Genomic DNA, 496,270 nt, shown 5'->3' with positions numbered 1-496,270 from the left:
CTTTTTTCTAGTAGTCTTTTTGTGGATTCTTTAGGGTTTTCAATGTATAGGATCATATCATCTGCAAAAAGTGATACCTTTACTTCTTCTTTTCCGATATGGATGCCTTTTACTTCTTTGTCTTGTCTGATTGCTCTGGCTAGAACCTCTAGTACCACATTAAATAAGAGTGGAGAGAGTGGACAACCCTGTCTTGTTCCTGATTTAAGGGGGAAAGCCTTCAGTTTAGTGCCATTTAATATGATGTTAGCTGATGGTTGATCATATATGGCCTTTATCATGTTGAGATATTTTCCTTCTATACCCATTTTGTTGAGAGTCTTAAACATAAAATTGTGTTGTATTTTATCAAAAGCCTTTTCTGCGTCTATTGATAAGATCATGTGGTTTTTGTTCTTTGTTTTGTTGATATGGTGTATTACGTTAACCATTTTACGTATGTTGAACCATCCTTGAGATTCTGGGATGAATCCCACTTGATCATGATGTATTATTATTATTTTTTTTTACTTTATTTATTTATTTTTAGAGAGGAGAGAGACAGAGAGGGAGAGAGAGGAGAGAGAGACAGAGAGAGAGAAGGGGGGAGGAGCTGGAAGCATCAACTCCCATATGTGCCTTGACCAGGCAAGCCCAGGGTTTTGAACCGGCGACCTCAGCATTTCCAGGTCGACGCTTTATCCACTGCGCCACCACAGGTCAGGCCCATGATGTATTATTTTTTTAATATGTTGTTGTATTCGATTTGCCAGTATTTTGTTTAGTATTTTAGCATCTGTATTCATTAGAGATATTGGTCTGTAGTTTTCTTTTATTGTGCCATCCTTGCCTGGTTTTGGTATGAGGGTTATGTTGGCCTCATAAAATGTGTTTGGAAGTATTGCTTCTTCTTCAATTTTTTGAAAGACTTTCAGTAGAATAGGAACCAAGTCTTCTTTGAATGTTTGATAAAATTTGCTGGTATAGCCATCAGGGCCTGGACTTTTATTTTTGGGGAGGTTTTTAATGGTTTTTTTCTATTTCTTCTCTACTAATAGGCCTGTTTAGGCTTTCTACTTCTTCTTGACTCAGTCTAGGAAGGTTGTATTGTTCTAGGAATTTATCCATTTCTTCTAGGTTGTTGAATTTAGTGGCATAAAGTTTTTCATAGTATTCTACAATAATTCTTTGTATATCTACGGTGTCTGTGGTGATTTCTCCTCTTTCATTTTGGATTTTGTTTATATGAGTTCTTTCTCTTTTTTCCTTGGTAAGTCTTGCCAAGGGTTTGTCAATTTTGTTGATCTTTTCAAAGAACCAGCTCCTTGTTCTATTAATTTTTTCTATAGTTTTTCTGTTCTCTATTTCATTTATTTCTGCTCTGACTTTTATTATCACCTTTCTTCGGCTGGTTTTGGGTTGTCTTTGTTCTTCTTTTTCTAGTTCCTTAAGGTGTGAAGTTAAGTGGTTCACTTGGGCTCTCTCTTGTTTGTTCATATATGCCTGAAGTGATATGAACTTCCCTCTTATCACTGCTTTTGCTGTATCCCATAGATTCTGATATGTCGTATTGTCATTTTCATTAGTCTGTATATATCTTTTGATCTCTGCACTTATTTCTTCTTTGACCCATTCATTTTTTATTTTTTATTTATTTATTTTTTAAATTTATTGATTCATTTTAGAGAGGATGGAGAGACAGAGAGAGAGAAGGGGGGGAGAAGCTGGAAGCATCAACTCCCACACGTGCCTTGACCAGGCAAGCCCAGGGTTTCGAACCGGCGACCTCAGCATTTCCAGGTCGACGCTTTATCCACTGTGCCACCACAGGTCAGGCGACCCATTCATTTTTTAAAAGTATGTTGTTTAGTTTCCACATTTTTGTGGGGTTTTTTTCCTCTTTTTTTCAGTTGAATTCTAGCTTCAAGGCTTTATGATCAGAAAATATGCTTGGTGCAACTTCGATTTTTCTGAATTTGCTGATGTTGTTTTTGTGGCCCAACATATGGTCAATTCTTGAGAATGATCCATGTACACTGGAGAAAAATGTATACTCAGTCACTTTGGGATGAAATGTCCTGTAGATGTCTATCATATCCAGGTGCTCTAGTGTTTTGTTTAAGGCCACTATATCTTTGTTGATATCTGTTTGGATGACCGATCTAGAGCCGTCAGCGGTGTATTGAGGTCTCCAAGTATGATTGTATTTTTGTCAGTTTTTGTTTTAAGGTCAATAAGTAGCTGTCTTAAATATTTTGGTGGTCCTTAGTTTGGTGCATATATATTAAGAATTGTTATGTCTTCTTGATCAGTGTCCCCTTAGCCATTATGAAATGGCCATTTTTGTCTCTGAGTACTTTTGCTGTCTTGTAGTCAGCATTATCAGATATGAGTATTGCTACGCCTGCTTTTTTTTTGGATGTTATTTGCTTGGAGTATTGTTTTCCAGCCTTTCACTTTGAATTTGTTTTTATCCTTGTTACTTAGATGAGTTTCCTGTAGGCAGCATACAGTTGGATTTTCTTTTTTAATCCATTCTGCTACTCTGTGCCTTTTTATTGGTGAGTTTAATCCGTTTACATTTAGTGTAATTATTGACACTTGTGAGTTCCCTATTACCATTTTATATATTGCTTTCTGTTAGTTTTGTGTCTTGTTTGATCCTTCTCTTTCGTTTTTCTATCTTTTGTTTTTATTTGGTTGTATTGCATACATCTTTCCTCTGTTGCTATCTTTTTTATCTCATGTGCTTCTGTGGTGGTTTTTTCAATGGTGGTTACCTTTTCAAGTAATGAAAAGGGTTCCTACCCTGTTCATTGTAGTGCACTATTTTGTGAGTACTTTTGCACTCCATCATCCTTTGCTACTGTTAATCTCCATCCTCTCCCCCCCTTTCTTTTTGTTGTTGTCACAGTTTAAATTTGGTTTTATTGTGTTCTTCTTGGAGCTTTTACTTGTGGCTTTGTTTTTTTTTTTGTTCTTTGTATCTGATTGGAGAACCCCCTTTAGTAATTCCTGGAGTGGGGTTTTTTGATGATAAATTCCCTCATCTTTTCTGTATCTGTGAATGTTTTTATTTCTCCTTCATATTTAAAGGATAGCTTTAATGGGTATAGTATTCGTGGCTGGAAGTTCCTCTCTTTCAGGACTTTAAATATTGGGGTCCACTCTCTTCTAGCTTGTAGAGTTTCTGCTGAGAAATCTGATGATAATCTAATGGGCCTTCCTTTATATGTTGTATTCTTCTTTTCCCTGGCTGCCTTGAGAATTTTTTCTTTGCCATTGGTTTATGCCAATTTCATTATGATATGCCTTGGAGTAGGTTTGTTGGGGTTAAGAGAACTCAGAGTTCTGTTTGCTTCTTGAATTTGAGGCTTTAGTTCTTTCCACAGGCTTGGGAAGTTCTCATCTATTATTTGTTTGAGTATGTTCTCCATTCCATTTTCTCTCTCTTCTCCCTCTGATATACCTGTTATTCTTATGTTATTCTTTTTGATGGAGTCAGATAATTCTTGTAGGGCTATCTCATTTTTTTAAATTTTTGAGTCTCTTTCTTCTTCTCTCTGTTGTGCCTCAAGTTGCTTGTCTTCTATTTCACTAACCCTCTCTTCTATCTGGCCTGTTCTATTAGCTAAGCTTGTTACTTCGTTTTTCAGCTCATGAATTGAGTTTTTCATCTCTGTTTGATTTGTTTTTATAGTTTCAATTTCCTTGGAAATATATTCTTTGTGTTCATCGAGTTGTTTTCTGAGCTCCCTAAATTGCCTTTCTGTGTTTTCTTGTATATTTCGGAGGATTTTTAGGATTTCTATCTTAAACTCTCTGTCATTTAGCTCCAAGGTTTCCAATATATTAAATTTTTTCTCCATAGATTTTTCCTCATCTAGCTGTGTTACCTCTCTTTCTTTTGTATCCATGATATTTGATTTTCTCTTCCTTAATGGCATCTGAGGGTGGTTTTGTTGATAGTATTAATGAGATTTAATAAAGAATAAAAAGTTAAAAAATAAAAAATTGAAGAGTTGTTGTTTGTTTGTTTTTTAAAAATTAATAATGAAATAAAGAAAAATAAAATAAAAATTAAAAAAAAAGAAAATTATTCCCCCCCTCCTTTTTTTCTCTCCTCTCCTCTCCCCTCTTTCTTGAGAAAATCTTGTGGTGAACTGTGAATTATATTGTACTAAATAGAACAAACAATGCCTGTAACGGAGGGCCTGAATTGGGGAGAAGTAATAAAGGGGCAGAAAAAAAAAAAAAGAAAGAAAGAAAAAAAAAAGGGCATATGGACCCACAAAAAGCAAATAAGAAAAAAAATTGGGTCAAGAATAAAATGATTTGCTTTTAGGTGTTGGTTGACTAAGAGTTATGATGAGAGGAATAAGAGGGAAACAGGAAAATGGGGGGACAAATTAAAAAATTACTATTGTATTTAGTGGAACAAGAACTAGATAAAATGGAGAGCCAGGGATGGGAGTACTGCTAGTGTGTTAAAAAGGTGAAGTAAAAACCCCCCAAAATGCCACAAACATAAGTTTGTGTCCCAGATAAGATATTGTTCGTTATTGAGGTTTGAATGAGAGGAGATGTAAAGGAGAAAGGAAGAAACTAATATAGAGGGAGAAAAGAAAGAGAGAGAGAGAGAGAGAGAGAAAAGAGGGAACCACTAAAAGAAGAAAAAAGAAAGAGAGAGAGAGAGAGAGAGAGAGTTAAGGGTTTTGGAGTGCAACCCTCATAGAGAGAAAGGAAGAGGAAAGAAAAGATAATGGGAGATGTAACACTTATGGGTAGTGTAGTTCAAGGAGAGGAAAGAGTAAGACTGGCAGAGAGTTAAATGACCAAATTGGAGGAGGAATAAAAAATATCAAGAATGAAGATAAGAGAAACAAACAAACAAATATAATAAAATGGGATAACCTATAAAGTCTGTGTATTATTCTTGATTTTGAGAGGTTATCTTCTTGCTTTTTCTTTTCTCTCCCTCTTCCTGGTCGGTGACTCTGTACCTCGGGTTCTGCCCCTTTGGCACGTTCAGGTAGAGGTTTGCAGTTGATAAGTCTCTATGGTGATGTCGTGTATTGTGCTTCAGTCTCGTTGGCAGTCGAGGCTCATTAGCATTTATAGGCTCCGCCAGTGAGAGAGTCCGTGTTCCTGGCGCCTTTCTCCTAGTCTTTCCTTCCTCAATTAGTAGCCTGATAATCCAGCTATGGGGTTGCTGCTGCCTCTGCCTGGATAGTAAGAGGCTCAAAGAGCTGGCAACTCCCCTCTCTATTCCCACTCAGCACAGGGCTCTGGGTAAGGCTCAGTCAGTCAGAGCTGCTAGCATAATCAGGCAGGGCTTCCGCCCACTCAAAGACCTCTGGCTCTGTCCCTCTGTGAGATAACACGGGCGGGCACTGCTGAGGCACTCGGAGGAATCTCTCGCCCACTATCTGCACGCGCAGATCAGGATATCAGGCCAGCACTCTCACACTCTGAGTGAAACCCCCACCCGCACGGAAAAGTTCCGGCGTTGGAATTGGCTCTCGCTCCATCCCCGTGCGTGGCTTTCCCAGGGTGCTGGGGCGGCCCGGAGATTCCGCTTTCGGCCCACACAGAGGCCTCTGACTCTGCCCCTCTGTGGGGTAACACGGGCACCCACTCCTGAGGTGCTGGGAGGAATCTCTCGCTCACTTTCCGTGCGCGCCGACCAGGATATCAGGCCAGCCACCTCACCCTCTGAGTGAATCCCCCTCCCACACGGAAAAGTTCCAGCGTTGGAATTAGTTCTCGCTCCCTCTCCATGCACGGCTTTCCCAGGGCGCTGGGGTGGCCCAGAGATTCCGCTTTCGGCCCACACAAAGGCCTCTGACTCTGCCTCTCTGTGGGACAACAGGGGCGCACACTCTCAGGGCTTTGGAAGGAATCTCTCGCCCACTATCTGCGCACGCCGACCAGGAGATCGGGGAAAATGGCTGCCCCGCTTGTCTTTCCTTGTCTGGGTTTGGCGCGAGTGTTAGCTTGTATTGCCCGGGTTGCCACAGGAACAGTTTTTCCTCGGCCTGGATCTCTGTGCCACAACCTGGTTCGGCCGTTTGTGCTGCGGCCTGGATCTATTCACCCCCTTTGCCCGTCTCAGTTTCTATATTCTCAGTTCCCAGTGAAAGCCGCCCTGTTTAGGTTAGTGAGGAAGGCGGAGCATTTCTTACTCCCTATTTCCTTCGGGGTTTCATTATATATTTAGCCAATTTTTTGCTCAACCATACCTTCGGGTGTATTGCGAAACATCTGGAGGCTCCAAGGATAGGTTTTTCTGTTTCTGGTTGAAGATCTTGTTGAGTTTTGGGGGAGATTTATCAGTATCGCTTCCTACCGCGCCATTATTCTGACGTCATCTCGGAAGAATTCTTTAACAAGCACTTTAAATCGAGACATCGAAGGAAAGCTCGTTAAAGTCACAGCCTCTTTGAAGTTATCCCCGTGAACAACTGGATTTCAGCTTCCTGGGGCACAACTCGGATTTCAGAATTCTCCGCGGCTCAGAGTCCTTGCCCTGTGAGGTCGCAGGGAATGGCGCAAACTATCCCCTTATTCTTTTTTAATGTTCATCTGCGCAACAGCATATTCTAAGTGCCCATAGTAATGTTCATTCCGTCCATAGGTGAAAAAAATTGCAAGTGGGGATGTCAACCAAGAAACAATATGGAAATATCTTAAATAACAGTTTTATTGTTTTATGTTAGATGTTATTTAATATTTTTAATTAATATTCTAAAACTCATAACATAACCTAGTTTTGTGTACCTCTTTTATTGTTCTTATTTAATTATTAAATGCATGAAATAATAAGCAACCTTTCAGTATATCGTTTTTTTATACTTAAAACAGTCATTAAGGCAGAGAACCAATTGTTAAATTATTTGAATCCCACCACTACATCAACTCCTATATGTACTTTAACCAGGCAAGCCCATGGTTCAAACCAGCGACCTCAGCATTCCAGATCAATGCTTTATCCACTGCGACACCACAGGTCAAGCCACACTACTTTTGAAATCAATACTTTTTCATTTCCTTCCTTCTCTCCTTCCTTCCTTCCTTCCTTCCTTCCTTCCTTCCTTCCTTCCTTCCTTCCTTCCTTCCTTCCTTCTTCCTTCTTTCCTTCCTTTTTTACTTTCTTTCTCTCAAGAGAAGCATATCTCATTGCTCCACTTTAGCTGTGTATTCATTGATTGCTTCTCATATGCTTGACCAGGGATCGAGCTGGAGACCTTCGGTTTCAAACTAGCAACCTCGTTCCAGGTCAGCACTCTGCACACTGTGTCACCACTGGTCAGGCTCAGTACTTTTTCTTTAAAGAAACTCCTTTCTCCCTTACTCAGTCCCCGGGTTTGGTGAGACTCACTCCATCACCACCACCATATTCTTCTGCAGAACGGGGCAGATGATCAGGCCTGGACAATGAGAATACTGCATTATAGTATACACAATGATTGGTTCTGGGGTAGGACCCATAAGCCCAAATATTCAATAGTTGAAAATGATATCCAGATCATTTTTTGCAGTTTATAAGAAACAGATGTTCTCTTTCTACTGAGACTGTTGAACTGGAGGAATTGTAAGTTGTAACTACTAGGATCTATATTTATTATTGTTTTAGAGAGAAGGTGGGGGGAGAGTGAGGAGGAATGAGAGCATCAATTTGTAGTAGTTGCTTCTCATATATGCCTTGACCAGCCAAGCCTGGGGTTTTAAACCAGCAACCTCACCATTCCAGGTTGATGCTTTATCCACTGTGACACCACAGGTCAGGCTGGGGGCCATCTTTGATACCCCAAGCAGAGAGTTTGTCTTAGAATAAGATGAACACAGAAGGAAGTTAAGAAATAGAGAGAGATAGTCCTTCTCTTCTCAGCCAGGTGCTCAGAATTACATAATTTGAGCACCTACATCCATCTATGCGTAAAGACATGCTTCTAGATTGTTCTGTTAGGTGAGCCAATAAATTCAGTTTTTTGCTTAAGCCAGTTTGAGTCGGATTTTTGTCACTTTCCATCAAAATAGTCCCAAATAACTTACCTATATCCCTCTAAAAGAAAGCAGGGCTGATATACTGGATTGTTTATACTTTAAAAGAATTTCTGAATAGGTGACTACTCCTGACATCTTGGAACCAAAAGACCAAAATTTGAGGCCCGTCTCTGCCACTGATCAATAGTGTAACCCAGGACAATGGTGCTATACTTCAGAGCCCTGTTTTCTTCATTTGTAAAATGGAGAATAAATCCTTCCTACAGATGTTGTGAGAATTAAAAATGATAATGGATGGAAAGGGCTTTGTAAGTTGAAAATGGCTTTATAAATGTAAGTGTCATTAAATTTTAATGCATGGCTTGCCCAAGGAGTAGAAATAGCAGTATTGGAAAGGCACTTGCTGAGTTGGGAGTAGCTGGGACAGAATGTCTCCTTATTTTAAAGACAAACCTTGGGACAGTTACAGAAAGAAAATTTGAGAACTTCTCATTGTCCCCAGGAAGTGGCCAGATCAGAATGAAACAGTTATAGGATCAACATAGGGACTATCGACCATAAGGTAACGATGATGTTGGACTGAGCACCTGGCTAAGAAAAGAAGCCCCCAGGACACTTCTAGCTAATATCCTAGTGAAGAAAGATTTGTAACTTGCTGGAAACCCTTATGTATATTTAAGTGTGCAGTTACACTGAACTGTTATTAAGCTCTTAAAACATTCTACGGGCCCTGGCCAGTTTGCTTAATGGATAAAGCGTTGGCCTGGTGCGCGGACATCCTGGATTCAATCCCTGGTCAGGGCACATATGAGAAGTGACCATCTGCCTCCTTTCCCTCTTCTCCTTCTCTCTCTTCCCCTCTCATAGCCAGTGGCTCAATTGGTTTGGCATTGGCCTCAGGGGGTTGCCTGCCAGGTGGATCCCGCCCTAGGCACATGTGGGAATCTGTCTCTCTACCTCCCTTTTTCTCACTTAAACAAACAAACAAACAAACAAACAAGCAAACAAAAAACATTCTAGACCCCCTAATCTTTGCTACATATGTTGTTTTATTTAATTTTCACAATAATCCTATGAAATTGTGTTATGGGATGAATTATGCCCTCCCAACCAATTGATATACTGAAATCCTAACCTCTAGTACCTCAGAATGTGAATGTATTTGAAAAGAGGGCATTTAAAGAAGTAATTAAGGTAAAACGAGGTCATATGGGTGAGCCCCAATCTAATATGACTGTCCTTATAAGAAGATATTAGGACATATAGCACACAGACTGAAGAAAAGACATGGAGGAGGACACGGTGACAAAGCAACCATAGGAGCAAAGCCTCAGAAGAAACCAAACCTGACAACAACGAACTTGATCTTGGACTTCTAGCCTCCCAAACTGTGAAACAAATTTCTGTTTAAGCCACTCAGTGTAGTATTTTATTATGGCAGCCCTAGAGAACTAATACAGGAAGGCACTACTATATGGCCATTTTAAAGAGGTTAAATGACTTGCCAAAAGTGACATGTCGAGCAAGTGGAAACGCTGAGATTTATTTATCCCCAGCTAGACTGCTCCAGAGTGTTCATTGGTAATTACTGCCCCATATTGGTCATTTCATAGAGTAGACTCAATTCTTCTAAACTACTTTTGGTTTTTAAAATTAATTATTCAATCAATTAATTAATTCTTTATTGATTTTTTTGAGAGAAAGAGAGAGAAACATCAATTTGTGGTTCTATTTATCTATGCATTCACTGGGTAATTTTTGTATGTGCCCTGACCAGCGATGGAACCAGCAAGCTCTGTGCTTTGGGATGATGCTCCAACCAACCAAGCTATCCAGCCAGGGTTGCATACCTTCTTTGGAGAAATGTCTATTCACATAATTTTCTCATTTTTGGATTGAGTTGTTTGTTGTTGAGTTGTAGAAGTTTTTTTTACATTTTCAGAATATTAATTACTTATCACACATGTGGTTTGCAAATATTTTCTCCCATACTATGGGTTGTCTTTTAACTTTCTTGAGAGTGTCCTATGATGCACAAATGTTTTAAATGTTGATGAAGTCTGGTTTATCAAATTTTTTTTGGTTATTGCCTGTACTTTTGGTGTCATATCCAAGAAATCATTGCTAAATCCAATGTCATGAAGTTTTCCTCTATGCTAAGAGTTTTATAGACTTAAGTCTTTGATCTATTTGAATAAACTTTTCTGCATAAGGTAAGGTAAGAGTCCAACTTCATTGTCTGCATTTGGCTATCTAGTTGTCCTAGCACCATTTATTGAAAAGACTGTCCTTTCCCCATTGAATGATTTTGACACCCTTCTTGAAAATCAATTGACCATACTTGTGAGGGGTTATTTCTAGATTCTCTATTCTATTCCATTGGTGTGTATGTCTATCCTTATGTCAGTATGTACTACTGTTTTGAAGGGAGCAACGGTTTCAATCATATATACTAACTCTTAACACTGGAGACTGTTGCTTATATGCAGATGTTTCATTGTATTTTATTTATGTTTTAGGAAATTGGTTGGGGTTTGGTGTTGACATGATATGCATTATAATTTTTTCCACCTAAAATTATGGGAACCAGGCTTCCTTCCAGTCTGTGTTTTCATGCAGAATATCTTTTTTTTTTTTTTTGTATTTTTCTGAAGTGAGAAGCAGGGAGGCAGAGAGACAGACTCCCATATGCACCCGACCAGGATCCACAGAACATGACCACTAGGGGGGCAATGCTCTGCCCATCTGGGGCATTGCTCCATTGCAACCAGAGCCATTCTAGCACCTGAGGCAGAGGCCATGGAGCCATCCTCAGCACCGGGGCCAACTTTGCTCCAATGGAGCCCTGACTGCAGAAGGGGAAGAGAGAGATAGAGGGAAAGGAGAGGGGGAGGGGTGGAGAAGTAGATGGGTGCTTCTCCTGTGTGCTGGCTGGGAATCGAACCTGGGACTGCCACATACCGGGCCAACGCTCTACTACTGAGCCAACCTGTCAAGGCAAATATCTGATTTCTAACAGATTACTGATGTAAACAAAAAATTTCTGTATTTTATTTCTACCTTTTATTAGTTATCCCTACAGCTTTAGAATTTGTATTTATCATAAAGTCTAAAACAGTGGTAGTCAACCTGATCTGTACTGCCCACTAGTGGGCATTCCAGCTTTCATGGTGGGCGGTAGCAGAGCAACCAAAGTATAAATAAAAAGATAGATTTAACTATAGTAAGTTGTTTTATAAAGATTTATTCTGCCAAACTTAGCAAAAATCCGACATAAAGTACTTGGTAAGTAATTATTATATGCTTTAATTTGCTGTAACTCTGCTTTATAAATTTTATAAAGTAAAGTTATTTCCCTACTTTATAAATCACCATTACTGTGGAACTGGTGGGCGGTTAGAAAATTTTACTACTAACAGAGATATGAAAGTGGGCAGTAGGTATAAAAAGGTTGACTACCCCTGGTCTAAAGTAAATCATGATCTCTATGTGCTACCTATGTAGAAATAGATCTTAGAATATTTTAACTTAGACCCATATTCTTTCATCTTCTAGTTAAAACCTCCACAATATAACTTTTAAAGTCAGATTTACTGAGGTATAATTTACATACAATAAAATTAACTTTTTTCAGTATTGACAAGCACATGCAGTTGTGTAACCACTACCACAATTAAGATATAAATCAGGGCCCTGGCCAGTTGGCTCAGTGGTAGAATGTCAGCCTGGTGGTGGAAGTCCCAGGTTTGATTCCCAATCAAGGCACAAAGGAAAACACCCATCTGCTTCTCCACCCCCTCATCCCCCTTCTCTCATTCTCTCTCTCTCTCTTCCCATCCTGCAGCCATGGCTCAGCTGGTTTGAGAGAGTTGGCCTCAGGCACTGAGGATGGCTCCATGGCCTTGCCTCAGGCACTAAAATAGTTTGGTTGCTGAGCAACAGAGCAGTGTCCCCAGATGGACAGAGCATAGCCTGATTGGGGGCTTTCCAGGTGGATCTCAGTCAGGGTGCATGTAAGAGTTTGTCTCTGCCTCCTCACCTCTCACTTAATAACAACAACAAAAAAAGATATAGATCAATTCTATCACCCCCCAAAATGTCCTCCTTTTTCTTTGACGTTGGCTCCTCTCCATACCCTGACTTTTGGGCAACCATGTGATTATTTTCCTTTAAAAATTTATTCATTGATTTGAGAGAGAGAGAGAAGCATCAATCTATTTCTATATGTGCCCTGACTGGAGATCGAACCTTTGCACATCACATCAGATGATGCCCTAACCAACTGACCTACTTGGCCAGGGCATAGTTATTTCCTATCCCGGTGGGTTTTACCTTTTCAACAATGTCACATAAATTAAGTCATATATAGTATGTACCTTTTTGAGTCTGACTTTTTTAGCTTAGCATAATGCATTTGCAATTCAACCATATTGTTGGGTGTATCAGTCGTTGGTTCTTTTTTTTATTATTGATTTTAATTTATTGTGTTTACATAGATTCTAGTGTTGCCCCGAATGGATCACCCCTTCCCCGTATTCCTTTCAACATCTCCCGTGTCCCCCTCCCCATAGCGCCCTCCCCTCTTCCCTTCAGCTTTATCCCATCCTATCATCCCCTTTCCCTCTGTTCTCTTTTCCTCTGGTCCCTTTGATCTCTCCTCTGCCTCAGTTCCGTTCCTCAGTTCACATTGTTCACTGGATTCCTCAAATGAGTGAGACCATATGATATTTTCTTTTTTTGCCTGGCTTATTTCACTTAACATAATAGTTTCCATGTCCATCCATGTTGTCGCAAAAGGTAAGATTTCCTTCTTTTTCATGGCCCCATAGTATTGCATTGTATATATGTACCAAAGCTTTTTAATCCACTCGTCCTCTGATGGACACTTGGGCTGTTTCCAGATCTTCGCTATTGTGAACAATGCTGCCATAAACATGGGAGTGCATTTTACCTTTTGAAACAGTGCTATGGTGTTCTTGAGGTATATTCCTAAAAGTGGATAGCTGGGTTAAAAGGCAGTTCCATTTTTAATTTTTTGAGGAATCTCCATACTGTTTGCCACGTGGCTGCACCAGTCTGCATTCCCACAAGCAGTGCCAGGAGGGTTCCCTTTTCTCCACATCCTTGTCAGCACTTACTTATTCTGTGTTGTTTTTGTTGATGAGCGCCATTCTGACTGGTGTGAGGTGATATCTCATTGTGGTTTTAATTTGCATTTCTCTAATGATTAGTGATGTTGAGCATTTTTTCATATGCCTATTGGCCATCTATATGTCCTCTTTGGAGAAGTGTCTCTTCATTTCTTTTGCCCATTTTTTGATTGGATTGTTTGTCTTCCTGGTGTTGAATTTTACAAGTTCTTTATAAATTTTGGTTATTAACCCTTGATCAGATGTATTGTCAAATATGTTCTCCCGTTGTGTAGTTTGTCTTTTTATTCTGTTCTTACTGTCTTTAGCTGTACAAAAGCTTTTTAGTTTGATATAGTCCCATTTGTTTATCCTGTCTTTTATTTCACTTGCCCGTGGAAATAAATCAGTAAATATATTGCTGCAAGAGATGTCGGAGAGCTTATGTTTTCTTCTAAGATGCTTATGGTTTCACGGCTTACATTTAAGTCTTTTATCCATTTTGAGTTTATTTTTGTGAATGGTGTAAGTTGGTGGTCTAGTTTCATTTTTTTGCAGGTAGCTGTCCAATTTTCCAACACCATTTGTTGAAGAGGCTGTCTTTACTCCACTGTATGCTCTTACCTCCTTTGTCAAATATCAGCTGTCCATAAAGGTGTGAGTTTATTTCTAGGTTCTCTGTTCTGTTTCATTGATCTATATGCCTGTTCTTATGCCAGTAACAAGCTGTTTTGAGTACAATGGCCTTGTATTATATAACCTGATATCAGGAAGTTTGATACCTGCCACTTTATCCTTCCTTTTCAAGATTGCTGAGGCTATTTGTATTCTTGTTTGGTTCCATATAAATTTCTGGAATATGTATTTTATAGCTATGAAGTATGTCATTGGTATTTTAATTGGTATTGCATTGAATTTATAAATTGCTTTGTGTAATATAGACATTTTAATAATGTTTATTCTTCCTAACCATAAGCATGGTATATGCTTCCACTTGTTTGTATTTCTTTAATTTCTTTTATCAATGTTTTATAATTTTCCGAGTACAAGTCTTTAATCTCCTTGGTTAAATTTACACCTAGGTACTTTATTTTTTTGGTTGTAATAGTGAAGGGGACTGTTTCCTTAATTTCTCTTTCTGACAGTTCATTGTTGTTGTATAAAAATGCCTCTGATTTCTGAGTATTAATTTTATATCCTGCCACCTTGCTGAATTCATTTATCAAGTCCAGTAGTTTTCTGAGTGAGACTTTAGGATTTTCTATATACAATATCATATCATCTGCAAATAATGATAATAATTTTATTTCTTCTTTTCCAATTCAGATGCCTTTTATTTCTTCTTCTTGTCTAATTGCTGTGGCTAGGACTTCCAGGACTATGTTGAATAAGAGTGGTGAAAGGGGGCACCCCTGCCTTGTTCCTGATCTTAAGGGGATTGCTTTTAACTGTTGCCCATTGAGTATGATGTTGGCTGTGGGTTTGTCACAGATGGCCTTTATCATGTTGAGGTATGTTCCCTGTATTCCCACTTTGCTGAGAGTTTTGATCATGAATGGGTACTGTATTTTATCAAATGCTTTTTCTGCATCTATTGAAATTATTATGTGGTTTTTCTCCTTCTTTTTGTTTATGTGATGAATCACAATGATTGATTGGCAAATATTGTACCAACCTTGCCTCCCCAGAATAAATCCCACTTGATCATGGTGGATGATTTTTTTCGTATATTATTGGATCCGGTTGGCTAACATTTTGTTGAGCATTTTAGCATCTAGATTCATCAGGGATATTGGCCTATAATTTTCTTTTCTTGTATTGTCTTTGCCTGGTTTTGAAATCAGAATTATGCTCGCCTCATAAAAGGAGCTTGGGAGTTTTCCTTCCTATTGAATTTTTGAAGTAGCTTGAGAAGGATAGGAGTTAGTTCTTCTTTGAATATTTGGTAGAATTCGCCTGTGAAGCCATCAGTCCCCGGGCTTTTGTTTGTTGGGAGTTTTTTGATAACTGTTTTAATCTCATTTATTGTAATTGGTCTGTTTAGGTTTTCTGATTCTTCCAGATTGATTTTTAAACTATTATATGTTTCAAGGAATTTGTCCATTTCATCTAGGTTGTCTAGTTTTTTGGCATACATTTCTTCATAGTATTTTCTTATAATCCTTTGTATTTCTGTTTTGTCAGTTGTTATTTCTCCACTCTCATTTCTAATTTTATTTATTTGAGTCCTCTCTCTTTCTTTCTTGGTGAGTCTGGTTAAAGGTTCATCGATCTTGTTTACCTTTTCAAAGAACCAGCACCTGGTTTCATTGATGCTCTGTATTGTTTCTTTAGTCTCTATGTCATTTATTGCCTTCCTTCTCTACCTCTGGGCTTTACTTGCTGTTCTTTTTCTAGTTTTTTTAGATGCAGGGTCAAGTTGTTTGTCTGAGCTTTTTCTAGCTTCTTAAGGTATGCTTGTAATGCTATGAACTTCCCTCTCAGGACTGCTTTTGCTGTGTCCCATAAATTTTGAGTTGATGTATGCTCATTATCACTCGTTTCTAGGAACTTGTTTATTTCTTCTTTGATCTCATTGTTAACCCATTCATATTTAATAACATGCTATTTAGTTTCCAAGTGTTTGAGTATTTTTCAGTTTTTCTGTTGTGGTTGATTTCTAGTTTCATGCCATTGTGATCAGAGAATATGTTTGATATGATTTCAATCTTCTTAAATTTGTTGAGACTGCTTTTGTGCCCTAACATGTGGTCTATTCTAGAGAATGTACCATGAGCACTTAAAAAGAATGTATATTCTGCTGCTTTAGGGTGAACGGTTCTGAAGGTATCTATTAAATCCAGTTGATCTAGTGTGTTTTTTAAGTCTGTTTCTTTGTTACTTTTCTTTCTTGAGGATCTATCTAGTGATGTTAGTGGGGTATTGAAAACTTCTACTATTATAGAATTGCTGTTGATCTTCCCCTTTATATCCATCAAGGTCTGCTTTATATATTTAGGTGCTCTTATATTAGGTGCGTAGATATTTATAATGGTTATATCTTCCTGTTGGATTGCTCCCTTTATTATTATGTAGTGACCTTCTTTATCTCTTACTATAGCCTTTGTTTTAAAGTTCATTTTGTCTGATACAAGTATTGCTACCCCAACTTTTATCTCATTTCCAGTTGCATGAAATCTTTTTTTCCATTATTTTACCTTCAGTCTATGTGCATCTTTTGTTTAAGGTATGTCTCTTTTTTTTAAAAAAAGGAAGTTTCTAAAAATTTTTAATTTTTTTTATAATTTTTTTTCTTTTTTTCTTTTTTCTGAAGCTGGAAACGGGGAGAGACAGTCAGACAGACTCCCACATGCGCCCGACCGGGATCCACCCGGCACGCCCACCAGGGGTGACGCTCTGCCCACCAGGGGGCGATGCTCTGCCCCTTTGGGGCGTCACTCTGCCACAACCAGAGCCACTCTAGTGCCTGGGGCAGAGGCCAAGGAGCCATCCCCAGCGCCCGGGCCATCTTTGCTCCAATGGAGCCTTGGCTGCGGGAGGGGAAGAGAGAGACAGAGAGGAAGGAGGGCGTAGGGGTGGAGAAGCAAACGGGCGCTTCTCCTATGTGCCCTGGCCGGGAATCGAACCCGGGTTCCCCGCATGCCAGGTTGACGCTCTACTGCTGAGCCAACCGGCCAGGGCCTAAACATTTTTTTTAATTAATTAATTTATTTATTTATTACAGAGACAGAGAGTGAGTCAGAGAGAGGGATAGACAGGGACGGAGAGAGATGAGAAGCGTCAATCACTGGTTTTTCATTGCGCATTGCAACACCTTAGTTGCTCATTGATTGCTCTCTCATATGTGCCTTGACCACGGGCCTTCAGCAGACCGAGTAACCCCTTGCTGGAGCCAGCAACCTTGGGTTCAAGCTGGTGGGCTTTTCCTCAAACCAGATGAGCCTGCACTCAAGCTGGCGACCTCGTGGTCTTGAACCCAGGTCCTCTGCATCCCAGTCCGACACTCTATCCACTGTGCCACCGCCTGGTCAGGCTAAGGTATGTCTCTTGTAGACAGCATATGTATGGGTCCTGTTTTCTTATCCAGGCAGCTACCCTATGTCTTTTGATTGGATCATTTAATCCATTTACATTTAAGGTTATTATTGATATGTAGTTGTTTATTGCCATTTTATTTTTAAAGCTGTATTCCTCTTTTGCTGTGTTCTTTTCCCCCCTTTGATCTGTTTACAACAGGCCCCTTAGCATTTCTTGTAGCATTGGTTTGGTTGTAATGAATTCCTTGAGATTTTTTTTTTTTTTTTTTTTTGTCTGGGAAGCTTTTTATTTCTCCTTCAATTTTAAACAATAGCCTTGCTGGATAAAGTAGTCTTGGCTATAGGCTCTTGTTCTGCATTACTTTGAATATTTCTTGCTATTCCTTTCTGGCCTCAAGTGTTTCTGTTGAGAAGTGAAATGTCACCTCCTTTGTAGGTGATAGCCTTTTAGTCTCTAGCAGCTTTTTTTTTTTTTTTTTTTTTTGCATTTTTCTGAAGCTGGAAACAGGGAGAGACAGTCAGACAGACTCCCGCATGCGCCCGACCGGGATCCACCCAGCACGCCCACCAGGGGCAACGCTCTGCCCACCAGGGGGCGATGCTCTGCCCACCAGGGGGCGATGCTCTGCCCATCCTGGGCGTTGCCATGTTGCGACAGAGCCACTCTAGTGCCTGAGGCACAGGCCACAGAGCCATCCCCAGCGCCCGGGCCATCTTTGCTCCAATGGAGCCTTGGCTCTAGCAGCTTTTAATATTTTCTCTTTATCACTTAGCTTTGGTATTTTAATTATGATGTGTCTTGGTGTAGGTTTCTCTGGGTTTTTCTTTACTGGAATTCTCTGTGCTTCTTGAACTTGTGTGACTTTTTCCTGCATCATTTGAGGGATGTTTTCAGCTATGATTTGATTGAACAAAGTCTCTATCCCTTATTCTTTCTCTTCTTCAGGAACCCCTATGATGCGGATGTTATTTCTCTTCATGTTGTCACAAAGCTCTCTTAGAGCTTCCTTAAACATTTTGAGTCTTTTTTATTTTTGCTGCTCTGTTTCCGTGCCTTTATTTATTTTATTTTTTTTGTATTTTTCTGAAGCTGGAAACGGGGAGGCAGTCAGACAGACTCCCGCATGTGCCCGACTGGGATCCCCCCGGCATGCCCACCAGGGGGCAATGCTCTGCCCATCTGGGGCATTGCTCTGTTGCAACCAGAGCCATTCTAGCTCCTGAAGCAGAAGCCAGAGAGCCATCTTCAGCACCCGGGCCAAGTTTGCTCCAATAAAGCGTTGGCTGCGGGAGGGGAAGAGAGAGACAGAGAGAAAGGAGAGGGGGAGGGGTGGAGAAGCAGATGGGCACCTCTCCTGTGTGCCCTGGCCGGGAATTAAACCCGGGACTCCTGCATGCCAGGCCAATGCTCTACCACTGAGACAACCAGCCAGGTCCTTCCGTGCCTTCATTTATCTTATCCTCTAACTCGCTGGTTCAATCCTCAGCTTCATCCATCCTACTTTTAATTCTGTCCATTTTGGTCTTCATTTCTGATATTGTATTTGTCATTTCTGACTGATTCTCTTTTATTATTTCAATGTCCTTTTTTATACTTGCTATCTCTTTATTTAGTTGTTCATTATGACCATCTATTGGTGTTCTAAGATCTTGAAGCATCCTAACAATCATTATTTTAAACTCTGCATCTGGTAATTTGGTTATATCTGACTCATTCAAGTCCTTTTCTGGGGATTTCTCTTGATTTATTTGGGTTGCATTTCTCTGCCTTCCCATTTTGTCTGTGTATAATAAGGGTGTGGCCACAGGAGTCAATGGGTGTGTCCTCTGTGTTCCCTAGGTATGGTCTGTCTGCAGACCTGCCACCCCCTCTGCCGCTGCCTCAGGCTTTCAGGGATGGGTGTTGTCGGCGCTGGCCCACTGAGGCTGTCGCTGCGGTTTCCACCTTTCCTCCATGGGAGGGGCTATGTACACTTGCCTGGCTCTACAAGCCTCGGCCTTTGCCCCGCCTCTGTGGGTGGGGCTGCTCCTGGACTAAACTAAGAGGACTCTTTAACCAAGGAACACCGAAGAAGCCACACTGAGACTGGTAGGAAAAGCGGAAACACGAAGAGGGCTGCCCAGTTCCTGGGAGCAAACGGTAGCCCAAAGAGACTCCCGTGGTGGGAAGTGATTTTAGCGGAGAAGGGAGGGTCCTGTGCCCCAGGAACAAAGCCCCAGCCCCAGAGCCTAGAAGAGGCATACGGACAGTAGTTAGCTGTGAAACAAGTCAGAATACTGTTTGTGAGAAAGAGATAGATTTCTCAGACCCAGGATTCTTCTTAAAGGGACCTTGCAGAAAACTTCTTTCACAACCATTCACCCAGGGCTCTGGGGGATGGAGAGGAGGAGAGGACCAGAGTTCAGGGCTGCAAGCCTCAGCACCACGGGCAGAGGTGAGCACCTTTGCTCAGCCCCTGGTCTCCGTCTGTTTCCAGGCCTTCGCCCTGCCCCTGCGGGCACAGTTGCACTGGTGCATCAGCCACAAGCCCCAGCTCCTCCAGCTGGGCAGGACTGCATGCCCTCGCTCAGCCGTGGATCTGTGCAGTACCAGGCTTTTGTCTTTCCCCTGTGGGCAGGATTGCAGGCGGGCCCGCAGCCCAGTGGACCACTTTTGTGTACCCCTTCTGCCCCTGCCGGGTGAAACTGAGCTTACTCCAGGCCTCGGTCATGGCCGGCCCAGCCTCCACCCCCACAAATGGGACTGTGCTTCCATGTCCAGCCCTCCAGCAAGCCCTCAGCAGTATGGTTGGGGGTGCTGCAGCTCAGACTGTAGCACTCAATACTGTATTCCTTAAAGGCTCCCTCCATCTAAGTGACTGTGCTCTGAATGCTGCGGAAGAGCTTGTTTGGCTGGTGTCCTGCTTCCCTTTGCTGGTATTGGTGATTCCAGGGGAAATATTCACTTCAGATTTGGGGTGTGACTCATCCTAGGGTTTAAGGTGGCTGTTCCTCAAGGTTTTTCTGCCTGTGCCTCCTAGGTTACACTCTCATCCTGCTGCTTGGGTTCTCTCCTCTCTGCCCATCCCCCGGAGCTCCGAGTGAGTGGTTGTGAAAGAGGTTTTCTGCAAGGTCCCTTTAAGAAGAATCCTGGGTCTGAGACATCTGTCTCTTTCTCACAAACAGTATTCTGATTTGTTTTGCAGCTAACTACTGTCCATATGCCTCTTCTAGGCTCTGGGGATGCAGGCTGGGGCTTTGTTCCTGGGGCCCAGGACCCTCCCCTCTCTGCTAAACTCACTTCCCGCCACGGGAGTCTCTCTGGGCTGCCATTTGCTACCGGGAACTGGGCAGCCTTCTCCGCGTTTCCGCTTTTCCTACCAGTCTCAGTGTGGCTTCTTTGGTGTTCCTTGGTTAAAGAGTCTTCTTAGTTTAGTCCAAAGTTGGTTTTTCCAGATGATGGTTTTTGTAATCCACTTTGGTTCTGGGAGGTGGAAGTTGGTATGTCCGCCTACTCCATCACCATCTTGCCGCTCCTGTTGGTTCTTTTTAATTGCTGAGTGTAGATCCATTGTATAGATCAATGGTAGTCAACCTGGTCCCTACCGACTACTAGTGGGCATTCCAGCTTTCATGGTGGGCGGTAGCAGAGCAACCAAAGTATAAATTAAAAGATAGATTTAACTATAGTAAGTTGTTTTATAAAGATTTATTCTGCCAAACTTAGCAAAAATCTGACATAAAGTACTTAGTAAGTAATTATTATTATATGCTTTAACTAGCTGTAACTCTGCTTTATAAATTTTATAAAGTAAAGTTACTTCCCTACTTTATAAATCACCATTACTGTGGAACTGGTGGGCGGTTAGAAAATTTTACTACTAACAGAGATACAAAATTGGGTGGTAGGTATAAAAAGGTTAACTACCCCTGGTCTAGATGAACCACAGTTTATCTGCTCACCAGTTGAAGGCCATTTGGGCACTTGTATTGTTTTCACACATTGACAATTACAAATAAAGCTACTATAAACATTCATAGATAGGTTTTTGTAATTCATTTTTTATTGGGCAGCTGGTTATTTCCTAATAAAGTTTTGAGAGTTCTTTATAAATTTTGGATACAAATCCTTATTTTGTATGTGTTTTGCAAATATTTTCTCTTAATTTGTGACTCATCATTTCATTTCTTTAACTGTATCTTTTAAAAAAAATTTTAAAGGTTTTATTTATTTTAGAGTGGAGAGAAAGAGAGAGGGAGAGAAGTGGGAGAGGAGCAGGAAGCATCAACTCCCATATGTGCCTTGACCAGGCAAGCTCAGGGTTTTGAATCGGCAACCTCAGCTTTCCAGGTTGATGCTTTATCCACTGCACCACCACAGGTCAGGAAATTCCTTTAACTATATCTTTTAAGAAGCAAAAGTTTGGCCCTGGCTGGTTGGCTCAGTGATAGAGCGTCGGCCTGGCATGCGGAAGTCCCAGGTTCGATTCCTGGCCAGGGCACACAGGAGAAGCGCCCATCTGCTTCTCCACCCCTCCCCCTCTCCTTCTTCTCTGTCTCTCTCTTCCCCTCCTTCAGCCAAGGCTCCATTGGAGCAAAGATGGTCCCGGCTCTGGGGATGGCTCCGTGGCCTCTGCCTCAGGCGCTAGAGTGGCTCTGGTCACAATAGAGCAATGCCCCGGTTGGGCAGAGCATCGTCCCCCTGGTGGGCGTGCCGGGTGGATCCCGGTCGGGCGCATATGGGAGTCTGTCTGACTGCCTCCCCGTTTCCAGCTTCAGAAAAATACAAAAAAAAAAAGCAGAAGTTTTTCATTTTGATAAAAGCCAATTTATCTTTTTTTTTTTATTTTATGGGTTGTATTTTTTATATCATACCTGAGAAATTTTTGCCTGACCTAGGTTATAAAATTATTCCTCTATGTATCCTTTTAGAAACTTTATAATTTTAACCTTTAGCAAAACTTATGTAAGTCTATAATCCATTTTGAATTAGTTTTTGTTTCTGATGAGAGGTTAGGGTTGAGGTTTATCTTTTACATATGGATATCTAATTGTTCTGGCATTATTTGTTCAAAAGATTATCTTTTCTCCTTTGCACCTTTGTCAAAAATCAGTCAAGCCTGACCAAGCAGTGGCGCAGTGGATAGAGCATCGGACTGGGAAACAGAAGACCCAGGTTCAAGACCCCAAGGTTGCCAGCTTAAGCGCAGGCTCATGTGGTTTGAGCATAGCTCACCAGCTGTAGCCCAGGGTCACTGGCTCGAGCAAGGAGTCACTCAGTCTACTGTAGCCCCCGGTCAAGGCACATATGAGAAAACAATCAATGAACAACTAAGGTGCCACAACAAAGAATTGATGCTTTTCATCTCTCTCCCTTCCTGGCAGTCTGTCCCTATCTGTTCCTCTGTCTGATTCTGTCTGTCACACACACACACACACAAAAAAAAAATCAGTTAAAACACATTGAGATACCTCTTTATACCCATTAGGTAAAATTGAAGAAATAATAACAAGTGTTGACAAGAATGCAGAGAAATTGCAACTCTCATACACTGATGGTAGTAATGTAAAATGGAGAAGGTGCTTTGGAAAACAATTTGGAAGTTTCTCAAAATATTAAACACAGTCATACTATATGGCCCAGCAATTCCATTCCATGAATAGGTGAACAGTGACCAGACCACATCCTCAGATCTGGGGCACAGAAAAGCTATAAGAAGCAAAAGTGATTGCTTCTGAAGAATTCTCAAAGACTAGCAGATAGCTTAGACACAAATTCTCGCATTGGTTCTAACCTGACCATCTGAAGCTCTACACACCCTATGCACAGACAGTTCAACTTAATTTTGGGGAAACAGAATGCTATCTGTGTGTTCATGCTCAAGTTCTTTCCAAGAGAAAAGAAAATATGTACATATAAAAACCTGTGCATTACCTGGTCAGGTGGTAGTGCAGTGAATAGAGCATCGGACTGGGACACAGAGGACCCAGGTTGGAAACCCCAAGGTTGTCAGCATGAGCATGGGCTCACCAGCTTGATCACAGGGTCACTGGCTTAAGCATGAGATCAAACACATGACCCCATGGTCGCTGGTTTGAGCCCTACGATCACTGGTTTGAAGCCCAAGGTCGCTGGTTTGAAGTCTAAGGTCATTGGCTTGAGCCCAAAGTCACTGGCTTGAGCAAGGGGTCACTTGCTCTGTTTTAGCCCTGGTCAAATCACAATGAGAAAGCAATCAATGAACAACTAAGGAGCCACAACGAAGAATTAATGCTTCTCATCTCTCTCCTTTCCTGTCTGTCTGTCCCTATTTGTTCCTCTCTCTATCTCCCTTTCTATCTCTGTCACAAAAACCTGTGCATGCATGTTCATAGCAGCATAATAGCCCCAAAATGGGAACAAACCAAATGTTCATCAGCTGATGACTAGAAACAGAAAATAATACATTTTCTAAGGTATAGAAACACACATATGTATAGTATAGCCATACTATGGAATGTTATTCAGCCATAAACAGGTATGAAGTAATAACACATGGTATAACACAGATGGATCTTGAAAACAATATGTGAAGTAAAAGAGGCTAGTCACAAAAGGCCACATATTGTATGATTGAATTTACATGAAATGTCTAAAATAGGCAAATATGGAAGGACAGAAAATAGATTAGTGATTGCCTAAGGCTGGAGGAGTAGGGTAACTGTTAATGGGTAGAGTTTCTTTTTGACATGATGAAATGTTCTAAACTTAGATTCTTGTCATGTTTGCACAACTGTGTGAATAAACTAAAGCCATATAATTGTATAAATTGTATGCTTTTAACAGGTGAATTTTATGGTGTGTGAATATCTCAATAAAGATGTTTAAAAAATAAATTTACCACAAATGTTTGGATCTTTTTCTGGACTCTAATTTGTTCCATTGATCTGTGTCTAACCTTTCAAACAGTACCAGTTTACCTTGACTGCTGTAGCTCTACAGTAAGACTTGAAATCATGGGCAGGGCCAGTTAGCTCAGTCGGTTAAGAGCATCATCTAAAAGTAGCAGGGTTGCCTGACCTGTGGTGGCGCAGTGGATAAAGTGTCGACCTGGAAATGCTGAGGTCGCCGGTTCAAAACCCTGGGCTTGCCTGGTCAAGGCACATATGGGAGTTGATGCTGCCTGCTCCTCCCCCCTTCTTTCTCTCTGTCTCTCTCTCTCTTCTCTCTCTCTCTCTTTCCCTCTCTCCTTTCTAAAATGAATAAATAAAATAAAAATTTAAAAAACAAAATAAAAAATAAAAACAGCAGGGTTGCAGGTTCAATCCCAGGTCAGGGCACACACAGGAAGCAATCAAAGAATGCATGACTGAGTGGAGCAACAAATGAATGCTTCCTTTCCCTCTACCCTAACTCTCCCTTCCTCTGGCTCTCTAAGAATCAATAAAAATTAAGGCCTGTCCAGATAGTTTGGGTGTTGTCCTGGAACACAGAGGTTTCTGGTTCTATTGCCCAGTCAGGGCACATACAGGAGCAGCTCAATGTTCCTGTCACTCTCTCTCCCTGCCTCTCTCTCTCTCTCTCTCAAAAAAGAGAGAGAGAGAGAGAGAGAGAGAGAGAGAGAAAGAAAAGAAAAGGAAAGGAAATCAGGTGGTATGAGTCCTCCAACTTTGTTCTTCTTTTTCCAAAATTCTTTTGACTACTCTAGTTCCTTTATTTTCCAACATAAGTCTTAGAATCAACTTGTTGATGTTTACCAAAATTGCTGCTAGAATTATTAAGCGGGTTGGATTGCACCTATAGAACTATTTGGGGAAAATTGACATCTTAACTATATTCAGTCTTCTTATTTATTTTTAAATTATTTTTATTTATTCATTTTAGAGAAGAGAGAGAGAGAGAAGGAGGAGGAGTGGGAAGCATCAACTCCCACATGTGCCTTGACCAGGCAAGCCCAGGGTTTCGAACCAGCGACCTCAGCATTCCAGGTCGATGCTTTATCCACTGTGCAACCACAGGTCAGGCTATATACAGTCTTCTAATCCATGAACAAAGTATGTGATTTGTCTCAGTTTTCTTTGACTTCTTTCACCAGTGTTTATTTTCAGCATACATATCTTAGACAACTTTTTAAAAATTTATACCTATTTCCTAGCTTTTTGGTGCTATTGTAAGTGGTACTTTTCACATTTCAATTTCTGATTGCTTGTTACTACTATAGAAAAATACAATTGATTTTTGTATATTGACTATGTATTCAGTGACCTTGCTAAATTGTTTACTAGTTCTAATAGCTTTTTCTTGTAGATTTTTTTTGGATTTCAACAACCAATGGATGAAAGATAAAATCAAAAGTAAATTACTCCCTGGTTGGGTGGCTCAGTTGATAAGAGCATTGTCGCAACATGCCAAGGTTGTGGGTTTGATCCCCAGTCAGGAAACATACAAGGACCAACCAGTAAATGCATAAATTGATGGTACAACAAATTGATGTTTCTCTCTCTCTCACTCTCTCAATCAACCAATACATGTAAATTTTTTAAAAAGGAAAACATGAACAAAGCCCAAAATTAGCAGAAGAAAGGAGAGAACAAAGATCAGAGGAAAAATAAATGAATTAGAATGTAAAACATTAATAGAAAAAAGTCAACAAAACTAAGTGTGGTTTTTAGAAAAGATAAACAAAATTGACAAATTTTTAACTAGATTTACCAAGAAAAAAAGAGACAGGAGCCAAATAAATAAAATTTGAAATGAAAAAGGAGACATTATAACTAATGCCACAAAAATACAAAGGATCATAAGAGATTCCTATGAAAAATTATACAATAACAAGTTAGACAACCTAGAAGAAATGGGTAAATTCCTAGAAATATACAACCTGACAAGACTGAATTGTGAAGAAATAGATAATCTGAACTCACCAACAATGAGTAAGGATATAAAATATGTGACCAAAACCATCCTAAGGCCTGACCTGTGGTGGCTCAGTGGATAAAACGTCGACCTGGAACACTGAAGTTGCCAATTCGAAACCCTGGGCTTGCCTGGTCAGGGAAAATATGGGAGTTGATGCTTCCTGCTCCCCCCCCCACTCTTTCTAAAATGAACAAATAAAGTCTAAAAAATAAAAATAAATAAAACATCCTAAGAAAAGCCCAGCACCGCAAATTTTTATGGATAAATTCTACCAAACATTTAAAGAAGAATTAATGCCAGTCCTTCTCAAACTCTATCAAAAATTGAAGAGGAGGGAACACTCCCAAACTCATTTTATGGGGTAGTATTACCCTGATAACAAAGCCAGATAAAAATATTACAAGGAAAAGAAGACTATGAGCCAATATCCCTTATGAATGAATATAAATGCAAAAATTTTTTTAAAATACTAGCAAACTAAATTCAATAGCTCACTAAAAGGATTATACATCATGATTAAGTGCAATTTATGTTAACATATTCAAATCAAGGAATATGCACCACATACTGTATTTCCCCATGTATAAGATATGCACTCTGTTCCGAAAAACTTGAGGTCTAAAACTGGGTATGTCTTATACAGTGGTAGTGGATTTTTTTACTTGCATTTCCTGCTTTTTCGTGCTTGTTGTCTTTGCGCTCATTGTTTCACACTTGTTACCAGTATATTACAGTAGGGTATGTTTTGCCACATTCTGCCCAGAAATGGCTCAGAAGAGATTTTCATACAGTGCTGAATTCAAGTTAAAAGTGATCCAGTTTTCAAAAATGAATGGAGGCCCTGGCCGGTTGGCTCAGTGGTAGAGCGTCGGCCTGGTGTGCAGAAGTCCCGGGTTCGATTCCCAGCCAGGGCACACAGGAGAAGCGCCCATCTGCTTCTACACCCCTCCCCCTCTCCTTTCTCTCTGTCTCTCTCTTACCCTCCCGCAGGGAGGCTCCATTGGAGCAAAGATGGCCCGGGCGCTGAGAATGGCTTCTTGGCCTCTGCCCCTGGCTCTAGAGTGGCTCTGGTTGCAGCAGAGCGATGCCCTGGAGGGGCAGAGCATCGCGCCCTGGTGGGCAGAGCATCGCCCCCTGGTGGGCCTGCCAGGTGGATCCCGGTCAGGCGCATGTGGGAGTCTGTCTGACTGTCTCTCCCCGTTTCCAGCTTTAGAAAAATACAAAAAAAAAAAAAAAAAAAGAATGGAAATCATGCCGCTGAATGTAAGTTTGGTCCTCCTCCAAATGAGAAATCAATCTTAGACTGGCTACAGGAAGAAGAAACCCTACTGAAAATGCCACGGCAGAAGAAGGTCATGAGAGGCAAGTCAGCAAAACGGCCTGATTTAGAGAGGGAATTGAAGATATGGATTGAAGAGCAAAGGGCAATTGGAATTCCTGTGTTCCATGGTTCAGCATGAGGCAAGAAGAATTGCTGATGATAAAGAAGTTACTGGCCCTGGCCAGTTGGCTCAGTGGTAGAGCGTCGGCCTGGCATGCAGAAGTCCCAGGTTCAATTCCCAGCCAGGGCACACAGGAGAAGCGCCCATCTGCTTCTCTACCCCTCCCCCTCTCCTTCCTCTCTGTCTCTCTCTTCCCCTCCCGCAGCCAAGGCTCCATTGGAGCAAAGTTAGCCCGGGCGCTGAGGATGGCTCCATGGCCTTTGCCTCAGGTGCTAGAATGGCTCTGGTTGCAGAAGAGCAACGCCCCAGATGGGCAGATTATCACCCCCTGGTGGGCCTGCCGGGTGGATCCCGGTTGGGCGCATGCGGGGGTCTGTCTGACTGTCTCCCTGTTTTCAGCTTCAGAAAATACAAAAAAAAAAAAAAAAAGAAAAAGAAAAAGAAGTTACTGATTTCAAAGGAGGACATAAATGGAGCTTCAGGTTCATGAAATGGAATGCACTAAGCATGTGTACACACACCAGACTTGCCCAAAAGATGCCTGGGAGTTATGAGCAGAAGGTCCTTGAATTTCATCATTTTGTCATTCAATGTTGGAAGACACATCAGTTTGAGTTGGGACAGACTGAAAATATGGACGAAGTCCTCCTTCAATTTGATGTCCCAAGTAACAGAACTGTTGATAAGAAGGGGGTGAAAACTAACTGAAAACAAGTGGTCATGAAAAGAGCCATTACACAGTTGTTCTAGCTTGTTGTGCTGATGGAACCAAGCTGCCTCCAATGCTGATTTTCACACACAAAACAATGCCAAAGGAAGACATTCCTCGAGGAGTGATTGTCCACGTTTATGACACAGGTTGGATGGATCAAGATGGGATAAAGATCTGGTCTGAGAAAGTTTGGAGAAGGAGACCAGGTGGGCTCTTATGCAAACCTGCCCTATTGGTGCTTGATCAGTTCAGGGTACACATAACAAAAAACACAAAGAAGATTGCTGCAGAGCAAAAAACAAATTTTGCCATCATATTTGGAGGCTTGACATCCCAGCTCCAACCACTTGACGTCAGCATTAACAAATTCTTCAGAGTTGCCATGAGCGACAAATGGAAGCAATGGATGAAGTCTTCTGAGGACAATTTGACACCAGCAGGAAAAGTGAAGAAACCAACTATAGGAGAAGTTTATACCTGTGTGAAAAGATTCAGGGATAATATCAAGATTGCGATCGTTGTCGAGTCATTTAAGAAGTGTGGCATTTCAAATGCCATTAGATGGAACTGAGAATGAGTCAATATATGAAGACAGTGATTCATCATCAGACACAGATGAGGACAAGCTAATGGATGTGAGTTTTGAAAGTAATGAGGAGTTGTATGAATTTTATGATGAATAAAACTTGAGTTCAATAATTTTATGTAATACATTGTTTTTCAAATTTTGGGCCCCAAAATTAAGGTGCGTCTTATACATGGGAAGTACAGGTATATAGAATGAAAGAAGAAAATCACTGTCCCAGGGTTGATTCCTGGCCAGGACACACAGGAGAAGCACCCATATGCTTCTCTACCTCTCCCCCTCTTGCTTTTCTCTCTCTCTTTATCTTTTTCTTCCCCTCCCTTCCCACAGCCATGGCTCAATTGGAGCAAGTTGGCCCCAGGTGCTAAGGAGGGCTCCATGGCCTCCACCTCAGGTGCTAAAAAATGGCTCTGGTTGCAATGGAGCAAGAGCCCTAGATGGGCAGAGGATCACCCTCTAGTGGGCTTACTGGGTGGATCCTGGTCAGGGTGCATGTGAGAGTCTGTCTCTTCCTCCCTTCATCTCACTTAAAAAAATAAAAAAGATGAAAATCATGTGATCAATAGATGCAGAAAGTTCACTTGACAAAACTCAAAATCACTCATGATAAAATTTCTCAACAAATTTGGTATAGAAGAAACATACTTCAACATAATAAAGACCACATGTGACAGACACACAGCTAACCTCATACTCAGGGATGTATATTTGGAAGCTTTCCTGCTAAGGTCAAGAACAAGAAAAGCACAGCTGACCTGTACTGTTGCAGTGAATAAAGCATTGACCTGGAATGCTGAGATCGCTGGTTTGAAACCCTGGGCTTGCCCAGTCAAGGCACATATAAGAAGTAACTTCTACAAGTTAATGCTTCCTGCTCCTCCCCCCTCCCTAAAATCAATAAATAAAATCTTTAAAAAAAAATGTATTAAAGAACAAGAAAAGCCTGACTAGGCGGTGGCGCAGTGGATAGAGCATCAGACTGGGATGTGGAGGACCTAAGTTCGAGACTCCAAGGTTGCCAGCTTGAGCACAAACTCATCTGGTTTGAGCAAGGCTCACCAGCTTGGACCCAAGGTTACTGGCTCGAGCAAGAGGTCACTCGGTCTGCTGTAGCCCCCCGGTCAAGGCACATATGAGAAATCAATCAATGCACAACTAAGGAACTGCAACAAAGAATTGATGTTTTTTTCTCTTTCCCTTCCTGTCTGTCTGTCCCTATCTGTCCCTCTCTCTGACTCTGTCTCTCCTACAAGAAAAAAAAAAACAAGAAAAGGGTGCCCACTCCACCACTCCTGTTCAACATTAGACTAGAAGTCCTAGATAAAGCAATTAGACAGCAAAATAAAATAAAAGGCATCCATATCAGAAAAGAAATAAAAAATGAAAGAAAGAAAAGTAAAATTGTCTCTGTTTGATGATGACATGATCTTGTATACAGAAAAATCCAAAAGACTACACTATAAATCTGTTAGAATTAATAAACAAAGTCAATAAAGTTTCAGGATACAATATCAACATGTAAAAATCAGTTGCATTTTTATACATTAACAAAGAACTATCTGAAAAAGAAATTAATGATCCCAATTAGCATCAAAAATAATAAAATACAGAGGAATCCATTTACCAAGGAAGTGAAAAGCCCCTACACAAAAAACTATAAGAAGTTAAAGGAAACACAAATAAATGGAAAGATGTTCCATGTTCATGGATCAAAAGAGTTAATACTGTTAACATGTCAATACTACCCAAAGTCATCGGTAGATTCAATGCTATTCCTATCAAAATTCTAGTGAGGATGTGAAGAAACAACTAGTTTTATTCATTACTGGTGGAAATGCAAAATGGATATCCACTTTTGAAGACACTGGCATTTTCACATAAAAGTAAACATACTGTTATTATATGATCCAGCAATCACACTCTCTGGTATTTACCCAAAGGAATTGAAAACATATGTCCACACAAAAACCTGCACATGGATGTGTATAGCAGTTTTTTCTCATAATTGCCAAAACTTGAAGCAAGCAAGATGGCCTTCAGTGAGGAATGGATATATAAACTGATACAGACAGATAATGAAATATTGTTTTAAACTTTTTAAAGATTTTATTTATTGATTTTAAGAGAGGAGAGAGAGAAATGGAAGAGGAGTGAGTGCAAATCATCAGCTCAAACTTGCTTCTCATATGTGCCTTGACTGGGCAAATCCAGGGTTTCCAACATGCAACCCTAGTGCTCCAGGTTGACATCTTATTCACTGTGCCACCACAAGTTATGTTAAACAATGAAATATTATTCAGTGCTTGTTGTGGACCAAATAAATAAACAGGGTATTTTTGCAAGCTGGACAGAGGTGCTGGGCCCAAACCCCACCTCATTTGCCTAGTTAACAAAGAGCTACATCTGATTCTCATTTGTCTTACCCATGTCCTCCGGAGGAGGCTAGAAGCTAGTTTCTTATTAGTGTAAAGTAGATTTGGATGGTATGGTGGGAGTTGTCTTTGAGTTGTCTTGGAAACTTAATTGAATTGCTGATGGACCACATTTTTTCTATGAATAAAAGTGGAAAGGCCCTGGCCGGTTGGCTCAGCGGTAGAGCGTCAACCTGGCGTGCAGGGAACCCGGGTTCGATTCCCAGCCAGGGCACATAGGAGAAGCGCCCATTTGCTTCTCCACCTCCCCCTCCTTCCTCTCTGTCTCTCTCTTCCCCTCCCGCAGCCAAGGCTCCATTGGAGCAAAGATGGCCCGGGCACTGGGGATGGCTCCTTGGCCTCTGCCCCAGGTGCTAGAGTGGTTCTGGTCGCCGCAGAGTGACACCCCGGAGGGGCAGAGCATCGCCCCATGGTGGGCGTGCCGGGTGGATCCCGGTCGGGCGCATGCGGGAATCTGTCTGACTGTCTCTCCCCGTTTCCAGCTTCAGAAAAATACAAAAAAGTAAATAAATTAATTAATTAAAAAAAAAAGTGGATGGCCTGACCAGGCGGTGGCGGTGGCGCAGTGAATAGTGCAGGGGTCAGGAACCTATGGCTTGTGAGCCAGATGTGGCTCTTTTGATGGCTGCATCTAGCTCACAGACAAATCTTTAATAAAAAAATAACAACGTTAAAAATATAAAACATTCTCATGTATTACAATCCATTCATTTCCTACCGCTCATGTTCATGGTTGCGGTTGGCTGGAGCCAACCACAGCTGTCATCCGGATAATGCGTAATGTACATGGGTCGTTGTATGGCTCTCACAGAATTACATTGTAAAATATGTGGCGTTCATAGCTCTCTCAGCCAAAAAGGTTCCCAACCCCTGGGATAGAGCATCGGACTGGGATGTGGAGGACCCAGGTTCGAAACCCCGAGGTCGCCAGTTTAAGCATGGGCTCATCTGGATTAAGCAAAAAAAAAAAAGCTCACCAGTTTGTACCCAAGGTCGCTGACTTGAGCAAGGGGTTACTCAGTCTGCTGAAGGCCCATGGTCAAGGCACATATGATAAAGCAATCAATGAACAACTAAGGTGTCACAACGAAAAACTGATGATTGATGCTTCTCATCTCTCTCTGTTCCTCTCTGTCTGTCCCTATCTATCCCTCTCTCTGACTCTCTCTCTATCTCTGTAAAAATAAATAAATAAATAAATAAATAAATAAATAAATAAATAAAAAGAAGGATCAGGGTTATTTAAAAAAAAAAAAGTGGATGTGCTTCTGCGAACACGAACATTACGGCTAAGGTACAGTAGAGACTGTTTGCCGTGGTGTCCTCCTGAACTCATCTGTATATATTTATATATATATATATATATATCTTTAAGTCCCTGTCTATCATTTATTTCAATTCCATACCTTTTCCCATTCGAAGATCCTGTAATAGACTTGTCGTGGCCGGACGGCGACAAGTACTGAAAAAAGAAAAAAAGAAATGAGGTATTAAGCCATGAAGGAAACTTTTTTTTTTTCTTTTTTCTTCTTTTTTTAGTGAGAGAGACAGACAGGAAGGCAGAAGCATCAATTCATTGCAGCTCATTGGTTGTTTTCTCATATATGCCTTGACCAGGGGGCTCCAGCAGAGCAAGTGACCCCTTGCCCAAGCCAGCAAAGTTAGACTCAAGCCAGAAACCTTGAAGTCACATCTATGATCCCATGCTCAAACCCATGACCCCACGCTCAAGCTGAATGAGTCTGCACTAAAGCCAGTGACCTCAGAGTTCTTAACCTGGGCCCTCTGAGTCCCAGGCTGAGGCTCTATCCACTGCGCCACTACCTGGTTAGGCACATGCAGGAAACTTAAATGCATATTACTAGTACTGAAAGAATCCAATCTGAAAAGGTTACATACTGTATGATTCTAATTATATTACATTTGGAAAAGGCAAAACTGTGGAGACAGTGGATTATAGAAATATTCTACAGAGATATATCACATTTTCTCTGGCAGGACTTGTGTGTATTATCAATTATAGAAAACTTCTTAAATAATTCCTTTGCTTGGGATGATCATCCTAAGGGGGTGGAATGGATTCTGACCCTCTATGCATCTTTGAATTTATAGCAAAGACAAAAGATTCTCAGGTTAACTTTTCAACAATGACAGCAAGAACCCAAGATCTTTCCATCTTTCCACTCTACAATCCACTGTAATACTCTTCACAAAGACTCAGTAATCTGCCTGTATCTATCCACGAGAAAGGATGGAAGAGTGAATCTGGGCATTCTCCAGTTTCTATAGTGGGAGGTGGTCTCTTCCAATGGTAAAGAAAAGATAGGTAGTGGCCCTGGTTGGTTAGCTTAGCTGATTAAGAGTGTCATCCCGAAACAACAAGGTTGCCAATTCAATCCCTAGTCAGAGTACACACAGGAAGCAACCAAAGAATGCACGACTGATGGAACAACAAATGAATGCTTTCCTTCCCCCTTCTCTCTCTCCCTTCCTCTCTCTGTCTCTCTAAAAATCAATAAAAATTAAGCCCTGGCCAGAAAGCTTGGTAGGTTGGAGTGTCATGTCAGAGCACAATGGTTGCTGGTTCAATTCCTCAGTCAGGGCACATACAGGAACAGCTTGATGTTTCTGTCTCTCTCTGCCTCTCTCTCTCTCTCTCTCGAAAGAAAGAAAGAGAAAGAGAGAGAGAGAGAGAGAGAGAGAGAGAGAGAGAGAGAAAGAAAGAAAGAAAGAAAGAAAGAAAGAAAGAAAGAAAAAGATAAAGAGAAAAGATAGGAGGTGGAAATGGCTTTTTGGTAAGCAACATTTGCAGACATTTCTATTCAGTGTGGAACATAAGAAAAGGTATTTTGTTACCAACTCAGTCCACCATATAAGCTGAAATTCAGTAATACTTTTATAATTAGAATAAAATAGAGTTAATCATTTAAAAATATATCCCAAGAATCCCAGTCATTTTAACCAACCTCCCAGCCATCAACTCTAGCAAGAAATGTAATCTATTTAGAAAGCTCAACCAATTTAAATGTAATTTTGTGCAGCCTGACCAGGCAGTGGTGCAGTGGATAGAGTGTTGGACTGGGATGCGGAGGACCCAGGTTCGAGACCCCGAGGTCGCCAGCTTGAGCGCAGGCTCATCTAACGTGAGCAAAAAAGCTCACCAGCTTGAACCTAAGGTCGCTGGCTCAAGCAAGGGATTACTCAGTGTGCTGAAGGCCCGCGGTCAAGGCACATATGAGAAAGCAATCAATGAACAACTAAGGTGTCGCAACGAAAAACTGATGATTGATGCTTCTCATCTCTCTCCATTCCTGTCTGTCTGTCCCTATCTATCCCTCTCTCTGACTCTCTCTCTGTCCCTGTAAAAAAAAAAAAAAAGTCATTTTGTGCAACAAGGAAAAAACAGAAAACATTTGTTCTTGAGTGCCTGTGTGGGTCTTTACAATATATTATTTCCTTTAATTCTTTCAATGATCCAATGACATAGATGCCAATGTTCCCATTTTATAGATGGGGAAACTGAGGCTTTGAGAACAAAAGTTGCCTTGTCCAAGGTCCACAGACCCTGGAAATACAGCACAGACAGGTCTGCCTGGCTACAACTGGGCCTAAAACATCCATCTTGTAGGCAGAAATCAGAGTAGAGCTTGTTATTAAATAATCTACCTGTGTGGAAAACAGCTATGCTCTCTGGTTTACCTGCTGCAAACACTTTGTCTGATTAGTGTGTGAGCACGTGGCAGCGCCATGTGTGTATAGTCTATGTAAGGCTACAGGTGCTTGCCCTCAGGGTGGGTGGTGGATTGGAGATTGCCTGCCCACCACTTTGAGGGGCCATTTTTACTGTCTGTTTGCCTGAGAAGTGGTTTTCTCTGCCTGTTTGCTCATCCGCCATTGTGAGAATCTATTAAATGGGAATGGCCCAACACTTTCTGGCTCCATAATTTCTCTACCGTCTGCCTGAATCTATTGTGGACCTGCCTAGCCTTGGCCACTGGAGTTACATATGGTATAGTGAGCAGGATTCAGAGCAGATGGGAATGGAGCCGCCAACACCCTTGAAGGGTGGGGTAGAGGAGTGGTTGTTGTTCTCCAGCATATGTTCGCCCTGGCTGTTTTTTTTCCCCCAGTTTTTTTTTTTCCTTATGGTTTTCTTTTTATTTTATTTTATTTAATGAATTGTGTTTACATAGATTCTAGGGTCACCCCAAATGCCTCCCCCCTCCCTCCTATTCCCCTCAACATCTCCCTTGTCCCCCTCCCTACAGCGCCCTCCCCCCTTCCCTTCAGGTTTATCCCATCCTATCATCCCCTTTCCCTCCGTCCTCTTTCCTCTGGTCCCTTTGATCCCTCCTCTGTCTCAATTCCGTTCCTCAGTTCTCATTATTCCTTGGATTCCTCAAATGAGTGAGGTCATATGATATTTTTCTTTCTCTGCCTGGCTTATTTCACTCAACATAATAGTTTCCAGGTCCCTCCATATTGTTGCAAAAGGTAATATTTCCTTCTTTTTCATAGCCCCATAATATTCCATTGTATGTATGTACCACAGTTTTTTAATCCACTTGTCCACTGATGGACACTTGGGCTATTTCCAGATCTTCGCTACTGTGAACAATGCTGCCGTAAACATGGGGGTGCATTTCTTTTTTTCAGTCGGTGATATGGTGTCCTTGAGATATATTCCTATAAGTGGGATGGCTGGGTCAAAGGGCAGTGCCATTTCTAATTTTTTGAGGAATCTCCATACTGTTTTCCACAGTGGCTGCACTAGTCTGCATTCCCACCAGCAGTGCAGAAGGATTCCCTTTTCTCCACATCCTCACCAGCACCTATCGTGTATTGTTTTGTCAATGAGCGCCATTCTGACTGGTGTGAGGTGATATATCTCATTGTGGTTTTAATTTGTATTTCTCTAATGATTAGTGATGTTGAACATTTTTTCATTTGTCTATTGGCCATCTGTATGTCCTCTTTGGAGAAGCGTCTATTCATTTCTTGGGCCCATTTTTTGATTGGATTGTTTGTCTTCTTGGTGTTGAGTTTTACAAGTTCTTTATAAATTTTGGCTATTAATCCCTTATCAGATGTATTGTCAAATATGTTCTCCCATTGTGTGGTTTGTCTTTTTATTCTGTTCATATTGTCTTTAGCTGTGCAAAAGCTTTTTAGTTTGATATAGTTCTTTTGGGGGTTGTGGGCTGGGTGTTTTTTACAGCCCTGCAAGAAGAAACCGAGAGCTCTGTGTGAGAGGCTGCCTGAGGTTAAAACCTCCAGGATGAGCTGCAGATTGAGCAGCAACAATGGCATGAGCTGGACTGGTCACTGGAGAAGATTTGCAGATCTAAGAACTGCAGGTCAGGCTGCAGGCTGAGAACCAGCAACAGCATGAACAGAAACAAGCACTGGAGAAGGAGTCTGGCTGTTCTCGAGAGATGCAGTGTGAGATGCAGGCTGAGCACCAATGGTGTCTGGAACTGGAATGGTCCCTGGAGAAGGAATTATGGTTTTGTGAGCTGCAATTTGCCCTGGAAGCTGACAGTTCACAGCAACAGTTGTTAGAGAAACAACTGCAGGTTCAAGAGCTCGAGCTTCATCTTCAGAGCAAGAGCCGACAGCTGCAAGAGCCAAAGTGGGTGCTGCAGGAGCAGCATCCATGCTGGTGAAGTGGCTGAGTTGGTGGTCGTAGTCATCCCCAACTCCTCTGAGAAGGAGATTTGGACTGAAACCTTCAGCAGACTCAGAGCCCTGGTGGTCGCCCAGAAGGTAAAAACCCAGCAGCCAAGAGTCCCTCAAGGGCAGGCACTACCCTCTGCAGGTAGTGTAGCACTCTGTGGTCCAGCCCTACACCCAGGCAGAGCTGATGGAGTTGAGGATGCAATTTAGGCAGAAATCTAACGAGCCCCTGGCAGCCTGGTTGTTGCAGTTGTGGGACATAGGTGGGCATCAGGCTCTCTGGAACAGAGATGGAGAAATTGGCTGCCATTACCACACATTCCTTGAGGCAGCATCTTCAGAACTGCCCTGACAACCCAGGAAACCATACCTAATTAGAATGGGTGATGGCTGCCATTATACAGTCTTGCAGAATCCTGGAGACTTGCTGAGGGCAGTGAGTTGGTGGCAGACATACATGGACCTGCCCCAGGTCCCTCAGGAACTAGGTATGAAGAATGCTGCTTTCAACCTGAGGTCCTGTGGGCCAGAGGAGGAAGTGTTTATGGCAGGGATGAGGGATCTTATTCTCTGTAGTGCCCCATCAACCCTTTTTGGGTCACTAGTGGCTATCTTGAGCCCCTATGTGGGGCAGCCCATCAGTGCAGTTACACAGATGATGGCAGATTTGGGGGAGCTGGACACAGCATGGGACTGTAAGGCTTTGCAGGCTGCTGTGCGGACTGCTGTGCGGGCTGCCCCTGCAACTAACAAGAGAAACAGGCCTATATAGTTTACCTGAACACAGATGTGGGTAGATTTGACTGTGACTAGGGCAAATAGAAATTAGATGGCAGGTCTAATAAAACCCTGTTAGAGCTTTGGCTGCAGCTTACACTGCAACAGAGGTAACAGCCACTAAAAAAGCAGGGGAAGCAGGCATCCCCGGCAGCTGCCAAGAAAATGACTGGTGTTCAGGTTGCATGGTTGCAGGACTACTTGTTAGAGACAGCTGAGGGAAAGGAGGATTGCCAAGACCTGTTGCTCCAGTTTGGATAGGGGGAAGGCCGAGGGACCCATCCAATGGGGACAGGCAGGGGGCCAGAGGCCCTGGGTGAAATTGGTAATCTAGTGATCACCTTCTAATGTGCAACAGGTGTTAGTGTTAGAAATTAATAGGTGCTTTCTTACAGCAGCAGCAGGTAAGAGAACTGTCAAGGCGGCACAGGCCTCAATTGTGTTTGACCCCGCCAAGCCCTGTAAACTCGCTGTGACAACGGACAGAGCCCTAATGGAAAGGTGCTGAGGTCCGTAATCAAAGAGCTGTGTGGCTAGTTGCCTCTAACGGACTTTCACCTTGGTAATTTGCACAGATATTTGGGCTGCCTATGATGGACTGATCACTGAGCAGTGTAATGAACTCTTGGACTGCTACCAGAGAAGGGCAATAGCTCTCCTGTTGGATGGACATGCTTCTTGTGGACAGTCTAAGAGACCTTGATGGGGGTGCTGCGGCACCTGTGGAGGCTCTCCTGCACTGGAAATCTGTTCCCATTCAGTTGCAGGGACACCCCAAGGACACTTTCTTCAGTGGACATAGCCCTGGACTATATAGGCCCTCTCACTTACCACAGGATAGGGGGCTAGAGGTGGGCCTCCAGTTAACTGCCTGGGCAAAGTGCTCAGGAAGATATTGTGAAGGGCACTTTTATAATTAGTATGTAACTTGTGCTGTTGCTGTAGTCTGTTTGTTTAGGTAATGTACCACACTCCTCACACAGGGACCATCGTGGAAGATACTTGTCACATAGATTGTGAGGCTAACAACCCTAAAGGGGTGGAATGTGGGGCAGCTGTGTTAAGCTTGCTCTCTGGTTTACTGGCTGCAAACACTTTGTTGGATTAGCGCGTGAGCATGTGGCAGCACCACGTGTGTATAGTCTCTGTAAGGCTATGGGTACTTGCCCTCAGGGCAGGTGGTGGATTGCAAGTTGCCTGCCCATCACTGTGAGGGACCATTTTGCTGTTTGTTTGCCTGAGAAGCCGTTTTCCCTACTGTTTGCTCACCTGCCATTGTGAAAATATATTAAAAGAGAATCGCCTAATGCTTTCTGGCTCCGCAATTTCTCTACCATCTGCCCAAATCCAATGTGGACCTTCCTGGCCTCAGCCACCAGCATTATACCACCACACAGCCCTTCATTAGCAATAGAAGTGAAATTCTATCAGACCCTGGGGACACCATTTAGCAATATTAAATTTAGGGTGTAATTAGTCTGGTTGGAGAGTTAATTCCCTTTTGCATTCAGGCAGTTTTCAGGAAAGAGATGTCTAGCGAGAACTCAGCCTTCTGGTTCAGATTTGCTGTTGACAAGAGTCCAGAAGAGCCTGACCAGGTGGTAGCTCAGTGGATAGAGTGTCAGACTGGGACAGGGAGGACCCAGCTTCAAAACCCCGAGGTCGCCAGCTTGAGTGCGGGCTCATCTGGTTTGAGCAAGGCTCACCAGCTTGACCCCAAGGTCGCTGGCTTGAGCAAGGGGTTACTCGGTCTGCTGTAGCCCCACAGTCAAGGCACATATGAGAAAGCAATCAATGAACAACTAAGGTGCCGCAACAAAGAATTGATGCTTCTCATCTCTCTCCCTGTCTGTCTGTCCCTATCTATCCCTCTGTCCCTCTCTTTCTATCTTTCTCTGTTTCTATCACACACACACAAAAAAAGATTCCAGAAGAGCCAAACTCCCACAGTATCTCAATTGCTCTCCCTTGGCACTTGGTCCACTAGAATTGGTTAGCCTCTACCTTTCCTGGAAGGTTGTGAACAGCAAAGCTTAAGGATCTCCCTGTGGTAGGCAGTTAGACAGGTATAAGCACAGCAAGGAAGAAGGGCCAGGAACAGAAGGTCATCAGAGCAAGGACAAGTGGCCAGACCTCAATTGTGTTTCAGCTCCCAGCCTAGAAAAGCAGCAAAACCAGAAAAACAATTCAATTCCAAGGATGACCTCAGGACCAGCTGCATTGATTATGGACCCTGCCCTGACACTGACCAATCAGTGGAGACCATGACCATGAAAGGACACACCTGGAGAGCTGATGAATATTCTATTAAGATCCTTCCATGGGACCTTCCCTAAAATCTCCACCATTAAAAGCTCTTAAGATGGAGGCTTAAAAGCCCTTAGGATGGCCCTGGCCTGTTGGCTCAGTGGTAGAGCGTCTGCTTGGCGTGCGGAAGTCCCGGGTTCGATTCCCAGCCAGGGCACACAGAAGCGCCCATCTGCTTCTCCACCCCTCCCCCTCTCCTTCCTCTCTGTCTCTCTCTTCCCCTCCCGCAGCCGAGGCTCCATTGGAGCAAAGATGGCCCAGGCACTGGGGATGGCTCCATGGCCTCTGCCCCAGGCGCTAGAGTGTCTCTGGTCGCAACAGAGCAATGCCCTGGATGAGCAGAGCATCGCCCCCTGGTGGGCGTGCCGGGTGGATCCCGGTCGGGCCCATGCGGGAGTCTGTCTGACTGCCTCCCCATTTCCAGCTTCAGAAAAAAAAAAAAAAAAAAAAAGCCCTTAAGATGGAGGACCCAGCATGCTCTCCCTCAAGAGTACGCCAGTGCCTTCCCTCTCCTTCTGCCTCTTCTTCCCTGCAGGAGCATTTCTCCCTTTCTCCTAAGCTCCAAGGACCCTTCTTTTGCCTCTGTAACTTATTTCCTGGGCCCATTTCGTCTACCTCTGTGACTTTCTAAATAAACTTTTTTTTTTTTTGCACGCACATATGTGTGCATGAGAAAGAGAAACACAGAGAGAGGAACAGATAGGGACAGACAGACAGGAAGGGATAGAGATGAAAAATATCAGTTCTTCATTCTGGCACCTTAATTGTTGATTGATTGCTTTCTCACATGTGTCTTGACAGGGGCGAGGTGCTGCAGCTGAGCCAGTGACCCCTTGCTCAAGCCAGTGACCTTGGGATTCAAGCCAGTGACCTTTGGGCTCAGGTCAGTGACCATGGGGTCATGTATATGATCCTACACTCAAGCCTGAGACACTGCACTGAAACTGGTGAACCTGAACTCAAGTCGGCGGCCTCAGGGTTTTGAACCTGGGTCCTTTGCATCCCAGGCTGACTGACACTCTGTCCACTGCGCCACCGCCTGGTCAGGCTAAATAAACTTTCTTTTATAGTTTGAGTTTTAGCTCTGAATTTTTTCCTAGCCAGAACTGAAGTTCAGAGGTTGCTGAACCAAAGTCCAGTCTGACCCCACCAGTCTGACACTTGGTGCTGTTTTTCATTTTCACCATGGCCAACATCCCCACCTTGCTCACTGCTGACTTCCAGGCCCTGCACAGTGCCTGGCACATAGTAGCACTCCATACAAGCTTGTTTCATTAGTTTATTAACAAATCACTGAAAATTTAGTTGTCTCCAAATTAAGTTGAACTGTATGTGCTGGGGTTTGCAGAACTCCCAATGGTCAGGTTAGAACCAATGAGGGAAACTGCCTCTATTGCAGCTCCTAGTCTCTGAGATTTTTTCAGGAGCAATCACTAGGAAGTCACTTTATGTTTTTCCTGTGCCCAATCACTGTTCCCTTCTAACTTCAGTCTTTCTTCCTTCCAACCTTCACTTGGGTGACCACAATTGGCTCCTAGATGGCAGTGCCTCCTTAGAACCAAGAAAGAGGGACCCTAGTTCTTGGTCCACGCTTCAGAGGATTTCGTGTATTATAAACACACATGAAATTTTGGGAAAGAACACATAGGCACTTCTGTCATTTGGGATCTGGTGCTCAGTCCTGGCTCTGTTCAACCTGTAACCCTAAATGTCCACTCTCACAACTCAAAGCTGTTTGCTCACACCTCTAAAGAAAAGACAACTGCATCTAACTGGTTTGCAGTGGGTTGTGCTACAGCTAATATTCGACAGACACTGTTTTGATGTGTATATATGGGGGGTTTGAATGGTAGAACCACTTGGATAAAAGAAAAGACAAATCAGTGTATTTGCCTGACCTGTGGTGGCGCAGTGGATAAAGCACTGACCTGGAATGCTGAGGTCGCCAGTTCGAAACCCTGGGCTTGCCTGGTCAAGGCACATATGGGAGTTGACGTTTCCTGCTCCTCCCCCTTCTCTCTCTCTCTCTCTCTCCCCCCTCAATGAATAAACAAAATCTTTAAAAAAAAATCAGTGTATTTATCAAACTCTTCCCCCTCAGATAGCATGAATGCAATCAATTCTTGCATAACAAAGCATTGTTTCCCAGTAGTGCCAAGCGCACGCTATCTTGCTGCTTTCCAAGTGCCAATCCATGGTTCCAGAAGTGCTCACAAATTAGTTCTACATTCATAAGAGTTGCAGATTGCAGCTGAGGAACATTGTGCAATATTGACAATTGTATTACTACTCTTAACTTTGCTTGACTGTTTGCCTAGATGTAACATGAGTGATAGGTAATGCCAGTTCTTCAGTTCTTCACACTGACAATGAGATGGGTACTGGTGTTGCAAACAGCTTGCAAATGATGTTGCCTTTTTTTTTTTGAAAGAGAGAGAAAGAGAGAATGAGAGAGAGAGAGAGGGAGAGAGAGAGAGAAAGGCAGGGAGGAGGAGCAGGAAGCATCAACTTGCAGCCACTTCCTACACATGCCTCAACTGGGCAAGCCCAGGTATTGAACCAGCGACCTCAGCATTCCAAGTTGATGCCCCCATCCACTGTATGCCACAGGTCAGGCCAAATGGTTTTACTTTTTTTTTTTTTTTTTTTCCATTTTTCTGAAGCTGGAAACAGGGAGAGACAGTCAGACAGACTCCCGCATGCGCCCGACCGGGATCCACCCGGCACGCCCACCAGGGGCGACGCTCTGCCCACCAGGGGGCGATGCTCTGCCCATCCTGGGCGTCGCCATGTTGTGACCAGAGCCACTCTAGCGCCTGGGGCAGAGGCCACAGAGCCATCCCCAGCGCCCGGGCCATCTGTGCTCCAATGGAGCCTCGGCTGCGGGAGGGGAAGAGAGAGACAGAGAGGGAAAGCGCGGTGGAGGGGTGGAGAAGCAAATGGGCGCTTCTCCTGTGTGCCCTGGCCGGGAATCGAACCCGGGTCCTCCGCACGCTAGGCCGATGCTCTACCGCTGAGCCAACCGGCCAGGGCTGGTTTTACTTTTAACAAAATATTTAATTAAATTTTCAATAAACTAATTTCATCTTTACCTAAATAATTTTAATTTTTCTTTTTCTTTTTTGCAAGAGAGAGACAGGAAGAGAGATGAGAACCATCAACTCGTTGTTGCGGCACTTTAGTTGTTCATTGATTGTTTCTCATATGTGCCTGGACTGGGGGCTCCATCCGAGCCAGTAACCCCTTGCTCAAGCCAGTGACCTTTGGGTTCAAGCCAGCGACCATACGGTCATGTCTACGATCCCACACTGAAACTGGTGAGCCTGTGCTCAAGCCAGCAACCTTGGGGTTTCGAACCTGGGTCCTCAAAGTCCCAGATCAATGCTCTATACACTGCGCCACTGCTGGTCAGGCAAAAAAAAAAATTTTTTTTAAGACAGAGAGAGAGTCAGAGAGAGGGATAGATAGGGACAGACAGACAGGAATGGAGAGAGATGAGAAGCATCAATCATCAGTTTTTTGTTGTGACACCTTAGTTGTTCATTGATTGCTTTCTCATATGTGCCTTCACCGTGGGCCTTCAGCAGACTGAGTAACCCCTTGCTCAAGCCAGCGACTTTGGGTCCAAGCTGGTGAGCTTTGCTCAAACCAGATGAGCCCATGCTCAAGCTGGCGACCTCGGGGTCTTGAACCTGGGTCCTACGCATCCCAGTCCGACGTTCTGTCCTCTGTGCCACCGCCTGGTCAGGCCAGGCAAATAATTTTAATTTTAAAATTTAACATCCACTTAGTATAATTATATTTTGCCTTTTTAACATTTTAAAAATATTTTTGGAGAAAAATAACTTTCGAGAAAACACACATGGACAAATTGTTTTGTTTTGTTTTGTTTTTGTGACAGAGAGACAGAGGGACAGATAGGGACAGACAGGAAGGAAGAGAGATGAGAAGCATCTTCCTTGCAGCTTCTTAGTCTCCTTAGTTGTTCATTGATTGGTTTCTCATATGTGCCTTGACCAGAGGGCTGCAGCAGAGCGAGTGACCCCTTGCTCAAGCCAGTGACCTTGGGCTCAAACCAGCAACTTTGGGCTTCAAGCCAGCAACCTTGGACTCAAGCCAGCGACCATGGAGTCATATATATATATATATATGATCCTACACTAAGGCCAGTAAGCTGGTGACCCCCCTACCCTGCTCAGGCTGGATGAGCTCTTGTTCAAGCCAGCGAATTTGGGGTTTTAAACCTGGGTCCTCCACATCCCAGTCTGATGCTCTATTCACTGCACCACCCACCGCCTGGTCATGCTGGACAAGTTTTAAATTTGTAATATTTTACATTTGCTACAATTACATTTTAGATGAAAATATATTCAAGTTTCAGACAGTTTTTTTTCTTCTTTTCCAAGTGAGAGGAAGGGAGATAGACTCCCGCATGCACTCGACCGGGATCCACCCAACAACCTTTGTCTGAGGTGATGCTCTGCCCATAGCTGTGGGAGGGGAAGAGAGAAAGAGAGAGAGAGAGACAGACAGAGAGAAGGGGAAGGGGAAGGGTGGAGAAGCAAACGATTCTTTCTCCTGTGTGCCCTGACTGGGAATTGAACCCAAAATATCCACATGCTAAGACGATGCTCTACCACTGACCAAAACTGCTGGGCCCTACTGAGGTCTTTATGATTCTTTTTCTTTCTTTCTTTCTTTTTTTTAGTGAGTGAGAGAGCAAGAAGAACAAACAGGGACAGACAGACAAGAAGAGAGAGAAATGAGAAGCATTAATTCATAGTTGCGCAGGTTTGCTGTCTTGGGTGTGGGATCATAGCTATAACCCCACGGTTGCTCACTTGAGCCTAAAGTTCATTGGCTTAAAGCTGGCTTGAACCCAAGGTCGCTGGCTCAAGCAAGGGATCACTGACTTGGCTGGAGCCCCTGCTCAAGGCACATATGAGAAAACAATCAATGAACAACTAAGGTGCTGCAAAGAGGAATTGATGCTTCTCATCTCTCCCCCTTTCTGTCTGTCCCTGTCTCTCTTTCTCTCTCTTGCTAAAACAAAGGAAAAAAATTTAAAAAAGAAAGAAAAGAAACATATATTCAGTTCCTCTGCCCAGTTTTTACGTTTGATTGTTTGTGGGCTTTTGGTGTTAAGTTATATGAGGTCCTTATATTTTTTAGATATTAACCCCTTATCTAATGTATCATATGTAAATATCTGAAAACTATCTTTTCCTTTTGTTCATGGCTTTTTTTTTTTTTTTTTACAGAGACAGAGAGAGAGTCAGAAAGAGGGATAGATAGGGACAGACAGACAGGAACGGAGAGAGATGAGAAGCACCAATCATCAGTTTTTCGTTGCGACACCTTAGTTGTTCATTGATTGTTTTCTCATATGTGCCTTGACCGTGGGCCTTCAGCAGACCGAGTAACCCCTTGCTCAAGCCAGCAACCTTGGGTCCAAGCTGGTGAGCTTTGCTCAAACCAGATGAGCCCATGCTCAAGCTGGCGACCTCGGGGTCTCGAACCTGGGTCCTCGGCATCCCAGTCCAATGCTCTATCCACTGCCCCACCGCCTGGTCCGGCTCATGGCTTTTATTATGCAATTTAAGCCATCGTTTTCTACACTGATGAATTTCTAGAGATAAAGTCATCCACCTCTCCCTGGTACAGCAAGTGAGATACCCTTATAAATGGAGATGTCCCTTATAAGTGTAAATATCTTTTATATTTTTAGATTTTATTTATTCTTTTTTAGAGAGAGACAAGAGAGAGAGAGAGAGAGAGAGAGAGAGAGAGAGAGAATGGAAGGGGGGAGCAAGAAGCATCAACTCCCATATGTGTCTTTGCCTTAACCAGACAAGCCCAGGGTTTTAAACTGGCGACCTCAGTGTTCTAGGTTGACGCTTTATCCACTGTGCTACCACAGGTCAGGCACAAATGCAAATATCTTACAAAGGGTAATTTCTACTTGGTTTTCAGAGCTTCTCCCCTATCTACTGGTCCCTAAAATTAGCCAGACTGAAATAATTCTTCTGCCAAATATACATATTTTAGAGTGACAATTTTTCCCCCTACAGCTTCTAAGATACAAACTTGTACAGCAAAGTTACTGTACAAAATACTGTAGGCATTTGTAACACAGTGGTATTTGTGTAATGCACTGCACTATACTACAAAGACTACAAAGGTTATGCCACTAGGTGATAGGAATTTTTCAGCTCCATTTTAATCTTGTGGAACCACTGTAATATATACTAGGTCCATCACTGACTAAAACATTGTTATGTGGCGTGTGACTGTACTTACTTCCTTGATCTTTATTCATTTTATATTTTTCTCTGCTTGTTCCCTATTCCTTATCTAATAAAAGCTTTCTGCCTTGCACCTCATTGTACAGTTTTTTGGACCTTTCGGTACAAAGACTACCCACTTCACTTCATAAAGTATTAAATTGTTTGTATCACCTAAATTGTTTTCCTTAAGCATTTTCAAAACAGTACTAATGTGTCAGAGATAAATACTGAGGTATTTAAAGATGAAATAATGAGATTTGCTTTAATATATTTCTACTCCATCGGGATTGATTAAACAAAGATTGGTTGATATTATTGTTTAAACTGGCTAATGGATACATGAGGTTCATTGCACTATGTTTCTCCACTTCTGTGTATATAAAAAGGGCTCAATAGAAAGAAACTCATAGGGTGATCTGATCAAAAATTACTAACTGGGCAGGTCATAGTGGCCATATAACTTTGAATCAAAATTTTATCTTTGTCTTAAGCAAGCCCTAATCAGTGTGTGTGTGTGTGTGTGTGTGTGTGTGTGTGTGTGTGTGTGTGTTTGGAATTAATTACTCCTTAATTCCAAATGCATAAAAGAAACTGCAAAACTGTCAGTTCTCTGGAGCATTTGAAATCTTGCTTCCCAGCAATTGTTGCTAGTTTGGCTCAAATAAACTTATTAAAATTTTTACAGGTTTGGGGAGGGAAGGGAGTAAAGACGGACAAATATACGGTGACAGAAAATGATTTGACTTTAGGTGACGGGCACACAACACAAGCAACAGTTCAAATGCTATAAAAATGTTTACCTGAAACCTATGTACTGTTATTGATCAATGTCATCCCATTAAATTTAATATTTTTCTTTACAGTTTTGGACATTCTTATCAATACCAGAAATAAAAAAATAAAAAGAATATGGGGCTTTTCAATCATAATATTTCAAGCCAGTTACTACTGTGGGTTTCTTCTTCAATAAAATAGATGTTAGATAGGAGCATTATAAAATCACAGGACCGTTGTAAGGAGCAGCGCTAGCAGAGTTCCTTATGAAATGCTGACTTATTATTCTTTATTATTATTACAATCGCTGCCAACACTTGTTGCCTCCAAGAGTTTCCTCCTCCTCTCCCTGTAATGGTTTATATCTCTCTTATTTTGCTTCTTTCCCTTGGTTTTTTGCTCTTACTTCCCTCTTCCCCTTCCCACAAGCTCCAATGGTTTAGCCCGGCTTCCCCAGGGGAAATCCCTTGGGGCGGAGCTTCAGGTATCTGCCAGTGTTCCGACCCCTTCCACGAGACCACTTGGATCCCTCCGCGTCTGATGGTGGGTTGGTAATCGTGGGGCAGGGCGCAAGTTCCGCGCTCTGATTGGCCAGGGTGAGGTAAACATCCGGCCGGGTGGGGCGGGGCCGGAAGTGGAAGCGGAAGGTGGCGGCTGAAGTGGTTCTGGGGGTTCCGGGCTTAAAGTTGGTACCTCCAGGAGCCATGGGTCGCGCTGAGGCGTGCTGAAGGGTTCGCGGCACACTGAAGGGACTGGGGGTTGGGCCATGGCTGGCGCTCGGGCCGCCGCGGCCGCCTCAGCGGGGTCCTCGACTTCTTCGGGCAACCCGCCGCCGCAGGAGCCGGGGCTTGGGGAGCTGCTGGAGGAGTTTTCCCGAACTCAGTACCGGGCCAAGGACTGCAGTGGGACCGGCGGCTCTAAGGTGAGTTCGGAGGCGTGATGAGCGGGAGAAAGGCCCTGGCGTGGAAGTTAACCGCGGGAAGGCTGAGGTTAAGGATCGGAGGAAGGAGTGAGCGAAGTTCCCAGGATCTATATCCGGAGAGTAAAGGTCGGGTTTAAAAACCGAAAAAGGGGGAGCCGAGGTCAGACTGAGGCGAGGAAGGATGCCCTTTTGGTTTGAGACTAGGGGTTTGGAGGTCAAAGATCAGAGTGAGGGGTCATGTTTAAAGATTAGAGAGGAGGAGCTGAGGAGGGTCACTCCCCTGCATCGGGCGGGGACAGAAGCTTAGATTGAAAAAAAAAAAAAAAAGTCTAGCCCCAAGGCTGAATTAAAAAAAAAAAAAAAAAAGGAAAAGAAAGAAAAGTCTCGAGTATTCGTCCAGTTCAGAGGTCAGAATGAAGGGCTTGAGTTGGCCGGTAGAATGGAGGCAAGAGATGAATTGTGTTGCCTCTCTATAGTGTCTCCCATACAGCGTGGCACTAAACTTGCGCCCATCTCTTTCCTTTCCCTATAAAGCAGGAAGACAGCCCACACTCCCGGTGTTCCTTTATCGAAGTATATCTCAGTTTTTCTTTTTTCTGCCCTTGGAATTCCCTGCAGTCTCCTTATTTCTAGACCTGGGAGGCTTCCAGTCCTGTGTGGTCACTTCCATTTTAGGCACTGTCTGTCATTCTGATGGAAATTTTGTTGACTATGCAATGACCCATCTCTCATTCTCTGCGTGGTTTTAGCAGGTTTAAGGGGAGTTCTTCCTTCTATTTTATAGTCTGTAAGGAGAGAGCTCTGTCTGCAGCTTTTAGTCAATTCACTTAACTTGAGCTCCTAAGTACTGGTCTGTGGCTGGAGAATGTGGAAGAATCTGGAGCCAAGGGAAGATAAGGGATTAGGCCAGTGAAAGTAACTTAGAGCAAGAGTTCTTGACATTTTATGGATTATAGACCCCTTTGAGAATCTAATGAAAACAAAAATCCTCTCCTTCAAATGCTTAACGAAACAAATTTCACTGCAACATTGAGGGGTTTAGAGTCCCTCCTAAAGTCTACCACATATTGTTTGATGAACTACATATTTAGGGCCTGTGATCCAGCCCTAGGTATTTTCCTGGCATTGAATAATAATCACAGAGGCACATGTCATTCCCAGTGACTTTTCCAGGTGATGAACTACCTAATTCTCACTCAGAGCCCCAGAATCTTCTTTATTTTCAAGTCTCCTCCTCTGTGCAGGTTGAGCGCATCGAGAAGAGATGTCTGGAGCTGTTTGGCCGAGACTACTGTTACAGCGTAATACAAAATGTGAATGGGGATATCTGCGGCCACTACCCCCAGCACATCGTGTTCCTGGAGTATGAAAGTTCTGAGAAGGAGAAAGACACGTGAGCATCATGTGACCAGTATGCCTATCTGGGGAGGCCTTTGACAGCTCATCCCCCAGAGTCAGAAACTCTGCAGCTGGGCTGGGCACTGAGCTGAGCAGAATCACTTTCCCCAGGTGTTAAACCTTATCCAAATTTTTGTTTACATCAAGGTTTGTTATATAAGATTGGTAAAGCAGCGTGACATAGAATGGGGGTTGGGAGTCACAGCCCTAGACTTCCATTTCACTCCCACCTTATAGCAGCTCATTGTCCTAAGCCTGCTGATTTCACAGCTCACCTCTCTGAACCTCAGTGTCCTTTTTTAAGAGAATGTGGATGAGAGGTGTGCTGTGTCAAAATGCTAAGAGCCTGACTGAGCTTTGGAGTCTGATTGATTGAGTTTACTTGCTGGCTATGTAACTAACTTGGGTAAGTTACTTCTTTGTTAGTTTTCTCATTGTAAGTATACTTCTTTAGAAAAGTGGCTAGTGCAATCCCTGATAATGAAGGTGGCTATTACAAGCCTGGCATATTTGTTGTAAGAATTAGGAATAAGAGCTACCATTTATTCAGGGCCTGCCAAAGTCTGAGTGCTTTTTATGCAGTAACAGTTCATACCAGAGCAGACATAAAGTACCTGGCACAGGCTGCAGGTTAAAAGTGGTCAGTAAATGGTAGCAGTTGTTTGATGCTAAAAAATAACCAGCATCAAGGCTCTAGGTAGGAAATGGCTTCAAGTTGATCTCAAAGTTTGTTCCCCTAGTCTCCCTGCTTGCTACTGATTTTAAGGGAATTCCAGGAGCTTTTCAACAATGTCTGTGAAAGCCTGACCCCGTGAATGTAGTGTGAGGATGAATGCTACAGTAGAGTCATGCTGCGAAGTATAGCAGGACATCCCTTCCCACAGCAAGGCCATCAGGGCACCCAGGAACTGGCTAGAAACTCTGAATCTTGTGTTCCTGAGCCACTGAATCAATGAAAGTCACAGCATAACAAGATTTCCCAGTGATCTGTATGCACAGCAAGGTTTGAGAAGTGCTGTTGTAGTCATCATACCAGCAGTCTGGTGTGTGAGTATTTGGGAAGACCCCTTGGTAGAGATACTTTTCAGCTGGAATTGTAAGAATGAGTAGCAGTGTCCCTGAAATGTCCTTTGGGACCAGCTTGTACAGGGTCTTGATCATCAGGCCAAGGAGTGTGGGCCTTTGGGTGTTAGTAGTTTTAGTTCTTAGTATCCCCTAAACGCTCATTAAAATCACAGAGTCTAGGGCTCCTGAATCAGAATTTCCAGAACGTACATTCTCAGTGAGCTCTCTAGATCAGCCTTACATATGCTGTAACCTGAGAACCACTGCTGTGGCTACCAGGAGATAAAGAAGGCTTTCAAGCTGAACAACTAGTTTGGAGGAGTTCAAGGTCTAAGCCTTAGTTTTCTCATATGTGAAATGGGATGTCTCCAAGTGTGCCATCTTGTGAGCTTAAAGCGGGGTTCACTGAGAAAAATGAAATGTATTAGAAAAACAAATTTTATGTAGATTTAGAAATTATATCCTCAGTTGTATAACCCAAGAACTCCAGGGGTCTCCAAGCCTAAAGAATTGGGCTTTCCTATGGTCCATAATTATGGTTTATCTCTCTTCCTGATTTCTTCCAGAGTTAGATCAACTCACCATCTACAAGCCCTTAAGCTAAAGTTTCTGAACAAGATCTCTTTTTCCTTACTCTGTCCTCCTTCCAACCCTCTTCATGCTTTCTGTTGGTTTTACAATGGCATTATAATACTAAGCTCAGCTGTAGTCAAGGTGGTGCTTTTCCAACTTGATTTTGTGAGTGAATCACTTGGGGCTCTAGTTACAATGCGGAATCTGACTCAGTAGGTCTAGAGTGGGGCCTGAGCTTCTGCATTTTCTAACAATCTCCCAGTTAATTTCAAACTACCCTATAGTAGCACTACTCTAAGGAACTCAGTCTTGGTTGCCTCACAAGCTTTTCTGGGAAGGAGATAGTTTAATGCTGATTCAATTCAGCCTTTAAAGAGAAAGAAACTAACATTTGTCGAGTGCCTTCTGCTGTTTGGCATGTGTTTCACACGCTAATTCACTCAAGTCCTGTAATCACCTACTGAAGACAGTATCACCTCCATTATACAGAAGAGGGAGCTGAAACCCACAGATGTAGTTAGCAGAGTGAAGTTAAATACCAGGTCTTTTTCACCCTGCTCTGTTTACCTATCTTTTTTTTCTGTCATCACTATGGCTTTCTTGCCTTGTTTAGCAGTATCTCACCTTCTAGGCTAGAGCTCCTGTGGTACATCCCTAAACCTGGAGTTTTTATTGGTGTTTCTTTTTACTTTTTACTCCTTGCAAGGCCTTGAAGTGATACTGAGTGGATGATGCCTCTTCGTTGAAGAGAAGGAGTATATGCATGTTTTTAGGTGGGCAGAAGTAGAAATTTTTGCTGCTTTACATATCTGGCTTTGTTACTATGACACTAATTAGATTGAGTTACATAGAGTAGAACTGAATTTAGGAAGTGGTTAGATCTGTTTAACCCACCTCCCCAGTTTAGCAAATCATCTGGGAATAGGAGCCTGGAGAGAGGTCTCTGAACAGCCAAGACATATATGTATTAACAAGTGCTCATTGGGCTCCTGCCATGTGGTATGGTAGACCCCAGGAATCCATTGGAAAACATACCAGATAGATGAAACCCCTATCTTTAGGTCTAGTGAGAAACATAGAGCAATAAATAAGCAATGATATTGTATCAAGAGCTAGAATTAGGGAAGTACAGATGAGGCATTGGGGGATAGTGGTTAAAGTTCTAAACCATTTTCATCATGTAGGTAGGGCCGGTTTCCCCCACACCACCAATTCTCAAGACACCAGTTGGGTGTCCTACAGTTCAGCTCAATTCTGACATTCATCTACCCAGAGATGGCATCACATTCCACAGGTGTTAGAGGCTAAGGACTGCAGAACAAACAAATACACAAGCCTACACTTATTCATTCAAACAAAAGCACCGTGTGCCAGACATACTTCAGTGCAGAGCAGTGTAAGGAAAAGATCCTAAGACCAAGAGATAATAGAAATAAAAACCAGAACTGAAAACAGAAACTGAATTGGTTCTTTGAGTAGAGGAACCAGGAAAAGAAACCTCCAACTAGCCTAACAAGAGTAAGTGTGCCTGCCAGTACATTACAAGGCTGCACAGAGACCGTATAAGGTAAATACTGGCATGTTCTACACCTTGGTTTTGTGGAGAGTTTGCTCAGTGGAAGGATTGAACCTGAGAAAATCAAATGTAGTTTCAAGGCATGTAGTGCTCAGACGAACTGCTGGTGTGAGCTAAGGTAGAGTTAGCTGCAATATATGGTGATGACTAGATCTGTGAAAATGGCCTGGGGCAGCCAGAAGGTAGAAGACTGTTATGAACAGTATTGTATATGCTCTCTTGTATTCTAACGCCTCTGAATTTAATTAGACAATTATTTTGTACTGAGGTGCCTCTTTATTTAATAGAGAAACTGAGTAGGAAGGCTGCAACTTTGTTTTCAGTGAGCCATGTCTTCTAAGCTGGTGGTCAGTGCCACCCTACAGGCATGTTGAAGAGGGATACCCACTTCTTCAAGTTTGTCATCCTCCCTTTAAAAAAATATATTACAAAAGTAACATCTTAAACCAGACCTTCAGAAAAATACACCGTGGGAAGTATAAGTCCTCTTCTTTTACTCGTTTGTCCTCTTTCCAGGATCAAACTGTTTGTTCAAGTTTTTATTTGAACAACTCGTTTTAACTTTAATTTTATACTCATACTTGATAGTAGTTATATTTTTAGTAACTGGCTTATGAAAGCTACTGAGGAATCAGTAGTGTAGGAGTCACTGAAACTTGTTCATTCTGAAGCAGTTATTTGTGAGCATGTGCTTTTCAATAATATGCAGATTCCTAGAAGGATTACAGTGTGGGAGTTAAAGGCCTTCTAGAACTTGACCTGGAAGCTCAACCCTTGTAAGGTGGGAACATGAGTCTTTTCTCCCGCTGCTTGGTTACTCTGCATAGCTGGGATTATGTCCCACCTGTGACCTTCCTGCTTCTTGTTTCTTTTGCAACCAGAAGCTCTGACTGGCTGCTTTGAAGCCTTTTGTTGTTAAGGATCAGTAGGTGAATCTATGAGAGTTAGACCCTTACGTTAGGGGTCTAGTGATATGATGTGATTTGATATGATTTGATAGGGGTGTGACTTGCTGCAGCTCATTTCCAAACCCGAGTCTTTCGTATTCCAGAAGCTCCCTTATCAAATGAGTGCCATAACTGTTATGCTGCTCAATGCCAAAAATAGCTGCTTTTTCACCTCCTTTGTTTCTGCAAAAATGGCCCTTTGATTTCCAGAGAGTCCCCAGAGCACCTGCTATCTTACTTGGGAGGAAAAAACTGGTAATCATCATTTGGTTTGCTGTGTATATTTCTGTATTTTATGTCCCATGTCTTCAGAGTAGCTTACTTTTTTTTTTTTTTTTTAATCTTAAAGGTTCTGAAATCAGGATGAGTTAATTTTTTTTTTTTAATTTTTTTTATTAAGTGGAGAGTCAGGGAGGAAGAGAAACAAACTCCCGCATGTGCCCTGACTGGGATCCACCCAGCAAGCTCGTACCAGGTGATACTCTGCCCATCTAGAGCTGCTGCTCAGTTGCTTGGGAGCCAAGCTATTTTAGCACCTGAGGCAAGGCCATGGAGTCATCCTCAGTGCCTGAGGCCAACTTTGCTTGTACCATTCCAGCCATGGCTGTGGGAGGTGGAGGGGGGGGGGGAGGTAGAGAAGCAGATAGACACTTCTCCTGTGTGCCCTGACCAGGAATCGAACCCAGGGACTTCCACACGCTAGGCTAATGCGTTACCACTGAGCAACCATCCAGGGCCAGGATGACTTAAATTTTAATACCTGTGATATAGCCCTTTTTTCTTTCCCTGCAAAACTTAAATCAATGATCTAGAATTTAGGACTCAGAGCACTTATTAAATTTCAAATGCATATTCATTCATATATGCAAACCTAGCCTGGACTTTTTGTGAAAACACACATACACACACATGCCCACTTAGAAACCAACTTGACCTGCCTCTCTTGTCCATGCATCAGGTTTCAGAGCACTGTGCAAGTGAGCAAGTTGCAAGACCTTGTTAACCGCAGCAAGATGGCCAGGTGCAGAGGACGGTTTGTGTGCCCAGTAATTCTGTTCAAGGGCAAGGTAAGACCATGCCATAGCCTCACGTTCCCTGAGACAGTCTTCCCAGGTAACTGGCTTACTGCAAAGTGTAAGACAGTCTTGTTCTTGGCCTTTGCCAGCCGAGTATTGGTAGTTACTGGATGCCTGGTGCTGTGGAAAGCAGGTCAGAGAAACAGACCAATTCTGATAACCAACTTCAAGGATGAGACTAGGTAGGATAGTCACATCAGAGTGCCCCACGCTGTGTTCTGGAGTTAGACTGCCAAGGTTCAGATCCTTGCTCTGTTTCCTGCCTGTGCAAGGCCTTAGTTTCCTTGTCTCTCAAATGGGAATGGTACCATGCCTATATCAAAGGTTTGTGGAGTAGATTAGATCAAGTGTTTACATCAAAGGTTTACAGAATAGATTACATTGTTTATTCTTTCAATCATATAATTCACCCATTATTTACTGAATATGTACTGTGTTCCAGATACTGTTTCAAGCCTTAAATTACATCAGAATGTAAAATAGACAAAAATCCTTACCCTCATAGAACTTAAATGTTTTAGTGACTTGTTAATTTGGCTTTCCAGTATGGTTTCATTTCACCTGTCTTTATAAATCTGTGATGTAATTGACGTTCCCATTTTGCAGATGAGACTCAAAGAGGTTAATAATTTCCCAAGTTTACTTTAAACAGCTAGAGAGTTAGGATTTGAACCTTGCCAGAACTTCTTCAGGCGGCCACTTAGAGTCATGCAGTATGGTGTAAGAAAATTTACCAAAGAGGGGCAGCAGTGTGGACTGGCAGATAGCACTGGAAGATAAGCAGAATAATAATTAGTAGGAAGGGGTAGAAGGTGTTCAAAGCAGGTGATATGGTGTGGGAAAAAGCATGGAGGCAGGGAACAAGAGAGACCAGGAGACCTCTCTGACTGGAATGGAAGATACATGTCAGAACAGAGAATGTAGGGGGTTGGAAACAGGAGGATAAATGCTAACCAAGGTGTTTACATTTTCCTGGGAGCCACTGTCATTCCTGAACAGGTAAATATAGGATGAAGCATTTTGAGAAAGATTAGTCCAGGAAGAGTGGACTTAGCCTAGTGGTGGTGAGGGGAGCGAGGATGCAGTCTTTTAAGTTGTTTAGCAGTTGTCTAAGTGCATGCGTCATAGCTTACACCTCAGTAGCTGACAGGCTCCAGCTGCAGTTTCCCGACCTGAGGGGTTGAGGGCCAGGGCAGGGCTGGGCAGAGCAGTGGAGAAGAGGGGTGTGAGGCTTGTTTCTGTCCCTTTGAGTCTTTCTTTTGTAAAATGGGAGAAAATCAAATGTGAAAGGGGAGGTAGAAAGGGAAATTTAGCCATAGGCTTTCTTGGGCAGGTTAATTTTAGGGAAAAGTATGTATGGAAGTTAAATATCCAAAATTGATTATCTTTCTTTTTGTAAAGTTTTTCCATTGATTTGAGGAGTGAGCAGGGGGAGAAAGAGAAGCATCAACTCTTTGTTCCACATAGTTGTTCCATTTAGTTGTGTACTCATTGAGTACTTCTCATGTGTGCCCCAACCAGGGATTGAACCCACAACCTCAGTGCTCTGGGACAACGCTCTATCCACTGAGCCATTCAGCCAGGACCCAGAATTGATCATCTTAAAGCAGTGGTTCTCAACCTTTCTAATGCCATGACCCCACAATACAGTTCCTCATGTTGCAGTGACCCCAAACCAAAAAATAATTCTGGTGCCTACTTCATAACTGTAATTTTGCTACAGTTATGATTCAGAATGTAAATACCTGATATGCATTATGTATTCTCATTGCTACAAATCAAACATAATTTAAACATAGTGATTAATCACAAAAACAATATTTAATTATATATTGAGAAATATTTATTACTAATGGACCTCCTTACCTAGTGTATTGGGGCTACCATTCCGTAAATAGCTGCTTAACTAATGGATCTGTTTTTTCCAAGTTAGTGGCAAGTTTTCTATATAGAACAGTGTGAACTACGTCATAGGATACACTGCAGTTTCTGCACAGCATGGTATCTTTCAGGGCTCTTTCACACTATAAAGCAGTGGTTTCTGCGGTGGAATCCACATCTCATTTACTTCAATGGGAGACCCGTGGATTCCGCAGAAGAGAGATCCCCTGTACGGCAGAAATGCAGTTCCTGACACATTTCTTCCTCTCCTGTTCAAGTCAATGGGAGGCCGCAGCAGATTCCGCTCAAATATAGAGCATGTTGCTTAATTTTTTCCACGCTAGAACTTTTCCTAGAGCAGAAAAATTCCAAAGGTGGAATCCGCCACCCCCAATAGACTTCTATAGGAGGCAGATCTTTTACACTGCAGAATCCGCACAGCAGATTCCTCAGTGTGAGGCCTCTTTCAGTCCGCCACCCCCAATAGACTTCTATAGGAGGCAGATCTTTTACACTGCAGAATCCGCACAGCAGATTCCTCAGTGTGAGGCCTCTTTCAGTCTATTGGGGGTGGCGGATTCCACCTTTGGAATTTTTCTGCTCTAGGAAAAGTTCTAGCGTGGAAAAAATTAAGCAACATGCTCTATATTTGAGCGGAATCTGCTGCGGCCTCCCATTGACTTGAACAGGAGAGGAAGAAATGTGTCAGGAACTGTCATTTCGCCGCCTCTTATTGAACTCAAAAGGAGGCTGCGACAGATTGTGTGGTAACCCGAGATTCTCGGGAGCTCTCTTCCACAAAATCCGCCGCACTCCCAGTGAAATCAATAGGAGGCGGATTCAATGCCGGAAACCACTGATTTCAGCAGTTTCCTCATTCAGAATATGGGAAAATAGTGGGAGATACGGGAGATAATTATACATTGGGGAACAGTGTGAACTACATCTTATAGTGGTCTCTTATAGTATAAGACCGATGTAGTTCACACTGTACATGTATGGTGCTTTGTGTAAGTGTAAGCTGCTTTGTGTACTGTGTAATGATTACACACAAAGCACCTTACACTTACACAGTATTGTGTGTATGGTGTGAGTACTGTTTTTACATTATTAACCTTTTTTACACCAGCAGGCTGTCTCGCAGGCTCTCTTGGCTCTCTGTCTCTTGCCTCTCCGCCTCCTAGGCTTCTGTCCTGCAGCGCTTGCTGCACCCGCTCACTGATGACGTCAGCAAGCGCCGGACACACGTAATGCGCTGCTATGGACGAGCAGCCGCACTGCTATGGACTGTGGAGCGCCCCCCCCCCCCCCCCCGCCCCTTAGGCCCCGGATGATGCAATCACATCTGTGCATGACCACAGGCATTCAGTTTGGAACGCATGTCCATAACGGCGTGCGTTCAAGCTGAATAGCGCTGCTGCAGATGGTAGCGTGGCTTCTCAGTGGCTAAAGCCATCGGAAATATGTATTTTCCGATGGCTTTAGGCGACCCCTGTATTTTGGTCGTTCGATCCCCGCCGGGGTCGCAACCCACAGGTTGAGAACCGCTGTGACTTAAAGCTATTTGTTTTCCACTTTGGAAAGTTTTCATGTTCCTGGAAGTTACCAGAACTTGAGTTTAAAGATCAGTGCTTCATGGAGCATAGTGCTAATCACTAGAAATTACAGAAAATAAACCAGTGTTTCTCAAAGTGTAGCCATAAAACAGTAGTTTAAGGATATACTTGTAAAAAGCATTTCCAATCCATCAAATATGAGAAATACTGCATGCAGGTTTGGCCTGCCCCCCAAGGTACAGATTCATAAGGTACACTGATACATGTGTAAAGGCTCTGAGAAGTCCTATAGCAGAGAGACCTGTGAGCTTTGTCAGGTCTGGTATTTCTCATTTGTCTGCAGACTGTGAGGAAGGATTTTTCCTGAATACTTTTGAAAAGTGCCTTGCTGAACAGATTAGTTTAGTGGGGTTGCTGAATGACAGGTTGTTAGCACTTACAGACTAAGCAGGCCTTTGAGAAAAGAGCCCTAAGCCAACTGATTGCAGAGAGAGGATGATGAGTTGGAGAATTATTCTGAGGAGGCTTTGGCATTCTTAAATCTTTATGAGGGCTTTTCCATTAATCCTGCTTTCTTCCTTTGCACTTTCTTGTCCAGGAAGTGTGATACCATTTCATACCCTTAGCTTCCCCTGACTCAGTGTTCACTTAATACCTACTTACAAATGCTTCATTCTGATTGTGTGTTTGAACGTGCGTCATTTCCTCTCTGCTGTAATCCCTTTGAGGGCAGAGGCCTTGTCTTACTGCTGTCCTCCCAGCACCTGGCAAAGTGCCTTTCTAGCTTGTAAAGGCAAGCTCAACAGGAAGATAGATACTTCTCTTAGATCAGGGGTAGTCAACCTTTTTACTTACCGCCCACTTTTGTATCTCTTTTAGTAGTAAAATTTTCTAACTGCCCACCGGTTCCACAGTAATGGTGATTTATAAAGTAGGGAAGTAACTTTACTTTATAAAATGTATAAAGCAGAGTTACAGCAAGTTAAAGCATATAATAATTACTTACCAAGTACTTCATTTACCAAGTTGGATTTTCGCTAAGTTTGGCAGAATAAATCTTTATAAAACAACTTACTATAGTTAAATCTATCTTTTTATTTATACTTTGGTTGCTCTGCTACCGCCCACCATGAAAGCTGGAAAGCCCACTAGTGGGCGGTAGGGACCAGGTTGACTACCATTGTCTTAGATAAAGCTGTAATGGGCCCGGTGCTAGCTTCTTGGGGGACAGAGATAAATAAGACAGTTCATGTCTTCATGAACGTCCCTGAGTGAAGAAGGCATACAGGTGAACAAGCAAGCAAGAGGGAGACAGGGGAGGTGCAAGAATGTCTTCTGTTGTGAAATGGGGATGTTGTCCTCAGAAATGTGTGGCACTGAGCAGGCTCTAGTGACTAGTATCGTGATGGCAGTGTTTATTATCAACATTACTTCAGGCACCTACCTCTGCCAGGCTGGGAAAGAGGAGTATGTTAAGTGCTTGCTTCCTACTTCTTCAAAGCTCAGTTCAGTGTGGCTAGTGGAACTGTGGAACTAAATGTTTAATTTTATTTTTAGTTGAGGTATGATTGACACATAACATTGTATTAGTTCCACGTTTACAACATAATAACTCAATGTTTGTTTATATTGCAGGATAATCACCTCAGTAAGTCCTAGTTAACATCCTTCAGCATACATAGTTAACACTTCTTTTCTAGGGATGAAACTTTTAACATCTATGCTCTTAACCACTTTCAAATATGCAGTACAGTATTATTAATTCCAGTTACCATACTGTACATTACATCCTATTATTTTATTTTTACTATTATTTCATTTATTTATTTATTTATTTACAGAAACAGAGAATGAGTCAGAGAGAGAGATAGACAGGGACAGACAGACAGGAACGGAGAGATGACAAGCATCAATCATTAGTTTTTCATTGCACGTTGCAACACCTTAGTTGTTCATTGATTGCTTTCTCATATGTGCCTTGACCGCGGGCCTTCAGCAGACCGAGTAACCCCTTGCTGGAGCCAATGACCTTGGGTTCAAGCTGGTGGGCTTTTGCTCAAACCAGATGAGCCCGTGCTCAAGCTGGCGACCTCGGGGTCTTGAACCCGGTTTCGCTGCATCCCAGTCCGACGCTCTGTCCACTGCGCCACTGCCTGGTCGGGCACTATTATTTTACAACTAGAGGTTTGTGCCTTTGTGTATTTTAAAATAATTTTTATTTTTCAATTATAATTGACATACAATATTATATTAGTTCCAGGTGTAGAACCCAGTGATTAGACATTTTTGTAACTTACAAAGTGAACTCCCCAATAAAGCTAGTACCCATATGACAACATATGGAGTTATTAGAATATTATTGACTATTTTCCCTGTACTGTACTTTACATCTCCATGATTATTCTATAACTACCAGTTTGTACTTCTTAATCCCTCCACCTTTTTCATCCATTTCCCCCAACTCCCCTCCCATTGGCAACTGTAAAAATGTTCTCTGTATGAGTCTGTTTCTGGCCTGCTTGTTCATTTATTTTGTTGTTTAGATTCCACACATAAGTGGATCATATGGCATTTGTTTTTCTCTCTCTGACTTATTTCGCTCAGCACAGTACCCTCTAGGTCCATCCATGTTGTTTTGCCTATGTCAAGATTTCATTCTTTTTTATGATTGAGTTATATATACCATTGCATCACTTCTTCATCCATTTGTCTATTGATGGACACTTAGGTTGCTTCCATATCTTGGCTCTTGTAAGTAATGTTCTAATGAACATTTGGATGCATATTCCTTTTTTTATTAATATTTTAGTGAGAAGAGGGGAGGCAGAGAGACTCCCACATGTGCCCAACAAGGGTCCACCCAGCAAACCCACTGGGGGGCAATGCTCTGCCTATCTGGGGCCATTTTTTTAGTGCCATACTCAGCGCCAAGCCAACTTGCTCAAACCAATTAAGCCATGGCTGCAGGAGAGGGAGAGAAAGTGAGAGAGAGAAGGGGAAGTGTGGAGAAGCAGAAGGTCACTTCTCCTGTGTGCCCTGACCAGGTATGGAACCCGGGACATCCACATGCTGGGCTGATGCTCTACCACTGAGCCAGCAGGCCAGGGCCAAATGTCTTTTCAATTTAATGGTTTAGGTTTTTTCAGGTACCATTCCCCCCATATATAAGACGCACCTTAATTTTGAGGCTCGAAATTTGAAAAACAATATATTAGATAGTTATTGAACTCAAGTTTTATTCATCATAAAATTCATACAACTCCTCAACAAGCACAAAAAAGCAGGAAAGACAAGTAGAAAAAACCCCTACAACCACTGTATAAGACACACCCAGTTTTTAGACCCCCATTTTTTTTATTTTTTTTATTTTTTAAGGTGCGTCTTATACTTGGGGAAACCCGGCAAGTACCCAGAATTAGGGTTGCTGGGTCCTTTGTCTCTTGTTATAACCTTTCTTTTATAGGCCATTTTATCTGGTATTAGTATTGCTACCCCAGATTTTTTGTTTGCTTTTTTCTACTTTTATCAATTTACACTTTATAGCTGAAGCAGTGTAGATTTTTTTTTTTTTTTTTGGAAGAGGGTGCTAAACGCAACTTTATTTTGGAACAGGACTGTATTTCCCTTTAAAGGCTAAAAATAAAGCATCCTAATTGAGATGTGATATAAGTGTAAAATACCTATCAGATTTTGAAGATGTGATATAAAGAATGTAAAATAATAATTATAAAGTGACTTTATGTTGACATATTTTGGATACATTAGGTTAAATAAGATATATTATTAAAAATTCAATTTAAGCATTTAAGGGTAGGATGTTCTCCCATGCCATTTTCTCCCCTAATACTTGTATCTGGTTTTTAGACAATTAAAACTGGTACATATTATCTTTCTCTTTACTTCCCTCCTTAACAGATGGGGAGCAGAAGTCAGCCACTTTTATTCTGTGTGTCAAAATTGGTTAACTAGATTAGCAAACTGTACAGAACCATATTCCTCATGCAGAATTAGAAGCCTCTCTTAATTTGGTAAATGAAGAGCATTCAGAGTGCATCCTGCTTTTTCATTAAGAACTAAGCTTCAAGTGCAGAAATGATGTTAAGAATTGGAGCTGTGAGGCTAGGGGGCAGGGGACAGGAGTTAGACTGCAGTGGGGTTCAGCTTACCCCAGGTGCCAGCTCGGACCAATGTGGTGGTTAATGCCCATTTGGGGAGTTGGCCGGCTCACCTGCTCTTCTCTATCTGACTAGTTCTCTGGCTGCCTCAATTACCAAAAGACAAGGACAAGTCAAATGGATATGGAAGAACTGGACCAGAAAGATGTATCTGAGCCTTTAAAAATTCAGGAAATGGTGCTTCAGAGCTCAAACACTGAAGAGGGGTGTGTGTCTGCTCTGAAAATATTTAACTGAAAAAGGCACAGAAGAGTGAGATTTGGTGCCAGCAGTTTAGATGCTAGGCTTGAAGGGTTGGCATTATAACACATGCCAGTACAACTCAAGCCATGTGCCCCCTCCCCCTCCCATTATCTTGCTTTCAGGAATCAGACCCTTTCCCCCTTACCATTAGGGTCTTTAAGAAGATAAGTTCCCAAACACTTCTCCCATAATTGGCCTTCTGCTTCAAAAATTGCTCACCCAACACTGAACAGTTCCAAGTAACCATGAGCGCACGGGCTTACCCTTCATTATATGACCTTCCGCATTACTTTACCTCCCTGTACCTGTCTTCCTCTGTGAAGGAGCAACAGTGTGTGCCACCTACCACATCTACCTCATGGGCTCATGGTGAAATTTCAGTGAAAAGATGGTATAAATGTTTCAGTACCATACCCAGCACATATACACATGCGATAACCACCAAATACATGTGCACATGTGACAATTGTTAAGTCTATCCACTACTGTTATTGACACTCTGGTGCCACACACTTGGGGTGATACCCCCTTGACAGAGGCAGTATATTATATATATATATTTTTTTAATAAAAGTAATTTTATAAACCCCATTATATCCAAAAATTTGATATTTCAACATGTAATCCATATAAAAGTTATTAACATTTTACATTATTTTCATAGTAAGTCTGAAGTTAACATGCTTAATTTTTTTGTTTGTTTTTTTGTATTTTTAATTATTAATTTTAATGGGGTGACATTGATAAAACAGGGTACATATGTTCAGAGAAAACATCTCCAGGTTATTTTGACATTTGATTATGTTGCATACCCATCACCCAAAGTCAAATTGTCTTCCGTCACCTTCTATCTGGCTTTCTTTGTGCCCCTCAACCCCCTCTCCTTCCACCACCCCCCACCCCCGTAACCACCACCTTCTTGTCCATGTCTCTGAGTCTCATTTTTATGTCCCACCTATGTATGGTATCATATAGTTCTTAGTTTTTTCTGATTTACTTATTTCACTCAGTATAATGTTATCAAGGTCCATCCATATTGTTGTAAATGATCCGATGTCATCATTTCTTATGGTTGAGTAGTATTCCATAGTATATATGTACCAAAGCTTTTTTGTTTGTTTGTTTCTTTGTTTTTTCTGAAGCTGGAAACGGGGAGAGACAGTCAGACAGACTCCCGCATGCGCCTGACCGGGATCCACCCGGCACGCCCACCAGGGGGCGACGCTCTGCCCACCAGGGGGCAACGCTCTGCCCCTCCGGGGCGTCGCTCTGTTGCGACCAGAGCCACTCTAGCACCTGGGGCAGAGGCCGAGGAGCCATCCCCAGCGCCCGGGCCATCTTTGCTCCATTGGAGCCTCGGCTGCGGAAGGGGAAGAGAGAGACAGAGAGGAAAGAGAGGGGGATGGGTAGAGAAGCAGATGGGCGCCTCTCCTTTGTGCCCTGGCCGGGAATCGAACCAGGGACTTCCGCACGCCAGGCCGACGCTCTACCACTGAGCCAACCAGCCAGGGCTGTACCAAAGCTTTTTAATCCACTCATCCACTGATGGATACTTGGGCTGTTTCCAAATCTTCGCTATTGTGAACAATGCTGCCATAAACATGGGGGTGCGTTACTCCTTTTGAAACAGTGCTATGGTGTTCTTGGGGTATATTCCTACTAGAAAGCCCGGCGGTCATACGAAATGACCGCTGTTCTAGATATTATAAATTGTAATTAAAATGATTTGTGCAAAGGTGTCTGCTAATTCAAACTGAATTACCCAGGGCAGGCGGCGAGGACGCCCCTTTGCTTAGTGCCCCATGGGGTTTCCCCCTTCTACTTGCTTAATTGCTTAAAGTAGAGTGCAATGAAGGAAACCACTGCCTGTACATTTCTTAAGAGCCACCGCTAGCTCAATAAATAAAGGTGATTTAAATAATAAAATGTTAATTCACATGTCAAAGATCTCTTTGTACACAACATTTCTTGTGTAGATCTTTCCATCATTTTTAAGCTCGCCTTGCAGAGGACCATCAATTATTTTTAATTTTACGTCCGTTCTTTCACGAACTCTTGAACAGGCAACATAAAGTTGACCATGTCCAAATGCAGGCTCAGGTAAAAAAATGCCAACATGCTTAAGCGTTTGGCCCTGAGACTTATTGATGGTCATAGCAAAGGCAAGTTTTACAGGAAATTGTCTACGTCTCAATTGAAACGGCAACCCTGTTTGAGATGGAGCCAAATCAATTCTTGGAATGACATGTATTTCACCTTTAGAGGAGCCAAAGACTTAGCTATTATGACATTATTTTTCAATTGGAGAACGTATAGTCTTGTACCATTGCAAAGACCCCTTCTGGTGTTAAGATTTCTTTTTTTTTTTTTCTTTTTTAATTTTTTTATTTCATTTTATTTATTCATTTTAGAGAGGAGAGAGAGAGGGGGAGAGAGAGAGAGAGAGAGAAGAGAGAGACGGGGGGAGGAGCTGGAAGCATCAACTCCCATATGTGCCTTGACCAGGCAAGCCCAGGGTTTCGAACCAGCGACCTCAGCATTTCCAGGTCGAGGCTTTATCCACTGCGCCACCACAGGTCAGGCCAAGATTTCTTAACAGCATAATAATTGCTCCAATCTTTAACCTCAATTTGTGAGGTGGCATGCCAGAAGGCGGGACTATTTGAATGCTGTGGCAACTTCACCCTATTGGCTAGTACAGTTATGCAAGCAACCAATAAGCTATCGGCGACAAACAGACACTTAAGCCTCATATAATAAAGATAAGTGGGATAGCTGGGTCAAAAGGCAGTTCCATTTTTAATTTCTTGAGGAATCTCCATACTGTTTTCCACAGTGGCTGCACCAGTCTGCATTCCCACCAGCAGTGCCAGGAGGGTTCCCTTTTCTCCACATCCTCACCAGCACTTATTCTCTGTTGTTTTGTTGATGAGCGCCATTCTGACTGGTGTGAGGTGATATCTCATTGTGGTTTTAATTTGCATTTCTCTAATGATTAGTGATGTTGAGCATTTTTTCATATGCCTATTGGCCATCTGTATGTCCTCTTTGGAGAAGGGTCTACTCATTTCTTGTGCCCATTTTTTGATTGGATTGTTTGTCTTCCTGGTGTTGAGTTTTACAAGTTCTTTATAAATTTTGGTTATTAACCCCTTATCAGACATATTGTCAAATATGTTCTCCCATTGTGTAGTTTGTCTTTTTATTCTGTTCTTATTGTCTTTAGCTGTGCAAAAGCTTTTTTAGTTTGGTATAGTCCTATTTGTTTATCCTTTCTTTTACTTCACTTGCCCGTGGAGATAAATCAGTAAATATCATGTATATTGCTGCAAGAGATGTCGGAGAGCTTACTGCCTATGTTTTCTTCTAAGATGCTTATGGTTTCACAGCTTACATTTAAGTCTTTTATCCATTTTGAGTTTTTTTTTGTGAATGGTATAAGTTGGTGGTCTAGTTTCAATTTTTTGCAGGTAGATGTCCAATTTTTCCAACACCGTTTGTTAAAGAGGCTGTCTTTACTCCATTGTATACGCTCTTCTCTCCTTTTTCAAATATCAGTTGTCCATAAAGGTGAGGGTTTATTTCTGGGTACTCTGTTCTGTTCCACTGATGTATATGCCTGTTCTTATGCCAGTACCAGGCTGTTTTGAGTACAATGGCCTTATAGTATAACTTGATATCAGAAAGTGTGATACTTCCCACTTTATTCTTCCTTTTCAAGATTACTGAGGCTATCCGTGTTCTTTTCTGGTTCCATATAAATTTTTGGAATATGTGTTTTATATCTTTGAAGTATGTCATTGGTATTTTAATTGGCATTGCATTGAATTTATAAATTGCTTTGTGTAATATAGACATTTTAATGATGTTTATTCTTCTAACCATGAGCATGGTATATGCTTCCACTTGTTTGTATTTTCCTTGATTTCTTTTATCAATGTTTTATAAATTTCCAAGTACAAGTCTTTAACCTCCTTGGTTAAATTTACTCCTAGGTACTTTATTTTTTTCGTTGCAATAGTGAAGGGGATTGTTTTTTTAATTTCTCTTTCTGATAGTTCATTGTTGGTATATAAAAATGCCTCTGATTTCTGAGTATTAATTTTATATCCAGCCATCTTGCTGAATTCATTTATCAAGTCCAGTAGTTTTCTGAGTGAGACTTTAGGGTTTTCTATATACAATATCATATCATCTGCAAATAATGATAATAATTTTATTTCTTCTTTTCCAATTTGAATGCCTTTTATTTCTTCTTGTCTGATTGCTGTGGCTAGGACTTCCAGGACTATGTTGAATAAGAGTGATGAAAGGGGGCACCCCTGCCTTGTTCCTGATCTTAAGGGGATTGCTTTTAACTGTTGCCCATTGAGTATGATGTTGGCTGTGGGTTTCTCATAGATGGCCTTTATCATGTTGAGGTATGTTCCCTGTATTCCCACTTTGCTGAGAGTTTTGATCATGAATGGGTACTGTATTTTATCAAATGCTTTCTCTGCATCTATTGAAATTATTATGTGTTTTTTCTCCTTCCTTTTGTTTATGTGATGAAGCACATTGATTGATTTGCAAATATTGTACCAGCCTTGCCTCCCCAATATAAATCCCACTTGATCATGATATGTAATTTTTTTCATATATTGCTGGATGCAGTTTGCTAATATTTTGTTGAGGATTTTAGCATCTAAATTTATCAGGGATATTGGCCTATAATTTTCTTTCTTTGTGTTGTTTTGTCTGGTTTTGGAATCAGAATTATGCTCACCTCAAAAAAGGAGCTTGGAAGTCTTCCTTTCTCTTGAATTTTTAAAAATAGCTTGAGAAGGATAGGAGTTAGTTCTTTGAATATTTGTTAGAATTCACTTATGAAGCCATAGGCCCAGGCTTTGCTTTGTTGGGAGTTTTTTGATAACTGTTTTAATCTCATTTATTGTAATTGGTCTGTTTAGGTTTTCTGATTCTTCCAGATTGATTTTTAAACTATTATATGTTTCAAGGAATTTGTCCATTTCATCTAGGTTGTCTAGTTTTTTGGCATACATTTCTTCATAGTATTTTCTTATAATCCTTTGTATTTCTGTTTTGTCAGTTGTTATTTCTCCACTCTCATTTCTAATTTTATTTATTTGAGTCCTCTCTCTTTCTTTCTTGGTGAGTCTGGTTAAAGGTTCATCGATCTTGTTTACCTTTTCAAAGAACCAGCACCTGGTTTCATTGATGCTCTGTATTGTTTCTTTAGTCTCTATGTCATTTATTGCCTTCCTTCTCTACCTCTGGGCTTTACTTGCTGTTCTTTTTCTAGTTTTTTTAGATGCAGGGTCAAGTTGTTTGAGCTTTTTCTAGCTTCTTAAGGTATGCTTGTAATGCTATGAACTTCCCTCTTAGGACTGCTTTTGCTGTGTCCCATAAATTTTGAGTTGATGTATGCTCATTATCATTTGTTTCCAAGAATTTGTTTATTTCTTCTTTGGTCTTATGGTTAACCCTTTCATTATTTAATAACATGCTATTTAGTTTCCAAGTGTGAGTATTTTTCAGTTTTTCTGTTGTGGTTGATTTCTAGTTTCATGCCATTGTGATCAGAGAATATGTTTGATATGATTTCAATCTTCTTAAATTTGTTGAGACTGCTTTTGTGCCCTAACATGTGGTCTATCCTAGAGAATGTACCATGAGCACTTGAAAAGAATGTATATTCTGCTGCCTTAGGATGAATGGTCTGAAGATATCTATTAAATCCAGTTGATCTAGTGTGTTTTTTAAGTCTGCTGTTTCTTTGTTAATTTTCTTTCTTGAGGATCTATCTAGTGATGTTAGTAGGGTATTGAAATCCCCTACTATTATAGAATTGCTGTTGATCTTGCCCTTTACATCCATCAAACGCTTTATATATTTAGGTGCTCTTATATTAGGTGCATAGATATTTATAATGGTTATATCTTCCTGTTGGATTGCTCCCTTTATTATTATGTAGTGACCTTCTTTATCTCTTACTATAGCCTTTGTTTTAAAGTTCATTTTGTCTGATACAAGTATTGCTACCCCAACTTTTATTTCATTTCCAGTTGCATGAAATCTTTTTTTTCATCCTTTTACCTTCAGTCTATGTGCATCTTTTGTTTTAAGGTGTGTCTCTTGTAGACAGCATATGTATGGGTCCTTTTTTCTTATCCACGCAGCTACCCTATGTCTTTTGATTGGATCATTAAATCCATTTACATTTAAGGTTATTATTGATATGTAGTTGTTTATTGCCATTTTATTCTTTAAAGCTGTATTCCTCTTTCCTGTGTTCTTTTCCCCCTTTGATCTGTTTACAACAGGCCCCTTAGCATTTCTTGCAGCATTGGTTTGGTTGTAATGAATTCCTTGAGTGTTTTTTTTTGTTGTTGTTTTTTTTGTCTGGGAAGCTTTATATTTCTCCCTCAATTTTAAACAATAACCTTGCTGGATAAAGTAGTCTTGGCTGTAGGCTCTTGTTCTGCATTACTTTGAATATTTCTTGCCATTCCTTTCTGGCCTCAAGTGTTTCTGTTGAGAAGTGAAATGTCATCCTTATGGGGGCTCCTTTGTAGGTGATAGCCTTTTTGTCTCTAGCAGCTTTTAATATTTTCTCTTTATCACTTAGCTTTGGTATTTTAGTTATGATGTGTCTTGGTGTAGATTTCTTTGGGTTTTTCTTTAGTGGAATTCTCTGTGCTTCTTGTGTGACTTTTTCCTGCATCAATTGAGGGAAGTTTTCAGCTATGATTTGATTGAACAAAGTCTCTATCCTTTATTCTTTCTCTTCTTCTTCAGGAACCCCTATGATGCGGATGTTATTTCTCTTCACGTTGTCACAGAGCTCTCATAGAGTTTCCTCAGACTTTTTGAGTCTTTTTTCTGCTCTGCTTCTGTATTTTTATTTATTTTATCTCACTGGTTCAATCCTCAGCCTCATCCATCCTGCTTTTAATTCCTTTCATTGTGGTTTTCACTTATGATATTATATTTATCATTTCTGACTGATTCTTTTTTATTATTTCAGTGTCCTTTTTTATATTTGCTTTGTCTTTATTTAGGTGTTCATAATGACCATCTATTGTTGTTCTAAGATCTTTGAGCATTCTAACAATCGTTATTTTAAACATTTCATCTGGTAATTTGGTTATATCTGACTCATTTAGATCCTTTTCCGGGGATTTCTCTTGATTCATTTGTGTTGCATTTCTCTGCCTCCCCATTTTGTCTATGTATAAGAAAGTTTTGGCCACTGGAGTTCAAAGGGTATGGCCTCTGTGTTCCCTAGGTGTGGTCTGTCTGCAGGTCCTCCACCCCCTCTGCTCCTGCTGCGTAGGGCGTTTGGGTATGGGCGTTGCCTGTGCCAACCCGCTGGGGCTGTCACTGCGGTTTTTGCCACTCCTCCAAGGGAGGGGCTTTGATCACGTGTCTGCACTGCAAGCCTCAGAGACCTTGGCCTCAGCCTTATGCCTACCCCCGCGGGTGGAGTCGGCACCACAGGCAACGGCAGGGTGAGCATCTTTGCTTAATCGTGGTGTCTACCTGTTCTGGTCTTTTGCCTCACCCTCACGGTAGGAGCTGGCTGTTTCATTGGGCTGCAAGCCTCAGTTCCGCGGGATGGACGAGGCTGTGTGCCCACAGCGCCCTTTCTCAAGGGCGGGTCTTCGCCCCTTCCAGCGCTCCCGCCCTTCACCCGCAGGCAAGGTTGCAGGCGGCCCGCAGCTGGGCTGACCACTTTTTTTTTTTTTTCTGTATTTTTCTGAAGCCAGAAACGGGGAGAGACAGTCAGACAGTCTTCCGCATGCGCCCCACCGGGATCCACCCGGCACGCCCACCAGGGGGCGATGCTCTGCCCCTCTGGGGCGTCGCTGCTCTGTTGCGACCAGAGCCACTCTAGCACCTGGGGCAGAGGCCGAGGAGCCATCCCCAGTGCCCGGGCCATCTTTGCTCCAATGGAGCCTCGGCTGCGGGAGGGGAAGAGAGAGACAGAGAGGAAGGAGAGGGGGAGGAGTAGAGAAGCAGATGGGCGCCTCTCCTGTGTGCCCTGGCCGGGAATCGAACCCGGGACTTCTGCACGCCAGGCCGACGCTCTACCACTGAGCCAACCTGCCAGGGCCTGCTGACCACTTTTGCACGTCCCCTCCATGTGCGTCCCCATCCCCGTCCTCTTCCCCCCCCTTCCACCGTTTGGCCTAGACTGAGCTCACACCCGGGCCTCAGTTGTGGCCGGCCAGTTTCTGCCCTTGCCGATGGAGCCGCGCTTCCGCATCCTGTCACCGACTGCCCTCCAGCAAGCCCTCAGCAGGGTGGGGGCTCTGCAGCTCAGACCCTAACACTCCATACTGTAGTCCCAAAAGCTCCCTCCTCCTAAGCGACTCTGCTCTGAGTGCTGCAGGAGAGCTTGTTTGGCTGGTGTCCTCCTTCCCTTTGCTGGTAGTGCTGTTTCCAGGGCAAATATTTGCTTCAGATTTGGGGTGTGACTCAGCACAGGGGTTAGGGTAGCTGTCCCTCAAAGTGTTTCTTCCTTTGCCTCCTAGATTACACTCTCTTCCCGCTGCTCCGGTCCTCTCCTCTCTCCCGCCTCCAGAGCCCCGGGTGAGTGGTTGTGAGAGAGGTTTTCTGTGCGGTCCCTTTAAGAAGAATCCTGGGTCTGAGAAATCTGTCTCTTTCTCACAAACAGTATCCTGACTTGATTCGCAGCTAACTACTGTCCATATGCCTCTTCTAGGCTCTGGGGCTGCAGGCTGGGGCTTTGTTCTTGGGGCTCAGGACCCTCCCCTCTCCGCTAAACTCACTTCCCCCCATGCGAATTTTCTCCCAGCTGCCCTTTGCTCCAGGGAGCTGGGCAGCCCTCTCTTCGTTTCTGCTTTTCCTACCAGTCTCAGTGTGGCTTCTTTAGTGTTCCTTGGTTGTAGAATCCTCTTAGTTTAGTCCAAAATTGGTTTTTCTAGATGATGGTTCTTAAAATTAGTTTGTAATCCACTTTGGTTATGGGAGGTGGAAGTTGGTACGTCCGCCTACTCCATCGCCATCTTGCCTCTCTGCAGTACATTATATTCTAGGCATACTTCGGATTGAATCCTGTGGTCTTGATTCTGATAAAAATTCAGTGAGTGCCCCTGGACCCCTTTTGCTTGCCTGGAAGAAGCAGAGGAGTCCATGTGTTCCTTCAACAGTGTACTAAAAAAACAACAACAACTGACTGTGGGTCAAAGGATACAAATATCTTATTTTAAGACAAATATGTCCTGCCTGACCAGGAGGTAGTGCAATGGATAAAGAGTCAGACTAGGGTGCAGAGGACCCAGGTTCAAAAACCTGAGGTCTCTGGCTTGAGCATGGGCCCACTAGCTTGAGCACGGGCTCACCAGCTTGAGTGCTGGGTCACTGGCTTGAGCACGGGATCATAGACATGACCCCATGGTCACTAGCTTGAAGCCCAAGATTGCTGACGTAAACAAGGGATCTCTCACTCTGCTGTAGCCCCCAGTCAAGGCACATAGGAGAAAGCAATCACTGAGCAACTAAGGTGCTGCCATGAAGAATTGATGCTTTTCATCCCTCTCTCTCTCTTCCTGTCTGTCTGTCCCTAACTTTCCCTCTCTCTGACTCTGTTTCTTTTATTGATTTTAGAGTGTAAGAGGAAGGGAGAAAGAGAAACATCGACTTGTTGGTTCATTTATTTTGCACTCATTGATTGATTCTTGTATGTATCCTAATTAGGGTCAAACCTATAACCTTGGCATGTGGGGTCGATGTTCTCATCAACTGAGCTCCCTGTCAAGGGCCAAAACAAAGAAATTCTCTGTGGATCTAATGTATGGCATGGTGATTATAGTTAATAATACTTGAAAATCAAAAAAGATAGATGATCTTAAGTGTTTTTGCCACAAAGAAGAAATGCTAATTGGCCCTGGCTGGTTGGCTCAGTGGATAGAGTGTGGGCCTGGTGTATGGCCGTCCTGGGTTTCATTCCTAGTCAAGGCACACAAAAGAAGTGACCATTTGCTTTTCTCCTTTCCCCTCAACCCTTTCTTTCCCTCTTCCCTTCCCACACCAGTGACTCAGTTGGTTCGAGAATCGTCCTCAGGCATTGAGGATAGCTCAGTTGGTCTGAGTGCATCAGTGTCAGGTGCTAAAAATAGCTCAGTTGATTTGAACATCCGTCCCAGAGTGGTTGCTGGGTGGATCGTGGTTGGGGCACATGCAGGAGTCTGTCTCACTATTTCCCCTCCTCTTGCTTAAGAAAAATAAAAAGAAAGAAATGCTAAGTATGTGACATGATGGAGGTGTTAGCTGACATGATGGAGGTGTTAGCTAACACTAGAGTGGTAATGATTTTGCAATATATGTGTAATGAAATCAGCATGCCGTAGTCCTTAAACCTACACAATGTCATATGTCAAATATATCTCAATAAAGCTAGGAAAAACATAACACCTAGAAAATCATTTGACCCTGAAAACTCTTTCTTTCCCAGCACATTTGCAGGTCAGCCACGCTAGCTGGATGGGGGGAGCTGTATGGACGCACTGGCTACAACTATATTTTCTCAGGTGAATGTTAAGCTGTGTTCTCTGAGACTAAAAACGAGCCCAGTCATAGAGAATAGCTACCCTTGTCACAGTGGCATAGGTAGAGGGTGCAAGCAAGCTGGGGAGGGACTGGGGGCCTTCTGTTATCACCTGAGGAGATGTTTGGGATAAAGACTGCCAGCATATGGGGCATCTGGTGCTGAAAAGACACAAGAGCTTCCTTAGGAATGGAGCTGGTGGGAAGGAGGCTGCTCGGGAAGCCCCTGCGTGGAGCCCCATGCCACTGCCTCAGTGCTGACAGGCGGGTTTCTTCTGCAGGGGGTGCAGATGATGCCTGGGCAGACGCAGAGGACGTCACGGAGGAGGACTGTGCTCTTCGGTCAGTGCCAGGTTGTTACGGGTCTGTGCTTGTGTTGGGGTAGGGGCATCTGACTAGTGGTGGCTGTTTTTATACTGACCATATTTATTCATCCCTGATCCAGGTGAGTGGGTTGGCTCCTTTCCTCCCATTGCCAAGTCCATGAAATAGGATTATTGAAGTCCATTCCATAGCTTCAGACCATAGCTGACTTTATTGAATACTTGGGCAGTCTTTCTCTACCCTGGCTGCACATCAGGATCCTAGAGATAATGTCCCAGCCCTGGGGTTCCTGGTACCACAGTCTGAGACAAGGCCCAGACTCCTATTTGTGTTTTTAAGTCCTACAAATTCAAGGATGTGACCAGGGTGCTGATGGCTGCCTGCCTGCCAGATACCACATAGCACACCAGGTGCTAAGGCACAGGGCAATGGCCACAGAACCCACATTAGAGTTGTAGACTAGGAGCCACAGTGTGTGACTGGTGCCATAAGGGTGCTTGATCCAAACAAGTATTTTAGGCACCTTAACAGCAGGAAATGGGCTGCTTTACACGCTTCATACCTTCTTTCCAGATGTTTTTAGAAAACAACATTGTAGGATATTTTGGAAAAGCTCCTTTGCTTGGTATGTGCCACATGGAAAGTCTTTAACTGGTATCAAGTGTCTATTGCACATGAGCTCCCTAGTAGTTGCTCACAGTCATGCCTCAGTCCCTGAAAGGCATTTCGCTGTGCCCAGGGTTCTGCCTGTTAGTTCCAAAAGCAGCAGCTTTGGCTTGTGCTCAGGAATGTTTGGCTCTTCCCGAGATCAGGCAACCTCTGCCTCAGCCATGCCATTTTCACAGCATATGCTGTTTTTGGCAAGGAGACTGCTAGAGACAACTAAGCATTGGGCATTAAAAAAATTTAATGGCAACTATTTACTGATTCTGCTTTGCCTTAATCTGTGTGACTGATCAAAAGGCAGTCTGGGGATTAGAAAATTTTAGCTTTCTCCTCGGTTCATATGCCTGGTAAATAGAAGGAATTCATTTGCTAGTATTTCACAATCAGTTGATAAGATAGCTTTAAAAAGTCCGTCTCCCATCAGGAATTTCAGTCTGTTACATTATGAGCAAGCCATGACTAAAAATGGTCATAAAAGGTGGAGGGATATAAGCTATAATGGAAGCTCAAAGGCTCTTTCAGCCACCAGCTTGCTGATATTTAGAACTCAGAGATTATCTTAAATCTTCTGGCTTAATGTCAGGCTGGGCCAAAAACCTTTTCTGGGTTTAGGGCTGCAAATTGCTCCTCTTTGAAATGCATCTCAGAGAGGGGGTAATCTCTTAGAGTCACCTTTTCTGCACCCTTCCTAGACCAGTTTTCCTGTCTCCCCTTCCCATCATCTTCCGGAGAAGGGAAACAAGTTCTTGCCAGTGACATCTATACTTCCTTGAACACACTCCCCACCCCCAGAGTTTTCTGAATGAATATGCAGTACAACTTCTCTCTCTGGCTTTTTGTTTCAGAAGTTCCGACACACATCTTTTTGATAAGGTCAGAGGCTATGACATCAAACTGCTTCGGTACCTGTCAGTCAAATACATCTGTGACCTGATGGTAGAGAACAAGAAGGTGAAGTTTGGTATGAAGTAAGTACAGGGCACCCACGGTGAACTGGACAGAGACAATGAGTTCACAGGCTTTTCGGGTTGGTGGTAATACATAGCAGTTACTGAGGGCTCACCACGTGCCAGGCCTTGCATTAGGGCTTTCCAGCGACCTTTCATTGTATCTTCAAACAGCCCTGCAAGACAGATTCTAGCCTCACACTTCTTGTAGGCAAGACACTAAAGCACAGTGAGTTTAAGTAACTTGCTCAAGATCATCTAGATAGTAACTGAGGGAGCTGGGAATCTTGCTTTGCTGTCTCCTCCTCTTAGACACCCTTGAAGGTTTTCTTTTGGTTCCAAGTTATACACCATCTCTAGTAGACTAGAATCTCTTTTAAAATGGAACAAAAGAAAAAAATCAGTGCGTACTCAATTTTTACTTCGCAAATGGACCAGATCTTCATGTGATAAGGCAAAACTTGAAAAGAAATGGAAAGTGGATGAGGGCGATGAAATTGTAGAAGTATTTGCTTTTTATAATAATGACTTTTAATTACGCTGAGATGGTCTTAGAAAAAGTCATACTGAGGCTAAGTTATGGTGCAGCTATCTGCAGATAGCTGCATAATCCCATATTCCTTCCTCCTCCATCTGTCAGACAATCCTAAGTCTTGACCTTTCAGGTGCTATTTGTCCCCTGTTTGGGGGTGTCCTCGGAGAGTACTGAGGTGAGAGTGCCCAGAGTTATTTGGCTCTCATCTTACTCCACCCTCTAGGTTAGAGTGCTTGAGCTGCCTTTGTTTGTGGGACTTAGGAAAAAGGTTGTTCTGCAACTTTAGGTTCTGGTGGTGGTTGCTGCAGTACTAGAGAGAGAGTACCTCTCTCACTTGGTAATTTTAGGGTAGGATGAGTTATATTTCTTAATTGTTCAAAGTAAACACTGCTGAAGGAAATCATTTATAACTGACGAGTAGTTTTTTTGGGTTTTTTTGTGATAGAGAAGGGGATAGAGAGGGACAGACAGAAAGGGAGAGAGATGAGAAGCATCAGTTTTTCATTGCAGCACCTTATTTGTTCATTGATTGCTTTCTCATATGTGCCTTGATTGGGGGGCAGGCTACAGAATAGCGCGTGACCCCTTGCTCAAGCCAGTGACCTTTGTCTTAAGTCAACAACCTTGGGCTTCAAGCCAGCGACCATGGGGTCATATCTGATCCATGCTCAAGCCAGATGAGCCCGCGCTCAAACTGGCAACGTCGGGGTTTTGAACCTGGGTCCTCTACGTCCCAGTCCGATGTTCTACCCACTGCGTCACTGCCTGGTCAGGCAAAGAATAGTTTCTTTAGCAAAAGGTTCATTTAAGTTGTAATACTGGGGAAATGGTGTGTCTGTGTTGTGGTGTCATAACACATTGTGTCCTGTCTTGTAGTGTAACCTCCTCCGAGAAGGTGGACAAAGCCCAGCGCTATGCCGACTTCACTCTCCTCTCCATCCCATATCCAGGTAGGGAGCTCTTTACAAGGTCTAGTCAAGTGGCAGGCTTCCATGTACTTAGGTATATAAGTGTCCCAGAGATTTCTGGGAGGATCTTGTGTCAGCATAGTAAGTACACTGTGGCTCCCAGTCATCAGCTTTCACACGCAGGGTAGGACACTATCCTGAAAGGGGCTTTCTGCTTGAGGGGTCCAGGGGTTGAGTCCTGGCCCAGGTACTCACTGCCACAACCTTGAGTGAGTTACTTCACCTCTCCGAGCCTCAAGTTTTCTCAGGTGTCATTTGGAACCAAGAAAGGCTTAGCTCAGGGTTTTGTTGTGAAGATTAGATAAGATCATGTTTATCAAAATGCTCTGTGCAGGTACAGTGTAAAATGACATTACTAGTACTCTGGGTCAGCAGCTAATCATGCTAGGCTGGCCGAGCAGATGTAAACCTTTGCATGTCTGAAATGGCCTCAGGCAAGGTTGTTCTGATGGCAGAAGAATGTAATTGTTCTGTCCCTAGTTGTATATAGTTGGTAGTGGCCTCACCATATTGCAAAGCACTTTGGTGTGCACAGAGCTAGCTGTGTTTGTCTCTGGCACACTTGTATGAGACCTGTGGCCAGGGCATTTTTTTTGTGGGGTTTTTTGTTTTTTTTTATTTTTCTGAAGCGAGAAGCAGAATGGCAGAGAGACAGACTTTGGCATGTGCCCGACCTGGATCCACCCAGAAAGCCCACTAGGGGGCAATGCTCTGCCCATCTGGGGCATTGCTCTGTTACAACCAGAGCCATTCTAGTGCCTGAGGCGGAGGACATGGAGCCATCCTCAGAGTTCCAGCCAACTTTGCTCCATTGGAGCCTTGGCTATGGGAAGGGAAGAGAGAGAAGAGAGAAAGGAGAGGGGGAAAGGTGGAGAAGCAGATGGGTGCTTCTCTTGTGTGCCCTATCCAGGAGTCGAACCTGGGACTTCCACACCCCAGGCCGGCGCTCTACCACTGAGGCAACAAGCTAGGGCCTCAGGGCCATATTCTTTGCACTGGATACTAAAGCTGTGTTTGTTCAATTGGTAACATTTAAGTTTTCTGGCAATACTTGCTTGTTCAGAAAGGGAGGCCAAAGAGCCCTAATAGCAGTGTTAGACTTTGTCAGCAAACAACGGGAAGAGTACTCTGTCTCCCTGAATCATCTCCCTTGCTTCTCAACACCAGTATCTGCCTTCAGTCCTGTGCTGGACCTTGTCTCCTCATCTCGGAGCCACATAGCCAATAGCAAGGGCAGGCCAGTGACAGCAGGTTGATGTATAGCCAGGAGGTCTTCTCATTAGGACTGCAAGTTCGTCTAGTACTTGGCAGGGAGAACATATCCTCATCAGAGTAAGTTGGTGACCCCAGATAGCCTGGTACTCTTACAGTGGCTTTCTCCAGAGTCTCTTTTCACTCTTCTCTGCCAGCTTAGCATTTGGTGCCATGTAGAACTGGGCTCGAGTCCCAGCCTTAGCAGTGTGTATCCTTGAACAAGTCCCTTAACCCTTCTGAGCATTGGTTTCATCCTCCATCAGATGAGGAGAATGGACCTTATTTCAGGGTAAAGTGCCATACCCATCCCTAACTGGTGCTTGGTAAACACCAGGCCAAATGACAGGTACATGAGAGGAAAGGCTTAGAGAAGCTCCTCTTCCCTAAAAGCCACTTTGGGCAGATGCAGACCATAATGATGATGCCATGACCTTGACAGCATCTGAGCTGCGTCAAGACAGGAGTGTCCCAACCAGAGTGTCCACACTGCAACTCTCGGGTAGGTCTGGTTTTCAGACCAGACTTTCAACTCCCAGGAGCTGCTTTGGGGGCACTTCATAGACTGAAGCACTCTGCAGGATGGGAAAGGTCTGCATTGCCTGAGGAACCAGGCATTGCTTTCTTGTTTTACGTAGTTGTAAGTAGGACTTAATTACATAAAATAGTATTGCTGGAAGTTTGAAAACCACTGTTCCAGGACAGTAGCACAATATCATTTCTGCTGTAGTTTGGCAACTTGTTACATGAGTCCTAAAATGTTAACACCCTTTTTTTTTTCTCCTTTTCTAAGTGAGAGGAGGGGAGATAGACTCCAGCACATGCCCCAACCAAGATCCACCCAGCAACCCCCGTTTAGGGCCGGTGCTCTGCCCATCTGAGGTCATGCTTGCAACACGAGCTTTTTTTAGCACCTGAGGCAGAGGCCCCCTAGAGCCATCCTCAGTGCCCGGGGCCAATGTGCTTGAACCAATCAAGCCATGGCTGTGGGAGGGGAAGAGAGGGAGGAGGGCAGAGGGGTGGAGAAGCAGATGGTCACTTCTCCTGCGTGCCCGGGAATCAAACCCAGGACATCTACACGCTGGGCCAACACTCTACCACTGAGCCAAATGGCAAGGGTCATGTTAACACCCTTGGGTGCTGCTAGTCATTATGCCGTAATCCAGCCAAGTTGGGGGTAAAGATGTTCAATCCAATGTTTGTTTATACTAAGAAAATGTTTTCATTAATCAGAATAATTGTTATGTAAATGATGGTACATTAATAGTGGAATGAAATATTACTGGTCATAGAAAAATGCTTCAACTTTTTGACATGGAAAAATGTTTGAGATGCTAAGTAGGATACAAAATTATATAAAGCAGTCCCCTCCCATTTGTGGTTTCAGTTTTCATTATCCATGATCTGAAAATGTTAAGTGTAAAATTTCAGAAATAAACAGTTCATAAATTTTAAATTGTGTGCCATTCTGAGTAGAGTGATGAAATCTCATGCTTTCCCTCTCTGTCCTACCGAGGATACAAATCATCTCTTAGATGTCCAGCTTATCCACACTGTTTATGCTATACCTGCCCATTAGTCACTTAGTAGCCATCTTGATTATCAGATCGACTATTATGGTATTGCAGTGTTTGTGTTCAAATAATCCGTATTTTACTTAATAATGGTCCCAAAGCTTAAGAGTAGTGATGCCGGCAATGCAGACATGCCAAAGAGAAGCTGTAAAATGTATGAATGTGTAGGGAAAACAGTATATATAAAGTTTGGAACTTATCGTTTCACTCATCCACTGGAGGTCTTGGAACAATATCCTCCGAGAAAAAGGAAGGATGACTAGTATAAGGGGAAAAGGGCTTACACAAAAGGCTGAGAAGGAAATATGCTAAAATTGTAAGATCACATACCCTATCTGTGAATTTTTTCCCCAAAACATTTATATACTACATCTGATAGTTGTTTATGTATTGAGGAGATGGTGGGGTGATTACTAAAAATGAAACCAAGGGTGGGGGAGATGCCATTGCATGTACAGATTAGGGGACAGGAGAAGCACTTTTTACTTGCTATACTGTACTTATGTTCTTGAATTTTATTTTATTTTTTTTTAATGAGAGGAAGGAAGATAGTGAGACAGACTCCCACTTGCGCCCCATCCAGGATCCACCTGACAACCTCTGTCTGGGGCTGATGCTCGAATCAACTGAGCTATCCTCAGCACCCGAAGCTAACGTTCTTAGACCAGCTGAGCTATTCTCAGCACCCAAGGCCGACGCTCAAACCAGTTGAGCACTGGCTGCAGGAGGGGAAGAGGGAGAGAAGCAAGAGTGGGAGGGGTGAAGAAGCAGATGGTTGCTTCTCTTGTGTGCCCTGACCGAGAATCGAACCCAGGATGTACATATGCCAGGCCGACGCTCTATCCACTGAGCAGCTAACCCACCAGGGCCTTTGAATTTCTTTATACGCCACATTACAACTTCAAAAAAAGGAAAAGAAACAAAATTACCATTATCCAAGTCAAGTCACAAATGTGCTTCGCTGAGGTTTCAGGGGTTTGAGTTGAGCCCTCTGATGACTTTGAAGCCTATACAGGAACTATGATGGTATCAGTTCTAGTTCTGTCAAACCAATTTGGGCTTCGACTGGCCCTTGCAAGTAAGAAGTGTTCCGGAAGCACTTCTTTAGGCAACCAGAATAGCTGGGACTGAAAACTCCCAGCAGCAGTCTGATTTGTGTTCCTTAAGTATGGCTGTTTTCAGCCCACTTTTGGTCCCATTCCTCTTGCCTTTCAGTAGGTTCAGAAGCTTGTTCAGGTAATGAACTTTAGAAGTTGCCCTGAGCACCGAGTCTATATTTTAATTCTATTCATTTCTCACAAGAAAATATTGCTTCTGTATTATAGGCTGATCAGAGCTCATCCCAGAGCCTGCAGTGTTAATTTGAGTAGCTTGAGTTTGGAAAAACAGCACTTCACAGGAGCTCAGAGAGATAACTGATGTCTTTTAAACCTGGGCTTATAAGCTCAGACCTCTAATATTTATATTTTTTCTTTCTCCCAGTGAGGTACCCAAGAACAGGCTCAAGTGCTATGGCTGAGAGTTGTTTCCTGACTTCTGAGTCAGAAGTGAGGTTTAGGGATTAGAGTGCAAAAAAGTGTGTATGTGGTGAGACCAAGTCTACAAACCACATGGGCTGTGTCTCTAGACCTTCATCTCCAAAGGAACCTTACTTTCTTCCCTGGGGTGACCTTGGGCAGGAGCTTAGCCCAAGAGTAGCTGGAGAGTTCCATGTGAGTGTTTTGGCTTGTGGCCACTTCCACAGAATTTTGAACAACTGTTTTGCCTTTGGGGACCTCACCAAACTGGGACCTGTAGCCAGAGCCACGTACACTCCCGAGTTTGTGTTGGCCCTGGTTGAGGAACTGAGAGTAACTGCAAGAAGCCTCTTGAAGTGCCTTCTCCCATCCTTGTGGCTTGAAGGCACAGCAGCCATGGTGCTCCGTGCTGCGGAGTGAGAGCAAGCCTCATTCTTCCTGAGCTGAGCCGTTGACTGGAAGCTACAGGCTGGCACTGTGGGCTCTTGTTGCAGGAGCAGCACGATGATGAAAATATGTTGCCATTTGAATACCGTTTTGTGCTAGCTGTTGTATATGTGTTATTTCATTTTATCTTTAACCATGTTACAATGGGAATCAAGGCTTAGAGAATTTAAATAACTTGTTCACAGTCACAGAGCTAAGCGAAAGCTGAGATTTGCAGCTGGGAATGTTGCCTAAGGTTTTCTCTCTCAAGTGTTCCTCTCTGTATTCCTGAGGGTTTACCCTAGTGGAGTTTCCTTTTAATTTTTCCGGCAAATGATACAAAAAGTACCTCTTGGCCAAGTTTGTTGGAGACAGATATGTTTTTTTAAGTACCTGCCACATTCGGGCACTGTCTGTGCTCCTTTCCTGTACGTTACAATGTTTAGTCCTCACTGAAAGCCTTTGAGGTTGGTATTAGAGCAGAGGGCGAGTCATCTTCTGCAACTACATAAATTGCTCAGATAGTGCTGACACAGCTTAAAATGTAAGCCATGCTTTTCGTTTGCTTTCTGTTGACACTCCACGAGCACGTAGGACAAAGAGACCAGAAATGAGGGAGAAGTGACCAATAATGAGTGAGTACAGATGGAAAGAGACACAGAGAGCTGTGCGGGCAGGTCATACGTCCTTGGGAAGGCATGCAACTAGAAACCAGAGGAGCTTGGGAGCCTTTGTTTCCTGTTTCTCACCTGCCCAGTCTAGCCCTCCGCCCCTATCCATGTCAGCTGTGACTTCATCTGAGGCCTACCAGTGTGGAGAAGTATGTGAGACGGTGGTCACCTTCATCCTGCAGCCCTTAGGGGCATCTCAGGAGACGGCTACAAAGAGTAGTGTCATAACTCTGCCCTTCCTTTCCAGGCTGTGAATTTTTCAAGGAATACAAGGATCGGGATTACATGGCTGAAGGGCTCATTTTTAACTGGAAGCAGGTATGAATAGTAACATTCATCAACTTCAGTCTCATGTTTCTTTGTAAAGGGAGACATGAGAACGGCTAGCGATCTTGCTGGGGAAAAGTTTCCCTTTTTCTTTCTCTTCTCTCCCCGGATTGAGTCTCATCATTTTATCTCCCTCTTCTTGTATATACATATTTATGTTCTTATTATATATACTCTCCCCTTTAATGTCTCCTTTTCCTTAAAGGAGTTTTCAGGGACAAGATAGGAAAAGTCCTTCCTCTGCCCAGCTATCGGTGTCAAGAGTGAAACCAGCATTCTGTTCCTTCCTGCGTCGGTGGAGCAGGCCATAGCAGCCTGCTGGAGGCGGAATGCAGGTTGATTATATCTGTCTCAGCAGTAAACAGTTGAACGGCCACTGGAAAGCTCCACTCAGCAGTAGTATCTGTTTCTGTTCATTTTTAAGTTCTCACTCCCAGGGCAGCACAGACACCTGGCCTGGAGAAGGCAAGCACTGTGAAGGGACGTCCTGCCTGTCTGGTTAGCCACAGCTTCAGGGCCACAACCTGCCTTGTCACCAGGGCTTCTCCCGGTGGCCAGCCTGAATCTCATGGTTGTCTTTTCTGTCTCCAGGACTACGTCGATGCCCCACTGAGCATCCCTGACTTCCTGACTTGCTCTCTAAACATTGACTGGAGCCAGTATCAGGTGAGGGGCCTGACTCAAACAGGACAGAATAAGGGAAGGGGCCGTGGGGACCTTGGTGCTTGCCCCACGAATCCCTCATGCAATTACTTGAAGGCCGGGTTGGTGACCTCTGTCTGACCTCTCATTGCCTAGGAAAGGAGGAACTGCTTAACTTGCTCTCCTGATTTGCTCTTGGCCCAGAAAATCCAAGCTTTCTGAACGTGATTCACTCAAAGATTTCATCCACCAGGGGGTTCTGTTTCCAGAGGACCTCATGGTGTCTGCTTTCCAGTCTGGGCTTTGACTTTTTTCAGTTTTTCTTTTAAATGTGTGTTCTGCCAGAGGAAGTACAGAGCCGCCTGACCTCATTTGATTATAGAAACTTTAAAATTATTCCGTTGTGCTCCTCTCTGTCACCGCCTCCCGTGGAAGAGGCCCAGTCTTGCTGGATGGATCCATCTCTACTGTGTTTAGCCCACTGTGCAAGCCTAAAGGCCATCAGCAGTGTCCTTGCCACTCGCTTCAGCCAGGACAAGTAGCCTTGTTCTCCTCTCCCTTCCTCATGTCTTCCTTCTGCCTGCTAGCTTCACCTCTCATCTTTTCTTACCTGCCCTCAGGATTTGGCTCAGTGTGCATTCCAGGAAGACTGCCCTGATGTCTCCTCTTCCCTGTCCCCAGAAGGTCAAATGCCCTGTGTCTACATTCCCAGTGACCCCCGGGCATATCTATCTTGGAATTTTCCATTGAGCTGTAGTCACTGATTTAGAGATCTGCTTCCCCATCTCCAGTAGACTGAGTTCCAGGAGGATGGAGAACCACAGCCTGTACATCCTTAGTGCAGAAACACACAGAGCCTAGAGCTGGAAAGGCCTAACCAGTGAACACCTTGAAAACATCCTGTTTCCCTCCTCTTTTCCTCTATCTCCAGGTCTAGACAGTCCCCATTCAGCCTTGCTGTCTCTGTCTCAGAGAGACCTGGCCCTCCTGTTAGGCAGTTCTGTGCTCCCACCTGATCTTGGACTTTATTTTCCTGGTAGCAAATGGTTGTAAAAGTAGAGGCTGTGCTTATTTTGTTTTGTCTTGTACATCCAGCCCCTACTCATGAAGCCCATGGTGAATGACTGAGTTAGAGTGGTGTCAGGTCTTCTCTATGCAGATGTTTCTGTAGGAGAGAATGTTAGGAAGGAGAGCAGTCCAGATGGTTGTTATACCCCAGAAACCTGAAGAAGGAACAAACTGGGGGGAGGGGGGGGGGGCTTGCCGCCTGGTCTCAAGTCCCAAGCTGTACCTAGACAGATTGAGTGGCCAAAGGAACCTACAGGCATCCTAGTTAAATTATTGTATGGAGAAGTCTCAAGTAGGCCCTACCCCAAGCCACACTTATTTTCCCTCCTGGCACATTCTTTCTCCTAATGTTGATACAAACTGTATCTGATAAACTAGTCACCAAATGAGCTACAGTAGGATTTCTGCCAAGGATGTTTGTCTCTTTAGAAAGGAGTCCAGTGTGTGTGAGGAGTTCTGCTTAAAAGATAGAAGCCTGGATCTAGGCCCTTGCTTGCTCATCCTTTCTTGCAAGGCTCTGTGGCCTAGAGCAAATGAGCTCACTTCTCTCTGAATGTGAAGTTGAACACACCTATGTCGGCATTGTAGCGAGGTTCAAATATGATCACTGTGTGAAAGTGTCCTCTTAACTGAAATGTCAGACTGATGTGTGTGTGTGTGTATGTGTGTGTGTGTGTGTGTGTGTGTGTGTGTGTGTGGCAGAGACAGAGTCAGAGACAGGGACAGACAGACAGGAAGGGAGAGAGATGAGAATCATCAATTCTTCGTTGTGGCACCTTAGTTGTTCATTGATTGCTTTCTCATATTTGCTTTGACCAGGGGGCTACAGCAGACTGAGCGACTCCTTGCTCGAGCCAGCGACCTTAGGCTCAAGCTGGTGAGCCTTGCTCAAACCAGATGAGCCCATGCTCAAGCTGGCAACCCCGGGTTCTCAAACCTGGGTCTTCCACATCCCAGTTCAACACTATCAACTGAGCCACCGCCTGGTTAGGCCAGACCAATTTTAATGATGATAATTAAGAATGGGGCTACTAGCTTGCTAATCAAGGGAGTGAACACAAATAACGTTCTGGGCACAAAAGTAGAGGGGCAGGGCTTCTTCCTGTGATTCCCATCTTTCCAGTTGCTCAACTGGTCTCATTGGGTATCCTACCATCCTTTTGCTCAGCCAGATATGGGTTCTAGCCTTTCAGCATGGGGTCCAGGACTCCCCGTTACTTCTCATTTTCCCTGGTGATCTCACTCATTCACCCCATTAGCCCACTGCCACTTTGCCCAGGCCAGGTGATGTACAACTACATCACCTTCTGCAGGTGTCCCTCCATGCAGCCACCTCAAACTCGAGCTGTCCAAAACGGAATTTGCCACAACCTACAATACCGCTGGCCCTCCACCCCTTACCTAGATGCTCAGACTCAAAACTTGGGTACTTTTCTCCCACCACATCCATTGCCAGGTCCCATCAATTCTCTAAATCTCTGCCCCTGGTGAAACTCTCCAGTTGTTCTTGCTTCCATCTCTTAGTCTGGTCCAGGCCACTGCCATCTTAGTGAATCTCGTGCCTGACTGTGAGGCACTCTGAGGGGTAACTGGAAACAGTGAATGTCCTGCACTGGAATAGGGCCTCACAGATAGTAATACTCAAACCATAGAACAAGGTCATCATTGTCATCTCCTTCCCTGAACCCACCACTGACTTTACATTTTCCTCAGAATATAGTCCAAGGACCTTTATGTGGCCCACCCAGCTTCCCACGTCCCAGCCTTATTCTTGTGACTGATTGGCCATTCTCTCCTCCAGCCACATGAGCCTCCTTTCAGCCCCTTAGGGAAGATCCAGGTTTGTATGTGTTGTTCTGTCTACCAGAAATACTTTTCTGCTTTCTCTCCCCTCTTCTTATATGCATGGCACCACCTCCAAGAAGCCTCCCCTAGTAGTCCCCATGGATCATCTAGGGTCACCTCACCAATTATATGGTCCCACAGCATCCTAGAGGTCTCCTTTCAGTCAGTACACCTGCAGCAGTTCACTCTTCCTTTCCTCTCCTGCAGCCCCACGAGGGCTGAGATCATTATTCACCACTATGTCCCAGGGCAGGCCTTCAGTGATGTTCACAAGTGGGGGCACTTGTGGCCGTACATGTGTGGGTCTTGATGCCCTTCATGCAACCAGACTGAATTCCATAGAGATCAGCTTTTTTCCTTTTGTGCCCTAGAACCCCCTCCAGTGTCTGCTTCTCCTCAAGCCAGCCCCTGACTGTGAATAGGCAGTAAAGGAACATTCTAAGGGTGTGTTCTGGCCCCTAAACACTAAATGTTGGAGATGCAGAGATGCCAAAATGGCCTCTGTCCTTACTGGGCTCTATCTTGGGAAAGAGGCAACAACATAGTGGTCACCTGCATAGTAGAGGTATTGACCAGTGGCTGCAGAAGACTGTGGAGAAGAGATAATGGGGCTTGGCCTTTGCATGTGGAGTTTGCCAGCCAGGGAGAAAGTACTCCAGGCATAGGAACATAAGCAGAGGTGTGGTACTCAACTCTGCACCCAGAGACTTTCATGGAGCGTGTCAGAAGAGTCACATGAACCTAGATTTTAGTGCATTTCTCAGGTCTCCCTCACATTCTGCATTCCCCTCAAACTTATTTCTTACTTTGATATTATAGGAAAAGTCCCTGCAGTGTAGCATGTGACTAAGAATGTGAATTTCAAAGTCTGGCAGGGCTGGGTTCATACCCCAGCTCAGTGTAGCTCTGTGACCTTGCACCTCTATCAACCCATTACTCCTCAGCCTGTGGTTCCTACCCCAGTGCTGGGCTCTTTTTGAATTTGCTGTCTCTCCCTGCTTGTCAGTGTCCTCTTTGAATAACCACCATAGCTGAGGCTCTGCAGGTTCTGGTCCCTGATCGGGCCCTGACCACTCCTGACTGCTTCAGTTTTCTCCAGGTCACCTGACTTCCCTGGGCTGTGTGCAGCCTAGCTCCTGCCTTCTGCTCCTGCTTCTCCTCACCCTGTGAGAATTATAGCTCTGAGGAAATCTGTTGGCAGTGGTGTGTCTGACATGTTTGAGCCAGATGAGTGTAGAGACAGACCCCTGTGCCACTACGGATAATGACTCTATTAGTGCAGCACTGCAGCACTGTCTCTGGAGCTGCTGAAAGTGGGTCAGAACTCTCCAGGGGCTGTGGAGGGTCAGCTAAATGAGCCTGTTTTAAATTCCTGGGAAAACCATTCCAATTACAGGTGTCGAGCTCAGCCTCCCCCGGGAGGGGTCTCTCACTGGCATTCTTCACCCTTTCCGCACAGCCCTAGAACACTGATAAGCAGAGTGTTGAGAGGTTGCCCCCAGTGGGGGGGGACATGGGCTACAGAACTGGGTCAAGCCCCTCATGGAATTCCTGATTCTAAGAGCACCTGGTCTAGATCTCTTACTTGGGCTAGAACAGAGCTCTCAATCTCTTTACAGCTTTTGCCTATTTTTCGTCTCTCACCTATGGACCTCTGGTGTTAAAATATTCTGTCTGCCAAACAGACTCCATTTGTTATTCATCAAAAGACAGAGTATGCAGGCCTGACCTGTGGTGGCGCAGTGGATAAAGCATCGACCTGGAAATGCTGAGGTTGCTGGTTCGAAACCCTGGGCTTGCCTGGTCAAGGCACATATGGGAGTTGATGCTTCCAGCTCCTCCCCCCCCTTCTCTCTCTATCTCTCCTCTCTCTCTGTCTCTCCCCCTCTTCTCTAAAATGAATTAAAAAAAAAAAAGACAGAGTATGCAGTGAATAGCAGTAAAAGTGAATGGAACATGGTTGATGAGACAGTTGATATTTTCCTTAGTTTCTGTGATGTGATAGCAGGTGAAGAAATGGCTCTTTTCTGTTTGGCAACAGTGGCCACCAGCTTAAGGCTCTTTGTTTGCTTCTCTTAACCCCCCAGAGAGCCATGTGGGGATCCAAGGGCTTAGAGGAGGCTAACAGATGGCTGCTGGTGGTGGTTGTGGGGCTGTGGGTTGCCCAGGCCCCTGCATGGCTTCCCCTTCCTTACCCTCATGTTGGGATAGAGTGCACTGACCAAGTAAGAGGGGCCCGTGGGGTGAGGGTGCAGGAGAGGTGGAAGGAGCTCTCAAAATGGGGAATGAAGTCCAATTATTTAGGATTTGGGATCAAGATCTCTGAGTATTTGTTGCCCCAGAATAACTTCTAGCGTTTTTTAATTTAAATTTAAATACTTTTATTTATTATAATTTTTATTTGTTATTTAAATACTTCACAAATTCCCAGTATGAGTTAAGTATCTATCTATTCCTAGACCCTTTTTATCCTTCTTCCCCGACAGAGTTGGGACCTGGTGCAACAAACACAAAACTACCTTAAACTGCTGCTTTCCATAATTAACAGCGATGGTGAGTCTGCTTGTGCCTGAGCCCTCAAGCCATTAGATCTCCTGGGTGTTCCCATGTCCTGACACTGAGGCTGTGTTGCTAGGGCTGCACAAGTACCTTTTGTTCTATGGTAGGAGGATTTGGGGATTCCCTTGTCCATTGGCAGCTTTATTCCATGTCCTCAAACCCTAGAAAACAAAATTATGAACTTGTTATTCTCTGAATCACATGCAGGATGTTTCTGCACTGTTCTTGTTAGGGCCAGTCAACCTGCCCCAGTTGGCCGTTCTGATTTGATGGGCCTGTAACACTTGGTGTCTCTGGGGAAGGCTGACTCTTATATCAATCAGGAATTTGTGGGATTGTACTTGCTTGTACAAATGGAAATGTATTAGCTTATATAACCAACAAGGCCCAGAGCAGAGCCAGGCACCTGACAAATACTACAAAGAATCTCTTCTCATTTCTCATACCCACTGTCTAATTAGCTTTATGGCTGGCAACCATTCTTGACTTATTTCCTGCCATTTTAACTCCCCCAGAAGAGAGACTGCTCTGTACCAGAGCACATGCTCATTCACTCAGTTTGGGTCAAATGCCCATCTCTGAACCAGTCACTGGGTCCAGATTTGAAAAAAAACACATTCCTGTTCCTGGAATTAGGCAGTGGCTCTCTCTGCAACTCAAGGGGGCATCTGTGGAGTTGGGGTTTTATTAACTAAGTGTTGTAGGTTATTAGCATTTGGTGGGTGTTTGACAAGGTTCCTGAATGTTCTTGGGATAACTGCACAGTGAGTTGTTTTCCCCTAAAATACCTGTAGTACCTAGCCTCCTTGAGAAATACTGGGTTGTGAGATGCAGGTGAGCCCCACCTACATGATCTGGGCCGAGTGGACTATCCAAGCATCACTGTTCCCCTAAAAGTACTCTAAGAACTAGTCAGAAGAAAGAGATGTTGCAGACAGACAAATGCCCACCACGCACCCCTTCCTATAACTAGATTGAGGAAGAACTTGGCAAGGCCCACAAGGAAGAAGGAGACTGGGGGTGACTGGCTCTCACCAGGCCAAGGGGGTGATATATTTTCTTCTCATCAGCTTACGTTTGCTTCTCTTCTGGGCCTCTTGTTCTGTGGTTCCTGAGCAGATGACAGTGGGCTGCTGGTACACTGTATCTCAGGCTGGGATCGGACCCCCCTCTTCATCTCTCTTCTGCGCCTTTCTTTGTGGGCTGTGAGTATGGATGGGCTGGGCTGGGCTGGGCTGTGGGATCAGGGAGCATTTAGAGGCCCTTTCCAAAATACACCCTTTGGGAATGTTAGAACTCTCTCCAGAAAGTAGAGATTTGGAAAGTGGAGATGATGTGTTTAACCCTGTTTCTGACTCTTGGGCAGTCTTGTCACTGGGTTTGTGGTTGTGATTGTGGCTCAGCTGGAATGAAAGGAGGCTTTGTCACAGGGAGGCATTTTCCCAATCTTGGCATATCTCCCCGGTCTCTTCCAGGATGGGCTCATCCACATGTCCCTGAAGCCTGCTGAGATCCTCTACCTCACCGTGGCCTATGACTGGTTCCTCTTTGGGTAAGCCTTCGGGGAATGTCAGGCTTGGGGTGGGAACAGTGCCTTGAAAACTACGTTTCTGTGTGTACATGGTGTAGTGGCTTCTGTGACAATGTCAGAGGTGAGGACACTCCCACCCCCTTGGGAGAGACTGAAAGGTGCTGGTTATACCCACCTGAGGCCATGCTGTCAAAGCCACCGTCCCCATGACTTGAGTTCCTATTTGCCTGCCTGTCTTGGCGTTGCTCTCTTTGACCTTCTTGTGTTTTTGTTGCAGGCACATGTTGGTAGATCGGCTCAGCAAAGGAGAGGAGGTGGGTACTGCTCAAAGTCTGCGAGCACATGCCAGGGCTCTGAGAGCTTAGGCTCTTTCACCCACAAGAAGGGCAGGATGATGGTTTGTTTGGTAGCCACACTTAGGGACGGTTCCTTTCCCAGTGTGTGCTAGGATTAGGCAGCATGGCAGGAAAAGTACCAGCACAGTAGCCCATGTTCTGAGGCGCAGTTCCTTTCCTGCACTGTGGAGATAACACTGCCTGTGACCTTCGTGTGTCAGTCCTTTTCCCCTTGCTTTTACTGCCGTCCTTAAGGGTGACCTTGTTTTTTCCACTCAGCTCTGGAACTGATTTTCAAGTTCTTTTCCATGCCCCTCATTCTTACAGCTATAACGCAGATGCTATTCCCTGTCCTCTCTATTCTCGTCACGCCCACTAAGCAACTTTTAAGCCCAGGGCCCTCCATGCAAGTAGGGTCTTGCCCTACTCCTCACCAACAGGTGGCCAGCTGGGGTTCAGGGCCTCCTTCCTTTCTGGGGGTTGTCCCTTCTTTCTGCTCTTCTCTGCCCTCTCCACACCCCATCTTTCTAGCTGCTTTTCGGTCTTTGCCTCTTTAGTATTCTGGTTTTCCCCACAAACAGACATATAGTCAAACCTCAGTTTGAGGCCCTGTCTGGTTGGCTCAGTAGATAAAGCATCAGTTTGGTGTGTGGATGTCTTAGGTTCGATTCCCAGTCAGAGCACCCAAGAGAAGTGACCATCTGCTTCTCTGCCCTCTTCCCCTTCTCACCCTCTTCCCCTGTTGGTCCAAGCATATCAGCCTCGGGCACTAAAAATGGCTCAATTAATTCAAGCATTGGCCCCAGAAGGGGTTTGTCAGTTGGATTCTGGTGCAGGAGTCTGTCTCACTATCTCCCCTCCTCTCACTTAAAAAAAAAACCAACACAAAACCAACAACGACAAAAAAGCCCTGAGTTTGAATCCAGGTTGTCCTGTTTTAATAAAACCCTGGGTAACCTTGGGTAATGTGATTAACCTTGAGTCTCCTGCTGTCTGCTGTGCTGTCTCACAGTGAGAATGAGTCCATATGCCCAGTGTGGGAGCTATCACCCAGTGTTAGCTGTTTTTCTTCTGCCCTCTTGTTTCCCCTTATTTTCCTGAAGCATCTTTCTCACTCTCCTGAGCTGGCCTCCTTTTCTAGGCATCTTATCTTATGCCTCCTCCCTTTGTTCCTCCCTCATAGCTGCTCCTCGCCCCATCCAAATCTCTTTTTCCAAGCACTTATCGCATCTGCCAGGGCTACAGAGCTCATAAGCCAGTTCCTCAGAGGCCTCCACGAACTCTGTTAGAGACATTGACTTTGGCATTGAAATTGAAGTGTAAAGCCCCTTTGCAGTCTCTCATTTTGAGACTCATTGGCATTCCAGGACATTCTGCCCTCTATGCCATCTCCCTCCCAACCCCAAAAGCAGGCCAGATTCTGCCTTCAGAGACTCCACAGAAGATGAGGCTAAGCCTATTGCAGTCTGGATTTAAACCCTGGCTATCTCTCAGCTATTCAAGGGGGTATCCTCAGCTGGGAGGGTTGGTCTCAGGGTGTGTGCTTTTCTCTTGCCCCCTCTGGACACTTAAGACATTGATGCTTTCTACTGTGGCAGCCCCTCAGGATGTAGCCCTCCCCCATGGCCTGAGGCCTCTTCTTCATCTTGGTGTGGGGGAATGAGAGGGATGGTAGGTAGAGATGGTAGGTGGGAAGCTGAGGGGAGAGGGCAGCTGCTGTCTTTGAGACAGAAAGATGCAGAATAGCATTTCAGTGTATGTGCTGCTGAAGCAAGCACCAGAACAGCATTTTGTATGTAACCATTTGAATGTTTTTGCTGTTTTTATAATTCATAACCCTTGTTGGGGGTGCCTGAGTGGGGGGATAAGAAAGCTTTTTTTTTTTTTTGTATTTTTCTAAAGTTGGAAACAGAGGCAGACAGACTCCCGCATGTGCCCAACTGGGATCCACCCGGCATACCCACCAGGGGGTAATGCTCTGCCCCTCTGGGGCACCACTCTGTTGCAACCAGAGCCATTCTAGCGCCTGGGCCAACTTTGCTCCAATGGAGCCTTGGCTGCGGGAGGGGAAGAGAGACAGAGAGGAAGGAGAGGGGGAGGGGTGGAGAAGCAGATGGGTGCCTCTCCTGTGTGCCCTGGCCAGGAATCGAACCCAGCACTCCTGCACGCCAGGCCGACGCTCTACCACTGAGCCAACTGGCCAGGGCATGGGATAAGAAGGCTTTTATTTGTCCAGTGGATTGCATGGTAGGGGGCAGTTTTGCGGAGGGCAGCTGCTGGTGAATTTGCGACAACCAGCCCATCTGTGTTGCCTAGGTGCTAACTCAGAGGGGCACCCGTACCCCTGCATCCCTGAGGGTCATGACTCACCCCTGGCCAGTCCTCTCTGACTGGAGCTTCCCCTCTGCCCTTCCCTGCTCCATTCCCACCTTTCTGGCCATGCTCATTTTTAACCTTACCCATCAAAAATTTCTATAAACCTCTTGTTTACTGTGCAGCAGTCAAGCAAAACATGCTCCACAACTCCAACTTATATATTTGACGGATAAAACTTTACATTATGGTTTAAAAAAAAAAAAAGTCCTGGCTGGATGGCTCAGTTGGTTAGTGTGTCGTCTCAAAATGTGATTCCTGTCAGGGCACATACAGGAACAACAGATCGGTGTATCTGTCTTTCCCGTCCTCTCTCTAACATCAGTTTAAAAAAAAAAGAAATTAATGCTTTAAAAAATAAAAACAGGCCTGGCCTGTGGTGGCGCAGTGGATAAAGTGTTAACCTGGAATGCTGAGGTCGCGAGTTCGAAACCCTGGGCTTGCCCGGTCAAGGCACATATGGGAGTTGATGGTTCCTGCTCCTCCCCCCTCTCTCTTTCTCTCTCTCTCTCTCTGTCTGTCTCTCTCTCTCTCTCTCTCCTGCCATCTCTCTAAAATAAATAAATTTAAAAATTAATTTAAAAAATAACAGAAAACTGAGGTCTGTTAAACAACACTGTTCTCCTTCCTTGTCTTTGATGTTCACAGCATATTAACATATAAAAGACTAAAACATTTTTGGTGAAAACACCTGTTTAATTTTATGTAACAACATTTTCATACTGACCTGACCCACCCTCTCTGTTTGTTTTACTTTGTTTTGTTTTGTGGAAATCACACAAGGGCTCTGGGATAGCATGAGTGGTTCGTGGGCCACACCTTTCAGAATCATTATGGAGTTTAAAAATTACAAAGACTGTGCCTTGTGTGCATTTAAAGGAGGTCCATCTGATTAATACGATGGCTGGAAGGGAGAGGGGTGGTGGGGATGTAACTAGAAGTTAGGAGCCTCTTTTGTCCATGCCCACTTCAGACCTAGACCTGCCCCATAGGCTAGACAGTGACTACCCCTCACCCCTGGTTCTCCTGAACCACTATTTCTGGGCTTCCCCTTACAATGTCTGAACCCTTTCCCTTCTATTTTGTTCCTCAATTTGTGTTCATCTCCTTGCCCCAGAATAATCTCTCCCAGTTGTCCTCTGTTAGCCTTTCTCCCGGGGTTCTTAGGAGAGCCTGAGAGGAGATGTTGCTGTGCTCTTCATCCTTTTCAATAAATTGAGAACATGAGTGTTGAATTTGAAGAGTTTGGAAAATCCCTGGCTTACCGTCTTGCATGATCCCTTCCTTCTGTGTCCCAGCCCAAGTGCATTTGCCTGGCCTGCTAAGCCCTCTCTACCACCCATACCATTTATAGACCAGAATATCCAGCAGGGTCACCAAAACAGGGCTGCTGTCCAGCAGAGGGTTGGCCAGGGTGGCTGGCTGCCCTCCTGGGCATTCTGCCACCCAGTTCTTCTCTTTGAAGAAGGCCATCTTTTCACATGAGCTGCTTTTTTTGTTTCTTCAGATTTTCTTCTTCTGCTTCAATTTTTTGAAGCATATCATATCCGAGGAGTTCTCTTCTCTGAAGACACAGAGGTAAGGAGAAGCCTGCTGTCTCACACTGGGGCCAAGGTGCTCTGTGAAGGGCCTCTCTGGGGCAGGCAGGGTCGTATTGGTCATCTTATTCATGTCCTGCTTTCCTGCATGCCTGGCAGGCTGGCCTCCTTTCCATGCCTTCCCCTTGAGGCCAGGGTAGGAGTCCCTAGTGAAGGCCAGTGGCTGAAGAGGCTCTTCTGCATGTGAGGCAGGGCTGGGCTTAGCCTGCAGTCATATTATCAGAAAGGTTTTGGGACAGATAAGTTGTCTCTGGTAACTAGGAGAACAGAGTGCTTTGCTGCAGGAAAAGCCAGCCCATGGACAAGAGGACTTCTAACTCCACTGACCCAGCCTTAGTAGCCAATTCTGCTTGCCTGGTTATTGCCCTCCCTGGGTGACTGCGTAATGTGTCTGCACCGCTGTGCAGCCCATTACCACAGAACTGAGTCTGCTGCAAGCCTGGAAAATTCAGGAGGCTTGCCTGGCAATCGCCTTAGGACCTCTGTGAGAATTGATATCTTTTCTGAGTTCCCTTGCCTTCCAAATTCAAGCTCCTGTTGTGTTTGGCCAGACTTGAACTCTAGGGGGCCAAGCTTGCAGGAAGGAGCCAGGCTTTGCTGGCCTCTCAGAAGTGTGTCTGGCATTTTGCAACACTCTAGGTAGGATTTGTCTCCATGAGTTGCTAATGAGTTGGAGCTTTTTTCTCAGGTGGGCAGCATGGAGGAGAGGGGTCAAAGGAGTCCCCAGCCCAATCTGGAATTCACCATTCTGGGCTCTGTTTACAGGAGGAAAAGTTTGCCAGCCCGGGATACAGGCTTCACCTTGGAAGATATCTGCATGCTGAGTGAGTCACAGGCCCCAGCAGATTTCCCTTCCTCTCTGCATCTGAGAATAGACCACACAGGAATTTTTTGTTCTAGAAACTTCTTTCTCCAGTTTCACAATATGAAAGAGGTGGGGGACCAGTAGTGGGAGAAGATAATGTGCTGAACTGATGGCATTGGCCTCTTTCAGGACGAAAGGACCGTGGCAGCACCACCAGCCTTGGCAGCGACTTCTCTCTGGTCATGGAGAGCTCCCCAGGAGCCACTGGGAGCTTCACCTATGAGGCCATAGAGCTGGTCCCTGCAGGAGCACAGACTCAAGCAGCTTGGTGAGGGGCCAGGCTGGAACTAAGCTTGCTCACAGCTGTGGCCCAGGGTCATCAGCTCCAGGGAGTCCCAGGAACAAAGGGGCCCCTGACAGTAGGGCCGAGAGCACAGCTCCATGCCCTGCTGGCTCTTCTGGGCCTTGGGGGCCAGCCATCTGGTTGGTGAGGGGCACTACCTGTGGCGACCCAGAAGCATAAAGGGCTGGGGCTGCCTATGAAGGAAGAAGCCACAGGGTTGGGTGAAGGAAAGCTGAATGTTAAAGGGACTCCCTGGGGAGCTCCTTGGATTATTTGCCTAGGAAATGGGGTGCCAGTTTAGAAAGAAGAAAACAAGAGGTGAGTACAAAATGATTGGGAATTGGATACTTGTTTGAGTCAACTCATTTGAGAATCTAATGAAATCTGAGAACCTGATGACTTTCTCCGTAGACAAATGGCTCAAGATTTTGTATAACATTTGGAGGGAGGGGCAGTTACTGAACTGAACTGTTAGTTAAGGATCTATTTTCTAGCATATGCTCTAAGGCCAGTAGGTGTTATTTGGATGCCACAGTCCTTTGTTAAGACCCAGCTCTTGCTGCCCATGGCCAAGCCTAAGGGGAGTACTGATGTATTCCCACTCCCATATGGCATTTTCCTAGAAATAAAGACTGGGCCCTGATGTTTGTTAAAAGGAGGCTGTGGGCTTACCTGGGGCATCCCCTTGGCCAACAGCCCTACTCTTTCCACTGCAGGAGGAAGAGCCACTCATCCTCTCCACAGAGTGTGCTCTGGAACCGGCCGCAGCCCTCGGAGGACCGTCTGCCTTCCCATCAGGGGCTGTTAGAAGCCAAGTCTTCCAGCTCCTCCTCCTCGAACCATTCTGACAACTTTTTCAGGATAGGTAGCAGTCCTCTGGAGGTCCCCAAAGCCAGGTGAGGAGCTCCAAAGCCTCTAGTGGTAGAGATGGCTACCCCTCCTGTCTTACTAAGGCTGGAGAGTGAGGTTCTAGCACCTGAGGTGGTGCCTGGTGGGCAGTATACTTAGGAGGCCAGAGGAACTTGACAAGCTTGCAAGCCAACCTTACTATTTGGAAGATGGGTTAACATTGGGTACACAGAAAGAACTGGTTTGTAGAGTGGTTTGAGACTCTTCTGGAGCCCTGGCAGATGGTATAGTGGTTGTGATGTGATGGGCAGGGAGTCGGGACTGCCTGCACCTGTTGCCTTTGGCAGGTCTCAGCCTCCCACTCCACCCACTTCCCTGCAGACCTCGCATTCTCATTGAAGAGATAGATATAGATCCTTCAAGCCCCTTCTGGCTCTTATATTTTGCGTCTGAATTAGTGGAGCAGTGAGGAGAACAGATAATAGGGAGCTGGACTAGATGTGCATGGCTGGGCAAACCTCAGATGACTGCACAGCTAGAATGGGAGCAGCTCAGCCACATGGACAGGTGCGGCTGCAGTTGCTGTAGGAATGATGCTCCCTAGATGAGGTGAAAGCTGAGCATGGGCAGCGGCTTAGATTTGAGGGATGGGCTGGTACTTAGGGAAGGCACTTCCTTGCTACCCCGTACTACTTTTTCCATGTCGTACTCCCAGGGAAAAAACTCTGAATTAGCTTTGTTTTCTAAAGCCTTGAGAATGTCTGATGCTTCTGGAGAGAACAAAGCAGTGCAGGACTTAAGAGGTCCTTAATAAATTCTTGGGAGAAACAGGCATTTAGCAGAAAGAGCGTGAGCATTGAAGTCCACTCTGGATCTGAGCCCAGCTCTGCCAGAGTTTCAGGCCTTTATTGTAATAGGCCTCTACCAGGGAGGATACAAGGAGCCACCAAATCACAAACATAATAACAAGGAAAAACCTGAAACTTTCAGAACCCTTGGCATCCTCTGTTTTTTCTCTGTGGACAAAAGCAGGCCATGGAGTTAGATGGGGAAGAACCCCCTCCCGACATAGGCAGAGCAGTCCGTTTTAGAGCTCCAGACTGCACTCTCCAGATGGGTCTTATGCACTCACCTCTGAAGGTGAGCCCTTCAACTTGGAGCAGGAACGCATCTGCCAACTCTATAGCTGAGTCTATGAAAGACCACAACCCCTCTGGCCCCATGAGAGCTTTGGTGGGGGCAGGGGACTGAGCAGAAATGGTGCTGGGCAGCAAGTGGACATACCTGTGCTCATTCACATCCTCTGTGTATGCCTACTGCCATACAACCTTTGTCTGCATGCCCACCTTTCCTGGGGCAGGTCCAGGGCTGCTGCAGCGCTGTGTAACCCTCACCATTCTGGGCTGGAACTCTTGTTCATCACCTCTCCCTCCTCTTCTGCCTTTGCAGCGTTGCTGGACAACTGGGAAGGAAACCAAAGATTTGTCTTGAACTCTGAGGTATTGTCCCAGTCTTAACTGCCCAGCTCCTGGGATCTCTCTGGCTGAGGCAGCAATCCATCACCTCTTCCCACACCCCCAGCTTTATACTTTTCCCTTCTACCTGCCAGAAGAGCCCACTTTCACATCTTGAGGGTTTCTCTGAGTCACCAGTGATCTTCCACCCAACTAGGTGGCTCAGGCTCTTATGGCCAGTTCAGGATAGAACCAAGGACCCTCCCTCAGAGGCTGAGAAGGGTTAGGACATCTTCTGGCTTCTCGGCCCTGTGTGCCAGAGCCTGTTTGAGGCTGGGACAGCTAGACCAAAACGAGACAGCCTTGGCAAGGTGTGAGGTGGGCTGCTGTGAGGTGTTTGATGACTGCCAGGCTATTCTGCGAATGCACACTTGGATCCTGGCTGGCCTGGCCAGGCAACAAGGTTCTGGATTGGACGCCTATTTTTCAGAAGTTTTGAAAGACTAGATTATTCAGATTTGGAGCATTCTAATTATGTATTTCCATTAACATTAAAATTAATTTAGTCTCTTTTATCTTAAAGTGCCTGAGGGATCCTGTTATTAGCTTCCCTGCTTCTTAGGTAACAATAGTCAATCAGCTTTTTAATACAGTAGGAGGAACTGTATGGAAAGAATCCCTTTAGTAAAGTTGTGATAGTCGAAATTCCTCTCATGCTGTGAATTCTCTGGGTTTCATGTGCTCCAAATTCCACCAGCATATCTCTTTTAAACAGGACTTCCCTATAAAAGGAATTGGTAAAGCTTTGTTCAAAGTGAAGAAGTAGGTGTCAGGTTGAGAAGAGACTTCTGTGGGGTTAGTACTTCTCACCTCACCCTAACCCATACTCCTCTCACAATGAAGACTGGTGGTTTTTTGCGTTTTCTTTTTTGTTTGTTTGTTTGTTTGTTTTTTTACAGAGACAGAGGGATAGACAGGGACAGACAGACAGGAACAAAGAGATGAGAAGCATCAATCATCAGTTTTTCATTGCGACACCTTAGTTGTTCATTGATTGCTTTCTCATATGTGCCTTGACCACGGGCCTTCAGCAGACTGAGTAACCCCTTGCTTGAGCCAGCAACCTTGGGTCTAAGCTGGTGAGCTTTTGTTCAAACCACATGAGCCTGCACTCAAGCTGGCGACCTTGGGGTCTTGAACCTGGGTCCTTGGCATCGAAGTCCAACGCTCTATTCACTGCGCCCCTGCCTGGTCAGGTGTTTTTTTGTTTTTGTTTTTGTTTTTTGCATTAACTGGCACTACAGCAGCTTCTGATTGAGCTACATTTCTGGATCACTGTTAAATCTCATCAGCTGGGGCTGGAAGGAGGCTGGACTAGTGCTCCTAGCTCATGCCTCCCCAAGCCGTGGTTAGTAAGTGTCCCAGCTTTGTGTGGCCCTGGTGTCTGCTCCAGAGTCAGACATCTTTTTTTTTTCTTTTTTTTTTTTTTTTGGTATTTTTCCAAAGCTGGAAACGGGGAGAGACAGTCAGACAGACTCCCGCATGCGCCCGACCGGGATCCACCCGGAACGCCCACCAGGGGCAACGCTCTGCCCACCAGGGGGCAATGTTCTGCCCCTCCGGGGCGTCGCTCTGCTACGACCAGAGCCACTCTAGCGCCTGGGGCAGAGGCCAAGGAGCCATCCCCAGCGCCCGGGCCATCTTTGCTCCAATGGAGCCTTGGCTGTGGGAGGGGAAGAGACAGAGAGGAAGGACGGGAGGGGGGGGGGTGGAGAAGCAAATGGGCGCTTCTCCTATGTGCCCTGGCCGGGAATCGAACCCGGGTCCCCTGCACGCCAGGCCGACGCTCTTCCGCTGAGCCAACCGGCCAGGGCCTTTTTTTTTTTTTTTAACAGAGACAGAGAGAGAGTCAGAGAGAGAGATAGACAGGGACAGACAGACAGGAACAGAGAGATGAGAAGCATCAATCATTAGTTTTTCATTGCGCATTGCGACACATAGTTGTTCATTGATTGCTTTCTCATATGTGCCTTGACCGTGGGCCTTCAGCAGACCGAGTAACCCCTTGCTCGAGCCAGCAACATTGGGTCCAAGTTGATGAGCTTTTTGCTCAAACCAGATGAGCCCACGTTCAAGCTGGCACCACGGGGTCTCGAACCTGGGTCCTCAGCATCCTAGTTCGACGCTCTATCCACTGCGCCACTGCCTGGTCAGACCAGAGTCAGACATCTTTAGGGCTGTGGATTGTTGAACACAACACTATCTATGCCTGAGGAAGAATGGTGCCATCACTGAGGCCAACATGAAGCCAAGACTAAAGAGCATATGAACTTGGCTGAGGGTGACCCAGCAGCCTGGTTAAATGGCTAAGTAGCAATACAGGAACCAACTCTGCTGCCCAGCCAGCAGCTCTTCCCCTACCCTCCACCACCTACTAATTGCATTATAAGCAGTGAACTCTGTTCCAGACTGGGCTTGTTTGTTTGTTTAAGACTTACTGATTTTGTAGGGGAGAGAGAGAAAGGTGGGGGTACGGGGGAGGAATGGGAAGCATCAGCTCATAGTTGCTTCTTACATGTACCTTGACCGGGCAAGCCCAGGGTTTCAAACTGGAAGCCTCAGCATTCAGGCTGATGCTTTATGCCAGGGGTCCCCAAACTTTTTACACAGGGGGCCAGTTCACTGTCCCTCAGACCATTGGAGGGCCGGACTATAAAAAAAAACTATGAACAAATCCCTATGCACACTGCACAGATCTTATTTTAAAGTAAAAAAAAACAAAATGGAAACAAATACAATATTTAAAATAAAGAACAAGTAAATTTAAATCAACAAACGAACCAGTATTTCAATGGGAACTATGCTCCTCTCACTGACCACCAATGAAAGAGGTGCCCCTTCCGGAAGTGCGTGGGGGCTGGATAAATGGCCTCAGGGAGCCGCATGTGGCCCGCGGGCTGTAGTTTGGGGACACCTGCTTTATGCACTGTACCACCACGGGTCTGGCTGTCCCAGGCTGTTTGACAAAGCAGGAAACCAGATTGCTTTCTGCAATACATAGGGTTCCTGTCCCATGTTTGCTGTGTTCTTGCATGGGGCCACAGTTCCAAACCAGGGATGAGGGTCAGAAGCCTAAAGGCGTTACCAGCTTAAGACCCTGAAGAGAAAACTTGGAGCCACAAAAGATCTCTCCTTTGCTGCAGAAATACACGCATGAGTGCTTGTGCCAGTGGTTAAAGGCCAGGCTGGGAGAAAATAATGTTCCTTTTTTCAAATGTGGTAAGAAACTCCATTCTAGCCATCTCTGAAGTAAGTTGCTCTGTGAATTCAGGCCCTTCTTGAACTAAAGCATTCTTCCCTTAAGGACCCATTTCTAGAGGTGTTCACTTGGGTAGTGGCTATGAGATCATCTGGAGGCTTGGGGGTTGAAGGCAGAGTGTAGATTGGGTGACATCCAGCCCCCTCAGAGTCTAGGATTCTAGGTCTTGGCTCAAATATTCATTCCCTGCATGACTTCAGACATGTCACTTTGTTGGCTTTGGGTTTCTGATTTCTCATCAGAGACTTAGGCAACTCTTAGGTGCTTCTTAACTATATACAGACAAGCCTTCATCAGTCATCAACTCAGGTGCTTTCAGGTGCAAGTAACAGAAAACCCATCTGAAATGTGTTTAAACAGTAAAGGAGAATATGGGATCATAGGGAGAAGTCCAGTGGAAAAGGCAGCCTTTGTTTCTTTCCCTTAGCTTCCTTCTACTTGCTGTCTTTGTCTTCTGTCCAACTTCTTTAATAGTGGCCAGTCACTCCTGATATACCCTGCTTCCTTCCTCACATCCTAGAATCACATGCAGAGTTCTTTGCCAACCATAGATCAGAAGCTGTCTGTTTTATTCCAGTTGGAAGATATGTGTCATTACTGAACTAATCCCTGAGGCCCCTACCACCCCTTATTAGGAAGAAAAATCAGTGCATAGGGGCTAGCATGGGCTTCAGTCAGACCTGGGTTTGTTTCACCCCCAGCTTTGTCATATGTAGCTTTGTGACTTGGAAAACTCACGTACCTTCTGAGCTCAGTTTTTGTTTTGTTTGTTTGTTTGCCAGGGCTTGGTTTATATGGATTCAGAGAAGAGTGGGGAGTTTTAAATAAGTGAATTTTAGAAATAAATAAAAATTTTGCCATATTGCCAAACCTTGGCCTATTTTGATGTTTTTTGTTTTGTTTAGTTTTGTTTAGGTGAGAGGAAGGGAGATAGAGAGGCAAATGCCCACACACACCCTAACTGGAATTCACTTGGCATCTCCCATCTAGGGCCGATGCTTGAATACCGAGCTATTTTTAGTGCCTAAGGCTGATGCAGTCCAAGGGAGCTATCTTCAGTGCTTAAGGCCATGCTCGAAACAGTTGAGTCACTGGCTGCAGGAGGGGAAGGGAAAGATAAGAGGAAGAGGGAGGTGAAGAAGCAGATGGTCACTTCTCCTGTGTGCTCTAACCGGGAATCTAACCCAGGACATCCATATGCTGGGCCAACACTCTATCCATTGAGTCACAGTCAGGGCCTTTTTCTATTGATTTAAGAAGAGAGAAGTGGAAAGGAAGAGAGAGAGAGAGAGAAGCATCAACTCATTGTTCCACTTAGTTGTTCCATTTAATTATGTACTCATTGATTGTTTCTTGTATGTGCCCTGACTGGGAATCAAAAACCGCAGCCTTGGTGCACCAGGACAATGCTTTATCCATGGAGCCACCTGGCCAGGGCCTATTTTGATGTATTTTTGAGGAGTAGGATTATAAGGGCATTTATTAATTACAGTTGACATACAGCATTGTTTCAGGTGTAAAACTCAGTAATTATACATTTATATAACTTATGAAGTGATCACCCTGTTAACTGTAGTACCTATCCAGCATCACACATTGTTATTACAATATTATTGGCTATATTCCCTGCGCTGTACTTTACATCCCCATGACTATTCTGGAGTTAACTGTCAAAATGTCCTCCATCTATGAATCTCAGTCTGTTTCTAGCCTACTTGTTCTTTTTTTTTTTTTTTAAAGTGAAAGGAGGGGAGATAGAGAGACAGACTCCTGCTTGCACCCCAGCCAGGATCTACCTGGCAACCCCTATCTGGGGCTGATGCTCGAATCAACCAAGCTATCTGCAGTGCCTGGAGCTGACGCTCAAACCAGTCAAGCCACTGCTGTGGGTGGGGAAGAGTAAGAGAAGGGGGAGAGGGAAGGGAAGAGAAGCAGATGATTGTTTCTCATATGTGCCCTGACTAGGGATTGAACTTAGGATTTCTGGACACAAGGTCACTGCTCTATCCACTGAGTGAACCAGCCAGGGCCTCATTGTTTGTTTGTTTGTTTTAGATTCCACATACAAGTGAAATAGTATTGCATTTGGTTTTTTCTGACATTGCATTCAGCACAATATCCTCTAAGTCCATCCATATTGTTGCCAACAGCTACATTTCCTTTTTTTTTTTTCTTTTTACAGCTAAGACATATCTCATTGCATACAAGGACCGCTTCTTTTTCTTTTTGAGAGAGAGAAAGATGCATCAACCAACAGCTGCTTTCACTTTAGTTGTGAATTGATTGCTTCTCATATGTGCCTTGACTGGGGCTGAACCTGTGTCCCCTTGCTCAAGCCAGTGACCTTTGAACTGAAGCTGGTGAGCTTTGGGATCATGTGGGCAACTCCATGCTCAAGCCAGTGATGCTGTTCTGATGAGGCCCTGCTCAGAGCCAGCAACCTTCGGGCTTTGATCCAGTGACTTCAGTGTTCCAAGTCAACAGTTTATCCACTATGCCATCACCAGTAAGACAGGACCACTTCTTTATCTATTTATCTACTGATGGACACTTAGGTTGCTTCCACATCTTGGCTAATATAAATAATGCAATGAATGTATGGATGCTTATGTTTGTTTTTTCAATGTAGTGTTTTGGGTTTCTATAGATGTGGAATTGCTGGGTCCTTTTTTTGTGTCTTGTTATAGCCTTTGTTTTAAAGTCTCTTTTGTGTAGTATAAGTATTGTTATCCAGCTTTTAGTTTCCATTTTCATGTAATATCCCTTTACTTTCAGTCTTTGTATGTCTTTTTTCATTCTATGTATTTCTTGATTTGAAGTGAATTTTTTTTTTCATTCAATGAGAGAGAGGGAGGCAGAGAGACAGACTCCCATATGCACCCCGACCGGGATCCACCTGGCAAGCCTACTAGGGGGCAATGCTCTGCCCAACTGGGGCATAGTTTCATTGTTCAGCAACTGCACTCTTCTTAGCATCTGAGGGAGAGGCCATGGAGCCATCCTCAGCACCTGGGGCCAGTTCGGTCCAATTGAGCCATAGCTGCAGGAGGGGAAGAGAGAGAGAGAGAGGGAGAAAGAGAAGTTAGAGAGAGGGGGAGGGGTGGAGAAGCAGATAGGCATTTCTTCTGTGTGCCCTGACCAGGAATTGAACCTGAGACATCCTCACACCAAGCTGACACTCTATCACTGAGCCAACCAGCCAGGGCTGAAGTGAGTCTCTTTTAGACAGCATATGTAAGGGTCTTGTTTTGTTATCCATTCAGTCACTAGATGTCTTTTGACTAGAGCATTTATATAATTGAATTTAGCCTGACCAGGCAGTGGCGCAGTGGATAGAGCATCGGACTGGGATGCAGAGGACCCAGGTTCGAGACCCCAAGGTCGCCAGCTTGAGCGCGGGCTCATCTGGTTTGAGCAAAAGCTCACCAGCTTGGACCCAAGGTCGCTGGCTTGAGCAAGGGGTTACTCGGTCTGCTGAAGGCCCACGGTCAAGGCACATATGAGAAAGCAATCAATGAACAACTAAGCTGTCAAAACAAAAAACTGATGATTGATGCTTCTCATCTCTCTCCGTTCCTATCTGTCTGTCCCTATCTATCCCTCTCTCTGACTCTATCTCTGTCCCTGTATAAAAAAAAATTATTTATTGATTTTACAAAGAGAGGACGTAGGAGGGAGTAGAAGCATCAACACACAGTTATATCTCACCCCAGTTGTTTATTGCTTGCTTGTTGTGTATACCTGACTCAGCAAGCCCAGGGCCCCAAACCAACAACCTCAGCATTCCAGATCCACACTGCATCCACTGCACCACCACAGACCAGGTTTATTATTCATATTTTTTATTTTTATTTGTGAGACAGAGAGGGACAGATAAGGACAGACAGGAAGGGAGAGAGATGAGAAGCATTAATTCTTTGTTGCAGCATCTTAGTTGTTCATTGATTGCTTTCTCATATGTGCCTTGACCAGGGGGCTACAGCAGACCAAGTGACCCCTTGCTCAAGCCAGCGACCTTAGGTTCAAGCTGGTGAGCCTTGCTCAAACCAGATGAGCCAGTGCTCAAGCTGGCGACCTCCAGGTTTTGAACTTGGATCCTCTGCTACCCAGTCCGATGCTCTATCCACTGTACCACCACAGGCCAAGTTTATTATTCATATTTTTTATTTTTCTTAAGACATTTTCTTTTTTTTTTAGAAGTTAAATTTAATGGGGTGGCATTGGTCAATAAGAATACATAGGTTTGCCTGACTAGGTGGTGGCACAGTGGATAGAACGTCGGACTGGGATGTGGAGGACCCAGGTTCGAGACCCCTAGGTCGCCAGCCTGAGCGCGAGCTCATCTGGTTTGAGCAAGGCTCACCAGCTTAAGCCCAAAGTCGCTGGCTCGAGCAAGGGGTCACTCAGTCTGCTGTAGCCCCCAGTCAAGGCACATATGAGAAATCAATCAAGGAACACCTAAGGAACTGCAACAAAGAATCGATGTTTCTCATCTCTCTTCCTTCCTGTCTGTCTGTCCCTATCTGTTTCTCTCTCTGACTCTCTCTGTCTCTCCCACAAGAAAAAAAAAAGTATACATAGATTTGGGCCTGGCTGGTTGGCTTAGAAGTCGAGCATCAGCTGGGCATGTGGAAGTCCTGCGTTTGATTCCTAGTCAGGGCACACAGGAGAAGCGACCATCTGCTTCTCTACCCCTTTTCCCCCTTCTCTCTCTCTTTCTTCTCTCTCTCTCTCTCTTTCTCTCTCTCTTTCTCTGTCTTCCCCTCCTGCAGCCATGGCTCAAATGGTTTGAGCAAGTTAGCCCCAGTCGCTGCTGAGGATGGCCCCATGGCCTCACCTCAAGCGCTAAAATAGCTTGGTTGCCAAGCAACAGAGCAGATCCAGATGGACAGAGCATCTCTCAGTAGAGGTTTGCTGGGTAGATCCTGGTTGGGGAGCATGTGGGAGTCTGTTTCTCTGCCTTCCCCCCCTCACTCTCTCACTTAATTAAAAAACAACAACATAGATTTAAGGTAAACATCCCTAAAGCTTTTTAACTGTTGTGTTTTGTGCCCATCACCCATAGTCAAGTAATTTTTCTTCATCATATATTTGTACCCCCTCTGGCAACCACTGCATTTTTGTCTATGTCCAAATTCTCAGTTTTATATCCTACCTATGTGTGACATTGTATAGTTTTTAGCTTTTTCTGTTTCCCTTTCTGTCTGTCCTTATCTGTCCCTCTCTCTGTCTCTCCCACAAGAAAAAAAAAAGTATACATAGATTTGGGCCTGGCTGGTTGGCTCAGAAATCAAGCATCAGCTGGGCATGTGGAAGTCCTGCATTTGATTCCTAGTCAGGGCACACAGGAGAAGCAACCATCTGCTTCTCTACCCCTTTTCCCCCTTCTCTCTCTCTTTCTTTCTTTCTTTCTCTGTCTTATTTTACTTAGCGTAATGTTCTCAAGGTCCATCCATGTCATCATGAATAGTAACATATCGTGTCTTATGGCTAAGTAGTATTCCATTGTATATATATACCACATCGTTTTTATCTGATCTTCTATTAAGGGACAATTCGGTTGTTTCCATGTCTTGGTCACTGTGAATAATGCTGTGTCTTTGCCTATCATTGTGTTCGAGTTTCTCAAGTAGATACCTAGTAGAAGGATTGCTGTGTCGTATGGTAGCCCTATTAATATTTTGAGGAATGCCATACTGTTCCATAATGGCTGAACCAGTTTACATTCTCACCAGCAGTGAATGAGTGTTTCTTTTTCTCTACAACCTCTCCAACACCTGTCCTTTTTACTTTTTTCTTTTTCTTTTTTTTCTTTTTGATAGAGACAGAGAGAGGGACAGACAGACAGGAAGGAAGAGAAATGAGAAGCATCAATTCTTTGTTGTGGCTCCTTAGTCTCCTTAGTTATTCATTGATTGCTTTCTCATTATGTGCCTTGATGGAGGGGCTACAGAAGAGTAACACCTTGCTCAAGACAACGACCTTGGGCTTCAAGCCAGCGACCATGGGGTCATATCTATGATCCCATGCTCAAGCCAGCAACCCTGTACTCAAGCTGGTGAGCCTGAACTGAAGCCAGATGAGCCCATGCTCACGCCAGCAACCTGAGGGTTTTGAACCTGGGTCCTCCGCATCCCAGTCTGGTGCTCTCTCCACTGTGCCACCGCCTGGTCAGGCTCTAACACCTGTCTTGTTGATAACAGCCACCCTAACAGGTGTGAGGTGGTATCTTATTGTAGTTTTGATTTGCATTTCTCTAATAGCAAAGATGAGCATCTTTATTTATTTAATTTATTCATTTTTAGAGAGGAGAGAGACACAGAGAGAGAGAAAGGGGGAGGAGCTGGAAGCATCAACTCCCATATGTGCCTTGACCAGGCAAGCCCAGGGTTTCGAACCAGCGACCTCAGCATTTCCAGGTCGATGCTTTATGCACTGCGCCACCACAGGTCAGGCCCAAAGATGAGCATCTTTAAAGAAGACCTTTTAGCATTTTTTGTGATACTGGTTTGGTGATGAACTTCTTTGGCTTTTTCTTGTCTGAGAAGCTTTTTATCTTCCTTCGTTTGATTCATAGCTTTGCTTGGTAGAGGAATGTAATCTTAGTTGTAAGTCCTTGCTTTTATCACTTTGAATATTTCATGCCAATTCCTTCTGGACTGCAAAGTTTCTGTTGAGAAACCACCTGACAGTCTTATGGGTGCTACCTTGTAGATGACTTTTTTTCTTGCTGCTTTTAAGATTCTCTCTTTGGCACTTTAATTATGATGTGTCTTGGTGTGGGCCTCTTTGGATTTATTTTGTTTGGACTCTGTGCTTCCTGGAATTATGTATTATTTTTTCCTTCACTAGGTTAGGAAAGTTTTCAGCCATTAGTTCTTCAAGTAGGTTCTCAAATTCTTTCTCTCTGTCTTCCCCTCCATCATCCTCAAGACGTTAATGTTAGTACACTTGAAGTTGTACCTGAGATTCCTTAATTCCTCATTTTTTGGATTTTTTCCTTTTTGCTGTTTTGATTGGGTGTTTTCTGCTTCCTTATCTTCTAAATCACTGCATCCTCTGCTTTATCTCTGTAATGTAGCCTTCATTTCAATTATTGTATTCCTTATTTATGACTGGTTCTTTTTTATGTTTCCAGTCTCTGTTGAAGTTCTCACTAAGTTCATCTACTCTTCCCCTGATTTCATTGAACATCTTTTTATTATTATTATTATTCATTTTTAGAGAGGAGAGAGAGAGAAGGGAGGGTGGAGTAGGAAGTATCAGCTCTCATATGTGCCTTGACTGGGGAAGCCCAGGGTTTTGAACCAGCGACCTCAGCGTTCCAGGTCAATACTTTATCCACTGTGTCACCATAGGTCAGGACAGTGAACATCCTTATAACCAGAAATTTGAATTGTGCATCTGGTAAACTGCTTGCCTCCATTTTACTTAATTCTGTCATTTTTTTCTAATGTTTTGTTCTGGGGGTTTTTTGTTGTTTTTCATTTGAAACATGTTTGGCTCGTCATTTTGTCTGTTTCTTCATGTTTGTTTCTGCCTATTAGGTAGAGGTGCTCATCTTGCAGTCTTGGCAGAGTGACCTTATGGAGTAGGTATCTTGTAGGGCCCAGTTCCACAGCCTCCCCAGTCACCTAAGCTGGGCACTCCAGGTGCACCTCCTGTGTGGGTTGTATATACCCTCCTGTTACAGTTCTGAGCTTGATTTTTTGAATCTCATCTTTATTTTATTTTATTTTTTAAGTGAAAGGAGGGGAGATAGACAGACTCCTGCATGTACCCCGGCCAGGATCCACCTGGCAACCCCCATCTGCTGCCAATGCTTGAATCAACCAAGCTATCTTCTGCACCTGAGACTGATGCTCAGACCAACCTAGCTATCCTCAGCACCCCAGGCTGACGCGGAATTGAACCCATAACGTCCACATGCTGGGCCGATGCTCTGTGCACTGAACAAACCTGCCAGGGCTGAATCCCATCTTTAAAGTGGGAGTAATGATCCTGGCATCCATAAGTTTGGGTTTAAATGAGATAATGGATTGAAATACCTAGCTCATAGTAAATACTCATCTTTCCACAAATTTACTAACCTGTAGCTGTGGTTAAGGGCCTGTCCTTATCAGTTATATATCTGAGGGTCAGTAGGCCATGTTAGGACACTGGGAAGGTGAAAAATTTGTTTCTTCTTGTTTCAGCTGTGTGTGTTGTGCCAGCTCTGCTTGGGTGGGTATTCTACCAAAAAGGACTGTCTAAAAGACATCTACCTGAGTTGGCCCACAGCAGATATTTGGCAAGATATCTGGGGAGAAGACAGGAGTTGTAGCGGTCTCGGTGCTGTGAAGAGGGCCTACCTAGACTGTATTCATCTATTGGAGTGAAATATTGCCAAGAAGCCAACCTCTGGGCCCTTTGAGCCACAGGGATGTGAACATATGAACTTAGAGGCAACATTTGCTCCAGGTTGGGCAGTTTGAGGGTAGCTTGGCCCCATGCTCTCTCCAGTTCTGTAGATAGATTAGAAGAGGTAGAGCTCAGACCTCTCGTTTTTTGCTTTTCTGTTTTTGCTTTAGTAAGGGTATGGGACAGAAGAATATGGGGCCTGACCTGTGGTGGCAAAGAGGATAAAGCATCAACCTGGAAAGCTGAGGTTGCTAGTTCAAAGCCCTGGGCTTGCCTGGTGAAGGCACATACGAGAAGCAGCTACTACAAGTTGATGCTTCCTGCTCCTATTCCCCTTTCTCTCTCTCTAAAAATCAATAAATAGCCTTACCAGGCAGTGGTGCAGTGGATAGAGTGTCAGACTGGGATGTGGAGGACCCAGGTTCGAGACCCCGAGGTCACCAGCTTGAGCGTGGGCTCATCTGGTTTGAACAAAGCTCACCAGCTTGGACCCAAGGTCGCTGGCTTCAAGCAAGGGGTCACTTGGTCTGCTGTAGCCCCCGGTCAAGGCACATATGAGAAATCAATCAATGAACAACTAAGGAGCCGCATCAAAGAATTGTTTCTCATCTCTCTCCCTTCCTGTCTGTCCCTATTTGTCCCTCTCTCTGACTCTCTCTGTCTCTCTCTGTCTCCGCCACAAAAAAATAAACAAATAAATAAAAATCAATAAATAAAATCTTTATTAAAAAAAAACAAAGTATGGCCTGACCAGGTAATGGCACAGGGGATAGAGCGTTGTACTGAGATGCAGAGGACCTGTTCGAAACCCCAAGGTTGCCAGCTTGAGCTCAGCCTCATCTGGCTTGAGCATGGGCTCACCAGCTTGAGCGCAGGGTCACTGGCTTGAGCATGGCATGGGATCATAGACATGACCCATGGTTATGGCTTGAAACCCAAGGTCACTGGCTTGAAGCCCAAGGTCACTGGCTTGAGCCCAAGGTCACTGGTTTGAGCCCAAAGGTTATTGGCTTGAGCAACCTCACTTTCTCTTTTGTAGCCCCCCGGTCAAGGCACATATGAGATCACAATCAGTGAACAACTAAGGAGCAGCAACAAAGAATTGATGTTTCTCATCTCTCTCCATTTCTGTCTGTGTGGTCCTATCTGTCCCTCTGTCTGTGTGTGTGTCTCTGTCACACACACAAAAATAAGTAAAGGGTCTTAATAAGAAGGTTGGGTTCCTTGTGTACTGAGACTGACTTAAAGGTTTTCCTTTCACTAGGTAGATATAGGTGCTCCCTTCTGGTGACTATTTCCTTTCATCTCTAGGTGTCCCCTCTACCCAGCCAGTTTAAACTGGCACTTATAAGCACCTCTCTGCTTAGCACAGTCCCTTGCTCTCAAACCCAGAAGCTGAATGATTGCTTTACAACCCTTTCTTTGACAAAAGTCTCAAGTAGGAAGACTCATTTGGAGCCAGTGTTTTCACTCTTAAAAAAGATGCAAAAGGTGGTTGCTTGCTGAGATGGCTTCATCCCCTGGGGTCATGAACCCTGCTGCTACCTGTGCTGTCTCCTTCATCCCACATCTGTCCCCTGGCTGCTCCAGCTGCAGTTCTTGCCTGGTGGTGCTACTTGCTGGACCCAGTAAAGGGAAATGACTAGACTAGGGAACCAGGAATCCTTGGAGGGAACCGATCTGTAACCACTTTCCATCTGTCTGCTCTTTTCCTGTGGGCAGTGTGTTTCTAATAGCCTTGAGGAGGTAAGGTTGGGCCACTAGAATCCCCCGTGGTCCTCATCCTGCTCAGCCTCTTCTACTTAGCATCCCTTTCAGTCCCTCAACACTCTGGTGTTTAGGAATTGTTTTCTCACAAGCCACTAAAACTGGAAAAGAAACTACACTAAAGTTTAAATAGTAGATGAGATTTGTGGAGCCAGGCTGACTTCTAAAAGGGGTCAACTGAAGGCCCCAACATGGCCTGGAAGTAGCACAGGGCAGGCGCCAGACTATGGCATATAGGTTGCCCTCTAATGTCTCTTTGATTTACAGTCTGCCTGAGCCCTACCAAGTTTCTCCATCTAGAAACAAGGACACCCTGCTCTGCTGGGCACTAGGGCTTTCACCAGGTAGCAGACCATGTCCTGTTCTCATCTCTAATGCTGCTGTCACACACCTTCCGGAGTTTAGCAGGAATGATGAATGTGGCACAGGAGGTTCCGATTCCTGGTGGCTTTCACGTAGAAAGCCATCTGTTTTCCTTGGTCTCAAGGTGGTTCTGTTGTAGGACAAATCTGTTATCAAATTTGGCTTTAAAAATCTCTTGTAGTCACTAGCTGTGGGACCTTGGGCAAGTGTCTTCACTTGTCTGGGCTGCCGTTTCCCCATCTCTAAAATGGGAGTGGTTAAGGATCACTAGAGATGCAGTGCCTGGCTAGAGCTGCATTTGAGTGGCAGCTACTTGAGCAATGAGTTGGTTTGGTGTGACCAATGTGGGGAACTGTCACCTCAGACTAGGAGCACTTTATGTCAACCAACTGGGTGGACCAAAGTCAATCAATGTTTTTCTCTGTTCCCCACCACCTACACTTCTATTCATGCTTCTGCTCTGTTTCTCAGTCCTTACAGAAGCACCTTCTTCTATTCTTGAATTAAAGGATAAAGGATCCAGCATCAAATATGATGCATCTCTGGGGACTGGGATGTGTGGTACCTCATGGAAGAGCCTTGTTTGATGTATCCCTATCTCCTCCCCTCCTCCTTCTCTACCCCTGCTGGCTGGGCAGCTGCCCAGAGATGGCAGAAAGAGGTTCGTTCTGGGTGGGGAGGAGGTGGCAGCAGTAGATTCCCAATACAACTTTCCTCAACCTGCATCCCACAAACTTCCATCTGAAAAAGGCATGATGAAGCTGTCAAGTTGCCTGCCTGATTCATCCCTTCCCTCTGGGCTTAGCCAGTACATCTGTTGGGTGTGCTTGTGAATGCAAACTAGGACTCCTGGAAGGCACTGCAGAGTGGGAGCTAGGACTACCAGCACCTCACTCTTAATGTAGGTCACCACCCTCCACTGTCCCCAAGAAGCTTGTTCCCTTCTGAGAGGACCTCAGTGGCCTTTGGGTTCTGTTACACTCCCAGCCAGTCTGCATGCTGGGGAGTGTCGTGTGATCCCGCCTCCCTGGTTCCTGGGCATCCAGCCTTGCTCCCTTCCGTTTGGTGCTGTTGAGATTGTACTTGCTCTGTCCGCCACCAGGGCCAGTATGCCCTGATTCCAGGCTTTGGTTGCTGGCCCACCTCTTGTCACCATGCTTTGCTCTTATCCTTTTGCTTCTGAAAGTCTTTGCACTAAACATTATCCTCATAACTGAACCAGTCTGTACTCTTCTTTCTTGGTCACAACCTATCCAGCTGTCTTTGCACTTTTGGAGAAAGTGGTTGACTTTATAGATGCTCCACCAGCAGAACCTTGTGACCATGACCCTGGGCCACCATTGCCCCCACTCCCACCCCCATCCCTCTTGTCAGGCATTTGACTGACTGCATCATCTCCCCTCTCTCTCCTCTCTGCCCCAGATCAGTGGACCATTCCCTGCCCGGATCCTCTCTCTCCACAGACTTTGGCAGCTGGCAGATGGTAACAGGCTGTGGCAGTATTCAGGAACGGGCTGTCCTGCACACAGACTCCTCTCTCCCTTTCAGCTTCCCGGAGGAGCTCCCTAACAGTTGTCTGTAAGTGTCTTGCTTGAGAAGGCAGGATACTCCCCTGCCCATATCAAAAGCTGGTGAGCTGTCAGGAGTGCTGGTTAGGAATGAGGCAGCATCTAACCCTAGAGAGCTGCCCTGGGTCCCTGTCCCGCCCCAGTTTCTTAGCTAAGTATGCCTCGCTGTTCATGGACTCTTGAGGTATGAAGGATCCTTACGGGCTGCTCAGGAAGTGTGTTGGATGGAGTGTATGTTCATTTTCCGAGCCTCTAGAATCCATCCACGGGTGTCTTAGGGCACACCCTGAGGGAAAGTTGGCTGGACTGTAACTATAAAAGATTCTATTTCTGTCCAAGGCTTTGCCTGACAGGAGAATCCTTTGAAAGCAGAACAGTGGGGAAGTGAAGGTAGGTGTATGGTGGAGACCAGAGCCAGAATGCTGCTGGCTTAGCCGCTATGCTCCTCCCTGTTAGAATCCAGGATTCCTTGCCTACCCCTCCTCATTTTTGTCTTCTGCTTTTGCCTCTGGTCAGCAAAATAATGAATGATGATACTAAATCCCATGCCTATAAAATCCTCTCCCTCCAAGTCTCAGTACTGGGCTTCCAACTTTTATAATATACCTGCTTGAGGGGCTGCCTCTGCGGCACTTACCTTCCCCTTGCCTGCTCTGCTGCTTCACATAGGTCGGGGAGAGCCTCTGCTGGCCTGCTCCTCGGCTGTGGCTGCCTGAGGCCTTCCCCTTCCCACCATGGGTGAATGAGTTTCGGGTGCTGGAAATTCATTCCCACCGCCAGAATCCGGCTCATATCTACCCATGCTGACAGGTTGGAGGCAATTTACCCTGGAGAGCTGAGAAGATCCCTGCGTAGGGCAGGCAGGGGCTAGAACTTGGGATTCCAGGATGGTACAGGCCCTGGCCCTGCAGCAGGGGAGTAGCTTAGGGACTTCAGAAGTCATTAGTGCCTGGTACAGGCTCTGTAGCCAAGCCATTAAGCCAGAAATCAGATCCCTATCTTAGATTTTTGAAGGATTAAGAAAGAAAGTTGCCTGCACCTTTCTGTAGGGACTTTCTACTTCAGCTACACTGGTCTAATAGTTATCTCTGGAGTAAATAAACATCTCTGCCCCTGCTTGAGAGCTCCTGTCACTTAACCTGGCATTAGCCACTGAAATGGGCAACTCCAGTCCCAGATCCTACGATTTATACCTTGGGCAGCTCTTTGAGCTCCTAGCTCAGAATTCTGGTTGGTTCTGGACTCTGTGTGTGTATGTTGGGGGGGGGGGGGTCAGGGTTAATTCCTGGTGAGGTCACAGAGTATGTGAGTTCAGTGCTTGGGCTGGCTTTGTTATCAGAGAAGTTTAGTCTGAATCCTAGCTACTTTGCTCACCAGCTATGTCTTGGGGTATCAGCCTCGACTTCTAAGCCTATTAGCTCATCTCTTGAGAGAAGCTAATGGCACTGTGGTAGCTGTAGTCCCTGCCTACCATTGCCTGCTGTGTGTCTCCAAGTGACTCACATATAATTTCTGGACTACAGTTTTCTTGTCTCTAAATAGGTTGTGATCTCTCCCCCTCTGCCTCCCAGAAATGCACTCATATGGACCTTTGGATGTTCCCTGTGAATTCAAACTACTAATCTGAATTTGTCCTGGCTATATGCTCTAGTCTAGGCCAAAGCTGAAGATGCACACATGGCCTCCAGTCTGTGTAAAACCTAAGAAAGTAAAGATCTAGGGACACACATCTCCCCCAAATGCCAAGAGATACTTTCAGTTCGTTCATGGTATTGTAGGAATCTAGTATCAGCTCCATTTTGTTAGTGCTGCTGAGAGAGCTAATTAACTTTCTCCCTGGAACCTCTTCCTCCTGCTCTCTCACTCACACGCACACACTTTGCTGCCACTAATCTACTTCCCATAGGTCTGTTCTCCTCATACTTACCCAGGACAGTCACTTATTCTCATACCTTCATCTGTTCCCCGGGCCCTGGGGTGCAGGTGATTTGGGCTTGGGAATTGTGGACATTTCTGCTGCTTCTGACAAATTCACAGGAGGGATTACCCAAGGACTGATATCTTTGGGAAAATTTTGGAGTAAGTTAGTAGTTAGGGCTAGTCTTTGTGCTTAGGTGAATGGAAATGTGAGGGCTCATCTTGTGTAAGCGTGTCACCTGTCTCCCTTCATTTGAGTTCCTGACTTTCCTCTGATTCCATGTCCCTTTCACCTTTAGACTGCATGCCTTTTAGTCCATAGGTTGGATGTGGCTGGTACTTCAGGGCTCTTCTATTAAAGAACCCTTTGAGGTGTCAGACAGCCTTATGGAATTCACACATTGATAAGCCTGAGTTTTGATGCACTATTCCCCTTCTTGACTTGTAGTTCTAGACCAGGGAGAGAAGAGGAGAGGCTTCCTATCTTCTATATGTGATCAGTGCCTGTAGAGGCCAGGGAAGGAAAAGTACATGGAATCAGAACAGGAACACTGCTGGAAAGCCAGCACTCTCTGGTTTACTTCGGACCACAGTGATTGAAGGTATAATTTGAGCTTTGGAGGTTTCCAGGCAGGACCCTGACCTCCTCCAGGCACTGCCAGGAGCTTTTCTCCCAGGATGCACCAGGTCCTGTTCTCAAGAAAGCTGAGGCCTTTGGTCAACCAAGGCCTGATGTTAGGGTCTCTCTCTACAGTCAGATGTAAGACTTGTACCTCAGCTTGTTTTTACTAAGGAATGGAAGCCAAAAGCTGTTGGAGCAACTCCCCCCTGCTTGGCTTCTCCATCTCTGATTATCAGAGATAGTTGTTTCCCATAGAAAGTCAGGTCAGTGCCCCAATAAAAGATGCTGCTTCTAGGTAGAAACAGTAACTTGAGAACTGAGAGAAATCATTTAAGAGGGGAACAGGATCAGGTATTTGGGGCCTGAATCATAAGGGTAGTGTGACCATAGGACATTTGTTGGTCTTGTGCTGGTAAAGACAGGATAAGCATTGTGGCATGAGGATGTTTGTTCCTCCCCCCATGGTAATGCATTCATCCTTTCTCCTTCTCCATAGGCTTGCAGCCCTGAGTGAACGGGAGACTCGGCTGCAGGAGGTGCGCTCAGCTTTCTTGGCTGCATATAGCAGCACAGTGGGGCTTCGGGCAGCAGCCCCCAGTCCCTCTGGTGCCATTGGGGGCCTGCTGGAGCAGTTTGTCCGTGGTGTTGGACTCCGGGTGAACAGCACCAGCACCTTATGAAGCAGCCAGTCCACAACAGTTTTCTGCTCCTCTCATCTGAGCCTTGAGTGGAATCAAAGCCATGCCCAGCCAAGGGGTGCTTCAAAGTCAGAGGAAACCTCCTCACTCCTCAATCTCCATCATGCACATAGCAGCCCCAATGCTGAGCAGGGCCAAGGACAGGGTTCTCCAAGCCCCAGCTTCCTGACTGGTGACTGCCACCCCTCTTGTCACTGCCTCCCACCCACTCTGGTCTTTGCCTGCTTCCCACCAACTCAGAACTGTGTGGGATTTACCTGGGGCCTTTTGGAGGCTGAGATGTCACAAAAGGCATCCCCCCTTTCCATCTTGTTTCCTGAGGAGGAGAGGGTCACCTGCACTGAGAATAGGCAGTTTGACACATAAAATAAAATCAAAGTCGTTTTGAATAACAGCTCTCTGGCATCCTCATTTGGTTGCTATTTTTGTGAAGTTATCTGGGAGGTTCTCATGTCCTTGTAATGGAAGAAGGGGGTTTGGGGGTGTATCTGAACTCTTGAGCCATGCTAGTCTCCTCAGTGAGATGAAGACATGCAGTCACAGGCTGTTAAGGAATGGAAGCAGTTGTCTTCAGGCCTGAATAGATAGACACCTAGAGAATCTTTATCCAAATTCTGCAGGTAGCATAATCCTGGTACAGGTGACCTGCAGCCCCTGCCTATGTTGGAAGGACTGGCTTCTGGGGCGTTGGCGGCAGTAGTTGGTGTGGGAGGATGGATCTTTGTGACCACCACCCTCATCTACAGTATGACCTAGAATGGGTTGCATCCTCACAGAGTGTCTGCATTTCTAACACCATGGAGTCTTGAAGGTTCAAAGACCTGGGCAGCCTGACCTGTGGTGGCGCAGTGGATAAAGCGTCGACCTGGAAATGCTGAGGTTGCCGGTTTGAAACCCTGGGCTTGACTGGTCAAGGCACATATGGGAGTTGATGCTTCCAGCTCCTCCCCCCTTCTCTCTCTCCTCTCTCTCTGTCTCTCCCTCTCCTCTCTAAAAATGAATAAATTAAAAAGTTAAAAAAAAAAACAAAACTGAATTAAGACCTGGGCAAAGGGTTTTGCACAGTGCTGGTAATAGCCACCATTTACTGGGCTCTAGCTCTTAGTACAGAAGAGGTCATTGGTGTGAATGCTCAGAGGAAGGCAAACATTTCTTGAGAATTTACTGTGTACAATCCCCTGTGCTAAGTCCTTTGTGTGGGTTATCTCAATAAAAAATTGTACACGCACCCTGGCCAGTTGGCTCAGCGGTAGAGCGTCGGCCTGGCGTGCGGGGGACCTGGGTTTGATTCCTGGCCAGGGCACATAGGAGAAGCGCCCATTTGCTTCTCCACCCCCACCCCCTCCTTCCTCTCTGTCTCTCTCTTCCCCTCCCGGAGCCAAGGCTCCATTGGAGCAAAGATGGCCCCGGCGCTGGGGATGGCTCCTTGGCCTCTGTCCCAGGCGCTAGAGTGGCTCTGGTCGTGGCAGAGCAACGCCCCCTGGTGGGCAGAGCTTCGCCCCTGGTGGGCGTGCCGGGTGGATCCCGGTCGGGCGCATGCGGGAGTCTGTCTGACTGTCTCTCCCCGTTTCCAGCTTCAGAAAAATACAAAAAAAAAAAATTGTACACGCTAAGTAGGTGCTAACAACAGTTTTCTGCTCCTCTCATCTGAGCCTTGAGTGGAATCAAAGCCATGCCCAGCCAAGGGGTGCTTCAAAGTCAGAGGAAACCTCCTCACTCCTCATCATGCACATAGCAGCCTAAGTAGGTGCTACAATGGCCTTTCTACCAATGAGGAGACTGAGCCCCAGAGATGAGTAACTTGCCTAAGGTCACACAGCTAGTAAGAACAAATGTGTAACTTCCTAATCAGAGACCTAGGCAGGACAGGAGAGGGAAAGGAAAGAAGCATTGTTGAGGGTGGAATCAGGAAGAGGAAAGGTCCCAATCGCCCCCCCCCCCCAGGTACCCAAACCCTACAGCACCGTGCTCTTTGGGGGGCTTGGGTTTTGCCCCAGAGAAGTGTACTGGAAGGATTCAACCAAGGTGTGGATTGGTGTTGGGGTCTGAGTAAGGTTTCCGGCCTGCCCAAAGCTGATCCAATGGGACAGGGGCCACCTGCAGGGCTGGGCGGGGCTGTATTGCTTTCTGGAATCACTGCCTCCGGCAGGCACAGTCAAGGCGTGTGCGGCGGGAGAGCTTACCGGGCGGGAGGGAGTGCAGCTGCCTCCACGGCGGCACATGGGCTGGCCCCGCCGCTGCCGCTGCCGCTACCATTAGCCTTCCGCGGCTTCGGCCACCCGACCAGCCATGTCTCTCAGTGGAGCCTCTGAGCGCAGCGTCCCGGCCACCAAGATTGAAATTACCGTGTCCTGCCGGTGAGCTGGCCAACTGGAGAGGGTTTAGGCACTGCCCTACCCCCAGTCGGCTCCGGGGCTTGGTGCGGACAGGGGCTAGACCCCGGGGGAAGAAGCATCTGGGACAGGAAAATCATGGAAGCAGATTCTGGGTTCTGGGAGGGGTTTCCAATGAGCAGCCCCACCCTCAAAAGGGCTCACTCAGCCTGCAGGTTCAAGGGATGGGTCGCGGGAATCTAGTAGATTCTGGGGGTGCAGGAGGAGAAAGTTTTGGGGCTAACCTTCATTCCTGGGCCCCTAAAGACAGTGTGAACGCTTACGCGTCCAGTCCACAGGGACACGGTTCTTGGGCTGAGATTTCCGGTGCTGTCCAGGGTGCTAACAACGCGGGCCCCGGCTGGATATAGTAATGAGGAATGGAGGTGCGATTTGAGCCCCACGCCTCCCCCCGGGTGCCTAACTCAGGGCAGAGTCAAGGTGGACTTCAGAATGACCTACCCTCTGTCCATCTGTCTGTCGCTTTTTCTAGGAACCTGCTGGACCTCGACACTTTCTCCAAGTCCGACCCCAGTAGGCGGCACCAGGGCGGGGGTGGAGGGGGAACTGGGTGTGCTGTCGCCACTGAGGAGCGGGAAGTGGGTACAGACTGACCTGACGTCCTTCCCTCCCCACCCCCACTCCTGCCTGCAGTGGTGGTGCTTTACACGCAGAGCCGGGCCAGCCAGGAGTGGCGGGAGGTGAGTCCCAGAGTCCTCTTCCAGCCCAGAGCTGCCCCCGGGAATCACCTCCCCCTTTCAGGCTCTGCGCTGACTCTCCGCACCCACCTTCCAATCCAGTTCGGACGGACCGAGGTGATCGACAACACACTGAACCCAGACTTCGTGCGCAAATTCGTCCTTGACTATTTCTTTGAAGAAAAGCAAAATCTGCGCTTCGATGTGTGAGCCCCGCCCAGAATTCTGGCTTAGACCCCCACTCCCCACTACCACCCCCGCCCCGACCTGGATCCACCCGAAATTCTGGCTGGCCACGCCTCTGCCTGGCCTCCGGGCTGGTTCCTCTCCCAGGCCCAGTTTGATTCCATTATGAAGGGCTCCACTCTAGTATTAGCTCTGCCCCCAAGTCTAGCTTGGCCCTGCCCTTAGCTCACATACAATCCAGTTTACCCTCCTGGCCTGGTCCTGCCCACAGTTCTCCCTAATTTAGCTCCTCCTCTGTCTAAATCACGCTCCACAAAGAACCTCCTCCGCAGCAGGCCTGGGCTTGGCCTCGCTCTAGGGCTGACCATCTCTGATTCTGACTCCTGTCCCCAAGGAGACCCAGGTTTAATTCGGGTCTAAGACTCTTCCTACACTCATAATTTTAACCAGGACTCGAAACTGGACCCCTTTTCCAGGCATTCTCCCTCTAGCCCTGCCCCACGCTGGTTCCATTCTCTTTCTAGGTATAACGTGGACTCCAAAACCAACATCTCCAAACCGGTGAGTGAGCTTCCTATGGCAGGCTGGGCACACAGGCAGAGCTCAATGTGTTAAATGGGCCTCTTTGGAACCCTCCTATCTCTCAACCCCGACTCCACCTTCTTCAGTCTGAACCTACCCTTCCCAGCCCTTCTCTCTTGCTCTGCCTTGGTTTCCCACCTATGCCTCTTACTTACTGTTCCTCTTCCTTCTGGGCTGCTGCTGGATTCTGCAGAAGGTGAGGCTTAACCCATTTGAGCAGGATGGGGTAGGTGGAGGTGAGGGGTGGAATGGTAACCTGGAGAGCAGCTTTAAGTAATGGCAGGACCCAGAAGGGGATCTTGCCTAGGACCTCTCCCCCACCCTCTCTTTAAAGCACCGGCTAGATGGTAGTTCTTGCAATGTCCTGCCTCTTGGGGAACACCTTGGTCATTTCAACTGGGCTGATGTCCAGGGCTGGGCTGGGACTCTGCACCCCCAGCCCTTCCAGGCCTTGCTCATTCCATGTTCCAATGCAGGATTTCCTGGGACAAGCGTTCCTGGCCCTGGGAGAGGTGATTGGAGGCCAGGGTAGCCGCCTAGAGCGACCCCTCATGTGAGCTGAACTGGAAGGGGTGAAGGGGGAAGGGTGGGTGCCTCCAAATTCTCCCAAAGACACTGGTGACCCATAATAGTGTAAGCTGGGATTCCCTCTGGTAAGGAGCCTTCAATGGTTCCCATCACCCTTGTGGGAACCTCCACTCTCAATGACTTTGCTAAAGTCAGTCTCAGGCCTGACATGTCTTCTCTCTCTCCTCACTCTTTTTCTAAGTCTTTCAACCTTTAAGGTCCACTTCCAAGCTCTTCTCCTGCAAGAGGCTTCCACTCTAAGTCAAATCCTTTAGAATTTCCGTTACCCACTAAATATTTATTAGTTCATTCCATATGCCATACCCTGTGCTGGGCACCAGGAATTTCTCCATTCCACACATATTATTGGTCGTATATTCTATGTCAGCCACTGTTCAAGGGGCTTAGAATGTAACAGTGAACAAAACAAAGGTTCCTGCCCTCGGAAAGCTTATATTATAAAAGGGGGGGGGGGTAGTTGAGACCTACAAAATAGACAAAATAAAATTACACAATATATTAGAAAACATTAGAAAAAGGCTAGGTAGAGCAGAATTGGGTGAACTGGAAATGCTGGGTGGATGGGAGCTAAAATATTAAAAAAAAAAATGGTAGGGCTCTTGGAGAGGTAACTTTGGAGCAATGCCCTGAAGGAAGTAAGGAAGTGAGCCATGCAGATATCTGGAGAAGGAATGTTCCAAGCAGAGGAAACTGCCTCAGCAAAGCCTGGATAGATCTTAAAAGTAGAGCCAACAGATTCCTGACATTAAATATGTTCAAAGAGCAGCAAGAGGCCAGTGTAACTGGAGCCAAGGGAGCAGGGGAAGAAAGAAAGAAGTGAGATTAGAGAATTAACAGTGAAGACCTTCTAAGCCACTGTAAGGACTTCAACTTTTGAGTTGGGAGTCACAGGAGGGTTCTGAGCAGAGATGTGACATAATCTGACAATGCTTTCAAAGGATGATGCTGGCTGCTGGATTTATAAAAAATGTTGTGGAGACAAAGGTAGAAGCAGGGAGCCAATTGGAAGGCTATTACAGTAATGCAGGGTGGTAGCAGCAAAGGAGGGGAGAAGTGGTCAGATTTCCTGGATATATCTTAAAAGTAGAGCCAACAGATTCCTGACATTAAATATCTAAATAAAAGGAAAGGAGGGGTAAAGGATGACACCAAAGCCTTTGTTCTGAACAGGAAGGATAGAACTGCCATAAACTGGGATATAAAAAAAAAGTAAGGGAGGAGTAAGTTGGTAGGGATTCAATCAGGAGTTCGGTCTGACTTGTTGAATTTAGTTTTTATTAGACATCAAGTGGACATGCCAAATTGGCTATAAGATACACGAGTCTTAAATGCATTTTAAGGCCATGAGACTAGATGAGCTTACCAAGGGAGTGAGGAGAGAGAGAGACAAAACCAAAGACTGAGACTCCAGGAGTTGGAACTAGAAAAGGAGACTAGGAAGAAGCATTAATAAAGTAGGAGGAGAACCAAAAGAAGGTGGTGTTGTCCTGATAGCAAACTGAAGGATGTGGATCAAGGAAGAGGGAGTGACTAACCATGTCAAATGCTTCTGCAGGTCAAATAAGGTGAGAACTGGGAACTGGCCATTGGATTTAGCAAGATGGAGGTCACTGGTAACTCTGACAACCATAGTTGTGGGGTTGTTTTTTTTTTAAGATTTTATTTATTCAGCCTGACCAGGCGGTGGCACAGTGGATAGAGCATCAGACTGGGATGCGGAGGGCCCAGGTTTGAGACCCCGAGGTCTCTAGCTTGGGTGCGGGCTCATCTGGTTTGAGCAAAGCTCACCAGCTTGGACCTAAGGTCACTGGCTCAAGCAAGGGGTTACTCGGTCTGCTGAAGGCCCGCGGTCAAGGCACATATGAGAAGCAATCAATGAACAACTAAGGTGTTGCAACGAAAAACTGATGATTGATGCTTCTCATCTCTCTCCATTCCTGTCTGTCTGTCCCTGTCTATCCCTCTCTCTGACTCTGTAAAAAAAAATAATAATAATAAATTTAAAAAAATTATTTATTCATTTTAGAGGGGAGAAAGAGAAGGTAGGGAAGAGCAGGAAGCATCTGAGAGGAAAGTGAGGTCAAGAGTAGTTTTGTAATTAAAAATTTTTTTTTCCATTAATTGGGGGTGGGGGGAGTAGGGAGAGAGAGAGAGACATCAATTCGTTGTTCCACTTAGTTGTTCTATTTTTATTTGTGCACTCATTGGTTGCTTCTCATATATGCCCTAACTGACCCAAGATCAAACCTGCAAACTTGGTGTGCTGGGATATGACTCTATCCACCTAGCTACCTTACCAGGGCCTGTAAGTTTTTAACATAAGAAAAATTGTATCACATTTGGCCTGACCTGTGTTGGTGCAGTGGATAAAGCATTGATCTGGAACGCTGAGGTCACCGGTTCAAAACCCTGGGCTTCTCTGGTCAAGGCACATATGGGAGTTGATGCTTCCTGCTCCTCCCCCTCCTTCTATCTCCCTCTCTTTTTCTGTCCCTCCAATCTTTAAAAAAAAATTTTTTTTAAATAAAAAAAGACAGTAACTTAAAAAAATTTTTTTTAATTGAACCACATTTGTATATTAATGGGAATGACCCAGTAGAAACTGAAAATCTGACATAAAATGAGGGGGGAATTGCTGGAGTGATGATGTCCTTGTGTAGCAATAGGATATGGAATGTAGCACACAGTGGAGAGATAAATAGGTACATGGATAGTCATTTATAGCAATGGTAGGAAGATAGTTGTGTGGGTGAAGGTACTGAAGGCAGAGGAGGTGTGGTGGTGGGTCTGTGGACATTCTCTTTTGGTTGCTTCAGTTTTGTCAGTGAAGTAGGAAACAAGGTCATTGGCTGGGAGTGAGGATGGAGGAAGAGGCTTTTCAGGTTTGAGGAGAGAAAAGGAGGAGTGAAACTGCCATCTAGCAGAACTGAAGAGTAAAGGATCTTGGGATGTATAGTATGGTTAAGGACCCTCTTGAGGTTTGTGGTCATTCATTTATAATGAGACTAGTTGGCATGACTATGTTTTCCTCTCGCCATATTCAGTTGCATAAGTGTGGTACAGGTTAGGCAGAGAATTGGATTTAACTAGGGTTGTGGTTCTGACAAATAAGTATATCAAAGAGAAAGAAGGGCAAGGGAAAAAGAGTAAAAAAAATGCAAAGTGATGATTATTATAATCATTGACTGGAATGCACATTGGGTGAGGAGGTGAGGGAAAACATCAAGGAGGCGAAAAACAGCAAGAAGGCAGTAGGATCAGTGACTTTGTCTTGGATATGCAAGTGAAGATTCCCTGTACTCATCACACTTGTCTTTCTAGAGCACAGAAAAGTCAGAGATCAAAGAAGCCAAAGAAATGGTTCAGCATTATCATTTTAAAGATGGGGAAAATCACAAAGCAAGTTGAAGTCAGGACTTGAACCCAGAATACTCTTGACCTAGCTTTCTCTCTCCCATACTTGGGATCCTTTTGAGCAGGGGTCCCCAAACTGCGGCCCCCTGAGGCCATTTATCCGGCCTCCACTGCACTTCCAGAAGGGGCACCTCTTTCATTGGTGGTCAGTGAGAGGAGCATAGTTCCCATTGAAATACTGGTCAGTTTGTTGATTTAAATTTACTTGTTCTTTATTTTAACACACTTTTTTTTTTTTACAGAGTCAGAGAGAGGGATAGATAGGGACAGACAGACAGGAACAGAGAGAGATGAGAAGCATCAGTCATTAGTTTTGTTGTTGTTGTTGCGACACCTCAGTTGTTCATTGATTGCTTTCTCATATGTGCCTTGACTGTGGGGCTACAGTAGACCGAGTAACCCCTTGCTCGAGCCAGCGACCTTGGGTCCAAGCTGTTGAGCTTTGCTCAAACCAGATGAGCCCGTGCTCAAGCTGGTGACCTTGGGGTCTCGAACCTGGGTCTTACGCATCCCAGTCCGACACTCTATCCACTGCACCACTGCCTGGTCAGGCTTGTTCTTTATTTTAAATATTGTATTTATTCCCGTTTTGTTTTTTTACTTTAAAATAAGATATGTGCAGTGTGCATAGGGATTTGTTCATAGTTTTTTTTATAGTCCGGCCCTCCAACGGTCTGAGGGACAGTGAACTGGCCCCCCTGTATAAAAAGTTTGGGGACCCCTGCTTTTGAGGATCAGGTTTCACAGATCCATATCAACAAAGTCCCTGACTGCTTAGAGACTCAAGACAATTGGGAATGTGTGTCCTGGTATGTAACCTTAATGCACATGGGTCCAGAGAGGTTAAGGCTTCCCTGTCATTCTTATTTTACTCTTCACAAAGCAAGCATCTTGGACCTAACAAACCAGCCCTTTGCTTCAGGTCTGAGTAGAAATTCCTCTACGTCATTTAGGACTGCTATATCACACTCTATTTGACTATTGCTTTGACATCCCACATCCCACATCCCCCTGGAAGCTCCCCGAGGGCAGTGTCTAGCAGAGCTGGGAGTGCCAGCTGACCAATTCATACCTTGCACAGTGTCTGGCATATGGTAGATACCAGGGTCTGCTTTGAGAAATATGACCTCCTTCATAGCTATAATGTTTTTCCTTGTATGCATTCTTTCAGATCCCTTCACAGGCCTTAGTCGTGGACATGATTCCCATTCCATGGAAGAACTAGGGCCCAAAGAAAGGAAAAATAACTTGCCCAGGACTCATTATCCTATGTTTTTCCCATGATACCATTATCAGATATCCAGCTAGGCTATATTAACCCCATTATTCCGGACTATAGGCCCCATCCCCAGTCAAAGTTAACCCCTTCCATTCTAGAAGCCACTTAGGACATAAGGAGACACACCAGGGGACTATCAATAAATGGCACATTGAATCCCTTGGCCCACCTACCCAACTCCATATTGGCCACCCCAATCCTTGTGGCCTACTCTCCACTCCCCTCACGAAGAGGCTTTTTCTGCTTCCAGAGGTATACCAGGCAAGAAGTGTGGGACCATACTGCTGACTGCAGAGGAGCTTAGCAATTGCCGGGTTAGTAAGGGCCACATGCTAGACCCAGGAGGCTTGCTACTCTCCCCAAACCCTTTTTAGTGGGCTGTCTGTGGCTATGGGAAATTTTAGGTCAACAGCCCAACTTCATCCTTAGGACATTGCTACCATGCAGCTATGTGCAAACAAGCTGGACAAGAAGGACTTCTTTGGAAAATCAGACCCCTTCCTTGTGTTCTACAGGAGCAATGAGGATGGCACGTGAGTCACTACCCTCCCTACTGGTACCCTGCCTCCCCCACTGTGATCATGGGCTTATTAGGGCTTGCACACTGGGTATCTTAGACTGCACCAGAGGTTGAATCCAGAATTCACTCAAGGCAGCACACAATATGTACTTAACAAGTGGGAGTATCAGGCCCTTTTTCTGGACTCAGTCCTACCCAAAGGCAGAATTTAATCCTCTTGCTCCTCTGCAGGTTCACCATTTGCCACAAGACAGAGGTTGTCAAAAACACACTGAACCCTGTGTGGCAGCCCTTCAGCATCCCTGTGCGGGCACTGTGCAATGGAGACTATGACAGGTCTGCTTCAGCAAAAGCTAGGGAGTAAGAAGACTAGGGCATGAGAGTGGGGCCCCAGAATGATGGCAGAAGGGTCATAATAATGTTGGAGGATCATGCTCAGTGAGACATAGTTTTGGGCATGGAGATGGGGAAGCAGATGGATGGCCATGTGGACGGATAGGTGGGTGGGTGGATGGATGGATGGATGAAAGGGCAAATGAACAAATGAATAAGAAGATATAAGGATGGATTATTAGGTGGATGGATAAAGTGGTGAATGGGTGGATACTATATGAGAGATTGAGGGATGGCTAGGAAGGCAGAGGAATGATTAGAAAAGCAGGAGAATAAATAGATGGAGTGACAGAATGATAGCTAGCCAAAGAATGGATGGTAGGTGGATGGATGGATTAATTGATGGATAATTTTAAAGTAGATGGATAGGCTGACCATATGAACAAATAAATGGGCAGTATGAAGGTAGGTAGGTGGGTAGAAGGATGGATGGGCACATAAATGGATGATTGTGTAGCTGAATGGAATATCAGATGGACAGATATCAGATGGTTGGATGTTTTGTTGGATAGATGAATGGACATATGGATGCTTACATACATCAATGAGTTGGTGAATGGCTAAATGTATAGTTAGATGGGTGAACAAAGATAGGAATTAATACATAATTGGATTGGCAAATTTATAGGTAAATGGGTGGCTGGATGGATAGATAAATGGTTGAATGGACTGCCACATAGATAGATGGACATATAGGGAAGACTTAAGTTACTCGTTAAGAACAAGGTCTTTGGAACCAGGATGTCTGAGTTTAAATTTCAGCTCAATTATGATCCTCAGTTAAGTTACTGTTTATTGTACCTGATTCCTTATCCAAAAAGTAAGAATAATAGTTCTTACTTCATAAGATGGTTGATAAATTTAAAAATTTTTTTTGTCTGACCTGTGGTAGCACAGTGGATAAAGCATCAACCAAAAATGCTGAAGTTGTTGGTTCAAAACCCTGGGCAAGGCACTTATGAGAAGCAATGTAAGTTAATGCTTCCTGCTCCTACCCCACCTTTATCCCTCTCTCTTCTCTCTCCAAAATCAAGAAATAAAATCTTTTAAAAAGAGAGAGAGAGAAAAAATACTTTTCCCTGCCCAGTAGCTCAGTTGTTTAGAGCATCATCCTGAAGCACAGAGGTTGCCGGTTCAAACCCTGGTCAGGGCACATATAGGAACAGATCAGTGTTCCTGTCTCTCTCGCACTCTCTCCCTTCATCTCTCTCTAAAATCAGTAAAATAAACATTACATATTTTTTAAATTTTTAATTGTATTGATTTTAGAGAGAGAAGGAAGAGAGAAAGAGAAAGAAACACTGATTTGTTCTACTTATTTATTTAATCATTGATTCTTATATGTACACTGACCAGGGATTGAAATCATAACCTTGATGTGTTGGACAACCCTAACCAGTTGAGTTACCCAGCTAGAGCCAAGTTGGTTGATAAATTAAATGAAACAACCTGTGAAAGTGCTGAGAACAATGCTTAGGATGTAGTAAGACTCAATAAGTGGTCAAGAATAGCAACAGTGGTACAAACAGCAGCAGTAGTAATAGTAGTAGTGGTAATGGCAGTAGATAGGTTGGTATTGTGTGTGGAATGATGAATGAATAGATAGGATGGATGGGCAAATGGGAAAAAAATTTATGGAAGGACTAATGAGTGAATGCAAAGAAAAGTTGTATATGGTTAAGGGGTGAGGGTGTCTCCACCCAGCCTATCTTTATCTTTTGTCTTTCAGAACAGTGAAGATTGATGTGTACGACTGGGACAGGGATGGAAGGTAAAATTGCCTTCTCCTGTACTTAACCCAAACAGTTCCCTATAATATGTAGTGCATTCACTAGGACCCCCAAAGTGGCTTTGGGAACCAGGAAGGCTAATGCTAGATGCCTTGGGTACAACTGATCCCCTCAGTTGTCTCTCTGGTACACTGTCTCTTCCCTTCTCTTCCCCATAGCTTGGCCACTCTTTTGGCCCCACCCCCAATGCCCTGCAGCTCAAGTAGAGGCAGGGGATAGTGAGAATAAAAGGCTGGTTTTAGGGCTGGTTCCAAGCCAGCAGCAGCTGCTGCTCACCCACCCCTGGCCTCATTGCAGCCATGACTTCATTGGTGAGTTCACCACCAGCTACCGGGAGCTAAGCAAGGCCCAGAACCAGTTTACAGTCTATGAGGTGAGAGCTCCAGGCCTGCCCAGGTTGCCCAGGTCCTCCCTACATCCCAGCATGTTCAGGCTGCAGTTCCCTTCCTCTGTTTCCCACCATCACTGTTATCTTCCCCACTCAGGTACTTAACCCTCGGAAGAAATGTAAGAAGAAGAAATATGTCAACTCAGGAACTGTGAGTGCTCCCTGGAGCTCTGACCCTCCCTGGATCCATCTGTTTCTATCTCCACTGACATGGCATAACAAATGTTGGGGGTACCGGAAGGCTATGGCCACAGATTACTTGGATTAGCAATGTTGGGCACAATGTGGCACCATAAGTTTTTCTCTTTTTCTCTTTCAACTGTGAAAACATTTTGATCTTTAATCTTTTGCAGAATTTTTTTAAAACTTAATTTAATATACTTTTGGAAACCCAATTATATTTCTGACACTTTCCCTTTTTGCCATTTCTAAAATTAAACAATGTGGGACGGGAGTGGTGATGGGGTGGCATCGTGTGTCTCCCTCCCTTCTACCACCACAACTGCCCTTTCCAAAGTAGCAGGGCTGCCTCTTCTGTCCCACAGGTGACGCTGCTCTCCTTCTCTGTGGACTCTGAATTCACTTTTGTCGATTACATCAAAGGAGGGTGAGTCACAGGCCAAAGTCTGGGCTAAAACAATGAGTTCCTCCCAGTTCTGAGCCTTACTTTTCTTTTTTTAAAATTTTAAAATAACTTTTAAAATTTGTTGATTGATTTTAGAGAGAGAGAGAAATATCGATTTGTTGTTCCACTTATGCATTCATTGGTTGATTGGTTTATCAGGACAATACTCTAACCAACTGAGCTACCCAGCCAGGGCTGAGACTTAGTTTTCTTCTTTATGAGTTGTCAGGGTCCAATGAGATCATGAAGATAAACTTTAAAACACTTGGCAAACTATAGTGTTCTATAAAATGCATAGGGTTGCCAATTTTAGTTCTCTTCCTGAAGTTTCATCCCTAGCTTCCAGACCCCCCTGAAGTTGTGGCTACAATGAGGCCATGGATGGGTGAGCAGCAGCTGCTGCTGGTTTGGAGCCATTCAAGATTCCAAACCAGAGGTTTTCAAATGTGGCCCTATTAATCTGACTGGGACCCATATAAAAGTTATGGCCAGGTAGGAGGGAGAGGTCAAGAGAAAGGGAAAAGCCAAACAGACTGTAGGGACCTTCTGCTTGGTTCAGTTAAGGCAGGCAAACCTGGGAAAGGTACTTTGCTTCTCTTATCCTTGCTTTTCTCCTGTGTAAAATAAAGATGTTAATTACTACTTCAGGGCTATGGTAAGGGTTAAGTGAAATTATTAAATGACATGTATATGCTTGTCACAGTAGGCATCTAATTCTGCAACCCAAAGTATGCTCCATGGACCAGCAGCATCTGCATCACTTGGCAGTTTGTTAGAAATGTATAATCTCAGGTTCCATCTAGATCAGGGGTCTCAAACTCGCAGCGTGCGGGCCGCATGCGGCCTGCCGAACAATTTTGTGCGGCCCGCAGACTAATCCACGAAGTTCAAGAAAAGTGTTGCGAAAAAAAAGGAAAAAAATAAAAATAAATAAAAAAATAAAAGTGTTGCGTAACAGTTGTCTTTTGTAGACCTAGTGCAGCCCGCCGAACGGCTGTGATCTTGCTCTGCGGCCCACATGCTGAGTTGAGTTTGAGACCCCTGATTCTAGATAATCCAGATCAGAATCTACATTAAACATGATCCCCAGGTGATTTGTGTGCACACTAGTGTTTGAGAAATCCTGGTATAAGTATTAGTCCCTCTCTTCTCAATCATTCCATCTACTCCCCTGACAGGACCCAGCTGAACTTCACAGTAGCCATTGACTTCACAGCTTCTAATGGTGAGATGTGGTTTGGGGAATGGGATATGGAGGAAGTCTTTAGGATTGGCCTGGACTCCAAGCTAGGGATAACAGTTCACCTACCCAGTAAGCCCAGGCTTGAAGCAAAGCCTAGCCAGGCTAGTACTAGGACAGGAGTGCTGGGGAAAGATTATTGGGTGTAAGGATGGGCAGAGGAGACAGGAAAATAGGCGGGTAAATGGATAGAGAAAGTTGAAAGGATACATAGCTCAAGAACTGGAGGAGTCAGGATGGATGGGAGAGAATATGGGGTATAAGGAGAGATGGACAGAAGAGTGGGTGGTGAGCAATAACGGGATGGATAGATGAACAGAGCATGTAGATGGGTTGGTGAGTGAGGACAATAAATGCATGGATGAGTATGTGGGTGGATAAATGGATAGATATTTAAATTGGGGGCAACAATGGGTAAGTAGATAAAGAATAAATGAGTAGAAAGGTGGATGGATCCATATGAGGATAGGCCAGTGAATGAATGGAATGCATAGGGATAAATGGATGGGTGGACAGAAGATTACAGCTGTATGGATGGGTGGAAAAGGAGGAGAAATGGCAGGTGGACAAGTAGGTGGATAGATGGATGGATGGATGGATGGATGGATGGATGGATATGTGGGTGGATAGTTGGATAAGAGAATGGAAAAGCAGATGAATAGAGGTAGATAAGTAGACTGATACATGGATTTATGTCAGTGGATCGGTAAATGTATGGGTGGGTAGACAAATTGATGGATAACGATAGGATTTGATGGGTGGACAGATGGATAAATGAACATATGGATGAGTGGGCAAAATAATGAGGGAGTGCATGGGTAAAGAGTGGATGAATGGATAGATGAATGGATGCATACAAGAATAGGTAGATTAATAGATGGATGAGCAAGGTGGCCATGAGGCTGGGTGGGGCTCCTGTGTCCCTACAGGGAATCCCCTGCAGCCTACTTCCCTGCACTACATGAGTCCCTACCAGCTCAGCGCCTATGCCATGGCCCTCAAGGCAGTGGGAGAAATCATCCAGGACTATGACAGTGACAAGCTCTTCCCAGCCTACGGCTTTGGGGCCAAGTTGCCCCCAGAGGGACGGATCTCCCATCAGTTCCCCCTGGTATGGTATGGGCCAGAGCCTACACTCCATGCCCTGGCATCTGGCCCACCCAAGTTGATGAATTTCTTCTATTTACACTTCTTTTAAGAGTCATGGACCTGCAGAGGAACAGAAGTTATTATGATAGGGTAGAAGAACAGGGAGGGGAGCAGGGCTGGAGTTTGGAGGGGAACATGAAAGAGAGTGATGGAAAAAGAAAGGAATGAGCTGGGGTCAGAGCACTACTGGGTATACCCTGCATGGGTTCAGCCCAGCAGGACTTCTTCCCTGACAGAACAACAACGATGAAGACCCTAACTGTGTGGGCATCGAGGGCGTGCTGGAGAGCTACTTCCAGAGCCTGCGCACAGTGCAGCTCTACGGGCCCACCTATTTTGCTCCTGTCATCAACCAGGTGGCCAGGTAAGGGAACTGGATGGGGTCTGAGGAGAATGAGGGAACCCAGACAGGGGACTGACTTCCCAAGGATAATTAAAACCACTCTTAGTGCACTTGGGCTTTGGGAGAGAGGGTGAACATTTGTGTTAGTCAAGTTTTAGTATAAAGAGGTTATAAAATGCTCTATTCTGGGGCAGAGATGGTATCAACAAACTATCCCAGCCCCCCTCCCTGGGAACAACAACTCAAGGCTCAAATATGGAGGAAAAAGAGAAAGGCTTATAGCACAACAGTTAAGTCACAAGCTTAGGCATCAGATCTGGGAGTGATCCTGGTTCTACCACTCACTAACCATGTGATTTTATGCAAATTAGTCTCTAAGCCTCCATTTCATCCTTCTAATAATAGATAACAATAGCTCCTTCTTTATAGGGTTATTGGGAGTTTAAAATTAGATAACAATGTAGGAATTATTAGCACAGTGTCTGGCCCATAGTAAGTGCTCAATAAATGGTAAATTAAAAGATATAAAAGTAACTCCATTTCTTTCTCTTTTTTTTTTTGAGTGAGAGAAAGAGACAGAAGAAGGGAGAGAGATGAAAAGCACCAACTCTTAGTTGTGGCACTTTAGTTGTTCATTGATTTCATTCTCAAATTTTTAGAATAAAAATATACAAAGTTAAGAAAGCCCAGATCACATATCAAATTATTTTTTAAATAAAAATAAAATGACAGAACTAAAACCAAACATGTATCAATAAACAGAAATTGGATAAGCTCACCTACTAAAAGGAGTCTCTGATTAAATTAAAAAATGAATCATACTTAATGCTGAAGAGACCCAACTAAACCAAAGTACCTCAGAAAGCTTGATAGTAAAAAAATGAAACATACAAAAGGAATAAAAGTGGAAGAATTTCAGGGAGATTCATATGTCCATAGACTTCCTTTTTCCCAAATAAAGATTTGTTTATTTTCTAATTCATGATAAGGATAATAGTTTATTTTTGTGTTTGTGTGACAGAGACAGAGAGAGGGATAGGGACAGACAGGAATGGAGAGAGACAAGAAGCATCAGTTCTTCGTTACAGCACCTTAGTTGGTCAATGATTGCTTTCTCATATGTGCTTCGACCGGGGGGCTACAGCAGACCGAGTGACCCCTTGCTCAAGCCAGCGACCTTGGGCTCAAGCTGGTGAGCCTTACACAAACTAAATGAGCCTGGGCTCAAGCCAGTGACCTTGGGGTTTCAAACCTGGGTCTTCCACTTCCCAGTCCGACGCTCTATCCACTGCACCACCGCCTGGCCAGGCAGAATGTTTTTAATTATAATTGTACTTAGCCAAAAGGCCAAGAAGTGATAATTTCTTTAATTATAAAAGTAACGTAACACATAACGTTGCTATAGAAATTTTCAAGAAATAAATCATCCCAAAAAAAAAAAAAAAAAAAAAGAAATAAATCATCCAGAATACTGGCTATGGGAATGCAGATATATATAGGTTTCTTCTTTTTTTTTTTTTTTCCAATTGATTTTGGAGAGAGGGAGAAGGAGGAGAGAGAGAGAAACACTGATTTGTTGTTTCACTTATTTATGCATTCATTGGTTGATTCTTGTATGTGCCTTGACTGGGCATTGAAACTGCAACTTTGGCATGTTGAGATGATACTCTTACCAACTGAACTTCCCAGCCAGGACTACATATAGTTTTTGACAGTCTTTTTCTTATGCATCCATAATTGCAATCAAATTACATGTAATATTTCACTACTGATTTTTTTTCACTTAATACTGGAGCCTGAGCATATTCTTTAGTTGTTATTTAACAAACTTCTTGCCCAGGCTGAATCGCTCAGTTGGTTAGAGCATTGTCCAGAAACACAGAGGTTGCCAGTTCGATTCCCAGTCAGGGCATATATAGGAACAGATCGATGTTTGTCTCCTTTCTTCTCTCACTGAAAGCAATAAATTAAACATTTTTAAAAATAAATTGACTTCTTAAATATTATCTTGAAAAATTACTTAATGAATTAAGTAATTCATTAATTTATTTAATGAACATTAAGAACCAATGTAACATGAACAAGTGATGTAGAGTCAGACTAGCTAATTCACCTGCTCTACCACTCACTTTGGGCAAGACTCTTTTTTTTTTTTTTTAAGATTTATTGATTTTTAGAGAGAGGAGAGAGAAAAAAAGGAGGGAGAAGCAAGAGTAGTTGCTTCACCTATATGCCTTGACCGGGCAAGCCCAGGACCTTGAATTAGCAACTTCAGCGTTCCAGGTCGCGGCTTTATCCACTGTGCCACCACAAGTCAGGCTGGGCAAGACTCTTAACCTCCCTGTGCCTGTTTCCTCAGTTGTAAAATGAGGATAATAATATCCACATCATAGGGTTGTGAAGAGTAACTAAATATCTGTCAAGCGCTTAGAACAGTGCCTGCCACATCATAAATGCAATAGGTGTTAGCTATTACTGTTACTATTATTATAGTTATTACTATTCAAAGGGCATCTGCTGTGTGCTCAATTCGCTGCTGGGGCACTGGAGACTCACAGATGAATCATATCTAGTCTCTGCCCTTGGGAGCTCTTGTCTTGGTGCAAGAGACAGAAATATAAATAAATCATTACCTTCCGTAGGCCAGAGCTCCCCAGACTTTTCCAGCAAGTCACCTGTCAGCAATGGCAAGTAACTGCTTCTCGCAGGGGAATCTGGGGGACACAGCTGAAAGTAGCCAGACTGAAAATGTCTTTGAAGTCACCATATTTTATCTTAAAAATTCATACAGATTTTTCATTGGTCTCACACTGTGTCCGTTTGCTTTAATTTAGAAAAAAAAAAACTGTTTTAAGTGTACATAGAATCATCTAGCTTCATCCACAAAATCATACAGTAGATGGATGCTCCAGGTATTCTGTTGCCTTGGACCACCCTAGACACAGAAGCTGGTACCCTCAGGGGTATGAGAACCCATTTGGAAGGGCACACAGCTCATCTCAGTGGGCGGTGTCCTGGGAGGCAGAGGAAGAGGAGGGAGGGTGTAACCTAGTCTAAGAAACCCCAGTCTATTCATGGAGGGAACTGCCATGCTGAATCTAGAGGCCGAGTTGAATTTTATCAGAGAAGGGAGTAGAGTAGACCAGGCAAAACAAACCACATGTGAAAAGCACAGAGACATGAAGGGGCAAGCTCAGGAAAGTGTGAACAGGATACTAGGATCAGAATGTGCCATATCTATGAAATGGGGGGGGTATCCAAAGAGCAGGCTGGGAATAGAGAGGGCATCAAGAGCTCAGATTTAGGTTCAGTTGGTCAAACATGGGTTTTGACCATGGATTCATCATCTCCTAGGGATGCTATTCTTAATGTTTCTGAAAAGTTTTCTCATTTAAAAAATAGAAATTAAAATGTGCCTATCACATAGAGTGGCGGTAAGAATTAAATTAGATCATGTATAAGTGTGCAGCTATGATTTTGATAATCACAGACTTCTCTTCAATTTTTTTTCCCCACCCAATAGCCAAGTGGGGCACAGACTGGCCTCCCCTAGCCAGTCATGTACCTCCCATGCCTCCCACTGCCCCTGGCTCACAAATCCCTTCCTGAATGGGCTCTCACCCACTGCACCAGCCTTCTCTCTCTTCTGTAGTCCTACATGTGCCACCTAAAATATACCTCCTGGTTTGCACATCCAAACCTTCTCTCTGGAATACTTTTCCCTCTCCCTTTTCATCTGCTCCCCCTTCCCCTTAACACTTTCACCTACCTAACCTGTACTCATTTTCCAGGTCTTAGGTTCTATGTCATGTCCTCAAAGCCCTAACCTTAATGCATCTTAATGGTATAAGAATCCACCTCTCCGAAGACAATATCACATTTTCTGCTGCATACTCAGCACCGAGCTTGGTGCCTGACACATAGCAAGTGTGCAATAGTATTTGTAAAATGAGTGAGTGATAGGAAATAGTACCAATCCAGGCCTATGAAGAAGTTGTGGTCAGGCCTTGGCTGGTTTGCTCAATGGATAGCACTTCGGCCTGGCATGTGGATGTCCTGGGTTCAATTCCCAGTCAGGGTACACAAGAGAAATGGCCATCTTATTCTCTCCCTCTCCCTCTTCACTCCTTCTTCCTCGAACCAGTGGCTTGATTGGTTCGAGCATCAGCCCCAGGTGCTGAGGATAGCTCAGTTGATTTGAGCATTGGCCCAGATGGAGGTTGCTGGGTGGATCTCGGTCGGGAAGCACGTGGAGTCTGTCTCACTATCTCCCTTCCTCTCACTTAAAAAAAAGAAGAAGAAGCTGTGGACAGAACTCAGGAAGGGAGCAGGGGCTGCTAAGGAAGATTATAACCCAATTCCACCCTAGGCATGGGGCAAACTGAGACATGGCTATTTGAATTCACTATGCTTTCCTCTGATTTTTTAGGTATCAGGCTTAAATACCAACACAGTCCAATAGAACTTTCTCTAATGATGGAGATGTCCAATATGGTAGTCACCAGCCACATATGGAAATTGAGCACTTGAAATGGAGCTAGGGTGAACAAGGAACTAAATGTTTAATTCTATTTAACTTAATGCATTCAAATTTCAATAGCTACATGTGGCTAGGAACTACTTTATTGGACAATATAGTTCCATCCTTTCCAACCCACACAGGACCTGAGACTGGATGCCAAAAGACCTGGGTCTACCATGGCCTCCATACTCTCTCAAGATCTTGTTTTTATACTATGTAAAATAAAGGGGACTGGACTCAATTACTTCTGAAGTCCTTTACAGATGGAAACAATCTTAGATTCAAAGACTGATGATAAATGAAGGAAAAGGAGTTCTGAAAGCAGCATTTAGATTGGCTAAGGACCTGGCAGTCCAGGAAATGGGATCTGGTCAGTAGAGGGGAGAAGGGAGAGAGATGAAATATGTATGTGAGAAGAAGGAAGAAAGGAGGCTTTCAGCCTTTGGTTGTGCTCTTGTATAAATACAAATCATTCCAGGGCAACAAAACCATGTGTGATCTGGTTCCTGCCCTACCTCAGTCACTTGGTCCACTCTGCTTCCCTCATTTTTTGGGCTCTACACAGGGTGGGCTTCCTTCGGTCCTATCATAGAACCTTTGTCCATGCAGTTCCTTCTGGCTGGAATGATCCCCCCTTCACTTAGCCTCTCCTTCATCCTCAAATATTGTTTCCTTAATAAGCCTTCACTGACATGGACTATGTCAGGATCCCCTACTTTACACTGTCATAGCAGTGTCCCTATCACAGCACTTGTCACAAGTATAATTTTATACCTATTTCAGTGATTCTTGGATCAATGTCTGCCTCCCACTGAGAAGGCTGACATAGATTTGTTTTTTCTCATGGTGTACCTTCAGTGCTTAACACAGAATCTACCACAGAAAGTGCTCCATAAATGTTACAGAAGGATGGCAGGCAGCCAGGTCTGGGGAAGGAGCATGAGATTCAGAAGCCCCAGTCTTGGCCTGTTAGTACCTGATGGCTGTGGAAACTTTAGGAGTGGGGCGTTTTACTTGGCCTCTCTGGGCCTTCAGCTGGATTCTGTTCTTTGCCTCTCACCCAGGGCTGCAGCCAAGATCTCTGATGGTTCCCAGTACTATGTTCTGCTCATCATCACTGATGGGGTCATCTCTGACATGACACAGACCAAGGAAGCCATTGTCAGTGTGAGTCTGAGGAGGAGGGCTTAGCAGAGAAGGGTCACTTAATAGCTGTGAAGGGGATGAGATTTTAATTTAATATCAACTTAATTAAATAATAACTGTAAAGGGGTTGAAAGGTAACAATTTAGCCTGCCAGTTTTATGCATGCTGGCAGAAGACACAAGACTCATGGGCCAGGGACAAAGGACTCTGTCATTCCCAGCAATAGTAGTAACTCAATCATCAGTACTTTCTCTTATTCTCTAAGTCCCAATTCCCACAAGGTAATACAAAGTGGGCCAGATGACACCTACACCCACAGTCAGTTGCTTTATAGGACAGAAACTTTGAGTTTAGGGAACCCATATCTTTTAAAATGGGCAGTAAGAATGCCTGCCCTTTGATCCAGTGTGCAACATTTTATTACATTGGACATTAATTCAGAGCTGTTTGATATGCAGATGTCCTTGAAAAAATAGTCTAGAGCAAAGGAAATCAGTGCCCCCACTTGCAAGATGTACAGAAATGTAATACATAGACATTGCTGTCAACAGTCACCTCCCTTACCATGGCTACACACCCGTTATTCCCTCTTTCCCTTGCAGGCCTCCTCACTACCCATGTCTATCATTATTGTTGGTGTGGGACCAGCTATGTTTGAGGGTGAGTAGGTTGGGGGTATCCATGAGTGGTCCATGAATTAGGGAAAATGGGAGAATCTGGGCACCTAGGCTTGCCTCCCAAAAAAGATAAGATGGATGCCTGTGTTGGACCTTGGCCAAGTCACAGACATTTTCTGAACCTATTTCTTCACCATAACCAAGGCTATTGATCTGAATGCTTCCCTCTTGGGATTCCTGGGAGGATGAAATATATGAGAAGGCATAATAATAATGTCATAACAATGCTTAATATTTGTAGGACTTTGATACAAAACCATTAAGGCATTCTCATGATGACTCCAGAGGAGAGCTAAGAGGAAGGGGGGTAGCATGGGTTGGTGTGTGAGAGGTCAATCTGCTGAATGGTATCTTTTCTGCAGCAATGGAAGAGCTGGATGGTGATGACGTGCGCGTGTCCTCTAGGGGACGCTATGCTGAGCGGGACATTGTCCAGGTAGACCTGACCAGGGAGAGGAAGTCACGGAGCTGAAAGGCATGGTGGGAAGGAAAGGCTAAGCTGGCAGCCACTCTACCTTCTGCCTTCCTAATCACCCACCTTTCTCCCCCTCTCTTTTAGCCTTGCTGCTTTCATTGAACAAAATTTTTGTGAGAAACAGGCAGGTTGCTGTAGTCATTGTGGATCCATAGTGTAGGAGATCCCCAAGGCCCCTGCCCTCTAGTGAAGGCAACCAATAATCATCACACAGCTAAATATCTCATTAGATTGTGATAAGTGCTGCAGTGGTACAGCAAATGCCACTATAAGCCTATAACAGGAACCTATCTTAGGTAGGGTAGTCAGGGAAGTCATGTATGAGGAAATGATATTTGAGCTGGAACCTAAAGCAAAGTATAAGCATTACAGGCAGAGGAGCAGCATGAGAGAAGGCCCTATGGCTCAGAATAATTGGCCCAATCATGGAAAAGACAAGAGACTAGGGTAGCAGGATCACAGGGAGAGAAAGGGAAAGCCAAAACTTTACCGGTCATGGTGAAAATTTGGGGTTTTGTTCTTTAAAACTTGGAAAGCTCTTGAATGATTTTACATAGGGGAGTGAGATGATCAGACATTCATTTTAAGAGGATATCTGCTTCATGGAGGGTGGATGGGTAGCAAGGCAAGAAAGGAGGTAAACCCATTAGTGAAGAAGCCTTTAAGTAGTAGAGAGATGATAGGGATCTATATGGGAATAGAAGCAGTGAGGATAGAGAGAAGAAGCAGGTTCAAAAGACTTTTTTTTTGTGACAGAGACAAAGAGAGTCAGAGAGGGACAGACAGATAGGAAGGGAGAGAGATGAGAAGTATCAATTCTTCATTGCAGCATCTTAGTTGTTCAATGATTGCTTTCTCATATGTGCCTTAACCGGGGGGCAACAGCAGACCAAGTGACCCCTTGCTCAACCAGTGACCCTGGGCTCAAGCCAGCAACCTTGAGCTTCAAGACAGCGACATTTGGGCTCAAGCCAGTGACCATGGGGTCATGTCTATAATCCTAAACTCAAGCCAGCGACACTGTGCTCAAGCTGATGAGCCTGCGCTTAAGCCAGTGACCTCTGGGTTTCAAACCTGGGTCCTCCACGTCCCCATCGAATGCTCTACCCACTGCGCCACTGCCTGGTCAGGCTCAAAAGATTATTAAGAAAAGTTTCACAAAAGCTGACTATTAAGTGGTGATGGAGAGGGAGGCTTCAAGGATGATTCTCAGTTTTCTAGCTTGAGTATGGGATTAGTGATAGTAACGTTTACTGGGAAGGGGAAAGCTGAAGGAGGAGCAGATTTGGCAGAAATGGTTAGAATTCAGTTGTAAACACACTGAAATTGAAGTATCTAAGACAACTGAATAGAGCTGTAACAGAGCCAACTAAATATGTAGTTCTGGACCTTTAACAAGAGGCTAAGGATAGATATATAAATTTGGGAGTCATCAAGGAACAGTTTTTAAAGTAAAGGGAGTGTATAAAATCATTCAAGAAGGGAACTGAGAGAAGGCACCAGGTTTAGAGATCACATACTTCCCAAAGGAATAGGGGTTGGGGAGCTTATCCAGAAAGGTAGGAGAAAATCCAGCAGTGTGGTGTATCAAGAACGCAATGTGTCCAGGAAGGTAATGGTCAAATGTAATGGAAAGAAGCAAGATGAGGACTGTCAAATACTACCCATTGGACTGATCTGGGAACATAGGGCTGTTGTCAACAGTTCCAAAAGGAATTTCAGTAGACTGCATGAAGTCAAACTGGAGTGGGTTGAAGTAAATAGAATGTGAAAAAGCAAAACTAGAAGGCTTTCCAGAATAGGGGGATATTTGGAAAGAGATGTTACAGGTTAAAGAGGAAGCCTCCCTAATGTCCCCTTCCCCACTCCCCTCTCTCCTGTCCACAACTCATACCTGATTATCTGTGCCTGTCCTAGTTCGTCCCATTCCGAGACTATGTCGACCGATCAGGGAACCAAGTGCTGAGCATGGCCCGACTAGCCAAGGATGTGCTGGCGGAGATTCCAGAGCAGCTGCTGTCCTATATGCGCACCAGGGACATCCAACCTCGTCCTCCTCCCCCTGCCAACCCCAGCTCAATCCCAGTTCCGGAGCAGCCTTAGGAGCCTCCTTATCTAATTCCTGCATTTTGCCCATCTGCCCATCCACTGCTTCTGCTGAAAACCAGAGGCATCTGAAGCCCTGGAACTCATTGGAAGGCCAGCTTGGAGGATCACAGCTGACTGGTTAAGTCCTCCAACCCCTCACCCACAGAAGGGCCAGACACTGTATCCACCTCCCTGCCTTCATGCCAATAATAAAGCTGATAATAGGAATCACTCCACTTCTGTATTATGGGTCTTGGGGAGGGATATTTAGGAGGACTAGGAGATCTAGGGCCTGGCACCACACCAAGAAGAAGGAGCAAAGATGACTTCAGCTAGGATTTATCCCCATCCTAATACACAATCACCCAATCATATCTTAAAGACATTCTATGAGCACTTTCAGAAGTGATAATGAATACAGTATGAATGTTTTGTTTTGTTTTTCTAAAACAGAAGCCATAGTTTTCATAAGAATCTTAAAGGGGTTCCTGACCTCAAATGGTTTGGCTTTAAGATGACTGCATTACTCTGCTCTGGCCCACTTATTGTTAGTTTTCTAAATAAGGATAATAAAAACAGCTAAGGTGTAGTGGATATTGCATCAGACTGGGACGCAGAGGACCCAGGTTTGAAACCCCAAGGTTGCTGGCTTAAGCGCAGGCTCATCTGGCTCGAGCACAGCTCACCAGCTTGAACCCAAGGTCGCTGGCTTGAGCAAGGAGTCACTTGGTCTGCTGTCGCCCCCCCCCCCCAAGGCACATATGAGAAAGCAACCAATGAACAACTAAGGTGTGGCAACAAAGAATTGATGCTTCTCATCTCTCTCCCTTCCTGTCTGTCTGTCCCTATCTGCCCCTCTCTCTGTTTCTGTCACCAAAACAAAACAAAAAACACAGCTAATATTTTCTTTGAGTATTATTCTGACAACAATCCTGTGAGATAGGCAATATATTTTATCTCCATTTTACAAATTAGGAAAATGAAGCTCAGACAGATTAAGTCACTTACTGAATAGAAATCAGATTCCAGATGCCATGATATTAACCGTAGACAACTTCCTGGAGTGCCAATTTTATTAAGATTTTTTTTTTTTTGGAAGACACCGTATACAAAAGTATGCATTACAGTGGATCAAATGCAAGGTTGACATTAAGATAAAATAGAAGCTTCCAGATCCTTTGGGCTTTACCCCAGAACCCTGAAAGACTCTTTCACATTCTTCTTCGATGGCAAAACTAGAGAGTTTCAGCGACAAGCATGTTTAAGTGGACTCTCACTGGCACCCAAGTTCTCCAAAGTCCCAAAGAACTGACAATAAAGCTTTCGACCTCTGTTTCACAAGTACGGAATTTGAGATAGGAAGAATTTAACAACTTACCCTAGTTCACTTCATAACTACTACTAAATGGCCTAGACACATTAAAATCAACTCTGCCAGTTTTGAGACCATCTTCCAACCGGCAAAGTGTAGCCATGATATATGTCCCCGCCAACCTACAGGGTTCCAGGCATCTGAACCCCATTTTACCGTAAACAAACCCTTTCACACCCAACAGCCCTCTGCACCTTCCCAAAACTGCCCCTTCTTTCGGATCCACACCCTTACTCCAGTCCGGCTCCATTACCTTTCCCAAGCTCCTTCCCTTTCCTTCAGCCACGCCCGTTATTCCTAACCTGGTCCGCCCTTTCCGTCCTGTCCCGCCCCTTTACCTTTCCCAAGCCACGCCCCTTCCCTTAAGGATTGCTGCGCCAGGTCTGTGTATCCTCACCTTACAGGCCCATTTAAAGCCCCGCCCTTTCTTTTCTGAGGCCCACTCTTCAGTTTAGCCCCAATCTTTGCTCGGGTTCAGTCCCTAGTCTCTTCGCTCGGAGCCACTTTACAGATGGCCCCGCCCACTTCCCAACTCCGCCCCTCCCTATCCCCCACCCCATAGGCTGGTTTATTCTCTTCAGCTGGCCCGCCCCTATCCATAAATTCTGCCCTTCCTTAGGCTCAAGCCGGCGTCCCTCTTGCTCCCGGCCCTGCCTCCAGCCCCGCCCTGTGGCTCCGGCCCCGCCTCGCCCCCTTCCTCTGAGACCAAGGCCAGGTCTCTACCGCAGCCGCGACGCCAGTAGGGGGAGGGAGAAAGGAGGGAGGAGACAAGGGGGGGAAGGGAGAAGGGCGGGCTCCTCATGCCCAGTCCGGCGCTCGACGTTCGTGGTTGCAGATTCGCCACACACGTCCCGCAACTCCGGAACCTTGGTACCGCTACTTTAATCTCCATAAACTCAGCACTAAGATGAAGGTGCTAGAGAAGTCCTCTAGGGTGTTCAGGGCCCTTACGAAACCCAGAGAATGGTCTCTCGAGCCTCAGCTGGCGGGCGGGGATCTGTGGCGAAAGTGCAGTTCGGCAGCACCGCGGCACCACGTTTACCCTGCGCAGACGCCGTCGCCGCCGCTGCTGCCGCCGCTGCTGTCCCTGCCTTTGCCGCCACCGTCTTCGCCGCCGCTGTCCCCGCTCTGCCTCCGGGAGCCTCCATTGTTCCGGCGGCGCTGGGTCCCGTGGTCGGGCAACTTAGGGGCTCTCGAAACGGGAGGCAACCGACAGAGTTGAGACACAGGGGAGCCGGCGGGACCGGGAGCGGCGGGGTTCAGCGCGGGAATCCCGGGGAGCCGGGGCCACAGCGTGGAGCGGCAGGGGCTTGGGGTGGCGAGGTCTGAGGTTTCCGGAGTTGGGGCTCCCCCTCCCCGGCCCGTCTTTCCCCGCCAAGTGGAGTCGGAGCCCCAGCGGGCGGCCCCGGCGATGAGCCCGGACTCGAGGTGGCCGGTGAGTACGGGCCCGGGACCAGGGCGGGAGTGGCCAGCCGGGAAGGGGTTGACTACTTTTGTGGGGCGCGCACTAAGCTGCTCTGCTCAAGTGTCTGTCCCTCGGATCCCTCCAGCTGAGAGAACTGACAGTGTCTTCTCTCCCAGCGGGCATCCTGGGGCAACAGTGTATCCTTTGGGGCTCCCAGGGTCAACCGCAGGAGGGGAGCCTCGTTTAACTTGTTACACTTAGATAAAAGGGAAATATCGCCGCATCCGGGAGAGGGCTGCGGGCACCGCTGGGTCTAGTCTGATCTCTCCGGTTCCTGCCCCCTACTTCCTCCATCCCCTTAAGCTCCTCCGCGGTATCCCTGGGCCCCGGGCCCTACCCACAGGCTTTCAACCTAAGTTCTCGGCTCCTTCTCCTGTGTCTCTGCCACTGGGTCCCAGCGGGACATCTGCCTGGGGCTCTGTGCTACTTCGGAAGCCAGGGAACCGGGGCAGCTGAGCTGCAGCATTCACCAGGGACTCATCATTGAAAGAGAGCTTATTTGTGCTTCCATTTGTCTGTGTTTAAAGACATAGAAGCAGATAGGAAGTAGAATGGAGCTGGAGTTGAAATAGTAGTTTTACTAATGTGGAAGTGTCAGGTGTCTTGACAGAGAGACTGAAGCAGACCACTTGCTTGGTTAAGCTGCAGAAGAATAGAAGTCTAGAGTGGGTCACTGTCAGGGAGCTCAGGGTCCTACTGCCTGGAATGGTGCTAAGCCCTAGCTGAATTGTTAAACACATCTAAGCCCAGAGAAACTGGGGCAGTCTGTGACTAAGCTGGGCTTCCTGGGGGCTGGTGCCATCTGCTGTCTCCATTCACCCAGGAACACTGGAGGGGAGACAGGGAGAGCCCTGAGGGCCAGCCTGGATTGAGTATGCCTGGATTGTCCTGTTCCTGTTTGTACCCTTAGGGCTTGGTACTGCTACCAGGGCCAGGGCATAGGCTTCCCTTAAAGACCTCAGAAATGAACTAATTCTATAATCCAGTGATTTCTGTTGGAGTCTAAGACTACCCATTCAAGCTTATACATGAGCTAACACTAGCCTTCATCCATCTCTCTCAGCTCCAAATCTGGTGAACCCCTCATTCAGCTATTCATTCAACAGGTTATTCACTTGCCAAAAACTGTCCACTACATTCCAAGTACTGAGTATACAGAGGTAGGTAGGCCCTGGTGGGTAAGCACTGCATAGCTAGTCCCAGTCTAGTGGGTGGAGACAAAGAAGTAAGAATAGAATGCTATGAAAACACAACTTGCATAGGAGAGAAGTCATAACAGAACAAGAGGCATTTGATCTGGGTTTTGAAGAATGAGTAGGAGTTCACCAATCAGAAAGGATGAAAGGTACTCCAAATAGAGATCATCTTGCAGGAATGAGAGGTTATAACATTCAGGAAATGGCAAATTGCCCTGGATAGACAAAAGCACAGCTGTCTACTGGTGAAGAGAAGAGTCTAGAAAGGAGGACTAGGTCTTACAGTGAAAGAGCATTTGAATGTTTTGGGGGTTTTTTTGGTTTTTTTTTTTTTTACAGAGACAGAGAGAGGGATAGACAGGGACAGACAGACAGGAACAGAGAGAGATGAGAAGCATCAATCATTAGTTTTTCATTGCGTGTTGCAACACTTTAGTTGTTCATTGATTGCTTTCTCATATGTGCCTGGACCGCGGGACTTCAGCAGACCTAGTAACCCCTTGTTGGAGCCAGCGACCTTGGGTTCAAGCTGGTGGGCTTTTGCTCAAACCAGATGAGCCCGTGCTTGAGCTGGCGACCTCGGGGTCTCAAACCTGGGTCCTCCGCATCCCAGTCCGACACTATCCACTGCGCCACAGCTGGGTCAAGGCAGCATTTGAATGTTAACAGAGAATTTGGATATTATCCTGAAGTAAGTAGGGAGCATCAGATTTTAATCAGATCGAAATGACTATTGCTACTTGGTAAAAAGATCCTTTGACCACATTATGCAAGGTTAGACTAAAAGAGTTGAGGCATACGGCAGAAGGACCAGGCAACAGGTAATGGGGCCAAGATTATGGCCATGGTGTGGAGGAGATGGCATTTGGAGATGCTACAGAGGTAGGCTGGCAAGAATCCTTGAGGAGAGGGAAGACTAGAGGGAGTGGAGTGGGTGGCCAGGAATTCTTCCTGGGCTTACGCTAACTTATCTCTGTATTCTAGATGTGACAGCATGGGGGTGGACTTTGACGTGAAGACTTTCTGCCACAACTTGCGGGCAACTAAGCCGCCATATGAGTGCCCCGTGGAGACTTGCCGCAAGGTCTACAAGAGTTACAGTGGTATTGAGTACCACCTGTACCATTATGACCACGACAACCCACCACCCCCGCAGCAGACTCCACTCCGCAAGCACAAGAAGAAAGGGCGCCAGTCACGCCCAGCCAACAAGCAGTCGCCCAGCCCCTCAGAGGTATCACAGTCACCAGGCCGTGAGGTGATGAGCTATGCACAGGCCCAGCGCATGGTGGAGGTAGACCTGCATGGCCGCGTCCACCGCATCAGCATCTTTGACAACCTGGATGTGGTGTCAGAGGATGAGGAGGCCCCCGAGGAGACCCCTGAGAATGGCAGCAACAAAGAGAACACTGAGACGCCGGCTGTGACACCCAAGTCTGGCAAGCATAAGAACAAGGAGAAGCGTAAGGATTCCAACCATCACCACCACCATAATGCTTCTGCCAGCACCACTCCCAAGCTGCCAGAAGTAGTATACCGGGAGTTGGAGCAGGACACCCCTGATGCCCCACCCCGACCAACTTCCTATTACCGGTAAGGCCACCTCTGCCTCCCAACTCTGGAACACTTGTCAGGGAGGGCTCAGGAGCTGGAGAGTAGTGACAGACAACAGATAGGAGAGTGGCAGGGATAAAGGATAGCAGGAGCACACTGGTCCTATCAGGACAGTGAGAGGAACAGTTACCTACGTAAATGATGTTGGCACTTACTACAACTACTCCCTCATGTTATTCTCACCACCAACTCAGGTAGGTATTGTTCTCCTTCTACAGATGAAGAAACTACAGTTTAGAAAGGGGGGCAGGCCTGACCAGGCGGTGGTGCAGTGGATAGAGCATCCGACTGGGATGTGGAGGACCCAGGTTCAAGACCCCAAGGTTGCCAGCTTGAGCGCAGGCTCATCTGGTTTGAGCAAAGCTCACCAGCTTGGACCCAAGGTCGCTGGCTTGAGCAAGGGGTTGCTTGGTCTGCTGAAGGCCCACAGTCAAGGCACATATGAGAAATCAATCAATGAACAACTAAGGTGTTGCAACGAAAACCTGATGATTAATGCTTCTCATCTCTCTGTGTTCCTGTCTGTCTGTCCCTATCTATCCTTCTCTCTGACTCTCTCTCTCTGTAAAAAACAAAGAAAGAAAGGGGGGCAGATTTATCAAAAGTCACGTGCCAGTAGGTAGCCAGTAATTATTCAAACCCAGGTCCCTCTGACTCTGAAGCTGCATTATTTCCACTGTATCAAAGGATCCCTTCTCTAGTTCCTGACCCTCTCCACTCCATCACTGTGTGACCTCACAAAAGGCATCTGGCTTCTGGTGTTCTAGTGACCCCATCTGTAGAGCAGGTTTAATGTTCCTCTGCTGGCCTAAAGGTAAAAGACTAGGGACACTGATTTCATAAGGTCCTAAAAGCAATCTATAAATCTGCAGAGGTAATTTTGTGATTATTTGTTCCATTATTGTCACTCATCCTTTATTATGCCTAAGCAGTATTTCCATCAACTATATATATTTTGTACTCCTCCAATGACCCTTTTATTTATTTCATTTAATTGTTTCTTGGTACCCTACTTCCTTCCAAAAATTAGTCATAGTGGCTCCTAATAGTCACAGGCATAGGCTAAATTCCTTTAGTATGAGGCAAAAAAATGAAGGGTTGGGGACAGTGTGGTGGTAAAATCACATACAGAAAGCCTAGCTGAAGGATGGATGGTACAAAAACCAAGTATAAAACTTACCCCTGCCTGACCAGGCGGTGGCGCAGTGGATAGAGCGTCGGATTGGGATGCGGAGGACCCAGGTTCGAGACCCCGAGGACCCAGGTTCAAGACCCCGAGGTCGCCAGTGCCAGCTTGAGCGCGGGCTCATCTGGTTTGAGCAAAAGCCTACCAGCTTGAACCCAAGGTCGCTGGATCCAGCAAGGGGTTACTCGGTCTGCTGAAGGCCCACGGTCAAGGCACATATGAGAAAGCAATCAATGAACAACTAAGGTGTCACCACGAAAAACTAATGATTGATGCTTCTCATCTCCCTCTGTTCCTGTCTGTCTGTCCCTGTCTATCCCTCTCTCTGACTCACTCTCTGTCTCTGTAAAAAAAAAAACAACAAAAAAAAAAACTTACCCCTAAGAGTCTTGGCATCCAAAGCAAAAGGTCATTCTAATGAGTTAGTTCAGGAACTGTCTTTGGTGTCGACTACTCAGAAGGCCTGATCTTTGAGGACTTATAAAGGTTTTTATTTGAAAGGGTTTTACCAAAAGTATAATCCCTGTGATACTCTAAATCTCATAAGAGCAAATCTGTGGGAACCCAAGTAATTTGGCTGTCACTTCTCTCTCTCCTGTTCCCATGTTAGCCAGTATCCTTCCTTCCATTCTTTCATCTCCCCAGCCAAGCTCCACCTCCTTTTGACTTTCCACTCTCTCTTTTCTGTTAGCACTGTCTTGCCAACCCCCCAAAAAGAGACCCCTCTTTATGGTTTCCTCCTAATGGCACTGTGCTCTGATAGGTAGCTCAACTCAGGTCATTTTGCTCCTGTTCTTCCTCCTTCCACTGAGGTTCACTCTTTCCTCCTGGGAATCAGGGGTGTTCTCCAGAGCAGCACTTAGCTGGTGCACTGCCAATGGTTGGGAGATATGTTGTGTATAATTTATTTACTACTGTCAGCAAAACTGCCCAAGTTTTGGCAGTGATGTGTTTTTTATATAAATCTGAGTTCATCTCTGCTCTCACCACTTTCTCTTGCTTCTCACCACTTTCTCTTGCTTGCATCTGATATGCTTTCTTGAGGCAAAGGCAAAGGGTGGAGTGTCAGCTTGCGTACCAGGAATTATACATAACATGCTGCCTATCTTATCTGTGTTGTAACCTGTAATCTGTGTGCATTGTGGGAGTGTGTTACGCACCATCAAGTAATGTCATGTGTGTCATAGCAGAGAAAAGTTATAGAGCTGTTGCCAAGATCTAGAAGGGGCCATATGGTTCATACTAGCCCTGAGCCACACCCTTTTTCAAGGACGAGGACGTTGCAGTCACTTTAGGAAAGAGGTAAAGTACTCAGGAGTAAGCTGCTTCCTATACATAGTATTTAGTCTCTCTCCCTTTCTACCCATAAAATACCTTTCAAATGAACAACACTGAGACCCTATTTCTATGTGGTGAAGTAGACATGCTTCCTGCTCCTATCCTGTAGTGAAGGAGTTCAACACATAGACAGCTATAACATAAGGTAGGGTAGTGGGTTAAAGCTATACAAAAGCTAACATTCATTGAGTACTTGCTGTATGCCAGGTACTGTCCCTAAGTACTTCACCTGTATTCATTCAGTGCTCATAATAGCTATATGAAACAGGTTCATGTTAGCATCACCACTTTAAGATGAGGAAACCTAGGCCCGGGGAGGTTAACTCACTTGCCTACTATCATAAAAAGCATGGCTTCAGAGTCTGTATTTGCCTGGTCTGCTCTAGCACGAGAGTCCCATTTCCTTTGTGGAGAGTAGAGAGGAGGGGTGGCCTGCTATATGCCACTTGATTTAGCCCATTCATTTTTGTAATGCCATTTAATCCTGACAGCATCTTTGGGAGCAAGTAGTATTATCTTAATTCCATCATCAATAAAACCGAGGTTCAGAAAGCAGTGATGTCCTGAAAGTCACAAAGTGGCAGAGCCGGGATTTAAATTTAGGTCGTTAGAAGCTAAAGCTCTGATCTTTTCATTGTAGCTCCCTATATCTTTACAATACTAGATAGAGTCCAGGTGACCTAGACTGGACTAGTATGGTAAGCACATGAGGAGCCTGCTCTGACTCCCAGGTACCTTCTGGCCCAGTGAGTGCCACAAGGTGGAGTTTGAATCCTGCTCTGCCACTTCCTGTTTGTGTGACCTTGCTGTGTTGGGCAATTAACTAACTTTTCAAAGTTTGAGTTTCCTCATCTGCAAAATGAGGGCAATAAGAACATTAACCCTATGGCTATGGTGGAAATAAATGTAAAAACTTAGCACAATGCCTGGCTTATAGTAGCTGCTCAGTAAATCTTAGCAATTCTGACTGGTCTCCCAATGCTATCCAGAGAACATAGTACCTGTAGTTTGAGGGAGCCCTGAGTTGATGCTGGCAACAGCTGACAAGACCCACAGCAGCTCTAACCAGGACACTGCCAGTTGGTACTAAAAACAACTTTTATATCATTTGCAAGTGTCACCTGAGGACTTTCCCTGACTCTGCACCATCCCCTACCTTTAGGAGACTGGCTGAGCCTCTCCACTTTGCAGAAGATAGTGTGGCATCTAGGACATGAGGTTAGGAGTTGGAAGACCTAATTTCACATCCTAGCTCTACCATTTTCTCACAAGGGAGCTGGCACGGGTGAAGCAACCTCTCTAAACCTATGTTTCCTTTTCTGCAAAGCAGAAATGATTATAGGACCTGTTGTACCTGGTGTTAAGGTAAGGATGGAGTGAGACAACATATGTAAAGGTACAGGCCTGTCCTACACAGTAAGTGCTTGGCAAACATAACCTATTCTTTAAACGAGTGAAATCTCAACCATATGATGCTGAGCAGCCTCTGTGCACTGCAGGTACATTGAGAAGTCAGCAGAGGAGCTGGATGAGGAGGTAGAATATGACATGGATGAAGAGGACTATATCTGGTTGGATATCATGAATGAGCGACGGAAGACAGAGGGTGTGAGTCCCATCCCACAGGAGATCTTTGAATACTTAATGGACCGGCTGGAAAAGGAGTCCTACTTTGAGAGCCACAATAAAGGCGACCCCAATGCACTAGTGGACGAGGATGCCGTGTGCTGTATCTGCAATGATGGTGAATGCCAGAACAGCAATGTCATCCTCTTCTGTGACATGTGCAACCTAGCTGTACACCAAGAGTGCTACGGCGTCCCCTATATCCCTGAGGGCCAGTGGCTGTGCCGCCGCTGCCTACAATCACCCTCCCGTGCTGTGGACTGTGCCCTGTGCCCCAACAAGGGTGGTGCCTTTAAGCAGACAGATGATGGGCGCTGGGCCCATGTGGTGTGTGCCCTGTGGATCCCTGAGGTCTGCTTCGCCAACACAGTCTTCCTGGAGCCAATTGACAGCATCGAGCACATCCCACCAGCTCGCTGGAAGCTGACATGCTACATTTGCAAACAGCGGGGCTCAGGGGCCTGCATCCAGTGCCACAAGGCCAACTGCTACACAGCCTTCCATGTGACATGTGCCCAGCAGGCTGGCCTTTACATGAAGATGGAGCCTGTGCGGGAGACAGGTGCCAATGGCACCTCCTTCAGCGTCCGGAAAACAGCCTACTGTGACATCCATACACCCCCAGGTTCGGCACGCCGCCTACCTGCCCTGTCCCACAGTGAGGGTGAGGAGGATGAGGAAGAAGAGGAGGATGAGGGTAAGAGTTGGAGTTCAGAGAAAGTCAAGAAGGCCAAGGCCAAGTCCCGGATCAAGATGAAGAAGGCACGGAAGATCCTGGCAGAGAAGAGGGCAGCAGCACCTGTGGTGTCAGTGCCCTGCATCCCACCACACAGGTATGTGGGGAGCAGGTGGACAGGTTGGTGAGGCAAGAACAAGCCCTCCTAGAGACTGACAGCCCCCTGAGTGAAGTGACAGGATTGGGTTGTCTTCTTATCAGGAACTAGATAAAATTTTAAAAAGTACTTGGCCTATGGTTGCACAATGGATAGAGCATCGACCTGGAACATTGAGGTCACTGGTTCAAAACCCTGGGTTTGCCTCGTCAAGGCACATACAACAAGCAGCAAACAAGCAATGAACAGTGGTAGTCAACCTGGTCCCTACCACCCACTAGTGGGCATTCCAGTTTTCATGGTGGGCAGCCGCGGAACAACCAAAGTATAAATAAAAAGATAGATTTAACTATAGTAAGTTGTTTTATAAAGAATTTATTTTGGGCCCTGGCCAGTTGGCTCAGTGGTAGAGCGTCCGCCTGGCGTTCAGAAGTCCCGGGTTCGATTCCTGGCCAGGGCACACAGGAGAAGCGCCCATCTGCTTCTCCACCCCTCCCCCTCTCCTTCCTCTCTGTCTCTCTCTTCCTCTCCCGCAGCGAGGCTCCATTGGAGCAAAGATGGCCCGGGCACTGGGGATAGCTCCTTGGCCTCTGCCCCAGGCGCTAGAGTGGCTCTGGTCACAACAGAGCGACGCCCCGGAGGGGCAGAGCATCGCCCCCTGGTGGACAGAGCGTCGCCCCCTGGTGGGCGTGCCGGGTGGATCCCAGTCAGGCGCATGCGGGAGTCTGTCTGACTGTCTCTCCCCGTTTCCAGCTTCAGAAAAATACAAAAAATAAATAAATAAATAGAAGAATTTATTTTGCCAAACTTAGCAAAAATCCAACATAAAGTACTTGGTAAGTAATTATTATTATATGCTTTAACTTGCTGTAACTCTGCTTTATACATTTTTATAAAGTAAAGTTACTTCTTTACTTTATAAATCACCATTACTGTGGAACCAGTGGGCGGTTAGAAAATTTTACTACTAACAGAGATACAAAAATGGGTGGTAGGTATAAAAAGGTTGACTACCCCTGAGCTAAATTGAAGCAACTATGAGTTCACGCTTCTCACTTCCCCCACCCCTCGTCTCTGTAAAATCAATAAATAAAATCTTTTTTTTAAAAATTCAAAAGAGATTAGCTCTAGCAGTTCACTAGACTTTAACATTAGGAGCCAGAAACTTCAAGTTTTATCTGGCAAACCTAACATTTTAAACTGCCCTTCATTTTGATGAGGTAGTTTAAAGATAGAAAGAAAGAGGATCTAATAGCTACTAGCCACAACAGAAGAAATGGAATGAAAAGGGGGTAAGGAAATGCTTAAGGAGTCGCAGTAGTTACTGCCACCAGTGAGTCCAAATAAGAGCTGTAATCAGTAATTTTTAACTCTTACATTACCTGGTTGGTTTCCTATAGTTTTACTGCTATACTTTGTCTTAAAACCTTACAAGGCTTGGTCTAAGTCAGGTATCCATGGTCAAATAGTACTCAGCTTTAGTGACGAGAGCAGTCTTAGAGTCAAACTCCTGGCCCCTGGGTGAACAGTGGAAGGGATCTGTGTTAGTGCTGGGAGTTTGGCTTCCTGTTTGCTGAGTTGCCACTGATGGTACTGTTTACTTTTTGCCTTAAGCCCAGTCATAAGCTTTTTTGACAGTAGCCCATTCAGCCCCATTCAGGAACTCTCGCTAGCCAGAGACCCTTGTTTTACTTCAGAAAATTTGTTCTCCTGCTTCTAGGCTCAGTAAAATTACCAACCGCCTGACTATCCAAAGGAAGAGCCAGTTCATGCAGAGGCTGCACAGCTACTGGACGCTGAAGAGGCAATCACGAAATGGGGTCCCTCTGTTACGTCGCCTGCAGACACACTTGCAGTCTCAGAGAAACTGTGATCAAGTTGGGGTACCGTGTCATATTGCCTCTGGGCTCTGGGAACTAGGACTGGGGGATAAGGATTGAATTTGTGACGATAAAATCCATCTTAGGCTGTTTCCTTTTTTAAGCTAGTCCTCAAACCAGGCTCAGAAAGAAATCCTTACAGATTATTCACTTGTAGAAGGGTACTGTTCCTGTGTGTCTATGTATTTACTCAACAAGTATATACCAGGCATTGGCACAGGGGACACCTGGGTTGAGGAGAACCTGCCAGTAAATTCCTGTGCTCCTCCTTTGGGTTTACCTGCTCTTAACCCAAGTTTCCTGGGCTATCATCCCCTCTGGCTCCCTAAACATCTCCTGACCCCCTTTTTACTTCTACAGAGAGATTCTGAGGATAAGAACTGGGCCCTCAAAGAACAGCTCAAGTCCTGGCAGCGGCTCCGGCATGACCTAGAGCGAGCTCGGCTGCTGGTGGAGTTGATCCGCAAGCGGGAGAAACTCAAAAGGGAGACGGTGAGTGCTCCTGGGTCAGCTCTACTTTACAGAAGAGAAAACATCTGGGAGAAGGAAAAGCCTGTATTGCCTAGCCAGGAAGCAACAGGGTGGATAATGGAGTCTGGTGTCCTGGTGCTCAATGTGCTCTCAGGCCCACCGGAAACAGAATGTCACAGGAGAGTATGAATGGAACTCTAAATTATGTAATAAGTAGTTAATGCTATAAGTTCAATTAAAGAAGGAAAATCCCAGTTGGGGAATTTCACTGGGTGGGACCTTGTAGAAGGTAGACCTGAGTGAGTACAACCAGTTGTTGGGGTGGGAAGGAAGGTGAATTCCCAAACCAGCTATGGCCATCTCCTCAGACCTCTCTCCCAAGGGACTGGCCTGGGCCTAGCTGATTGGGCCTTTATGTGTGTCAGATCAAGGTCCAGCAGATTGCCATGGAAATGCAGCTGACTCCTTTCCTCATCCTCCTTCGCAAAACCTTGGAGCAGCTCCAAGAGAAGGACACAGGCAACATCTTCAGCGAGCCGGTCCCTCTGTCTGAGGTAACCGAATTGGACGAAGTAAGAATCCCTTCCCCTCACTCCACCTTCTTTCTGTTCCTCTCCCAGTTGGACCCCTGCTGCAGGTCTGGGCCAGGGACTAGGAGGGGACCTTGAAGAGAGGGGATGGTGGCTCTGGGGCTCCAGGATGAACTGGAGCCACATGCATCACCTGGACTCTGTCTTGTCCCTGTCATACCCCAAAGGCCCAGAATGGGAGGCAATCTGCCCTCCCTCCCCAGAGGCAGGGACTGAGTCTGCCAAATGAATAATCCCAGGGCAGGAAGACACTTTCGGGGTGCTGAACCCTAGAACGGAGACTTTAGAAGGCTCAGCACCTAAAGAACCATCTCTGAAGCCCTAGGTCCTGACTGGCAGACTCTTCTCTCTAAAAGGTATAAAATGAGAGGCCTGAGGCAGCAGCTTCCTTATCAGTCTTAATGATAAGTATAAAAGAGTTATAGGAATGCAAGGTGGTGTTATTTCTAGAGTACGACCCTACCTATTTTCTTACTGAAGCCTCATATGGCTCTAGCGGATGGATTAGGAAGTAATTTTATCACTGTTTTCCAGGCCAGGAAAAGAAGGCCCAGAGAGGTTAAGAGACTTGCCAAGGTCACACAGCTTGTGACTGGTAAAGTCAAGACTGAATCCAGCTCTCCTTTCCCCTGTGCTATATGCCTACCTCTAACTGTGGTGGGAGGAGGTTGCTGAATGCATTTCAGGGGGTGGTGTTAGGAACAGGGGTTCAAGGGGAATGAGAAGCATATCTCCACTTAGCCACACCTACCCTACTCTCCCAGGTTCCTGACTACCTAGACCACATCAAAAAGCCCATGGACTTTTTCACCATGAAGCAGAACTTGGAGGCTTATCGCTACCTGAACTTTGATGATTTTGAGGAAGACTTCAACCTCATCGTCAGCAACTGCCTCAAGTATAATGCCAAGGACACCATCTTCTACCGGGCAGCAGTGCGGCTCCGTGAGCAGGGTGGTGCTGTGCTCCGCCAGGCCCGGCGTCAGGCAGAAAAAATGGGCATCGACTTTGAGACGGGCATGCATATCCCCCACGGCCTGGCTGGAGACGAGGCCCCGCACCACACTGAAGATGGTGGGTGATGAATCACACACACATAGAGGCCAATGGTAGAGATGAACAGTTCCTCCTGGAGCAGGTAGTGTAGGCAGGAAGCAGTTAGCTGAGCAGTGGCAAGCTATCGCTAGGAATGCTCACCAGAAATCCAGACTGGGTGAATGGATAGCAATGCCTGTCCACATCTTGGTGCTGTTATTTTCTGGCTGTTCTTGGTGAGAAGCTGAGGGGAGATGAGTGGGTTTCTTGCTGCCTGCCAAGATTTAAGGGGTCCAGAGAGCTGTCCTGAGTCTGACCTTTTTCCCTCCATCCCCACCCCTAGCAGTGGAAGAAGAGAGGCTGGTCCTGCTAGAGAACCAGAAACACCTGCCAGTGGAAGAGCAGCTGAAGTTGTTGCTGGAGCGGCTGGATGAAGTGAATGCCAGCAAGCAGAGTGTGGGCCGCTCACGGCGTGCAAAGATGATCAAGAAAGAGATGACAGCACTGCGGCGGAAGCTTGCCCACCAGCGGGAAACTGGAAGGGATGGGCCTGAGCGGCATGGCCCCTCCAGCCGGGGCAGCCTGACACCCCACCCGGCAGCCTGTGACAAGGATGGGCAGACAGACAGTGCCGCTGAGGAGAGCAGCAGCCAGGAGACAAGCAAAGGTCTGAACCCCATAGCAAGGTGGACCCCAAAGTAAATCAGACTTTGACTCCGCAGCACAGATTCAGCCCCTGCCATCCCCAAGGCAGAGGTCTTTCCTGCACAGCTAGCTGTACTTTCTCCCTCATTTCACAAGCAGGGACCTCTTAGCTGCCTCTCTGGCTATTTTTGTAAGAGACACTGTTCCCAATTTCATGATCCCCAAATCATCTCCCCAACAATAGCTGTAGTAATGGTCCTATACACCCAAGGCATAGCCTGGACATCCACCCTTCCCACATGAGGCCCCTCACCAACTCTCCTTCTCTCTTTCTCTGCTCCAGGCCTGGGTCCCAACATGTCCTCAACCCCCGCACATGAGGTGGGCAGGAGAACCTCAGTTCTGTTCTCCAAAAAGAACCCGAAGACAGCTGGACCGCCCAAGAGGCCGGGCCGGCCCCCCAAAAACCGGGAGAGCCAGATGACCCCCAGCCACGGAGGCAGTCCTGTGGGGCCCCCCCAGCTCCCCATCATGAGCTCCCTGCGTCAGCGCAAGCGGGGTAGGAGCCCCCGGCCCAGTTCGAGCTCAGACAGCGACAGTGATAAATCCACAGAAGACCCCCCAATGGGTGAGCCTCACTATCACCCAGTCCCCCAAGAGAGTGAGCAAAGCTGCCATCCTTCCCAACATAATTTCCACCTATCCCTTCATTTGCCCATAATATCAGAGCTAGAAGGGCCCTTAGGAATTCTTTAATTCAATCCCCTCATTTTACAAACTGGGAGACTAAAACCCAAAGACACTGATCTAGCTAGATTCCCATCTAGAGCCCCCTCCATTGTATCACTTTACCTTTTCTTTTCTCACCCTCCTTGGGGATCTCCTGCCCTTTAAGCCATTTGTGTCCTAAGGTCTATAATTGCCAAGGGAAGTGTAAGGGGTGGGCCAGGGCTGTGGCCAGCTGTGGTGGACACTGCCCAGAGCTAGCCCTGCTGGCCAAGGTTGGAGGAATTTTCCACACAGAATGGGAAGCCAGGCTCTAAGTACCTCTTACCCCCATGCCATCTCTGATCTACATCTTCCTGACCGATTCCTTTCCTCCTCCCCCTCCCCCAACCAAGACTTACCAGCCAATGGCTTCAGCAGTGGAAATCAGCCAGTAAAGAAGAGTTTCTTGGTATACCGTAATGACTGCAGCCTTCCCCGGAGCAGCTCAGACTCTGAGTCCAGCAGCAGTAGCAGCAGCAGCGCTGCCTCAGACCGGACCAGGTACTGGCCCTCCAGATCAAGGCCTGCCTCTTGGGGTGCCCTTCGGGGTTTCCCTATGGGAAGTGGGGCGGCAGCCATCTCAGCCTAGATTAAGATGGCTCAAATCCAAGGTTCTCTGCAAAACAAATGGAATAAATGAGGATATCACCATAATGGAATGGAAAGAACTATAATAAAATGGAAAGAACCATACTGGGTTCAGCTGATATTTCAAAGCAGAGGGTGTAAACTGATGTTCTGTGGCCTGGATTTAGCCTGCAGACATATTTTGTTTGGCCAGCATGGTGTTTTGTGGGGTTTTTGGGGTTTTTTTGTGTGGCAGAGACAGGGAGAGTCAGAGAGAGGGACAGATAGGGACAGACAGATAGGAAGGAAAGAGATGAGGAACATCAATTCTTCATTGCGGTTCCTTAGTTGTTCATTGATTGATTTCTCATATGTGCCTTGAGGCTACAGCAGACCGAGTGACCCCTTGCTCAAGCCATTGACTTTGCACTCAAGCTGGTGATCCTTGCTCAAACCAGATGAGCCCGCGCTCAAGCTGGCGACCTCGGGGTTTTGAACCTGGGTCCTCCACATCCCAGTCTGATGCTCTATTCACTGTGCCACTGCCTGGTCAGGCAGCATGGTGTTTTTTTAAAAAATCCAGAAGTGCCACGTAAAATTCTCAGTTTCTGTATTTTTAAAAATTAGACATGGTAAATCTGGCCAGTATTGCTTTTAGACCAGGCATACATTCATCACTACCACTGCTATATCCAACCCACATCAGTCGAGCCCCTATGGGCATTTGGATTTGAAATTCTTTTAAGTAGTCTCTGTTTTCTGAAAGTCTTAGAAACTGGGGGTTTAAAGAAAAAAGGACACCTACCATGCCATTCTCCACTCCTCCTTTGAGCTGAGCTCCCCTTGTCTTGTCTACAGCACAACACCCTCAAAACAAGGCAGGGGCAAGCCCTCCTTCTCTCGGGGCACATTCCCAGAGGACAGCAGTGAAGATACCTCAGGCACTGAGAATGAGGCCTACTCCGTGGGCACTGGCCGCGGCGTGGGCCACAGCAGTAAGTACCCTCGCCCAAGGCCAGGGATGCTGGGGGCCCAGTGTCCAGGCCTTGCCAGCCCCCTGTCTGCTGATCCCCCCCCTCTCTCCCATTCCTGTGAAGTGGTAAGGAAGAGTCTGGGCCGGGGAGCAGGCTGGCTGTCAGAGGATGAGGACTCCCCGCTGGATGCTCTGGACCTGGTGTGGGCCAAATGCCGAGGGTATCCATCGTACCCAGCACTGGTAGGCTTCTGCTTTTCTTGTTATATCCCTTGCCTGTCAACCCCAGAATACAGCCTCACAATTAGACTTTTCCTACTCTGCTAAGCTGCAGACTACAAGGGTCTTTGGCAGATAGTTAGAGGTCCCTGATTAGTTTCTTCCCTTTTCCTTCCCTTGTACCTTGGACTCAAAAGGTTCAACGTAAGAAGGTCAGCATTGCAGCCCTAGTGTCATGATAACCTTTCTATGTCCCTACTCAAAGGAATTTCCAAATACTTAGGTAGGGTAAGCGTTGGGGAGGAAGGGGACTGAACCAAACCAAGGTCTTATTACTCCTTCAGATCATTGATCCAAAGATGCCCCGGGAAGGTATGTTCCACCATGGGGTTCCCATTCCTGTGCCCCCACTAGAGGTGCTGAAACTTGGGGAGCAGATGACCCAGGAAGCCCGAGAGCATCTCTACCTTGTCCTCTTCTTTGACAACAAACGAACCTGGTAAGGGAGGAGGAGAGCATTTGGTGACTCACAGCCACAAATGCAACCCTGGGCATGGGGGCACGCTGCCATGAAATTCCAGCAACAGACTGGGCTGTCGCAAATCAGTGAGGGAAGAACTGAGATCTTTGAGCAAAAGGATTGTGTTGACCATAAGTCTGAGTGACTGATTGGGCAGCAGCTGACAACACAGCCGTAGCTAGAAACCAAAGGATTATCAGTGACTGACAAATATGGGAGTGTCTCCCTACCCAAACTCCAGTGATTTCCATACAGTTTTCCCAACTCCACCTCCATGGTGACAAGATAGAGATAAAGCAGGCATACACATTCAGACTCTGAATCCCTGTTCTCACTTACATATATAATCTTTTTGTTAATTGTCTGCAGAGGATTTCAATATCAGTAAAGTCTGCCTAGAGCCATGGGACGGTACCTATTTCAGGTTAGGTCAGGGCTCCTTTTCCACCCATAAATACCCTATGGTTACCCCTCAGTGTGACTGTTGACTGGGCTCTTTCATCACTGTGAGCAGGGACTGTGTCTCTTGGCTTCTATAATCCCATTACCCACTAGAGTCTGGCTCTCAGAAGGTGTTTTTAAATGGAGTAAGGAAGGCTGGTGCTTGTTGCTCTCCCAGACTTGACTTATTTGACCCTTACCTCGTCTTACAGGCAGTGGCTGCCTAGAACTAAGCTGGTTCCTCTGGGTGTGAACCAGGACCTCGACAAGGAGAAGATGTTGGAGGGCCGCAAGTCTAACATCCGCAAATCAGTGCAGATCGCCTACCATAGGGCTCTGCAGCACCGCAGCAAGGTCCAGGGCGAGCAGAGCAGCGAAACGAGTGATAGTGACTGACACTGCCCAACACAGCCTACAGTGCCCTGCCACCTCTCTCCCCTTTGCTCACTGTCCTGGAGTGGCACCAGCCTCTGCACTGACTCATTCCTGGTCTTGGGGCCAGTCTCAGGGGAAGCTGGGTGGGGGAGGTCCCTCCTGCCCTGAGTGCAGCTGGACTGTACAGAACACTCCAAGGGTCCATGGTGGCTCTGCACAAGTCAATGGGAGGTCCCACAGGCCAGAAAGCTCCAGAGACCTCATAGCGTTGTAGTGCAGGGTGGTGGGCCAAGGTTAGGACACTGCATAAAACAGGTCATCCCACCATTTCTGCCTGCTCATGCCGGGAGAATCCATAACTGCCTAGTGGCCTGAGGCCCATGCAGGTGGTGAGGTGAACGGGCATCTGCTCAGCCTAACAGTGGGATTGATGTCTGTCCAGCCCAGAAGAGGGGCACTAGGTGACCCCCTCCCCTGCTATTGTAAATACTGTAATTAGTGGAGAATTTAAATTATTCTCATTTGTAACTGCGTTTCCGGGTCGCGCCAGAGTCATTTGGTACTAAAAAGACTGGGGCCTGTCCCCTCTTCCCTTCTTCCCATAGATTCCCCAACCTTTCAAACTGGTTTGTATTTATTTCAAAAGAAAATATATTGATTCTTAGAAAATAAATTGTTTGGAATTCTTGGTTCTTGCCTTCTGCCAAAGCAAAGGGAGGTTCTGTCTCCCAGGGATGGCAAATAATTAGGCCCAAGTGGTTGCTGTCTGCTAAGCATACTGCATTTTTTTTTTTTTTTTGTATTTTTCCGAAGAAACGGGGAGAGACAATCAGACTCCCGCATGCGCCCGACCAGGATCCACCCAGCACGCCCACCAGGGGCAATGCTCGGCCCCTCCGGGGCGTCGCTCTGTGGCGACCAGAGCCACTCTAGCGCCTGGGGCAGAGGCCAAGGAGCCATCCCCAGCGCCCAGGCCATCTTTGCTCCAATGGAGCCTTGGCTGCGGGAGGGGAAGAGAGAGACAGAGAGGAAGGGGGGGGGTGGAGAAGCAAATAGGCGCTTCTCCTATGTGCCCTGGCTGGGAATCGAACCCGGGTCCCCCGCACGCCAGGCCAACGCTCTACCGCTGAGCCAACCGGCCAGGGCCGCATACTGCATTTTTAAGACAACAGCAAAGATAATATGACAGCTCCCATTTCCAACACACTGAGTTGCAGTACCTGTGCTGAGCACCTTTAGATATTCATGTAAGCCCTACATTACCTATAGAGAAGGTTAATAATACGGTGGTTGTGTCCCCATAGATGCAGGTTTAGAAAAATTAAGTAACTTGCCTAAGTTCTCACAACTAGGAAGTTTCAGAGCTAGGATTTTAACTCAGTTCTCTTTGCAAAGTTGGCTCTTAACCAGTATGGTGAACTGCTGGAGGAAGAGTCTACTGCCCATTCTTTTGTGAACTTCAGATGCTTCAAGTCCTTTGCCAGTATGATGGTCCAAGTGCTTCAGTCACTATAGTTGTGGTCTTCCCGTTCTTAACTGGGGACAGCAAGAATGTAGAGGGTTGCTCTTATTCATTCCCAACAGTAGCACCTTTTTTACTGATTCAAACATTCATTGAAGGAATGCCAAGTGCTAGGCACCTAATGGATGAGACAATCACAGGAAGTAATTACCAGTCTTGGAGCTACCAAGTAGAACTGAGACAGCATTTGTCTGATGATACCAAATTCCTGGTACTCCCTGCTAGGCAATGTGGGTGGGGCACAATGATAAATCAGCTGCAAATCTTGCTTTTAAAGAATCTGCAGTCTAATCATACAACAACCAAAAGTCACTATGCTAGAAGGTAAACACTGCCCATTTATTTCAAAGCACAGGTCTAGTTTTTTGTGGCTTTCTCCAGAAGGGATAAAATTACATAATACTTTTTTCTTGGACTGACACAGCAGGCCCCGACACTGAATTTGGCAGATAGGCAGCCTCAGGGCCCACACTTGTCCTTGAGCTCTGAGCTGCCTTTCCCAGTCCCAGAGAAAGCCGCTACATGGGCTGCATTTGGTGCGGCAGTGAGATGGTATTGAACTGAAGGTGCAGACCAGAGAGCCTCAGTAGCAGGCAACGGGCATCTGAGGAGGCGAGACCATCTGAGGAGTCAGGCCTTCGAGTGAAGTCTGTGAGGAGACCTAAGACCAGCAGGCGCAATGACAGAATCCTCAGGAGACAGACACTGAGGAGACACCTCACAGGGGATTCAGTGGGCCGGAGTTGTGTTCGGGTCCGGATCCGATTCTCGGTGAAGAAGGGCTCATCCGAGGAGAACTGAGGTGAGCGAATAGCAGACGGAAAAGGCTCGGTGTAGAAAGGCTCTCTGAAGATGGCGGGAAATAGGATTTACTTGTGCAGGCCAGCAAGCCTGAGGAATCTGGGGCTCTGAGAACTTCAAGCAGTGAGGACAGGAGCCTGAGGGCGCAGTTTCCGCCCAGTACGTGGGGACACTCCAGCCTGCTTAGTACAGAGGGAAGGCCCAGAGCAAACCGGCCACGAGCCAGCACGGGCTAACTGCTGAGACGGCTCGGGAAGGCCGGTTTACCCGTCGCCCCACCCGTTCTCATTGGCGCCTCTTATTTTCCCGCGGATTGGCTACCTCTGCATCCAATAAACCGGGCTTGAGCGCTACTTCCGGTAAGAGCAAGGTCAGCCCCTGTAAAAACCGGAAGAGTGCGCTTGCGCGCTCTTCGCAAACTAGCGGCAGGTTGTGGGTGCGGTGATGAGCGCCCTAGGTCCGTGAACGGCTGGACGTTTACCGCAAGAAGTGAATGGGCGGGGCCTGCGGGGAGTGGAGGAATTAAAAGAAACGGGGCGGACTTTAAACAGATTAAGAGGCGAGCATTTGGTGGGCGAGGTCTTCAAATTCGTGGTCTCTGGGTGGGCGTGGCGTGTTGGCGGCGAGTGGATCTGGTTCCGTGTGGGTGGGGCCATTGTGGGGCGGAGCCTGAAATGGAAATATTAGCCTCTCTGCCTTGTAGCATGGGGCATCGTACTCTATCTTCCTTCCCAGCCCTATGGACCTCCATCCCCTGTCCACGCTCTGAGCTGTGCCTGGACTTGGTGCTGGCTTCCGGACAATCCTTTCGGTGAGTGACCCTGGCTCCTGGCTCAGCACTGCAGGTCTGGCATACAAAGGAATGTTGAGTGTGATGAAAGAAACTTCAGGGTACAAAACTGAGGCATGGGTGGAGAGCCTGTTACCTCTTTTTTTTTTTTTTCTAACAGCCCGGTGATTGAGTGGTGGGAAGATAGTTGACACCCATTTCCTCTTTTATAAAGTAGACGTAATAAGCTTCTGCAGTGTTGTTGTGAGGATCAAACGATATAATTGATGTAAGAAAGCATTTTCATTTTACAGTTCATAAATCAGTTTTATATAGAGAGAGTTTGTAGGCTGGGAGGGCCCCAAAGGGTGCAGTACAGGAAACTGAGTACTAAGGCTGCCCCTGTGCCTGGGGGCTCAGGTGGAGGGAGCAAAACCCTGCACACTGGAGTGGTGTGCTGGCGGACCAGGTATGGACACTGACCCAGACTGAGGAGCAGCTCTACTGCACTGTGTACCGGGGGGAAAAGGGCCGGACTGGCAGACCTACACCAGAAGAGCTAAAGGCCGTGCACCAGTACTTCCAGCTGGATGTCAGCCTGGCTGAATTGTATCACCATTGGAGTTCCATGGACCCCCATTTCCAAAAAGTGGCTCAGAAATTCCAAGGTAAGTACAGGGCCTGGGGGCAGGTGTTGGGTTCTTGTAGTTTGGTTAGATTACTTAATTTCACCATTTATAAAATGGGGATTATATGTAATGTACTTCATAGGATTTTATGAGGATTAAAGGAGCTAATATGTGTAAAGTGTTTAGAATAGCACCTGACACATAGTAGTTATTATTGCTGTTATTATTGTCTTGCTGATCACCATCATTTAGTGACAAGGATATTGAACCAAATCCTGACTCTTGTGACTTGGAATAGGTGACATCATTCATTCTGTAAATATTACAGAGCATTTGCTATATGACTGGGGATACAGCAGTGAACAAAATGGATACAAATTTCTACCCTCATAGTACTTACATTGTGGCTTCTTTAACTGTGGAATAAGATGATGACCCAGACCTAACAAGATTCTATAAGGGATGAGAACTCTCATGTTGCTTTCTCTAACAATGCTGTCCATCATTCTCCTTGGATCCCCCTGAAGCCTAGGTGCCTAGGATCTGAGGGTGAGAGGGGGCTACTCCCACCAGCTGGTACTTTTCCTACCCCCTGCCTCTTCACTCTCCAGGTGTTCGACTCCTACAGCAGGACCCCATTGAGTGCCTTTTCTCTTTCATCTGTTCCTCCAACAACAACATTGCACGTATTACTGGCATGGTTGAGCGGCTCTGCCAGGCCTTTGGACCTCTGCTCATCCAGCTCAATGGTATCACCTACCATGGTTTCCCCAGCCTGCAGGCCCTGGCTGGTAAGTAGGTGGGTCCCTGCCTCAAGGCCCACCAACAGCGTTCAGAGTCTGTTCAGTTCTCCTTTGATACCCATCTCCCATCTCAAAGCTTCCTGCCTTTCCAAAGACTGCCTTCATTCAGAATTGTCCTGCCTGGTCTAATCAGCTCCAGTCATACCTTACCCTTCCTATCTGTCCCTGAACTGTCAGCACCTCATTACTCTGTGCTTTTTGCCCCATGGGTTCAATGCCTCATCAAAAAACACAGCCAGGGCCCTGGCCGGTTGGCTCAGCGGTAGAGCGTCGGCCTGGTGTGCGGGGGACCCTGGTTCGATTCCCGGCCAGGGTACATAGGAGAAGCGCCCATTTGCTTCTCCACCGCCCCCCTCCTTCCTCTCTGTCTCTCTCTTCCCCTCCCGCAGCCAAGGCTCCATTGGAGCAGGGATGGCCCGGGCGCTGGGGATGGCTCCTTGGCCTCTGCCCCAGGCGCTAGAGTGGCTCTGGTCGCGGCAGAGTGACGCCCTGGAGGGGCAGAGCATCGCCCCTGGTGGGCGTGCCGGGTGGATCCCGGTCGGGCGTATGCGGGAGTCTGTCTGACTGTCTCTCCCGTTTCCAGCTTCAGAAAAATACAAAAAAAAAAACAAAAAAAAAAAAACACAGCCATGTCCCAGCTTCGATTCCTGGTCAGGACACACAGGAGAGGTGCCCATCTGCTTCTCTACTCCTCCCCCTCTTATTTCTCTCTCTCTCTCTCTCTCTCTTCTTCCCATCCCCTCCTGCAGCCATGGCTTGATTGGAGCGAGTTGGCCCCAGGCCGTGAGGATGGCTGCATGGCCTCCACCTCAGGTTCTAAGATGAGCTTTGTTGCTGAGCAACAGAGCAACACTTCAGATGGGCAAAGCATTCCCCCCTAGTGGGCTTGCTGGGTGGATCCCATTTGGGGCACATGTGGGAGTCTGTCTGTGCCTTCGCTCCTCTCATTAAACAAAAGAAGGAAAAAACAATCCACATACAGTATACCAGTAGTTTGGGGTTAAATAAATGCACACATACTCTTTTTTTCATGTTGTTGTTGTTTTTAATTTTTTTTTAATTTTTTACAGAGACAGAGAGAGAGTCAGAGTGAGGGATAGACAGGGACAGACAGACAGGAACGGAGAGATGAGAAACATCAATCATTAGTTTTTCGTTGCGCATTGCTACACCTTAGTTGTTCATTGATTGCTTTCTCATACGTGCCTTGACCATGGACCTTCAGCAGACCGAGCAACCCCTTGCTTGAGCCAGTGACCTTGGGTCCAAGCTGGTGAATTTTTGCTCAAACCAGATGAGCCCACACTCAAGCTGGCAACCTCCGGGTCTTAAACCTGTGTCTTCCGCATCCCAGTCCGATGCTCTATCCACTGTGCCACTGCCTGGTCAGCCTTTTTTTTTTTTTTTAAGAGAATGTTTATGTAGAAAGTCACAGAGATAGAAGTGAGCTGTAGAAGAAATGGGCTCAGGAAACAAGTTACAGAGTCAAAAAAAGGGTCCCTAGAAGAAAGAGAAAGGCCGGGAAGCCGCCTTGAGGGAAGGGGGTGAGGAAAGGCACAGGCATACTCCATAGAGAGCCGCTGTATACACATTCTAGAAACAGACTGCCCGAGTCTGAATCCCAACTCTGGCACTTATTTAGCCTCTCTATGCCTCTGTTTCTTCATCTGTAGAATGGAATAATAACCTATCAGAGTTGACACAAAGGTTGAGTAAAGGAACACATATACTGTACCTTGCACAGCGTCCCTATCTATCCCTCTCTCTGACTCTGTCTCTGTAAAAAAAAAAACAAACAAACAAAAAAAAACAGTCTTGGGCTTCAGATTCCAGCTTAGTAGTCATAAGACCTCAAGAAATTCATTCAGCTCTCCAGGCTTCTCTTGTAGGATGGGAATAACAGTTCCTATCTAGAAGGGTTTGAGGGATGAATAAAGCAATCACGAGACAAGTTTACAGCAGAGGCTGTGGTGTCTCAGACCCAGGCAGAGATTCCTTCTCCACCATGTCCTTTCGTGAGCAAGTTACTTAACTTCTTCTAAGTCCTCATTTTCTTCATCTGTAAAATGGGGAAAACAACAGTATTATCATCAGGGTCCTTGAATATGATAATGTGTTATAATGTACCTAAAACACTTTGCCGGTGTTTGATACCCAGCACTTGATTATGGAAGTTGTTGCTGTTATTATGACAAGTATTTTAAATTTTTTATTTTTAAATTATTTTTTATTTTTTTGTAATTTTCTGAAGTGAGAAGCGGGGAGGCAGAGAGACAGACTCCCACATGCACTCAACCAGGACCCACTCGGCATGCCCACCAGGAGGTGATGCTCTGCCCATCTGGGGCATTGCTCCCTTGAAACCAGAGCCATTCTAGCACCTGAGGCAGAGGCCATGGAGCCATCCTCAGTGCCCAGGCCAACTTTCCTCCAGTGGAGCCTTGGCTGCAGGAGGGGAAGAAATAGAGAGAAAGGAGAGGGGGAAGGGTGGAGAAACAGATGGGCGCTTCTGTGTGCCCTGGCCAGGAATCGAACCCGGGACATCTGCACGCCAGACTGACACTCTACCACTGAGCCATCGGCCAGGGCCTATTTTAAATTTTTTAAAAATTGATTTTAGCCTTACCAGGTGGTGGAGCAGTGGCTAGAGCGTCAGACTGGGATGTGGAGGACCGAGGTTTGAGATCCCGAGGTCGCCAGCTTGAGCGTGAGCTTGTCTGGTTTGGGCAGAGCTCATGAGGAACCGCAACAAAGAGTTGATGTTTCTCATTTCTCTCCCTTCCTCTCTGTCCCTCTCTCTGACTCTCTCTCTCTCTCTCTCCCACAAGAAAAAATAAAAATAAAGAAAAATTTATTTTAGCCCTGGCTGGATAGCTCAGTTGGTTAGAACATCGTCCCAAAGCATAGAGGTTGCCAGTTTGATCCCTGGTCCAGGCACATATAGGAACAGATTGATGTTCCTCTCTCTCTCTCTCTCTCTCTCCCTCTCTCCCTTTCTCTCTCTAAAATCAATAAAATAAACTTTTTTTTTTTTTGTATTTTTCTGAAGCTGGAAACGGGGAGAGACAGTCAGACAGACTCCCGCATGCGCCCGACCGGGATCCACCCAGCATGCCCACCAGGGGCGACGCTCTGCCCACCAGGGGGCGATGCTCTGCCCCTCCGGGGCATCACTCTGCCGCGACCAGAGCCACTCTAGTGCCTGGGGCAGAGGCCAAGGAGCCATCCCCAGAGCCCGGGCCATCTTTGCTCCAATGGAGCCTTGGCTGCAGGAGGGGAAGAGAGAGACAGAGAGGAAGGAGGGGGGTGTGGAGAAGCAAATGGGCGCTTCTCCTATGTGCCCTGGCCGGAAATCGAACCCGGGTCCCCCGCCCGCCAGGCGGACGCTCTACCACTGAGCCAACCGGCCAGGGCCGAAAAAATAAACATTTAAAAAAATTGATCATTCACTGATTTTAGAGAGGGAGGCAGAGAGAAACATTTATGTATGTTCATTGGTTGATTCTTGTATGTGCTCTGATGAGATCAAACCTGCAACCTTGGCGTGTCAAGATAATGTTCTAACCAACTAAGCTACCTAGCCAGGGCATGACTATTATTTTAGATCATAGGTGTGAACAGCCCTTTGGAAAGGTTAAGAAACTTAACTGTGGAGTCCTACCAGGGAAGCAATTCCTGAGACCAACATATAGTGGTGCTCAGTAAAAATTTGCAGAGGCATAAAACATAGGCCTTAACCCTGTCTTTTGCACATGCAAGTATCCTAGGGTCTCCCAGAGGGTGGTGAGGTGGGAGAAGGGTGCTTAGGGAAAGCATTTCTGTGGGCTGGAGGGCTCACACTAACCTAGAGACATAAAGGATTTGAGGATGCCTAACCCCTGCTTCCTCTCCATCTCACAGGGCCAGAGGTGGAAGCACAGCTCAGGAAGCTGGGCTTTGGGTACCGTGCCCGCTACGTGAGTGCCAGTGCTCGAGCCATCCTTGAAGAACACGGAGGGTTGCCCTGGCTGCAACAGCTGCGCAAGACCTCCTACGAAGAGGCCCACAAGGCCCTGTGCACCCTGCCTGGGGTGGGCACCAAGGTGAGGCCTCAGGGGGGTAGGAGTTACCCTCATCACCCATGTAGACAGTAACAGTAGGAGACAGGCAGACCTGAGAGTTGGGTGCAGGCTCAGCTTCTAGAGGCCAAGCAGGAAGAAGAAAGGATACAAGCAGACATTTTATTAGGGAAAATGCAAAAAGGATATAAAGAACATTGCCCTTTGAATGCATTTGTTCAGGTGCATATATACACTGATGTATGCAGAAATTTCTGAAGGAATCACAGGAAACTTAGTAGTTGCTACCTTTGGGAAGATAAGTAGTAAGGTGTTTCTACTTTTCTTCTCTTGAAATCATATGTACTGTTGTGGCCAGTTTGCTCAGTGGATAGAGCATCAGCCTGGCATGCGGATGTCCCGGGTTTGATCCCTGGTCAGGGCACATGTGAGAAGCGACTTTCTCCTCTCACAGCCAGTGCCTCGATCAGTTTGAGCACCAGCCCTGGATGTTGAGGATAGCTCATTTGGTACAAGCATTGACCTGAGGTGCTGAGGATAGCTCAGTTGATTTGAGCATTGGCCCCAGATGGGAGTTGCCAGGGTGGATCCTGGTCAGGGCACATACGAGAGTCTATCTCTCCTTCTCTCAAAAATAGAAAAAGAAATTATATGTATTTATAAAACTTTCTAATTTCAACAGAGTTAGTAGTAACAAGATGATTGGCAATTTGGCATTTATTTTTTTCTTTTGTATACTTATTTGTAGTTTAAAAAATAAATTTTTGTTTAAAGAACTTTTTTTAATGGATTCTGAACTTCAGTCTAACATTAAATCTTTGTTCTGCATCTTCCTTATCATGTAACCTGGGCCAAGTTACTTCAATTTTCAGAACCTCAGTTTTCTTATATGCAAAATGAATATAGTGCCACCTTATTCCTAGTTTATGTGAAAAACTGACCTACATAGATGTTCATGCAGTAGCAGTCTCAGTACAGTTTTTGTGGTTTTTTAAAATTTATTTATTTTTAGAGAGGAGAGGGAGAGACAGAGAGAGAGAGAGAGGAGAGACAGAGAGAGAAGGGGGGAGGAGCTGGAAGCATCAACTCCCATATGTGCCTTGACCAGGCAAGCCCAGGGTTTCGAACCGGCAACCTCAGCATTTCCAGGTCGACGCTTTATCCACTGCGCCACCACAGGTCAGGCCAGTACAGTTATTTTTTAAATGTTTAGTGTATTTATTTTTTTAAAGATTTTTATTGATTTGAGAGAGAGAGAGAGAGAGAGAGAGAAGGGGGGAGAAACAGAAAGCATCAATTCCTCATAGTTGCTTCTCATATGTGCTTTGACAAGGCAAGCCCAGGGTTTTAAACTGGCGACCTCAGCTTTTCAGCTTTCCAGGCTGATGCTTTAAACACTGTGCCATCACAGGCCAGGCTATTGTATTGATGTGAGAGAGAGAGTGAGAGGAAGGGAGAGAGAGGAACATCAATCTGCTCCTATATGTGCCTTGACCAGGGATCAAACCGGCAACCTCTGCACTTCAGGATGATGCTCTAACCAACTGAGCTATCAGGCCAGGGCTCATTACAGCTATTTTTAAAATTAATAGATGGTGTATATTGATTGAGAATATACCATAGTAACCTCACAGTGGAGGAGGAAGTAGCTGGCTTTGGGGCTAAAAGCAGGATCCTTCCATTCCCCCCGAACCCCCCACCATCATGGCTCACTCTGTCTGTCAAAGGTGGCCGACTGCATCTGCTTGATGGCCCTAGACAAGCCCCAGGCCGTGCCTGTAGATGTCCACATGTGGCAGATCGCCCAACGTGACTACAGTTGGCACCCCACTACTACCCAGGCCAAGGGTCCAAGCCCCCAGGCCAACAAGGAATTGGGTAAGGAGAGAGGGAAATGCCAGGGCTGGCAGTAGGCTGAGGTGGCGGAAACTTCTCACACCTCTCCCTACACCCCACCTCTGTGGACAGGGAGTAGAAAGGGCCAATTTATTTTGCCTCCTTACTTTTCTGATTTAGGAAATTTTTTCCGGAGCCTGTGGGGACCTTATGCTGGCTGGGCCCAAGCAGTAAGTATACTCAGGCTTTTTATCCTCCTCCAGCCCTAACCCAGGGGACTCTTCTACTGCTGCCACTAAAGGATTCTCTACCCTCCATCCCCAGCCCTGACTCCAGTGGACTTGCACTGCCCTGGCCCTGCTCCCCAGGAATTATCTCCCCACACTAACCCCCTCTCCACTGGCCCTGTGTACCCTCTCCCCACACAGACTCTTCCTCCTGCCCTCAGGTGCTGTTCAGTGCTGACCTGCGCCAACCCCACCAAGAGCCGCCAGCAAAGCGCAGAAAGAGATCCACAGGACCTGAAGGCTAGGTTGGGTGGCACAGGACAAAGGATTTTCCAACACCTTTTCCCCCCATTCTCCATTACTCTCCCCATCCAGCTTCATGTTGGGAAGGGGGCTCTATGTAACTACCTCAGGGGCAGGCACCCTCAAATCAAGCAGTTTTCACAACAGTATGGGGTGGGGGTTAGCTGGGGAGACAAAGCTACCCATGGTTTTATCCTCTTCTCTTTATTACAAGAAGAAACAATAAAATAGAAACATTTGTATGGAAAATGGAGTGGAGGAGTAGTAGGGAAAGGGGTGGGACAGGGTAACCCCAATTGAGGGAGGTAAGGGGAGCAGGCTGCCCCCAATCTCTTGCACAGGGGATCCTGACCCTTGATCCGGGACCTAGAGTTGGGGAGGCAGTCTGGGGGACATTTCCGGGCCGGGCTCCACACAGCAGTCACGACAGCAGAAGCCAGCTACTGGTCCTACATGGGGAGAGAACAGAGTTGGCTGTGGAAGCAGACCCTCCACTGCAGCCTGAATGCCTCTTTGTGGACCTCCCATGCCCTTCCACAGCGCCTGGGTCCTTACCCCCAGCTGCTGATGTCAGCAGCTCCCCATGGCTTGCCGTCTGTCCCTGTCCCTCCTGGCTGGTGCCCAGCTGTAGCTTCCTCATGTGCCGCACCACAGCTGTGGCATTGAAGGCTTGCTGTGGGGAGATAGGGAAGAAGGGACTTTTGAGAGAGTGGGAGATCAAAGAGTAGGGTCTGGCAGTGGAATTCTTAAGAGTGTTTGTTATTTTCAGGTGCTATTGATTGATTCCCTAAAACCACCTGAAATATCTGCAAGGCTTTATTAAATTATATTCAGCCATATTATATATTTACACACACATATATGCACATATATAAAAAGATATATAACTTTTTTTTTTGGTATTTTTCTGAAGCAAGCAGGGAGGCAGACAGACAGACTCCCGCATGCACCCCACCCGAATCCACCCGGCATGCCCACCAGGGGGCGATGCTCTGCCCATCTGAAGCATTGCTCCATTGCAAACAGCCATTCTAGTGCCTGAAGTGGAGGCCACAGAGCCATCCTCAGCACCTGGGCCAACTTTTGCTCCAATGGAGCCTTGGCTTCAGGAGGGGAAGAGAGAGAGAGAGAGAGAGAAAAGAGATGGGGAAGGGTGGAGAAGCAGATGGGCGCTTCTCCTGTGTGCCCTGGCTGGGAATTGAACCCGGGACTTCCACATGCCAGGCTGATGCTCCACTGCTGAGCCAACCAGCCAGGGCCTATAACATTTTATATAAAATTAATTCATATTCATATAATAGCAAACAATGTAACATTATGTGTTGGCATCATTCTAAGCATTTTATATAGTAATTCATTTAGTCTTCTCAAGTCTTTGAGGTGAGCGCTATTAGTGTCACCACTGTCAAAGGAGGAAATGGAGGTACAGAGAGATTAAGTAATTTGTCCAGATGTGCATATATCATGTATATAACATCTCTAGATGTCCCCATACACCTCAAATTAACCATGTTCAAGACCAAAATCATCCCCCCAAGAAAAGTTTGGCCGTGTTCTCCATCTCAGTGATGGTACCACTATCCACCCTATCCCATCTAAAATTTGGGGCCAGCCCTTGACATCTTTCACCCCAACATCCATTCTACCATTACTTCTTGTAAATTCTACCTCCTAATCAACTCCTAGACCAACCACTGTTCTCTGTTTCTGTTGCCCTGCTCTGGTCCAGCCCTCAGTCTCCTGCCTGCATTTCTGCCACAGCCTCCTAAGAGGACTCCTAGCCTTCACTCTGTGCCTCTCTCTGCATTCTGAGATCCCTTTCTAAAGGGCAAATCCCTGCTGAAAACCCTTATGGAGCTCCTCAGCATCATCAGGATCAAGTCAGGGCTCCACTGTAGCACTGGAGACCCTGAGCAGCCTGGCCCCTACCTGCACCTTCAGCCTGGCTCCTGGCTCCTGCCCCACAGCCCCTCCAGCAGCCAGGCTTGGCACTGGTACTTGAATGGCCGTACTCTTTCTTGTCCTTGCCCTTTGTACACTGATTCTCTCTCCATCAGACATTATTCTACTGAACCTAGCTAATTTCTACTCAGCTGTCAGGCCATCACCACCTTTATGCCCCTTCCATGGCCCTATGGGTTGGATTAGATGTCTCCTTAAGAATTATACACTGGTTGGCTCAGCAGTAGAGCATTGGCCAGCATGTGGAAGTCCCAGGTTCAATTTCGAGTCAGGATACACAGGAGAAGCAACCATCTATTTCTCCACCTCCCCTTCTCTTTCTTTCTCTAACCCCCTCCTGCAGCCAGGGCTCGAATGGTTCAAGTGAGTTGGCCCTGGGTGCTCAGGATAGCTCCATGGCCTCACCTCAGGCACTAAAATAGCTCGGTTGCCAAGCAAGAGAGCAGTGGCCCCAGATGGGCAGAGCATCCCCTGGTAGGGGGCTAGACGGGTGGATCCTGGTTGGGGCACATGTGGGAGTCTGTCTGTCTGCCTCCCTGCCTCTCAAATTAAAAAAAAAAAAATTGTTTTTTAAATGATACACTGTTCTCTCTCTAGACTTGGAGGTCAGGGACCCTCACTGGAATAGAGTTAGTGTCAGAGAGCACTGAATGAATGAAAGGTTCTTCGGCAAGCATTCTTGAGCAGTTGCTGTGTGTCCAACTTGGTGCTATGTGTTGTGCAAGCTGAGGCCTGGTTGAGGTGGAGAGGAGTCCTGGGGAGGCTGGGACCCTAAACTAGAGATGTGGGCTTACCTTCCACTTGCTCTTGGCAAAGTTCTTCTTGATCTGCTCACTCACTGACTGGTGAATGTTCTTATCTAGAGCCGTATCTCCTGCAATCCTAGGGTGGAGGTGTGTGAAAGGTCAGAGGCAGGCCTAGGGGCCCCACGCCCCACCCCAGTTCACAGCTCATGGGAGTTCTCACCAAGGGTGCTGCAAGGCCTGCTCACAGGTGAACCTCTTCTCTGGATCCTTCTCCATCAAGTGCTGGATGAAGTCTTTGGCTGAAGCCCAAGAACAAAGCAAAGATAGAAAGAACATAGCAGTGCCTATGGACACGCCCAAAACAGAACCCACCCCTCAGGTCTGGTCCGGCATCCAAGCAGGCCAGATCTGTCCATGTACCACCCCACCCCAATTGTTCTCTTATCTAAGCCCTCCATCCATCCCAGCCTTCCGGCTCCCTCCTTTGTCCCTTAAGAAAGACTTTTTCTTAGAAAATATTCTACTTAGTATATTCACACTGATGTGTAAAGGATTGATAATGGTTTCACAGTTTTGCCTCCTAGTAGGAGGCACAAATGGACAAATGAAAACTTTTATGTGGTGTTTTAGGCATTAAGAAGTTAGTTGGGGAGATATTTTCAAAAATACTATGTTTGAAGACTGAATGAGTGAAGGCCTACCAGGTTTCTTAGGTCAGGGTCAGACAGACAGAAGAACCTGGGGTAGTTGTCTCCAAGACAGCTCTTCATCTGGGGCTGGGGAATTGACTGAAGGAAGGCAGTGAGGAGACCCCCCCCAAATGGATGAGGAAGGCACCATAGGTAGGGCCCAGAAGAAGAAGGCAAAACCCCAAATACCAGAGTCAGAGATGTCGTCCCAGTAAGGAGAGTCAAACTCGTACTCGGCCTTCAAAATCTGTTCAAAGAGTTTGGCATCATTCTCGTCATAGAACGGGGGGTAACCGCAGAGCCTGAGCAGGGAGAAACTCATCCTCATTTCCACTTTCAGTGTGCCCACTGGCTCCAGGATGGAGCTTTGGGGCAGTCCTGGGAGTTAGGAAAGAGCCACAGGAAGGAGTTCCCCCTTTTACAAAGAGTTCTGAGAGAATCTACCCTTCTCTGTCTTGTTCACTCCTATCCAGCTCCACTTTCTGTTCCTTAACATACCACCATCTTTTCTTCCCTTTACACTTGCTGTTTACGTCTGGCTCCTTCACTTCATTGAGGATGCCAATCAAATGTCACCTTCTCGCCTGACCAGGCGGTGGCGCAGTGGATAGAGCGTCAGACTGGGATGCGGAGGACTAAGGTTCAATACCCCAAGGTAGCCAGCTCGAGCGCGGGCTCATCTGGCTTGAGCAAAAAGCTCACTAGCTTGGACCCAAGGTTACTGGCTTGAGCAAGGGGTTACTCGGTCTGCTTAAGGCCTGCAGTCAAGGCACATATGAGAAAGCAATCAATGAACAACTACGGTGTCACAACAAAAAACTGATGATTGATGCTTCTCATCTCTCTCCGTTCTGTTTGTCCCTATCTATCCCTCTTTCTGACTCTCTCTCTGTCCCTGAAAAAAAAAAAAAAAAAAGAAAACAAAACAAAAAAAAAACAAATGTAGGCCCTGGCCGGTTGGCTCAGCGGTAGAGCGTCGGCCTGGCGTGCGGGGGACCCGGGTTCAATTCCCGGCCAGGGCACATAGGCGAAGCGCCCATTTGCTTCTCCACCCCCCCCCCCTTCCTCTCTGTCTCTCTCTTCCCCTCCCGCAGCCAAGGCTCCATTGGAGCAAAGATGGCCCGGGCACTGAGGATGGCTCCTTGGCCTCTGCCCCAGGCACTAGAGTGGCTCTGGTCTGGGCAGAGCCACGCCCCGGACGGGCAGAGCATCGCCCCCTGGTGGGCGTGCCAGGTGGATCCCGGTCGGGCGCATGCAGGAGTCTGTCTGACTGTCTCTCCCCGTTTCCAGCTTCAGAAAAATACAGAAAAACAAACAAACAAAAAAAAACAAATGTCACCTTCTCAGAGAGGCTTTCCCTGACCTTTTTATCTAAAATGGCATCCATCCCCCTCTCCCTACCCTGCTTCATTTTTCTTCCTAGCACTTTTTACCACCTGACATTATCTGGTGGGTTTATTTACTTGTTTATTTACTTGTCTCTATACCCTACTAGTGTGCCTGCTTTGTTTTGTTCTCTGCTAAATCCCCAGGGTTTTGTACAATGCCTCAAACATAGTATCTATTGAATGAATTGTCATTAACTGGCAGATTAAAATGTGGATGGCAGGAAGGAAGAAAAGCAGAGGGGAGGAAGAGAGCAAAGCAGGGGAGAAAAGAACTCTGGAGCCATATACCCCAATGGCCAAGCCCCCACTCACAGGATGTAGGCGATGACTCCAATGGACCAGCAATCCACTGCCTTGCTGTAGGGCTTCTGGGCCAGGACCTCAGGGGCTAAGGAGAGAAAAGGACATGGTGGTGACAAATTTCTGCCCTGAAGTTCTCAATTCCTCCCCTGCCCATGGCCCCAGCCCAGGGCCTTCCGCACCCACGTATCCTGGGGTCCCACAGGCCGTGGAGAGTACACTGCCAGGGTCCTCCATCTTGGACAGGCCAAAGTCGGAGATCATGATCTTGGAGTCTTCGTCCAGGCTGTAGTACAGCAGATTCTCTGGCTTAGAGGACAGGAGGGTGGGGATGGGGCAGTCAGAAATGACTAGCAGAACCTTCTGTCTCCCCAAGAACCCCTGAGAAAAAAAATGGGCCTCCAAAAGCCACTGTGGCTTCACAGCTGCTATCATAATTGGAGACACAAGAAACTCAAGGAAGTTCTCAAGTTTAAAAGTTCCAGAAAGACCCGACCAGGCGGTGGCGCAGTGGATACAGCGTTGGACTGGGATGCGGAAGGACCCAGGTTCGAGACCCCGAGGTCGCCAGCTTGAGTGCAGGCTCATCTGGTTTGAGCAAAAGCTCACCAGCTTGGACCCAAGGTCGCTGGCTCTAGCAAGGGGTTCCTCGGTCTGCTGAAGGCCCGCGGTCAAGGCACATATGAAAGCAATCAATGAACAACTAAGGTGTCGCCACGAAAAACTGATGATTGATGCTTCTCATCTCTCTCCATTCCTGTTTGTCCCTATCTATCCCTCCCTCTGACTCTGTCTCTGTTAAAAATAAATAAATAAATAAAAGTTCCAGAAAGGACAAGGACCATGAAATTGTGGGAGGGATTTTTCTATAAACCTCAAGTGTTTATTGTAAAGCCCTAAAGAAATAATTTTGAGCACCTACTGTGTGCCAGATCTTGTGCTACTGCTTGATTTCATTTCATCCTTATCACATCCCTACCAGGCCAGTCTGAGTAATCCCACCTTACAGATGGGGAAATTAATGCCTTGAGAGGAAAGTAACTTGTCCAAGAACCTACAGTTAGCGCATGACAGAGCCAGGATGCAAACTCAGATCTCCCTCATCCCAGATCTGTTCTTCTCCTAGACTGGATTGAGATCTATTACAAAATGTGAACCCATTCTTTTAAATTTTATTTATTTATTTATTTTTTACAGAGACATAGAGTGAGTCAAGAGAGGGATAGCCAGGGACAGACAGACAGGAACGGAGAGAGAGGAGAAGCATCAATCATTAGTTTTTCATTGCGCGTTGCAACACCTTAGTTGTTCATTGATTGCTTTCTCATATGTGCCTTGACTGCGGGTCTTCAGCAGACCAAGTAACCCCTTGCTGGAGCCAGTGACCTTGGGTTCATGCTGGTGAGCTTTTGCTCAAATCAGATGAGCCCGCGCTCAAGCTGGCGACCTCGGGGTCTCGAACCTGGGTCCTCTGCATCCCAGTCTGACGCTCTATCCACTGCGCCACCACCTGGTCAGGCATGAACCCATTCTTAATCTCTGAGAAGTAGGATGTCAGGGGTTTCTGGCTTTCTTCATAATGTTTGCTCTTCCATTCAAGTTTTCTACAAAGAATAAGTGGTACTTTTATTATCAGAAAAAGACACAAGACATTATTTGGATAAAATGACAGTAGAATTCACCTTTGTGTTCATTTGAGGTCTGAACTGGAATGGGAAGAGGCAGTTTAGGGCTTACAAGGTATATTTTGCAGATAGGGAGCCAAGGCTCAGTGAAAGGGTTAGAGTTACCCAAGTGAGGAGTATGCAAAGCTCCTACCCTGTGTGCCCCAGCCCACCACACCCTCACACCTCACCTTGAGGTCCCGGTGTACGATGCCCAGATCATGCAGATACTTGACAGCATCCAGAACCTGGAATATAAGGCGACTGGCGTCGCGCTCTGTGTAGAAGCCTTTTTCCACAATGCGGTCAAACAGCTCCCCTCCTGACACCCTGCAGCAGGGGACAGGGCAGTCTGGCCAAGAGAGCAGGAGAGATAGGAAGGCTAGGGCGGGGGCAGCAGGGAAAGGTGTGAGCAAGGATCACAGGCAGGGCCACTCACAGCTGCATGATGAGGTAGAGGTGGCCCCCACTCTCATAGATATCATCCAGGGCAACAATGTTGGGGTGCTTGATCCTGAATGGAGAAATGAGGTGGTTCAGAGCTGAGGACAGCTAAACCACATTCCCACATTCCCTTTGAAGAACCACCACCTGGCCTGACTGCGGTAGCACAGTGGGTGGAGCGTCAACCTGGGACACTAAGGTCCAGGTTTGAAACCCCAAAGCCACTGGCATGAGCACAGGATTGCTAGTTTGAGCACAGGATCATCGATATGATCCCCTGGTGACTGGCTTGAGCCCAAAGGTTGCTGGCCTTAAACCCAAGGTTGCTGACTTGAGCAGGGGGTCACTGGCTCAGCCGGAGCCTGCTGGTCAAGGCACATATGAGAAGCAATCAATGAACAATTAAATTGCCACAACTACAAGTTGATGCTTCTCATCTCCCTCCCTGTCTCTCTCTCTCTCTCTCAAAAGAAAAAAAAAAGAACCACTGCTTGGAAACCTGTGTAGGGCAAACCAAGGATTTGGACCCCAAAGGGAAAAGCTGATTTACCACAGTTGATTATAATGTATTAGAAGGCAGGAGAAAACAGAGGTTAAACACTAGACTCGGGCATCAGACACACTTGCTCCAAATCTGCCTCTACCATGTGCTATTTGGGGGCAAGTCTTTTTACCTCACAGTGCTGACCAATACACAATTAAAATTTTTTTCTGTTTCAAAAAGTGGGTAAGCCTACATGAGACAAAGGCTTTATCCTGCTCACCACTGTTCCTCCAGCATCTGTTGCAGAGTAGGTATTCATGAATATTCATTGAATTGAATGTAACCTCTCTGAGCCTCAGTTTCTTCATCTATAATATGAAGCCAACTTCCTTCAAAGAGTTGGGGTGGGGATCACACGAGATAATGAGGGTAAGATGTCTGGCATAGTGCCTGGCACATAGTACACAGCACATGCTCAATAAATGAACCAATGACAGTGATTGAACTTGATGGAAGATGGCTCTGCTACAGACTTGCTGTGTGAATTTGGACAAGTCCTTTGCCTTCTCTGGGCCTCAGTTCCCCCACCCCTACCACCAATAGTAGAAATGATCATTTTGTCCCTGCCCAGGATGTTTGGAAAGCTCAGGGAAGAGACTGGAAGTAAAGATTCTCTATAAGCTCTCTAGTGAGGCAGCAAGTTTCATATCAGCATGAGCAATTCATAAACCAGGTGGTGTTGATTTAGTCAGAGGGTCAGCACACAGGCAATTTTGAACTTGCTGAGTGACTTATTATGTGGAGAACCTTGAGGTAGGTCTAGTGATAATGCCAGTTGAGATACCTGGGTTCAAGCCCTGTTCAAGGATTCACCTTTAGACCTGATTGAACAGATTAAACCTCTGTAAATAAGCAATGACACTTCAGTCACATCTGTCATATTAGCTACTGTGCCAGACACTTGAAATAAAGGGTTTCTAATGCTCTCCACAACCTTGACAAGTGGAGATTATGACCCCATTTTATAAATGAGTAACTTGAAGCTCGGAGAGGTTCAGTGATTTGCCCAAAACAGGGGTCAGATAAGGATGGGAAGAGTCAGGGCAGGGTCAGCCTGGGCAGGAATGGGCTATGGCTCACGTACTTGTGCAGCACCGCAATCTCATTTTCCATGCTGCCCTCCTTGCCCTCCAGAGCCTTCTTGGCGATGCATTTGATGGCCACCAGCTTTTGAGTCCTTTTATCTTCTGCCAGGATTACCTCTGAAAAAGCCCCCCTGCAGGGAGAACGGATTCATGATGCGGGGAACTGGAACCCCAGCCTCTCTCCAGCCTTTCCTTCATCCCCTATGTGACCACCTCTGGACCAATGAGGTAAGACGAGCCCCACCCCCACCCCATTGTTCATCCATCCTCTAGTGCCGACCAGAGTAGTCTGAGCCGTGGCCACAGTAATTGGGTCAGGTGATGCAAGCCATATTATTGGCACTTTGAGAGTGAGCTGCTCTTTCCTGCTAAGCAGGTAGAATGTAAGCCTAAGGCTAATGGTAGTCATTTTTGCCACCATTTGGGGAGAACCTGCTTAAGAATGAAGCTAGCAGGCTATGCTTATGGGATAGATTAATGCTGCCATGATCTGAAGAGGGAGGGTTTTTCTGTGTCCTCCTCCTTCCTATATGAAATGGCTAAACAGAAAACTGGAAAAAAAAAAAAAAAAAAAAAAGAATGAAGCTAGCACAAAGGAAACTAGAGCTGAGAAATGGTCCAAGACAATTTCCTGATACCAGCATGTGAGCCCCACGATTTAGTCATGCCTGAAGTTTATACCCTGGGCTTTTTGATTATGTGCATGATTGATTCCTTTTTCTGCTAAAGCCAATTTGAGTCATGACTAATTTAACACCCTTTAGAACCTTAAAATACCATCAGCATCACCTGTGAACTGTTTAGCAATGCAGAAGCTTAGGCCCCACCCCAGACCTACTAAATCAGAATCTGCATTTTAACAAGATCCTTAGGTGATTTGCATGCTCACTGAACTTTGGGAAGCAGTGCTTTAGAACAGGTTCTTATAAAGGAACAAATAAACTCAGTTGCACTGAAGTTCACTGACTAAGGAGGGTTCACTAGAGTATTCTTTCTATAGCTTTTTGGATAATAGGTCACAAGTCAAAGAAAAGCATCTCCCATGGTGAAATCTCAATCATCAGAATAACTTTATATATAAGTAACTATGGTAGCCTCATTGCTGGTTGCCAGTCCTGTCCCTCTCCCAATGTACCCTCCATGCTCTGGCCAGAGTGACCATCATGAATAACAAACCTGCCAAAAAGTCTTAAATGTCTGCCTATGGCCCGTGAGATAAAGGCCAGCCTCCATAGCTTGACTTTCAAGGCCTTGCATGACCTGCTCCCCTTTCTTCTCCAGCCTCTTCCACAATTCCCCAGTCTCTGATTATAAGCTTCACATGATTCTACCCCTTTCCACACAAAACATGCCTCTGAGCCTTTGCTTATGCTGTTCCTTCTGCCTGGAATGTTCTCCTTCTCTGATAAGTGCATCCTTCAGTACCCAGCTCTAATGCCCCCTTCTCCAGAAAGTATTCCCCCAGGCAGACGCCACTGCTCTCTCTAGGCTCTACAGAGTCCTCATTCCCTTTAATTAGAGCCCAGCATGTACCCTGTTGTCATTTTACACATGTCTGTCTCTCTCACATGTCTAGGATCAACTTGAGGACAGGGACCAGGTTTGAGTTATTTCTGGACTCTCAGAACTAAGAACAGAGCCATGCCCAGCTGCAGTTCCCAGATCTAGGCCAGAAGTCCCAGCTCTTGGCAGCAAGGTGGATAAACTGGCTCATTCATTCTCCCCTACGTCTCTTCATAGGAACCCAGAGCTGTGGCAAGAACAGCCCCTGTTCCATCCACTGTCAGCCAGAAATGAAAAGCTCCATAGTGGCCATGGCAAGGCTGCCACAGGGCTTGGGCTATAAGAAACAGGAAGTAATGATCAACTGACCAGAGGATGCACCACCCTAGAGTCAGCCTCCTCAGCCAGCCAGGCCCAAGAGTAAGGACCTTCCCAACCCCACCCCTCAGCTGAGGGACAGCCCCCATTCTCTCCTGCCAAGACTCACGTTCCTAGAACATCACGGAAGTCGTAAATATCTCTAATATCCTCCACCTGCTTCCAGCTGGGTCCTTCCACTGCCCCCGGCATGGCCCACTGCGCCCCAGCCACAGCCAGGGCTCCTGGAAAAGGGAACAAAGGGAAAAGACTCAGTGGGGCCCAGATTTCAATGTGGGGACTTACTGGGAGCCCCATTCAGCCTGCATTTAATTCATTCCTTGATTCACTTATACGACAAAATCACTCAACAAACATTCATTCATTCACCAGTTATTTATTCATTTAGCAGATCCTTATGCATAAAGGAAAATCCTTCATGATGGCAGCAAAATTCTTTATTCAACAAGTCATTCAGCCTGACCTGTGGTGGCGCAGTGGATAAATCATCAACCTGGAATGCTGAGGTCACCGGTTCAAAACCCTGGGCTTGCCTGACCAGGCGGTGGCGCAGTGGATAGAGTGTCTGACTGGGATGCGGAAGGAACCAGGTTCGAGACCCCGAGGTCGCCAGCTTGAGCGCAGGCTCATCTGGCTTGAGCAAAAAGCTCACCAGCTTGGACCCAAGGTCGCTGGCTCCAGCAAGGGGTTACTCGGTCTGCTGAAGGCCCGCAATCAAGGCACATATGAGAAAGCAATCAATGAACAACTAAGGTGTCACAACGAAAAACTGATGATTGATGTTTCTCATCTCTCTGCGTTCCTGTTTGTCCCTATCTATCCCTCTCTCTGACTCTCTCTCTGTCTCTGTAAAAAAACAAAAACAAACAAAAACCCTGGGCTTGCCTGGTCAAGGCACATATGGGAGTTGATGCTTCCTGCTCCTCCCTCTGTTCTCTCTGTCTCTTTCCTCTCTCTCTCATTCTCTCTCTCTCTCAAAAATGAATAAATAAAATCTCAAAAAATTAAAAAACAAGTCATTCACTCATTCATTCATTTATTCAGCTCACCTTCCAGTTTCTCCCTCTCCATCTAAACACCCCAGGGGACAATGACTTCTCACAGGACAGCAGAGAAGACCCCAGAGCAGCTTATAGAAGCACAAAGCCCAGGAGTATCCCCTGTACCCAGAACCAGTGATGTCCTGGTCCCACCCTGGAAATTGCTGAGTTGTCTCCTCTCCCTCCTCCTTCTTCTCCCCACCCAGCCTTTTGGAAATCAGAAATCAGGCTTCCAGCAGCCCTGGCTTCCAGCAATATCTCAGCCACGTTTTTTAAATAGCTCCTGCTGGACTGTTGCCATAGCAACAACAGCCTCAGCTGGAGCTCGCCAGGACTCCTATTTCTCCTTTCCCACCTGACTCCCTATCTGGGTCTCAGCAGCCTGGGAAATGGTCCCAGCCAGCCAGTCCCCTCCTGACTTCACCTGACCCTGATCCAGCCTATACCTTATTCTGTTGAGATCTCCATCTGCAGGAGAGGGTGGGAGTTCTTTTTCCATTAATCAGATGGTGAATGGAGAGACAGAGGTTGACATGGGCAGGGGCTAGGTCCAGAGTTTCCCAAATGATCCCTTGCTGGGGTCCCAACTAAGTTTGCTGAGGGCAAAGGCCTTAGAGAGGTCCTTCCTCTATTGGAAGGACTGCCCTTAGCTGGTCCTTCCTATATGCAGCCAGACGGGGGCCAATTCAGAGAACACACCTCTCAGCCTCATCCTAGGCCCACAAAGGGTGAAGCAGAAACAGAGTTCAGCATGCTGTGTGACCTCAGGAAGGGCATGTCCCTTCTCTCTTTCCCCTGCAGGAGAATGTAGGGAAGGTGCCCTGACTAGAGTCCCTGGTGTGAGATCCCACTCCACTCTTTTTATGGGACCTCCTTCCCAGGAAGGCCTGGCCAGGTGTGCAGCGGTGACGGACCTTGCAGCTCAGTGCCAGCCACCTCTTCAGGAAATGAGACTTGACGGTAAGCTCTAGGGGCAGAATCTTAAAACCCACCTGGAGGCCTGGCACATACAATGCTCACAGTTTCATACATATACCCGCACTCGGACGCACCACACAAAGCCCCACCCATACTTCTGAACCCAAATACCTGCCCTCACATCCAGCACACTCCATACCCAGATACCCTGACACCTGATAATATATGTACACCAAGACATCCCGCACATATGTCCAAACGCATGATCCCCCAGATATACTCATACCTAAACATCCCTCCCACAGATCCCTCCCACATCCTGAAACATACATCTGTATATAACTAGACCAGATGACACCCAGAAACACACCCACACCCACCTGTATACCAGATATCTCAATTCAGTCATACCCTTCAGTTTCTATACACCCTAGAAGCTACTATAATCCAAACAGAACCCCAACAACTTACATACCTATCTTCAAACATGCTCTGTACACAATCATATATCCGCCCACCACACACTCTGTCTTTTTGAGCCAGCATGCACAACACCTGGACACATATCTGCAACAAAAACACTGGTCCCCAGACATCCCCATCCATAAGGATACACTTACACAACACACTGCAACTCTGCATCTGATCCACAAGCCTGTGCTAAGACATTAGCACACCCCAACACGGCCCCTAAACATTATCTACCTCCAAATGTCCAGTCCTTCCACATTCAGGCCCAGCTGCTTGCACACCACACACCCCTCCCTACCTTCCTCTATTATCAACTCAGTTCCCCACCTGCTCGCTTGACAGCTGCTAGACCTGGGGCAGAGGTGGGGGGAGGTACCACCACTAGCGGGGGGAGGAGGAGAGGGGGGCGTCCCACCCAGCCCTGCCCATCTACAATCCAGTAAGCCCTGGCACCACCTCTCATCCTTGGGGGAGGGCATACAGCAGCTAGGGAGTCCGGCCCGCCTCCTACGTGCCCAGGAGCAAAAGCGAGACGGCCCCGGGGCTGTACCTGCGGCTGCCCCGCCGCGGGGCTGGCTGGGAGGCCCGAGGTAGCTGGTACTGAACTCCCGCCAACGTCCGCTGCCGCTGAGCTCCTGGCCCGCCCGCCCGCCTGCTCTCTCGCTGGGGCTCGGCTCCGACTCAGCTGGCTCCCTCCGCCCGCCTGCGGCTCTGATGTCAGTGGAGGAGGAGCCTGCGGCGGAGGAACAAGGGACTGGGAGGCGAAACTCCGCTCCCGAGAAGGGGAAGGGGCGCATTGGGGCGACGAGGTGGGGGACCCCTAGTACAAGTCAGATCCTCTGTTGGACTCGTCCTGCCCTTCGTTTCCAGTAGGACCCCCATTTCACAGAGGGGACAACTGAAGCTCCAAAAGATGAAGGGTTCAAAATCAGCAGTTGGTCAGAGGCAAAGTGGCATTCGAACTCAGGTCTATCTGATGCCAGAGGCTGGCCAGACTCACCCTGCTGCCTCGTATAGTATCTTTCAGACCATTCTGGGCGTCCCTTTGTTTCCCCTCCCTTCTCTACCACTTCCACGCCCAGAGTCCCGAAGGGATTTAGGTCTCTCACTAGGGCTCTGGAGACTGTTGGGGACGGGCCCAATGAAATGAAAGAGTAGGGAAAGGGTAGGCAATGAAGAGAAACGAGGCAGTTGTAAAGTGGAGAGCCCATTTGACAAGTGGGAAAAATAAGGCCCAAGTTCTCTCAGCGAGGCGGAGCTAATGCTCTAATTCCCCACACTTGGGTGTGGCGCCCACAGGGACTGGGGCTAGGGAGGAAAGGGGGAGGAATGGGAGTTAAATCAGGATCCTGGAGGAAGCTGGCCAAAAAGGACCAGAGTGCCACGTGACTAGGCAGGCGCCAGGGACTGATGGCTGGGGGATGGGGCACCAAAACTGCTCCTGGGGAAGCAGACAGGCAGCCAAGGGACCTGACCGAGGTCCTCTTGCGCAAGACCTTTCTTGGGAAGAAATTTAGTGGAGTGAAGAAAGGGGGAGCAACTTGCGCAGGAAGTGAGGATAGGGATGGATTGTGACCAGCCAGGGGATGTACATTTCTTTTGACCCCTACTCCACCTTAATCACCTCCCAGTGCCTCTGCTCCTTCCTAAATCCCTGCATTGTCCAGCTGGAGATGGGAAAAAGACAAAGCTTACCCCAACTCAGTTTCATCTGGCTTTTCCCTCTTCATTCTCAGGATTGTGTCAGAGGGTGATCAATTTATTATGCCCAGGGTACAGAGAGAAGATGGCTGAGTTTCCTAAAAAATGCTTTAGAGACTGACACACTCCCTCTCTGAGCCTCTTGTTTCTTCATCTAGATATATAGGAATATTGATGAATAAGAGAATTCTGAGATGATGGATGTGAATGAAGTGCCTGTAGGGATTCAAAATATAAGAGCTACACTTAGTGTAGGCTGAGACTCAAATAAAAGACCTGATTTGTACAGGGATGGGGTTATGGGACAATTTCTGTCCTTCAAATCTCAGTGTCTTGCCCTGGCCTGTTGGCTGAGTAGTAGAGCATCAGCCCAGCGTGAGGAAATCTCGGGTTCAATTCCAAGTCAGTGCACACGGGAGAAGCAACCATCTGCTTCTTCAACCCTCCCTTTTCTCTCTCTCTCTCTCTCTCTCTCTCTCTCTCTCACTCACTCTCTTCCTCCCTCTCCCACAGCCATGTCTTGAATGGTTCAAGCAAGTTGGTCCTGGGCACTGAGGATGGCTCCATGGCCTCGCCTCAGGTGCTAAAATAGCTCAGTTGCTGAGCAACAGAGTAGAAGCCCCAGATAGAGCATTGCCCAGTAGGGGGCTTGCCAGGTGGATCCCGGTTGGGCTGCATGTGGGAGTTTGTCTCTCTGCCTCCCTACCTCTCACTTAATAAAAAATAGTGTATATATATATCTCAGTATCTCAGACTGTCTAATCCATGGAAAAACATGTTTCATGTCCAGGGCTGAACCCCTAATCTCCCCTCCATACACACACCTCCAACACATCCACTAAGGTGAGGTTATCACAAATTCCTGTTTATCTCATTAACATTCTCAAGGTGATAAGGTAGCCTCTGTCCTTCTGAGGACTTGCGTTTTTTTTTTTTTCTAAGTGAGAGGAGGGGAGATAGTGAGATAGACAATAAACTCCCACGTGCACTCCGACTGAGATCCACCTGGCAACCCCTGTCTGGGGAGGATGCTCAAATCAGTCGAGCTATTTTTAGCACCTGAGGCTGGTGCACTGGGACCAACTGAGCTACCCTCAGCGTCTGGGGCCAATGCTGGAACCAATAGAGCCACTGGCTGCAGGAGAAGAAGAGGGAGAAAAGGGGGAAAGCAAAAGAGTGAGAAGCAGCTGGTCACTACTCATGTGTGTCCTGACCAGGGATCGAACCCAGGCCACCAACACTCTATCCACTGAGCCACTGGCCAGGGCCAATATTCTCTTTCTTTCTTTCTTTTCTAAGATTTTATTTATTGATTCCAGAGAGAGGATAGAGAAAGAGAAAGGTGGTGGGGAGGAGCAGGCAAAATCAACTCATAGTAGTTCCTTCTCGTATGTCCCTTGACTGGGCAAGCCTGTGGTTTCAAACCAGCAACCTCTGCATTCTAAGAGACACCTTATCTACTGCACCACCACAGATCAGGCTGAAACTAACTTTCTTTCTTTCTTTCTTTCTTTCTTTCTTTCTTTCTTTCTTTCTTTCTTTCTTTCTTGTTTTTGTTTGTTTGTTTTGTTTTTTAGAGAGAGAGGAAGGGAAGGAGAGAGAGAGAAACATAGACCTGTTCCACTTATTTATTATTTATGCATTCCTTGGTTGATTCTTTTTTATTTTTTTCTTAGCGGAAGAGAGAGAGAGGGGGACAAACAGGGACAGACACACAGGCACACAGGAAGGGAGAGAAATGAGAAGCATCAATTCTTCGTTGTAGTAACTTAGTTGTTCATTGATTACTTTCTCATACGTGCCTTGACCACGGGGCTCCAGCCAAACCAATGACCCCTTGCTCAAGCCAGCAACCTTGGGCTCAAGCCAGCGACCTTGGGCTCAAGCCAGTGACTTTGGACTTCAAGCCAGTAACCATGGGGTCATGTCTCTGATCCCATAATCATTAAGCCAGCAACCCTGCACTCAAGCTAAGTGCAGAAAAACGTGGTAAACCCACGTTCAAGCTGGTGGCCTGGGGGTTTTGAACCTGAGTCCTCAGTCCCAGGCCGATGCTCTATCCACTGTGCCACCACCAGGTCAGGCTGGCTGATTCTTGTATGTGCCTTGACCAGGGATCAAACCCACAACCTTGGTATATTGGGCTGATGCTCTAACCAACTGAGTTACCCAGCCAGGGTAGCTTTCTTTTTTCTAGCAAGCACATTCTGTCTTTTTTTCTCTTAAAAATTTTTCTACTAGTCTGACCTGTGGTGGCACAGTGGATAAAGTGTCAACCTGGAAACGCTGAGGTTGCCGGTTCAAAACCCTGGGCTTTCCTGGTCAAGGCACATATGGGAGTTGATGCTTCCTGCTCCTCCCCACTTCTCTCTCTCTCTCTCTCTCTCTAATGAATAAATAAAATCTTTAAAAATATATATATTTTTTCTACTAGCCTGACCAGGCAGTAGCATAGTGGATAGAGCATCAGACTGGGATGTTGAGGTCTCAGATTCAAAACCCTGAGGTTGCCAGCTTGAGCATGGGCTCACCAGCTTGAAGCACGGGGTTGCAGGCTTGAGCGTGAGATGGTAGACATGACCCCATGGTCACTGGATTGAGTCCAAAGGTCGCTGGCTTGAAGCTCAAAGGTTGCTGGCTTAAGCCCAAGGTCACTGGCTTGAGCAAGGGGTCTTGGTCTGCTGAAGGCCCACAGTCAAGGCACATATGAGAAGGCAATCAATGAACAACTAAGGCAGGGTAGTCAACCTTTTTATACCTACTGCCCACTTTTGTATCTCTGGTAGCAGTAAAATTTTCTAACCGCCCACCAATTCCACAGTAATGGTGATTTATAAAGTAGGGAAGTAACTTTACTTTATAAAATTTATAGAGCAGAGTTACAGCAAGTTAAAGCATAAAATAATAATTACATACCAAGTACTTTATGTCAGATTTTTGCTAAGTTTGGCAGAATAAATCTTTATAAAACAACTTACTATAGTTAAATCTATCTTTTTATTTATACTTTGGTTGTTCCGCTACCGCCCACCATGAAAGCTGGAACCACTAGGGGCGGAAGGGACCAGGTTGACTACCACTGAACTAAGGTGTCGCAACGAAAAACTGATGATTGATTCTTCTCATCTTTCTCCGTTCCTGTCTGTCTGTCCCTATCTGTCCCTCTCTCTGACTCTCTCTCTATCTCTTTGAAAAAGAAAAAAAAATTACATAAAATACTAAAAGTACACACAAGACCATTTTTGCCACTAATCAGATTCTTTCACTTGCCAAGTAACGGAATCCCAACCTAAGCCAATCTCATCAAAGAGAAACATATGGCTCACAATAGCTGACTCAAGATCAAAGGGAAAAAACACTAGGGATCAAGGTTTTGTAAACTGGAACTAGAGAAACAGTACCCTTAGAATTTGCTTTCTCTCATCTCTCCTTATTTCAATGTCTCTTTGCATGTTGTCTTCCTTTCTTCTGCAGAATGATCTCTACCTGGCAGGAAAGATAGTATGAGACAGCCCTAGCTTTCCATCTGAACACAACAGAAAGAGCGCTATATACTTAGGAGAGGGCTGCTGGAGTGACATGTCTATCCTTTGGCTCCAGAAACTGTTGCCATGTAATCTTGGACAAATGTACTTAATAAGCAGCCACACCACAGTCACAAGGAATGAAAAGGAGTATCTTGCCCAGAGGAAATAGGGTTGTTGGGCAGGCACGTACAACAAATTCATCCCAGCCCTGTTCCCATCAATCAGAAATAATAAGTGTTAATAATTTTTGGTACATATTCTTCTAGAGTTTTGGGGATGCATATCCACATATACATTACTATCTACAGCTTCTACCCCTCAGTGAGCGTATTTCAAGGTATGAAAACAAAAAGGGTGTCAAGGAAAGTCAAACTTATGAAGAGAAAAAGGAAATAATCTTCTCTCCTTTGTTATTTAAAGGTGACAAAGTGACTAAGACATCTTCATCAATTCTTGAACCTGACAGAAAATAAGCCATTGGAGGAGTGAGTGGTATTCTAAGATTAGAGAAAATGGAAGAAGTCACAAGGAAAAGATGGAAAGATGGACAGGTTTGTTTATAAAACATTAAAATATTCCTAAACACACACACACACACACACACACACACACACACACACACATTAAAACATTCTTTAAATTTCTGTTGCTGGAAATAAACTAAAAAACCCATCCCCTACTTCAAAATTATAACCAACAGTAAAACTTCAGACTACAGAAATGTTTTATGAACAATGGGTTAATATTTCTACTAATAAAGAACATAGCAGGCTATGGGCAATTGCCTCAGTGGTAGAATGTCAGCCTGGCCAGTGGAAGTTCTGGGTTTGATTCCCGGTCAGGACACACACGAGAAGCGACCATCTGCTTATTCCTCCTCCAACTCATGCTTCTCTCTCTCTTTCCATGGCATGATTGGTTCAAGCATATCAGCCTGTGGCGCTGAGGATGATTCCATGGAGCATCGGCTTCAGGTGCTAAAATAGCTCGGATGCAAGCGACCCCACATGGGCAGAGCATCGGCCCCAGATGGGCCTTGCCGGTGGACCCTGATTTGCGGTGCATGTGGCAGTCTGTTTCTCTATCTCCCCTCCTCTCACTAAAAAAAATGGAAGAAAGAACAAGAGAGAGAGAGAGAGAGAAAGAAAGAATGAAAGAAAGAAAGAAAGAAAGAAAGAAAGGGAAATAAAGAAAGAGAGAGAGAGAGAGAGAGAGAGAGAGAAAGAGAACGAAAAAGGAAGGGAGCCTGACCTGTGGTGGCACAGTGGGATAAAGCGTCGACCTGGAACACTGAGGTTGCCGGTTCGAAACCCTGGGCTTGCCTGGTCAAGGCACATATGGGAGTTGATGCTTCCTGCTCCTCCCCCTTCTCTCTCTCTCTCTCCCCTCTCTCTAAAAATCAATAAATGGCCCTGGCCGGTTGGCTCAGTGGTAGAGCATCGGCCTGGCGTGCGGGGGACCCGGGTTCGATTCCCGGCCAGGGCACATAGGAGAAGCGCCCATTTGCTTCTCCACCCCCGACCCCCTCCTTCCTCTCTGTCTCTCTCTTCCCCTCCCGCAGCCAAGGCTCCATTGGAGCAAAAATGGCCCGGGCGCTGGGGATGGCTCCTTGGCCTCTGCCCTAGGCGCTAGAGTGGCTCTGGTCGCGGCAAAGCGACACCCCGGAGGGGCAGAGCATCGCCCCCTGGTGGGCAGAGCGTCACCCCTGGTGGGCGTGCCGGGTGGATCCCGGTCGGGCGCATGCGGGAGTCTGTCTGACTGTCTCTCCCCGTTTCCAGCTTCAGAAAAAAAAAAAAAAAAAAAAAAAAGATTAAAAATCAATAAATAAAATATTTTAAAAAAAGAAAAAGAAAGGGAGGGAGGGAAGAAGGAAGGAAGGGAGGGAGGGAGGGAGGACATAGCACTGGTCTGATTGCTCAGTTGGTTATAGCATTGTCCCAATATGCAAAGGTTGCCAGTCAGGGCACATACAGAACAGATCAATATTTCTGTCACTCTCTTGCTCTCTCCCTTCCTCTCTCTCTAAAATCAATAAAAAAGGTACCCTGGCTGGATAGTTTGATTGGTTAGAACATCATCTCGGCTGCAGGATTTGGGTTTGTACCAGCCCCCTGCAGTCGCCGGTCAATAAACTTCTCAAAAATTCAAAAAAAGAAAAAAAAGAAAAAAAAAAAGAACATCATCTCAATACATAAAGGTTGCCAGTTCGATCCCCGATCAGGGCACATACAGAAGCAGATCAACATTTCTCTCTCTCTCTCAAATCAATAAATTTTAAAAAGTAAAATCAATAAAAAATTTTAAAAATATTTTTTAAAGAGTTTATTTATTGATTTTACAGAAGGGGTGGGAAGTAAGAAGTATCAACTCATAGTTGCTTCACTTTTTTATTATTATTATTATTATTTATTTTTTTTCTGAAGCTGGAAACGGGGAGAGACAGTCAGACAGACTCCTGCATGCGCCCAACCGGGATCCACCTGGCACGCCCACCAGGGGGCAACGCTCTGCCCACCAGGGGGCGATGCTCTGCCCCTCCGGGGCGTCGCTCTGTTGCGACCAGAGCCACTCTAGCGCCTGAGGCAGAGGCCAAGGAGCCATCCCCAGCGCCCGGGCCATCTTTGCTCCAATAGAGCCTCGGCTGCGGGAGGGGAAGAGAGAGACAGAGAGGAAGGAGAGGGGGAGGGGTGGAGAAGCAGATGGGCGCTTCTCCTATGTGCCCTGGCCGGGAATCGAACCCGGGACTTCTGCACACCAGGCCGATGCTCTACCACTGAGCCAACTGGCCAGGGCCGCTTCACTTTTTTTTTTTTTTATATTTGTTCATTTTAGAGAGGAGAGGGAGAGACAGAGAGAGAGAGAGACAGAGAGAGAGAAGGGGGGAGGAGCTGGAAGCATCAACTCCCATATGTGCCTTGACCAGGCAAGCCCAGGGTTTCGAACCGGCAACCTCAGCATTTCCAGATCAACGCTTTATCCACTGCACCACCACAGGTCAGGCACTTTTTTTTTTAAGACTTTATTTATTCATTTTTGAGAGGAGAGAAGGAGTAGAGAGAGAGAGAAGGGGGAGGAGCAGGAAGCATCAACTTCCATATGTGCCTTGACTGGGCAAGCCTAGGGTTTCAAATCAGCAACCTCAGTGTTCCAGGTCTTCCAGGTTGACGTTTTATCCACTGCGCCACCACAGATCAGGCAGTTGTTGCTTCACTTTTAAAGACTTCATTTATTTATTTTAGAGAAGAGAGAGAAAGAAACAGAGAAGGGGGAGGAGCAGGAAGCATAAACTCCCATATGTGCCCTGACTGGGCAAGCCCAGAGTTTCAAACCATGACCTTAGTGTTCCAGGGTCAATGCTTTATCCACTGTGCCACCACAGGTCAGGCTGTTGCTTCAGTTTTAATTTATCATTGCTTGCTTGTTGCATGTGCCTTGACCAGGCAAGCCTAGGGTTTCAAACCAGCAACTTCAGCATTATAGGTCAATGCTTTATTCACTGTGCCATCATAGATCAGGCTAAAAAATATCTTTAAACACTGATAACACCAGCCTGACCTGTGGTGGCACAGTGGATAAAGAGCCAACCTGTAACATTGCAGTTGCTGGTACGAAACCCTGGGCTTGCCTGGTCAAGGCACATATGCAAGTTGATGCTTCCTCCTCCTCCTCCTCCTCCTCCTCCTCTCTCTCTCTCTCTCTCTCTCTCTCTCTCTCTCTCTCTCCTCTCTCTCTCTCTCTCTTCTCCTCTCTAAAATGAATATATATATATATATAGTTTTTTTTTTACAGAGACAGAGAGAGAGTCAGAGCGAGGGATAGATAGGAACAGACAGGAACAGAGAGATGAGAAGAAGCATCAATCATTAGTTTTTGTTGCGCATTGCGACACCTTAGTTGTTCATTGCTTTCTCATATGTGCCTTGACCGCGGGCCTTCAGCAGACCCTTGCTTGAGCCAGCGACCTTGGGTCCAAGCTGGTGAGTTTTTGCTCAAACCAGATGAGCCCGTGCTCAAGCTGGCGACCTTGGGGTCTCGAACCTGGATCCTTGGCATCCCAGTCCAACGCTCTATCCACTGCGCCACTACCTGGTCAGGCAATAAAGTCTTAAATTAAAAAAATAGGCCCTGGCCGGTTGGCTCAATGGTAGAGCGTTGGCCTGGCATGCAGGAGTCCCAGGTTCGATTCCCGGTCAGGGCACACAGGAGAAGCGCCCATCTGCTTCTTCACCCCTCTCCCTCTCCTTCCTTTCTATCTCTCTCTTCCCCTCCCGCAGCCAAGGCTCCACTGGAGCAAAGATGGCCCGGGTGCTGAGGATGGCTCTATGGCCTCTGCCTCAGGCGCTAGAATGGCTCTGGTTGCAACAGAGCAACGCCCCCAGTGGGCATGCCAGGTGGATCCAGGTCAGGCGCATGCAGGAGTCTGTCTGACTGCCTCCCTGTTTCCAACTTCAGAAAAATACAAAAATAAAAATAAAAATAAAAACACAAGCCTGACCTGTGGTGGCGCAGAGGATAAAGCGTCAACCTGGAAACGCTGAGGTTGCCGGTTCAGAACTCTGGGCTTGCCTGGTCAAGGTACATATGGGAGTTGATGCTTCCTGCTCCTCCTCCCTTCTCCCCCCCCCTGCCCCTCTCTATAATGAATAAATAAATAAATAATCTTAAAAAAAATTAAAAAACAAGATAACTTTAAAAAATAAAAATAAAAACACAAAAACTGATAACACCAAAGAGTGATGCTAGTGTGAGCAATGGATACTTCTACATTTCTGGTGGATAAATGATTTGCTAAAAATCTTTTAAAAAGCAATTTGAAACCCTAGCCAGGTCGCTCAGTGGATAGAGCATCTTCCTAGAGCACTGAGGTTGCAGGTTCATTCCTCAGCCAGGGCACATACAAGAAGCAACCAATGAATGTAAAACTAAATGGAATAACAAGCAATGAGTTGATGCTTCTCTCTCTCTCTCATTCCCTTCTCCTTTCTGTCTCTATGTCTCCCTTCCTCTCTCTCTTTCTCTCTCTCAAATCAATGGGAAAAAATGAAAAAGCAATTTGGAAATATAAATTGAAGGCTTAAAGAATGTACAGGCCCTTTTGACCGAGGAATTCCTCTTCTGGGGATCATTTCAAGGAAATAATCCAAAATTAGTTCAAAGCAATATGCTCCAAGATATTGAAGAAATATTTTTGGTGGGTGTGTACCAATTTGATGTTCAATTATTTAAATTTTATTTACCCAAAAACAATGAAGAAATAGAATGGGTTTGAATGTCATATCCATCACATCTTTTCTCTCCTGCTGTTGAAACAGTGATGGCACATTAAAAGACATTTGGAGTCAGACAGACCTGGGTTCAAACTGTGCTTCTACCCCTTACCAACTGTGGGATCTTGGACAAATCATTTCATTGTTTTGAGCCTCAGTTTCTTCACGTGTAACATGGCATAATCATACTGATAATTATACTTAACTTGTAGAATTATTTTAGGCCCTGGCTGATGGCTCAGTGGTAGAGCATCAGCCCAGCATGTGGATGTTTCAGGTTCAATTCCTAGTCAGGGCACACAGAAGAGATCATCTGCTTCTCCACCCTTCTCTCCCTTCTATCTCTCTCTTCCCCTCCTGCAGCCAAGGCTCTGTTGGAAAAGTTGGCCCCTGGCACTGAGGATGGCTCCATAGCCTCCCCTCAGGCGCTAAAATAGCTTGGTTGCCTAGCAATGGAACAATGGCCCCAGATGGGCAGAGCTTCACAGGGTAGGGGGCTTGCTGGGTGGATTCCGGTCAGGGGGCATGTGGGAGTCTGTCTCTCTGCCTCCCAGCTTCTCACTTAAGAAAAAAAAATTGTAGATTTTAAAAATGAGACAACTTAGCCTGACCAGTCAGTGGCGCAGTGGATAGAGTGTCGGACTGGGATGTAGAGGACCCAGGTACGAGACCCTGAGGTTGCCAGCTTGAGCGCAGGCTCATCTGGTTTGACCAAAAGCCCACCAGCTTGAACCCAAGGTCGCTGGCTCCAGCAAGGGGTTACTTGGTCTGCTGAAGGCCCGCGGTCAAAGCACATATGAGAAAGCAATCAATGAACAACTAAGGTGTTGCAATGCGCAATGAAAAACTAATGATTGATGCTTCTCATCTCTCTCTGTTCCTGTCTGTCCCTGTCTATCCCTCTCTCTGACTTACTCTCGGTCTCTGTAAAAATTAAATTAAAAAAAAAATGAGGCCCTGGCCAGTTGGCTCAGTGGTAGAGCGTCAGCCTGGCGTGCAGAAGTCCCGGGTTCGATTCCCGGCCAGGGCACACAGGAGAAGCACCTATCTGCTTCTCCACCCCTCCCCCTCTCCTTCCTCTCTGTCTCTCTCTTCCCCTCCCGCAGCCGGGGCTCCATTGGAGCAAGGTTGGCCCGGGCACTGAGGATGGCTCCATGGCCTCTGCCTCAGGCGCTAGAGTGGCTCTGGTTGTGGCAGAGTGGCGCTCCAGATGGGCAGAGCATCGTCCGTCCCCTGGTGGGCATGCCGGGTAGATCCCGGTGGGGCGCATACAGGAGTCTGTCTGACTGCCTCCCCATTTCCAACTTCAGAAAAATACCAAAAAAAAAAAAAAAAGAGACAACTTAGAAAGTGCTTTTCACCCAGTAGGCTAGTTCCCTTGCTGTCACTTGGGTTCCCAGGATGTCCCTGGTGCATAGTAGTTGATCAATAAGAAATGAGACAGAAGAATTCTTTTCTCTTTTTGTAGACATCAGCTGTCCTAGAACAACTGCTTGTAATATTATTTCCTCTTCCATGATTGAAGCCCCACATATTCTAGTCAAGCTCCAAATTTGGAGTTTTCCTTCTGCCTCATGGTGCTAATACGTACTTCTTACTTTATGAGGAGCAGAGATCTCTCCAATATTTACCAGGTCTCACTGATCTCTTTCGGCTAATACAGGCATATTTTGGAGCAACGATTCTTGTGCTTTTCTCTGATTCTCAACCCACAATACCTTTAATTTTGTATGTGGTAGTGCTGGCAGGTGCAGGAGGGACAGTTAAAATAGGGCCTCCAGAGTCTAAGACATGGCTTACAAAACTGGTTCACCACCAGTTATCTGATCTGGCCCTTCTCCTTTCTTTACCCTAGTTTCCTCATCTGTAAAATAAGGGTAAAAGTATTACCTGCTGTTGAGAGGAGCAAATAAGAGGATTCATGTAAAGGGCTTGACACCATCCTAGCTTGGTCTCTTACAGAATCATCCTCCTAGAGTTGTGTTTTAATAACATGCCCTGGGTTTTCATCCAAGGTTGTGAAAAGAAGTCACATGTAGCCTGACCAGGCAGTGGCGCAGTAGATAGAGCGTCAGACTGGGATGTGGAAGACCCAGGTTCGATCCTCGAGGTCTCTAGCTTGAGCGAGGGCTCATCTGGTTTGAGCAAAAGCTCACCAGCTTGAGCCCAAGGTCGCTGGCTTGAGCAAGAGGTTACTGGGTCTGTTGAAGGCCCGCGGTCAAGGCACGTATGAGAAAGCAATCAATGAACAATTAAGGTGTTGCAATATGCAACGAAAAACTAATGATTGATGCTTCTCACCTCTCTGTTCCTGTCTGCCTGTCCCTGTCTATCCCTCTCTCTGACTCTCTGTCTCTGAAAAAAAAAAAAAAAAAAGAAGTCACATGTGAACTTTAATTTCCATTTGCTGTCAAATTTATGGAGAATATGGTAAATACATGACTTCAGCTGAGAAATTCTCCAACACGAGAAATTATTTGAATATTTGCCAGGAAAACTGGGAGTTGCCCTTTCCTTTCATATCAAACATTCTGAGACTGATTCATCTTATTTCCATTTGGCTTGGCTTCCAGGAAGCTTGCAGCTAAATCTAATGCTTAATAACTCCTATAGGCTTAACTTTATATTTGCATTTTATGAAAGTTATTATATACATCCTTAATTTTAAGTGAGAAGAAAAGGAAGGAAGGGAGGGATGGAGGGACAGAGGGAGGGAGGGAGGGAGAAAGGAAGGAAAAAAGAAAGAAAGAAAGAAAGAAAGAAAGAAAGAAAGAAAGAAAGAAAGAAAGAAAGAAAGGGAAAGAAAGGGAAGATAGGGAAGGAAGGGAAGGAAGGAAGGAAGGAAGGAAGGAAGGAAGGAAGGAAGGAAGGAAGGAAGGAAGGAAGGAAGGAAGAAAGGAAGGAAGGAAGGAAGGAAGGAAAGAAAGAAGAAAGGAAGGAAGGAAAAGCCTGACCTGTGATGGTGCAATGGATAAAGCATTGACCTGGAACGCTGGGTTCGAAACCCTGGACTTGCCTGGTCAAAGCACATATGGGAGTTGATGCTTCCAGCTCTTCCCCCCTTCTCTGTCTCCCCTCTCTGAAATGAATAAATAAAATATTAAAATAAATAAAAATAAATTTAAAAAATAAAAAAATAAAGAAAGAAAAAGAAAGGAAAGAAGGAAGGAAGGGAGGGAGGGAGGAAAAGAAAGAGAGAGAGAGAGAAAGAAAGAAAGAAAAAGAGAGAGAGAAAGAAAGAAAGAAAAGAAAAGAAAGAGAGAAAGAAAGAAAGAAAGAAAGAAAGAAAGAAAGAAAGAAAGAAAGAAAGAAAGAAAGAAAGAAAGAAAGAAAGAAAGAAAGAAAGAAAGAAAGAAAGAAAGAAAGACTGGCCTGTGGTGGTGCAGTGGATAAAGCATCGACCTGGAAATGCTGAGGTCGCCAGTTCAAAACCCTGGGTTTGCCTGGTCAGAGCACATATGGGAGTTGATGGTTTCTGCTCCTCCTCCCTTCTCTCTCTCTCAGTCTCTCTCTCTTTACTTTCTAAAAAATGAATAAAGACATAAAAAAATTTAAAAAAAGAAAGAAAGAAAGAAAGCAGCAAAAGGAAAAGGAAGGAAAGAAAAAAGGAAGGGAAGGAAGCAGGTATAGTTTGAAAAGTGTGCTTGGCATGCCAAATGCACACTGTATCAGCTAGAATATAGATTTTGTTTCTCTCACAGATACCCAAAATAACAGTGAATTGAATTTTAAAAATGTATGACAATCTGGCCATAAGCAGTCCCATGCTGATATGATGACTATAAGGTAAGAGCAGTGTTTCTCAAACTTTTTGAAGTTGGGGCACATTTAAAATCCTACAAATAATTGTAGGCACACTATATACAAATTTCTGAGAAATATGTTATAACAATTAAGTCAAATATTAAAGAAAAATATATCAAGTCCAAGCGTGGCACTAATACACCTTAGCCTAGGCCGACACACGGTCAGGATCATCAATATCACTGTTTTCCATCTCCACATCTTGTCACAGGGGAAGGTCTTCAAGGGCAGTAACATGCATGCCACTGTCATCTCTTATAACCACAATGTCTTTTTCTTTTTTTATTATTTTTATTTTATTTTATTTATTCATTTTTAGAGAGGAGAGAGAGAGGGAGAGAGAGACAGAGAGGGAGAGAGAGGAGAGAGAGACAGAGAGAGAAAAGGGGAGGAGCTGGAAGCATCAACTTCCATATGTGCCTTGACCAGGCAAGCCCAGGGTTTTGAACCGGTGACCTCAGCGTTTCCAGGTTGATGCTTTATCCACTGCGCCACCACAGGTTAGGCCCACATGTCTTCTTCTAAAGTATCTCCTGAAGAACCTACCTGAGACTCTCCTTGAGAAGGTAGGTGTCACTTCTTTCAGAAATATGGTGATTTACTTGGTTTATTTATTTTTTTAATCACATTTGCTTGAAAGGAGATAATGCCTCATGAACACTCCTCTCTATTAATGAAAACCTTTTGGTGTTGGGGATCAAACTTTTTAAGGAGCATATTAAGATCTGCAAAAACTTCTGCTAAACCCTTTACTGTGGATTTTCTTAGGGGTTCTTCTTATGGGACCACTGTCATATATGCAGTACATTGTTGACTGAAACATCATTATATGGTGTATGACCATATTTATATCTACCTTTCCCTTCTCACAATCCTACCTAATTTGGGGGCCTCAGATCCCATCCAACCTCCTTTGCAAAACTATGTTTCTGGAACTCTCTACCAGTGATGCCTACCTTTCTTATGATCTGGCCTAATGAATATGGAAGTGGGTGGTTAATTAAGAACAGGGGGCCTGACCAGGCAGTGGTGCAGTGGTGCAGTGGATAGAGCATCTGACTTGGATGTGGAGGACCCAGGTTCGAGACCCCAAGGTCGCCAGCTTGAGCGCGGGCTCATCTGGTTTAAGCAAGGCTCACCAGCTTGAGCCCAAGGTTGCTGGCTTGAGCAAGGGGTCACTCGGTCTGCTGTAGCCCCACAGTTAAGGCACATATGAGAAAGCAATCGATGAACAACTAAGAAGCCTCAACGAAGAATTGATGTTTCTCATCTCTCTCCCTTCCTGTTTGTCCCTATCTGTCCCTCTCTCTGACTCTCTCTGTCTCTGACACACACACACACACAAATAAAAAAATTAAAAAAAGGAAAAAAGAACAGGGGGTCTGCCTGGGCCAAGTTGCTCAGTTGATTAGCATGTTGTCCTGACATGCCAAGGTTGCTGGTTTGATCCCTGGTCAGGGCACATATAAGAAACATATAAGGGCCTGACCTGTGGTGGCGCAGTGGATCCAGCATCAACCTGGAATGCTGAGGTTGCTGGTTCAAAACTCTGGGCTTGACTGGTCAAGGCACAAATGGGAGGGAGTTGATACTTTCTACTCCTCCCCCCTTCTCTTTCTCTCTTTCTCTCTTTCTCTCTCTCTCTCTCTCTCTCTCTCTCTCTCTCTCTCTCTCGTCTCCTCTAAAATAAATAAAAAATTTTAAAAAAAGAAACATATAAGAATCAACCTATAAATGCATAACTAAGTGAAACAATAAATTGATGTTTTTCAAATCAATCAATAAATTAAAATATAGAAAAAAGAACAGGTTCTGCAAGCAGTGCTGCCTCATACGGCTGTCCAGATTGTGCACTGCACAAGCCTAGGAGCACAGTTCACATAGCTGGAGGGAATGAGTTGTGCAATAAAGAGCCTTTGTCTGCAAGTCAGATGGACTGAGTTTGATTCTTGGCTCAACCACGTATCAATTGTTTGACCTAGCAAGGTATGTAACCTAAAATGTTGTTAGCACCTACCATATGGGGTAGTTGAGAAGATTCAGTCATTTAATGAGTTTAGAATAGTGCCTGGTACAGAGCTAATATTTACTGAACACTTCATTCAATGAAATTAAGTGTGGTGTCTTTTCTCTCTTAGAAGGCTGTAAACAACCTGGGATCAAAGAGTCACTGAAAAACTGCAGCAGCTAGGCCCTGCACCTTAGTGGGAGGCAGAGCCTCATGCTGTTCTCTCTCTTTTAGGACCCTAGTCCACCCTTTTGCCACAATTCACTTTTATTTTAATTTATGGATATTAAAGAGAGAGAAGGGAGAGAGAGAAGTTCCACTTATTTATGCATTCATTGGTTAATTCTTATATGTGGCCTGATCAAGGATTGAACCAGCAACCTTGGCATATCAGGACAATGCTCTAACCAACTGAGCTCCCCAACCAGGGCGAAAATACACTTTTTTTTTTAAGTGCAAGAGACAGAGACAGAAAGGAAGAGAAATGAGAAGCATCAACTCATAGTGACCCCATGCTCAAGCTGGAGAACCCCAAGCTCAAGCTGGAGACCTTGGGGTTTTGAACCTCAGTCCTCAGCATCTCAGGCGGATGCTCTATCCATTGTGCCACCGCCTGGTCAGGCACCATCCTTATTTTTTATTTTTATTTTTTTAATTTATTTTTCTGAAGCTGGAAACAGGGAGAGACAGTCAGACAGACTCCTGCATGCGCCCAACCGGGATCCACCCGGCACGCCCACCAGGGGGCGACGCTCTGCTCACCAGGGGGCGATGCTCTGCCCCTCCGGGGCGTCGCTCTGTTACGACCAGAGCCACTCTAGCACCTGGGGCAGAGGCCAAGGAGCCATCTCCAGCACCCGGGCCATCTTTGCTCCAATGGAGCCTCGCTACGGGAGGGGAAGAGAGAGACAGAGAGGAAGGAGAGGGGGAGAGGTGGAGAAGCAGATGGGTGCTTCTCCTGTGTGCCCTGGCCAGGAATCGAACCCGGGACTTCTGCACGCCAGGCCAACGCTCTACCACTGAGCCAACCAGCCAGGGCCACCATCCTTATTTTTATGGCTTAGTTCATAGTTCATCTCCTCAGAGAAGCTCCCCTTTCCCTCCCCCATGTGGACCTTAACCTTCCCACAGTAAATTGCAAATATTCTCAATTTGAAGAAGGGACAAAAACTCATTTATTCATCTGTATTTTCCAGACCTAGCTTCCTGCCTGGGTTATGGAAGAGTCACTGTTGCTGGCCTATCCAACATCCACCACCCTTTTCTCAGATTTTTGTTTGGTTCCACCATCTTTCCCCATTGCCTTGGGCTTAGAAAGCAAGCAAAAACTCACCAGTTTAAACCCATTAGAGTCATCCCTTGTCACAGTGGTTGATTCAGGAATGGGTGTGTGAGACTTAGCTTAGGCAAGACATAAGGGTATCTGGGAAAGGCTTCTTGCTCTTTTGGGTGGGCCATGGAAGCCAGCCAGCTCCTTCCTGTCCTCTCTTGTGCTTACTGTAAATGAGGAAGCATTTGGCCTCTGTTGACTGCTACTGGCTGCCACAAAACAGCTGGAGGAGAACCCACTTTAGGTGAAAGCTGACATCAGGGAGGACAGTGGAGGCACCTGGGCCTTTGATGGCCCTGTTGAATTGGTGGATTAGCCAACCTTGGAGGCCATACTGCCTCAGGATCATCAAGCCTTTAGCCAACATTATTTCCTTGTTGTTAATATACTTTTGAGCTGGAGGTGTTGTTCCCTGCAGCCACAAGTATCCTCAGAATGTACTTTCTGATTGCTTTGAGTAAGTGGCCCATGGGCAAGAGCCACCAAGCATGCCCTCCTGAATTTTTGCCATCCATACCAGTAACTTTCTACCCCACAATAAAAGACATTCAAAGATTCTGGATGCTTTTTAAAAAAAACACAGCAGTCACTTTATTCTTAAGTTTGAACTTTACAAAACCACAAAGGAGAAGTCCTTGAGGGGGAAGGGTAGACAAGTAGGGGTGGGGAAGGGGGGATGGTAAAGAGCGGGAAGAGGAAGGCCCAGAAATGTTGTCTCCCTCATCTTGGGGACTATGCATAGACTGGGCCCCAGGCCAGCCCAGCAGGGCCTCCCGTGTCCTGGCTGTAGAGAGCTAGGCCAAAGATTATAGGGAAAGACCACAGTCCTTTAGAGACTGCTGCCATGTGACAACTGACAGTCAGCTATAGGCTGAGGCTTCCAGCAGCCCAAAGAAGGAAGTGGGCCTCCCTCACTTCCTCCCCCAGGCCAGGGGGAGGGAGACTGAGGCAAGGGTGAGGGTTACCCGTCCAGCAGCTTTAGGATGCTCTCACGCTCCTTCAGAGTCTTCCAGGCCTGATCCTTCTCCTTTTTGGTGGGAGTCCGCTTCTTTTGCCGGGCAGCCATGATCTTGCGGAAGGCATCCATTACCTCATTGTCTGCCATGCGGACCCGCTGTCTCAGCTCCTGCCGGCTCACCTCCTCCTTTGCCAGCCTGTGGGACCAGCAAGCCAGGTGTTATAGGAAGCCCCACCTCCAGAGTGGGGCCCCTCCCTCTTCTAGACTGAGTCTACCCACCACCCCAGGCATTCCTGTTGAAGGTTTCAGGCCAAAAAGCAAAGTTATGAACTGCATTTATAAGTTCCTACATGCTAGATACTCTTAAGCTCTTCAAATATATTAGCTCAGTTAATCCTCATAACAACCCTGTGAGGTAGGTACTATTAATCCTACATTACCAGTGATGAAACTGAAGCTCAAGAAGGGTAACAAATGCCTCAAGATCCCACAACTAGCCTGACCAGGCGGTGGCGCAGTGGAGAGTGTGGGAATGGGATGCAGAGCACCCAGGTTCGAGACCCCGAAGTTGCCAGTCATCTGGTTTGAGCAAAGGCCCACCAGCTTGAACCCAAGGTCTCTGGCTCGAGCAAGGGGTTACTCGGTCTGCTGAAGGCCCACGGTCAAGGCACGTATGAGAAAGCAATCAATGAGCAACTAAGGTGTTGCAACGCGCAATGAAAAACTAATGATTGATGCTTCTCATCTCTCTCCGTTCCTGTCTGTCCCTGTCTGTCCCTCTCTCTGACTCACTCTCTGTCTCTGTAAAAAATAAATTAAAAAAAAAAAATCCCACAACCAGTGAGGAGAAGATATGAATCAAGGCAGGCAGGCTCCAAAAAATCTTTTAAAGGTGTTCTGGTGCCAGCAGAAGACCTGCTTGCTTTAGTATCCAAATTTCAGAGGAACCTAAGGATCAAGGAAGCCTGAGTTCCACTGGAGATGGTTGAGATGCCAAACCAACCCTTCCGAATGAAATCGAACTTAATAAATCCCATTAATGGTGGAGATGGAAGGTTGCTTTGAGATCAGATCTACTCCAACCTGGTAATTTTCCAGAAGGGGAGGCTGCTGCTCAGGGCAGAAAATACCTTAAGACTCTCCAGCTGGTCCTAGTCAGGACTAAGGGCTGCACTCTGGACTTCTAATAGCCCCAAGCTAGTTTCTTCACTGCCCATTACTTCTATATCCACACATCCCTGCTTCGCTCTCCCCTCCCCCTCCCTTTCTCAGCATTTCTTTCATCTGTATTTTCCTCTTCTTACCCTTGAGAAGGAATTAGAAAAAGACTTTGGATTCAGCCTTGGGCTCAAGTCACAGCTTGGCTATTTATTGGCTGTGTGACCTTCAGCAAGGCACTATCTTCAGTAGGCCTTTATTTCCTCATTTGCTAAACAGGGAAATACCACCACCTTCCCCTGGAATTGAGATTAAATATAAGGTTGTATATAAAGCCCCCGGTACACAATAGGCACTCATAACACCCTATTCTTAAACACCCTAGCAGCTTGTCAGCAACTACCTCTCCTCTTAATGGTGCACATCTTTACCAATCATCCACTTGGAGACTGCAAACCCTCCGCTCTGCCTCTCTTGCTATCCAAATGTTTAAGAGGTAGAGTTGGCCAAATGAATGAGTGTGCCCTGCCCTGCTGGAGCTTTGGGAGGCAAAGAGATAGCACCTGCCTGTGAGAAGAAGACTTAGGTGGGCTGCTTCTCTATCTCCCCAATAAAAGGCACTGGCTACCATGATCTCCTTCCAGATGTTACCTATATCCTTGTAGCGACCAATGCAGAATAAGAGTCAATATAAAATGAATGACATTGTGACCAATTCCTTAAAGAACTGGTCTTAAAACACTGGGTAATTTCAGATGAAAAGCCAAAACAATCACAGATATTGAACAAAATGTTAACAGTTGATAAATCTAGGTGGAGAGTATATTGGTGTACAGTGTACTGTTCCGACAGATTACACATGAAATTTTTCATAAAAAAACTTTGGAGAACAGAGAGAATAAGCATGAAAAGATTTTAAAAAATCACACAACAACATGAATACAGTTACTACCACTGAACTGTACACTTAAAAATGGTTTAGAGGGTCAATTTTATATTACATGTTTTTCACCATAATTATAGGTAAATGAATAAATCACAGATGCCTGAGTCCTAGACTGCAGGATTAGAATCTATCCGAGACATAATCTGTGGTTTTGTGTGTGGCATTAACAATTTTTTCAAGGCTCTCCAAGTGATTTAGAAGCGCGGCCAAGTTTGGGAAGCCTGTTGTAAAGCCCCCACAAGGCGACAAGCAGTACCAAGGCCTTGTTGGCCAATCCCTGGCCCATCCATCCTGTCTACACTCTCACCTCAGCAGGTCATGCTTCTTGGTGCGGTTGTGAGCGCTGAGAGCCTTCAGCTCAGCCTGCCGTTTGCGCAGCTCTGCGAGGACCTCATCCTCCGAGTCCTCTGCAGGGCGGTCCTCAGACTCCAGCAGGCCCTGGGCAATCAGCTCCTCCTTGATGCGGCTCTCCAAGGACTTGGTATGTGGCACACTGCAGGGGAAGGTAGCCTTCAGTTGAAGGGCCAGCTTGGAGGGGAAACCCCTCAAAGGTCCCTAAGGTTAGTGAATCCCTTTCTCTTTGGGCACCCTTCTATAGGTATGTAGACATAAAAATATAGAGACAAATCTGGTCTTGTTTCAAACACAACATATATCTACTGCCAAAATAAATCATATATAATGAACACATATATATATATTTTATTTTATTTTATTTTATTTTTTTATTTTTATTTTTTTCCGAAGCTGGAAACGGGGAGAGACAGTCAGACAGACTCCTGCATGCGCCCGACCAGGATCCACCCGGCACGCCCTCCAGGGGGCGACGCTCTGCCCCTCTGGGGGGTCGCTCTGTTGCGACCAGAGCCACTCTAGCACCTGGGGCAGAGGCCAAGGAGCCATCCCCAGCGCCCGGGCCATCTTTGCTCCAATGGAGCCTCGCTGCAGGAGGGGAAGAGGGAAACAGAGGAAGAAGAGGGGGAGGGGTGGAGAAGCAGATGGGCGCCTCTCCTGTGTGCCCTGGCCGGGAACCGAACCCGGGACCCCTTGCACGCCAGGCCGACGCTCTACCACTGAGCCAACCGGCCAGGGCCTGAACATATATTTTATATGTTATCATACATACACACACAGTAGTCCTCCCTTATCAGAGAGGGATACGTTCTAAGATCCCTCCCCAGTGGCTGCCTGAAACCATGGATAGTACAGAACCCTATATATACTGTTTTTTAAAATACTTATAACATTTAATTTACAAATTAGGCACAGTAAGATTAATAATAACTAATAAAACTGGACAATTATAACAATGTATTGTAATAAAAGTTACATGAATATGGCCTTGGCCAGTTGGCTCAGTGGTAGAGCATTGGACCAGTATGTGGATGTCCTGGGTTTAATTCCCAGTCAGGGCACACAGGAGAAGCAATCATCTGCTTCTCTACCCCTCCCCCTCCTCTCACACACACTCTCTCTCTCTCCCTCTCTCTCTCTCTCTCTTCCCCTTCAGCAGCCATGGCTTGATTGGTTTGAATGCATCTGCCCCAGGCACTGAGGATGGCTCAGTTGTGAGCATGCCCCCAAATGGGCAGAGCATTTGCCCCAGATGGGGGTTGCCAGGTGGATCCTGGTAGGGGTGCATGCAGAGAAGTCTGTCTATCTTCCTTCCTCTTACCTGGAAAAGAAGGAAAAAAAAAGTTACGTGAATATGGTCTCTCTCTGATAACCAGTTGATAACTAAGATGGCTGGCTACTACATGACAACAGGTGGATAGAGGACAGTGTGGACAAGCTGGACAAAGGGGTGATTCACATTCCAGACAAAATGGATGGCATATGATTTCAGGTGGCATGGATTTTATCATGCTACTCAGAACAGCACACAATTTAACACTGTGAATTGTTTATTGCTGGAATTTTCCATTTAATGTTTTTGGACCATACTACTGTTTTATATATTCCAGATATTGTTATATTATTTCCAGCCTTTTTTATAGATCATTAGTTTTTATCCCTATGAATATACTTTAAAAATATCTTAAATAAAAAAGGATCACCATCAGAATTGTGCTATAGCTGATGTTTTCCTCACTCAGCACTGTACTGTTTACATCTTTCCATGTCAATTAACTACATTTGTCTAATATGATTAATGCTTGCAAGCTATTTTATCATATAGAGTTATGACAATTTAGCCAACCACTAAACTTCAACTGGACATTTAGGTTGTTTACAGTAGGAAAGTTGCTACGATGAATGATCCTGTGCTAAGACTGTGTGTGCAGGAATGCTGGGCCAGTATGCATATTTGAAACTTTTACTGGGCTTTCTCAAACTGCCCTCGGCCTCTCTATTAATTAAGACCTCCCCATGTCAGGATGGACAGAAGTCAACAGAAGAGGGCCAGACTGTGGGTTGTGGATTGGATGTCACTCACCTGAAGGGCTTGTTCTGATTTCGAGGAGAAGTGCTTGCCCCGTCAGCCCCCGATTCTTTCCCAGACATGTCAGGAATAGGAGAGTCCTCCATAGGGGAAATAATATTTTCCTAGAAAACCAGATAAATGGGGTGGAAGGAGAAAGAGCTGCAGTATTTTCATTTTCCTGCTCCCCTCTGACTTAGATAGTCTTCACAGATTAGAAATATTCTTTTATTTTTCCCATCCTACCCAGTCCAGGAGAGCCTTTCCAGCCTCTAAAAAGCTTTGATCATTTTAGAAATCCGTTTTTTGTATTGGTTCCAAAAGAAGGAAGAAGGAAGCACGGAAGAGTGAAGAGAGCACTCAATGACAGTAATGAGAACAGCTACAGTTTATTAAATAAGGTTTATACAATGTGCCAGGTACACTGTGGCAGAGGCTGCTAGCTGTCCAAAAGCCATTCCTGCCTTTCTTCCACAGCAGCCAGGCTTACTGCTGCCCATATACATTACACTTACCAAACTCCCTTGCAGTCAGGAATGCTCACATGATAAATTCTCTCCAGTGGAAAGTGATCAGAAGACATAAAAGCCACAGCCAGTCATGGCCCACTAGCATCCGTACATCCACTCCTAGCTTTTTCTGTGGGCTTTGAGTGACATCACACCCAGAGTGAACTTGTGCAGAATGCATGTTTAATATGGTAATGCTACCATAGCTGGTGTCCCTCTCTGATGATGTGGGGCAGAGACTCCCACCCTCACCCAAGCCAACAGATAGCATGTGCCCTAAACTGTTACATGAAAGAGAAATACACTATTGTGTCTGGGCCAGAGAGGAAACTGAGGCTCAATAAGGTGAAGGGATTATGTGCCTAAGGTCAGACAGAGAGCATGAGGAAAGGGTTCCTGAACCTGAAGTTTATTTTTTTTCGTTTAAAAAACTTAATTGATTTTAGAGAGAGAGGAAGGGGGGGGAGAAAGAGAGAAAGAGAGAAAGGAGAGAGAGAGAGAGAGATTTGTTGTTCCACTTATTTATGTGTTTTTTTTTTGTTTTTTTTTTTACAGAGACAGAGAGTCAGAGAGAGGGATAGATAGGGACAGACAGACAGGAACGGAGAGAGATGAGATGAGAAGCATCAATCATTAGTTTTTCGTTGCGACACCTTAGTTGTTCATTGATTGCTTTCTCATATATGCCTTGACCGCGAGCCTTCAGCAGACTAAGTAATTCCTTGCTCAAGCCAGCGACCTTGGGTCCATGCTGGTGAGCTTTGCTTAAACCAGATGAGCCCGCGCTCAAGCTGGCGACCTCGGGGTCTTGAATCTGGGTCCTCGGCATCCCAGTCCAACGCTCTATCCACTGCGCCACCACCTAGTCAGGCTGCGTTGATTCTTATATGTGCCCTGACTGGAAAATGAACCGACAACTTTGGTGTATTAGGAAAACACTCTAACCACCTGAGCTATCCAGCCAGGGTGAACCTAGAGTTTGAGTCTTGCTTCTATGTATTAGTTGTGTGACCTCAGCCAAACAGTATGTTTTTTTGTTTTAATTTTCTTGTATGTAACATGGGGCTAACACTGTCCTTGCCTCCAACATGATGTGTGCAAATCCATTTGCACAGGGCTCAGCCCTTAGCCAAAATGCAAGAAAAGTGACTGTGGCCCTTGCTGGATGGCTCGGTTGGGGTGTCGTCCCAATATGCAGAGGTTGCTGGTTTGGTCTCTCTCTGATTAGGGTACATACAGAAATGGATTGTTTCTGTCTCTCCCTCTGCTTTCCTATCTCTATAAAATCAATAAAATAAAGTTGAGAAAAGAAGTAACTGTGAAGTAGTGGCTACCTTTGTGGGAGGTTAGAGACTCATGAGAGGAGCTTCTAGGATACTAATAATATTTTATTATATAATATGCTCATTTGTAAAAAGTTATCAAGCTATACTTTCATGATCAATATACTTTTCTAAACATATAATATATTTTAATAAAATAGGAAATAAAATATTAAAACAGAAAGTAAACGTGATTGCTATTTTGGATTGGGGTGCTCACCTCCACCAAGGCCTGTAGAAGGCGCTGTGTCAGGGCACCAAATGGGCACCCATCTTCCGGCTGCTCATGCTGAGCCTCAGACTTCTTCAGCAGGGCATCTACATCTGCAGTAGGCAGAAAAGTGGTGGATAACTAGGCTGAAGTTCTGGGAACTCAAGTCCTTTCCTGGGGAAGGCAGTGAGGTGAGGGGCCTACCTTTAGTGTCCAGTTCAGTCAGTGGCCCCATGAGGCCTTTCTTCTTGTCAGCCACAGCTGCTGCCCGGGCACCGTCCTTCTGCTCCTCCAGCAGGTCCTCCTGGGCCCAGCGTTGGGAGTAGTGCTTTCCCAAGGGTGGGATCTGTAAAAGAGATCCCACAGGCTCAAAGAGCTAAACACATGTTCTTCATTCATTTCTTCCTTAATTCACCTGCCTCCCAAGTACCTAGCTCAGGGCAGAGGCCTGTGCCTGGTATTGGTAAAAAGAGACAAAGGAGATAAAATCTCCACATTCGGTCTAGTAAGGGAAACAGGTATATAAAGAACTAAAACACACACAGAAGCCAACATGGAACTATTTCCAAGAACAAGGTACAGAATGTTGCATGTACGTGGACAATCTCAGGTCCTAGTTCTTGTCTCTAGAGGGTTAGGGTCAGGAGAAGAAATTCTCTTTTGTGTTGCTTGAATTTATTACTGCCCATGTGGATTATTTTTTCAGATAAAGTTTTAAAAAATTCAGACAAGTGACGGAGGTAGATCAAGGTCTGTGGCAGCCCAAAAAGATACCAACTTTCTGTTGGGGGAGTCTGCAAAGGCATTTTGGTGGAAGTAACACAAGTTCAGGGTTTGAAGGTGAGTCTGTTTGCCAAGAGAAGAATAGCATATGCAAAGGCCCAGAGCCCAGCAAGGACCCTGTCATGGGCCTGCAGTAAGGGTAAGGTGCTTGGTGGAGCTGGTAAATGCAGCAGTGAAAAGAAGGAGCAGCCAAGGAAACTAGAGAGGGGCACTGGGGCTGTGCCACTAAGGACTGAGATACTTGGACTCAATCCTGTGGTTAATGGGAGCCAGGAGAAGACTGGGAGCAGGGCCATGTCATATCTGAACATGACAGTAGACCTATAGGAGATTTCCCCCAACACTTCTATTTTCTCTCTATTTACACTTTCTTTAATGTAATGTTTCACTTTCATCATCAAAGAAAATAAACTTTTACATGTTAAAGAAGAAAAATCTCCTCTGGAGGCTGGAAGTTTTAAGAGGCTGTTTGGGTAAAAGCTATTGGAAGTCTTGAACCTAAGCAGAAAGGATGGAGATATGGGACAAGGGAGAGTTTCACTGAAGTCAATGCCTTAGGATGTGGTAACCATATGAACAGAGTAGAAGGAAGATGATACACGGAGAAAGCTGAGACAGATTGAGTGTCTGGGTGGGTTAATGGGACAGACAGGAGACTGGGCAGGGTAGGAAAGGGAAGGAAAATGATATATGGCTTTGGGATCTTTGATTCTGAGGTACCTCCGAGCCCTTCTGTTCTCCACCATGTCTACTGAGGCTCAGAGTTTCTACCTTGTAATGTTCAGCTTCATCTTCTGGGGGTTTCAACAGCTCCTCTAGTGTGCGCACTTCTTCGCTGGTAATATCAGCACAGTAGGGTTCCACCGAAGCCCAGAACCTGCAGGGAGAAGCAGATCCTAAGTGGGTATCCCATGCCCCACCTCTCCACTGCTAGAGGCCTCTCCACTGTTTCCACTTCCCAAATCCCAATGCCCCTCTATGTTCTCTGGCCCAGAACCTGTTGGGGGCATCATTCTTGGGGATCCGCGGCACATCAATTGGGTCATCAGTGAATTCGTATTCCTGGATCTTGGGCTGGAGGTTTTTGGACTTAGGTCGCCCTGGGCCAGGGCCCGGTCCGTGCCCTGCCTTCCCTTCCAGTTTCTGCTTCTTGGGCTTCCCATGTTTGGGGGGAGCCCCAAGCTCATGGTCTCGACCCAGCTTCAGGAATCGTCGGTCACCTTTCTTATCCTGCCAGTCAGTGAGGATCTGAAATTCAGAGACTGTCACTGAGAGGGAGAAGAAAAGACATAGGACAACTCTTTCCGCCTGAAGAATTAGGATCTAGAACTTAAGAAAGTGCCAAGGTCTTTCCCTATCCCTTTTTTATTTAGCAAACTCCTACTATCCTTCAAATTCGGCTCATTTTCTGGGCTCATCTCACAAGATTTTATTTATATACTTCTCATCATATCATGCATTTGTCTGTACTCTTATTCACCTCTGTAGAATTGAGTAGCAAGGCCAAACAAATGACCCCAGAACATGGCTAGCTCTGGGGAAATAAGCTGGTGGTAACTTTTTGGAAAAGACAAGCAAGTACCTCAGCAAACCTTCACTTCAGTGGGAAGCCTTCTCCACATCAGTTATTCATCTTTTTAGATGCTAAATTGCAACGGGTTGTGCCACAGCCCTACTCAAAAAGCTTCGGTGAATTTCTAGGGCCCATAAATTGGCTCCATTCATCCTTTGAGGTCCAGTTGAAACGGCATCTTCTTCCTTTACAAGTTTCTGGCACTTTACACCTACACTGTAGGCCCAATCGTGCTGGATGGTCATACTAAAATGAACAGCGTACTTTGTCTTTTCAACTAGATTATAACTACTGGAGACCAGGAAGCTCAGCTTAACCAGCTCTATTCCCCAGAATCTGGCATAGCATCTGGCACACAGGCCTCAGGGGATGTCTGTGCATTATAGAAATAATCAGAGTAATACCAATAATTAACATTTGAAATGCTGACTTACTTTCAGACATTGAGTTGAGCCTTTACAAAAAAAAAATCCTTATTAATCCTCACAAAAGCTCTGAGGTAGGTCCTATTTTTCAGCCCAGTTTATAGATAGGGAACTGAAGCTCAGAAATAGGATGTAACTTTCCCAAAGTCACATTGCTAGGAAACAGCAACAGTAGCAAGTGCTTAGACCAGGATTCAAAAGCAAGTCTCCTCATTCCAATCCTCTTAGTCCTAATAGTAACAAAACACCTGACACTGAGGCCAGGTTCTATCTACCAGTCAATGGTCGTAGGCCTGATTCATATATAAAATGAAAAAGTGGATTGTATGGTCTCAAGAAACAAACAAACAAACAAACAAAAAAAACACCTGACACTTGTCTGACCTCCCCTCCTTTTAGTTGGTAAACTCCCTGAAAGCCAGTATTGTCCTAATTACCTCTTTCTAGTGATTTGTATAGTACCCATAACATAATGGAGATTGGCAGTAGTGGAATGTCAATAAATGCTTAGTGAATTATCTTATAATTTATGAGGATCACGCATGTTCCTGCATATCACACAAACCCAATTTGAGTTTTTCTCTCTCCCCCTCTAACCTTCTGTACTCTGGGCCTTAGCAGATGAGGCTAACTCAATGACCCATCCATAAACTGTCACAATCCATCCCTGGTGACGTCCCCTAAGTAGGGTATCACCTGGGTTTCAGCCTCCAATACTCGCAGGCGCCGGCTAGCAGAGGAAAGCAGGGTCTCAAGCTCCAGCTGCAGAGTGTCCAGCTCCTCGATGCCGATGCCATCATCCTCAGAGCGGGCTAGCACTGCTGTGTAGCGTGGACAAACTTTCAGGTGGTCCACAGACTTGAAGTCGTGGAACTGCAAGGGGCAGTCCTTCAGCTCACTCATGGCCCAGGATACAGGACCCTGTGGAGCTGGAGAGGAGAGGGCCATTGATGGGAGATAAAATGGCACAAGAAAAGCCCAAGGCCTCCTTCCATCTTTGGAGAGCCTCAAAGAGAGAGCCAGGCTTTAGTACCCTATTGACAAAGTTGATGGCACAGCTCTTAGTCACAGAGCACCTTGTGCAACAAGCACAGTGCAGACATTTTACCAGCTTCTCACTGAATTCCTCACCCAGCCCTGTGAGAGGACCATGGTGATCTCCATTTTACAATAAGGAAACAATACTCTGTAAGGATGTGCACATGCTCATTAACAAGGTACAATCTGAACACAGGTAGTTCTGAGATTCTGCTCCCTCACCAGCATGATATACTATGCTCTGTCTTCCCGAAGCTCTTCCCTTTTAGTCTACTTCTCCTGGGTTATGCTGACCCTCTGAGGTCCAAGCATCCTATTCTTACAGTGTCCATGTTTGGATGTTCCTTGTGCCTCCGAGCCTTCTATTCTCACCCCTTCCCACCTTTGTCCCTGATAATGGTTAAGAATGTGGCTGGTAAGCCAGACCTACTTGGGTCCAAACCCACGGTTTACCATTCTCTATTTATGTGACACTGATAATGTTTTTGACCTTCTGGAGTCTCGGTTTTGCCATATCTAAAATGAGGACAAAAGAAGTCTGTTGCCCCATAATAAGTCAGTCTGAATCTGTAAAATGGGGTAACAATAGCACCTACCTCCCCGGGATGTTCTGAGGATTAAGAGATGATGCTTGTCAAGAGCCCAGTTCAGTGCCTGGCATAGAAGAAGTGGGACTGCTTAACGGTTGATCCCACCCGTGGGTGGCCCCATGCCCCACCTTCAAGGTCCCCGTCCTCTCGGGACCCCCTAACGCGGCCCCTGCCCCTCTACCTCCTCACTCCGGCCATCTACGGCCCCCGGGCCGCGAAAGGGGGCGGGGAGTTCCGGTTGGTGGATCAACCACCCGGAACTGGCTGTGAGCAGGTCCCTTGCAGTTGACGCGGGGGCGGAGAAGAGCAAGGGCGAGCCCACAGTGGCTTGCAGGGAAGGGTTTGCTAGCCTCCAGCTAGCTTACTGCAGGTGGGGTGAGGGGTATGCCTCGGGTGTACCCTAGGGAACAGCCGGAGCTGGAGGGTGGGACTCGGCAGCCGGTTTTCAGTCAGGCGGCTAGTCCTGCCGAGCCCGAGGGGCTGGCCATAGGAGGGGCTCGGAGATAGAATGGGTAGCAGAGACGGAAGGAACGAAGGTCTCCTCTGTCTTGCCTTTTCCAAATATGGTTTCCAACCTGCGACCAGGCTGCACCATTGCATAACTATGGGGAATGAAAACGGCAAAGGGGACAAGAAACTCAAGAGTCAAAAGCGAGAGCTCATGGGTAACGGAAGAAGCTTGAGTACCGATTTGAACCTTAAAGAGTCTAAAAAGTCAATACAGGCCCAGCGGGAAAACATAAAGAACCAAGTGTTTCGAGACTCCCCTGGCCCCCTCGGAGCAGAGATGGTACCGTCCGGAAGTTCGGGCGGAGACTGCGGCTGCGCTTCTCGCGAAAGGGCAGGCGTCGCGGGCTTGGCCACTTCCGCACTTCCGCTTTCCGGCCCAGCCAGCCCCCGCGATGGTGAGAGTGCCGGGCCCCGGGCCAGGGACCCCCTACTCCTCGTCCCTGGTTTGTCTCGACGCTGTGGGTCTGGGGGAGATGCGGCTTTGCAGCGGAGAGGCCCAGGGCCGAGGGGATACTGGAGGGTTGGGGGACGATGAGGCTGGGAGAAGGAGGGTGGGGTAGGGGCCGAATTGAGGAAGGGTCAAGCAGGTGACGCCCTGGTTACGAGCACATCTGGTGGCTTCATGTTCAGACTCTCGGGACAGGTAGGGAATACTACTGATGCTTGGAGGAAGCCAGAAGTGATACTTGCAAGGCTCGTGTGAGTGCCTCCTAGGCACATAGTAGGCCTCAGAGTCCGTTATTGGGGGCTGAGACAAGTGGTAGAACCATCTCCCCGGCTCAGAATAGAATTTCACTAAATACACTGCCTCTGTTCTCTCTTGCTTGCTTGACCACACAGTTTCCCAAGCGAAGCGTCTACACTTCCGTATCCCACTCTTTTCCTTCCTTGCCTTGATTCTACCGGACTGAAGGATCTTTTGTGCTGCCTTCTCACAAGCCCCTTCCTGGTCAGAATTCAACCGTGTTATTCCTACTGTTGTAGTATGTAAGACCTGATAGCTGCTGCTCCCTTCCTCCCTGGAAATCCTCCTGTTTAATAAATGTGGGCGTTCCTGGGATATAAGTGATAACTATCTAGTTTCCTGGCTTTGATGACCTTATGTGTTCTGAATCTGCCTTCCTAGCTCTCAAGGTTTGCCTAGATATCTTGAAGACACCTTGCCTCTGGATCACGACTCCACTTCTCCTGAACTTGCGTGTCCTGCTTTGTTCCTTATACTGGCCATACCTCGATTTTTAAAAAACCAAGTTTATTGCAGTATTACTTGAGACATCTATTTTAATGGTGAAAGGGCAGGCATCACAGGACCGGTCACCTAAAATTCAGCCTTTTCAGGTTTACCAACTATGAATTTGGCAAACTGAATCTTATAACCAGTACTGCAATCAAGATACTGAAGATTTCTATCACCTTCAAATGTTCCCTCAAGGCCCTGGCCAGTTGGCTCAGTAGATAGAGTGCTGGCCCAGGATGCAAACATCTGGGTTTGATCCACAGTCGGCACACATGAGAAGCAGCCATTGGCTTCTCCTCCCCTCCCTTTCCCCCTTCTCTCCCTTTTCTTCTCTCGCAGCCAGGGGCTCAGTTGGTTCAAGCGTTGGCCCCAGGTACTGAGGATAGCTTGGTTGATTTGAACATTGGCCCCAGATTGGGGTTGCTGGGTGGATCCTGGTCAGGGCGCATGTGGGAGTCTGTCTCACTATCTCCACTCCTCTCACTTAAAAAAAAAAATTGTTGGCCCTGGCCGTTTGGCTCAGTGGTAGAGCGTCGGCCTGGCGTGCAGAAGTCCCTGGTTCGATTCCCGGCCAGGGCACACAGGAGAAGCGCCCATCTGCTTCTCCACCCCTCCCCCTCTCCTTCCTCTCTGTCTCTTTCTTCCCCTCCCACAGCTGAGGCTCTGTTGGAGCAAAGATGGCCCGGGCGCTGGGGATGGCTCCTTGGCCTCTGCCCCAGGCGCTAGAATGGCTCTGGTCGCAACAGAGTGACGCCCCGGAGGGGCAGAGCATCGCCCCCTGGTGGGCAGAGTGTCGCCCCCGATGGGCGTGCGAGGTGGATCCCGGTTGGGCGCATGCGGGAGTCTGTCTGACTGTCTCTCCCTGTTTCCAGCTTCAGAAAAATACAAAAAAAAAAAAAAAAAAAATTGTTCCCTTCAGTCCCTTTGTAATCAGTCCTCTCCCCCCAACCCCAGGCAAGTGCTGATCCCCCCCCATTCCAGATTATCATATAAATGGAATTGTTATTGTTCAGTATGTAGCTTATTTAATGTGGCTTCTTTCCACAACATATTTGAGATCTGTCCGTGTTGTATCAGCAGTTGTTCCTTTTTATTGCTGAGTAGTACACTGCTCACAAAAATTAGGAGATATTTTATAGCTTCATATTCATTCTGAAATATCCCCTAATTTTTGTGAGCAGTATGTTTCATTGTATTGATGTACTATAGTTTGTTGGGAAGTGTTTTTATTCCACGATCATTTACTTCTTACGTCAGTCTAACCCCTTTGATGCTCTCTGCTTGTCTTCTACAGCCCTAATCCAGGCTTTCATCAGCATTCTTTGAATAACTTTCTCTGCCTTGTCTTACTTACCTCTCCAGTCCACTTTCTTCTTTTGTTTGTTTGTTTTTAGTATTTTTCTGAAGTTAGAAACGGGGAGGCAGAGAGACAAACTCCTGCATGCACCTGACCAGGATCCACCCAGCAAGCCCACTAGGGGGCGATGCTCTGCCCATCTGGGGCTTTGCTGCAGTGCAACCAGAGCCATTCTAGCCTGAGGTGGAGACCATGGAGCCATCCTCAGCACCTGGGCCTACTTTGCTCCCATGGAGCCTTGGCTGTGGGAGGGGAAGAGATAGAGAGAAAGGAGAGGGGGAAGGGTGGAGAAGCAGATGGGCGCTTCTCCTGTGTGCCCTGGCCGGGAATCAAACCTGGGACTTCCACACACCTGGCCAATGCTCTACCACTGAGCCAACTGGCCAGGGTTTCAGTCCACTTTCCACAGAGGCTCCATGAAACTGTAGTTGAATAATTTCCCCCTCAGAAAGCCCCAGCAGTTCCTTATCACCTAAAAGAAGCTAAATAAACTCAGTGGCCTGGCATTTAAGATTCTCCATTAATGCCAGGCTACCATTGCAGCCTCATCTACCAAATCTAAAATATTTCTCTTCTATACGGCAGCATTACTAGTACTGTGCCCTGTTATGTTATCCTATCCTGCTTAAGTTTTTACTTTCATTCATTCATTCATTGTACAGAAAATGAATAAGGCACTAACTATATAAAGGGTGGGACAAAATAAGTTTATGTTTGTTCATATGGAAAATAATACAAAAGTTAATAAATAATACAAGAATAAGCTCTGGCCCTAGCCAGATAGCACAGTTGAGTAGAGGGTCGTCCCTGTATACCAAGGTTGTAGATTTGGTCCCTGGTCAGGACACATGAGAATGAACCAATGAATGCATAAATGGTAAAATAACAAATTGGTTTCTCTCTCTTTTCCTTCCTCTCTCCTTTTTCTCTCTAAAATAAATTTTTTAAAAATTTGAGAAAAAAGAATCTATGTTTTGTGTATTTATAACTGTCAATCTACTTTTGCCCCACCCTGTATATTAGGCACTAACTGAGCTAGGTATAGGGCATGTAGATTTGAATAAAGTAGAAATAGTCTATTGACTGTGAGAGTCTAGTGAAGGAGAGATCACTTTTCTAAAGCTCTATGAAGAATGTGTCATTGTAAATGATAAGAAATGCTATGAAGGAGAAGTTAAGAAAGACTTGTCTGAGGAAAGAAGAGACCTTCCCTGAATAAGTCAACATCTAAAGCATGACTTAGGCAAAGAGAGTTGAAAAGCCTGCAGATGGGTGGTTCAGCATGTGTGAAACCCTGAAATGAGAAGAACTTTGCTAATATAAGGAAATGAAGATGAGTTAATGTAGCTAGAGGTTGATCCTTCTAGTGGGAATGCCCTTATTTTTCTTTTTCTCATTGTAAAATTCTAATCCTTTTCCATCTTCAAATCAAAGCCAATTTCTTGTACAAATGTAACTTGTAAATCTAACCATGTCACAATTATCCTTTATATCATAGATTTCCTTCCCCACTGAGCTACACTGCTCACAAAAATTAGAGAATACTTTATTGCTTCATATTCATGTGAAATATCCCCTAATTTTTGTGAGCAGTATATTTAAGGGTAGATATGGTCTTAATCTTTGAATTTCCAGCCCCCAGCTCAGTGCCTGGCACATAGTAGATTTATCTATTTGTTGATTCAAAAGGTAGATGGAGGACAGTCATTCACCTGTGTGCCTCTGGACCAAAGTTTCTCAACCTCAGCTCTATATGCGGCTGAATATATAAATATATATTTTTTAACTTTCCCATTGATTTGAGAGAGAGAAGCATCAACTCTGTTTCACTTGGTCCATTTAGTTGTGTCCTCACTGGTTGCTTCTCACATGTGCCCTGACTGGGGATGGAACCCATGACCTCAGCATGCTGGGACAATGCTCTATCCACTGAATAACCTGGCCAAAGCTGAATAATTCTTTGTTGTTTATTGTAGAATGTTTAGTGGTTTGCCTGGCCTGTATCTACTCAGTGGCAGTAGCACTCCCATTTCAAGTAGTGTCAGTGAAAAATATTTTAACATTGCTGAATGCCCCCTTGAAGGCAGAACGGTACCCTGTTGAGAACTACTGCTGTAGACTTAGAATAGAAAGCACCTTAAAGACCTAGTCTGCTCCATTTACTTTGGTGTCTGAGAGCCCAGAACCCTCAATACTTTCTGGCTCCTGAGTAGCTAGAGCAGGGGGCCAGTGGGTTTGGCTAGGCCCTTGGTCGGCAAACTGCAGCTCATGAGCCACATGAGGCTCTTTGGCCCCTTGAGTGTGGCTCTTCCACAAAATACCACGTGCGGGTTCTACCTCGATAAGGAATGTACCTACCTATATAGTTTAAGTTTGAAAAGTTTGGCTCTCAAAAGAAATTTCAATCATTGTATTGTTGATATTTGGCTCTGTTGACTAACGAGTTTGCCGACCACTGGGCTAGGCAGATTCTGATCCTCCTTTGGGGTTTTTCCTACAGACTGCCACTCTCCGCCCCTACCTGAGTGCCGTGCGGGCCACACTGCAGGCTGCCCTCTGCCTGGAGAATTTCTCCTCCCAGGTTGTGGAACGACACAATAAGCCGGAGGTGGAAGTCAGGTAGGGAAGGGAAAGGTTAGGGTGGGGGTGATAGTGCAGCCTCAGAGATAACTGTTTGTAGAATGTACCATGAACTTTCATTCTGGAGTTGTCAGAAAAACAGCAGTTCACACATATTTTGTCTTGCTGCCAGATGAACAATGACCCCCAATTTGGAGTTCAGAAAATAGGGTCAGTGGGTTGGCAGGACAAAACCCAGGGGAGAAACTACTCTGGAGCCAAGATTGCTTGATACAATGTATGACTTCTCAGAGTAGAGCTGTCTGAGAAGTATCTCCTCCAGTATTTTTGAACCCACTGTCAGTTTAAGGAGAGGATGGAGAATTGAGTTATCTTAGATGCTACCTCCATTCTTTTCTAATTTAAAGATAAGGCTTTTTTTCCCCAACCAACCTGGACTCTCATCTTCTCCAAATACTCTGCCTTTTGGGTTATATCTCTTACCTAGTTTATGTTTTGTAAACAATTATTTTTTTTTACCATTTCAAGTTTAATCTGGGACATATATAATAGATACATGGTGTAACCACACTATGTTGTATGATTTAAATTTTAAATGACAAGATGTTAGCATGTGCTGTTATGTTATTTAACATATATGGTTTCTACAAGGCATTTTAGTATGGCAACAGCTCACAGACGCCGCACCACATTTAATTATCATTATGTAGATCTAGGGATGCAGAGGCATCAAAATGGGAACTGAGCTGAGAGGGATCTTAATGCTGAATCATTAGGGATTGATAATTAAAAGATGCCAAACTGTGTTAGCTTATCCTTTTCTCTACGGCAGCCTCTCTCTTCTCATTCCTTAAATAGTGTGTGGGTTTGCCTATAGTTATTAGAATAAGTTTTCATTTGAAAAGCTCTTACTGTGTGGCAGGCATTCTACTGGACACAACCCATTTTGATCTCTCAGTCCTTGCCAGTGAAATAGGAATCAGTCATTTTATAGATGAGAAAATTGATATTCCGATAAGGTAACTTGCCTAAGGAAAATAACAGATAAAGCTGGATTTCAAAACCTTTTCGCCATGACTCCAAAGCCTGTGCTCTTCCATTGGAGAATACGCTCACTGGCCCCCATCTTAGAGCATGCCTGCTTCTGAATCTCCTCTTCCTTGGACTCTGCAGAGTCTCAGATAGTGATTCCATTACCTTTGTGACATTGTGTTTTCAGGAGTAGCAAAGAGCTCTTGTTACAACCTGTGACCATCAGCAGGAATGAGAAGGAAAAAGTTCTGATTGAGGGCTCCATCAACTCTGTCCGGGTCAGCATTGCTGTGAAACAGGTGAGCTCACCACAGAACCCCTGCCTCTCCAGGAGGCCAGAGATCCCCATCGGAGAGATCAGGGTGATGTAAACCCAGGCTCTGTTTCCTAGAATGTACCTGGAAACGATTTTCTAAGCTCAACAGGTCAGTAGAATGAAGAATGAGCAGCTATATCTTCTAGGCCTTGCTTTGGATTAGAAGTCAGGAAATGTAGCAGCCAAAGCCGTGGGCCAGTTTGGTGTTAGCTCATAGAAATAATCCTAAGGAATGAAGAATAAGTTCAGTTCAGAAAAATAAATAGTACCAGTACCAATTTGATAGTCATAAACTCTGAAAGTAAGATTCAGGGTAAAAAACAAAGTACAATTTCTTATGTTTCCTCCAACAACATTTTACAAATGTCAGACATCCCTGTCACCCCCATAATTTCTGTCCTGTCTGTATACCACCTGGACAGTAATAGATTCCATTAAATTAACTTAGTTTCTTTAAAAGAAACTATGTCAGAGGAAAAACATCACTTGCCAAAGAAATGAACATAATAAAAACAGAACAATTAGCCTGACCTGTGGTGGCGCAGTGGATAAAGCATCGACCTGGAAATGCTGAGGTCGCCGGTTCGAAGCCCTGGGCTTGCCTGGTCAGGGCACATATGGGAGTTGATGCTTCCTGCTCCTCCCCCTTCTCTCTCTCTGTCTCTCTCTCCTCTCCCTTTCTTTCTCCTTTCTAAAATGAATAAATTAAAAATAAAAATTAAAAAAAAACACACCAAAAAACAGAACAATTATTTTGTTGCCTACAGAAAGCTCTACTGCCGAGGCCTGCTCTCTGTTAAAAGAAGAGATTACCATGTATTGGGGACTGTTGGAGCATACCAGTACCCAGCTGCAAAATTCTTCCTTCAGAAATATTGAGAGTTAAGCAGAAAGAAACTGGGAATTTTTGTGTTCAATGTTATTAAAGCAAAGACCACCAAAGGTTATCTCTGATACTCTAGGTGAGGTCTATCACAGACTAGAAAATGTAGCATTCGTGAAATGAGAAAGGGGAAGGCATCTTTGTTTATAAGTGAGGACTCTGGAAGGATTGGATAGAAGACTGAAGTTCACCACAATTACCTGTCTGGAATGGGCAAGGATAAGATCATAATAATGCACTGTTGGGGAGGCTCTAGTGTTATAGACCCTCTTTTCAGTTGGCAACCAAATGTCCCATGAGTCAAAAGTTCAGGCAATGATTGCTCCCAGTACTAAATTCCACAGCCTCCAGTGAGCCTGGGGGAAATTGAGTCAGAAGATCAGGCTACAGGTTTTTGTTGGTCTAGGGCAGTAGTTTTCAACTGCTATAGTCATTGGCTCTGTAATCTTATACAGCATCAAGGTGGTTAACTCTTTTGTGGACCAGCATAAAATTTCTGGAAGACTGGCACTGGTCTGTGGACTAGTGGTTGAAAAACACTGGTCTAGGGTATCAACTTTAGGGAAACAATATTTCTGCTCTGATCTCATAGGCTGATGAGATTGAGAAGATTTTATGCCACAAGTTCATGCGCTTCATGATGATGCGAGCAGAGAATTTCTTTATCCTTCGAAGGAAACCAGTGGAGGTGAGACCATGTGATTCACATGTTCATAGTACCCAGGATTCTATTACTGAGTCTACTGTCACTGTCATGGGACTGTTTCTAGAACCAGGATTGCTACTTCTCCAGCTGCAGGGCAGCCACCCAGTGCTTGAGTTGAGAGTCAGCCTCCATCTCAGCTAGAGTGGGAGTAAGGGGGGGGATAAGCTTAGGAGAAGTTGGGTCTGCTTCAGCCATGGAAAAGGCAAAAAAGAGCAGATGCATTGCTGAGCTTTCCAGAGTCTATTGTCTAGCAGCATAAAGGACATAATGAGTCAGATCTTTTCTAAGCTCTGCCACCAGCTGATTTCATAGTCTCTGAAGGACACAGTTGACATTGGGTCAGTTGCTGACTTTGTACTTGAGTCCTCTCAACAGACTCCCTATCAGATTGGCTTTAAATATATCTGGTGACTGAGCAACTACCATACAGCAGTATGTACCATCATCGGATACATCAGAGGTGTTGGACAAGTTCATCCTCATTCTGAACTAAAATCTTTCCCCTGGTTCTAGACCTGAGGCCATTCAGATCCACACACAATCCATCTGATAGTTAAAGACGCCATCCTATTCCTCTCCTATAGCAGCTTTTTTCTCCAGAAAAGATGTTCCCTGTTTGATTAGAGTCTCCTATAACAAGATTTCAAGTCCCTTCACTCTCCCTTGACTCATTCTGAATGCAACTATTTGTGTCACAGATAGTCTTCCTAAGACAACTGATATACACAAAATCCTCAACTGGGCTCAATGCCTAGGATCCAACATAGACACCCAACAGAGCAATGTGACTGAAAGGTGTGCAGCTTAAGAGACAATCACAACCAGCTGGAAGCATGTGCCTGAGTGTATACTGAGGACATGGCCAGCTAGGTTCCTCCCTGGGATACTAATATTCTCGTGTTTCTTCTCTTCTTCCCTTGTCTTCTTGCTCTAGGGGTATGACATCAGTTTTCTGATCACCAACTTCCATACGGAGCAGATGTATAAACACAAGTTGGTGGACTTTGTGATTCACTTCATGGAGGAAATCGACAAAGAGATCAGTGAGATGAAGCTGTCGGTCAATGCCCGTGCCCGCATTGTGGCTGAGGAGTTCCTCAAGAATGTAAGTAGTAACCTTCCTGGTTCCTTCAGAGGTAGAAGGAGCCGTGGGTCCTGTTGAGAACTTAGCATCTTGCAGGAAAGTGGTGCCAATGTATGAATATTTCCTGAGGTCTCTAGGATCTCTGGTGGGTGGCAAATCAGCAAGGTGCCTTGGGGCTGGAGGACTTGAGGATCATCTTTGAGAGCTGCAGGGCATTTTCCTTAACTGGATGTCTGGAGGATACCTCTCTTAGTCTTTTATAGGGACTTAAATACTAATTTCTACATCAAAAAAAAAATACAGAGTCCCTCCCTATATCTAGTTAAAACCCCAAGTGAAGCGAATTAAATCCACATGTGAATTTTCTAGGAACATAGGAAAGTTAATTATAGTGCAATTTTACTTCTCAAACAGACTTAGATATTTTCATTCAGCATCTGTTTCTCAGGCTTAAAGTCACGATTTCTTCAACCTATTTTTCATCACTTTCCTGGCCTAAGTCCTCTGGGTCCCTCTTCAGTGGTGCCTTTCTAGCTGAAAGGACTACAGCCCTCTGAAGAGGAAGAATTGTAAACATTGATCTGATGACACAGTTGTTCTTGTTTAGATATTCAGGACATGCCTTCTGATTTTTCTTTTTGTTTTTCAAACCAATCTTTGATTTGTTGACATGTTCCACTCAGAGTTGACTGTTATCTCTAGATGGTAGATTTAATGTTTATTCCTACCAGTCCATACAGGCCCAAAAGGAGTTAAGATCCCTAAAAATGGTAATTACGCCTGCTTTCCTTGGGCTTTAATTATACTAAGGGCAGCCAGCATGCAAAGTAGCTGTACTGTGCGCACAGGGTAGCGTGCTTGTTCAGATCACACAGGCTGTGGAGTCAGACCACCTGGGTGTGAGTCCACATTTCACTGCCTGCTCAGGCATGGGACTGAACCTCTCACCCAGGCCTGTTTTCTCAGTGACAAAGCGAAAGACTGAGTAATTACATAATATGAACCTTTCAGTGTGGTTAAACGATGAGAAAATCTATGTGAAGCATATCACTTGGCACATAGTAAGTGTTCTATGTATTGTAGCACCAAAGTTTTATGGCCCTGGCTGGGTAGTTCAATTGGTTAGAGCGTCATCCTGACACACCAAGGTTGTGAATTGGATCCCTGGTTAGGGCACATATAAGAAACAGCCAGTGGATGCATAATTAAGTGGAACAACAACAAAAATTTTTTTTTAAATAAGTGGAACAACAAATTGATGTTTTTCTCTCTCCCTCTCTCTCTAAAATCAATACTTTTTTTTTTTAAGATTTTATTTATTGCCTAACCAGGAGGTGGCACAGTGGAAAGAGCATCAACCTGAGACACTGAAGACCCAGGTTTGAAACTCCGAGGTCTACAGCTTGAGTGTGGGTTCATCCAACTTGAGCGTGAGCTCACCAGCTAAAACATGGGGTTGCCAGCTTGAACTTGGGATCATAGACACATGACCTCATGGTTGCCGACTTGAGCAAGGGGTCACTGGCTCAGCTAGAGCCCCTTGGTCAAGGCACGTATGACAAAAGCAATCAATGAACAACTAAAGCGCCACAACTATGAGCTGATACTTCTTATCTCTTCACCTTCCTGTCTATCTCTGTCTCTTGCTCGCTCGCTTAAAAAAAAAATTATTTGCCTGACCTGTGGTGGCGCAGTGGATAAAGTGTCGACCTGAAACACTGAGGTTGCCGGTTCAAAACCCTGGGCTTGCCTGGTCTAGGCACATATGGGAGTTGATGCTTCCTGCTCCTCCCCCCCTTCTCTCTCTGTCTTTCTCTCTCTCCTCTCTAAAATGAATAAAAATAAAAATCTTTTAAAAAAATTATTTATTGTCTTTACGGAGAGAGGAGAAAGAGTGTTGGGGAGTGAGAAGTATCAACTCACAGTTGCTTCACTTTAGTTATTCATTGATTAATGATTTGTTGTATGTGGCTTAACCAGGCAAGCTCAGACTTCTTTTTTTGTGTGTGGCAGAGACAAAGAGTCAGAGAGAGGGACAGATAGGAACAGACAGGAAGGAAGAAGAAAGATGAGAAATATCAATTCTTCATTGCGGTTCCTTAGTTGTTCATTGATTGATTTCTCATATGTGCCTTGACCGAGGGGCCTGCAACAGACCGAGTGACCCCTTGCTTGAGCCAGCGACCTTGTGCTCAAGCTGGTGAGTATTGCCCAAACCAGATGAGCCCACGCTCAAGCTGGCGACCTTGGGGTCTCGAACCTGGGTCCTCCACATCCCAGTCCGATGCTCTATCCACTGTGCCACCGACTGATCAGGCAAGCCCAGGCTTTTGAACCAGCAACCTTAGCATTCTACTTCGACGCTCTTATCCACTGTGCTACCACAGGCCAGTATAAAATAAATAAATTAAAAAAAAATAACCTTTAAAAAGTTTTATAGCTAGGGCACTAAGAGGCCTTTGGATTTAATTAAAGAAAAATAGTTCATACTCTACTTTATTATTTAGCTCATTCATTCATCAATCATATTTATGATAATTACATTTATATATATATTTTTATAAATAAATTTTTATTAATTTTAATGGGGCATTTTTATATTTATACAACTAAAAACACATTCACTTCTCATTTAATACCTTAAACAATCTTTGAGGCAGGTATTAATTCCCATTTCACAGATGAGTAAATTAGGGCTCTGGAAGTTACATCACCTGCCCAAGGCCCCTCATCCAGTTAGTGGGACTTCCAGACTCTAAGCTCTAGAATAGTACTTTGGCATTTGACAGGAATCACACAGTGAGGTGTGTGCAGGCGTCATGTAGGTAATGTACATGAGTGAAGTGGGTTGTGTGGGGACCCAGTAAGCACATGCCTCATGTGAAGAGGATCACCACTACACAACTTCATTTTATAGTTTTTCGAGAGAATTCAAAATCTGGATTTTTCTTCAAAGGCTCCCATATTTTCAAGGTTGGCAGCCAATTCACATTCTTTTTTTTTAATTTATTTTTATTTTTTTGTATTTTTCTGAAGTTGGAAACGGGGAGGCAGTCAGACAGACTCCTGCATGTGCCTGATCGGGATCCACCCAGCATGCCCACCAGGGGGCGATGCTCCGCCCATCTGGGGGCGTTGCTCTGCCACAACCAGAGCCATTGTAGCGCCTGAGGCAGAGGCCATAGAGCCATCCTCAGCACCCGGGCCAACTTTGCTCCAATGGAGCCTTGGCTGCAGGAGGGGAAGAGAGACAGAGAGGAAGGAGAGGGGGAGGGGTGGAGAAGCAGATGGGCGCTTCTCCTGTGTGCCCTGGCCGAGAATTGAACCCGGGACTCCTGCACGCCAGGCCGACGCTCTACCACTGAGCCAACCGGCCAGGGCCAATTCACATTCTTAAAAATACTGGGCCAAACTGCTCTTTTTTGTGCTGGGCCATTCATTGATCTACAGCCTCTGGTCTGTAAAATGTTCAGGGCTGTTCTTGGCACCAAGGGGCCTGCTTGATGGCAGAAAATGTTTCAAGGGACTTTCCTAGTTAGAGGACCACACTGAGCTTGACACTAAGTAACCAACCCTCTGAGTCCCCAAACCCTTGCATCTCTAAAAGCAATCTCCATTCACCAAGCAAGATGCTGTCACAATGCTTTATAGCAGCGTTCACAACATGGCCAAGGGGAGCTGTAGAAAAGCCCATACCACCTTTAATTTCTCTGCCTTGTCTAGTGCTAATTTTAGGGCCAGTGCCCCAAAGGTCACTGCTAAATTACAACATGTCCACAGGGGTATCCTGGGACCCAACCCTGGACCTCAGAGATCTTAGTGGCAGCTCTCATATCAGCCCACCTCGATGCCCTAGCAGGTCTAAGCAGTACATATCATTCACTATCTCTTGGTTCTCTTGACAGTTTTAAACATCTGGCTGGATCTCGTGGCCTTCCCCTTCAGAATCCCGTGTCTCTGCAAAGGCGTCCTGGAGTTACTTCTTGGAGCAGCAGCGGAAGCAGAGGAGGGGAACTGGGTTGGGGTGGGCATTAGATGCGGGAGGGGGGTGGTACGCTTGCTAGCTGGCAACAAAGCAGCAGTGGATCTGCCCCAAGGCCATATGTGCCTGGTCAGGCTGGCTTCTGATGTTCAGTCCCTGGGGCCGGGACAGTTTTTTTTTAACGTCTTTGAACTTAAACTCTGTGCTTGTAGGAGACTGTAACCTTTTTGTCTTTTTTTTTTTTTTTTTTTTTAACAAACAACCTCCACCTCCAGTGGCTGTGACTGGTCCCAGTGATTGTACCATATTGGTCGCTGTGGGTCTGGGCGGGCCTGGAGCCAGAAGGCGACTACTATTCCTCCCCCAAGCCACCCCATGTGAAAAGGGAGGGAAGTTTCAGACTCTAGTTCCTCTCCCTTGCCCTCTTATTCTCAAGCCTTCTTGGGCCCAAGAGAAGTGGTGGCCAGCTTCCTGAACTCGGTCTGAAAATGGCCGCTCAGCACTGGTTCAGGACAAGGGCTGAACCAGTGGCCATCAGCCTTGTCTAGGAGCTGGAGCCAGAAAACCAGGCATCCTCTGGCCTCGGGGGCTACTTCAAGCCCTCCCAGCTGAGAAGGGCCACTGTTTCGCCTTGTCTGTCAGTGCAGTGCCTGTGCTAGAAGTGGAGCGGTGAGTCCTAAGAGATTCCCACCTGGGGCCCTCCCACCTGCTCTGGCTCCTATGCTCCCATGCTAGCTCTACCTTTTCTTATTCTGGTGGGTCCTCCCTCTCCTGATTAAAGTCTCTTGCCCCTTTGGGGCTGCATGAGGTCTGTGATCTGTTTGCATATATGAAAAGAGGGGAAGTGGGTTTTTTCCCCCCTAAGACAGTGTGGCTGGTACTTAAGGGCCCCAATCTAGAGATCTCCATTGCAGTCTAGGTACCATCCATTTCTAAAACTGCCCTCTCTGCCTATAAAGAGCTTTGGTCCTTTTCACTTAATGAGCTCTTTTGACCTAAAAGTCAACCTCAGAGATAATGATCTCACTTTATGGCTAAGGAAACTCTGGTTCCATGAGATGCAGCAGCTTGCCCCAAATCTAGCCAGTGAGCAAAAGGGTAGATAGATTTCAGCCCTGGCTAGGTGACTCAGTGAATAGAGCATCATCCTGGCACACTGAGGTCATGGGTTCCATCCCCAGTCAGGGCACTTAAGAGAAGCAACCAAAGTACATAGCTAACTGGAACAATGAGTTGGCGCTCCCCACTCTCAACCCTGTCTCTCTTGCTTCTGGTTCCTTTTTTTTAAATCAGTGGAAATTTTAAAAAATATGAACCTGACTGGTGGTGGTGCAGTGGGTAGAGCATTGATCTGGGACACTGAGGTCCCAGGTTTGAAACCCCAGAGGTTGCCAGTTTCAGTGCATGGGATCATCAAATGATCCCATGGTCACTGTTTTGAGCCCAAGGTTGCTGGTTTGATGGCCCCACCCCCACTCCCACCCCCAAGGCATATATGAGAAGCAAGCAATGAACAACTAAAGTGATGCAACTTGCCTCAAAAAATAATTTTAAAGAGTAGACTATTGCCTCTACTGATTACTATGCTAAAATTAGTCAGTAGTCACATGTGGCTGTTTACCTTTAAATTATTCAAACTAAATAGGGTTTAAAGTTCACTTCCTCATTCTCACCAGCAACATTTAAAGTGCTCAAATAGCTACCAGTGACTAGTGCTTTCAGATAGTACATATATATGTAGAACATTTCATCATCACAGAAGCTCTGTTGGACACTGCCAGACTTCTTGGTGAAACTGCAAAGTCAAAAACACTTGTGTTTGAGTCCCAACTCTTGCTGCTGAATTTTAGCAAGTTATTTAAATTGTTCCTCAGTTTTTGGGTTTTTTTTTTTTGTATTTTTCTGAAGTGAAAAGGGGGGAGGCAGAGACAGACTCCTGCATGCTTCCAACCAGGATCCACCCTGCATGCCCACTAGGGGGTGATGTTCTGCCCATCTGGGCATTGCTTTGTTGCAACTGGAGCCATTCTAGCACCTGAGGCAGAGGCCATGGGGCCATCCTCAGTGCCCGGGCCAGCTTTGCTCCAATGGAGCCTTAGCTGCAGGAGAGGAAGAGAGAAATAGAGGAAGGAGAGTGGGAAGAGTGGAGAAGCAAATGGGCACTTATCCTGTGTGCCCTGGCCGGAAATTGAACCCGGGACTTCTACACACCAGGTCAACGCTCTACCGCTGAGCCAGCTGGCCAGGGCCTGTTCCTCAGTTTCTTAATCTAGAATATGGAGATAATGAATGTAAACTGACATAGTACCTGCTCTACAGGTAGTAAATACACAATAGATCTTTCCACCACCCAACTATTTAAGCTGATAACTTCCATCATGCTAGATTTGGGGAAAAACATTACCCCTGGCTTGGAGAGACTTGGGGGACTATTAAAAGAGCCAGGTATGTAAATGGGTATGCTGAAGTGTTTCATATTCACTAATATAAATGTGGGCCCCACAAGGCATATATTTATGGAAGAGGGTGCCAGGAAATTTCAGAAGGGTTGGCCTTTGAGTTGAGCTTTCAAAAGAGTTTCTTTCAGATGGCCAAAGGGTCTCTTTAAAGTGATAGAAAGGTAATAAAGGGAGGAGGGGTTGGGGCTTAGGGCAACTTGGACAGCTACCATACCCTTTATGACTTACTTCTGTGACCTCCCCATCACTTGCAGAATGAGGTGTGCCCTCCTCTGGGGCATGTCACTGTGTTCTAGCTTTGTAGTGAATGCTAAAAGTGCCTACAGATGTTCGCTATAGAGTAGGACAGCTGCTCATGCAACCCTCTCAGGACAGCATTGCCTGGGTGAGCCACCAAAACTCTTGTCATGGATCTATCTCCCAGGATTTGGAACTCCTAAAACCAAATTTGCTGCCCGATGAGAACAGACTGGATGGTTTCCAATCAGCTGGCCCTCTCAGGGCAGGGGAAGGGGGGCCCAGTCACCAGCCAGTGTGTTGGGAGGGTGATCTGGTGGTTGGGTTTGGCTAGACAGCTAAGTGGAGGACCCATCTTCACTGAATGGGCAGATCTAGCTAGTGACAACACAAAGCTAGTTGTTTGGACCAGGATACTCTTTCCTGGACTCTGCCTAAACGGACATTGCTAAAGTTTGCTCCTCAACCCTTGATTTCCATGACAAATGGACAACCTTTATGAGTAATAACACAGGGTTATATATTTTTGTTTTTGCCACAGAGCAAGGGACAGAGATAGGGGCAGACAAATGGAAGGGAGAGAAATGAGAAGCATTAAGTCTTCATGTGGCACCTTAGTTGCTCATTGATTACTTTTCATATGTGCCTTGACTGAAGGGGTTGTCTACAGCAAAGCTAATGACCCCTTGCTCAAGCCAGCGACCTTTGGGCTCAAGCCCGCACCCTGTGCTCAAGTTGGGGACCTCTGGGTTTTGAACCTAGGTCCTCTGTGTCCCAGTCCAACACTGTCCCCTGTGCCACCACCTGGTCAGGCAACGTGGGCTTATGTTTTAAGAGTGGGGCCTTAGCCTGAAACAACTCATGGATCAGGGACCAGCCCATTGCCTAGCACAGTGATAGTCAACCTGGCCCCTACAGCCCACTAGTGGGCGTTCCAGCTTTCATGGTGGATGGTAGTGGAGCAACCAAAGTATAAATAAAAGATTTAACTATAGTAAGTTGTTTTATAAAGATTTATTCTGCCAAATTTAGCGAAAATCTGACATAAAGTACTTGGTATGTAATTATTATATGCTTTAATTTGCTGTAACTCTGCTTTATAAATTTTATAAAGTAAAGTTACTTCCCTACTTTATAAATCACCATTACTGTGGAATTGGTGGGCGGTTAGAAAATTTTACTATTAACAGAGATATAAAAGTGGGCAGTAGGTATAAAAAGGTTGACTACTCCTGGCTAACACATGGTCCTTTGTAAATACTGCGGACTGACTAACTGAAACCCCAGGAAGTACTCCATGAGGAACCATGGCACTGATAGTAACGGCAGCCCAGTGCTATGCGCTTTCATCAGCGCTTTGCACATCAAGAGTTGGGCAGGTGAGGTTTGGAGTTCGCCTGCTGGAAAGAGATTCAGAGCCAAACAACCGAGGCCTGACTGTGGCGGGTAATGGTTCCCAAGGAGACAACAAATAGAGGGCGGAGCCTCGGAACCGAGGACCCAGCTTCGGTCTCTGCAGGGCTCTCCCGCGAGAGGCGGTGGCGCAGGGCGTAGGGGGGGAGCGGGCACGCGCGGCGAAGGCCGCATGCAGGGCCCCCGCCTTGCCGTGCTGCTGAGTGGAGGGGAGCTGAGGGTCACAAACCGGGGCTCTGCCGCCTCGTATGGCCAGGAGGGTGGCCCGGTATGCAGCTGCGGCTTCCCGTGTCCCTGGGCATGCTGCCACTTAGCGTTCCAGCCTCCAGAGACGCTGCCATGGCCCGGGCCCGCCTCCGCCCTACCAGACCCAGCTCGAGCAGCTGGCGAACGCCCAGCCGGCAGCCCCGCCTTAGTTCGCTGCCTAAGCCGCGCCTTCGAGTCGCTAGCCCTCGGCACTCACGCCCAGGGCGCCTCGGATCTACGCCCCCTTGGGCCCTCTCACACCCTAGCCCTTGATGATGCAGGGCTGCAAGACGGTGAGGCCCATTTCAGTCGGCTCATCCTGGCCCGAAGCGGTGGCGGCGAGGACGAGGAGTTTAGGGTGGTGAAATGGGATTCGGGAGAAGAGTGATAGAGATTGGGCATCCGGATGAAGGGTAGAGATATCGAAGGAGCGTGGGCTTTGGGAGCCAGGGGAGATGCCAGGCTGAGCTTTCACTACGCATCTTTTCACAGGTTCCCTTGTACTCTGGCCAGGATTGTCCAAGGCGTCTAATCACATGGGCCGTCTCAGAAACGCCAAGATCCACGTGGAGAGAGCTGTCAAGGTTGGAGGGGGTTGGGGGGCGGTGTTCTAGAGTGGTTCAGCCTGCCTCCCTGAACTATTTTATTAACATTCTTAAAAAACAAGGCCCTGGACGGTTAGTTCAGTGGGTTAGCGCGTGCTCCCCAAACACCAAGGTTGCAGATTCCATCCCCAGTCAGGGCACAGTCAAAAGTGGCCAATGAATGCACAACTAAGTGGAACAACAAATGAATGCTTCTCTCTTTCTTTCTCCCTCTTCCCTCCCTCTCTCTGTTCCTTTATCTCTCTCTCTCTCTAAAGTCAATCAATAAAAGAAAAATATTTTAAATTAAAAAATATAAGTCAATCTTTAAACAAACAACCCTGATCCCACACCTATCTTTAAATACCTCCCTATTTTTCTTTTTTGGGGTGACACAGGGAGACACAGAGTACACCTCCCTATTTTTGATACCCTTTCTCTTCGCATACTTGTCTACTTCTTTACCTGGGATTCACTTCTCAGCTCTCACCACTCTGCTTCTGTGCCCTTCCCCACTTGCTTCTGATAACCACTCTAGTCAGGGTCACTAGGGACCTCCCAGGAGCATCCCCTTTTCTGTCCTAATCTGATTGGGCACCCTGTGTCCTTCTCTACTGCTGCCCCACACATCCTTTCCTCTTGGCTATCTGCTCACTTCTGGTTTTTCTTTCTCCCTCCCTGCTGCTGATTTTTGAAGGTACCTGGGACTTTAGTGGGTCCCCGGATCCCTCCAATACATGTTTCCTTGGCTGTGAGTCCAGACTGTGTACTGTACCCTCGACCTGTCCTTTCCTGCCCAGCCTGTGTTCTGACTAAACACTAGGTAGATCTAGTCACCTACTTGACATTTCCATCCAGAGAACTTACAAGCATTTTCACATTTCAAACCATACTCTTGATTTTCCTGCCTAAATCAATCTTCACTAGTCTCTGGTCTTTCCCATCTCCTAGTTGCTTATGCCAGAAATCTGATCTTTGCTCACCCAACCACATATCTATTCCCATCAGCAAAACCAAGTCATCTCTTTCCTAACAAGTCTCAACTCTATTACCTTCTCCCCTTCTCTGTTGTAGCCACCCTCATTCTACCCATTTGTGATTTCTCTCCTACACAAACCACAACAGCCTTCTAACTGGCCTCCTTGCTTCCATCTTTGTCTCCTTTATCCAGTCTCCATACAGCAGCATGTCAAACTTATAAAGCCTCCAGTCACAGCATTCCCTCACTTCGCCTTTAGTGTTTCACACTGCTGTTGATATAAAATTCAAAACCACTTCCAGGGCCTGTAGGGCCTTCCACTGTCTAGCTATGACCTACCTCCTCAAACTCTCTCCTCATTTCTACCCTCACCCTGGCCTCCTTCTAGTTCCTTTAGACCTTTCTCCAGCTTTAAGACCTTTACACTTGCTTTCCCCTTTGCCTGAACCACCATTTGCCCAGCTCTGTAAACTCATGGCTTCTTCTCCACCTTCCCTGACTGTGTATGTAGTATTTCTAGTTTCTCTGGATCTCCAGTAAGTATCCAGTTTTTGGAGCCAGTCAACCTGGATTTAAATCCCTGCTTTTTCACTTAACTGTGTGTCTAAGCTACTCAATCTCTCTATGCCCCTGTTTCATAACCAGTTAAATGAGGATGATGGCATCTGTTTTATTCTCCTCTCCTCTCCTCTCCTCTCCTCTCCTCTCCTCTCCTCTCCTCTCCTCTCCTCTCCTCTCCTCTCCCTCTCCTCTCCCTCTCCTCTCCCTCTCCTCTCCCTCTCCTCTCCTTCCCTCTCCTTTCTCCTTTCCTTTCCTAGGAGGGGAGGCAGAGAGACAGATTCTCGCATGCGCTCTGATTGGTATCCACCTAGCAAGCCCACTGGAGGGCAATGCTCTGCCCATCTGGGGCCGTAGCTCCACTGCTCAGCAGCTGAGCCATTGCATTCCTTTAGCACCTGAGGTGGAAGCCATGGAGCCATCCTCGGCAGGATAATGGCCTCTATTAAAAATACATGTTGCCTGACCTATGGTGGCACAGTGGATAAAGCATTCTACCTGGAGTACTGAGGTTGCTGGTTCGAAGCCCTGGGCTTGCCTGGTCAAGGCACATACCAGAAGCGACTACTATGAGGTGATGATTCCTGCTTCTCCTCACCCCCCTTTCTCACTCTCTCTCCTCTCTCTGGAAATCAATAAATTTAAAAAAAAACAAACGTTATTGCCCTGGCCGGTTGGCTCAGTGGTAGAGCGTTGGCCTGGTGTGCAGGAGTCCTGGGTTCGATTCCTGGCCAGGGCATACAGGAGAAGTGCCCATCTGCTTCTCCACCCCTCCCCCTCTCCTTCCTCTCTGTCTCTCTCTTCTCCTCCCACAGCCAAGGCTCCATTGGAGCAAAGTTGGCCTGGGTGCTGAGGATGGCTCTGTGGCCTCTGCCTCAAGTGCTAAAATGGCTCTGGTTGCAACAGAGCGACGCCCCAGATGGGCAGAGCATCGCCCCCTGGTGGGCATGCCGGGTGGATCTCAGTCGGGCGCATGCGGGAGTCTGTCTGACTGCCTCCGTTTCCAACTTCAGAAAAATACAGGGGAAAAAACCAAACAGGTTATTGTTAGTAATGTATATAAATGCTTTAGCACATAGTAGGTGTTTGGTAAATATTAGCAATTACCATTATAATTTTTTTTTTTTTTTTTTTTTTTCATTTTTCTGAAGCTGGAAACGGGGAGAGACAGTCAGACAGACTCCCGCATGTGCCCGACCGGGATCCACCCGGCACGCCCACCACGGGGCGACGCTCTGCCCACCAGGGGGCGATGCTCTGCCCATCCTGGGCGTCGCCATATTGCGACCAGAGCCACTCTAGCGCCTGGGGCAGAGGCCACAGAGCCATCCCCAGCGCCCGGGCCATCTTTGCTCCAATGGAGCCTTGGCTGCGGGAGGGGAAGAGAGAGACAGAGAGGAAAGTGCGGCGGAGGGGTGGAGAAGCAAATGGGCGCTTCTCCTGTGTGCCCTGGCCGGGAATCGAACTCGGGTCCTCCGCACGCTAGGCCGACGCTCTACCGCTGAGCCAACCGGCCAGGGCTACCATTATAATTTTGACCATGCATATCTATTTACCTACTTGTTTATAATCTGTCTCCCCTACTAGAATATATTTATTATTATTATTTTTTACAGGGACAGAGAGAGAGTCAGAGAGAGGGATAGATAGGAACAGACAGACAGGAACAGAGAGAGATGAGAAGCATCAATCATCAGTTTTTCGTTGGGACTCCTTAGTTGTTCATTGATTGCTTTCTCATATGTGTCTTGACCGCAGGCCTTCAGCAGACCGAGTAACCCCCTGCTCAAGCCAGCGACCTCGGGTCCAACCTAGTGAGCTTTCTTTGGCTCAAGCCAGATGAGCCTGTGCTCAAGCTGGCAACCTCGAGGTCTCGAACCTGGGTCCTTCCGCATCCCAGTCCGATGCTCTATTCACTGTGTCATCACCTGGTCAGGTTCCCCTACTAGAATATAAAAATCTCCCAGGCTCTGGCCATGTAGCTCAGCTGGTCAGATCGTCATCTCAATATGCCAAAGTTGCAGGTTTGATTTCTGGTCAGGACACATAAAAGAATCAAACAATGAATGCATAAATAAGTAGAACAACAAATCGATGTTTCTTGCTTTTTCTCTCTTTCTCTTTCCCTTCCTCTCTCTTTAAAAATTAATTAAAATTTTTCTCTTTTTTTTTCACGAGAGAGACAGAGACAGAAAGAGGAACAGATGAGGACAGACAGACAGGAAGGGAGAGAAATGAGAAGCATCAACTTGTAGTTGCGGCACCTTAGTTGTTCCTTGATTGCTTTGTCATGCATGCCTAGACCAGGGGGCTACAGCTGAGCCAGTGACTCCTTGCTCAAGCCAGTGACCATGGGTCATGGCTATGATCCCATGCTTAAGCCAGAGACCCTGTGCTCAAGCCACGTGAGCCTATGCTCAAGCCAGCGACCTCAGGGATTTGAACCTGGGTCCTCAGTGTCCCAGGTCAGTGTTCTATCCACTGTGCCACTGCCTGGTCAGGCTAAAACAATTTTAAAATAACTAAAAATCTGAAGGCAGAACCCATAACTGTCTGGTTGACCATCCCCTATGTCTGGCACATACTACTATGTCTGAATACTTGCTGAACAAGTAACCTTCTCTCACCTAACAGCAGAAGAAGATCTTTATGATCCATGGGTGCTACCCAGTAATCCGGTGCCTCTTGCGCCAGAGGGGCTGGGTGGAGAAGAAGATGGTACATTCCTCAGGCACTGCCCTGGCGCCACCCCAGAAAAATCTGGATAGCTCAGTAATGGGTGATAGCGACACCACTGAGGATGGTGAGCAGTTCCCTCCCTTTCTATAAGCTGTCTCTCCTGAGTCCCTTTCCTTTGGTTCCCACTGTCCCAAGGTTGAGACTTTGTTATGGGCCTAGGAGCATGGACAGGGGCTTCACCAGACCTGGGCTCTGCATTTTCAGAGGATGAAGTTGAGAACGAGGTGCTCCAGCCACCACAACTGTTCACCTTCGATGATGTACTGGAATTTGATGACCTGGAGGGGACACATGATCTGATGGTGAGGGCCCAGGGGTCTGAAAGGGGTTTGCTTAGTTGGAGGGAGAGCACTAGAATCCAACTGGATGACCTCACACAGGTTCTTTTCTTCTCTGAGCCCCAGTTTCCCCATCTGTGGTAAAACCTGGTTGCTTCTGTAAAGCCTGGATGGGCCAGCAGAGTGGTGAGGGACAATGACCTCAGCATCCCAGGTAGCTCTGTCCACTGTGCCACCACCTGGTCAGGCCAAATTGCCATTTTTATATGTCAGGAAAGGTTGAGTATTGGCAATTTCACATGGTGCAAACTTCTGAGCCCTTGGACAAGTCACTTACCCTCTTCGTGCCTCAGTTTCCTCATTTGTGAAATAGGATAACTATAGCACCTGCCTCATAAGGTTGTGATGAGGATTAAATGAGTTGACACAGAAAGCACTTAGAACATGGTCTAGCATGTGATATTATTGTTTATTAATAAACTTACTCTCAAAGTTGTAGAAAAGACAGAGACGTAGAGCCTTTGTCACATGCTATGTGCCTATAAGTTTGAGGTCATCATCCTACTGCAGAGCAAGTCATTGATGGCCATAGGGCAGAACAAGGTGTGATATTCAGCTATATAGCTTAGTCACTGCCTAGGGGCATTTGGCCACAGAAAGCTGCAAGCCAACCTCCTCTCTGCTCACTGTGTGTGCCCTGGAGAAAGAGCTGTCCTTTTTTATTTTACACAAAGATGGTATGTGGGCTAGAGGCCACCTTAGAAGCATTCTCTCTTTTCATCCACTCACCCTGCTCAGCAGGAAGGAAGAAGCCTCCTCTAGCCTTGCGCTGCCCACACCAGTCTCCCCTATCTCCTCTCCCCAGTCCCGCATGGTTCGGAATGAGATCCCCTACTTCATCTGGACCACTCGGAGGGATGTGCTGGACTGTCGCTTCCTCTCAAAGGATCAAGTGATAAACCACTATGCCCGGGCTGGCTCCTTTACCACAAAGGTGGGCTCCCTTAGGGAGTAGGCATGGCAGTTACCAACCCCCCAGCCCTTGGGCTGGCAACCCAATTCCCTGCTCTCCTTCTCTGTAAGAAAGATTTCTCAGGAGGTATTTGGTATATAATTCAGTGAGATTTGAAGTCCGACAGATCTGGGTTCAAATCCAACCCCTTGCAGAATGTCTGGCACATGTAGATATTGACAACAGATTCCAGGATACAAATGGATTCTGGAGGCAGAAGAAACACTGAGTCCAATGATTACCTTCTAAGTAGAGGATATCTGAATGATGGATCTATTCTCTTAACTGGTTTATTAACAAGTGACTCCATCACTCTGAGCTGCAGTTTCCTCACCTTTAAATGAGAATACTAGTAAAATTATCTTTTAGGATTGTGGTAAAATGAAGTCTTTATAATTGGGACCTGCTAGTGCACTTTTTGATGTGGGCTGGGAAGGATTCCTAGAGGAAGCAGATCTTTAAGAATGTGAAAGGGTGGATAGGAGGGATACGGGGCATTCTCGGTAAAGGGACTGCATGGTATGAATATGTCAGGCATACCAAGTGTGCAGAGGCTCTGAGAATGTCCAGACAGAGACTCCCTAAGCTGCCTGGAGATGTGCCGGGGTGGGGAACCCCTGGATGGTTATCTGGGAAAGCTCCCTCCCCCGCCCCGCCTGCTCCCTCAGCAGCTAACTCCATAGGTGGGTCTATGTCTCAATCTCCGGAATTTGCCATGGTTTGATGAGGCTGATGCTGACTCCTTCTTCCCACGCTGCTACCGCCTGGGAGCCGAGGATGACAAAAAGGCCTTCATAGGTAAGGAAATGTCCAGCTCTGTGCCTGGACCCCTCCGGCTGAAGAATGAAGGCTTTAGCCCTGGCTCATGTTGGAGAGCAAAGGACTTCTCTCCTCATGCTCTTGTCCACCCCAGCAGAATCCCTTCACTGTCCCTAATCCTTATTTTTCCCTAATATGCCTTTCTTAATGAGCCTCCTAGCTTGGTCAACCCAGACTTCTAGAAGATCTTAGATAGTTTAATTTATATTCTAGAGCAGGTCCTAAAAGTTAGTCAGTGAACTGAGTCTGGAATCCAGAGTAGGTTCCAGCCTGTGTCAAATTCCACTGGGTAGAATAAGTATCAAAAGTCTATCAGGAACAGAAGAGAGAAGTCAGACAAGTCTAGGTCTGATTCTGAAGGCAGAATATGAGCCAAGTCAGGTCAGACTCTAGGTCTGGTTCTATAGTTGTAACAAGAGCCAGGTTCTAACCCAGGTTCTAGAGACAGAAAGTAGCCAGGTTCTGGATCCAAAATGGGGCAGATCACGATCAGGTTCCAAAACCAGAACAAGGCCGGAGCCTAAGGGCTGAGTAGAGTGTTCCCTACCCCGGGAGCAGAGGACTTCTGGTTGACAGCTGCCCGCAACGTTCTCAAGCTGGTGGTCAAGTCCGAATGGAAGTCATATTCTCTCCAGGCAGAAGAGGAAGAGGCCCCAGGTAAGTGTGGTGTGGTTCCCTCCACTGCTCCACCAATTTATCCTCCCACACATCCACCCATCCATTCATTATTCATCCACACATCTATGTATTCTCCATATCCATCTGCCCTTCCACCACCCCTTCCCAGCAAGCTATCCATAAATTTATCCTGCCATCTGTTCTTCCATCCATCTCATCTATCTACCTACCTACTCATCCACAGACCCACTGATCTCACATCTGCCTACCATTTATCTATCCATCCATCCATCCATCCGTCTCCCTACCCATCCCCACACTGTTGATCTCATTCACTTACCTTCTCTCAGCAATACACTTCCTATCCATCGCTCCACTCCTCTGCCTTCCTACCTGTCCTTTCACAGACCCATCTCCCCATCTATCCACCTGCTTTTCCATCCTCCTATCCACCACCTGTGTATCCTCCAATCCATCCACTTATTTATTATTCTGTCCCAGCTACCTACCAACCTATCTTCCTGTTCATTTGTTAATCTACTGCCTTATTCGGCTCTCCCATGGTGCTGGCATGTGCCCAAGCTCTCTAGCAAGGACAGATTAAGTCCTGACTATAGGGAACTTAGGTCTCTGGAGGAGGGAGTAGTGCAACCATGTAGTTTCAGGTTGTCTGAGGACCCCTGTGCCTTATGGAGAGGGACACAGAGAAGGCCACATTCCATATTGGCCCAACTCATTGCTTTCCCTTTCCCTTTCCCTTTCCCTTTCTGGACTTAGCTACTACCTCAAAGTCCCCATATTGTAATCAGGAGGCTGTCATCCAGGGACATAAGGGGTAGTCTACTGGGAGGTGGGAAATCCCTGCCTCTTTCAGAGGGAGACCTCCCCATTGCTACTCCCTGGGTGCGTCAGGTGCAAAGAAGACTGTTGTGTGCCAGGATCAGGCACAGGGCCTTGTGTGTGTGTCAGAGGACCCAGTAGCAGAGAGGCTGCAGGTGTGTCTGGGGCTATAGGTACGGAGGCCCTGGGGATGGCTGGGGTGGATTCTCAAGTGAGTGACAGGTCCTGGGACAGTGGGGGCCAAGGGTGAACACTAGGGCCTCTGGTAAATTTAGAACAAAGCCTCAGGTAACTGACAGGTCCCAAGGCAGTAAGGGATACAGGTGTGTGCTGGACCTCAAGTGTGTTTAGGATGAGTCCTCAGGTAAGTGACAGGTGTTGGAGCTATGGGTGCCATGGCAAGTGTCATGTTACCTGTCAGATAGTGACAGACCCCTCCCTACCTCTGCAGGAGACAAGCAGCCCAAGAAACTGGAGAAAAGGCCGGTGATGGTGTCCCCAGAGTTTGTGGATGAGGCTCTGTGTGCCTGTGAGGAGCACCTTAGCAACCTGGCCCACCGAGATATTGACAGTGACCTGAAGGCCCCGCTGTACCTCAGCCCTATGGGCTGGTCCCTCTTCCTCCAACGCTACTACCAAGTGGTCCAGTGAGTACCTCTGCAGCTGTGGCGTGGGGCACGGGCAGGTGCTCCTTGCTAGGGGGCTTCCATGTTCTGAGCTAATTCTCAGGGACAAACCTCTCTTTCTAGTGCAGGTCCTCATCTCTTCCCTAAGCCTCTCCCTTTTGCTCACCTTGTTACTCTCCTGCTCAATAACTCTCAGGGGCTACCACTGTCTTTATGATGGCATACAAACCATTCTTTCTGGATCTTGGCATAGCATATTCACAAGGATCATGGCTGTGCTGTCAGAGAGACAGTTCAAGTCCTGGCTTTGCAACTTTCAAGTTCTGTGACCTTGGGAATGTCACTAATCTCTGAGCTTTACTTTTCTCAAAAGTATATTAAAAATCTATGCATAGTAGATTTTAAAAAAATGTCTTTCTCAAAGGTAGGATTAGACAGTATAATTTGTATTGTGTACTGAGCAGAGACTATTAAGAATCTATTAAATCATTTAGATTTTATCCTAGAAACCAGTGTTTCCCAAAGTGTGTTACATTAGATGTTAATTCTACAGGATATAAATCAGTTTTGTAGAAAAAAGGGCTTTTGTGGTCAATCATATTTAGAAAACATTGGGTTAAACAAAGTTAATTAAAACAAGCGTCACCTGACCTGTGATGGTGCAGTGGATAAAGCGTTGACCTGGAAACGCTGAGGTCGCCGGTTCAAAACCCTGGGCTTGCCTGGTCAAGGCACATATGGGAGTTGATGCTTCCTGCTCCTCCCTCCCCCTTCTTTCTCTCTCTCTCTCTCTCTCTCCTCTCTAAAAATTAATTTAAAAAAATTAAAAATTAAAACAGTGTCCGTTGTGTGGGGCTTTTAAAAAACTATTGGTGGTATATATCCCAGTGAGAGATTATGCAATACAGCAGATCCTCAAATAACGTTGTTTTCTTATAACATTGATGAAATGCTGTAGGAACTTAACTTTTGTTTGTATCAATTAGCCTATGGTAAAGTTGGTTTTGTTACACATCAATTAGTTGTAGAACCTATCTACAACGTGAGGACTTACTGTATATCCTTTTTTTTTTTAAGTTTACTGACTTCAATTTGTTGTTCTACTTTTTTTTTTTATAGAGACAGAGGGATAGATAGGGACAGACAGTAACAGAGAGAGATGAGAAGCATCAATCATCAGTTTTTCGTTGCGACACCTTAGTTGTTCATTGATTGCTTTCTCATATGTGCCTTGACTGTGGGCCTTCAGCAGACCGAGTAACTCCTTGCTCAAGCCAGTGACCTTGGGTCCAAGCTGGTGAGCTTTGCTCAAACCAGATGAACTCGCGCTCAAGCTGGCGACCTCAGGGTCTCAAACCTGGGTCCTCTGTATCCTAGTCCGATGCTCTATGCACTGTGCCACCGCCTGGTCAGGCTGTTGTTCCACTTATTTATGTATTCATTGGTTGATTCTTGTATGTGCCCTGACCAGGGATTGAACCTGCAACCTTGGCATATCTGGACAATGCTTTAACCAACGGAGCTACTTGGCCAGGGCTGTATATCCTATACTTACCTGACCCTAACCCCCTCCAAACATCCTGAGGGGTTGTGTTTTCAGAACACACCTTGGAAAAAGGTTCTTGAGCAGAGGAAAGGATTGTCAGAATGAGACTGGAGCTGTTGTAGGGAGATTCTGTTCAGCAGAGGTGTGCAGGAGAGACTGGAGGGAGAGGGTCCTAAAGGTAGGAGAACACTCAGCGTTTATTGAGCCTTTATTGTGCCAAGCATTGTGCCAGGCCCCAGAAGTGACACATAGTCCCTGGCCTCAAGGGACACAATGCTCAAGTGGGAGACTTACAGCAAATCAGGTGGGAGTGCTGAGGGCCTGACTTGGGGTGGGGTTAATAGAAAAAAATGGAACAGATTCTATGATTTTTTTTTTCAGGGACAGAGAGAGGGATAGATAGGGACAGACAGACAGGAACAGAGAGAGATGAGAAGCATCAATCATCAGTTTTTCGTTGCGACATCTGAGTTGTTCATTGATTGCTTTCTCATATGTGCCTTGACCGTGGGCCTTCAGCAGACTGGGTAACCCTTTGCTCGAGCCAGCGACCTTGGATCCAAGCTGGCGAGTTTTTTTTGCTCAAGCTAGATGAGCCTGCGCTCAAACTGGCGACCTTGGGGTCTTGAACCTGGGTCCTTCCGCATCCCAGTCCGATGCTCTATCTACTGCGCCACCGCCTGGTCAGGCAGATTCTATGATTTGATAGGGGAGACTGAAGAACTAATAAATGAACTTTAAATGACATACTGAGTAAACCCATACCATTGATAATTCATTTGTATCTTTTTTTTTTATTAAATTTTAAAATTTATTGTATTAATATGAATTCAAGTGTCCCATTCAATATAACAACCTCAACCCCCCACAACATGCCCCCATCATTTGTATCTTTTTTAAATGTCAGAAAATGAATGTCTGACCAGATGGTGGTGCAGTGGATAGAATGTAGACCTAGAATGCTGAGGACCCAGGTTGGAAACCCCAAGGTCACCTACTTGAGCATGGGTGCAGGCTCACCAGCTTGAGTGTTGGGTTGCTGGCTTGAGCATGGAATCATAGACATGACCCCATTATCACTGGCTTTAGCCCAAAGATCACTGGCTTGAAGCCCAAGGTCGCTGGCTTGAGCAAGGAGTCACTGGCTTGACTGTAGCCCCTGGTCAAGGCATATATGAGAAACCATTCAATGAACAACTAAGGTGCTGCAGCTATGAATTGATCCTTCTCATCTCTCTCCCTGTGTCTCTCGCTCTCACCTTCATTAAAAAAAAGTCAGAAGCCCTGGCCGCTTGGCTCAGCAGTAGAGCATTGGCCTGGCGTGCAGGAGTCCCGGGTTCGATTCCTGGCCAGGGCACACAGGAGAGGCGCCCATTTGCTTCTCCACCCCTCCCCCTCTCCTTCCTCTCTGTCTCTCTCTTCCCCTCCCGCACCCAAGGCTCCATTGGAGCAAAGATGGCCCGGGAACTGGGGATGGCTCTGTGGCCTCTGCCTCAGGTGCTAGAGTGGCTCTGGACGCAACAGAGCGACGCCCCAGAGGGGCAAAGCATCGCCCCCTGGTGGGCATGCCGGGTGGATCCCAGTGGGGTGCATGCGGGAGTCTGTCTGACTGCCTCCCCGTTTCCAGCTTCGGAAAAATGAAAAAAAAAAAAAAAAGTCAGAAAATGAAAATGATCTTGTATTTTCCCCTTAGCTACTAGAATATGTAAAGCCACCCTCCTTAAACTAAGAATTATCAAGACTGAGTTAGAGCATTATGTGAAAAGAATGTGAGTCCTATTTCTTTCTGGGTGTAGGGCAAGTTCTAGAGGGCTATAGGAACCTCTCAAAAGTCAGAATTTCATAATATATATATATATGCATCATATAATATACACTGTTGAATTGTCCAGTACAGATAGTTAGCATTCATTAATTCATTCATTTAATAGTAACTGCTATGTTTCTCAACATGTTTCCCCCTATACCCTTTTCTACCTGCCCCCACCCACCTTCACCTTTCCCTCTGGTAATCACCATGCTGTTTGTGTTTCTCAACTTTTTATTTATTTTAGAGAGGGGGAGGGAGGGAAAGAAGGGCAGAGGGAGGAGCAGGAAGTGCCAACTCTCATATGTGCCTTGACTAGGCAAGCCTGGGGCTGCGAACCATTCCAGGTCAATGCTTTATCTACTGCTCCACCACAGGTCAGGCTCTGTTTCTCAACTTTTTAAAACAAATCCATGACTCAGCAGCCAGGCTTTTATCAAGATTGACTTTCCACAAACACACTGGTTGTTTTCTCTTTTTGCTAAAAATAAAATCAGATTGTCATGTTGAGCATACTTTTAATTTTTTTAAATTTTTAAACTTTAATTATTTTTTTATTTTATTAATTTTTTTGCAAGAGAGACAGAGAGAGGGAAAGGTAAGGACGGACAGGAAGGGAGAGAGATAAGAAGCATCAGTTCTTCATGTGGCACCTTAGTTGTTCATTGATTGCTTTCTCATATGTGTCTTGACCAGGGGGCTACAGCAGAGCAAGAGATCCCTTGTTCAAGCCAGAGACCTTGGGCTTCAAGTTAGTGACCTTTTGGCCCAAGCCAGTGACATGGGGTCATGTCTATGATCCCACGCTGAAGCCAGTGATCCTGCACTCAAGCTGGATGAGCTTGTGCTCAAGCTGGGGACTTAGGTGTTTCGAACCTGGGTACTCTGCGTTCCAGTCTGATGCTCTATCCACTGCGCCACCACTTGGTCAGGCTCTTTTTTTTATGTTTATTTTATCGATTTTAGAGAGAGGAAAGGAGAGAACGAGAGAGAGAGAGAGATAGGAACATCGATTTGTTTTTGTGTGTGCCCTGACAGAGGATCAAACCTGCAACCTCTGTGCTTCAGGATGATGCTCTAACCAACCAAGCTATCTGGCCAGGGCTGAACATACTTTTTCAAATTACACGTGCCCCTACTACCTCTATGTGACACTTTTCTGGGCCAAATCACAGACTTACTGAGCAGATTCTTTGTGCTATGGCTCATAGAAAAGTTACCAGTAAACCTAGAAATAAAAAGGTCAGGACTTTGATGTGAATAAGAGGCCCTGCTACACCCTTCCGCCTGGCTGTCCCTGTTCTTGGCACTATCCCAGTGGTTGGTGCTGCCTTCTTAGTAAGAGAGATAAGTTCTCCATGGCTGAAGACATTCAAGAGGCTAAGATGTTAAAGAGAGGTTAGCACTGAGTGAAGGCTTCCTTTCTATTCAGTTAGGAGAGAAGAAATGGGAGAGTTTGGATGAGGCAACCATCTGGGATATTTTGTAACTTGGTTTGGTTCAGGACATTTTGTGCCCTGTAGGGAACAGGGTATCTCTTTGTCCATGAACCCCAATCTGTGCAGATCAGTTGTGGAGGCAAGCTCATGCCAAAGTACTTGTTTATCCAACCATTCATTCATTTAACAAACTTTAAGGGAGTGCCAAATAAGTGCCAGATATACTGCCTGGGGATAGGAACACACAAATAAGCATAGATGTCAGGTGATAGGTGATAGGAAGGGAAGAGAAATAAAGCACGGAGATGTATAACACAGGTGAGCTTGAAAAGAATTAGACTAGGAAAGGATTCATCTGTCAACCAGTGTTAGGTACAGATTAGAAGGGGAATGCGGGGCCTGGCCTGTTAGCGCAGTCAGTTAAGAGTGTCATCTCAAAACAACAAGGTTGTGGATTCCATCCCCAGTCAGAGCCCACATAGGAAGCAACCAAAAAATGTAAGACAGACTGGAACGACAAATGCTTCCCTTCCCCCTCCTCTCTCTTTCCCTTCCTCTTCCTGTCTTTCTAAAAATCAATAAAAAGTAAGCCCTGGCCTGATAGTTCAGTTGGTTGGAGCATCACCCCGGAGCAGGGAGGTTGCAGGTTCGATTCCCTGGTCAGGGCACATACAGGAGCAGCTCAATGTACCTGTCTCTCTCTCTCCCTCCCTCTCTCTCTAAAAAAAAAAAAAAAAAGAAGAGGAATGCACCCCCAAAAGCACTTTTAAGTGGAGGAATCAGGTAGGAAAGAGTGTATGTCCTGGTTCAACCACTTAACTCAGTTTGTGGCCTTGGGCAAGACTCTTAACTTTCCAAGCTTCCGTTTACACTGTTCTAAAATGGGAACAGTAAAACCTTCCTGGCAAGGCCATGGGGAGGATTAGTGATTATATATGTAAAGCCTTTGGTACTGAACCTGGCTCTAGATGCAGTACAATTAAATTCTGCCAAGGTAATTTTTTTTTAAGCAAGAGAGAAAGGAGACAGACAGACAGGAAGGGAGAGAGATGAGAAGCATCAATTCACAGTTGCAACACTTTAGTTGTTCATTGATTGCTTCTAATATGTGCCTTAACCAGTGGGCTCTAGCCGAGCCAGTGACTCCTTGCTCAAGCCAGTGACCTTGAACTTCAAGCCAGTGACCTTGGGCTTCAAGCCAGATGTAACCACACTCAAGCCTGATGAGCCCGTGCTCAAGCCGGCAACCTCAGGGTTTTAAACCTGGGACCTCATTTTCCTAGGTAGCCACACTATCCATTCACCACCAATGGTCAGGCCAAAGTCAATTTTAATGTGATGGAAAAGGGAGGTGGCAGAAAATGGAGTGTTGGAATGGGTGGGGGATGCAATAAGTGGCATTTTCCCATCCTCTCCCATTCCAGCAGTCTGGGTGCCTCCCTGGGCTGATTAGAATTTGGGGGACAGCTTAAAGGTAGATATGGAGGTTTAGAAGAGATCTATCTGAATCTTTAGGGAGGGGAGGGCATGACCAATGTTGGTAGGACCATGGCCAGGAGGGCTTGTGTCTCCCTTTGCCTGTCTACCATGCTGCCCCCAGACCCAGCCCTGCCCAAGACCCATCATCTCCCCACAGCGAGGGGGCAGAACTCAAGCACCTCAAGGCTCAGGTCCAGCGCTGTGAGGACGTCCTGCAGCAGCTGCGTGCCGTGTTGCCCCAGATGGATATGGAAGGAGATCGCAACATCTGGATTGTGAAGCCAGGAGCCAAATCCCGTGGCCGAGGTGGGTGTTAGCCCCTAATTCCTACACTAACACCCTACAGCCTACCTCCCCAACTAGAGACCAGGGCTGTCGGTAGTGCAGGCCCTATTGGAGCCAAATAATCTGGATTTGAATCCCAACTCTGCTATCAATATGATGTGTGACCTTGAGCAAGTTATATCTCACCTCTTTGACCTTCAGTTCTCTCAACTATGAGAGATAGTAATACATCCTATGAGGTGAGACTACAAGAGGTAATATATGTGTAAGGCTCAGTATGGTGCCTGGCACAGAGTAATCATCCCATAAACGCTGGCTGCTGTGATGATGCCAGCTTCTCCTCTCCTGCCCTCAGAGTTGGCTTGATGCTTTAGGTAGGTCTGTTGATACTCACGTGCAGGTGCTTATCATCTAGGGATCTCAGATTTGACCAGCGCATCCTTGTGAGGTATACAATAGTGGTTAAGGGTATGGGCAGTGGTGGGATTCAAATTATTTAACAACCAGTTCTCTGCCCTAATGACCGTTTTAAGTATAAAAAAAATGATATACCGAAAGATAGTTTATCATTTCATGGATTTAACTTTTAAATAAGAATAAAAGAAGTACACAAAACTAAATTATGTTATAAGAGTTTTAAAATATTAATGAAGAAATATTAAATAATACCTGAAAAACAATAAAGCTGTTATTTAAGATATTTCCATATTACATATTGATTGGCGTCCTCACCTGCAATTTTTTTTCACTTATGGATGGAATGAATATTACTCCAGGCACTTAGAATATGCTGTTGCGGGTCCTGGCCAGTTGGTTCAGTGGTAGAGCGTCAGATCGGTGTGTGGAAGTCCCAGATTCAATTCTCACAGGACACACAGGAGAAGCACCCATTTGCTTCCCTACCCTTCCCCTCTCCTTCCTCTCTGTCTCTCTCTTCCCCTCCCACAACCAAGGATCCATTGGAGCAAAGTTGGCCCGGGTGCTGAGGATGACTTCATGGCCTCTGCTTCAGGCGCTAGAATGGTTCCGGTTGCAACAGAGCAATGCCCTCCAGTGGGCTTGCTAGGTGGAAACTGATTGGGCACATGCAGGAGTCTGTCTCTCTGCTCTCTGCCTCCCCACTTCTCACTTGAGAAAAATACAAAAAAAAAAAAAAAAGACTATGTTGTTGTACAGATGAATGTTAAATAAAAGAGTAAGGAATGTAAATTTGTGATTTTCACATTGGGCAGGTGCCCAGGCACTCACCTTAGGGAGAAACCTGATTACAAAAGCCATTTTAACAACTGGTTCAACAAACTCAACAAAAAAATTAGGTATTGCTTCTACAGAACCAGTCTGAACCAGCTGAACCCACCACTGGATATGATAATGGAAGCTATTATTCTGGCTGCTCAGTCCAATGTGAATGGAATCTGAACAGGAGAGCCAGCAAGCTGGTGTGGTGCCTTAGTCCAGCCTTTAAAAACTGTTAAGGAGCCTGACCTGTGGTGGCGCAGTGGATAAAGCGTTGACCTGGAAATGCTGAGGTCGCCGGTTCGAAACCCTGGGCTTGCCTGGTCAAGGCACATATGGGAGTTGATGCTTCCAGCTCCTCCTCACCTTCTATCTCTGTCTCTCTCTCTTCTCTCTCTCCCTTTCTCTCTCTTCTCTAAAATGAATTTAAAAAAAATTAAAAAAAAAAAACTTAAAAAAAAAAAAGAAAAAAAAAAGAAAGTAAAACAAACAAACAAACAAAAAAAACTGTTAAGGAGCCTGACCTGTGGTGGCGCAGTGGATAAAGTGTCGACCTGGAATGCTGAGGTCGCTGGTTCAAAACCCTGGGATTACCTGGTCAAAGCACATAGGGGAGTTGATGCTTCCTGCTCCTCCCCTCTTCTCTCTCTCTCTCTCTCTCTCTCTCCTCCTTATCTCCTCTCTAAAATGAATAAATAAAGTCTTAAAAAAAAACTGTTAAGGAGCCTGACCTGTGGTGGCACAGCAGATAAAGTGTTGACCTGGAACGTTGAGGTCACCGGTTCAAAACCCTGGGCTTGCCTGGTCAAGGCACATATGGGAGTTGATATTTCCTGCTCCTCCCCCTTCTCTCTCTCTCCCCTTTCGAAATTGAATAAATAAAATCTTTTTAAAAAACCCACAAACAGCCCTGGCTGGTTGGCTCAGCGGTAGAGCGTCAGCCTGGCGTGCAGGAGTCCCGGGTTCGATTCCTGGTCAGGGCACACAGGAGAGGTGCCCATTTGCTTCTCCACCCCTCCCCCTCTCCTTCCTCTCTGTCTCTCTCTTCCCCTCCCGCAGCGAGGCTCCATTGGAGCAAAGATGGCCCGGGCGCTGGGGTTGGCTCTGTGGCCTCTGTCTCAGGCGCTAGAATGGCTCTGGATGCAACAGAGCAACGCCCCAGAGGGGCAAAGCATCACCCCCTGGTGGGCATGCTGGGTGGATCCTGGTCGGGTGCATGCAGGAGTCTGACTGCCTCCCTGTTTCCAGCTTCGGAAAAATGAAAAAAAAAACCCCCACAAAAACTGTTAAGGACTTCCAAGATGTAGAAAACAGACTTTTGGCAGATCCCTCTAAATACTTCATCCAATACCTTGGATGAATTTGTTTATGTCTAATTGAAGCTGTTACATCTCTGGAGACTGTAGGAGACTTTCTTAGGGTGTCACTTCAAAATCAACATTGTGGTCTTTCTTTTTCTACCTTGGAAATAGTTTCGTTCGTTTTTTCCAAGTATGAAAAAATATTTTTATTATATTAAAAATAAAGATTAGACAATACAGAAAAGTAGAAGAAAGCAGAGCCACCTTGACTTCACTGAGATGATTACTGTAACCTCTTGGTGTATTTCTTTCTACAATTCCTTTGATGCATTTGGAGAGAGAGGTATTTATTTTATTTTAAATAAAAACATACTATGCTGTAGCCTCCTTTTTTTAAAAATAATTTTCTATATCAATTAGTATTATTTATTCTTTGCATAGTTCTTTTTTCTTAACAATAGATCTTGAGGATCACCCTATTTTAGTACATCTAAATCTGCTTTTTTCTCTGTTTCTAACTTATTGTTATGGACACTTTAAAAATACACAAACTAGCAAAAATAACACAATGAGTTCCTGTGTACCTAGCATCAAATTTAAATTTTTTCTCTCTGTTTTTAGAAAAATTTAGTTGAAATGTATATATAATATACCTTATTGAAAAGGGTACACTTTTTTTTTTGTTTTTTTTTTTTCTGAAGCTGGAAACGGGGAAAGACAGTCAGACAGACTCCCGCATGCGCCCGACCGGGATCCACTTGGCACGCCCACCAGGGGCGATGCTCTGCCCACCAGGGGGCGATGCTCTGCCCCTCCAGGGCGTCGCTCTGCCGAGACCAGAGCCACTCTAGCGCCTGGGGCAGAGGCCAAGGAGCCATCCCCAACGCCCGGGCCATCTTTGCTCCAATGGAGCCTTGGCTGCAGGAGGGGAAGAGAGAGACAGAGAGGAAGGAGAGGGGGAGGGGTGGAGAAGCAAATGGGCGCTTCTCCTATGTGCCCTGGCTGGGAATCGAACCCGGGTCCCCCGCACGCCAGGCCAATGCTCTACCACTGAGCCAACCGGCCAGGGCCGAAAAGGGTACACGTTTTGAGTATAGAAGTCAATGAGTTGTCATAGTTGAGGAAATAGCACCCAGATCATGAAATAAAACATTACCTATACCGGACACCCACCCACATTTCCTCCCAGTTTCTACCTCCCCACAATGATGATCCCTATTCTGATTTTTTTTTTTTTAAAGAGACAGAGAGAGAGAAACAGAGAGAGGGATAGATAGGGACAGACAGACAGGAACGGAGAGAGATGAGACGCATCAATCATCAGTTTTTCGTTGCGACACCTTAGTTGTTCATTAATTGCTTTCTCATATGAGCCTTGACCACAGGCCTTCAGCAGACGGAGTGAGTAGCCCCTTGCTCGAGCCAGCAACCTTGGAAGCTGGTGAGCCTTGCTCAAACCAGATGAGCCCACGCTCAAGCTGGCGACCTCGGGGTCTCGAACCTGGGTCTTCCTCACCCCAGTCCGACGCTCTATCCACTGCGCCACCACCTGGTCAGGCCCTATTCTGATTTATAATACCATAGATTAGTGTTCCCTGTTTGTGAACTTTATACAAAAGTATATTACGTACTCATACCTCGTTCTGTTTTACAGCTGTGTAGTCTAATCTTGTTTGGCTGTACTGTCACAGACTTACCTAATCCTTTTCTGATGGGTGTTTAGATAGCTGCCAGTTTTTCCCCTATTTGTTTATAGATTGATTGCTACTATAAACAACACTAATGAACATCCTGTACAGAGATCTGTGGCCTTTCCATTTATTTCTAGATAAATTCCTAGAAATGAAATTGCTGAGTCAAAGGGCATGAACAGTCTCAATCTTTTTTACACAATGCATCATGTTTTGGGGAATCTTGGTGATCAGTCTGGTCATTTGAGAAAGGATCTGGCTTGGTAACCAGTCACAAAACATTCTGTGTCATTGGCAGGAGATCAGATTGTTTGGGGACCAAACAGTGAAGGAACGAGATTGATTTGTGAGTGTGTGGTATGTGGTTTGCAACGCAATTCTGATATTTATCAGCATTAAAATGATGCCTTATAAGATACTTAACTTCACTAAGCCCTGGCCAGGATAGCTTGGTTGGTTAATGTCGTCCCGAAGCACATAGGTTGCCAGTTCAATCCCTGGTCAGGGCACATACAGGAACAGATCAATGTTCCTCTCTCTCTTTCTCTCTCTCTCTCTCTCTCTCTCTCTCTCTCTCTCTCTCTCCTTGCCTCTCTCTCTAAGGAAAAGAAAAAAGATACTTCACTAGTTATAAAGGAGATAAAATTAAAATAAGATACCATTTTCTACCCAGGAGAATGGCGCAAATAAATAATCAGCAGTGTTGAGTAGGATGTGGGCAAACACAGTATCATATGCTCTGCTGAGAGTGCATATCATTGGCAATATAAATGGAAAAACACACATGCCCTGGAGCCAGAAAATCTACAGCTAAAAATTTATTGTATAGGTGACTAATAATAGTAGTATGAGTTAACACTTACTGAATTTTCACCATATGCCAAGCACTATTCTAAATCTTTAACATGTTTAAATGTGTAGAATCCTATGAAACTGAGGCACATGTAGACTCTCCCACAACCTGGAAGGATATGCATAGAACCTGGAGGCCACAGTTGGCTGCCTCTGAGGAAGGAGACATAATCTTTTTTTGTACTGTCTACTTTGGTTTCTTGTTTTATATTGTTAATTATATTGAAAAAAACTAATCAAAGTCATATGTGCATACAGTTAAAAATGAATTCCAGTGCTGTTTGAATTTTTATTCATGTATATATTCTTTTTCAACCAAACCTGACTTTTTCTTTTTTTTTAATGAGAGAGGCACAGAGAGAGACAGACAGGAAGGGAGAGAGATGAGAAGCATCAACTCATAGTTGTGGCACTTTATAGTTGTTCATTGATTGCTTTCTCATATGTGCCTTGATTGGGGGGCTCTAGCCAAGACAGTGACCCCTTGCTCAAGCCAGCGACCTTGGGCTTCAAGCCAGTGACCTTTGGGCTCAAGCCAGCAACCAGGGATCATGTCTATGAATCCATGCTCAAGCTGGTGTCCCTGCACTCAAGCATGATGAGCCCGTGCTCAAGCCAGCTACCTTGGGGTTTTGAACCTGTGTCCTCAGCATCCCAGGTTGACACTCTATCCACTGCACCACTACCTGGTCAGGAAAAACTGACTAATTTTAAATCCTTAGCAGATTTTCAACTTTTCCAAAGGCAACAGGGTTCTGATTGAGGCAGGCATCCCTACCCACTTAGCCCTATCATTTTTATGGGGATGAGAACTATGGTGAGCTGTTCATGGTCCTCAGCCCAAGCCTGACCTGGTCCCTGATCACCCTATTTCTCCCTTAGGAATCATGTGCATGGACCACCTGGAGGAGATGCTTAAACTGGTGGACGGCAACCCCATGATGATGAAGGATGGCAAGTGGGTTGTGCAGAAGTATATTGAGCGGCCCCTGCTCATCTTTGGCACCAAGTTTGACCTGAGACAGTGGTTCCTGGTGACTGACTGGAACCCACTTACTGTGTGGTTCTACCGTGACAGCTACATTCGCTTTTCCACGCAGCCCTTCTCCCTGAAGAACCTGGACAAGTGAGCCCCGCCGCTTACCTCCCATTAGCTCCAGGTCTAGTTGGGGAATTGGCAAGGAACAAGCAATTCTTGTGCAATGCTGGGCTCCAAACACAGACTCTGCAGGCAGAGAGGCAGGCCCTCCACCCATCCCCCATCCTTCCATCCTACCATCCTTCCACCCATCAGATACATACTGAGTGTGTACCCTGTGCCATTCTCTGTTCTAGGCACTTGGGACACAATAGTGAACAAAACAAGAGCCAGCTCTCATGAGTTCACAGTCTAGCAAGGAGAAACAGAAAAGCAATGAACATAATAAGTAAAATCATCGAATAGGCTAAAAGGTGATATGAAAAAGGGAGAATGGAGAGCAGGATAAAAGGGGTGGGTCAGGAGAAATTTCATAGGAGAGAGGCAATTACAACATCATTAACTTGGGTGAAAGGAAGCCTGTCTGAGCCCTGGATTCAAATTCCATCTTTGTGGCTTCTGAGCTGTGTGACTTTGGTCAAGTGAAAACCCACATAAGCTTCAGTTTCCACATCTGAAGAATGGAAGTACCATGAAACTCATAGCTGTCAACAAAGCACAACTTACAAAGTGCTTTGTAAGTGGCAGGTGCTAAGCTCATTACGCGTATTAGTCATTCATGAAAACCCAGTGAAGTGTGTACTCGACTCCCTTTTTTTTTTTTAACAGAGACAGAGTCAGAGAGAGGGATAGATAGGGACAGACAGGAACGGAGAGAGATGAGAAGCATCAATCATCAGGTTTTTGTTGCGACACCTTAGCTGTTCATTGATTGCTTTCTCATATGTGCCTTGACTGTGGGGCTACATCAGACCGAGTTACCCCTTGCTCGAGCCAGCGACCTTGGGTCCAAGCTGGTGAGCTTTGCTCAAACCAGATGAGCCCACGCTCAAGCTGGTGACCTCGGGGTCTTGAACCTGGGTCCTCCGCATCCCAGTCTGACGCTCTATCCACTGCGCCACCGCCTGTTCAGGTTGTATCCCCATTTTTATAGATGTGAAAGGAGCACTAGGATTAAATGACTTGCCTAAGATCTCACAATTAGTTGGTGGCGAAGATAGGATTTGAGCACACATCTTAGTGCAGGGGTCCCCAAACTTTTTACACAGGGGGCCAGTTCACTGTCCCTCAGACCGTTGGAGGGCCGGACTATATAAAAAAACTATGAACAAATCCCCATGTACACTGCACATATCTTATTTTAAAGTAAAGAACCAAAACGGGAATAAATACAATATTTAAAATAAAGAACAAGTAAATTTAAATCAACAAACTGACCAGTATTTCAGTGGGAACTATGCTCCTCTCACTGACCACCAATGAAAGAGGTGCCCCTTCCGGAAGTGCTGCGAGGGCCGGATAAATGGCCTCAGGGGGCCGCATGTGGCCCGCGGGGCCATAGTTTGGGGACCCTTGTCTTAGTGAATATAGGTCTCATACTTTTACCCACCTTCCAGGCACTGGAAGGGTTAACTGACACTATCCCCAAAGCACTTAGCACTGTGTTCTCCACAGTTAGTGCCCTCAAAAGAGGTCCTGAGCCCTGGCCGGTTGACTCAGCGGTAGAGCGTCGGCCTAGTGTGCGGAGGACCCGGGTTCGATTCCCGGCCAGGGCACACAGGAGAAGCGCCCATTTGCTTCTCCACCCCTCTGCCACGCTTTCCTCTCTGTCTCTCTCTTCCCCTCCCGCAGCCAAGGCTCCATTGGAGCAAAGATGGCCCGGGCACTGGGGATGGCTCTGTGGCCTCTGCCTCAGGTGCTAGAGTGGCTCTGGTCACAACATGGTGATGCCCAGGATGGGCAGAGCATCGCCCCCTGGTGGGCAGAGCGTTGCCCCTGGTGGGCATGCCGGGTGGATCCTGGTCGGGCGCATGCGGGAGTCTGTCTGACTGTCTCTCCCTGTTTCCAGCTTCAAAAAAAATGAAAAAGAAAAAAAAAAAAAAAAAAGAGGTCCTGAGAGATAAGGTTCGTTTTAATAGTCTAAACTCTAGATGAATGTTATGGACCACAGGTCTTTGTCCTCTCCAGCAGGACCCCATTTCACGTTAAACAGTCCATGGTGGCCTAGGGCTGGATCCAGCCTTTGCCTGCCTTCCCCAGGCTTGGGTGGGATGAGCAAAGGGGCCCAGACCATCAGCTTTTTGCCCTCTACCCCAGCTCAGTGCACCTGTGCAACAACTCCATCCAGAAGCACCTGGAGAATTCACGCTATCGGCACCCACTGCTACCCTCAGACAACATGTGGTCAAGCCAGAAGTTCCAGGCCCACCTGCAGGACATGGGGGCCCCAGATGTTTGGTCCACTGTCATGGTGCCTGGCATGAAGTCCGCAGTGATCCATGCTCTTCAGACCTCCCAAGACACCGTGCAGTGTCGGAAGGCTAGCTTTGAGCTCTATGGTGCGGACTTTGTGTTTGGCGAAAACTTCAAGCCCTGGCTGATTGAGATCAATGCCAGCCCCACCATGGCACCCTCCACGTGTGTCACTGCCCGGCTGTGTGCCGACGTGCAAGCCGACACCCTGCGCGTGGTCATTGACCGGCGGCTGGACCGAAATTGTGACACAGGAGCCTTTGAGCTCATCTACAAGCAGGTAGGTGAGGTGGCCAGGCCCAGACAGGACCCCAGAGAGTCCTCCCTCCTTCCAGGCAGCCCCATAGTGAAGCATAAAGCACTGCAGTCAGACCCAGTTCAAATCCTGGTCCTGTCAGTGATTTAGTTCATCTGTTTTCTCATCTTTAAGGTGGAGAAGCTACTACCTTCTTTTTCATGGGGTTTGAGAGGATGAAATGAGTTACTTCATGTGGGTAATATTTTTAGAGAGATATGTAGCATGGTATTCCTAAACCTCCCTGGGTTCAAATCTCTGCTCAATAATACAAACACTGTGACTTTGAACAATTTCCTAATCTCTAGGAAGAAGGGAGGGGGGTCTCAGTTTCCTTATCTGTAAAGCACAAATGAAAACAGTACTTACCTCATAAGTTTGTGAGAATTAAATGAGCTGAAAGCATGTTAGAATATGCCTAGCACATACTAAATGCTACAGAGGTTTTAGCTGTTGTTGTTATTACCTAATAAGGTTAGGTGTTTCATGATAAATGATATTACCTGTACAGTGCCTGGATATATAGTAAATCCGTTAGTGAAAGTCGCTGCTGTTGTTCTTATAGACACTCCCACCCAAAAGGGTAGTAAGGATGGGAAATACACAGGAATCATTGGTCCATGCAAATTCTGAAATCCAGCCTTAGCATACATTTCTAGTTTTGCTAGTAAGACCCACTGTTACTTCCTAGGAGTTCTCCATGGCTCTTGCTTCCATCCATTGGGATCTCAGTTCAGCTTGGATTCATCCTTCCTTTTTCATGAACATTCTCAATAGTTCTTAGTCTGTTATCTGCTCTTAGAAATTTGGGAGTACAAAAACGTCTTTCGCCTGACCAGGTGGTGGCGCAGTGGATGGAGCGTCGGACTGGGATGCGGAGGACCCAGGTTCGAGACCCCGAGGTTGCCAGCTTGAGTGTGGGCTCATCTGGTTTGAGCAAGGCTCACCAGCTTGGGCCCAAGGTCACTGGCTCTAGCAAGGGGTTACTTGGTCTGCTGAAGGCCCACAATCAAGGCACATATGAGAAGGCAATCAATGAACAACTAAGGTGTCGCAACATGCAATGAAAAACTAATGATTGATGCTTCTCATCTCTCCGTTCTTGTCTGTCGGTCCTTGTCAATCCCTCTCTCTCTGTCTCTGTTAATAAATAAATAAATAAATAAATAAATAAATAAAATAAAAATAAAATTAACACCTTTAATTTTTTTTATTTATTTACTTTTTTAGATTTTACTTAGTCATTTTTATTAGAGAGAGAGGGGAGAGAGAGAGAGGAAGAGATAGAGAACAGGGGGAGGAGCAGGAAGCATCAACTACCATATGTGCCTTGACCAGGCAAGCCCAGGGTTTTGAACCGGCGACCTCAGCATTCCAGGTTGATGCTTTATCCACTGTGCCACCACAGGTCAGGAAATTAACACCTTTAAAACAAAACCTCTTTCATTTCATATTGCATCTGTCCCTTCTAGTCCAAGTTTATTTTTTTATTTGTGACATTTGGTTTATATTTTTATTTTTTGTATTTTTCTTAAGTGAGAAGTGGGAAGGCAGAGAGACAGACTTCCACATGCACCAGAACTGGGATTCACCTGGCAAGCCCACTAGGGGTTGATGCTCTACCCATCTGAGGCCATTGCTCCATTGAAACTGGAACCATTTTAGTACCTGAGGCAAGGCCATGGTGCCATCCTCAGCACCCGGGCCATCTTGCTCCAGTGGAGCCTTGACTGTGGGAGGGGAAGAGAGAGATAGAGAGAAAGGAGAGGGGGAAGGGTGGAGAAGCAGATGGTCGCTTCTCCTATGTGCCCTGACCAGGAATCGAACCCAAGACATTCACACACAAGGCCGGCACTCTACCACTGTTCCAACTGGCTAGGGCCTAGCCAGCGACCTTTGGGCTCAAGCCAGCAACCATGGGGTCATGTCTATGATCCCACGCTCAAGCCAGCAAGCCTGTGCTCAAGCTGGTGACTTTGGGGTTTTGAACCTGGGTCCTCTGCGTTCCAGTCTGATGCCCCAGTCCAATGCTCTATCCACTGTGCCACTGCCTGGTCAGACCAAGTTGATAATTTAATTTAATTTAATTAATTATTGTTTTGTGACAGAGACAGAGAGAGAGGGACAGACAGGGAGAGAGTTGAGAAGCACCAATTCTTTGTTGTGGCACCTTAGTTGTTCACTGATTGCTTTCTCATATGTTCCTTGACTGTGGGGTTACAGCAGACCAAGTGACCTCTTGCTCAAGCCAGTGGTCTTGGGCTCAAGCTGATGAGCCTTGCTCAAACCAGATGAGCCTGCGCTAAGCTGGTGACCTCGGGGCTTCGAACCTGGGTCCTCCACATCCCAATCCAACACTCTATCCACTGCGCCATCATCTGGTCAGGCCAAGTTGATAATTTTAAAAGCCTTTGTTTCACCTTGGCTGGTTGGCTCAGTGGTAGAGCGTTGGCCTGGCGTGCAGGAGTCCCGGGTTCAATTCCCGGCCAGGGCACACAGGAGAAGTGCCCATCTGATTCTCCACCCCTCCCCCTCTCTTTTCTCTCTATCTCTCTCTTCCCCTCCCACAGTCAAGGCTCCACTGGAGCAAGATGGCCCGGGTGCTGAGGATGGCACCATGGCCTTGCCTCAGGTACTAAAATGGTTGCAACAGAGCGACGTCCCAGATGGGCAGAGCATCGCCCCCTGGTGGGCATGTTGGGTGGATCCCGGTCGGGTGCACGTGGGAGTCTGTCTGACTGCCTCCCCGTTTCCAACTTCAGAAAAAATACAAAAAAATAAAAAAATAAAAAAAGTAAAGCCTTTGTTTCTTTTTTTTAAATTTTATTTACTTATTTATTAGTGAGTGAGAGACAGGGACAGACAGGAAGAGAGAGAGATGAGAAGCATCAACTTATAGTTGCAGCACCTTAGTTCATTGATTGCTTTCTATTTTTAAAAAATGTTTATTTTATTGATTTTAGAGAGAGGAAGGGAGAGAGAGAGAGGGATAGAAACATTGCTCTGTTTCTGTATGTGCCATGACCAGGAATTGAATCAAAAACCTCTGCGCTTCGGGATGATACTCTTAACCAACCAAGCTATCCGGCCAGGGCTGATTGCTTTCCTGTATGTGCCTTGGCCCCAGGGTCTCCAGCCAAGCCAGGGACCCCTTGCTCAAGCCAGCGATCTTGGGCTCAAACCAGTGACCATGGGGTCGTATCTATGATCCCATGCTCAAGCCAGCAATCCTGTGCTCAAGCTGGTGAGCCTGCGCTCAAACTGGTGCCCTCACGGTTTTGAACCTGGGTCCTCAGCATCCCAGGCCAACTCTCTATCCACTGTGTCACTGCCTGATCAGGCAAACCTTTGTTTCTTATATTTCAATTTATAATCCATTCTATTATACAAAAGCCATGTCCACAAATCTAAGAGCTCTTCTCTCTTCTGTGAGACTGCTGTAGCACACAGCCCTCAAAATTATAGAAGCCCTGCTATTTAGCAGACCTCTGCTATCTCCAAATGTGTTAGAGACTGAAACATAAGACCTACAAGTAAGCCTTTGGGATGCTTAAAAGATTTGTAGCTACTTTTTAAAGGGTCTCTCTGGCATGACTTAGATGTCTCTGAAATTTTGTTACTGTTTTTAAAAATTGAGATGTAATTGATATAACATTATATTCATTTCAGTTGTACAACATAGTGATTTGATATTTGTATGTATTGTGAAATGATCAGCACAATAAGTCCAGTTAACATTCAGTACCACATGTAGTTAGCAAATTTTTTCTTGTGATGAGAGCTTGAAGATCTATTGTCTTAGCAACTTCCAAATATACATCACAGTATTATTAATTATAGTCTCCATGCTATACATTACATTCCCATGACTTATTTATTTTTATAACTGGAAATTTAGACCTTTTGACCACCTTTACCCATTTCACTCATTCCTTCATCCTCCCATCTCTGGCAACCACTCATAGATACATTCTCTGTATCTATGAGTTCAGTTGTTTTGTTTAATTTTGGGTGTTTTTTTTTCTTTTTTTCTTCTTTTTTTTTTCATTTTTCTGAAGCTGGAAACAGGGAGAGACAGTCAGACAGACTCCCGCATGCGCCCGACCGGGATCCACCCGGCACGCCCACCAGGGGCGGTGCTCTGCCCCCCCAGGGAGCGATGCTCTGCCCATCCTGGGCGTCGCCATATTGCGACCAGAGCCACTCTAGCGCCTGAGGCAGAGGCCACAGAGCCATGCCCAGCGCCTGGGCCATCTTTGCTCCAATGGAGCCTTGGCTGCGGGAGGGGAAGAGAAGAGAGAGACAGAGAGGAAAGCGCGGCGGAGGGGTGGAGAAGCAAATGGGCGCTTCTCCTATGTGCCCTGGCCGGGAATCGAATTTTTTTTTTTCTTTTTTAAAGATTCTACATATAAGTGAGCTCATATGGGATTTGTTTTTCTCTATCTGACTTATTTTACTTAGTATAATGCCCTTAAGGTCCATCCATGTTTGTTGCAAATAGTAAGATTTCCTTCTTTTTATGGCTGAATAATATTCCATTGTGTGCGCGTGCGCACACACACCACATTTTTGTTATCCATTTATTTCTTTTTCTTTTTTCTTTTTTTTTTTTCTTCTGAAGCTGGAAATGGGGAGAGACAGTCAGACAGACTCCCGCATGCGCCCGACCGGGATCCACCCGGCATGCCCACCAGGGGCGACACTCTGCCCACCAGGGGGCGACACTCTGCCCCTCCGGGGCATCGCTCTGCTGCAACCAGAGCCACTCTAGTGCCTGGGGCAGAGGCCAAGGAGCCATCCCCAGCGCCCGGGCCATCTTTGCTCCAATGGAGCCTTGGCTGCGGGAGGGGAAGAGAGAGAGACAGAGAGGAAGGGGGGGAGGGGGGTGGAGAAGCAAATGGACGCTTCTCCTATGTGCCCTGGCCGGGAATCGAACCCGGGTCCCCCGCACACCAGGCTGACGCTCTACCGCTGAGCCAACCGGCCAGGGCCTGCATATATATTTTTGAGTTAGCATTTTGCTTCCTTTGAATTAATGCCCATAAGTGAAATTTACTGGATCATATGATAGTCCTATTTTTAATTTTTTGAGGAACCAACATTGTTTTCCATAGTGGCTGTACCAATTGATGTTCCACCAACATTGCACAAGGTTTTCCTTTTTTCCACATCCTCTCCAACACTTGTTATTTCTTTCTTTTTTATATTAGTCATTCTAACAGGTATGAGGTGATATCTCAATTTGGTTTTGATTTGTGTTGTTGGTTACTGATTAGTGACATTGAACACACCTTTTCATGTACCTGTTGGCCATTTGTATGTCTTCTTTGAAAAAATGTCTGTTTAGATCCTTTTCTCATTTCTGTTTTTTACAGAGAGAGAGTCAGAGAGAGGGATAGATAGGGACAGACAGACAGGAACGGAGAGAGATGAGAAGCATCAATCATCAGTTTTTCGTTGCAACACCTTAGTTGTTCATTGATTGCTTTCTCATACGTGCCTTGACCGTGGGCCTTCAGCAGACCGAGTAACCCCTTGCTCGAGCCAACGACCTTGGGTCCAAGCTGGTGAGATTTTGCTCAAACCAGATGAGCCCGTGCTCAAGCTGGTGACCTCAGTGTCTCGAACCTGGGTCCTTCCGCATCCCAGTCTGACGCTCTATCCACTGCACCACCGCCTGGTCAGGCCTTTTCCCATTTCTTAATCAGATTGTTTTTGCTAATGAGTTGTATGAGTTTTTTTATATATTTTGGATATTAACTTCTTATCAGATATATGATTTGCAAATATTCTCTCCTATTCATTTGACCTTTTCATTTTTAAAAGATTTTATTTATTCATTATAGAGAGGGAGAGAGAGAGAGAGAGAGAGAGAAGGGAGAGGAGCAGGAAGCATCAACTCCCATATGTGCCTTGACCAGGCAAGCCCAGGGTTTTGAACCGGCAACCTCAGTGTTTCCAGGTTGACGCTTTATCCACTGTGCCACCACAGGTCAGGACTGATCTTTTCATTTTGTTGATGGTTTCCTTTGCTGTGCAAAAGCTTTTTAGTTTGATGTAGTCCCATTTGTTTATATTTGCTTTTGTTACTTTTACTTTTTAGTGTCAAATCCAAAATATCATTGCCAAGACCAATGTCCAGGAGCAGATAGTACATGTTTTCTTCTAGGAATTTTATCTTCTAGGAATTCTAGGTTTCAGGTCTTACATTCAAGTTTTTAATCCATTTTGAGTTAATTTTTGCACATAGTGTAAGATAGGGGTCCAGTTTCATTCTTTTGCATGTGGCTATCCTGTTTTCCCAAAACCGTTTATTGACTGTCCTTTTCCCATTGTATATTCTTGTACCTCCTTTGTCACAAATTAATTGCATGGGGTTATTTCTGAGCTTTCTATTCTGTTCCATTGATCTATGTGTCTATTTTTATGCCATTATCATACTGTGTTTGTTTGTTTTTGTGACAGAGAGAGAAACAGAGGGACAGACAGGGACAGACAGGAAGGGAGAGATGAGAAGCATCAATTCTTTGTTGTGGCTCCTTAGTTGTTCATTGATTGCTCTCTCTTATGTGTCTTGACCGGGAGGCTACAGCAGAGCAAGTGATCCCTTGCTCAAGCCAGCGACCTTGGGTTTCAAGCCAGCAACCTTTGGGCTCAAGCCAGCGACCATAGGGTCATGTCTATGATCTCATGCTCAAGCCAGCAACCACATGCTCAAGCTGGTGAGCCTGTGCTCCCGCCAGATGAGCCTGCACTCAAGCCGGTGACTTTGGGGTTTCGAACCTGGGTCCTCTGCATCCCAGTCCAACTCTCTATCCACTGAGCCACCACCTGATCAGGCAATATCATACTGTTTTAATTCCTATAGGCTTGTAATATAATTTAAAATCAGAAAGCATGATGCCTGCAGCTTTGTTGTTCTTTTTCAAGATTGCTTTGGCTACTTGGGGTCTTTTGTGATTCCATACAAATTTTAAGATTGTTTTACAGCCCTGGCCGGTTGGCTCAGTGGTAGAGCGTCGGCTTGGCGTGCGGGAGTCCCGGGTTCGATTCCCGGCCAGGGCACACAGGAGAAGTGCCCATCTGCTTCTCCACCCCTCCCCCTCTCCTTCCTCTCTCTCTCTTCCCCTCCCGCAGCCGAGGCTCCATTGGAGCAAAGTTTGCCGGGGCGCTGAGGATGGCTCTGTGGCCTCTGCCTCAGGCGCTAGAATGGCTCTGATTGCGGCAGAGCGATGCCCCAGATGGGCAGAGCATCGCCTCCTGGTGGGCATGCCGGGTGGATCCCGGTCCAGTCGGGCGCATGTGGGAGTCTGTCTGACTGCCTCCTCGTTTCCAACTTAAGCAAAATACAAAAAATTAAAAAATATATATTAAAAAAAAAAGATTGTTTTACTATTTCTGTGAAAAATGCCATTGGTGTATTTTTTTTTTTTTACAGAGACAGAGAGAGTCAGAGAGAGGGATAGATAGGGACAGACAGACAGGAACGGAGAGATGAGAAGCATCAATCATTAGTTTTTTGTTGCGCATTGCGACACCTTAGTTGTTCATTGATTGCTTTCTCATATGTGCCTTGACCGCGGGTCTTCAGCAGACTGAGTAACCCCTTGCTCCAGCCAGCGACCTTGGGTCCAAGCTGGTGAGCTTTTGCTCAAAGCAGATGAGCCCGTGCTCAAGCAAGCGACCTCAGGGTCTCGAACCTGGGTCCTCTGCATCCCAGTCCAACGCTCTATCCACTGAGCCACCGCCTTGTCAGGCGCCATTGGTATTTTGATAGAAATTGCATTGAATCCATAGATTGCTTTGGCTAGTATAGCCACTTTATTTATTTATTTATTTATTTATTTATTTATTTAGTGACAGAGACAGATAGGGACAGACAGGAAGGGAGAGAGATAAGAAGCATCAGTTCTTCGTTGTGGCTCCTTAGTTCTTTATTGATTGCTTTCTCATATGTGTCTTGACCAGGGGGCTGCAGCAGAGTGAGTGACCCCTTGCTTAAGCTAGCAACCTTGGGCTTGAAGCCAGCGACCTTTGGGCTCAAGATAGCGACCCCATGCTCAAGTTGGATGAACCTGCACTCAAGCTGGTGACCTTGGGGTTTTGAACCTGGTTCCTCTGCATCTCAGTCCGATGCTCTATCCTCTGCACCACCACCTGGTCAGGCAGTATTATGAACACTTTAACAATATTAATTCTTCCAATCCATAAACACAAAATATCTTCCCATTTATTTGTGTCTTAATTTCTTTCCTCAGTTTTTGGTGTATAGGTCTTGCACCTTCTTGGTTAAATTTATTCCTAGGTGTCCTTTTTGATGCTTTTTTATGTCTTTTAATCTAGAACAGCCCCATTGCCCCCCAACCCCCCAGTTTGGATCTTTTGAAGGAACCAGGCTGATTGTTTTGTAAAACTGTCCCACATTCTGGGTTTATCTGATTGTTTCTTTGGGGCGGTTTTTATCTTCTGTTATCTGAATGTCCTGTAAACTAGAAGTTAGGTCAAACAGCTTGATGAGGTTCAGGTTAACATTTTTGACAAGACCACTTGAGAGGTGATGTTGGGTACCTCATACAGTGTCAAAAGGCACACACTGTCACAGCGTCTCACAATTAATGATGCCAAGCCTGACCATGGGGTTAAGGTAGTGGCTACCAGATCTCCCCATTGTAAGCTGTATCCTCCTCTTTGCAATGATCAGTTGTTTTGTAAGATGATACTTTGGCTCTGTGCAAATGATACATTTTCCTGTCATCCTACTTGTTTTGATACCCAGTTAAATTTTGCCTTTTGTATTAGTTACAAAATGGTAAGTTTCTGATTCTCCGTTTGCTTCTCCATTTATTACCTGATTCTTCTCTAAAGATGAGCTTTTTCTAGTCGCACTTTTCAGAAGCTCTGATATCTGGATTTTTATTTTATTTTTTTTGTATTTTTCCGAAGCTGGAAACGGGGAGAGACAGTCAGACAGACTCCCGCATGCGCCCAACCGGGATCCATCCGGCACGCTCACCAGGGGGCGACGCTCTGCCCACCAGGGAGCGATGCTCTGCCCCTCCGGGGCGTCGCTCTGTTGTGACCAGAGCCACTCTAGCGCCTGGGGCAGAGGCCAAGGAGCCATCCCCAGCGCCCGGGCCATCTTTGCTCCAGTGGAGCCTCACTGCGGGAGGGGAAGAGAGAGACAGAGAGGAAGGAGAGGGGGAGGGGTGGAGAAGCAGATGGGCGCTTCTCCTGTGTGCCCTGGCCGGGAATCGAACCCGGGACCCCTTGCACGCCAGGCCGACGCTCTACCACTGAGCCAACCGGCCAGGGCTTGATAGCTGGATTTTTAACAAGCTCCAAATGACCCTGTTTAGATGGATTTTAATCAGGATACTGTGATGACAGAGAAAACACCTCAAACTAGTTCTGAGTGAAAAGAAGGGGTTTTAGCAAAACACAAGGAGCTCTCCTGGAGCCTACCTGTAAGATGGCTTTATAGGAACTAAAATTACACAGGAGCAATTTCTATGCCTCCCTGTGCATATCTGCTACTTCATCCCCTCCACAGAATGCCATCTTTAAAGCTCTTAGTTTCTGCTTCCATGTAACTTGGGTTCACATGAGGCTCTAGGCAGGTTCTAAGTCTCTTATATGTCTGAATGTCATAACTCAACTTCTCTCTGCAGAGAATCCAGCTCCACTCAGGAAGCTTCCCATTGGAGTGGCCTGTGGAGTAGAGAGAGCCTCACATATACCAGCAGGGGCCAGGGCATCTAAGAAGGGCAAGGGCGTGGAGAGGTGGTAGTGGAGATGTGGATGAGACTACCTGGCCTTTCTGTGTTATTAATCCTAGGGGCTCGGTGACTCTCTAGGGCAGCGGTTCTCAACCTGTGGGTCGCGACCCCGGCGGGAGTCGAACGACCAAAACACAGGGGTCGCCTAAAGCCATCGGAAAATACATATTTATTATACAATATTTTAAAATAAAATATGTATTTCCGATGGCTTTAGGCGACCCCTGTGTTTTGGTCGTTCGAGCCCCACTGGGGTCGCGACCCACAGGTTGAGAACTGCTGCTCTAGGGGCTGATTTAGGCCTCCAGGGCCAGACCCCTGCAGGGGTCTCCAAACTTTTTACACAGGGGGCCAGTTCACTGTCCCTCAGACCATTGGAGGGCTGCCAAATACAGTGGTCCTCTCACTGACCACCAGTGAAAGAGGTGCCCCTTCCAGAAGTGCAGTGGGGCTGGATAAATGGCCTCAGGGGGCCGCATTGCGGCCCGCGGGCCGTAGTTTGGGGATGCCTGCTTAGAGGATAGAGGTAGGCTTCCCCTTTCTGAGCTCAGAAATGTCTCCTAACTAGGTGCCCCAGAAACTAATACCATCCATCTCTTCTGCCCTGTCCCTTAGGTATAAAATTCCATCAGTACTGTCTGAGCAGGCCTTGTCTCCCTTTCTTCCTCATAGCCTGCTGTGGAGGTGCCCCAGTATGTGGGTATCCAGCTCTTAGTAGAGGGCTCCACTATCAAGAAGGCCATGGCGATGTGTCACCGGCGGACAGGGGTCCGCACAGCACTCCCTCACCTGCTGACCCAGCGAGGCTCTGGGGAAGGCAAGGACACGGAGACCCTTATCCACATGTCAGCTCCTGGGAAAGTTCCTGGGGCCAGGAGCGTGGAGCACACTGAGAAACTAGACTCTGCTGTCACTACATCGATCTCTGGGAAGAGGAAGAAAGGCAAGGCAAAAAGTGCTATAGCTCTGGTCCACCCCAATATCCAGAAGTGGGAGCCCCCCAGCACAAGGAAGAGCTGCATTTTCACCATGACCTTTGCTAGTGGGGATAGGCAACCCACCCCTTGAATAGATTGCCATTGAGAAACCAGACCCCGAGTAAGACCATTCCCCCAAAACACCCCAGAGTCCCAAGGCAATTTCTTCCTGCTCTCCAAGCCCCTCCTAACCACCTGAATTTGCCCCTTACTCTCAGCCCACCAAAGAGCCACCAGTAGCAAGTAAAAGCCAACACTTGCAAAGTGTTTTATATAAATACACAACCAAATGAGTATTGTCCCCTCCAAAAGAGTCATCCTGCAAGGTAGTTATTTCAAAGGTGCCAGGACTCATTCCCAGGTAGAGTTCTCTCCAGAGCCCAGATCTCCCTGCCACAGTGTGCTGCCTTGGCCCCCATGCAAAGTTGCCTCTGGGAGAAAGGAACTTTGCTACCTAGCCAGCTCTTGTAGTTCCTCACAACCTAGTGAGATAGGTACTATTATCCTCATTTTCCAGATGAGGTATCAGGAAGTTGCCCGAGGTTGCACAGCTCAGAAGGGGTAGAGATGGGATGCAGACTCAGGTCTGTTGGACTCCAAACCTTGTGTCCTCCCCATGACCTCTGGAGGAGGAACTGGGAGGGCTCCATCTGTCTTCATATGCCCCAGCCTTCATCTTCCCCCACTTCCTGCTACACACACACCCCTTGAGGGGTAGCTGATCAACCTTGGGTACTCCCCAGGCCTTCACAGTGCCTCTTGCTCCCACAGCCCCTTACCACGTCCCCAGCCTCCGCACCAAGGCCTGGCTACCTTCTGTCCATGTGCTCCAACCCCAGGGGCAGGTCCTCAGACTGCAGCACAGCAAGCTGGTGGGCTCTAAGGCCCTGGTGACTACAGGCAAGGCCTTGATGATTCTACCTACCGCCAAGGTTTTGCTTTCCCTCCCACCTAACCCTGAACTCAAGCAGGTACCCACTGTCCTGAAACCAAGAAAGGTGGGTCTCAGACTATGACTTGTACCCTGGTGGGCAGTGCTGAGTGCTTGGGTCAGGGCTGGAGGGCACAGGCAGAGGGCAGCTCCGAGGCTGGCTGGAGCCCCAGGGGAGGGCTAGTTTCCCTCGGAATTCCCTTCCTGGACAAATTCCTGATTGTGTCTTCCCCTTCTTCCCTCCTTTCACACCAAGGCTGTTGCTCCCAAGCGCCTTCGTGGTCTCCATTCTGGAGGTGCCTTGCGGTCTCTACCTTTTGAATTTGGAAATCTTTCTAGCACATGTAGGAAGATCAAGGCCAAAGGCGAGTTCAAGGTCAGACTCTGTGACAGACTCAAGGCTGAAGCATGCTTCGTGAAGATGCTGAGCGTTCCAGGACCCCTACCCCTAATCAGTGCTCACCAGGGGTTGGGGGACATAGGGGATGTGAGGCTAGAGAAGCCCTTGCTTCAGGCCTCGTTGCCCCCATCCCAGATGCAGTGCCAAATAAAAAGGAGCAAGTAAAGTATTCTTGGCTTGGCTCCATTTCTATTGGAGGGTAGAGGATAGAGTTGGGCTCTGTACCCCAAGGTCCAGAAAAAGAGGCCATCAGCAACTCCTCCAGGAAGCAAGGCCCAAATCTCCCACATCGCAGCAAACATGGGGCTTCCTGTTCAGGAATTCTCTCGATCTTTGAATGGGAAGATAAGCCTTTACTTTACAGAAGGGAAACTGAGTCTAAATGAGGAGACATGGCTTGCCCAAGCCTTCATCTTCCCCCACTGGGAAGTGGGAAGAAGTCTGAGACACATTGTCAGAATGGCTGACCACAGGGAGTCCTCCAAATCCTCAAGACCAGAGGAGGAGCTGGGCTGACAGCTAACAGGCACAAGATTTACATTAGGAGATACAGGGAGAAGAGTGGTCCCTGCTTGAACCTCAGCACTCCTCTAGAGGGAGTGGGTCTGTCCCTTCTTCAGCAAGGGTCCAAAGTCACCTAAAAAGAAAATATCCAACAAGCCATACCTGTCTGAAAAGTCAGGTATTTCTTAGTTGTAATGGATTGAATGGACCCCCCCCTACCACCACCACCAAAGATATGTCTACCTAGAACAGGGGTTGGGAACCTATGGCTCACGAGCCAGATGTGGCTCTTTTGATGGTTGCATCTGGCTTGCAGACAAATCTTTAATAAAAAAAATAATGTTAAAAATATAAAATATTCTCTTGTATTACAATCCATTCATTTCCTGCCGTTCATGTTCATGGTTGCGGGTGGCTGGAGCCAATCACAGCTGTCCTCCAGGACAATACCAAATTTTTATTGGATAATGCCTAACGTACACAGGTCATTGTGAGGTCAAGAAGTAAACTTCCTTCCTTTTAATCAAGTAGTCAGCTAGCTAATTGCAGAAACCCTTTTGACGAAGAAGATGGCTAAAAGAAAAAAAGAGGAATATCGTACTTTTCAGCAGGAATGGACAGAGGAATTCGTCTTTGTGGAGAGAGCAGGTTCTGCAGTGTGTCTAATATGCAATGATAAAATTGCATCGATGAAACGGTCAAATGTAAAGCAGCACTTCGACACACACCATACTACATTTGCATCGAAATATCCAGTGGGGGACAGCAGGAAGAAAGCATGTCAAGAGCTACTGTGCAGAGTGCAAGCTAGTCAGCAGCAACTCCGTGTTTGGACCCAACAAGGCTAGCTTTGCTGGTGCTTTAGCAATTGTGAGAAACAGAAAGCCATTCACAGATGGGGAGTATGCTAAAACATTCATGCTTCATGTTGCCAGTGAACTTTTTGACGACTTTTTGGATAAAGACAAGATAATCAAATGAATAAAAGACATGCCTCTGTCAGCAAGAACTGTTCACGATCGTACCATCATGATGGCAGATCAAATTGAGGCAACACAAGTGAAGGACATAAATGCAGCAGCATTCTTTTCTCTCGCTTTGGATGAGTCAACAGACATAAGCCATTTATCGCAGTTCAGTGTGATTGCAAGGTAGGCTGTAGGTGACACACTCTGTGAGGAAAGTCTTGCTGGTTTGCCTAGGAAAGAGACAACAAGAGGGGAGGATTTATTCAAGTCTTTCACTGAGTTCGCTAAAGGAAAAAATCTACCGATGGATAAACTTATTTCGGTGTGTACTGATGGTGCACAGTGGGGAAAAACAGAGGATTTGTAGCACTACTTCGTGAACATGAAAAGAGACCATCCTAAGTTTTCACTGCATCCTACATCAGGAGGCGCTTTGTGCTCAGATGTGTGGCGAGCAGCTTGGTGAGGTGATGTTGCTGGTCATTTGGGTGGTCTTTATTGTTGCCCGAGCTTTAAATGATTGCCAGTTTAAAACACTACTGGATGAAGTTGGGAATAATTATCCTGGTTTACTTCTGCACAGCAATGTGCGTTGGTTGTCAAGAGGGAAGGTGCTCAGCTATTTCGAGGCTTGTCTGAGCGAAATCCGGACTTTTCTTGAAATGAAAAACGTCGAGCATCCTGAGTTAACTAACACTGAGTGGCTCCTCAAGTTCTACTATCTCGTGGACATGACTGAACATCTGAACCAGCTCAATGTGAAAATGCAAGGCGTTGGAAATACAGTTTTATCCCTTCAACAAGCAGTGTTTGCATTTGAAAACAAGCTGGAACTCTTCATTGCGGACATTAAAACAGGTTGTTTACTACAGTGGTCCCCAACCCCTGGGCCGCGGACCGGTACCTGTCCGTGGGCCATTTGGTACCAGTTCGCAGAGAAAATAAATAACTTACATTATTTCTGCTTTATTTATATTTAAGTCTGAACGATGTTTTATTTTTATTTATTTTTTTAAAATTTTTTTTTAATTTTTTATTTTTTACAGAGACGGAGAGTGAGTCAGAGAGAGGGATAGACAGGGACAGACATGAACGGAGAGAGATGAGAAGTATCAATCACTAGTTTTTCGTTGCGTGTTGCAACACCTTAGTTGTTCATTGATTGCTTTCTCCTTGACCGCGGGCCTTCAGCAGACTGAGTAACCCCTTGCTGGAGCCAGCGACCTTGGGTTCAAGCTGGTGGGCTTTTGCTCAAACTAGATGAGCCCGCACTCAAGCTGGTGACCACGGGGTCTCGAACCTGGGTCCTTCCGCATCCCAGTCCGACGCTCTATCCACTGCGCCACTGCCTGGTCAGGCTGATGTTTTATTTTTAAAAAATGACCAGATTCCCTCTGTTACATCCATCTAAGACTCACTCTTGACACTTGTCTCGGTCACGTGATACATTTATCCGTCCCACCCTAAAGGCTGGTCCGTGAAAATATTTTGACATTAAACCGGTCTGTGGCCCTAAAAAGGTTGGGGACTACTGGTTTACTACACTTTGAAAAACTGGGGAGAGTTTAAAGATGCATGCACAGCAAGTGACCTCGCTCAACATCTTGATCTCCAGCAGCTAGCGGGCTTCACATCTAATCTCCTGCTGTTTCGTGAGCGCACTTGTCTTGTTTTTTTTTTGTTTTTTTTTAGCGCACTCATCTTTTTAAGTTCATCACCCATCCACGGAGTGTGCAGTGGACTGTGCCGACCTGCATTACATCCCTGGTGTCTCCGTTAGAGATTTTGAGCTACAAGCTGCTGACGTGAAGGCCTCAGACATGTGGGTGAATAAGTTCAAGTCACTGAATGAAGATTTGGAAAGACTTGCACAACAGCAAGCAGAGTTGGTGAGCAAATACAAGTGGGGAGAAATGAAAAAACTTCAACCAGAGGACCAGCTGATTGTCAAAACTTGGAACACACTTCCTGTCACATACTACACACTGCAGCGTGTGAGTATTGCTGTACTGACAATGTTTGGCTCTATGTATGCCTGTGAGCAGTCTTTCTCACATCTAAAGAACATTAAGACCAACCTATGATCACGTTTAACGGATGGAAGTCTCAACACCTGCATGAAACTTGACCTCACCACGTATCAACCAGACTACAAAGCCATCAGCAAAACCATGCAGCACCAGAAGTCGCATTAATGGTAAGAAGTACTTTATTCATCACTGGTTAACAACAGCATAACAACGTTATAAAAAGAATTCAGACTTATTGTACTTTAAAAGTGTTGGTCTTACATAAAATGCACACATTTACTTGTATTTAGTGTTAAACATATTGTATGGCTCTCACGGAATTACATTTTAAAATATGTGGTGTTCATGGCTCTCTCAGCCAAAAAGGTTCCCAAACCCTGACCTAGAACCTACTAATATAACTTTATTTGGTAAAAAGGTCTTTGTAGATGTAATATCTTATAAAGATCTTCAGATGAGATCATCATGGATTATCCATCTGGGCCCTAAATCCAATAAGACCTTATAAGACCATGATGGTGAACCTATGATGCGTGTCAGCACTGACACGCGTAGCCATTTTTGATGACACGCGGCCCCAGAGATGTATGGGGCCGCATGCCAAGAAGGACGTTTCATCCTTGGATCCTGCATGGCCAGGTGCAGTAGTCGAGGATAAATCATAAATCATTTGCTGTAGTGTAGACACTCTGTGCTGGAGATCTGTAGGTCAAAACAACAGAACTCCGGCACAGAGCGTCTAGTTCTGGGACTTCCGGTTAGGCCGTTAGGGGATCTTTGACCTCACTTCCAACCAGCGGAGCAGGGAGTAGCAGAATGCCATGAGGGACGCATCTCTGGAGGCCCTGTGATCGCCATTACCAGCAACCACATAACCACAGCAACCATCATCCAATCTACTGTTCTGGGGTGTCGTGGATTTCTAATTGATCATTATTACTGAGATAAGTGAGGGAGAGGCTGGGAAAGACGAGGGCCTATGCTACGGGTGCCATTTCCTGCCATTAGAAATAGCGCAGCCATCTTAATTTACAGAAGATGCAACTTGCAGAATTTCAAGACAGCATCTGGGCTCAGGTGTTTGTCGACTTGAGGTCAAAGCCTGAGAATCTGGAAAGGTGCCGCTTGGAGAATCAAGAGGAGTGCCACTACGAACAGGAAATTTGGAGGGCCTGGAACCGATTACCAGACACTTTTAGCACCTGAAAAATATAGCAATGGCTTTACTCACAATTTTTCCCTCTATGTACTTTAGTGAGACCTTATTCTCAGCGTTAAGTAATATCAAAACCAACAAAAGAAACAGATTGACAGATGAAGTTAGTAGCATTTGCTTGGGCTTATACAAAATACCAACCTTCAATTGAAGATTTAGCCAATGAAATTCAGCAACAAAAAAAAGCCACTAATAGGCAGGTTAGTTAAAGAATTCCCCCTCCTCCTCATTTATCTTAGTTCACGGCACCCCCACACAAGTTAAATAATATCAAGACCAACAAAAGAAACTGACTGACAGATGAGCAAAGAAGTCACTAAGCAGGTAAGTTAAATAATTAGTTTTTGGTTTATTAAAGTTATATATTGCAATTATACATTTTTGTTATTTAAACTATAAATATTGCGAAATTATGTTTTTTTCTCGAAGTGATACACCACCCGAGTTATACTCGGATTTTTGGCAAATTTTGACACACCAAGCTCAAAAGATTGCCCATCACTGTTATAAGAGCTAGAAGAGCCTGACTTGTGGTGGTGCAGTGGATAAAGTGTCGACCTGGAACACCAAGGTCGCCGGTTTGAAACTTTGGGCTTGCCTGGTCAAGGCACATATGGAAGTTGATGCTTCCTCCTTCTCTCTCTCTCCTCTATAAAATGAATAAAAAAATAAAGAAAGAAATGAGAAGGAAAAAGCCAGAAGAGAAGGCACAAACTCGAGAAGGCCATGTGAAGATGGAGGCAGAGATTGTTGTGATGTAGCCAAGGTATGCTTGGAGCCACCAAGAGGCCAGAAAGGATTCTTTCGTAGAACCTTCAGAGAGAGCACAGTCATGTCAATAACCTTGACATCAGACTCCTGGCCTCCAGAACCTTGAGAGAATCAGTTACTGTTTTTTTAAGTCATTTGGATTGTGGTAACTTGCCATGGCAGCCCTAGAAAACTAATACATTGGGAAAATGAAGATACATGTACTCTGATCCAGAAATTCTTGCATGACAACCAGGAAATGCTTACAAGCAGGTTGACAGCAACATTGTGGTAACAGCTGAATGAACTGTCCATTAACAGAATGGATAAACTGGAATATTCAAGCACTGGAATTCAAATTCCATGCTATACAACAAAGAGGCATTGCTCAATATGGAGTGAGAGCAAATTGCAAAAGTATACAGCGTGATTCTATTTACAGAAATTTGGGAAATAAGCAAAATGAAATATATCTTTTAAGGATGCATACATATGTGGTAAAACTTAAAAAGACAAGCAAGGAAAGAATTCTTCCATGAGAATAGTTCCAACCTAGACTGAATCTTCTAGAGAACTTTTAAGGAAGATTGATGCTAGGGTCTCCTCCCCAGATTTAAACCAGGATCTTTGGGATATATAATCATGGGGATTTAAAAAAGCTTCCTGAGGGGCTATGTCTAGGGATTCTAATGTGGGTTAGGGCTGAGAACTACTACTCTACAAGAGACAATGTTTCTATTTCATGCCCTGAGTGATGATTATATAGGTGTCACCTTATAATTATTCTTTAAATCAGAGATGTTTTATCACTCTATATGTTGAATATATTTCACAATTTTTTAAAGTAAAAAAAGAACCCTCATCTTTGCTTACACAAGGTTCCCTAAAGTGGTCAAATTCATAGAGACAAAGGAAAATGGTGGTTACTGGGGGCAGGGAGGGAGAATGGGGACTTAGTGTGTAATGAGGACAGAGTTTCAGTTCCGCAAAATGAAGAGTTCTGGAGATGGGGACAGTAATGGTGGCAAAACACTGTGACTGTGCTAATGCCACTGAACTGTGCATTTAACAATGATTAAGGTGATAAATCTTGCTAGGTTATTTTACCACAATTTTAAAATCTAACATCTCTTCCCAGCTAGAACTGGAACAGAGGCCTGACCTGTGGTGGCACAGTGGATAAAGCATCAACCTGGAACGCTGTGGTTGATGGTTCGAAACCCTGGGCTTGCCTGGTCAAGGCACATATGGGAGTTGATGCTTCCTGCTCCTCCTCCTCCTCCTCTCCTCTCCTCTCTAAAATGAATTTTTTAAAAAAATCTTAAAAAAAAAATTGGAGCAGAAACATCCAAATAAAAAGCCACACTTTGAACGCAGCAGAAAGCATGGTTGGTCCATGATAAACATTTACTTTCTCAACAAATCCTCAGAATCATAATACACGTTAGGTACATTTATTATCTCAAGTCCAGAAAAGTGAAGTTATTCTTCTTAACATCACATAGACAGTGGCCTAGCCAGGATTCAATCTGTCTGGTTATAGAGCCCACAGCCTTAAACCATGACCTTACTGCATGTTGAGCACTCCTTCTCCTCAGGTCTGCAGTCCCCCCACACTCATCACTTTCCAGTAGGAACAGCAGGGATAGAGGGAGGACTACTGTTGGCAGAGCCCCAGGCGCTGTAGGGTCCTGGAGAAATAACTGGGCAAGGGTGCAAAAAGCTCTATGGGGGCATCCATGGGCCTGGTGCCTGGGAGTTGGAGACAATACAGGTGGAGATGTAAGGGCATCTGAGCAGCCTGGGAAGGTGTCAGGCAGAGGCGTCTGAGGAGGGCTTCATCCAGGACCTGGGGTAGGAGAGACATTTCAGCATTCAGCCAGGTCAGTTCCAACCAGCTCTAACCAAAATAGGAGTGAGGCAAGTACTTCCACTTTCCCTCCACACTCATAGTTAGTTATTCCCTTTCCTACACATTCATGCATACATACACACTATGGCAGACACTGGCTAGGGGTTCACCAAATCAGCTGCCTGGGCATATAGTTTAGAGGACATGTGATTGAGTGAGTTCTAGCCAATAGAATGGGAGTGTATGGTTGTATGCCACTTCTAGACCTGGCCCATAAAAATCTCCCACATGAAACTGCACTGTCCCCACTTATCTGCTGACAGGTAGCAATAGCCTGGGTTCTTTTTTTTTTTGTATATATATATATATATATATATATTTTTTTTTTTTTTGTATTTTTTTCTGAAGCTGGAAATGGGGAGAGACAGTCAGACAGACTCCCGCATGCGCCCCACCGGGATCCACCCGGCACGCCCACCAGGGGCGATGCTCTGCCCCTCTGGGGCATCGCTCTGCGGCGATCAGAGTCACTCTAGCGCCTGGGGCAGAGGCCAAGGAGCCATCCCCAGCGCCCGGGGCCATCTTTGCTCCAATGGAGCCTTGGCTGCGGGAGGGGAAGAGAGAGACAGAGAGGAAGGAGGGGGGGGTGGAGAAGCAAATGGGCGCTTCTCCTATGTGCCCTGGCCGGGAATCGAACCCAGGTCCCCCGCACGCCAGGCCGACGCTCTACCACTGAGCCAACCGGCCAGGGCCATTAGCCTGGGTTCTTGAGTGACCGTTTGGAGCAAAGCCCACTTCTATCTCATCCCCATTAATTGCACTTAATATGGAAGGAAATTAATCTGTTAACACTCTGGAGGTTACTCTGTTAGAGCTGATAGTTACCCTAACACACATAACCTCTTTTACCCCTTATGTCAGAGACTCAAAGAATGGCAGACTTAGAGGGCCTTTAGTAATCAGCTAGTTCAACTCCCTTGTGGAACAGATGAGCAGAATGAAGCCCAAGAGAGGGGTGCCACTTGCTCAGGGCCATACAACAGGACAGGGCTACCAATAGCCTTGGAAGCCAAGGGACTGCCTCCTAGTCCCCAGGGACATAGGTAATGTCTGGAGATGCTGCCCACCCTCATCCCCCAGCCCATTCCCAGAAGACATAAGACAGGTGGGCTTAGATACCTGTCTTTGGGATTTGGTGCTCTCAGCTGGCAGTAGAAAGCGCTGGCCTAGGACAGTGCCCACGCGGGCAGAATACCTGTGGTCTCCGAGCACAGGGCAGAGCTGTAGTACCATGTGAACCTGAAGCTGACTGGGGAACACTGGGAGACAGAGGCAGGACAGATGGTGAGCAGCTGCTCTCTCTGTCCTACCCAGTACTGTCTCTCGCATTTCCTTTGGGAAAATACCACCACCCCATTCTCAGATAAGGTAGTTCAGTGAGTTCGATGCTACTGCCCTGGCCTCCAGAATAGGGCACATGACCAGGTCAGGATAGTCATAGCTGTCAATCCACCTGGCCTGTGGGACTCACCCATGAAGACAGGCAACCCTGAATTTATTTTTGAAGCTACTTCCTGATGACATCCTATTAGCCTCTGGACCAGCCAAATTTTGAGAGCCAATAAACTCCTTTTTTTTTGCTTATACCAATTTGAACTAGCTTTTGGGAAACTTATAACCAAAAATATATTGACAAATACAGAAATGTGGGCTATGTGCTAGACATGGTACAAAATGTTTCACATATATAAACTTATTTAATCTTCATGACAACAGTGTAAGGTGGGTCATACCATCATTTTGTAAGACCAAAGCTCAAAAAGAAGTGATTTGCCGCCTGACCAGGCAGTGGCACAGTGGATAGAGCGTTAGACTGGGACGTGGAGGACCCAGGTTCGAAATCCCGAGGTCACCAGCTTGAGCACAGGCTCACTAGGTCTGCTGTAGCCCCCGCAATCAATGAACAACTAAAGTGCCGCAACGAAGAATTGATGCTTCTCATCTCTCTCCCTTCCTGTCTATCTGTCCGTCTCTCAGTCTCTCTCTGTCTCTGTCACACACACACAAAAAAAGAAATTTGCCTACAACCATAAACTGAGATTTAAACCCAGGAGCTGTACTCTGCTTCCATGTCAGGTAATCTAAAAATTCTCTTGCTATAAACCACCTAGAAACACCGGGAAAATATAACAATCATCCTTTTAAATACACTGCTGGGCATACAGGAGTCAGGTACCCAACACCAAAACAGAAAAAGGAAAACAAACCCAGGACACAGAAGAACCCCATTTCAACTATTCTAGGGGTACTGCCAACCTTGATATCCAGGCGGTTTAGGTTTAAGTAGCTACCCTAGGAGCCAGGGATGAGGTATGGTTGCCCTAGTGAAACCTAGCGGGGCTGCATCTTCAGTGAAAGGATGGACCAGGAGAAAAAGCCAGCCACCAAGGCAGGCAGATGATTACCTTAGGATCTGATAAGAAGAATGAACAAGTTTTCCCCTGGTAATTCACAGCCATCAAGTTTGGGGCTATAATACTTCTTGAATATCTGAACTTCCAACCAAGACACTGATATTTAGGGAGGTCCTGAAGTAGTGATAGCCCTAAGGCACTGAACAGAAGCAAAGGCAGAACCTCTCCCTGAAGCCCCACTCTCAAGGAGGCAATAAAGGATCTCCGCAGATGAAGGTCCAGTTGAACCTGAATTGACAATATCGAATCACAGTGTTGGAGTCAGTGGGAAACACAACAGAATACACCTTCAAGAAGTTCAGAAAATGGAATTATAGAAATACAATTGTTTTAAATTATTAAAGAAAAAAACAAATAATATGGGTAATAAAGCATGCCATATTTTTTTTAAAGGCCATTTGTATTTGTAAAAGAACCAAATAGAACTTCTAGAAGTAAAAAATACAGTCAATAGATAAAATGGCAGATTAGATCCAACTAAAGAGAAAATTACTCAAGTGGCAAATAGATTTAAAGAAATTACTGGTCACAGTACATAGGAGAAGTAACCATCTGCTTCTCTACCCCTCCCCCTCTGTCTGTCTCTCTGTCTCTCTGTCTCTCCTTTCTCTCTCTCTCTCTCTTCCCTTTCCACAGTCATGGCCAGAATGTTTCGAGCAAAGTTGGCCCCAGGCACTGAGGATGGTTCCCTGGCCACGCCTCAGGCACTAAAATAACTGTTGCAGAGCATCACTTGGTAGGATACTTGCTGGGTGGATCCCGGTTGGGGTGCATGTGGGAGTCTGTCTCTGCCTCCCTGCCTCTCACTTAATAAAAAAAGAAAAAGAAAGAAAGAAATGCAGCAGATATAAAGAAATGAAAAAATATGAAAGAAAAGTTAATAGACAGCAAATACAACGAGAAGGTTAGATATGTCTATTAGGCATTGAAAAGAGAATAGAGAGAATGCAAGAGGCACAATATTGAAAAGAGGATTTTCCAGGACTGATGAAATATACTAATCTTCGGATTCAGGAAGAACAGTGAATCACAAGATGAATACTGTGGTACTTTGAGATACGAACAGACCAACATACGATTTATTTATTTATTTTTTTTACAGAGTCAGAGAGAGGGATAGATAGGGCAGACAGACAGGAACAGAGATGAGCAGCATCAATCACTAGTTTTTCGTTGAGCATTGCAACACCTTAGTTGTTCATTGATTGCTTTCTCATATGTGCCTTGACCATGGGGCTATAGCAGACTGAGTAATCCCTTGCTCAAGCCAGTGACCTTGGGTCCAAGCTGGTGAGCTTTGCTCAAACCAGATGAGCCCATGCTCAAGCTGGCAACCTCGGGGTCTCGAACATCCCAGTCTGACGATCTATCCAGTGCACCACCGCCTGGTCAGGCCCAGCATACAAATTTTTTTAAGATACGAGTCAGCGAAATTATGAGATACGAGTCGTGATTTGGAAAGCTGCCGCTAATTGGCGCACGGGTCCAGTATCGGCAGTTTGATATACAAGTTGACTGACTTACAAGCTCGGTTACAGAACTAAATTCGTATCTCAAGGTACCACTGTAAAACTAAACCCCTACATCTAGATTCATCATAGGGAAACTACAGAACAACAGCGACAAAGAGAAGACCCTGAGATCAATAACTAAGAAAAAGGAGATGAGCTACTTTAAAGGAATGACCATTAGACTGACAGTAGAAACGCTGCCTTCTCCAGCTGGGCCTGGTCACATACATGCTTGGGGTCCATCAAATGCTCCCCAGGCTGCTGCTAACACCACCACCTTCCTCCCACCCCTATCCCTCCCCAGCCAAATACAGTTCTAAAGTCTAGCTAGGGCTCTAGACTCACCTGTTAGTGGTTGTAGCTGGACCAGGGCACAGCCAGAGCCTGTGGCCACCACACGGAAATGGCTTAGGGTCCTCTTGACACCTTCCAGGATGTCCTTTCGGGACGGGGACTTCACTGGAACTACCTGTGGTATCAATCCCCGAGAATGAACAAGCTTCACGCACACCTGGGAGCTCTACTCAGACCCTTCCTGCTCCCAACAGACTGAGGGCAAACAGAGTAGGCAGTGGTCACTTGTCTGTTTTAGGAGACTGGGGAGCCAGCCATCCCAAGTTTATAACCTTTACTCCTCTGTAAGGGTAATATGTCCAGAGAGTTCCCTCCTATCCCCCCCCACCAGACCCTGACTCACGAGACCATCAATGTGTTCCAGTTTCAGAGCTGCTGGGATCTTCCCCTCAGAAGTAGCTGGGATCCCATCAGTGACAGCCCTGAGAAAGAGGTGGGAGGAGGTCACACAGTGGCTTGCCGGACCTCCCCACTGCCCCAGCAGCCTCCCAGCACCTCTCACCAGTAGGTGACTGTGGGTCTCTGGGATCTTCGCGAGTGGGCAAAGAACTTCTGGAGGCGGCTTGCTGTCTGGGGACAACTGGAGAGGAGTACAAGCCCAGAGGTGTCCCTGAAGGAAGGGGACAAATCACAAAAGTTAAAGTCCCTTGGGCTCACTCTCAAAAAAGAGAAACCCTGACCTGCTTAAGGCCAAACAGTAACACCAGACCATAACCTACCTCCTTCTAAGACAAAAGGCTTCCTCATGTTTGATAATAACATGACTCTCATTTTGCCCTGACCCTCAGGGAGCTCAGTGTCAAATGTCATAACAAAACCAAATGCTGAGTATCTACAATGTATTAGGAATTTTATACATATTAATTCTGAAATAATTAAATTCCCCACAAACAAGCCATGGAGTTAGTGGAATTGCAAAAATATTTCTTCTCAAGTACCATCACTAATTGATAGCAGTTAGAGGAAAGAATATCAGTGATCAACTCCCAATGCCTTCCACGAGTATGGGCTTGGAAAAGTGACTGCATACTGAGCATTTGTACTATTAGCTCCATCTTATAAGAAGGAAACTGAGGCTTAGTGAGATTTCATGCTTTGTCTAAGATGACAGTTTGTGTATGAGGATTTGAACCTAGATCTGTCTCCTCCCTCCTTTACCTTGTATTCTATCTCTATGATCCCAAACCACCCATAGAAATGTCTCAGCTTATTTCCAAGCAACTGTTTCCCAACCCTAAATGGCTGCCTGTCCTCCTACTTTCTTGTCACCCCCACCACTTACTTCTCAGATGCTTGGACAACATGGAGCTCCCGCTCCCCAAACCCCAGGGACTGGCTCAGCTCTGGCAGCACAGAGAACAACGTCAGCTCTCCTGGTTTTCCTGGGAAAAAGGAAGGAAAAATGTAACTTGCTTCCAGAGGCAACTTTATCCCACCATTCCCTTCTTTTCACTATTCCCTCCCTCAGAGCCATTAAATCCCATTTCAGTACATCTCATTCCCCGGCCCATACCTGTCACTTGAAGACCTTGCGGCTTGTTCAGCGTCACTAGTGGTCCTAAAACATTCATTACAGAAACATCCACAGCAAAAACAGCAATTAAGAGTTTACAAAGCACTTTCTCAACTCATCTTATCATGTGGGCCCACTAGACTCTCAGACATGAGTTGTCAACCACACTCTAAACCAGCGGTTCTCAACCTGTGGGTCGCGACCCACAGGTTGAGAACCAGTGCTCTAAACTGAACTTCCTGTCCCTCACATATGCTAACCTCGCTGCCACCTCAGGGCTTTGGCATGTGCTGTTTTCTCTGTCCCAGATTTTCACATGTCTGGCTCTTTCATGTCATCTTGGTTCAGATGTCACCACCAGAGAGACATAATTCTGCAACCTAATGTCTGCCCTGGTCCTACAGTTCTTCATAGTTGTAACACTTTTATTCATAGTACTGATCACTAGTAAGTACTTTATTTCCTGTTTAATCCATTTCTCCCAATAAAATGTTGGTTCCTTGAGAGCAGGAACCATATTTAGGTATCTTGTATAGCCATGACTAGCACAGTCATGGCTAGCACAGGTGCCTGGAACATAGCCTATGCTCAATAAATAGTTGAGAAAATTATTAAATTGCTGAATGAGGCTCTAATTGTTATTTTCCTAAAGCCACACAGCAAGGTGATTACAGAGCTTAGATCTGACCAAAGCTTGTGTTTTGTCCACCAGTAAGCAACTTGTTACAGCAATTCCCATTCTGAAGTGCCTATTGTGTTCAAGACTTTCTCATTTTCACCCTCACTCCACACTCCATCCCCATAATGCTGAGGTTCAGAGAGATTGTGTAGTTCACCCTGCTCATGCCTCTAAAGGAGGCTGACCAGAATTTGACCGCAAAGGCTTTAGTCCCATACAGTCCCCCAGAAGGTTCGGAGCGGCAGGCTCCCCTCCCACGTCTCTGTGCAGCTGTCTCTCTCACCCTCACCTTTCTGGTCCACAACAGATGCCCTCAATACATCAATCAGCTCCTCCCGACTAAGGTTCTCTAGCTGCAGAAGCCCTGGGAAGGGCTGATTTCCCAGGGATCCCAATCGTTTGCTGGAGTCTGGAGATTGCAGCTGACGCCTGGAAAAGATGGGGTAAGCAACAAAGGAAGGGAATCCTTCTTTTCCCGAAGTGCTGCCCATTTTTATCGCCACACCGCTTTCCAAATCCTACAAATGCCTCAGAAAGCCTGGGCTGAGCACTCCGAATATTTAAGTTTGGCTTTCCCCATTTTACAGAGGAGAAAACTGAGGCTCAGAGAGGACTAGAGACTATTGTGCCGTCACACAGCAGAACAGACATTACAACCCATATCTTCCTAACTCCAGATCCTGCACACACCTTCCACCAGCCCCACTCTCCTTCCCTCCCACACGAAGTGGGGGGGATGCAATCACCGGGCCTCCGTGCCAAAGCCTGCGACCGCGCGAGCTGCGCACAGGCCTGGTTCCCACCACCAGCCACTCCAGACACGGTCCAAAACACGGTAGCCACTCATCTCCGGTGCAACATCAGTACGCATGTGTCCAGAGGGCGGGCCCCATGCTCCCACAGCACGCTGACTGGTCAGATTAACTGTCAATTGGACTAGCAAGAAAGTGGGGCTTTAGAACCGTGAGAAGGCGGGACTTGGACTTCCGGCTGGGGGTGCCTGTGCGTTTGGTGCAACAGGCACAGAACAGAGAAGGAATTTCTTCGTGCCAAAGAAGTTGTCTTGGGACAAAACCGATTGGAAAGGTTAAGGTTTTTCTGAATACTGTTCCAATCTTAGGAGATTTCTGACTTCAAAGAGCCACTGTTATGCACAATATCGTAATATCGTAAGGTATCTTGGGGAGAAAGATGCATACCCTTTGGCCCAGTGAACTTGTTTGGAAGAACAGCCTGGTGCATAATCCAGAAGGAGAAAAAGGGCGGAGGCAGAAAAAGATTAACTAAATTATTATTTATCAAAGCAAAAATAAAACAAGTCTCAAAGTTGGAAACATAAATTGTCCTGTGATTAGCTCTATAGGAGAAATAAACCTAATACATCACACATTCAACTTTTTATTTTTTTAATTCTAAGCAGTGGTGAAATTCAGCCATTTCACATGGTTCAGTGAAACTGATACCTAGTTTTTTGTTGAGTTCAGCAAACCGGCTGTTAAAATTACACTTGTAATTAGGGTTCTCTCTAAGGTGGGCACCTACGCAGCCGCCCAATGTGGAAGTCACGACTTTACATTGCTTATTCTTTTTTAACATTCATCTGCACAACAGCATATCCTAAGTGCTGGGAGTAATGTTCATTTTGTCCATAGGTTAAAAAAAAATTGCAAGTGAGGACACCAAGAAGCAATACACAAATATCTTAACAGTTTTATTGTCTTTTTTTTTTGGTCAGGTATTATTTAATATTTTTTCATTAATATTTTAAAACTCATAATCTAATTTTGTGTGCCTCTTTTATTGTTCTTAAGTATTAAATGCATGAAATAATAAACTACCTTTCAGTATATCTTTTTTTATACTTAAAATGGTCATTAGGGCAGAAAACTGGTTGTTAAATTACTTGAATCCCACCACTGACTCTTTTTTTTTTTCTTTCTCAGAGACAGAGAGAAAGTCAGAGAGAGGGATAGACAGGGACAGACAGACAGGAACGGAGAGAGATGAGAAGCATCAATCATTAGTTTTTTGTTCCGGTTTGCAACACCTTAGTTGTTCATTGATTGCTTTCTCGTATGTGCCTTGACCATGGGCCTTCAGCAGACCGAGTAACCCCTTGCTGGAGCCAGCGACCTTGGGTCCAAGCTGGTGAGCTTTTGCTCAAACCAGGTGAGCCCACCTCAAGCTGGTGACCTTGGGGTCTCCGAACCTGGGTCCTCGGCATCCCAGTCTGAAGCTCTATCCACTACGCCACCGCTTGGTCAGGCCCACCACTGACTCTTAACTCTATTCCAGGCCCTGACATCTGTGAATTGAAAACACAGATCAGCAAGAACCAGGTACTACCCACAGGAAGTTCAACCAAGTGGATGCAGTTCAGATCAAAGCATGATAACACACCTTGCTAAAAACCCTGTATAGAGGGCATAAGGGAAGGAGCCTGACCAGGCAGTGGCACAGTGGAGAGAGCATAGGACTGGGATGCAGAGGACCCAGGTTCAAAACGCCAATGTTGCCAGCTTGAGCCTGGGGTCGCTGGATTGAGCATAAAATCATAGACATGACCCCTTGGTTGCTGGCTTGAGCCCAAAGGGTCGCTGGCTTGAAGACCAAGGTCACTCACTGGCTTGAATTCAAGGTTGCTGGCTTGAGCAAGGGGTCACTCATTCTGCTGTAGCCCTCCAGTCAAGGCACATATGAGAAAGCAATCAATTAACAACTTCGGTGCCACAACAAAGAATTGATGCTTCTCATCTCTCTCTCTTCCTGTCTGTCCTTCTCTCTGTCTCTCTCTCTCTCTGTCTTTGTCACACACAAAAAAGTTAAATTAAATTTTAAAAGAAGGGCATAAGGGAGATTTTTAACATGCTAGGAATGGTTACATACTGTATAAATTTGCTCAAATTTAATTGAACACATCCATACCATGCACCTATTAAGAAATGTATAGGTCTATATGTTCTGATATGACTCAATCTCCAGAAAATATTAGGTCAAAAAAGCAAGGTGGGCCTGACCTGTGGTGATGCAGTGGATAAAGCATCTACCTGGAAAGCTAGGTTGCTGGTTCAAAACCTGGTCTTTTTTTTTGTTTTTGTTTTTTTGTTTTTTTGTTTTACAGAGACAGAGAGAGAGTCAGAGAGAGGGATAGACAGGGACAGACAGACAGGAATGGAGAGAGATGAGAAGCATCAATCATTAGTTTTTTGTTGGGACACCTTAGTTGTTCATTGATTGCTTTCTCATATGTGCCTTGACCGCGGGCCTTCAGCAGACCGAAAAACTGCTTGCTCTCGCCAGAAACCTTGGGTTCAAGCTGGTGAGCTTTGCTCAAGCCAGATGAGCCCGCGCTCAAGCTGGAGAGTTCGGGGTCTCGAACCTGGGTCCTCCGCATTCCAGTCTGACGCTCTATCCACTGCGCCACCGCCTGGTCAGGCTCAAAACCTGGTCTTGCTGGATCAAGGCACATATGAGAAATGAGTTGATGCTTCCCACTCCTCCCCCATTCTCTCTCTCTCACTCTTCTCTCTAAAATTAATAAAAATTGGCCTAGCGTGCAGAGGACCTGGGTTCGATTCCTGGCCAGGGCACACAGGAGAAGCGCCCATTTGCTTCTCCACCCCTCCGCCGCGCTTTCCTCTCTGTCTCTCTCTTCCCCTCCCGCAGCCAAGGCTCCATTGGAGCAAAGATGGCCCGGGCGCTGGGGTTGGCTCTGTGGCCTCTGCCTCAGGCGCTAGAGTGGCTCTGGTCGCAACATGGCGACGCCCAGGATGGGCAGAGCATTGCCCCCTGGTGGGCAGAGCATCACCCCATGGTGGGTGTGCCGGGTGGATCCCAGTCGGGCGCATGCGGGAGTCTGTCTGACTGTCTCTCCCTGTTTCCAGCTTCAGAAAAATGAAAAATAAATAAATAAAATAAAATTAATAAAAATTTTTTTAACAAGCTCTGGCCTATGGTGGCACAGTGGATAAAGTGTTAACCTGGAATGTTTAGGTTTCCAGTTCGAAACCCCGGGCTTGCCTGGTCAAGGTCAAGGCACATACCAGACACAACTTCTTACTACAATTTGATCTTTCTGTCCCCCCCCCCCCCATTTTTCTCTCTCTCAAATCAATTTTTTTAAAAGTACATTTTAGCCCTGGCCTGATAGCACTGTTCCAAAGCTCAGAGGTTGCCAGTTCGATCCCCAGTTAGAGAACACACAGGAACAGATCCTTGTTACTCTCTCTCTCTCTCTCTCTCTTTCTCCCTCTCTTCTTCTTTCACTAAAATCAGTAAATAAAAATTTAAAAAAAAAGCAAGATGAAAGGCAATGTTACTGGAATATGTATATACTGAATATATACAGTCATGTGCCGCATAATGACATTTTGGTCAACTATGGATCACATGTGATAGTGGGCCCATAAAATTATAATGGAGTTGAAATATTACTATCACCTAGTGACATAATAGCTGTTGTAATGTCATTGTAATAGCACTGTAATGTCATATAGCACAATGCATTACATGTTTGTGGTGATGCTGGTGTAAACAAACCTATTGTCCTGCTTTTCATATAAAAGTATAGTGCATACAATTATGTACAGTACATAATACTTGAAAATGATAATAAATGACTATGGGACTGGTTTATGTATACACTATACTATACTTTTTATCATCAGAGTGTACTCTTTCTACTTATTAAAAAAAGTTTGCTATAAAACAATGTGCCAGCCCAGGCCAGATAGTGCAGTTGGTTAGAGCATCGTCCAGAAGTGCAGAAGTTGCTGGTTCGATCCCTGGTCAGGGCACATACAGGAACAGCTTGATGTTCCTGTCTCTCTCTCTCTCTCTCTCTCTCTCTCTCTCTCTCTCTCTCTCTCCCTGCTTCTCTCTAATAAACAAGTAAATATTTTTTTAAAATAGGTTAAAAGTAAAAAAATAAAAATAGATAATAGATAGAACTAAATTTTTAAAAAAGACTGTGTGATTCTATTTACATGACATTTTAGAAAATCCAAACTACAGTGTGTCCGTAAAGTCATGGTGCACTGTTGACCGGTCACAGGAAAGCAACAAAAGATGATAGAAATGTGAAATCTGCACCAAATGAAAGGAAAACCCTCCCAGGTTCTGTAGGATGATGTGGCAGCATGTGCGCATGCGCAGATGATGATGCAACACCGTGTATACAGCGGAGCAGCCCACGGCCATGCCAGTCGAGATGTGGACGGTACAGAGGAAAGTTTAGTGTGTTCTGTGGCTCGCTAAATTCGAATCGATGACCAAAGTGCAACGTGAATATCGGTGCGTTTATAACGAAGCGCCACCACATAGGAATAACATTACTAGGTGGGATAAGCTGTTGAAGGAAACCAGCAGTTTGGTGGAGAAACACCATTCCGGTAGGCCATCAGTCAGTGACAAGTCTGTAGAGGCTATACGGGATAGCTACATAAGGAGCCCTAAAAAAAAATCTGTGCGCGAACCCACATCGAACTGCACTGAATAGGTATGAAACTGGGAGAGTTTTCCTTTTATTTGGTGCAGATTTCACATTTCTATCGTCTTTTGTTGCTTTCCTGTGACCGGTCAAAAGTGCACCATGACTTTACGAACACACTGTATATTAGAAGAAAACCAAGTGGATGCCAGGGGTTTGGGGAGGTTGGGGGATGGGGATTGACTAGAAAGGGATGCTGGGATTGGTGTTACATACTGTATAAATTTACTCAAATTTAATTGAACTATGTACCTTAAAAAGGGTAAATTTTATTGTATGTAAGTTATACCTCAAAAAGTTTTTTTGTAATTCAAAGATTTAAATAAATCAATTTTTAAATAGATGTACACAAACATAGATGGAACTGGTAAGAAGTCTGGCAAGAGTGAAAGTGGTTTTATTTTGTTTTGGGCTTGGACAATAGTGTGCTTTGTCATAGGCCCCACGGTATTTTAGAATCCTTCTTCTGAAAGGTCTCTTGTGCATTTATATGTACCAGCTTGAACATGATGGAAAGACTGAGGCAGAGTGGCTGGGACACAGCTTGCCTCACCTGCAACAGACCTCTCCTCCACTGGTTCTGCTTGGCCCCAGGAGGGGCCATTCCCCTACTTGGACTGGCTTTTAGCCCCGCTGAGCTTGAGCTCCCACGCTCTTTGAAATTTTCCTTCCACAAGCCCCAGCCTCATCAAAGTCTGCCCTCTCCTGTTCACTGCCAACTGCTGGTGTGACTCCATTAATCTCCAAGCTCCTTGAAGAAAAGGAAGAGCCTACGTTTTCCTGAGCTCGGGCAGCTCAGTGCCAAGAGTCAATTAATCAACACTCATTTGTGAAACTCCGAATCTCAGGAGAAGGGGAAGTGAGGACAAGTTCCAAGCTTCTGCCACCTCCAGACCAACTCAGTAATTGACTAACTCGACAGGAGGAGCAGGTAGGCTACAGCCTCAGCAAAAGATGACCAGGATCAGCTTCTGTGCTCATATAAACATCATGCCTCCCTGTGAGAAGGTCCACCCAGGGGCCAGCATGGCACTGAGCCAGGCCTCCAGCCTTAACTGCAAGAACAGGAAACCCCAGAATAGAAAGTGTTCTCCTCCCACACACGGCTGCAGGGCAAGGTCAGCTGCCAGCATTAACTCTCCAAATCTAGCTTTCCTGACCCCGGTCTTTGTCTTTGTTCATAATAAACCCGAACAGACTTTAAGTAAGGGTCAGAAAGAACACATTTTTTAATCTGAGAGTTACAGACTAAAGCACAATTACCTGAAAATCTAGCCTTTCCAGATTATCTTGTTTGAGGTGCCCTATATTAAAAAATGCCAGCTCACACTGATGAGAAATTAGTATTTTTTGTGATTTCCTGACAGCTCATTTTGACATCCTGAGGTTCTGGCAAGCTAGGGAAGGCATTAAAGGAGAGTTGTGTTATAGCTTGGTTAGTGTTTACCACCTAAACACTTAAAAGGTTGTAATAAAATGGAACAGTGAGAAATTAGAAGAGTGCCTAATCCAACCCTGCTGATCAAAGCCCTTCTGACAGGCAAATTTATTTTGTAGATTGTTATTTAGTGTATGGATTATATAGTTTGCTCAAGTCTCTGATTAGGTAGATGTTAGTTCCAGAATCAACTGCAAAATTATTTTGGCAGAAAAAGTGCTGCTTCCTATAACTCCCTGTTTTAGAGAATGATTTGACAATAGAGTCCTCTTTTCCGTTAGACCTTTCCAAACTTCCAGATAGAACCCAACCCTCATCCCCAAAGAACTCAGGCAAAGAAGAAGAATTGATGTAAATCATTTATTGTGAACTCTATAATATTATACACTAGTGGGCCTGACAATTCACTTAAGAGTGTTGGTTATGGGAGCCAGGAGGTGGGGTGTGTGATGAAAGTAAAGCATGTGAATACAGGTAGCTGAGGGGCAGACTTTGTGCCTAGGCTGCTAATGACCAGTCTTGGTCAGCTAAACCTTGCGCAGAAAAGAGCTGATCCTCGCCAAAAAACTCTCAGTTCTCCTTTGGCCAGCCCACCCAGGTTTCCAGCCTTTCCTCACTGCTTCCACATTCATAGTCCTGTGGGGTGAGGGAGATGTAGAGAGGTAAGAAGCTCTCTAACTGCCAGGCTTATGGTCCCCAGTCTAGTCCTTGGCTAGGGATGGCCTCCAAGGACTTGGGCTTTCATTGCAGTATCTTCAGACAGGTTGGGATGAGGGATGGGGCCTTGCCCTTGGGGGGCTGCCCTCCCTCTGTGGCATCCAGAAGCTGCTGCATGTAACTGGAGGTGCCGAGCAGCACGTGGCCTGTGGCCTGCATGCTGAAGAGTGTCCAGCGAAGAGCTTCCCTGGGTGGAATAAGAAGGTAGTAAAAACAGAAAGGAAACCGCTGCCTGCATCTCCTCAGTGCTCCTCCCCCATGCTCCTTTAATAATTTCATAACTTGTAGAGTTATATGCAAATAAGAACAGATGCTGCCTTCCCTCAGCAAATGAGAAAGGGTCTACACTCTACAGGCATTGCCTGCAATCATATTTTAATTGAGGTGTCCATAATTCAGGCTCATTTAACAAGGCCTTTTATTTTTGTAAAACTACTGCTTTGGACCAGTCATATTGATCTACGTAACATGAAGATCATAACCCTGCTCCTCACAGTATCTATTCCAGATGCTGAGGCCTTGCCAAGTCATTTCTGGTCGAGCTAATTTTCAGAGTGCTGGACATGATGATATCATTTGATCCCACACAGGGTTAACAGGTTGAAATAACATAAATCATGAGGCCTGATGTATAGAAGAGTAGGGGAAACGTGGGGTCAAGAGTAGCTGGTTGAATGCTTGACTATTTTAACCCAGTTATTAGCCAAATCTGTTTAAAAGAGATAGGTGAGAGTCATGGGGGGGTGTCAGTCCTAGGGGGAGAACAAAGGAAAATAAATACTTCATGGATATTAAAACTTGTCTTCTATTAACCTTCATTGAATAAATTATAGTTGAAATGAGGGGGGGGCAAAAAGACAATTAGAACCATAAACATCTATACATAAATTTAGTTTTAAAATGTAAAGGTTATTATATCCGAGACATATACCCATTTCTCAAATTACAGTACTGAGGCTTAAAACCAGTTGTTCAGCAATAAATAGGAATGAAATTCTGACATGTTACAGCATGGATGAACCTTTAAAACATGCTAAATAGCATGACCAGACAGTGGCACAGTGAATAGAGTGTCGACTTGGGATGCTGGGGACCCAGGTTCGAAACCTCCAGGTCACCAGCTTAAGCGCAGGCTCACTAGCTTTAACACGGGGTCACCAGCTTGAGCGTGGAATCATAGACATGACCACATGGTTGCTGGCTTGAGCCCAAGGTCACTGGCTTGAGCAAGGAGTTACTGGATCAGCTGTAGTCCCCCAGTCAAGATACATAGGAGAAGCAATCAATGAACAACTAAGGTGACACAACAAGTTGATGATTCTCATCTCTCTCCCTTCCTGTCTGTTCCTATCTGTCTGTCTGTCTCTCTCTCTCCCTAAACAAACAAGAAAGCCAAAACATGCTAAATAAAATAAGCCAGACACAAAAGGACAAGTTTTGTATGATTCCATTTGTATGAGGGCCCTAGAATAAGCAAATTAGCAGAGACAGAAAGTAGAACAGAGTTTAGAAGGGGCCAGGGGGAGGGGCTGTGGAGTTAGTGTTGAATGGGTACAGAGTTTAATTTTAAGATGATGAAAATGTTCTCGAAATGAATAGTGGTGATAGTTGCACAATACTGTGAATGTCACTGAATTGTATACCTAAGAGTAGTTAAAATGGTAAACTTTATGTGATGTATATTTTAGCAAAATTTAAAAACCAACAACTAGCCAACACTAATATGTCACTACACTGACTGCAATTTGCAATTCTTTTTGTGATACCAAGATGTCTCCTGTATTTAGATCTGAGAGTCCCAATTCCCCTAAATGGACTGAAACTTCTTCTTCTTTTTTTTTACAGTGACAGAGAGAGAGTCAGAGAGAGGGATAGACAGACAGGAATGGAGAGAAATGAGAAACATCAATCATTAGTTTTTCGTTGCGACACTTTAGTTGTTCATTGATTGCTTTCTCATATGTGCCTTGACCGTGGGCCTTCAGCAGACCGAGTAACTCCTTGCTTGAGCCAGCGACCTTGGGTCCAAGCTGGTGAGCTTTGCTCAAACCAGATGAGATTGCGCTCAAGCTGGCGACCTCGGGGTCTCAAACCTGGGTCCTCTGCATCCCAGTCCAACCCTCTATCCACTGCACCACCACCCAGTCAGGCTGGACTGAAACTTCTTGCTCTAGATTTTGAAATCTGCAAACTACTTGCAGCAAGCCCAGAGAGGGCATGATATGGTATAGGAGGAAAATGGAATTTCTAACCACAGAGCCAGACTCAGGCCTGCCACTGAGTGTCACCTTTGGCAAGCGGAACCACACAGCCTCAGGTCCCTCACCTGCGGACTGGGTGTGCAGAGAATAAAGTCAGAAAGCCAAGAAGGTCTGATAGGCGCTAGGCTACCTATGTTCTGGGACAACTCAGGAGACCCTGAGCAGAATTTCTCAGAAGACCCCTGGGAACAAGGATCATTCATTCTACAATTATTTGAATTACTGCTATCTGCCAGCATGCATCAAGGTCCTAGAGGCAAAAAAATTTCCTGCCCTCATGGAGCTTGTTCTGACATCTTGTTTTTTAGCTTACATCATTGGGCCAGGAACACAGTGGGTACTCAAAAAATACCAAATGAAGCAACTGGAGGAGTAGAATCTGTCAGAAGAAACAGGCAAGTTGGCATGCTCTACTGGTCCTTAGCTTTGTGGCTTTGTATTGATTAGATGGCCTCTTCCCTGGTGGCTACATCCATCTAATGGGGTAAAATGCTCCAGAGCACTGCTCTGGAGAATCAACCTGGAATGCTGAGGTTTCCGGTTCAAAACCCTGGGCTTGCCTAGTCAAAGTATCAACATATGGGACTTGATGCTTCCTGCTCCTCCCCGCCTTCTCTATCTCCTCTCAAAAATGAACACTTATTATTATTTTTTTTTACAGAGATAGAGAGTGACAGAGAGAAGGGCAGCTAGGGACAGATAGACAGGAAGGTACAGAGATGAGAAGCATCAATTCTTTGTAGCAGCACCTTAGTTGTTCATTGATTGCTTTCTCATATGTGTCTTGACTGGGGGACTACAGCAGAGCGAGTGACCCCTTGCTCAAGCCACTGACCTTGGACTTCAAGCCAGCGACCTTTGGGCTCAAGCCAGCGACCATGGGGTCATGTCTATGATCCCATGCTCAAGCCAGCAATCCCGTACTCAAGTCAGATAAGCCCATGCTCACACCAATGACTTCAGAGTTTTGAACCTGGGTCCTCTGCATCCCAGTCCCACGCTCTATCCACTGCTCTATCCTGGTCAGGCAAAGAAGGAATAAATTTTTTAAAATGTTTTAAAATTTTAATTTCTATCTTTAAAAAGAAGTAGAGTAAACTCTAATAAATCTAAAACATAAAGTTTTAAGAAGCCTGACCAGGCAGTGGCGCAGCGGATAGAGAGTCGAACTGGGATGCGGAAGACCCAGGTTCGAGACCCCGAGGTCGCCAGCTTGAGCGTGGGCTCATGTGGTTTGAGCAAAGCTCACCAGCTTGGACCCAAGGTCGCTGGCTTGAGCAAGAGGTTATTCGGCCTGCTGAAGGCCCATGGTCAAGGCACACATATGAGAAAGCAATCAATGAACAATTAAGGTGTTGCAACGAAAAACTGATGATTAATGCTTCTCATCTCTCTCCGTTCCTGTCTGTCTGTCCCTATCTATCCCTCTCTCTGACTCTCTCTCTGTCTCTGTAAAAAAAAAAAAAATATATATATATATATATATTTAAGAAAAATGGTAAAGTAAAAAGTTTAAAAAAATTATTACATGATACAAATGGCTATTGTCCATAGAGATGCATCTTAATTCTGTCCTGTGAAGGGACAATTTTTTCACCCTCCCACCCCATGGGGAAATCTAATTTTGTATCTATAAATGTATTTCAGTATTCTTGATGGACCTGGATATAGGTGGGATTTTGAATTCTCCTTTGAACTGATTGTAACTTCTTGCTGGGTTTCTCATTAATTAATGAGTTCAATAAAATCTTTGACATATGTTCATTTTAACAGTTGATTGGGAGACTAACTAGGAAAACTTACTACTTTAAGTGAATAAAAAGATTATTAAAGTAGAAGATAATTAAAAAAACTAAATATATCCCAGTTCTACCTGGCAGATTATGTGTACTCCTTTGGCATACACTAGTGAAATCTAAAGGACTAGTTCAGCCATAAGTTCTAGACAAATGCTAACTGTAATGCTTTGTCAGCATCACTACCAGTTCCAGGCTCTAAAAGGCTGACGTCTATGTGAGCAGATAGGGGCTCTCCCATTGTTGCATACCCAACTACCCCCAGCTAGTCCCAATTCACTCACTTCATGATGCGCTTGGCCCCATAGCAATGCAGATTGTAGGAAAGGGAATATGTGCCATAGAGAGTTGCCTTTACATTCAGACAGCCAATGAAGTCCTGTGGGTTCAACTTGTACAGGTCAAAAGTTACACGAGCCACGTCGATCTTCTTGGCAGGCTTACGGGAGAGGGAAAGTTGGTACCTAGAGCCCTGCATCAAGATAAGCATGTGGTTGGCACCCCTCAAGGACTTCTCCCAGACTCCCAATGTCTTCCCTCCATAGGTGCCACCTCACCTGCTCTGATGGGGGCTGCCATTTCTGCCCCTTCTGAAGAACCATGAACACTGTGTCATCTGCCAGGGTTTGGAAATAATCTTCTGTCTCTACAGCTGTGCCATCTTCTTCCAGCACCAAAAAAAAGGGCTTGTCTGCCAATATCAGGATGTCCCGGACCTGGGGAAGAAGGTTAGCAATGCTTTTGCCAACCACATGCAGCCACAGAGCTGGTATGAGGTGCCATAACTAAGTAGTAAGTTTTCCTAGTTAGTCTCCCAATCAACTGTTAAAAATGAACACATGTCAAAGATTTTACTGAACTCATTAATTAATGAGAAACCCAGCAAGAAGTTACATCACATCACCTCAGCTGCCAAGGAAAGAACAAGTGGGCCAGGGTCTATGGAATGCGACTGGAACTCAATTCTTGCTGTGAGATTACCATCCAGAGACTCTGTGTTTTGGTACCTGGCATTATGGTTAATATTCTAGAACAGTGCTGTCCAATAAAAACATAATGGGAGTCACATATATAATTTTCTATTGAGATATAACTCATATGCTATAAAATTCACTCTTTTAAACTATAGAATTGAGTGTTTTCCAGTAAAGTCACAAAGTTATGAAACCACCACCACTACCTAATTTCAGAACCAAAAGAAACCCAGTACCCATTAGCAGTCATTCCCCGTTCCCCAACCCATGGCACCTCTACCCTACAGAATTTGCCTGTTCTGGACATTTCATATAAACAGAATCATACATTATATGGTCTTTTTAGACTGGCTTATTAGTATGTTTTTAAGGTTCATCCATGTTGTAACATGATTCATTTCTCTTTATGGCTGAATAATACTCTTTTTTAATTTTTATTTATTTATTTATTTATTTTTCCCCTGTATTTTTCTGAAGCCGGAAACGGGGAGAGACAGTCAGACAGACTCCCGCATGCGCCCGACCAGGATCCACCTGGCACGCCCACCAGGGAGCGACACTCTGCCCCTCCAGGGCTTCGCTCTGTTGCGACCAGAGCCACTCTAGCGCCGGGGGCAGAGGTCGAGGAGCCATCCCCAGCGCCCGGGCCATCTTTGCTCCAATGGCGCCTTGGCTGTGGGAGGGGAAGAGAGAGACAGAGAGGAAAGAGAGGGGGAGGGGTGGAGAAGCAAATGGGTGCTTCTCCTGTGTGCCCTGGCCGGGAATCGAACCCGGGACTTCTGCACGCCAGGCCGACACTCTACCCCTGAGCCAACCGGCCAGGGCCAATACTCTTTTTTTTTTAAATTGAGAGGAGGGGAGATAGAGAGACAGACTTGCACATATGTCCCAACCAGGATCCACACGGCAACCCCTTACTGAGGCTGATGCTCGAATCAACACAGCTATCCTTAGTGCCCAGGACCAACACTCAAACCAGTGGAGCCACTGGCTGTGAAAGAGGAAGAGGAAAAGAAGGGGAGACAGAGGAGAAGAGGAGCAGATGGTCACTTTTCATGTGTACTCTGACCGGAGATCGAACCGGCAACCTCTGCACTTTGGGATGATGCTTTAACCAACTGAGCTATCTGGCCAGGGACAATGTTTTTGAGAAACTGCCAAACTGTTTTCAAAAGCAGCTGCATCATTTTATATTCCACCAGCAATATATGAGGGTTCCAATTTCTCTACAACCTCATCAGCACCTGTTATTGTCTTTTATTTTACCCAGTCAAGTAGTGATGAAGTGATTCTGATTTGCATTTCCTTAATGACTAAGATGTGAATATACTTTCATGTGTTGTTACCATTTTTATATCTTTTTCACAGAAACATCCACTCATACCCTTTGCCCATTTTTAATTGGATTGTCTTTTTATTGTTAAATTATGAGTTATTTATTTAGGTTGGGGGGTGGGGAAGGGAAAAAATGATGAGTTATTTATATATTTTTGATACTAGACCCTTATGAGATATGCAATTCACAAATATTTTCTCTGATTCTGTGGGTTGTCTTTCATTTTTTTCTTTTCATTTTTTGATAGTGTCTATTGATACACAAAATTTTTTTTGTTCTCTTCAATGTGCAATTTTTTTTTTTTCAGAGACAGAGAGAGAGTCAGAGAGAGGGAATAGATAGGGACAGACAGACAGGAACGGAGAGAGATGAGAAGCATCAATCATTAGTTTTTCATTGCGACACCTTAGTTGTTCATTGATTGCTTTCTCATATGTGCCTTGACCGTGGGCCTTCAGCAGACTGAGTAACCCCTTGCTCAAGCCAGCGACCTTGGGTCCAAGCTGGTGAGCTTTGCTCAAACCACATGAGCCCGCACTCAAGTTGGCGACCTCAGGGTCTCAAACCTTGGTCCTCCACATCCCAGTCCGACGCTCTATCCACTGCGCCACCGCCTGGTCAAGTAATGCGCAAAAATTTTTAATGTTGATTTCCCCCTCTTTGGTTGCTTGTGCTTTGGTGCCATATTTAAGAAACCAAGATCATGAAGACCTATACCTATGTTTCCTCTAAGGGTTTTGTAGTTTTAGCTCTGCATTAGCTCTTTAATCTATTTTGACTTAATTTTGTACATAATGTTAGCTTGAGATTGTTTTAAAATTAATTTTTCTTAAAAAATCTTCTAATGGCTTACTGTTATCTTGTACATGAAACCCAAATGTTCTCTGACATAGTCAATAAAGGACTTCATACTATATAGTCTTTGTCAACCATATCTCCTTACCATCTCTCCCATCACTCTGTCTGCTGCTTTCTTTCAGTTGCCAAATTTGGAAAGGCAGTCTAGGTAGACAATGTCTTCCCTGCTCTATCGGTAAAGTTTACTTCTAACCTGTGGTTCATCTTAGAAAGCTGGATCCTCCCTGCTATTTCTCCCTGCATCCTCTGGAGTTGGAAATTTCTCTGACTAGGAATTCCCAAACTCAGTGGCTATAAGAATCTCCCAAAGATGCCCTGGATGGGTATCTTGGTTGCTTAGAACATGGTCCCGATGCATAAGGGTTGCAGGTTTGTTCCCTGGTCAGGGCACACACAGGAACACCTCAGTGTTTTTGTCTGTCTCTCTTGCTGTCCCTTCCTCTCTCTAAAAGAATCAATAAATTAAAAAAAAAAAACTCTCAAAGAACCTGCTAAAAATGACAATTCCTGTACCTTACTCATGACCTTATCAGTTTTAGGGGGAGAAGTCTGGGAAGCCATGTGTGTTTTTTTGTTTTGTTTTGTTTTTTAGTGAGAGAGACAGACAGACAGAGACAGACTGGAAGAGAGAGAAACGAGAAGCATTAATTCTTGCCTGACCTTTGGATAAAGCATTGACCTGGAATACTGAGCTTACTGATTCAAAGCCCTGGGCTTACCCGGTCAAGGCACACATGGAAGTTGATGCTTCCTGCTCCTCCCTCCCTTTTCTCTCTCTCTTTTTCTCTCTCTTCTCTCTCTAAAAATGAATAAAAAAGAAAAAAAAACAATTCTTCACTGCAGCACCTTAGTTGTTCACTGACTGCTTTCTCATATGTGCCTTGACTGGGGGGCTACAGCAGAGCAAGTGATCCCTTGCTCAAGCCAGCAACCTTTGGGCTCAAGCCAGCAACCCTGGGGTCATGTCTATGATCCCACATTCAAGTCAGCGACCCTGCACTCAGGCTGGTGAGCCCGCACCAAGCCAGACGAGCCCACACACAAGCCAGCAACCATAGGGTTTCGAATCTGGGTCCTTCATATCCCAGTCCAACGCTCTATCCACTGTGCCACCACCTAGTCAGGTTAAAGGAGCCTTTTGATTCAAGGCACAAGAAATGTAGTCTAGCACAACCAGAAGCCTCATAAGAAGAAACTGGCTCCCAGGAAGACTGAACCTAATTCAGAGAAGTGAGGGAGAGAACTTAGAATAGAGGATTAGGTCAGAAATATAACGTATTTCTACATGTTAAACAGACTAGTAATTGAAAACTGTTTCAATCATTTGATTTGTCAGGCACCTGGACTTGCAGGTGAGCGGGTCTCACCCCTGGAGCTGATAAGCTAGTGGGGCAGTGAAGCACATGACTAATACAAAGCCAGAATAGATGATGCTGTAGGTCGAGCAGTGGGAGAAGGCATCCCCAACCAAGTGGAGAGGGAGCCTAGAAGTGGGGAAGAGTGTTGTTCTTGCCCACTTTTACTACCTGAGTTGTATATCCTTGTTTTCCTCCTTTGGAAGCTTACCTGATTAATAGTTTGAAGAAAGTCTTTCAGCCTGACCAGGCGGTGGCGCAGTGGATAGAGCGTCGGACTGGGATGAGGAGAACCCAGGTTCGAGACCCCGAGGTCGCCAGCTTGAGCGCGGACTCATCTGGTTTGAGCAAAGCTCACCAGCTTGGACCCAAGGTCGCTGGCTCAAGCAAGGGGTTACTCGGTCTGCTGAAGGCCCACAGTCAAGGCACATATGAGAAAGCAATCAATGAACAACTAAGGTATCACAACGAAAAACTAATGATTGATGCTTCTCATCTCTCTCCGTTTCTGTCTGTCCCTATCTATCTCTCTCCCTGTCACTGTAAAAAAAAAAAAAAAAAAAAAAAAGAAAGTCTTTCATAGTTACTAAAAAATCCTAACATGGAAGGCCAGTGTAGAAGACAGACTCAGGAGAAATGCCCTGGCTGAAGGGAGGTGATGGGGAAGAGAATATCTAAAATCTTGTCCATTTCCCCAACTGCTAGGTACTTCCACAAGTTTAAGTACATCTGAAAAAAGCAACCTAAGGACCCTTCCAGGAAGAAAATATGCTCTGAAAATACCACAGATTGTTGGTATAGGAAGGCAATATACTGCCCTAGCCCTGTCAACAAATATGCATCATTAATCAATTGGACAGCACTCCAGGAGGTGCTACCAACCCATTTGAGCTGGCATCAGAAAGGATAGCTTTTCACCATGTAAGCCAAGGACTCCATTCTTGCTAAATGCCCAGTTCATGATCTAGAGGACAGAGGCAGCTGGCAGGGCCAACTCTGAGCCAAGGTCTCAGTGGGTGGACTGTGCAGAGGTCAGCCGCTCCTGACCTTGTGCAGAAGGTCCTCCAGACTGTGTGCCATGATGCCTTTCCGCACACTCCGGTCCTCGGTGCTCACTCTGCAGGGCCGGGCTCTAAGGGCTTCCGGGCTGGGCTCCGACAACAGCTGCTGGGTCACCACCGAGGTGCTCACTGCCACATACCTGGGGGTAGTTTTAGGGCATCAGAATAAGCTGTCTTCTGCTTCCCAGCTCTCACTCCATAGCAGGATAATTCACTTTCCTATTCCTCTAGGCTGAGCTCACCATATTCCTCTTCCCCTGCCACCTTACAAACCTGCTCTAGTTTTACTCAAAAGTCAGCTACTTTAGAGCATCCTCCCCATACGCCAAGTTGCAGGTTCAGTCCTTGGACAAGGCACATCAAGACCTAATCAACGAATGCATGAATTAGTGGAACAACAAATCGATGTCTCTCTCTCTCTTTCTCCCTTCCTCTTTCTCTCAAATCAATAATTTTTTACAAAAGTAATATAAAAAAAGCTACATCAGTGCATCTCAGACATGAATGGGTATGTAAGTCCTCTGGGGATCTTGGTGAAATACAAATTTTGATTCAGTAAGTCTGGGCCAGGCATGAGATTCTATGTCTAATAAGTTCTCAAGTGATACTGACTCTGCTAGTTCTCAGGCCATGAGGAGGAACAAGGTGATAGAAGACCCACCCCACATTCTTCCAATTCCACTTTCTTCTCTTAGCTTCACTCTTCTCACCTGTAAAGTGAGGTGATGTGGTGAAGCTGACATCAGTATAAGGTATTTTTTAGCTCTGACATACACAGTCTAGAACCAAATGAGTGGAGGAAACCTGAGATTTGAAGTCAGGCAGGCCAAAGTTTGAATCCTCACCCCATTACTCATTTGTTAAGTGATTGAGAACATTCACTACGTGCCTCAGTTTCCTCATCTATTAATTTGTTAAACCAATCCCCGCTTCCCAAAGTTGTGGTGAGGTTTAAATGAGATAAAAAATGAAGAACCAAATCCCTGGCCGGGTAGCTCTGTTGGTTAAAGCGTCTTCCTGATAGGCCAAGGTTGCAGGTTCGATCCTCAGTCAGAACACATATAAAAGTCAATCAATGAATGCATGAACAAGTGGAACAACAAATTGATGTCTCTCTACTTCCCCCCCTTCTCTCTGTCTCTTCCTCTCTCTCTCTAAAAAATCAGTAAATTAAAAATTAAATTCAAAGCCCTGGCCGGTTGGCTCAGTGGTAGAGCATCGGCCTGGCATGCAGGAGTCCCAGGTTCGATTCCCGGCCAGGGCACACAGGAGAAGCGCCCATCTGCTTCTCCACCCCTCCCCCTCTCCTTCCTCTCTGTCTCTCTCTTCCCCTCCCGCAGCCAAGGCTCCATTGGAGCAAAGTTGGCCCGGGTGCTGAGGATGGCTCTGTGACCTCTGCCTCAGGCACTAGAATGGCTCTGGTTGCAACAGAGTGATGCCCCAGATGGGCAGAGCATCGCCCCCTGGTGGGCATGCCGGGTGGATCCTGGTCAGGCACATGTGGGAGTCTGTCTGACTGCCTCTGTTTCCAGCTTCAGAAAAAAAAAAAAAAAAAGTAAAAATTAAATTCAAGATCTGAAAACAGTCCAAGTGCCTGTCAGTTGACAAGTGGATTAAAAAGCTGTGGTACATATACACAATGGAATACTACATGGCTGTGAAAAAGAAGGAAATTTTACCTTTTGCAACAACATGGATGGACCTGGAGATTATTATGCTAAGTGAAGTAAGCCAGGCAGAGAAAGACAAATATCATATGATCTCACTTATATGTGGAATCTAATGAACACAATAAGCTGAGCAACAAAATAGAAACAGAGGCCTGACCAGGCAGTGGCACAGTGGATGGAGCGTCGGACTGGGATGCGGAAGGACCCAGGTTTGAGACCCCGAGGTTGCCAGCTTGAGTGCAGGCTCATCTGGTTTGAGCAAAGGCTCACCAGCTTGGACTCAAGGTTGCTGGCTCAAGCAAGGGGTTGCTTGGTTTGCTGAAGGCCCGCGGTCAGGGCACATATGGGAAGGCAATCAATGAACAACGAAGGTGTTGCAACGTGCAACAAAAAACTAATGATTGATGCTTCTCATCTCTCCGCTTCTGTCTGTCTGTCCCTGTCTATCCCTCTCTCTGACTCTATCTCTGAAAAAAAAAATATATAGAAACAGAGGCAGTGTCACAAGGAACAGAAGAACAGCTGTCGGGGGGGGGGGGGATGAAGGGCTGAGATCAAAGAAAGTGAAGGGATTAGCCAAATTATATATATATATATATTATAATATATATATATATATATATATATATATATATATATATAACACATAGATACAGATAACAGGGCAGCAAGTCCCAGAGGGAAAGACAGGATGGGGGGGGGGCAAAAGGGGTGAAATGGGAATGGAAAGAGACTTTGCATGGGGCATGGGGGTACGATGCAGGGGTTTGAGGGTGCTATATTGAGTGAGACACTTAAAACCATGTTAACACAATAAGTTAAAAATTAAAATAAAGTTTGCAAACTAAAAATGAAATTTAAATTAAATTAAATTAAAAATAAAATAAAAGCACCAAGCGCAATGTGTACCAGCATTGGCACCACCTGAGGGCTTGTCAGAAGTGCAGAATCTAGGCCCTGGCTGGTTGGCTCAGCGGTAGAGTGTCGGCCTGGCGTGCAGGGGACCCAGGTTCGATTGCTGGCCAGGGCATATAGGAGAGGCGCCCATTTGCTTCTCCATCCCCCCCCCTCCTTCCTCTCTGTCTCTCTCTTCCCCTCCCGCAGCCAGGGCTCCATTGGAGCAAAGATGGCCTGGGTGCTGGGGATGTCTCCTTGGCCTCTGCCCCAGGCACTAGAGTGGCTCTGGTCGTGGCAGAGCTACGCCCCGGAGGGGCAGAGCATTGCCCCCTGGTGGGCAGAGCGTAGCCCCTGGTGGGCGTGCCGGGTAAATCCCGGTTGGGCGCATGCAGGAGTCTGTCTGACTGTCTCTCTCCGTTTCCAGCTTCAGAAAAATGCGGGCAAAAAAAGAAAAAAAAAAAGAAGTGCAGAATCTCAGGTCCCACTTCAGTCCTCCTGAATCAGAATCTGTATTTTATCAAAATACCCAAGTGACTTATGTGCCACCGAAATTTAAGAAGCTCTGCCCTACAGTTCATAGGTAGCTCCTCTTCCCTTCTACCTTTGGTGCTCCTCACCTTGAAAGGGACTTGGGGTAGAGAAGGCTGAGGGACTTCATGGCATATTCCATTCTTGTCAGCAGGACTGCTTTGGACCTAGAAAGGAAGAAGAAACAGCTCATTGCCGTGGGTGGAGGGTTTCCTCTCTCTCATCATTTGACACAGTATACCCCACCCCCGTCCATTAGGCCTCTTCATTGGTTCCCCTTTCAATTCACAGACACTTGCCCCAGCCCTTCTCCTGTCTAACCCCATGCACAACCACTGTGACCAAGTTGGAGACCCCCTCCGTGCCCAGGTTCAATCCCACTCAGCAGCTGCTCCACCCTCTCTACCCCACTCACTCCATGTTTCTCTGACTCTAACTCTGATCACACTGATCAGGGTTCCCAAGTCAGGGCTAAAAAGGCCCAGCCTAGTTAACTCTTGTCCCTGGGGGCAAAGTCCACTTTATGCTGGCAGGAGGTGAGTCACAGCACCTCACACAGCTGTGGACTATTCCCTCACCTATAGTCCAGAGACATCACGGGTCAAGCCCTTGCAGGCCAGGCGTCCCACTCTAAGCTTGCTCTCTCCCGTGGGTCCTTGAGCAATCCGAACCCTCCCGAGGCTTTCCACTGACTAAAAAGATTTTTTGCAATTATGAAGATAGTCTACAGCTATTTTCTCCATTTCCGGAGGAGCTAGCCCCATGAGGCTACTGAGCACTTGAAATGTTGCTAGTATGCCTAAGGAACTGGATTTTTAATTTTATTTAATGCTAAATAATTTAAATTTAACAGCCACTGTGTCTTACGGCTTCTGGCAACCATACTGGACAGCACAGCTCTAGCTGACAGCCTTGGGCTCTCCTGCCACCACTTTATCACCTAAACCTCTCTGCTCCAGTTCTTGTATACTCCAAGCCTTTGCACAGGCAGTTCCCTCCACCCTCAATGCCTTCTTCCCACCCAGGGCTAAATGCTTGTAGCTTTGATGTCCCAGGTGCATTGCTTTCCACTCCTTGGAAAGCCTTCTTACAGGGCTCGCAGATTTCCCCCTTCATCCTGCCCTTCCTACTTCCAAGCCAAGTGTCTGTCTGTCTTAGCTCAGACCCTGGGTGCCTGGCCCTCAGATGTGCTCCTCAATCTTAACCCCCAGCACAGAGAGGGCCTGGCACAGAGCAAGGGCGTCAAGGAGTCTTCATAGAAAAAAAGACCCCACCCTAGTCAGGTAAAATTTCTCTTTCTTTCTAAAAACTTGGGGAAGGGGGCTCCTCAGGCCTGTCTTGTGAAAGCATTCTCCTGCACTTTGCATTACCCAAGTCTGTTTGTTTTGGCCTCACTCTTCACTCCCACTCCCTATCCATAGCAAAACTCTGCCAAGCCCTACCTCACCTGCTCTCCAAGAGCCAAAGAACAAAACATCCCCAAACAAAAAAAACTCCTTACCTCCCCCTCACAGCCTCCTAACCTTGTAATACTGCCCTACTCAATCCCAGCCCTCCCTCCATTTTATTTCCAGCTCCGGGGAAGCCCCTCCCCCAGCCTTAGCGCCAGCTGGGGGAAAGAGCGTGGGGAGTGAGTGTACTGCTCTCTCAGCCTTGGGTAACTTCTAGAAAAGACCCTGGAGGAGGGGCGGAGGCATGTTAGGACAGCTCTGGGACAAGGTTTGGCCAGGACGTGATATCAGGCACAGAGGGCACAGAAAACAGGCCCATGTGGATTGTGGCTCCAGCTCTGCCTATGTTAGCTGTTTGAGTGTAGACAAGTTGCCTTATCTCCTCTGTATCTCTCCCTGTACAACAGGGAATAATGATTCATGTGTCAAAGGATTGAGATGAGACCTAACCAGGTAGTGGCGCAATGAATAAAGCATCGGACTGGGACGCAGAAGACCCAGGTTCAAAACCTCAAGGTTGCCCGGCTTGAGTACGGGCTCACCAGCTTGAGCGTGGGGTCACTGGCTTGAACATGGGATCATACACATGACCTAAAGGTTGCTGGCTTGAGCCCAAGGTCCTAGCTTGCACAAGGGGTCACTTACTCTGCTGTAGCCCCCTGGTAAAGGCACATATGAGAAAGCAATCAATGAACAACTAAGGTGCCACAACGAAGAATTGATGCTTCTCATGTCTCTCCCTTCCTGCCTGCCTAGCAGAAATCTGTACTGGCTTAGAGGTTAAGATCTGTGACCCAGCAACTCTACTCCTACATAGACAGCAACTCTATTCCCAGATAGACAGATAGATAGTAGATATCTACTCCTAGATAGATACATGTATAATCTCAAAGAGACATAAAAACGTATGTCCATACAAAAACTTATACATGAGTGTTCATAGCATGATTGATAATAGACAAAAGTTAGAGACAACTAAACTGTTCATGATTTTATTGATGAATGAATAAAAAAATGTGGTATACCCATAAATAGAACATTGTCAATAAAAAGGATAGATGCTATTACATGGATGAACTTTGAAACCACATGCAAAGTGAAAGAAGCCAGTCACAACAGATTGCATACATATTTTTATGATTCCACTGGTATGAAATGTCCAAAACAGGCAAAAACTATAAAGGCAGAAAATATATTAACTGTTGCTTAAGACTGGGAAAGGGAGGAGAAGAGGGAGTGACTTTCAGGGAAGACAAATATGATCTAATACATAATCACAATTTATTTTGGCAATGATTGCACAACCCTGTAAATATACTAAAAGCCACTGAATTGTACACATAAGTGTTATGAATGGTATGATATGAGAACTATATCTCAATAATGCAGTTTCTTTTTGTCTGTGTGACAGACAGAGAGAGACAGAGAGAGGGACAGATAAGGATAGACAGCAGGAAGGGAGAGAGATGAGAAGCATCAATTCTTTATTGCAGCACCTTAGTTGCTCATTGACTATTTTCTCATATGTGCCTTGATGGGGGGTGGGGTGCTACAGCAGAGCAAGTGACCCCTTGCTCAAGCCAGCAACCTTGGGCTCAAGCCAGCAACTATGGGGTCATGTCTATGATCTTACATTCAAGCCAGCAACCTTGAGGTTTCAAACCTGGGTCCTCTGTGTCCCAGTCCAATGCTCTATCCACTGCTTCACTGCCTGGTCAGGCAATAATCCAGTTTTTTTAATGAGCCCAAACTCATCTTTCTTTTAGCACAGGTTTGCTCACACTAGTACATCAGAATCACGTTGAGGGTTGTTATAATTCAGATTGCTGGGCTCCACCCCAGAGTTTCTGTCTAAATGTGTCTGGAGTGGGACCTAAGAAACTATATTTCTGGCCTGACCTGTGATGATGCAGTGGATAAAGCGTCGACCTGGAACGCTGAGGTTGCCGGTTCAAAACCCTGCACTTGTCTGGTCAAGGCACATATGGGAGATGATGCTTCCTGCTCCTCCCCCTTTTCTCTCTCTCTCTCCTCTCTACAATGAATAAGTTTTAAAAAATTAAAAAAAGACAGTGTATTTCTAACAGATTCCTATGTGATGCTGAAAATGTGGCTACTAAGGTACAACACATTGAAAATCAACTAGCTGTGTGATGTACCTACTCAAAGCTTCAGTTGGTTCTGACAAAAGAGGATTCAGAATTGAAAGGTTGAAACTAGGCGAATGATCCACTGGCGAGGGGGAAAAGCCTATTGTCAGTCTTCCTTGGCAACTAGCAGGTAGGTATATACCCTCCACTAGGTCAGACCTGGAGGGACTCCAGCTGGACTGCCTCATCCTATACGGGAGAGCTGACAGGCTAAGCCCTTTGCACCCAAATGGAAGGTGGCCGTGAGGAAAGGGGAAAGCCTCCTTTCAGCTTCTCTTGGCAACTGGCAGGTCGGTATAAACCCCCCACTAGGTCAGACCTAGAGAGAACTCCAGCTGGACTGCCTTATCCCATACGAGATAGCTGACAGGCTAAACCCCTTCCCAGGTCTATGAGTGGGCACTGGGGAGAGCCGAACTGAAACACAAGGCTGGTAAGCTCCAAATGGAAAATTTATTTAAAACACCTGGGTGTAGGCAGACTGAAACAGACCTGTCGGAGGCCAGGGAGGGATTGAGCAGGGTTTATACAGGTTAGTCAGGGGTCTTGGAAAAAGTGACTGATGTCGCTGCCTCTATAGGTGCAAAATAATACTTTCTCGTGTGTGCATTGGAGTGGCACCACAGCTCCTCCAAATTGTTTATCTCCTGGCTCAACTGTCTAAAAAAGTCCTGGGCTTGTTCAAAAGGTCCCAGCTTGCAGAGGCTTCAAGCAAGCCAGTCTTCCCTCCTCCCACAGGTTTGCACTGGCAGCTGATTTATCAGAAGGCAGTGTCTCTGGGCCTGTGGCTAGGCTTTTACAAACACTTATTGTGATTTAAACTCCTCTAATTGTCAGGTCCCTTTCCAATGTAAGCTTTCTCTGACATTTCTGCAAAGGTGAACTTTTTGCTACATTTCAAAGTGAAGGCCAGGAAGCCATTAGAGAGAGAATAGCAAGAAAATTAACTACAACCTCACAATGAGGGATGAGAATGTTCTGTTTTGAGCCCTAGTAGGAAGTTGGGTGAGGGAAATTTGAGTTTTAAAGGGCTCTGAATTTAAAGGAGTCCTGAACCTAAACCTAACAAAAATAATCCTAACCCCACTGGGTTTTTTTTTGTTTTTGTTTTTTTGAGGGGACAGAGAGAGAAACAGAGAGAGGGACAGATAGGGACAGACAGACAGGAAGGAAGAGAGATGAGAAGCATCAACTCTTCATTGCAGCTCCTTAGTTGTTCATTGATTGCTTTCTCATATGTGCCTTGACTGGGGGGCTACCGCAGAGTGAGTGACCCCATGTTCAAGCCAGCAACCCCATGCTCAAGCTGGTGAGCTCACGTATAAACTGGCAACCTCGGGATTTTGAACCTGGGTCCTCTGCATCCCAGTCTGATGCTCTACCCACTGTGCCACCGTCTGGTCAGGCAACCCCATTGGGTTTTCATGAAGAGTAAATGAGATAATTATGAAATGTACTTACTGTAGAGCTTACTACATTCATCAGGCTTAATAAGTAGCTATAATAATATTATTATTAATGCTACTATAATAATTATTTTAATCTAAATTATTAATACATTATTATTATTTATTTTTATTCAGTGAGAGGCAGGGAGGCAGAGACATTCTCCTGAATGCACCCTGACCAGGATCTACTTGGCAAGCCCACTAAGGGGGGGATGCTCTGCCCATCTGGGGCCATTGGTGTGTTGTTATGAACAGAGCTACTTCAGCTTCTGGGGCAAGGCCATGGAGCAATCCTCAGTACCTGGGGCCAACTTGATCAAACCTTTTGAGCCATGGCTGTGGGAGCGGGGGAGAGAGAGAGAGAAAAGGGGGAGGGGTGAAGAAATAGATGGTTGTTTCTCCCGTGTGCCCTGACCGAGAATCGGACCCGGGGCTTCCACACTCTGGGCCGACACTCTACCGCTGAGCCAACAGTCCAGGGCCTATTATTATTGTGTTTAGATCTAAATATTGCTCAGGAGGAGTTACAAGGCAACTATCATTTATCCCTTCAACAACTATTTATTAGTAAGGTGACCAACTTTTTAACAATGAAAAGGAAGACAAAAATAAAGAAGAACCAATATTAACTAATTGAAGAAAACAATATTGTAAATAAAAGAAACATTTTATTTATTGCAATAATAATACACTATAATATGATAAATGCATAATAAAAACATTTTTAATATTTTATATTATAATTATGCTTACATGCCTATTAATTTTTAATAATAATTATAAAAAAGTACCTATTTAAATGCAAATATATCATATCACATACAATGGATCGATTCTGCATTGATCAAATACGGACATTTACAGATTAGTCTTCCAATATCAAAAAGGAGGACATGTAGGAGAACACTTTTTGAGGGACGACGGAACTTACAAAAGAAAGACTGTCCTCCCTAAAGGAGGACAACTGGTCACCTTACTATTAGTTATTTACTATGTGCCAGCCTTCCTAAGCGGGAAGAATATACCTGGAAACGAGGTAGCTTTGTTTCACACCTCAAGGAGTTGACATTACTGGGGTGGGGGGGCGCCGGGGACTCTAACCATAAACAAATATACAAATAAACAAAATAATTTCAGATAATGATGCTCTGGAAAGAAAACAAACAAGGGATATGATAGCAAATGGCTGGAGAGATAGATTGACCTTGGGCCTAGGAAAGTCTGAGTGGAGAGGAGGTGAGCTTTCAGCTAAATTCTGGCTGATGCGAAGCCAGTCTTTTGAAGCCCTGAACTGTCATGGTCTACTTGTGCTGCTATAAAAGAATGGCATAGACTAGCGGTTTATAAACAACAGTTTGTTTTTCACAATTCTGGAGCCCAGTAAGTCCAAGATCAAGGCACCAGTAGATTTAAGGTCTGGTGAGGACAGGCTTTCTGGTTCACAGACAGCCCCTTTTCTCTCTGTCTTACCATGGTGGAGAGGCAAGGGAGTCTCTTTAATAAAGACACTAATCCCACCTCCCAAAAAAACCACCTCCAAATTCCATTACATTGGGGATTAGGTTTCCTTTTTTTTTTTTTTTAATTTTTAAAAAGTTTTATTTATGGATTTTAGAGAGGGAGGAAGGGAGAGAGAAAGAAACTTTGACCTGTACTGTGCCTTGAACAGGACGTTCATTTGTGTACTGGGACAAAGCTCTAACCAACTGGATCTGTCCCACCAGGGTGGGGATTAGGTTTCAACGTAAGAACTGGGTGGGGGGGAGGCAAAAACATTTAGTCTACAGCAGTGGTCCCCAACCCCCCGGGCCACAGACCAGTACTGGTCCATGGGCCATTTGGTACTGGTCCGCAGAGAAAGAATAAATAACTTACATTATTTCCGCTTTATTTATATTTAAGTCTGAAAGATGTTTTATTTTTAAAAAATGACCAGATTCCCTCTGTTACATCCATCTAAGACTCACTCTTTTTTTTTTATAAATAAATTTTTATTTTAATGGGGTGACATCAATAAATCAGGGTACATATATTCAAAGTAAACATGTCCAGGTTACCTTGTCATTCAATTCTGTTGCGTACCCATCACCCAAAGTCAGATTGTCCTCCATCACCTTCTATCTAGTTTTCTTTGTGCCTCTCTCCCCCCTCCCCCTCTCCCCCCTTCCCTCCCCCCCGCTCCCCCTCCCCCCGTAACCACACACTCTTGTCCATGTCTCTTAGTCTCGTTTTTATGTCCCACCAATGTATGGAATCCTGCAGTTCTTGTTTTTTTCTGATTTACTTATTTCACTAAGACTTACTCTTGATGCCTGTCTTGGTCACGTGATACATTTATCAGTCCCACCCTAGAGGCCGGTCTGTGAAAATATTTTCTGACATTAAACCGGTCCGTGGCCCAAAAAAGGTTGGGGACCACTGGTCTACAGCATTCTGCCTGAGCCTGGAAGCCAGTCTTTTGAAGTGGGGGTGGGCAGGGAACATCTCCCACCCACCCACCCCCAGCCCAGGCAAAGGAAATATCAAGGCAAAGGATTTGAGAAAAGAATGAGCAAGGTGAGGGGACAAGAACACAAATCACTAAATTTAAGGCCAAGAGCCAGAAGAAACATATAAACAAATACTTCAGGGGACTCACCAGTGGATAGAATGTCAGCCTGGGACATTGAGGACTCAGGTTTGAAACCTCAAGGTGGCCAGCTTGAGCACAGGTTCATCAGGTTTGAGCGCCAGCTCATCAGCTTGAAAATGGGGTTGCTAGCTTGAGTGTGAAGTCATAGACATGACTCCAGGGTCACTGGCTTGAAGCCCAAGGTCGCTGGCTTGAGCAGGGAGTCACTGGCTCAGCTGGAGCCCCCTCCTCCATCAAGGCATATATGAGAAAGCAATCAATGAACAAGTAAGTTACCAGCAACTATGAGTTGATGCTTCTCATCTCTTTCCCTTCCTGTCTGTTCCTGTCTATCTGTCTCTCTAAAAAACAAACAAACAAAAAAGAAACACCCCTAAGCCCCCAAATACTTCAGGGATAAAGTTCTGGGGCAGAGTTGTGGCCCCTCCCTTGGACATTCACACCTCAAACATATATTGAACATTCAAGGGTGACTGGTGTCCCATGATAGGCAAATGAATGACTAAGAAGCAAGCTGGTCCCTGGCCGGTTGGCTCAGTGGTAGAGCATCGACCTGGCGTGCAGAAGTCCCGGGTTCGATTCCCAGCCAGGGCACACAGGAGAAGCGCCCATCTGCTTCTCCACCCCTCTCCCTCTCCTTCCTCTCTGTCTCTCTCTTCCCCTCCCGCAGCAGAGGCTCCATTGGAGCAAAGATGGCCCGGGTGCTGGGGATGGCTCCTTGGCCTCTGCCCCAGGCGCTAGAGTGGCTCTGGTCGAGGCAGAGCGACGCCCCGGAGGGGCAGAGCATCGGCCCCTGGTGGGCAGAGCATCGCCCCCTGGTGGGCGTGCCGGGTGGATCCCCGTCAGGCGCATGCGGGAGTCTGTCTGACTGTCTCTCCCCGTTTCTAGCTTCAGAAAAATACAAAAAAAAAAAAAAAAAGAAGAAGAAGAAGCAGGCTGGCCCTGATGAACACTGGGTACACATCATAGAGTACACACAATAAAGATAAAGGTAAAGATAACCATTAGCCAAAGACAGAGAATATCTGTGTGGGGGGGAGCCTAGGGGAGAAGGGAAGAAATGGGAGAATGGCTCCATGAACCTGAGGATTCTTCACAGTGCTTAAGAGAAAAGGATGGTTTTGACTCAGTGGTATTAAAATTTTATTTAATTGATTTTTAGTATATGTGCTGCCGAAGCGAGCACTATTTAATTGATTTTTAGAGAGAGCAGAAAGGAGAAAGAGAAACATCAATTTGTTGTTCCACTTAATTATGTATTCATTGCTTGTTTTTTGTGCCCTGACCTTAGTGTATCAGGACTACATTCTAAACAACTGAGCTAGCTATCCTGCCAGGACTTCAGCAGCATTGCTTGAGTTTTTACACTAGACCAGGCATAGTGGGATAATGGGAACACTTTTTTGGCTCTTCTCTCTTTGAGGAGATCACATTCTAATGGGCAAGGCAGATGTCTGAGCATTGTTCTCAACTCTGAAGAGCATAAAATCATTTGAAATACCTTGGAGCTGAGGTCAAGCTACGACTCAAAATTGAGGAGCCAAAAAAAAAGTGTACATTCAACTACATTAAAAATAATTCAGCATGTAAAACTTGTAATACCATGAGTAAAGTCAGACACAGAATAAATAGGAAAAATATATTGCAGCTAATAGTATAGATAAGAGGCCAGTAGTATCCCTCTCTCTGTCTCCCCCATCTCTCTCTTTTATCTATATTTAAATGAAGAAGACAGTAGAGCCTGACCAGGTGGTGGCGCAGTGGATAGAGCGTCAGACTGGGATGCCCAAGACCCAGGTTCGAGACCCTGAGGTCGCCAGCTTGAGTGTGGGCTCATCTGGTTTGAGCAAAAGCTCACCAGCTTGGACCCAAGGTTGCTGGCTCGAGCAAGGGTTTACTAGGTCTACTGAAGGCCCGCGGTCAAGGCACATATGAGAAAGCAATCAATGAACAACTAAGGTGTTGCAACGAAGAACTAATGATTGATGCTTCTCATCTCTCTCCGTTCCTGTCTGTCCCTGTCTATCCCTCTCTCTGACTCTCTGTCTCTAAAAAAAAAAAAAAAAAAAGAGTAGAAAAATGGACAAAGAATATGAGCACAGTTCAGGGAAATCAAATAGAAATGACCCTTAAACATATAAAAAGATGCTGAATTTTTTTCAGCTAGCATAACTTGAAATTTTTATTTTATGCATTAATGTTTTTATTGGGGTAAAATGTACATAACATAAAATTAAACATTTTAAGTGTACAGTTCAGTGACATTAAGTGCTTTCACATTATTACACAAACCATCAACAACACATACATCTCCAGAACGGTTTGCATCGCCCTTTCCATGTCCATACCCTTTAAACAACTCATTCCCTCCTCTACCAGCCCCTGGCAACCACCATTCAACTTTCTTTCTCTACATAATTTTTCTTTAATGACCTTGATATTTGAAAAGTACAGTCCATTTATCTTGTAGAATATCCTTCAATTTTAGTTTATGTCATCTCTTCATGATTAGATCCAGGTTAAGTATCTTTGGCAGGAATATCACAGAACTGATGCTGTGAATCAGAAGTATAAGGTGTCATTACTGCTCAAGTTAACTTTGATTGCTTGGTTAAAGGGATGTGCAAAAGTTGTCTCCAAAGATACCGTTTTCTCTTTGTAACGATTATGTAATCCATAGGTAGATACGAGATTGTGTGGTGTGAGCTTTCACAAAATCAGATTCCTCACTGTGAAGTGAGGACAGCGGCCCCTCAAACTCACATTAGAGCTCAAGAAAGTAAAAGTGTTCAAAAGTGCTCCGATCCAAACAGAAGGCAAAAACATGTAAGTGCGGGGCGAGACCGGTCTTGGCGTATCGTGGTTAATTTCCAGCGCCCTCCATTGGAGAGGAGGGCGGGGCCGGGAGAGACCGCAGCGTGTAAAGCGTGCACGTGCGCAGCAGGAGATTGATCACAGAGTCGGTCCTCCTGAGATAGAGAGGCCGGAAGTTGTTCTCAGAGAACCGTGCGACTGTTGCGTTTCCGGAGCTGAGACGGCGTGAATAGGGTCTGCAAGGGGCAGTGGATCGGCGTGAAGGGCTCTTGTGTTTTGGGCGGGGCCGATGGCGTCTCGGGCGGGCCCGCGAGCTCCTGGCAGCGACGGCAGCGACTTCCAGCACCGGGAGCGTGTCGCCATGCACTATCAAATGAGGTATGACGTGAGGCACGGAGCACGGAGGCCTTCTCCCTGGAGCCTGCAGGGCCTGGGAAGCGACGCCCCCCGGCCTTAGGCTGTTACTCCCCGGACAGTCACCGCTCACCTGCCAAGTCTCCTCCTCCCGTGACGACCCAGGGCCTTTCCCCAATCCTGGAAAGCGCACTCGCTCCTATGGGTCTACCCCTTGTGCCGTGAAGGGGTACAGACTCGGCTGGGTTGCTCCAATCACAGTGATGCTGGCCCCTTGTTTGACCTCGAGGACCTAATTCTAATTGAGCCTCACTTTCCTCACCTGCAGAAGGAAAATAGTAATCGACCTTTTAGGGCTGTGAGCTACTAATTCGTATGAAGGACGAGTGTAAGATCTAGCACAAAATACAAGTCTTCACAACACGTGGTAGCTGTTATATTTGGGGTCTTTTGGGGGACTATGGGCCTTAAAGACCAGGCTTTCCCTCCCTAAAATATATTTAATAAACACCCCCCACTTAAGGGGTATTTCCACATTTCCCTTTCAACAAATGTTTTTTGAGCTTCTGTCAGTCATGCATTTTGTGCGAGGCCCTGAGGATATACTAGCAAGCAAAAGCAGACCTGGTCTTTGTATGCATGTTCTATCTTCAATAAAAAAGCCTATTAACAAAACAAAACAAAAAAAAACTTGGTCCCTGTCTTCATGAATCTTGGAAGTCTAGAGATGACTGGCTTTCCTACCTTTTTGCACTTTCTATTGAGAACATTTTTAAATTGTTTTTAAAGAGACAGAGTAAAGGAGAGAAAGGGAATTCATTTGTTGTTCCACTTGGTTGTGAACTCAACGGTCTCTTCCTGTGTGTGCACTTGACCTGGGTTCAAACTTGCAACCTTGTCATTTCAGGTGACGAACCGGCCAGGGCCTATAGTGAACTTTTTTCTGTGTGTGTGACAGAGAGAGGGACAGACAGGAAGGGAGAGAGACAAGAAGCATCAACTCCTCGTTGCAGCACCTTAGTTGTTCACTGACTGCTCTCTCATATGTGCCTTGATCAGGCGGCCACAGCAGATCAAGTGAACCCCTGCCCCTCCGCTCAAGCCAGCGACCCTGGGCTCAAGCTGGCAAGCCCTGCTCAAACCAGATGAGCCTGTGTTCAAGCTGGTGACCTCACGGTTTCAAACCCGGGTCCTCCGCGTCCCAGTCCAATGCTCTGTCCACTGTGCCACCACCCGGTCAGGCATAATGAACACTTCTATTTATTTATTTTTAAATTTTAAAAATATTTATTTATTTATTTTTTAGAGAGGAGAGAGAGAGAAAGGGGGAGGAACAGGAAGCATCAACTCTCTTATGTGCCTTGACCAGGCAAGCCCAGGGTTTTGAACCAGCGACCTCAGCATTCCAGGTCGATGCTTTATCCACTGTGCCACCACAGGTCAGGTCATAATGAACATTTTTAAAATAAAAACTTAAAAAATACTTTCTTTCCTAAAACCCACTCCCAGAATGTTTTTTGCATCTTTCTCTCCAGAGTTTTAAAGAATGACAAGCTCTTTGGACCCTCACTTCATTGTTATCCTTAAGACCCCTGAGTAAGGGTACCTCACAACCCAAAGAGGTATTTTTGTGCATGCCCAGAGCAGAAACTGCCCTCCAGGATGTGAAGAGGATACTTTTAGGACCTGAGAGAGTTAGAAGAGTAAGAAACAACATCCTTCCTTCAGATGAAACAGCCTACCCTAGCTGGAGAAGTATGAGCACCCTGAGCTTATTTCCTCACTGCCAAAACCTCCTTCCTCCAGGCTGTTCTCCCAGGGTGCAGTCAGAGTCATCTTTCTATACACAGCTCTGGGTTACTCTCCTGCCTTTAAACTGACTCTTCATAGTCATTGCAACTTTATATCCTGCTATTCCTCCTGCTATTCCCTTACTCCCTACGATATATTCCTGCCATACCACTGCCTTTCCTGGAACACAAATGCCTATGTCTTTTTGCCTGCATGCAATTATCACTGCTTGGAATGCCCATCTCCTTTACCCCACAGAGCCTAGCTTAAATATCACCCTCTAAATAGCCTTCTCATAGGTCCCATCCCAAACAGAAGTGATTACTGCTTCCTGTGATCCCATGTGTCTTGCAACATATATTTACTAGAGCTCTTCCAGGTTGTTTTCTGTTTATTTCTATTTATTTTTCTTCTGTTCCTTGTGCCCAGCCTCTGATCAGGAACTATATTTTATTCACATGATTCCCATTGTCCAGTATACTTGCCTGGGATGTAGTTGGTCAGAAAATTTTGAATGAAAGGTACATCTTCCTTTGCTCTGCCCCACAGTGTGACCCTCAAGTATGAAATCAAGAAGCTGATCTACGTGCATCTGGTCATATGGCTGCTGCTGATTGCCAAGATGAGTGTGGGACATCTGAGGCTCTTGTCGCACGACCAGGTGGCCATGCCCTATCAGTGGGAGTACCCATATTTGCTGAGCATTGTGCCCTCTCTCTTGGGCCTTCTCTCCTTCCCCCGCAACAACATTAGCTACTTGGTGCTCTCCATGATCAGCATGGGGCTCTTTTCCATCGCTCCCCTCATTTATGGCAGCATGGAAATGTTCCCTGCTGCACAGCAGCTCTATCGCCATGGCAAGGCCTACCGCTTCCTCTTTGGTTTTTCTGCTGTCTCCGTCATGTACTTAGTGTTGGTGCTGGTGGTTCAAGTGCATGCCTGGCAGTTATACTACAGCAAGAAGCTCCTAGACTCTTGGTTCACCAGCACACAGGAGAAGAAGCGTAAATGAAGCTTGCCTGATGGACTGATCTCTGAGATGAAGCCTGGCCCTCCCATCCAGAGCAGTGAGAGGGCAGAGGAGCTGTTCTAAAAATCTTGGCAGACATGATGTTGGCAGCTAGTGCAAAATAGGCCCAAATTCTGGAAAGCTGCTACTATTGTCATCAGCTGAGGTGACAAAACTGTATTTAACTTATTGCTGGTTGGCTGGAACTGGGTGAAGGACAGCTGTAAAACAAACTTCAGCTAATTTAAGTCGAAGCCCTTCAGGATTTTTCTTTTAAGACTGAAACTGTATTCTCTGTATTTCCATCCATTACCCCTTAGCCAACAAGACTGAAAGAGATAATGAGTAAACCATGTTATACTTCAATCTCTGGGTTGTTGGGCAGATAACATTTAGGAAGCTGCTTCCCCTGCAGGCTGTGGTCTCTACTGTGAAACATTTTAAAGAGAACCTCAATAAAGTTATAACTGCCCTATCCATCCTGTGCCTTGTGTTTGGGATTTAACAGTGTGAATGGTGCATTGCTTGAGTGACCTTTAGACACGAGGGATAAGTGGAAGCTCCCTGAGAATCCTGGTAGTGGCCATAGAGAAGTGAACTGCATGTAAGGAACTTAAATCATAGTGGACACCCTGTAGCTGATTGGCAGGAACTATCATGGGCCATACATTTCATCTCTCTACCTATAAAATGGTGTTGTTTTTTTTGTTTTTGTTTTTAAGCAAGAGAGATGGAGGGACAGACAGGAAGGGAGAGAGATGAGAAGCAACTACTCATAGTTGTGGCACCTTAGTTATTAATTGATTGCTTTCTTATATGTGCCTTGACCAGGCAGCTGCAGCTGAGCCAATGACGTTAGGCTCAAGCCGGCGCGGCGACCTTTGGGATCAAGCCAGTGACCGTAGGGTCATGTCTGTGATCTCACACTCAACTGGTGACCTCGGGGTTTCAAACCCAGGTCCTCAGCATCCCAGGCTGACACTCTATCCACTGTGCCACCACCTGACCAGGCTAAAATGGTTTATTCTTATTTATCTGGCTTGGGTCGTGTAGTCTTCTTTTGGTTGTGTAGTCACGTCTATTATTTATTGTTAACAGAGTGTCAGTTATGAGTCTGATTCAGTAGTCCCCCTTATCTGTGGGGGATGTGTTCCAAATGCTCAGTGGATGCCTGAAGCCACAGATAGTGCCAAACTATATATACTATCTTTTTTTCTATACATACATACCTATTATAAAGTTTAATTTATAAATTAGGCATAGTAATTTATTAGCAACAATAATAAAATAGAATAACAATATAATGTGGCCCTGGCCAGTTGGCTCAGTGGTAGAGTGTCAGCTCAGCGTGTGGGTGTCCTGGGTTTGATTCCCAGTCAGGGCATGCAGGAGAAGCGCCCATCTGCTTCTTCAGCCCTCCTCCTCTTGCTTCTCTCTTTCTCTTCTCACCTCCTGTAGCCATGGCTCAGGGCGAGTTGGCCCCGGCTCTGAGAATGACTCCATGACCTCTGCCTCAGGCGCTAAAAAAGGGCTCCAGTTGCAACTGAGTAAGGGCCCCAGATGGGCAGAGCATTGCCTGGTAGGAGGACTTGCCAGGTGGGTCCCAACAAGGTTCAGGGCCGTGGCCTCCCCTCCTCTCAATAAAAAAATAAAATAGAGTAACAATATAATGTAATAAAAGTTATATTGATGTCTCAGTGTGAGATTTTATCATGCTACTCAATAGTGCACAATTTAAACTTGAATTATTTCTGGAATTTTCCATTTAATATTTTTGGATTGTGGTCGACTGTAGGTAACTGAATCCACAGAAAGTAAAACTGGATAAGGGAAAGCTACTGTATTGCAGTATCCAAAAGAATTTTAAAAGTATCCCTGAATACAAAATGTGCAATCTAGGTGAAACATGATAGAAGTGTGAAACAACTAATGGACACAATATTTGATGGTGTGGAGCAGATAAGTTAAAGAGGTAAAAAAGAGCTCTGGCCGGTTGGCTCAGCGGTAGTGTCAGCGGAGCATGTAGATGTCCCAGGTTTGATTCACAGCCAGGACACACAGGAGAGACCATCTGCTTCTCCACCCTTCTTCCCTCTCCTTTCTGTTTCTCTCTTCCCCTCCTGCAGCCATGGCTCCATTGGAGCAAAGTTGGCCCGGTGCACTGAGGATGGCTCCATGGCCTCTGCCTCTAGTCTCTGCTAGAATGGCTCCAGTTGCAACAAAGCAATGGCCCAGATGGGCAGAGCATCGCCTCCTAGTGGGCTTGCTGGGTGGATCCTGGTCAGGCATATATGCAGGAGTCTGTTTCTCTGCCTCCCTGCTTCTCACTTCAGAAAAATACAAAAAATAAAAAAAGCCCTGGCCAGTTAGCTGAGTTAGTTGGATTATCATCCTGATACACTAAGGTTGTGGGTTCATTCCTGGTCAGAGATATACATGAATCAACCCATGAATGCATAAATGGGTAGAACAACAGCTTGATGCTTCTCTCTCTCCTTTCCTTTCTCCCTCTCTAAAAAAAAAACAGAGGTAAAAAAGAGATTTGTGAACTAAAACTTTCACTCCTAAAAGTGACACACAGTAAATACTCCATGAAAGAGTGTGTCCCTTTACTATTACCATTTGATGTTCTTGTCTCTGGGTGAATGATGCCCAGATCTCTTAACTGCAGATCTCTGCCCTCTCCAGAGTTATAGTCATTCTTTTCTATAAACATTATGAACTCAGTCACTATTAGGTATACTCGCAGTACTTTCTAACTGCAAAATCTCTAGATGTCCTGATTATATCAAACTCACTGTATCTCAAACTTAATTAACACTTTGCCTTCTACCCCATACTCATTCCTTTTCCTGCACCCCTGTGTGTGAGTATATACCAAGAGCACAGCTCTGGATCATTAAGTCCATATTCCATACCATTGTTATTTTTTAAAATTATAAACTAAAGTTTATTTAGGAAGTCACAGAGGTGGTATGAAGCAAGCTAGCTGGGCTGCATAGGCTCAGGAAACAAGTTACAGAGGCAAAAGAAGGGCCCTTGGCACTTGTGAAAGAGAAAGGCAAAGGTAATGTGCCTGGGGAGAGAGGAGGGGGAAGGGAAAGGGAAAGGCGAGGCATGCTCCAGAGATGGAGAGCATCAGTGCCATTATTATTTTTTTAATTATTTTTATTTAGAAATTAAATTTAATGGGGTAACATTGATCCATAAGAACACAGATTTCAGGTACACATCTCTATAGTATTTGAACTATTGATGTATTGTGTGCCTATCACCCAAAGTCAAATCATTTTCCATAGCCATATATTTGTTCTTTACTCCCTTCCCCCTCATCACCCTCCCCCTGGTAACACTTCACTTTTGTCTGTGTCCACGAGTCTCAGTTCTATATCCCATCTATGTGTGAAATCATATAGTTCTTAGCTTTTTCTAATTTTTTTTTTACATGGTACAAAGTAAGCGTCCAACATTTTATTCCTTTGCACATGGATTACCAATTTTCTGAGTACCATTTGTTGAGAAGACTGTCTTTTCTCCATTGACTGGTTTTAGCAACTGTCAAAATCATTTGACCATATATGTGAGGATTTGTTTCTAGGTTCTTTAGTTTCTCTAATTAATTTTTGAACAACCAAAATTCCTAATCTTTTTCAGAGATTTCCGAAGTGTGGTCTCAATGCAGCTGAAAGGTTGAAACTGGGGGGTTGGCCCACTGGGGAGGGGGAAAAGCGTATTTTCAGTCTTGGCAAGTGGCAGGTCGGTATAAACCCCCCACTAGGTCAGACCTAAAGAGAACTCCAGCTGGACTGCCTTATCCCACACGAGATAGCTGACAGGCTAAACCCCTTCCCAGGTCTATGAGTGGGCACTGGGGAGAGCCGAACTGAAACACAAGGCTGGTATGCTCCAAATGGAAAATTTATTTAAAACACCTGGGTGTAGGCAGACTGAAACAGACCAAAGCCCTGTGGGAGGCCAGGGAGGGATTGAGCAGGGTTTATACAGGTTAGTCAGGGGTCTTGGAAAAGGTGACTGTCGTCACTGCCTCTATAGGTACAAGGCGATATTTCTTAGTATATGGATTGGAGTGGCACCACAGCTCCTCCAAATTGCTTACATTCCGATTCAACTGTCTGTTATCAGCATCAGTTGTAAAAGGAAAACCTGGGCTATTTCCAAGGTACCCCCCCACGGGTTTGCATTACCCTCAGGATGGTGGCTGATCTATCAGCAGCAGTCCTGCATTATCATCTCCAACTATTCTCACTGCACACTATCTTAGTCAGCAGAACTTCTTATTGACAGGGGGAACTCAAGAGTTAGAAATTTAGCTTTAGTAAAGTAGCTTTTCCTTATAGTCAATAGGATTAATGATTAATGTAAGTAAAAGCTTTATTTCAAAAGCTGGATACACGAATAGGCCTATGTAACCTCATGAAGCTGCAAGCAACCCACCTTTGTGCCACAGGCCAAGGAGATCGACAAATACTGTACAATGGTATCTAATCCCCTGATTCTCCAAGGACGGAAGGCCCACTGACAAGATAAGATACTGGTCAGCAGATGAAGAAATGCTTTAAGATCCCTGGACTGCAACTTTATCTAATTAACTTCTCCCTAAAATCCAAACCCCTTACCTATTTTTTTCTTCTCCTTATAAAACAGTTGGCTGAGACAAGGTGTTAAGATGGTTTTTTGAGTACAAAACCTCTATCTTCTCAGATTGCCAGCCATTTGAATAAAGCACCCACAAAGATTCAATTCTTGTCTCTACTTATTTGGCTGAGTGGTGACAGGCAGCACAAATGTGGATATTTTTCCAGTTCTGTCATTTAATTCACATGTTGGTTTCATGTTTTCCCAGTTTGCTTAAAATTTTCCCTTTCCTACTTTTCTACTTCTTTATTGCTTACCCTTTGAATGTATTTCAGAGAGAAAAGAACTAGACCAGGGATTTTCAACCAGCGTACTGGAAGAACATGTAAAACATGCAATTCCTGACTATTTAATCAGGGATACTAACCTCTTTTCCCTTAGACTGTCAAATAAAAATAAGACAACAGCCAACACAACAATAGCTGTCTGATGTGACTATTCTGTCTTGAGCCATAGGTATATATAGGTCATATAATAGAGTTGCATCTTATCGGTCACATCACATAATAAGTTTGTATCTGATTAGTTAATTCTTGGTAACCAAAATACTCATATACAAGCATAGGTACTTGGTTTTTTTTAAAAAAGATTTTATTTATTGACTGATTGGTGGTGGTGCAGTGGATAAAGCGTTGACCTGGGACACTGAGGACCTTGGTTAGAAACCCCCAGGTCATCAGCTTGAGTGCATGCTTATCTGGCTTGAGTGCTGGCCTGCTTGACCGAGTCATCGCCAGTTAAGTGTGAAATCATCAAATTGATCCCAAGATTCCTGGCTTGAGCCCAAGGTTGCTGGCTTGAGTAAGGGGGTCACTGGCTCGGCTGGAACACCACAGTCAAGGCATGTATGAGAAGCAATCAATGAACAACTAAAGTGACACAACTATGAGTTAATGCTTCTCATCTCTTTCCCTTCCTGTCTCTCTGCCTCTCCCTCAGCAATAAATAAATAAATAAATTAGAGATTTTATTTACTGATTTTAGAGAGGAGAGAGAGAGATTTAGAAAGGGCTGAGGAGGAGCAGGAAACATCAACTTGTAGTAGTTGCTTCTTGTATGTGCCTTGGGCCAGGGTTTCAAACCAGCAACCTGAGCATTCCAGGTCGATGCTTTATCCACTGCACCACCACAGGGTAAGTACCTGACTTTTTTTTTTTTTTTTTTAGTGTGAGAGAGAGACAGACAGACAGACAGGGACAGACAGACATGAAGGGAGAGAGATGAGATGCTTCAACTTGTAGTTGCGGCACCTTACTTGTTCATTGATTGCTTTCTCATGTGCCTTGACCTGGGGGCTTCAGCTGAGTTAGTGACACTTTGCTCAAGCCAGTGACCTTGAGCTTAAGCCAGTGACCTTGGGCTTCAAGACAGCAACCTTTGGGCTCAAGCCAGTGACCTTTGGGCTCAAGCCAGTAATCATGGGGTCATGTATGATTCCATGCACAAGCTGGATGAGCCTGTACTCAAGCTGGTGAACTTCAGGTTACAAATGTGGGTCCTCAGTGTCCCAGGTCAACGCTTTATCCACTATGCCACCACCTGATTAGGCAGTACCTGATTTTTTAAAGAAGTCACTTTGGAGCAAAAAGAGTAGGTAATTACTATTATTTTCAAAAGTCAATCAAAATTATACTTATTTTTTTGGTCAGATCAGCAAAATATATATTCTTTGTTATGCCTCAGAATTTTAGTAATTAGTCTGTGTATCATGAGATGAAAAGGGTTGAAAATTGCTGAATTAGACAAAGGCAGGGGTTGAATTTGGAGAGCAGAGAGGGGCAGATGGAAATGTGTGGGTAATGGGGTATGAGCACCAGGTACAGATTGCTAATTTTCAAATTGGGATGCAAATAATATTAGTAATTTTTTTATTTTATTTTTATTTTTCTTAAGTAAGAAGCAGGGAGGCAGAGACAGACTCCCACATGCGCCTTACCAGGATCCACCCAGCCAGCCCCCTAGGGGGCGATGCTTTGCCCAACTGGAGCCATTTCTCTGTTGATCATCAACCAAGCTACTTTAGCGCCTGAGGTGAGGCCATAGAGCCATCCTCAGTGCCAGAGGCCAACTATGCTCAAAGTAAGTCATGGCTATGGGAGGAAGAGAGATAGAGAGAGAGAGAGACAGAGAGAGAAAGGGAAGGGGGAGGGGTGGAGAAGCTGATGGTCGCTTCTCCTGTGTGCCCTGACAGGAAATCAAACCTGGGACTTCCACATGCTAGGCCAACGCTCTACCACTGAGCCAACTAGCCAGGGCCAGTTTTTTATTTTTTTAGGTAAGGATTTCTTTGATTATTAGAATGGCACTTTGCATTTTTGGAGTGTTTTTGAAGACCTATTATGAAAATTACTGTCATGCCAAAAATGTGCCATTTGGTTTATTTTAGTTTCTGGCTTGTTAGGTTGTGGGGTTGTACTTTTCTGGGCTTTTCCAATAATTTTTTTCTGCCTCAGTGTTGTAGTGTTCCCTGAGCATTTAGTGGGAAGAGCTCTGCATTTCGGTCAGAAGATTGGGATTACAGTACCAACATACCTTCTAATCACAGGGCTAAAATCAACCCTATTTCACAGGATTTTTTTAAAGATCAAATAAGATGAAGTATTATGAAAGTGCTTTGTGAACTATGTAACACTATACAAATGTAAGGAATGGTTATTATTCCCTGGTTTGCAGAACTAGAGAGTAAGTATTGGAAGGACCCTTAGAAAGCACTAGTCCATGAGAAAGGCAGCATGGTGTAGTGAAACAGGTTCTGATATTAGACTGATTTCATTTGTAATTTTTTTTTTAGATTTTATTTATTCCTTTTGGAGATAAGAAAGGACAGAGACAGAATGGGAGGGGGGGGGGCGCAGGAAGCATCAATTCCCATATGTGCCTTAACCAAGCAAGCCCAGGGTTTTGAACCAGTGACCCCAATGTTCCAGGTCGATGCTTTATCCATTGTACCACCACAGGCCAGGCTTATTTGGAATTCTAGCCAGGCATTTTACTACCTTTTGCCTTAAGCAAGATACTTTAGCCTCTTTTCTTTTATCTGACATATGGGGATCATAGTAGCTACTTCCCAGGGTTGTTGTGAAGATTAAATAAAATAAGGCATATGAACATTTATATAGTAGGTACTTAATAAATATTGCAATCCCTTTCCTTGATGAGCAATGTTGGCCTTCCCCTCCCAGATTAGGAGTTTCTACCTCTTCATGTAGGTATAATTTCTTGCCCCAGAATTATGGAGGTTGATTCCTTCTGGAAGAGCAGAAGTGAGGGAGAGATACTTGTCCACTCTTAGTGTACATTGGTCTAATCAATTGGATCTTCCTGCCCAGGGTGCCCTAACAGTAGGCACAGTTGTCCCAATAAACTCTAGGAAGAGCCTGGAAATGCTGTTGCATAGTCTGACTAGAGTCCATGCGCGGGTAAAGCACTGTCAAGAAAACAGCTGTGTAGGGCCCCCACAGTGTACTCTGTACCTGAGCATGCACAGGGGCCTGCCAAGACCTTTTGGGCTTGGTGCCCAAGGAAAGGTTATTAGAGAGTATGGAGTCTAGGTCAGCTCGAACCACAGGTGAGACAGACCTCAGCTATCTTCCATCAGGACAGGGCCTCTGTGCTGTAGGCCTCCCACACACCTCTCTTGCCTTTACTCCAGTTGGCTGCCTCCTATTCAAGCTACAGAGTTACACCTCTCTTGTTGACACTTGCTAAATAATTCCTACTCTCCTAGAAATCTGACCACTGAGAATAAACTATCATGAAGACCTACTTTCCTTTGTTCTATCTAACTATTCCAGTTTCTTGTTCCACATTGTTAACCCAACTACATGCTAAACTTAATATTTCTTGTGAACTACAGGGCCCAGAAATCTTCTGGCATCCTACAGCTCTCCCTAAACAGTGTGTTTTGGCAGAAAGAACCTGAAAAACATGGTGGTGAGTCCCAGCTCTTCATTTTTGTGTGTGGACAAGTTACTTGATCTTCCTTGTGTTTCCTACTCTGTAAAATGGTTTAATAAGACTGACCTCAAGGGTAGCAGTGGCAAATCACATGGACCAGAGCCTGATTGTAGAAGTTTAGCAAATGTTGATCTGATCCCCTCCCCTTCCCCAGAGTGTGCTGGAATTTGTCCACTGTGTGTGCATGCGCACGCGCGTGCGTGCGTGTGTGTGTGTGTGTGTGTGTGTGTGTGTATGACAGAGAGAGACAGAGAGAAGGCAGATAGACAGACAGGAAGGGAGAGAGATGAGAAGCATCAATTCTTTGTTGCGGCTTCTTAGTCTCCTTAGTTGTTCATTGATTGCTTTCTCATATGTGCCTTGATTGGGGTAAGGTGCTGTAGCCAGTGACCTTGGGCTTCAAGCCAGTGATCTTTGTGCTTAAGCCAGGAACTATGAGGTCATATCTATGATGCCATGTTCATGCCGGCGACCCCACACTCAAGCTGATGAGCCTGTGCTCAAGTTGGTGAGCCTGCGTTCAAGCCAGCGACCTCGGGGTTTCAAACCTGGGTCCTCCACATTCCAGTCCAACACTCTATGCACTGTGCCACCACCTGGTCAGGCTGTCCACTGTGCTTTTTATCTTAAATCCTTTTTAAAACAGGCTCCACAATAAGTAAACCAGCAGGACAATAATTAAAGGCAGAACTTCTCTCACCTCATCTCTCTTCCTTTCTCTTTCTTACCTTTACTCCTTTTCCTTTCTACATGTTCCTTTTTCTCTCTTCCTGTTTTTTCAAATGTTGTGTGTATATATTTGTCTCCATTTATTTTCTGCTTCTCCTACAATATCTTAGCCAGGATCAGGGAGCAATTAATCAAATATTTTTACTGTGAGAGTCAGATCAGAAGATATAAAGAATCAAGAAAAGGGAAATATTAAAGAAGAAAACCAAGTTTCTCACTCTATGCCCCAGAAAAATGCATTATCTATGTAGATCTAAATCACTGTGAGCTAGGTAACAATTTAGAAGAAAGACTTCCCTAAGCAATCGTTAGTATGGCCAGACCACCCTTTTCTCCCTTCACATCTTACTGATTTGTTTGCAATGTTGGGCTCCAAGGCCAAGAACAGTGTCAAGCAGACCCTTTGGGGTTCCCAGAGCAGAGGGACATGAGGCAGTGGGAGGAGAGACCATAAAAGAATTGAACTGTGAGAGGAAGGCAGAAGTGGAGCTCCCTGAGCTAGAGACATTGACTTCGACCAAATAACATTCCTTTCTGCTTATTTCTCTTTATGAAATGAAAACAGTAATTCCCACCTGTCTTACAAGTAGTTAGGAGGATCAATTATGAAAGTGCTTTGTGAAATGTGAAACAGATAAACTGCTACCATAATTTACATGCATTCAATTACAGAGCATCTCTTACATGACATCGACCCCTAGACATTGGGGAAGCTTAAAGAGTAAGAAAGGGTCTTTATCTTCGAAGGAACTCAAAATTTAGAGGGTATTTTTAGGATAATGGGTAGGATGGGATCTTCAGACAGTGAATCTAAAGACTTAGAAACTAGGATGGCCTAAAGAAGGTGATGGTCAGTCTACTGCAAGGTGCAGAGTGACAGTAGCAATTTCAAAATGCCTTAACCCAGTAGGTGTGCCCCAAACTTTCTTTCCATTGTGTATGTCACCAAGGTGAGGGCTGAAGCAGCACAAATGCTCCATGAGCAGGAGGAAGCTGTGGGATGATGGGGAGGGTTCCAACAAAGACTGGAGCCTCGTCAGCATCATCAGAAACCACAGGAAACCAGGTCAGTGTGTGGGGCCCACTCCCTCAGCTCCAGGGCTCTGCTATGAGTTCTGTGGCTTCCGGAGCAGACTGTACTAATTATTGGATCCTCACAGCCAGAGACCCCTTTGGCACGGAGCCCTTTGTCCAGAAAGCTGGAAATGGCCAATGGGTAGAGAAAGCTGAGCCTGTAGTTCTGAGAGTCAGGCAGGTAGGGAACCAGGATGGGGCCATGTGAGGCTTATGTGCATCCTATAATGCTTTCTTGTTGTTCTGCCCAACTCTAAAATGGTGCATCAGTCACCTGTCTCTGGCATCCAAAGCAGAATAGTGCTTAATAACTTTAATTCTCTAAGTGAGGGCATGAAGCATGTGTCCAGAGGACATCAAGTCCAAGAGCTAGTTAATGGGTGGTTGGATCTAGAGGATGTTGCAGGAGTAGGAGGGGTTAAGAAACGGGTGCAGCCGATCATTTTCCTAACTCTGTGCTGACCTTTTTCCTGCTATTTCTCTGACAGAACAGGAGCCTCTTGCCCTACAGTTGGGAACAGTAGGGTTTTCTGGGGGGCAAGCTCAGTCCCTCTGCCTGGAAGAGAAGGAATGTGACCAGTCCTGCTTGTTAGGATCAAGGAGGAGCTTTGGGGCTGGGCGGGGCAGGGGCAGGCTGAGGCGAGGGCTCCTGCTGGCACTGTGCTCCCTGCTGTACTACAAAGCCGGGCCGCCCACCTTCAGGCCGTGAAGCCATGTTCTGGGTGCCTTGACCCAAAGGAAGCCCATGGTGTGCCCCAGACTGGCAGCCCTGCTCTTGCTTCTCCAGCTGCTACTCACTGGCCTTTCCGCCTCTATTGGGATTGGCTGCCTCTGTCTGCCCCACTGGAACGCCTGCTGTCGGCTGGCCTCCCACATGGTAAGCTGCCGTTGCTAGGTGGGGATACCTGCCTGGCACAGGCTGGCAAAGCTCCCCACTCTCCTGTTAGTCCTTTTCTACCTCCCCAAGTCCCTGTGCTCTGTTGGCAGCTTCAGTGTGTTCTGGTCTACACAGTCTCAAAGGGTTAGCCAAGTTCCTGGTGGGCTGAGGGCCTGGGCAGGGTGGAACTGGGAAGAAAAGAGCCACAGTGGATAAAGGCGGTTAGCTTCTGGACCTCAGAATTAGATAATTTGGAGCAAAGACCCCAGGGGGAATGCTCTTTGTGGGAATCCTTACTATTTATACTTCTCTCCTTTTTTTCCCCTACTGGGCCCTGTGCCTTCAGGATGACAGTTTTACTGGTAAGTCTCATTCCCCGCCCTGCTCCTCTGCCCCACACCCCTTTTGTTTTAGATCCCCAGTGAACATTCCATTCTAGTTTTGGTTCCTAGCCTGAGAAGTAGCATACTATCAAGGAAAAAGCAAAGAGTTTAGAATTAGTAGAAGCCTGGATTTGTATTACCATTCTGCCACATACTCCATGTGTGGCTGCAGTCAGTGCACTTAACCCCTCTTACTCTCAGTTTCTGAGGGCTCTATCAGCATAGTAGAAGTGATTGTATGATAGACTGTTGCCCCTGAGCTGTGGGAAGGATTAAATGGGAAACACTGTAAATCTCCAGGTGCCACCCCGCTAACCATCAATAATAAAACAACCTTCATATTTTCCCACACATTATCTCACTTTACCGTGACCACAGCCCCACTTTGTAAATGATAAAGTTGAGGCTTAGTGGGTTCTATAGCTTGCCCAGGTCACACAGCCAAGATTTAAGTGTCAGAGCTCAGCCTCAAATCCAACTTGATTAAGGCAGGAGAGACCTCCTTGGACCCTACCACTTAATTTTTTTAATTCATCTTTTGCAGAAACATCTCCCCATATTCCTTGCCATACCCGATTGGCCCTCTCCATCTCCCCAAAGCCTTGGGATGCTTGGCTCTGGAACTGCCCCTGCTGTTTGTGTCTGCACTTGGTGTCAACTCCTTCAGGTATGAGAAATGGCTCTTGGGCCATTCTCAGTGGGGATGTGAATTAGGATCATTTCCAGGGGAGGGAGACGGAAGCAACTGAGACTTATAATAGAACATATTTGGCCCTGGCCGGTTGGCTCAGCGGTAGAGCGTCGGCCTAGCGTGCGGAGGACCCGGGTTCGATTCCCGGCCAGGGCACACAGGAGAAGCGTCCATTTGCTTCTCCACCCCTCCGCCGCACTTTCCTCTCTGTCTCTCTCTTCCCCTCCCGCAGCCAAGGCTCCATTGGAGCAAAAGATGGCCCGGGCGCTGGGGATGGCTCTGTGGCCTCTGCCCCAGGCGCTAGAGTGGCTCTGGTCGCAATATGGCGACGCCCAGGATGGGCAGAGCATCGCCCCCTGGCGGGCAGAGCGTCGCCCCCTGGTGGGCGTGCCGGGTGGATCCCGGTCGGGCGCATGCGGGAGTCTGTCTGACTGTCTCTCCCTGTTTCCAGCTTCAGAAAAATGAAAAAAAAAAAAAAAAAAAAAAAAAAAAAAAAAAAAAAAAAAAAAAATAATAATAGAACATATTTGTTTTATTGTTGACCTCAACAGAGCCATAGGTCATCCTAAAATAGCACAGCATGACTGATATTCATGAGTTCATTTGTATCATTTTGTGAAGGTGTTTTTCCTTTCAGCTGGTACCAATTCTTAGAATTAAAATGTTGAGTTCTAGAAATTTACTATTATTACCTTCTATTTGCAAAGTAAGATTGTTCTTACTCAACTCTGTATTTTTATTGCCTAGCTCAGTGCCAATACATACTAAATGTCAATACACTGCTTAAGAATTGGCAGTTTGGAAAAAAAAAAAGAATTAGCAGTTTGTAATTTTTCACCGTTATAAATGATGCCACAATGAACATCTTTAAAATGTCCTCAGAGCCCTGGCTGGGTAACTTAGTTGGTTAAAGTGTCGTCCTGATACACCAAGGTTGCAAGTTCGATCCCTGGTCAAGGCACATACAAGAATGAACCAATGAATGCATAAATAGTGAAACAACACATCAATGTTTCTCTCTCTCTCTAAAAATAAATCAATAAAAAAAATTTTTAAAGAAATTCTCTACTTTTTCTCTACTTAAGAAATTAATCCTGAGGCCACTCTACCAAATCCAGGAGACATATCAGCTCTACCTAATACATAGAAACAAACAAAAGGAAACAGCAGATATGCAGAGAGAAAGAAACATGCCCCAAATGAAAGAACAGGAAAAATCTCCAGAAAAGGAAATAGAGGCAAGCAAACTACCAGATACAGAGTTCAAAACAATGGCTATAAGGATGCTCAAGGAGCTAAGTGAGAACTTCAACAGCATAAAAAAGGACATAGAAACCACAAAAAAGAAACAGTCAGAAATGAAGAATACACTAACTAAAATAAAGAATAATTTGTCTGGCCTGTGGTGGCACAGTGGATAAAGCATCAACCTGGAATGCTGAGGTCACCAGTTTGCAACCCCAGGCTTACCCAGTCAAGGCACATACAAGAAGCAACTATGAGTTGATGCTTCCTGCTCCCCCTGACCCCATCTCTCTCTCTCTCTCTCTCTCTCTCTCTCTCTGCTTTCTAAAATCAATCAATAAATTTTTTTTAAAAAAGAATAATTTACAGGAAATCAATAACAGAGTAGCCCTGGCTGATAGCTCAGTTGGTTAAAGCATCATCCTAATACACCAAGGCTGTGGGTTTGATCCCTGGTCAGGTCACATTCAGGAGTCAACCAATGAATGCATAAATAAGTAGAACAACAAAATTGATGTTTCTCTCTAAAATCAATTTAAAAATCCAATAGAGTAGATGAAACTGAAAAACAAATCAGCAATTTGGAATATAAGGAAGCAAAAAACACCCAATCAGAACAACAAAAATAAAGAATCCAAAAAAATAAAAAATAGTGTAAGGAACCTCTGGGACAACTTTAAGCTAAGCAACATTTGCATCATGGGGATGCTGGAAAGAAGAGAGAGAGTAAGAAATTAAAAACCTACTTGAAAAAACAATGACAGAAAAATTTTCTAACCTGGTAAAGGAAATAGACATACAAGTCCAAGAAGCACAGAGTTCCAAACAAGATGAATCCAAAGAGGCCCACACCAAGACACATCGTGATTAAAATGCCAAAGGTTAAAGACAAAGAAAGAATCTTAAAAGAAGCAACAGAAAAGCAGTTAGTTAACTGCAAGGGAGCTCCTGTTAACTGTCAGCTGATTTCACAACAGAAATTTTGCAGGCCAGAAGAGAATGACAAGAAATATACAAAAATAAATAAAAATAAAAGAAATTAATTCTTTTTTATTGTATCACAACTTTCAGGACTAAAGAGGCTTGATGTCATTACCATTCTTGATCTAAAATGACTTACTATCTGGCCCTGGCCAACTGGCTTGGTGGTAGAGCGTTGACTCACCATGTGGAAGTCCCAGGTTTGATTTCTGACCAGGGCACACAGGAGAAGTGCCCATCTGCTTCTCCATCCTCCCCCTCTCCTTTCTATCTCTCTCTCCCCCTCCTGCAGCCAAGGTCCATTAGAGCAAAGTTGGCCCAGGCACTAAGGATGGCTCCATGGCCTCCACCTCAGGCGCTAGAATGGCTCTGGTAGCAATAGAGCAATGCCCCAGATGGGCAGAGCATTGCCCCCTGGTGGGCATGCCAGGTGGATCCTGGTCGGGTGCATGTGGGAGTCTGTCTCTCTGCCTCCCTGCTTCTCACTTCAGAAAAATACAAAAAATAAAAATAATAAAAAATAATAAATAAATAAATAAATAAATAAATAAAATTACTTACTATCCAACATTGGGCCATCATCTCCAGGTAGGGGAGAGTCAGTGAAGAGCTGGATATTTAACGTGTCCTTCCCTGTGCAGGCCTTCAGTGGGGCTGGTTCCACCACCTGATACAGAAATACAAAAAGTCTTACATGTTCCAGTTCTGTGGGAGACACAAGATGCCAGCATCTGTTCAGGTACTCTCCTTGCCAGTTCCAGCCCTTCCCTATGCCCCACAACCCTTTCCTTTCTGGCCTCTCATTTTGATCTCCAGCCATGTAAGAGATGGAAAGTGTGTAGATAAAGTAGACTATTCTTTTATTGTAGTGAGGGAAACTGAGGCCTACATGTTCAGCAACTTGCCTGTGGTATCCCAGGTTTCAGAGGAAGAAATAGAAGCTGGAGATCCTGATTCCTGGTTTAAGGCCAACCTTGCTTTCTGCCTACAGAGGAAACTGCTGGGTCGCTGTTGCCTGTCAGAAAAAGGCCATCACATCTCCACCCTCTCCCCAGACATCTCTCATGAGAGGCTACGCTTCAGAAGGACTCAATCTTTGATTCCAGAGGCAGTGGAAGGTCTCCCAAGACAGGACTCACAAAGACATAAAGGTAAAGATTGGGTGTGACTGGAGATGGGCAGTCAAGTAGTGGTGCCTTTGCTAAGGCCAAGAGACAAGGTCAACAAGTCCCCCTTCTCCCTAGGGCCTGAGTTCTACTTTGATTTGCTGCCTGAGGCACGGGCTATTCGAGTGAGCATCCCTCCAGGCCCTGAGGTCAACGTGCGTCTTTGTCACCAGTGGGCACTAGAGTGCGAAGAGCTGAGCAGTCCCTTTGATGCCCAGGTATGGAGTCCCATTTCCCTGTAAAAAGCTAGGTCACACAGTGCTGGAGCAAAAACAGCTTACCCATTATACATACAGGGAGACCGAGGTCCAGGGAGGGAAGATAATTCTCCAAGACCCACAAGTCCAAAGTGCTTAGCATTAAGACTTCTTTGGATTAGACAGAAAATGCAGGGTGTCTTGTCTCCTAGTAGGAGAGGAGGGAAAAGGGCATGCAGAGTTCTGGAGCAGCCATGAATGATTAACAAAGAAATGAATATGGTATTTAACCCCAATGAGAGGAGCCTCAGTGAGATTCAAGTTGCATTAAGAAACTTTTTCAGTTCCTTTAAGAAACTCTTTTCTCTGCCTGACCAGTCGGTGGCACAGTGGATAGAGCATTGACCTGGGATGCTGAGGACCCAGGTTCGAAACCTTGAGGTCTTTGGCTTGAGTGTGGGACCATAGACATGACTCCATGGTCACTGGCTTGAGCCCAAATGTCGCTGGCTTGAGCAAGGGGTCACTGGCTCAGCTGGAGCCCACCGATTAAGGCAAATATGAGAAAGCAATCAATGAACAACTACGGTGCTCCAACTATGAACTGATGCTTCTCATCTCTCCCTTCTTGTCTGTCTGTCCCTGTCTGCCTGTCTCTCTCTTTTTCTTTTTCTTTTTTTTGCTAAAAAAACCAAAACCCTTGTTTACAGTTAATACAATTTACAGGAACTGATGCTGCACACCTGAGCCTCTCAGCCCTTTTGTTTTGTTTTGTTTTTACAAATACAGAGAGAGTCAGAGAGAGGGACAGATAGGGACAGACAGACAGGAAGGGAGAGAGATGAGAAGCATCAATTCTTTGTTGCAGCATCTTAGTTGTTCATTGATTGCTTGTTCATTGATTGCTTTCTCATATGTGCCTTGACTAGGAAGGCTACAGCAAAGCGAGTGACCCCTTGCTCAAGCCAGTGACCTTGGGCTCAAGCCAGCAACCATGGGGTCAGGTCTATGATCCCACGCTCAAGTCAGTGACCCAGTGCTCAAGCCGGATGAACCCATGCCCAAGCCGGCAACCTCAGGATTTTGAACCTGGGTCCTCCACATCCCAGTCCAATGCTCTATCCACTGTGCCACCGCCTGGTCAGGCTCTTGGCACCTTTTATTTATAAAAGGGTGATAAACCTGACCTGTGGTGGCACAGTGGATAAAGCACTGACCTGGAATGCTGAGGTTACTGGTTTGAAACCCTGGGCTTGCCTGGTCGAGGCACATATGGGAGTTGATGCTTCCTGTTCCTCCCCTCTTCTCTCTCTCTAAAATCAATAAATAAAATATTTAAAAAAATAAAATTAAATGGTGATGGTACCCCCCAAGATCACTGTAATGCTAGCATTTAATTGAGTTACTGCTTTAGCACTTAGCACCCACCTGGCATACTGTGGGGCTCATTGAATATATATTCCTTTCCCTGTCTCCTCCCTTCCTTGACTCCATATACAGCCTGGTGCAAAAGTAGGTTTACAGTAATGAGTAGGTGAAACATATAGTTTGTTTTGTATTTATTTATTTATTTTTACTGAGAAAGAGATAGACAGGAACAGACAGGATGGGAGAGAGATGAGAAGCATCAACTTATCATTGTGGAACTTTAGTTGTTCATCAATTGCTTTCTCATATGTGCCTTGATGGGGGGCTCCAGCTGGGCCAGTGACCCCTTGCTCAAGCCAGTGACCTTGGGCTCAAGCCAGTGACCTTTGGGCTCAAGCCAGTGATCATGGGGTTATGTTTATGATCCCATACTCAAGCTGGTGACCCTGCGCTCAAACCAAATGAGTCCACTCAAGCCGGTGACCTTGGGGTTTCAAACCTGGGTCCTCAGGGTTCCAGGTCGATGCTCTATCCACTGCACTACTGGTCAGGCATAGTTTATATTTTTAAAAAATATTGATTTGAAAGACAGACAGAGAGAGAGAGAGAGAGAGAGAGAGAAATAGATACTGTTTTGTTGTTCCATTCATTCATACACAACTTTGGCATATTGGGACAATGCTCTAAACAAGTAAGGCTAACAAGCTAGGGCTAGTTTATTCTTGTATAATTATTGTATTATTTTCCATACAAACAACTATAAACCTACTTTTTCCCCACCCTGTTTTGAGACACCTAGAGAAAATGGTCAGATTATAGAACAGTGCTCCTTTGGGAGAAAAGTTTTTGTTTTGTTTTGTTTTTTTAATAAATTTTTTTTAATTATACCTTGCATTTTTATTTTTATTTTATTTTATTTATTCATTTTTAGAGAGGAGCAAGAGAAACAGAGAGAGAGAAGGGGGGAGGAGCTGGAAGCATCAACTCCCATATGTGCCTTGACCAGGCAAGCCCAGGGTTTCGAACCGGCGACCTCAGCATGGGAGAAAAGTTTTTGATGAAAAAATTGTTTCATATAAGAGAAAAGATAAGGTGTTGGCCAACATCCTAGCTCCCTCCTGCCCTCATCCTGAGTTCCTATGCTCTTTCTCTTATGCTCTCCCTTTACTGCTTCATCAACAGAAAACTGTGTCTTGGGGCCACACTGTAGACCTGCCTTATGAATTCTTCCTGCCCTGTCTGTGCATAGAGGTGAGTAGAGGAAAAAGTGTGGTTGTCCATGGCCCCACTCGTAGGCCCCCAGATAGTGCAGTTGGTCAACCTTATCTCCAGTAAGTCAGGTTTTAAAAGGACTGGGTGTTAATGAGGTGCTTGAGGAGACAGGTGCCAGCTTGACTGAGCCACATGCTGAGGCAGAGATGGAAGTGTCCAGCTGAACATGAGACATTCTTAGGTGTGATACCAACCTCAACTCCACCCAAACGCAGCTTTCCTTGGTTCAGACCTGGCTTTAATCCACAGAGTTGGAGTAGACAGCTGCCTTCACTGTGTGTACTGCTCAGTCACAGTGAGGGCAGATGGCCATTGCAAGGTTGCATATAGCCCCACTAGCCCTCATGGTATTCCTTCTTTCCATAATTCTGAAGTCTAACATTAAGACTTCTTTGGATTAATTGGAAAAGGCAGAGGGCCTTGTCACCCAGGGGGAACCTAAAGGGAAGGGGCAGGCAGAGACTTGGAACACTGAGCATCTGCCAGGGTAGAAATCCATTAGGCATTTGGGCAGCCCAGACAGAGGGGCCCACACAGGGCACTAGGTACTCTGGGAACCACTGAGAGTGGACTGAGATGTGGACCTCGCAATCTGCCTTTTCTGGGGCCACGTTCTCCTCCCCAGGGACAAGAGGATACAGCCCCTCACTAACTGATCTCATTCTCATACTCTGGAGTTCCTCCCAGTGTCAGGCACCACTTACTCTTGCTTATGTGCTGCATTGCTCCCGTCTTCAATGCCCTGCCCGCTCAGGCAGCTTGCACCGGGACAGGGTCAACCCAGATGAGTTTCAGTGATATAGGAAATGAGTGATATAGAAAAAGCCCTTCCTCTGACCACTCCACTCCCCTGTCCCCACAGGCATCCTACCTGCAAGAGGACACCGTGAGGCGCAAAAAATGTCCCTTTGAGAGCTGGCCTGAAGCCTGTGAGTGCTGCTCATATGCACTCTTGTGCACACACAGACTCTCTCTGTCTCTTCCATACATGTACACACACATATGTGCACACACTTCACACCTGTGTTGGAGGAAGCCCCTAGAAGGCATGCAGGCATTTCCCCTGGAGTCAGTAGGAAAAAAGGGCTACCATTTCTACTGATCAGCCTGCCAATAAATCAGTGTCAAACATTATACTAGGTACTGTGGAAGGTTCAGGAATATGAGACCAGGAGGTAGTGTCCTGAGGAGGAACCAGAAGAGCTGGGCTCTCTCACATCCCAGCTCTGACATTTATTCTTCTCTGAGCCTCAGTTTCCTCACCTGTAAAATAATGATACTTGCCCTGCCTTACTTTCCAACTGTTTAAGAATCTTGACTTCAATATGATTTTTGAAAGAGGTTGGTGACATCTAAAGTCCACACATACTGTCCACACATACCTTATTGTCCCCACGCTGAAGAGACAAAACACTCAAACATGACAAATGAATAGCACAAAGCAGACTACAATCCAGGGCAGGGTTGCTTGGAAGAACTAGCCTGTGGGGCATGAATTTAGCAAAGGGAGAAGCCAGTGAAGGCTGTCATTAGCAAGAGAAAGTCTCAGAAGAGGTGACACCTGAGCTGAGCTCAGAAAATGAGCGGGATTTAGGGAGGAGAGAAGGGAGGGGAAGGCATTCCTGGTTCCGAGAAAAATTTTAGCAAAGATATGAAGATTTCTAGTTTGGGGAGCAGCAAAGAGCTAGCCAGAATGGAGGTGCAGGAAGGAGAGGAGACAGTGAAATAGAAAAGGCATGCTCATCGTTTGGGTTCCTAGACAGGCAGGAACTGTGCCTGCTCATCGTTTGGGTTCCTAGACAGGCAGGAACTGTGCTGGGCACCTTCACAAACATTGTCTCCTATGCCCTATGGATGGGGGTGACAACATGAGGCCAAAGCAGGGTTCAGGCCTCCCTAGGCCTCACTCTGCCCCTGCTGTCTGCCCAGATGGCTCAGACTTTTGGAAGTCAGTGAACTTTACTGACCACAGCCACCACAGTCAGATGATCATGGCCCTGACACTCCGCTGTCCACTGAAGCTGGAGGCCTCCCTCTGCCAGAGACAAGGCTGGCACACCCTCTGCGAAGACTTCCCCAATGCCACAGCGCAAGAGTCAGAGGGGGTGAGACAGGCCTCCCCAGGACCTGGGTGGGCAGGGCTGGGGCCCAGGGCCCTGCTCCCTAACTTCTTTCTCCCACCACAGTGGTATGTTTTAGAGAAGGTGGACTTGCACCCCCAGCTCTGCTTTAAGGTACAAGGGTGGATGAGAGGGGGTGGTTGGGGTCTGGATGGTACCTGGAGCTTGCTGACCTGCTATTCTTGGATTTCTCAGTTCTCTTATGGAAACAGCAGCCACGTGGAATGTCCCCATCAGACTGGTGAGCCAATAAGCAACCCTGGCTGGCAACCCCTCCCACCATTTCACTCTCACCCAACTGTGACCAAGCCAAACTCTAGCCCTGGTCTGACTTCTCTGTCAACTTCAGCCCAGCTCATATCATCTCCTGCAGAAAGGGTCCCTCACATGACACCCATTTTACAACTCCCTGGCAGCCCCATCCTGGACTGTGAGCATGGAAATCCAAGCCCAGCAGCTGATCCTTCACTTCTCCACAAAGATGCATGCCACCTTCAGTGCTGCTTGGAGCCACCCAGACTTGGGGCAGGACAGCCTAGTGCCACCTGTGTACAGCATCAGCCAGGTATGGCCTAGCCAGGCCTTGACTTCCACTAGGTCCTATTGCTCAGAACATAGCAGGGAGAGGCAAGGGAAAGTCCTGACTTACATCATCTGGTTATTTATTACTTGATTAAGCTTTGGTCCCCAGTCAGCAGGGACTTTCATGGGGCAGTTTCTTTCTTTCTTTCTTTCTTTCTTTCTTTCTTTCTTTCTTTCTTTCTTTCTTTCTTTCTTTCTTTCTTTCTTTCTTTCTTTCCTTCCTTCCTTCCTTCCTTCCTTCCTTCCTTCCTTCCTTCCTTCCTTCCTTCCTTCCTTCCTTCCTTCTCTCTCTCTTTCTTTTCCTTCCTTCCTTCCTTCCTTCCTTCCTTCCTTCCTTCCTTCCTTCCTTCCTTCCTTCCCTCCCTCCCTCCCTCCCTTCCTTAACTTCCTTCCTTCCTTCCTTCCTCTCTTCTTTTTCTAGTGAGAGACATACACACACACACAGACACACAGAGACAGGAAGGGAGAAAGATGAGAAGCATCAACTTGTAGTTGTGGCACTTTAGTTGTTCATTGATTGTTTCTCATATGTGCTTGACAGGGGGCAGGGGGACTCCAGTTGAGCCAGTGACCCCTTGCTCAAGCCAGTGACCCTGGGCTTCAAGCCAGCGACCTTTGAGCTCAAGCCAGCTATAGGGTCATGCCTCTGATCCCACACTCAAGTCGGCGACCCCGCACTCAAGCTGGTGAACCTACGCTCAAGCCAGCAACCTTGGAGTTTAGAACCTGGGTCTTCAGTGTACCCAGGTCGATGCTCTATTCACTGCACCACCAGTCAAGCAGGGAAGTTTCTAATTCTTTCATTTTCTGAACTTATAAGGTTAAACAGAGACAAAAGACTGGTCCTCTCACTATAGCCCGGCAGCTCAGTAGGTTTGAGCATTATTCTGATACACCAAGGTATGGGTTCAATCCCTGATCAGCGCACATACAAAGATCAAGCAATGATTGCATATATAAGCAAAACAACACACTTGCATATGCACACACATTTTTATATATATAGAGAATATATATATATAGGCCCTGGCCAGTCGGCCTGGCATGCAGATATCCTGGGTTTGATCCCCCAGTCAGGGCAAACATGAGAGAGTGACCATCTGCTTCTCTTTCCCTCCCTCTCCGTCTTCTCTCTCTCTTCTCCTCTCACAGCCAGTGGCTCAATTTGTTCTAGCCCCAAGCACTGAGGATAGCTTGGTTGATTCTAGCATTGACCTCAGACATGGGTTGCTGTTTGGATCCAAGTTGGAGCACATTCAGGAGTCTGTTTATCTCCCCTTCTTTCACTTTAAAAAAAAGAAAAAAATATATATATGTAAATTAAAACAAAAACAAAAAGACTGTCCCTCTCATGTCTAGCTGTTCTCTGGCTCACTCAAACTGCTGCCACGTTTTATTTATACTGTTGCTCTCTCGAACTCAGCTGTTCTCTACCACCATTCTCCTGCCCGCCTCCACCAGGCACTTGGCAGAACTTCTCTGATTTCCTTGGGAGACAGAGACACCGGTAGCTGCAGTGCTTTCTGTAGAATACTCTAAACTACTGACAGATTTAACTCTTATGTGAACTAAGAACAATTTGACTAGCAGACTTTCTTCTCTGTATCTGATATAAGAAACCACAATCAAATATATCTTCAAAACCATAGTCCCAAGCTGACTAAGCATGAGTAGCTCTTTGCTGTTCTTTTTCTTTTTCCTTCCCCTCCTCTCCCCTCCCTCCCTCCCTCCCTCCCTCCCTCCCTTCCTTCCTTCCTTCCCTTCCTTCTCTCTCTCTCTCTTTCTTTTTTTCTTTCCTTTTCTTTCTCTCTCTCTCTTTCCTCTTTGAGGAAAGAGAGAGAGAGAAAGGGAGAGAGATGAGAAATGTCAATTCATAGTTGCATCACTTAGTTCAGGGGTTGGGAACCTATGGCTCACGAGCCAGATGTGGCTCTTTTGATGGCTGCATCTGGCTCACAGACAAATATTTAATTAAAAAAATAATAATGTTAAAAATATAAAACATTCTCATGTATTACAATCCATTCATTTCCTACCACTCATGTTCATGGTTGCGGGTGGCTGGAGCCAATCACAACTGTCCTCCGGGACAACGCCAAATTTTTATTGGATAATGCGTAACATACATGGGTTGTTGTATGGCTCTCACAGAATTACATTTTAAAATATATGGTGTTCATGGCTCTCTCAGCCAAAAAGGTTCCTGACCCCTGCCTTAGTTGTTCACTGATTGCTTCTCATACATGCCTTGACCAGGGGGTGGGGGTTCCAGTGGAGCCAGTAACCCCTCACTAAAGCTGGCAACCTTGGGCTCAAGCCAGTGACCTTTGGCTTTAGGCTAGTAACCTTGAGATCATGTCCATAATCCAGCACTCAAGCTGGAAATCCCATGCTCAAGCTGGCAATCCCGTGCTCAAGCTGGCAATCCCGTGCTCAAGCTGGTGAGCCTGTGCTTAAAGCAGATGAGCCCATGCTCAAGCTGGTGACCTTGGCGTTTCTTTCTTTTTTTTTCCAAGTGAGAGGAGGAGAGATAGAGAGACAGAATCTCACATGCACCCTGCCTGGGATCCACCTGGCAACTCCCATCTGGGGCTGATTCTCTGCCCAGCTGGGGCCATGCTCGCAACTGAGCTATTTTTAGCACCTGAGGCTGAGGCTCCACAGAGCCATCCTCAGCACCTGGGGCTGATGCACTCAAACCAATTGAGCCATGGCTGAGGGAGAGAAAGAGAGAAAGAGAGAGAGAGAGAGGGAGAGAAAGAGAAAGAGAAGGCATAGAGGCAGGGGTGGAGAAGCAGATGGCTGCTTCTCCTGTGTGCCCTGACCTGGAATCAAACCTGGGACATTCACGTGCTGGACCTCAGGGTTTCAAACCTGGGACCTCAGCGTCCCAGGTTAATGCTTTATCCACTGCACCACCACTGGTCAGGCTCACTGTTCTTTCTTAAATACTCATTTGCAGCTTACTTATTTGTTTTGTATTCTCTGAGGGCTCCCAGACAAACAGGTGGTAGCAAATGCTTAAAATTGAAGATCAAGTTGTGTGTGAAAACCTGAAATTGAGAGCTAAATCCATGGTCTCATTTGTTTCTGTGAACTTCAGAAAGACCATTTTCACTGAGTTCAGTCATGATTTGAGAGCCCCTGCATTGGCACTTGCTCACAGCTGACTGGACAATGGACTCTGGGACATAGTAGGGTAGGGAGTAGGGGATGGAGGGTGTTCCCAAAGGATGGAGATTCTGATTAGCCTCTTACCTAGCATCCAGAACATAGGGCAGAGCTACTCCTGCCTATAGACAGATGGCAATTATTCTGTCCAATTCAGAATGCATTTATTGAGTTCCTACTCTGAGCCGATCCTGTCATAGGCTCTGGGAGATACAAGAAAAGTACTTGTACATAACAGTCTCTGCCCCTAGGATGCCACAGTGTAATAATAGCTACTACTATTAAAAGAATACTCACTGCACTGTGTAGTATAGTGTTCACATGCATATTTCCATGTGATGCTCAATAACCTAATAAACCAAGGATTATTACCCTCCACAGACAAATGAAAAAAACTGAGGCTCAGGGATCAATGTGCCAAATATCACACAGTTAGGAATCACAAAGGCAATAGTTAAGCCTATTAGTTGTGATCTCCTGACTTCACAACTTACAAGCTTCCCAGTGGATAACCTACCCCTTCAGGTACGCGGAACAGGAGGGGGGCAGTATATTATTAGCCTCCCAGTTTTGTGAGCTGCTGGAGGACAGAGACAACATCTGTGCCTGCCTTCTTTCCACAGGGATAGGCACAGAGGCTGGGTTTCATACAACACCCAGAGTATATCTGTTGACAAGTACCTATTGCCTCATTAATGTGTATCTATGCAGCAGTTCCAATCTGGGAATGATCAGTGGGATCTAGGAATGAAGCCAGGGAAGTCTTCTGGTCAGGTGTGGCACTTGGCCTTACGCCGGGGAGGATTTGGGTGGGGAGTGTGGGGGGTAGAAAGGAGGAACAGCATGAGCAAAGGCTTAGAGGCCTGGACAGAGCCAGAAATGCTTCCATGTGAACATTTTGTTCTTTATTCCAACAAACTCAGGGCTCAAACCTGGTGACGCTAGACCTCATCATCCCCTTCCTGAGGCCAGGGGGTTGTGTCCTGGTAAGGAATCCTGCCCTCCCTCTTTACATGCTCCCCTAGCACTACTCCACAGGTGGCATGTGGGGCAAATCCAGTCTACAAAAATATTTGGTTTGGACAGCATGGTGTTTGAAATTGGAATCTGTTGCCACCTTTTAAATATTGGGAGATGGGGTTGGGAGGCTGAGTGAAAAAGATAAGGGTATTAAGCAAATAAAAAAAGACTTATAGACACAGACAACAGTGTGAGGATTGCAGCAGGGGAAGGGGGCGAGATGGAGGATAGAGGAGTGATAGATGCTGATGGAGGGAAACTTGACTTTGGGTGATGAACACAGAGTGCAATATACAGATGACATATTGTAGAATTATGCACCTGAAACTGTATAATTTTATTAACCAATATCACCCAATAAATTAAATAAAAAGTTAAAATAAATGTTTTCAGTAAGCATAAAAAATACTGGGAGATATCATATTTTAAAAAGCTGATTTCTGTCTTCTCTTGAAAAATTAGAAAACCTGGGGACATTCAGGCCTGGGGACAACAGGGTGGAGCTCAGTGGTGTCTGATTACTTCAGCCAAGGCCTGTGCCCTCCAGGTCCTCATGGACACCCTGGCCAACTTTGAGTCGACTCTTTGAGTTTCTCACTGTTGACCTGTTCTGTGCTGGATGAAGCCCCTACCCAGTCCCCCCGCCCCCCTTCACCATCCTCATGCCTCATTTTACTTCCCGTGGAGGAGGAGCTATACTATGGCTCACAGGGTGGGGGGCTATGTGCCCTTAGGTGTGGAGGTCAGATGTCCAGTTTGCTTGGAAGCACCTCTTGTGTCCTGATGGTGAGTTCTTTGTGGGGAGGATTAAGAGGGAGGTTGGGCACTGAAGAGCCCAGCTTGGCCTCACCTTGCTTGACTCAGTCTCTCATAGACACCTGGGACTATTGATTCTGGCACTGCTGGCTCTCACCATCCTATTGGGAGTAGTTCTGGTCCTAACCCTCCGGCGCCCACTGTCAGGTAAGCTTACTAGGGGGTAATTTGGGAAGTTAGACTTGCCCAGCTCCTGGGCTAGTTATCCTCATCCATACCCTGCCCAGGCTCTCTATCCCAAGAGCCATGTACCTGGCGCTGCACCCAGCTCTCTGCTACCTAAGGGGGTGCGCCTCAGGCCCCGTGGTGGGCAGAAATGATTAAGGCAGGGCAAAGGTACCTCTGTGCAGGTGACTCAATGTACCAAGTCTCCGGGAAAGAGGCGAGTGAAACCCAGCCTGCGCTGCACCTGTCAAGCCTGGCACCCTGGCCCTCACCCCTTTATCTAAGTAGCCCCAAACCACCGTATATACTAGAGGTGCCTTGAGTACTCACCCCCAGCACAGATAAGAAACTGGGTGCACTCTATGAGGTAGCCATGAGGCCTAAGTAGGAAGAGCTGGGCTATCCCTTAACCTCCACTGTGTTCATCTGTTGCTTCCTCTCTAGGCCCCGGCGGAGCGCAGCCGGTGCTGCTTCTGCATGCAGCGGACTCAGAGGCGCAGCGGCGCCTCGTGGGAGCTCTTGCGGAACTGCTGAGGGCCACGCTGGGCAGCGGGCGCGACGTGATCGTGGACCTGTGGGAGGGAACGCGCGTGGCACGCGTCGGCCCGCTGCCGTGGCTGTGGGCGGCGCGGACGCAGGTGGTGCGGGAGCAGGGCACCGTGCTGCTGCTGTGGAGCAGCGCCGGTACCAGCCCCTTCTGCGGCGGGGACCCCAGCACCGCACTCCTGCGCGCCCTGCTCCGTACCGCCCCGCGCCCGCTTCTGCTGCTCGCTTACTTCAGTCGCCTCTGCGCCAAGGGCGACATTCCCCCACCGCTGCGCGCCCTGCCGCGCTATCGCCTGCTGCGAGACCTGCCTCGCCTGCTGCGGGCGCTGGACGCCCGGCCTTCCATCCAAGCCACCGGCTGCGGCCGCCTCGGCTCTCGGCAGTGCCTGCAGAGTCGCCTGGAACTGTGCCGCCAGCTGGAACGCGAGGCAGCCAAACTTGCCCACCAAGGCTGAGCAGAGCTCCCTGGCAATCCGGAGGTCTGGGCCGCAGGCGTAGGGGCAATGGCTGGCATCCCAAAAGGAGGCTCCTACCCTGGAATTCTCTGGCTGACTCCTGAGGACTACTGCCCAAAAGCCTTATTCCCTGCCATCCAGCCCTGGAGCAGAGAACCGGCTCACTCCTAGCCCTTGCACGCGTGTGTCTAACTTCTTCCTGATGTTTGCTTGCCTCTCAGAACCCTCAGCGAGGGAGTCTCTTTACTAAGGGCTCCTCTGACTCCAGTCCTGATGGGGGAGGAGTATCTTTCCAATTATTCTCTGAAAAATTCTAGAGAGTGATCTGCACATACCCTGTTTCTCCATGTATAAGACACACCTTTTCCGAAAATTTTGGGGTCTAAAAACTGGGTGCGTCTTATACAGTGTTTGTAGAAGTGTGGCATTTCAAATGCCATAGATGGAACTGAGTATGAGGCACTATATGAGGACAGTGATTCATCATCAGACACAGATGAGGACAAGCTAATGGATGGGCATTTTGACAGTGATGTGGAGTTGAATTTTATGATGAATAAAACTTGAGTTCAATAACTTTATGTAATACATTTTTTTTTCTTCAAATTTCAGGCCCCAAAATTAAGGTGCGCCTTATACATGGGGAAATACGGTACTCCTGTGCAGGCTGGAGAGACTAGGGCAGGGGTATGGGAGGCAGGAGCCATAGCAGTTCTGAAGGGGGTTGCCTCCATGGAAGTGGGAGATAATTCCCTTGGGGGCCAGGGATCCTCCTTTTCCAAGACCCAGGCCTTGCCCAGATGGGGAAGGAGGGAGAACTGAACCCAGGGAAAAAGGTTTTGGCCTTGGGTGGCCAGGGCAAAGGTGGGACTGTGGACACCAAGATGGAGAAAGATGAATAAAGGCAAACATGATGCCCTGGCCAGATTTCGGTTGGTTGGGCATAGTCCCAAAGCTCTAAAGTTGCCAGCTTGATGCCAGGTCAGGGCACATACAGGAACAGATTGATGTTCCTGTTTCTCTCTCCTTTCCTCTCTCAATAAAATCAATAAATAAAATCTTAAAAAGAGAGAGAGAAGCAACTATGAGCTGATCTTTCCTGCTCCTCACCCTCCCCACACCTTAAAAAAAAAGGTGAACATGATGGATAAACTAAGAAACACAGTGAGCATCTCTAGTGTACCCAGGATACTTAGTGGGGGAAGGGTCAGCACAGCCCTGCCTGGGGGTTGTTATCCATCAGTTTGTGACTTAAACCCTCCATGTCCACACCCACATTCCCATCCAGCATGCAGTGCCACTGGAAAGGCAAAGGAGGACCTGGAAATCTTGATCCTCAATGTACTTCTTTCATAAGAAGAGAGGGGAAAGAAAGTTCAAAAAAAGTGGTGTGTGTCCATCAGCACACAGCCAGCCCATGGCAAAAGCACAAATGGGACCCCTGTCTGCCTGGCTCTGAACCTAGGCTCCTTCCCCCACCCCTACCACACTTCAGCATAGGGCTGGAAGTGGTGAAAAGCCCACTTTCTGGTGCCCCTTGTCCTTGCTATTAGAAAGCCTAAGTCCCTGAGGTTCAGGGAATCTGTGTGAAGGGACCCTGGGTGCCCGTAAGAGGGGATCCAGTGGACCCAAAGATCTCAGAGTCATGTGGGAAGGAAAAATGACTCAAGATTGCTCAAGCCCTGCATGCACTTCAGCCCTCCTCCTTAAGGACTCCTGGAGTGAGTAAGAGCTTCTTTACTCAGCCAGGAGGGCAGGCTGCTGCCTCCCATCTCCAGGGGCCCTCCCCCTAGATGTCAGCAGGGGAGGAGGAAAGGGAGGAGGAAAGGAGGAAAAGAAGGGTGGTGAGGCCACCACCCCAGTCCAAGGCTGCTGGCTTCCAGGCTTGGTGTTGGTGGGAGGGACAGAGTAGGGAGGGAACAGCCAGCTGCCTGCCAGGAGCCAAAAACGAAAGCACTTTGGCTGGGACTGAGACTGGAGTTAAGACTCCCAGGAGAGGGAGTGTGCTACCTAAGAGCCCTGGGACCCTGGAGGCTGGGGAGAGATTCTGGTTTCTCCTGCCCAAATGCTCTGGACTGAGTGGGAGCAGAGGTGGGGGCAGGGCAGGGCTTGGGGTCTGGGTGCTACCTGGCACCTGGAAGATGCCTGTGCCCTGGTTCCTGCTGTCCTTGGCACTGGGCCCAAGCCCCATGGTCTTCTCTCTGGAGAGGATTGTGGGGCCTCAGAATGCTGCTCGCTGCTCTCCGGTGAGTCTGGGGTCCCGGAGGGTTGGAGAAGGCTCAGGGTTCAGTCTGAGGCCCATCAGGGCCCTATTCTGGCTCCTGTTGCTGCCGCTGCCACCAGAACTGCCTTGGCTGGTCTGTCTGGTACTGAGGGAGTAAGAGGAGAATGGGGAGGGGGCAAGAGCTGGGTCTGTCTTCTTCTGGGAGGGGCTTGGAATAGGGAGTTCCAGAAAGAGGTAGGCAGGTGATTTCAGGTAAGAAAAGATGGTTAGATTTAGGACCATAAATTCTGACTCTCCTTTGCCTCCTTCCCAGGGCCTTTCCTGCCACCTCAGGGGTGAGTAGTTCTACTTTTAGAGAGCCAGGAACTTCCTAGCTTGGTAGAAGGGAGGGAAGCTGTTGCAGTCCCATGCCCTCATGGCCCACCCTCCTCCCTGGAAGACCCCAAGCTCTTCGGGCCTCTGGGGATATCAGGTGCAACCAAACTCTGGGTTCAGGACACCTTCAGCTCCATTCTGTCCTTCACATACAGAAGGTGACATGCTCTGCATGCCTGGGAGCATTGTGTCTGCCCTAGAACCTGTGCTGGTGCCGACACACCTACAGACAGAACTGGTGCTGAGGTGCCATCAGGAGACTGACTGTGACCTCTGTGTGAGTGTGGCTGTCCATTTGGCTGTTCATGGTAAGCATGTCATACATGTGCACATGTGAATGTATCTGGGATGGGCATGAGGATCGGACAGTCTGTCAGGCAGCACTGGACATCCTCAGTGTTCTTCTGGAGAATACTGGCTGAAGGACCCCCAGATCAGTTTGGCCTTTCCATCTACCCCCTAGACCCCTAGCCTGGCCCCTGCTTCTCTCCATACCCTTTCTGGAAGGAAGCCAAACCCAAAGCCAGCCCAGAGCAGAAGGCCTGACCTGGGCCTTGTCCTTGGGTCCTTCCAGGGCACTGGGAAGAGCCTGGAGATAAGGAACAATTTGGAAGAGCAACTGATCCAGAACTTGAGGAGCATAAGAATGGTGAGGAGAGCCCTGCTGGCCCAACTGCCCCCTGCCAGGGCCTTGCCTGTGGCCCTGGGCCTGACCAAACCCTGCCCTGTTGCTCACAGCCTCTCTCCAGGCCCACGTCGTGCTCTCCTTCCAGGCCTACCCTACTTCCCGCTGTGTCCTGCTGGAGGTACAAGTGCTTGCTGCCCTTCTGCAGCCTGGTCAGCCTGTGGTATGTAAAATAATAATAATGATGATGACGACAACCTTCTGAATATGAAATATATTAAGTGCTTCCATATGCATCATCTCTTTAAGTCCTGACTCTGATCAGGGCTGTGATCAAATCCTCTCAGCCCTTTATGCCCCAGTTTTCTGTAAAGTGGGGGTAAGAGTAAGTCCTACCTCATATGGATGTTGTGAGATTATATGCAGTGGCAACACCATGAACCAGCATTATTACCCCCATTTTCCTGATAGAGAAAGTAAGAGTTGGAGAGGGAAAGTCTTTGGGCTGGATCATCTCCTCGGGACTTCCTGCCATACCATGTCTGTCCCATGTATGCACTGTGGTGCAGGCTCTGGGGCTACTCCAGGAGTTGTCTCCACTTGGGCCAAATCACTCAGACCCTTTGACTTCCCTGCCGGCCCTCAGCTCCCAGCCAATATCTTCTGATCTGGAAAATCGTCAAGTGGGAGAACATCTGCTGGCCCACTCTCAGGGCAATCGTGAGGACCACCGAGGCACTGGGTGTGAAAACCACTTCTGTGGGGAGGAGTGTTTGATCACGTTAGCTTTGGCTGAGTGATCCAGAACAGCTGGGGTTGGGGCAGGGACTCAAGTAGCTAGGGCTTTTATCCCTGCCCTGCTGATACTCCTATTGAGGGCATGTGGTTTAGAATGGTGAGTCTCTGAAGCAAACTTCAAAGGTAGAATTTCAGGCCATACAGTGTGAATACAGTCACTGGTTGGGGAAAAGGGAAGGGAGGAAGTGGTCCATACAGAGAAGCCCACAGCTTTTGGCATGGATTCTGAGCCCTATACCACCAACCTTCTGCTACTCCTCTCCTGACAGGGCTCTGTAGTATTTGACTGCTTTGAGGCTGCTCTAGGGGCTGAGGTGCGAATTTGGTCCTACACTCAGCCCAGGTATCAGAAGGAACTCAACTTCACACAGCAGCTGCCTGGTAAGTGGCTCCAGAGCCTCAGTGGCCCCAAATCCTGGCCTCCCTATTCTCTCTCCCCTTTGGCCACTTCCCTTACGCTTTCACTCCCTTCCTAGTCCTATCCACTCAAACAGTGGTGTGAGCTCCCATCCTCCCCAGCTACAGTTCCTTGTGCCTCCTCTCCCCAAGTGACATGACTTTCCCACCCCTGGGGAAGGTGCTTCGGGCACTGGACAGATATGGGTGGTATTTAGGGGACAGAGAGCCCTTCCCAGAGCTCCCCATGAGTCAGGTTGCCCCCTTCTTTCCTTGGTCCCAGCCCCACCGGAGGCTTTTTCTGTGATCTCTTCCCAGACTGCAGTGGGCTTGAAGTCCGGGACAGCATCCAGAGCTGCTCTGGTAGGGGCTAGGGCCAGTGGAGCTGGGAGGAGGGAGGGCCAGGGTCTGGAATATAAGAAACCCTTGGAGTTGACTTTAGGTCTGGGCTGCCACATCCCAGAAACTTTCAGAACTCATTAATTAATTAATTAATTAATTCATCACATATGAACTACAATAGTTACTACTTTGTGCCAGGCACATGGGAACATAAAAGTGGATCTGTCACTCCCTATAACAAATATTTATTAATACCAGGGACATCTAGAGGCCCAAAACATTGTCAAGATTATGGTGCACCCTCCCCCATACATAAAATAAAAATAATACCTATTTTAAAAGATTTTATTTATTTATTTTAGAGAGGAGAGAGAGAAAGAGAGAGACAGGGGGAGAAACAGGAAACATCAACTCCCATATGTGCTTTAACCAGGCAAGCCCAGGGTTTCGAACCAGCAACCTCAGCATTCCAGGTCAACGCTTTATCCACTGCGCCACCACAGGTCAGGCTAATAAGAATAATATTAAACCATAAAATAAGGGCTAAGAAAATCAACGTTCTGATCATTTTTTCATGCACTATTTAAATTTTTTATTTTCTTTTTTTATTGTAATATAACATACAGAAAAGTGTGTAAAGTGCTCTGATTTTATTGCCCAATTTCATTCATTTTTATATATGTAGCCATTTGCATATCTACTACCCAGATTGAGATATACATAGTGTGATATTTTCTTTTTTTAGAGAGAGAGACAGACAGAGGGAAGAAGGGGAGGAGGACAGAGATGAGAAGCATCAACTCATAGTTGCATCACTTTAGTTGTTTATTGATTGCTTCTCATATGTGCCTTTACTGGGGGGCTCGATCCAAGTCAGTGACCCCTTGCTCAAGCCAGTGACCTTGGGATCATGTCAATGACCCAGCACTCAAGCTGGCATGCCTATATTCAAGCTAATGATTTTGGGGTTTTGAACTGGGTACTCACGTCCTGGGCTGGTGCTCAATCACTGTGATGTTTTTTTAATTCTGAAATGACTGTATTTCAACTTCATTTTCTTTTTGGTTTCTTTAATCTTAAGCTTGGCCTGACTGCTTCTGGTAATCCATTAGAGACTATTCAACACCAGAACTTTGACGATATGCATTTTGTGTCATCATTCATTCAGTTACACATTGATTCACTTATTCAACAGATGTTTATTAATGATTACTCTACCCAAGGTATAGCAATAGGCACTAAAGATAAAGCAATTAACAAAACTGACAAAAATTCCTGCTCTCACTGAGCTGATACTTTGGCTGGGAGTCAGGATCAGGGTGGAGGTGAGGGTGAAGGGGGAAACAGTAAACACATGAAGATGTGGAATAGACAATAGTTAGACGGTGATTAGTGCTAGGGGAAAAGTGCAGGCAAGGGGGATAGAGAGGTGGGGGGTTGTGGCTATCCAGAGGGTTCCATGCAGAGGGCACAGTGAGTGCAAAGGGCTTGAGGCAGGAGTATGTTGTGGTGTGTTTCAGTATCAGTAAGGAGGCAAGTGTATCTGCAGCTGATTAATTTGTGCTAGGAGATGAATTCAGAATGGCCATGGCAGCCAGATTGGATAGGGCCTGCAAGCCTTTGTAAGAACTCTGTTTTGCCTCTGGGTGTAATATGGGGGGCCATCAGAGGCTTCTGAGCACAGGAGAATGATTTATTTTACAGTGGCTACAGGATCCTTCTGGCTGCAGAGGGAGAAGCAAAGAGAGGGTGGGTCTCAAGATAATGTACTGGGGCCTACATGAGCTCAGTCCCTGGATGCTGGGACAAAGCCTGGTCTGAGGTGGGGATACTGGCTCCATCCCCCAGGAGCACCCCAGTCTAAGGGGTTTGAAGGGAACTGTGAAGGATCAGTCGGTGGATGTGGCACAGGTTTGGGTGTGCGGAAGAAGTAAAGGAAGTCTCTCTTTGACTCCCCCACAGCTCTGCCCTGGCTCAACGTGTCTACAGATGGTGAGGATGTACACTTGTTACTGGATGTCTCCGAGGAGCAGCACTTTGGCATCTCCCTGTACTGGAACCAGACCCAGGGCTCTAAAACACACCGGTGGCACAGAAACCTGGTGAGACCTCCCAGGTCCATTCCCACTCTAGGCTGATGCCCATGCTAAGGATACAGGGGACATGTGAAGAGGACACAGTGACCCACACCCAAAGCAAGGAACATTGGTGGGGGAACTGCTGCATGCCTGGTTTTCTCAACTTTGGCCTCCAGCCTTCCCTTCTTCCTTATCTTCTCTCCAACTTCCCCACTTTTATTTGTTCCACAGACTGGGCCACAGACCATTACCTTGAACCACACAGACCTGGTTTCCTGTCTCTGTATTCAGGTAAGAGCAGAGCTTAGTTGGATGCCAGAGGAGTTGGTGAGGGGGTGGCTCTAACTGTCTTGGTCTCATTATTTTCCATCCTCCTCTTTGAGGTAAAGAGTATGACTCCCTAGGGTAACTGGCCCCCCTTGACCTTTGCTGTCCTATGCCTTCTGCTTGTTGCATGCATTGCATGCTCTTCTTGATCCTCTATCAACAGGACTCCCATTTATGCTTCATGGCCCAGTCAGATGCCACCTCCTCCTTGAATTCTTCCTCTGCACCTCCAATTCCTTCTTTGTGTTCCCTTGGAGGGTAGAGCATGTGCTATAAACTCAGACTGGTTTGAGTTTTGATTCTGGCCATTTGCTAGTTGTGTGACCTTAGGCAAGTCACTTTGCCTCTCTGAGCCTGTTTCCTATCTGTGAAATGGGAAGAATAACAGTAGCAGCCTCATAGGGCTATTATAAGGAAGTATGCCATACCTAGGCTTATATGTGCTGGCTTTTTCCTCTCCCTCTGATTGCACATTTAATTGGTCATCAGGTCCCATCTATTTTACCTCTAACATTAATGCTTCTCATCTTTTTCCGTTTCCTCTTCATCTCAGCCCAGTTTGGGCTTCTATCATCTTTCCTCTAGACTGTTTCAATAACTTCCTGTCTCACTTCCTTTCCCAGAACTCCCCTAGCATTCTGGGACCATATCTGTGACCCCCAACTGAACCGTTTCCACTGTCGTTCCTATGGTTCCACTTGATGGGAATATTGTTCCTTCCAGATGGGGCTACTTATCAATTTAAATCTACCTTTGTGCTTTTGCTTAGATGGTTCCCACTACCTGAGATGCTCCCGCTTCTTTTCCATACAACCAAGTCCTTCCAGCTCACGTTACCTCTTTCCCAAAGTTTCCCCCCCACCTCCTGGCCTCTCCTATCTACACATCTCCTTGCACTTCTGTCCTTCCTTGTCCATTTATTATTTCCTTTTTTATTTTGGCACCTGTCTCATTTCTTCTTGCATACAACAGATGCTTAATACATGAATGACCAATTTATTAATTTACATACACTTATCTTGTAACTTAATTTGTCATGTCCTTGAAGGCAAGATAATAATAACTAATTCAAACTGAGTAACTGCCCCAGAGACTTGACCAATGCCTGACACGTAGCAGGTACTGTTTTTTGTTGTGCTTTTTGTTTTCCATCTTTTTAAATAGGTACTTTTTTTTTTTTTGTATTTTTCTGAAGCTGGAAACGGGGAGAGACAGTCAGACAGACTCCCGCATGCGCCTGACCGGGATCCACCCGGCACGCCCACCAGGGGCGACGCTCTGCCCACCAGGGGGCGATGCTCTGCCCCTCCGGGACGTCGCTCTGCCGGGACCAGAGCCACTCTAGCGCCTGGGGCAGAGGCCAAGGAGCCATCCCCAGCACCCGGGCCATCTTTGCTCCAATGGAGCCTTGGCTGCGGGAGGGGAAGAGAGAGACAGAGAGGAAGGAAGGTGGGGGGTGGAGAAGCAAATGGGCGCTTCTCCTATGTGCCCTGGCCGGGAATCGAACCCGGGTCCCCCACACGCCAGGCCGACGCTCTACCGCTGAGCCAATCGGCCAGGGCCTAAATAGGTACTCTTAATTAAAGGTTTGCTAACTAAATTGATATGTTATCTCTAGTGCTTAGCACAGGGCTAAGCACATAATAGGTACATTTTAAGTTTTTTGAAAAAATAAATGAATGTGTCTTTAATACCTGGGACAGTGAGTGCCTAGCACACAGTAGGTTCTTACAGATTAATTATAGATTTAATTATCAAATGTCTCTAGTGCCTACCACAGTACTAAGACACATAGTAATACTCATTAAAATTTTGCTAAATAGGCCCTGGCCAGTTGGCTCAGTGGTAGAGCGTCGGCTTGGCATGCAGGAGTCCCAGGTTCGATTCCTGGCCAGGGCACACAGGAGAAGCGCCCATCTGCTTCTCCACTCCTCCCCCTCTCCTTCCTCTCCGTCTCTCCTTTCCCCTCCCGCAGCCGAGGCTCCATTGGAGCAAAGATGACCCGGGCGCTGAGGATGGTTCTGTGGCCTCTGCCTCAGGCACTAGAATGGCTCTGGATGCAACAGAGCGTCACCCCCTGGTGGGCATGCGGGAGTCTGTCTGACTGCCTCCCCTGTTTCCAGCTTCGGAAAAATGCAAAAAAAAAAAATTTTTTTTTGCTAAATAAAGATGTTGCCAGATGTTCACACAGGGTTTGCTGGGTGAATATGTGCATCTCTAGGGCCTTGCAAAGTATGAAAAGATCAGGCCAGTGTTTGTGAAATACTGGACAAATGAATGTGTTCCCAGTGACTAGCAGAGGGCTTGTCATATGCTTCTGGAGGTTTGGTTGGAGTGATATAATCTGTGGATCCCTGTTTCCTTTCCAGGTGTGGCCTCTGGAGCCCGACTCCGTTAGAACGAGCATCTGCCCCTTTAAGAGTGGTGAGAGGATCCGCAAGGGCCAAGGTGGGAAAGGTGCAGGCGGACCCTTGCGGGGCTCGCAGTGACCACGCCCTCTGCTTGCAGATCACCGTGCAAGACGCAATGTCTGGCGTGCTGCCCAGCTGCAGCTGCTGCCCCCGCGGGGCTGGCGGCTAAACGCACCATGTTCACTGCCTGCCGAGGCCACACTGTGCTGGCAGGCACCGAGCGGGGGCCCCTGTCAGCCGCTGGTTCCACCACTGTACCGAGAAAATGTCACTGTGAACGTAAGCGAGGCGGCGGGCAGCGCCCGGTATCGGGATGGGTGGTTGGGGAAAGCAAACCCAGGGGCTACCTTTAGTGACCCCACCCATTCCCCTCTTTCCACAGAAATACCTTGAGTTCCCGTTGTTGAAAGGCCACCCCAACCTCTGTGTTCAGGTAAGAAGGAGGCGCCAGAGCGTTGTGTTGTGGGCAGGACCCCCCTCCATGATGTGCAGACCCTCAGACAAGGCACTGTCTTCTGGACCCACTTTATCCTTGGATCCCTGAAGCAAAATGGTTATGGGCTTCCACTTTAGTTGTTACACTATTTACATTAGCAGTGCTAAGGGATTCTGAACCAGTCACTTCACCTCTCTGAAGATCAATCTTATCTATTTAATGGGGATGATAATAGTAACTACTTTATAGAGTGGTTATGAAGATTAGAGAAGTGCTTGACAGTAGGGGCTGGCAAAGACTGAATGCTCAACAAATGTTAGCTGCCTTTTACTATTGCTATCATTGTCCTATTTCCATACCTGTATAATGGGTTACTCTACAACTTCACTGGGTGATTATAAGCATAGTCATTCAAGATTTATTGAGCATCTACTATGTGCAAGGCACTGTTTTAGGCAGTTGGAATAGATAACAGTGAATAAAACCACTAAGTTTCTATCCATAGACAGCTTAAGTTCTAATGGAGAAATGCAAGGCAATAGATTTAATAATTATAGTATACAGTAATTTGTATATAAACACTATGGGGAAAGGTGAGGAATGATAAGAGAGGATTAAGTTGCAATTTCAAGTGGGTGGTCAGGTGAGGCCTCTGTGAGAGGGTAGTTAGATGGGAATGTATAAAGTGTCTTGTCAGACATGAAAAGAGTTAATTTAGGGTCATAAGCCCTGTTAGTACAGATGACCTCACAAAGCAGAGGCTGAGAAACATGGATTGACTCCTAACCACCCGGACTGGAACCCTGATCTTCCTAAGGCCAGGTCCAGAGTACAGACCCCCCCAACCCAACAGGCCTCCCCATGCCTATCCCACCCCTTCTCTTCTCGGGTCTTTCTGGCCTTAGTTCTAGTTTTCTTTGTGCCCCTAACCTGGGCCCCTTCCAAGCAGGTGAGCAGTTGGGAGAAGCTGGAGCTGCAAGAGTGCTTGTGGTCTGGTGAGTGGGGCCTGCAGGAGGCTGGGGCAGGGCCATCACAGTAAAGGTGAACCCTGAAGTGCCAGCTCCTAGGGGTAAAGATCAGGCATGGGGGGCACATGGCAGATCCTATCAAGGTTGAGTCTCAGAGTGGATTCTCATCCTTTTCAGACCTCCTAGGGCCCCTCAAGGATGATATACTGCTGGTGGAGACACGAGGCCCCCAGGACAACAGTTCACTCTGTGCCTTGGAACCCAGTGGCTGTACCCCACTCCTCAGCAGGGCCTCCACGGTGAGGGCTGGGGACCCTCTTCCATGTACCTCTCCAGCTCTATCTCACACCTGACCTCAAATTTTCCCTCTATTCAATTTTCCCCCCTCTGTGCCAGGCTCTATTCTGGTCTCTGGGAACATGGGGGTAATTCAGATGTGGGCCCTGTTCTCAATGGCCTGTCAGAAGTCTCCCAGCCTCCTGTGTCCTCTCAGCCCTCAGATTCTGCCCAGCTGCTGCCTGGTGGTCTCCTAGGTGCAGTGCCCCTAGGTGACAGTCCCTTACCCCTTGGCTTGGCAGAGGGCAGCTCGCCTTGGAAAGCAGTTATTACAAGACTTGAAGTCAGGCCAGTGTATGAAGGTGAGTTAGGTGCCCAAGGGCAAAAGCCCCAAGTCTCTACCTTCAGCCTCTTTCACTTCTTCCTGTGCTTAACAAAGGGCACCAGGGAAACTCTTCACTCTTCCTAGGCAGAGGCCTGCTCACTATCCTTCTAGCACCCATCCACTATCTATCTGTGTTTTCTTTGTGTCCAGTCCTGTGGAAGCTAGGAGTTGAAAAAGCATAGTTCCTGTCCCCAAGCTGCTCGCTGTTGCCTAAAAACCCATAAACAGATAACAGCATTCACATTTGCTAAGTGCTGGTGCAAAGGAAGAACTTTAAGGAAGGGTCCCTTCATGTGGGTAGATCTCGCATAGAGGAAGGCACTGTCTAGGCAGTAGGCACAGCATAAGCAAAGGCAACAGTTTGTAGGAAATTAATGCGGGTGGGGAGAAATATGCATAGTTGAGGCTGGGAATTTGGAGATCAGGCTGGTTAGAACTTGGTAAGTGCTGAAAAATAAGCTGAGGACTCTGGACTTGGTTTTGTTTGTATCTTTCAGCTATGGGATGATGACCAGGGAGCACTATGGGCCTGCCCCATGGACAAGTGTGAGTATTACAAGAACTGTCCTTCCTCTTCATAGCTAGCTCTCCAGGAGCTGGAATCTTGACAGGGACCACTCCTGGGGGCAGCACAAACAATTGCTTTGTCCTTCCCTGGCTCAGATATCAGAGGGTCATTCCTTCATTCATTCAGAAACTATGATGAAAGCTTGCAGAGCATCCCAGCATCACCAAGTTATAATGTCCGCGCACCCCCCAACCCAACCATAGAAGGCTAGAAAGACATTAGCCGCAAATCACTTAACATTTAGTAAGTGTGAGCTACTGAACACTCCCTGTAAAGTAAGTGTCCAAAACCATGAGTGCATATAACTGGACCTGACCTCAGTGGGGTAAACAGCTCAGGGGAAAGGTTTGAGCTGAACTCTGAAGGCTGAACTAGGTGACGGAGGTAGAGATACATTTTTGTGAAGATTGTGGGATGCTTTTTTGAGGAACTCCAAGGTGCTCAGTGGCTGGAATGTCTTGGGAAGCAGTCCCCAGTCATGCGATAATGATGGAAGGGCCATGTGTGGCCTTGGGAGCCAATGTAAAGAATTTGGAATTTAAAAAAAAAAGAAAGAATTTGGAATTTACCTTAAGAGCAGCAGGAGCTTCCCAAAAGGCTATAATTGGATTTGTATATTCAAAAGATCTCTGGGGCTGCCATGTAGTGAATGAACTGGAGACAGAAAAGAGGTCAGGGATACCAGTTAGAAGGTTGTTGCAATAATCCAAGAGAGATTAAGAAGTCAAGCACCCAGCCACTCTAGGTTTAGGGGGCAATTAATATTGCTGACATTTGAGCACTTACTATGGCCCGGCATTGTAAGTGCTGCTTTATGTGTATTAATACATATATGTAGTTCTCATAACAACCCTATCAGTAGGTACTGTTATCCTAATTTTACCAATATGAAAAACTGAGGCAGATAAGTCACTTCTCCAAGGTCACCCAAGTAGATGTATCTATGCTCATATACTGGTTCTAACACTATGTGCTGTGGACTTTGGGCAAGTCGCTTCATTTCTCTGAGCTTCAGTTATTCTCCTTCGTGAAGTGAAGTGAAAGTGTAAGGTCTAAAACTAGCCCATCTCCTCCCCTGGGTCTCTCAGATATCCACCAGCGCTGGGCCCTGGTGTGGCTGGCCTGCCTACTCTTTGTGGCAGTACTTTTCCTTCTTCTCCTCCTCCTCAAAAAGGACCATGTGAAAGGTGAGTCATTTCCGGCTCCCCATCCCCAGGGCTGGGACTGGGAGTTCCCTGAGAGGCAGTGGCTGAGCTCACCCTTTGCCTCCACCCCTCTGCCCCAACAGGGTGGTTGAGGCTCCTGAAGGAGGATGTCCGTTCAGGGGGTGAGTGTGAGCAAGCGCGGGAGGGCGGCCGGCCCCAGTGGGCCGGACTTCGGGCCATCTCACGTCTCCTCTTCCCTTCTGTTCTCTGGCAGCGGTCCTCAGGGCCCGCGCGGCTCTGCTCCTCTACTCCGCCGACGACGCAGGCTTCGAGCGCCTAGTGGGAGCCCTGGCGTCTGCGTTGTGCCAGCTGCCGCTTCGCGTGGTCGTGGACTTGTGGAGTCGTCGTGAAGTGAGCGCGCAGGGGCCCCTGGCCTGGTTCCACGCGCAGCGACTCCAGACCCTTCAGGAGGGCGGCATGGTGGTCTTGCTCTTCTCTCCCGGGGCGGTGGCGCTGTGTCGCGAGTGGCTGCAGGACGGGGCGCCGCCGCCTGGGGAGCACAGCCCGCACGATGCCTTCGCAGCATCGCTCAGCTGCGTGTTGCCCGACTTCTTGCAGGGCCGGGCGCTCGGCCGCTACGTCGGGGCATACTTTGACAGTCTGCTCTGCCCGGATGCTGTGCCAGCTCTGTTCCGCGCCGGGCCTGTCCTTGCCCTGCCCTCCCAGCTGCCTGACTTCCTGCGGGCCCTGCAGGGGCCTGACGCCCCCGGCCCGTGGCGGCTTGCGGACATGGCGGAGCAAGTGTCCCAGGCCCTTCAGCCCGCCCTGGACAGTTGCCTCCGGCCCCCGGGGACCGAAGAGACAGGTCTCGAGATGGGACCTGAGTTAGAGAACAGGACTTGAATAAAGGCAGACGCTATTTTTCTAACAACGTCTCTCCAATATTTTTCTGATTGAATGGCTAGCCTGGAACGCCGCCCGCAGCCCATGTACCCTTAACAGCCAGACAGGTGCAGCCCGGCATCGCCTCTGCTTGGCTAGTGCGGGATGACGCAATGGCACATGGCTCGCCACCATTGGCTGTAGCGTGAGCTCCGCCCTCCGGGCTGCGGAGCTGGCGGAGGTTGCACGTCTTACGCATGCAGCAGCGAAGGTGGCGCTGAGGAGACTGAGTCGCCTGCGCCGGCGGGCTGGGTGGGTCATCTCTTCCTCCCACGCAATCTAGGCGGATCTAGATCCTCCTCTGCCTGCTTTTGGGCCGTGCCTTTGCAGCCTGCGGGCGCTGAACCTGGGCCCTTCTTTTCATATCCGGATCCGGGCTCCTCCCCTCAAGATCGTTCATCCGGCTTCTCCCCAGTACTTGAAATTTGACCCATTGTCCCTAATTCCACTAATCCTGCCCTTAATAATTCATATTCAGACCCTTATTTATAAACAATGGGCTGACACCCACCTGCATGCCGAGGGTCCAGGCTACCTACCCAACGGTAAAGAGGATAACTTATTCCCGTTTATTTCTCCACCATACCCCCTCCCCAGGCGTACCCCAGTCCAGCCTCCTTTTCTTCTAATAACAGATCTGGGCTTTCAGATTCGTGGCACCTCAGAACCGACCCTTTTTCTTACCTGGCTTCTCCAGCGAACCCTATCATTGCCCTCCATCTATAGGTCCCCAGCCTGGGAAAAGATGGCTCAACGACACCCGAGGGGCCTGATCCCAGCTCTGCTCTGGGGCTTGAGCCTCTTCTTCAGCCTCCCAGGCCTAGTTTGTCTCCAGCCCTCTCCGCCTCCCCAGTCTTCGCCCCCAACTAAGCCCCATCCGTGCCATACATGCCGGGGACTTGTCGACAGCTTCAACAAGGTGGGTGTACCAGCCTATTGGGAAGGGCCCAGTTATTATAGCAAGTGGTTGAGAGTGGGGAGATCTGTGATACAAGTCTGTATGGATTTCAAGTTCTAACCTGGTTACTTACTAGTTGTATAACCGTGGGCTGGTTGCGTCTCTGTGCCTGTTTCCTAATTAGTGAAATACTGAAGTGCCAGAATGAGCCAGGCACTGTACTTCTGTGTTTAGATATTACTAGTTATCTCCATTTCCAGGGCCTCGAGAGAACCATCCGGGACAACTTTGGAGGTGGAAATACTGCCTGGGAGGAAGAGAAGTTGTCCAAATACAAAGACAGGTAAGGGACTAGAAGGATAGGTTTGTATTGCTCACCTCCCAGTCTCTGCTCTACCTGTGGGGACCTAGAGCATCTTAGGGAGTGCTTACTCATTCAACAAATATCACTGAACATCTACAGTACAGCAGTACACAAGGCAAGCAAAATCCCATTTTCAAGTGGCTTACATTCTTGTAGAGCAGACGAGTGGTGAATAAGGAAATAAATAATGTCATCAGGTGAATAACAGTAAAGCAGGGTGGACTACAGAATGGTGAGAGGCATGGTGTTCAAGGTCTGACATCTGTCTAGAAACCTGAAGTGAAGAAGCAAACTACGTGACAGGGAAGAGGTGTAGACAGAGTGAGACTGAGCTTGGTGTATTTGAGAAGTGGCTGGAATGGAATGGTAAAGGGGGAAGGTAGAGGCCCAGACTGGGAAGGCCACAGTACGTTTAGATTTCATTCTGAATGTAGAAGGAAACCATTAGGAGGTTTTGAGCAGAGAAGTGATATGGTCTTATTTATACCTTTAAAAGATTACTCATATGGCTGTGTAGCAAACAGGCTATAGAAGACCAGGGTAGAAGAAGTAGAGAGACCAGCTGAGAGGCTAATGCATAATCAAGGCATGAAGATAAGTATGAACTAGTGTTCTGTCTAGTGGTGAACATGGTGAGGAGGAGTGAAATTCTGGGTATATTTTGCAGATAGACTGATAGGACTTGATTGTGGATTTGTTATATGGTATAAGAGAAAAAGAGTAAAAGATGCTTACTAGGTTTTGGGCATGAGCAACTGGGTGAATTATGGGGCTATTTTCTGAGATGGATTAAACTAAGAAGGAGAATGATTAGGGATGGGGTGGAATCAGGTTTTCTCTTTGAACATTTGGAGCTGAGATGTCCATTAAACCAGTGGTAGTCAACCTGGTCCCTACCGCCTACTAGTGGGCGTTCCAGCTTTCATGGTGGGCAGTTGCGGAGCAACCAAAGTATAAATAAAAAGATAGATTTAACTATAGTAAGTTGTTTTATAAAGATTTATTCTGCCAAACTTAGCAAAAATCCAACATAAAGTACTTGGTAAATAATTATTATTATATGCTTTAACTTGCTGTAACTCTGCTTTATAAATTTTATAAAGTAAAGTTACTTCCTTACTTTATAAATCACCATTACTGTGGAACCAGTGGGCGGTTAGAAAATTTTACTACTAACAGAGATACAAAAGTCGTGGTAGGTATAAAAAGATCGACTACCCTTACATTAAACAGTCAAGTTGAGTTAAATTTAGGACAAGATGAGATTATATTGAGAGGAAAGGTCTGAGCCCTATACCCTCCAGCTTTTCAAAGTCAAATTGAGGAGAAGGAGTAGCAAAAACTTGGAGTTAGGCAGACCTGGTTGTCAGTTCTCACTCTAGGTATTCTAGGGAGGGTCTCTTAACTTCTCTGAGCCTCAGTTTCCTCATCTGTAAAATGGGGATATTAATACATGCTTTGCCTATTTCATAGGGTTGTGGTAAATATTAAATTGTGATGCCCATTAGAAATAAAAGCTTTTGGCCCTGGCCGGTTAGCTCAGTGGCAGAGCATTGGCCTGGCGTGCAGGGGTCCCGGGTTCGATTCCCGGCCAGGGCACACAGGAGAGGCGCCCATCTGCTTCTCTGCCCCTCCCCCTCTCCTTCCTCTCTGTCTCTCTCTTCCCCTCCCGCAGCCAAGGCTCCATTGGAGCAAAAGTTTGCCTGGGTGCTGAGGGTGGTTCTGTGGCCTCTGCTTCAGGTGCTAGAATGGCTCTGATTGCGGCAGAGCGACGCCCCGGATGGGCAGAGCATCGCCCCCTGGTGGGCATGCCGGGTGGATCCTGGTCGGGCGCATGCGGGAGTCTGTCTGACTGCCTTCCCATTTCCAACTTCAAAAAAAAAAAAAAGAAAGAAAGAAAAGCTTTTATTATGTAACATTGTTTATTTTCTCAATAGGCCTTAATTTCTTTATTTGGCAATGAGAGGATTGGCCAAGATAACCCTATGGGCACTTCAACCTTAAAATGGCTCCTGTTTTTTTTGTTGTTGTTGTTTTAATTTTAATTTATTGTGTTAACATGGATTCAAGTGTCCCACTGAATATAACACCCTCACCACCGTGTCCCTATTTACACCCCCTTTGCCCCCCTCTCCCTTATTTTTGTTTTTTAAATAACCTCCTATATACCAGGCACTGTGTTAGACTCTTTAAATGCATAACATCATACATTACATGTGTGTGGATATATATATATATTTAAAGTTTTTTTATTGAAGTAGAATACATAACATAAAATTTATCATTAAAGACATTTTATACATTCAGTGTTTTGCTAGCATTACCACTAGTTCCAGAACATTTTCATCATCCCCAAAAGAAATTTTAGACTGACCTGTGGTGGTGCAGTTGATAAAGCATCTACCTGGAATACTGAGGTCGCAGGTTCGAAACCCTGAGCTTGCCTGGTTAAGGCATATTTGGGAGTTGATGCTTTCTGCTCCTCCCACTTTCTCTCTCTCTCTCCTCTCTAAAATGAATAAATGAAATCTTAAAAAAAATTTTTTTAATCCATTAAGCAGTCACTCCTCAATCTCCTTCCCCTCAGCCCTTGATAACCACTAATTTGCTTCCTGTCTCTATGGATTTGCTAATTCTATTGGAATCCTACAATTTGTGGCCTTTTATGGTCGTCTTCTTTCACTTACCTAATGTTTTCAAGGTTTATCCATATTGTAGTATATACCAGTACTTCATTCCTTTTTAAGGCTTAATAATATTCTGTTGTATGGATATACATTATTTTGTTCATCCATTCATCATTTGGATTGTTTCTACCTTTTGGCTATTATGAATACTATTGCTAAGAACATTTGTGTACAAGCTTTTGTTTCAACACTTATTTCCATCCTTTGGGTATAAACCCAGGAGTGCAATTACTGAGTCATGTGGTGATTCCATGTTTAACTTACTGAGGAACTGCAGAACTATTTTCCACCATGTCTGCACCATTTTTCATTCTTACCTATAATGTAGAAGGGTTCCAGTTTCTCCAAATTTTCACACTTTTTATCTGATATATATATTTTTAATTACATCTACCCATCAAGGGTATATATTTCATTGTACAGGTGCAGGAACTGAGGCATCGTACAACAAACCTTGTAGGGGAGGTAATGTAATGTCCCCATTTTACAGATGAGAAAATAAGTTCAAGAAGGTCTGGCCCTGGCCAGTTGGCTCAGTGGTAGAGCGTTGGCCTGGCGTGCAGGAGTCCCGGGTTTGATTCCCGGCCAGGGCACACAGGAGAAGCACCCATCTGCTTCTCCCCCCTCCCCCTCTCCTTCCTCTCTGTCTCTCTCTTCCCCTCCTGCAGCCAAGGCTCCACTGGAGAAAGTTTGCCCGGGTGCTGAGGATGGCTCTGTGGCCTCTGCCTCAGGCACTAGAATGGCTCTTATTGCGGCACAGGGACGCCCCAAGATGGGCAGAGCATCGCCCCCTGGTGGGCATGCCGGGTGGATCCTGGTCGGGTGCATGCGGGAGTCTGTCTGACTCCCTCCCCATTTCCAGCTTCGGAAAAATACAAAAAAAAAAAAAAAAAAAAAAGAAAAAAAAAAGAAAAGGTCTGTCTGACTCTTAAAACCAGTATCCCTTGCCTGACCTGTGGTGGCGCAGTGGATAAAAGCGTGGACCTGGAAACTGAGATTGCCGTTTCAAAACCCTTGGGCTTGCCTGATCATGGCACATGGGGAGTTGATGCTTCCTGCTCCTCCCTACCCCGCCTTCTCTCTCCTCTCTCTAAAATGAATAAATAAAATCTAAAAAAAAGAAAGAAACCAGAAGCCAAACTTTATAAAAAACAGAAACAACAGTATCCCTCATTTTGCCCTGTGGCCTTTCCTTTGACACTGCTATGGCATGAGGAGTGGTGGGAGATGAGACCTTTAGGAGGGTGGTGGGTTTAGGGGAATGTGTTCCCACCACCCCTGCCTGTCTGGCCAGTGAGACTCGTCTGGTAGAGGTACTTGAGAACGTGTGCAGCAAGTCGGACTTCGAGTGCCACCGCCTGCTGGAGCTGAGTGAGGAGTTGATGGAGAGCTGGTGGTTTCACAAGTGAGTGATGTGGGGGCTTTCCCGGGGTAGGGGCCATAGGCAGGGCCTGGTAGTAAAGTAGAGAGCTGCATGCTGAGGGCTGTGTCTTGGTTTGGCTCCTTCTTCCTAACCTACATCTGCTAAGGACTTGCTGAGTTTCAGTTTACCCCTCTGTAAAATGAGGAAAGGGTGTTGGTCAGGTGGCCTTATGGGTCATATACCCACGATGGGTTGATCACAGATTCTATGGGAGGTTGAAGGGTGGGCAGCACCTCTGACACTTGTCTAAGGCTCCCTCACTGTTCTACCACCTCCCTGCCTTAGGCAGCAGGAAGCCCCAGACCTCTTCCAGTGGCTCTGCTCAGATTCCCTGAAGCTCTGCTGCCCTTCAGGCACCTTTGGGCCCTCCTGCCTTCGTGAGTTATTCAAGTTCCTCTTGGGGGATGGAAGGGGACTTCTGAGGCCAGAACTCTAGTCCCGGCTCTGCCCCTAGTTGGCTGTGTGAGCTTAGGCTGCTCAGATAACTTCTCTGGACCTTACTTCTTACCTGCCTAATAAGGTGGGCGAGATGAGCAAATCAATGGGGAATGGCTCTAAAAAAAGAGATGGGGCTAGACTGAGTCAGATGCTGCTGTGGTTTTTAATCTTGTATTTGAGAGATGCCTCCACTCCGAATCCTCATTTTCCTTGCCTAGATCAGACCAGGCCCCATCCCTTATACTAAGGGGACCTTCTTACCCCTGGATGGCAAACTGCGGCTCACAAGCCACATGCGGCTCTTTGGCCCCTTGAGTGTGTGGCTCTTCCAAAAAATACCACATGCGGGCGCTATCTCGATAAGGAATGTACCTACCTATGTAGTTTAAAAATTTTGGCTCTCTTGCCTGACCAGGCAGTGGTGCCGTGGATAGAGCGTCGGACTGGGATGCGGAAGACCCAGGTTCAAGACCCCAAGGTCACCAGCTTGAGCACGGGTTCATCTGGTTTGAGCAAAGCTCACCAGCTTGGACCCAAGGTCGCTGGCTTGAGCAAGGGGTTACTCCATCTGCTGTAGCCCCCCACCCCCATCAAGGCACATGTGAGAAAGCAGTCAATGAACAATTAAGGTGCCGCAACAAAAAACTAATAATTGATGCTTCTCATCTCTCTCTGTTCCTGTCTGTCTGTCCCTTCTGTCCCTCTCTCTGACTCTCTCTCTGTCTCTGTTTAAGAAAAAAATGGCTCTCAAAAGAAATTTGAATCATTGTACTATTAATATTTGGCTCTGTTGACTGAGTTTGCCAACCACTAGCTAAGCAGGTGCTGTACCGAAGCCCCAATTGTCACCACCTTTTTCTACACACAGTCCTGAGTCAGGAGCTAAACTTACAACCAGCCCTTTTAGAAAAATCTCTCCAGAAGCTTTACATAAAGAGTTAGTAACAAAGATGGTCAAGTCAATCTTTATAAAAGAGAAGATTTGTAAATAACCTAATTTTCCACAATTAAGTAGTTAAGTAAATTTGACAGTTTTATGACAAAATACTATGTTGCCATTAAAATTGTTTTCTCTCTAAAAATGTTAATGTTTTCTATTTACAAGATTTTAAAAATAATTTCACCTGATTTGGTGTCTGCCCACAGCCTGTCCTGGGGGCACAGAGAAGCCCTGCGGTGGCTACGGGCATTGTGAAGGGGAAGGGACTCGAGGGGGCAGCGGGCGCTGTGACTGCCAAGCCGGCTATGGGGGTGAGGCCTGTGGTCAGTGCGGCCTTGGCTACTTTGAGGCAGAGCGCAACGCCAGCCATCTGGTATGTTCGGGTAGGTAGCCAAAAGGAGAGACACTGGGCAGGGTCTGATGGGGTGCCTGCTTGCTTGTTCCTCATTCTTTCCCATTCCACCCAGCTTGTTTTGGCCCCTGTGCCCGTTGCTCGGGACCTGAGGAATCAAACTGTTTACAGTGCAAGAAGGGCTGGGCTCTGCATCACCTCAAGTGTGTAGGTGAGTGGGGTTGTGCCTTGGGTCTGGGGAGGAGGGCAGGGGCCTAGGCTTGGTTCTCCATCAGTACCCACATCTCTGGGCTAGACCAACACACTTCTCATTTTTATGGAGATCTCAGGCTGGTGGGGAAGGCAGAAAAGTAACCAGGCACTTATAGTTCAAACTGATCTTTGTACAGTGAGAGATGTCCCTAATCCAGGTTGGTAGAGGTAGGGAGTCAGGAAAGGCTTCTTCAAGGAGGTGTTACTTAGACCAAGTCTGGAAAATTGAGGAAGGGTTAGCCAGAGGAATGAGGACACTGAACTTTGGTCAGTAAACCTAGGTTTGAGACTTTGTTTGGTCTCAAACCTAACCATTTATAAAGGTGAGAGTAATAGCTAAGCTGCTGTAACAAAAAGATCCCCAAAGTTTGGCTTAAAGAATTCAGAGGTTTAGCCTGACCTGTGGTGGCACAATGGATAAAACATCAACCTGGAACACTGAAGTCACTGGAAGAATTTAGAGGTTTGTTTTTTATCTTAAACCACAGTCTCAAAGCAAGTGATATGGGTTGGGAAGCTCTACTTATCATAATTACTCAAAAGACCCAGATTTCTTCTTTCTTACCGTGCAGTCATGCCATGTGGTATTGTCTTTGTGGTTGAAGCGAAGTCATGGGCACCTCTGTGTTTCATAACCTGGCACTCAGGAAGTAAGACAGGAAAAAAGTGTATAGATGAGTCCAAGCCTGTTGTTTTAAAACAAAGCTAAAAGTGGAGCACATCACCTCTGTTTATATCCTGTTGGCCAGAATGCAACCACAAGGCCATTCTGAGGTGCAAGGCAGATTGGAAAAGGTATTCTCCGCCTGGGCATCCTGGAGCCCAGCTGCACCTCTACTTCTGTGTTGGTGGCCAGCCTGCAGTTGCTGCCACAACATATACAACTGGCAAGTCCATTCCCCAGCAATCCTGGCCTCAGCTTTCCTGTTAGTGAACTAGGGATTGAAATTCCCCACCTTGCTGGACTCTGCAGATATTGACGAGTGTGGTACAGAGCAAGCCAACTGTGGAGCTGACCAATTCTGCGTGAACACAGAGGGCTCCTATGAGTGCCGAGGTGAGTATCCACTCCTGTAGAGGAGGAGATGTGGGAAGGGTTAGGAGGAACTGCTCCACACCTGTTCACCCCAAACTTCTGTCTTCTCAGGCATCAGAATCCCCCTGGGCCTAGTGGCAGCTCTCAACATTCTCTCTTTTTTCTCCAGACTGTGCCAAAGCTTGCTTGGGCTGCATGGGGGCAGGGCCAGGGCGCTGTAAGAAGTGTAGCCCTGGCTACCAGCAGGTGGGCTCCAAGTGTCTTGGTGAGTCTCCTGTCAATGGGGCATGGGTACCTTAGAATGCCTTGCCACCGTGAATTGAGAGGGGCTAGAATATGGACATGGTAGAGGGAGGAATGGTAGAAGTTACCTGGGCAAGGGTAGAAGGGTATCAGGATGTGAGCAAGATGGAATCAGGGGTGCTGCGTGTGGGACCCTGGCAGTCAGGTCTCTGATCCCTCCTAATCCTCCCTCAAGATGTAGACGAGTGTGAGACAGAGGTGTGTCCAGGAGAGAACGAGCAATGTGAGAACACCGAAGGCAGTTACCGGTGTGTCTGTGCCGAGGGCTACAAACAGATTGAGGGCATCTGTGTGAAGGAGCAGATCCCAGGTGAGCCCCCAACCTGGCCTCCAGCAAACCTTCTCCCCATCTGTCAGTCTTCATGAGGCTGTATTGAGACCTAAAGCCTACATCTGATCTCCGGAGTGGCTTTTGGTGGCCTCACACCTCCCTGGAGTAGAAAGAAGACTGGACTTTGCATCAAATCATTCTGCCTCCCCAAGCCTCTTTCCTCATCTGTCCAATGGGACAGTCATAGCAGTACACTATGGTGTGGTGAAATGGAGGACAGTCACAATGATGACAGTATTGATCACTTCTACAGCTCTTACCATGTGTCAGAAACTGTTCCAAGCATGTGGCATGTATTAACTTACTCACTCCTAAAACAAATCCAGTGCTGTAGGTATCTTTCTCATCCCCATTTAACATAGTGGAAACTAGGATGCAGAGAAATGAAGCAACTTGCCTAGGGCCATATGGCAAGCAGGTTGCTGAACTGGGAGTCGAATCCCGGCTGTCTCGCTCTGGAGCTGGACTAGTATACATAACGTGCTCTGTCACACCTTGCTCACCTTGGGCAAACCTCTTCACCTCTCTGAGCCTCAGTTTCCTATTTACTGAAACAGAGGTAATAACTGCCTCTCAGAGTTGTTCTCAGCAGTAAATGACATTGTTTGCTGGTATGCCCGGCAAACAACTGTCAGGATTGATTGTGTGTGTGGGAGACTCCAGGAAATGGAGGAATGACAAGTGTTTCTCTTATTCCTCAGAGTCAGCAGGCTTTTTCTCAGAGATGACAGAGGACGAGATGGTGGTACTGCAGCAGATGTTCTTCGGTGTCATCATCTGTGCACTGGCCACGTTGGCGGCCAAGGGCGACTTGGTCTTTACTGCTATCTTCATTGGGGCTGTGGCAGCCATGACTGGCTACTGGTTGTCAGAGCGCAGTGACCGTGTGTTGGAAGGTTTCATCAAGGGCAGATAATCTCTGCCACACTTTGAGGATCTCCTTCCACCAGGCTTCCCCCAGAAGTCAGGCCTCTCCTGCCTGGACACTCAAGGCAGCTTGCTTTACTTTCAAGTGGGATAAGCAACCCCTACCCACCTACGGAGCAGCCTAGGCATCCAGGCCTGGGAAAGTGAGGCCCCTGGGGTGAGGAAGTAGCCCTAAAGGTGGATGCCATAAGATCTTGGCCTTGGGAGAACCGGGCAGGCTTCTCAGTGTGTAGAGTTTTAAAAGTGTCTTATGGTGGCTGCTAGTGAACTTTGGCCTCTGCCCAGGATGGGGGTGTCAGCCCATCACAGCCCCCTCCTGCCAGCTGCATGCTGCCAGCTCCTGCTCCAATTCACCTCCCATCCCCACCTCTCAGCCACTGATTTATTTATTCATCTCAGGAAATAAAGGTCTTGGAAAAGAGAGAAACTTCAGTCTTACTACCTGCCCCCAACCACCATGAGTTGGCCTAAACCAGTGGTCAGAAAACTGCAGTTCTTTGGCCCCTTGAGTGTGGTTCTTCCACAGAATACCATGTGCAGGTGCTACCTCAGTAAGGAATGTACCTACATATATAGTTTAAAAAATTTGGCTCTCAAAAGAAATTTCAATCGTTGTATTGTTGATATTTGGTTCTGTTGACTAATGAGTTTGCCAACTAATGAGTAGCCTAAGCTACTGAGAGCTCCCCAACCCTTGGGGAAGTTTTCTAAAACCCTGGGAAACGGAGGGCCACCTTGGTAGAGAAGTAGAGGGAGGAGAGAGGAGAAGTATGACCCTGAAGTATTAGGAGACGGGAGAGGTGGAACTTTCTGGGTTCAGCATCCGCTGTTAACAGTATTTGGGCCAAAGGACCCTGGACAAATAGCTTTCATCTCTCTTCTTTTTTTTTTTTTGACAGACAGAAAGGGACAGATATGGACAGACGGAGAAAGATGAGAAACATCAATCTTCGTTGTGGGGATCTTAGTTGTTCATTGCTTTTTCATATGTGCCTTGGCAGGGGGGGGGTGCTACAGCAGAGTGAGTGACCCCTTGCTCAAGCCAGCGACCTTGGGGTCATGTCTATAATCTCATGCTCAAGTTGGTGAGCCCACACTCAAGCCAGGTGAGCCCGCAGTCAAGTGGGCAACCTCGGAGCTTCGAACCTGGGTCCTCTGCATCCCAGTCCGATGCTTTATCCACTGCACCACTGCCTGGTCAGCTAACTTTCATGTCTTAACTTCACTCTTCTCATCTATTAAATGGGAATGATAATGCTTTCTCCTCAGGCTTATGAGAATTAAATAAGATGATGAATGTGAAGAGAGTATATACAACAAATAGTATATGTTCAATAAAATATTGGTAGCCTTATTTCTAAAGCTGTTAAGGGTCCAGTGCCCCTTCTTTTGGCAGTCCTCCTGTCCCCACCACATATTGGACTTGGAATTACTAGTTGGGGGTGCCTCCTACCTCTTCTCTGAACAGGATCCTGGTGTGCCCAGAGGGAGGCAATGAACCAAGTCCCAAGGGTTTATTTCTTTGGCACAAAGAGGACAGTCAGTCTAGACAAGCGAGCCTCAATCCTCCACAATTAGGAGTCTGGAGGGGTGTTTGGGGCACCTGGACCCCATGCCCCATACCTAAATCCATGCATGTCCACCCTGTATACCGCCTTTGTGTGAATTTCCTGCCGGAGAAAATAGAGATATTTAAAAAACAAAATACAGGGGTGGGTTCACTCCTGGCTGGCTGTGGGGGCAGCAGTCAGGTTGCGGCCCCCAGGATGCCAGTTTTTGAAATGCTCAACTGTCCCAATTGACCAGGTCATATGGCCACCAACAGCATGGCCCAGGTCCTGCAGCAGCACAGGGAGGCTCAGAGCTCAATGGTGTCGCTAGAGGCACTGCGGGAATCTCCTGGCTTGCAGCGAGGCTGGACCTCGGTCGTGGGTTCCCCAGGCCTGGTAGGAGCAGGGGCTGGGGCTGGGGCTGGCAGTAGTTGCACCGTGCTGGGCAGCTCATCTAGGGGCAGACTGTCCACCGATGACAGCCCGTGGCGCCAAGGGTTCCAGCTGATCTTGAGCGAGCCCCGGGAGAAGCTGTCCACAGAGCTACCGGAAGCCACCTGGTCAGGCTCGTCCACCACGTGTGGTGGGACTGGCCCGCGCACACGCACATCGCTGAGCGACCAGCAGCGGCCTCGGAGGAGCGAAGAGCCCGCCTCATCGACCTCGGCGTCAGGGTGGCTGCCCCGACGCGGCCGCAGCGCGCCCCCAGGCGGCGGGGTGGCCAAGCCACGCAGGCCGCAGCGCCGGAACACGCTGTCCCTCACCAAGTGCTCTTTGAAGAGTGCCGCGTCAATGCTGCGGCTCAGGTTGATAGGAGAAGGGGGCCGCAGGTCCAGCTCACTCATCGACGGCGCTGGCTCCACACTGCTACGGGAGAGTCCCGGGTCACCCCGGTGACAGCGGCCCAGGGACGCAGCCGAGCCCCAGGCACCCGAAGTGGGCGTAGCAGGCTGAACGCCCTCTGCGGGGTTGCGGATGAGGCTCTTACTGATGTCCAAACTGCCTGTGCCGACGCCAGTGGGCCCCGCATAGCAGTTGTTGGGTCGCTCCGGCACCTCGCTTTTGCCCGAGGGCGCGGGACATGCTAGACGCAGCAGCTTAGCCCAGCACGCATGCTCTGTGGGCGGCCTGGGCCGGACGGCGGCCATGGCAGCCAGCGCCAAGGCGAGAGCCCAAGTAAGCTCCAACAGGCGCAGCCAGAAATGGACTCCCCACCAGGCCCATGAGAAGCGGCCCACGCGGCCAGGGCCTGGGTATAGCCAGAGCGCGGCCGCCAGTTGTAAGCCGCTGGCCAGCAGCCCCAGCGCGCCAGCCACTGCCAGTAGCCGTGGGCCCGGGCTGACATCCCAGCCCCGCGGCCCATCCAGCAGGCGGCGACGGCACAGACAGAGCGTGCCCAGAGCGACGGCTGCCCCCCAGGCGCACGAGAAGCCCTGAGCCAGGAGGTTCAGTGTCGGCCTCGCTGACAGCAGGTCTGTAGTGAGTAACACCATGCCGTGCACCAACGCCACTACTCCCAACAGAAGCGGGTTCTGCAGCTTCTGTGGCAGCCCGGCACCCAGGCCGAGCAGGGTCAAGGCCGCTAGAGCAGTGAGCAGCAAGGGGAAGGGTAGGTTATAGAGCACCAGGCCCGCGCGTAAACCCAGCCGCGCCTGCGAGCCATACGGGTCCGCAAGCATGTAAGCAGATCGCAGCCCCGATGCTAGGAGCACCAGCACTGCCGCCACCAGTGCCAACCAGGGCCCTGCGGGGGCGGCTGCTAGAGAGCCCATTGCCAGCAACGCTGGCAGCAGAAAGAGCACCCCCACCCCATAGACGTGCAGTTCCCAGGAAAAGCTTAGCACCCTCCGAAGGGGACCCCAGCGCAGGGGAGGTGCGGTGGCGTTGGCCGGAGGGCTAGAGGCTGGGATTGATGCCATGGAGCTGGCTGAGGGTTCCGTAGCGGATGGCTGTCCCAGGGCGCGCTGCGTGGTGACCCGAATGAGGCCCCGGCGTGACGTCGATGGGGCCTGGACTGGGGGTGCTGGGGGATGGCTTTGGGGGCGCCCCGGCCACTCCTCGGCTTCATCTGTAATAATAACGATATTAAAATACCCCTTGTAAAGTGCTTTTGATTTTCCATTATTCCCTAGTGTGATGGGTAAGTAATTTAACTTTTACAAACACATCTGTAAATAGGGGATGGTAGCAGCACCTACCTCACTGGACTGTGGTGAGGATCAAATGTTTAGCATAGTGCCCAGCACCCAGTAAGTGTTAATGGATGCGTGCTATCATCTTTATTAATAATATGCCAGCAGTTCTCAACATGTTCTGCATATTAGAATCACCTGGAGACCAAGTGAATCAGAATTCCTTGGTAATTTTTTAAAAGCTCCTTGGGTGATTTGCCAGAGTTGGAGAATCACTGCACTAAATACATCCATGTTACATTTAAGAACATTCTAGCCCCAAAAGGTCAAACGACTTCTCCCAGAGTACCTATTGAGTATTATTTTATTGTCACAAGTTGTTTGAAGGAGGTTCTAGCCAATTCCTCTAAGGAGGTGTTTATCTTCATTCACTCCCACCCTCCCATATGGACCTCATTCAGGTTCTTAGGTTCTTAGTTAGACAAAGTACCCGCTCTCCCCAGACCCCCAGCCATGTCCTCACCTGGCTGCAGGGCCCCCACAGGGCTCTCTGTTTGGTTAGTAGCTGGGCCAGGGTCCATGGGGCCAGGAATGAGGGACTTGGGGGTACCTGGGGCCTCCACTGCTCCTCTTACCCGCTGGGGAGAGATGGGGTCTGCTCCATTCATTGCTGCTATCTCTGAAATGACAAAAACAGTCATTACTTTGCCTGACACTCCTATGGTCCCCAAAGTCTAATTTCCCTAGGAGCAAAAGCACAATCACCTCATCTGCCAGAATGAGGAAAATGAGACCCAGAGGGACCAGAGGACACACACAAACTGAGACACCAAGCTGCCATGGAATACTGCCCCTCCCAGCCTTGCTTGGCTCCCTCACTTTCGTACCTACCTGACTTGGGCTGCCCATCAGGAGCCTCTGAGACTGGGGGATGTGAAGGTTGGGGTCCTGGTGAGCCCTGAACATCAGGGAGGTCAGCCTGCTTCAGTGAGGGACTTGGAAAACTAACTGCCCCAGTCTTCTCACCTCCAGCCTTCTTGGGGAGCTCAGCTGGCAGCTCCTCGACAGGAGGAAGGCTTCTGGCCAATGCCAGGTCTGGCTGGGACCCAGGCTCCTGAGTGGATGCCACCTCAACTGGGGATACCAAGCCAGCCTCAGAGGCTGCTGGATCCTGCTGGGTGAAGAGGGGGCCTTGAGCTGTCTCCTGGAAGCCTTCCTCACCCCCACCCTGTTCTTCCAGCACTGGCTTCCTGATAGTGCCCGAGCTGGGTGCAAGAGTGTGGGGAGGACCCTGGTGGGCTGAGGAAGATGTCTCTGAGACCCTGTTCTTGGCTTTGGCAACCAGACCCTCATCTCTAAGTGGTTGCTGTCCCACTTGGCTTCCAGGCTCCCCTAGGGAGGGAGGTGCTGTGGGTACCCTGAGTTGGAGTTTGGGAGTTGTGGGGATAAATGCGAGATGGGGGGGCCCCATGGGATGGGGTGCTGGTGCATCTTGCTCCAGAGGCTCCTGTGAGACAGGAGTTCCTGTCCAGCCCTGAGAACTTGGCCCTTGAGCCACCTGGAAATCATATGTTACTGGGGGTCTTTCTCTCTGAGTCCCATGGGCTGCTTTAGGTCCATGCAGGGCTGGACCAAGGGGAGAATCTTCAATCCTCTCAGACACCTCTTCAGCAGGAACCTGGGGTACACTGGAGTTCCAAGGGCTCTCATCTCTGGACTTCTCCCAGAGGACGTCAAAGGCTTTGGGCTTTGTGCCAGCAGAGCCCTTGGGGAGGGCTCCTGGGATCAGATGTGGTTCTGAATCTTCCTGTAGACTGGGAAGGCCCCCACCCAGGGCAAGGCCAGCCTTCAAGGATGGCAGCAGCAATAGCAGCAGGAGGCCACATATATGGCCCAATGGACTGGGGCCCATGGTCCACTCTGATGCTCAGGCCTAGACCCTCAACTTCCAGTCCTCACTGAATGAGCCTAAAAAAAAAATGGAGAAGGGGAAGGAATGACATGTGAGGAATAGGGGCTCCTGTGGCTTCCCCAAGGGGACTGGTAGAAAAAAACAAAGAGCAACATGAGGCAGGTCTCCCTCCCCCCCCCAACCCTTTTACCCCTTCCTGGTCCGTCTCTTTGTGCTACCCAGAGTGACCTTTTAAAACTGCATCTCTGGCCATGCCTCTTGCCCTGCTTCAAAACTTTCAGTGGCTCCCTATTACCCTCAGGAGAGACTTAACACTGTTTTCTGGCCTTCCAAGACCATACCAGGCAGCTCACTTACCCTTCAACACCTACTGGACTGCCTAATGCCCCATACCTTTGCTCTTGCCACTCCCTCTGCCTGGAATGCCCTCTCCCTTCTCCTTCACTTGCTGAAATCCTATTCGTGTGTGTGTGTGTGTGTGTGTGTGTGTGTGTGTGTGTGTGTGTGTGTGTCAAAAAGAGAGAGACAGACAGAGAGGACAGATGGGGACAAACAGGACGGGAGAGAGATGAGAAGTATCAATTCTTCATTGCGGCTCCTTAGTTGTTCATTGATTGCTTTCTCATATGTGCCTTGACCGCAGGCCTTCAGCAGACCAAGTAACCCCTTGCTCAAGCCAGCGATCTTGGGTCCAAGCTGGTGAGCTTTGCACAAACCAGATGAGCCCGGGCTCAAGCTGGCAACCTCGAGGTCTCAAACCTGGGTCCTTCGCATCCCAGTCCGACGCTCTATCCACTGTGCCACCACCTGGTCAGGCTGAACTCCTATTCTTGAAGTCCTAGCTCAAATATCGGAGAGGTAGAGAGGGAGTGGAGGAATAGGACCCTGCATTTGAGGAGGGACCTGGGTTTGAATCCAAGCTTTGACAGTTCCTGAGTGAGTTACTTTACGTCTTTGCTTTAGGATTTTCCCATCAGTAAAATAGGTGTAATAAGAGTACCTTACTTTAAAGGCTCTTATAAGACTTACATAACAAAACACATAATGGGTCAAGCCTATGATAGGAGCCTAAATATTAGAGCCCCTTTACTTTTCCCTTTGTCCAGAAAGCTTTCTTTTCCACCAGCCCCCCTTAACTATTTCAACAAATTACTGGAGCTTATACTATGTGGCAGGCCCTGGGGATAAAGCAGTGAACAGGATTGACAAGATGCCTGCACTCATGGAGCTGGGCAGCCTAGGTAAGGGACAATGAATGATGTTAAATAAGGTGAGCTATGGAGAAAAGAAAACAGGATTAAGAGGTAGAGGGATAGGGGCTACTTTACAGAGAGGGTGCTAGAAAAGCCTCTCTGAGGTGACATTTAAGCTGAATGCTGAATGAGAAAAAGGAGCCAGCCATTCGAAGATATGGGGAAAATGTATTTGGTAGAGGGAACAGAAAGTGCAAAAGCCCTGATGCAGGAATGAGCTAGGAGAGTTCAAGAAATAGGAAGGCTGGATGGCTCGGTTGGTTAGCATCGTCCTGATACACAGAGGTTGTTAGTTCCATTTCCTCCGGTCATGGCACATACAGAAACATTGATGTGTCTGTCTCTTTCTCTCTTTCTCTCTCTCTCCCTTCCTCTCTCTAAAATCAATAAAATTTTTTAAATTAAAAAAATTTAAGTTAAAAAGAGAAATAAGGCTAGTGTGGCTGGAGCTCAACAAATTAAGGAGAAAGTGGCAGAGAGAGATGAAATCAGGAAGGCAGGGCTAGATCACTAGGGGATCTAGCTACAATAAGTCACCTGGATTTTATTATAAGTGTCTTAGGAAGCCAGTGGAGATGTTAAGCATGGGAGTTTCATGATCTAATAAATGTTTTAAAAGGGGGAGAGAGGCTAGTGCAGAAAGCCAGGTAAGCTATGACAGTGGCTTGTTTCAGCATAGACATTTCTTTCCCTAACATCCCCCTCCACCCCATTCGCATCACCCTGGGTATATAATGTAGTAATCCCTTGTCTCCTACACTGGCTTGGGGCCTCTCTAGGGCTGTATCTGCATCTTCCATTTCTTGTCTCCAGCCCCACAGCATGTGAATGGCCCCGGCTAGCTATTCCCTAAAGGTTCCTCTTCCTGAGAGTCTGTAGCTGAGCCAGGGAGGCAGGAAGGACTCCATAGCCAGAAGAGGGAGAGGACAGTGACTGAGAGCCCAGGCCTGGGTGTGTTTAGGGGTGGAGGTCCTGCTCCTTTCTTCTGGGAAACAGTCATGCCCAAATCTTCCTGGTTCCTAACCCTTGGTGGCCCACAGACACCTTGAGAATCCAGTGGAAATTCCTGGCTCTCTCCCCAGAAAAATACCCAGGTTCACCAAAAGTTGTGGACAATTTCAGGGAGTTCAAAGACCCTTTAAAGCCATCCCCCAAACTGAGTTTAGACTCTGCCTTAAGTCCTTGTTGGTTCATTTCTCAGACATTCACCAATCCCCATGTTCTCTCTGCTCCTAGCCCAGGCTACGTGCTGGGGATCCAAACAGAAACCTGAGTTCCAGTGTCAGGAGTGGGGGTGAGCTGAGGGGAACTGACTGAAAATCCCTTAACACAGCTACTGGTTAGTAATAGTACTCCTGTGTTGAGCTCTTACCCAGTTAGGCTCCTGTGCTAAGCTTAACTGCATGTCATCTCATCCAACCCTCCCAACACAAGCAGGTGTGTATATACCCATTTCACAGGGGAAGAAACCAAGGTTCAGAGAGGTTGAGCAACTCACCCAAGGTCACACAGCCATACTTGTGAAACCCGCCAGTGGTTCATTTTGCACAGGGGTTTGGAAAAGCTTTGAAGAGGAGGAGACAGCTGAGTTGGGCCTTCAATGATAAGCATATGCCATCTGCTCACCACCCCCAATCCAAGAGATGTGGGCATCTGCGGACAAGGAAGGGGTGGCCCCGTACTGGGTTCCAGCTGCTGGTTTTTTTCTCATAGACGGGGGTGTTGGGGGATATCTCCTTGCCTCCGGGAGTGGGGAGAGGCCCGAGGACAGCGCAAGGCAGCCTCCAGAGCTGATCCATCTCAGGTTACCTCTCTTCCTCCTCCTCCCCTCCCCTGGCTCCTCGCCTTCCCGCAGTGTCCCGGGTGGGGTTGGGCTCTGATGCAAGCTCTGCTGTTCGCGCCCGAGATGGGGGCTGCAGGCCCTGTTCCCTGCCCGGGCCCCGCCATTGCCGCCTCCCTCTACCAGCTCCTCACCTGGGCGTCGCGCAGGCAGCCCCCGCGTTCACCTTGCGCGTGTCCCAGCAGCTGCTCGCCCCGCCGCATCCTCCGAGATGCTCAGGCTTGGCTAACAGAGCCTGGCGCTGCCGATCGCCGAGCCCGCCCACAGGAACGCCATCCTCACTTAACCCTTTCCCTGTAGGGATGGATTCTTCTCCTAGTCCGGGTTTTCCCATTCTCTGGGTTTAAGAGGGGACCGAGGTCACTTCCGAAGGATGTGGTAATCCCTTCCATAGCATTGCTCAAAATGAGGCAGCCAATCTCTGTTTGCATACCTTAGGGGACAGAGCTCACCTCCTTTATGCTCCATACTTATATCCTTATAGGAATACATACATACCTATAGGTAAATCCTACCTATAGCTTGATACGTATCCTTTGGACCTTTTCCAATGCACAATCACAAATACATTTTAAATATATAGAAATGAGATCATACTGTACATATTGTTCTATAACTTACTTTCTCCCTTCACTTTGCAATATATCCTGGCAACGTTTTAAAATATATATTTTATTTTATTTTTTTATTTATTCATTTTAGAGAGGAGAGGGAGAGACAGAGAGAGAGGAGAGACAGAGAGAGAAGGGGGGGAGGAGCTGGAAGCATTAACTCCCATATGTGCCTTGACCAGGCAAGCCCAGGGTTTTGAACCGGCGACCTCAGCATTTCCAGGTCGACGCTTTATCCACTGCGCCACCACAGGTCAGGCCTAAAATATATTTTTAAATTTATTAATTTAGAGAGAAAAAGAGGAAGGGAGGGGGAGAGAGAGACAGAGAGAAAAAAATATTGATTTGTTATTCCATTTATTCGTGCATTTGTTGGTTGTTTCTTGTATGTCCCCTGACAGGGGATCAAACCCACAACCTTGGAGCATTAGTACGATGCTCCAACCAACTGAACTACTAGGCCAGGGCTATCCTGGCACATTTTCCATGTAAATTTCTATAGATCCATCTCATTTTTTGTATCTGCTGTTGAGAATTGCAGTATATATGGTCAGCCTGTAATTGTGATTTATACAGTGCTTGAGGTTGAACATATAAGTTGTTTCTAGCTTTTTGTTAGTGAGAATGAGACAAGGACCAATTCTTGCATAGATATTTTCATGCACATCTACTAGTGAACTTATCAGATAATTTCCTACCTGAAGCACAGTTAATTAGATCTATAGATCTGCACATTTTCAGGGCTAATAGACACTGTCTAAATGCTCCTAGTCCTCTTTAGACAGCTCCTGAAATAGTAAATATTCAACATTAGATTCAATATATTAAGAAAAATCCAGCCTGACCAGGCGGTGTGCAGTGGATATAGCATCAGATGCAGAGGACCCATGTTCAAAACCCCGAGGTCGCCAGCTTGAGCGCTGGGCTCATCTGGTTTGAGCAAAGCTCACCAGCTTGAGCCCAAGGTCACTGGCTTGAGCAAGGGGTCACTTGGTCTGCTGTAGCCCTCTAGTCAAGGCACATAGGAGAAAGCAGTCAATGAGAAACTAAGGTGCCACAACGAAGAATTGATGCTTCTCATCTCTCTTTCGGTCTGTCTGTCCATATCTGTCCCTCTCTCTGTCTCTCTCTGTCACACAAAAGAAAGAAAGAAAGAAAAATCCACACAAGAACTATATGTGGTCATTAAATATGATATAAAATCTTTAATGTCATGGAAAAATTTCCAGGCTAGATTGTTATTTAAATTTCAGTCATTGGAATTATAAAAGCAATATATCCTGATTGTCCAATTCAAGCAACACAGAAATGTTCAAAGAACATGTTACTGCCTTACCCTTGACCTCTCTAACTCTGCCTCCACAAGTGTGCCCACTGTTAACTTCATATTGTTTCCTTTGCTGATAAAAACCTTTATGTGCTTGCATTTCATTTTTTATAAAAATAGGATCATACTATGCAAATTATTCCATAACTTTGTTTTGCCTCAAGCAACATATGTGGAAACATTTGGAAGGCAATACATATTAGTTCCACCCTTCTCTTCCAACAAGCTGCATTGTATTGCATGGTGTGTATGTTCTGTCATTTACCCAGACATTTCCAATATTCTCCTACCGATGAGTAATCAGGTGGTTTACAAGTTTTTTTCTACTAGAAACCACACTTCAATAAACATCCTCATATACCAATACACACACTTCTACATTCTGATACTCTAAATTCTATCAGATATTTGTATGATCCCATTTTTGTTAATCTATTGATATATCTTATCCCTAAATATTAGAAAGAGGGGTTAATGTGATTTTTATCTAACTTTGCTATTCTGTTTACTAATATTCTATACCACCATGTATTTCTTTTGTGTTCTGAGAGAAGAATGACAAATGTCACTTTTAAAAGAAAGACAATGTTTTGAGGGTTGAGCTGAACTCTCCCTCCCAGTATTTTCTTGCCTCTCCCAGTTGTGTTTGACATGGTGTATGGTTTGAAGAGTGTTCAATCCTTAATATATAGTAAATAGTGGATCTGGAATCCAGCTTTCCTGACATTAGGAGAGGATTCGGGCTTTTCCCATTTCACAATTATCATGTGACCAGTTCTACTGTTTTCTTTGTGGGAAGCTCTTCAGAATTGTAAAGGCATCTCTCTTTTCCCTAGAATTTCTCCCTCCAAACCAAACTCCTTGTCCTTTCCTCAAATAACAGGATTCTGTGCTCTCACCATTGTGATATCTCTCCTCTTTTTGCTTCTTACCATGGCAACAATGTCCCCTTTAAAGTATGACTTTGTGTGTGTGTGTATGTGTGAGAGAGAGAGAGAGAGACAGACAGACAGACAGACAGACAATGGAACAGGCAGGGACAGACAGACAGGGAAGGAGAGAGATAAAAAGCATCAACTTGTTGTAGCATTTAGTTCACTGATTGCTTTCTCATATGTGCCTTGACTGTGGCTTCAGCTGAGCTAGTGATCCTGGTCACGTCTATGATCCCACGCTAAAGCCAGCAACCCCACACTCAAGCTGGTGAGCCTGTGCTCAAGCCAGCAACCTTGGAGATTCAAACCTGAGTCCTCAGCATTACAGGTTGACGCTGCATCCACTGCACCCCTGTCTGGTCAGGCTAAAGTATAACTCTTGGAATTGAACCCAGTTGGGAATAAAGCTGAACTTTCACCTTCCCTTTCCTAGAGTCTACTCCTCCATTGATATGGCCTTACACTGAATTAATGTTTCTGGCAGCCACATTGCTTTGTTGCCCACTGTTGATCTAGTAGGTTTTCCACATCTCTTTGTGTGCAGTTGGTTTCTTGTGAGAGAGACAGACACATAGGAAGGGATAGAGATGAGAAGCATCAATTTATTGTTGTAGCAGTTTTTTTAGTTGTTCATTGACTGCTTTCTCATATGTGCCTTGACTGGGGGCTCCAGCTGAGCCAGTGACCCTTTGCTTAACCCAAAGACCTTGGGCTCAAGCCAGCGACTATGGGGTCATGTCTATGATCCTTTGCTTAAGCTGGTGAGCCTGAGCTCAAGCCGGATGAGCCTGTACTCAAGCCAGTGACCTTGGTGTTTCAAATCTGGGTCCTCGGTGTCCCAGGCCAATGCTTTATCTACTGAGCCACCACCTGGTCAGGTGTAGTTGGTTTCTTGATCCTCATTGTTTACATTAAAAAAAAAAATTTTAACCTGACCAGGCGGTGGCGCAGTGGATAGAGCGTTGGACTGGGATGCAGAGGACCCAGGTTCAAGACCCCGAGGTTGCCAACTTGAGCGCGGGCTCATCTGGTTTGAGCAAAAGCCCACCAGCTTGAACCCAAGGTCGCTGGCTCCAGCAAGGGGTTACTTGGTCTGCTGAAGGCCTGCGGTCAAGGCACATATGAGAAAGCAATCATTGAACAACTAAGGTGTTGCAACACGCAATGAAAAACTGTTGATGCTTCTCATCTCTCTCTGTCCCTGTCTATCCCTCTGACTCTCTGTCTCTGTAAAAAATAAAAAATAAAAAAAATTTACTGATTTTAGCAAGAGAGATAAACTGACTTGTTGTTCCACCCACTTATATATTCATTGGTTTTTTTCTTGTATGCCCTCAACCTTGACACATCAGGCTGATGCTCTAATGAGCTACCCAGCCAGGGCCAAGAGTCTACATTTTTTTAATGTTTATTTTATCATGTTGGATCTATCCAGTTGTTCTGATTTTGTAGGAAGTTATCTGGATCCTGGTTCTGTATATAATAGATAATAAGCATTTTAGGGTATTGTTATTTCTCTTGCTGACAGCATCCCAATTTCTTTTGGGGGAACTGTGTCTTTTTCCCCTGTGGGCAACCCTGGTGGCAGATAGTTCCGGGACCCACTACAGAAGCTGAGGAGTATAGAACCCTTCTCTCAGTGCCTCATGTGAACTCTCTGGTGAGCATCCTTTGGGGATGTCAAGATGCCCTAGTAGGCTCAGAGCTGGCCTGGTTCTCTTCCTCAATGTCACTCCATTCATACCCCTGCAAAGACTTCCTGGCCTAACAGTGCTCAACACCTCAATCCAGGCAGCATCATCTGGCTGCTCCCTGGCTCTGTGTTTGGAGCCAGGAGCCCCAGTCCCATTGTGTTTCTAAACCAACAATTGCCATGGGTTTCGAGATTCCAGACAAAAGCAAGAGATTATGATCCCTTTGACCAGAAGCCAAGAAGAAAGCTGATCTTATGGAAAGAAGAGACTGGCTGGGGGTGGAGGTAAGTGTTAGTGGGGAACATAAGAGTGCCAGGTATAGATGGGAAGTATCCTGGCTCCAAAAGGAGCTCCCAGAGTCAGGGGAGGAATGGGAAACATCAACTCATAGTAGCTGCATCTCATTGTGCCTTGACTGGGCAAGCCCAGGGTTTCAAAATGGTAACCTTAGCATTCCCGGTGGATGCTTTATCTACTGCGCCACCGCAGGTCAGACTCACTGGTTGCTTCTTGTATGTGCCCTGACTGGGGATCGAACGCACAATCTTGGCGGATCAGGACGATGCTCTTAACTAACTGAGCTACTCAACCAGGTCGTATTTTATTTATTGTTCAGCAGTTGATGGACATTTGGGTTGTATCTACTTTGGCTATTATGAGTAATGCTCAGTGAATATTTGTATATAAGTTTTTATGTGGATATGTTTTCATTTCTCTTGGGTATATACCTATCTAGAAGTGGAACTGCTGGATCATAAGGAAACTTTATGTTTAACTTTTTGAGGAACTGCTAGACTGTTTTCCAAAGTGGCTGCAACATATGATCTCCTTTTCACAGACAGAAGACTGAGGCCGACAGCGGAAGTGCCTTATGCAAGCACACTAAGTTAGACAGCAGGAGTTTAGCCTCTAAATGGTCTGCTCCATCTGCACTTTCCTCTCATCTCACTACCATCTATCTGTAAGGCTCACGCCCACCTAGCAGCAAATCTCTTCACATCCGTCCTTCCCAAAGGATTCTACTGCCATGTCAGGATCAAGTTTCCCTTTGAAGGATCACTTACAAGCTCTCTGCCATCTGGCCCTGCTCATGGCATTGTCTTTTTTTGCTTTTTAAGCAGCTTTACTAAGATATAATTAACTTACCAACTCTTCACCCACTTAAAGTGTACAACCCAATGCTCATCACATCTTTTTAATTCTCTATACTTCAGGGTCACAAAGGTCTTATTTCAGTTTCATGAAAACACCCACCACCTTTGCTTTTGGGACCTTACACACATTGTCACCTCTGCTTGTAGTCTTTCCTTATTTACTTCCCTGACTCTGTGTCTATTTCCTTGTGATCCTTCACATCTTGAAATGACACTTTTACTAGAAAGACTTCCCTGACTACCCAGGCTGGTTGGGTGGTCACTGGACAGAGGCAATACCTCCTTATGGGAACATTTGAGAGTTTGGTTGATTAAAGTGTAAAGAGCACTGTTATTGTTTTCTTGCCTGCTACCCATGCCATTTTCTTCTGGCAGCTGCACCGCTGACTTTAGGGAATCATCCCTATCCCACCTTCAATTCCTATAGTTGGGTGGGACTAAACAGTTCCTGGAATGTGCATATGACCTAGATCAGGTCAATTATCCTGTTATTGAAATTTTCCAAAAATGGGTGCTTTCTCTTCACTGGTGTCACTAAGCTGGTGTCCCATGAGAAGACAGACTGTGAAGAGGAAAAAGCAGACTTGAGAAACTGCCTCCAATAACATTTGAAGCCCTGGATCCAGCTGTACCTGAAGCCAACAGACCATTAGGTTTTTGGTTGAGTCCATTTACATTCTTTTTTAAAAACTGCTTAAGCCAGGTTGATTTGTTTCTGTCACTTGTAACTGCAAGATTCCTCACATAATTAGTAATCCTCCACATCTTTCACATATGCACATCCAAAGCACTACTTATAGAACACAAGAACCACACTGAAGAACCACACTGACTTGCCACTAAGTGCAAATTTACCCAGTCCTCAAATCTGTCATTATTTTTCTGAGTTGCATTGTGCAGTTGACTGTCAATATTTAGCCTTCCATGAAAGCTTCCTTCTATACCATGACCAGTAAGTAGATATTTCAGATTACCTTAGCTGGTTTCGGGTGATAAGTCCAGGTTGATGGAAATGATAAAATGTTCAGTGATTTGGCCCAAACTGAATTCTAAGAAACACACACAATAAGCATCAATCCCTGAATTTGTGTACTGGTTCTGGGAAGAGCCTACTAAAACAAACTTGGCTTTTCCTTTTGACTTGCTGGTGCCAAGGACATGGGTATTCACCACCAACATGATGGGTCAGAAAAGTCTCACATTCTATCCACCCAATTTTGTTACACGGAAAAAGACAAACTGTGTGGGGTAAGAGGAAGACTGAAATGCTCTGAGGATGCCTTGTGGGTGACCTTAATCACCAGTCACTGCATTCACTCCAATCTTGCCAATCTTGATCTTTCCGTATATACCACACTGCTCACTTCTCCTGGGTGCAATGAACGGTGGACATTTTTTTTCTTGAGAGATACAGGAAGGGAGAGATGAGTTGCATCAACTCATAGTTACGTCACTTTTAGTTTTTTCATTGATTGTTTCTCATATGTGCCTTAATGGGAGTTGGGGGGCTCAAGCCGGATGAGTCCATGCTCAAGCCAGCGACCTCAGGTTTTGAACCTGGGTCCATAGCGTCCCAGGTCAATTCTCCATCCAATGCACCAACACCGGTCAGGCTGAACTGTGGACATTTTAATGTGGGCCTTTGCTAGTTCTATTTCTTCTGGAATGCTTTTCTGCTCTGAACTTTCAAGGGTTAGATCAAAGGTTAGCTCTCCTGTGAACCCTTGGTCTCTTAATATTTTAAGCAGCTATTTTAAATATCTGCATTTCTTATCAAAAGTTCCATGGGTCACTATGAATAGGCTTTGGAGAGTCTTTCAATACCCCTGGGATTATCTGAGAAATCTGTGTCTGTGCGCCTGTTTATTGCTCTGGAGGAGAGGGTCAGAGCTTCCATCTGATTCTCAAAGAGTTTCTGTGACCCAAAGATTAAGAATCACCAATTCTTATGTGTATCTCTTATGAGTTCAGTGAGGGCAAGGATCACACCTTTTCATCTTTCTCCATCACTGTTCCACAATAGACATGCCAACTATTGTCAAGGGCTGACAATGACCCACAGAGGCAAAATTTTTCCAGGCAAAGAAGAGAAAACAGGACGGTTTAATTTGTAGAGGCAAGAGTTGTTTGTTCTTGATTACAGTGCTCAACATGCAAATTACATTCACCTCTAGGTACAGAAATGGCACCCTGCCACTTCCTTGGGAGTTAATACAGACAGAATTATTCCTGGGTAACCTTTGACTATGTGTCCGCCAGCAACTGCCCTCTCTCCCTTCTTAGTGATACGCAAACTCTCTCTTATGCAGAATAACTGGGAAATGCGGTATTTCATTCAACTGAGAAGCCATATACAGTATAGCACCATTGATTTGTCAATGGATTTCATATATTCTGAACTCCAGAGTAAGACCTCACATTATTTAACCTGTCTTTAATGATACCAAAGGCACTTGAGAATCGAGCAGTGTCTCATGGTCACCGATTTTCACTGGACAATATTAGGAGACAGTGAAGGTTTGCTAAGTCTGTCCTGGCCCTGGGTATTGGTTTTGACATATTTGCTCTTTATGTCGTTCTGTAGGCTCAAAATGAACAACACAGGAGCTTCACTTTTTGCTCATCGATAGTTCTTAAATTTTCCATAATGAAAAGGTATTATTTGTGTAAAGAAAGTTATACAAATATTAACAAAAAAATAAAGGTAAAATGCAGGGTGTTCTGATACCAAGAAAACAGGAGTCTACTGTGGTTAGAAGTCAGGCTGACTACACATAATAATTAGGTATAACTGACAACGCCTTTTCCAAAGACTGTATTTTTGCTAAGTTTTATATATTATCACTAGTTTGCGTTTTCCCCCTTTCTCTTTCATTACTCTAGTCACCAGATGGAAAATTTAAAACATTTTTAAAATAGCTGTTTCTGGGTAAGTCACCCAGCACACTCCTTGTATTTCCTCTAGTTGCAAACATAAAGGGCTCAGACAAGAATGATCCTTGCTGCATATCCGCCAGCTCACGCATCCTCCTTTTTATTCCGAGAGGCTCCTGCTCAAACTTAAGTTACAAGGTTAAGTGCTACTCCGAGTTCCTGACATAGCTAATTCCTGCTTGGTCTTCAAAAAATAGAGGTCTGTAATTCCTTTTTGAACATGCCTTCAAAGTGGAGGTCTTTGGCCATGAGTTCCTCTTCGACATCATCTAGGGCCCACTGGTGATCTGTCAGCTCCAAGGCTTCCCACTCTGTCTGCAAAGGAAGAGAATGCCAGGAGAGGGAGAGAGGGGCAGAAGGGTGTTACTAAAAGCTGTGCTGACCTTTCCTAAACGCATTATCTGGGCAAGGAGCTTGAGTTAGGTTATTTACATGACTAAGTTCATTTAATCCTATGAGGTAGGTGCTGCCACCCACCCCATCCATGCCCATCACCAATTTATAGACAAGGAGACTAAAGCTAAGAAAGTTAAATATCTGTTCAAAGTCACCAGAGTAGTAACTAATTACACATTTCTCAAATAGTCTATTAATGCTGAATACTTTGCATTTAATTAGTGGCCTTTAAAAATATGCCTATGAAAGTTAACATGCATACAAATATTAGCTCATGGGTATACTCTTAAAAAAGCTGTAATTCACCTGGCATAAAATTCACTGCTTTAATATATGCAATTTAGTGGTTTTTAGTATATTCACAAAGATGTGCAACAATTACCACTACCTAATTCCAGAATACTTTCATCACCAAAACAAGAAACTCCATATCAAATAACAGACACTCCTCTTTATCTCTCCCCCAATCCCTGTAACTACTTTACTTTCCGTATCTTTGGATTCATCGATTCTGGACATAATATGTGGCTTCTTGTTACAGGTTTCTTCAATTAGCATGTTTTCAAGGTTCCTCCCTGTTGTAGCCTGATTCAGTACTCATCCCCTTTTATGGCTAAATATTCCATTTTATACTTTTGTCTAGACATTGTACACATATACCAAAATGCTCCATCTTGTTTTTTTGATCATCATATGATGAATATTTGGATTGCTTATACTTTTTGACTATTATGACTAGTACTCTGAACATTCTTGTATGAGGTTTTGTGTAGATATATGTTTTTAATTTACTTGGGTATTTACCTAAGCATGGAATTGCTAGGCCACATGGTAACTATTTTTAACTTTTGGAAGAAAGGCTAAAAATGCTTTCCAAAGTGGCTTCACCATTACCACCATACATCAGGGTTCCAATTTCTCCACATTCTTGTCCACACTTGTTATTCTCCATCTTTCTCTTTTCTTTTTTTTTAAACAGAGAGAAAGGTTCAGAGAGGAACAGAAAGGGACAGACAGGCAGGAAGGGAGAGAGATGAGAACCATCAATTCTTCATTGCGGCTCCTTAGTTGTTCATTGACTGCTTTATCATATGTGCCATGGCTGGGGGCTGCAGCCAAGCCAGTGATGTCTTGTTCAAGCCAGCGACCTTGGGGTCATGTCTATGATCACATGCTCAAGCCAGCAACCCCGTGCTCAAGCTGGTAAGCCTGCATTCAAGCTGGCAACCTCAGGGTTTCAAACCTGGGTCCTCTTCATCCCAATCCGACACTCTATCCACTGCACCATGGCCTGGTCAGGCTATTTTTAAAATTTTTAATCCCCAAAAATCAAACTCTGTACCCAGTAAGTGGTAAGACTATTCCTTTTCCCACTGCACTGTCTTGGTACCTTTGTCAAAAGTCAATTGAGTCTGACCAGGCAGTGGCGCAGTGGATAGAGCGTCGGACTGGGATGCCGAAGACCCAGGTTTGAGACCTCGAAAACCCCAGCTTGAGCGCAGGCTCATCTGGTTTGAGCAAAAAGCTCACCAGCTTGGACCCAAGGTCACTGGCTCCAGCAAGGGGTTACTCGGTCTGCTGAAGGCCTGCGGTCAAGGCACATATGAGAAAGTAATCAATAAACAACTAAGGTATTGCAATGCGCAATGAGAAGCTGATGATTGACTGCTTCTCATCTCTCCATTCCTTTCTGTCTGTCCCTGTCTATCCCTCTGTCTCTGTAAAAAAAAAAAAAAAAAAAGTCAATTGATAGGGCTTACTTCTTAACTCTCAATTCTGTTCCATTGGTCCATGTGTCCATCCTTATGCTAGTCCCATGCTGTTTTTATTTTATTTTTTTAGTGAGAGACAGACACAGAGACAAAGAGACAGGAAGGGAGAGAGATGAGAAGCATCAATTCTTTGTTGCAGCACTTTAGTTGTTCACTGATTGCTTCTCATATGTGTCTTGACTGGAGGGGGTAGGTGGAGGGGGCTCCAGCTGAGCCAGTGACCCCTTGTTCAAGCCAATGTCCTTGGGCTCAAGTCAGCAACTTTGGGCTTCAAGTCAGAGACTATGGGGTCATGTCTATGATTCCACACTCAAGCTGGCGACCTTGGGCTTTCAAAACTGGGTCCTCAGTATCCTTTTGGATGCTGTATCCACTGTGCCACTGCCTGGTCAGGCAGTCCCATACTGTTTGGATTACTGTAGTTCTGAAGTGTTTTAGGCCTTGGCCAGTTGGCTCAGTGGTAGAGTGTCAGTCCAGCATGTGAAAGTCCCAGGTTCAATACCCCGTCAGGGCACACAGGAGAAGCAACCATCTGCTTCTCCACCCCTTCCCAACCTGTCTCTCTCTCTCTTCCCTTCCCACAGCCATGGCTTGAATGATTCAAGCAACTTGGCCCCTGGTGCTGAGGATTGACTCCATGGCCTCACCTGAGGTGCTGAAATAGCTCCATTTGGAGCAAGCCTCAGATGGGCAGAGGATTGCCCCCTTGTGGGCTTGCTGAGTGGATCCCGGTCCAGGCGCATCCCAGTCCAGGTGCACGTCTGTCTCTCTGCCTCCCCACCTCTCACTTAATTAAAAAAAAAAAGTTTTAGCCTGACCGGGCGGTGGCGCAGTGGATAGAGCATCAGACTGGGATGCGGAAGACCCAGGTTCGAGACCCCAAGGTCGCCAGCTTGAGCGAGGGCTCATCTGGTTTGAGCAAAAAGCTCACCAGCTTGAGCCCAAAGTTGCTGGCTCAAGCAAGGGGTTACTCGGTCTGCTGAGGGCCCGTGGTCAAGGCACGTATGAGAAAACAATCAATGAACAATTAAGGTGTTGCAATGAGCAACGAAAAACTAATGATTGATGCTTCTCATCTGTCCGTTCCTGTCTGTCTGTCTCTGTCTATCCCTCTCTCTGACTCTCTCTCTGTCTCTGTAAAAAAAATAAATAAAAGTTTTAAAACCAAGAAGTCTGCCTGACTGGTGGTGGAATAGTGGATAGTGTGTCAACCTGGGATGCTGGGCTCACAGGTTCAAAACCCTGAGATTACCAGCTCGAGTGCAGGCTCATTTGGCTTGAGCGCAGGCTTACCAGCTTGAGCATGGGGGTCACTGGTCAGGGCACATGTGAGAAGCAATCGGTGAACAACTAACATGCCACAAGTACGAGTTGATGTTTCTCATCTCTCTCCCTCTCTCTCTATTCCTGTCTTTCTTTCTCATACATACACACACACACAGAAAAAAACCCCAAGAAGCCTGACTCTTCCAACTTTGTTCTTATTCAATACTGTTGGGCTATTTTAGGTCCCTTGCATTTCCATATGAACTTCAGAATCAGCCTATCAATTTTTGTAAAAAAGGTAGGTGGGATTCTGGTAGGGATTATACTGAATCTGTGGATCAATTTTGGGAGTATTGCCATCTTGACAATATCAAGTCTTCTAATCCAGGAACATGGATGTCTTTCCATTTATTCAGGTATTCTTTAATTTCTTCAGTAATGTTTTATAATTTTCAGTGTATAAGTTTTTACTTCATTTGTTAAATTTATTCCATAGGGTTTTCTTTTTTTAAATTTTTTTTTTTAATTTTATTCATTTTAGAGAGGAGAAAGGGAGAAAGAGAGGAGAGAGAGACAGAGAGAGAAGGTGGGGAGGAGCTGGAAGCACCAACCCCCACATGTGCCCTGACCAGGCAAGCCAGGGCCTTGAACCGGCGACCTCAGCTTTTCTAGGTCGACGCCCCATCCACTGCGCCACCACAGGTCAGGCATGTTTTATTCTTTTTGATATTATGATAAATGGAACTATTTTCTTAATTTCAGTGTCAGATTCTTTATTATGTGTGTAGAAATACAATTGATTTTTTTTGTTTGTTTTTTTAGGGACAGAGAGAGGGATAGATAAGGACAGACAGACAGGAATGGAGAGAGATGAGAAGCATCAATTATCAGTTTTTCATTGGGACTCCTTAGTTGTTCATTGATTGCTTTCTCATATGTGCCTTGACCACGGGTCTTCGGCAGACTGAGTGACCCCTTGCTCGAGCCAGTGACATTGGGTCCAAGCTGGTGAGCTTTTTTTTTTTTTTGCTCAAGCCAGATGAGCCTGCGCTCAAGCTGGCAACCTTGGGGTCTCGAACCTGGGTCCTTCCGCATCCCAGTCCGACGCTCTATCCGCTGCGCCACCGCCTGGTCAGGCACAATTGATTTTTATATATTTGCCTTGTATCCTAAAACCATGCTGAACTTGTTTTTTAGCTCTTATAGTTGTTTTGGGGGGCAGAGGGATTCTTTAGAATATTCTCTATATAAGACCATTTCCTCTACAAACAAAGACAGTTTTATTTCTTCTTTTCTAATCTGAATGCCTTTTATTTCTTTTGCTTGACTAACTTTCCTAGAAGTTAGAACCTCCAGTACAATGTTGAGTAGCAGTGAGTGGATATCCTTATATTGCTCCTGATTTCAAAGGAAAAGCTTTCCGTATGAGTATGATGTTAGTTGTGGATTTCTCATAAATGCTCTTCAGCAAGATTAACCAGTTCCCTTCTATTCCTAGTTCTTATGATGAAAAATTATAAGATTTTTAAAAATTATAAGTGAGATTTTTTCTGTACAAAAAATATACTGGATTTTATAAATTACAAAATCATTTCAAGAAAACTGAAATGATTCCAATGTACTGAATATTGAAAATGTATTGAAATATTCCAAGTGTTTACCTGGTACCTCTGATTGAACTGTTTTTACAGCTTCATTTACAGGGAAGATTAAATTTGGTAAGCATTAAAAAACCAGTAAAAGTACCAAGAATTTCCAATTGACTTAACAGATAATTCCCTCAGGAAAAAGAGACATATAAACTAAAATACATTTTTGCTGAATTTAAATTTAATTTTATTTAAAGACTTTATTCATTTTAGAAAGAGGAAGAGAGAGAAGGGGGAGGAGCAGGAAGCATCGACTCCCATATGTGCCTTGACCAGATAAGCCCAGGGTTTTGAACAGGAGACCTGAGCATTCCAGGTTGACACTTTATCTAATGTGCCACTACAGGTCAGGCCTGAATTTAAATTTAAACGATGGAACAATATATGCTACACTCACTTCAGGGAACCCTTCTTTAAAATAAGTCTCTAGCCTGACCAGGAGGTGGTGCAGTAGATAAAGTGTCAGACTGGGATGCAGAGGACCCAGGTTTGAAGCCCCAAGGTTGCTGGCTTGAGCACGGGCTCATACGGCTTGAGCATGGGCTCATCAGTTTGAGTGTGGGGTCGCTGGCTTGAGCGTGGGATCATGGACGTGACCCCATGGTCTCTGGCTTGAAGCCCAAGGTTGCTGGCTTGAGCAAGGGGTCACTCACTCTGCTGAAGTTCCCTGGTAAAGGCACATATGAAAAAGCAGTCACTGAACAACTAAGTTCCACAAGGAAGAATTGATGCTTCTCGTCTCTCTCCCTTCCTGTCTGTCTGTCCCTCTTTCTGACTCTGTCTCTGTCAAAAACAAACAAACAAACAAAAAAAAAAAAACCCAGAAAAGAAAAGATAACTCTCTAGTAATGCTTTCTGGAGCTTCAGTGAAGCTGGAAGAGGCGAGTGTACCTTGAAAGCTTTGTTGGTGTCCGCAGGCATGGCCATGGCTGCTCCTGTCATCTGCTCCTGCATCATCCGTGACTGGTCAGCGGCTGCAGAGACAGACACACCTGCATGAGTGTCAGGCTCAACATGCCCCTCCGTATGCTTGGGGAAGATGGTCCTTACACAGAACTTACAGATTCTTGGTAGTAGGTTAAAGAACCATATGATAGAGTCAGTGCCTGGCTGTACCTCGCACTGGCTATATGACCATGGAAAAGTCATTTTATCTCTCCTGAAAATGGGGATAATAACAGCAGCAGAAGAAAGATTACTAAAGAAAATGCTAAATTTTATTTCAAATTTAAACAGCAGCTATCAGTTGAACTACTACTGTATGACAAGTATGTCATTAAGTGCTTTACAGATCTAACAATAAACCCTGAAGTGAATTATTCCCACTCCTAACAATAAACCCTGAAGTGAATTATTCCCACTCCTAACAATAAACCCTGAAGTGAATTATTCAGGTTCCCATTTTACAACAGAGGACTAGCGTAAGTAACTTGCCTGAGATCCTAGCCATTAAGTAAGACAGCCAGGACAGGCACTGGTAGCAACTCTAGTCAATGAACTGATCAAACCAGGCCTTTCAGCTTCAGGTTTATAGGCTTACACTGCTGGTGCTGGATCCCTCACCTGAGGGTACCAGACTTTGGGGGACTACGTATTATCTCCTATTACCAGGGAAAATGCAGATCTTCCACTTGACTCTGGAATTTTTATGACTTTCAGAATACGTCAGAAACTTAGTAAGTTTAAAGAATGCAGCATTGTACTTGACTATGCTAACAAATAGCATAGGCTACATGATGTTTCTGGATGGTTCATCTATCAGAGTATTTGCTTATTAAACCTGACATGCTCCTTACCATTATCTTGGCCCAAAATCAGAGAGTAAATGCTCCGAAGCCCAAAGACATTGAGGAAGTACCAGGATGCAGAACTTACCCTAAAGAAAAACGTGAAACAATGTAAATAGTTATGTCAGAATTTACATAGTTCACATTTTCTAACACACAAAGTTGTCCAGAGTATGTAAAGAAATCCCATGGGATAAGCTATATTCATTCAAAGCACAACCAATGAAGAAATACAATTTGTTTGGACAGTCTTACAAATAGTTATAGCTTACTGCAGGAAAACTGCTACTTAAGACTATATAATAAATTCTCCTTCATTAGCAGGAAATGAACTCACAACTGGTATGCTTCCATTTAACTGGGAAATATAAGCTTTGCTAAATTTTCCTTTCTATATAATGGGTTTTTATTTTTATTTTATTTTTGTTGCAGAGACAGAGAGAGTCAGAGAGATGGACAGATAGGAACAGAAAGGGAGAGAGATGAGAAACATCAATTCTTCGTTGTGGCTCCTTAGTTGTTCATTGACTGATTTATCATATGTGCCTTGACCAGGAGGCGGGGGGGGGGGGGCGCTACAGCAGACCAGTGACCCCTTGCCCAAGCCAGTGACCCTGGGTCCAAACTGGTGAGCTTTGCTCAAACCAGATGAGCCCGCGCTCAAGCTGGCAACCTCGGGGTCTCGAACCTGGGTCCTCCACATTCCAGTCCGACGCTCTATCCACTGCACTACCGCCTGGTCAGGCTATAATGGGTTTTTAAACCATTTGTTGCCTGACCTGTGGTGGCACAGTGGATAAAGCGTCGACCTGGAATGCTGAGGTCGCCGGTTCAAAACCCTGGACTTGCCTGGTCAAGGCACATATGGGAGTTGATGCTTCCTGCTCCTCCCCCCCTTTCTCTCTCTCTCTCCTCTAAAATGAACAAATAAAAATAAAAAAAATAAAATAAAAAAAATTTAAACCATTTGTTATTTTTAATTATAAAACCAACATACACTTGCTATAAATAATGAAAAAAAAAATACAGAATTATATTGAAAAAAATACAGAATTATATAAAATAAAAAGTCCTGAATCCCATTCTCTGGAGGAAATTATAAGTGTTGGTGTGTTTCATATTTACAGGAAAGAATTAGAGTTGGTTTTCAGGAAATACTAGTAATAGTGAAGACTAGTTACTTGGAAAGCCACTCAAAGTTTTTTTTTTTGTTTTAAATGTAGTTTTCATATTTTAAAAAGATTTTTTTTCATTTATTATTTTTGGGAGTAGAGAAAAGGCGTGGGGACGGAAACCACCAACTCACAGTAGTTGGTTCTAGTATGTGCTTTGACTGGGCAAGCCCAGGGTTTCAAACCAGCATTCCAGGTTGATGTTTTATCCACTGTGCCACCACCAGGCACCATTCTAAGTTTTAAATTTTATCACCAAAGCTTTCCTTACTCTAGATTTCCCATTGTGCCATAAAATAAATATGCTTGGATATAATAAAAACTAAATGCAGTATCAGAAATGATATAGAGATGGCAAGAATCCACACTCTGTTCCAATACTTAGGTTGCACAATAGCAGGGGTCTATCCACCAAGCTGCAGGAAAGTAAACAACCTATCTGTACATAATGTGGTAGATCTACAGCTAACAGTAAGCTAGTTGTAAACCCACGATCCAGTCTCCTTTGTCTACACAAGCATGCCAGTTACAGATGCTGAGTAAAGATAAAAAAGTTTTTCTCACACATAGTTTTTTGCTTAGTCCAGTGGTCGGCAAACTCATTAGTCAGCAGAGCCAAATATTAACAGTACAACGATTGAAATTTCTTTTGAGAGCCAAGTTTTTAAACTTAAACTATACAGGTAGGTACATTCCTTATCGAGGAGGCACCCACACATGGTATTTTGTGGAAGAGCCACACTCAAGGGGCCAAAGAGCCACATGTGGCTCGCGAGCTGTGGTTTGCCGACCACTGTTCTAGGTATAATAGTTAGTTGAGTTAGTGTATGCTTTTACAATTTTCTAAACCAGAAAAACGTTGCCTAGGTATTTCTTATTTATATGCCATATTTTGCTTTAAAAAAGAAGTGGTATGTTTATTTCTTTGTTGACTCTCTAAATATATGGCCCTTGAAAGACCTGTGCCACTCAGATACAAATGTAAAATCAGGAGTATCCTCTCACTTTTCTGGAGGTCACTTGATAACATCACCTGGTGACTCCATGGCCCATTCTTCTCCTTCTCCTCTTGTCTGGCTTCAAATGTCAGTCTCTGGGAAGCCATAGACAAAATAGTCTAGAGAGGCAATATGAAGAAGCACTGTTGGGTTCCAGTAGTGTTGTAAGAGCTTTACAGATTTTGGGTACAGAGCGGTAGCCTGACCTGTAGTGGGTGGCACGGTAGGTAGTGTAGACTTGGAATGCTGAGGTCGCTGGATCAAAACCCTGGGCTTGCCTAATTCAAAGTTCATACAAGAATAATTAAGAGTTGATACTTCCTGCTCCTACCCTCCCCCCCTTTCTCTCTCTCTCTCAAATCAATCAATAAATAAAAAATAGAATATTAAATAAGATATGAGTGCTGAATTTGGATAGGCTTTGTGGTCAAATTTCAATTTCTTCATTTATTTCATAAGGTTGCTATGAGGATAAAAATAATATATGAGCCTGACCAGGCGGTGGTGCAGTGGACAGAGTGTTGAACTGGGATATGGAGGACCCAGGTTTGAGACCCTGAGGTCACCAGCTTGAGTGCGGGCTCATCTGGTTTGAGCAAAAGCTCACCAGCTTGAGCCCAAGGTCACTGGCTCGAGCAAGGGGTTACTTGGCTTGCTGAAGGCCCGCGGTCGAGGCACATATGAGAAAGCAATCAATGAACAACTAAGGTGTTGCAACACGCAACAAAAAACTAATGATTGATGCTTCTCATCTCTCCGTTCCTGTCTGTCCCTGTCTATCCCTCTGACTCTTTCTCTTTCTCTGTCTCTAAAAAAAAAAAAAAATATATATATATATATATATATATATATATGAAAAACACCTAGTACAGTGACTGGTATCAATGAAAAGGATTAATGTTATTACTAACAAGTAATGTATTTTGGGAAAATAATATAAATATCCACTTCTATAAGCTCCAGGGTATTGCTAAAAGGTTTGCTTAGACAAAGTTCCTGGCTTTATCTTTTAACTTTTTGGGGGCAGATACATCTACCCTTGCACTCCTAAGACCCAAGCATCTAGAGAAAAAAGGCTGACACACTCTCTCCTTTTGAAAGATTCATATAAAAGTTACCATAATCTACCTGTGTCATTTTGAGTAGAGTTTCTTCTTTTTTAAAAAATTTTTTATTGACTTTAGAGAGAAAAGGGAAGAGAGGGAGATGGAGAAAGAGAGAAACTTCAATTTGTTGTACCATTCACTCATATACTCACTAGTTGACTCCTGACTAGGGATCAGACCAGCAACCTTGGTGTCTTGGGACAATGCTCCAACCAACGGAGCTACTGGCCAGGGCTAGAGTGCAGTTTCAATGAGAAAAACTCCAAAACCTATTCTAGTGAAGTATGCAAGTTGCAAATCCTGTTCTTTAAAAGATACCAGCTTTAGCCTGACCAGGTGGTGGCGCAGTAGATAGAGCATCGGACTGGGACGTGGAGGACCCAGGTTCGAAACCCCGAGGTCACCAGCTTGAGTGCGGGCTCATCTGGTTTGAGTAAGGCTCACCAGCTTGAGACCAAGGTCACTGGCTTGAGAAAGGGGTCACCCAATCTGCTGAAGGCCCGCGGTCAAGGCACATATGAGAAATCAATCAATGAATAACTAAGGAGCCGCAACAAAGAATTGATGTTTCTCATCTCTCTCCCTTCCTGTCTGTCCCTATCTGTTCCTCTCTCTGACTCTGTCTCTGCCACAAAAAAAATAAATAAATAAAATAAAGTAAAATAAAAGATACCAGCTTTAGATTTTTGGTTGTGCTATTATTAAATTAGTTCTTACCAGGATGCATCTAATGTGAGTAATTCAATTCCTTGCTGTAGCATAGGCTTAAAACGAAGGGTCAGTGGAAATGGAACCTTGGCTGCAAAGAAAGAAAAAGTTCATAATCACTGCTACCTTATTTTTAGAACAGTTTAACTGTGAATGCATATATTCTTTCCCTGGAGAGGTGGGAACTCTGTACCATAGAGTTTGGTAAAAGATTTCCACAAGTAAATTTCTGTCACTTTCTGAAGAAATAAGTCAAATGTCATTCCTTGAACATCAGCTTCTCTATTGCTTAAGAAACAGGGACTCAAACTGAACTGTGACCTAAAATCTCAAAGGAAACTTGCACTAATCTGTTAAATCTAAAATGGACTATATATACACAGAGAACTACATTACTAAGAAATCAAATTAATTTAATTCAAATCAACTTATAAACAAATAGACTTCCCTTTATCCTCAACTAGAAAACTAAATTAGTTTCAGATACAAACTAGCAAGCTGCTCATTCCAATTCCTATTAGTAAAAAAATGTCAACATTATGAACTTACAATCAGCTTGCACTACGAGCCATAAATTCATAGCAAATTTCTTTTTTTGTTGTTCAAAGGATACTACCAGTTTTCCCTACAGAACATTAACCCATGGTTTTACTACTTTGATTTCTCTGACTAGGGAGAAGGGAAAGGAGAACAGATGAAATAAATCTTGAGTCTTCTCGGTAGCGACTTACTTGTGACAAAGCCTGAAAATGTCATGTTGATCCAACCACCAATAAGAATCATAGGGAGAACATTTGTTACATTGCCTTTCATCATGTCTGTGAGCATAGTGGGATCTAAGACAAAAACACAAGAGACCATTACCTTTTACCACTGTTGGCAAAACTTCCTAATTTTCTGTGAATTTTAAATTTATTTGATAATTAAAGTAATACAAGTTCATGTAAAAAGTTCAAATGACATATAGACAGGAGATAGATGGTTCCTCTGAGCCCACTCTCTTTAACAGTTGTATATCCTTCCATCTTTTTATTTACACATGTACACACACACAGTTGTTTGTGTACACACACACACACAATTGAGGGATACTACGCTAACTATTCTGCTTTCTTCTTTTTTTGTGACAGAGACAGAGAGAGGGACAGATAGGGACAGACAGACAGACAGGAAGGGAGATGAGAAGCATCAATTCTTCGTTGCAGCACCTTAGGTGCTCATTGATTACTTTCTCATATGGGCCTTGACTGGTGGGGTCAGCAGACCAACTGACCCCTTGCTCAAGCCAGTGACCTTGGGCTCAAGCTGGGGAGCCTTGCTCAAACCAGATGAGCCTGCGCTCAAACCAGCAACTTCAGGATTTCAAACCTGGGTCCCAGTGTCCCAGTCTGACGCTCTATCCACTGTGCCACTTCCGGGTCAGGCTATTCTGCTTCTTAATTTAAAAAACTTAATACATTGTGAATGCTATTTCTACATTAGCATTTCTATAATATTTCTCTCTCTTTTTTTTTTTACAGCAATGGAGAGAGTCAGAGAGAGGGACAGACAGGAAGGGAGAGAGATGATAAGCATCAATTCTTCGTTGCGTCATCTTATTTGTTTGTTGATTGCTTATTCATTGATTGCTTTCTCATATGTGCCTTGACCAGGGGGCTACAGCAGAGCAAGTGACCCCTTGCTCAAGCCAGTGACCTTGGGCTTCAAGCCAGCGACCTTTGGGCTCAAGCCAGTGACCATGGGGTCATGTCTATGATCCCACGCTCAACCCAGCAACCCCACACTCAAGCTGGTGAGCCTGTGCTCAAGCCAGTAACCTCAGGGTTTTGAACCTGGGTCCTCCATATCCCAGTCTTATGCTTTGTTCACTGCGCCACTGCCAGGTCAGGCAATATTTCTCATTATTTTTAATGTCTGCTTAGGAATCCACAATGTGATCACAGTCATCACTATTGAATGGACCTACAGATTATTTCTGATTTTTTTTTTTTTTTTTTTTGTATTTTTCTGAAGTGAGAAGCAGGGAGGCAGAGAGACAGACTCCTGCATGTGCCTGACCGGGATCTACCTGGCATGCCCACCAGGAGGCGATGCTCTGCCCATCTGGGGCATTGCTCTGTTGCAAACAGAGCCATTCTAGCACCTGAGGCAGAGGCCACGGAGCCATGCTCAGCGCCCGGGCTAACTTTGCTCCAATGGAGCCTTGGCTGCAGGAAGGAAAGAGAGAGATAGAGAGAAAGGAGAGGGCAAAGGGTGGAGAAGCAAATGGGCACTTCTCCTGTGTGCCCTGGCTAGGAATCAAACCCAGGACTTCTACACACTGGGCCGACACTCTACCACTGAGCCAGCCAACCAGGGTGCAATTTTTTTTATTTTTGCCAATAAACAATGCTACCAACAACTACCTTGTACACAAGTCTGCATGTTTTGTGTTTCTGTAAGAGGAACTCATAGACTTTCTAGGTCAAGGAGTTAGAACATTGAAAATTGGACAGATACTGTCAGAGTGTCCTTCAACAACAGTGAGAGGGCCTAACTTCACATGACCTTGACAACAGCAGTTTTGGTCAAGCTTTTCAATCTTTGCCAATTTATGGGCTAAAAAGGACATCTTGTTTTAATTTATATTCCACATATTTTAGTGAGGTCAAGTATCTTTTCATACATTTATTGGTCTTTTGTTTCTTGTAGGTTTACTAAAAGACTTATTAAAATAAATTCTGGGGCCCTGGCCGGTTGGCTCAGCGGTAGAGCGTCGGCCTGGCGTGCAGGGGACCCGGGTTCGATTCCTGGCCAGGGCACATAGGAGAAGCGCCCATTTGCTTCTCCACCCCCCCTCCTTCCTCTCTGTCTCTCTCTTCCCCTCCCGCAGCCAAGGCTCCATTGGAGCAAAGATGGCCCGGGCACTGGGGATGGCTCCTTGGCCTCTGCCCCAGGCACTAGAGTGGCTCTGGTCGCGGCAGAGCGACGCCCGGAGGGGCAGAGCATTGCCCCCTGGTGGGCAGAGCGTCACCCCTGGTGGGTGTGCCGGGTGGATCCCGGTCGGGCGCATGAGGGAGTCTGTCTGACTGTCTCTTCCCATTTCTAGCTTCAGAAAGATTAAAAATAAATAAATAAATAAATAAATAAATAAATAAATAAATAAATAAATTCTGGTACCTTCTGTATGAATTTAAAATAGCTGGTTATTTCACCTAAAGAAATAGGTACTGAAATGAGAGAACAGTTGACATGGAATAACTTTTGTTTTACTTTAAAGATGCTGTAGTTTTCACACAACTGGGAGAAATCTGTTAGAACAAAAATTGTAGAGTGGGCCAAGTAATCATGTCTGACAAAGAAATAGCCGGTCTGGGGAAGGAGAGAGAACTCCTCCTCACTTAAGCAGAAGCTGGGTAGCCATCTGTCAGCAATAGGAGCCAGGCACTGGGTGGGAGCCCCAGCTTTTCCAACTGTGCTCCACAGCGCCCTGGGTCCTGAGGAACAGCAATGGGAGAAACGCAGAGACAATGGCTCTAGCCTCCCAGAACCCCTTAGCAGAGAGCTCTTTTAAAATCCAGTTTATATATTAAGGTTCCCAGAAGATCTACATGAAAAAGAGAACTCTACTTCTGTACATCCCTGTACTTGATGATATCTAAGGTCCCTCAAATAACTATCTTCTATACTTTAACATTTATATCAAATGACATCCTTCCAACCCCCCTTGCTCCCCCACTCATGTTAAACATCTTCCTTAAAGATGAGAGAAGGGAATAAACATACCAGTCATAGGAGAAGGAGGCACTACCTTCCTTTTAGTTTTTTTGAAAAATCCATCCTCTGGGTTGTTGAAGTAATATTTTCGTGTCAGGAAAGACTAGTAGAAAAAAAGAACTTTTTAAATCTTAAAACTGTGACATAGCAAATTGTCAAATTATTCCCCAGAGGTTTAGTTAGAAGGCCTTACAATATGCTGTTACACTAAGAGATGGCAGCCTATTTGGCAGCTGAGCTGACACTTTAGCTGAGTCACATTTAAAAACAATTTCCTAAGAAGGGCAAGGTCACAATGACAGCAAACACCACAGGCCACAGCTTAATTCCTGACTTGCCAGCCTTCAGTTTTCCCCAGAGTCCCCTTATAAAACATTGAGATATCTACTGCCCTCAACAGTGAATCATGGGGCTTTTCATAAAAGATAAGTGAGTACCTGTTTGGGAATGTATTTTCCATTTTCCCTGAGGACTCTGCTTCGAATTAGGACTTGACTGAAAAATACAACCAAGACAATGAGATTTTTAAAAGTGAAATACTAGAAGAAAATGAGAGAATAAAGTAGAAGACCTATTTAAACACAAGAGAAGGCCTATTTGGCAACAGTCCTGTGAGGAAACTTTTCAAACCACAAGTATCCTTAAAACCAATCTAACATATTTAACCCCCAAATCAGGTTTTCAGAAGAGCATTTTTCCAGAAGTGACTGTGTTTCTGAACAAAGATTCTGAAAAAGGCACATTTGGAACACTCTGCTTTCTCTTGCTTTATGAGCTAAGGAACTTTTTCTGAGTGAAAAGAGTAGTAGTCGGATGCTACTCAAATGATTTGGGGGCAGGAAGAGGGTGGAAGGGTGAAAATTGAGAAAGAAACTGTTTTTTTAAAAAGGATTTTATTTATTGATTTTAGAGAGAGGAGAGAAAGGGTGAGTAGAAGCCGGAAGCATCAACTCCTAGTAGTTGCTTCTCGTATGTGCCTTGACCAGGTAAGCCTGGGGTTTCAAACTGGTGACCTCAGTAGTGTTCCAGGTCAACACTCTCTTCACTGCACCACCACAGGTCAGGCTTTTCTTCCTTTTAATTTTATTTATTTATTTATTTTTACAGAGACAGATAGTGAGTCAGAGAGAGGGATAGACAGGGACAGACAGAGAGGAATGGAGAGAGATGAGAAGCATTAATCATTAGTTTTTCATTGAGCGTTGCAACACCTTAGTTGTTCATTGATTGCTTTCTCATATGTGCCTTGACCGTGGGCCTTCAGCAGACTGAGTAACCCCTTGCTGGAGCCAGAGACCTTGGGTTCAAGCTGGTGGGCTTTTGCTCAAACCAGATGAGCCCGCACTCAAGCTGGCGACCTCAGGGTCTCGAACCTGGGTCTTCTGCATCCCAGTCCGATGCTCTATCCACTGCACCACCGCCTGGTCAGGCCTTTCCTTCCTTTTATAAATTGATTTGAGAGAGAGAGACACACACACAAAGACACACACACAGAGAAAGAGAGAAACATCGACTTGTTCCACTTATTCATACCATCATGCACTGAGCAGGGATCGAACCTGCAACCTCAGCATGTTGGGACAATGCTTTAACCAACTGAGCTACCTAGCCAGGGCTGAAGAAGCAACTTTTAAGCCCACAGAGAAATGAGCACAGGGCTTGACAGGGCTGTTATCTGACAGACAAGAAATAGAAATTTCACTCAGTATTTAAACTGTAAGCTCTCAATAAATATTTATTAAATTAATAAATGAAATTATTTGTTGATATTTGAACATAATTGATCACTGAAGATAATAGAGTGCAATATGACAAGCAGGGGGCGCTTAGCTTCCTTAGCTTAAAGCCCCCTTAGGTTAATGGAAATCCTTCTTGAAGAGTGGGAAAAAAAGATCATAGACAAATAAAGGTAGAAAACTTCGCTTGGCTTTCTCTCTACCTTCAGTGTAAACCACCTGCTCTAAGCAGTTGGTGAGTACCCGTAGGGTCCCCTTGCCACTTTCTGAGTATTCTAGCTTTTTTCACATGCTGGGAATTCTCTAGTGTCCCTGTCCTTCACCAATTATATCCCATCAGGACTAACACCTTCTTCAAGCTCCGCCTTTGCCATGAGACACTTCCTGATGCCTGGCACCATCAAGGAATTCTCTCTGGTCTTCCTCCTCCTGACCTTGTTGTACTGTTACTGTACAGTTGACTGCTCCATACACAGACTTATAAAGGTGACACGTATTATGTTCTGTTCCTTGGGAGCTGGTTTAAAGCTACTCACAGTGTGGCCCATGTACCAACACTGGTCTGTGATAAGTACAGACACTGAGCTTATGGGTTTAGAAACGTTTATAATCATTTGACATTGTCACAACATTCAAATATGTGAATAAATATTTTATAAAAGCATCAGTCTGTGATAGATTGGAAATGAAAAAACTAAATACTGTCTGACCAGGCAGTGGCGCAGTGGATAGAGCATTGGACTGGGATGTGGAGGACCCAGGTTCGAGACCCCGAGGTCGCTAGCTTGAGCGCGGGCTCATCTGGTTTGAGCGAAGCTCACTAGCTTGGACCCAAGGTCGCAGGCTCAATCAATTGGTTACTCGGTCTGCTGAAGGCCCATGGTCAAGGCATAGATGAGAAAGCAATCAATGAACAACTAAGGTGTCGCAACACGCAATGAAAAACTAATGATTGATGTTTCTCATCTCTCCGATCCTGTCTTTCTATCCCTGTCTATCCCTCTCTCTGTCTCTGTAAAAAAAAAAACCCACAAGAAACCAAAAAAACTAAATACTGGTCCTTCACCACAGATAGTTTAAACAGCATTGGGTCAAGAATGGGTAAAAATTTAAGCTCTGGATTTGATACACACACACACACACACCATGAGAAAGAAGGAAATCCTGCCTTTTACAATAACATGGTGAACATGCAAGACATTATGCAAAATGAAATTAGCCAAAGACAACAATGTATGATCTCACTTATATGTAGAATCTTAAAAACAACAACAGTGAAATGCATAGAAACAGAAAGTAGGCCTTGGCTGGTTGGCTCAGTGGTAGAGCACTGGCCTGGCATGTGGATGTCCCAAATTCAATTCACAGTCAGGGCACACAAGAGAAGTGACCATCTGCTTCTCTCCCCCTCCCCCTCCTTTCTCTCTCTCTCTCTTCTCCTCCCATAGCAATGGTTCAATTGGTTTGAGCACATCAGTCATGGGTGCTTTCTCCTCTACCTCAGGCACTAAAAATAGCTTGGTTATGAGCATGGCCCCAGATAGGGGTTGGCAGGTGGATCTTGGTGGGGTGCATGTGAAAGTCTATTTTTCCTCTTCTCACTTGGAAAAAAAAAAGAAAAAAAATTAAAAGAAACAAAGTAGAATGGTGGTTACTGGGGGAAGGAGATGAAGAGATACTGGTCAAAGGGTTCAAGGCTTTAGTTATAAAATGAATAAGCATTGCAGATTAACATATAGCATGGTGACTATAGTTAATAAAATTGTGGCTTGACCAGGCAGTGGTGCAGTGGATAGAGCATTGGCCTGGAATGCTGAGGACCCAGATTAGAGACCCCAAGGTTGCCGGCTTGAGCGTGGGCTCATCTGGCTTGCATGTCGGCTCACCAGCTTGATCACAAGGTTGCAGGCTTGAATGTGAGATCATAGACATGACCCCATGGTCGCTGGCTTGAGCCCTAAGGTCACTGGCTTGAAGCCCAAAATCACTGGCTTGAGCCAGGGGTTACTGGCTTGGCTTGAGCCCCCTGGTCAAGGCACATGAGAAAGCAATCAATGAACAACTAAGGTGCTGCAACTATGAGTTGATGGTTCTCATCTTTCTCCCTCCCTAAAAACAAAAACTGTGTAGTACCTAAAATTTGCTGAGAGTAGACCATAAGTGTTCTCACAACCAAAAAAAAAAAGTAACCATGTAAAGTGATGAATGTACAATTACTTGGACTATGGTAATCACAAAATATATGTCTATCACATCATCATGTTATAGACTTCATTTAGCTGTAAAATGGACTGAAATTATGATACATGCTACAAAATGGATAAATCTTGAAAATAAAGTCATCCTTTACCATATCACGGTTAACTTTTCACGGTCTCACTGTATCGCGTATTTTTAAGTTGTATATATATCTATATCTAATTTTGTATTGTGGTTTTTTTGCTATATTGTGGGATTTTGTGGTGTATAGGTATTTTAATATATTTATTATTTTAATTATTTTTGGGGTAAAATAAGCATTTTCTAGAGTGTAGAAAGTGTTTAAGTGCATAGGAAGTTTTTATAAGCGTGTGGAAAAGGTTTATGAAAGTGTAGGAAGGGTTTATAAAGCCTTAAAATATATATAAATAATAAAATAAATATAAGGTAACTATGTCACAGATTTTTCACCTACCACGGAGGGTTCTGGAACCTAACCACAGCAATAGACGAGGGACCACTGTATTATCTTAAGTGAAACGAACCCAGACACAAAAGAATTGTCTGAATCTACTTATATGACATACCTAGAAGAGTCAAACCCATAGAAACAGAAAGTAGAACAGTGGTTACCAAGGGAGAAGAGAATGGGGAATTACTATTCAATAGGTTCAGAGTTCCTATTTGGGATGATGAAAATATTGTCGAGTGCACAGAAATGTGAATGTATTTAATGCCATGGAATTTTACATTTAAAATTAGTTAATGATAAATTTTATGTTATGTATAATTTTTTTAAAGGTAAAAAGGAAATACTAAAAGTCTTTCTCTTTTTTTGTATTTTTCCTAAGTTAGAAACTGGGAGGCAGTCAGACAGACTCCCACATGTGCCTGACCGGGATCCACCCAGCATGCCCACCAGGGGGCGATGCTCTGCCCATCTGGGGCATTGCTCTGTTGAGGTAGAGCCATTCTAGTGCCTGAGGTGGAGGCCATGGAGCCATCCTTAGCACCCAGGCCAACTTTGCTCCAATGGAGCCTTGGCTGTGGTAGGGGAAGAGAGAAATAGAGAAGGAGAGAGGGAAGGATGGAGAAGCAGATGGGCACTTCTCCTGTGCCCTGGCTAAGAATCAAATCTGGGACATCTACACGCTGGGAGGATGCTCTACCGCTGAGCCAACTGGCCAGGGCCAATACTAAAGGACTTTAACCTGAGTTTTTCATATATAATGTCTTTTTTTTTTTTTTAAGTGAGAGGAGGGGAGATAGTGAGACAGACTCTCACATGCACTCTGGGATCCATACCGCAACCCCCATCTGGGACTGATGCTCAAATCAACTGAGCTATCTTCAGCGCCTGAGGCCGACGCTTGGACCAACCGAGTCACTGGCTGTGAGAAGGGAAGAGAGAGAAAAGGGGATAGGGAAAAGTGAGAAAGAAAGGGGAAAGGGAGGGGAAGAGAAGCAGATGGTCAATTCTCATTTGTGCCCAGACTGGGAATCAAACCTGGGATAGCCGTATGCCTGGACGATGCTCTACCCACTGAGCCAACCAACCAGCCAGGGCCATAATGTCTCATTTAAAGTGATTACCACTGTATTTGGCACATCCTAAGCAGGAAATTAAGTATATTGTTTTCCTTTTGCATGCTTTATCACTTGGACTAAAACTTCTGAAAGTAGGGTCTTGGCTTTGTCTTATTTTTACATCCCTGCCCATAGAATATAAGCACAGTGTAAGGCACATGGTAGGTTATCAATACAGATTTGTTCACTGCAGATAACTCAGGACCGCTACAGGCACTGGGATCAATGGAAATTCAGCTAAATCTCCTATATGCTGCTGAGCAATTCTGTAGAATTAGGGTTGAGAATCATAACCTTATGGCATTTCAACCCTGAATTAAGCAAGCTTAAATTATCCTGTATAGTCTAAACACTTAGTTTATTTTTTTTCATTTATTTATTTATTTTAGAGAGGAGAGAGAGAGAGAGAGAGAGAAATGGGAGGAGTATCAACTCCCACGTGTCTTGACCAGGCAAGGGCAGGGTTTCGAACTGGTGACCTCAGCACTCCAGCTTGACGCTCCATCCACTGCGCCACCACAGGTCAGGCTACACACTCAGTTTATTAAAATGAGATCTACAGGTGTATTCTCTGAGATCTGCAAATTCTACAAGAAATGTTTAATTCTGCATTTTCATTTCCATTAATATCTAAAAATAAGTCTTTGTACTGGTTATGAGGATAAAGCTTCTCTTTATGGTGGTAATTTGAAACTGAAAGGCATTTTCTTTTCTTTTTGTTTTTTGTTTTTTACAGAGACAGAGTCAGAGAGAGGGATAGATAGGGACAGACAGACAGGAACAGAGAGAGATGAGAAGCATCAATCATCAGTTTTTCGTTGCGACACCTTAGTTGTTCACTGATTGCTTTCTCATATGTGCCTTGACCGTGGGCCTTCTGCAGACCGAGTAACCCCTTGCTTGAGCCAGCGACCTTGGGTCCAAGCTGGTGAGCTTTGCTCAAACTAGATGAGCCTGCGGTCAAGCTGGCGACCTCGGGGTCTCGAACCTGGGTCCTCCGCATCCCAGTCCAATGCTCTACTGCGCCACCGCCTGGTCAGGCTGAAAGGCATTTTCTTAAAATAAAACTTTAGATTTTAAAGTTAGTATTTCTCAAACTGGAGTTTCATATTCTTAAAGATCTTGTTAGGTATTTTGTTTTCCTTTCTAAAGAGTCAGTATATTCTTTAAGCTTGAGAACTACTATTTACATAGTCTATCCAGCCACCTCTGTGCTTTGGGATGATGCCAATAGAGCAGGGGTAGTCAACCTTTTTATACCTACTGCTCACTTTTGTATCTCTGTTAGTAGTAAAATTTTCTAACCATCCACCAGTTCCACAGTAATGGTGATTTATAAAGTAGAGTTACAGCAAGTTAAAGTATAATAATAATTACTTACCAAGTACTTTATGTTGGATTTTTGCTGTTTGGCAGAATAAATCTTTATAAAACAACTTACTATAGTTAAATCTATCTTTTTATTTATACTTTGGTTGCTCTGCTACCGCCCACCATGAAAGCTGGAACACCCACTAGTGGGCGGTAGGGATCAGGTTGACTACCACTGCAATAAGAGTATCCATTCAGGGCTAAAACATCTTTTGCCTTGGACTTTGGCCAGTTAATAATCATGTGATCGCCCTGGCCGGTTGGCTCAGTGGTAGAGCGTCGGCCTGGCGTGCAGAAGTCCCGGGTTCGATTCCCAGCCAGGGCACACAGGAGAGGTGCCCATCTGCTTCTCCACCCCTCCCCCTCTCCTTCCTCTTTGTCTCTCTCTTCCCCTCCCGCAGCCGAGGCTCCATTGGAGCAAAGATGGCCCGGGCGCTGGGGATGGCTCCTTGGCCTCTGCCCCAGGCGCTAGAGTGGCTCTGGTCGCGACAGAGTGACGCCCTGGAGGGGCAGAGCATCGCCCCCTGGTGGGCGTGCCGGGTGGATCCCGGTCGGGTGCATGCGGGAGTCTGACTGTCTCTCCCTGTTTCCAGCTTCAGAAAAAAAAATAATAATAATAATCATGTGATCTGCATCCTACCCAAATTCAAATGATGAACTGGTGGGGTACAGTCACACTATGTCAGAGCTGGCATGATCCAACCATCTCACTTAAGGGAGATGGAGTAATTATGACCACAAGTGTTGACTTTTCTTTATAGCAGTAGTTTTTAATGTAGGTGGTACTGCCCTCTAGAGGACTTTAGGGAAATCTGTGGAACTTTTTTAAGTGTCAAAATGATGGGATGGAGAGAAAGAACACACAACAACGTATTCCTCAGTGCTGGGGACAGGTGTGCAATATAAAGAACTGTACTATGTCTCACACTGCTTCTAATATCTCACAAAATTGGTTTTCATTATCTGAGTCTCAATCCTAATTCAATTTTTTGCAGTGGTTGGGAGGAGTGATTGTTATATATATTGAATTTCCAGATATGTAACCAGCAAGTAAATATAGGGAAAACTGCACTTTGTTTTGCTTAGAACTTTATCAAGAGTAGCTCATCATTTAGGAAAATCGCATCTAAACATTGCCTTCTGTTATATCTAAGTAGCTAACATACTGTATCAGCCTATAGTTGAATGTCCAAATATATAGGGATTTTATAGCTAGGTGATTGCATCTGACTTCTTCATTATATTTTCTTGGACCATTGTGCACAAGCACTTATGAAAGAGAAATTGTCTACGGCCATACCACCCTGAACACGCCCGATCTCGTCTGATCTCGGAAGCTAAGCAGGGTCGGGCCTGGTTAGTACTTGGATGGGAGAAACAGAAATTAAATTAGTTTCCTTTTATTTCTCCCGATTGTTACACTAGAACATTATGTTGCCTTTTTTGAGTCTGGTATCATTCTGAACCAGCACTCTGAAATCACACAGTGAACCAGGAACAAAAATTGTGGCAGGGAATCTATGACAGCAGGAATTGTAGTCAAGAAAATTTAACTTGGGAGGGAGACAGATCTGGGTTCAAGTATAGGCACAATATTTTACTAATTTGGGGAAGGCTACTTAACTTTCCAGGCTCCCTTTTCTTATTTTCCTATTTAAAAAAAAACAACACATTTATTTATTGATTTTTAAAGAGAGAGGAAGGAGGAGAGAGAGAGAGACAGGAACATCAATCTGTTCCTGTAGATGCCCTAAACAGGGATTGAACCGGCAAACCCTGTGCTTCGGGATGATGCTCCAACCAACGAAGCTATCCAGCCAGGGCAGTCTCCCTTTTCTTCAAATGTAAAAGTGGGTTCAGGATTAACTATCTCTGTTAATTTGAGGGTAAAGTGAGAACAATTTATTGGCATTAACACGTAAATAAGTGCTTACTGACCTCTCTTCACTTTACATCTTTCTATAGCCTTCCTTTCTGTGGTGAACTGACTTCTTGAGGTTACCTGCAGGAGGTTGGTTCCAATCATTTGTGAAACCATTCAGTGGCTTTTGTAGTGTAGTGGAAAGAGCTCCAGACTTGGGAACCAGAACACTTGGTGTTGAATTCTAAATATTACCACGTGTGACCAGGAAATCTCTTAGGCCTTAGTTTCTATAATGGGACAGCATCTACCTATTAGTGTTGCTTTGAATCTTAAATAAGTTAATGAATATAAGTGCTTAGTACAGTGCCTGGAATAGAATAAGTGCTTAGTAAATGTTGGTTTGTTATTATTTTTTTTTTTTTGTATTTTTTTTTTTTTTTTTTTGTATTTTTCTGAAGCTGGAAACGGGGAGAGACAGTCAGACAGACTCCCGCATGCGCCCGACCAGGATCCACCCGGCATGCCCACCAGGGGCGACGCTCTGCCCACCAGGGGGCGATGCTCTGCCCCTCCAGGGCGTCGCTCTGCCAAGATCAGAGCCACTCTAGCGCCTGGGGCAGAGGCCAAGGAGCCATCCCCAGCACCCGGGCCATCTTTGCTTCGATGGAGCCTTGGCTGCGGGAGGGGAAGAGAGAGACAGAGAGGAAGGAGGGGGTGGGGGTGGAGAAGCAAATGGGCGCTTCTCCTATGTGCCCTGGCCGGGAATCGAACCTGGGTCCCCCGCACGCCAGGCCGACGCTCTACCGCTGAGCAAACCGGCCAGGGCCGGTTTGTTATTTTTATTCTTAGCATAATCGGGAAGCACAACGGAAAAGGATAGAGGTCCTTCCCAAACTTCAGTCATTCTCATTCCATGGTTATTATTTTTATCTTATTCACCTAGTACTTGTACTATTAAAATCTTAGTATTTTCTTATATATCAACTTTTCTACTTATATAAATTTTAAAAGAAATCTTTAAATCACCAGCTAATGTAAAAGTATTACTTGCCACAAATAGAAAGTAACTATTAAAATAAATACAGTAAAAACAAAATTATTAAATTTTAGCTAGATATAGTTGCCTGTGGAAAATTCTGAGCCTGAGGCTTGCTCTTTGTTAAAAAAGATTAATAAATGCTATGGAAGTGTTAAAGACATAACAACATTTACCTGAGATAATCTCTGAAAATAATCAGGACTGAAAATGCTTTGTATTTTAATATGGAGGGGCACATAACATGTTTATATACCACCTAAAGTCATCTCGAATTACCTCTCTTCACAGATAAATACTGTAATGCACATGAAGAAGCTGCCTCCACTCCAGGAGGGGAAATGATAATTACAACCCCTCATATCTCTAAAGCAGTTTTATGTTTGCCAAGCACCACTGGAGCTTGGAAAAATGAGTATAATCACACCCATTTTATCAATAGTACCTGGATAAAACCACCGAGAGTTGACGACTAGCCTAACAATATTAATAGCAACATTTTTTGAGCACTTAATTTGTCCCAGCTAAAGGCTTTATAGATATCATCTAGAATTTAATCTCCATCCCTGCTCTAAAAGGCATATCTGCTACCCCCATTTAACAGATGACGAAATTGAAACACAGAGGTAACAGCCCAGGTCACTCAGCGAGTGGGGAGCGCGGCACTGAACCACGGTAAACTGACAGAATTCCTGCACTTTCTTGCCCAAGGTCACGGGGGAGTGAGGTCGCCGGATCCCGGAGGGAGCTGACCTGTCGGAGACTTGTTCCTGGGTGAGTTTCTTGTCGCTCTGCAGCAGGATGGACACGTAGTGGCGAATCATGCCCACGAAGAACGTGATGAAAACGATGGGAAGGACCACCCAGAGGCGGATGTTGGAATCGAGCAGAAGCTCCGGCCCCGCCATCTTCACCGAGCGCCGGCTCCGGGCCCGGTGTAGCTGGGTTTTTCTTCCCTCTGGTGCAGGGGCTCTGCCTCAAGTTCGCCTACGAGCCTTCTCACACCCTCTGCCTGGCTGGCCCGGGACCCTACCGTAGCCGAAGCCCTGGCGCACTGCACTCAGCCAGCCGCCCGGCCGCCCACTTCCGGCGCGGAAGTTTGAAGTCATTGCGCCGCGCGCCTCGGCTACGTGATGTCAGAGTGGCGTCGCGCCGGGCGGGAAAATCGAAAACCAGGGTTGGCGACAGCTTGTCGTCGGGTGAGTGGAGCAGCGGTTGTCGTCTGACTTGTATGCCCCGGCCGAGCTCGGCTTTTCCCTCCGGAATTCCGTGCCCTGAACCTCAGCTTCCTCATCCGTCCTGTCGTGGGATAGACCTTCAGGTACCTCCCTGCGTCGTTAAAATAACGAAACGAGGCCCTGGCCGGTTGGCTGCCGGTTGGCTCCATGGTAGAGCGTCTGCCTGGCATGCAGGAGTCCCGGGTTTGATTCCCCGCCAGGGCACACAGGAGAAGCGCCCATCTGCTTCTCCACCCCTCCCCCTCTCCTTCCTCTCTGTCTCTCTCTTCCCCTCCCGCAGCCAAGGCTCCATTGGAGCAAAGTTGGCCTGGGCACTGAGGATGGCTCTATGGCCTCTGCCTCAGGCGCTAGAATGGCTCTGGTTGCAACAGAGCGACGCCCCAGATGGGCAGAGCATCGCCCCCTGGTGGGCATGCCGGGTGGCGCATGCGGGAGTCTGTCTGCCTTCCCGTTTCCAACTTCAGAAAAATACTAAATAAATAATTAAATAAAAATAATGAAACGAAAAGGGCTTTTATCCCCAACCCCTACCCCAATGGCCTGGGCTGGGGAGCCGGCCCCCTCTTCCCATCTTGTAGGCTTCTCTGTTAACCAGAAGGTAGCATACGGTTAAGGGCGTGTCCTGAAGTAAGCAGGCCCTGACTTCCCTTAGTTCTTTGGCCTGCAAAATGGGTGATAATGGTTATAACTATTAAAGGAGGCAACAAATGGAGGAAACCCTTAGTAGGGGTGCCTGGTTAATAGCAAACCAGGTAGTCATTGTTATAATCAAGAATGTATAGGTGGTAGTTAAGGGGGCAGATTCTGGAGTTAATATGCCAGCTCTGTTACTGATTAAGAAATTAATAATGGTACCTACCTCAGAAAATTCTGCGAGGAACTTAAGTAAAATAGTTCTTCTTAGCTATTAGAGTTTACCTGCCTACCAGCCATTCTCATGTAGCAAATAGTCTCAATTGTTTTTAATGCAAGATACTGTGCTGGGCTCTAGGGATACTGAGTGAAGCTGGGTTCCTTCTTTGAATGAGTCCCACAATGTCCTAAGGGCTCCTAGATAAGCTCAGTGGAGTAGCAAACTTTTTTGGGGGAAAGGAGGAACATTTTTCAAGGAAGATGACATATAATTGAGTCTTTAAGGATTAATAGGTTCTGGCCAGTTGGCTCAGTGGTAGAGCATTGGGCCCGGCATGTGGATGTCCCAGGTTCAAATCACAGTCAGGGCACATAGAAGCCACCATCTGCTTCTTCACACCTCCCCCTCCCTCTTTCTTTCTCTCTCTACCTCCTCCCGCAGCCATGGCTTGTTTGGCTCGAGGGAGTTGGCCCCGGGAGTTGAGGATGGCTCTGTGGCCTGAGCTTCGGGTGCTAAAAATAGCTCAGTAACGGAGCAACATCCCAGATGGGCAGAGCATTGCCCCAAAGGGGGCTTGCCAAATGGATCCTGGTAAGGGCACATGTTGGAGTCTGTCTCTCTGCCTCCTCTGCTCACTTAGTTTAAAACAAAAACAAAATGAACAAGTAGTGCTGGCACAGTGAATAGAGCGTCGGACTGGGATGCGGAGGACCCAGGTTCAAGACCCTGAGGTCGCCAGCTTGAGCGTGGGCTCATCTGGTTTGAGCAAAGCTCACCAGCTTGGACCCAAGGTCGCTGGCTTGAGCAAAGGGTTACTCGGTCTGCTGAAGGCCCACGGTCAAGGCACATAAGCACATAAGCACAAGTTTCCAGGCAGATAAGCACATTTGGGGTTAAAAGAACACTTTAGGTAAAAGCACTGAGACCAGGAAGATTCTGGTTTACAAGATACACTAGAAATCCCTGTGGTTCTGGCACTCCTCTACCTTTGTAGTCTCATTTCTAACTCTACAAGCTTCTATCTGTTTCAGTGTTGAGTTTTTCTCTTCCTGGATGACTCTTCTCTTACCTCTTCTATTGCCTTTTTTCTATTTCAAGCCTCAAGTTCCTGCTTAGAATCACTTTCTCAATGAGATTATCCCTGAGAAATTGTCTCTACTTTCTTCATCACCCCCACCCCAGACTAAATTTCCTTGTAAGCCCTCATAGCACCCATGCTTTTCTTTTATAGCATACAACTGTATAGTCATGTATTGTTTAATCACAGGGCTACATTCTGAGAAATGCATCCATGGGCAATTATATCATTGTGTGAACATCATAGAGTGCACTTACACAAACCTAGATGATACAGCTTACTGCATACCTAGGATGTATGGTATTATTGCCTCTTGCTTCTAGGCTAAAACCTGTCAAGCACAAGAGAAAATGATGTAATTTAGCCGTAAACACCAATTGTATGAGGTTGCTGCTGTGTACATGGCTATTTTATAGCAAACTGTTTTATTTATTTATTTTATAAATAGAGCATACTATAAATAGCAATAAAAATTTAGTAAATACTTAAAACGATAACATAGTCACTTATCAAGTATCATTTATTGTACATAATTGTATGTGCTATACTTTTATATGACTAGCAACACAGTAGATTTGTATATACCAGCATTATTATTACAAACATATTGCGCTATGACATTAGAACAGCTATTATGTTTCCAGGTGATAGAAATTTTCCAGCTCCATTATAATCTATAGGACCACTGTGGTGTGTATGTGGTCCATCATCTGAAACATCCTTATGCAGGGTATGATTGTAGTTAAATAACTACATCAAGCCTGACCAGGCAGTGACACAGTGGATAGAGTGTTGGTGTGGGACACAGAGGACTCAGGTTTGAAACCCTGAGGCCGCTGGCTTGAGCATGGGCTCATCCGGCTTGGGTGCAGGCTCACCAGCTTGAGCATGGTGTCATAGACTTGACCCCACAGTCACTGGCTTGAAGCCCAAGATCGCTCACTGGCTTGAGTCCAAGGTCACTGGCTGGAGTAAGGGGTCACTCACTCTGCTGGAGCCCCCTGGTCAAGGTACGTATGAGAAAGCAATCACTTAGCAACTAAGGTGCTGCAATGAAAAATTGATGCTTCTCATCTCTCTCTCTTCCTGTCTGTCTCTCCCTCTCTCTATTTCTGTCTCTTTTGCTTTAAAAAAAAAAAAACTACATTAAACCTACTCATTATTATACTGTGAACTCCCTGAGGTCAGGTATCATGTCTGGTTCATGTGTATAGTATTGGATTATTAAATTAAAGGAGAGGCCCTGGCCAGTTGGCTCAGTGGTAGAGCGTCAGCCTGGTGTGCAGGAGTCCCGGGTTTGATTCCAGGCCAGGGCACACAGGAGGAGCGCCCATCTGCTTCTCCACCCCTCCCCCTCTCCTTCCTCTCTGTCTCTCTCTTCTCCTCCCACAGCCGAGGCTCCATTGGAGCAGGGATGGCCCGGGCGCTGAGGTTGGCTCTGTGGTCTCTGCCTCAGGCGCTAGAATGGCTCTGATTGCGGCAGAGCGACACCCCAGATGGGCAGAGCATCGCCCCCTGGTGGGCATGCCGGGTGGATCCTGGTCAGGTGCATGCAGGAGTCTGTCTGGCTGCCTCCCAGTTTCCAACTTCAGAAAAATACAAAAAAAATAAAAATTAAAAAAAAATAAATTAAAGGAGAGATATAGCCTGACCGGGTGCTGGCACAGTGAATAGAGCGTCGGACTGGGATGCGGAGGACCCAGGTTCAAGACCCTGAGGTCGCCAGCTTGAGCGTGGGCTCATCTGGTTTGAGCAAAGCTCACCAGCTTGGACCCAAGGTCGCTGGCTTGAGCAGGGGGTTACTCGGTCTGCTGAAGGCCCATGGTCAAGGCACATATGAGAAAGCAATCAATGAACAACTAAAGTGTCGCAATGAAAAACTAATGATGCTTCTTATCTCTCTCTGTTCCAGTCTGTCCCTATCTATCCCTCTCTCTGACTCTCTCTCTGTCACTGGAGGAAAAAAAAAAAAGGAGAGATATAGTTTGGGGTTAGAAGATGAAGAATCTTGAATGTCAGAGAACTGGGTTTTATACTTCAGCAAGAGGAAAGTGGTCTGGCTGAAAAGGCAACTATGTAAACAAGTCTTGAAAGCAAGGGAGTATTGACCAGATAGAGGAGTTGGAATTTTCTCAACACCTTGATTTAGATAACATTAGTGTAAACACTAGAACCACTTTGGTTTTGAAGACAGCAGTTTTCTTTGAGCTATAGCTTTAACTTCTCAGAATTTTTCTAGCTTTGAGAGGGTAAATTCTTTTCTCTTTTTTTTTTGCTGTAGAAAGTAATTTAATTGCAGAAAACCAATCAAATGGTTTCCAAAAGAAGACTATCAAAATCTGAGGGTAATGAGAGCCTGACAGAAGATGCTTCTAGTAAGTGCCTACTCAATTGTTGTTTTATTTCCTATAACAAATGTGTGTGACAATACTTCATCTTTTCTTATGGATGAGTACTATACCTTTATATATATAGTACCACATCTTCTTTATCCAATCATAATGGAATACTAATCAACCATAAGAAAAGATGAAATACTGCATTTGTGACAACTTGTATGAATTTTGATAGTGTCATGCTAAGCAAAATAAGTCAGATGGAAAAGCACGAGAACCATGATTTCACTCATATGCAGGATATAAAACAGAAAGCAACAAATGAACAGATAAAACAAAAAACGCATAGACAACAGTTTGGTGGTTATCATAGAGGTAGGGGGATGGTGGAAGGTTGAAGAGGTCAAATATATGGTGATGGAAGGAGACTTGACTGGGTGGTGAGCATACAATGCAATATACAGATGCTATTTTATAAAATTGTACACTTGAAACCTATACTTTTAAAAAAAAATTTATTGATTGATTGATTTTAGAGAGAGAAAGAGGCACTAACCAGCTGAGCTACCAGGCTAGGGTATATATACTCTTATTAACCTATGTCACCCAAATAAATTTAATAAAATAAAAATCGGTGAGGTACTTAAAAGAGATATGGAGTTCCTACTTGCCAATGCTAGGAGTCATCAAGGCTTATTGGATAGAACACACAGAATCTATATTAGGAGATTTGGGGCTGAGTTTCTGCCTCTGATTCTATGTATGACTTTGGGCATGCCCACAGACTATCAGTCTCCACCTCCATAAGAGGAGTTAGTATAGAGCTTATCAATTGTACATTATCTAGATGCTGGGACATAAAGATACAACAAAGTCCCTATGCTTTAAAAAAAAATCTTATGATACTTACCTGGCAGGGGAAGTACCATGATCATGAAGCACTCCAGGTGTGCTGACCCGTGTTTTCTTCAAATTTGGAAACTCAGTTGTGTAATTTATGGTAGTGAGAGACAGTATCCATGCTCTCCTTTGAAAGAAAGGGAAAAAAAACTTATGGCCCCCTTTCCTTCCTTATAAAAATTATGGTATAGATAAATGCTATGACAGTGATATGTAAAAGAAAGGCATCGCCTGACCTGCGGTTGCACAGTGGGTAAAAACGTCAACCTGGAACACTGAGGTTGCCGGTTTGAAACCCCGGGCTTGCCTGGTCAAGGCACATATGGGAGTTAATTCTTTCTGCTCCTCCCCCCACTTCTCTCTCTCTGTCTCCTCTCTCTAAAATGAATAAATAAAATCTTTAAAAAATATTAGGAAAAAAAAAAAAAAAGAAAGGCATCATATCAAAGCAAGCATACCAGAGGCAAAGAAACTGCAGACTCTGTCTATATGAGAATGTGGTTGCCAGAGGCCCTTAATATTCCAGTAAGAAGTTGACAACCTATTTTATTTATTGCACTCATCTACTAAGGAAATTTTTTTTTTTTTTTACAGAGACAGAGAGACAGGAACGGAGAGATGAGAAGCATCAATCATTAGTTTTTCGTTGTGCATTGCGACACCTTAGTTGTTCAATGATGGCTTTCTCATATGTGCCTTGACCGCGGGCCTTCAGCAGACCAAGTAACCCTTGCTTGAACCAGTGACCTTGGGTCCAAGCTAGTGAGCTTTTGCTCAAACCAGATGAGCCCGTGCTCAAGCTGACAACCTCGGGGTCTCGAACCTGGGTCCTTGGCATCCCAGTCCGATGCTCTATCCACTGCGCCACCACCTAGTCAGGCCACTAAGGAAATTTTAACTTATTACATCATTAAGGGAGAAAAGTAGATCATCATATTTCACTTCAAGTACCTGCTTGCTTCTGTTTGTTAATTATGTTTTATTAGTTCTCCTGGGTTAAAAGTCTTGGTATGAAACCAGTCTGGGCTTTGTACTCAAAGATATGATGCAGGAGAACCTGCCCCATTCTTTCTATCCCTACATCTAGTTCTCAAACTTTGGTGTGCATCAGGATTATTACCTGTAGAGTTTGTTATAAATTCAGACTCCCAAGCCCCATCCATGAAATTTTGATTTCATAAACTATGGGATATGACCTAAGAATATGCTTTTAATAAGCTTTCTAGTTATTCTAGCGCAGTGGTCGGCAAACTGCGGCTTGCGAGCCACATGCGGCTCTTTGGCCCCTTGAGTGTGGCTCTTCCACAAAATACCACATGCGGGCGCTACCTTGATAAGGAATGTACCTACCTATATAGTTTAAGTTTAAAAAATTTGGCTCTCAGAAGAAATTCCAATCATTGTACTGTTGATATTTGACTCTGTTGACTAATCAGTTTGCCGATCACTGTTTTAGAAAGCAGTCATTTGCAGACAACAGCTTGAGAAACGCTGAGTGCTCTAGAATTTGTATGGAAAAGTTTCCATGGTTATTGTTAGAAGTGGCACATTGTAAATTCTTCAAATGAAAATTAAATAGGTGAAAACAGTTCTATTTATTATTTTGTTTGTAAGCCACTATTGCTGACCATTGTTAGAAATAAAATTTTAGCCTGACCAGGCGATGGCGCAGTGGATAGAGCATCGGACTGGGATACGGAAGACCCAGGTTTGAGACCCCCGAGGTTGCCAGCTTGAGCGTAGGCTCATCTGGTTTGAGCAAAAAAAAAAAAAAAACAAAAAAAAAACTCCCAAGCTTCAACCCAAGGTCACTGGCTTGAGCAAGGGGTTACTCGGTCTGCTGAAGGTCTGCTGAAGGTCAAGGCACATGTTTGAAAGCAATCAATGAACAACTAAGGTGTTTCTATCTGTCCCTCTCTCTGACTCTGTCCCTGTAAAAAGGAGAAAAAAAAAGAAGAAAACAAAAAAAAGAAATAAAATTTTATACTTAACAATAAACAAGTCCAGGAGATATTACAGGAGCTAGGGGATAAGAGTGATCAGATATCTTGCTACAGTGTTTAGAAGGAAGAAAATAAAAAAGGAAGTATATTCATAATAAAACAGAATTTTAGACAATATCAACATGATGTACATGAAAGGACCGTAAGAATATTAAAGTTGTTGGCTCTCGCTGGTTGGCTCAGTGGTAGAGCATTGACCCCACATGTGGATATCCCAGGTTTGATTCCCAGTCAGGGCACATAGAAGGAAGTGCCCATTTTCTTCTTCACCCCTCTCACTCTCCTTTCTCTCTCTCTATCTCTCTCTTCCCCTCCCACAGCCATGGCTCGGTTGGAGCAAATTGGCCCTGGGTGTTGAGGATGGCTCCATGCCCTTGCCTCAGGTGCAAAAATAGCTTGGTTGCCAAGCAACAGAGCGATGGCCCCAGATGGTCAGAACATCGCCCCATAGGGGGTTTGCTGGGTGGATCCTAGTCGGAGTGTGTGCAGGAGTCTCTCTGCCTCCCCATTTCTCACTTTAAGAAAAAAATAAAATAAAATAAAATAAAAATATATATATATATTTATATCCTGACCAGGCAGTTGTGCAGTGGATAGAGCCTCAGACTGGGACGCAGAGGACCCAGGTTTAAAACCACAGGTTGCCTGACCAGGCGGTGGCGCAGTGGATAGAGCGTCAGACTGGGATGTGGAGGACCTAGGTTCGAGATCTTGAGGTCGCCAGCTTGAGCAGGGGCTCATCTGGTTTGAGCAAAGCTCACCAGCTTGGACCCAAGGTCGCTGGCTTGAGCAGGGGGTTACTCGGTCTGCTGTAGCTCCACGGTCAAGGCACATATGAGAAAGCAATCAATGAACAACTAAGGCAGGGGTCGGGAACCTTTTTGGCTGAGAGAGCCATGAACGCCACATATTTTAAAATGTAATTCCATGAGAGTCATACAACGACCCATGTACATTATGCATTATCCAAGAAAAATTTGGTGTTGTCTCGGAGGACAGCTGTGATTGGCTCCAGCCACCTGCAACCATAAACATGAGCGGTAGGAAATGAATGGATTGTAATACATAAGAATGTTTTATATAGTTTACGTTATTTTTTTAATTAAAGATTTGTCTGCGAGCCAGATGCAGCCATCAAAAGAGCCAAATCTAGCTCACGAGCCATAGGTTCCCAATCCCTAAACTAAGGTGTTGCAACGAAAAACTAATGATTGATGCTTCTCATCTCTCTCCATTCCTATCTGTGCCTGTGTCCTTTCATGTCTGTGCCTATCTGTCCCTCTCTCTAACTCTCTCTCTGTCTCTGTAAAAACAACAACAACCCCCCCCCCCCAGGGTTGCCAGCTTGAGTGTAGGCTCCTGTGGTTTGAGTGTGGCTTCGCCAGCTTGAGTGTGGGATGACCCCATGGTCGCTGGCTTGAGCCCAAAGGTGGCTGGCTTGAAGCCCAAGATCGCTGGCTTGAGGGAGGGGTCAGGGATCACTGGCTCTTCTGTATCCCCCCAATCATGACACATATAAGAAAGCAATCAATGGACAACTAAGGTGCCGTAACGAAAAATTGATGCTTCTCATCTCTCTCCTTTCCTGTCTGTCCCTAGCTCTCCCTCTCTCTGTCTGTCTGTTTTTCTTGCTAAAAAAACCAATCATATATATATTATGTATATATTAAAGTTGTTTTTATTGATTGATTGACTGATTGATTTTAGAGAGGAAGGGAGACAAGAGACAGAAACATCGATTTGTTTCTCTGTGTGACCTGACTGGGGATTGAAGCTGCAACCTTTGTGTATCGGGACGACACTAACCAACTAAGCTATCTGGCCAGAGCAGAATGTTAAAATTCTTGCCTTGTTAGAATGAAGGTGTAGATATAAAAAATGACAAACTTTAAAAAGTGAAGTATGTCATTCAGTAAAGTGCACAAAAGAAAGAATAAATATTTCAGTAAATTTTCACAGAGTGAGCACTTGTATAACACCATCCAAGTCAAGAATGAGAACGGGCCCTGGCCGGTTGGCTCAGTGGTAGAGCGTCGGCCTGGCGTGTAGAAGTCCCGGGTTCGATTCCCGGCCAGGGCACACAGGAGAAGCGCCCATTTGCTTCTCCACCCCTCCCCCTCTCCTTCCTCTCTGTCTCTCTCTTCCCCTCCCGCAGCCAAGGCTCCATTGGAGCAAAGATGGCCCGGGCGCTGGGGATGGCTCCTTGGCCTCTCCCCCAGGCGCTAGAGCGGCTCTGGTCCCTGCAGAGCGATGCCCCAGAAGGGCAGAGCGTCGCCCCCTGGTGAGCGTGCCGGGTGGATACCGATCGGGCGCATGCGGGAGTCTGTCTGACTGTCTCTCCCGGTTTCTAGCTTCAGAAAAATAGGAAAAAAAAGAATGAGAACGTTGCCAGCCCCCCCAGAAAGCAATCCCCATCCTATTCCTAGTTGTAATCTTTTCTCCTTCTAGAAGTAAACACTGTTGCTGACATTATCAATAGGTTAGTTTTGCCTGATTTTGAACTTTCAAATGGAATCATACATCATATATATTCTTTGACTCCTTTTACTGAGCATTATGTTTGTGAGAGTCATCCATTTATGTCATTTCTAGTTTGGAGTTATTTAAATAACTAAATAAATGAGAGAAGCTTTTATGCTTTTTGATGTAAAAAAAATTAAAAGTAAAAATTTACTATACCATCAATTACAGTATAATTCTTCAGGAAACTATCAGATTTCCTCTTAGACTTACTATTTTAGGGTTTACATTTTTTTTTTAGTGTTTTCAGAAATATATTTGGAGCAGATTAGGGTTTACATTTTTATCTTTGCTTTACTATTTGTCACATTCCTGAAATTTTTGTCTATTTTCAGATGCCAGGAAGCAACCACTTTCCAAAAAGACAAGGAAATCTCATGTTTATAATGAAGTAGAAGAAAACGACAGTGCCTTTGTAACGCTTCTTAAGACATCAGGAATTATTCTTAAAACAGGAGAGAGTCAGAATCAGCTAGGTGATATTTTAATCTAAATCTTTTCTTTGGGTATAGTGAATCATGGATTTTCTAAATAGAAAAGCAATGAAAATTAAAAATGGAATACCATTTATCTTGAGACAATGATGAAATTGAAACTGCTTTTTAGAGACTTGTTACGGCCCTTGGTCCTGATAAATACATGTTAAGTAGAGTACTTACTTCTCTCCTCCCCTTTAGAAAAATATTATATACTAGTATTGCTTTGTGTTTTCTTGTGAAAAACTAAATACCCAGAGCGCAATTAGTTATGTGTCAGAATAATTTTAGAATATTTATAAAGCCATATAAAGCATGTAAGTGCCTATTTTTTGGCATAGATTATTTTATCTGGCTAAGATTATGGCATGTCTTTTTTATTTTGTTTTTATTTATTTTTAAGAGAGAAGAGAGGAGATAGTAAGACAGACTCCTGCATGCACCCCGACCCAGATCCACCCTGTAACCCCTGTGTAGGGGCGATGCTTAAATCATCCAAACTGTCCTTAGCATCTGAGGCTGATGCTTGGACCAGTAGAGCCACTGGCTATGGAAGGGGGAGAGGGAGGAGGAGAGAAGCAGATGGTCGTTTCTCTTGTGTGCCCTGATCAGGAATCAAACCCCGGATGTTTAAATTCTAGGCTGATGCTCTATCCACTGGGCAAACCGGCCAGGGCCATGGCATGTCTTTTTTAGAACACTTGGTAGCTATCCTCTGTGAAAGTTAAGTTTGTTTTACTGTGGGTTTCGAAGATTTGGCACTGAATTAGATTGTAAATATCATTATTTGTTTCATCAGATATGAAACGTAGGACTTAAGGAAAGTAAAACTATGGTAGGAGATGTTAAAAGCTTGTGACCAGCTATTCTTTTTTCCTCATAGCTGTGGATCAAATCGTTTTCCAAAAGAAGCTCTTCCAGACTCTGAGGAAACATCCTTCTTATCCCAAAGTATGTCTTTTCTCCCTAGTACTTTTACCTTTGCTGCCAGTATTGGGAATTTAAAGACACTGGCATAAAGTTGAATGCATTAGAATGATTTTTAGCTAACCCACAGCAAGTGTGAAACTAAAAATCGTACTCTTACTGTCTTCTTTCTCTTCTTTTCTTTTTTTAATTTCATTAAGATAATAGAAGAATTCATTAGTGGCCTGGAATCTTACATTGAGGACCAAGATATTTTTAGGAACTGCCTTTTGTCTTGTGAGCGTCTGCAGGATGAAGAAGCCAGGTGTGGACAGGAGGCATGGAGCATTGCTGAAATTTAGTCTGTTGCACTAACCAGTGGGGAAGGGTGGAGCAGGGTGGTGATGGTGATGCAGAGTACAATTTTTTGGAATTTCACTTTTGATTTATGGCTCTTTTCCTCAGAGTTTTATCCTGACCTGTAAATTTTTAAGTTTATGGTTATGAGACTAAACCAGAGTGTTTTCTAGAATGTGTTTCACCTGTGTTGATAGAAATTCAGCTCTCTACTTTTCCCTGGCTTAAAAGCCATCTTTTCATGTTCTGTATATCTTATCTACCAGTTTAGTTTTTCTTTAAAGACTATATATTTAACAAATTTTATGGAGAAAAAATAAGAAATACACTGAAACAAGAAAACCAAAATAGAAAACAAATTCCTTTTTTTTACAGCACGGGTACATCTTACTCTAAAAGCCTCATTAAATTGCTTCTGGGGATTGACATATTACAGGTGAGACTGGACCACTATTTTGTGAACATTTGTTGGGTGTGATTTGTGGTGTATGCCCAAGCATAAGTGTCTGGAGCACAGTAGAGGGCCTAATGGGAGGGTGTGGGTTTGCAACAGTTTACTATAGTCCTGTTGCTGATATGCATCTGGTAGGGCAGGATCTGTATCTTTGGTTGAGCTGATTAGTTCAATACATCTTGAAGTCTCATTTATTCCTTTGGCCTCTGTTTTCTCTTTCGAAAAGCTTCATTCTGTGTGCCGAGTCCCTTATATATCTCTACCATGCTCACATCTATGTCATCTCCCATTTAGCTCTTTATTATTAAATTTATTTTGCCCTTTTCCTTTCCTTTATCTTTTAATTTGCTGAGTAGACAATATATTGACAGTATGTATGTATGTATGTATTTATTTATTTTCAGTGAGAGGAGGGGAGGCAGAGAGATAGACTCCCACATGTGCCCTGACTGGGATCCACCAGGCAAGCCTACTAGGGGGGTGATGCTCTGCCTATCTGAGGCGATGTTCCACTGTTCAGCAACCAAGCTCTTAGTGTCTGAGGAAGAGGCCATGGAGCCATCCTCAGCGCCTGGGGCAAACTTGCTCTAGTTGAGCCATGGCTGCAGGAGGAAAAGAGAGAGAGCGGGAGGGAGAGAGAGAAGCTAGAGGGAGAGGGGGAGAGAAGCAGATGGGCACTTCTTCTGTGTGCCCTGACTGGGAATTGAACCCGGGACATCCACACACCGGACCAACGCTCTACCACTGAGTCAACTGCCAGGGCACACTGACACGTTTTAAACATCTCAATTATAAAACCGTGTATACAATGAAAAGTCTTCCATGCCATCCTCCATTTTTTCTCTTTATTTCTCTCCCACTGTTTATCTTTCTGTACTCTTATCTCTTCCCCTTTTTTGGAAATCTTGAATATAATTTAGTTAGTTTAAATCTAAGAGCACTCCTGTTTCTCTGAAGAGAAATCTTACTTTCTTGCATGTTAAAAGTCTGCATTACATGTGTTAACAGTTCTCGTCATACTTAATGATATTTTTGATTATTTATTTTAATAGTGCTTTGATAGACATTTTGCAATTTTTCAGAAGGCAAATTATTGATGTCTTTGTGTTCCAACACCTTAATATTCACAATTTAGGCAGTATTCATGTGGACATTCTTAAAACAAGAGGATTTCAATTATAGCAGGGATTTTCCTCCAAGAGCACTTGTTGTAGAGAATTATGGCCAATTATACAGTTCTGTTTTGTATTTTGAGACCATTTCCTAATTCCCTATGTCCTCTTTTTCAGCCTGCCATTATCAAAACCTTATTTGAAAAGTTGCCAGAATTTCTTTTTGAAAGGTAAGTGGAGTTATTCCAGAATGCTTAGATTACCGTGGTATACTTGAGTTTTTCTGGAAAGATTACTGTGGAACATCATTGATTTCTCTAAAGGTCATATTTCTCATGATGCCAGATTCTTAAGTGGCTACTGAAATTTTACTGGGGTATCTTTTTTTGAAATTTTACTTATTAATATGAAAACAGTGCCAGAAGGACACACAATCAACTGGTAATAGTAGTGATCTCCAAGGAAGGGAGCCAGCTGGCTGGAGTCACATATTCTCTGAATACTGTTCTTTACCTCTTTTTGTATTTTTTTTTTTTTGTATTTTTTTTTTCTGAAGTTGGAAACGGGGAGGCAGTCAGACAGACTCCCGCATGCACCTGACCGGGATCCACCCGGCATGCCCACCAGGGGGCGATGCTCTGTTGCAACCAGAGCCATTCCAGTGCCTGAGGCAGAGGTCATAGAGCCATCCTCAGCGCCCGGACCAACCTTGCTCCAATGGAGCCTTGGCTGCGGGAGGGGAAGAGCGAGACAGAGAGGGGGAGGGGTGGAGAAGCAGATGGGCGCCTCTCCTGTGTGCCCTGGCCGGGAATCGAACCCGGGACTCCTGCACGCCAGGCCGTCGCTCCACCACTGAGCCAACCGGCCAGGGCCTGTTCTTTACCTCTTAAGTTTTATAATATACCATTTTAAAAAAAATTTACTTACCATTTTTAAAAAAATTTACTTGGTCGAAGCTGGTTAGCTCAGTCAAGAGCATCATCCCGAAATCACAAAGTTGTGTGTTCGAGTCTAAGTTAGTGTACACACTGGAAGCAACTGAAGAATGCATGCCTCCCTTACCACTCCCCTCTCTCTCCCTTTTCTCTGTCTTTCTAAAAATCAAGAAAATTTTGGCCCTGACTATAGCTTGGTTGAGTGTTGTCCCGGTGTGTGGAGGTTGCTAGTTGGATTTCAGGTCAGGTCACATACAGGAGCAGTTCCATGTTCTTGTCTCCTCTCTCTCTCCTTGCCTCTCTCAAAAAAAAAATTTACTTTAAAAATAACTTAGAGCCTGACTTGTGGTGGTGGAGTAGATGAAGTGTTGATGTGGAGTGCTGAGGTTGCTGGTTCAAAACCCCATGTGTGCCCAGTCAAGACACATAGAAGAAGCAACTATGAGTTGTTCCTCCCCAATCCTTTCTCTCTCTCTCTCACTCTTCTCTCTCTAAAATCAATAAATAAAATCTTAAAAAAAAAAAACGTATAGAAAAGCCTAATAGAAAAGTAGATAATGGTCACGAATAGACAATTCAAAAAGAAGAAATACAAGAGCACCAAATATTTTTTTAAATGCTCAATTTCATTAATAATCAAAGACAGAAATTTAAAACAATAAATACATTTTTTTTTTCCATTCTCAGAAGATCTCCCTTGTTGAGGATAATGAACAGGCATGCTCATTGCTCGTGAACATATAAATTGGTTTAATCATTCTGAAGGAAGTAAGTTGTATATATCAAAATCTTATATTTAGCCCTGGCCAGTTGGCTCAGTGAATAGAGTGTCAGCCCAGCATGCTGATGTCCTGGGTTCAATCCCTAGTCGGGGCACATATGAGAAGCGACCATCTGCTTCTCTCCTCCCTGTCCCCCTTCTCTCTCTGTTCCCCTCCCACAGCCAGTGGCTTGATTGGTTCAAGCATCAGCCCCAGGCGCTGAGAATAACTTGGTTGGTCCAAGTGTCAGCCTCAGATGCTAAGTATAGCTAGGTTGATTTGAGCATCAACCCCAGACAGGTGGTACCGGATGGATCCCAGTCAGGGTGCATGTGGGAGACTATCTCCCCTTCCTTCACTTAAAAAAAAAAAACCCTTAGATTTTTGCATACCTTTTAATGCTCAATCATATCTCCTAATTTATCCTAAGGTAATAATTGTGAATAAAAGCAGTGATAAATAAGATTACTGTTTAAAGTAAGAAAAAAGGATAAAAAACTGAGATGTTCAACTATAGGAGGATGATTAAGTAAACTAGGTACATCCACACAGCAGAATATCATATGGACATTGAAATTATAAAGAGGACTATTTAATACCATGCATTAATTAAAAAAAATTACAAATCAATATTTACAGTTCAGCCTAGGACTGTTTTTAAAACATCAACATATACATACACGTATATGTGCATATCTTTTTATTTTTATTGATTTTAGAGAGAGAGAAAGAAAGGCAGGAAAATCGATCTGTTCCTGTATGTGTCCTGACTGCAATTGAACCGACAACCTCTGCACATCAGACAATGCTCTAACCAACTGAGCTGTCTGGCCAGGGCATATATATGTATATCAATAATGGATATCCTCTGAAAGACAGGATTATAGGTCATTTTAATTTTCTTCCTATGTATTTTTTCAGGGTTTTGAATATAATAATAATAAGCTTGGAGATTTACCCTCAAAAATTTGTGATTTGTCTGAATGGCTCACACTGGATACTTTAGGTCCTGGCTAAATCTTTTTTAGCAGTTAAATTTGATGGTAGTAAACAGAGACTGAGAGTGCTGTCTAGAAAAGAAACTGGAGATGGTCCAAAATTTCAGATATAGGAGGTTGAGAGGAAGGCAGAGAAGGTCATTTTGGGGAAATAATAACAACTGAGGCAACATTTTTTACCTATAAATGGTTTTCAATACTTTCACAAACAATATAATTTGACCTGCCACATTTTCATAGCAGTATGCTTACCACATTGCTGCTTTTCACCTTTAGAAAATACTCATCTTACTTACTTTTTAAAAGTTTGTTACCTTTTAAAAAAAATTTTATATACTGATTTTAATGAGAGAGGAAGGGGAGAGAGAGAGAGAGAGAAAGGAATATTGATCTGTTCCTGTATGTGCTGTGACCAGGGATCAAACTGGCAACCTCTGTGCTTCAGGATGACACTCTAACCAACTGACCTATCTGTCCAGGGCTACCATTATTTTTTAAAATTGTTTATAACAGATACTCTCCAGACCTTTCTTTCCCTCTCTGTATACAGTCCCCAGATGTAGCCATGGTTAACTGTTTAGTGCCTCTTATTGCAGACATTTTTCTCAGGGTATATAAGCATATAGCTCATGCTTTTTTTTTTTTGGACAGAGACAGAGAGCGAGTCAGAGAGAGGGATAGATAGGGACAGACAGACAGGAAGGAAGAGATGAGACGCATCAATTTTTTGTTGTTGTGGCACTTTAGTTGTTCATTGATTGCTTTCTCATATGTGCCTTGACTGTGGGGTTACAGCAGGCCGTGTAACCCCTTGCTCAAGCCAGCAACCTTGGGTCCAAGCTGGTGAGCTTTGCTCAAGTCAGATGAACCCGCGCTCAAGCTGGCGACTTCAGGGTCTTGAACCTGGGTCCTCTGCATCCCAATCTGACGCTCTATCCACTGCGCCACTGCCTGGTCAGGCTGCTTATACTTTTTTGTTTCACATATTTGTCTAGCGCAGTGCACAAGGCATAGTAATTGTTCAGTAAATGTTCATTAATGGCTAAAATGCTTGCTGTTGTGTAAGTCAGAAAGGCTAAGTTCCTTGTTCTCTTATCCTAACATTTCAGCACGAACAGTGATGGAATCAACATGCCTCGACTCATCATCAGTCAACTGAAATGGCTTGACAGCATTGTAGATAGCAAGGTAGGCTTTGGGACTTTTTCTGACTCTGAGATTTAGAGACCACATTTTCCACACTTAAACAAACTTTTGGAATTCACAGGATGTCCCCCACCATCGTGTTCTAAACAGAAAAATTCACGTTTTTTAAAATCTATCCATTAACTTTTCAGCTTTGATAATTTAAGAATCGTAGGCATTTCACCCTTTAAGTTTCTCAAAAAAAAAAGAAATTTACCTACTTATGATGGCTAGCTATCATTTATCAAATACATTAAATATTTGGAAAGAAGTTTAGTTTTTCAAAGAACATAATTACTGTGTTTTATTTCTCAGAAGTGATGAGATCCCAAACCACTGCACTTCACTGTAAATGTTTTAATTTTTTTATAAACAGTAGTCTCCACTTATCTGCAGTTTTGCTTTTTGTGGTTTCAGTTACCTGTGGTCAACCATGGTAAGAAAATTTTAAATTTTCCCAACTTTTGAATTTTTCTGCTCCTGACATACAACTGTTGACACCATCATGACTCGATGGTCCAGGATCACCTGACACAGATAGATCCTCCTTCTGACAATATGTCAAAAGGTCAATAGTAGCCTAATGTTGCAGCACAGCATCTGCATCATTCATTTCACTACATCCTAAACATGTAGGCATTGTATCATCTCACATCATTTCAAGAAGAAGGGCAAATACAATACAATAAGATATTTTGAAAGCAAGACCATAGTCACATAACTTTTATTACAGTATATTGTAATTGTTCTATTTTATTATTATTGTTAATCTTTTACTGTGCCTAATTTATAAATTAAAAAGTTTATCATAGGTAGCCTGACCAGGCGGTGGCGCAGTGGATAGAGCGTCGGACTGGGATGCGGAGGACCCAGGTTCGAGACCCTGAGGTCGCCAGCTTGAGTGAGGGCTCATCTGATTTGAGCAAGGCTCACCAGCTTGAGCCCAAGGTCGCTGGCTCGAGCAAGGGGTCACTCGGTGTACTGTAGCCCCCTGGTCAAGGCACATATGAGAAATCAATCAATGAACAACTGAGGAACCGCAAAGAAGAATTGATGTTTCTCATCTCTCTCCTTTCCTGTCTGTCTGTCCCTATCTGTCCCTCTCTGTGACTCTCCCTGTCTCTGCCACACACACACACAAAAAAAGTTTATCATAGGTATGTATTATTAGAAAAGCCATAGATATATAGGGTTTGGTATTATCCATGGTTCAGGCATCCACTGGAGATGAGGGGTGACTAGTGTATTGAAGAAAATTTCAGAAGGTTTTTTATTTATTATTTATCTTATTTTTATTTTTTATTTTTTTTAGGTGAGAGGTGGAGAGATAGAGAGGCAGACTCCCGCATGCCCCTTGACCGGGAGCCACCTTGCAACCCCATCTGGGGCCAGTGCTCGAGTACCAAGCTATTTTTAGTGCTGAGGTTGACACTGAGACCAGCAGAACTATCCTGAGTGCCTGAGGCTATGCTTGGACCAATGGAGCCACTGGCTGCAGGAAGGGATGAGGGAGAGAAGGGGGAGATGGAGGGGAGAAGAAACTGATGGTCGCATCTTCTGTGTGCCCTAACCAGGAATCAAACACAGGATGTCCATACGGTGGGCCGACACTCTATCCACTGAGTCACCAGCCAGGGCAGAAAGTATTTGCAATTGTTATTTGTTATCAAACACCTTGGTAAAGTTGAATCTGTTTTGAGCCTAGTGCTTAAGGTTCATTTCATTTCAGAGTTCTTAAAATCATTTGTTAGTTTCTGTTAGATATTCCAATACTAAATCTACTTGGAAGAATATGAATTCTGGAATCTCATCTGGGTTGGAATTTTAGGTCTGCCATTTGTCTATCATTGAGCAACATATATCTCCACATTTTAAAAATGGGAGTTGTTGCAGAAACCCCCTAAAGTTATGAATGTTAAATGAAATGAAGTATATAATAGACCAATTGGATAATATACATAATATACTATCTACTCTTTTTTCTATTTACCACCCCAGTATGAAAATTTCTGGCTTGACCTGTGGTGGTGCAGTAGATAAAGTGCTGAACTAGAACGCTGAAGTCCCTGGTTCGAAACCCTGGGCTTGCCTGGTCAAGGCACATATGGGAGTTGATGCTTCCTGCTCCTCCACTCTTTTCTTTCACTTTCTCTCTCTCTCTCCTTTCTAAAATGAATAAATAAAATCTTTAAAAAAAAAAAAAGAAAATTTTGGGGTTAATTAGCTCTGAATTTTGACTTTGAGCTTGAGTGTGTGTGTAGATGTCATATTTTACACAAAATAATTCCAGGTCTATACTTCACAAGTAGGAAGTCTTTCTCTACTCTGGGAATAGGCTCCAGTTCTAATAGTCTCCTCCACTGCAGGATCTCACCACTAAGATCATGCAGCTGATCAGTATTGCTCCAGTGTACCTTCAGCATGACTTCATCACCAGCCTACCTGAGATCGTAGGGGATTCCCAGCATGCTGACGTGGGGAAAGAACTCAGGTGAGTAAGCACCTGGTTGCCATCCTAAACAAGGCTCACTCTGGGAACCTTATCATTGCAGTATGAAAAGAGTAGTAGTAACGTGTTCCTTTAAGAAGATGATACCTACCTATAATGAGTGGGCTTTGGCATTTGACTTGTTATTCTAATAATGAGTATGTATACTTTTTTTTTTAGTGAGAGAGAGACAGAGGCAGACAGACAGGTAGGGAGAGAGATGAGAAACAGCAACTCGTAGTTGCATGTTTTTTAGTTGTTCATTGATTGCTTCTCATATGTGTCTTGACTGGTGGGCTCTAGCTGATCCAGTGACCCCTTGCACAAGCCAGTGACCTTGGGCTTCAAGCCAGCGACATTTGGGCTCAAGCCAGCAACCATGGAGTCATGTCTATGATCCCACGCTCAAGCTGGTGACCCCACACTCATGCTTATGAGCCTGCACTTAAGCTGATGAGCCTGTGCTCAAGACAGCAACCTCAAGGTTTTGAACCTGAGTCTTCAACATCCCAGGTTGACACTCTGTCCACTGAGCAACCACCTGGTCAGGCTGTTTTCTTTTAAAGGTATATCTGTTGTGAATATTCGGCCTGGTGTATGAATTTGGTCTGTGGAGACTTAAACATGATCCCTTTGTTTCATTAGCATTTCCTCCACCCAAGAGGTCCTCAGTCATGACTGCACATCCAAATCATTTGTGGAGCTTATTAAACATCTACATTCTTTGATCCCTAACCAAGTCATTAAAATGCACATTGTTGTATCAGATCCCATTGCCAAGACTCACTGCTTACTATCATTTACGTGAAAAATAGTAATTCGTAGAGCAATAATTAAGAAGGGGAGAACAATGCTTATGTAACAATGTTTCTGTTTTAATGAAACTTCTTGTTTATCCTAGTAGTAGGAGTTTAAAAAAATTTGGTTTGTAATGCTTTTTTTTCTCTAGCTGTCTCCAAAGCTATCCAAAAATGTTCAGTGATTTCTTGCCTTTGTACTTTTGAGCAGGATACTCCTGCTGGGTATAGCGTTGTGCCATCCACTTTGCCTGCTTAATCCCAGCTTGTCCTTTTACATAGCCTTAGAATCTGTCACTGTCCTTTCCTTCTGTACCCTGTGCTCCTGTAGCATCCTGCACAGGCATCTATCATATTTATCACACGTCATTGTAATTGTAGGTTTTTTCCCCCCTTATCTCAGGAAGACTATACATCAAACTCAATGGTGGGTTACCTCTGGGTAGTGGGGATGGTGAGGAGGAAGGCATATTGTTTCTTTTCTGTTGTTTGATTTTTTTATAATGACCATGTGTTTGTTTATTTATTTTTAATTTTTATTTTAGTATGACTTTTTTTAACCAGAAAAAATTTTAATGAAACATATAAACAAATTTGATGGGAAGTATGTTCTTTCTTCTAATACTCTGAGTGATTTTCCCAAGTTGTTATCTGTCCAGTTCTATTAAAAGTTGTATGGCTTTTCTTTTTTCTACCACTCACAGTGACCTTCTAACAGAGAATACTTCACTCACCGTGCCCATCCTGGATGTCCTTTCCAGCCTCCAACTTGACCCACAGCTTTTGTCTAAGGTAGAAAAGGCTCTGGTCTCCAGAAGCAGAGCTAGCTTTCTCACCTTTCACAACCAGTGTCAGTCAATTATTGCCTTGGAGCAGTTGTATGTAATGAAATTTTTCTCTTGAAACAATATTGAATGACATTTGATCTTTTTTGTTCTTTCCAATGAATTTCCTGTGCCATATTATGATAGAATCACTGCTCTGTTATAAGCAGTAAGTTTAAGTGGTAATCTATACTGCCTGAATATTTTCAAACTATTCCCCATAGGAATGACAATTGTGTGTGTGTGTGTGTGTGTGTGTGTGTGTGTGTGTGTGTGTGTGTGTGTGTGTGTGTGAGACAGAGTCAGACAGAGGGACAGATAGGGACAGACAGGAACGGACAGAGATGAGAAGCATCAATCATCAGTTTTTCGTTGCAGCACCTTAGTTGTTCATTGATTGCTTTCTCATATGTGCCTTGACCGTGGGCCTTCAGCAGACTGAGTAACCCCTTGCTCAAGCCAGCGACCTTGGGTCCAGGCTGGTGAACTTTGCTCAAACTAGATGAGCCCATGTTCAAGCTGGCAATCTCGGGGTTTCGAACCTGGGTCTTCCGCGTCTCAGTCTGACGCTCTATCCACTGTGCCACCGCCTGGTCAGGCAGGCATGACAATTTTTTATGCTTTCCTCTAGCCAGTGGAAAATTCAGGTACCAAAATGTAAGGTCATAACATGCATTTATCACAAGAAGCTTTGATGTTAACAATTGAGAGCTTGTGATTTGGGAAAAAATAAAACAAGGTGTTTTTCTTCCTAAATTACATGTGAGAAAACTGAGTATGAGAAGTGATTTTTCTTTTTTTTTTTTAGCAAGAGAAAAGGAGAGAAAGGGAGGGGGAGAGAGGGACAGACAGACAAAGGGAGAGAGCTGAGAAGCATCAACTTCTTGTTATGGCACCTCAGTTGTTCATTGATTGCTTTCTCATGTGTGCCATGACTGGGGGGTTCCAGATGAACCAGTGACCCCTTGCTTAAGCCAGCGACTTTGAGCTTCAAGCCGGTGACCTTTGGGCTAAAGCCAGTGACCCCACGATCAAGCTAGTGAGCCCACGCTCAAGTTGGTGACCTCGGGGTTTCAAACCTGGTCCTTAGTGTCCCAGTTTGATGCTCTATCCACTGTGCCATCGCTTGGTCAGGCGAGAAGAGATTTTTGTAATTTTACCTACCGAGTTAGTACTAGGTTGAAGTATTAATATGAAACTGTTTAAGGTTTTTGTGCATTTCATGTTTAGGTCCGCCAATTGGTAATCAGTAAGCTGTCATCAGTCAAATTGGACGACTTACCTGTGATAATCAAATTCATTCTTCATTCCATAACAGCCACGGATGCACTTGAGGTAACCTATTATTTCCCAACAAATACCAGTAGGGTGCTAGATCCTAGAGAGTGTAGAGAGAGTGGTGCCGTTGTGAAACTCAGCAATTGAAAAAGATTAAACTAGCCCTGGCTAGCTGGCTCAGTTGTAGAGTGTTGGCCTGTTGTGTGGAGGTCCCGGGTTCAATTCCTGGCCAGGGCACACAGGAGAAGCGCCCATCTGCTTCTCCATCCTTCCCCCTCTCCTTCCTCTATCTCTCTCTTCCCCTCCTGCAGCCAAGGCTCCATGGAGCAAAGTTGGCCTGGGCGCTGAGGATGGCTCCATGGCCTCCGCCTCAGGCGCTAGAATGGCTCTGGTTCCAATGGAACAACACCCCAGATGGACAGAACATCGCCCCCTAGTGGGCATACCGGGTGGATCCTGGTCAGGCGTATGCGGGAGTCTGTCTCTGCCTCCCTGCTTCTCACATCAGAAAAATACAAAATAAATAAAAAAGACTAAACTAGATGAAGATAAATTATTTAAATTAATAAGTTCTAATGGTTCTTCTCATTCCCAAACTAATTGATAATGCTCATTAGTCCAGATGGTATTCAGGAGAGAGAGTGGAACTACTAACCAACTTTATTGTTCTGTATAAGCTGCTAAAGGTTATATTTGCTATTTCAGTATAATACCTCAAGTTCCAGAATTTTGAAGGGCATGACACTATTCTTTCATTAGCTATTTTCAGCAACTCTCCTTCTTTTCTTTCTCTTTTCGTCAAAGGGAGAGAGATAGAGAGAGAGAGCGAGCAGGCATGCATGGGAAAGACAGACAGGAAGGGAGAGAGATGAGAATCATTAACTCATATTTGTGGCACCTTAGTTCATTGATCGTTTTCTCATATGTGCCTTGATTTGGGATTCCAGCTGAGCCAGAGACCCCTTGCTCAAGCCAGTCAACTTGAGCTTCATGCCTGTTGGGCTCAAGCCAGCAACCATGGGGTGATGTCTATGATTCCATGCTGTAACTGGTAAGCATGCTCAAGCTGGTGACCTCGGGGTTTTGAATCTGAGTCCTCAGCATCCCAGGCCGACACTGTGCTACCGCCTGGTTAGGCAACTCTTTTTCAAATTGCCTTGTCTAACATTTAACAATTCTACTTCCTTAGTCTTTCAGGAGATTGTTACAGTTATCTTGAGAGACTGGATTGTACCTCCTATCTACTGTGCACAAGCAGAACACATAGCTAATATTTATTTTCGCAGGTAATTTCTGAACTTCGGGAGAAGTTGGATCTGCAGCATTGTATTTTGCCATCAAGGTTGCAGGCTTCCCAAAGCAAGTTGAAAAATAAAGGACGAACAAGGTATAAGCTCATCAACTGTTACTATTCTTACTTTTACATAGGCAAGGAAAGTTTTCTGACATTTATCCTGAAGCCAGGGCAGTAGATCTTAATACTTACAACTATAAGTAATGGTGGTAATATTATATTCATGTAATACTGTACATTTTTTCAATTCATATATGTACATAGATACTGCTCACAGAAATTAGGGGATATTTTATCGCTTCATATTCATTTTGTAATATTCCTTAATTTTTGTGAGCAGATATATATGATTTGTATGTGTATTCTCTTGGCTAGTCACATGAATCCCAAATAGATTGGCATATGAGTATTAGCCATTTTGCACATGAAGGTATGACTTGTTCCAAGGTACATGGCTAGTAAACAGGAACCCAGATCTTACAGATTCCTCTCTGTTACGTAGAAGAATGATTTTTCCCCCTTCTGCTACTTAGTTCCTCAGGAAATCAAGAAAACAGCAAGGACTGTGTTTTTCTTCTCTTTGATGTAATAAAGTCAGCTGTTAGATATGAGAAAACCATTTCAGAAGCCTGGATTAAGGTGAGTGAGATCTTTGGAACTTTGAACATTAAAGAGGAAGTGGGTGGCAATTAGTGACAGATTTGTAAGCGAAGGTAAGTTGAAATAAAACTCTTAAAAAAAAAGATTTTGTTTTTAATAGAAAAAATTTTATGACCACTAAATACACAAGGTAAATTAAACTTTTAAAAAGAAAAATTATTGTAAGAGCAATGGAACTTGAGTAATAAATGTACTGAAACAATCTTTTGAAATAAACCACCTCTAGAGAAAAACATTAATTCATACAAGACTCTATTAAAGTGCATAAAAAGGAAATTTTAGAATTTATACCAAAGGAGCATTTATAAATACATGAAGCCCATCCTCAATGTAATATAGCCTTGGTCTTAATATAGTCTGCTTCTTAGTAGTGCCTCATAAATAGTTTGTTCCAAAAGTTGAAAATTCCTAACCCTAACAAGCAATTTTCATTATTCATAGCTGTAATGAATAATTTTGGCAACAGAATAAGTCTTAATTCTTACTTTGCTAATTCTCTAAAGTCATCTCAGTCTCACAAAAAACAGCTAATTATTGTTTTGAATGAAAATTGACAGAAAAGGGATATTTTCAGACCATTGAAACCATAAATACTTATATGTAAAAATAAAACAAAAAGTAAATTTTAGGATATCTTTAGATTTTAATTTTTTAAAAGACATTAATCATTTTCTGCAATGGTAGATTAAAATAATGAAAAGAATAACTTGTGGAGCCAACAGTTACACAGTTACCTTCTCAGGGCAATGGTAAGACCTGTGCAGAAATGCTGAGTGACAGTCACGCCTATCACTGACATTATGCAGCTTCCTACAAAGTCAACCTGCTATAATTTTTTAAATACTCACTTTTAAAACTTGCTCAATTTTAAAACAAACATCATCATGGAGTTAACTCATATATGCTTGTTTGCTTTTTTTTTTTTTTTTTTTTTTTTTTTTTTTTCCGAAGCTGGAAACGGGGAGGCAGTCAGACAGACTCCCACATGCGCCCGACCGGGATCTACCCGGCACACCCACCAGGGGGCGATGCTCTGCCCATCCTGGGCGTCGCTCTGCGGTGACCAGAGCCACTCTAGCGCCTGGGGCAGAGGCCAAGGAGCCATCCCCAGCGCCCAGGCCATCTTTTGCTCCAATGGAGCCCTGGCTGCGGGAGGGGAAGAGAGAGACAGGGAGGAAGTAGAGGGGGAGGGGTGGAGAAGCAAATGGGCGCTTCTCCTGTGTGCCCTGGCCGGGAATCGAACCCAGGACTTCCGCATGCCAGGCCGACGCTCTACCACTGAGCCAAACGGCCAGGGCCAGAAATAAAACTATTAAAAGTCATGCAAGTAGAAGTGATAGATGGTGGTAGTTTGGTTCACAAGAGAACAGGGCATGCTGAATAAGGTGAAACATGTTCTGCTAATGTGTTTTGATGTAGGTGACCTTTGTTTTTCCAGGCTATTGAATGCATTGCCCCAGAGTCTGAACACAAGGTAATGTTCATGTATTATGAACTTTAAGTTCTAAAATTAGTGACATTGGCTAGTGGGGTTTTTTTTCTGCTTCCTTTTTTCCAATCATCCCTTCTGTGCCTCCTCTATCTGCTTTAATAAAAATTAGCTGTCTGAGGAAGGTAATATGAGGGGTGACTTGCCAGATGGTCGTCCCTACTCATTTATTTTGGTAATAAAATCAGCCTAAAATATTCATAAGGGAAAATATTAACATTCCAAACAAGTATAGTGAGTTGTAGTCAAAGAAGCCAAGTCCCTACTTCTGAGAAGTTAAAGCCTGGATTCACCTGTGTCATCATTCCAGTCCCTATATCTGTCTGATTGCCCTTCCTCCCACCTAAAAGAATTGTCAGGATAGTGTCATTCCATGTTTTACTTCCCTTTGCCCGTGTAGACCAGACCAGAGTTAATCCATCCACTGTCAAGATAATGGTACTGAATCTGTCTTAATTCTGGAAATATTTTCTTCTCTCAAGAAGCCAGATGATTCCATTTCTTATATACTAATTAGTTTCCTTTAAGGGTTTTGTTTTTTAGTTGGAATCTGTTTTGTTTTGTGGGTTTTTTGTTAGTTGGATTATTTAATTATTGGATGACTATTTTTAAAGCTTTTGAAATACTGAATAAAGCAATGAAAAGGTCAATTTTTAGTGTGTGTGTGGAGTCAAAATACTCTTAACACAACTGTTTTATTTTTTGCATGACTCTTGATCACCTGCATACTTATTTTTATAGATTTCTAATCATTGTATAAATATAATTTTGCATTCTGATTTTTTCTATTGCTATTATGTCATAAGCTTTTTGCATACTTCTGTATTGTCTTTAGTGTCATTTTTAATAGCTGTATTCTGTTTTGTTCCAATGATCCCCAATTTTGGTGTCTAAAAAGGGCCTTAAGTGATCAATGTCACAAGTAATTTTTTTTTAATTAGAACATATAACCTTCATTAAAATATCTTAACATATTAGTTTCAGGTGTACTACATAATGATTCAGTATTTGTGTATGTTGCAAAATGATCACCATAAATCTAGTTAACATTCATCACCACACAGCTACAAATTTTTTTTCTTGTTATCTACCCTCTAAGCAACTTTCAAATATATAGTACAATATTATTAACTATAGGCACCATGCTGTACATTACATCCTCATCAGTTATTTTATAACTTGAAATTAATACCTTTAAACTACCTTCACCCATTTTGTCCTTCCCCCACTCCCTGCCTTTGGCAACCACCGATATGTTCTCTGTATCTATGAGATTGGGTTTTTTGTTTTATGTTTATTTTTAGGTTCCACAAATAAGTGAGATAGTGTGGTATTTGTCTTTCTCTGTCTGACTTATTTACTGAGCATAATGCTCTAAAGGTCCATTCATGTTGCAAATGGCAAGGTATATATTATGCCACATTTTATTTATCCATTCATCCATCGGTGGATGCTTAGGTTGTTTTCATGTCATCGCATTGAAAGTAGTGCTGGAGATGCAGACATCTTTTCAAATTAGTGTTTTTGTTTTCTTCAGATAAATACTCAGTAGTAGACTTGCTGGATCATATGGTAGTTATTAAGGAAAATCATTCTTCTAAATTTTCCCCCTATATTTGCATAGGTTGTATGTGTGTGTGAGTACAGGCATGTTCACTCTTATACATATATGGACTTATATATTGTTTTTACAAAAATGGAATTTTATGGCTCTGGCTGGATAACTCAGTTGGTGAGAGTGTTGTCCTGATACACCAGGGGTTGGGAACCTATGGCTCGCGAGCCAGATGTGGCTCTTTTGATGGCTGCATCTGGCTTGCTGACAAATCTTTTTTTTTTTTTTTAATTTATTTTTTTAATGGGGCGACATCAATAAATCAGGATACATATATTCAAAGATAACATGTCCAGGTTATCTTGTTGTTCAATTATGTTGCATACCCATCACCCAAAATTAGATTGTCCTCTGTCATCTTCTATCTAGTTTTCTTTGTGCCCCTCCCCTTCCCCCTTTCCCTCTCCCTCTCTCCCCTCCCCCCATAACCACCACACTCTTATCAATGTCTCTTAGTCTCACTTTTATGTCCCACCTACGTATGGAATAATGCAGTTCCTGTTTTTTTCTGATATACAATACTTATTTCACTTCGTATAATGTTATCAAGATCCCACCATTTTGCTAAAAATGATCCGATGTCATCATTTCTTATGGCTGAGTAGTATTCCATAGTGTATATGTGCCACATCTTCTTTATCCAGTCATCTATTGACGGGCTTTTTGGTTGTTTCCATGTCCTGGCCACTGTGAACAATGCTGCAATAAACATGGGGCTGCATGTGTCTTTACGTATCAATGTTTCTGAGTTTTTGGGGTATATACCCAGTAGAGGGATTGCTGGGTCATAAGGTAGTTCTATTTTCAGTTTTTTGAGGAGCCACCATACTTTTTTCCATAATGGTTGTACTACTTTACATTCCCACCAACAGTGTATGAGGGTTCCTTTTTCTCCACAGCCTCTCCAACATTTGCTGTTACCTGTCTTGTTAATAATAGCTTATCTAACAGGTGTGAAGGTGGTATTTCATTGTAGTTTTGATTTGCATTTCTCTAATAACTAAAGAAGATGAGCATCTTCATATATCTGTTGGCCATTTGTATTTCTTCCTGGAAGAAGTGTCTGTTCATGTCCTCTTCCCATTTTTTTATTGGATTGTTTGTTTGTTTGTTGTTGAGTTTTATGAGTTCTTTGTATATTAGGCCCTTATCTGAGCTGTTGTTTGAAAATATCATTTCCCATTTAGTTCATTCCCTGTCTGTTTATTTTGTTATCAGTTTCCCTTGCTGAGCAAAAACTTCTTAGTCTGATGTAGTCCCATTCATTAATTTTTGCCTTCACTTCTCTTGCCTTTGGAGTCAAATTCATAAAATGCTCTTTAAAACCCAGTTCCATGAGTTTAGTACCTATGTCTTCTTCTATATACTTTATTGTTTCAGGTCTTATGTTTAGATCTTTGATCCATTTTGAGTTAATTTTAGTACAGGGGGACAAACTGTAGTCCAGTTTCATTCTTTTGCATGTGGCTTTCCAGTCTTCCCAGCACCATTTGTTGAAGAGGCTTTCTTTTCTCCATAGTGTGTTGTTGGCCCCTTTATCAAAAATTATTTGACTATATATATGTGGTTTTATTTCTGGGTTCTATTCTGTTCCATTGGTCTGAGTGTCTATTTTTCTGCCAATACCATGCTGATTGTCGTGGCCCTTAATATAGTTTGAAGTCAGGTACTGTAATGCCCCCAGCTTCATTCTTTTCCTTTAGGATTGCTTTGGCTATTTGGGGTTTTTTATAGTTCCATATAAATCTGATGATTTTTTGCCCCATTTCTTTAAAAAATGTCATTGGAATTTTGATGGGAATTGCATTAAATTTGTATATTGCTTTGGGTAATATGGCCATTTTGATTATATTTATTCTTCCTAACCAAGAACAAGGAATTCCAGACAAATCTTTAATAAAAAAAATAACGTTAAAAATATAAAACATTCTCATATATTACAATCCATTCATTTCCTACCGCTCATGTTCATGATTGTGGGTGGCTGGAGCCAATCTCAGCTGTCCTCCGGGACAATACCAAATTTTTATTGGATAATGCATAAGGTACACGGGTCATTGTATGGCTCTCATGGAATTACATTTTAAAATATGTGGCGTTCATTGGCTCTCTCAGCCAAAAAGGTTCCCGACCTCTGTGACACACCAATGTTCTGAGTTCCATTCCTGGTCAGGGCACATATAAGAAGCCACTAATATAAATAACTGAGACAATAAATTGATCTTGCTATCTTTCTCTTTCTCTCCCCCCCCCTCTCTTCCTCTCCCCCTTTCTTTCTCTAAAATTAATAAATTAAAAATGCATATTATTTTACTATGATTATCATCTTGTAGGTTTCCTTTCTTTTTTTTAAAGATTTTATTGGCCCTGGCTGGTTGGCATAGTGGTAGAGCATCAGCCGGGCGTACGGATGTCCCATGTTTCTCTCTCTCTCTCTCTCTTCTCCTTCCGTAACCATGGCTTGGTTGGAGAGAGAGACAGTTGGCCCCAGGCAGTGAGGATGGTTCCATGGCCTCTGCCTCAGGTTCTAAGAACTCGGTTGCTGAGCAACAGAGCAACACCCCATATGGGCAGAGCATTGCCCCCTGGTGGGCTTGCTCAGTGGATCCTGGTCAGGGTCCATGTGGAAATCTGTCTCTGCCTCCCCCCTCCTCTCACTGAATAAAAAAAAAAAAAAAAAAAAAAAAAAAGATTATTGATTTTTAGAGCGAGGAGGGGGTGGTGAAGAGTAGGAAGCATCAACTTGTAGTAGTTGCTTCTCTTATGTTCCTTGACCTGGCAAACCCGGGGTTTTGAATTGGTGTCGTCAGCATTCCAGCTCTATCTAGTAGTGTGTCAGGCTTATAGGGTTTTTTTTGTTTTTTCTTTTGTGTGTTTTTTTTAAGTGAGAGGACAGGAGATAGACTCCTGCATGTGCCCCACTGGGATCCACACGGCAACCCCCGTCTGGGGCTGATGTTCAACCAAGCTTTATTAGCACCTAAGCCTGATGTGTTTGACCAACCAAACTATCCTCAACGCTTGGGCAAATGCTCGAACCAATGGAACCACTGGCTGTGGGAGGGGAAGAGGGAGAGTAGGGGGAGAGGGAGGGGAAAAGATGCAGATGATCGCTTCTCCTGTATGCCCTGACCTTGAATTGAACACGGAACATTAATACACCGAACTGGTGCTCTATCCACTGATCCAACTGGCCAGGGACAAGGTTGCTTTTATAAAACATTTTTACATAGTGTCGTGAATGTCTTTGTCAAAATTATAGTCTCATTTTTAATGGCTGTATGATGTTCTGAAAGTGACTGTCATAAATGTATTCAACCTTTTTCATACTGACAGATATTTATAGTCTCCAACTTTTTACAAAGTAATTTTCCTAATATTGGAAATATATACTGAAGTTGGCAAGTGGTTTAATTTTTTCTTTAGTAAATGTGAAGATATTTAAAATTACTTCTGTAATAATGTCACTTTCATTTATATTCCAGTGCTTTCTTAAAAAATACCAGTTATTAATAGTTGTAGCACTTTATTTCACTGAGAAATATTTCTGGGTTTTGTGGAAATGTAAGTGATACTCCCAAGGGTATGTTGAACAAATGAGTGTCACACACTCTGTGTTTTAATAGAAAGAAGTTGAGAGCTGCTATTTCGTTGTATATTGATTTATTAAGAACTATTTTCCTGTTGTATATTTATTGAAAATAGACTTTTGACCTGGTGATGCTTCTCATCATCTATAGCACCAATACTCAGACCAAGAAGTACATTGAAAGGGTGCTAAGAAATAAGATTCGATCAGACTGCTTTCAAGAACAGCTGCTACATAGTACATTTTACATTCATTACTTGGTAAGTGTGAGAGCCTCAGACAACATTACTGTGAAAGATACAGAGAGGTCATTTTAACCTTTCCTACTTAGTGTAGGAATCTTGATAACATAACCGTTGCTAAGTGTTGATCCTTGATAGGAAGCTCAGTATATTTCAAAGCCTAGTATGATTAATACTTACCTTGATGGACACATTATGATGTTAATAAAACCAACCTATGATTATTTTTCATCTTTTTAGTAAAAGGTCACAAAAGTCGTTTATGTTGAGCTTATTAGAGTTAATTCTTTTTTTTTTTTTTTTACAGAGACAGAGAGAGTCAGAGTGAGGGATAGACAGGGACAGACAGACAGGAACAGAGAGATGAGAAGCATCAATCATTAGTTTTTCGTTGCGCGTTGCAACACCTTAGTTGTTCTTTGATTGCTTTCTCATATGTGTCTTGACTGTGGGACTACAGTGGATCGAGTAACTCCTTGCTTGAGCCAGTGACCTTGGGTCTAAGCTGGTGAGCTTTTTTCTCAAACCAGATGAGCCCGCGCTCAAGCTGGTGACCTTGGGGTTTCGAACCTGGGTCCTCAGCATCCCAGTCTGACGCTCTATCCACTGCGCCACCGCCTGGTCAGGCTTAATTCTTTTTTTTATAGGAAGTATTTTAATTCTGGTTTTCTAATTATATATTTATATAACTTGATTTAAAATTTATTTTTAATTGTATTTATTTTAGAGAGGTGGGGGGAGAGAGAGTCAGAGAGAAGGGCGGGGAGAGGAGCGGGAAGCATCAACTCCCATATGTGCTTTGACCAGGCAAGCTCAGGGTTTTGAACTGGCAGAAACCTCAGCATTCCAGGTAGATACTTTATCTGCTATGCTGCCACAGGTCAGGCTATGTAACTTGATTTTTAACTTAAAATGGAAGGCTTTACAGCTCCCATCCAAAATTTCATTTTGATTTCAGCTCATTATTCAAGCTGATTGAGACTTTTGAATCTTAATTTGCATTAATCATTTAGTTGTCTAGCTCTGTTTATCTGAAACTTGACAAACTTGCCTTGTATATCTGTCCTGAGTAGCTTTTTAAAACTCTGACCTGCCCTGGCCTGATGGCATGGTTGGTTAGGACATTGTCCTGATATGCAAAGGTTGTGGTTTCAATTCTGGTCAGGGCACATACAGGAACAGATCAATGTTTCTGTATCTTTCCCTTTCTCTCTCTCTAAAATAAATAAAAATAAATTTTAAAAAAAAGAACCCTGACCATATCAGAACCAGAGGAATACTGATAGAGACAAAATTATGCATCTATTGAACCATTAGTATTTAGTCATTCAACACTGTGACCTTAGGTGATCATTCCTGTTAAAATAGAAACCATTTGAATTAGGATTGTGTAAGGTAAGAATGGTATTTTCAGGTGAATATTTAAGATATTAATGGTAGCCTGACCAGGCGGTGGCGCAGTGGATAGAGCGTCGGACTGGGATGCAGAGGACCCAGGTTCGAGACCCTGAGCTCACCAACTTGAGCGTGGGCTCATCTGGTTTGAGCAAGAGCTCACCAGCTTGAACCCAAGGTCGCTGGCTCGAGCAAGGGGTTACTCAGTCTGCTGAAGGCCCACGGTCAAGGCACATATGAGAGAGCAATCAATGAACAACTAAGGTGTTGCAAGGCGCAATGAAAGACTGATGATTGATGCTTCTCATCTCTCTCTGTTCCTGTCTGTCTGTCCCTGTCTATCCCTCTCTCTGACTCATTCTGTCTCTGTAAAAAATAAAAATAAATAAATTAATTAAAAAAAAGATATTAATGGTATATACCTTCTTAGAAAACTGGTGGTCAGTGGTTTGGGGCTTGACTTAGGAACTAATGAAAATATGTAGTTGGATCTTTTCTTAGTTTTTTTTTTCTTTTTTGGCAAGAGAGAGACAGAGAGATACAGACAGACAGGAAAGGAGAGAGATAAGAAGCATCAACTCATAGTTGCATCACTTTAGCTGTTCATTGATTGCTTTCTCAAATGTGCCTTAACTGGGGGGCTTCAGCTGAACCAGTGACCCCTTTCTCAAGCCAGTGATCTTGGGTTCAAGCCAGCGACCATGGGATCATGTCTATGATCCCATGCTTAAGTTGGTAGCCCTACACTCAAGTTGGATGAGCCTGTGCTTAAGCCAGTGACCTTGAGGTTTCGAACCAGGGTTCTCAGCATCCCAGGTCGATGCTCTATCCACTGTGCCACCACCTGTTCAGGCTGTGTTAGATCTTAAGGTTTTATATTTAGAAATGAATTTAATGTTTGTAATTTTTTTTTTTTATGAGAGGAGGGGAGATAGGAAGGCAAACTCCTGCATGCACCCTGGCCAGGATCCACCTGGCAACCACATCATGGGCTGATGCTCCAGTACTGAGCTTTTTTTAGTGCCTGAGCCTATGCTTCAATGGAGCTATCCTCAGCACCTGAGGTCATGCTCAAACCAATGGAGCCACTGCTGCAGGAGGGGAAGAGGAAGAGAGAGACAGAGAGAGAGAAGAGGGAGAGGGAGGTGTGGAAAAGCAAATGGTCGCTTTTCCTATGTGCCCTAACAGGGAATCAAACCTGAAATTTCCATATGCCAGGCCAATGCTCTATCTACTGAGCCACCAGCAGAGGCCATTATTTCTAATAGTAATAAAGGCAGAGCAGGCCTAGTGTATCACTGGGGAGGCAATATGATTGAGTGAGGAAATTGGGATTTAGAATATATAGATTCTAGCCCCAAATTTGTCAGATATGAACAATACTATTAGGCTTGTAATTTAACTTCTTTGAGCTTCAAGGTCAATTCTTATTTATATGTTGAATCTCATTGATCTGGGGAGAAAATTTAGCATGATGAAGGATTATTCTGAGTGAAACAAAGATTAAGGTTTCTTTAGTTAAAATGAGAGTAGGCTAGAGCTCTCACATTCCAAGAGGGTTAGCAACTCTTGGTGTTCTAGTAACTAAGTTTCTCCCACAGCTTTTTTCTCTCTCCTCTTTCCCCTCAAGGTTCTTAAGGATGTTTGTCCTTCCATTCTGTCGCTGGCTCAGAATTTGCTGCACTCCCTAGACCAGAGTATAATTTTGTTTGGCAGCTTCCTGTACAAATATGCATTTAAGTTTTTTGACACCTACTGCCAGCAGGTATGTTGAAATATTTATTTTGGAAAGGGGGGAACAGGGAAAAGGGAAGAAATGCAATTCTAGGTGACTTGCATATGATCTGATGTTTATTTCTTGTTGGTTGGAGGCATTGAAGTAGAAAGAGCTCTGAACTGGGAGTTGGGAAATTAGTTCTAGTCCTATTCTTGATAAAAGGAAAAGGTTGGACTGGAGGATCAAACTATGTTTTGAGCTCTAAAATTCTCTGAGTCTAAAATGAAGATTCAGATCCAGTGTGCTTTGAATAAACTATGGCTTAAAGGGCTGGAGTTATCAAGAAGTTTTCATAGTATAGGAATTGCAGTCTTAAAATGTAACTACAGGCCTGGCTGGTTGACTCAGCAGTAGAGGGTCTGCCTGGTGTGTGGAAGTCCCAGATTCAATTCCAGGCCAGGGTACACGGGAGAAGCAACCATCTGCTTCATTACCTCTCCCCCTTCTCTTTCTCTCTCTTCCGCTCCCACAGCCATGGCTCAAAAGGTTTGAGCAAGTTGGCCCCAGGTGCTGAGGATGGCTCCATAGCCTCACCTCTGGTGCTAAAGTAGCTCGGTTGCTGAGCAGCAGAACAGTGACCCCAGATGGACAGAGCATCCCCCTATAGGGGGCTTGCCAGATAGATCTTAACCCCAGTCGGGGCACATGTGGGAGTCTGTCTGTCTGCTTCCCTGCCTCTCACTTAATAATAAAAAATAAAAAATAAATTAGCTGCAAATATTTAACTACCAGTTGATCCTGGAGTTGCCTAGGAAAAAATGTGGCAAAAAACAAATGGAGGAGAAAGCCTGAGGGCTTAACGCATGAACATGAGACACAAAACTTAACAGCACCTATCCAAGGAGGGAGAGCTGTACTTGTAGGAAATGATTGTGAAAACAAATAACAGTGTCTTATTCTGTTTTTGTTATATATATTATACCTATTATCAGCAATGTTAAAACACATTTGTATGGAACTTTTAAAAATGAAGACAAAAGTGTTAAGTATTTAAAGCAGGGCAATAAATTCAGCTGGCATGAGCTAGCTATTGCAGTTGAGGAAGCCATGTAACTCGGTATGGAACAGCAGGATAAAGAAAAGGGAGGATGGCATCTAAGACTTTTTTTGGAACCATCTTATTGTCTTAAAAACATTATCATGACACGTTTGCTTGAAACACATAAGTTTAACAGATAAAAACTTTAGCTCCTCGAATACTACCTTTTCAGTAAATTTCAATAAATTAAATACAACTACAACTTAAAGGGTAATGTTTAATCATATGAGAAAGAAAGACAACACCACTGAGAAAAATCAAAAGGGTTTATTTCAGAGATTTATAACCTTTTTCATCTCATGGCATGCATAAACTAATTACTAGAATTTTATGGCAAGTCAAAAAATATTTTTTTGCCCCTCTTAAAAAAAAATAGGTATGTAGTTGTATTGGCTGTTGTCATTTTTTTACTTGACATTCTAAGGGAAAAGAGGTCAATGTCTCTGATTAAATAGTCAGTTATTGCATGCTTTGAAAATTCTTGTGGCGCACCAGATGAAAAGTGCTGGTTTATATAGTGTTCACTATCTAAGTTAATTATGGGAAATGACTGGATGGTAGTGTAGCTAGATTTGGCATAATCCTAAACCTCCTGAATCTAACATTAATGAAAACTAGATAATAAAATTAGAGCATAGGATAGAGTGGGTTGAGATTTTAACCAAGTTGAGATTGGAATGACCTCAAGACTTGAACCCCTTTAAGATGGTCGTACCTTATTTTTGCTTCACACTGCCCATTGACTCTTCTCTGTATAGGAGGTGATTGCTGCCTTAGTGACCCATGTCTGCAGTGGGAATGAAGCTGAAGTTGATATTGCATTGGATGTGCTCCTAGACTTGGTAGTTCTAAACCTGTCTGCTATGAGGCTAAATGCTGTCTTTGTGAAGGTACCTAGTCCCTCAGTTGACATATATTAAATCATTTTTCTTTCTTGTGTATATTGAGAGATAGCCACTATTTGTTAGCAACATTTATTTCGTACTTGAAATATTAAGCACTATAATTGGTAGGAGGGAGTAAATAGAAGGTGAGGTAACGGGCAAAAAGAAAAAAAAATAACTTGTCTATCTATTATGTGTTAATTCATTCAACAAATACTTTTTTATGCTTAACTATGTACCAGGCTCTACTCTGAGTTTGTGGATACAAAAGTCAGTCCTTGCTTTTGATGATAGAAAATAAGACATATGATGAATTCTCTAATAAAGAGAAAATGATACATCAGAACAGGAATAATTTGGGAAACTGAGTCTTCAAAGAGGACATAACATTTGAGTGATTTTTGAAGGATGGGAATAATTGAATAAGGAGAAGTGCGTGTAGGCAGAAGACAGTTTGAACAGAAGCAAACTGGCACCCAAGTCCATGGTGTGCCTGAGAAACGACAAGTAAGACTAGCATAGTTGGCAAATAGGATATGTGCTGAGAGGTGGTGGGGGTGAGGCTGGAAAGACGTAGGACAGGGCCAGATTATGAAGGGTCCCAAAACCCGTTCTAAAAGTTTCAACTTTATCTTAAAGACAATAAGGAACTATTTTAGGTTTCTAACAGGGAGTTGATATAATTAAGTCTGAGCTTTGAAAGATAATTGGGTAGGTCATGTTATCTCCACATTGGGGATAAGAAAGCTAAGGCTTTGCCCAAGGTAAAAAAGTAAGTACCGGTAGTTCCTATGACTCCTTCAGAATGAATAAATAATATATGAAGGAGAAGCTGAAAAGGGATTATATGATATGGAATAAGGTCAAAGGCATAACTTTTAGCAGAGTATTGCTTTCATTAAGAAAAAGGAAAAGGTAGAGAAAAAGAATAGGAAGAATAAGGAGGTATGTTAGTATGACTAAGCAGAATGTCAACCCCCTGGGCTCTTAGCATAGCTTTAGAGAACCTGAGCTTTCGAGGAACAGATCTGTGTATGCCTCTTATAAGGATTGAATTTTTTTTTTTAATTCAAAAGGAAAAAGAAGTTAGTTGCTAAGCATATCACTGACATATTTTTCTTCTCAGGGCATTTTAGATTATCTGGATAAATTGTCCCCTCGGCAAATACGAAAACTCTTCTATATTCTCAGCACACTGGCATTTAGCAAACAGCATGAAGGCAGCAGTCACATCCAGGTAAGAGGCAGTGCGTTGAGAAAGAATTTTAAGCCTTTTTAATTGAAATGTGCTGAAAGAAATCACTCCAGTGTGTGCAGTAGTAGAAATAGAGTACAGCCCTGGCTTGGCAGCTCAGGGTTCGATCCCAGGTCAGGGCACATACAAGAATCAACCAATCAATGCATAACTAAATGGAACAACAAATTGAAGTTCCTCTCTTTCTCTTCCTTCCTCTTTCCCTAAAATCAATAAATAAAAAATTTTAAAAGAGAGAAATATAGCCTGACCTGTGGTGGCACTGTGTATAGAGCGTTGACTTGGAATGCTAAGGTTGCTGGTTTGAAACCCTGGGCTTTCCTGGTCAAGGCACATATGAGAAGCAGCTACTATAAGTTGATGCTTCCTGTACTATCCCCCTTTTTTTCTCTCTCTCTCTTACCTCTCCCTCCCTCTCCTCTGTCTCCCCTCTCTAAAATCAATAAAATCTTAAAAAAAAAAAAAGAGCCTGACCAGGTGGTGGTACAGTAGCTAAAGTGTCAACCTGAGATGTTGAGGACCCAGGTTCGAAACCCTGAGGTCACCAGCTTGAGTGCAGGCTTATCTGGCTTGAGCATGGAGTCGCTGACTTGAGTTTGGGATCATAGACATGACCCCATGGTTGCTGGCTTTAGCAAGGGGTCACTGGCTCGGCTGGAGCCCCCTACCTCCACCCCCAGGCAAGGCACATATGAGAAAGCAATCAATGAACAACTTTTTTTTTTAAGACTGTTTTTATTCATTTGAGAAAGAGGTATGTGTCTTGACCAGGCAAGCCCAGGGTTATGAACTGGCAATTTCAGCATTCCAGGTCTGTACTTTATCCACTGCACCACCACCTGGTCAGGCAAATGTTCATATCTCTGTGAGTGATATCGTTATCATAACAATAGTAAGTCTTCTAATTCATTAACATGGGATATCTTTGCATTTATTTAGTAGTTCTTTAATTTCTTTCAGCAATATTCTGTAGTTTTTATATAGAAGTCTTTGTCTTGATTAAATTTATTCCTAAGTATTTTTTCTATTGCATTATTTTAGTTGAGCAGTAAACATTATGATAATTTACATATGCTTACCAAGCTACGATCCAACAGTAACAATAATAATTATTATTATTGAATGTCTACTGTGTGTCAGGAATTGTTCTAGGAATTTTCATAGTCTGTCTCTGATCCTTTCAAAACCTTTCCTATTTTATAAATAAAAAAACTGCGACTCAGAGAGAGTAAATGACTTGCCAAAGGCCACACAGCGAATGATAGAACACTTGTTATTCTAAGTTCTTTGGCTCCGATATCTGTAGGCTCTTTTGCTGTACCAGTTTCAGCATCTTGTTCTTTCCTGTATCGTTGTCTACTTGCAGGATGACATGCATCTGGTGGTACGGAAACAGTTGTCTAGTACAATATTCAAATACAAACTCATTGGTATTATTGGTGCTGTCACCATGGCTGGCATCATGGCAGCAGACAGGTATGCATGGAAATTCTGACTTCTGTGGCTCAAGGTCAGTTAATCAAGTTGCTGCTTTAAGAAATAAAGTATTACATGGTATAGATGTCATTGTAATGGTAGACATTAAAACCAGAACAAGAAAAATGAACAAATGTTAGTTGCTATTTTTCCATGTTTCCTTACAATCTTAATGTATATATCATACATAACTTTATAGAATTGTGATCATAGCCATTACAATCTAATGAATAAAAACTAGGGACTGCCAAGAAATAGTGTTCTAGAAATTTTTCTACAGAAGGGGAGCTCTGATTCTCCTGGGATGCATTTTTCTGTATCTGCTCTGTATAGGCACTACACAATATAGGGTTCTTCATTGCTGTTATTCCCGTCTGGGGCATCATCTTTGAAACAAGTAAAGTCTTCCTATGGATTTTTTCTCCTTTTCACTTTGATTCCACAGTTGTAGCATCTAAGAAACATTTGAGTCTTTCCTTCTCTGTGCCTTTATATTCTCACATATGTAAAAAAGATAATAGTATTTACTTTATAGAGTTATTGAGAGTATTAAAGAGTTAGAACAATGCTTAGTGTTAGCACTTATGATTATTACTAGTTTTAGTGTGCCCTTAAAAAAAAAAATCTGAGTTAGCAATTGTTTTGCTCAAATCTACATTTTGTATAACCTAATTAAATACTCTGTGCCTTCATGCACGTTTATCTCCACCCCATCCCAGGGAAAGCGAGATTCTTAAATTTAATTGCCAGTTGTTATAAAATATTATAAAAGTGAAGCTAAAATTTCTTAATTTTGAAATAGATCTTCAAGTTTGACCCAAGGGAAAGCAGACTTAACTAATGAACAGTACACACAGGTGAGTTTTTATAATGTAGTTGGATGTGTTTATGAGTAATTGAGGAATTAATTCTGGTCACTATCAGTTTATCAAAAAGTGTGCTTCTTTTTTCGAAATATATTTTCTAGAACTGATAATTTTTATGATTTATACCACTCTTATGGCACTTAGAATCTATTGACTTGTGTTGCATTTCTTACCGTATCTGTCTAATCTCCCTAATTTAATTAAATTGTAAGATCCTAGAGAGCAAGAAAGATGGCTATGTTTGAAGAACAGCAGATTGACCAGAGCATAGTCAATGTGTAATTGGAGAGTTGGAAAGAAAGCTATTTCAGAGATAGAAAACAGGGCATTGGATTTAAATAAAAACAGAGGTAGTCCTTACGGGTTTCTTAACCTAGAAATGACATAATCCAAGCTTTGCTTTAGAAAAATTAATCTGGCTGCATGTGTCTGATGGGTTGGAATAGAGATGAAATTGGAAAGAGACAAACTGGTTCAGAGGCTCAAGAAAACCTTAGGTGAGAGGGAATAAGACCTTTGCCAGTGAAATTGGAAAGAAAAAACTCTATAATGAGGTGAATGGTTTTAGGGAAGCATTGGCAGCCCAAGAGGTAAACCATTCTTTCTCTTTGGCTGCTCCAGGTGACCTCCTTGTTGCAGTTGGTTCATTCTTGCAGTAAGCAGTCTCCTCAGGCTTCTGTACTGTATTATGATGAATTTGCAAATATGATTCAAGGAGCAAAGCTGGCTCCAAAAGCCCTGGTAAGGCCAAGTATCTTTTCTTAAACGAAGCATGAGGGATCCTTTACTACATATTCTTCAACCCCTTTCTCTGTGTGCTGCAAAAATAGGTTATTCTTTAAGCTTTCCCATATTCTAGGTGAGAAGGGCTGATCTGATTTACCCTGTCCCAGGCCTCTCAGAGGCCTCCTTCACATCATAGTAAGGATGAGGTATTGATAATGTTCATGATATTGTTGATAACAACCATTTATTCTATGCCAGACACTATGTTAAGCATTTTTCATACATTATGTTTTTTCTACTTCATAATAATGAGGTATGTATTATTATTATTGTCTTTTTAGATCAGCAGTTCTCAACCTGTGGGTCGTGACCCACAGGTTGAGAACCGCTGTTTTAGATATAAGGAAACTGAGGCTTAGAAAAGTCAAAAGTTTGGCCCTGGTGGATTGGATCAGTGGTAGAGTTCTGGCCTGGCGTGTGGATGTCCTGGGTTCAGTTCCTGGTCAGGGTACACAGGAAAAGCGACCATCTGCTTCTCCCCCCTTCCTTCTCTTTCTCTCTCCCCCCCGCATAGCGCCCCCAATCCCCACCTCCCACAGCCATGGCTCGATTGGCTCTACGAGTTGGCTTTCAGACTGAGGATGGCTCCATGCCTCAGCCTCAAGCACTAAAAAAAAAAAAAAGGTTCCAGTTGCAATGGAGCAACAGCCCCAGATGGGCAAAACATCGCCCCCTACTGGTCTTGCTGGGTGGGTGGATCCCAGTCAGGGCACATGCGGGGAATCTGTCTCTGCCTCCCCACCTCTCACTAGAAAAAAGAAAGGTCAGTAGTTTTTCTAGGTCTCCACAGCAAGTACAACCTGGGCTACCCAGCATTATTTGTTTTTGTTTCCTTGAAGGAATGGGTTGGGCAAACCATCTTTAATGATTTCCAAGATGCCTTTGTGGTGGACTTGTGTGCTGTTCCAAAAGAGTAAGTACTGTTTACTCACTGACTTGATTGTATTGCTAAAGAAATTACATATATCGACAGCTGGTACAGACATCAGAATGCTCTTAACCTCAGCCAAATCTGGCCCATTCCCATAGCTTCTTTCATCCCAAACCCAGCACCCCCAGCTCCAGAATTGCAAAAAGGTTCCCCACTTATTATTTCTCCTGCTTCTCTTTTCTCCTTATAATACAGAAATAGGAGACTGATTTGTTCTAGTGATTTCCCCTATAGGTTTACATACCCTTGAGGTGGGGCTTTACATCCTGGCTTCTCTCCACAGTGACTATCAATTTCCTGTGAAAGCTCTCTATGGACTAGAAGAATACAATAGTCAGGATGGGATCGCCATCAACCTCATGCCACTGTTGTTCTCTCAGGATTTTGCAGAAGTTGAGGGTAGAATGGCTTCACAGGAACCAGACCACAAGTTAGTACACTTTTTCTTTTCTAAAACCTCTGCTAAAGTTTTGAATGTTCACAGGGAATTCCACAGTTCTTGAAATCTGTGGGAACAATTGAAAAGAGTTTCTCCCAAGACAGGTGATATTTGGATGGGTTAGTGAGAATGGATCTGAATCCTTTTTTTTCTTCTTGGACCTTTTCATTGTAATTTTCATTGCCTCATGTTAGCCAGCTTGTCTCTATGAGGCTGTTTTTGTTTCTGTCTCTTTTTCGCTCCCATAGACATTGTTGTCTACCTTTGCCATTCTCACTCGCTCTTTCCTAACACAAGGGTATTAGGAAATACCCTTCTACTCACTTCTGCCTTCCTCCAGTTCAGCTCATTATTTATTTGCTGAGCATCCATTAAGATCCTTGTCATATGTTCCACTTTTGGGGGGGGGGCAGAGAAAGAGAGAGAGACAGAGAGAGGGACAGATAGGGACAGACCGGAAGGGAGATGAGAAGCATCAATTCTTCATTGCAGCCAGAGGTGGATTAAGGTTGGTTGAGGCCCCAGGTGCAAAAGAAAATATTGGGCCCCTTAATAAAAAGAGAGAGACAGGGAAAATAAAAATACATGTTAACCATATTTTTAAAAATAAAAAATATTGCCCTGGCCGGTTGGCTCAGCGGTAGAGCGTCGGCCTGGCGTGCGGGGGACCCTGGTTCGATTCCCGGCCAGGGCACATAGGAGAAGCGCCCATTTGCTTCTCCACCCCCCCCTTCCTCTCTGTCTCTCTCTTCCCCTCCCGCAGCCAAGGCTCCATTGGAGCAAAGATGGCCCGGGCACTGGGGATGGCTCCTTGGCCTCTGCCCCAGGCGCTAGAGTGGCTCTGGTTGCGGCAGAGCGACGCCCCGGAGGGGCAGAGCATCGCCCCCTGGTGGGCAGAGCATCGCCCCTGGTGGGCGTGCCGGGTGGATCCCGGTCAGGCGCATGCGGGAGTCTGTCTGACTGTCTCTCCCCGTTTCCAGCTTCAGAAAAATACAAAAAAATATATATATATATTATGTACTATTAATGTTAAAATAGCACATATGAAACCAATCTTGGTGTCATTAGAAAAAAGTGTAAAATTGGGGTTTTGTGGGGCTCTTCAGAAGTCAGGGCCCAGGGAATATGCCTGGTGTGCCTGCCGTTAAATCCGCCTCTGGTTGCAACTCTTTGTTGTAGCTCCTTAGTTGGTCATTGATTGCTTTCTCATATGTGCCTTGACTGGTGGTAGGGGGTTTACAGCAGAGCGAGTGACCCCTTGCTCAAGCCAGAGACCTTTGGGCTCAAACCAGCAACCATGGGGTCATGTCTGTGATCCCACATTCAAGCCAGCAACACTGTGCTCAAGCCAGTGACCTTGAGGGTTTTTTTGTTTTGTTTTTTATATATATATAAATATATATATTTATTGATTTCAGAGAGACAGGAAGGGACAGAGAGGGAGACAGACAGACAGACAGAAACATAGATCTGTTTCTGTATGTACCCTGACCGGGGATTGAACTGGCAACCTTTACATTTTGGACAAATGTTCCAACCAACGGAGCCATCTAGCCAAGGCAACCTTGAGGTTTTGAACCTGGGTCCTCTGCATCCCAGTCCGACACTCTATTCCCTGTTCTACTGCCTGGTCAGGCTCATATGTTCCACATTTATTTTGGGAAGAACTCCTTTAATTATAAAGTTGGGCTTCCTGTAAATATGGACTAATAGGCCTATAAAGCATTGTCTAGAAATGGATTTTTCCTTCCCAGATTGGTATCTCCGTTGTGCCTGGCTCCCTGTTTCCGGTTACTGCGACATTGTGTGGAGAGACAACATAATGGAAACTTGGAGGAGATTGATGGTTTGTTAGGTATAGAACAAAGTTATCAGATCCTTTCCTCTCTGTAACCTTTCTTTGATAAACTTAGAGTTGTGGTAGACCAGTACATGGTATGTGGGGGAGGAATTTTCTAACTTTACAAAAGTAGTATAGCAATAGAGTTCCCAAGACAAAATAATGCATATAGAATCCCAACATGTTAACAAATAAATTGTTATCATAATTCTATATTGCTTTCTGGTCCTTATCTGTATAATTGTTGCAAAGACTTCTTAATATATTTGTTGACTGCTGCATAACTGGAATTATTTTGAGACTTATCAAAGCTTAATCTTCACATACAAGTTAAAGGGGAAACTACATAGAAGGAGAGTTTGCTCTAGCAGAAGCACCCAGGTTCTGTTGACCTGAACGAAAGGGAGTCAACAATCTCTCCTCTTTCAGATTGTCCTATATTGCTCACTGACCTGGAGCCTGGAGGGAGGCAGGAGTCCATGTCTGTTAAAGAACATTCATTCATGTGTTCACTCATACATCTTACTCTCAACTGGTTCCGAGAGGTGAGTGGAATTACTAGAACATTTTGCCTATTACCCATAGTTTCTCTCAAAAGGAAACTTTTCTTGGTTCCCACAAGACTCCCTGAAATGTCTCTACCACACATTAACCCCTGTGTACTTCTCTCACTATTATGTCCCACCTCTTCCTAATTATATGTACCTTCTGATGTTGCCAAATAAAAACACTAGGATTCACTTAATGTTGCCCATGCTTTACTACCTCAAACCCTTCTTACAGTATTTTTACTTCTGGCTGGAATACTTTACCATCTCTACTATGAAAATACTGTTCATCTTTGATTAAGTACACACCTAGTATGTTTTACACTTCCTTTCTCATATAATAGTTCTGAGACTGTTTATTTACTTGAATTATCTCTTCTTCTCAAAATTATGACATATAATATCCTCTTTTTACATATTGCATGTAATGTGTCATTAAAATTTATCAAACACCCTACAATGCCAAATGCTGGGCTAATTTCTTTCTTTACACTATTTACAGGTGATTCATACAACAATTACATTCCCATTTTATTTTTTTTTTATTACTTTTTTTTCCAAAATATTTTATTTTATTGATTTTAGAGAGGGAGAGAGAAGAACATTGATCTGTTCCTATATGTACCCTGACTGGGGATCAAACTGTCAACCTCTGTGCTTCTAGACGAAGCTCTAACCAACTGAGCTCTCTGGCCAGGGCTGCATTCCCATTTTATAGTTAAAGATATAAAAGCTCAGAAAGTTAGAGCAGTGGTTCTCAAACTATTTGAAATCGGGGCACATTTAAAATCCTACAAATAATTGTAGGTGCACTATATACAAATTTCTGAGAAATATGTTATAATAGTTAAGTCAAATATTAAAGAAAGAAATATAAAGTCCAAGCGTGCTTTTATGGTAATTAAATGAAATAAATATGGAAAAATTAAATTTATTCTCACATTAATAAACATTTTTATGTTATATTTTTTGAGGTATGCTTGTTAGAATTCGTAAAAAAAGGGGTTAAAAAATTTAAAAAAGGACAAAAAAGTTATTTTTTATATATTTAGATACATTCATAGTAAGATTTAGTAAATACGGCAGATCCCGATGCAAATATGTTAAATAAGTTTTTTCATTCTTGTGTTTATGAAAAACAGCCTGATGTGTCCTAGTGATTTCTTCAATGTTTGGGCATATATTTGAAAGGCAAACTCTCATTTCCTCATCAATACATTGAAGAATTCCTCTCTCTTTACTCCTAATTGTGTTGACTGCAGAAAGCCCCCACCATACATATCATCTTAATTTTACACCAAACAAAGGATAGAAGAAACTTGCCACCAGTCTTTCCGGGAAATATGGGGGGTAGTGTAACCAATCCAACACCACAGCTTACCAGCCTTTTGCAATCTAATCAGGCAAATGAGGTGGAGAGTTGGGTATACTGTCAGCTTACAGCAAATTCCCCATACCTCTGTCCCCCAAAAATCTAAACTCCAAAAACCCTGTTGGTTTTTGGTCCCCAACAGGCACATATTTCTCTGGAATACCATAGGGCACACCTGGAAATCTTCTAGGATACACCAGTGCACCCTGTTGCACACTTAGAAAACCACTGGGTTAGAGACTTGACCAAGTTCACACAACTAGTAAATAGTGGAATAAGACTTGTTTCACCAATGTGTGTACTCTTCAGCCACTGTGCTATTCAACCTTGTCATTTACCTTGTAATGAATAGAACTAGGATTAAAAGGCAGATTTGCACCTGACAAGGTGGTGGCACACTGGATAGAGCATTGACTGGGACACAGAGGACCCAGGTTCGAAATCCCTAGGTCTCCAGCTTGAGCGGGGGCTTATCTGGCTTGAGCGCTGGGTTGCTGGCTTAAGCCTAAGGTCGCTGGCTTGAGCAAAGGGTCACTCGCTCTGTTGTAGGCCTCCCCCCTACACCATCCCCCCACCCCCGTCAAGGCACATATGAGAAAGCAATCAATGAACAACTAAGGTGCCGCAACGAAGGATTGACGCTTATTTCTCTCCCTTCCTGCCTGTCTTTCTCTTTCTCTGTGTCTCTGTCTCTCTCACTAAAAAAAAATAATAATAATAGATTTCCTGTTTTGGCCCAAGGCTTTTTCCTCTACAGCACTTTGCTGAGAACACTTTATAGACTAAACTCAAAGATCCTGCCGTTGAAGAGCATCTTTTGGCTCTAGATGAACAAGGTTAAAATCTGAACAGTTCATCCTGACCAAGTAGCTTAGTTGGTTGGAGCGTCATCCCAATATGCCAAGGTTTTAGGTTTGATCCCATTCAGGCCATATACAGGGATCAACCAATGAATGCATGAATGAGTAGAACAACAAATCTCTCTCTTTCTCTCCCTCCCTCCTCTCTTCCCCCTCCCTTTCTTTTCCCTTCCCTCTCCCTTTTTCTCTCTCTAAAATCAATAAATAAACATTTTTTTAAAATTTGAACAGTTCAAGGAATAAGAATATAATTTGTATTTTTGCAGGTTGTAAATGCCTTTTGCCAGCAAACATTACCTGAGATGAAGGGGAAGGTGCTCACCCGGTTAAAGCACATTGTAGAACTACAGAGAATCCTGGAAAAGTACTTGTCAGGTAAGGGAAGTATCCTGGTAGCCCTATTCAGACAGTAGCAGAAGATAAAGAATTTAGCTTTTAAGCCAGGCTCAAAGATAGCAATGAATGTGTCTATTTTCCTCCCATTGATATTTATCTCCAAGAGCTCTTGCTGCTTAAAAAAATATAAAACAGCCCTGGCCGGTTGGCTCAGCGGTAGAGCGTCGGCCTGGCGCGCGGGGGACCCGGGTTCAATTCCCGGGCACATAGGAGAAGTGCCCATTTGCTTCTCCACACCCCCCCCTCCTTCCTCTCTGTCTCTCTCTTCCCCTCCCGCAGCCAAGGCTCCATTGGAGCAAAGATGGCCGGGCGCTGGGGATGGCTCCTTGGCCTCTGCCCCAGGCGCTAGAGTGGCTCTGGTCGCGGCAGAGCAACGCCCCGGAGGGGCAGAGCATCGCCCCCTGGTGGGCAGAGCATCGCCCCTGGTGGGCGTGCCGGGTGGATCCCAGTCGGGCGCATGCGGGAGTCTGCCTGACTGTCTCTCCCCGTTTCCAGCTTCAGAAAAATACAAAAAAATAAAAATAAAACATTGGTTGGATTTTTGTAAAGTTACTTTGCTTCTTTGGAGGTCAAATGCACAGTGCCCTTTGATTTCCTAAACATAGTTTATGAACCAGGAGTAAAGCTGAAGGCTCTTAATACCTTCTGACCATTATGTAAACTTGTCCTTTTAAAGTGCTAGCTTGATTCTCTGAGGAAAACATAGAGTTTCTCTCAAGTGCTCAGCTAAATAATTGTGTGTGAAACCAACTGTTGTGTGACCAAATATTATTAATATCTTTAGATTATAAGCTAGTTTATTTTAGTCTTTATTTGCCTGTCTAATTTATATTATTATTTAGAATGGTTTTAAGTTAATCAATCAATTAATATGATATTACTAAAAGTTATCTTTGGCCATTTTCTTATGCCAAAACAGTTAAGGTCAGATGACTTGAATGCATCTTTTTAATTTATTTTTAAAGATTTATTTATGTATGTATGCATGTATTTTTAATGAGAGAGGTATAGACAGACAGGGACAGACAGCCAGGAAGGGAGAGAGATGAGAAGCATCAGTTCTTTACTGCAGCACCTTAGTTGTTCATTGATTGCTTTCTCATATGTGCCTTGATCGGGGGCTCCAGCCAAGGCAGTGATCCGTGCTCAAGCCAGTGACCTTGGGCTTCAAGCCAGCGACCATGGGGCCATGTCTATGATCCTGCTCTCAAGTCGGCAACCTCGGTGTTTTGAACCTGGGTCCTTAGCATCCCACACTCTTATCCACTGTGCCACCGCCTGGTCAGGCTAAAGATTTTTTTATTGATTGATTTGAGAGAGAAGAGCGAGACAGAGAAAGGGGGGAAGGAGCAGGAAGCATCAACTCATAGTAGTTGCTTCTTGTATGTGCCTTGACCGGGCTAACCCAGGGTTTCGAACTGATGACCTCAGCATTCCAGGTTAAGGTTCTAACAATGTACCACCATAGGTCAAGCCTGAGTGCATCTTATATGAAGTTAGTCATGCTTGGTAGTTCTAGAAACTAGGTTTTAGCCAATTGGGTGATTAGCATTCCCAGTCTAACAGTGGAATATGGTTGTTATATACTGAGCTTCTGCCTGCTTGCTATCTATTTCAGGCATGCCAGACTGTATTCCTCTCCTTGCAACCTTTCATTTGGAAACTTTAGATGTAATGTCTCATACCAGTACTGCTGTTTCAGCAAAAGTAAAAAAACAAGAAATGACAGGTATGTTCTTATATCTTATTCTGTGTCCCTATATGGGCTGCATTGAATTGACCTATGAGGTGTTACATGCATCAAAGCATCAGTAATTGGAGAGATTATATAATTGAACCCTTTCTTTGGCATGGTTATAAATAAACTATAGTTTGGGGTTATAAAATTACTTCCTCTGTCTCTAGGTAGTTGTTTCCTAAAGGCAGTGATATCTAGCAAACATGATTGTTAATTCCTTGAGTCACTTTTCTCTTTTTGAAACATAGGAGGAAGGAAACGAAAAGCAGGAGGCAACAAAACATCCTCCCATGACACACTTTCAAAGGAGGATGGTTCAGAATGCGATCCTACACCATCTAATAGAGGCCAGTTGGAAAAGGTATTGGAATGATGCATATCCATGAAGGTGTGTGACAGCCCAGTGAGAATAACAGAGGGCACCTTTATTGTCTGCATTTTACAGAGAAAAATTAGGAAAGGAGAGGCACATAAACTTTTGTAGGCCTTACTGTCCCTGTCAGTAGCAGAGTTTACATCAGACTCCAAGTTCTTATCACTACCACACACTGTTTTTCTAATTATTTTCTTTAATGTTTTACTCCTTTTTTTGCACCCTAGCAGTACTTTGAATTCTCTCTTGTAGTAGTTATCAGATTCTGTCTTTTGCCTGACCAGGTGGTGGCACAGTGGATAGAGTGCTGGCCTGGGACACTGAGGATCCAGGTTTGAAATCCCAAGGTCTCCGGCTTGAGCACAGGCTCACCAGCTTGAGTGCAGGGTTGCCGGCTTAAGCATGGGATCATGGATATGACCCCAAGGTCGCTGGCTTGAGCAAGGGGTCACTGGCTCAGCTGGAGTCCCCACGTAAAGGCACATATGAGAAAGTAATCAATGGATAACTGAGACACTGCAACTATGAGTTGATGCTTCTCATTTCTCTCCCTTCCTGTCTTTTTGTCCCTGTCTGTTCCTCCTTCTCTCTCTCTCTCTCTTTCTCGCTTTAAAAAAAAATTTGTCTCCAGTGTAGTTGTAGATACACTTATTTTAGCTTCTTTCTCCTGTCAGTCCCAGATTATCAGATTCTTGATGACTCAAGATAACATTGAATGCTTCATACAGTTTCTGGTACTTAATAAACAGTTTTCTTTTATTGATTGAATGATTTTTATTGATTTTAATTTATTGTGTTTACATAGATTTTAGTGTCTCCCCGAATGCATCCCCCTCCGTATTAGTTGTTTTCTTTTCTTATAATTCTGTACCACTCACAAAATGGGTTTCATATGTTTGTGATACTGCCTGAACCACATGGATCCCAATTATTTCTGTTTTATAGCTACTGTTTATTGAATATTTATTACGTATGAGTCCTCTAAAAACCCAATATTAATTTTGTTCTTTGTTTTTTGTTTGTTATTTTTTCAGCAAGAGAGATAGGGATAGAGAGGGAGAAGGACAGTAGGGACAGACAGGCAGGAAGGGAGAGAGATGAGAAGCATCAATTTTTTGTTGCAGAACCTTAATTGTTCATTGATTGCTGTCTCATATGTGCCTTGATCAGGGGCTACAGCAGAGTGATGACCCCTTGCTCAAGCCAGCGACCTTGGGCTTCAAACCAGCAACCTTTGGGCTCATGCCAGCAACCATGGGGTAATGTCTACAATCCCCCTCTCAAGCCAGAGACCCCATGCTCAAGTTGGTGAGCCCGTGCTCAAGCCGGCAACCTCCGGAATTTGAAATTGGGTTGTCTGCATCCCAGTTTGACACTCTATCTACTGTGCCACTGCCTGGTCAGGCAGTAGTATGGACATTTTAACAATATTAATTCTTCCAACCCATAAACACAAAATATCTTTCCACTAATTTGTGTCTTAATTTCTTTCCTCAGTTTTTGGTTTACAGGTCTTTTTTTTTTTCCCCCAGTTACAGTTGACATACACTATTAGTTTTAGGTGTACAAAATAGTAGTTAGACATTCATGTACCTTATGAAGTGATCACCCCAATAAGTCTATACCTGTTTGACACCATGCATAGTTATTACAATATTTTTGACTATATTTCTATGCTGTACCTTATATCTTTGTGACTATTTTTATAACAGGCAGTTTGTACTTCTTAATTTCTTTTACCTTTTTCACCCAACTCCCCCACCACCCATCTGGCGGCCATCAGTTTTAAGAAGCCAAATCTTTCTGGCCCCAAAGCTCGTAGTGTTCTGTACCACACCATAATACCTTGATTTGTCTAATTCATCCCGAAGTAGAAAACAACCAAGAACCTCAATCTGTGACCTATATCCCAATATTAAAGTATGTGCTCTGTCTCAGGAATATTTGGGGACTTTGGAGAAAGAAAATTGGTGATACTATAAAAATATAACTTTTTGCACAAGATGAATGCGTAATTGTACTTCATAATCTTCATTAAAAATTAAGCTAAATAGGCCCTGGCCGGTTGGCTCAGTGGTAGAGCGTCGGCCTGGCGTGCGGGGGACCCGGGTTCAATTCCCGGCCAGGGCACATAGGAGAAGTGCCCATTTGCTTCTCCACCCCCCCCCCTTCCTCTCTGTCTCTCTCTTCCCCTCCCACAGCCAAGGCTCCATTGGAGCAAAGATGGCCCAGGCGCTGGGGATGGCTCCTTGGCCTCTGCCCCAGGCGCTAGAGTGGCTCTGGTTGCGGCAGAGCGACGCCCCGGAGGGGCAGAGCATCGCCCCTGGTGGGCGTGCCGGGTGGATCCCGGTCAGGCGCATGCGGGAGTCTGTCTGACTGTCTCTCCCCGTTTCCAGCTTCAGAAAAATACAAAAAAAAAAAAATTAAGCTAAATAATCCTTATTTATTCTGTTGGTTGTTGCTACTTTCCCCTAGGAGTTCAAAGGGAAAGAAGAAAAGACAGTGTCACTACAAGATTACCACTTTCTATTCCGAGAGCTGGATATGGAGGTTTTCTCTATTTTGCATTGTGGGCTTGTGACCAAGTTCATCTTTGATACTGAAATGCACCCTAAAGTAAGTGACAGTGATGAGATCTCAGAACTTAATCTTTCAGAATGTGCCTCAGCTTTGTTTTTTTGTTTGTTTGTTTGTTTTTTAAGAGAAGGGGAAGGGTGGAGAAGCAGATGACTGCCTCTCCTGTGTACCCTGACCAGGAATCGAACCCGGGACGTCCAAACGCCGGGCCGACACTCTACTGCTGAGCCAACTGGCCAGGGCCTCAGCTTTGTTCTTATCTCAAAAAGAACATCATGACATTGAGAGAAGTTGGACTCTGGCTTTCAAAACCTTTATGTGTGAAAGTAATGATGAATAATCATCTTTGTCATCTTGATATTATAAGTGTATGTTTTTTATAGTGTGTTAGACATTATAAAAGATTGTGCTAGCCTGACGTGTGGTGGCGTGGTGGATGAAGCATCAACCTAGAACACTGAGGTCACTGGTTAAAACCCTGGACTTGCCTGGTCAAGGCACATATGAGAAGCAACTATGAGTTGATGCTTCCATCTCTTCCTCTGCTGCCTTTCTCTCTCTCTCCTCTCTCTAAAAATCAATAAATAAAATCTTTTAAAGCAACAACAAAATTGGCCCTGGCCGGTTGGCTCAGTGGTAGAGCGTTGGCCTAGCGTGCAGGAGTCCCGGGTTCGATTTCCGGCCAGGGCACACAGGAGAGGCGCCCGTCTGCTTTTCCACCCCTCCCTCTCTACTTCCTCTCTGTCTCTCTCTTCCCCTCCCACAGCCGAGGCTCCATTGGAGCAAAGATGGCCCAGGCACTGAGGATGGCTCTGTGGCCTCTGCCTCAGGCGCTAGAATGGCTCTGGATGCAACAGAGCAATGCCCCAGAGGGGCAGAGCATCGCCCCCTGGTGGGCATGCTGGGTGGATCCCGGTCGGGCGCATGCAGGAGTCTGTCTGACTGCCTCCCGTTTCCAGCTTCGGAAAAATGCAAAAAAAAATAATAATAATAATAAAATAAAAGCAACAACAAAATCATGTAAACGTGGTGGTCCTTACCTTAGTTACTAATAATAAGCTGTTTAGATTACTTTTGTCAAGTAGCACAGCACTGTTCTGGTTTGTTGAGGTCAGTGCTGTTTTCACTTTTTCGTGGCATTTGTTTAGCATCCATGAGATGCTTATCAAGACATTTTGTGTTTGCCAGTAATCTAGACATTGGCACTTCAGTAGTATGTACAGCATGATGCTTACCTTCAAATAGTTCATAATCTAATGAAGGAAGGAGGCAGAACTATAGCAGTACATGCCATATTGATGGTCTGAACCAAATTTCAATGAAACTGAAGAGAGAATGGACATGTTTCACAGAAAAACTAACTTTTGATAGGGGATTTCACCAGAGAGTAAAAGTTCTTCAGGTTAAAAAATTGAGGAATAGCTTTGATTTTTACCATAGATTTTTACAAAAATGTAAGCCCCTTCAAAACAGACACAGTATCTTTTTTTTTTTTTTAATCTTCCTACATCATGTGTACTTAGAGATTCACCCTGGCTGTATACTGAGTGAACAGTTTGAAGTAATAGTGTATTTGGCCCATTCTGTTTCTGATAGTGTTTCTGATATACATTCTGTTTCTGATACTTATAGGGATACTGACCAAAGTTAACAGTGACAAAATATTAAGGGGAAATAAATATGATAGGATTATTTAATGAGCAGAGAAAAGGGAAATTCCCTTGAATTAGTCATTTTTTTATCTCAAGGTGCTTAGGAAATGTACCTCAGGTCCACAGCTGGAAGGATACACAGAGGCATTTATTTCTAGAGAAAAAGTATATCTTCCAAAACTATACTACCTGCTAAAATTTTACTTTAATAATTTGAAATTTTGTTTTACATTAGAAATGCTTGATTTTTTTTGGTTTATTGACATAGCGCAACAGCCATTTATTTATATGAGGTGGGGGAAATTTCCTCCTTTTTAAATAATGGTCAGATTCTTCACCCATTGGGAAGACAAAACATAAAATGTACTCCCCAAAATAGATGGCTGAGGCATGCTTAGTAGTCTTTTTTTATTCCTTGTGACAGGCTACAGAAATTGTACAACTTCAGCCCCCTGAACTGCTTTTCTTGCTGGAAGATCTCTCCCACAAGGTTGAGAACATGCTGACACCTTCTGTTGCCAGGAGAGTCCTCTTCCTCAAGGTCAGTATAGGCAGAATCCCAGCCCCTGGCCTTAGTGGTATCTGGAAAGAAGCAGGTCTTAGTAGTGAATAAGTTGGTACTTTTTCTGGCATTGTGTTTGGATCACTGGGTAGTATGGTGACAGCCTCATTGCCAGACTGTATTTACCTTGCTTTAGAAAAGAACTCTGAAACAGAGAAAAAAACAACAAAAAACACCCTAAATAGGAAATGTATTTCTAAATGCCCCAAGCATTCCTGAATCCTGTTCTGTCCTTGGGTTTTGGTTTTGACAGCCTCCCAAACTAAGTTCATGCCCAAGCTTCAGTGTAATAATTAATTGTCTAGAGAAGGCCAGAACTTTTTTTTGCATAAATGTGCCATAGCATATGGTGAAGCAGTTGGATGATGCAAACAATAAAATGTGAAAGTTTTAGGTATAAACATTTAAAAATTAACACATTTAGTTCCTTGAGTCTTTCTTGTTTGTACTCACTATTTGCTCTACATTCTTATCATCCTAAATGATCTATTTCTGTGTGAGCTTTCTTGTAAGTAATTTGTGGATCTATACTTCTCAAATACTGGTCATACTCTGCATAAGCCAGTAGCTTTGTTATTTGATTAAGGAGCAAGATCCCTCTGTCAGAATAGTCTTAGACAAGCACTTAATTTGTCTATCTACCCCTACATGGTGGCATAGGTTTAACTAAATCCCACAGTGAACTTTTAATATCAGAGAAGCTATCTAGCGTATTTTCCCCAGTAACTCTGAATTTATTATAGAGTAAAGGAAGCCAGAATATTGGATTGTCAAATCTACAGCAGAGATCCAGCCAAGAAGTTGCTCGTTGTATTGTTCAACTGCTGACCCCAATGTGTAATCATCTGGAGAACATTAACAACTACTTTCAGGTTAGAAGCTTATCTTATTATTACAGAGACACAGAAATCACTAAGTTAACAAGAACCTTCATTTTTGGCTAAGAAATGTTGAGGGAAATGAGGACAATTGCTGAAGCAATTATCCTAAAAGCTTATTTTCTTTTTAGTGCTTATCTGTTGAGAATCACAGTATAATTGGTGGACCAGGAATGCAAGTTCAGGAGTACCACCTGATGTCTTCCTGCTATCAGAGGCTACTGCAGATTTTTCATGGACTTTTTGCTTGGTGAGTACGTGGCAGGTACAGTAGGCAGAAATAATTCAGTATGTTCTTGCTTTTACTTGACAGTCACCAAGAAACTGAGGTATAAAAAAGAAGGAAAAGGCTCCAAAAGTCTTATGTAACTATGGTGCTTATTTTTTGGAGTGTTTTTGTCTGTATCATTTCATTTGATCTTGTACCCTCTGTGTCTTATGGACTTGCTATTATTAACTCATTTGGAAATTAGGTGACTTAAAAAAAATTAGGTGACCTGCTATTGGCTAGCCTCTAACAAATCTAGCCATCTGATTCTTACCTGAGTTTGCTGGGGCAAGCTTTTTTGTATTAACAATGGAGAAATTGTTACTTAAGAAGTTGTTATCAAACAGCCTGACCAGGCCATGGTGCAGTGGATAGAGGATTGGACTGGGATGTGGAGGGCCCACGTTTGAAACCCCAAGGTCACCTGTTTGAGCGCGGGCTCATCTGGTTTGAGGAAGGCTCACTGGCTTGAGCCCAAGGTCGCTGGCTTGAACAAGGCGTCACTCGGTCTGCTGTACCCTCTTACCCCGGTCAAGGTACATATGAAAAAGCAATCAATGAACAACTAAGGTGCCACAACAAAGAATTGATGCTTTTCATCTCTCTCCCTTCCTGTCTGTCTGTCCCTATCTGTCTATCTCTGTCTCTGTCACACACACACACAAAAGAAGTTGTTGTTAAACAAATTCTGGATAAATTCCAGATTATGTGGTAAAGAACTGAGCACAGTTGGAGCTGGGGTATTTGTGGGTGCCTTCATGGAAACAGTGCGACTTCATCGGGCCCCTGAAGGGTAGATGGCCTTTGAGGAAGTAAAGGAAGGGCCTGGAAAGCACAGCATGGATGAAAGCAGAGATGAAGGAAATGTGTTCCTTAAATTTTATGTTTCCTGGGCAATCTCACTCAAGCTTGAATTTGTGCTAAAATTTGTCTTCTGAGCTGCAGGCATTTATATCCAACTGCCTATGTAACACCCTCTTAAGATGTGTTTTTGACACCTCAGACTCACCACATCTAAAACGAAGTGTATCATCCTTATCACCACTCCTTCAGCTTTGCCTAGCTAGGTAAATGACATCACCAGCTATCGGAACCAGAAACCAGGAATTACTCTTTTTCCCTTCCTCTACTGTCTGCCTTTTCACTCTCCCACATCTTTTCACAAAATCCTGTTGATTTTTGCCTTCTATATAGCCATCTCTTTCTTCCCTGTTTCCAGACTTCCAACATCTCTCACCTGGACTAGATTAGTTTCATATTTGGTCTCTGCCTCCAGTTGCCATCCCTTCGTCCATTCTTTACACAGCAGAGTGACCTTCCTAACACAAACTCAGTCTTATCCTATCCCAACTTTGGTTTCTGATTGCTCTTAGATATTTCTTGAGTTCAAAACGTTTTACCTAGCTTCTGAGAACTTAAATGAGAGACGGGAGGCAGAGACAGACTCCCACATGTGCCCAGACTGGGACTCACCTGGCAGGCCCACTAGGGGGTGATGTTTCTCGACAGCCGAGCTATTTAGCACCTGAGGCAAGGCCATGGAGCCATCTTCAGTGCCTGGGGCCAACTTTGCTCTAACCATTCAAGCCACAGCTGCAGGAGAAGAGAGAGCGAGAGAGAAATAAAAGAGGAGGGAGGCGTGGAGAAGCAGATGGTCGCTTCTCCTGTGTGCCCTGACCGAAAATTGAACCCAGGACTTCCATTTGTCGGGCTGACACTGTATCACTGAGCCAACTGGCCAGGGCTATTGATTCTGAGATCTGCCGTTTTTATTCGATTGGACTCCTGCTAGTCCATTTATTGTCTTATACTCTGCCCTTCAGCTCTACTGAATTAATTTCAGCACCCTATAATATAGCTTTCACCTGGCTTCACACATACTAATTTTTCTACCAGGATCCCCACCTTCCTGATCCTAGTCTTTTCTAACTCATCCTTGAAATATGGAATTTCCCTGCCTGGATAGCTCAGTCAGTTAAGAGCATAGTCCCAAAGCACAGAGTTTGCCGGTTCGATCCCTGGTCAGGGCTCATACAGGAACAGATTGATATTCCTGTCTCTCTTTCTTGCTCTTTTTCCCCCTGCCTCTCTCACTAAAATAAATAAATAAAAATATTTAAAAAGAAAAAAGAGAAATCTGGATTTAAACTTTACTTTCCCAGGGCCATCTTCTTTGACCCCCTAGGCCAGGTAAGCCTCCTTCCTGCCTCTCTGACCCCAGTTCTCCCCTATTACTCTGGTATTCTCTTATGATAAAACTTACTACATGTTATTATAATTACTTGCTCATCTGGCTTCCCTCCTGAACTGTGAGTTCTGTGAGAACCAAGACCAGTCATTGTTGTATCATCATTACTAAAGAACAGTGCCTGACAAAAGATTTTATTAGATGCTTCATCAAGGAAATATATGAATGGCAAATAAACATATGCAAAGACATTCAATAATATTAGTTATTTAGGAAATGTAAGTTAAAAATCATTGCATTGCTAAGTTAAAAATATTTATCTTGCACTCTGGCCAGATAGCTCAGTTGGTTAGAGCATCATCCCAAAGTGTAATGGGTTGCTAGTTCAGTCCACAGTCAGGGCTCATACAATAACAGATGAATGTTCCTGTCTCTCTGTCTCCCTTCCTCTCTCTATTTCTAAAATCAGTAAATATTAAAATGATTTACCTTGCCAGGTGTTGACAAGGATGTGGAGCAACTGGAACTCTGGTGGGACTATAAAATGTTACACCCACTTTTTTTTTTTAAGTAAGAAGAAGGGTGATAGTGAGACAGACTTCCACATGCGGTCCAACCACGATCCACCAATGCCATCTATGGCCAATGCTCGAATCAGCCGAGCTATTTTTAGTGCCTGAGGCTGACATTTGAACCAGTTGAGCCACTGGCTGTGGGAGGGGAAGAGGGAGAGAAGGAGGGGGAAAGAGAAGCAGATGGTCACTTCTCTTGTGTGCACTAACCAGGAATCAAACCCTAGACATTCACACACCAGGCCAATGCTCTATCCACTGAGCCAACTGACCAGGGCCGACACTTTTAAAAACACTTTTTCAGTTCCTTAAGTTAGACATACACCTACCATACAACCCAGCCATTCCACTCCTAGGTATTTACCCAAGAGAAATAAAAACATATATCTGTATAGTCTTGTGCATTGTTTATATTAGCTTTATTTATAGTAGCACCAAACTGAAAACAACTTCATGTTGATCAAACGGTGAATGGATACATTGTGGTATATTCATGTTGTGGAATACTACGTGCAACACATGAATGAAAACAGAATTATATTCAATAAAAAGCAAGACCATAAGAGTATATATATGAAATTATACCAAAAAAGCATATAATTTTTTAAAACATTATTATTATTATTCAGTGAGAGAAGGGGAAGCAGAGAGACAGACTCCTGCATGCAACCTGACCAGGATCCACTCTGCAAGTCCACTAGGGGGCGATGCTCTGCTCATCTGAGGCTTTGCTCCATTGTTCAGTAACTGAGCTCTTCATAGTGCCTGGGGCAGAGGCCATGAAGCCATTCTTAGCTCCTGGGGCCAACTTGCTCCACTTGAGCCATGGCTGCAGGAGGGGAAGAGAGAGAGAGAGAAGCAAGAGGATGCAGGGTGGAGAAGAATATGGGCGCTTCTCCTGTGTGCCCTGACTGGGAATCAAACCCGGGATATCCACATGATAGGCTGACACTCTACCACTGAGCCAACAGGCCAGGGCCATATAGTCTTTTTTTTTTTTCTGAAGCTGGAAACGGGGAGAAATAGTCAGACAGACTCCCGTATGCGCCCGACCGGGATCCACCCGGCACGCCCACCAGGGGCGATGCTCTGCCCACCAGGGGGCGATGCTCTGCCCCTCCAGGGCGTCGCTCTGCCGCGACCAGAGCCACTCTAGCGCCTGGGGCAGAGGCCAAGGAGCCATCCCCAGCGCCCGGGCCATCTTTGCTCCAATGGAGCCTTGGCTGCGGGAAGGGAAGAGAGAGACAGAGAGGAAGGAGGGGGGGATGGAGAAGCAAATGGGCGCTTCTCCTATGTGCCCTGGCCAGGAATCGAACCCAGGTCCCCTGCATGCCAGGCCAACGCTCTACCGCTGAGCCAACCGGCCAGGGCGCCATATAGTCTTTTTATTATTATTATTTTATTTTTTTTTTTTTAGAGAAAAACATCAATTTGTTCCACTTTATTCAAACATTCATTGATTGATTCCTGTATGCACCCTGACCAGGGATCAAACCTACAATCTTGGCATATCAGGATGATGCTCTAACCAACTGAGTTACCTGTCCAGAGCCAAATCATATAGTCTTTTTAGAGAGAGAGAGAGAGAGAGAGAGAGGGGAAGGGAGAAAGATGAGAAGCATCAACTCGTAGTTGTGTCACTTTAGTTGTTCATTGATTGCCTTCCATACGTGCCCTGAGTGGGCGTACAGGGGGCTCAAACTGAGCCAGTGATCCCTTACTCAAGCCAGTAACCTTTGGGCTCAAGCCAGTGACCATGGGATCATGTAATTGAAACCATGCTCAAGCCGGGGACCCTTTGCTCAAGCTGATGAGCCTGTGCTCAAGCCAGGTGAGCCTGCGCTCAAGCTAGCGACCCTGGAGTTTTGAACCAGGGACCTCAGCATCCCAGGTCAATGCTCTATCCACTGTGCCACCACCAGTGAGATTCATAAAGTAGGATAGTGACAGAAACACATCAGTAGTTGCCTAGCCTTGGAAGAAAGATTGAGGGACAGGATGGATTACAAGGGAATATAAAGAAATTTTGGGCGGTAATGGATATGTTTATTATTTTCATTATGGTGATGGCTTTATGGGTTTACATGTAAGTCAACTGATCGATTCCAACATTTTATTTCATTTTTAAAATTTTTATGCATTGATTTGAGAGAGAAAGAGCAGAAGGTGAGGAGAGAGAGGCATCAACTCATTGTTCCTCTTATTCATTTAGTTGTACACTCGTTGGTTGCCTCTCATATATGTGCCCTGGCTAGGGATCAAACCTGCGATATCAGCACACCAGGACAATGCTGTATCTACTGAACTACCCAGCCAGAGCCTCAAATTCAACATTTTAAATACATGCAGTTATTCTATGTCAAGTTTACCTCAATAAAGCTGTCCAAAGAAAAAAGAAAAGAATCTGACTCATCATAGACCCTCAAAATACATTTGTTGAAAAGAAAAAAGACGACTTGTGATGTGGAAATGTTTCTAGAGGAACAGATCTAGGAGCTCAGATTGTGCTGGGCCTTGAAGGTTAGGCAGAAGAATTTGAAGATTGTCCAGGGCAGCAGTCTTGTAGTTTTTATGTCACACCCCAATATAATGAAAGTGTTTTAGGAAAATTCTTTTGGCAGCAGTGTTTAGGGAAATTGAAAAGGAATGCATTAAGACCAAGTGGTTTCACCATGCCTGACCTGTGGTGTCCCAGTGGATAGAGCATCGACCTAGAATGCTAAGGTTGCCAATTTGAAACCCTGGGCTTTCCTAGTCAAGACACATTTGACAAGCAACTTGTTGAAACTTGAAAGCAATGAACAACTAAAGTGAAGCAACTATGAGTTGATACTTCTCACTCTGTCCCCCTCCTCTCTCTGAAAATTCAATAAATAAAATGTTTAAAAAAGGAAAAGTTATCACTATCATCTCTACATATGGTGATAAGGGCCTGGCCTAGAAAAGGAAGGGACTGGCCTAGTCTGTGGTCGTGCAGTGGGTAGAGCATCAGCCTGGAATGCTGAGGTCACTGGTTCTAAACCCTGGGCTTGCCCAGTCAAGTCAGAACAACTAAAGTGAAACAATTATGAGTTGATACTTCTTGTCCCCTCACCTCTCTCTATAAAATCAATACATAAAATCTTTTAAAAAAAGATAATCTAAAGATAGAATAGTTAACACTTTTTTTTTTTTTTTTTGTATTTTTCTGAAGTGAGAAGCAGGGAGGCAGAGATAGACTCCCGCATGCACCCGACCGAGATCCACCCGGCATGTCCATCAGGCGACGATACTCTGCCCATCTGGGCTGTTGCTCCCTTGCAACCGGAGCCATTCTGGTGCTTGAGGCGGAGGCCATGGAACCATCCTCAGCACCCAGACCAACTTTGCTCCAGTGGAGCCTTGGCTGTGGGAGGTGAAGAGAGAGATAGAGAGAAAGGATAGGGAGAAGGGTGGAGAGAAGCAGATGGGTGCTACTCCTGTGTGCCCTGGCCGAGAATTGAACCTGGGACTTCCACATACTAGGCCGACGCTCCACCATTGAGCCAACCGGCCAGGACCTAGTTAACACTTTTTAACGGGGAAGAAGGAATAAGTTCTTTATTGAGCACCTACTGTGAATTAAACATTGATTTAGCAATTTGACAAAATTTTTCCTGTTTTTTTAAAGAAGACAGACTTATCTCTAAAATATAGGGAATGACCTTATCAGTTAATGACACAGTCAGTAGAGCGTCAACCTGAGTTGCTGAGGACCCAGGTTTGAACCCTGAGGTCACCGGCTTTAGTGGCATTATAGACATGATCCCACGGTCACTGGCTTGAGCCCAAGGTTGCTAGCTTGAACCAAGGGGTCACTGGCTTGGCTGGAACCCCCCAGTAAAGACACATATGAGAAGGAATCAATGAACAACTAAAGTGAGACAACTGTCAGTTGATGTTTCTCATCTCTCTCCCTGTCTGTCTGTCTGTCTCTATCTCACTCTCTCTCCTTGCAAAAAAATAAATAAATAAAAATAATAATAATTAAAATATAGGGCATGAACGAGAGCATTTTTCCTAAAACTAAACTTAGGTGTACTGTTAGGAAGGAAGGCTGTTTTAGGTACACTTCAGCTTCTAGTCTGATACTCAGAGCTGTGACTGAATTTGGCAGTTGAATACTTTCAGTACTTTAGTTATGCTTTTTCTTCTGTTGCCTTATTTATGGTACAGACTAGAGGTCAAGCTCGTCAGATGCTGTCCAAGTGATCTTCCTGAAACTAAGCTAAACCATCTTACTTTGACTTTCCCTTAGGAGTGGATTTTTTCAACCTGAAAATCAAAGTTTACTATACTCAGCCCTTGAGGTCCTTACTAACCGACTGAAGCCGAGAGAGCCTGACCAGCCCTTGGAGGAACTGCTCAGGTAGGTCTGACCACATATCCCAGAGTTTCTCAAGAAACTCATAGGAACAAGATTTCTTGGATATAACTTGGATGTCTCTTGGTAGTTGTGAGAGAAATTGGTATTTTTTAGCTATTTTTCCTCAGTTATATGAGCTTTCTCTCATATATATGAAATTACACAAAAAATACTCAGATAAACCGTGAAGCATTAGAAAGCATTAAAAAAATCATTCTAAATCTTCATGCATCTTTCATCATGTAAAGTTTGCCTTTTCAGTTAATGACAATGACAGCACTACCCATCTATAGTCAACTCTTTGATTATCCTGAGACCTGCCGTTTCCCTGTAGGGTTGGGTAATTAGGTAGCAGCTAGTTATTGCTGATTGTCTATATACTTTCCCCAATCTTGGCAGAAAAGGAGCCTAGGTGGAGGACTAGGCAGTGGAGGAGAGAGCAGAGAAGATCTAAAGGGCATGGCTCCCAGCCTCCTACCCCAGCTTCCGCCAGAATAATTGGGTCTTTCTCTCACCTGCCCTGATAGCCTAAGGCCTTAAGCTGTCTCTGGGTCTGCAATCAATGTTTATCATCTTGACCTTTAAGGCAGGACTTTATTTTATTTTAAATACAGTACTTTTAAATTTTCCCACCAATCCATCAGAAGTTGACTCTAGTTTTATTTCAGTTACAATTTTGGATTAATTGTGGCTCCCATCTCCCATTACTTCAGTATATTGAAATCTGACCCTATGTGGTGTATTTATTAAAAGCTCTGCTTTATAATTTTCTTTTACTTTGTCTCTGTGAACCCAGAATTTAAACATTTTTTAGCCTGGCCTGTGGTAGCACAGTGGATAAAGCATTGACCTAGAATGCTGAGGTTGCTGGTTCAAAACCTTGGGCATGCCTGCTCAAGGCACATACCACAAGCAACCAATGAAGTATCTACTTCTCGTCCCCCAATACTCCTCTCTCTATAAAATCAATAAGTACAATCTTAAAAAAAAAAAAAAAAGGCCCTGGCCAGTGACTCAGTGGGTAGAGAGATGGCCTGGCATATGGACTTCCTGGGTTTGATTCCTGGTCAAGGCACACAGAAGAAGCAACCATATGCTTCTCTCCCCTGCCCCTCTCCCTTTTCCCCTCCCACAACCAGTGGCTCCATTGGTTCAAACATGGCCCCGGGCACTGAGGATAGCTCAGTTGGTCTGAGTAGGTCAGCCTCAAGCACTAAAAATAGCTCAGTACTGAAGCATAATCCCTAGATGGGGTTGCCTGGTGGATCCCAGTTGGAGCACATGCAGGAGTCTGCCCCACTATCTTCCCTCCTCTCACCTAAAAAATCCCAACAACAACAAAAAACTTTTTAATGTGTTGCTTCAGGCCTTAAAGAGCAAATAATTGATTTAGGGTTATGCATATAAATATAGCCTAGACTAGTACTTGGACATCTTGGCATACATGACCCCTTTAAGGCCAGTGTTCCACCCAATAGACCAGGGGTCTCAAACTTGCGGGCCGCATGCGGCCCGCCGAACAATTTTGTGCGGCCCACAGACTAATCCACGAAGTTCAAATAGTCTGTGGGCCGCACAAAATTGTTTGGCGGACCGCAAGTTTGAGACCCCTGCAATAGACTCTTTACTTCTCTGGCTTTCTCCATATAGAATTATAGTTCTCTGTCAAGGTCTTGAAAGAAGGTTGCTACTAAAGCACCTGAAAAGGAGGAGTCTTTTTTTTTTTTGTATTTTTCCAAAGTGAGAAATGTGGGGGAGGCAGTCAGACAGACTCCCATGTGCGCCTGACCGGGATACACCCTGCATGCCCACCAGGGGGCAATGCTCAGCCCCTCTGGGACGTTGCTCCGCTGCAATCGGAGCCTGAGGCAGAGGCCATGGAGCCGTCCTCAGCGCCTGGCCAACTTTGCTCCAATGGAGCCTTGTGTGCAGGAGGGGAAGAGAGAGACAGAAAGGTGGAGAAACAGACGGGCACTTCTCCTATGTGCCCTGACCGGGAATCAAACCTGGGACTTCCACATGCTGGGCCAACACTCTACCGCTGAGCCAACCAACCAGGGCTGGAGGATTCTTATAAACTATCAAACACTTAAGTGGACTTGAACAACTAATGGACTTAGATAATACTTATGATGCTTATTTTATATTCTTGTTTACAGCCAGAGCTTCCATTACTTGCAGCATTTCCATCAGAGTATTCCCAGTTTCCAATCTGCTCTTTATCTTATCAGACTTTTGATGATCATTTTGGAGAAATCTACAGCTTCTACTCAGAACAAAGGAAAAATTGGTAATGGACCCTGATTCTCTCTTTTTCTTCATAAAAAGGATCAATAAGTCAAGCTTGTAATCTTGGGGCTTCCTAGGACCTTGAATGTTTTACATGTAAATCCCCCCATAGGCCCTGGCCGGTTGGCTCAGTGGTAGAGCGTCGGCCTGGCGTGCGGAAGTCCCAGGTTCGATTCCCGGCCAGGGTACACAGGAGAAGCGCCCACCTGCTTCTCCACCCCTCCCCCTCTCCTTCCTCTCTGTCTCTCTCTTCCCCTCCCGCAGCCAAGGCTCCATTGGAGCAAAGACGGCCTGGTTGCTGGGGATGGCTCTGTGGCCTCTGCCTCAGGCGCCAGAGTGGCTCTGGTCGCAACAGAGAGACGCCCCCGGATGGGCAGAGCATCACCCCCTGGTGGGTGTGCCCGGTGGATCCCGGTGGGGCGCATGTGGGAGTCTGTCTGACTGCCTCCCGTTTCCAGCTTCAGGGGGGAAAATAAATAAATAAATAAATAAATAAATAAGTAAATCCCCCCATAGCTGCAAATGTGCCTTATTGCTATACCAAGAAGGATATTTCCCCAGAAGGAGTTATGACTGATCCCTGGTGACATTGCTTAGTCTGAATTTAGTTAGTTCAGTTGGCTAGATAATTTTGTTTGGCTTCTGTTAATTTCTGTCTTTCTTTTATTTTTTCTTATTTTTTAAAATTATGTGAGACATTTGGCAAAAAAAGACATAAACTATGAGTTTAATAAAATGGAATAAAAAGGAGAAGTCAGACCTGTGGTAGCGCAGTGGATCAAGCATCGACCTGGAATGCTGAGGTCACTGGTTCGAAACCCTGGGCTTGCCTGGTCAAGGCACATATGGGAGTTGATGCTTCCTGCTCCTTCCCCCTTCTCTCTCTCTCTGTCTCTCTTCTCTAAAATGAATAGATAAAAATAAATAAATAAAAATTTTAAAATTAAAAAAAAAAAAGGAGAAAGGATTAAGTGTAAGGAAAGACCTAGCCCCATCCGTGATTTTTTCCTTCAACTTTTATATCATAGCTCCTGGAAAGCAGCTCACTGATTTTTACATCCTAATTGGCAGAGGGAAAGCAAAAAGAAAATGTAAAATAATCCTTTGTTATTCCCTATTGATTGAAAGGGGAGGGTTTGGTCTGACCTGTGGTGGCGCAGTGGGTAAACAGTGTTGATCTGGAACACTGAGGTTTCAAACCCCGGGCTTGCCTGGTCAAGGCACATATGAGAAGCAACTACCACGAGCTGATGCTTCTCGCTATTCCTTCTCTCTCTCCTCTCTCTTTAAAAAAAATAGTAGGGTGTTAGTTTGAATCTATGAGGTGACTACTGCTTATTGGCCTGCCCAGGAGGAATAAGATTGGCTTTCCCACAGCCTAGCAGTGTTCCTTTTCTTTGTGTCTGTGTAGTTCATATTTGTGTTTGTGTCAAAATGGGGTGAGAGGGTAGAACATGTTGGGTCTTAGACACAAATGTGTTTATTTTGTTTTTTAACATTTTTTTATTTTAGAGAGAGAGAGAGGAAGGAAAGAGAAAAACATTGATTTGTTCCACTTATTTGTGCATTCATTGGTTGATTTTTTTTTCTTTTTTTTTTTTAGAGAGAGAGAGAGGGACAGATAGGGATAGACAAGAAGGGAGTCAGATGAGAAGCATCAACTCATAGTTGCGGCATTTTTAGTTGTTCATTGAGTGCTTTCTCATATGTTCCTTGACCAGGGGGCTCCAGCTGAGCTAGTGACCCTTGCTCAAGCCAGTGACCTTGGGCTCAAGCCAACAATCGTGGACTTCAAGCCAGGAACCAGGGGTCATGTCTATAATCCCTCGCTTAAGCTGGTGAGCTGGCATGCAAACCAGCAACCTTGGGGTTTCGAACCTGAGTCCTCAGCATCCAGGCTGACTCTCTATCCACTGTGCCACCGCCTGATCAGGCATTGGTTGATTCTTTTGTGTGTCCTAACTGGGGATTGAACCTGCAACCTTGGTTTATCAGGACAATGCTCTAACCAACTGAATTACCTGGCCAGGCTTCAAATATGTTTATTTTTGATAGAAGGGCCAGTGGACCAATGGAATAGGACCCATAGCAGCTTTTTTTTTTAAGATTTTATTTAGCCTGACCTGTGGTGGCACAATAAAGTGTTGACCTGGAATGCTGAGGTTGCGGGTTCAAAACCCTGGGCTTGCCTAGAAAAGGTACATATGGGAGTTGATGCTTCCTGCTCCTCCCCCCCTTCTCTCTTTCTCTCTACCCTCTTCTCTAAATTGAATAAAGGATGGGATCAGAGAAAGGAAAGAGATTGGTGAAATTATATATACATAACAGCATTATAGAGAGCAGAAAAACAAATCCTGGCGAGAAGGGGGAAGGTCGTAAGGGGTAAGGGGGTAAGGGGGATGTTGAGGGGAACATGGGGGTGGGGGTGGATGATTCGGTGAGACACTTGAATCTATGTAAACACAAATTTAAATCAATTTAAAAAAATTATTTATTGTCTGACCAGGTGGTGGTACAATGTATAGAGGGTTGGCCTGGGACGCTGGGGACGCACGGTCGAAACCTCAAGGTCGCTAACTTGAGTGTGGCACATCCCTCTTAAGCTTGGGTTCACCAGCTCTAGTGCAGGGTCACTGTCTTGAGCGTGGGATCATAGACATGACCCCATGGTTGCTGGCTTGTCTGCAGCCCCCTGGTCAAGGCACATATAAGAAAGAAATCAATGAACAACTAGGGTGCTACAACTATGAGTTAATCCTTCTTATCTCTGACCCTTCCTGTCTGTCTCTTCTTATCTGTCCCTCTCTCTTTTTCAACCCCCCCCCCCACAAAAAAAGATTTTATGTATTTATTTTAGAGAGAGGCTATGTAGAGAGGAAGGCAGCAGGAAGGATCTGGAAGCAGTAACTTGTAGTAGTTATAGACAGGCAAACCTCAGCATTCCAAGTTGATACTTCATCCACTGCGCCACCATAGATCAGGCCATGACAACTTTTTAAAAATTGTCTGTTAGGCCAGGAACTTTATAGTAACTAGAAAATAATAGATTTTTATTATTATTAATAATAATCATCTCTGGAAGCCTGAAAAACAGTCAAGTGTATTTTCCACGCATGAGATAACTGTCTATTTTTTTTCCACAGCTTCCCTGGCCAGACATTTTCTCTGTCGTGTGTGGCCAAGTGGAGAGAAAGAGAGGAGCAGCATCCCTAATGACCAGCTCCATGCTTTGCTGAGGTAAGGTGCTCGGTTTCTTTCTGTGAGCCAAATAGCCTTCCATTTGCCACTGTGGGGGTCCCTTATATGGTCAAAGACTGAGAAATTACCTAAGTTACAGAGAACTTAGAAGCAGTGAAATAGATTTAATTAACAAAATTTAGAGAAGGTGGATCATAAGATCCTCTTGTTCTGTTTTCAGTTGTTAGCTAGTTCCTTATTATTGAATCAAAGAGGAAGAGAAGAATCTCCAGTTTTATCCTGCCTTGTTAACCTGCGAATTAAATATTTATCACCTACCATATCTGAGACACATTCGCCACTTCCAAGGTGTCGAACTGTATTTCTAATTGAGACATCATTTTCTTACTTCCTGTCATGTATCTGGAAACTTTATTTTATTAGAAAGTTTTTTTGCGAATGTCAGTAGTTATTTTAAAGCTTACTATCTGGTAATATCTCAAGAATGAAATCTTGATTTAGGAATTTCATAGCATGTGTTCATACCCCTATCGCTTTCAATGCAGCATCTACCTGGAGCACACTGACAGTGTTCTGAAGGCCATTGAGGAGATTGCTGGCGTTGGTGTCCCAGAACTGGTCAACTCTTCTAAAGATGCATTCTCCTCCACATTCCCTACCCTGACCAGGTAGGGAGCTTTCTCCTCTGGTTCTTTCCCTAAGTTAGAATCACACTGTTCAATATATATAATTTCCAACTAACTATCTTACTCTTTATCTGATTCTGATATAGATAGTAGGTGCAATCATTCACTTATCACATGGAATGTCTACTAGGCATTCTTTCTTAGGGACTCTCAGCCAAACTATGAGAAAGGATCTTGTTGAGAAATGAATTTTTAGTCATTACAGTCTTAAAAGGCAATGAATATTTAGTCACTAAACTTTCATCCTTTAAACATAAGATTATTTTTCCAAATTTTAACCATCTTTAGAAGGAGAAAGTGATTTTTGTTATCTAATTCTGTATGTCTTAATGGATTTTGTGTCTCAATATTAATGGTTCTTATATTCATATAGAATTTACAATTTATAAAGTACTTTTACATTCTTTATTTCATTTCGTCCTTCAAGGATTTTGTGAGGTGTAGGTATCATTAACCCTATTTTACTGATGGGGAAAATGAGAGTTAACAGGGGAACTTGCTCAAGCTTATACAGGCGATAAAGTAAATATGGAATAGAAAGCTAGAGTCAGATCCTCACTGCTCTTTCCGTACCACCATACTATCTCCCTTCATAAAGTTAATTCCTTTGTTTCACAGGCCATCTTCTTGGTCTCATTTCTAAATTTTTATCGGTTCCTCGTCCTCTTACAGTGGACCCCAGTGAGAGGACATTCAGAGAGATAGGGAAGGAAATGACTGTTGGTTCCTTGGCTTCTACCAGGAAGTTCATTCTGACCAGTGCATCATTATGTGGGTGTGCATGCTCTTCCCCTCCTCTAGACACACCTTTGTCATTTTCTTCCGAGTGATGATGGCGGAACTGGGGAAGACAGTGAAGGGTCTTCAGGCTGGCACAGCATCAGACTCTCAGCAGGTGAGTTGAATAGTCCCAACCCAAGAAGTAGACTTTGAATTATAGTAAGTACTTGTTGTATTGTTGATGGGTTCTTGGAAACTTCACCTTTAAGCAAAACTTTGTATAACTAAACCAATTTTACCACAGGCTAATTGATATAAATTAAGAATTAAGTTCCTACAGTATATTTCCGGTCACAAAAACATTACCAAATTTCTAAATAAAGACCCAAAACATTTTCTAATATTAAACATTGAAATAAGCCCTGGCCGGTTGGCTCAGTGGTAGAGCATCGGCCTAGCATGCGGAGGACCCGGGTTCGATTCCCGGCCAGGGCACACTGGAGAAGCGCCCATTTGCTTCTCCACCCCTCCGCCGCGCTTTCCTCTCTGTCTCTCTCTTCCCCTCCCGCAGCCAAGGCTCCATTGGAGCAAAGATGGCCCGGGCGCTGGGGATGGCTCCTTGGCCTCTGCCTCAGGCGCTAGAGTGGCTCTGGTCGCAATATGGCGACGCCCAGGATGGGCAGAGCATCGCCCCCTGGTGGGCAGAGCGTCGCCCCTGGTGGGCGTGCCGGGTGGATCCCGGTCGGGCGCATGCGGGAGTCTGTCTGACTGTCTCTCCCCGTTTCCAGCTTCAGAAAAATGAAAAAACAAAACAAAACAAAAAAAAACATTGAAATAGCCTGACCAGGCGGCGGCGCAGTGGGTGAGCATCAGCCTGGAACACTGAGGGCCCAGGTTCAAAACCCCGAGGTCACCGGCTTGAGCACAGGCTCACCAGCTTGAGTGCAGGGTCGCTGGCTTGAGTGTGGGATCATAGACATGACCCCATGGTGGCTGGCTTGAGCCCAAGGTCAGGCTTGAAGCTCAAGGTCACTGGCTTGATCAAGGGGTGACTGGCTCAGCTGAAGTCCCCCCACCCCATCAAGAAAGCAATCAAAGAACAACTAAGGCACTGCAACTATGAGTTGATGCTTCTCATCTCCCTTCCTGTCTGTCTCTATCTCTCTCTGTCTCTCTCTAGCTAAAAAAAAAAAAGAAAAGAAAACATTGAAATAAATATGAGCTCTTTTATGTTTAAGAAAGATTAATAAGCCTTACCAGTAGTGGCACAGTGGATAGAGCATCGACCTGGGATGCTGAAGACCCAGGGGGTTTTTTTTTGGTTGTTTTTTTTTGTTTTTTTTTTTACAGAGACAGAGAGAGAGTCAGAGAGAGGAATAGATAGGGACAGACAGGAAAGGAGAGAGATGAGAAGTATCAATCATCAGTTTTTCGTTGTGGGACTTTAGCTGTTCATTGATTGCTTTCTCATATGTGCCTTGACCGAGGGGCTACAGCAGACCAAATAACCCCTTGCTCAAGCCAGCAACCTTGGGTCTAAGCTGGTGAGCTTTTTGCTCAAACCAGATGAGCCCCCACTCAAGCTGGTGACCTTGGGATCATGAACCTGGGTCCTCTGCATCCCAGTCCGACGCTCTATCCACTGCACCACTGCCTGGTCAGGCAGACCCAGGTTTAAAACCCAGAGATCGCCGGCTCGAGCATGAGTTCATGTGGCTTGAGCCCAAAGGTCACTGACTTGAAGCTCAAGGTTTCTGGCTCGAGCCCAAGGTCACTGGCTTGAGCAAGGGGTCACTGGCTTGGCTTCAGCACCCTCCAGCCACTGTCAGAGCATATATGAGAAGCAGTCAATGAACAACTAAAGTGATGCAACTACTAGTTGATGCTTCTCATCTTTCTCCTTTCCTATCTTTCTCTCTCAAAAAAAAAAGGAAAGAAAGATTAATAAAAGCAAGCAAGATAATTACTTTCCAACCCACTTATACCAGTTCAGAGTTGGGATGGCCAGAGCCTATCTTGGTAGCTCATGGCACAAGGAAGGAATCCACCCTGGAGAGGATGCCCTTCCACCTGAGGGCGCTCTCTCTCTCTCTCTCTCTCTCTCTCTCTCACACACACACACACACACACACACACACACACACTCAGACTGAATCATTAGACATGCCAATTAAGTTAACATGCACATCTTTGAGATGTGGGAGGAAACTGGAATACCTGAAGAAAACATACTCAGACATGGGGAAAATGTGCACAAACTCCATACAGAAAGTGGCCCCAGCTGTGGATTTTTTTTCTGATTGTTACAACACAATGATGTTGAACGGAACGACATCATTCGAAGATCTGCTGTACTTTCTTGTGTCCAGGGTTGTTCGTAAGCTATTTCCTTTGACTTATTGAGATCTAGGATTATTTTCAAAGATATCCTGGCTTAATTTCCTTTTCTGCTAGTTGAAGATGAGGCTTGGGCTCTGTTTTCTCTGGTTACTGTGCAAGGAAAAGCTTAGACTGCTCCATAAATTTTAGCTCTGGAAAAAATGTCTTTGGTTGCAGCGTCATGTGCTCAGCAGTATGCTGCTTGTGAACTGGCATGAGGTGAGCAAACCTGTTTGAGATGCAGTGGTTCTGGGCCTTGGTAGCCTGCTAACCAGAACTAAGCTAGAACTGCTAAGAGCACCAGCTAACACAGGGAATCAGAGAAGCCACAGGGAGCTGATGGCCAGCAGGTATATTTCAGAGACTTTTTTCCACCTGGAAATTACTGAAAAGGAGTCATCTTATTAGAAAGACTCTATGAGGTACCCTGATGTTATCAAATATAAACAGACCTCAGAACCATCTTGGGAGTTCATTGGTTGCCACATCTTTTTGGAGGATAATTGGCTTAAGTCTCCAAATAGTTGTGTAATTCAAGAACCATGCATTAGTAGTTCAGAAAAAGACATATTTGGTTCTGATTCAGAAGTGCCTATACATTTGGCTGTCCCCAGGTTCATGAAGAGAAGCTCCTCTACTGGAACATGGCTGTTCGAGACTTCAGTATCCTCATCAACCTGATAAAGGTGGGTGTGGACACTCCTTGACCCATCTCACTGGCTGACTGCAGAAACCAAAAAAGGTCCTACTTTCCAAAATGGACTCTCCCTGATCCTCTCCCCACCCTTCCTTGGGGACCTGCTCCCTCTGTCTTCTTCCCTGTGCCCCTACTCATCCTGGATAGCCTCTTCTTCTCTCCCCAGGTGTCTTTTTCTATCTTTCCTTTCCTCCTTATCATCTGTGCCACAATAGTACTATATAATGGCTCCTTGCACATGTCATTCCCCTCCACCACCTCTTTCACCTTGGGTCCTCTGTGATCTGGCACATATCCCACTATTTCCCTCTTCCAACCCTGAATGCCTTCTTTATCCCTCAACACACTACTCTGACCCGTGCCATGATTTTGCTCAAGCTATTCACCCAGCTTAGTGTTCCTCTGCTTTCCACCTCTTATCCATTCTTTCTTAAGGCTCTTTGTCAAGGTTTTGGACCTCTACGATGTCCTCTTCTTAACATCCCCAGTTAGAATCAATTTCTTGTTCCTTTTTGCTCCCCTGTTTTCTTGAACTTTAATTACGATAATTACTTTATTCTACTTTATTATTAATTTAACTATTGATAGGCCTTCATTTTAGAATTCTATACAACATCCAGAGCTGTGCTTTGCACAATGAGAAAGTTGGATGCTCAGTGGAGTAGACCTCAGCTTTGGTTTCTTGCCTTTCATCTCTCCAGGTGTTTGATAGTCGTCCTGTTCTGCATGCATGTTTGAAGGTGAGAGACTGACCTAGCCCTCCTTGGCTTTTATTCTTATTGTGGGTCTCTCTAGAGAGGGCCTTAGCTGGAAGGAATTGCTTAATACTTTGCTCACAAGCCAGAGTCTCCAGAATCTGTCCTAACAGATGGTATAGAAAAGACAGTGGATACGTTTTCCTATATAGTTGGATAACTAGAGAAACCAATTTTCCTAAGAGTTTGAAAACTTGCCTGACATGTGGTGGCATTGTGGATAAAGCATTGACCTATAATGCTGAAATTGCCAGTTCAAAACCCTGGGTTTGCCTAGTTAAGGTACTTACAAGAAGCAACTATGAGTTGATGCTGCCTGCTCCTCCTCCATGCCTTTCTCTCTCCTCTCTATAAAATCAATAAATATAATCTAACAAAAAACAGAAGAAGAAAATTTTTGGTTCTAGTCTTAGAACTAGGAGTGTGTCAGGGCCAGTGACTTTAGGAACAGTAGTCATTCCCTACCATTTCTTCCCAGGCAACATGGAGGAAGGAGTACAGGATCCCTCTTTTTTTTTTTTTTTTTTAAATTTTATTTATTCATTTTAGAGAGGAGAGAGAAAGAGGGAGAGAGAGAGAGGAGAGAGACAGAGAGAGAAGGTGGGGAGGAGCTGGAAGCATCAACTCCCATATGTGCCTTGACCAGGCAAGCCCAGGGTTTTGAACCAGCGACCTCAGCAATTCCAGGTCGACGCTTTATCCACTGCGCCACCACAGGTCAGGCCCCAAGATCCCTCTTTATAAAGCCCATGGGTGGCTTCATGAATGTGAAAGCTGATATCCTCATAACTGCAATTGGGCAGTTCTTCCCAATTTTTTTATTCTTGGAAATAAGTTGTCCTCAGAGAGCTGGGGTTCCCCTCTGTTCTCTGCCCTCATTTATAAGCTGAACCAGGCCCATTGTTTATGTCTAGGGTAGGCAAATCTGCCTCATTCTGTTAGCAGGCCTGTTTAGTTTTGCATTAAGCCACATTCTCAAAATTAGCCTTTTGGACCCCTCCCAACTGTGTGTGTGTGTGTGTGTGTGTGTGTGAGAGAGAGAGAGAGAGAGAGAGAGAGAGAGAGAGAGGAGAGGAGAGAGAGAGAGAGAGAGAGGAGAGAGAGAGAGAGAGGGAGGGAGGGAGGGGGAGGGGAAGAGAAAGAGATAAGAAGCATCAACTCGTAGTTGCAGTACCATAATTGTTCACTGACTCTTTCTCATACATGCTTTGACTGGGGCGCTCCAGCCAAGCCAGTAACCCCTCACCAAGCCAGCAACCCCTTGCTCAAACCAGCAACCTTGTACTCAAGCCAGTGATCATGGGGTCGTGTCTATGATCCCATTCCCAAGCTGGTGATCCGTGCTTAAGCCAGTTGAGCCCATGCTCAAGCCAGCAACCTTGGAATTTCAAACCTGGGTCTTCAGTGTCTCAGGTCAGCACACTAACCACTAGCCCAGCGCCACCGTCTGGTCAGGCCCAGTTTATTATTATTTTTTTTATAAATTTTTATTAATGTTAATGGGATCAGCTTATTTTTTTATACACAAAAATAGGAAAACCCTGGGCTGAATGATGTTATGCTGCCTCAGGGAGGGGCCTTTCGGGTGAAAGACCTCAGCTAAGATCATCACCAGTGTTTATTTTCTCTTCTTCAGTACGGACGTCTCTTTGTGGAAGTATTTCTGAAGCAGTGTATGCCACTCCTAGACTTCAGTTTTAGAAAACACCGGGTAAGAACTGAGCAGAGAACAAAAACATGCTTGATACATTTGTTCAGAAGATACATCTCTGTTGACTCCTAGGCTGGGCATGGGGGCAGTTTCCTTGTCGCTGTTCTGGGCCACAGTTCTGCTTGGGCATCTTTGGTCTACTCCAGCTATTACCAGAGATGCCCGTTTAGATTGAATATTCCAAAGTAGGCTGAAATCAGACTCACTCTGACTGAAACCCACCTTCATACTTCTACTCCAGATCAGAGGTGGTTGTTCCTTTTAGCTTGATTTTATTCTGTTGCTATACTCTTGGGACCTCTTATATCAATATATATTTTGCTTATTCTTTTGTACTTATCTGGGTCTACTTTCAGGAGTAATTTTTTTACTTATTTAAATATATTAAAGGAAGTTTACTTAGAAAGTCACAGAGGTAGAAGAAATAATCTTTAGGAAACAAGTTACAGAGGCAAAAGAAGTGTCCTTAGAGCTTAAGAGAAAGAGAGAGAAATGGCTGGTGTTGGAGAGGGGGCTATGAGAGGCCTGGGCGTGCTCTGGGAAGAGAGAGCACCAGGAATAATTTTTTGTTTAAAAAAGAATTCATGGTCCATGCAGCCCAGCTGGCCCACTTCTTCTACGACTCATTTCTACCTCTGTGACTTTATGGTGAACTTTTACTTGCGATTTAGGGGGACAGGGGAAAACTTGTTTCATAAACTCTTTATTATAACGGAGTCTTGAGAGTTTTTTTTTTTTTAGTCAAATGGGATCCAGGACTAGAATAGTGAAATTAGAATAGAAACAGATGATTTCTTACACATTTTTTTTAAATAAATGCCTATTTATTTATTTATTTACAGAGACAGAGAGAGTCAGAGAGAGGGATAGACAGGGACAGACAGACAGGAACAGAGAGATGAGAAGCATCAATCATTTAGTTTTTCATTGTGCGTTGCGACACCTTAGTTGTTCATTGATTGCTTTCTCATATGTGCCTTGACTGGGGGCCTTCAGCAGATGGAGTAACTCCTTGCTGGAGCCAGCGACCTTGGGTTCAAGCTGGTGAGCTTTTTGCTCAAGCCAGATGAGCCTGCGCTCAAGCTGGTGATCTCGGGGTCTCGAACCTGGATCCTTCCACATCCCAGTCCGACGCTTTATCCACTGTGCCACCGCCCGGTCAGGCTGATTTCTTACACATTTTTAGCAAGTTGAACTTTGCAAAATACTCGCAAAGTATTTGGTTGGTCTCTCATAACTAAAAAGAGAGGGGAGAGGACAGCTAGACATTCTTCTATTTAGGCCAAATTAAGATGATTATTGATAAATAGCTGGAACCTGCAAGGCTTATCCTCTTTGGAGCCCTTTGTTGCAAGGATATCTTGCATCTAAAATGTAATGAGAATATTTCAGATTGCATTTATGAATTTTGTTGGTTATAGGAAGATGTTCTGAGCTTACTGGAAACCTTCCAGTTGAACACAAGGCTGCTTCATCACTTGTGTGGGCATTCAAAGGTAAGAGGGAAAGCAGGGTACATCACCAGCCTGCTTGTTGGCTTCATCAATAGTTGTGATTGGGAGATACACAGGCTTCAGTTCCTTCTTCCTTTTTTTACCCATCTAGAGTGTTTATTTCTAGGACTGTATCTGTCCAAGGGCAGTTTTTTCAAAGTGGTCAAATTCTTAGGCGCTGGTTAAGATCAGGCAATCACTTGGAGAGGAGTTTTCTGCATCTGAAAGTCGATTCAAACTTCATAGCCCTATTTCCTTCTTTGGTGAGAGATATGGAATGTTGGTAGATGTGTTACTGCCACAAAATACATTGGGTAGGAGGAATATTATGTAACTAAAGACTCTGCTAGAGACATGAGGTAGTTCTAAAAGTAGCTATCTTTAGTGCCTTTTAGCTGTGCTACTTGTCAAGGAACACATTTGTCTCTTGTGAGAACATTTTAGCATTAAAGGACTTTTCCACCTACATCCTACAGTTGAATCATTGTCACTTTTTGTCTGAAGGAACACAGAGTTCTACAGTAACTGGCAAACCAAATGATTTTTTTTTAATTTATCTATTTTATTTATTTATTTATTTATTTTAAAGATTATATTTATTGACTTTAGAGAGAGGGAGGAGATAAGAAGGGGGGAGGAGCAGGAAGCATCAACTCATAGCATTTGCTTCTTGTGTGTGTGCCTTGACCGGGCAAGCCTGGAGTCCTGAACCAAGACTTCAGCATTCCAGGTCAAAGCTCTATCCCCTGCGCCACCACACGTCAGGCTAATTTATTGATTTTAGAGAGGAAGAAAGGGAGAAGGGAAAGAAAGAGAAACATCGATTTATTGTTCCACTTATTTATGCATTCATTGGTTGATTCTTATATATTCCCTGACTGGGGATCGAACCTGCTCCTTGGTATTATTGGGACAATTCAGCTGCCAGCCAGGGCATTAATTTTAGATCCAGTTCCTATTACTCACTTCTTCTCCTGGTTCTAACTTTAGAAGGTAATGAACAGACCCTGGCCAGTTGGCCCAGTGGTAGAGCGTCGGCCTGGCATGCGGGAGTCCCAGGTTCGATTCCCGGTCAGGGCACACAGGAGAAGCACCCATCTGCTTCTCCACCCCTCCCCCTCTCCTTCCTCTCTGTCTCTCTGTCTTTCTCTTCCCCTCCTGCAGCCAAGGCTCCATTGGAGCAAAGTTGGCCCGGGCACTAAGGATGGCTCTATGGCCTCTGCCTCAGGCGATAGAATGGCTCTGGTTGCAACAGAGCAGCACCCCAGATGGGCAGAGCATCGCCCCCTGGTGGGCATGCCGAGTGGATCCCGGTTGGGCGCATGCAGGAGTCTGACTGCCTCCCCGTTTCCAACTTCAGAAAAATACAAAAAAATAAAAAATAAAAAGAAGGTACTGAACAGTGGAATTTTAAGGACTCTTAGCTAAACAGGGCTATTCTATGTTGTTTAATAAAAAGTGTAGTGTATGTTCAAGAATATTTTAAGTAAATTTATTTATAATTGGTCCATAAAGGGTTATGAAGAGGAATCAAGAGGTGTTGATATGTATTCCAGCCTCTCTTAGCTTGAAGGACAGCAACCATTCTCTTTGAAGTATACTCTGCTAAACTACTGCTGTTTACTGGAACATGTCTCTGGCCTATTATGGCATGGCTTCTATTCTTACACTGTGTTCAGGATGTTGGGAATACACAAGTTTTTATATAGGAAATGTGGAAGCATGAGGAGAAACCCAGGTAAGTTAGGTGTATTTGTTTCCACTCAGATTCACCAGGACATGAAACTCACCCAACATGTGCCTTTGCTCAAAAAAACCCTGGAACTGTTAGTTTGCAGAGTGAAAGCCATGCTGATTCTCAACAATTGCAGGGAGGCTTTCTGGCTGGGCAATCTCAAAAACCGGGACTTGCAGGTAAGCCTGGGGCCCTGCCAGGGATAATCTCCTACTCCCTTTCTTTGTGAGAGCATTGGAAAGTATGTGAGGGAGGTCACCTGAGCCCTGCCCTGTCAATAAGACTGCTTTTCTCTGTGGTCTGGGCTTTTTTTTTTTTACCATTCATTTGACAAGAGGGGAAGGATAAAATGAGAGAGGAGCATCAATTTGTTGTTCTACTTGGTTATTCCATTTAGTTGTACATTCATTGGTTGCTTCTCATATGTGCCCTGACTGGGGATCAAACCTGTGGCTTCAGCGTGCCAGGACAACACTCTATTGAGCCACTTGGCCAGGGCCTGGACCGTTTATCTCTTTTAAGTTAGGGTGCATTGCCTATGGGCCCTTGTCACAGGCAGCACCCCCCTTCCCAGCCAGCAAAGGTACCAAAATATACCACTGATACAAACAAGACCTTGGAGATAGAGGAGTCAAATCCATAAAACTTTGCTCCTGGCCTGACCTGTGGTGGCGCAGTGGATAAAGCATCGACCTGGAAATGCTGAGGTCGCCGGTTCGAAACCTTGGGCTTACCTGGTCAAGGCACATATGGTTGTTGATGCTTCCTGCTCCTCCCCCCCTTCTCTCTCTCTTCTCTCTCTCTCTCCCCCTCTCTCTCTCCTTTCTAAAATGAATAAATAAAAAAACAAACAAACAAAAAAAACTTTGCTCCTAAGCCAAAGAGATACCTGTAAGCCCAACTGAGAATAGATTCATAATAACATTTTTCTATATGGATAAACTTTTAAAAATTGTTTTGTGTTTTTTTCTAAACCACACTGTCTTATTCTTGAAATTGTTCTCTGGCTAATTTTAAAAAGTGAACATTCCTAAGGTCTATCAGTTGTCTGACTAAATTCTCATGTTGCTTATAGTACTGCTTTGGAGTTATAGCATTTTTTAAGTAAAGTTCAAGCCCTTATTCATGCTTACATATCTTGAGTTTTATAGTACTATATGAAAAAAATAGCACCCCATAGAATTAGTTTCCTTTCTTCACAGCAGCCATATGAAGTAGATACTATTGTTTCCATGAGAAAATTGAAGCTCAGAAAGGTTAAGTAACTTAGCTAAAGTCATTCAGCAATAAGTGAGTGGAGCTAGGGTTTGAATGTAGACAATCCTGTTCCAAAGTTGATGTTCTTAAACCGTTTCAGTGTACTGTCCTCAGCCTCTACGTGGTCATTCATGGTTGGTATGTTGGTGCTCATATACCTTCAGGTATTTGAGGAATTTTAGAACTATATTCAATATTAATTGTAAAATCTAGTATATTAGAATACAAAGGTGGACTTTTTATAAAAACTACATATTGTATCAGCCACATACATCTCAGAAACCTTAGGTTGTTTTTCACTTTTCTAGATGCTGGATCACAGTTTGGTGCCTATGTTTGAATAGCTAGAATATATTCCTTTATATTCCCTATAAATTAAGCATTTCTCCCCTGGAGACTCCAAATATGATCACTTTAACCCCTACCATTTGTCTTGGCCCTTCCACATTTAGGGTGAAGAGATTATATCCCAGAATTCCCAGGAAAGCACAGCAGAAGATGAGAGTGTGGATGACACATCATCTCAGGTCTCCAAGAGCAAAGCATCGGAGGTATCTGTATAAGGCACTACATATGGCATTAATGTTGCATTTTTAAAATTATTCTGAGTTAGCTCATAAAGAATGAGGTTTCCCTACTTCAGTTTATGATCAAAGACTTCCATGCCTATCTCTATTCCCTCCAAAAATGCTTCTATGCTTATATGAGTTCTTTGGAGGCCAGATAAAAATCCCACACAATCTTAAAATCACTCTTGAGTATCTCAAATTGTGGCACGTGTTACCGAGTTGAAAATCCCCTTCAGTTATAACCTATTTTCCCTGAATTCATGTCTAAAATCATTTGAGAGGGGAGAAAAGAAGAGATCAGAATGTTCCCTGGGTGTTGAGAACAGTGAGTTAAACCATTTAAACATCATTTTACTGTATGAAATTGAAATGTGAATACATTTGGTGAAAGCACAGAACCAAAAGCTGCTATTAGGCCCTGGCCAGTTGGCTCAGCAGTAGAGCATCAGCCCAGCATGTGGAAGTCCCGGGTTCAACTCCCACTCAGGGCACACAGGAGAAGCAATCATCTACTTCTCCCCTTCCCCCAATCTCTGTCTCTCTTTCTCTCTCTCTTCCCCACCCGCATCCATGGCTCAAATGGTTCTAGCAAAGTTGGCCCTGGGCGCTGAGGATGGCTTCGTGGCCTCACCTCAGGTGCTAAAATAGCTCGATTGCCAAGCAACAGAACAACAGCCCAGACGGGCAGAGCATTGCCTGGTAGGAAGCTTGCTAGGTGGATCCTGGTTGGGGCGCATGTGGGAGTCTGTCTCTGTTTCCCTGCCTCTCACTTAATTTAAAAAAAAAATCTGCCATTAGTGAGGACTGAAATAAAAGTAGGGCGTCCTTATTCTTTTCTGGACTACTACAGATACTTTTGAAACTTTAAAGAAAACTAAAGAAAGATGTATATGTTTATAAAATTTTGGTGCCATTCAGCTGAGTTATAAACAGCATGAAGTTCATATCTGGGGAGCCTCTCTATAATGTAATTTGAGAGTGTTGCAGAAAGATCACCTAGTATAAAATTTTATTTTATTACATAGTCCTCTGTGTAGTATACCTCTACCTTGTGGTTTTGGGGGTTTTTTCCATTGATTTTAGACAAAGAGGAAGGGGGAGAGAAAGAGAGAAACATTAATCTGTTGTTCCACTTATTTATACATTGTGTTTATTTATTTATTTTTTTAGGGAAAAAGAAGAGAAGGAAGGACAGGTACAGACAGGAAGGGAGAGAGATGAGAAGCATCAATTCATAGTTGCGGCACCTTAGTTGTTCATTGATTGCTTTCTCATATGTGCCTTGACCGGAGGGTTCCAACTCAGCCAGTGACCCTGGGCTCAAGCCAGCCACCATGGAATCATCTATGCTCAAGCTGGTGGCCCTGTGCTCAAGCCAGCAACCTCAGGGTTTCAAACCTGGGTCCACAGCATCCCAGGCTGACTCTCTTTCCACTGAGCCACCACCTGATCAGGCACATTCAGTGTTTAATTCTCATGTACCCTGACCTGGGGATTGAACTTGCAACCTTGATGTGTCAAGGTGATGCTCCAACTAACTGAGCTACCCAGCCAGGGCCTACTTCTACCTTTTTCTCTATTAGTTTGTTACTTTCTTCTAACCACCGTCCAAGATTAGAGTTGCAGACTAGAGAGAATTTGATGCTGGATTTCTGTTGGGATACACAAGAAATTTTAATTAAACAAATATTTCCTTCTATATTAAATGCCCATTATAGCCTAACCAGTGGTGGCACAGTGGAGGTCCCAGATTTGGGTTTTGTTGTTGTTTGTTTGGTATTTATTTATTTATTTATTTATTTATTTATCTTCTTTTCCAAGTGAGGGGAGGAGAGATAGACAGACTTTCACATGCACCCCAACTGGAATCTACCCAGCACACCGCCTCTGGAGCTGATGCTCTGCCTATCTAGGGCCATGCTTGCACCAAGCTACTTTTAGTGACTGAGGTGGAGGCTCCACGGAGCTATTCTCAGCGTCTGGGGCCAAGCACTAAATCCAATCGAGCCATGGCTGTAGGAGAGGGTGAAGGAGGGTGAAGCAGCAGATGGTTGCTTCTTCCATGTGTCCTGATCAGGAACCAACCCAGGATATCCACATGCCAGGCCAGTGCTCTACCACTGATCAAACCAGCCAGGGCCTGAGCTCCTAGGAAAGCAGCCAGTATCCCAGGAAACCAGCTTGAGTACAGCCTCACCAGCTTGAGCACAGGATTGCCAGCTTGAGTATGGGATTATAGACATCACCTCCTGGTTGCTGGCTTGAAGCCCAAGGTTGCTGACTTGAGCAAGGGGTCACTGGCTCTGTTGGAGCTCTACCCCCAACCCTGTCAAAGCATGTATGAGAAGCAATCAATGAACAACTAAAGTGACACAGCTATGAATTGGTGCTTCTCATCTCTCTCCCTTCCTATTTCTCTCTCTCTCTTGTGCTATAAAAAAAAGAGTCCACCTGCCCTGGCCGGTTGGCTCAGTGGTAGAGCGTTGGCCTGGCATGCAGAAGTCCTGGGTTCGATTCCTGGCCAGGGCACACAGGAGAGGCGCCCATCTGCTTCTCCACCCCTCCCCCTCTTCTTCCTCTCTGTCTCTCTCTTCCCCTCCTGCAGCCGAGGCTCCATTGGAGCAAAAGATGGCCCGGGCGCTGGGGATGGCTCCTTGGCCTCTGCCCCAGGCACTAGAGCAGAGCGACGCCCCAGATGGGCAGAGCATCCACCCAGCGTGCCAGGTGGATCCCGGTCGGGCGCATGCGGGAGTCTGTCTGACTGCCTCCCCGTTTCCGGCTTCAGAAAAATACAAAAAAAAAAAAAAAAGAGTCCACCTGACCAGGCTGTGGCACAGTGGATAGAGTGTTGGACTGGGATGCGGAGGACCCAGGTTCGAGACCCCGAGGTCGCCAGCTTGAGTGCGGGCTCATCTGGCTTGAGCAAGAAAAGCTCACCAGCTTGGACCCAAGGTTGCTGGCTCAAGCAAGGGATAACTCAGTCTACTGAAGGCCCGCGGTCAAGACACATATGAAAAAGCAATCAATGAACAACTAAGGTGTCAAAACGAAAAACTGATGATTGATGCTTCTCATCTCTCTCCATTCCTGTCTGTCTGTCCCTATCTATCCCTCTCTCTGACTCTATTTCTGTCCCTGTATATATAAAAAATAAAAAGAATCCACTGTGTTCCTATGTCACATACATGCAGTAGAGCAGAAGGGCCATGGCTTATAATAAAATTATGCAAATTTAGCCTGACCAGGTGGTGGCGCAGTGGCTAGAGCATCAGCCCGGGATGCAGAGGACCCAGGTTTGAAACCCCGAGTTTGCCGGCTTGAGCACATGCTCCACCAGCTTGAGCACGGGGTCTCTGGCTTGAGCCCAAAGGTCACTGGCTTAGAGCTCAAGGTCACTGGGTTGAGCAAGGAGTCACTAGCTTGGCTGGAACCCCCTGGTCAAGGCACATATGAGAAAGCAATCAGTGAACAACTAAGGTGCCACAACGAAGAATTGATGCTTCTCATCCCTCTCCCTTCCTGTCTTTCCCTATCTGTCCCTCTCTCTGTCTCTCACTTAAAAAAATAAAATTATCCAAATCTGATTGTTGCAGAATGGCATAAATCAGTATCAAATGGTCTCCATCCATGGTCTTGGCTTAGAGATCATAATATAAAAATGAGGGAGCCTGGCTCAATGGTAGAGCATCGGCCTGGCATGCAGGAGTCCCAGGTTCGATTCCCGGCCAGGGCACACGGGAGAAGCGCCCATCTGCTTTTCTGCCCCTCCCCCTCTCCTTTCTCTCTGTCTCTCTCTTCCCCTCCCATTGGAGCAGGGTTGGCCCAGGTGCTGAGGATGGCTCCATGGCCTCTGCCTCAGGTTCTAGAATGGCCCTGGTTGCAGCAGAGTAACCCCCCTGATGGGCAGAGCATCACCCCCTGGTGGGCATGCTGGGTGGATCCTGGTTGGGTTCATGTGGAAGTCTGACTGCCTCCCCGTTTCCAACTTCAGAAAAATACACACACACACACACACACACACAAAAATGAGGGAACCTTTGATTCATTTTTCAAATTAATGGTTTAAAACCTATTATTTGTTGTAACAACAATACAGTACAGTTTAAATTTTGCAATATTGTAACTCATGGGGTCACCCAGATGAGTTAAAGTAGTTAATTATCCTTTGCTCCTTAGCATGGTGAAGAAGATGAAGCAAGTGATGGAGATAAGGAGCAAAAGAGTGATGAGAGTGATGACGACTCTAATTAGACCACAGAAGGACCGATTTCCCTCCTTATCTCTGCCAGCCTCTTATGATTTTGTGTTCAAAGTTTGAAATCTGCTGTCTACCTTACTCACTGGAAGAATCCTATATTGTCCTTAAAGAGGAGGCTTTATTGAATTAACTTAATTGTGAATTTCATAGATCATCTAACGTCATCATAGACCCTGGCTCAGGACTCCATTGTAGCATTACTTACTGGTTTGGGCAAACATGGCAGTGTTCTGCTGCAGAGTAGTCATGATTCTGGGCTTTGGGAGTTTTAAATTTTAGAATTTAGATTTGTACCTGTTTTACAAATAAAGTGTTTTAAGTTCTGCTTCAGCTACCTTTTTTTCTGTTCCTAGATTTCCTTCATTAGAAAAGGATTAGATGGAATTAAATTGGGTTTTCAGCAGAGAAATAATGAAGACTGGTGCCAACATCAGTTCTATCATTAAAATCATGTTTCTTGTTCTAAGGACCATCTTTCTTTGAGATGAGAAGATCCTTGTGTTCTTTTTGGGGGAGTGATAAAATTTCTTGTCAATGCCCAATGAAAATAAAAAGGAATATTTTGGCTGCTTTAAAAAATTGTTTTTGGTTATCGTGAGTTATAAGACAAAGGGGAAAAGGCACCATCAAACTCATTCATGTTTTGTATATGTAATGTTTATTTTATTTCTACATTATTCTAAGTTATACCTATAACCTAGTTACAACCATGTACAAAATTACTTGTAGTTTATTAGAAATGTACATTAGAAGTACATTCCAAATAAAATGGGAAGTCTCACATCTTCTGCCAGAAAGCCCAGTTTCACTGCTGCTACCAAGTTCTTTCTTGATGGGCTATAAATATTGTTTAATATTTGTTAATATTTACCCACTTTTGTATTCTTCAGTGGTATTAGGATGTGGCAGGTTAGGTTTTTTTGTTGTTGTTTTGATTGAGGAGGGTGGGTTGGCGTGTTTTGATTTGTTTAATTTTTGTTTTTAAAATTGCTCTTTGACCCCTTCATCCTCAGGTATATAGAATCAATTATCTCCTTCCTTGACACCCTTTTGTTTCCCCAGTTCATTGTGGTCTTAGATGTTTAAGTGAGTTCACACTAGGCTTATTTATATGGTTTGTTTAATGATTCTTTATCACATGTACATGTCAATGCTAATTTGATTCTTTTAAATGATTGTTCAACATTACAGTGGAAATCGTTCTCCCCTGCTCTGTTACTGGCCCTTTTTTGGAAGGTAAGGGAGAAAGAGACTCCTTAATTGTCACTGCTTGACAGAAAAGCAAAAAACTTGGAGCAATGCCAGTTTCCTTTACGTGGACAGGTTTCTGCAAGCTTCAGGCGCATAGCAAAGGGCATGGTGTGAGGAATGGGAGTCAGATGGGGACCCCTTTACTTGGAATGTTGCAAGGCAAAGGTACACTTCTTGTACGTTGCATACAGCAAGAGGATAGAGCGCAGCATCTGTTTGCACATGGTCACTGTCATCTGAATCTGAGGTTCCTTTAGTCCAGTGGGCCACTGATGCTCCCGACTGATGATTTTGCAAAAGGCTGACTTGTCTGAAACTCTGAAGGTCCCAGTCCACTTTGGGGGCTGAGCCGTGATGACCCTGCCAAAGACTGAATCCACTCCATTGAGGCGGACAGGCTGAGGCTTCCTGACCA

The 496,270-nt window shown here is 45.1% G+C and overlaps 18 protein-coding genes, 2 long non-coding RNA genes, 2 other non-coding genes and 1 pseudogene across 70 annotated transcripts in view; 15 read left to right on the top strand and 8 right to left on the bottom strand.

Annotated features, from left to right (window-relative positions):
- Positions 1-47,631: 47,631 nt before the first annotated feature.
- MTMR14 (myotubularin related protein 14) lies at positions 47,632-116,663 on the top strand. Of its 4 annotated transcripts, XM_066350923.1 has the most exons (19): positions 47,632-47,945; positions 49,190-49,338; positions 54,463-54,571; positions 72,916-72,991; positions 73,289-73,349; positions 74,843-74,965; positions 76,356-76,429; positions 82,134-82,204; positions 82,805-82,879; positions 88,255-88,321; positions 89,447-89,532; positions 89,803-89,879; positions 90,136-90,172; positions 94,074-94,144; positions 94,930-94,988; positions 95,159-95,297; positions 96,029-96,208; positions 112,887-113,042; positions 116,068-116,663. In XM_066350923.1, the coding sequence occupies exons 1-19, from the start codon at positions 47,790-47,792 to the stop codon at positions 116,249-116,251; spliced, it is 1,950 nt and encodes a 649-aa protein (XP_066207020.1). In that variant the 5' UTR covers positions 47,632-47,789; the 3' UTR covers positions 116,252-116,663. The 4 variants fall into 4 exon arrangements, with proteins under 4 accessions (XP_066207020.1, XP_066207021.1, XP_066207023.1 ...); XM_066350924.1 differs by lacking the exon at positions 112,887-113,042; XM_066350926.1 differs by lacking the exon at positions 49,190-49,338 and having other exon boundaries at positions 47,754-47,945.
- A 1,846-nt stretch (positions 116,664-118,509) lies between these two features.
- Positions 118,510-141,056, top strand: CPNE9 (copine family member 9). The gene is made up of 20 exons (XM_066350728.1): positions 118,510-118,626; positions 119,135-119,175; positions 119,296-119,342; positions 119,442-119,545; positions 120,050-120,086; positions 120,584-120,660; positions 125,639-125,702; positions 125,818-125,921; positions 126,140-126,244; positions 128,031-128,072; positions 128,389-128,464; positions 128,577-128,630; positions 129,025-129,086; positions 130,283-130,329; positions 131,274-131,455; positions 131,730-131,857; positions 137,423-137,525; positions 138,107-138,164; positions 138,544-138,617; positions 140,574-141,056. The coding sequence occupies exons 1-20, from the start codon at positions 118,559-118,561 to the stop codon at positions 140,757-140,759; spliced, it is 1,659 nt and encodes a 552-aa protein (XP_066206825.1). The 5' UTR covers positions 118,510-118,558; the 3' UTR covers positions 140,760-141,056.
- A 2,105-nt stretch (positions 141,057-143,161) lies between these two features.
- Positions 143,162-160,504, top strand: BRPF1 (bromodomain and PHD finger containing 1). Of its 10 annotated transcripts, none has more exons than XM_066350706.1 (14): positions 143,162-143,551; positions 145,762-146,370; positions 150,415-151,374; positions 153,095-153,257; positions 153,615-153,746; positions 154,151-154,279; positions 155,080-155,389; positions 155,697-156,017; positions 156,339-156,623; positions 157,117-157,264; positions 158,189-158,325; positions 158,428-158,546; positions 158,867-159,021; positions 159,696-160,504. In XM_066350706.1, exons 2-14 carry the CDS (start codon positions 145,772-145,774, stop codon positions 159,877-159,879), a joined length of 3,642 nt encoding a protein of 1,213 aa, XP_066206803.1. In that variant the 5' UTR covers positions 143,162-143,551; positions 145,762-145,771; the 3' UTR covers positions 159,880-160,504. The 10 variants fall into 10 exon arrangements, with proteins under 10 accessions (XP_066206803.1, XP_066206802.1, XP_066206801.1 ...); XM_066350705.1 differs by having other exon boundaries at positions 155,694-156,017; XM_066350704.1 differs by having other exon boundaries at positions 154,151-154,297.
- A 2,090-nt stretch (positions 160,505-162,594) lies between these two features.
- On the top strand, positions 162,595-171,048 carry OGG1 (8-oxoguanine DNA glycosylase). 4 transcript variants are annotated; one of them, XM_066350899.1, is made up of 8 exons: positions 162,595-162,638; positions 162,917-162,992; positions 163,371-163,618; positions 164,191-164,370; positions 168,283-168,464; positions 170,168-170,318; positions 170,457-170,506; positions 170,725-170,947. In XM_066350899.1, the coding sequence occupies exons 1-8, from the start codon at positions 162,626-162,628 to the stop codon at positions 170,806-170,808; spliced, it is 984 nt and encodes a 327-aa protein (XP_066206996.1). In that variant the 5' UTR covers positions 162,595-162,625; the 3' UTR covers positions 170,809-170,947. The 4 variants fall into 4 exon arrangements, with proteins under 4 accessions (XP_066206996.1, XP_066206997.1, XP_066206995.1 ...); XM_066350900.1 differs by lacking the exon at positions 162,595-162,638 and having other exon boundaries at positions 162,759-162,992; positions 170,705-171,048; XM_066350898.1 differs by lacking the exon at positions 162,595-162,638 and having other exon boundaries at positions 162,759-162,992.
- Positions 170,995-184,644, bottom strand: CAMK1 (calcium/calmodulin dependent protein kinase I). 4 transcript variants are annotated; one of them, XM_066350895.1, is made up of 12 exons: positions 184,489-184,644; positions 181,619-181,733; positions 179,628-179,759; positions 177,995-178,069; positions 177,747-177,885; positions 176,074-176,200; positions 175,904-175,979; positions 174,393-174,505; positions 173,735-173,813; positions 173,563-173,650; positions 171,362-171,479; positions 170,995-171,255 (listed from the first exon to the last, which is right to left on the bottom strand). In XM_066350895.1, the coding sequence occupies exons 2-12, from the start codon at positions 181,699-181,701 to the stop codon at positions 171,173-171,175; spliced, it is 1,113 nt and encodes a 370-aa protein (XP_066206992.1). In that variant the 5' UTR covers positions 181,702-181,733; positions 184,489-184,644; the 3' UTR covers positions 170,995-171,172. The 4 variants fall into 4 exon arrangements, with proteins under 4 accessions (XP_066206992.1, XP_066206991.1, XP_066206993.1 ...); XM_066350894.1 differs by having other exon boundaries at positions 170,995-171,479; XM_066350896.1 differs by lacking the exon at positions 184,489-184,644 and adding an exon at positions 184,173-184,242 and having other exon boundaries at positions 170,995-171,479.
- On the top strand, positions 179,729-182,484 carry LOC136382045 (uncharacterized). Its single transcript, XR_010747185.1, has 3 exons — positions 179,729-179,856; positions 181,369-181,551; positions 181,898-182,484. It is a non-coding gene; the product is annotated as an uncharacterized lncRNA (long non-coding RNA).
- On the top strand, positions 180,040-180,181 carry LOC136382704 (small nucleolar RNA SNORA29). The gene has a single exon (XR_010747324.1). It is a non-coding gene; the product is annotated as a small nucleolar RNA SNORA29 (small nucleolar RNA).
- Positions 184,645-202,143: 17,499 nt separating the features above from the next.
- TADA3 (transcriptional adaptor 3) lies at positions 202,144-214,262 on the bottom strand. 2 transcript variants are annotated; one of them, XM_066351362.1, is made up of 10 exons: positions 213,910-214,262; positions 213,517-213,574; positions 212,579-212,811; positions 210,882-211,132; positions 210,656-210,761; positions 209,306-209,447; positions 209,111-209,214; positions 207,075-207,184; positions 204,945-205,130; positions 202,144-202,729 (listed from the first exon to the last, which is right to left on the bottom strand). In XM_066351362.1, exons 1-10 carry the CDS (start codon positions 214,108-214,110, stop codon positions 202,537-202,539), a joined length of 1,584 nt encoding a protein of 527 aa, XP_066207459.1. In that variant the 5' UTR covers positions 214,111-214,262; the 3' UTR covers positions 202,144-202,536. The 2 variants fall into 2 exon arrangements, with proteins under 2 accessions (XP_066207459.1, XP_066207460.1); XM_066351363.1 differs by having other exon boundaries at positions 213,692-214,052.
- A 4-nt stretch (positions 214,263-214,266) lies between these two features.
- Positions 214,267-227,444, top strand: ARPC4 (actin related protein 2/3 complex subunit 4). 2 transcript variants are annotated; one of them, XM_066351367.1, is made up of 6 exons: positions 214,267-214,415; positions 219,115-219,233; positions 220,414-220,525; positions 222,018-222,113; positions 223,066-223,236; positions 227,121-227,444. In XM_066351367.1, the coding sequence occupies exons 1-6, from the start codon at positions 214,413-214,415 to the stop codon at positions 227,124-227,126; spliced, it is 507 nt and encodes a 168-aa protein (XP_066207464.1). In that variant the 5' UTR covers positions 214,267-214,412; the 3' UTR covers positions 227,127-227,444. The 2 variants fall into 2 exon arrangements, with proteins under 2 accessions (XP_066207464.1, XP_066207461.1); XM_066351364.1 differs by having other exon boundaries at positions 214,366-214,463.
- Positions 227,445-231,405: 3,961 nt separating this feature from the next.
- Positions 231,406-268,240, top strand: TTLL3 (tubulin tyrosine ligase like 3). The gene is given in 16 exon segments (XM_066351368.1): positions 231,406-231,845; positions 232,045-232,136; positions 236,308-236,476; positions 236,617-236,714; positions 237,556-237,684; positions 238,386-238,500; positions 239,080-239,178; positions 240,052-240,095; positions 240,098-240,134; positions 240,431-240,626; positions 247,034-247,182; positions 253,124-253,367; positions 255,537-255,972; positions 266,436-266,706; positions 267,512-267,738; positions 267,928-268,240. Coding segments are annotated over 16 exon segments (2,982 nt in total). The 5' UTR covers positions 231,406-231,478; the 3' UTR covers positions 268,237-268,240.
- A 3,111-nt stretch (positions 268,241-271,351) lies between these two features.
- LOC136382081 (uncharacterized) lies at positions 271,352-275,245 on the top strand. Its single transcript, XR_010747188.1, has 2 exons — positions 271,352-271,740; positions 274,678-275,245. It is a non-coding gene; the product is annotated as an uncharacterized lncRNA (long non-coding RNA).
- Positions 274,978-282,793, bottom strand: RPUSD3 (RNA pseudouridine synthase D3). 4 transcript variants are annotated; one of them, XM_066350970.1, is made up of 9 exons: positions 282,669-282,793; positions 282,212-282,351; positions 281,244-281,288; positions 281,013-281,112; positions 280,233-280,340; positions 280,064-280,152; positions 279,722-279,841; positions 276,571-276,710; positions 274,978-275,388 (listed from the first exon to the last, which is right to left on the bottom strand). In XM_066350970.1, exons 1-9 carry the CDS (start codon positions 282,791-282,793, stop codon positions 275,197-275,199), a joined length of 1,059 nt encoding a protein of 352 aa, XP_066207067.1. In that variant the 3' UTR covers positions 274,978-275,196. The 4 variants fall into 4 exon arrangements, with proteins under 4 accessions (XP_066207067.1, XP_066207068.1, XP_066207069.1 ...); XM_066350971.1 differs by having other exon boundaries at positions 279,722-279,845; positions 280,074-280,152; XM_066350972.1 differs by lacking the exon at positions 281,244-281,288.
- Positions 282,794-289,191: 6,398 nt separating this feature from the next.
- CIDEC (cell death inducing DFFA like effector c) lies at positions 289,192-303,847 on the bottom strand. Of its 5 annotated transcripts, none has more exons than XM_066351315.1 (6): positions 303,803-303,847; positions 302,391-302,468; positions 299,193-299,346; positions 294,180-294,338; positions 293,907-294,094; positions 289,192-289,752 (listed from the first exon to the last, which is right to left on the bottom strand). In XM_066351315.1, exons 2-6 carry the CDS (start codon positions 302,441-302,443, stop codon positions 289,590-289,592), a joined length of 717 nt encoding a protein of 238 aa, XP_066207412.1. In that variant the 5' UTR covers positions 302,444-302,468; positions 303,803-303,847; the 3' UTR covers positions 289,192-289,589. The 5 variants fall into 5 exon arrangements, with proteins under 5 accessions (XP_066207412.1, XP_066207410.1, XP_066207411.1 ...); XM_066351313.1 differs by lacking the exon at positions 303,803-303,847 and adding an exon at positions 302,880-302,898; XM_066351314.1 differs by lacking the exon at positions 303,803-303,847 and adding an exon at positions 302,717-302,801.
- A 9,106-nt stretch (positions 303,848-312,953) lies between these two features.
- On the top strand, positions 312,954-316,429 carry JAGN1 (jagunal homolog 1). The gene is made up of 2 exons (XM_066351494.1): positions 312,954-313,174; positions 315,491-316,429. Exons 1-2 carry the CDS (start codon positions 313,086-313,088, stop codon positions 315,951-315,953), a joined length of 552 nt encoding a protein of 183 aa, XP_066207591.1. The 5' UTR covers positions 312,954-313,085; the 3' UTR covers positions 315,954-316,429.
- Positions 316,430-327,024: 10,595 nt separating this feature from the next.
- On the top strand, positions 327,025-343,997 carry IL17RE (interleukin 17 receptor E). 3 transcript variants are annotated; one of them, XM_066351437.1, is made up of 16 exons: positions 327,025-327,243; positions 327,590-327,605; positions 328,171-328,293; positions 331,185-331,282; positions 331,535-331,694; positions 331,788-331,927; positions 334,457-334,525; positions 335,409-335,475; positions 336,476-336,651; positions 336,733-336,780; positions 336,862-336,907; positions 337,083-337,231; positions 341,343-341,405; positions 342,174-342,225; positions 342,304-342,402; positions 342,865-343,997. In XM_066351437.1, the coding sequence occupies exons 1-16, from the start codon at positions 327,112-327,114 to the stop codon at positions 343,419-343,421; spliced, it is 1,995 nt and encodes a 664-aa protein (XP_066207534.1). In that variant the 5' UTR covers positions 327,025-327,111; the 3' UTR covers positions 343,422-343,997. The 3 variants fall into 3 exon arrangements, with proteins under 3 accessions (XP_066207534.1, XP_066207533.1, XP_066207535.1); XM_066351436.1 differs by lacking the exon at positions 342,174-342,225 and having other exon boundaries at positions 342,314-342,402; XM_066351438.1 differs by lacking the exons at positions 334,457-334,525; positions 342,174-342,225 and having other exon boundaries at positions 342,314-342,402.
- A 1,307-nt stretch (positions 343,998-345,304) lies between these two features.
- On the top strand, positions 345,305-357,706 carry IL17RC (interleukin 17 receptor C). Of its 12 annotated transcripts, none has more exons than XM_066351676.1 (20): positions 345,305-345,667; positions 345,959-345,980; positions 346,176-346,297; positions 346,595-346,669; positions 346,794-346,868; positions 347,713-347,824; positions 348,158-348,202; positions 348,544-348,684; positions 350,144-350,283; positions 350,491-350,550; positions 352,956-353,010; positions 353,095-353,276; positions 353,380-353,430; positions 354,383-354,428; positions 354,579-354,700; positions 354,980-355,039; positions 355,560-355,608; positions 356,719-356,817; positions 356,919-356,957; positions 357,050-357,706. In XM_066351676.1, the coding sequence occupies exons 1-20, from the start codon at positions 345,563-345,565 to the stop codon at positions 357,676-357,678; spliced, it is 2,229 nt and encodes a 742-aa protein (XP_066207773.1). In that variant the 5' UTR covers positions 345,305-345,562; the 3' UTR covers positions 357,679-357,706. The 12 variants fall into 12 exon arrangements, with proteins under 12 accessions (XP_066207773.1, XP_066207769.1, XP_066207780.1 ...); XM_066351672.1 differs by having other exon boundaries at positions 345,306-345,667; positions 346,176-346,328; positions 346,759-346,868; XM_066351683.1 differs by lacking the exon at positions 346,176-346,297 and having other exon boundaries at positions 345,306-345,667.
- A 61-nt stretch (positions 357,707-357,767) lies between these two features.
- On the top strand, positions 357,768-368,095 carry CRELD1 (cysteine rich with EGF like domains 1). 3 transcript variants are annotated; one of them, XM_066351685.1, is made up of 11 exons: positions 357,825-357,969; positions 358,444-358,636; positions 358,876-358,958; positions 362,961-363,071; positions 363,375-363,466; positions 364,674-364,850; positions 364,935-365,030; positions 366,045-366,128; positions 366,277-366,372; positions 366,586-366,720; positions 367,443-368,095. In XM_066351685.1, exons 2-11 carry the CDS (start codon positions 358,463-358,465, stop codon positions 367,655-367,657), a joined length of 1,263 nt encoding a protein of 420 aa, XP_066207782.1. In that variant the 5' UTR covers positions 357,825-357,969; positions 358,444-358,462; the 3' UTR covers positions 367,658-368,095. The 3 variants fall into 3 exon arrangements, with proteins under 3 accessions (XP_066207784.1, XP_066207782.1, XP_066207783.1); XM_066351686.1 differs by lacking the exon at positions 357,825-357,969 and adding an exon at positions 358,042-358,262; XM_066351687.1 differs by lacking the exon at positions 364,674-364,850 and having other exon boundaries at positions 357,768-357,969.
- A 196-nt stretch (positions 368,096-368,291) lies between these two features.
- On the bottom strand, positions 368,292-376,609 carry PRRT3 (proline rich transmembrane protein 3). 3 transcript variants are annotated; one of them, XM_066351670.1, is made up of 5 exons: positions 376,490-376,609; positions 376,014-376,079; positions 372,242-373,318; positions 371,874-372,029; positions 368,292-371,286 (listed from the first exon to the last, which is right to left on the bottom strand). In XM_066351670.1, the coding sequence occupies exons 3-5, from the start codon at positions 373,260-373,262 to the stop codon at positions 369,527-369,529; spliced, it is 2,937 nt and encodes a 978-aa protein (XP_066207767.1). In that variant the 5' UTR covers positions 373,263-373,318; positions 376,014-376,079; positions 376,490-376,609; the 3' UTR covers positions 368,292-369,526. The 3 variants fall into 3 exon arrangements, with proteins under 3 accessions (XP_066207767.1, XP_066207766.1, XP_066207768.1); XM_066351669.1 differs by having other exon boundaries at positions 376,014-376,168; positions 376,490-376,574; XM_066351671.1 differs by having other exon boundaries at positions 372,377-373,318; positions 376,014-376,168; positions 376,490-376,574.
- Positions 376,610-384,146: 7,537 nt separating this feature from the next.
- Positions 384,147-410,486, bottom strand: EMC3 (ER membrane protein complex subunit 3). The gene is made up of 8 exons (XM_066351788.1): positions 410,167-410,486; positions 400,058-400,115; positions 399,630-399,723; positions 396,596-396,700; positions 395,874-395,955; positions 391,890-391,969; positions 390,985-391,067; positions 384,147-385,325 (listed from the first exon to the last, which is right to left on the bottom strand). Exons 1-8 carry the CDS (start codon positions 410,319-410,321, stop codon positions 385,197-385,199), a joined length of 786 nt encoding a protein of 261 aa, XP_066207885.1. The 5' UTR covers positions 410,322-410,486; the 3' UTR covers positions 384,147-385,196.
- Positions 410,487-410,552: 66 nt separating this feature from the next.
- Positions 410,553-494,933, top strand: FANCD2 (FA complementation group D2). Of its 5 annotated transcripts, XM_066351781.1 has the most exons (44): positions 410,553-410,734; positions 414,864-414,957; positions 420,677-420,817; positions 421,701-421,768; positions 421,945-422,048; positions 422,456-422,516; positions 423,824-423,876; positions 427,450-427,528; positions 429,892-430,016; positions 431,515-431,602; positions 432,865-432,969; positions 434,199-434,299; positions 434,740-434,845; positions 436,305-436,340; positions 441,676-441,819; positions 444,827-444,961; positions 446,771-446,902; positions 448,023-448,133; positions 449,518-449,627; positions 450,430-450,484; positions 451,115-451,234; positions 452,119-452,192; positions 452,494-452,640; positions 454,404-454,504; positions 454,919-455,034; positions 457,536-457,644; positions 459,284-459,394; positions 459,652-459,764; positions 462,252-462,392; positions 464,430-464,546; positions 465,311-465,439; positions 465,577-465,695; positions 472,750-472,860; positions 475,017-475,147; positions 478,290-478,383; positions 478,890-479,012; positions 479,832-479,925; positions 482,744-482,815; positions 483,528-483,566; positions 485,218-485,292; positions 486,714-486,788; positions 488,553-488,699; positions 490,230-490,328; positions 494,523-494,933. In XM_066351781.1, the coding sequence occupies exons 2-44, from the start codon at positions 414,894-414,896 to the stop codon at positions 494,595-494,597; spliced, it is 4,350 nt and encodes a 1,449-aa protein (XP_066207878.1). In that variant the 5' UTR covers positions 410,553-410,734; positions 414,864-414,893; the 3' UTR covers positions 494,598-494,933. The 5 variants fall into 5 exon arrangements, with proteins under 5 accessions (XP_066207878.1, XP_066207881.1, XP_066207880.1 ...); XM_066351784.1 differs by lacking the exon at positions 420,677-420,817; XM_066351783.1 differs by lacking the exon at positions 472,750-472,860.
- Positions 459,915-496,270, bottom strand: part of LOC136382484 (metallothionein-1A-like) — a 269,363-nt pseudogene continuing 233,007 nt past the window's right edge.
- TRNAA-AGC (transfer RNA alanine (anticodon AGC)) lies at positions 480,170-480,245 on the top strand. Its single transcript has one exon. It is a non-coding gene; the product is annotated as a tRNA-Ala (tRNA).
- The window catches only part of FANCD2OS (FANCD2 opposite strand), a 2,554-nt gene continuing 2,279 nt past the window's right edge, over positions 495,996-496,270 (bottom strand). The window contains exon 2 of the mRNA XM_066352013.1: positions 495,996-496,270. This exon is cut by the window's right edge and continues 269 nt beyond it. Within this exon, the coding sequence (XP_066208110.1) occupies positions 495,996-496,270 (275 nt within the window).

Source organism: Saccopteryx leptura, chromosome 10, assembly GCF_036850995.1.
Source record: "Saccopteryx leptura isolate mSacLep1 chromosome 10, mSacLep1_pri_phased_curated, whole genome shotgun sequence".
NCBI lineage: Eukaryota > Metazoa > Chordata > Mammalia > Chiroptera > Emballonuridae > Saccopteryx > Saccopteryx leptura.
This window is presented reverse-complemented; position numbering and strand designations above follow the sequence as displayed.

Bases quoted from the DNA above. Each gene is read 5' to 3' on its own strand.
- MTMR14 (XM_066350923.1), top strand. From the start codon at position 47,790: ATGGCTGGCGCTCGGGCCGCCGCGGCCGCCTCAGCGGGGTCCTCGACT. The intron at 49,339-54,462 runs GTGAGCATCATG...TCCATGCATCAG, and splicing joins TCTGAGAAGGAGAAAGACAC to GTTTCAGAGCACTGTGCAAG. The intron at 82,880-88,254 runs GTGAGGGGCCTG...CTTCCCCGACAG, and splicing joins TTGACTGGAGCCAGTATCAG to AGTTGGGACCTGGTGCAACA.
- CPNE9 (XM_066350728.1), top strand. From the start codon at position 118,559: ATGTCTCTCAGTGGAGCCTCTGAGCGCAGCGTCCCGGCCACCAAGATT. The intron at 128,465-128,576 runs GTGAGAGCTCCA...TTCCCCACTCAG, and splicing joins ACCAGTTTACAGTCTATGAG to GTACTTAACCCTCGGAAGAA. The intron at 131,858-137,422 runs GTAAGGGAACTG...CCTCTCACCCAG, and splicing joins GTCATCAACCAGGTGGCCAG to GGCTGCAGCCAAGATCTCTG.
- BRPF1 (XM_066350699.1), top strand. From the start codon at position 145,772: ATGGGGGTGGACTTTGACGTGAAGACTTTCTGCCACAACTTGCGGGCA. The intron at 151,375-153,094 runs GTATGTGGGGAG...TCCTGCTTCTAG, and splicing joins CCCTGCATCCCACCACACAG to GCTCAGTAAAATTACCAACC. The intron at 159,022-159,695 runs GTAAGGGAGGAG...CTCGTCTTACAG, and splicing joins TTTGACAACAAACGAACCTG to GCAGTGGCTGCCTAGAACTA.
- OGG1 (XM_066350900.1), top strand. From the start codon at position 162,856: ATGGAAATATTAGCCTCTCTGCCTTGTAGCATGGGGCATCGTACTCTA. The intron at 163,619-164,190 runs GTAAGTACAGGG...TTCACTCTCCAG, and splicing joins AGTGGCTCAGAAATTCCAAG to GTGTTCGACTCCTACAGCAG. The intron at 170,319-170,456 runs GTAAGGAGAGAG...TTTCTGATTTAG, and splicing joins CCAGGCCAACAAGGAATTGG to GAAATTTTTTCCGGAGCCTG.
- CAMK1 (XM_066350896.1), bottom strand. From the start codon at position 184,197: ATGTGGAAGGACTGGACATTTGGAG. The intron at 177,886-177,994 runs GTGAGTGGCCCT...CCCCTGCTGCAG, and splicing joins CTCTACCTCATCATGCAGCT to GGTGTCAGGAGGGGAGCTGT. The intron at 173,651-173,734 runs GTGAGAACTCCC...CCTCCACCCTAG, and splicing joins CAGGCCTTGCAGCACCCTTG to GATTGCAGGAGATACGGCTC.
- TADA3 (XM_066351362.1), bottom strand. From the start codon at position 214,110: ATGCAATGGTGCAGCCTGGTCGCAGGTTGGAAACCATATTTGGAAAAG. The intron at 213,575-213,909 runs GTACACCCGAGG...CTTCTATGCCAG, and splicing joins AGCTCCGGCTGTTCCCTAGG to GCACTGAACTGGGCTCTTGA. The intron at 211,133-212,578 runs GTGATACCCTAC...TCTGAATTTCAG, and splicing joins TATTGGAGGCTGAAACCCAG to ATCCTCACTGACTGGCAGGA.
- ARPC4 (XM_066351364.1), top strand. From the start codon at position 214,413: ATGGTGAGAGTGCCGGGCCCCGGGCCAGGGACCCCCTACTCCTCGTCC. The intron at 214,464-219,114 runs GTTTGTCTCGAC...TTTTTCCTACAG, and splicing joins CCCCCTACTCCTCGTCCCTG to ACTGCCACTCTCCGCCCCTA. The intron at 222,114-223,065 runs GTGAGACCATGT...TTCTTGCTCTAG, and splicing joins TTCGAAGGAAACCAGTGGAG to GGGTATGACATCAGTTTTCT.
- RPUSD3 (XM_066350970.1), bottom strand. From the start codon at position 282,793: ATGCGTACTGATGTTGCACCGGAGATGAGTGGCTACCGTGTTTTGGAC. The intron at 281,113-281,243 runs GTATGGGCCGGG...CCTTTTTCCCAG, and splicing joins GCAAGGTCTTCAAGTGACAG to GAAAACCAGGAGAGCTGACG. The intron at 280,153-280,232 runs GTGAGAGGTGCT...CCTCTTTCTCAG, and splicing joins AGACCCACAGTCACCTACTG to GGCTGTCACTGATGGGATCC.
- CIDEC (XM_066351313.1), bottom strand. The intron at 294,339-299,192 runs GTCAGGAGCGGC...CTTCTTCCCCAG, and splicing joins TGGAGGACCTTCTGCACAAG to GTCCGGGACATCCTGATATT. The intron at 294,095-294,179 runs GTGAGGTGGCAC...ATCTTGATGCAG, and splicing joins GGCAGCCCCCATCAGAGCAG to GGCTCTAGGTACCAACTTTC.
- JAGN1 (XM_066351494.1), top strand. From the start codon at position 313,086: ATGGCGTCTCGGGCGGGCCCGCGAGCTCCTGGCAGCGACGGCAGCGAC. The intron at 313,175-315,490 runs GTATGACGTGAG...TCTGCCCCACAG, and splicing joins GCCATGCACTATCAAATGAG to TGTGACCCTCAAGTATGAAA.
- IL17RE (XM_066351436.1), top strand. From the start codon at position 327,112: ATGGTGTGCCCCAGACTGGCAGCCCTGCTCTTGCTTCTCCAGCTGCTA. The intron at 331,283-331,534 runs GTACTCTCCTTG...TTCTGCCTACAG, and splicing joins AGATGCCAGCATCTGTTCAG to AGGAAACTGCTGGGTCGCTG. The intron at 341,406-342,313 runs GTAAGGAATCCT...AGTCTCTCATAG, and splicing joins GGCCAGGGGGTTGTGTCCTG to ACACCTGGGACTATTGATTC.
- IL17RC (XM_066351672.1), top strand. From the start codon at position 345,563: ATGCCTGTGCCCTGGTTCCTGCTGTCCTTGGCACTGGGCCCAAGCCCC. The intron at 350,551-352,955 runs GTAAGAGCAGAG...TTTCCTTTCCAG, and splicing joins TTTCCTGTCTCTGTATTCAG to GTGTGGCCTCTGGAGCCCGA. The intron at 353,431-354,382 runs GTAAGAAGGAGG...CCTTCCAAGCAG, and splicing joins ACCCCAACCTCTGTGTTCAG to GTGAGCAGTTGGGAGAAGCT.
- CRELD1 (XM_066351685.1), top strand. From the start codon at position 358,463: ATGGCTCAACGACACCCGAGGGGCCTGATCCCAGCTCTGCTCTGGGGC. The intron at 365,031-366,044 runs GTGAGTGGGGTT...TGGACTCTGCAG, and splicing joins GCATCACCTCAAGTGTGTAG to ATATTGACGAGTGTGGTACA. The intron at 366,129-366,276 runs GTGAGTATCCAC...TTTTTTCTCCAG, and splicing joins GGGCTCCTATGAGTGCCGAG to ACTGTGCCAAAGCTTGCTTG.
- PRRT3 (XM_066351670.1), bottom strand. From the start codon at position 373,262: ATGGGCCCCAGTCCATTGGGCCATATATGTGGCCTCCTGCTGCTATTG. The intron at 372,030-372,241 runs GTAGGTACGAAA...TTGTCATTTCAG, and splicing joins TGATGGGCAGCCCAAGTCAG to AGATAGCAGCAATGAATGGA. The intron at 371,287-371,873 runs GTGAGGACATGG...TTATTATTACAG, and splicing joins TGTGGGGGCCCTGCAGCCAG to ATGAAGCCGAGGAGTGGCCG.
- EMC3 (XM_066351788.1), bottom strand. From the start codon at position 410,321: ATGGCGGGGCCGGAGCTTCTGCTCGATTCCAACATCCGCCTCTGGGTG. The intron at 399,724-400,057 runs GTACTCACTTAT...TTTTTCTACTAG, and splicing joins GAAAATACATTCCCAAACAG to TCTTTCCTGACACGAAAATA. The intron at 385,326-390,984 runs GTACACTCGCCT...CTTCCTTTGCAG, and splicing joins ACACCAACAAAGCTTTCAAG to ACAGAGTGGGAAGCCTTGGA.
- FANCD2 (XM_066351781.1), top strand. From the start codon at position 414,894: ATGGTTTCCAAAAGAAGACTATCAAAATCTGAGGGTAATGAGAGCCTG. The intron at 444,962-446,770 runs GTATGTTGAAAT...TTCTCTGTATAG, and splicing joins TTGACACCTACTGCCAGCAG to GAGGTGATTGCTGCCTTAGT. The intron at 455,035-457,535 runs GTGAGTGGAATT...GTATTTTTGCAG, and splicing joins CTCTCAACTGGTTCCGAGAG to GTTGTAAATGCCTTTTGCCA.